The 504,787-nt window shown below is 35.6% G+C and overlaps 2 protein-coding genes across 4 annotated transcripts; one reads left to right on the forward strand and one right to left on the reverse strand.

Annotated features, from left to right (window-relative positions):
* Nucleotides 1-85,454: 85,454 nt before the first annotated feature.
* LOC150103481 (cleavage and polyadenylation specificity factor subunit 5-like) lies at nucleotides 85,455-271,873 on the reverse strand. 2 transcript variants are annotated; one of them, XM_090398225.1, is made up of 7 exons: nucleotides 271,723-271,873; nucleotides 237,829-238,029; nucleotides 217,437-217,500; nucleotides 196,487-196,576; nucleotides 162,338-162,413; nucleotides 102,453-102,567; nucleotides 85,455-85,589 (listed from the first exon to the last, which is right to left on the reverse strand). In XM_090398225.1, the coding sequence occupies exons 1-7, from the start codon at nucleotides 271,854-271,856 to the stop codon at nucleotides 85,568-85,570; spliced, it is 702 nt and encodes a 233-aa protein (XP_090254351.1). In that variant the 5' UTR covers nucleotides 271,857-271,873; the 3' UTR covers nucleotides 85,455-85,567. The 2 variants fall into 2 exon arrangements, with proteins under 2 accessions (XP_090254351.1, XP_090254352.1); XM_090398226.1 differs by lacking the exon at nucleotides 102,453-102,567.
* Nucleotides 271,874-272,113: 240 nt separating this feature from the next.
* LOC150103482 (regulation of nuclear pre-mRNA domain-containing protein 1B) lies at nucleotides 272,114-474,161 on the forward strand. 2 transcript variants are annotated; one of them, XM_090397488.1, is made up of 9 exons: nucleotides 272,114-272,586; nucleotides 283,683-283,812; nucleotides 302,710-302,837; nucleotides 331,357-331,404; nucleotides 353,388-353,494; nucleotides 364,839-364,965; nucleotides 387,414-387,589; nucleotides 448,891-448,975; nucleotides 473,846-474,161. In XM_090397488.1, the coding sequence occupies exons 1-9, from the start codon at nucleotides 272,436-272,438 to the stop codon at nucleotides 473,863-473,865; spliced, it is 972 nt and encodes a 323-aa protein (XP_090253614.1). In that variant the 5' UTR covers nucleotides 272,114-272,435; the 3' UTR covers nucleotides 473,866-474,161. The 2 variants fall into 2 exon arrangements, with proteins under 2 accessions (XP_090253614.1, XP_090253613.1); XM_090397487.1 differs by lacking the exon at nucleotides 448,891-448,975.
* The last annotated feature ends 30,626 nt before the right edge of the window (nucleotides 474,162-504,787 follow it).

Here is a 504,787-nt window from a genome sequence, read left to right on the forward strand (position 1 = left end):
TGGGAAAAGCCAACGAAAGATCGCAAGTCATCTCACCTGACAGCTCATTCACCCCTAGGTTCCCACCCTCCCCAAGACACGAAATCCCTACGAGCAATTTTGGAAGTTATGACGCATACTCTTTTTTTTTTTTTCTTTACAAGTCGTCCACGATGGAGACCTACGTATTGAACTCACTGCTAGAATATTAGTGAATCTTATAGCATTCAATGCTAGATAGATTTAAGATGATGCTCGGTGAGGTACAGCGCATGCGCAAAAGTTACGTGGTATCCCAACATAGCATCATATTCAAAGCATTGTTGTTCATATTTTAAAAGCGTTTAAATAATTTTTATTCAATATCTCCTAACTAGTATTAATATCCTATCATAGCATTATATTCAAAGCTTTCCTGCTCATATTTTTAAAGCGTTTAAATATTTTTTTCTTCAATAACTAGCATTAATAAACAACATTTTTCTCATTAGAGTAGAAGAGGTGAGAGCGCCCTTAAAGGCTCTCACTTTTCCCCTACACCGTAGGGAAGTTCTTTCTAACTCACAGACATTGGGTTTCTCGGATCGTGGTCTCGTTGAGTCGATATACCTAATATAATGATAATGAATGACACTGAAATAAATAAACGAAGAATCTAATATTATTGGAATCCCAGTTAGTAATAGGTGGGAATTTAGTTCCTAGACTAGATGTAAGCTAGATTGTAAAAGCCATTATAAAACTAAAAAAATCTCAAGTTCTTAAAAGAACTGGACTGAGTCCTTGACTTTTTATTTTATCCCGTCATCTGAATTAAGAAAATCTGTGTGGATGGGGTATTATTGTTATTGAGCTAAATGCTCTAGTCATAGCTGGGTAACGGCAATAACCAAGCCTCAGTTAAAACTTCATTGGCTATAGCCTTGCCATTTGTTACCCTGGAAATCGTCTTAAAAAAGACTCTTCTTTATCCCTTTCACTAAAAAATCCTTATAAGGACTGGCTTAAAGGGGCGAAGCAAGAATGCTTTTCATATTCCCCGTTATCTGTAGAGGACAGTGTAGGGATAAGGTGCCATTGAGCTATTAAAGCTCTGATCATGGCAGGAGGGTAACAGCAATAGCCGAGCCTCAGTTAGAACTTCACTGGCTACAGCATTTCCATCCATTACCCTCCAAGAGTATTCGGTTTCTTCCGCCCACTAAAAAATCAAACTTACTTTGCAATATTTGTAGTTTATTTATACAAATAATAAAAAGGTGCATAAATGAAAATTTATACGATATTTATATACAATATTTATACAAATAATAAAAAGGTGCATAAATAAAATACAAAATTATACTTTAATAGATTCCTAAAATATAAATAAAATACTAAATATTTAAAGAGAATATAAAGATTCATCATTTGTTAGAGCTAAATAAAATTAAACTTAAAAGTTTCAATTCATTTAGCAACGAATTACATCACAGAATACCTCATTACTTCCATTTGACAAATGGAAGTCTTCACGGTTTATCCTGCTAATATTTCTAGTATTTCTTTAGACAATCGTATTAAAACATGAATATGAAAGAAGTTATATATAATTTAATAAATACGTGTATGTTCGTATTATTTTATACTCTTATGTATATTGTCATAATTTTATAATTTTTTGGAAATTTTTGATTTTTATTGTCATATTATATTAATAAGTGCAATACAATACTAGTATTGTAAATTTAATTATTGAAAAAAATAACTGAAACATTATCTTCACAATTTAAATTTTGCCATCTAGATTTATTTTGACACTAAAATTTATTATTTTATTTTTAAAAAATAAAATAAAATATAATTTGGTATTAGAAATATTTTAAAATTATTTCTTTTAGATTGATTTTACTGAAAAATATCATAATATAATAATACACCATTTTATTTATTTTTATAATTTACCACTTAATATCGTTACATATGGGATAGAGAGTTGAGTAATCAATCGACCGTGAGATGCGGTGATTGATTCATTCAATCCAACACTCTTGGAGGGTAATAGATGGCAATGCTGTAGCCAATGAAGTTCTAACTGAGGCTTGGCTATTGCTGTTACCCTCCTGTCATGATCAGAGCTTTAATAGCTCAATAACACCTTATCCCTACACTGTCCTCTACAGATAACGGGGAATATGAAAAGCATTCTTGCTTCGCCCCTTAAAGCCAGTCCTGATAAGGATAGGGAGTTGACCGTGAGATGAGATATATCTCACGGTTTAAGATTTTTTGAACAGTGAGACTTCACAGGATCATTTCTGTAGTGTGATTAGCGTTCATTTTTGTGAACTTTTCTCAGAGGTGATTAGCAAAGTGTTTAGCTAAGCGCAAATTGTAGTATAGTATATGTTAGCTCAGTTATTATCGACAAAGCGTCTCATAGAGGCACTTGATAATAAACTACAGCAGCAGATACAGAATGAATAACACACTCGGTGGTGGGAATAGCTTATCCCCCCCCCCTCACCAGCCATTGCTTTGCCGCGTACGCGGACCCTTGGAATCGAAGTTGAAGCTGACCTCGATGTTTGGCCAAAGCCCTCATCGAAAGCGTCGGCTCTGAGAAGATTTTTGGTTTTACTCCCTTTGGTGGTGGCCGCTTCCAAGTAGTAGTAAGGAGTGAACAAACAAGAGACAAACTACTTGCAGGATTCGAGTGTAATGGAAAAACAATAGTTCTATTTTTGGTAGGGAGCATTACCAAACTACTTGAAATATATTGAAACCGATGTAAAGATCATCCACGGGAAATGGGGCGTTGTACACAAGGTGGAAGTCCTAAATGACGCAGAAAACCCCAAATGGAAGTCGGGTGAAGTCCACATCTCCCTCGAGATGAAAACGCCCGTTCCCAACTTCATTATTATTGGATCCGCCAGAGTAATGATAAACTACCCTGGTGTAAAAAAACAATGTTTTAGATGTGGTGCCTTCACTCACCTTGGGGCGGACTGTCCTAGAGTGAAATGTAAAAACTGCCTCAAAGCAGGCCACAACCAAGAAAACTGTGAGTCAGCTTGCCTGAAATGTGGGGTCATTGACCACAAAGTGGACACATGTCCATCCAGAACCCTTGCTGAGAGGATGGGTGGTGCAATCACGCCAGCAACTCCACCAAGCAATGGAAATGACACAGCACAGGAAGCTTCTCCTCCTTTCGAGGCTGCTCCTGATATAACAGAAATCCATACCTCCACGTCTAAGAAAAACCGTAAGAGGAAAAAAACTTCCACAAGCAGTAAAATCCAACAAGAAGAAACCGTCATTATTGAAACCATCAATACCAATATAGATACTAATACAGATATAGATAGGGAAGATGGAGGTGAACACCAAACGGCCATTAAGCCCACAGGAAGAAGAGTTGGTAACGCCCAAAACAGCAAAAGTATCTGAGACCGCCCACCCAGAAGTTCCTCACGCGAAAGCAGGGGAGACTCTCAGCCATCTCATCAGAGGTATCCCAGGGATGGCGGAAAAATTCAAAGAAGCGATGAAAAAATAGGAGAACCTGAACTCCTCCTCACAGGGGAACATGGATCTGACATCGTCAGCGCAAAATGGGGTGACATTTTCGTTGATGACATCAGCAAAGTCACCCCTGAGCAGGTAGAGGTAGCCCAGGATTTAGACGAGGAGGCAGCTTCGGCGTTCTTCATAGCTCTCTGCAAACTAGACATGGCCAAGGGAAGTGAGGCGGTGCAGATCCTTCCTCCACCTCTAAGTTTAACTTTCAATTTTTGCTTTTCTGTGTACTTTTTTGTTTGTTTGTTTTGTTACATGTTTCCTTTTTAGGATTTTTCCTTTTTTGTAAAGTGAAAAATCAACGACTGTTTTAGAAACGCCCCTGGGGGGCAAACAGCTAAAACAGGTCAAGTGAGGCCTCTTTAACCTACTCTACCACTATGCACTCTATCTTTATTTCCTCTCCTACTATCTGCTGACTCGCAGCCTATCTTACTCTACAGGCCAATGATGAAGATTTGTTGAACTCACAAATTATTATTATTAAGGTCTTTTGAACAGTGAGAAGTCAAACGACTGTTTTAGAAGCACCCGTGAATCATCAACTGAAACTGATTAGTTGAAACATCTTTTCCTCCACTTGCTATCTCACCTTTTGTTTTCTTTCCTTCTGACTCTGCTGAATTTTTATTCTATTAAATACTAAAATTAGATTATACTGTTTCATTTAACGCTTGACGTAGACGAATTGTGGTATCGTTTATACGATTAAGAATGTACTGTCCACCCCCCACACACTCCATTCTTCTTGTTTCAATAAGAACATGTTAATTCTTAAACAAAGTTTCACATGATAAACGTGTAAAATGCTGTTTTTTGTTCTCTGAGTGGAGATCCCATTGTTGTTTATTTAGATGTATCTACGACTCACTCTGTGTAGTTACGATTAACAGATTAGTCTTTAGTTTCATGTATTTTTAAGAAATGCTATTTTTTTTCTGTAGCAGCTAGGAGATCTAAGAGAAAATTCAGTGAAGTTAAAGTACTGCTGGAGAAGACTGCCAGAAGCTCTTAGGGCGTCCCTGGGGGAGACCAAAGTGCCAATTCGTGTCAAAGTCTCTGACATTAGGTGGAAGTCACTTCCCTTTTAACCTACCTATACAGAAAAAGAAATGTGTGGATACTTATTTAAAGTATTGCAATTCCGTACATTGCTTCCATAATCAAAATTATCCAGAAACCTAGTTTCATAGCTGTAGTTACTTTGCTTAAAAAACAATAACTGCTCTGAAGAAGTGAATAATGTAATTATATTTAGAAAATATTAAAATTAAACGCATTCAGAAATTCTACACTGATTTTGGAATCATATTATATTATTTACGAAATCGAAATATTCCATTTTTTTTTAAACCTTTATTCAAATTACGAGTTTAATATAGTTACGAAAAACTAATTGTTTGCAACGAATTCTTTCATTGAAAACAAATTGACAGAATGGAATAAATAATGAAATTACAACAACAAAAAAAAATTGTGGAGAGTGAAATGAACATCTTAACAATCTTTTCATGAAGAACGAATCTCATTGTTGAGCTGAATGAATTTTAAACGACGAAACTGACAATTTAACAATCAAACTTAACAGAGAATTAAATCAACTATAAATTCTCTTTTGTAATCAAAATCAATGCGTACAAAGGGAAAAAAAAAAACACTAGAGAAATTGACAACACAATTCGAATAAACTTTAAATGGCGCGTATAGATCTAAAAGATGGGGTGGGGAGAGAAAACGGTACATTGGAAAAAAGTACTTTGGTAGCACATTACCGATATAACAAAGCCCAACTGATCCCTTTCTTTGTTCACATGATGCTGTGTCTCGTTTCTGAATGGCTCTCATTGTGTGTTTTGCTTGGAGAATAGGGTGAAATGTTTGGTCCGGTTGCGGCTGGCGGAAGTGACTTCCGCTACGGAGCGCTCTTCAGGATTTCATCAGTGACATAAGAGGAACACTCTGAGGAAATGGTGTGGCTTAGTGCAGCTACCCCGCCCGTCGAGACGATGTGGATGTAGTACTTGTCATCTGGTGTAGACATGGACATAGCTCTCTAGTCATGATGTATGGTACATGGTCGTATGTATGTCCTACGGGAAAGTACAGTGACCAGTAGCAACACACATTGGGGTTAAAGGTTGCCATCTATCATCACTCCATCATCACGCCAGCTAGTTATGACAGTTCTCTCTCTTTCTCTCTCTTGTTAGCTACCAGCTTAAGACAAGCGTCGAACACAAAGTTAGAAAGGCAGTATTTCGAAATATTAAAAATTAGTTTTTCAGGTCATGTGATCAGGATGCATGTACACACCCACACACACACACACACACACACTTCTTTTAACATCCATCATACGTTCTGTAGACAAAGTAGAAGGCCCACACGGTCTCTATGGACACGGAAACTTCTATAAGGGGGGGAGGGGGAGGGAAGTTACACGCCACGTGGTACTGACATAACTAATGATGCACACACAAGTTACTGAACCGTGAACTCATTTTTAATACTTTTAACTTTGCTTGTCTCTGCTACATGCCACTCACAACGTTTATGTCAAGCGTGAACCGAATTCGATAGAGAAAATCACTGCGAGTTTTTTTTTTTTAAATAAACTAAATGCGAAATAATTCGAAAACCGAGTGTTTGTCATAGATAATATTGTTTTACTCTGTGGTTGTTTAGAAGTCACTAGGTGGCACCACTTTCGAATGCGTTGGCTGCATTCGTTAGCAGAAATTGTGATTAAAAAAAAATAGCTTGTCGTAAAAATAAATGGCTGTTTGTTTTCAGAACAATCACCAGGTGGTGCCATATATAATTGTTCTTATTATTTATTATAATTTAAATCTGTTGATTTGTATGAACCCGAAGTCCATTTTATTCATAACTAATGCCTCTACTGATAATTAACTTTCTTTTTTTTTTTTTTTTCTGAAGAATTATCTAGAGATAAATCCACTGGGTAAAATTTCTTTATATTGAACTTTTATCCATACATTTTCCATTCACATCCACATTCACTTAATAGTATTTTTTTTTTTGACAACATCGTTCCCCTCATGATCTTAATTTCCTTTTCACTGATATAATCACAAAAATAACCTGTTTCTCTCTCTCTCTCTCTCTCTCTCTCTCTCTCTCTCTCTGTTTCTCGATAAAATTTGCCTTCACAAATCAGTTGAAGGATACTAGATTAATTAATTATTCATGCTATTTTGGTCGTGTCGTCCAATGTTGTTAATCTTCAGCTGGCAGTCAATGGTTTTGACCTATACGAAGTACTTAATATGGTCTGTTACACATTTAATGATAGAATACCATAACAAAGTGGCGAAATTTTGAGTTTAGATTTAATACAAAAAAATCTTATTTGGAAAACAGATAAGTTGATAAAAATGGTGGTTATTTCCATCTATGATCGCATTCCTCAAGAATCCTTAAAAGCATCCGATCATAATTTTCATCGTCTTAGGAGGGTGATGGCCTTGGACGATAAAAATTTTAATAGTACTAGAAAAAAAAAAACTATTTCAAATAAAATAAACTGCTTATGCAGCTCTCAATCTATATCCTGTGTACATGGGGGGAATAAATGTTGTGTACTTCCCCTTAATTATACTGCTGCTAAAATTTCCAAGATGCTTCTAGTTGATTATTGCTGTTATCCGCTATTGATCCATGCATTACAAGGAATGCAGCACGTGTTTGAGGTAATAAATGGTAAGACTCTTCATTAATCTTAAGCCTCTGTTTTTCTTTGAGTGTAGGTCTAAACGATGTTTATCGAAGTTCAAACACGTTACCGAAGCTCCGAACACACGTTATATGGTTTATGATATGCCTTGTTAACAACGAGAAAGGGATAGTCACAACAGAATTAAAAATAACCGTAAAAATTAGCAAGCCTCATCACATTTTAATTATTATAAATCTGAATTAATTAAAAATAAATAAAATAAACACACTAAACAAATCATCTATGAAAAAAGCCTTTTTTTTTAACTCCTTTAGTCGGAGCTTTTTTTTTTTTTTTTTTGAAATTGATAGCATAACCAGTCGGTCTCCACCCTTAATCTCATTTGTAGTTCGTGTCTACTGTTGATTTTGAAGACTTTGGGGTATGGTGTATAACTGCCGCCATCTTGTGATCCTAAACCCAAATTGGTATTATAGTCTGAAACCATGAGTTCAACCGTAGAGATTGTTTTTTTTTTCTCGACTTTTGATTATATATAAGATTCCGGGAGAATAAAGTCTGCTTGCTGGAATTAACAATCGACTAATTCGAGAAGCGGCTTGGAAAAAAAAATTAATAAAATCTTATTAATATTTTAGGTAGCTTACATTTTAAATCTTACACATTTATAAAGTGAAAAATTATTTTGATTGATTTTATTTTAATTAATTTATATGGGCTTATATAGTTCTTTGAGTTCATAAGACTTACTTTTGTTTTTTACTATGACTAGATCTCGATTTCCCTAAAAGGTTTCAGGATAACAGAAATTAATTAATTTTTTAGGGTTTCCATTTATTTCGAAATATCTTCAGACTATTTAGTAATAAGTAGATATATTACATGCCCAACCAGACTATTTTAACTGGCAGATCGAGATCGCAACTGCCAAGGTCGGTCCCTATTTAATGTGGGAAAAGAGAGGCTTGGAGTTAGTTGGCAGCAGAACTGTTTCAAGAATTCTATTGGAAATGGATTGCAATTATAATAGGCGCAACCCAAAGTAGTAGGGTGGAAGAATGAATGATGAGCTTTGAAAAAGAATGCTCATATGGATGAAATACTGTATAGATTTTATACAGTATTTAATCTGTATAAAATTTCTTGCTGAAAGACAATATTTATAGTCTTTTAGCAAGAGAGAAACCCAAATTTTTTAAATGGCCATATAATTTAAGTATGATTAGATTATACGTATATAATACAGAATTATGTACCAACTGATATTTGTGTTAATAATGATACATTGATGTATTGATTAATATTGATATTTTCCAAATATAAACAAAACGTTTTCTATAAAGGAAAAGTTCTTGATTTAAATAATCAGCTGCTACTTTCAGAAAATGACCTGGTATTTCAGTTTGGGCAATTTTCCGATGACTGTTGTCGGAACATCCAAATAATTATACATTTTTCTTAATTTCAAATGGCCCAGTTAAAGATAGTTGCTCGTCTTCATCTCCTATGGAACCCTAATGTATACACGAGCCAACATTATGACCACCCGTCTATTTCAGGCCAACCAGACTGCACGTTTCACCGGAAGCAGGGTTCTGGCAAAACGAACAATCCACATACCAGGAGGTATTCTGGTATGGAGATTGTTCTTGTGGACATCGCTGGATCCTCTCATTCCCATTCAACATAATTCTTACTTATTTTTTGGACCACGTATTGTCATACGTGTTAACAATGTAGGCCGATGGATTTGGAGTCCAAATATTGGACTCCAAATCCATCTGGCTACATTGTCATCCGTGTTACAAGAATCGCATTGCAGATGCATGATTCAAAGAGCATATCCCAGAATTCCGTGGGCTCCCCTGATTGTCTAATTCTCCTGATTTGATTCCCATGGAACATTTATAAGATCATGTAGAAGGCATCGGCCAGTCGACGCTGCTCCTTCGCTGAGTTTCTGACCTCCAAGACGTCATTCTGTCTAGTTGGTGCAGAACAGCTTTAGACACCTTTCGTAGTCTACGGAAGTCAATGCCAAGACGGGTCAAGGGAGACAATTTTGCAGACTGGACATTTCCCGTTGAATGAACAGTGGCTCTTAATAGTGTGTAAGAGCGCGTACCCCAAAACACACACACACACACACACACACACACACACACACACACACACACACACACACACACACAAACAGTTCATTGAGCAACACGTCCTGTACCCATCAATAGAACTATCTATTGATTTCGGACTTCCCAGACCTCACATTATACCGAATGCTCGTGTAAACCACGATCTACTATTTACGACATTGTTTATCGGAAGGACATTTATGACTGGCTGTCAATATCATGCACTCATCCGGAGAGAATTTGGAAATCTCTGTCACTACTTTAGAACCTGAGTTCAATATGGTTATGCATAAATGTATATATTCGTGTCTGTTTCACGTGTACGTCATCTATTAAAAGCAATGTTGTCCTTGTGGGCTATTCTTTAGGCTATTCTTAATCAATTTGACAGAAAACTTAAATGCCATTGAATTAATTTCAGGTGTTGATTAAGATTTAATATTTGCATCTCTGTATTATGTTTGGTTAAAGTTAAGACAGCCGACAAGGAAAGCTAAATCGACATCCGGGCATTCAAAGACGTCAATCATCTTCTAATTTAGACTGTAATTAACATGATTAGGTTTTGACTATTTCCTTTATCGAATAATTGATTAGGGGATTTTTATTCTATTAAAAATAATCTGAGTTAGGAGCTAAATGTGCATTCAAATAATAATAATAATAATAATAATAATAATAATAATAATAATTTATTTGGATTATTTTCATACTTCATTTTTCTTTGAATCCGTATACATGCATTAACATCAACACATTACGTTTCCGCACATGCACTGATTGAGTGTGATAAAGACTTCCATTTTTTCCATAGTAATAACAGTACTTAGATCCGCTGTAACGGAAAAATGTTCCAGCTCCTGGAGACATCATCAATATTTTTTTATTAGTATCATTATTTAGATGCTTATTAAGTTAATTACATTCTTTATTCAATTTTTTTATACAGTCATGCGCTGTGTACGGCATTTAGGATACATCAATCGCCTTTTGTTAATCCGAAGTCGTCTATTAGCACGCTACGCGCATCGAAGCTCTAGTACGCATCTATTAAACGGAACGGTTACCACTTCCAGTCATAACATACCATCGGACAATACGCTTATGATTTCTTAAACCTACACGACCCTAAAGTGGACCAAAACATCCCGTGAGCAATACATACAGCGAGTGACCATAAATCACAGGCTACCTGCTTTCATCACTCTCCCCCCCCCTTCCTCCTCTAACCCCTCCACCTTCGCCAAAACGTTTCTCTTGTCTCCGTAGCAGACGAACACGAACCACTAATTAAATCGTCAATGTCAGAAGCACGCGCCGACCATTATTCGGACAAGACAGTTTCCGTGACACCATATTGTCAGGGAACACCGCCGCATAGCATCATTTCGTAGCACGTGTATATATGTGTGTGTGTGTGTGTGTGTTTGGACGTCAGGTGCGTGCTAGTAACTGATCGGTGTTCCCCCAGTAATAAGCGGATGACAAAAGTGCCAGCGACCTAAGAGAATATCGGTTATCTTCCCCCAATGAATAATGGATACGTGATAAGACAACTTGTTGTGGATGTCTTATCGCTAAGCCTTGCTCGGTGCTTTAAGCTGCCATCGATTTTCGGGAGCAAACATAACTGTGGCTGGCACAAAGTTGGGTTTCTCCTTTCCAACCCTAAGGAGCTCATTTAAATTTCCGACTAAATAACCAGCCCGTTTCTGTCAGCCATTTTCAGTGAACTACTCCAAAGTGTTCCGACACGTTGTCAGAAATAGACGCGCCACTTAACACAACATTAGCCTTTGGCATTTTCCGTCGCTTCAATGGTTAAGAAAGGGAAAAGCGATGAACGGTGTGTGTGTGCAGAAAAAAAAAAAAAAGAATTTATCTTTAACTTTGCCCATTTCGCCAATAATATGCGAGCATTAAAAAGAGTCATTTTACTCGGAATTTCACTGTAAAAAGTAATATTCAACATTCATAATGTACTGAACGTGGAGTTTTTAGCTTTCAAATACTATTTCCTCCACTTAGCTCGGGATAATAAAGTGGAATATAGTTTTGTTACCATAGAAACAAACGAGAGCATAATTTTTGGTTACCATAGGAACAGAACGTAATATATATATATATTTTATTATTGTAGAAAAGAAAATGGTATATATTTATTTTGTTAACACAGAAACAGAAATATACATTTTTAATGGATTTCTGTTACCATAGAAACAGAACGTAACATTTTATTATTATTATTATTGTAGAAATGAAAATGGTATATATTTAATTTGTTAACACAGAAACAGAAATATACATTTTTAATGGATTTTTGTTACCATGGAAACGGAAATTGATAGATACTTTTGTTACCAAAAAATACATTTTTGCGACCATAAAAATTAAAACTATTATATAAAATTGTATTACCGTGGAAACAAACAAAAAAAAATATGTATATAATTTTTTATTACCATGAAATTTCACTATTTTTGTGACCCTAAAAACAATGTTTCTGTTGCTATGGGCACCAAAATTTAATTTATATTTTGTTTCCTGAAGAAACATATGCAGCATATTTTATAATCATATAACTATAGAATAACACGTATGCCACAGTAAATAACTTTTTTATTATGTAAATATTTCGTCTTATGCATTATAAGACATCAACAATACAATTACCGAACAACAACTCGAATTGAATTCAAAATCACAGTAGCGCGCATGCTTAAATTGGAATCCCTCCACGTATACAGTCGCGTGTTCATGGATTAAACTTAATGACCTGAAATTAGAACTAATCAAATTAAATTAAAATATAACAGATATATATTTTAATACAACTGAGGATAACAATTAAACACATGCGCTACTGTTTTTTTTTAATTCAATTCCTATCATTGTTCGATAATTGTACTGATGATGTCTTATGAGACATAAGACGAAATATTTACATAATAAAAAAGTTATTTACTGTGGCATACATGTTATTCTATAGTTATGGATACTCCACAGGTTTCACTATATAAGAAAGTATATTTTATATTGCTATGGGAACAGAAATTATAGATAAATTTTTTCGTTACTATGGATACAGAAACTTGCATTCCCCCCCCCCTAGAATATGCTTAATATTTTATTGTGGTTTTCATAGAAACTGATGTATTATTTTTGTTACTATGGGTACACAACATATATTGAAATTTCATGTTGTTCTTTTTTTTTTTTTTAGCTGTTTTGAGAGGATATCTAATTCTTATAGAACTTAAAAACAAAAACTGATATATATATGTTTTGCTGCTATGGAAACGGAAATTGACATCTTTTTGCTTCTATGGAAACAGAAATGAACATGCAGCAACTTCCAGTCTAATATAGTCTAGAAATGGACATTCTTTTTAAAGCAGCTCTTTATTAAGGATAGAAAAAGAACCATAGCAGATCAGTATTTTAGTTTTATTTTTTTTTTACTTTCTCGTGTTTCAAAACATGGATTTCTCTGTTTTTGTGACGAAAGTTTTCAATCCGAAGTAACCGGGGGGGGGGGGGGAGAAAGAGATTCTACACTTAGCGAACAGGCCTCCAAAAACTCCGAGCTTTGTTTGTTTTTTAAAGTGATCTGAGACGCTTCTACTGCCTTGTAGTACATCGTATAGCGCTTTGATCAGATTGCCCAGTTGTCTTGAAAGGAACAATTAAATTATATAGGATTTTCTCTTCCTCTCTGTCTTTCTCTAGCGCTTCTTTTTACAAGGAGAGTGTTTTCCTACGGAGAATAGAAAAGTAAAAAAAAATAAATAGCAATTTATTTCTTTAGTGCGTTCACAAGAGAAGAAAAAACAAAACATAAGATTGAGACGGGAAGAAAAAAAAAAAAAAAAAAAAACGAAAGGTAAGCTAGCTAGACACTAACACCCACGCGTGTCAATGGATAACGAATACATGGATAATGCTATTGATATAGCAAGTAATTTTACTGCCCATTTTAATGCTTAGTTCAATTATTAACAGCTCTGCAAAAAATTAAATGAATAGTGGTTGATATAGTAATTCAAGTTCTAGTTTGAAAGATGGTCATGCCCATTTGTAGATGCGTAATTACCAATTTTGGTGATGGATAGTTTCATAAATGTTTCCGCATAATTTTAGGAAAATTTTATTTCCCTATAGCCTATAGAATAACTGTTTTTGAGAATAACTATTCTATAGCCTATAGAATAACTGCTACCGTATGCCTTTACTTTTTTATTTATAGAAGAATGTCACTAATATCTTGCCTCCAGCCGTTGATATGGTTCACAAACACATCAACAGGTTTGTTAGTACTATTATTATACATTTAGCGACATCTGGTGCGTGGAGATGATATTAAAAATATTAAGAGAAAAATATCGGAGAAAAAAAAAAACGGGAACGAAAGATGTGATAAAAAAGCCACAAAAAAAATTCAATTTCAAGGTGAAAATTGGTGAAAGAAGTCAATGCCCAATAAAAATCAATGCTGATGAAAGAAAAATATTCTCTGCTAAAGGGCAGAGAAAAAACAAACAAACAGCTGTACTTGTTGCAGAAAGATCTGAATGTTTCGTAAATCTGCTTAATAATAATAATAATAATAATAATAATAATAATAATAATAATAATAATAATAATAATAAACTACAAAGCGAAAGAACCAATACAAACGAATTTACTATTTGATGAAATATTTGTCAAAAAAATGTAATTTTAAATCAAAACTAATTTTTGCATCGACGTTATCGCTTATGACTTTGTTTCTATTAACGAAATATTTGACACTTCAGAAAGTTCCCAAATTGCTCTTTAAAAAGAAAAACATTTCAGTTGATTGGTATCTTCGTTAATTTCTAACTGTTGTAATGCGAATAGATCACTCGAAGTTCTGCTAGAACGATTTCGTTGTTTAATTTCCTAACCCTAATGGGAATTTACAGAGAAAGTATATTGTTGAAATCGACTTTTTGATAGCCTAACAGCTGCAGCTCGTGTTCCATTGTTAGCTGGCATCTGTTGTTACGTCATCATGTTACTGGTGTGAAGTAACGCATTGTTACCCACGCGATTTTCAGGTCACGCGCGGTCGATGTCGATTTCATTACAAAGAAACAAAACTAAATTCCCATTTCATTTCTCTCAGCGACCACTTATTCTTGTGCTGCAAGCTGTTGCTGGATTCGGCTGCAACTTTTGATGTTTTTAGCTTTATTTATCTTTTTTGGTGATGATTTCTTCTGTTTCTCCTTAATGTCGTTTTGTCGTGCTCTGCTAGGGAAGTATCCTATCATACAAATCTTTAGTAGGCGCCAGCAGTTGCTGACATCATAGTCAACAATTAAATGTGAATCTGCCCGAAATGGGGGGGAAGGAGGAGAGAAAATGCTGAACGCTGGCGACAGCGTTCTTTTTCTCCGTTTACTTTTATCCATTAAAGGGCAGATGTTTGAAAGAATTTAGCATCAGCTGTGGCAGTTGCATGTCCCTGGTGACTTCGGGTGGATTGAAAATGTAGGTCATTGCATTAAGGAGTGGGGGGGGGATACGAAGAGAAATCCCTTGAAATTACAAAGGTTTTCTGAGAATAGTGGAATCTAAGCTCATTCCCAGATCAATTAAAAGACTGGATGAAGCAGGTTCTCAGCAAATAGACGATTAAACCGTTATTCTGTATCAGGCCTCTAACAGACGTTGTATTAATGTGGCAGTCATGGAATTAGAAAGAAAATCCCGATTTAGATGGGGGGGGGGGGTCCCACACGTGTAGTTGTATTGAGTTCGTTGACATTTATCCGAGTATTATCATTTTGTTGGAGGATATGACAGAATTTTTGAATTAAAACAAATAAATTTAAAGAAATTGAATGTTTTATATAAAAAAAACACAATAGTATGCCCACAGATATGAGACCCTTCGACACTTCTGCGCATGTCAGAAGGAGAATCCATTCCGATAATAGGGTAATCAATTCGTATTGTGGGATGAGTTGTTTATTATTACACGTCGGAAAATTAACTTCTGCTTTGTCCCTGCTTCGCGTCTTTCCAAAAATAGTCGATTCATGCTGAAGGGGAGAAAGAAATGAAGGACGTCCGAATTGGTCGCCAACACTCGAAATCACGTGTTTTATAGGTAAAATTTTCCAACTGTTATACAAGCAACATAGTTAACTACAATAATCATAAAAGAGAAATTAATTTTCCGACCGGTAATGATAAACAACTCATCCCACAATACGGACTGATTACCCTATTATCGGAATGGATTCTCCTTTTTCTGAGATGCGCAGAAGTGTCGAAGGATCTCTAATCGGTGGGCGAACTATAGTAACTATTTTGCTTGTATAACAGTTGAAAAAGTTTACGTATAAAGCACATGATTTCGCGTGTTGGTGATCAATTCGTACATTGTCTTATTTCTTTCTCCCCCCCTCAACATGAATTGACTCTTCTTGGCAGCCTGCCAACGATAGCTCTCGCTTCTGTGGTCGGATTATAATATATATGTTTAGTTTATATATGTTTAAAAATTATAAATTTTAAATATATATAAACTAAACAGAAGCAGGCAAAATAGCCGTAAATATATTATAAACTAAACATTTCAATAGAATCGGATGAATAGATACATTTAATGATCCTAGGATCACTTTGTCTGTTTGTCCGTCTGTGATAAATTACAGCACTACCCAGAATGGACCTTTTTTTTGATGAAATTTAGTTACTTAATTTTACTCATGTATTTCAAATTTGGGTTTAATGTTTTCCCTCGATCTAATGGACTAAGAATTGGATATTGCAGAAACCTGCTTTGAAGACCAAACATTGAGTATTGCTTTTTAATCCAATTCAGGTACCTGTCCAGTAAGGAGCTGGTAAAATCATGCCTAGCGGTTAAAATCATCAATCACTCAAAACATTCCTACCTACAGGGATAGTCGAACCCACAATTAGTTAGAGAGTGAAGATATTATTCTCTCGACGGACTATTAACAATAGAACAATGTATAACAACATTTAAAAGTTTATAAAATAGATAAATAAAATAAATAATTGGACTAAGTTTTGAATCTCGACCCTCTTAGCCAATCACAGAACAGCAGGCCCAAGACTAACACAGTATATTACTGTCTGAAATAGTGTGTTCTACGGTCGATTTTCTTGAGTTTATGGGATGAAAAACCTGAGTTTTCAGGAGAAAAGCAACTTGCCCGTGCCAGATATCGACTTACTTGGGAACCAGTGGAAGAAAGGGGGGTTAGAAAAAGTTCCTCTAATCGGCGACTAGAATCGAGCTTAGAACGGTCTTTCTTAGATAGGCCTAGCGCTATGAATGAAACATCATTTCCACAAGGCTACACAAGCCTCAATACTATATTTAAAAAAAAAAAAATCCATGTTAAACACAGAAAAAGCACTTACATTTTTAGAAGGCATATCTCAATGGAGTTTGACATACTAGAGAAAATAACTGACTTTATTGTTTATTTATTTCGTTTGTTTGGGACAGTGCATTTATCCGCGGTTGTATCCTTGAAAATGTTTTGGAAAATTAGTGTGGAAAAATCATGTTCAGATAGGATTTTTTGTTAAGTACATAAATGGGATTTTAGCGATTTGGGATCAGATCCCACTATCCGTTAATTGTAGAAAACATATAACGTATAACTACTGTTAGGATGGGTGAAGCAAAAATGCTTTTCATATTCCCGTTTGTCTGTAAAGGAAGCTATTTGAGAAAGGAAGTTTTGTGAGCTTTAAGCTCGTCCTCTGGGGGGCAGTTGTATTAGTTATGATCCGCTGGGAGTAGAATAGCCTTCGGTCTTTTCTATTTGTAGTACTCTGTTTCATTGTAATTGACAGCTTGTACACCCTCTGTCCAAAACGAAACCGAACTTTTCGAAAATAGAAGAAACCAGTGGAACCACCTGTTGTCGAAAGCGGCAACCTTCATTAGTGTTGTGTCAACTGTTTATGACATTTGTTTCATTGGAAGCCGAGTTGTGCCAAGAGTGATTATGTGTTTTGACGAACTGTTGGAAAATGAATTTCAAACAGAAAGCTGAGATTGAATTTTGTGCTAAACTTGGTAAAAGTTTTACCAAAATGCATCAAATGCTTCCAAAAGCATACGATGATGAATGCTTATCCCGTAGTCAAGTTTACGAGTGATTTAAGCGATTTCAAAGTGGTCGTGAGACGCTTGAAGACGACGAAACGCCGGGCCGTCCAAAAAGTGAACTGAGCGAAGTGAACATCCAAAAAGTGCGTGATTTCATCAAAGAAAACCCGAAATCGTCCGTGAGATTGATTGAAGATGAATTGGGGATTCCAAAATCAACTGTGCACAACATTTTGACCGAGAGTTTGGGCCTTCGTAAATTGAATTCGCGATTTGTTCCCCACAAGTTGACCGACGACCAAACAATGTATCGAATTGAACACTGCAAGGACCTCATTAAAACCGCTCATAAGGACTCAAACTTCCTTGAAACGATCGTTACTGGTGACGAAACGTGGTGGTTTGAGTATGAGCCCGAAACAGAGGGCTGAGTGGAGACCACAAGAAGAGGGGCATCCGAAAAAAATCGCTTGGAGAAGTCAAAAGTAAAGACAATGCTGATTTGTTTCTACGATTCCAAGGGCATTATCCACAAAGAATTCGTTCCGCCTGGCCAAACGATCAATGATGTGTTTTATCTCGAAGTTTTGAAGCGATTGATAGCGAGAATTCGTCGGGTACGGCATGAATATCGTGACGACTGACCGTTCGTCAAAACGCACTGTCACTCTTGGCACTATAACTCGGCTTCTAATGAAACAAATGTCATAAGCAGTTGAAACAACACTAATGAAGGTTGCCGCTTTGGACAGCAAAAAGATGCAACAGATGGCGCCACTAGTTTCTTACATTTTTGGAAAGTTCGGTTTCTTTTTGGACAGAGCGTGTACGATCAGTGGGTTTGAATGCGAACTTGACTTGACGAAAAATTTTTCTGGGAGATTACGAAGGGAGGAGATGTATGGAATGCCGGTTTCTCGATGAATCTGTGAATTTCTGATAAACCATGGAGCGACTAGGATTCTTTGTAATTTTGAGATGTTTGATAGTGAAATCTGACTCCATGCTGGTGAGGCGTAGGTGATGACTGGGCGTATAACAATCCAGTAAAATAGCAATTTATTTTGTAAGTTCAGTTTACTCTTGCGATTGATCATTGGGTAGAGTTGAACTATTACTTTGGATGTCTTGGAGCCAATGAAATTGATGTTTGCTAAAAAGGAGTTTCTTATCCGGTAGTGCCCCCAAGATATTTGGTCTCTGATTGCCATGGGAACTTTTGACCAGAGAGCAAGATGTATTTAATGGAGACCTTTTCTTGTAGAGAATAACATGGCTGAGCTTTTGAGGGGGTTTACTTGAATCCTTAAGTTGGTGAACCATTTTTTCAGTGAGTTGATATTTCCTTGGAGCCTACTGATTGCCAGGCGAGGGCTGAGAGACCTTGCTAGAATAGTGGTGTCGTCGGCATAAAGAGCTGTAATGGTTGTTCTTGAATTTAGAGGGATGTGTGATACGTAAATTGTGAACAGTAGTGGGGCCAGAAGGGAACTTTGAGGTACACCAGCTAGAATTTTGCGCTCCTTGATGAAACATTTCCGTTAAGCTTTACTTGCATGTATCTTTACCTGCTAAGGTATGAGTTAATAAGGTTTACTAACTTAATTGGGATGTTGTTTTCAATAAGTATGACGCTAAGGCCTTGATGCCAGACCTAATCGAAGGCCTTGGCAACGTCCAAGAACACAGCAGCAGTGTGGAGGTGCCAGTTGAAACCATGGATGATGTGTTCTGTAAATCGGTGAATTTGTTGCACTGTGCTGTGAGCTATGCGGAAACCAAATTGCTCATTTGGGATATTATTTTATGCTTGTCTACTGCTAGTTGTAGTCGTGTTAGGATGACTTTTTCTGTTACTTTGCCGAGGCAGGAAAGAAGATTGATGGGCCTGTAGCTTTGGGGGAGTTGTGGGTTATTACCAGGCTTTTTCATAGGGATGATGTCAGCATTTTTCCAAACTGTGGGAAAGTCCTCGAGTCTTAGTATGGAATTGGTTATATTAAGTCGAAGAATTATGGCCTTCCTTTGGGAGTAATTGTATTATTCTATTGGTGATGCCGTCGGGACCAAGAGCCTATTTTGATTATTTCTGTTGGAGTAGTGGGGGGTGATGAGATCTGAATCATCCTTAGGCTGTCTTAAGACATTTCTGACTTGACAATGAACTTTATAAATGAGATTAATATTTAAGTTTTCGTAAGATGGGCTGCATTGATTTTCCAGATTGTCAATTAGGGCTTTTACTTTTTGTTTATCTGAGGGTACGAAGAGTGTTTAGAAATTTCCATATGGAGTTATCTTCTGGGTTGATTTCCGTAAGTTTAGATTCCCATGTGCAATTCTTGTGTTTCTAGAGAGCTTCTTGAACATGTCTGTTCAAGTTGTTTAAGGTTGTTTTGTCTTGCGGTGCTCTCGTGTTGTGGTATCGCTTTCTGGCTTTGTTTTAGCCCTAATCAGGTCCATTATCTCTTTCGGAATCCGACTGGACGAGTGGAAGACAGTGGTTTGTGTGACTAATGTTATTGCAGTGTTAATTTATCTTGTTAGGTTGCTTACAGCTAAGTCTATGTCTCCCTTTTTTGAGAATAACAGGAGGTGAGCCGATGTGATCTGGGAGAACCTTAGAGAGAACCTTATCCCATGCTATAAAGAGTGTTGAGGAGAGAACCGATCCTGGGTACTTAGCTTGAGTTGGATGGTATTATGAATTGAAGTAAGCTCTTCTAATGTCTCCAGCTGATATTGATATCTGATGTTCTTGAGGATAACTATGTCTAGTACATCCGAACTTCCTGATGAGCTGTTGTTGGTGGGCTCAGTAGGTCCAGCTACTGAGTTGAGTGACGTGTAGTTAAATAAAGTATGGCTTTTGGAGTTGATTGACAAACTGAACCAAGCTGTATGTTTGGAGTTGAGGTCTCCTGCTATAATTATGGAATCCGTGGAGAAAAGGATGGAGTCTAAATCCGATGTCAATAGTGGAATGCTGGGAGGATTGTACGCTGCATAGATTTTAAGTCTACCTGCATTATTGGTGTGCACCTCCACACCTGTCACTTCAAGGTTTAAAGTTTGAGGGTTGGTTAAAGCATTGTGGCTTAAATAATTTTTAATAAAAATGGCTGTACCACCGCCACTAGAGTTAAGTCTGTCTGTCCTATATAGTATATATCCTCTTAATCTTGGGTTGTTAGATGGTCTGAGGTGTGATTCGCTGATCAAGATTATGTCCGGATTGTATCTGTTTTGCGAATTCTTGCAGCACAAGAATTTTATTTGTCAAGCCATTAGCATTCCATGCTATATTCATGAGGGAGTTTGGTTTGAATTTTTTAAACATTATAGAGAGCTATCAAAATGGATTGGGTTTGTAGATAAAATCTCTTTCTGAAAGATTGCTGAATTCATGCAACATTGTGGCAAGTAAAGCAGTTAGAACTGATGCTAACTTGGAGCTTGTTTGCTCTTGAGATTAAGGAATGTGAGTTCGTGCCGCCTCTGCATTTGTTTTAGTCATGGATGAAGGTTGCGTGCCTTCCTATGCTGAATGTGAGGTATTTCGATCAGGAGGGCGACATGCTTGGTTGCTTATGGTGTCATTGGATGGAGGAGCAGGGTTCCTCTTGCTGACCCACGATTTTTTAGGTGGAAAAGGCACCTCTTGTAATTAGCGGGATGTGGTCCTCTATAGTTAGCACAACAGGCAGGTGTAGATCTTGGCCTAGTGTAGGTGTTGGTCTCGTCCCTCTCCACATTCCAGACGACATATGTAGGCAGCTCTGCACATCTTTTGGGCGTGCCCGAATTTTTGGCATCTATGGCATTGTCCTGCTGTTGTCTACTTCCTTAGAGGCTCGGTTGTGTTTTTAAGCCTGCAAATATCTGTCACTTCATATATTTTTTTCTGTGTGTTTCTGATTTCGCCCAACACCAGCGGCATTGGCCTTTTGTCAGATCTCAGCATCCTGCTGACTTTGATTGGGGTCAGTCCTTGGCTGATGAGATCGGCAGTGATCTCGTTAGTTGTGATGCCCCCCCCTCTAACCACCACTTTAAGATTTTTCTCGCTTGCTAGTGTGAAGGTATAGAAGGGCAATTTGGATTTGTCCAGCATTTTCGTCCGTCATCTTACGATAATCTGAAACAGTAGCAGGATGAATCTTTACACCCTCATCAGTATCTCTGGAAAAGTTGATGTTTTGTTCTCCTAGGGACCTTGAGACTGAGGTCCATTTCTCTTTGTCTGGGAGGATAACTGGAGGGACATTTTCTTTTCTGTCTTGGGTATCATGTGTTGTTATATCCTCTTCCATATGATCTTCAGATGTTTTTCGCCTTTTGTTTGATTGTTCCTTCTGGGAACAATCATGTTGTCGGGGAATCTTTGGTGGTAGAACAGGTGTCCACATCAATTTCTTCCGTGTCATTAACCTAAGTGTAGAGATTCAGACAGAATTAAATTTAAGAACGTCGAGAGTCAGATCTTTCTTTAAATTTTGAATGGCGTCCTTAATGTGTTTTACGTTTTCCATTATTGTTCATCGTATATTGTCAAAGAATATTTCGGTGTGTTAGATAATCCTGTAGACTTTGGAGGGTCCACTGGCAAATTCTGGAGACAAACACGGGTGTCTACCAGCAAAACAATATATGTTAAAGTTTATAATGCCCTAATAACAGGGAAAAGGAGCGTCAAGAATCCACTTGGCCACAAAGCTAAAACCTACCTCTGTAAACTACCATACATCCATCACTGGTCCTCGTCGCGGGTGGATGAAAAACCTCAGACCCGAAAAACCTTATATAAAATTCAACCAGGCACAGTAACATGTCCAATTTCGTCAAAAGACACCTTTTTTCCTTCTCACTCATCTAATGGTCAATTAAATGTAGCTAAGTCCTGAAAAGGAGTGGGAGATGGACTCTTTATCCCTTCATCTGAATGAAGAAAATCTGTGTAGATGGGGTGTTATTGAACTAAAAGCTCTAGTCATGGCTCGGTAACTACAATAGCCGAGCTTCAGTTAAAACTTCATTGGCTACAGCCTTGAAGTCCTAAAAAGGACTTATCTTCTCCATTTATTAAGTCAATCAAATGTAATTTCTTATTGACTGACAATTGACATTTATGTCTTTAGGGGTGAAGCAAGATGCTTTTCATATTCCCCGCTATCTGTTGTGGTTGTAGTGAAGGTAAAATTAATGAGCAGATTGCTCGCCCTGGATGGGCATGGAGATTATGCATCACTAAAGGAGGCCAATATAGCTTTTGGTCTTCTATATTTGAATATGTCCGTTGGATCGTATGCTGTAGCTTGTTGAACCAAATCGTTGGGATTTGTGGACGTCTTTAGGAAAAACTTGGTGGCTAAGGATCGTAGGAAAGAGAAAATATAGGGAATATTTGTGCTTTGTGGAGTTGAATGTTTCTAACATACCACGGGGCGTTCAAAATCATTCTCAGGCACTTGTTCTGCACTCGCTGTATTTTGATGATGTTAGCATTAGAGGTGTGGCTCCAGGCCGGAGAGGCATAGGTGATTATAGGACGAATTGTCATCTGGTATAGTTGTAATTTGATTCTGTTGCTGAGCTTGCTATTTCTATTAATTAGCGGATAGATCTGTGCTATGGCTTTAGATGCCTTTGTGCATGCAGACTTGGTGTGCTGATTGAGAGATAGCTTTTTTGTCGAGAATCACACCCAGGTAATTTGTTTCTGACTGCCAGGGAATTTTAGTATTGAATAGTAACAAATCTCCTACAGGAGACATTGGCCTTTTTGAGAAAAGAACGGCTGAGCTTTTCTGGGGGTTGACTTCCAATCTCCACTTAGAGAACCAACCCTCCAGCTTTAGAATGTTTTCTTGAAGCTTTCTGGTAATGAAAAGGGGTCTGAGAGATCTGGTTAGTATTGCCGTATCGTCCGCATATAGGGCCAAAATGGAAGTCATCGGATTGTGCGGGATGTCTGACATGTATATAGAGAACAGTAATGGAGCCAGTAGAGATCCCTGCGGCACTCCAGCAAAGATGTGGCGCTGGGAGGATGTAGAACCGTTGATTTTTACTTGCATTGATCTATTTTGAAGATATGAGTGGATTAAATGAACCATTCCAGGTGAGATGCCGGCTGAAATAAGCTTGTGCAGGAGTCCAAAATGCCAGATTTTGTCAAATGCTTTGGATAAGTCTAGGAAAACAGTGCCTGTGCACTGGCGCCAGTTGTAGCTGGTTGTGATGTATTCAACAATTCTGTGGATTTGATGGGTAGTACTATGGTGTTGCCTAAAACCAAACTGTTCTTTTGGAAGGATGTTTAGGTCATTTATTGAGGTCTGAAGTCGTGAGAGGATGACCTTCTCTGCAACCTTACCCAGATTTGAGATGAGACTGATTGGACGATAATTTTGCGGTAGGTGTGAGTCTTTGCCTGGCTTATGTATGGGAATTACGTCAGCCAGTTTCCAGGTGGAAGGAAAATAGTGAAATCTTAAAATTGCATTTATTATACTGGTCAGGTACACTACTGCCCTCCGGGGCAGAAGTTTAATCACACGATTAGTAATGCCGTCTGGTCCGGGAGCTTTTTTGTTCTTTAAATTTTTAATAATGTCATATATCTCAGCAGGTGATGTTGATGCAATATGGTCAGTGCTGGTGATAGGAAGTTTGAGTGAGTGTCTGACCTTGCTGTGAATCTTATGTATGTGGTCAAAGTCAAGGTTTCCATACGAAGGCCTGCATTGCTCTTCCAAGCTGTGCGCTATAACCTCTGCTTTGTCCACATCTGTGTGAGCAAGGCCCTGATCAGTTAATATTGGGGGAAGGGATCTGCCTTTGTTTTTGGTATTTTTCAGTAGTCCCCAGATGGAGTGATCACTAGGTGAAATGGAGGATAACTTTTCATCCCATACATAGTCTCTATGAGCTTTCAGTGCATCTCTTACTGTCCCATTTAGTCTGTTTAGATTTGTTTTGTCTTGTGGTGCACACGTGTTATGGAATCTTTTTCGAGCTCTGTTTTTATCTCTAATTAAGTTCATGATGTCTTCAGGCAAACGATCTGGCTTGCGGGCAGATTTGTAGGAGGAAGCTACCTTTATAGCAGAATTAATTTGTTGTGTGAGATTTGTAACTGCAGTTTCTACTTCTTCTTTTGTGCGTATGTGAGGAACAGGTCCAATATAATCCTTGAGTGCGGCTGACAGTCTTTCCCATACAATGTAGGAGTGAGAAGGAGGACACAGGAATTCATGATTTCCCAGCTGTAGTAGAATTGGATTGTGATCGGATGATAGTTCATCCATAGATATGATACTGTACTGAAGTTTAATATCCTGCAGGATAGCTATATCCAGGATGTCAGCAGTGCCGAACGTACTGAGATGAGTTGGTTCGGTGGGGCCTGCCACAACAGCGTTGCTTGATCCTAAGTAATTGAAAAGGATGCAACCATTCTTGTTTGTGGTTGAACAATTCCACGCAGGATGCTTGGAATTCAGATCCCCGGCAATAATGGTGGGCCCTCTGATGCCTAAGATGGCATTTAGATCAGAGTGAAGTAGATATTTTTGGGGAGGGTTGTAAGCTGAATAGATTTTCAGTTTGCCAGTGGAGCTGGTGACTACTTCCACTCCTGTGATCTCAAGGTTAGTGGTTGAAGGAATGCTCACAGAGTGGTGCTTAATCTAGTTTTTAATGAAGATGGCAGTGCCACCGCCCCTGTAGAGTAGTCTGTCATTTCTGTATAGGCGATAGCCCCTTATTGTAGGATTGTCTGAGGGTCTCAGATGAGTTTCGCTAATTAGAATAACATCTGGCTGATACCTAGATGTGAAGGCACGGAGTTCCAGGATTTTGTTTTTGAGGTCATTTGCATTCCAAGCAACTATTTGAAGAGATGCTGGAATGAGTTTGTTTCTATTCATTTATGAGAGCTGTGAGGATGACCTGTGTTTCACGAAGAAATCTTTTAGTGGAGGTTTCAGTAGGGTTTGATAAGCTAAAATTTTGTAGCATGTTTGCTAGTGAGGCCATGATAATAGCTGTTAGGTTTTTAAGTGCTCTTGGTTGATTTTGTTCTGGAGTTGGCCTAATTGTACGGGTCACATCGGCATAACTTCTTGTTTGCTTTTGGTTGGAGGTCTCCGACTGTGGCCGCAGAGGATAACTCTGCGGCCACAGTCTTTTTTGATGTCTGGGCCGCTGGTGTTCTTGTACTGTAGGAGGAGGGCTGACTGATTGCCTCCATCCGTCTGTTCTTTGGGTGTTGAGTACATCCTTTGTAGTTCGCCGGATGAGGGCCACTGCAGTTGGCACATTTAGCCGAGGTGGTCCTTGGCTTAGTGCAGGTATTGGTTGGGTGGCTGTCTCCACATTTTAAACATCTATATTCTGCTCTGCATAGATTCTGGGCATGGCCAAACTTTTGGCACCTGTGGCACTGCCCAGAAGATGATCTTTTACGGAGTGGTTCCGGTGTGACGATGAGACCACAGACTGTTTTTGAGTTGTAGATATCCTTATATATTTTGTGAATCTCAACAAGGACTAATGGCATGGGAGTTTTGTCTGTTTTGTAGGCAGATCCTGAGAATTTAGGTCAGCAGCGATTTCTGCTGTGTCAATGTCTTCACAGACACCACGAAGGACTACTTTTAAGTTTTTTTCGGAACTGAGCGCAAAGGTATGATACTGGATGCCTCTGTCGTCCAGTTCCTTGGTCAACCTTCTATAGTCTGTCACAGTTGCTGGCTGAATTTTTATGCCTTCATCCATGTTTTTGGCCTTAATGAAGCCAATATGCAGATTGGACATTGTGGATCGTAAAGCTGGCCACTTTTGTTTTTCTCTAAGGATGACCGGAGGCACCTTTTCTTTGGGAGAAGTAGCGGCATCCGAACCCTGAGAATCCTGTTCCATTACAGTATTGTCATTGTGCGGTTCTTCTGTTGTTCTTCGCTTTTTGCGAGCACGCACTTCTACAAAGTCTGAAGGAGTAGAAGGCATCGACTCTAAATGATCTTCAGCGACAACTTTGCGAGCACGCACTTCTACAAAGTCTGAAGGAGTAGAAGGCATCGACTCTAAATGATCTTCAGCGACAGCGTCTGAGACACATTCGGGGGGAAACGTGTCATACAGTTTAACTTTTCCCGGTCAATTATCACTCAGTAGCTTTCCCAGTCTGAGGAATTCCCTGTAAACTTCTTCGAATTTGGTCTCATTTAGAAGTTTTGCCATTTTTTAAAATGTGTTGAGACACAGATGGAGAAAGAGTAGAGATCCCTCAGGTTCCCCGAGCAGGCAAAGACAATCCTGTGGACTTTTGAGGGTCCACTAGCAGATCCCGTAGACTCTTAGGTGTCTACCAGCAATAAAATGTTACTCTATATATATATATCCCGTAGATCAAATCGATCTACCAGCATCGGTAGCAAATATTTCACCTTAAAAAAAAAAAAAAAAAAAACTCATAAAATGAAGAACACTTACCTCTGTATATATCATTTATCATTCAAAACTATCGCCACTAATTAACAACACAATGACTCATCTGATTCTTAATTCCATCATCAATAATACACGACACAAAACACTAACCAAGAGGAAGCAATGCAATTATTACCAGAATTGCGGAAAGGCAAATCGTAATTTCTTATAGTCCTTATAAGGACTGGCTTAAAGGGGCGAAGCAAGAATGCTTTTCATCTTCCCCGTTATCTGTAGAGGACAGTGTATGGATAAGGTGTTATTGAGCATTTAAAGCTCTGATCATGGCAGGAGAGTAACAGCAATAGCCGAGCCTCAGTTAGAACTTCATTGGCTACAGCATTGCCATCCATTACCCTCCAAGGATATTGGATTGAATGTCCCTCGTAATTTCTTATAAGTTAATTATATAATTATATTTTACTTATAAAATTTCTAAAATGGTGTTTAGAAATATTATAGTTAAACTTCGAAACACTTAAAAAAGAGAAAAATATTTTATTATTTTTAGTAGTATATTTTAGTTTACATAAATTTTATTTTTATTATGATCTACTTTAGGATAAATTTCAAGCACATGTCAAAAGACGTGTAGGTGATCAAAAGGGTTAAATGTAATAACATTATTCATAACGAACTATTTAGATTCTAGACAGTAGCTCTCAAAATAAACACAGAATCCTGTAATTAATCGATATTAAAATAAAGTTAAAAACATTATTTTGCCCTAATTTTGTAAAGAAATCAATAATGCATTTGAATGATATTTTTGTAGTCACGGAAAATAATACAGAGTAATTCGAATATCACCTGAAAACACGATTTTATGAAGTTGAGAACCATGCACATGTTATCACCATTCCTTTTATCGTAAAAAAAAAAAAAAATCCATCTAAGCCTAGCAAATACCACAAGCGAAAAATAAAAGGCAAGACCATCTATAATATACTTTAAAGGATATTTCTGACTCAAATCCCAGATTTCAGGTATACGCAAATAGTTCCGAGCCTTAAGCCTAATCACGGATTCTTTTTTGAGAAAGCTACACGTGTTTATCGGTATCACATGCATCAAAAGACCCCCATACTTACACCTAATGGAATATGTATTCTAGACCCTCCTTGACATTTCTACCTCGTCTAGTCAAAAATCGATGGTGCATATAGGGAAAGCTCTTGATTTGCTTCAAAGATCTCGTAGGATTTATTCGCCTCGTTTACTATCTTATATGGCTGTTTCCCATCCTCACCTTACACTGATCTATAGATGCCCCTGGTGAATACGTGGGAACACATCGACGCCCAAAAAAAAAAAAAAAAAAAAAAAAGAGAAAAAAGATGTAGCCGTCAATATTTCTCTGTAGTGTTTGTGACACCTCCGGAGCTCAAGAAAATTAATGTCGGTGCAAAGGAAACATATTATTAATCAACCCCCTTCATCTACTCCCATACAATATTCATGAGATCAGGGTGTTGGCCTGAGTTAAATAAATGCGTGAGCGACTAATCTGGCATTTCACTCTCTCACAGAGGGGGGGTGAGGGGATGGGGGGTAGGGGGGGATAGAGCGTAGAACGATGCCATAAATTCGACAATATTACACTCATTAGCAGTCTGTAATAGGCAACCAGTTGGGCTAATAGTGATCTATAGTGGAATGCTTCGAACTGTTTAGGTATAAGTGGCAGCCGTTCTGTCATACGCTATCTCAGTTAGGTAATAGCAAGACGTGAGGAGGTGGGGAGGGGGGGATAGAAGAAGGAGAATAAAGCTGATGGACGAATCTGATCCAAATTTCTGCACATTCTAAAAGAAATATGAGCTAGGGATGTGAAATGAATGAATAAACCAACGTATCATTATTTTTGCAATACGCTATTAGATATGAAGGATGATAATCATCTAGTTGGATGTTAATTTCGAAACCTACATGTTTTTTCTTTTAGGTGGTAGATAGTTTCCATGGTAACACGAAAGGAAAAGACCAAAAGAAAAATTTATTCGCTTTTAGATGCTTATTTAGATTACGAAACATCATTGTAGTAAAAAAAAAATATATAAAAAATTACTAAAAAATTTTCATCAATAGTTAATTAATTACTCGGTCTTTTTCTAATGATAACGAATGCGTCGAATTGTTCTAGTAAAGCGAACAAACCAGACTTAGTACTCAGTTGATGTTTGATGCTCTTCTGCTGCCGTACTTTTTTATTTTATTTATTTAATTTTAATTTTATTTATTTAAAAAAATATAGATTTTTACATAATCCTGCTGTAGAAATCAAATATGGAACTTTTTCAAACCACTTCAGGTCTCCAATAAGCGGAAAAGTGACACACAATGGGCGATGAAGTTCATCTCAACTGAATGGCTGAGTTTAGTTTTTCATCCATGACAATAAAAATTATCAAAAGCATTTAATATTGTCATGTTTACTTCATCAATACAGATTACTTACTAATCTTAATTTGATTTTAAAAAAATGTTTTTCTATTTTTTTGTCAATTGTCATTTCATGTAGAAACTGATAAACTAAAAATATTTTAAAAAAACTACGTAATAATTATCGAAATTATAAATTTAGAACATTTAAATCTTACGTAATCTTACGCAATCTTGTAGTGGGAGTTACCGTAAGATTAGAGATATGATAAGATTAACGGTACTCCGACTTTTTCAGATAATAATATCAGTTAGGGTTAGGATCCCGAGATGGAGGACTATTGTTGATTGGTAAAAGTGAACACCTAGCCTCCCTAGTTCAGTCGGTTTCGACGAAGTTCTTTGGTTGGAAAGATTTGGGTTCAAATCCAGTCTATAACACGAATAATTTTGGCCTGTTTTTGGCTAACTATGCAGTCTGCATGACCAGAAACAGGCTGAGTTCATCTTCATAAGTGATGCCAAGTTTCATCGCTCTGGTAGTTTTGTTGCATCACAATAAAATGAGACATTTTTAAACGCACTTTTGAAATTTTGTATGATTTAGGGACGTCTCATTGTTTCCACTGTGATATAGCAACAACTGGGAATCAATTTATTGTTGCAATATTTCGCAATATTCTTCAAACAGTTTTGGACTGTGAGTCTAACAAGCCTTCAATAAGCCCTGAACATCTCGGGTTTACAACTTTTACTTTCACCAACCCAAAGTACTTTTTTTGAATAATTTTTATTCAAAAATGAATCTAGAGGCTGAAGAAAATGTCAGGAGAGAATCCAAAAAGTTCGCAAAGATTTGGGAAAAAGATTGCCGCATGTTGATCGAACATCAGACCAATGCTTTGTTGGCATTGAGATTACAAGCTCTTTTGTTACCTCCAGACTGGAAAAAACTTCAAGACAAAGTGAAACTTACCAGGGCTGAGAGAGATCGGGTCCGGGCTCTCATGGCAGATACTGAAAACCGTCTTATTGAGAGAAGGCATTAATAGGAATGAAAGAAATTATTGTAAATGTACATGCGGATAACAAAATTATGAATGAGAATTTGAGAAGGTAATTCTTTACTTAAAATTAAATTTTGGATTTAAAAAGCTTTTTTTTTTCGTTATAGATTAAAGGAATACCTTTAGTGGACGTAGAATAAACTGATTTTTTGATTTATTTTTTTGCATTTCAATTCGACTGCATTTATTTAGAGACACATTCAAACCAAACGTGTACGTTGTATACTATAAATCCGTGAGCCTCGTAGCTCGGTCGGTATGGACGAAGCCCTTTGGTCGGAAAGACCTGGGTTCGATTCCCGTTCGTGACGTGAGGAACTTTTATCGGTCTCTTTGACGAAAGGTGAGTTAGCCAGTCTACGGAGGTAGGGGAGAACCTGGAAACTCGGGTTTTTCGTCCCTCAGAAGACAAACCGGCCCTTGAACACAGGATTTCAGTCAGAAATACATAAGACGGTCCCTCCAGCCATAGGTTTGATTCACCAGCTATGCCGGTCCCAAGCCCGGATAAAAAATAGCGGGGATTGAGATGGTGCCATGCCTCCCTGTAGCTAAACTCACATTCAGTCGAAAAAACATAATAAAGGTTCCCTGTGTCATAGAGGTGAACAGAATCCAGGTCTTTCCGACCCTAAGGGATTCGTCTATACCGACTGAGCTACAGACACTCGCTTACGTTGCTCATGCTGCCATTATTCATACCACTGACTGATCATTTCTTTTGCAATTGTTATTAAAGGCTGCAGCATTGATTTCTTTGCAATGTTTACAATATTATGAACGCTTTGTCGTTTCATTGGATAGAGGAAGAAATTACTAAAAAAAAAAGAAAAACTGCCAAGAGGATGGTTCATCAAGTGGGAGGACACTGTTCTTAATGTTTCTCGATTAGAATTCCAGAAACATTTACGATACTGGTGCTTTTCAATTTTATGCGAGTCTTGCAGAGGTGTAAAGATTTCCTGCAACCAAGTGCCACTTCTGGAAAAGCAAGCAAGCTTGCTGAAGAGCACTCTCATTCAGCGGCAAATAGGTTCTAGGTTCGATTCCAGTCTAGAATTCAAGAATTTTTATCAGATCCTTTCAGTAGAATGTAAGTTAGCAGATCCTATACAGAAGTGGTATGGTTTTCATCCGTACAACAAGCAAAATACCAGTGGAATACAAATGGTTAACAGACATAATACGGGTATCCAACCCCATAGCCTCAGATATTTCGGTCGTCATTCAATTTCACTAATCGAGCTGGAAAACTTTGAAGTATTCACTGTCAGCAATGACTTAATATAGATTGTGACTTACCAATCAGAATGCCGGATAATCTTTGGTAAATTTGCGCCATCTTAACAAGTTCTATACCGTAAATGTCAACTGGGACCAAAACTTTGTCCAGATTTCCTTTTCTATGGAACGTCCATCTTTCGACCATTCCAAAATAAGCTGACGTCTTTGCATCGGTCATGTCTTGTAACTCTTGTACAGACGAAGAGCAAATCGCGTCCAACTATAAGATGAAGGTTGGTCACCAAGTGTCTTTTGGTCATCTACCAATAAGACATCAGAAGAATAGTGCTTCATTTGTGCTTAAAAATATTACAGAGATTTCTTTAAAAAGAAATCTCTGTAATATTTCATATTTATTCTGCATCTACCCAGCATGAAAGTAAAGAAGGAAGATGAGTTTGAATAAACTCAGGTGATTGTGATATTTCCAGGACATGTGATCTTATCTTGTTTGACACATACAGGTACACTTAGCAAAATAGCATCCTATGGTCTACCTTACTCTTTGCAGATGAGTCGTGAGCATCTTCTATTCGTAGTGTCATGGTAGATTTTCTCTCTTCAGACGTCCTCCAGTAATTGCAGGTTATACGTGGACGGTCTGAAAAGTTCTCAGCCTCGACCATAGATGGCAGAACTATCTGCAAGATGGGGTTTTTTAGTTGGTACATCTGTTATAAGCATCCATGTGAAATTGCAAGTCATTCTATCCGTAGCTTGTTTTATACAGCTGTCTGAAGCAAAAGTGTTGTCTGTGTCCCTTGAAATGGATAAAATTGAGTATCGTGCGGTTATAAAATTTTTTGTAAAAGAAGGTTTAACGCCGAAAGAAATTCATTCGAAGTTCATAAAAGTTTATGGGCACTCTTCTCCTTCGTATTCGGCAATTAAGAAATGGGCTGCCGAGTTTAAACGTGGCCGTACTAGCCTTAAAAATGGTCTATGTGAAGGACGTCCAAAGAGTGTAACAACACCAGAAATCATTGATCAAGTGCACGATATGGTACTTGATGACCAGCTAATCAAAGTGAGTGAAGTTGCTGAGACTATAGGCATTTCAAAAGCACGTGTAGGATATATTTTGCATGAAGAATTGCAAATGAAAAAGCTTTGCGTAAGATGGGGTGCCGCACTTGCTCACAGCAGATCAAAATCGCACCCGCATGAAAAACTCTGAACAGTGCTTGGAGTAATTCTAACAAGAATAAAACTGATTTTGTGCGTCGATTTATTACTAAGGATGAGACTTGAATTCACCATTACACACCAGAATCCAAACAGCAGTCAAAACAGTGGATAGAAGTCGGTTGTTCAACGCCAAAGAAGACAAAGTCGGTTCCATCAGCAGGAGAGGTCGTGGCATCGGTGTATGGGGATGCTAAAGACATTTTGTTTATTAATTATCTTGAAAAGGGTTAAACAATAATCGGGGAATATTATTCCGATCTTTTAACCAGACTAGACGAAAACATTCGCGAGGAAAGACTCGGTTTGAGGAAGGAAAAAAATTATCTTTCATCAGGTCAATGCACCTGCCCACAAGGGTGTTTTGGCAATGGGAAAATTAAGGGATCTGCACCATGAATTATTGGAAAACATCCACCCTATTCCCCAGATTTGGCTCCCTCTAACTTCTGTCTGTTCCCAAAACTCTTCCTCGCTGGTCAGCGTTTTTCTTCGAATCAAGAGGTGATTGCAGCTGTAGAGGGGTATTTTGCAGATCATACTGAGAATCACTACAGGGACGAGATAATGGTGCTGGAGCATTGCTGGAATAAATGTATTAGTCTTAAGGGAGATTATGTTGAGAAATAAAAATGATTTTGAAATTATAAATCCGTTTTTTCATTGTTAGGCCGAGAACTTTTCAGACCACCCTCATACTAGGGGGGGGGGGGGCAGTACCATATGTTCGCTGACATTCTTCCTTCTATACATAAACGACCTACTCTTACTGACCTGAAATCCTAATCTATAGTTTTGCTAATGACAGTACATTCTAATCCCTCTTATTTATTTCACCAACCTCGCAGTGCTCTATGTCTTAAACATTGATTGGCTCCTTGTCACTCGCCAGTGAGCTGTGCACAACTGTTATTGTCGTAAGTTGAAGGCTATGAGAAGAAAATCAAAATTCAAAAATCGAAATACAAAATCCAGCAAAAAAAAGCTAAAACAAATCCTGGTATAGGCTAAAAAAACATTGCAAATTTTTCGTTTGCAGACTCTTTAGAATTATTAGCTCAGTCACAATCGACAATGTTTTTTTATTAGAAAAACTTGGGTTCGAAATCGCGTGTAAAACGTAAATTGCCTTTATCAGGGCTTTTCAGATGAAGATCAGTTAGCCTTTCATGCGACAGTGGAGGAATTTTTCCCTCCATGAAACTCGAAGTTTTTTTTTTTTTTTTTTTCCATACTGCAAAGCATGTACTCCCAGGCCATCCGGTGACGTCACCCCAAAAGTCCACAATGCCTCACTGCACTTCCCAAAATTCCTCACATTAAGAGAGAGAGAGAGAGAGAGAGAGAGATGATGATGATGATGATGATGAAGCGGCCTTTAATGCACTGTTATTTACACAACAACCTGTCTGCACTGTCTTAATATATATTATTAGGAAATTCCAGAAGGCAGTTTTAACCAATTCACTGTAATCGTCATTTTGTTACTGTTTCTGGAATGACGACACGAACTTAATATCGTTAATGAAACATTTAGTCTTTTTGTTTTCATAGCAGGTTCGTGCTGTTAAATAGACGCCTCCAGTTTCAAATAAATATTGTTCCAGAATAGTTTAAAGGGCACCCGTAATTGTTCAAGTTTTCTCCAGTTGACAAATTCGATAAAGCGACAAACTCGCATTTCAGTGAAAGTAGGTTATCAAGAAATTCATACTAGGTCTTATCCTTTTGCCTCGGAACAAGTTGGATAATAGCTCGTGGCTATTTATTGTTGCCATTTGGATGGAGGCGTGTACTTTCCATTGGTTTGTGTCTATTTATATTATACTTTGCGACAAATGATTAAAACCTTCGAGTAAGAGTGTTCAAATATAGCTGCAAGTTATTTATCACGAGAACTTTAATTCTAATATAGAAAATATATCGATATATCGAAGAACATTTTAAAAGTTCGTAGAAAGATTGTATAATTCTTTTTCATACTTTTATTCAATGGCTTAGTGTTATTAGTGTTATTTATATTTATATTTTTTTTTCTGATTAAACTAATATAAATAAAAATAATTAACTGTTCAAAATTTAGATTTATTTTATATTTTTCTGTATATGGTGTATTATCTATGTGCATATGCAGATATAATTAGGATTAACTAGAAATTTCATTAAATTAGGAATACCAAAAATTTATGTAATAAAAAATATATTTATTTATATTTATATATAAATTTTTCATATTTAAATTTCTGGGCATTTTTATATTATTAAAATGTTTTAAAAGTATTATATTCCAAGTCTCAATAGGCTGTTGAGCCTCAACAGAAAAAGCGATGCATGAATTTCAATCTGTATAAATTACTTAATAAAATAATATAAAATATATGTACATATTAAAGGTTATAAAATATATGTACGTATTAAAGGTTATAAAATATCTTATTAAAGTTTTAAATATTAAAATAAATACTTAATTATAATTAAAGATATCCCGAAACCTTTTTTGAAATCAATGTTTATATCTATAAATGAACAACTCCAGTGTTTATTTTGTATATGTATGTATATGTATATATATATTTTATTTTGTCTCGACAAAACCACGAAAGTTGGGTTGATCGACCGTGAGATGCGGTGATTAATGATTAATACCCTTGGAGGGTAATGGATGGCAATGCTGTAGCCAATGAAGTTCTAACTGAGGCTCGGCTATTGCTGTTACCCTCCTGCCATGATCAGAGCTTTAATAATAGCTCATAACACCTTATCCCTACACAGTCCTCTACAGATATTGCTGTTACCCTCCTGCCATGATCAGAGCTTTAATAGCTCAATAACACCTTATCCCTACACTGTCCTCTACAGATAACGGGGAATATGAAAAGCATTCTTGCTTCGCTCCTTCAAGCTAGTCCTTTTAAGAACTTTAAGGACTTTAAGGCTCGCCTATAATATATAATACTAGTGTAATATAATATATCTTTACAACCATTCTTCGGGGATGAAACCATTAAAATATATACGGTATGGAATATATACAAATTACACTACGTATATATATATATATATATATATATATATATATATATATATATATATATATATATATATATATATATATATATATATATATATATTTTATATATATATATATATAATTTATAATTATATAATATATATATATATATATATATATATATATATATATATATATATATATATATATATATATATATATATATATATATATATATAATTTATAATTATATAATATATATATATATATATATATATACAGGGTGTTCGGGATAAATTTGACATATTTATAATTAATTATATTTTTCCGTAAGTTACATGTATTAACACACACTTCTCTTCATTTAAAAGTTTGGACCCTTCTTCATTCATATACAAGATGTCAGAAAGGATGGATAGCTGGAACCCACCTGAATCATGGAAGAGAATAACTTGTATCATGATGATTTGTGCCCGCCATCAAAATAAGGATATTACGACTGCTGCCCAATGCTCCCTGAATACAGTAAAAACAATCAGGCATGAACTAGAGACTTGCAATGGTGACTACGAGGATGTAGCAAGAAGAAAGATCCCTAGCAGACGATCTGATTGCGTTCGTACAGCAGAATTCCTCGCAAATCTGCAGGAACAGGTGTTGAAGAACCCTGGCATTGGAATTCGGGCTTTGTTCGTGGAGTTGCTAACTGTAGTCAAGCCCTGGATAACAAGGGTAGCCAATGGTAGGCCGTATGTATGGCAGCAGGATTCGGCCCCTTGCCACACCTCTGGGAAAAGTCAAAAATGGTTGTCTGAAAATTTCTACGACTTCACCAGTCCAAATGTTTGGCCTCCAAACTCCCCAGACCTTAACCCCATGGATTATTTTGTATGGGGCGCAGTTGAAAAAGACACCAATCGCACTTCCAGTAATACAAAAGCCCAGTTAATGGATAAAATTAAAACAGTTTTTGCGGCCCTTCCCAGGGAGACTGTAGCATCAGCTTGTTCGAGGTTCCGAAGCAGAATTGAAGCTGTGATCGATGCTAATGGTGGTTATTTTGAGTAAATCTTGTTGATAGTATTGTAATTAACTCTGCCTGTAATGTTTTTTTGTCAATTCATTAAATTTAATAGATACAAAGAAGATTTTCTTTTTCCTTACGAAACTGTCAAATTTATCCCGAACACCCTGTATATATATATATATATATATATATATATATATATATACGTAGTGTAATTTGTATATATTCCATACCGTATATATTTTAATGGTTTCATCCCCGAAGAATGGTTGTAAAGATATATTATATTACACTAGTATTATATATTATAGGCGAGCCTTAAAGTCCTTAAAGTTCTTAAAAGGACTAGCTTGAAGGAGCGAAGCAAGAATGCTTTTCATATTCCCCGTTATCTGTAGAGGACTGTGTAGGGATAAGGTGTTATTGAGCTATTAAAGCTCTGATCATGGCAGGAGGGTAACAGCAATAGCCGAGCCTCAGTTAGAACTTCATTGTCTACAGCATTGCCATCCATTACCCTCCAAGGGTATTATCCAAGGGCAGGAGGATTAATCAGGTAGAAGTCAACGGATGAGTAGTATCATTAAGGAGAAGCTACAAAAAATGAAAATTTGTGGAAGATATATAACGAGAATGATGACTAGCAAACTTATGAACAGTTTAAAGGACAGGAAAGAATGGTGACCAGCATGGTAAGAAAGACAAAATCAGATTATGAGAAGAAATTAGCTTAGCATGCTAAAAGAAATCCCAAAGAGCACTTTCATTATGTGAGGAAGAATGACTCAGAATGAGGTGACAGAAGCAGAGGAAACAGTTATTGAATGACCACTTTGCAAGGGTATATCATCCAAGTGAGGATACTGCTCTGACAGATGTGACAGGATCTGATGTGAGAACAGAAATCGATGAATTGCAGGTACTTGAGAATATTGCATATCAATGCAAATACAGCCATATGATCTGATGCGATATCAGCTTGCATTTTACAAGAATGTGAAATTTAAGTTCAGCTCTTGCAAAGTTCCAAGGATTGGAAGGAAGGAAGCAAAATAATAAAACTTCCTTTGCATAAAGGAGACTCTAAGACTGCAGTAGAAAATTACAGACCAGTTAGTCTCAGAAGTAATGGTTAAAGTACTGGAAAAATTGTCAGAAAGAAAATTCTGGAATAGGTGGATAAGAAAATGATACTCTATGAGAAGCAGCATGGCTTTGTAAAGGGTAAGTCATCCCTTACTAACTTTTTATGATAGAGTGACAGCTAAGTTTGGATAAAGGGAATGGCTATATGATGATGATGCTGAATTTTGCAATGGTGTTTGACAGAATACTCCCATGGAACTCTGTTATGCAACCTGCAACAAATGGCATTGGATAGGAAATGAATGATATGGATAAAAGGGTGGCCACTGTACAGATATCAAAAAGTAGTATATGAAGGATCAGAATCTAGGAGAAAGCAAGTGACTAGTGGTGTGCCTCAGGAGTCTGTACTTGGATTGTTGCTGTTTAATGTGTATATAAATGATACAGGAAATAATTTGAAGGGAGATATCCAGTTGTTTGCTGATGGTGCAAAGTTGGGTAGGATAACAGTTAATCAAAGCAATATGGAGAACCTTGTAGGATGTTTTAACCACCTTACCGGCCATTATGGATCAAATGCACATCTTCATATGCTTCGTATCCATATATATTTCAATGCAATATCCTTGACGTCTATAGACGTCTTGGTCGGTAGCGTGTTAAATAGGCTGACAGTATGGGCAAAATATAATGAATGGATTTCTGTTTAATGTGAAGAAATGTCAAGTTTCATTTGGAAATAAATAGATTACAAGCTGTTTACTGCATTGATGGAACTGTACTCCAGTAAATTAATGAAACTAGGAATTTGGGTGTGGTAGTAGACAAGAGCTGAAGTTCAGATGATTATTTGGTTTCTGAAGAACACACTAACAAGCAGAGATAAAGGAGTTATCATTCCTCTGTATAAATCTATGATACAACCACATCTGGATGACTGTGCTCAGATCTGGTCACTTGGGCTTCTTTTGGGATAAGGAAGCAATGGAGATGCTCCAGAGATGGGTGACCTGTAGAATTTCTCCTATGAAGTTAGATTCGGGATAGCAAAAGTTGGTTGATTCGTGAAGAAGGAAGGATATGATGGAAACATTTAAGTTACTTAAGGATTTTACAGGATTGATGCGGAGGAAATATTTCTACACTGGGCTAGAGCGAGAAGAACAAAAGTTTCTCTGGAAGTCGAGTAAGACTGTGGTTGGCAAGGTTGTGTGAAGTCGCTTTTTTGAAGTTGTTTCACTGATGTGTTTATGCAACCAAAAACCGTTGGAATAAGTGAAATGTAGTTTGGATGAGGATGATATCCTAATAGGAATATGGAAGGATACAATTTTTTTTCTGAGAATAAAAAGAACAAGAAGGGAAGGAGGAGTGCTGCTGTTGATGTCAGGAGAATTATGTCAAAATAAAGTGGAGATGCAAGGGAGAAATAATGCCAAATGGTTTTGAGGTAATAGGTTGTTAGAAGTTGACAGAAGAAATCGGATGTTGCTGTAGGCCAGGGAATGTGGAAGATAATGATGAAGAAATGTATATGCAATTTGGGTTAGTGAACAAGGGAAGGGTGATCGTTGTGGATGAATTTTATAATGGTAATATAGAAGGAATGAAGCAATAGCATTTAGAAATAAGGAAAATGAATTTCTTGAATGATAACTATCTCAGGTAGTATGTAAAGGAAGGTACACAAGGATCGAGAGTCTTAGATCTGATCATTGCATCAGAGAATGAGATTATGAGTGAGGTGTTGCATTTATATCCAGTTGGTGAGATTGATTGTCAAGTGATCATTTTGGTGATGGGTAGCCATATGAAGATTTCTGTGAGGAAAGGATTTATGTGGAACTACAGGGATGATTATGAAAAGCTTAGGAGAAAGCACGGAATGAGGAGTTAAGCAGAAAGAGACAGATGCTGCCTATGCACTGGCCAAGATATATTATAGGCGAGCAAGATTTTTTCTCCTTTATTATAGGTGTCTTATATTTTATTTTAAGTGGTATTGAGATTATTTATCAAAATAAATAAATAAACTGAATGGAAATTAGATCGTTTATATTCAGATTTTTCTTTCTCATTTCTAATATTTTTATTTTTAAATCAACAGTTGAAGTACTGCTTCAAAATAGCTTCAAAATACGGAATATCAGCTACATAATTAATTACCTTGTGTACTATCTGAATACAAATTATTTCCATCAGTTTCGGGAAAAAGGATGAAAAATCACATCTACGAGGGGAAAAAAAAAAAAAAAAAAAAAAAAACCTCTATACTTAAACAACCCAAAAGTAGACTGATATTATCTATTTAAATTACCAGCACATAACGGAAGCTCGCAGTGATGAGAGTTCACGCCATCTACGAGTCGGTAATTTATAAAACGTAATAGAAGGAATGATATAATGCCAGCAATTTGTGGATAGCATCTGTTACATATCAACAACATCAAAAGCCGAATATATTTTGACGTAGAACTGACCCTTTTGGCGTTTCACCATGTAAATCGGAAACACCCTGAACACCAGACACATTCAAATAAAATCGTGGCAGATTCGTCACCTAAAGTACGCCATAAATATACAAAGACAAGCGCAAACTCATAGCATGTCTTGAAATCCCAACTCCCTGACCAAGCATGGAACGTTATCTCGACGTAACAAAGGTTACACGTAATTTCCCTTAAATCACTACGAAACAATAATGGCCCGTTTCCTGTCAGAGTGGTCCGTGTTTAAGAGCCAATGGAAAAGTGAAGAGAATAGCACTCACAGAGAACTACTCTTTGAATTAATGAATGCCGTCTTGGTACTGGGCGGCGTAAATCACTTGGTAAGGAAGCCTTTAATTATTCGTCGTACAACTAGAGGAGTTAACTGTGTGGAGTGGCTAGATGTTGGCGTTAAATTACACTATTTTACCTGCTCTGTGGGCGTTATTTAGTGGCCAATGTCGGGCTATTTTTAGCAAACTCGCAATTGAAATTCATTAAGATACTTTGAATGAAGATTTGAAGTTTGTAAATACCTCAACGTTTCTAAAATAAATAGGATTTCGACTACGATTATTACTAATCAACATTAATTTTATGGCTCTTTCGGTAATATTAGCCATCATCAGCGTGCCCATTTCCATACGAAGAAACGATCAATCGATAAATGCAAAAAAAAAAGGGAATCTAATAATTTTGTCCACTCAGTGTAGACAAGTTATTAACGTTCGTTAATACACGTGGATAAAGAATGAAGAGTTCAGTGAGATGAAACGTAGGTAGATATGAAAGTGTGAACATTAAATGGACCTGCTTGGTCATTAATTACCGAACAGTAATTTTAGATGCTAGCACCTGGCCATTTATCTCTTCAAGGATCCTCCGTCAACCACGCAAAGGATGCCGATGATGTAGTAGAAAACTTTTCTCACTTTTAACAGCACGTACTAAATTTAAAGGAACATATTGACTAACAGAAGATTGGGTTGGCATGTTGTTTACCGGCCTACTTTAGTAGCTGATGGCTAAGAATACCATTAGCATCTTTCTTCGCATCTAGTCAAATGAGAAAAGATATAAAACCCACGACATCGCATTTCAAATTATACACGCTTTAGGTTACCGAGCTATCTACTATGTTAAAGTGTTTCCTACTTGTTTTGAATATCCACAACTGATTACAATTTTTGCTATAAAAACCAAGCAATCGGGACTGTTTTTAATCATGTTTTATTTTTGGGATTAAGAAGACGAAATCGGGAATTAATCAACACATTGAACATAGCCAAGGAGCCACTTTCGAAAATTTTCTTTTTCACTTTTTTTTTTTTTTTTTGAGCTCATATAGAGAAGCTCCATAATTCTTGAATGCTTCTTTTAGACACTTAATCTACTAGAAACTAGTTTCATGGAGTGAATGGCATCCTCATACATCGTTATTATTTCCATATTCCCGACAAATTTTTGTCTTGTAGAATTGAACACTTATCAATGCAAAGATGTTATGGAGAACAATGCCACACTGAATACGCATGCCAAATGCATAACCGATGTCTTTTGATCACGTGATTTTACGTTACTTACTGACTAAAACATAACGGTTATTAACGCTCGCAAAAGAAGTCAAAATCCGTTCAAAAAACTGTTTTAAAAACATATAGCACATAAGATCTACAAACAGCACAACTGAAAGTCTGTATAGATTCGTGATGTGTATAAAGTTAATAGCTATTCAGAGGGAAGACAATCATAGGAATGAAAGATAGCACAGTTGGAAGAACAATAAGATATGCACTTTTCCACTGGAAGACATGAATTTGATCCTCGTAAAGAGAGAATTCTTTATATGTTGTTTTTTTTTCAACTGAAGGTGAGTTGGTCGATCTCATACGAAGTATAAAATCTGCAAATTTTATTATTTTCTGAAATTGATGTTCGTCGTCTGGCATGACAGGAAAATCGACCAGAAAACGCACACAGTTAACAGACAAAATTAATGTGTACTGGATCGTGTGAGGCCAAAATCTGATCTCTCATGAGGTCCTGGGCCTTCATACAGATGTCATGTATTCATAATAATGGTGACAATAATACAAATAATTTGTTGGAACCTAATTTCTTTATATATAGATATAATTACAAATTATATATATAAATAAATGATTATAATTATATAAAATTATATAAAAATTATATATAAATTTATATAATTATATAAAAAATAAATAATTATATAAAAAATAAAATAAAATAATTATATATATATATAATTACAAAATATCGCGATTTGCAAATCGAAGTTGCACGAATCTGGCAAAAGAAAACGAAAGTTGTTCCCATAATAATAGGTGCTTTAGGCGCCATCCCTAAAACATTGAAAAAACATCTAGAAGCACTCGAGTTAGATGGATTAAAAATTGGGCAGCTGCAAAAGCTTTCACAGCTTTTGCAGCTGCCCAATTTTCACTGCACAGCTTTCATTTTCAGAAAGTATTTCCACAACTCATAGGCCTTTTGGTAGGGCTCGAATTAGTGGAATATAACCAGCCTTTTCTTAAGACTGAAGAAGCAAATCAAGCTTGGATGAATATTATATATATATATATATAAAGAATGTAATATTCTGGCCTTTCAAATCATTCGGATTAGAATGATGTGTATATAGTATTCTAGTGTAACAAAAAAAGAAAAAAGGTAAAAAAAAATTCTTTCAGATAAAGGCTTCAGTGCCATCTATGGATAAAGCAACGAACCTTCACACAAATCCTAACAAAAAACAAAAGATATGAAGACTTAAGTGAAATATACTTCGGACGAAATATTACAACAAAATGAGTGATGTGAAGTTATCTTTCGCCGTCCTAGTTAGGAAGATAAATCAGGTAAAAAATAAATAAAATATACTCATATTATGCCAGGTAACTAGCGACTAGCAAGCGTTAGCAATCAGGACGCGAGACCTTCTAGTTTCTTAGAAATTTTCTAAGATTGTTTTCATTTTCCACCTGTTCCGCTAAGACCATCAACAGCTGGTTGCCATAACACTGATATCCTTGGTTGTAACCTATTTTCCTGATAAAAAATAATAAGTTGATGTCAACAGTCTACATTTATCTTTTCCTGTAATAAGATGAAAAAAAAAATACTGATAAGGGACTTTCGTCTTCTTTAGACTGTTTCAATTAATCCTACAATATTATCCGAAAGAATAAAAAAAATATTTCCAATTTAATTTTTTTTCTTTCAGAGAACAATAAAAAACAATATCCAAAGTGAACGCACAGACATACAAACGAGTTAATGTAATATGGTGAAAACAACTGCAATGGGGAATTGTCTCGTATATTATAGAAAGTAAATATATTAAACACGCAACTATAGCACGATCCAGGCTGGTTGATAAGAAATATTTGTGCAGATACTAAACCACTTGTGTACGTAGTTGGTAAAAGAATGAGAAGGGGGGGGGATTAGTTGGGAACCCAGCAAGACAATGTTTGTTTCCTGAACTTTATTAGGAACTTATCACACAGAGTAGATAAACTGAATGCGGCTATCTTATGTTATTATGCCGGCAAACTTTGTCTTGGTAAGTGGAATGTTTAGGTCATTTTAAAGGCAGTTTTCCTTCTGTTTTTGAGAACTTAATTTTTTTTTTTGAATTATTAGAAACAATTGCACGATCTTAATTTAAAGGAGACAGTCATTACAGTCTTGACCCATCGACATTTGAACTTTTACGGATTATCCTGGATTAACTTCCTCTGTAGCAGAGAAGTCTCGTCATGTAAGGATCATTATTATTATGTGACACCTCCAGGGAGTTCAAAGACTCATCGAGGGAGAGTGTGCCAACAACATCGAACGATTGATCTCCTTCCAACTACTAACCGCACTCAAACTTGCTTAACTTTTTTGCGAGCCATTAGTAGCAGAGGCTCTACCAATCGACCAACCTTTTTCGTCTTTTCCAAAACAATTTTTAAAGCTTCAAGAGACAAAAATAATCTCATAAACAAATATCGTAGCATAAATCTGCAATTCGATATAATAATTTGCACAAAATCTCGAAACCAAATCTTTTTAAAGACAAGCCTTATTAAACTCAAGGAGGTATGCGACTTATTCATATCAAACTTTTACAAACCTCCAATAACTTAAGCGAATGGACCTTAAGTTCGAATCCACAGCATCTGCAATAAATAAATCGAAAGATTGTAAATCTATAGCACATTAACATAGTTAGTGAGAAGAAGGATAATCTAGAAACTCTGTTCTTGATATCAAACGTGGAACCTTTTCAAGCACTTCAGGCGTCCACTAAGCAGGCTAACTAGTTAAATTCGCTACCATCCAAAGATTCACTGCCACAAAACATCCCTGTCACGATGGGATTCTATTGAACCATAATCTGTTAGACAGCGATAAACTAATCACGCTGCTAGCCAGGCTCAGGCCTACTTGGATCGCTTTGAGTTACTAAAAGATTAGTGTTGAATCTAAGAAGAGTGTTGCCGGCTCATCTCCCTTTTCTTACCATCTCAAGGAGTGATTTCCCATATAACTTTGATTCCTCTTCAATAAAGCTAACCTTAACTGAATACCAATCGAACCTTCAATGACGCCCACTTCCATTGATCCTATGAGCGCCTGGAAGACTATTGATTACCAGCCTAAATAAATAAATAAAAAAGGACGGGGGAAATCAAATCCCATCTCTAACTGGAGAGGTTTTTAAGTTTGTTTTCAGGCAATAGTAAATTAGATTGATTTATTCTCCGACTAACCAGCTTAAGTGTTTACAGCTGACATGATTAAAACGGGTTTAAAAACGTAATTGGAAAATAAGGCTTAAACTCATATTTCATCCACATTATCAGAGAGAATAAAGATAACAATCCTTTCTAGTGATAAGCACGATATATTACGTAAGTTAGGACATTGCATAAATCATATTTAACCAATTAAGTATATTGAAGTCGTTGTTAGTGAAGCATAATACATCTCATTAAAAATCAGGGTTAGCTTGAGGCAACCAATGTGACATGAACTTCGAGTATGTTGCTCAGTGCACGCCAGCTGATTTGTCAGCTACGAATATAATTTCTAATTTTAAGCAATAAAAATCTTGCCATTTCAGATTAGAATAGCTCACTCACCGTCAAATAAAAAAAAAATCCTAAAGATTTATGGCGTTTTAGAAGGGATTCGAACCTAGGACAACAAAGGCAATCCTGACCACACGTATTCCTAGACATAATCCACTGATACCGCATGTTCTTAGACAACTTTCAAAATTCATCTAAAATAACAAGCTATCCATTGATCTTTTAATAATAAACGAGTACAAACACTGTCATATGATAAAAGTAAATTTAAAGAGTACGATAACACATTAATTAACTGTCTATGAAGCGTATGATAGTTTTCAAATTCACACTTAATTTTTTTCTTTCTCAGAAGTCAGAGAACCTCCATTATCCTTTAATAAAGATAACAAAATTTTACCATAAAATAAAACAAAAATAGGTTATGAACCAGAAAAGAAAACAACTGCAAAACAGTTCATGTACATAATCTCCTGAGACAATTGTGGTACTCGCCAAGCGAGCTCAGGTTACAGACAAATAATTTCATCTCTAAGGAGGAAACCGAATATTTCTCTCTCCCCACCCACCCTCTCCTCCCCTCTTCTACGCTTGCTGCCATTCTAACATCTTAATTAGAATTGGTACCCTATAAATCTTCTCTTCAACCCACTGCTCGGCAATTCTATTAAGTTAAGCCTGGCAACGGAAATTAACAGCCCACTTTATCTGCCCTAAGGACATCTTTCCTATATTGTTTTCATCATCCCAGCATCAATGTTCCTTCCCCCCACCTTCCTTAATATTTATGTTATTACAGGTGATGCGGGAAAGATACCTCTACTATATTAACATCATCCCAGGTTGGTCTATAAACCTTTCATCATTCTAGATAGCCAACGCAGGCTGATTAAAATGAATAAAAAAAAAAGGGGGGAGTAAGGTAGGGGTTTTATGAGGACGCCAATGGTACTTATGTGTCTGGGATGGTTTTGGTAAGTCCCTACAGTCCCAAAGTCGCTAGTTTTCTACGAAGAAAGAGAGAAATAATAAAATAAACAAGTAGGAGCAATACTTGGGGATTGAGATGTATTTTATCCAGCTAACTGCTTTATTGAGAGGAAGCAAACTTTTAAACTAAAAACGTTGAATTTCTTCTCGGTTTTACAGTACACTACAAAATGTAGTTACACAATTCAATTTAAAAAAAATAAAATAAAATAAACTATATTTAATTTTTTATTTAACTTAGTGTTAAATGAATTTACCCAAATTGAATTCATTTCGTAAGTCTTTATTTATTAATCCTATTAATAAATTGTTACCATTTTATTAGTAGGATATGTTTTCTCTCCAACTCGGGTTTATCATCCCGCATACAGGAATATTCACCATGAGAACATAAGCAATTTACAGACAAAAATACGATTGGTTATGGTAGGCGGTAGATGGCGTTGTGTGTTGATAGTAGTGTCGTTGTTTTGTTGGAGGATTAAAGTAAGGGAGGCAATAAGTTGTGTGTAATGGAGTAGTGTGCCCTCCCAAGATGAGTCCTTGAAGCGCAAATAATAATAATTATTATTAGTTTATTGTTGTTTATTTTCACAATAATTTATACCGATACCAATAATTTCTATATCTATTCTATATATATAAAAAGATAAGCCGAAATTTGAAACGTTTTTATGTCACGTTTTTTCTCTTCATTGTTTTGAAACGTCCAACAATGTGTTGGACGTTTCAAACTTCATGAGAGAAATACATTGTTGTCTCATGTCTCGAGTCATCAGAACTGAAGGAGAACCGGCTTACCAGCCTGGAACTCGGGGGGTTGGGCACCGTAGGCGCCGGGGGGGTGGATCCCCCCTAGTTATATTATAAAATCTACTAACACTTTTTATTCCTGTAGGGAATAGGCGATGTTGTTTTAGTTCTAATTTTTGGAGATTGAGGGGGAAGTTAATTCTCCATTGATAGTCAATCAGAGATAGCTGGCAGAAACCTGTCACTATTACAAACGGCATCCGATGAAGAGAGGCAGACAAGCGCCGCCATCTCGTTACATTATATTAAACTATTCATTATTATTTATTATATGTGAAAAGTTCTTGGCTGTAATGTCTGGACTAAAAAAGAATTCGACTGCTAAAAATGGAATTTAAAGAACTGGAAAAATATATGCAATCAGCTTTAAATTTTCTCATCAGATAAGGATCTGAAACACTAGAGTAAATTAGAAAACTCATAATAAATTATTTTAATATAATGTGTTGTCATTTTGATAAAACGCTGTTCGTCTAGTAATGCACATTTTTTAAGATTAAAAAAGTCGTTCAGACTACATTGATTGTTCTCAGGTACTTTCATGTATTCATAAAATTCCCTCTTTTAGTTCAAACTAACTTTCTGGGGATCGATTGACAGCCATTTTCTATCCTTCAGCGTTCAATTGCTAAAAAAAGTAACTTTTTTTGAGCTGCTAAATTAAAAACTAGTTTCCGAGAAGGAAACTCCCATATTTGCACTGTCAAAGATCGCCTAACTTGGAAAGCAGTCCTAAAAATGTTCCTGTAGTCGGATTTGACTTGAAACGACGATCTTTCTTTCGGGTGGTCTCCGTGGCGGCTCGTGGCTTGAAATCGTGGGGGTGCTGCAACTTTCGAAATATACATACACACTGTAAGTACAGTGTATACGTGTTTGGATAAAATATCAAAATTATGGTAAAAATTTTAAAAAAAAATTAAACATGAAAAAATATTGTTTATTATCGACAAAATTATAGTTTAGTATAATTCAAAATTACTTAAAAATAAAATCCATTATCATAACCCCAATAATGTTCTAAAATAAAAACTATAACAAATGTTATGTCTTTAATTGTAATGTCCAAATATTTAAAGAGACGGAGTAAACACGATAAGCACTACGAACACTCTACTACTGGCGCAAACTGCATATAAACAACAGTGGAACTGCGCGACGAACAGTGCCGCATTACGCTAATAGCTCGTATCTCACTATGACGTGCATATGTTTGCGCGCTTAGCAATATGACACTGTGGTAAACACAGTCCTTCGCCCTCCTAAGTGCTACAAGATGGATTTTTATTATTTTTTTATACAAAATAAGAGAATTGTATAGGATTGTTGATGATAAAATTAAATATTACAAACAAATATAAATAAATTAATTAAATATATTTATATATATCGAGAAAAATTGGGGGTGCTGCAGTTCTGCAGTGCCTATGCAAGAGCCACTCCTTTGGGTGGTCTAGCGCTATGGAAGCAAACGTCATTTCCACAGGGCTACACAGACATCCGCTGAAAGAGATTTTAATTTGCAAAGTGAGAGGTAATACATACTGAGAATATTAAAGATTCATCGTCTGTTTATAGCAAATAAAACGAAACTTCAATTTTCGTTTTATTTGTCTATAAAATTTGTTCACCAGTATACATTACTTAATTTTTCAAACTGAAGCCTTAGTGGCTTTATATGAGCAGGGCTGGACAAATTATTCAAAGCCCTAATCGCTACGCAAAAAAAAAAAAATAAATAAATAAATAAAATAAAAAATAAATAATAATAAAATTTACTCGCCCAAGAACCCTAATAGCAGTTCGATACTCCAGCCTGCAGCTACTCGCCAGCTAGCAAAATCTACAAGCCACAGCAGAGGCGACGTACTCTGGTTATGAGAGAATTTTTCTGTCTATGTCTCTTCCGTAGTAAGAGGACCCTTTATATAAGATCATCAAACAAATGTGAATTAGACAGTGTCATAAGAAGATGGGAAATTTTTCTTACCTACAACATGGGGTTTCAGGTAAGAAATTTCGAGCATATATGACGTAAGGCTATCTTAGTGAGGTTAATGGGATCATTTATATTATGCCTATATATTGTGTACTTTATGTGCCAGTATGTCTGTCAACTACTGGCACATAAAGTACAACAAGTGCCCTCCAGCTGATTGTCAGTTTTAAAGGTGGAAAAAAAAACCGAGTTTCCGATGATGGAGATACTGATGAAAGATATTTCAAATCCATGGTGACGCCACTGATATCACGGATGTTTCTGGTGAGCTAAAATTCTTATTTGAATCTACAAATTGCCAAATGCATTATATATAGACAATTTATTGGCATGGAATGGTTGTTGCATTTTACGCTGCACAGGTGTTCAAGATCTATTTACTATAAAGACGTCAGCTATTATTGAAACAGGAGGCTACTCTCCCGATCACGTGAACATTCCATGACTTACGTTATTTATTTATTTTTATAACAAACTGCTAAAGCAACTGTAGAACGGTAGTTCTATATTCTGTTGAGTACAGACCTAGAAATGAGAAAAAAAAAAAAAAATGTTGTTCTCTGGAAATTGACATTAAATCCTCAGACAGTGTAGTATTTCGGATAAATATACTTAAGTAATGCTTTAAAACTTGTCTGATCTTTAAGCTGTGCAATACCAAGGCAACTCGTACAGAAAGTTGTATTCCCTAAGCTATCGATTACGTTCGAAACTTTTTTTTGTTTCAAAAATCAAACGTTATCTCCTTAGCTGTAAAACAACAAGAGTTACTTATTATCATTTATTTTCAAAAATTTTAATGTCGGGTTGAATCCTTTTTTTGATTGATTTTCTACTGTTTTTCTCTGCTTTAGAGTAATCCAAAAAAGAAATCTGAAAATCTGTTCGAATCTTGACAGTTTTTCTATTCTTCCATGACCTGTCAACCTATCAAAGACCCAACAAAATGTCATAAAAAAAAATAAAACAAAACGAAACTTGAGAAGCCAGAAAAAGGTTGTCTAGATTATTAGAACGAGGGCACACTAGAACGTTAACATTAACTGAGCCTTTCCCCTTTAGTCTATCCACCCTCCCCTCATACTCGATATGTCAGACAAGCTTAAATTGCCTCCGAGACTGTCTTGTTATGACAAACGCTTCGAGTCGGTCACTTGAGTGTGCCAAGCTGTCTACAAAGAAAATGACGTAGCCAGATTACAAGGTGACAGGCCGCAGAGTGAATGTGCAACCCGGGGCAAATAGAGGAACGAATCGACAAGTGTAATTACACATATATCCCTTATAACATTCGTAATGAAATGCATACACTCGGTGAGTTTGTCGGCGGGGGGGGGGGTCTAATTGAACCGCTGGCTATTAGACGAGACCAATCGTAAAGATCAATGTGTGAACGGTAGGGTTGACAGGGAGGGGGGGTAACCGCGCTGTACTTTCCCCCATCTTCTCTCCCCCCCTCCCCGCCATCCTCTCCTTTTCCTTCCGTCCTTTCATGACAGCCGTCTAGCGACGTCCATCAGCGAAACACTTTAGCCTCCGGAGGTGAAAGTATAAATGGGCTTTACAAGTGATCACAACTTTCTTGAAGGGATCCAAGTAAAGAGGAAACAGTCAAATGGGACGAGAAAGAAAGTGGAAATTGTGAGGCAGAAAGTTTCGAGAGAAACTAAACATTTTTGAGAAATATGAAAGCTGTTGGGAAATGAGACGTGTTGAAAATGATAATGCGGTGAATGAAGACTTATTCAAATGAATATTGGTATACTTGCTTGTGAGTCTTTCGACAAGCAGACAGAATTATACATTCAACAATGACATAATACATCTCAGAGTAATTAAGAAGTTATGAGAAAAGGAAATGAAGCTTCCATAGCTCAGTCAGAATCGAACCCAGGTCCTTCCGACCTTTGGTCGGAAAGACCTGGGTTCGATTCCCGTCAGTGAGGAATTTATCGGGTGTCTTTCGACTAAAGGTGAGTTAACCGGTCTCATACAGAGTTAGGAGGTTTTTTCTCCCTGTAACTCGGGGTTTTCATCCCTCAAAGGAGAACCGGTCGGGTGAACACACACACGACTACAGTCATAAAATATACTACGACAAAGAAAAACCATCTTGCTCATAATAATCTCCTAGTATGGTAGCAAATATAGCTACCCCCCCCACCAACCATATGGATGAGGGAATAAGATAGCATAGGATAGGATAGAGGAAATGAAGTAAAAGTTGGCTGTTCATCTGTAATTACGTGATACGAATGAGATAAGTTGGAATGTTTGGAATTAAGATTACGAAGCCGCTGTATTATGTCTGCTAACCGCGTGCGTGTTTCTCGAGGATGGTTTGCTTGTTTTGAGTGAAAAAAACAAAAACAAAAATATTCTGACACTGTGAAAGGGATTCGAATCCAGATTTTTTCAAATAAAAGGATATCGTTGTTAACCAGCTAAGATACGGACGCCGATGTCATTCTCTCTTGAAAAGAGAGAATACTTAAACACAACCATATTTGTTAAATCAGATTGGCTTTTAAGGGCAGCTGTAATCTAAAGAAATCTTTACATTTCAGCTTATTGTGGTGAAGCCGTGGATTTTTCCATTTGATTCTGGGTGATGTCAAAATCTGTAAGATAGCTTCGCATTCCTGATTACAGATGCATTTTTATGTTCTGCTAAGCAGATGTTGACTGATCATTCATTGTTAAATGGTTTTATTAATAATACAATTGCAGTGCACAAGTGAGACAAAAAGAAAGTTTACTGTTCAAGATTTAACCGATAGTCTTTTTCTTGGGTAACATAGTTTTTTTTTTTTTTTTCATGATCAGGATTATGCCAAAGAAGTAGCTAAGGCTATGAGGTCAGTGTGCGCGTGTTCACCTGGCAGCATGAGTTTTTTTTTTTTTCTTTTGCGGACTTGCTAACTCACCTTCAGTTGAAAATACCCTAATAGAAGTTCTTCAAGTTCTAGACGGGATTGTAACCCAGATGGTTGCAACGATGAGTGACGATCAAGATGAAGAATTTGACTTAATTTTCGACAAAATGTTGGGTACATTTTGTTGTTGTAGTTATAGCCTTTCGACTGTTTAAGGTCAGCTATATACGCCACACCTAGGGAAATGACTATGAGCAAGGTGGTTTCCTGTTGCCTTCCTTGCCGAACTATATCCTATGAGTGTATCCTGTGTGTTCACGGGGCCGGTTTGCCAGTTTGCGGGATGAAAACCCCCCAGATAAACTGGCTGAAAAAAACCCTGCTGTTCACGCCCAAGACCGGTTAACTCGGCTATGGCTGAGGAAGATCTTTAAGCTCCTCACGTCTCCGACAGGAATCGAACCCAGGACACTTCTTCCCCAGGCTTATGATTGCGACGCGCATAGCCACTAGGCTAACCGTGCTGACATGGGTACATTTTATTGTAGCCTAAATGTAGTGTCGACGAATGCCAATTTTCAAAAAAAAAAAAAAAAAAAATTGTCATTGTCAATATATACACTACTCTTCTCAACACAGTAAGGCTACCAAAAAATAAAAATAAAAATAAAGTACTTCACCACTTTCATTCCACGTTGTAAATATTAACCGCAGAGCCCAATACAAAACGTAACTGAAGGCAAGGCAATCAGAACATAAAAGAATGTGTCGGTGCTATTAACCAGGAATTCTGTTTCTTGGAAAAAATAATATTTGCAATATAATACTGTGATGACCTATAGGTGTTAATAATAATAATAATCCAAAGTATTTACAGATAAGGTAGAGTAAACCTTAGCAAGTATCCTTAGTATTTGTAACCATAATTTTAGGATAAGGTGGTGAGTCTTATGCCTAAATATATATATTTTTAAAAAATGCGCGTGTTCTCCTTCTAGAAACTAACCTATACGTACAGTGGTAATCGATATAACATAATCTACTCTTATTCTGATGAAAATTCCTACCAAGTATTGGAATACATGGAAAATACAGCGAACAAAGGTACAGGTCCAACTGTAGTCTTTATCACAGCATTCCGTCCACATCGCAAACGTCCTACGTATTCTGAAAAGTATCAAGAGAAATTACCTTTTATTTTTTTCGCAGCAGTTTTGAGTCTTGCTAGTAATATTAGTCTCTTTCGTGCGTTTTTCATCCCTCAGTCTCTGTTTGCAAGCTATTTGCATCGATGTACGTCTGTTGTGAGTGTTCCAGTATTTTTGGCAACGCAGTGTAGATATTTCTATACAATAAGAATGATGTAATATTTCCTGGACAGTAAGTTCTATTTATAGAAATACACCAAGATCCATGTATGTGCTATTTCTAAACATCCCATTGAAGAACTTCTATTCTTTTGATGAAAAAATAAATAATAAATAATGATATGTTAGCGTATCAAAAACTAGTCTTTGTGTAGTTTTACTTGTTTAATAGTTCGCTATGATAGATTTTCCTTTGTGCTCCCATGGCAACAGTAAGTTACGCTTGTATATACCATGTAGCAAGTACGAATTCACGTCTAGAACGAAATGGCGACCATTTGTAGATGTATTTCAAATCATTCTGCATTTGACATCATAAATATGCAGATCATCCTTTTCAGAAGGAAATTTTGCACTTTGCACACGTTTCAAACTACATACACAAATAATATAAGTTAAAAATAATAATAGTAAAAAAAAGGGAACATGGACTTTTCAATAGCAAGCTGTAATTAGAGTTGTAACAACTACAGTATTACGTCGTATACACTCTGTCCAAATAGAATCCAAACTTTTCGGACATAGAAGAAACTAGTGGCGCCACCTGTTGTATCTTTTTGTTGTCGAAAGCGGCAACCTTCATTAGTGTTGTGTCAACTGTTTATGACATTTTTTTCATTAGAAGCCGAGTTATAGTGCCAAGAGTGACAGTTGACAAAGAATTCGTTCCGCCTGGCCAAACGGTCAATGGTGTGTTTTGACGAACGGTCGGTCGTCACGATATTCATGCCATTCGTTGCGTACCACATGTACGCAACGAATTCTCGCTATCAATCGCTTCACTTCGAGATAAAACTCACCATTGACCGTTTGGCCAGGCGGAACGAATTCTTTGTGGATAATGCCCTTGGAATCGTAGAAGCAAATCAGCATTGTCTTTACTTTTGACTTCTCCAAGCGACTCTTTTTCGGATGCCCTCTTCTGGTGGTCTCCACTCAGCACTCTGTTTCGGGCTCATACTCAAACCACCACATTTCGTCATCATAAACAATAGTTTCAAGGAAGTTTGAGTCCTTACGAGCTGTTTTAATGAGGTCTTTGCAGTGTTCAATTCGATACATGTTTTGGCCGTCGATCAACTTGTGGGGAACAAATCGCGAATTTAATTTACGAAGGCCCAAACTCTCGGTCAAAATGTTGTGCACAGTTCATTTTGGAATCCCCAAATTCATCTTCAATCAATCCAACGGAAAATTTCTGGGTTTTTTTTGATAAAATCACGCACTTTTTGGATGCTAACTTTGCTCAGTTCAGTTTTTGGACTGTCCGGCTTTTCGTCGTCCTCAAGCGTCTCACCACCACTTTGAAATTGCTTAAGCCACTCGTAAACTTGAGTACGGGATAAGCATTTATCACCGTATGCTTTTTGAAGCATTTGATGCGTTTCGGTAAAACGTTTACCAAGTTTAACACGAAAGCCAATCGCAGCACTCTGTTTGAAACTCATTTTCCGACCGTTCGTCAAAACACACAGTCACTCTTGGCACTATAACTCAGTTTCTAATGAAACAAATGTCATAAACAGTTGATACAACACTAATGAAGGTTGCCACTTTTGCCAACAAAAAAATACAACAGGTGGCGCCACTGGTTTTTTATTTTCGAAAAGTTCGGTTTCTTTTTGGACAGAGGTGTATTATATAGTATATCTATAGCTGAATGCAATCTCTAGCTGGCTTGACTATTTCACGTAAAAAAACAACCCTTCTATTTTTATGATATTTTCTAACTCACTTCAACTGAAACGATTATAAAATTGTTTTTGGTTGTTTTGAATTTAAAGCCCAAGCAACTATTGCTATGAGGCGTATATTATGTCTGTATTATGCGTGTATTCTCACACTGCCAGTTTGCCTGTTATACAAAGTTCCTCGTTTCCTATCTTGTCTTGATACGTTTTCCAGGCTTTCCCAACTTATAATGAAAAAGCCTCTTAGCTCTATCGGTATCGACGATACCCTTTGGTTGAAACGTGGGTTCGAATCCTGTCTGGAACGTAAAGGATCGTTGTAAGAACTTTTCAAGTGAAGGTGAGCTAGCCAGTCTTTAATTCAACATTATATATATGCAGAAGATGTAATAAAAAAACACAAAATGGAGTTTGGTAAGCATATTTTCCCCCCTTGCCCTTTACTGTAGTACAAGTATGTTTAAGAAATATTTTTATAAGCAATTTCGATGCAGACGATCAAATAATTTGAATGTAACGTATGCTTATGAGAAACATGTTATGATAAAAATTTTCCTTGGGTGGTTTACTGCGTTGTAGTCAAAAGGGGAGAAAAATGTAATGATCAGAATAATAACTGCTATAATGCAGACAAGAACATTTTTCTGTTTCAAACTAGCCATAGGCAGCAAACCAAGGTGCATGAAGAGACTAATTTATTTTTCTTGTTAAGCAAGTTCCAACAGCCGTAATATAGGCCCCATAACAAGTTTGTGCGGTGTTTTTTTTTTTTTTTTTTTTTTTTTAGTTTTCATACATTTACATATGATCAGATTAAACGTGAAGGCGTAATTAAAATATCCTCGTATATTAGCAGTAACAACGGTAATGGACTTCTCACACCTTCGTCTTCTTACTTGCGTGTACATTTGTTACACTCTTTTCCACCTCGAGAGTGTCCATCTCCTAGAAATGCAGTTCACTCGGAAACTAATTAAAACTGGCTCGTGTAATCTTTGCCTCTGACGTCCCTTTGTGTCTCTTTATTACGGCGCACCGACGACAGTTTTCAAGTAGGTCGTTAATGTCTCTCCCAGTCCTTCTGGAAAACTTGGCAAAGAGAGAAAGAACATAGTTAAAAGTTGAGATAGAGAAATATGTAGAAAATAAAAGTGAACATTAAAGTTATACACAAAATAAACTAATATTCTTAAATGTTTTCCTATTATCCCACTAGGATTCATTTTCTTAATTCACTTATGATAATTTGTTTACAAATCGTCGCAATTCTTATTTTTGTTCTACCTAAGAGACTATTTACGATTTGGAAAAGTTTCTAATCAGCTTTTCTTGTTAAGCAATTACCTTGCAAAGGATGAGTATTTCAGTTTTTTTAAACAGCGTAAAGTGGGATTTGTTCCACTTCACGCTGTTTATTCTACTTGATCGCCATCACCTTTTATTTTCCTCTATAGGAAGTAGGCGAAGCCGTTTTAGCCCTATCATTCGTTTATATATTCATGATTGTTTATCACCTAACTTTAAAATAGAAGCAATAAGTCCAACGATCATATCAACTAAATCTATCAAGGTAAGTCTTTTTTTCTCTTATTCTTAGATATAAATCAATGAATCAACTGTTCCAACTTCAGAGTTTGGCTAGCATTCTACTATCTGTATGCCATTAGCTAGTCTATTTGAAAGCAGTCTTTAAGGAACATTGTAGGACGCATCATTATTCTTAGGCTTACTATTTAGTTATTAGACATATGAAGAGCCAAAGGCTTCAATTTAGTTATATTTAGTTATAAATAAAATTTAATTCGAATGAAAATTAAAGAAATTTCCAAATAGATTTTGTCGATGCGTATTTAATCCTTTTTGTTGTCCACTGCTGAAAAATACGGAGCTACAAGAACGGGATCCTTATCCGCTAAAATCTATCAATAGTAGGCTCATCCTCCAATCACGTGTAAGAAGCAATTAGACGAGCTCTGTTTGTTAAGCTACTGCCCTGATTACTAGTGCCGCTATTAATGCTTTTTCTAAATACCGAATGCTTCAGCCCAATATTTCAATATTAGGCTAAATTATACAAAATGTAACTAATTAAAATTGGAGTCTTTCACCTCTCTTAGCTGTGCCAAAATTGCTTTCGCCATCACTTTTTTAGCTTAAAATCAAGGCATATCATAATCTAAATTGTATTAACCGAACTTGTGTATAATGGCAATGCTGCCATCAGATTCTAAAGTAATCAATTGTTCAAAAGTATTTTATCGCTGAATATACTTAGGCTAGCGACACAAATATTTGTCTCTGATATACGAGGAGTAATTCGCACATACTGTATGCTTTTATGAAATTCATCAAGCAAGATCTAAGTTGAACACAAAAAATTGAAAACTGAATAACGAATCGCCTTCCGAGAGGTATTATCGTATATTATGACAGACCCTTGTGTTTCGATATTTAAAAAAAAAAAGTTTTTTTGTTGTGTTGTTGCTAATATTAACAAAATACTATTGCAAAATTTTCTTTCATTCCTATGGATCACAACCATAGTGAAATCATCAAATTTTGTTCTTTTTGTATACTTGGTACTCGTGCTACCATCTATCGGCATTTAGAATAACTGCAATTATTAGCTACGAGACGTTTGGCTTCACGCTAATAGTTCGTCTACCTTTTAATTATTTCACTAGGGAATATTTCAGTTCTCTTAATTTCTAGCCGTTCAATCTAACTCAACTTCTGATATTCGCGATTAGCAGTAGCAATTTTAAGAATCCTTTTACTGCATGGTATATTCTAATTATTTATACCACCAATCCGAAAATTCCGAGTTCTATTAATTCCACCCGCCTCTTCCTTGGAAGTCAATCCTATTCGTTACCGAGTTAATGAAGTCAAACGCTTTCTCAAGCAATTCCGTTGTAGCAATTATTTCAGATTAGTTCGTTTCACAACGTGTTGCTTGAAGGTATGTGGTCGACTCAACATTTTGTGTATAATTTCATTTGCTGCTAGGATCCATTATAATGCACAGATTATTATTATTTTTTCTTCCTGGTCTTGAAGATTTTCATGAAAGCATCTGTACGAATTTAAGCAGCAATTCCAAGCGTTATTAATTCAAAGAGTTATTATAGTACATGAAATCACCTATATGCATTAACAACTATAGTGACGTCACTCATTATATCGACTGAACATAAGTTATTTTTAGTTTATATAATTATTTATTATCATTAACAACAGAATACACTTTGTGTATCATTTTGAATCATTCTCTCAATTCTTATATATATAAAAAACGACCCGATTTAAACTACAACTCACTCTCTCAAGAGATCTTAAATCTTGAATAACACAAGAGCACTGCTATTATTACCATTATGTTTTGAGGAAATTCCTTCAAGAAATGTTATTAATTACAGCAATTATTAGCACTGTTAAGCGGGAACATTCACAATTTCCTAGTTCCGATTTTAGCATTTTATATAATTTACATTCGTTTTTTTTTCTCTGGTACTAAAAATAGCCTTATTTAAACTAAATTTTGAGATGCTTCAACACATTTTCAGTAAATAAAATCTGACAACTTTATTTAAATTTTACTTCAGCTCCTTCGTAACGCAACTGGAAGAAATCAGGCCACTGTGCTCTTCGATCGGAAAGGACCTGAGTTCAATTCTTGGCGTGAAGAGAGGAATTTGTGGATCACAACCGGTTTGCCATTCTTCTGCTGCATCCCTCTACGGATATTTAATATCTATAGAACTTGTGTGTTCACAAACTGGCTTTTAGGACTCTAAAATTGTTCTTATTTCGTTCTTAAAAGCATGATCCTCGTATACCTGTGGCGTAAATGTTTTTCAATCGAAAGTCAGTTAACTAATGTCATACGGAAGTGGCAGGGCTTTCTCATCCCGCATACAGGCAAACCGGTCATGAGAACACAACGCAATTTTGACAAAAATGCTACTGTTGTTGGTGTAGTTGGATTAAGGGAGATGTGAGGAGTAGAGTACCCTCTAACGATGAGTCCTTAGACTTGGAGGTGTCACGTAATAATAAATTTGTAATTCTGATACACGCACGTACGAATGGAAGAACAAAAGAAATTCATTTAAAACTAGGATATCAATTTTTTTTTTAGCAAATAAACTATAACCGTTTATTAAATATTTTCTCAAGTATTTGTGAATTGAGGAATTTATATTCCGTATGAGTCATACGGAAGTGGCAGGGCTTTCTCATCCCGCATACAGGCAAACCGGTCATGAGAACACAACGCAATTTTGACAAAAATGCTACTGTTGTTGGTGTAGTTGGATTAAGGGAGATGTGAGGAGTAGAGTACCCTCTAACGATGAGTCCTTAGACTTGGAGGTGTCACGTAATAATAAATTTGTAATTCTGATACACGCACGTACGAATGGAAGAACAAAAGAAATTCATTTAAAACTAGGATATCAATTTTTTTTTTAGCAAATAAACTATAACCGTTTATTAAATATTTTCTCAAGTATTTGTGAATTGAGGAATTTAATAGTCTCCAAAAATTTTCCTCTACGTTATTGTTTAAATTAAAACTGGATTTGCCATCCATTTCTCCTCCGTCCAAGACGGGTTGCGTTCCCTGGCTAAGGGTTTTGGCCCATTTAATGAGGATGTTTGCCATTCTTCTGCTGCATCCCTCTACGGATATTTAATATCTATAGAACTTGTGTGTTCACAAACTGGCTTTTAGGACGCTAAAATTGTTCTTATTTCGTTCTTAAAAGCATGATCCTCGTATACCTGTGGCGTAAACTGAACTCAAAACGTAGACGTTTTAAAGTATTGGCAAATATTTATCACAGAGTCGTCGTTACTTAATACTTGACGGGATAAATTGACATGCCACATTAACAACATAGCAGAACCTATTTTCATTTATATAAACATGACTAAAACGAATGAGATGCTCAGTAGCCAAGATGGGCGAAACCACAGGAGAGACTGTACAATTAAAATTGTTAATCATATATTTAACATTAATATAAAATATAGTTTACAGCAACTTAAATTGCCAGAGAAGGGAACGGGACCAATTTAGAAATTCTGATCAGGAAGCAATTGAGACACACGTATAAAACATATTGTTCATGGGCATCACAGGATTGTTGTTATTTTAAATTAGCAAATTTAAGGAGCCTCGATGGATTTCCAAATATACTGTGGACTACAAAACTCTTCTACATTTCAAGGAAGGCCCGCTATCAGAATACATGGAACAAAACGTAACAATGGCAATGCATCATAAGTCTGCTGCTACCTACTCTACCAGATGTACTAGAAATTCAAGTGGTGTGTGTGTGTTGGACATGCTGAGAAAGCCTGGGTGCTCTCTATGTGGGTAGCATACATATTCAAAAACACATTACCTCACAATGCACTTTTCAGCTTCTCAAATGGAGGATTTTAAATGTTACTTGTGTTGGAACAACACAAGTAACAAACATCACACTACATATAGCAAAAAACTGTCAGGAAAAAAAAAAGGGCAAAAAACGCCAACACATGGCCTGTCTATATCTAGCTGAATTTACAGATAACCATTACTTTCAACTAGCTGAACTATATTATGCATGATTCGTTCCAAAACAAGAGCAGTACTTGTGCATTCATAATAACATGAATCTGATATTCCATGCCAGAGAATCCTTTCATCTGAAGATTTGATTTTCTTCACTCCAGTTGTCCAAAGAATAAGAATAAAATCATCTTTCGCTTCGCAATGATTTTAGTGCTCTGTCCCACCTGGCTTCCCAATTCCATTGACTAAGCTGGAAGAAATGTTTAAACTTCCATCATCAATTTAAAACGAATCATGTTTATCCATCAGCACATCAGATAATCCATTCTCATAACTTGTAATGAGGAAGCACTGAACGTTCTTGCTTTGTTTACACTTTTTTTTAACTCATGTTAAACAATCGGAAAATGGGAGAATTGTCTCACATTGAAAGAAGACATTGTTGGTGCACATTTAGCTGAGCATCAGTGACAAAAACTCCCACATTACTAGGTGTATTGGGATCGACAGTTTCTAAGGTTATGCGGTATACACAGATCACTGCAAGACATCGCTGAAGAAAAACAGTGGGTGAAAATCAAAAATGACAGAAAGAGATCGTCGGACATCGAGGATGGTTTTGAAAAATCACAGTACTACTACAGAACAGGTACCAGCAGAACCTGTTTCCACAAACTCTGTCCGACGCGAGCTTCATAATTCCAATATTCACAGTAGAGTTGCAATTACTAACCCTCTGTTTGCTGAAAATAATGCTCAGATGCATAAACGATGGTGTCACGACCATAAAACCTGGACATTAGAAAACTGAAAACGTGATATGGTCAGATAAGATGACCTTCACACAGTTTCCTACATTAGGACAAGTTTGGTTTGGAGAACACCCAAGGAAGCCTACAAGCCAGAATGCATGGTTCCATCAGTAAAGCACATGGGGAAGTTCTGTGATGGTGGTATTCTGTTGGTGCCATTATCAGGTAGAATTACTGCAATTGATTATTTGGACATATTTAATCAAGTGCATCCCATGATACAAACTACAATACAGTACTACAAGATCCCCATTCACACAGCTTAGACTGTACAGTCATGGTTTGAAGATGAACTTAAACATCTCCCACTGGTGAGCACAGTTATAAGATTTGAACATTCCATTCTGGTCAGTTTTGGAGACTAGAATAAGAAACAGATTCTCACCTCCAATGTCTTCAAAACATCTTGAATATGTTCTTCAAGAAGAATGGTACAAAATTCCATTAGAAACTATTCAACAGTTATTTGAGTCCATTCCAAGAATTCAGGCTGTACTGAAGACAAAAGGTGGTCCAACACCATATTAATAAATAAATATGTATAACAAGTGTTTCTATTATTTTGTCCAACTCTATATATAAAAATTGCATGAAGATTGGTTAAGACATGTCTTAAACCAATCCTCATGCAGTTTTGCATAAATAGGGCGAGAGAAAATTAATAATAAAATTAAGCAGGAACTGTGGAAAAATAAGTAATTATGAAGGAGGTATAAGATGGAGGGCGATTCCCTGATCCATGAGGAGTATGATGCATATAATATAAATTAAAAAAAAAAGAAAAAATGCAGTATTAAAAGAAAATGGCAGCCAAATTCAAGAGAGTTTCTTTTGCTTTTTGCATTACTCCTTTACTCCCAAAGGTAAAACTATTTAATGGTGACAAACTGACTACGGCTGAGAATGCAAATTAATTACTGTACATTTTTTTTTAAATTTATATTATATGCATCAGATTTCTCTATTGTCATCATGAATTATGATGCAAAGCACACAAACATTGCTTTCCACGCATACTGAACTGTTTTGTTTGAAAAAGCCAATCAATCCAAATTGGATACTTAGGTTTTACAATAAAATCAGTTTTATTAGCTGAACAATAAAAAACAGTACAAAAGCAAAATAAAAGGATATAATGTGTAAAATAGAAAATGTTTACAAATAAAAACAAATAAATACACATCAGGTAAACAGAATTAAAACTCACATACAAAATACATACAATGTATATGATAAATACTATTTACTAAACACTATGAACTGGCCTGTCATTTCATTAGCATACCCACTGTCCAACTAGAAGGCTGAGTTCAAATTGAATCAATCTAGGCCAGCCCATGGTGGGATGTCTTATGGTGAGTGTTGACTTTCATTGCCCTGTGTAAGACTACGACCTGCTTACTGGAAGCTTGAAATGGCTTGAAAAAAAGTTTCCTGTTTGGTCTCTGGGGTTTCTAGATTATCTAATCTCTACGGCTATCCATACTAATAGAAATATACTGCAGCATAAGTCTTTGTGAGATGGATCAGAAAGCTCAAAACAAAGATAAAAAGAATAAAAGGATATTATTTCTAAAAAAAAATACCGACTGAATCAAATGCTTACTCAAATATTTAGAATAAGTTACTAACAGCAACCCATAAAAATGCCAGAAGAGTGACCTAAAAACCAACCATAAAACAAATTAGACCATCTACTTTAGTTTCTAGTTTTTTTTTTTTTTTTTTAAGAACCAGAAAGTACACTCTAGTGATGATCAATTACAATCATAACCTTAAGTCATCAATATCAAGGAACATCAAAGATGGAAAATTGCCCACAAAAATCAAAGGAAACTAAGCACTGATCATAAGGTCAGAAGACTGGACGATTATTTAATAGAAGTTTTCAAATCTTGTGTAGCTTACTATAATTATAAATACAATATTTTTAAAATATTAACATATTTTACCCTAAGATAAGAGCCAAAATCAATGTGCAGTTGATTCTCACTATAGTAAACACCATTATAACAAACTACCAAAAAGTCATGACGAAAGTAATATGAATTCAATTCTATACTAAAGGAAATTGCTATAGCCAGCCCTAATATAATAAACACTATTCTGTGGTCCTTACTAGTGTGCTTTGAGTTGACTGTACTATATGGTGAACTTTTCGTGATAATTTCTATTATAGTTTATAACAATGTTTGCTGTTATTAATAACTATTAACAAAAATGACTTTGAAAGAGCTAAATGCAGAAAACTCACCTATTGCATAAATGGCAGTTGTGCTTGTTGTCCTTCACAAAGGACACTGAAAGCAACATTTATACTTCTCTCACTAAGATGGTGGCATTGTATCAACTAGGGAAACACATCAAAAGAATTTCAAACAACCTAAATATCAAAAAGGTTTCTGGATCTGATGCTATTTCCCCCATCTCTGAGTTGCATTTAAGAGGCATGCTCCAGAACTAACACTTGTCCTTTACTATAACTTTCACTTTATACTATACTATACTTTCAGTATAGTACAGGTAATGACAAGTACACCACCAATATTTTCTGCAACAGGTGGTCTGGCACCTCCTTTAGTCCAGACAAAATTATGAGTGACTTGAAATTCCAGCAACCCTTCAACTGCTTCATGGGCCACGAAAGATGGGTGTTATAAGTGGAATGCACTCACTCGATTGTTTACATCTGCAGCTGGTGGTGAACCTTTGTTTTGAGTGATTCTTCATTTATTTTTCTTACATTAAGTTGGGGGTGTCAAAAGTAAGCACAAGTCTATATTGATAAGATAAGGTAGAAGTACTGAAACAACTCAAATGTGGTGTTTTGGTGAGGAAACTGTGATTCATATGGTACTGGTCAATCCACTGTTTATGATATAAACAAGCAAAGAGATAAATACTGGATTCTTTACAGACAGTGATTCCAAGAAGCAAAGACAAAAAAATATGAAAAATGGTAAGAGTACAGAGCATGACTAAGTGATAATGGAATAGTTTCAAAAATGTTGGAATGATGGGAGTATGCTGATCGGGTAGCATGTTAATGGAACAGGCTAAGTTAATCCATAAAGAACTTAAATTAGAACTTCAGTGTGACTATAAAAAGTGTCATGGAATTTCCATGCATAAAATGCATGGTAAAAAAAGTCCAAAAACCACAAAGTAGCTACCGATATGTGAATGAATTTGCTAAACTTACAACTGATAAGCACCTTAGTCCTGAGCAATGTATAATGCTGATGAAACTGCACTGTATTGACAATGTACATCATGAAGGACATTAAGACAAAGAAGAGCTGAACAGCATTTAGATAATTTAAGGATAGAGTCACTATCCTCTGGTGCTCAAACTCAGCAGGTATGGATGATGTAAGCCATTGACAATGGGAAAATTTAAATGTTCTAGGAACTTAAAAGGTGTTAACCTGTGCAAATAAAATGGCCAGATTACCACTGAAATTACATTAAAATGGTTTGAAAAGTGTCGTGTCTGTGGCTTCAGCACACACTGCATGTCTGTAGCCCACCAAGAAGCTTACCCCAGAGCCAAACTCCAATGCAAGGAAAGATTTATACAGTGTATTTAACACTAAACTGTAAATCTCATATCTAACTCCAACACCAAGGAATGTTCTGAAGGTTGAATATGTAACATTTTTTATGAAAAAATTTGTTATATGTTGTAAATGCTGCCATGTTTGTATAGACATTTATTAAGCAATTTAGCATAAGAGATGTGCTTTGGTTCATTGTGTGAGAAGGTACAAGCATGAACAGCAAACAGATGTTGGCATAAGTTGGGATCTGTCTTGATGTTTGATAATTCTTCTGATGAAAATGTTAGCAATACTTCACATGATTTAATCCATTCTTTATAAATACAGTAAATAATAAACCTGTTTTCATTTATACTGTACTGTATTAATGAACTTGTATCATTCACAGCTGTACTAATGTACGTATTTCAGATATACACTGATGAATTGTTATGAGGCCATCGCCAGTCCATAAAATTGGCCAATCTGCCAAGGCTCTGGAACCTAGGGTGCCAAAAATTGGTGGTGTAGATGCATAACAAATTCACTCACTATAACAAACTATTGAAAAGTTCTAATAAAAGGTCCAGCAGAACGCTATGCTCAAGAAAACTCACTGTAAATAAATTATTCATTATAAGAAACTATTCTTGCAGTCCTGATGAATTTACTACAGTTAGTGCTGACTGTATTTATTCAGCTGAAATCTACCACACAGCATTAATTAATGCAAGCTCATATACATCTAATTAAAAAAAAATTAAAAATAACATTGGAGTGGGAGATAAATGTCTGCCATTCAACTACTGAATTTTACTCTAATTTCAGTGCTCTCTAAAATTATAGAGGTCATCAACGGTCAACTTCATCTCCTGGAGAAAGTGATGAAGTTAACTATTAATGACTAACTGTCAGTACAGACTATACCACTCATATTCAACTTTTTTTTTTTTTGCAATCCCACTCATAAAAAAAACTTGTAAACCTACAGAATGTTAATACCATTGGTGGAGTAAGGTTTTTTTTTTAATCTTTATTTTAATTTTTTTTTTCATTTTTAATAGTTTTATTTATTTCTTAAATTATCTGGAAACCAAAGATGGAACTTTTTCAAGCCCCTCAAGGCTCTTCAATTCAGTAGAACAGTGGTTTCATACTGTTTGAAACCAAAAATTCTTTCCTACTTGAAGACATTCACATAAAGTTTCACTGGCCTGATGATAACCAACCAGTTTAAAACAGCTGTCAGGCCAGTGAAACTTTATCAAAATGGAGACTAATAGGAGGCGAATATATGGACGCTGTCATAGCATGCATGTCTCCTATAAGGTCCGGCTAGGGCAACTCATAAATATTGGCGAGTGTATTCCCCGTACTCTCTGGTCAAATTTCATACGAAACTTTTATAGTTTATATATTCAGCTTTGAAATAATGCTGGATTTAACATCCACTTAATTTTCATAAAAACAAATTATATTATTATTATTATCATCATCATCTGACCTCCATGGAGTCAGAGACTCATCATGGGAGGTATACTATTGCACACAATGCTCATCCAACTATGCCTTAAACTGATTCAATGTGTTGACATTCACAACACACTCAGGCAATACATTCCCACTCACCAACCACTCTCCATGCAAAGAACCTGCTCCTCACTCCTCTCATCACATCCTTCTTATACAGTTTCCTATAATTCGTTTGTTATGCAATATTACTAATATTACATTAGTGGTTTTGGCGCATTAAACTCACAAAATGTCACCGTTGATATTAAAGTGGAAAAGAACTGCAAATTCATAAAAATTTGAGTGGCTAGAAAAATGTGACATACTTTGTTATTAAACTGAGGTATATGCAGTATTTAAGTAGGAGTAAGCATTTAGGTTGCTCTTACAGAAATATTTAGCATGCAATGTACAAGATCTTTTAAGAAAGATGTTGTCACAAACTTTAGCATTTCAGATTAAGAGTTTGTGGCTTGTGAATTTTGCTATTGTGAGCATAGGCTACTGCTCACAATGTCGCACGTTAAGTCTAAAATAAGAAACTTGTGCACAAAATGTTTTTCATGCATACATGGGTAGGTAAAAATTAGAAGGAATGTTGGAGGACACAAATTGATTGAGTGATGAGATTTAGAATATCAACAAGACTATATTTCTGAAAATTTTTCATGTAGCTCCTCTAAAATACAAATCACTTATTTTCTTAAGGAGAATTCTTGTGTTTTGAACAATACTGGCTTTTTCGTGTGATTTTAATGAATAAACATATTATATGACATAGATAATGCATATACTGACACATACCTTGGGAAGATGTGTCAGAATATGCACAATATTTAATCTAGAAAAAAAAATAATAAAAAATAATCAAGATTATTAATTCTTTTAATGTTCTAAACAATTTTAATAATCTTCTCAAAATTCCAAATGATATAAAGATCTATTCCATGAGTATTATTATTATATAGTATCTCCATTGAGTCTGGAACCTATAATGGGTAACTCACAGTATTATTATTTATACACACAAACCTATCGAACCTCTCCTTGAACTAATTCTGACAATCCATTCCACTTGTTCACCATTCTCCATGCAAAAAATCTAGTCTGCACACCCTTACTAACAACACTCTAACATAACTTCCACAGATGACTCCTATTTCTCTATATGTCATATATTGAAAAATTTCCTTTGCTTCAATTTTATAAAACCCTCTTTAATATCTTATAAGTTTCTATCATGCCACCTCTTCTCTACCTATCAACTAAACTTTAAATCACACACCTTTCAACCTATTCTCACAGGGAGCATTTCACAGACCTGTCACCAGCTTGGTCACTCGTCTCTGAATTCTCTCTTATATTATAGATCAGGAGATTTATATTATAAATCAGGAGAATTTGTGCACAATAGTTCTCCTGATCAGGAGAACTATTGTGCACAAATTTGATCCAGGTGATCAAATTTGTGCACAATAGTTCATGATAGAGCCAAATCAAAGCCTCATAAAGAGGGATAATAACTTCCCTATGTTTACTTAGCATGTTTTTCAACATACAAGTAATCCTTTGAGCTATTTTACCAACTTTTGCAATATGCTCTCTGAACTTCAACTCTCTGCCCATCATTATCCTCACATCCCTAGTTTCATCAATTTCCTACAATCCAGTACCTCTCCTTGAAATCACTTGTTGTCAGGGCACTCACAACTAATTCTGGCAATCCATTCCACTTTTTCACCATTCTACAATTCAATGTGATACATAGTATGTAACCTTTTCAATCTGAAGTCATAACCTTACATTTTGCAACATTAAACCAATAATCATTACTCTTTGCCTACAATACCAATTTATTTAAATCATCCTGCAGGATATTTATTTACATTCCCTTTATGAACTATTGCCCTCCCCAGTTTTACATCATCAGCAAACAACTGATTCCCCCTTAAATCTTTCTATATCAAATTAAATAGTGATTGATCCTAGTACAGAACCCTGAGTTACTCCCCTAGTCGCCCTCATTCTCCTAGATTCTACTACACCATATACTACTCTCTGGTGTCTATCAGTCAGTCGCCCTGCTACTGTCAATGCTACTTTTTTTTTTTTTTTTTATACGAGAAGTTGGTAATCAACCTATAATATGTTAGTACAATGTATAGGTAATAGGTTAGAAAGGAGAAACCTATTCACATTTGAACCTGTTCACAATGATCATATTTAAAAGCCTGTATATTGTATTCCTTGGGAACACATAAGGGGTAAAACTATTCCACAATACAGCAGTAGCAGGGATGAAGGAAGAGGAAAAGAAACTTGGACTGTGGGTTTCAAGGTGTACTGTGAAGCGATGTTGGGTGGCAGCTGCATGTGTTCCAATGGACTTAGTACTGAGTTGGGGAATTATTGATGCTATTTTAGCTGAACATTTACCATGGAAATATTTATAGAATACACATATTGAAGAAACTAAACATCTGTGCAAAAGTGGGAGGTGTGAGTTTGTAAGTGATGGGTTATTAATCAATCTAATTGCCCTCCTCTGTATTGAGTCAAGCATTTTGAGAGGAGCTCTTAAGGGCCCCATTCAAAATGTGAGAGCGGTATTCAATAGCTGGGCAGATTTGTGATTTGTATAAGGTTAACAGTTGAAGTAACATCTCGAAGCTACTAGTTTCACATTCATTTCCATTTGTCCCACCTTATCTTTTGCAAAGTCCAGCAGTATCATGATGTAGCCATTTCCTTTATCCAATTCCACTGTCTCTTTAATATAAAGACAAGACCTACCTTTACAAAGTCATGCTGCCCAGTATAGAGTATTGTATCCTTATCAACTGACTGTTAGGTTTTACATTTAACCAACATTTCCAATACTTTACTCTGATACATTAATTAACATTTATAATTAATTGGTCTGTAGTTTTCTACTTCTGTTTTGGAGCCACCTTTATATAAAGGAACTATCTTTCCCTGTTTCCACTCCCTTGGAACCTTACCAGAGTGAGACTTAGATTGAACAGCTTCATCATAGTACATGGGCTGACATGCTATCCAGTTCCACTGCTGTATTCACATTGATATTTTTCAACATGCTGAATTTTCATCTACCTCAATTTCAACATGTATTATCTCTGTCACATCAGCAACTACAAAATCTCCACCTTGATGACACACCTTTGCAAAAAGATCACTCAGCAACTTAACTATTTCTTTTGCCTCTGTCACCTTCCTATGATCAGTATTGATTACAGTAATCCTACCATAGTCATTTTTCCTCTTAGTTGCTACATAATGAAAAAAAAACTCTTTTGGATTTCCTTTGGCCTACTTAGATAATTTTCTCCCATAATCTGATTTGGCCTTTCTTACCATACTAGTCAACCTTCTTGCTTGCGCTTTGGGCTGCTCGTGAGTATACTAATCACCTTTTTCTTTGTATTTCTTCCACAGTGATTACTTTTTTTTTTTTTTTTTTTGCAGCTCTTGCTTTATATCTCTACTCAACCACTTAATCCCCACTTAGTTTGTCTTCCTGACCTTGGGTATGCAGTCTGATACTACTTCTCTCAAACAATCTCTGACCAATTCCCATGCACTATCAACACTCTTTCTTTATTGCTTCTCAAGTCATGGTACTACTCCAAGATGCCATCTTAGTCTGTCACAATTACCAATACCAGCTTTATAGTTCAACATAAACTCTTCCTTGAGAGAGAGAGAGAGAGAGAGAGAATGTTCTACATGCTTAGCAACTTCTCAGAACATCTCTTCCCACTACCCAATTGGGGGCAGTGTCTACCTTAGTTATATATTTCTGATGCTATTACCAGATCTAGCACTCTCAAACCTTTGGTACCTCTATAACATGTTATTTCAAGTAATTATTCCTTAGCAAATGTATAAATTCCACTTCTAGGCATGTCCCCTTTCCTCCCTCCAATCTATGCCTGAAGTCTCCAATAATAACTGCTCAGCTTACACTCACTGTGCTAATCTGCAAATGCATGGTATCTCCCTATCAACCTCCTGGTCTATAGCAGTAGCCAACAATATATTTTTTCCTATTGGTCTCTGTCTCCAGATAGCTTCAAATAGACCATCTCTCCAAGGCCTAAATTAATTTCTAATTTTCTTGGTTGTAGTTCTTCAGCTATCATCAGCAATACTCCACATCCTGTCCTATTCCCTCTATCCTCTTTGAAAATACAATACCTTTACATTTCTATCCTTGTAACTATATCATTTTCTGTCAACCAGGTCTCACTGATGCCTACAATTTTTGGCCAAGTCGAGTTGACCAATGCCAAAAAAACTTCCTCTCCCTTATTTCTGAAACTTCTGGCTTTCGTGTACATGCATTTCAACATCCCTTGGAACTACAATTACCCTCGTGCAATGTCATTACCAATCCATTCGAATCTGAAACCTGTAAAATTGCATAATTGTTTTTGCATACATATTCATTTATCCCATGGGGGGATCAAACAAATTCTTGATTGCACTCCCCCTCCTCCAAATATCTGTAGTTTCCCTGGTTTTACACTTCCAAACTCTCACTAAACAATTTCTCTAAACTATAATAAATTTAGTTTAATCCTTTATCCAAGTGTGAACAAACAAAGCTTGCGCCTGAAAATATCTTCAGGACTGGGGTAACGTAGTACAACACCGGGCAACTCGTAGCAAAGGTGAGCCAAGCTAACATCACTCCTATCTCAGTATCTCCCATAATGCAAAACACATCTCCTTGCGGATATGTATAATGTTATGCATTAAGGGAAGGGCCACTACCCAGACTAGTTTCAACCTTTATTGAGGTCTCTTCAGTGGGAGCTAGGCCTAATAGTGGAGATACCAGACAGAAGCAATGGCGAGGTCATTTTTCCCTATAGGAGTTGCCAAAAGGTGTGCCACCTTTTTATTAAATTACTCTGGATTTAGAGAAAGATGTTGAAAGTTTATTTTACACTTGGTTAGACTATAATAAATTTAGTTTAATCTTTTATCCAAGTGTGAGCCTCAATCCCTTAATGCATAACATTATACATATCCACAAGGAGATGTGTTTTGCATTGTAGGATCTTGAATGAAAGGATTTCCTTGGAAAAATTAATTTTGTTTCAAGATCCAACAAATTAAGCTAAAACAATAACGAAAATGCTTGTAAATAAGTGAAAGTACCAATTTTGTTTAAAGAATTATACTAACAAACTTTGTAATATTAATTAAAGGTGAAAGATGTCATTTTTTTGTAAAAAGATTATAATGTAAGAAGTTTCTCTATAAGATATATGTTAGAGCATAATAACGAAGGATCAAAGTCCATTAACGACAACTTCGGATAAATTGTATAGCCGACGGCAAATTGCTTACGTGCGAGTGGCACGTACACAGTGTTTTTCTGGGAAGACGCGGCACGCGTACAAAGTATTCCAGGAAGACTGAAATGAAAATAGGAGCCGGGCACAAAAGGAGTGTCGGGAAGAAAGGTTTGGTAGTGAAGGGGCACTAGAGATACGAGGTATAAAACGGGTTTGTCCCCCCCCCCCCCTTTGCTTATAAAGTACCTAAATGTGTTCATTCATGGCATCTGCTTCATGGCATCACAAGCAGATGTTCCAAAGAGTGCATTCAGTTCAGCTGGATGATCCCACTCCAGTTTGAAAATGTCCATATCATATTCCACATACTCTCAGTGAAAGTACATTACAAGCAAGTGAAATGTTATCCACTGGTGTTATTTAGTCTTGGAGACATGACTCTTCTATGTAACATGCTGGTAGACACATTTTTTGTTCCTGATCAACAATGATAAAACATCTTAAGGCTTTATGTAGCCTATGGATAATATAATCATATGAAGATGGATCCTTCCTACATGAAATAACTTATCAGTTATTAGGATTTCATTTTTATGCTCCACTAATATGATTATCACCAACTTTAGAAGAATCCTAAAGCATGTGGGGGGAAAAAATTCTTCTGAACATGAAAGCTACAAGGTCACACAATGCAAAAGGTGTTGGTTATTAGCACTATTGAAATATAATTTATTTCTTTCATAATTTAGTTAATAATAATAGGTTAATTCATTGTAGCTTTCTGTTTTGTATGGGTGTCTGACAGACTGAGTTTAGTTTTAAGTAAAAATTTTGTATTTTTGTTTAAATTCAATATTGTTGGTACACCATTTTGTTCAATGCTGTGTGTGTGTGTGTGTGTGTGTGTGTGTGTGTGTGTGTGTGTGTGTGTGTGTGTGTGTGTGTGTGTGTGTGTGTGTGTGTGTGTGTGTGTGTGTGTGTGTGTGTGAGTGAGTGAGAGAGAGAGAGAGAGAGAAATGTATTCATCATAATTGAAGGATTTATGGAAGGAGAGCAAAACTGGTGAGTGAACAAGTAAGTGTTTGAAAGCAAGTACCAGTTAGGTGGAGAGAACAAAGCATGTTGATAGAGATGGTATACTGGAAAATGTTAATGTTGGAATTAAGCAAAATAGAATACATAGCAAGAAGGAAATTTAATTTATATACCTTCTCAGAGATAATTACATGAGGCAGAATTTGATGGAGGGGCCTCAGGGTGCAGGATACTGGATCAGTGGTAACTAAGGTGGCCACATTACCTCCAATTGGAGAGAGTTATAATGCAGTCTTGCATTGGGAAATTGTAAAACATTAGGAATATTATGGTATGTGTGAAACTACAAGGCAGGTGAGTATAACAAGCTTAGGAAGAAGCCTGAAGTTCCAGAATGGCATAAAAACCTACAAAAGAAGGATGTTAGAAGTGCATGGGAGATAGTTAAGCTGCATCTGGAGAAAGCAATATCAAATTGTATACCGAAGGTCAGGAGGGTTAATCAGGCAGGGTTAGATAGATAAGTAGCATCATTAAGCATGAGCTGCAAAAAAAAGAAAAATGTTGTGATATATAAGGAGAAAAGTGACAAGCAAGCTCATTAACAGTACAAGGGTCAGTAAAATAAGGTGATTGGTGACCAGCATGATAAAGAAGGCAAAAGCAGGTTGAGAAGAAACTAGCCAAGGAGGCCAAAGGAAATCCCAAAAAGTTCTCATTACATGGCAAGTACAAAGAAGAATGACTATGGAAGGATAACCTTAACAAGTGCTGATGGTGATGAGGTGACAGAAGCAGATGAAATAGTTGAGTTACTGAGCAACTATTTTGCAAGGGTATATCATCCAAGTGAGGTTACTGCTGTGACATATGAGACAGAGACTGATATGGAAACACAGGTTGATCAATTGGAGATTCTTAGGATATTATAGAATCTAAATGTAATTATGGCTTAAGGATTAGACAGAATATCAATTTGTGTTTTACAAGAATGTGCAAGGGAACTGGCAGTGCCTCTGACAGTTCCCTTGGATGGGATCAGATGCCTGTAAGTGTTGTACATAACATGAAACAAAGGACTGTTAATATATTTTTTAACTACTTGACTTTCACTATAAAAAATGCCATTATAACAAATGCTATTTTTTACAGTTCTAACCAAAGTTCTATATGCACAATGTTAAGAATAGCATTGTGAATATGAGGAAATTCTAAAGGGTACCTATTCCTGTAGTCCTTTGGAATAATGTAGTTTCAAAACTTAGGCAATAAGTATTAGTTTAACAGAATAAGATAGAAGTTAATATGAAAGTAAGTAACTTTTAATTATCATGCTGATATTTAACTAGTAATTTTAACTAGCATTATAGGTCTGATATACACTTAAAAACTACCTTAAGCCTATTCACACTTTTCATATTCAAAAGATATTTTGGCATTGCATTCCATTTATCTATCGCTCTTGTGAAATATCTGCTCATGTCCTCTATCATCATACTCTTATACAATATAATATCCAGGAATGGCCACTTGTTTCCACCCCCCCCTCCCTTTCCACTCTGTATTAATTTTGTAAAATTCCCTCACCAATATTATTAGATTATAATATAATATTATCTCTATTATATTAACTCCTTTCCACTTATCCACTGAGCTCTGCAATTTATCTCTTCAACCTCTCTCCCTAACTAATATTCCAGTCTTGATACTGCTTAGTTATGTCTCTAGATTTTCTCCAGTTTTCTCCTTGCTATGCAAATCAGGCGACCAAGTCTGTACACAGATCAAGTGTAGCATGGTCTGATCAAAGTTTTAAACAGTAGTGCAACCACTTTTTTATCTCCACTTTCTCCCGAGTGTCCTACTTATAGTAGAAACATACTGTGTGGTCTTCACAACTCTCATAATGTGTTCCTTTAACTTCAGGTATCTTGTTCACTTCATAGAGCACAGTTCTACAAAATGCATACAAAGCATTACATTTCTGTACTCTCAAATACAAAATCTTGCACTCTTAGCAAAAGCAAAATGGCAACATCACTCACTTGTTCAAGAAAAAAGTCTATCCTATTTAAATCTTCCTGAAGAGACTTTATATCAGCAATGCTCCTTGTAACCCACCCCGATTTTGTAACAGCAAGCAACTGAATATCCCTGTCATTCTATATGATAGATCAAGAACCTGCAGAATAACAGTGGCTAGCTTCCTTTTTTTTGGACCCTCCCCCACTCTTAATTAATACACAACATGCCAGTATCTTTCAGACAATTATCTCCTATCCATGCCACTAATCTATTATCTTCCTCAAGATGTAGTCCAAAAATATCAATTTTCAAAAGTCTCCAATATCCAGTAAGTTATCGCATTTCCTTATCAACAAAACTTAAGTCCTATCCTATCTTTCTTAAAAATATTACTTGTACCACAATATTGTGGAAAAATTAGACATATTTCATATGTTCCCTTTTTAATGCTGAAGAATGGCCAGCATGTGCATAATAATTCAAATTACATTAACAAAGAATCTGTCGAGTTCCATAAAACTGAATTCAGTTATGGAGGATAATAAAATTAATAATATCCATCATAACATTCAGTTCAATACTGCAAAACACTAGCAATTCATTACAGTGTTCTGATGCTTAGCAAATGTAGCTTTGTGATGACCTTTCAGCTTTTATTTTGTAAAAAGCCACTTTTTTTTTAACAGGAAGATCACATAAGGAACCTTTCCCAGTACTCTTAATTAGAAACTTGGTATCATCAAAATTCTATCTCATTAAGTGAATGTTCAAAATTCTAGCTCATTAAATGAATGAGTGTTCCCAAGTTGAGTTTTTTGTTGACTGTAGAAGCACTGTAGCTTGAAGGAAAGATTTGTTTTAATACAGCTATATTTCTTAAACTTCAGATTGTTTAATCAACAATTGTATAATCAACAAAAAACCTCAACAAATTTGGGAAACACTCATCCTCAGAATCTTCAGCCCAATAGCCAAGACCACCCAATTTAGCCTACTAGGGGACATAATTTAGGACTCTAGGCCTGATTTTTGTTGCCTTTCTTCAGCCTCGTTTGCTCAGTGTTAGTGTCTGCATGGTACATATCACTGTTTTTGTGATCCCTGATGATGGCAATGTAATGTTGCCAAAATATAGGAAATATTAATTAAAGTTAATATGATTAATATTTTAGTACACATTATTTTCTGAAAAATTAGTAGTTATGAGTAACCAACGTATAAGTCTGTCTACTAGAAAATAAATTTCACTTCCAAATAAGCTTAACCTGAAGCAGAGGCATTCTTTCTCCTATCACTGATGTAGGAGAAAGAATCTAAAGAATACCCATGTAATCTTCTTTAGAACTTTACATGGGTAATTTTAACTTTAAAATTACCCATGTAAAGTATAGATATTATAATTTTTTTTTTTCCTGAGCATCTCAATGGAGTTAATAACTTATCTTGGGAAACCCACTCTAACATTTTTTCACACAATACCTATCATACCTCTCATTCAATGATAAAGCACTTACAATTTGACAACCACCTCTGGCAACTCGTTCTCCCCATTCACCACCTGCCAAACAAAAAAATTTAACATCCTAACCACGCTCTTATACAATTTCCAGGGGTGAGTCTCCATTCCTAGTTCACTCCGTTCTTGGCATGTACTGAGAAAAGTCTTCAATGTCAATCCTATAAAATCTCTTTAATAACTTATATGCCTTCTATCACGACCCCTCTTTTACAACAATCAGCTGGTTTTTGAAGCCCAGATCTTCAATCTGTTCTCACTGGAAGCATTCCATAGAGCTTCCACAATCTTGGTCACTCGCCTCTGGATGCTCTCCACCACTTCATTCAAATGGAATCCAGGTGACTAGATCTGTGCAAAGTACAAGGGTGGCTCCATAAGTTGATGCTATTTTGGCCATTTTTGCAATATGTTTTCTGAACTTCAATTCCCTGTCCATAATCATCCCCAAATCCCTATAGTCATCAATATCGTATGCAACTTGTGATTTCCTGATCCCAAAATGTATGACCTCACGCTTGGTTACATTCAACAGCCTGAATAACTTTTATACATGATAGAAAGAAAACAACCATGTTACTTTTCAATATAATAAACAACAAAATTACATGATAAAGTAATTAGCTTGAATGAAAGTACAGATATTTCGTACTGAAAATAACAGTACATCATCAGTGGATAGAAATATGCAAATCAAAGAATCGGGAATACAAGCTGCATACAACAATTGGTTTACCAATTAAAAACTGTTGCTGCATGCTAGAAATTAATATATTAATAAATAATATTATTATTATTAAAATTATTTTTCATGGTTACATAATTGTGTAATTTTGTTGTTTATAGTCATGCCACAGGTACTTTTAAAGATTAGTTTCTAATAATCATAATCTCCCTTTACTTCAACACACTTTTCACATTTCTATGCCCTTGAAAAAATAGTCTGTACTTTTGTCTGCAAAATGGCCTAAGATTGCATCTTTCACCTCATTGTCATCTGCACATTTTCTTCCTCGAAAGTCTTTCGTCAGTTTCAAGAAGAGATAGTAGTCACTGGGTGCTAGATCTGGGCTGTAGGGTGAATGTTCAAGCTTCTGGAAGCCACAGTCCTTCACAACAATAGCTGTATGGACTGGAGAATTGTCACGAAGCAGGCAAACACCATGACTCAGCATTCTTCGTCTCTTCTCCTTTATGGCATTGTGCGGTCTCTACAGGAGTGAAGCATAATGTTCTGCATTCATGGTGGTATTATTTTCCTTGAAGTCAATCAAGAGAATTTCCTGGCAATCCCAAAAAATTGTGGCCGTGATCTTCTTGGTGGACTGAGCGACCTTGGCTTTTTTGGCAGTGTTTTGCACCATTCCATGGATTTCCATTTGGAAAGAAGATCACAATAAAGGACCATGGTTTCACTTCCAGTGACAATGGATTCCAGTACTTATCTCTGATTCCCTTGGCAAAGCTCTAAAAACATGTGGAAACAGGTCACACGATGCTTCTTCTGAATTGAACAGAGAAGTCGGAGCACTCACTTTGCGCTGGCCTTTGTCATGTGAAGCTTCTTGTGAATGATGTAAAAGATGGTTGTTATAGAAATCCTCAACCTTTGCTGAGATTTCTTTGAGTTTCAGTCATCTGTCATTGAGCAGTTCCTCCTCAACAAGAGAGACGTTTTCCTCAGTCATCACTTCCACAGGGCGAGGATCATCTCGCTCTTCCTAGGCGAAACTGTTTAGCCCATTCCTTCATGGCGAAATATGAAGGATAAGCTTTTCCATAAACACCATCCAATCGCTGTTTGATAGCACTTGGAGAAAACCCTTCTTTGGTGAAAAACTTTATCACAGTGTGGTACTCATTTTTTAACATTACAGCCACTTAGCGTGCCATGTGTTAGTCAAATGAGTGCCTCCAACTGAATGGTGCAGGTACACAACCTCCCCATAGGTGGTGATATCTATCACACATGGCATTTTAAAATTGGTGCGAATTTTGTATGTCAGGCTGGAAACTTCTGGAACCTACCTACCTCGTAGTTCGCATGTGGCCTTACTCAAGTTTCATAAAGGGGAATAATAACCTTCTTATCTCTGCTTGTCAGTATGTTTTTAAACAACCACATAATTTGATGCTATTTTGGCCATTTTTGCAATATGTTTTCTGAACTTCAATTCCCTGTCCATAATCATCCCCAAATCCCTACAGTCATCAATATAGTATGCAACTTGTGATTTCCTGATCCCAAAATGTATGACCTCACGCTTGGTTACATTCAACAGGCAGTCATTTACTTTTGCCCATAATGCCAGTCTATTTAAGACATCTGCAGGATCACTACATCATCTTCATTGATTATTGCTCTTCCTAGCTTTGAATCATCAACCAACAACTGCATATTTAGTCTTAAATAATTTCTTATATCATCACTGATATACAAATGAAACAGCACCGGATCAAATACTGAGCCTTGTGGCATACCACTGCTTACCAACCTTCTCCCAAGACTACCCCCCCCAGGGGCACACCAGTAGTATCCGGCACCTGCATGCAAAACTTTAGTTTGGGCCTCTATACCCAGTAGCATGCCAGTAGTGTCCGGCACCTCTGTGCAAAACTTTAGTTGGCACCCCTATACCCATAGCATGCCAGCAGTGTCTGGCACCGGTGTGCAAAACTTTAGTTGGCACCCCTATACCCATAGCACGCCAGCAGTGTCTGGCACCGGTGTGCAAAACTTTAGTTTTGTACCCCTATCCCCCACCCTCCAATAAAAAAATCACTTTAAAAAACTTTTTTTTTAACTATTTCCTCCTCTTTGGCACCTTTACTATCCTGACGCCTGTGTGCATCGCACACATTGCACATATGGCCAGCGTGCCCCTGACCCCCCCCCAAACAGCACTCTTTGATATCTATCAGTTACACGCTTATCCAACTCATCAGCTTCATACCTATCCACATTTTCTCAAATTTATGCATATTTCTATGTGGTGTCAAATGCCCATGTTAATTATTGTACTCTAATTCAAGTTTTGAGCTGGGGGGGGGGGATAATTCATGAAATCTGAATTATTATTCCAGACCTCTATGGGGTTGGATTCTGATTATATAGAGATTGGAGTAATTATTATTTGTTTCAGAATCCAACATGATCTTCCATCACATAGGCTAGACTTGTAAATATTATTTAATGTAATTCACTTGTTTATAATTTAATATTCATATAACTACCTTTAATTTTATCTAATATTTAATTATTTAATCAAGAATATATGTATTAATAGTAGAAAAACTCTGTGTTAAAATATTATCAAACTATTTAGCTTATTTCTATGTTAACATAGAATTTATATTTGATAATTTAACTGTGCATTAATTGAAATGTAAATATTCTTTATTTATTCCTATTTGTAGAAATTTAACATTATGTAATAGCTCAATTTTATTATGTTTTGTTTTCATGGAGACGCATGTAAGTAAGCGAGCACGTTTTTGGAACACCACGTGAGGAGAAAGCTTATTGAAAAGTTTTAGTTAAAGAAATCACGAGAACAATTTAGGCAGGAAGAATGGATATAAAAAACGATGAACGCTGAAATAATATTATTAAGAGAGAGAAAAAGGAGAGGATTGGCATTAGGTTGGAATCGGAGCATTCGGGAATCACAGTGCGATAATAGTGAGTTGGCAAGTCACTCAAGCAGCTAAATAAAGTCTACTAGTCGAGAGGCGGTTAGCTAATAAGTTGTAGAATGACAATTTTAGCTACGGAAGACAGCTGAGTGACTACTAAATAGACTAGCAATACTTGAGTTGATATTTAATTTCAGGGCCGACCTGTCAAGGACACACAGAATCTTGAAATAAAGCACGGAGTTACTAGAATAGTAGAGGCTGTAAAGTTGTAGTTTACCGTTAGCTGTGTTTGGAATTGTAGTGTCTAAAGAATTAATTGAATGCCGGAAGAGTGAACAACTGTGCATATAAAACCTCAAGTTAAGGAATTATCATGTGTTGCCTTATTTCATGAGTGATCAGTAGTACTTCATGCAAGAACGTTTGTTTATGTGTATAGTGACTGTGAATTAATTCAGTTAATGTTTTGAAGATTTATTTTAATGAGTGCCGATTATTGTTAATAGTGTTTACGGTTATAAAAAGTGTTTGTGTATAAGTTGATGAAGATAGAAGATTATCGGTAAGATTATTCCAACTATTAATATTCCTATACAGAGAAGTGTGTGAGTTTCATCCTAGAATTTCCTTATGTTAACAGTAACTATTGTGAAGATTAGCTGAAGTGTAAATTTAAAAGTGTTTGCTTGTAAAGTGGTGTTAACTGAGATTTTATTGTATTTGGAACTTAAGGAACTGTGAGAAGACTGTATTAGAGACAACGAATTTACCATTGTCTGAGTATGTATGATTGAATTTATCAGAGAGGTTAAAATGTTTGTGATATCTTAATTACTGATTTTAACTTAAGTGTAAAATTTATGATTCTAAATTAAATGTTTCTTTTTGTTTATCTAAAGTTGTATTTTGGATGAATCTCTTTTACTGCACCATTCATAAAATATTCGAACCAAAGCGGTAAATTAAGTAAGTTAAATATACTTGGCCAGTATATACAATAACAATACCTAAAAGGAGAGATAGTTGTTAGTTGGTTTTTCTTCAGTTCTTGAACTAATTCAGATATAGAGTGGCGCAGTCTTTAAATATAAATTTTCTCTATATTTGAATTAGAAATCAACTTACAACTTATTAATTGTTTAAGAACTATAGTGATTAACATGTCGGATCCAAAGTAAAGATTTAGAAGAAGTAGGATCCAACAGGGGGAATAATTCATGAAATCTGAATTATTATTCCAGACCTCTATGGGGTCAAAAGACTTGCTATGGAAGGTTCTTATTATTAAAAACACTGCTATCAAACCATGCCTTAAACTCATTTACTATTTCCACAATGGCCACACTCTCAGGTAATGTTCCATTCATTGTCCACCATTCTCTAAGCAAAAAACCCTCCTCTCAATCCCTTGCAGACAATCTCCTAATACAACTAACAGAGATGACCTCTTGTTCTCTTCCTGTCTCCCTCAGCTTTATGAAGATCATACAACTCATGCCTTAATTATGTTGCCCTTCCCTCCTATCCAACAAGCCCTGAAGAGGCCATTCCCTCAATCTGTCCTTATACTCCACAATCCAGAGACTTGATGCTTAGTCACTCTTCTACAAATCTTTTTGCCTCCTTGAAAACCTGCCAACCAAATGTATTGCAGCCTAGTTAAAGAATGATCAAGGGTCTATATAGTAAAACTATTACCTCTTTATTTCTACCTGTCCTCTATGCGGCCGGCGTTAGGATGGACGTAGCCACCTGCAAAGCTGAAATGGGAGCCACAAAACAAATGGCAATTTATTTATTTATTTTTATTTTTGTCATAATGATGTGGAAAGAATTTACAAGAAAGAAATTAAATTACACATTTGTTCTTGAAAACATTTTATTAATTAAAATTTAAATTTCCTAGTTTTGATATTTATTAACAAAATTATCTATAATATTCTTAATGTCTAAGTTTTCACATATATCATTTTCAATAGCTATTAATGCTAGACTTTCAAGCCTTGTTTGTAACGTACTTGTTCTTAAATAAGTCTTAATCAATTTAAGTTTCGAAAACGAACGCTCACCGCTTGCAGGACATCAAGCGCCCTCCAACGGCGAAATCAGCACGGTAGTAAATGATATCTACTACTTATCAACAGTAACCAGAACAAATGTAACTGAATTTTATTGTTTTCATTTCAAAATAGAAACCATCCCTGTGAAACGGGCCGTTATAGTTGTCAATGTTAAAATCCTATATCACATTACACCTGGTTAGAATTACTTACATTGGCGACATGACGATTTCACAGAGTTCCACACTGGTTGAACTGGGCAAAACGACTACTAGCGCTTCAGCGGAATGAGACTCTAAGGTCCCGTAGAAAATACATTACAGGATAGGGTCATTGCATAGGGCTGCTCTGAGCTGAGCGAAGCAGTGCGCTTGCTGCCTAAGAAGATGCGTTCATGACAATCTTAGTGGGAGAAAATCTGATCTATTTTTATGCAGAATATGTAAATTTGCAGCAATTATATTGACTTACTAATCATTATTACTTAATTCGTTTACAAAAATTTAAAGAAAGAATGAAACCCCATACTAACAATTCGAAACGGTGTCCACCATGTAGTGCCGCCCGCCTGCAATGCAGGCCCACTTCCGCCGGCCCTGCCTCTATGTCATTGCCATAATTTGTTGTGTTGTCCTCACAATGTGGGTCTTAACCATTTGACTGCTGAGATAACAGAAGTCAGCAAATCCTCTTTGCTGACTTATTATTTTCACAATTTTCATTTATAATTTAAATTAAAAAGTAACATAAAAAAAATCAGCTAATGTCTTTTTATTCCTGTAGGGAGTAGGTGAGGCCGTTTTAGTCCTATCTAACTTTTTGGAGACTGAGTGGGCAGTTCAATCTCCATTGGTACCCAATCAGAGATAGCTGGCCCAAGGCGATCACTAACTAAGCAGAACGCAGTGAAGAGAGATGGATCAACAAGTGCCGCCATCTCGTGATCCCTGACCCTAATACAATATATTTAATGTCTGAAATATGGGTTCTACGGTCAATTTTCTTAAGTTTCCGGGAGAAAAATCTGCTTACCCATGCCAGAAATCGACTAACTCAGGAACTGGTCGAAAAAAGGCTTATAAAAATTTCCTCTAGTCACCGACTAGATTCGAAAGCAAGTCTTCCTTCGTGTAGTCAAGCGATATGGTGTGCAAACGCCACATCCACTGAGCTGCTGTATGATATTTTTCAAAATAAAGGTATAAACATAAGAAAATACATCATGTCACACACATATATAATCTACTCTCTCTTTTTCTTCTCTTCAAGCAAGGTTTCTGAACATACACGGCCATACACAATGGGATTTTTCTTTTTTAGTGCAGGTGGAAACAGGAATGGGAAATATCTTTCTGTCACTCTGAGGAGTTGGTCGTTAGGTGATGGGCATACCATTTTAGTGGTTGCTCTTGGCATATGGAAGTTTTGAAAAATTTCTCAATCTACAAGTGTTATGTGTTTTCCATTTTTACTGTGTCTGAGAATTTAGAACTCTTATGTCGGAGATGTACAAAGTTCTTTTTTCATCTCCTAGACACATACACATAATCAACAGAACTTTCATATTCAACGTGATCTTTCAGCACTCCCATATTCTTATTGTATACTATCACACAATGAGGCTTCATTACTGGCTAAGCGGTCTGCATGTCAATCTTTCCTGATGGTTTCATACAATTTTCATGAAATTTAGATAGCATCTGCACTTGTTATCTGTTCATCCACCTGAGATTTCTTAATTACCTGGAATGTATTAGTTTTGTTTTGTGCTAATCATAAAAAAAGAACCTGAATACATACCATATCTTATTATTATTATTCTTTTATCCAATTCCCATCCACAAAAGGTTGGGAACCTATAGTACCTTCCACAAATAGTTCACTGTCAATGTTTGCATTACTGCCAGATCTCAAATTCACATTATGGAACTATGTCTGTATTTGTACTTGTGCATGCAATTAAGTCAACTATATATATCCTGTCTCACAATTACATAATATGAAAATTTTTATGTCAAATCTATTTTTTTTTGATGGGATGAACTGAATAAAGGAGAACTGACCCTTGAACAATACTAAACTCTCATCTATATACACATTTTCAAAGGCAAGTATCAGGTTATACAATCTTTCACCTTGAAGTTGATTTTCATTGCCAACGAAATGTAACAAATCTGAAAACAACAAATATCTGTCCCGAGACATATTTGGAAAATTGGAGGGATGCAATGTGAGGATCTTTTGATCAATACTCAGTGGGCTCAGCAAGAATGCCATTTTTACAGTGATAGAGAATTCAAGCTTAGCACTGAAAGGATTAAATTTCGGGTCCTTATCAACCATCATTTCTAGGTCTCATATATCCTCCCTCTTTCAATACATTCCTCTCAACTGAATATACAGTATCTCATTGTTATTGTAGACAGACTGGCTGTTCTACAGAAATAAGAAAGAAAGAACATATGAATCACTGGAATAAAGAAAAATTGCGAAATCAGACATATTCTGATTTCACTAACATGGAAAATAGGGTACTGCAGTCCATACATTGGTTCACAGACTAATGTTTTTTCTTAAACAGAAATCTCTGTAATCTTATGCCGATATAATGTGATATGCCTTAACAAATTTTGTATTGTTTTAAAATGGCTTTTATAACTAACAGTGCTCCGTTAGTGAAAAATATAATTCAGTTAAAAGTTACTTATTTTTTTTAGAATAATTTAACACAGTATCAATATACAGGTGCAGCCACAGTAACTTATAAATTCAGCATCCCGAAATATTTCAACACTCTCAAAAATGAATATTATTGAAGCATTAAAAATGCAAGTAGTATGGTAAGATATACTAAGATTATACTAAGGCATATCATTTAGAAAAATGCGATTTCTGAGCTGTAGACTATTTCATATAAACTATATAACATAGTTTATGATTAGTATTATATTAATAAAAACCTTATGAAAGAACTATGAAATATGTTTTCATATGATTTCATAAAGAAGGTCAAATAATAGGACATTTAAAAGAAAAAAAAAGGGAGCAGAATTGCGTTATAACCAAATTTCTTTTATTTATAGAGTTCCATTGATCTGACACAGGCAATTTGGTGAGGATGAACTGTGGATGACACTGCAATGCTACACTGGCAATTAAGCATATCACATGTAGATGAAACCAAACCTGTAGAAAAAATAAAGTATATATTAAAATATGTAATAACAATTCCAATTTTAAAGTGATAAATTAATCATTCAACAAACATCAAATGAATATACTTATAGATAAATGCAAAGACAGAACTACATTAGTTTAGAATGTAGTTCTGTCTACATTAGTTTCTAGTATTCAGAATAGAATAGTAATTATTCTAGTAATCAGAATAGTAAATGAATGCATTTATTCAGAGCAGGACAAGCAGTACAGATACAAAATTTGTGGAGATTTTATTTTGATAATAATTATTAAAATTATGCTGACAGTTTTAATAAAAAATATTTTATCATTAATTTATTATTTCTTTAAAATAAATAAGAAAAATAAAACAGCATTTTTAAAAACGAGAAAAAAATTAAAATGATTACATAAAATGCAGGGCTACCTAAATATCACGTAGCTCATACACTTATTTAATAACATACAATTTATTTATACATTGAGGGTATATTTTTCAGGAACTTCTAAATTAAATTTTATTTAAAATTCAATAATGATAGACATCTGCAAATTTTTGAACTGCTCAAAACTCTAAGGTTCTGATAACTCATATCCACCTCCCTTTCTACAAGTTAGCCTATTTCATCCAAATTAATGATTGTAGCAATGAAGAACTGCACAGCATAGTAGAAAATTATGAAATATGTTAACGTTGAAAATTTCTCTCTCTCTGAATATATATATGTATAAACTATAACATGAATATAGATAGTATCATGTTCTATTCTGAGAAAATAAAGTGATACTAGTCTCCTTATTTCTAGTGTTATTTTGGTTTTAAATGTCATAAGAAATTAAAGCTGATGTCACAAGAAAAAAATAATTTTTGAAAATGAAAAAGATTATCATTTAGTCATGTCAGATGATAAAAAATTTGTCATATTTCTTTTTAACTTCTGTGGTATCCAGAGAAATGAAGATTTCACTGTAAAGCATTTTCTAAATAAATAAATAGAAGACTGGTAAAATCTTTGCATAAAACTAGAATTGCCTACAAGTTCGACTCATCATAACATAATAAAGAATATGTTAAGTTGAAATTTCCAGAATATATAAAAGAATTCAACTAGTTGAATAATTCAAATAATACATTGTGATATTATAGATAGCGTTACAGTCTATTTTCACAATTTATCCGTAAGTTAAGGTACATCATGTATAATCTATTATTATTATAACAAACTTCATGGAATAAACACTCATTGTGTGAGGTCTTACTCTATAAGCAACTTAACTATCATACTGAACTCTAAACTCGTTCATACTCCTAACATTCAGAGCACAATGGCAATAAATTCCACTCTACCATCACTCTTTGTTTAAAAAATCTACTCCTCACTCATTCCTCTCATTATGATAGCTTTACACATCTTCCAGGTATGGCATCTCAATTTTCGTTCTCTCACCCTCTGCCCTATGTATAATCTGATAAAATCTCCTCACCAATTTAAAGATCTGTCATATCACCTCTTTTCTGCCTATTCACTAGTCTGAAGTTTACATTTTCTTGACCTCTTCCAATAAAAAGAATTCCAGTGGCCTGATATTGTCTTAGTCACTCATCTCTGGAACCTTTTCAGAGTTTTCACATCATAAATGTTCTTTTGTACCATGAGAGGTTTCTCTAATTTACACACACACAAAAGGAAAGAAGTAATATTTGTTTAAAGCCATATAATTTCAACCTGAATGTTACAGGTCATCATCAATGTCAACGACAGTTAATTGCAAGGTAGAATGTGAACAATGCAATGGTATAACTTGGAAATGTATTATTATTAATTTCTATAATCATAGTTAGAATCCATTCCAGAATTCTTAAGAAATACCATTTAGTGGCCACTTTTCTTCCTCTTCCTATAAACAAATGATTGTGGTTTCCATCTTTTAATGCTAAATGTTCTCCTCTGGCTCTTTCTAGTGTCTACCAAGTTCCTTGTGACTGTCATTGTTCTTACTTCGGACAAACTGGATGCTCAGTAGAAAACACAATACAACAGCCAAGTCTGGCTTTCACTGACGAGACGTGTATGGATTGGTTCTCAGGTCTACCTACTCACTGATGAGAGGTTGATTTTCTTGATGTATGAGAGCAATTGGAAGAACGACAGTAGTTGTGCGCTTCGATTAGAAAAGGCCTAAGTTCGATTCTCGTCATGACGGGAGGAATCTTTATATATGGACTTTTTCAATCGAAGGTGAGTTAGTCGATCTCATATGGAGGTAGCAGGGTTTTTTTTTTCCGGAAACTTGGGTTTTTCATCCCGCATACAGACAAATCAGCCTTTTGGAACACATGCAATTTACAGACAAAAAATACTAGCTGTGGTGGTAGTGGTTGTGGGCAGTAGATGGCGTTGATTGGTAGTAGAGGTTCTGTGTAGTGGTGGAGACGGAGAGTTGTACAGTAGGTGTCCTCCCGCGATGAGTCTTCGAATTCCTTGGAGGTGTCACGAATAATAATAATAAATCTGAGAAATCTGGCTTGGCACAGCACAGATTAGATACAGACCACAATATCCTATGGTCTGAAACATGCTTACTTCATTTGTGCCACTATAAATTAGAAGTTTTATTCAAAGAAAGTGCTGAGGCCTTATTTCATCATCTGAACTTAAATTGAAATGACTTCTTCTTGCTATCTAAGTTATGGGAAAGTCTCATTCTAATCAGACATACTAAAGCTTTTTTATATATAAAGATAAAGAGTAATTAATAATACAATTTCTCTTCAGTTATACCATTGCATTGTTTTATGTATAACATTAAGTGCTTTTACTGTTTCAAAACAATCCATTGTTTGCATTCTATCTTGTAATTAACTATCATTGCCAGTGATGGTGGCCTGTAATATTTAGGCTGAAATATATGGCTTTAAATAAATATTATTACTTATTTTCTTGTGTGTGTGTTTCATGTGAATTAAAGAAAACTTCACAGCATAAGGTCATCAGAAGATTATTGTCAAGAGATAAATATGTGTGAAATTACGAAGTGAATGATTATGCAAAACTCTATAGCAGCTGTCATGTGTTAAACTGTTATTCTTCTGTTAAAATGTTTATTCTTGTGTATTAGAATGCCTCACATGTAGATTTCTCTAAAAAGTTTAGAAACTCAAATATACTATCCAAGGCCTCCTCACATTGAGAATGTTTCTTAGTTTTTAGATTACAAAAAAATCACAAAACTGTCTGACATAAAGAGGATTTGGATGAAAAAAGATTTGGCATCAAATCTTATTTACTAATGTATCCCTTTATGATATATTAAATAGTAAAAATAAACTCTCATTAGACATAACTAAATTATTTGAACTTTTATTTTACTTAAATATTTTACAAGCACAATAGCAAACTAAACATAAAGACAGAAGGGTCCTGCTAGGATGATATGTTTATTATTTGGTCCATAACCAAAAAACTAAATATGTTTTTAATACATTTAAATAACCACATCACCCTAGAATTAACTACAGAAAATAATTAGCTTATCATTTCTTATATACAGTAAGAACTCTGAGTGAAACTCATTCTCAACAGAAAACTTGCACATAGAGATAATAAATAAACAGATACTAACAAATGCACATGTTTACATTTTCCACTAATCCTTTCATTGTATACCAAAGATTCTCAAAACTTTATGAACACAGCAAGAATCCATTTGTGAATGAGTAATTTGCTTAATAAACAACATTCCTAGAAGAAATGCATTTTTCTATGGCTATCCCCTCTTTCCCTACCAACAAACAAAGATTAATAGCAATTGTCTTCTCAATACCATACATACACAGCCTATTCAAAAATAAATAAATAAATAAAATAAAGAAATAAATAAAAATAATTTTACAAAAAAATTATTACTAAACCACAAACTTTGCATTAATTAGGAAACCGTCTTTTATCTATTTCTTCCAAAGACCAGCCAAACTAGATCTTTCCCACCCAGATGTCAAAATTTCATGTAGCTAGAAAGTGTCCTACCATGAAACAATCAGGATGTTTTGCTGGTATCCAAAAGATAACTTTTAATAGATACAATAAATTAGATTAAGTGCCTGAAAATCCTTTGTCAGGTAAAGTGAATCTATATCCATAATTTCACTGGACATCAGGAGATGCAGTACAGTCACTTCACATCTCAGTGATGTGCTGCACAAATTCTTGATGAGGGGCGCTATTGTAGACTTTTCTTGAGACTAATGCCACAAAATCAGTCACTCAAGACATGCCATCCATATAATTGAGGGTCTGATACTTTCCCATTTTCCAGAAACTTTACTCTCTATTACTGTTCTGAGAAGACCTTCTTTCTGTAGGTTCAAAGTATTCCTGCTTTCTTCTATCAGTACTCTTATAGTCTTAAAGTTTTACCATTCTTTCTAGGACCCATTTGGTTTAATTAAACAGAGTTTATTATAATCCTACCAGTGTTATCCATCAAATCAACATGCCTGAGATTTTCTGAATCCCAGTTTATATTTCTGTTTTTCAATATATTCCACCTCAGAGGCACTGATATTTCACATTCGTTTACTGTGCTGCAAAAAATAATCATGGTGGTATTATATTAATCACTTGTGTTTAGTTCTAATTAGCATCTGTATAATACAATATTTTTCAGACAGGTAGGACTGGCACTAAATTTTTGCACCTAGGAGGAACTAACCAACATGTCCATGCAATGTAGTGCTAGCCTTATAGATAGATCCAATACCATGAAACCAGAAATTTTGCTGTGCTCTGCTACAATGAATACAGTAACAAAGAATCATTTTAAGTGTTGGGGAAATTTAATACTTTATCTCTTGTTTCATTTTGTAGAGTTAGGACCCTAATGTATTTTAGACTGTACCCACCTCTATCATGCACATGTAGCTATAAATATACAAAATACATTATTTTTATCTTTCATAGTTGAGCCCTCCAGTTTCTCTTCCACTTGTTTAATTTGAAAATCATACTGAAGATGATTTGTGTCTATCAAACCAGAAAGAATATTCTGCACTAAATAAAAATATTACAAAGGTATCAAAATCCATAGTGAGTTGTTATTTTTAATTATGGCTTATGTTCTTATTTGTCATGTAATTTTAAGTGTTCATGATGAATTTGGCATGCCATGAATTGAGTAAAGGAAGTATTTCAAAAGAGCTCAAGGGTTTTCTTTTACTTAAATATTTATTAAGTTAATAATACATATCTGCCACATATTTGTGCTCCATCAAGGTTATTGATAACCAACAATATTAGAAAAATTATTAGAGACACCTCTTAAAATTCAATACCTTTTACAGTAGTTTTACAATAGCTATTAGACTCAAAAGTATTCTTTGACACATTTATATACTTGTTTTAATTAAATGCTTGAATCCTTTAGTTCTGATGTATTATACGATATCATTAAGGATTCTGAATCATTGTGTAATATCATGCTTTCCCTATTCTGGAATGAAGGTAGACATGCCATTAATGTTAGTTATAATCAAAAAATCTTCAAAGTTTAATAAGATCTCCAAAAGATAGCAATCCTTTTCAAAAGTATTACAAAAGTGTTTACAAAATTTACTGAAAGTACAACTAATACTATGCATTTTTTTAATTTTATGTGGATCCCACCTACAGAAGGCCATAAACCTATAGTACATTACCATTGTGAGTAGACTAAGGGTAAGATAATCCAGGAGCCTTACTTCGGAGACCAAACAGAGTAGTGATCTTACACCAGGCAATGAAAACTTCTACCCTCCAAAGATTTTTGACAAACATCCATGTTTGGGATTCAAAATCTTTTTGAATCCCAAACATGAATTGGGATTTGAATTCAAATTCAAACATGGATGTTTGGGATCCACTATGGGATTCAAACTCATAGTATGCTGGTTGAAAAGCAACTAGCATACTATGCATACCATCCACTTGGTCAACCAAGTTAACATAGGTGAAACAGACTAAAGTTTTAAAATCTAAGAGGTCAAAATTATAGTGCTGTTGTCTCTAAAGATACAACAAGAATTGGTCAATTACCTCCATGCTCTACCTGGAAGACAATTCCCAATTTTCAAGAAATGCAATAGTATCATATGTTCTCATGGCATCCTGAATAAGAATCAAGCCATATTTGGTAACTTTCAGTCAAATTATGTAAGGTAATGCATCAGAACTAAACTATTCAAAGCCACTACCAGCATGACTAAGAAATAATCAACAACAAACATACATTGGGTTTCCACATACCATGAATTTTCTCTAGGAAATTTTAAAAAATCTTGGTGAAATCTACTTAAAGTGATTTTCCAAAGCAAGTGAAAATTTTTTTTCTAGTTCAAACAAGTGAAATTGATACTGCTTAGTAATGACAAGTATGTATTTGAGACTTAACAGTGTGAAACAGCACTGAGAAAGGATTTAAAATAATATTTAATTCTTCTAATATTTCATCTCAGTCACAGAGATCTTCAGGAAGTACAATATGAGACTTGTAGCACATACAAAAGCAATGCAAAACTAAGTGAAACACATCGACGAAAGACTACAGTCCTAACTAGGTGGGGGCCCTCTGTGGACACCTATTGGCAGTCTACGATGTAAACTGGGATCTCGAAGTATTAATCTTTCCCATATTTTGGGAAGCTTCATGCAACCACATTTTATTCAAATTCAAATATTTATCTCAATTCAAATTGCCTAAAACTTTCCAAAATATGGAAACACTGATACTTTGAGATCCCAGTTTACATCCCTAGGCTGCCACCAGGTGCCCAACAAGTTAGGACTCTAGTCGTTCTTCCACATGCTTCACTTGGTTTTGTGTTGCTTTTGTATCTGTTGCAAGTCTTATTTTGTACTTCCTGAAGATGTCTCTGTGAATGACATGAAATATAAGAATTACATATTATCTTTAATCCTTTCACAGTGCTGTTTCACTCCATTAAGCCTCTAACATGAGTTTCTTCTAGCACTTAAACCGAACTTAACAGACATATTTGTCTGTTAAGTATTGAAACACAATATGTCAGGACATAAACTCAATATTAAATAGAATGTACAATTAATGTATTTTTTCAAGCCATATTTTGATCCACTTTTTGCATATTTATGTATCAGTTTGATTTGATTTTCTTTCTACCTACCCAGAGAGAAAGTGCAAACCTTTAGTTTTTATCTTATCATCTATCATTTAGCCATAACTGCCATACACCACATGGGGTAGTACTAAAGTGAAAAAGATGCAAGAAAACATTCCATGTTGGCGAGTGTGCCAACATGTTATTCTTGTGAGTAGATATTGATATTGATGTGTTTTTGGGATTTCTGAACATTTGAGCTATTTTTATTATTACAAGGAGCACCCACAAAAATTAAAAGTGATGCAAGCGTATCTGCTTCAAAGAAAGGCAAAAACAGTAGTCCATTTGTAAATTTATGGATTTGGATAAAAAACATCATAACACTGACCAAGCTGAAAGAGGTGAACATGTGGCTGTTCTGCATGCTGATTCTAAATTTTTCATTTTAAATTTATAGTTTTCAAGTTTGTTTGTTTGTTTTTATTAGAATGCAATAGATAGTTGTGTTTGAGTGTTTATTTTATAGCAACTTTTAAACAATATTTAAAGTTTTTAATTAAATTGTAATTAATAGTTGTGTTCACCATATGCATTTTAACACATATATTTTCTTGAAGCTGAAAAAGTCACAAATACATTATTTTTACAGATTATTCACCAGTTCTATATTCACTGCAACTTCTTTATAACAGCAACATAAAGCAACAATTTAGACACTTTTGTGTGTGTGTGGGGGGGGGACTAGTCCCTATTGCTCACCAATTGTGAAAATTTCTTTACCAGCACTTGTTTTTTTGGTTTCCAATTAATCACAGTAAGCAGATATCCAAAGTATGTGTGTATATAAATATAACCATGTTGTACAAACAACCATGATGAACACTCTGTTGAGTCTAAAGAATTAGAACTTTTCCCTAATGAATCAAACATTATCGATGTTATCTTTGTATTTAATTGACAAGTAAACCTTGTCATTAAGTAATTCATGCACAACAGGTACAAAAAATAAATAAATAACAGCTATTTTTCTCTCTTATACAGGTGGCAAAAAAGTAACTGTGTATTTTTGTGAAACATGCAATTTTCAAATAAATTTTATTATGACAAGTATACTTATTCTTTTTTACATCCTATCCTATTCTAATTTACGCTCAAGCGTAGATCTACACATTTTACTGTGTAGGTATCTGGAACTGGAATCCTACAGAATAGGTTGGTTACTCCTTATTCATGGAATGGAGGTGTTCTATGTCTGCAGAAGCACGTATTTATGGGGGAGACGAAAAACCCAAGTTTCTCGGTGAGAAAATCCCCTACCTCTGTATGAGACCTGCTAACTCATCTTTAGTTGAAAGAGACCAGATAAAGGTTCCTCACATCATTGACAGTAATTGAACCCAGGTCTTTCAGACTAAAGGACTTAGTCTATACCGAATGAGCTATGGAGCCTCTTTTTTTTTACATATAACATAAGTATAATGTGTGTCCACATGGTTAGCCGAGTGGTTACGCACTTTACAACCATATTCCTGGGGAAGGAGTGTCCTGTGTTTGATTCTCATCGCTGACGTGAGGAGCTAAGGATCTTACTGAGACATAGCCAAGTTAGCCAGTCTTGGGCATGGACTGCAGGGTTTTTCTGGAGTTTTTCCTCCCGCAAAACAGGCAAACCGGTCTTAAGAACACAATGCTTCACAGATAATTACACATGGTTGAGCATGGGAGTAATGACTGCCTCATAGTGAGTTATGAAACCCAAAAATGGGAGGCCAAGGCCACGGGGCTGTGGTGCCAAAGAAGAAAAAGAAGTGTAATGTGTTAGAGATGATTTATAACTTTTATTATTATTATTCAAATATTGGTGTTCAAAAATATAGGTGAGAAAACCCCTCTACCTCTGTATGAGACCTGCTAAACTCACCTTTAGTTGAAAGAGATCAGATAAAGGTTCCTCATGACAGGAATTGAACCCAGGTCTTTCAGACTAAAGGACTTAGTCTATACCCATAATTCATGATGAATGTTCAAGAGTGAATTTTTGCTATAACATTCCACATCAGAGAACTGATAAATAAGTTAAATGCTCTATCCTGCTAAAATGCTACATTTTCAAGTAGCATCTTGAACCCTAAACACCATCATTGATGATGGTGTTCAGGGTTCAAGAAAGGCTGAAGCATATCAAAGTACACAGTTCCTGTGACTGTTGCTTCTGGGGGGGGGGGGGGGGGGAAGTCCATAAATTTTTGCTTTTTTCATCCCAAGCAACACATTTACTTCAGGGGCATCCCTTTACCATTCTTCTTCTTCTTCATGTAGGTCATGCAACAATTGGATGTGGCAGGACTTTTTCAGTGTCGAATTCAGAATTCTGTAAACTGGTCTTGAGTATGTTTAGTCTGAGATCCTTCTCTAACTGATAATGTTGGGTCCTCTTCGAACATTTTTTGATCTGATTTAATGCTTCCACACATAATCCTTCAGTATCCACTTCTCTCCTTATCACACACAGACCCAGTTTCTTTAAACTTATTCATCAGTGCTCTAATCACATTGTCTGTTGGACTGTCTATGAAATCTCCTTGAAAAGCTTTGTCTAATTTTGCAACACTTTATTCCTTTGATGTGGAATGTTATAAAAATATTCCATCTTCTTGAACATTCAGCATAAATTATGAGCCTCAAAAATTTAATGAATATTATAAAAACATCCCTAACACATTACAAATACTTATGTTTTACATAAAAAAGAATAAATATATTTGCCTTAAGGAAATTTTATTTGAAAATCATACTGTTTCACCAAATTATACAGTGACTTTAAGGACAACCAACATAATTGAATAAAATAAATCATTAATATTTTATTTACTTTTTGTAGTGGCAAAGTCGAGAACCATTATGGAAGTCACTTTTGTTTCAGTCTTTGTTAACAATGAAAAAACAAAAACATACAAAAATTGTTTAACTTGATGAGTTTGTGTATAGACAGTTGGTCTTTGGCATAAATTCTGTAACACTTAGATTACCATTAATGTTTTTTTTTTTTTTTTTTTTTTTTTTTTTATCTTGGTTGGATTTTCATTTAGAAAATCCAAACAAGATATTTTTGTTAAAAAAAAGTAGTATTTGCTTGCAAATCATGAACACAAAGAACTAAAGAAGGCAAAAGAATATTTTTGGGGATGACTAAGGAAAGAAAGAAGAAAGGAGTATCACATGAATGGTTATGTTTTCAACTGCTTGCCTGTAACTGGTAGAGTTCCACAGGGATCAGAGTTTGATGTATCATCACTCTTAATTTTTGCCAGTGATATTTGATTATAGAATTAAAAGTTTAATTTAGGACATTAATAACTTGAGAAAGATTAAAAGGATAAGAATAAACTTAAAACTGTAGAGGATAAAAAGGAACTATGAATAGTGGTGCACTTCAATATGAAGTTTCATAGAATAAATTCATAAATTCACAAGGAATGTTGTGATATGTAAGGTTTAGAAATCTGTACTGGAATGCTCTGTATTCAATTAGTGGGGATATATTGAATGAAGTGGAGTCAATGTGGAATCCGGGAGAGTGTTGATAGATGAGGGCATGAAATTTAGGGGTCATATTTCTAGAACTGTAAGGAACTCTCAACAGATTATGGCAGTGATGAGGACATAATTATTACACAGGCATCACCATGGAGTCAAAAGGCTCATCACAGGAGGCCCACATTAACTGTAATTTACACAATGGCTGTCACACTTCTCCTTAAACTCATTCATTGTTACAGCATCTACCACTTCTGGCAATCTATTCCAGAGAGCATATTGCAAAAGTTGGTAAAAAAAAAAAAAAAAAAAAATCAAAGGGTTACTTGGACGTTGAAAAACATGCTAACAAGTAAAGATATGGAAGATATTATCCTTCTTTATAAGACAATGATTCAGCCACATCTTTACTATTGTGCACAGATTTTTGGTTATCTGGGTTTCTTGGGGATCAGAAGGTTGGTAGAGAGGATTCAGAGATGAGTAACTAAACTGGTTATAGGTCTGTGGAATGCTTCTTATGAGGATAGGATGAGATTTGTTACGAAGCTTAGCTGATAGGCAGAAAAGAGGGCACAAGATAGCAACTTATAAAATATTAAAGGGGTTTTATAAAACTGATGCAAGGAAATTTTTCAATATATGACAAATAGAGAACAAGGGGTCATCTGTGAAAGTTATGTAAGAGTATGGTTAGTAAAGATGTGTGGACTAGATTTTTTTGCATGGAGAGTGGTGTATGGGTGGAATGGATTGCCACAATTAGTTGTGAGAGCCCTCATAGTGAATGAGTTTAAGGAGAGGCATGATAGGTTTTGTTGGTATAACAATTTAAGTCTCCCATGATAAGTCTTCAGACTCCACGGATATATCGTATAATAATAAGTATCAAGAAATAGTAAGCAGTGGTTGTTCACAATTTCGGATATGAATTTGTTTCTGGAATTAAAATCATATAACACATCCTGACCATGTGGCCAAACAAACAACATATTTTAATGCAAAAGAGATTGTTGGTTTTAGTGAGATGGATGTTTTTAATTCATTTGACTCCATGAAAAAGTTATCCAAGAAGGATGAAGGCAGTAAGCCCAGAGCCATGCTTTCAAGGTAGGTCTATAAACTACCCTGAAATATATATTATATCCACCATCCATGTACTTTATATCCATATACATTTCTTGGAAAGAAGCCAATGGACTTACCCATTGGCAAGTTGCATTGTGCCATGAAATGAATCGTGTTTGTAACCAGTATAAGTTGGAGAAATATGATGATCCTAAGTGCAACTACGTCTGGGTGAAATGGCTACAAGAAGAGAATTGACAGAGTTTGAAAGAAGCATTGTGATAGGTTGTGAAGCCATGTTGCTGGCCTATCTGTTCAGCAAATTGTTGACAAATTGGGCCATCCCAGGTCAACAATCAGCGATACTATACTGAGATGGAAGTGCAGAGAGTTAACTGCAAGTGCTATCCACAGTGAATGACCCACCACACTCACCAAACACAACCATAGGGTGCTGCAAAGTATAATATGCAAAAACCACCATTTGTAAGTCTACACACATTGAATGCAGAATTCCAGACATTAAGTGGAACATGAATCTGAACAAAAACATTCAGAACCAAGGCTCACAATAGTAAGAGTTTCCATGGTAGGACCACAACATGCAAGCCCTACATTACCTGAACAAACATGCAGCATCATCTTCAGTGGTGCAAAGAAAGTGCATAGTGGGACATGAAAGCTTGGAAAGCTGTGTTATGGGGCAATGAATCATGCTACATCATCTACTGAGCAGATGGGTAGAATGCATGTGATGGATGCCTGGTGAATTTCTCTTACTAGAGTGCGTAATCCCAACTATGAAATTTGGAGGCACAGATGTGATGATATGGTCCTGTTTTTCCTGGTTTGGCCTCAGATCACTGTTATATAATGCACTCTGTATTGTGGTTCTGTGGTACCACAAACATTGAACTCAAAGAGGTATCTAAACATTCTGAACAATACAATGCTTTCTACTTTGTGGTATTTCTATGGAACTGACCCATCTCTTTCAGCAAGACAATGCACCATGCCATAAGGCTGCTGCTGTAACTGCATGGTTTGTGGACATGAATGTCACCACACTTGACCAGTCTCCACAGAGCACCGATCTCAACCCCATTGTGGGATGAACGCTGGAGCGTTCATCCCACAATGGATACGTTGTGAGAGGTCTCCCACGATAAGTCTTCAGACTCCGGAGCATTGGGTGAGGTCAAGGGATGTTCACCCCCGCAACAGACCAGGACCTCATTACATGCCTATAGGAAGAATGATCCAAAATTCCCACTGATCGCTATTGTATGTCCTGTAGGATTGCCATGATCACTGCAGTGAAAGAAAGTTATACATCTTATTTATGTTATGGGTTTTCCCCCCTTTCTCTCTGGTCCCTTTGGGGGGGGGACCCTCTTAATGAGGGATTAAGTATATATATTTTATGACTGTAAATCCATGTGTGTTCACAGGGCTGGTTGGCCTGTTCTGAGGGACAAAAATCTTGAGTTTCTGAGTGGAAAAAAAAAAAACCATCTATCTCCGTATGAGACCGGCTAACTCACTTTTAGTTAAAAGAAACCAGATAAATGTTCCTCACATCATAGATGGAAATCAAATCCATGTCTTTCTGCCCAAAGCGCTTTGTCTATACTGACTGAGCTACAGAGGCTCGTGTACATCTTATTAAGGTGGGCACCATGGCTGTGTCTGTTGACTTCTTTCCAAGCAGTGTATATAGAATACATGGGGATAGTGATCATAATTTCTGCATTTTAGATGGCCAAATTAGTTATTTTTTATTAATTTATGCTGTGATTTATTTAGATAACTTATGTTGTGACATTGTGATAAACAATTACAACTTTCAGGGTAACCAGATTTTAAAAGATGAACTGTTTATGGAGATTAATAAGTTCCTTGTACTTGATATTAGTAAGATTAAGAGAAAGTGCATGTCATGTTGTGAAAATGAAAGAATATAAGGATAACATTCAATTTCTTTGCTTGCACAGCTTGAGTTTAACAATATATACTAGTGATTACTCCATTATTTTTTGGGACAGAACTAGAACCTGATTACACCATTCTCGAAGGGAGCTTAACTATAAAGCAACAAAGGCTATGTGAAAATGAGTTGTGATTGTTATGAGTTTTCATAAATTCTGGATTCCATAAATTCAGTTTTTGTATAGTCACAATGATATATACTAGTTAACTACCATTATAATAATGTTATAAACTGCATAAAAACATTCAGAAACATTTACTTTTAAAAAAATTAACTGAAAATGATGCCCTAAAATACAAGAGTGAAAACCTATGTTTCACTGTGCTTTTGTATTTTGGTTTAGTCAAGATAAATTATCTTTTTAGTGAATCTTGTTATTACCCGATAGTTCTGGTTTTGATTATAAATGAATAATCATCATCATCATCAATTTCCTGATATGTACTACCCTCAAGAGATGTTCAGTCTACTACAACAGCATTACATGATTAAGTTTCTATTATTAATAATCTCCTATGAACAACTTTTCTCCATCCAAATTAGTCTATTACTTGTCAACGTTCCAATATTGTCGTATCTGACATTTCATTCTTCTAAAGGCACTCCTCTGGGTATTTTTTTTCCCATTTTTGGCATCAAACACCTGTTTTGTTAAAATTTCCTACCCATTCTATTTAAGTGGCCATACCATCTTAGATTAATTCTGCTCACACATTCCTGAATGCTAATAATGTAAAGTTCCTTTCTAATACCTTCATTTTTAATACGATTCTGGAATTGATACCATCAGTTCAGGCCCCTAATTTTTCTAAGAACTCTCGTATCTGTGATCGCCAATCTTTGATCAAGTGCTTTATTTCTAACCCAACTTTCAGATGCATAACTTAATACTGGTTTGAACACTGTCTTGTATACTGCTAGTCTGGTGTTTTGGCTAATCTCCCTATTATTCCATATAAATTTATTCAACTGGCTCCCCACCATATCAGCCTTTACTTATTCTATTGTCTATTTCCAGATTTAACTTGCTATCTTCACTAAATAGCTGAAATATTTTATTTGTTCTATAGGCTCTCCATTCAGAATGCAGCTGAAGTTTTCTATGGTTTTGGTCTTTTTATTGTTGATTTTCATACCAAATTTGTTGCATCTGTCATTCAATTTAGTTAGAGAATCCTGGAGACTTGCACTAGATGTGTTTAGGAGTACAACATCATATGCATAAAGCAAATAGCTAAGTTTGATATTTCCAATTCTAATATTAGGTTTGATGCCACTTTCTTTCCTAATGTGATCCATATAGATGAAGAATAACAGTGGAGATAATGTGAATACTTTTCTTACAACTGATTTTACTCCAAATCATCTTCACGTATTCCCTTCAATTCTAACTGCTGACTTAGAACTTAAATATAGACTACGTATTGCCCTATATATATACTTGAATATAAAATTATTTGCAAAGTATTAAGAAAGAAGATCTCAGAGGACTATCAAACCTACAGGGAAAAAAAATATCTAGAAATGCAGCTGAATCTAAAAAGAATATAAGAGTTCAAAGAGAATTAAATATGAAAAGGTCAATCCTAACAGCACTACTAGATCAAGATAGAAAAAACACACAAACAGAACAAAAATGGAAAAGATAGTACAAGACTTCTACAATGAACTTTTTTGCATCAAAATATCCTTTACCCAAACCAAAACTTGATAATATTGTACCAGAAGTGCTCCCAAATGCAATAGAATATGCATCCAAAAACATGAAACCAAATAAAGCTCCCAGCATCAATCAGATGAAAATTGAGGATATTCAATAAGGAGGACCACAACTTTATAAAGCTCTGGCTAAAAGATTTACTTAGTATCTAAAAGTAGGAAAAATATTATCGATACTATCAAGATATCAGAAACAATTATTCTCTTCAAGAAAGGCAACACAGAAGACATCAAGAATTACCATCCTATATATATCTACAATCACACATATATAAATTAATGACAAAAATTATATCAAACCAAATCAAATCCACCCTTCAAAAAAAATAATAGTAAAGAACAAGCATGATTCAAAAAAGGTTATTCTAGAATAGATCACATACAAGTAGTCACCCAACTTAGTGAATGATGCAAAGAATACCGATCCCTCTTTGCTTTCTATTTAGACTTTAAAAAAGCCTTCAACACCATAGAACACAACGCAATTCTACAAACACTACTGGAACAAGGCATCAATCCAGTCTACATCATTCTAATTAAAGAAATTAACACTGTACACAAATAACCTTATTCGACGATCCCATAACTATCACCAGAAATCAAGGTGTGCGATAAGAAGATGTCATATTACCAAACCTTTTTACATGTATTCTGGAAGGCACTTTAAGAAAAATCGACTTAAAAGGTGGCATAGACATTAATGGGGAACTACTCCAAATATTAATGTTTGCAGAAGATATTACTCATAGCTGAAGACCCTCCGCAACTTGAAACAATGCTTCATCAAGTGCATAATGCCTATAATAAAATAGGATTAAAATTCACCTTGACAAAACCAAATGGATGAGAAACAAATATTGCCAAACCCACACCATCCAACTAAATAATTTCACTATAAAAAGTGTAGAATTTTATGCACACATGGTCAAAAAATAAACAATAAACATAGACAATGATATTTCTGAAGAACAGAAAAGATAGAAAACATTTCCTATTGCCACTATAAGAAAGAGTTGATTGCAAAATATAAAAGCATGTGTGATTTTTCATTAATATAAACAGAATTATTTAAATCATTATAAAAATCATTATTCATCTATACTATTGCTGATAAGCATATACTAATAAATATCTGTGTGTATTGTTGACAAACAGTGCTGGTTCGAGAAGATATCAGACTGCACAATGAACTACGTATTTATCCTTTATTTCTTTGTATGTTTTTTTTACATATAAATTTATAATTTTACAATGTGTTTGGTAATTCAATAATAATAAACTATAGTAACAATGTGATCTACAAGTAAAAAATCACATACGAAGAAAATGCTTTATATAGTAACACAAAGAACCATAAAACTATTTTTAAATAAAAAATAGAAAATGTGCAATGATGAAGCATAGCGTTTGTTCATCTTGGTCCACAGATTTTATCATCACTCACCTGCTAAGTGTCTGTGGAAGACTTGATATGATGGGACCATAACCCTGCGCATTATCATATAACTCAAAAAGTGGAGCAGCTACCAGCTTGTAATTCTTCGGTACAGCAAACAAGGCTATAAGGATAGTCTAATATTTTAATATAATGTCCACTTTATTTCAGTGTTTTACAGAAATGTAGCCACATTGTACCATACACATAAATATATACACATCAATATATTGTATAATACATGAGAGAGGGAGAGATGGACAACAACAGCAAAATAAAATTGAAATTCCACAGAGAATTTATATCATATAAACAAGTAATTAAATAGCAAATAAATAGCAGCAGTGACAATTTTTAAAAATGGTTTTATTTATTTAGCTCATTTATTTTCAATAAATATTAATTTACTGTAATTAACAGAAATTATAACTCAATACACTGTGAAGTGTTTTTCTTAATCAAGCAAAATAAAGCATAATCATTCAACAAAACTACAAATTCATTTAAGAAATACTTTGTCAGTTTACATAATTACATTAAAGGCCACCCACACATTTAATAAACTTGTTTTAAAAATGTATTATTTTGAGTGACTAATATCTATGAAGAAGAAAGATAATCATACACAAAATCATTTTATATAATATAAAATAATTCTAGATCAGCTCTTTTAACATTTTGTAAAGAATTTGAAATTATTTGATATATATTTCTTGGGATGCATTTTTAAAAGTGAATTAAAAAATCTTACTGTCAAACTGATTACACTCTTCTTGCTAATCTGTGGTACAATAAATACTTAAAAAAAAAAAAATTCTGGAAGTGGAACAATCAAATTTTCTATACTGATAACATACAATAAATTCACAACAACCAGGCATAGTTTACTAAGTACAAAGAATATTTATGCCAATATCCACAAACATTTATTGAAAACTTACAATACATTAGCTGTGGGTGAACCAAAGGTTAAATAAGCCAGGAACCCAGTTCTAGTGTTTCCCCATCAGTAATACTTATGATCCATGAGAAGTTTGAAAGTGGTCCACTAAACATTTGCCCCTTTCATAAATCCAAATATGTGACTCAAAAAATATTTATAAATATTAAGAATATATGAACTGAGATATATTATTTTTTAAAAGAATCAGTTTGCATAAATTGCAAAAGGATATTTTAAAAGGCCTATTAAAATATATTAAAATTCCTCATCCCACCCATGCATAGCTTCAACTTTCTTCAAGGAACTCATATTGCACTTGATCCTGATTTTCATAATGACATTCATATTCCTGAATTATGACATATCCCTCTGGAGAGTTACTACTCAACGTAATACCTTTATTTAACATCTTGGGTATTATTCAATTTAATGAAACTAGTATGAATCAGCATATATATTTATTATATGCTTAATAAATATATACAGAAATGAAACTTAGTAGTGTGCTTCATTTATTTTTCATTTTATTTAATTTTATGAGTTCACAAGCATATTAAATCATTTTGAGACAGAAAAAAACAAATAAAATAAATACAAACTGAAATACATAATGCAAAAAAAATTTTTTTTTACCACAGCCATCTATAGTGATAATCAAAACATGGAATACAAAATTATTAATCTAATATTTCTAAATGTATATTCAGTTGATTTAATTATTATAACATAATACATTATCTGAATAATTATAGTAATTCTCTTCTTTATTTGGTTTAATTCTGTGTGTACCTCATTATTTAACATTCTAATAATTTAAATATTTAAAATTCACAGTGATGTAGTGGCTTGCATAGTCATATCTTACAGTGATACCTTCACACTTGTTCAGGACACAAGAGTACAGAATTATTATTATTATATGGGCATCTATCTCCATGGAGTCAGAAGACTCATCGCAGGAGACCTAAACTACCCATACAATATCCATCATACCTTTTCTTGAACTCATTGACAGACGAAGCACTCACAACTGAATCAGGCAACACATTCCATTCATTTACCACTCTCCAAGCGAAAAATCTAGTTCTCACACCCTTGTTAACCACACTCTTACTTAATTTTCAGGGATGACTTCTTGTTCTTCCACTACTATCCCACTGCTGAAATATTTTCCCTGCATCAATCTTATAAAAACCTTTTAGTAACTTAAATGTTTTTATCACATCCCCTCTTATCTGCTCAACCAATCTCTGTAATCCATGAACTTTCAATCTATTAATGTAGGGAGCATTCATTACACCACTTACCAACTTGGTCACTTGCTTCTGAATCTTTTCTACCACTTCCTCATCTCCAAGGAATCCAGGTGACCAGACCTGAGCACAGTAATCCAGATGTGGACATATCAATGCCTTATAAAGAGGAATAATAACTTCTTTAATCTCTGCATGTTAGTGTATTCTTCATAACCAAGTAATCATATGAGCTATATTGGAGACCTTAGCAATATGCCCTCTAAACTTCAACTCTCTATCCACTAACACCCCAAGTCTCTAGCCTTGTCAATCTCTTGGAGCAGTTCCATCAATGTGGTACACAGTTTGTAATCTTTTATTCCCAAAATGCATAACTTTACACTTTTCCTCACATTGAACTGACATTCATTATATTTTGCCCATATTGCCAGCTTATTTAAATCATCCTGCAAACTCTCTACATCAGCTTGATTAATTATTGTGCTACACAACATCACCTTTCCTATATCATTTATGTACAAATTGAACAATATGAAAAAGGAATGAAAAACTTTAATATCATATTTAAAAGTACAATGAAGTTTTAAAAATAATCAAAGTCGAGAAGCTTTCAGAGGAGAACTGTAGACTAAAATATACAAATATTATTATTATACAGATATTTCCATGGAGTCAGAAGACTCATCAGGAAAATCCATTATTCACACAATACTTATCATCCAGTCCTTAACCTCATTCACTGACAAAGCACTCAAAACCACCTCATGCAATACATTTACTGTCCTCCAAGCAAAAATCTAGTCCTAACACGCTTACTAACCACACTCTTCACAACAATTCTAAATCCCAATTTCCATGGGTGATCCCTCATTCTCACTTCCTGTTACATACTGAAAAAGTCTTCAGTGTCAATCCTATAAAACCCCTTTAATAACTTATATGTTTCTATCATATCTCCTCTTTTTCATATAGCTATTTTTTGAAGCACACAGACCAGTGATGCATTCTCATAGGGAGTATTTCATAGACCACAGTCCTTGTCACTTGTCTCTGAGTCAACTCCACCACTTCATCCGCATGGAATCTAGGCATCCAGATCTGTGCACAGTAGTCCAGATGTGGCCTTATAAAGGGGAACAATAACTTCTCTGCTTATTAGTATGTTCTTCAACAACCACATAATCTAATGCGCTGTTTGGGCTACCTTTGCAATATGCCCTCTAAGCTTTAACTCTGTTCACAATCATCCCCCAAGTCCGTGGTCTCATCAGTTTCCTGCAGTTCAGTCCCATCAATATAGTACACATCTTGCGATCTCTTGCCAAAGTACATCACCTTACACTTGGCTACATTAACTTAACAGCCATTTAACTTTGTCCACACTGCTAGTCTATTTAAGTCATTCTGCTGGATCTCAACGTCACCTTGATTTACTATCACCCTTTCCAGTTTTGCTTTATCAGCAAACAACTTAATATTCCTATAAAATCATTTCTTATATCACTGATATACAAATTAAACTACAGAAGACCAAGTACTGAGTTCTGTGGTATACACCACTGGTCACGTCCCTTCTCTTGGATTCCACTGCTCCATAAACCACTCTTTGGTATCTATCAGTCATCGTCTAATCCAAATCACCAGATTCATATTCGTCCTCATTTATTCCAATTTATTGGAATAAATTGCAGAATAGAGTGGATAAAAATTGGCATGGGACTACTGAAATTAGTGACGTGTATATCAGTTCTAAAGCTGGTACAAGAACTGAAGGGAATCTGCAATTTTTGTATACCAATGCTGGTGTGAAATAGTCAATGCAACCAAATATACAGTTGGTTGCTGCTATAGGCCAAGGGGTAATATTGAATTCATGCATCGGCAAATTAGAGCAATGAGTGCAGGGTTAGTGAATATTATGGGAGATTTTAATTATGGTGATATCAATTGGAAGGAGGAAATACCATGTGCAAAAAACAAAATGGAATTCATACATCTTCTACGAGATAATTACTTGAAACAGCATATAACTGAAGGGACACGTGGTGTGACAGTGTTGGACCTGGTCATTGGTTCAGAGGATATATGCATAAGTAAGGTGTCCTCGTTACCTCCAATTGGTGAGAGCGATCATGTGGTATTGACTTAGAAGGTTGCAAAATTTGTGGATTTCTCTCTTAAGAAGGGGTACATACAGAACTACAGGTTAGGCAATTATAACAGGCTTCAGAGTGAGCTTGAAGCTGTTCCATGGCAGAATATATTGCAGGGGAAAGCTGTTAGCAGTGCATGGGATAAAATCAGCAGGTATCTGAGGAAGGCAATATCAGATTGTGTCCCCATGGTCAGGAAGACAAACAAGGTAGGCGTTAGATGGATGAGTATAATAAATTTAGTTTAATCCTTTATCCAAGTATAAGCAAACAAAGTTTGTGCCTGAAAATATCTCCAGGACTGAGGTAAGGTGGTGCAACACCAGGCAACTCTGAGCAAAGGTGGATCAAGCTCTCATCACTCCTTGTCTCAGTATCTCCCATAATGCAAAGCACATCTCCTTGCACACATGTATACTGCTATGCATTAAGGGAAGGGCCACTACCCAGACTGGTTTCAACCTTTATTGAGGTCTCGTCAGTTGGAGGCAGACCCAAACGTGGAGATACTAAGGCAGAAGCACTAGGAGAGGTCATATTTACCTATACAAATTGCCAACAGGTGTACCACCTTATTATTGAATTACTCTGGATTTAGAGAAAGATGTTGGAAGTTTATTTTGCACTTGGTTAGACTATAATAAATTTAGTTTGATCCTTTATCCAAGTGTAAGCAAACAAAGTTTGCACCTGAAAATATCTTCAGGACTGAGGTAAGGTCTGGGTAGTGGCCCTTCCCTTAATGCATAGCAGTATACATGTCCACAAGGAAATGTGCTTTGCATTATGAGAGATACTGAGACAAGGAGTGATGAGAGCTTGGTCCACCTTTGCTCAGAGTTGCCTGGTGTTGCACCACCTTACCTCATTCCTGAAGATATTTTCAGGTGCAAACTTTGTTTGCTTATACTTGGATAAAGGATTAAACTAAATTTATTATAGTCTAACCAAGTGGAAAATAAACTTCCAAAATGGATAAGTAGTAGCATCATGCTTGATCTGCAAAAAAAGAAAATGTTACGGAGAATTTACAAGGAGAAAGGCGATCAGTACACCCATGAGCAGTACAAGGCTCAAGCTAGGAAGGTTACCAGCATAGTAAGAAAAGCTAAATCAGATTATGAGAAGACCTTAGCCAAGGAGATCAAGGGTAATCCCAAAGAGTTCTTCTGCTATGTGGCAAGTAAAAGGAAGAATGACTTCAGAAGGATAACTTTAGTGGGTGCTGATGGTATTGAGGTGACAAATTCAGATGGAATAGTAGAGTTACTGAGTGATCACTTTTCAAAAGTCTATCACCCAAGTGAGGATATCTCTGTACCTGTAGCAAAAACTAATATGAGAATTTAAGTTAAGAAATCAGAGGTACTTAGTATATTGCAAAATTTAAATGCAAACACTGTTGTAGGTTTAGATGGAATATCAGCTTGGGTGTTGCGTGAATGTGCAAAGGAATTGTCAATGCCTCTTGCTTGGTTATTTGACTTAAGTTTGAACTCTGGTATGGTCCCTAGGGAGTGGAAGGAAGGCAAAGTAGTTCCTTTGCATAAAGGTGGCTCTAAAACTGCAGTAGTTAATTACAGGCCAATCACCATCTCGGGAGTAGTGGTAAAAGTATTGGAAAAGTTGGTTAAAGACAAAATTCAAGAATGGTTGGATCAGGATATGATACTCTATAGGGCCAACATGGTTTTGTTAAAGGTTGATCCTGCCTTAGCAATTTATTAACTTTTTTAATAGAATGACATCTGAGTTGGACAAAAATGGCTACAAATGGTACTTCTGGATTTTGCTAAGGCTTTTGACAGGATACCCCATGGAATACTGTTGTGCAAATTGGAGTAGATGGGGATGGATAGAAGAATGGCTCAGGGAGAGATACCAGAAGGTAGTGTATGGAGGAGCAGAGTCCAAGAAGAGGCAGGTGACCTCTGTGCTTGGGCCATTGTTGTTTAATATGTACATAAATAATATAGAAAATGGCTTAAAGGGAGATATTCAGTTGTTTGCTGATGATGCAAAGTTGTGTAGCACAATAAAAAAATCAAGCTGATGTTGAGAGTTTGCAGGATGATTTAAATAAACTGGCAAAATGGGCAAAAGGTAATGGATGCAAGTTCAATGTGGAAAAGTGGAAAGTTATGCATTTTGGGATTAAAAGATTACCAGCTGTGTACTACATTGATGGAATGGTACTCCAAGAGATTGACGAGGCTAGGGACTTAGGGGTGTTGGTCGATAGGGAGATGAAGTTCAGGGGACACATTGCTAAGGTGTCCAAGCTTGCACATAGGATTACTTGGTTATTGAGGAACACACTAACATCCAGAGATAAAGAAGTTATTATTCTCCTTTGTAAAGCATTGATACTTCCACATTTGGATTACTGTGCTCAGGTCTGGTCACCTGGATTCCTTGTAGATGATGAGGTTGTGGAGAGGGTTCAGAGGAGAGTGACTAAGTTGGTGAGTGAGGTAAAAAAAAGGCTCACTACATTGATAGATTGAGAGCTTGTGGATTGCAGAGGTTGGTTGATAGGCAGAGAAGAGGGGATATGATAGAAACATTTAAATTACTAAAAGGTTTTTATAAGATTGATGTAGGGAAAATGTTTCAGCTGTATACTAGTGATGGAAGAACAAGAGGTCATCCCTGGAAATTAAGGAAAAGTGTGGTTAACAATGAGAATGAGGTTTTTCACCTGGAGGATGGTGAATGAGTGGAATGCATTGCCTGACTCAGTTGAGTTCTTCGTCTGTAAATGAATTCAAGAAGAGATATGATAGATATTGTTTTGATAGTTTGGGTCTCCTGCCTACTGACTACATGGAGATACCTGTAATAATAATAATAATTTATGCAACAGAGTTCTATGTGGAATCTTGTCTTTTGCAAAAGTGTGTGAATATTATTCAAGAAAAAATGAAAGCATTTATAAATAAGAACAGAACACTGGAGACTTGGTGGCAGACTAAAGAAAACATTTCTTGATTCAGCCAGAAGTATATGGTGAAGTTATTTGCAAGAATAGAAAATGGAGAACTCAGGAAGTTAGCATAAGTAGTCATAGAAATGAAGAAAGCATATCAAAAATTCCTAGCAAATAAGTCAGCATGTACTCTGAGAGAATACAGAAAAAGATGAAGGAGAGCAAAGCAGTATGTAAAGTAAAATTGAAAATCAGCTAAAGATAGTTATATTTACTTAGTTCTTATGTTCTTTACCAGTTACTGTTAAAAGTTAATAACAGTAACTGGTATAATTATATATAATTAAAATGAATAACAGCAAACACCTAAACTTGCCTACATTCTGCACAAATATATCACGATAATCACATATACTTTAAATTTTTAGTCAGGTGCATATGAATGAATAAACATATTTTTTATAAGGTCCTGAAGTGTAAATGGTTTTAAATTATAGACATCTATGTAACTTCTCCCCCCTCCCAATTCCAAAATATTTGGTTTCTGATTCACCACAACTATATTAAACTGTAACATTAGTTTTTCCTACTTTTCTAGCAGTCTTCACCCATGGCTTACTGCATAAATGGTATGTACAATAACTCTTTGTTGTACATTAATGGATTTTCATGAATTACATTCTTATAACAGATTATGCAGGATGATGGATTAGTATCTAATACTGTAACTATTTTTTTTTTTTTTTTATCAATACAGCAATTCATTTAGCATTGCTAATTTTGCATATTTTCCTAGACAAGTAATTCATAACCCCATCCTCACATACACATACACACAGTTACATAAATTATAAGTAATCATTTGGAGCAAAAGCAACAATTTAATTTCTACAAAAGATATTTTATTTCATCTGGTAGTTATACTAATATTAGCAGCAAACTTAAAGATCATAAGTTAGGATTATCAATTATTATTATGTGACACCTCCAAGGAGTCAAAGAACATCTGTGAGAGGGCACTCCACTCCACACAAAACATCAACACCACTTAATCATCTATTTATACAATATGTCACTATTTATTATCTACACCTGGTGCCATCTACTGCCCACTAATAGCATTTTTTTTTGTTGTAAATTGTGTACATCTTCCAGCCAATCTGCCTGTATGAGGGATAAAAAAAAAAACATTTTTCAGGGGAAAAACCTGCAAACTCATACCTGCTGATCTTAGAGATAATCCTGATGAGTTAGCTATATGAGATCAGCTAACTCACCTTCAACTGAAATACCTCACATAAAGACAGACTCCTTATCATGACAAGAATGAAACTTGGCTTTTCCAATCGAAATCCTGTAGTTCTTCCCAATGTGCCAAGGAGGTGCTTAAAAAAAAATTGTGTGTGTGTGGGGGGGGGGAAGTAATTATTCAGGCTACTTGTGACTTTACATCATTGTGTAGAGGCTGTTGTATTGTACTGTAATTGTGTATTGTTTCGAGACTGTTGACGTCACATCAGATTGTCTCAGTATCCCATAATGCACAGAACACAGCCTTCTCAGGCTGTATATTTTCATGGATTTTGGGAAGAGTCACTAACAAAATTGGTTTCAATATTCAATGAAGTCTTAGTATCTCCATGGATTTAGCTACTACTGATGAGCCCTCAATAAAAGTCAAAATCGGTCTGAGTGGTGACCTCTCCTACAATGCATGACAATATACACATCTGAAAGGAGGCATGCTGTGCAGTACGGAATACTGAGGCAATTTGAAGTGAAGTCAACAGATGCTATATATACAAGTATCCTAGTTGTGAAGATAATTCATGTATAAAAAGTATTTGCTTGCTTGCCTTCAGTAAAGGATTAAAACAAGAATATATTATCACATATAATTTACATTCTAACTAAGCAATTTATCATTACATTAATTATGGAGATAATTTGGTATTCTTAACATTTTCACCCTTAAGTTGATATTTCTGAAAACATGAAAATTGCAAACAAGGTGAATGAGCTAACTTGCCAGATGGAAATGAAATATAACAGGCTTCATACTTAATTGAGGATCCATGTTTTAAAATAAATGAAACAGATGATATAACATCTAAATACCAAACAATTCAACAGGCTCTGTAAGGGTATAGAGTGGCTATTTTAATTGTTTAATTAAAATCAAATTAATTCACTAATTAATTTAATGATCTCCTGCAATGAGGCCTGGGACTCAATGGAGATGTCATGTAATAAGGAATTAACTATGAATGAGAGGGATTTTTATATGACCATTAGAAAAAAGAAAGTATTCTAACACTAATTTAAAGCTTCTCATGGAAGAAACAAATAGCTAAAAGCAAAAATACATAATAATAATAACACACTGTCAATCAATATTACATGGCATCAGAAGTTTACTTAATGCACTTTTAGTCAAAAAATAATGGATTCTTCATTTTTGCCTCACCCCTCTTCTTCTTCATGCATGATCTGATAAGCAGTTTTTCAATACACAAATCTGAATAACAGAAACTTGCCCTAATGAAATTTTTAAGCAAGCCTAAAAAATGTCTTTCTTTCTACATTGATCAGCCATGTAGTTCAAATCTGTCATCAAATTTAGTAGATCTATGGTATTCAGTCATTACTATGCATTATGTTCACTTTGAATTCCTCACTTCACTTTATATCTTTTCTAGCATTAAAAGTGGTTTCAGATTTCTTCCATAAATGAGTGTCAATTCAGTACATTGGAAAAGTCAATTTCATTCAGTCTTCATTCACTAAATGAATGACTCACTAAGAAATGATATCTGAAAAGATACACTTGTATCTAAATGTTAATGAATGTCAAGATCTGGTTGTGGATCTGGAGGATTGGAAAAAAATATTTTTGGACAGTTCCCTTGAATACCCTTGACCAAATCTTGACATTCATTATAGAGAATTCATTTCAATCCTTTACATCAGTAATTTATCCATTAAAATTGCCAATGTTCTTAAAATTCATCATAGTGGCTTTTAGGCCTATTCATACCATACAGAGTCTTCTTCATTCTTCAAAGGACAGTAATCCTTCTGCAAACATCCAGCAGTATACAAAATTCCATGTTCTTGTGGTCTTCTCTACACAGAAGTTTTGGAATAAGACAGAAGAAACATCTTAGCAATCTGGCTTATAACATAGAGGAAAAATCAAGGCTGGCTTACCCCCCCCCCCACACACACACCATGACAATAACGAGAACATAACTTCTTCACCATATCCTGAAAGAAACTTGCTTATTTGCCAGATTAAAAAATCTAGCATTGTCATTCATTCACATGATTCTTTCAAAAAAATGTATGCCAAACAATGTTTGAAAATCCTTGATTAGATTGCATAAGCATATCGGACTTTTCAGCTAATCACCTTCAAACGATGCTAGAAAATAGATGATGCATGTCACACTTCATGGACTCCTTATGCTTAACTATTAATGCTATAATGATTTCTCTCAGTTTTTTACAATAATTTGTATATCTCTTTTCATCTTTATGTTTATTCATCCAGAAAAAGTCAATCTTGTGGAGAAACCATTTGGTGTTCTTTGCATGTTTATTTATTCCTAACCAAATAAAAAAAATATTTAGTAAGTACCAGCAGTCATAAAATTTACTTTATCAACATGGCATTATTTTAAGTTTGTACTACTTTTAGTTCAGCATCAACAAAGACACTGTTACTGATCACACTAATATTCATTAGTTTGATCAAGTTGGGACCTTAGATCTTGGCATTACTATATTACTAAATGAAACAAACAGTCATCACTAAATTTGGGATGACGTTCCTCTCACTTAAAATAATGAAGGGATTTTGCTGATCTGCAGAACAACAACAATATCAATAGATAACTTAGTATTTGCATCAACAGATTACTCGTTTTAGTGTAGTATGTACTGCCAACACATAAGCCTTTGTACTCAATTTGAGAATTCTTCACAGAGATGATACCATACACAAGCAATTCAGTAAATGGAAGTTAAAATTGGCATGGCAGCTAAACTGGTTAGCCTTCTTAAAGAGGTGCCAAGACACCAGTAGAATGCCAAACTGTGTCAAAATTAAAAGCAGGTTTCATTTGGCCAAAGCCCAGTATATTTACAAATGAGCTAGTTTCGCACTAATAAGTGAACAGATTAACGCTACTTGTATGGAGCTCTCAAAAATAAATGCAACTATCAATGTTCTACATGACAAACTATGTGATATTTTAAACCCAGAACTGTCCTTGTCAGCATCTCTGATGCAATGGCAGATAAAGAATTCATTAAAATCAAAAGAAAAAATTTGAAATCCTCCAACATCAGAGCATTACTGCAATTACAACAAGATTATGCTGTCAATTTTCATCAGTAGCCCTAATAGATGAAGCTGTCAGAGTGTTAAGTCAGGGACATAACTTTGTTGTTACATCCAGGCAAGTTCCAAAAGTAAAAATAATGGCTTCCTTGAACAGGAATATACATCATGCATCCAGTGATAGTCATTAACATTTGTTGGGACGAAGCAACATCTTAATCCAATCCAAACCTCCCAGTGAAATCAGTGCTTTAAAAGATCTATACAAACAATATTGTAATAACTAAATCAGACAAAGGTAATGCAACTGTGGGGATGAATTTCGCAGAATATGAAAGCAAAATGCACATATTTTTATAAGATCAGTCTACATACCAAATCATAGATCACGATCCTACTAACTGTCATCACAAGAATAAAGTTTGCAAATTATTTAAGAGTCACTTCCTGGCCAAAATAAATGGTTAACAAATTGAAGCCTTTTCATGGTAAAACACAAAGAATATATGGAGCATCAAAAATTCACAAACATGGTACACCCCTTAAGCCCAATTGTGGATAGTAAAACATTCCCACATACAAATTTGCTAAACATTCAGCTAGCCCCCCCCCCACCCCCACACAAAATTAATTTTTTCTTTGTTAAAAATTCTGTCCACCTAAAAAGTATATCATAAAAGCATATCTTTAAACATTCAGACATAACGAATAGTTTTGATATAACTTCACTATTTAGCAATGTACCATTAACTTGAAACCCTTGATTTGCTAGTCACATTTCTCCCAGATATAGAGGTTGATCAAAATTCAAGTATCCCTCTTTAAGACCTTGTGGAGTGCTATCCAGTAATCCAAATGCTGCAAAACGTTGCCAGAATAATTGTGCATCATGTGGAAGAAATATCTCAGGGATAAAAAGCAGTTCCAAAATTCACCACTAGGGGCATTGTAAACACCAAATGCATGGAATTTGCATATCACACAACTTGGCAGATGACAGGAGGGTTTAAAAAGATGCACATGGGATATTTTCCTTCATTCTGGTTGTTAACACCATACAGTGTGACGGCACTAAACTTACTTTAACATGCTTTGCTCGTGAAGCTGTACTACCTAAACAATTGCAATGCTGTTGCAGCACTCCATGAATTCTGTCATCTAAACAAATGTCAACAAGGCTATCTCCATGTGCTCTGCTGTGGATGATTAGTCATTCTGAAGAAACGGGATTGTTGGGAGTTAGACCTAGCAGAGGTCGCAAACCAATCAGTTCACCACAAGTGAATGAAGCCGCTACTGCCATTGTGGGAAAAGGCCATGAATAACAGCATTGGTTCCTGGTGAATATGTTGTATCAAGACACACATGGATGTGCCTCAGGCAACTGTCTGGAAAATTCTACAGGAGATTCTGCATTTCCATCCATTTAAGATAACCCTGATGCAGGAGTTGTGTCTTCAGGACTCTGAAAGCCGACTGATATTCACTTTAACAATTCTTGCTCAAGTGAAGTTGGACAATGCGTGGACAGGGATGATTTTGTGGGAAGATGAGGCTCACTTTCACTGAACAGAGCTGTGAATACCCACAACTGCCAGGTATGGGCCATGCAAAACCTGCATGCAATCCAACAAATTCCTTTTGCATTTACCCAAAGTTACTGTCTAGTATGGGTTTATAGCTTCGTTTGTCATTGGACCATTCTTCTTTGAGGAAATTTGTCAATCAGGTCCTGTGATCTGCTCAGTTACTGCTGAGAGGTATCACAATGATAAACAATTGTGTTTATCATTGCATCATCATATCATTGTGACACAACTATAATAGCAATTGTAGATGTGTCACATCTACAATTGTTAAGCCTTGTTCACCTGATACAATCCCCTGTGACTTCTGGCTCTGAGGAATTCTCAAAGACAGAGTTTATTGGGATCATCCTAATAACTTGAAAGACAAGCCCAAAGTTATGCAGAAAGACAGCATATGCACATCAGTTCCGACCAGCTGCATTCTGCCAGTGAATACACCCTGCAAAGGATGCAGTTTGTGGCATACCAAGAAGAGCAGCACACTGAAGAGTACAGCCTGTGAATGCATAATAGAAGTGAATAAAAATGTGTTGTTTATGCTTGTGTTGCTTTTCTCCTTACACACACGCACGCACAGAAAAATTACTACATCTGCATTCAGCATATACAGTGCAACTGGTGGTGAATTTTGGAACTACTTTTTGTCCCCTCAGATATTGCTTCCACATGATGTACAATGTATTCCTGCAAAGTTTTGCAGAATTTGGATCACTGGGTGGTGCTCCACAAGGCCTTAAACAGGGATACTTTAATTTTGATCACCCTGTATTTGAATTATTTAAATTTATAGGACATTCAAGTTATTTTTCATGGAAAGGGAAGATATACAAACAACTAGATGAGACAGCAATGGGCTTCTCCCTTTTTCACCCTTTGGCCAATATTTACATAGAACATTTAGAAAACTTAGCTATGAATACAGCCACTCTCAGACCAGTAGTTTGGCTGAGCTATGTTGATGATGTGTTTGCTATCCAGCCACATGGTCCAGACACATTAGTCATGTTTTAATGCATTTAAATAGCTAACACCCTAAAATGGACTTCACAATGGAACTAATGACTGTTTGCCCTTCTTAGCTACACTAATTACATGAATTTGTGATGGTTCATTATCTTTTTTTGTTTATAGAAAACCAACACATACAGGGAGATATTTGCACAAACATTCACATCATCATCCAGCTCAACAATATGGCATCCTAAAAACACTACTCAGAGAGCCAGAGCTATCTGTTTCAATGACAACGATCTTGCCACTGAACTCACTTACTTGTGTCACACTTTCTTAGCCAATTGCTATAATCTCCATAGGAAAGAAAAAATACTAAATGAATCCCGAAAATCCCCTCCATTCCTTATTACACAAGACCATCCCATACATTCAAGGCACATCCAAAAAGATATCTACAGTGCTTAATAAAATATAAGCTATACACCATATTTAAACCATGTCAAATTGGCAACTCTCAACCATTCACCTAAGGACAAACTTTTTTTCATTACATCCAGTAGTACATATAGTAACCTGTTCTTGTGACCTGGCTTACTATGAACAGACAGGAAGAACTGCTGACATCTGCCTTGGAGAACAAAAAATACATTCTACATTATGGCAAGTGGTGTCTAGCAGACCATGCCCTTCACACAGGATCAAACTAAAGAAAATAAAAGTGCTGCACAGAAGTCATTATAAGTCAGAGAGACTGTTTTTTGGAATCAGCAACAGGTTCAAAACATACTCCAAATATCAATAAGTATGGCTGTATCAATTTACCAAAAACCCAGGAGGCAGTCATCTTAAGATCAAATTGTGAGATTATGCAGCTTATGTCTGCCAGTGCATCTTCGGTGATTGTGTTCAAGAATAGATAATAATTAACAGCAATAAACCAGATTAGGTAGAGTTTTTAGATCACTGAAGAATTTCAACAAAGAGACCTAAATTCAAGATCATGCAAGCTTTCTCAATTAGCCAACAGCAAATATTTTTAGGCAGAAAGACAGATTCTAGGCTATGCATTAGTTTTATGAATAAGTTACACTAAACTTTACATGCACTTTCTTGAGAACATTACAACATCAGAGACTGACAGGGTTAATACTGCAGAGCTGTGAATACCCACAACTGCCAGGTATGGACCATGCAAAACCTGCATGCAATTCAACAAATTCCTTTTGCATTTACCCAAAGTTACTGGCCAATAAATCAGAAACTTATTTAATATCATGTTGGACCTCCTTTAGTCTGAATTACAGCACACATGTGGTTTGGCATAGATTCCACAAGGTGTTGGATTGTATCTATGTCTACAACATGCCAGGTGCTCACCAGACAGTCCTTTAACTGGCCAGATTTGATGGAAGAGGACTTTGCTCCTGGATCTGTTTTTCTAACATGTCCCATACATTCTCATTCATTCAGATTCTGGCTGTGTGGTGGCTAGGGAAGATAGTGGAAGTCGCTGAACCATGAGCTGAACAATTCTTGCACAATGGACAGAAGCATTCTTGTCCATGAAACAACAGTCACCTTCTAGATAAAAAGTCAACATTGCAGGATGGACTTGATCAGCAACAATGGTCAGATATTCCATGTAGGACATCCAACCTTCCAGAAATATCAGAGGACTCATTCTGTACCAACAGAACATGACACCACCTCACCTCCAGAACCTTGCCTTGTGTTTACAAGGCAAGCTGGGTTCATCTATTCATGGGGCTCCAGCCAAACTATCTGCCTATCATAGGTACAGAACAAGATTTATTGCAACTAATTGGACCACATAACTTTTTTCCCAATCTTCTAGTGTCCAGTCAAGGTGTTCCTGATATCACTGTAGACCAATTTTCCGGTTCTTTGCAAACTCAGTGATTTCTGTATAGGCATGTGACTGCCAACACTGATCCTTTTCAATTCCCTGCACATAGTTTGGTGAGATATAGGTCAGGAACAGCCTTCATTAAGTTTCAATCAATTGTGCAGCAAATGACTGAATTGTGTTTGTCCGTATAAGCCTTCTCAGATGATGGCAATCTTGTTCTTGACAGACACACTTCTTAGACAAGCAATGTGGGTTATTTTTCCAATGATTAAACACCCGGGATATCTCACCTTTTGAGGAACAGCCAAGCAGGCATCTGCAATAAGTCCTTTATCGAAGTCCGAAAGATCCTTTGTTTTTCCCATTGCGATCAACACTATTGACGATTGCTGACCAGCAGCATTCTTAAATAGTTGCCTAGAATACATGGTGATGCATGTAAAGTTTAAGTATATCTGCATAAAAGTTTTTAATTCAGTAGCCAGTATGTGTATATTATTTTCTAAATGTACAGGTTTATTAACAAGAAAATTTTTTAAATGAAAATTTCACCCATGAAAGGTGAGAAACCAATAAGTTATTAATACTATGGGCAGACTAGAGATTAAATATACTGGAAACATTTTGTTGGGAACATGATCTTTTGCAAGCTACTTAAGATTTCCAATAAGAAAGTGATGGCACCACAGTGAGTGGTGAAAAAATCATGTACTACCTCAACACTATCACATGAACGTAGGTATAATTTAGACCCATGATTTCTTTCAGCTTGTTAGAGCAAATCGGAAATGATATTCATCCAAGATTAACTTGATAATTTTATGGTTAATTTAATATTATTATTATTATTCGTGACACCTCCAAGGAGTCCGAAGACTCATCACAGGAGGACATCTACAATACAACTGTTTCCACCGTTACACCGAACCTCTACCAATCATCTCCATCAACGGCATCTACCGCCCACCACCACAACTAGTATTTTTTGTCTGTAAACTGCGTGTGTTCTGAAGGGTTGCAATGAGTTGAATGTATGTTTGTGTGTGTGTATGTATTTGAATCATTTCCCAGATCATGGTTTTTGCTTTCATGAAAATATAATTCTCTAACATCTGATCAGTTAGGTTACTTTTATGTCAAGCCAATTTTAGAGAGTAAGATTTTGTCCTCCCACACAATGAATTAAAAAGAAAAATTTCAAATAATTTGTAATAACATATTTAAATCCCAGTATATAGGACCTCTTCTCAGAATGCTTGACTGTATTCAGAAGAGAGAGAGATCTGCTTAACTGATTACCCCTCTTTCTCCAGTCACTTTCCCATAGACACACTACATTGTCTTTTCTTTATGTATTTCAGGCACTACAATTGCTCCACTTACTTCTAATCACATATGAACATCAGCAGATGTTGGTTCACACTCATATACATTCAGTGCCAAACTCAAACCAATTTCTCATCCTTCTCCTCCATTTCATACCTGCTCATGGGAACAGTCTTCCCTATTTTTCTCCAATGATTAAATCCTCAGATCTTCAAGAAAAATGTCAACAAATTCCTTTAATCACTTGCCCACAAATGGCACTATTTTGGCATAAGTCTTGAGAAGTCTTGTGTGTGGAGCTGATATATAATAATAAATGGCATTTTTAACACTTAATTTTAAGAGCTTTGTAAAGCTGTATTCCATATTCAGATCATTTAATCTGTTGCAGCCATAGGAATGATACACTCGAGGTTAATATGAGTACTATTGTCTACTGTCAGTAACAGGTGAATGGGGGGGGGGTGAAGATTAACAGTTTGGTGGCTTACTATTAAACCTTTCAGTGGCTGAACAGGATATGTGAAAACCCATTCACTATACAGAACTCAAGAGGAGAAAAAATATCGACTATAAACTTTAAGTTAGTCAAGCAAAAGAAGCATCCTAGTGATAGGCAAAGTGTATGACATCTGTATTAAAATTCATATATTCCAAAAGTTAAAAATATAAATATTAATTAAATTTAAGAAATTATTAATGTGATACTATTTTGTTGTTTGTTAATCATGTTTGTTTTTGTATGTTGCGAGGAAGACAATTTGAGATGGTATTTTAATCTTTGGCTACTGAAGTCTTGCTTATTTATAAAATAACTACATTTAGATTAAATATTGGAGGCATGTTATAATTTTGTATGAGTTGTCAAAAGTTGTAAGGTTGGCAGTGTTTATCGAGACAAACGTTTATGATTGTTAACAGTAAGTGAAACAAAAGTCACCACTATATTACTGGAAGTGATTACTTGAGCTTACTCAGCATGAGAAGATTGTGAAGTGAAGAACTGTTATAATTTCTAGCTGTTTCATTATATTGTAATTAAATAAACTTTTTTTGCACTGTGAAAAGGAACTTCATCATTTCAAGCCCAATGCTGGAAAGCAGTGAGGCATACAATGGTGGATTTGAGTGGAAGTTTCTCAGTTGCATTTTGAAACATGTGCAGAAGCGAAAAGAACGTTATTGAACATTGCTAAGCATTCATCTGTCCATGGAGTAGAAAAAGAGCACAATAGGCAAAAGCTGTGGAGTTTGTGTCTTCAATACATGAAGACTGGAGAGAAATAAGAAGTTAGAAATAGAACATAGAGAGATATCCTTGTTAAAAAGAGATAAGTGTGAAGTTTTTGTAGTCATTAATCCATATAAGATTTATTTCAGTTGAAGCTGAAAGGAACTTTATTGATTTCCAGTTCATATTTTAATGTCCATAACACCAACTGGCTTTCCTCTTCCAGTTGTACAGATCCTGCAGGCAGAGACGCTAAAATATTTGCCATCGCCAATGACCTTACACAAATAGTTCACAAGTCGACAAGAATATCAGATAACCCAAATCACTCCCCAAATACCCTAGATCTCTTCCTTAACAATGATCCTTCCAAATATACAATGAATGTAGTGAGCCCCCTGGGTAATTCTGACCACAACCTAGTGCTCATCTCCTGCCCCATGCAACAATGCTTACACAGTCACACCTGCCAAAAGTAGTCTGGCATTATAACAGTATTTTATAGTTCAATCAATAATTATTTTCTCGTGAACAGCAAGGGCTAATATGTATCTCTTCTTATTATAACCTAAACCGATGTACGAGTTTGCTGGGTCTTCTTGAATTGTAAAGTATCACAGATTGCATTTAATATCAACAGATAATTCATTTGGGTTCAAGAGCATCTACAATTTGTACAACTTGCTTTTTCAATAACAAATGTTATATGGCAAAAGCTTTTAGCAATAAAACCAAGCTAGCCTTCAGTAAAAGAATGGACTTAGAAGATGTTAAAACTAAATAAATGTATTTTCGTGAAAATATAAAAAGTTACATATACTTGAACACTGAAATCAATATTGGAAGAGCACCAGCTGAACTCGAAATACATGAAATGCTGTAGTTTAATGATTTTGGGGGAAAATTTTGTAAGTTAAGAAATAGAGCAAAATAATAGGAGTAGTTTTGAATTGGGACCTAATGCAAAGTTTCTATGGGGATATGCTGATCATGTGTTCAAAACAGAACAGAAGTAAGTTCTTGAATTAGGTGTGAAGACAGAGGAAATCTAAGACAGAAACAATGAATGACGCAAAATGAGAGAAAAGAAAAGGGAAAAAAACACATAAAGAGAAGGAAAAAAAAAAAAGGTTGGCAAAAGGGGAAAATAATAGACAAGGAGGTGGATTTTGCCTTTTCCTTATTCTGTGGCTTTAATTAAAAAGAGCAAAGTTTACCCAGTTATGATGTATATATTATTTGCATGGGCACCTCCATGGATCCCTAAGACTGATGGTGGGAGATCCAACCTATCAACACAATATCTATCATACCTCTCCTTGAAATCGTTAACAAGCAAAGCACATGTCTGTTATAATATTAGTTAGATAATGGTTAACTAACAAAGGAAAAGAAACAGAGGGAAAAGGAAGGGTTTCAATGGGCAGGGTGAGCAGAGCACACTGTTTTAGGTTCTAGATTTATGAAATGTTGGCTGAGGAGTTCTTAGTTGACAGGATTTCTGTAGTTTCACTCAACCAATAAGTTTGCTTCCTAGAAGTCTTACTTTTGTCAATGGACTTTCATTGCTTTATCTATGTTCAGGCAACATCGAATAGAAAAAAAATACAGAAAAAGTGTGGTTAGTGAATTTGGAACTGTTGATTTGAATTTTTGATTTTTAAAATGGATTTGTGGGTCGAACTGCCCATGTAATAAGTACACATCTGAAAGATTCTGCTTACTGGCTAATTAGCTGCCACTAATGATGTATAATCTGGTAGTATTTATAATGTATTTTATTTTTTATGGAAATGAAAAGATACCTCTCCCATCTGTTTGCTAAGTCAGACCCCACTTTTTTTTTGTTTCAATTTCATTTCTTTTGAGCCCATTCTCCTCCTTCCCTAAAATTTTCTTTCACCTAATTTTAAATCTTTAACTTGCTACTTAGCATATCATTCAGTAAGTCTAATTATAGGACTTATACGTTTCATTCCAGCATACCCTTCCCTGGAAACTTTGTTACTAGTTTGCAATAAGTTTCTTTTTATCACCTTACATAAGTGAATGTTATCTTATATTACTGAACTGCTTAACTTTCTTGCAAAATGTCCTTAAAAATCATTAAATTGCACTCCAGGATTCCAAACTAATTCTCTTGGTATATCTAGGTTAAACTTCAATTTAGTATGCTTCAATATTGTTTTAGATTTCCTAGGATTTATTTAGTTTTTTATTTGTCTCCCATCCACAAAAGATTGAAACCTATAGTACATCAGGGAACAAGTTAAGAAGTTTTGTACAATTTTTTATGTATTTTTATTTCTTCACACAGTCCAGAAACCCTGCTATACAGACTGAACATGGAACTTTCTCAAGCTATTTCAAGCCTCCAATATGTGGTGTGAAGGTCTCACACAAGGCAATTTAAATTACATTTTAACCAATGCTTACACAGAAGACTAGTTTAGTATTATAGCCAACTTCTCTTACAGAATAGAAATACAGAATCAATCTATCCATAGTCACTGGACATCATCAGATGCCATATGGTCACTCCACTCCTTGTTCATGTACCATACCAGTTCGCGCCAGATGATCCTGTTATATACTTTTTTGGAGACGTCAACTCTCTGAAGACAAGCACTCCAGATAGACCATCCATCCATCCATCTCACTGATAGTTTATCTGTTCCTCTTTTACTAGGAACTTTACTTACTTTCACTGTTTTGAGAAGTCCTCCTTCCATCATTTCAATGTGTCCAAAGTATTTCAACTTTCTTCTGTCAGTATTCTTAAGGAGCCTTAAAGTTTTGCTGATCCTTTCTAACACCCATCTGTTTGTCTGCCTTTCATTATATAATATCCTCAACAGCCTTCTGTAACACCACATCCCAAAAGCAGCTATCCTTTTCCTATCAGACACTTCTTTAGGTTCCAGTTTCGCATTTATAAGTCCAAAAAATTGACTAATTTTTTTGACTTATAAATTTGAAATTGAAAAATCTTCTTCTGGGGGGTCTTCTGAACAGCAATCCTTAACATTAATGATGGATTTCAGGTACTTGAATTTGCTGACCTGCTTGATTATTTCTCTCTCCTGAGAGGCACTTGTCTCCCAGGAACTTCCCTGTCTGCATTTCATTTGATAACCATAATTTTTGTCTTGCTAGGATTGAGTTTAAGTCCTCTGTTCTTGCTGATCTCGTTAACTCTGTCAAGTAATTGTTCTAGTTCTACTTTGTCATTACAAAGGAGTACTGTATTGTCAGCATATCTCAGATTACTGATCCATCTGCAACCTATCCTAATTCATATCTTAAGCTTATCCAATGCTACACATATGATGTCCTCAGCATAGATACTAAACAGGTAAGGAGAAAGTAGGCATCCTTGCCTAACTCTCCTGCCTACCTGACATTAATCATTTAATCCAAAACCTGTTCTTATCCTGGCTTCTTGCTCACCGTACAAGTTAGCTCAACATATTATCAATCTGATAATATGTTGAGGAAAACCCATTTTTTCATTATCTCCCACAATTTTACATACTGAACACAGTTAAAAGCTTTGGAATAGTTTAATATGATACATATTACCAAAGGGAGTTTAAACTCTTTATACTTCTCAATTATCTGTCTACGACAAAGGATCTGATCTCCGGTACCCTTATCTTTCCTGAAATTTGCTTGTTCCTCAGACATCTCTACCTCAACTTTGGACTCAATCCTATTTAGAATGATCTTTAATAAAATCTTGCTTGCATGAGAGATTAAACTAACAGTTCTAAAGTTCTTACAATCTTTCATATCTTCCTTCTTTTGCACTGGCATTAATACCAACTTCTACTCTAAGCAATGATCCTGTCTCCCATATTCTTGTAATCAATCTATGAAACATTCTAACCCCTCTCCATCCTCTGTGATTCCATCTGCACCTGGGCCTTATTGTTGTTAAGCTCCTTGCTCTTTTAACTTGATGACTAAGTGGAGGTGGTTCCAAATCGAAATGCTCCTGGTAAGAGGGCTCTTCCAATTTTCCTTGTCCACTGCTGTACAGTTCCTCACTGTACTCTTTCCATCTGTTTTTGATTTCCACTTCTTCTGTTAGCATTTCTCCATCCTATCTAACAACATTCAATATGGGTTTAAACTTGTGCTTAAGGTCATAAACTACACAAAACATTCTTTTATAATTTTGCCTTCTCATCTGGAACTCTACCTCTTCACATTTATTAGCATAATTGTCCTTGTCCTGTTTGATGGCTTTTCTCACTTCTCTATGTAATCTTTTATATTCTTCAGTCACTATTTCACTTTTTTTTTTCTTTTCAACAGCCTCCTTCTGATTAGATCCCTGAATCTGATATCCAGGGGTCTCTTGGTCTTCTAATTGGGCATAGATACTTTATGGCTATATCCTGTATTATAACCTTTCCTTCCCAGAGCATTTCAGGTGTGTTTGCCTTGCTAGTCTCCAAAAGAACATCCAACCAGGTTGATGTTTCTTCTGTGAACAATTAAGGATTACTCTAACATCTGGTTCTAGTGGGATCAGCATGATTTAAAAGGTTTCAGAGTCTCAGACTTATTTTGGCTTTTACTAGATGATGGTGTACAGTATATGCTTCAGGACAAGTATGCACATCAAAAATGCTTGTCTTCCACTGTTGGAATGCCAAGATGTAATCAATCTGGTGCCTTGACCTATCAATGTTAGATGTCCAAGTATAGGTGCATCATGAGTGTTTCTGGAAGCAGATACTAATAATCTGTTAGCATGGGCAATTCCAACAGTCTTTCACTGGCATTAAGTTCTACCAGACAAACCTGCCACTCAAGCCTAACGGTCATACTCTTTCCCACTTTTGCACTGATGTTCCCCTAAGATGAAAAGTACACCTAAACCTCTTTTTATGCAAATTTTTTACGTGAATTCAGAGTTACGTGAATTGGGATATCAAAAATTTTTTTTTACACGATTTTTATTCGCTTTTATGCGACCAACCTAAAGTCTAAGTTAGGAAAAAATCCGTAATTCAAGAAAATTCTGAGAATTTTGTAGAATCGCATTCTTGTTTCAATTAAGAAAATTCTAAATTATTACGAATTTAATTTATTGGGAATTCCCCGAATTACATAACTGACTGCGCATAAAACAGCAGTTCTTAGCAGTTTGAATTTGGTGTTTGAGTAGACAACACAGTTACTGCATTTTTTCCATTTGCATTTTTTAAGTGAAATCAAAATCAAAATCACATTTTAAAATTAATAATTTTGCCAAGAAATAATAAATGGTAAGCTATATGTAATTTTCAAACTTTCATTTCATTAACAGAAGATTTTAATCCAGCCCTCACATGATGTTGCCAATAACCAAAAAAAAAAAAAAAAATAAAGCCCTTTCCTTGGATATAAAAATTCAAATTTTAGATAGTCTTCAAACTGGGGAAGGTGCGACAGCTGTGGGTAAGCATTTTGGAGGGAATCAACTGTCAAATCTATAAAGAAAAATGAAGAGGCTATTAGAAAAGCGGTATGTTCTGGTACATAATCGAGTGTGAAATTATCATCATACACAAGAGATGTTGTTCTAGAAAAGGCCGGAAAAGCTTTAGTGATGCGGATAGAAGATAATGTACAAAAAAGAATGCCAGTTGACGGAAATTCCATCAAGCAATCAGCATTGAGATTTTATGAACAGATTAAAAAAACTGCAGCCAGATACTTCATCTCAATCGAGGAAAAAATATGAATTTCATGCAAGCAATGGTTGGCTGGCTAAGTTTATTAAAAGACATGCTCTTCATAATATAAAAATTAAAGGTGAAACAGCTTCTGCTGATGAAACAGCTGCTAAAGCATTTCCACAAAAACTTACTAAAATAGAAGATGGAGGTTATTACACTCGTGAACAAGTTTGGAATATTAATGAAATCGGCCTTTTCTGGAAAAAAATGCAAAAAAACTGTTGGTGGGTTGAAAGCAGCAAAGGATCGCATAACACTCCTATTTTGTTCGAATGCTTTAGGAGATCGGATGTTAAACCCACTGCTCATAAATCGATCACTAAGACCATGTCCAATGAAAGGTGTAGATTTTCAAAAATTGCCAGTTCACTGGATGGCCAACAAAAAAGCTTGGGTGACCATTGATATTTTCACTGAATGGTTCCACAAACATTTTGTGCCAGAAGTTAGATGCTATTTGAATGACAAGGGTCTCGAATTTAAAGTGCTTTCGATTCTTGATAATGCACCTGTTCATCCTGCCATAGGGCACCCAAATGTGCTTATTTTTTTTTCTGCCGCCAAATAATTGATACAACCTCTAAATCAGGGTATAATTGCGACTTTTAAAACATATTATGTCAGACGAATTTCAGTACGTTTTGAACAAGCTAAATGATGATGAAACACTGTCAGTTATGGATGTGTGGAAAAAATTTTCAATTATGGATTGTATTGATCAGGTTTGATTATTGTTATCTGAATTGAGACCAGAAACTATGAATGCATGCTGGAATGCTATTTGGCCCGCATGTGTTAAAGAGAATGCTCTTGTTCCCTTCAATCATACTGCAGAATTCCCCAATATAACAAGTTTGGCATGTGAAATTGGCAGAGAAGGATTCAATGATCTTATGTTGGCAGATATCGAAGAATTGTTAATTGATAAACCTCTTAGCAAAGACAAAATAGTGGAGATTGTTTCTGAGACTCCTGAAAGCGAAGAAGTTAATGATAATGATCAAGATAATCCTAGTTTTACTGCTGATATTATTAAATATCAGTCTTAAAATGGACAGTAATTTAGGCAATTATTTTGCCCGACATGATCCAAATGAAGAACGTGCTGGGAAGTTTTCATGTGAGCTTAAGTTGTTAATGTTTTCATACAGATAATTATATCGCGACTTATCTAAAGCATCAACACAGCGATTAATAACTGAGTTCATGCCTAAAACTACTGAAACAACCAGTGGCACTTTTGTTCAAGACATGACAAGAAGAATTCCACAAGTTGAGGCGGAAGTCGATGACGATAATCCCATATCTAGTAGTTCCAGTGATATTACAGTCTCACGAAAACGAAAGCGTTCGCGTTTATTGTCAGAAACTGATAGTGAATAACATTATTTTTTTATAGAATCCTTAGCAAACAACTGAAATGAATATGTTTTTTTTTAAGTTATTAAAATTCATTATATGTATGTGTGTTCTCCATGAAATGTAAATAAAAATCTTATGATCCTAACGAATTTAATGTTTGTTTTTTTCATTATTTTGCTTATATTTCAGGTTTGGAACCAATCTTCACTTTTTCTATGGAGTGAGTAGTTCTTTTTACGCGCATTCTATTTTTGCGTAATTTTTAGAAACGTATCTATTGCATAAAAAGAGGTTCAGGTGTATATCTCTTTTAGGCAGTCCAAAACAGTCTATAGGTTTTCATACAACTCCTCACTCACTTCATCAGGCTTATCAATCTATACATAAACAACCGTGATTGACACATTAGTAGGATAGCCTTAAATCTAATAAAAAATATCCCATTATTAATGATATTATAACCAAGAAAAGTTCTTGCATGATGTTTCCTCAGTACCACAGTTACCCCATGTGGCTTTGAATCACTTACTGAATAAGCAACTAGCTCACTATCCTGTCTTCTGAAATGACCTCCTCTATTTCATCTGGTCTCTGTAATTCCAAGAATGTTAATTCTAAAACTCTCCATTTCTTTATAGATAATATCAAGAATAACCATCTGTAGACCCCATATATTTCATGTGCCCACGTAAAATTCACCTCTAAGGTTAATCCCATGCCTTCTGTATTTCTCATTCACAGTAGCACTAACTTGTGTTGAAAACTGTAATATACTTCTTGAGCAGAACCCACTGCCTAAGCCCTGAATGCAGCTCTGATTATTCTACACGACAGCCAATGCAACATAAGATTTATATTATATTATGTGATTTATTATTACATTTATCAATAGAAATCAGAGGAAAAAAAACTACAAATCTTTATTCATTGCAATACTCCAATACAGGCAGTTCCCACTTTATGAGTACTTTTTTTTTCAAGTATCAACAAAATTGAAAATATGAACAATAACTGCAGTAAATAAATGTTAAATATTCAAAATTGCATTTCAAACCAAGCACATTGCTATACAATACAGTACTATGTATTGTATAGCAATGCGCTATACAATACGTAAAATAGTACAATACAGTACTAAAATAAAATACAACATGCTACTACTACTATACATGGTGTTGGATTTTGAGTGAAGAGAAATGAAAATTGTTAATACTTCTTTCAGAATCCAACATAATCCAACATGTCATAAGCAAGACTTGTGTATATTATTTGATGTTAGTCTCTTGCTTATAAATTAATATTCATATAATTGCCTTGAATTTTGTTTATCATTATTTAATAATACAATCTTAAGTAATGTAATAGTTATAAAAAGGACTCTGTATAAAAATGTCATTCATTTTATTTAATTTATTCCTATAATAATATTGTAAGACATTATATATATGTAAGTTTAATGTACCCTATGTGAACTATGATATTTTTTTATTTAACATTACTGAAAGAGAAAGTAATTTTATGTAATTCTTCTGATTGAATTTGATTGGCTGTTGTCAAGGAAACGGAGTTAATTTTAGATAGCGCGTGCGTGGAGCATGAGCTATGGTATTCGAAGGAAGCAGGAGTTGATATGAGCTGGACTGGCTAGAACCGGATTTTGGCAGGAAGAATGAACGATTTTAATTGGAAAACAAAAGTAAAGAGAGAGGAGAAGCGTTCAGGACAGCAAAGAATAAAGTAACGGGTGGCAGTAAGGAGTTTGGGAAATGCCGTAAGTAGATTAAGAAAGGACCGGCAAATTAATAGGCAATTCGGAATATTTCTATGGAATTCTAAAATTACGATGAATTCCAATTGTTTTGAGGAAGATAGTACAAAGCTGAATTTAATGCATAGAAGAAAATAAGGAATAAGTAGATTACCTAAATCAAGTGCGTCATGATTTGTGAAGCTCTATGTTTAATATTTCAGTTATTATAGTGAAGATTTCTTTTGAATAGTGTTACTTCAAAGTGATAGTTAACTACAGTTTTAAGTGTGCCTATAGTGAATCCAATGTGAAAAGGGTGTAACCTGATAAGAGCAGTCCTTTTTGTATTTCAGTGTGAAGAAATAGGAGTTAGCTCCGCCTGATATATCTTAACATTAACTGTGGTGTTCTACTAAAAATAGCCGAAGTTTGGAGCTTTAAAGTGTTTCCCCCCTTGAAATGATAACTGCCTCATAATTAAATTAAGTGTTTGTTGACTAAGAGAGAATTAGAGAATTCTACTTTAAGAATATTTACTATAAGATTCTGTAACATTGAACTGTGTGAACCATTTTTAATTATTCGGAAGAATGTAGAATTGACAGTTGGATGTCTGATGCCTAACGTTTTATGTTTGTTATCAATATTTGAACTAAGTTGATTTGCATTATCTTGTTTTCAAAGTTATACTTAATGTACATGTTATGTAACCCTGCATTAAATGTTTTGTTTTATTGATTCCAATTTAGTGTTTGCCTGATTCTCTTTCATTGCACCGCTCATAAAGTTTATCGGACCTCGCAGAAGCCTTAAATGATAATATTAACCTCGGCGTGTAGAAAAGTGAGATGGCAAAAGTTAGTTGATGATTGATTCCACTATATTATATAGACTAATCTGAATATAGGGTGGCACAAAATAATATAAATTTTTCCATATTTGGATCAGTAATCAACCAACAATTAATTAAAAAAAACATAATTTTAATAAGAACTACGTTCTAACAAGATGGCAGATTCAGAGCATCTCACTAACTCACATAAACATAAAGCAGTTATTACACTGACACTACAACGAATGGTTGTCTTGTTATTCATTTTTGCTGTCTTATTTCAAATTTATCTCCCTTATTAATACTGTACATTATGCGTTGTTCAATTTTGATGGTATATATCAGAACACAGAATTATAAGTAAATAATTATTTATTGATTCTTGTGTAGAGGCTTAAGTGCTGTGAGGACATTATGTTGGAGGTTTAATGGATTTTTTACAACACTCAAAAAGAATTAAAATAGAATTTAATACTTCCTATATTTCGTCCTAGTCACTAGGACATCTACGGGGATTACAAAGACAATTAATGTAACATGCACACAAAAACTTACAATACTAAGCCCAACCACGTGGGTGACAATAAAGTCCTATCTAGGTGGAGCGCCCTCTAAGGGCAGTAGTAGGTGGCCTGGAATGTAAGGTGGGACCTCTGGTGATGACTGTTTCCCAAATCTTCGGAAGCTTAATGCAACCGTATTTGTTAAGATTTGGTTGGTTTCTGAGAGCTGCTACTGCTGCTTCTAAGAAAAGTCTCTCTTTCTTGAATTTGCTGTGGTGGAGCATGGTGATTTTCTTCCATGATACTCTGTGGGTGGTGTCCAAAACATGGTCAGCCAAGCCTGAATGGCCATAGTTGTGTTTAACGATGTACGACTTGTGTTCCTCCAGGCGGATGGATGCTGATCTGCCTGTCTGTCCAAAGTATGCAAGCTTACAGGAACAGGGTACTTTGTAAACTCCAGGCAGAGAGAGAGAGGAGGGAGCTGATCTTTCGTAGAACGGATAAGGGTAGCCAGTTTGCGATAGGGCTTATATGCTGTGTGTAGGTTATACTTTTTTAGTATCTTGGCTATTTTTTCTGAAGTGCCACGGATGTAGGGTATGGTGATGGCATTTTTAAATTCTTGTTGACGAGAGGGACGGGGAATGGGGGAGGAATTGATTATTTTTTTGATGCTGTGTTCGCTGTAGCCATTGGAGAGGAAAGTTCTGTGTATGTGGTTAAGCTCAGTAGTGAGGGCGGTTCCACTGGAACAAAGATTGTGGGGTCTCTTGGTAAGGGTTTTAATGATGCCATATTGTTGTGAGGGGTGGTGGTGGGAGAGTTTGTGAATGTATCTGCCTGTGTGTGTGGGTTTTCTGTATACAGTGAAGGCAAGTGTATCATTAGTCACGTGCCTGCCTAATGATACACTTGCCTTCACTGTATACAGAAAACCCACACACACAGGCAGATACATTCACAAACTCTCCCACCACCACCCCTCACAACAATATGGCATCATTAAAACCCTTACCAAGAGAGCCCACAATCTTTGTTCCAGTGGAACCGCCCTCACTACTGAGCTTAACCACATACACATAACTTTCCTCTCCAATGGCTACAGCGAACACAGCATCAAAAAAAATAATCAATTCCTCCCCCATTCCCCATCCCTCTCGTCAACAAGAATTTAAAAATGCCATCACCATACCCTACATCCGTGGCACTTCGGAAAAAATAGCCAAGATACTAAAAAAGTATAACCTACACACAGCATATAAGCCCTATCGCAAACTGGCTACCCTTATCCGTTCTACGAAAGATCAGCTCCCTCCTCTCTCTCTCTGCCTGGAGTTTACAAAGTACCCTGTTCCTGTAAGCTTGCATACTTTGGACAGATAGGCAGATCAGCATCCATCCGCCTGGAGGAACACAAGTCGTACATCGTTAAACACAACTATGGCCATTCAGGCTTGGCTGACCATGTTTTGGACACCACCCACAGAGTATCATGGAAGAAAACCACCATGCTCCACCACAGCAAATTCAAGAAAGAGAGACTTTTCTTAGAAGCAGCAGCAGCAGCTCTCAGAAACCAACCAAATCTTAACAAATACGGTTGCATTAAGCTTCCGAAGATTTGGGAAACAGTCATCACCAGAGGTCCCACCTTACATTCCAGGCCACCTACTACTGCCCTTAGAGGGCGCTCCACCTAGATAGGACTTTATTGTCACCCACGTGGTTGGGCTTAGTATTGTAAGTTTTTGTGTGCATGTTACATTAATTGTCTTTGTAATCCCCGTAGATGTCCTAGTGACTAGGAAGAAATATAGGAAGTATTAAATTCTATTTTAATTCTTTTTGAGTGTTGTAAAAAATCCATTAAACCTCCAACATAATTATTTATTGACTTATTGCTGATATTTTTCTGGTGTTATAACCAGCATCTTCAGAGCACAAAAACAGTTTGTCACAGTACGCGAGACTACAACAACATGGTGTAACAAAGGAACTTGTTTTACAAAATTGTAGCAACAACACAAAGACTAAAGTCCTAAAAAAACAGAGAGAAAAAGCAGGTACTAGTTATGTCTTAAGATGACTGTCTCCCAAATCTTAGCCAAATTTATGTAGCCATATTTTTTGAGATTCTGAGTATGTTTTAAGGGTTCTGTTGCTTCTAAGAATAATCTCTCTGACTTGTAAAAGCTTCTGTTCTTTTGTTTTCTTCCAGTTCCTGTGTGCAGGGGTATTCAAAGCATGGTCTGCTAGGCCCAGCTTGCCATAGTAATAGTGTCGGATGTATCTTTTATGTTCACTGATGCGGATGTCCACAGTAACCTGCTCGTGTGATCAAGCTTACTACAGTCAAACAGGAAGAACTGCGGACATCCGCATCAGTGAACATAAAAGATACATCTGGCACTACCACAATGGCAAGTTGGGCCCTAGCAGACCATGCTTTGGATACCCCTGCACATAGGATCAACTGGAAGAAAACAAAAGTACTGCACAGAAGCTTATAGAAGTCAGAGGGATTGTTCTTAAAAGCACAGAAGCCTTAAAACATACTCAGAATCTCAAAAAATATGGCTGCATAAATTTGCCTAAGATTTGGGAGACAGTCATCTTAAGACATAACTAGTACCTGCTTTCTCTCTCTGTTTTTTAGGACTTAAGTCTTTGTGTTGTTGCTACAATTTTATTAAACTAGTCCCTTTGTTATACCATGTTGTTGTAGTCACGCGTACTGTGACAAACTGTTTTTGTGTTCTGAAGATGCTGGTTATTACACCAGCAAAATAATTCTGTGTTCTGATATATACCATCAAAATTAAACATGTATGACGAACACATAAGTCTTTCTACACGACTGTACAGTACGTGAAAACAAAATAATAAGATGTTAATAATAAAAATAAAAAAAACAGCAGAGAGAAATAACAACATTTCAACCCTGTGTACAGCTTCAAGGATTAAGAAAAATATTTGAAGCAAGTTAACAATGCACAATTCATGGATTCTACATGGATAAATGATCAAACACAACAAATGAATATACCTGTTATCTATGCTGCTAAAAGCTTTTGAGATGCTTAAAGACAAAAAAGCAACTTTGAAGAAACTTTTACTATAAGTACTGGACAGATATAAAAAATGAACTGAATGGCATAAGATTAAAGTGTAAGGAGAATCTGAGAGTGCTGAAAATGAAGCAACAAAATTACTTCCTAAAAAATTAGTGTCTTAAGAGGATTACATGCCATCATGCATTTTTAATGTAGAAAAAATTGGACCTCTTCCAGAAGCACATGCAATGCAGAAGTTATACTATAAAAGAAGAATCTTATATTCTGTTTGATTTTAAAATCTATGCTTTCATTTAATGGAATAAAGAAATCATTCTTCATCATACTACTGATTTGTTATTTTTAACATTACTATGGTCAAATTTCATTGTTGAGAATGTAATTCCTGTTTTTAACATTACGTCTATGGCATTCTACTTTATGAGCTCATGTTAGAAACAGATTAATTCAAAGTCAGGAAGCACCACTACTTGTAATAAAAAATCAGCTGACGCCTTTTATTTCCATATAGGGAGTAGGCGAGGCTGATTTAGCCCTATCTAACTTTTGGAAACTGAGTGAGCAGTTCAATCTCCACTGGTAGCTAATCAGAGATAACTGGCCCAAGGCTATCACTAATTAAGTGGCACACAGTGAAGAGACAGCTCAACAAGTGCCGCCATCCCGTGGTCCCTAACCCTAACACAATATATTTTTTAATGTCTAAAAATAGTGTGGTTTCTACGGTTGATTTTATTGAGTTTATGGGACGAAAAACCTGAGTTTCCAGAAGAAAAAACCCGTTTGCCTGTGCCAGGGATCGACTAACTCGGGAACCAGTCAAAAAATGGCTTAGAAAAAGTTCCTCTAGTCAGTGACTAGAATCGAACTTATGACACTCTTTCTTTGGGCGGTTTAGCAATGAGGAGCGTAAACACCACTTCCACTGAGCTACACAGGCTCTACATGGGATACTTGCAATAAGAATTTCAAAAGTACAAGAGTGGATTTGATAATGAACCTTTTTGAGCAAGGACAAACTACACTTGTTTTAGAAGAAAATCTGTTTTTTTTTTTTTAGCAAAAGACTAGTGCAAAATTTTTCAAAAATCCTACATTAAAGATCCAAGAAATACTAAACTGTTTTAGAAGAAAATCTGTTTTTTTTTTTTTAGCAAAAGACTAGTGCAAAATTTTTCAAAAATCCTACATTAAAGATCCAAGAAATACTAAGCTGTGAGGCTTTTTAAGTTAATCAAACAATTCCTAAAGGTCGCTTAAAGATCAAAGCCAGGAAATTCCATCTTCATCTTTTCATTGAGCAGCCCATTAGTAGGCATCTACTTGGAATGAATGAACAAGAATTGACTGGCAATTTTGGATTTAGCCAACCAAATGTATTTATTCTTATTGGTTTAAACCAAAATAAAATGATGGTATAACATGACAGAATTTAAGAATGTGTTAAGTTCCTTGAACTTACACATTCTAAAATTCTGGGCATATATCAGAATGGGGAAATGGACAATGACACTTATTTGTACTTACAGTCCCACTTCTGCTAAGGAAGAAGTGGAGAAATTTTTTCGAGGGATTAAAGAAGGGCAGATACAAATTCATCATAGCTGTAGGATCATTGGTTAAAGCCTTTGCTGTTTTCATCAGGGAACAGGGCAAACAGCTAAGAAGTCAGCTAAACCTAAACTCAACATAAGCAGAGCTCAAAATTGGCATCATCAATATAAGAAACATTAATGGAAAATAAATGTAACTAATAGAACTGGATAAGTACCAGATCAACATAATAGGTGTTACCGAAATGAGGAAGAACAAAAACAAGTCAGATTTATCTAAGCAACAAGTATTCAGGCAATGACGATCAGGGAAAAGTTGTGGATATAGTATTCAACACTAAATATGAGAACAATCTTGAATAGCAGGTAATATCAAGTAGTGATGTGGGCAAATATCAGAAGAGGAATTGGACAATTGAGACATTTGTACCTATGGTTCTACAGAGGATTCTACCAAGGAAGAAGTGGAGATATTGAAGAAAGCAGATGACACAAAGATAAAGGAAAAATCGGTTCTCACTACAGATATAAAAAACAGAGTAGGAAATTTTTAAAAGATATACAGAAATATTTTGGAAAAATGTGGAGAAAAGAGCAAAGCTAAGCTAAATAATAATGGTAAATACCTGCTGATTTCTTCAGGACATGGACTAGTCATTACTAAGCCATGTTCCAACATAAAGATGTGCACAAATTCATATGGAGAGGACACAAGAAATAAGAAAGTCTCAATCACTATGTTAATGCTAATAGTGATATCTTCATACTTGTTCAGGACACAAGAGTATAAAGGTTTTAAAACAAAGTGACTATTTTAGTTTTGGAAAGGATAAAACTGATTATCTTACTGAAAAAAAAAAAGTGCATAAGAAAATTTTTAAAAGGAAACAACTTAATAAAAAACAGTGAGCAGCTTTCAGGAGGGAGGGGGGGGGGAAACTGTAGAGTCAAGTATAGAAATATTATTAAATAAATGAAAGTTTGAAAACAAAAATCAACTCTTAGAGATTCAGTGTAAGATCTTGAAGAAAACATCGATTGACCAGCCAGAGAAGCTGAGTCAATGTCTGCAAGGATAGAAAAATCAGAACTCCATGGTAGACTCAAGAAATTAAAGAGGCAGACAAGAAAATGAAGATCTTCAAAAATTCCTGCAAGTAAGTTATCTTGTACTCCAAGAAAATATAGAAAAAAATGTAAGAAAGCGAAGCACTGTGTAAAACTAGCTAAATAAATCACAGGAAGACTTTGATAAGAACACAGAAAATAAATATCAGAAAAGTGGCAAAGTTTTCTGTAAGCTGTTTAAAAAGCTAAGAAATGAGGGAAACAGTACCGTAGGAGTCAGAAATAATAAAGGTGACATGAAAACTGAAAATATTCTAGATGTCTGGAGTAACTGTTTTGAAAGATTGCTAGATGAAACAAGGTGACAGTGTGGTGGTAGAAAAGACTCAACAGGAATGCAATCAGGAATACCTTTAATACTCAAAGTAGAAACAGCCATCAAATACTTGAAATGTGGAAGGGCAAGTGGAACAGATGATATTTGACCAAAAATGCTCAAATAATATTATTACATAGGTGTCTCCAATTAGAGGAAACTCATCATGGGAGACCCACACTAACCTTTATCATACCTCTCCTTAAACTCATTCACTGTCAGAGCACTCACAACTAATTCCCAATATCCATTCCATTCCACTCACTCACCACTCTCCAAGCAAAATACTAGCTTATAAACTTTTACTAATCACACTCTTACACAACTTTCAGGGGTGACCTCTAGTTCTCTCTCTATTCATTGCATACTGAAAAATTTCCTTGCATCAGTTTTATAAAACCTGTTTAACCCCTTAACATACCAATTAAAAATCAGAAAGCGGTCGTTTTTCTGCCAATTTTTTGGGCGAGGATGATTTGCTGGATCAAAGTCATCATTATTTGAAAAATAATAATGAATTTGTGCAAACGCAAACGAAATAGCTGATACACGCCGTTGGCAAGTTTTCTCGGCTGAAAGGAAATAGGCACAACATTGTCTAGCATCTATATTCGGTTGTATTTATATGTGAAACCAAAATTTAAAATTAATTTTGGTGCAACAAACAAAAGATGTGTCACAGATGTCTTTGTATGTTAAGGGGTTAATATCTTATCAGTTTTAATAATATCCCATATTTTTATTTTCTTATCAACTAAACTTTGCAATCCACACACCTTTAACCTATTCTAATAGGGAACGTTCCACAGATTCATCAGCTTAGCCATTAGTCTCTTAATCCTGTCCACCGTCTCCTGATCCCCAAGAAATTCAGGTGACCAAATCTGTGTGCAGTAGCCCAGATATAGCAGAATCGTATTCTTATAAAGAGGTGTAATAATAACTTTAATATTTTTACTTGCTTGTTAGTACTTTTTTCAACATCCCAGTAATCCTTTGAGCTATTTTACCAACTTTTGCAATATGCCCTCTGAACTATCACTCTCGAGTCCCAGCCTCATCGATTTCCTGCAATTTAGTACCATCAATGTGATATATAGTACATAATCTTTTCAACCCAAAGTCCATAAGCTTACATTTTGCAATATTGAATTGACAATCATCCTGCAGGATATCTATATCACCTTTATCAATTATTGACCTCCCGAGTTTTGGATCATCGGTAAACAATTAAATACTCTCCTTAAATCTTTCCCTATATCATTAATAAACAAATTAAAAAAATTAATTAATATAAATTAATTAATTAATAACAATAATACATGGATGAATAAATTAATATATAAAATAAATATGGAGGTATAAAAGCCTTAAGGTTGCTACACTGCACAAGAAGAAAGCCTGGTCAGAAGATCAAATTCCAGATGAGTGGAATAAAACTCTAAGTACCCAACTATAAAAAGGGAAATAAAATAATGTAACAATTACAGAGGAATTTCTTTAATGAGTGTTCCTGATAAGATTTATTCAAGCATACTTGAAAAAATGAATAAGAAAAATTGTGGAAGAGAGAGCTTTGGAAAGAATAAGCTTCATTCAAGTCCAATACAGGTTGTCAGAATTAGATTTTCACTTCAGGACAAATAGTTAAGAACTCATGGTGACATATGAACGGATATATATATATATATATATATATATATATATATATACACAACACACACATACACACACACGGGATCTAGAAAAGGCATATGACAAGGTGCCAAGAGGAAAGTTCCTCAAAATGCTACAATTATATGGTGTAAATGGAACATTATTTCAAAAGCAATGCATGTCTATATTTAAGTTGTAAGTCAGCAGTTAGAATTAAAAGAGGTAAGGGAAGATAATGTTAAATCAAGCATGGGACAAGAGTGCACATTATCTCCACTGTCATTCGTCAGCTATATGGATCACATTATGAAGTAAAGTAGCATTCAACTCGATATCGAAAAAGTTAATCTCAGCTCTTGAACTTTATGCAGATATAACACTCCTAAATAAATCCAGTACAAGTCTGCAGTATTTGTGGGATTCCCTAACTAAATAATTGCTGTAAAAAATCTGGTATGAAAATCAGCAATAAAAAGACAGACTAATGTAAAAATCTCACATAATTGCAATTTACTTAGGTTAATTTTTTAATTATATATGTTGAATGTAAATTTCATAAACAGGATTCAATTATGTTGCAGGATTAAAAAAAAAAAATATATATATATATATATATGAGGGTGATTTGAAAAGTTCTCAGCCACGACCATAGATAGCAACATTATTAGCAAGATTTTATTTTTCTAAGTTGGTACATCTGTCATAAGCATCCATGTTAAATTGCAAATCATTCTATCAAGTAAGTGGTTTGTTTTATACAGCTGCCTGAAGCAAAATTGTTGTCTGTATCCCTTGAAATAGATAAAATTGGGTATCATGCAGTTATAAAATTCTTTGTAAAAGAAGGTTTAACGCCAAAAACTTCTCTTCATTTTCCACAATTAAGAAATGGGCTGATAAGTTTAAACATGGCCATACCAGCCTTCAAGATGATTCACGTGAAGGATGTCCAAAAAGCGTAACAACACCAGAAATCATTGATCAAGTGCACGATATGGTATTGGATGAGGTGAGTCCAAATGCGTGAAATTGCTGAGACTATAGGCATTTCAAAAGAATGTGTAGGATATATTTTGCATGAAGAATTGCAAATGAAAAAAACTTTGCACAAGATGAGTGCTGCACTTGCTCACAGCAGATCAAAAACACACATGCATGAAAATCTCTGAACAGTGCTTGGAGTGTTTTAACAAGAATAAAACTGATTTTGTGCATCGATTTATTACTATGGGTGAGACTTGGATTCGCCATTATACACCAAAACAGTGAACAGAAGCCAGTTGTTCAGTGCCAAAGAAGAAAAAGTTGGTTCCATCAGCAGGAAAGGTCATGGCATTGGTGTTTGGGGATGCTAAAGGCATTTTGTTTATTAATTATCTTGAAAAGGGTAAAACAATAACTGGGGAATATTATTCTGATCTTTTAACCAGACTAGATGAAAAAATTCATGAGAAAAGATCCAGTTTGTAGAAGAAAAAAAAAATCATCTTTCATCAGGACAATGCACCTGCCCACAAAGGTGTTTTAGCAATAGGAAAATTAAGGAATTTGCACTATGAATTGTTGGAACATCCACAGTATTCCTCAGATTTGGCTTCCTCTGACTTCTATCTCTTCCCAAAACTAAAACTCTTTCTCACTGGTCAGTGTTTTTCTTCAAATCAAGAGGGTGATTGCAGCTGTAGAAGAGTATTTTGCAGATCTTACTAAGAATCACTACAGCGACGGGATAATGGGGCTGGAGCATCGCTGGAATAAATGTATTAGTCTTAAGGGAGATTATGCTGAAAAATAAAAATAATTTTGAAATTATAAATTCGTTTTTTCATTGTTAGGCTGAGAACTTTTCACACCACCCTCGTATACATAAGAGGTGGTATCAAAAAGTTTCGAGACTAGCTCTGTTTATGAGAAATTACTTTATTTCTCTATGTTTACACACTACCACTTTCGAAATAGTCCTCTTGCATATCAATACAGCACTCCCAGCATTCTTGCCACTTCTGGAATGTGTCCTGGAAGTCTTCTTTTCGAAGCATGTCAAGCACCTTCTGCAATTTGCGCTGGATCTCTGCAACGTTGTCAAAACGGTGACCTTTGAGCTGGATCTTCATCTTCGGGAAAAGGGCGAAGTCTGCAGGAGCCAAATCTGGTGAGTAGGGTGGGTGCGGAAGTGAGATCATGTTGTTTCTGGTGAGAAACTCACGTGTGAGGAGAGCTCAGTGACAGGGTGCATTGTTGTCGTGGAGCATCCAGTTTTTTGTGAGCCACATATCTGGTCGCTTTCGCCGGATGTCCTCCCTCAGATGCCTTAAAACCTGGTAGTAGAACTTGATATTGACGGTCTGGTCCCTGAGGACAAATTCTCGATGTACAATGCCACGAATGTTGAAAAAGACGATGAGCATGCACTTGGTCGAGCTGCGGACCTGCCTCGCCTTTTTCTGTCATGGAGATGATGGGCTCTTCCACTGTGTTGCTTCATCTCAGGGTCGTACCCGTACACCCAAGTTTCGTCACCGGTAATGATCCTCGAATTTCACGTTTGCTCTTTGTTCTAATTTGCTGTCCATGATGAAATTGCAGATGCGGTAACGCAGGTGGTCAGAATAGCATCAGTTGCACAGCACCCGAAGTACACAGGTCAATGTCTTTTATATATAAATTATTATTTTTTAAAACTTGTATTTAACAATACAAGGATGGAAACAAAAAGGAAAGAGGTGGTAATGTATCCTTTGTAGATGATAAGAAGTAAGACAGTTTCTGAGATGATTTGAAGGACGTGTATAAGTTAAATTTGCTAAGAATCCATGTGATATTCAGAGGTTCCTTTAAGGGACCTACTGAAATTCTTTACACATTAAATTGTAGTCTGATACTTATCAATAATATTATATATATATTTTATGGGGATTCCCCTCATGAGAGATTGATCAATATATAGTACACTAGTACTGTGGATGGACAAGAAGAAACTTGTTCCCATTTATCTTGAAGAGTTATGGACTGTCCTTGGGAAACGCACAAGATGGCAGAATACTCCAGAGGGTAGAAGTAAAAGGAATGAACAAACAGAAGGAAAAATGTGTTCCGTGAGCTTGGAGATACACTGCGGAGTTGATTATCTGCATCATGCATTTGAACTGATTTGACATAGAGAGAGAGAGTATTATTGATGCTAATTCTGATGAACAGTAGCTGTAGTAGTATTTATTCATAGAAGATGCAAGCAGCGGAAACTGAGCGCCTGTAGTGAGTGATATACATTAATGGGTGAGGGACTGCCCTTTTCTGTAGAGTCCAGTATTTTTAGGGAACTCTTAAGGCACCACCCCAGATATAGGAGCAACATTCAATGGTCATATGGATTTGTATAAAGTTGGAAGTTGTTTGGAGTTAAAGTAGCACCTTGAGTGAAAAAGAAAACCCAACTTTTTAGTAGCAGAGGAAGCAATATTTGTAATGCGTTCGTGCCAAGAAAGATTTGAGGTTAGTGTTATTCCAAGAAGATAAATGGGGATTTAAGTGTCGTCAAACGTAAGACTGAAGGATAAGGGGTCTTTTTTGTGTGAAATAAGACAGAGTTGCGTTTGCTTTGCATCGATATTGACAAGATTATCCAAACCCCCTGATGAATGTTTTGGAGATCTGTATTTAAGTTGGTAGTGGTTAAGGAGCCTCCGTTGCTCAGTCATTATAGATGAAGCCCTTCGGTTGATTTCCGTCCATGATGTGAGGAATCTTTATCAGGTGTTTTCGACTAAAGGTGAGTTAACCGGTCTCATACAGAGGTTGAGGATTTTCTCCCAGTAACTCAGGTTTTTCATCCCTCAAAACATGCAAATCAGTCCTATGAACACACACGGCTACATATGGTACAGCAAGGAAGCTGATGGGAAACCACATTGCTTCATAATCATCTCCCTAGTATAGTAGCATATTGCTACCCCACTAGCCATAAGGTTGAAGGGAAAATACACAGTGGTTAAGGCTCTAGAGATTGTGGTGATTTGTACACTGCTAGGTTTATTAAATGAAAAGGAGAAATGCAATGTGCTGTCATCCCCAAAAGTTTGGTTGTTGTATCCATACACATCAGATTGCTTTTAATTTTATTCAGTCCATCTAATAAAAGGGAGTCAGCAGAGCAGATTGGGTGAGCTCTACATACAAGACTCTTAATAATACCCATCTTTTGTGAAGAATGATGATTATAAGTACAAGTAAATGTATTAAAGTAAAGGTCGTAAAGCCAGTAAAGGTCGGCTTCCAGTGTAACATTAGATGAAATATACTGGTGTCTTTGAATAACATTCTATATATTTTTGTTGCATGTGTAAGCCATGAAAGCTTTCACATCTAGTCTAGTACACATGCCCCATTAAAATTATTTATATATGTATTTTATCAAGTAACAAAACTTATTCCTATTTACAAAATTTATGCTGCCTATTGTTTGGTTTCATAATAATGCAAAAACTGAATAGACAGAAACATTGAAAACATTAACTGCTTCATGAATGGGGAATCCATAGAAGTAATACATTTTAGTTATTTAAGCACAATTTTTAGTGAAAATGGTTAACCTTCCTATTATACCAACCCAAAGTTGGTATAATAGGAAGAAACCGATAAATTTATATGGAAATTTTCACTAAACTAGCTGGATACAAGACAGTGTTCAAACCAATTTTAACATATGAATCTGTTAAAATAAAACATTCGATGAAAGACCGAAGACCATAGATATGAGTTTTCTTAGAAAGATTACGGTTGTGAACAGATGGCATCAATGGCAGAATCGTATTCAAAGTGAGAATATTAGAAAGAAACTTGACACTGTTGTTAGGATTCTGAAACATGTGTGTACAGAGCTAATTGCAGGTGGTATGGTCATTTAAATAAAATGTAAAGATTAGTAAAACAAGTGTTTTTTGCCAGGATAGCTGGAAAATAGACCCAGAAGAGGAAGACCAAGAGCTGGATGGACTGATACAGTAACAAGTGCCTTAGAAGACTGATAATAGACTAATTTGGAAGACATTTGTCAACAGGAAGCTTGTTATGGTGTATCCTTTTCATGTAGTTATACAGGGTGTATATCTACATGTATATCTACTGCAGATATACAGGATATTATGTAATATCATAATATCCTATATATCTCATGAGGATATATATCAGGAATTTGATGAACAATTTCTAATAATCAGAATGAAATTAGTTTTTGATTTCTTTTCTTGATTTTTCTTATAGTTATTTCATTTAATCTCTCATAAACTGGTAAGTCAATGTGGTTAGCCTAGTGGCTGTGCGCTTCGCAAACATATGCCTGGAGAAGGAGTGGCCTAAGTTCGATTCCCATTGGTGACATGAGGAGCTGAAGGATCTTCCTCAGCCATAGCCAAGTTAGCTGGTCTTGGGCGTGGACAGTAGGGTTTTTTCCCAGTTTATCCTGGGGTTTTTCATCCCACAAAGCAGGTAAACGGGCCTTAAGAACTTAACACTACAGGATACACTGGGGCATAGGGCTGACTACCTTATCCTGTGAATGGTTGAGGTCCGATGATTAATAAACCCTCGACACCACAAGGTAAAAGAGGGTAAAAGGAAAATGAGATGAGATAAACTGGTAAAACAGTTCTGGTATTAATCATTTTTTTTTTATGTTACAAGGTGATTAGCATTCGTTTTGATAAATAACGGAGACTGCTACCATGTTAAGAATAATTTAAGAAAAGTCTCATTGACTATGTTATTGTTGATAGTGATGTTTTCTCCCTGGTGCAGGACACCAGAGTGTACAGAGGATTTGAAATTGGAAGTGATCACTATTTAGTCTTGAGCAGGATAAAATTGAATTTCATATTGAAAAGAATAACATGTAAGAAAGTTTTAAAGCGAATAAAAGTTGAGCAGCTCTCAGATGTGAACTGTAGACTAAAATACAGAAAGATTATTGAAAAGCAAATAAAAGAGTTTGAGAACAGGAATCAAACCTTGGAGATTCAGTGGCAAACTCTGAAGAAAACACTGATTGATTCTGCCAGAGAGGCATGTGGTGAGGTTGTCTGCAAGGATAAAAAAATCAGAACTCCCTGGTGGACACAGGAAGTTAAAGAGGCAGTGAAGGAAAAGAAAGCATATCAAAAGTTCATGGCAAATAAGTCAGCTTTTACTCTTACAGAATACAGAGACAAATGTAAGAAAGCTAAACAGTGTGTAAAACTAGCTAAACAAAAGTCAAGGGAGGACTTTGGCAAGAATATAGAAAATAAAAATCAAGAAGGTGGCAAAATATTCTGGAGGTTGTTGAAGAAACTTAGGAATGGAGGAAAGAGTGCTGTAAAAGGAGTTAGAGATGATAAAGGTGACATGAAAACAGGAGAAAAAGATATCCTTGAAGTATGGAGTAATTACTTTGAAAAATTGCTAAATGAAACAAGCAGTGATGACAGCACAGTGGTAAAAAACAGTGACCAGGCATGCAGTCAGGAATACATATCCATATTTGAAGTAGAAAAAGCCATCAAAGTCTTGAAATGTGGAAAGGCAGTAGGAGTAGATGATATTCGACCAGAAATGCTGAAGTATGGTGGTATAAAAGTCTTACAGTGGCTGCACTGCATAGTTCAGAAAGCCTGGACAGAGGGACGAATTCCCGATGATTGGAGTAAAGCTCTCATAGTACTCATATATAAAAAGGGAAATAAAACTGAATGTGAGAATTACAGAGGTATTTCCCTACTGAGTGTTCCTGGTAAGATCTATGCAAGTATACTTGAGAAACGGTTGAGAAGAATTGTGGAAGAAAAGCTTGATGAAGAACAAGCTGGATTCAGACCAAACAGAGGCTGTCAGGCTCAGATCTTCACTTTACGACAAATAGTCGAGAAAGCATGGGAATATAACAAAGATCTGTATTTAAGCTTTGTCGATTTGGAAAAGGCATATGATAAGGTGACAAGAGAGAAGCTATTCAATACGCTGCAGTTATATGGTGTTAATGGGGCATTATATCAAGCAATACTTAGTCTTTATTTGAGTTGTAAGTCAGCAGTTAGAATTGAAGGAAGTACAGGAAGATGGTTTAATGTTAAATCTGGTGTGAGACAAGGATGTACATTATCCCCTTTGTTATTCATTATCTATATGGATCACATTATGAAGGAAAGTGGTATTAAACCTGATATCAAAATTGGAGATGTTAATGTCAGCTCTTTGCTTTATGCGGATGATGTTATACTTCTAAATAAATCCGCTACAAGTCTGCAAGATTCTCTGACTAAATTGAATAGCTGTTGTAATAGATATGGTATGAAGGTCAGCAATAAAAAGACAAAGACAATGAAAATAGGCAGAATCATTGAAAATGTCACCTGTGTTGTGAATGGAGAACCTGTGGAACAAGTAAAACATTTCAGCTACTTAGGCACGATTTTTACTGAAGATGGTAAATTAAATATAGAAATAGACAACAATATCAGCAAAGCTGGTATGGTGGGAAGTCAATTGAATAAATTCATATGGAATAAGAGAGAAATTAGTCGGAACACTAAATTAGCTGTATACAAGACAGTGTTCAAACCAGTTTTAACTTATGGATCTGAGAGCTGGGTCAGAAGTAAAACACTTGACCAAAGACTAGAGACCGCAGATATGAGAGTCCTGAGAAAGATTAGAGGCGTGAACAGATGGCATCAATGGCAATATCATATTAAAAATGAGGTTATTAGGAAAGAACTTAACATTGTCAGCATCCAGGAATGCGTTAGCAGAGCTAATCTCAGGTGGTATGGTCACTTAAATAGAATGGGAGAGGAAAGATTAGCAAAACAAGTGTTCTCTGCCAAGTTGGCAGGAAAACGACCCAGAGGAAGACCAAAATATAGGTGGATTGATACGGTACAAAGTGTCTTAGACGATAGAAATATAAGATCTGATAATGTTGGAGTCTTGACAAGTAACAGACTGATTTGGAGGAAAATTGTAGATAGGAAGTCAGTAATGATGTAATTTTTTCATGTAGTACTGTCATATCCTGTACACCCCTTGAGGGTACATGGCAGGAATTTGATGATGATGATTTTCCAGTGTTTAAACTTTCATATCAAGATCATCATCTGAAGTATACACATTATCTAACATCACAATTGAAACAGTATGTTTGAATTGTAATGCAACTTGTCTCTGTATATATAGATGTGTATACTCCAGACAATTACCCTAATATGAAGGTCAAACATTGGGAAAAAAAAGTACTTATTCTTAATAATTTATCAAAATGAATTTTGTGTTAATACACAGAAAACTTTTTTGATAACATAAAACATGGTTTATTTTAGGAGGGAGGAATAAACAGGATGAGTGCTGTTTTGAATATGAGGAGTAACATGAGTAAAAGAGTTAGCTGCAGTTATAGCAAATGAATGATCAGGATGGACAGAAGGAGAATGTCAAGATGAATATCGGGTTATTGAGCAAAGCAAAAGATAACAATGTAGTAAGAAAGGTGGTAAGTGTAATGCCAGGCATGAAGGTGAGCTCAGATTCAAGAAAAGATGCACGGTATGTTGGCAGAGCAGTGTGGAAGGAAATGGACTGGGTAATTTAGAATTATGACTGAAGCAATTAAAAGTGTTCAGTGGTTGGTACACTTGATTTTCAGGATGAATAACTGAGTTTCCAGGAGGTGAGAGAAACCTCCCAAGTACATAATGAGACCATGTAAAAATGGAAGGTATTTCTTTTTTAATGTGAATTCCATCATCATCATGAAATTCCTGATATGTACCCTCAAGGGATGTACAGGATATGATAGTACTACATCATTACTAACTTCCTATCTACAATTTTCCTCCAAATCAGTCTCTTACTTGTCAAGACTCCAACATTATCAGATCATATATTTCCATCATCTAAGGCACTTTGTACTGTATCGATCCACCTATATCTTGGCCTTCCTCTAGGTCGTTTTTCTGCCAACCTGGCAGAGAACACTTTATTTGCTAATCTTTCTTCACCTATTCTGTTTAAGTGACCATACCACCTGAGATTAGCTCTGCTAACACATTCCTGGATGCTAACAATGTCAAGTTCTTTCCTAATATCCTCATTTTTAATATGATATTGCCATTGATGCCATCTGTTCACGCCTCTAATCTTTCTCAGGCCTCTCATATCTGCAGTCTCTAGTCTTTGGTCAAGTGTTTTACTTCAGACCCAGCTCTCAGATCCATAAGTTAAAATTGGTTTGAACACTGTCTTGTATACAGCTAATTTAGTGTTCTGACTAATTTCACTCTTATTCCACATAAATTTATTCAATTGACTTCATACCATACCAGCTTTATGGATTCTGTTGTCTATTTCCATATTTAATTTACCATCTTCAGTAAAAAGCGTGCCTAAGTAGCTGAAATGTTTTACTTGTTCCACAGGTTCCCCCTTCACAACACAGTTGACATTTTCAACAATTCTACATATTTTCATTGTCTTTGTCTTTTTAATGCTGACCTTCATACCATATCTATTACAACAGTTATTCAATTTAGTCAGGGAATCTTGCAAACTTGTAGCAGATTTATTTAGAAGTATAACATTGTTAGCATAAAGCAAAGAGCTGACATTAACATCTCCAATTCTGAAATCATGTTTAATACCACTTTCTTTCATAATGTGATCCACATAGATAATGAATAACAGAGGGGATAATGTACCTCCTCATCTCACACCACATTTAACATTAAACCATCTTCCTGTACTTCCTTCAATTCTAACTGCCGACTTACAACTCAAATAAACACTAAGTGTTGCTTGATATAATGCCCCATCGACATAATATAACTGTAGCGTATTGAATAGCTTCTCTCTTGGCACCTTGTCATATGCCTTTTCCAAATCGACAAAACTTAAATACAGATCTTTGTTATATTCCCATGCTTTCTCGACTATTTGTCGTAAAGTGAAGATCTGATCCTGACAGCCTCTATTTGGCCTGAATCCAGCTTGTTCTTCGCCAAGCTTTTCTTCCACAATTCTTCTCAACCTTTTCTCAAGTATGCTAGCATAAATCTTGCCAGGTACACTCAGTAGGGAAATACCTCTGTAATTTTCACATTCAGTTTTATTTCACTTTATATATGAGTACTATGAGAGCTTTACTCCAATTGGGAATTCGTCCCTCTGTCCAGGCTTTCTGAACTATGCAGTGCAGCCACTGTAAGATTTTTATAGCACCATACTTCAGCATTTCTGGTCGAATATCATCCACTCCTGCTGCCTTTCCACATTTCAAGACTTTGATGGCTTTTTCTACTTCAAGTATGGATATGTATTCCTGACTGTATGCCTATTGAGTGTTTTTTTACCACTGTGCTATCACTGCTTGTTTCATTTAGCAATTTTTCGAAGTAATTACTCCATACTTCAAGGATATCTTTTTCTCCCGTTTTCATGTCACCTTTATCATCTCTAACTCCATTTACAGCACTCTCTCCTCCATTTCTAAGCTTCTTCAACAATCTCCAGAATATTTTGCCACCTTCTTGATATTTATTTTCTATATTCTTGCCAGTCCTCCCATGACTTTTGTTTAGCTAGTTTTACCCAGTGTTTAGCATTCTTGCATTTGTCTCTGTATTCTCTAAGAGCACAAGCTGACTTATTTGACAGGAACTTTTGATATGCTTTCTTCTTTTCCTTCACTGCCTCTTTATCTTCCTGTGTCCACCAGGGAGTTCTGATTTTTTTTATCCTTGCAGACAACCTCACCACATGCCTCTTTGGCAGAATCAATCAATGTTTTCTTCAGAGTTTGCCACTGAATCTCCAAGATTTGATTCCTGTTCTCAAACTCTTTCATTTTTTCTTCGATAATCTTTGTGTATTTTAGTCTACGGTTCACATCTGGGAGCTGCTCAACTTTTATTCACTTTAAAACTTTCTTACTTTATTCTTTTCAATATGAAATTCAATTTTACCCTGCTCAAGACTAAATAGTTATCACCTCCAATTTTATATTCCCTGTAGACTCTGGTGTCCTGCACCAGGAAGAAAACATCACTATAAACAATAACATAGTCAATGAGACTATCTTATTCTTTGACTGTTCTCTCCATGTGAATTTGTGCACATTTTTATGTTGGAACATGGTGTTAGTAATATGCTTTAAATGCAAGACCAGTCCATGTCCTGAGCAGAAATCCAACAGGTATTTGCCATTATTATTAGCTTTGCTCTACTATTTAGATCCCCAACAAGGACCAACTTTTCCTTTTTCATTGTGTCAGATGCTTTCTCTAAAGCATCAAAAAATTCTTCCACTTCTACCTCAGTAGAACCTTCTGTGGGACCATAGGCACAAATAAGTCTCATTGTCCAATTCCCCATTCTGATATTTGTCCACATCACTCTACTCAAGACTGCCTGCCATTCAAGAAGATTAGCCTCATATTTTGTGTTGAATACTATGGCTAATCCTTCTTTTCTTTGATTGTCATTGCCTGAATAATAATAACATAATAACATTTTGTATTTATTGCTCAGAAAAATCTAACCAGTTTTTGTCTATTTTGTTTCAGTCACCCCTATTATGTCAATCTGGTACTTATCTAATTCCTCAACTAGCTCCATTTCTTCGCCATTCAGGCTTCTTATATTGATAGTACCGATCATTAACTCTGGTGATGTTGAGTTTGGGTATGTTTTCAGATTTGTTCCAGTAGCTGACTTTTTGCTGTTCGCCCTGGTTCCCTGGAAAAAACAACAGGGGCCTTGTTTAACTGAGTGATGCCCCAGCCGGCATGAAATTTTGTCATGTTGTACCATCATTTTCTATATTGGTTTAAGCCAATAAGAATACAATTTGGTCGGCTAAATCCCAAATTGTCAGTCCATCCTCATTCGTTCAGTATCCAGGTAGACACCCAACAGGGTGTACCATGAGAAGGTGAGGATTGGACGACAGGTCAGAAGCCCTGGTCGGTTCTCTGCATTCCTTTAAAGGCTATGTGGAGGTTTCTTCTCAGTTATACAGCTTTGATCCTTAAGAACCCCAGTGTGAATTCCTTCCCCAGAAAATGTTACAAATCTATTGCATATGTGAGGTAAGGTTAGATAATAAGGAAATCCTACTCTAGAAGACAAACATGGAACTTTTTTTTTTCAAACCACTCACTTCATGTTTCCAGTAAACAGGCAGACAACAAGAATGGTCTATGGAATTAATAAATGTCCATGCCACGGTGGAATTTGAATCCACAGCCTGCTAAGTTGGAAAAAGAATGCTAGTATGTATTTTTCTTAAAAACGATTCTTATTATATTTATACATTACATAATCCAGTAATCTTGCTCTAGACAAAAACATGTAACTTTCTCAAGCTACTTCAAGGCTTCCAATTAGGGAAGAAGTGATTTCACACACAGCCATGAATTTCACCTATTACCTAAAGACAGCTGAAAACATCTATATCTACAACAGGATTTGAATGCATAATAACATATCTTGGAAACTGGATATGCTATTCATCAAACCAGGCTGCAATTTAGGCTAATGTGATGATTGAAGTTCAATTTTTCATGGAATTTAAATTGCACTAGGATTGAATTAAGCATTAGTTTAAGGGCTTCAATTTATTATTATTTTTATTATTATTCAGGCCTCCATGCAGTCAAAAGACTCATCGCAGGAAGTCATTCCTAGGAAACACAAAGTCTATCATGAGACTCATTGTGGGAGGTCCCTCCTAGGAAACACAAAATCTATCACGAGACTCATCATGGGAGGTCCCTCCTAAGAAACACAAAGTCTATCACACCACTCCTTAAACTCATTGACCATTCTTGCTCTCACCAATCTATCAGGCAATGCATTCCATGGTTCAACCACCCTCCATGCAAAGAAACCACTCTTCACCCTCTTTCTCACAGTTTTCTTTCATAACTTCCAGGGATAGCCCCTTGTCATCACTACTTCCTGCTGTTCAACCAGGCAAAAAACCTCCCCAGTCAAACCTGTAACCACCTTTCAACTTTTAAACTCACAGTTTAAAAGTCTCAATCATATCACCTCTCTTTTTTATTCACCAAACTGAGCAGTCAACATTCCCTCATAACTAACATTGTACAGTCCTGAAACCATCTTTGTTATCCACCTTTGTACCCTTTCCACAGTTAATTTATCCCCTTCAAATCCTGGGGACCAAATCTGAGAACAATAGTCTAAGTGTGGTCTGATCAGGATCTTATACAATGGAGATACTCTTATCTCTGCAGGTCAGCGTCCTCATTATTGCAGCAATCCTCTGTGTTACCTTCACCACCTTTGCAATATGTCCCCTAAATTTCAGGTTGCTATCAATCATTAACCTCAGATCTCATCTCCCCTACTTCCTCCAGTATAGCTCCTCCAATAGTGTATGAAGCATCCCATCAATGTTTCCCAAACCTCAAGACCTTGCATTTTGCTGCATCAAACCGACACCCCATTCATTTGCCCATCTGTCTAGCTTATTCAAATCCTCTTACAGGGCTATCACATCTGCGCTATTACTAATAACCCTTCCCAGCTTCACATCTGCAAACAACTGAATATCCCCTTGCAATGTCATTGATATAGAGGATAAACAATATAGGTCCCAGTACTGAGCCCTGTGGGACTCCACTTGTAACCCTCTGCCTCCTTGAAACTGCCCCACCATACACAACTCCCTGATGATTATCAGGTAGCCAATCCTGAATCCAGTTAACCAACCTGACATCCAAACCCATGTGCTGCAATTTAAATATCAGCTTATCATGTGGCACCCTGTCAAATGCCTTCGTGAAATCCAAGAAAATGGCAGTATATGCCTTTCCCTCATCTACTGCTCTTGTCACTTTATAAAAGGCTAACATAATACTAAAACAAGAGCGACCCTTCACAAATCCATGTTGACTCTCACAGATAACATTACCCTCATCTGCTCAATGCTGTATACGGTCCCTCACTAATTACTCCAAGATCTTGACAACTACTGATGACACACAAACTAGCCTATATTTAGACACTTCCAGTCTGCTTCCGCTCTTATGCAATGGCATTAGCTTACCTTCCTTCCATTTCCTGGGCAACTTTCCCATAGCCAGACTTTCATTGAAAAGCCAGGTCAAAAGGAGCTGTCAGTTCTTTAGCACATTCTCTCAAAACTCATGGTGAAATACCATCCAGTCCCACAGCTTTACTGACATCCAGAGTACTCAGTATTTGGAACACACTCTCCTCATGCACCTCTAAACCTCGAACCTGCCCTCTAGTATTAAAATTTACTCCTGCAGGATGAAATACTCCGATAAAGTGTTCATTGAACAATTCCACTATGTCCTCTGCATCAGTCACTCTATTCCCATTTTTATCCCACAATGTCATTCTTCCACAATCATTTCTCCTCCTACTGGCCATGTAGCTAAAAAATTCCCTTGGATTTCTTTGGATCTTAGTGCCAATCTCTTCTCATATTCCAGTTTCACCTTCCTTACCATACTAGTCACTCTCCTGGCCTGTGTCTTATATTCTTCAAACATCTGCTCTTCACCTGTCTCCTTATATCTCTTCAATAGCCTCTTTTTCGCATGCAGTTCCTGTTTAATATTGTTTGACATCCACTTTACTCTAAATTGTGTCCTCTTCTTCACTTGTGGAATACAGCTTACTATTGCTGCTGCCAAATATTCCTTCACAATTTTCCAAGCACTGATGATATCCCAGCCTTCCAATTCCTCCTTCCATGAAACTTCCCCAAGTTGATGTCTAAGACTATTATAATCACCTACCTTATAATTCCACATACATTCTTGTCTCTTTGATATTCCTGCATGCCTATTCATCTTCCAAATCAAAACCACATGGTCACTCTCTCCAACTGGTAAGAGAGATGTCTTCTCAGTTATCAACTCTTCTGATGCGATGACCAAATCCAAGACTCTTGAACCTCTTGTTCCCTCTATTACATGTTGCCTAAGACATTTTCCCTCAAGAATTCTAGAAATTCCATTCCCTTGCTGTAGTTAAAATCTCCCTAAATTCTAGAAATTCCATTCCCTTGCTGTAGTTAAAATCTTCAGTAACAATCATTCTTCTTGCACTTGCCAAGCTCAACTGTCTAAACATCTCCTGGTCCCCACTCTCTGTGCTCCTTCGTTTGTAGCAACAACCCACTAAATATCCTGTCTTGTCTACCTCTATCTCACACCATATGCTTACAAAATCATTAGTGTCACTGCCTTCCAAAGCCTCCACTCTTAGAGGACATGTCGTCACTTATCATAAGCAGCACTCCACTACCACGCTTTCCCTTCCTATCCTGCCGAAAAATGCTGTACCCTGCTACTTCTATTCCTGTTATTATATCCTCTTCTGTGAACCACATCTCAGTGTTCCCAATAATCTTTGGCCAGGCTGATGCTATCCGCGCCACCAATTCCTCTCCTTTATTCCGGATACTCCTGGCATTAGTATAAAGCATAAAAATGCCACTGTTTCTATACCCAACATTATCCCCTCTAGACTCCACTGGGCTCAGAGTTACCTGATGTCGTCCCCCTTCTCCCAAGTACCCATTCCCACAAGAGGCCACCTCCTGCTACCATCCACCCTGGGCATTCTAGTTTCCTTGCATTGACACACTGAGTCGTTCAGAACAGCAATCTCTCCAGATGCCTACGTCCTTCCTCATTCAAATGCAAGCAGTTTCTCGCATACAATTCCTTTTTGTCCTCAAACGCCCTCCAAGCATCCACATATTCCAATCCTCTCTTCTGACACATTCTACCAATTATGTTATTCAATATTACTGCTCTTCTGCTCAGCTCGTTACTATCATACCTAGGCAACATGCACACTATCTTTCCTCTCTGTGTCTTCTTTCATACAACCTCAAGCAAGAATCTCATATCTCTCACTGCAAAATTTACATTACCTCTCAAGTTATTTGTTCCTACCATCACAATCATCTCATCCACCCTTTCACCTCTCTTAATTGCCATAGCCACACTTTCTATCATTCCTCCAGGCAAACGCTCTTCATGCATCCTATCTTGAACACCAAGGATCGTTGAGTCCCCATACATAACACTTTCTCTCTGTGTTCCCCTACTTACCTACCTTCCTGACATCACTCTATCCCTGGTTCCAGTGCTCCCTCACATTCCCTCTCTCCTACTGTTTCCATTCTCTCCTCTTCTATCATTCCCATAACTCTCTTTCATTGCCTCTCTTCCACTGTTCCTATTCTCTCCTCTTCTATCATTCCCATCTCTCTCTCTCTTCTACTGTTCCTATTCTCTTCTCTTCTATCATTCCCATAAGATAAAATGAAGTTGAAGTTATCAAGATAACTAAATCATCTGACTTTCCTAAAACGCTGCCAGGATAATCAGGTAATCCCAAATTGTGTAAAATTCAAGCACTGTTTTGTTTCACAAAAAGCTCTCCGTATCTATAACCACACCAGTTACGCTTTGCTTTGGGAACAAATCGCCACCACGTGCTTTCTCTTAACTGACATAAACAAAGCTATTTGTGCACTTTGAGATGAGCTTTCGTGTACTTTAAATCACGAGCTTTGGTCAATTTTACATGACATCTCATGTACTGCTGCAGACAAAGAATTTGAGAAAATACAGGGTCGACAGATCAAAAAATTCGAAAAATTAAAAAAGAACTCTACTGTCAACCCAAAACTTCCTACCAACACAATAATCAACCTTTCTTCAGTCACCCTGAAGCACTCAACGTGCTTTCACGTAGCCACAACTTCAGCATTGCTCCCAGAAAAATACATAGTGAGAATATTATGATCCAGATCGAACGTGGAATCCGCCATCTTCCGAATCAAATCGCCAACAGTGTAAGACTGGATGTAGCTTGTGTCCTCTCCAAAGCAAGACCACCAAAAACCAACATATCCAACAAGGAATATAAAGCTCTGCAGGAAATGAGGAATAATAAAGAAATAGTTATCACCAAAGCGGATAAGGGAAATGCAACTGTAGTACTTAACCAAAAGGACTACACAGGTAAGCATAAAGCTTTCCTATTAGATTGGGCTACTTACCTCCCCATTGAATACAATCCCACCAACTCACAAATTAGAAAACTCCATAGGCTCCTTAAGAAGGTCACTTCTTGGCCTGTAGAGATTACTAACAAACTAAAACCATATACCTCTAGACCCCCCCCCCCCCAGTACATATGGGCTCCCAAAAATACATAGAAAAAATGTGCCATTACGTCTCATAGTGGATGGCATTGATTCCCCCACATACAAATTAACTAAACATTTGGCCAAAGCGCTCACACACTATACTAGCAACACACCATCACACATAAAAAAACTCAGCCCACTTCAAAGTCAGCATAGAGAACTTTACACTCCAACATACTGACATAATGGTCAGCTTCGACGTCTCCTCCTTATTCACTCAAGGAAACTTTAGAGCTAATCGAAGCTAAATTTTCTCCCGATATCTCAGCCCTAATTTCAGTTCACAATGAACTCAGGCTATTTCGTTTGGCAGGGAAAATTCTACAAACAAATAGAGGGGCCAGCCATGGATTCACCACTTTCCCCACCCTTGGCCAATTTCTTTATAGAGACCGTTGAAGAAAAAGCCTTAGCCTCTGCCCCACAAAAATCAACCATATGGCTTCGATACGTTGATGATGTGTTTGCTATTTGGCCACATGGCTCTGATACACTCCTCTCCTTCTTAACACACTTAAACAACCAACACCCCAGAATCAAGTTCACTCTGGAAAAGAAAAAAACAACAGCCTCCCTTTCCTAGACACACAATTTCATCACCCGCCAGCCTGATGAAACCTTGGTTTTCTCAGTTTATAGAAAACCTGCCCATACAGGCAGGAACATTCACCAAGAATCCTACCATCCCCCTCACAACAATATGAAGTGGTGAAAACACTATACAACAGGGTTAAACTAATCTGTTCTAACGACAAGGCCCTAAACACTGAACTAAATCACATCCTCAACACTTTCTCAGCCAATGGCTACCCCCCCCAAAAAAAAAATATTGAAACCAACAAACCACAACCCTCCCCCTTCACAACAAGGATTACTCTAAATCCATCACCATTCCCTACATTTACCAAAATCTTAAAAAAACATGACTTAACCTCCTGTTACAGACCATACAGAAAATTGGCATCCCTTATCCGCTCTACTAAAGACCAACCACTTCCCCTAGACCTACCTGGTGTATACCAGGTCCCTTGCAGCTGTAAACTGTCTTACTTTGGCCAAAAAGACAGGACAGCGAATGTCAGAATTTCTGAACACAAGGACTACATCCGGTTTCACAAATACAGCCACTCTGGTCTTGCAGACCATGCTCTGGATACATGCCACAGAAGACAGTGGAAGAAAGCTACAGTAATACATCGTAGCAAGTAAATTAGAAAGACTATTCATGGAATCAGCCTCAGCCCTAAGAAACTCTCCAAACCTCAACAAATTTGGTTGCTTGAGACTGCCCCAAATTTGGGAGGCTTACATCAGCAGACCTTCAGCCCAATGGCCAAGAACACCTACATAGTCCGCTACGGGGTACCATCAGGACTTTTAGGAGAACAACAGCTTCATCACTTCATTCTCAGTTACTGTGTTGTAGTGCCTACGTGCACATGCCTTTTTTTTAAGTTCCTTTTGAAGATGGCATGTGCACGTAGGCACTACAACATATGATATCACACAATTCCGAAATATCGGAAATATTTATTAAAGTGTAATTTAATTTATATTCTTATCTACATTGTCAATTCCTTAAGTGATTTAGTAATGCATAACCAATGTATAAGCTTGTCTACGAGAATTACCCTCTCTTCTACTGTTCCTATTCTCTTCTCTATCATTCCCATAACTCTCTCTCTCACCACTACTCTGATTTGCCTTGCATTCGTCTCTTCCATTCACCTAATCTCATCTTTCACACTTCTCATCTCATTTCCTAAACATTCCACCTGCTCTTTCAGCTCATCTATCTCTCTCTCTCTCTGCAAGTCAGCCACTCTTATTTGCCATTCATCCTCCCAAATGAGATCATTTGACTCTGAAAACTTCACAATCCTTCAACCTTTCCATACTCCCCATTCTCATTATTTTATTCATATTTTTCTTGCCATTCTCACCAACTATTCATGCCACTCATCTCTCTCTCTCTACATGGAGAATCTCCTGCCTCAACGAGGTCAGTTATAGTCATCTCTAACTCACCAAGTTCCTCCCGTTGCCTGCATTTTGCACACACACGTATTTCCCCTTCTCTCACCTGCCACATATACAACTGCTGGGACGCATACATTCCACAAGTCCCACATGCTACAAAATCCCATATGATATCACACAAAATGGAGTCCTTAAATAGGGGAGGACTTGGCGATATGCCATTCGCAACTGTAACTGCTGTTGACGCCATTATTCAAAATAGTGTCAAGGAACTATTACAACTAAACACTAAATAAGTATAAGGGAGTATAATTATATAAATAAAAGTAAAAACATACAAACAAAACATTTAAGTATACTAAATATAAATAAAACAAAACTAAATAACGAAAACTTATGTTATCTTCATTTTCTCTTCCATCGTTATGCATCTGACTCCGATCCCGTCTTCTCGGTAACCAAAATACACAATATAGCGACAACAGCTAACTTCAAAAACAACCACTGAAGGACACTTGTATTCCAGAAAAACAACGTAGCACAAATCTCGACAGAAGTCAGACTATTCACCGATTCAATATTTCATAACTGTGACCGAGACTTACAGTAATCACTATCACCTTGATCTTGCATTACTTGTGTGCACACTGCAACAAAAGAGCATGCGATAGTGATTACAGTAAGCCTAAAGTCTTCTAAGGAGTACTCTCTGTGAGCTTGTTGAGAAGGAGGTCTAAGAATTGGGTCACTGTGATCTAGTGAGGAACAATATATGTACATCCTCTTCTGATCGAGTCAATCTTGCCTTCTCGAGGTGTGGCCTGCTTCTTCTACTACAAAAGGATACCTTTCTATTTGGAGGAATTGCCAAATAGACTTACTAGATGGCGGATAACCCTCGCTGCCCAGTGAAACACCAATAATTTGTTTACTGGGGAGCCTGAAGATAGCTATGGTCATGTTTGGTTCTCAGAGCAGGGAGTCCTCCCTCCCCCAATCTTTCAACATACAGTGCAAGTGATACCCCTCAAGGTCATGCCAAACATACTGTAGAGATCCAGAGCCTTCCCCATCTAGTATATGAGAGCAAACCAGATGGTAATGTGGTTAGGCAGCTTCTTGACCAGATAACACAAATCTCGTTGCCATTTACATTATTAGGTAATGCTGATAATGTCTGGAGGGAGGGGTTGTAAAGCTATGCAAGAAGCAGTGTTGATTCCACATTATGAAATGGTGACTGGATAATCTCTATACAGTTAATGTTCCCACTATAAGTTCCCCTGCTCTGTTTTAAATTCACCTTTGAAATATTAGCATGAGAGGAAACACAAATAATGCCACTACAGTTGAATTAAAAAAAAAAACTACCTCAAAAAAGTTTAGAAACTCAAAATACCTAACAAAAAATATTTATTCTGTATCTACATCTACTTCAACATTCATGATATAAACAACCTAAATGATGAGCATCATTACCTACAGACATCGAAACCTGATGTTCTGTTTTTGACTGAATCCAAAACCACAATCCATCTTGTCTGTTCAAACCACATCCTGTATGCTTCCTTCTGCAACAAGGGGATGCATGTGCTTTTGCGCAATCTAATATTGCTTGCTGGAGGAAGCCTAATGTTGAATCTTTCCTTTTTCATTCTATGTGACTTTAGATTTCATTGCCTCATTATGTCTTATTCATCTTCTATCACCACTGTTTCCTAATTTCTGAAAATCATTCTGACCTCTTCAACTACAGACATGAAGTTTGATTTCATACAATCCAAATTCCCTAACAGTGAAGTTGTCTTCCGTGGTGATTTTAATGTCCACAATTCTAACTGGCTTCCTTTTTTGAATTCCACTGACCAAGATGGAAGAGAAGCAAAAATATCTACAGTAAGTAATTGTTTAAAGCAAATAATTCGTCTTCCAACCAGAATCCCTGACAATCATCAACACACACCAAACACTGGATTTTTTTCTTAACCAGTTCTTCTGGACTCCAGGAACACTATAGAGGTGACTGCTTCTGTTGATAGTTAAAATCACAATATTATCCAAGTTTCATCTCTAGTGGAATGCCCTCCACTCAGACATTCATGACCACTTTGACACTACAGCAATGCCAGGTGGGAAGATCTAGAGTTTTACTCCTCCTTTTCATTGTCAGACTATGGTTTCCATTTTCCAGATCCCGATACCTCTTGTGATCTTGTTACCAAAATTATCTATGTTGGAATGGTTTTCATTGCTTTCTCTCTGTTCAAAATTCCAACCTAGTATCCATCATGCCCCCCCCCCACCCCTGCTTATTCCTACAGGGACATGTGCAACAGCTGTTCCACATATTTTATAGTTGAATTACTGACTCGCCCAACCTGTTACTCTGTGTTGTCTTTTATTCCATCTCAGTTCTGTGGAACACCCTTCACCATAAGTATTCTTCAATGACTACAACCTCCAGCTTTTCAAGAGGAATATCAACAGATTACTTTGCTTTTGATCCAAGTCCACACAGAGCATTTATTTGCTATAGCCTTTGCAGCCTTTTGTGTATGGTAATGATAAAAAAAAAAGCAATTTCATAGAAACACAATTCTTGAGGTAAGGATGGTTTTTAAGATTTGTTGCTAATTAAAAAATCTTTCCTGTTTGTACATACTGTAGTGAATCAATATTTTTCCATTTGATTCTGTTCAGTGTGTCCAAGGATGGTCTGTTAGACCCCCAACTGACCATAATTGTGGCAGAAAATGTAATTCTTATGTTCTTCAAGAGATGATGACAAATCTTATGGACGAAATGGAAGATCAGCTACCATCCACCTTGAAGAACATAAGGTTACATTTGTCATCACACTTATGGTTGGTTAGGCCTAGCAGGCAATACCTTGGACACACTGCACAAAATCAAATGGGAAAAACAGTCTACCATGCTCTTAACTGTAGTAAATACAAACAGGTGAGCCTTTTTTTTTTTTTTTTTAGAAATCAGCAGACCTTAAATCCAACCCAATCTCAATAAATATAGTTGTATGAAGTGCCCTACTCTTGATAGTTGAAACCACAATATTATCCAAGTTTCATCTCTAGTGGAATGCCCTCCACTCAGACATTCATGACCTACTTTGACACTACAGACTTGGCTGAGTGGTTAGCGTATCTGTTCTCCAGCCAAAAGGCTGCGGGTTCGAATCCTGCCATGGGCATGGATGTTTGTGATTGTCTGTGGAAATACTAGTGGCAGTGGTCGGCGGTAGATGGCGTTGGTGTAGTTGCAGATGAGTGGTGGAGACAGAGTTGTAGAGAGTTAATGAGTCGTGTAATAATAATATAATAATAAAATATGAGAACTAATTCTCAGATCCCCCTCCCCCCGCCCAACCAGTGGGCTGCCTACCAGTGTACATAGAAGGTGTCCATCACATGACATGTGATGGACACCTTCACATGATAGCACTGCCCAACCAGTGGGCACTATCGTTTGGACAAGAGATGAGTTTTCTGCTACTGGTCATAAGTTGGATTTAGATTTGCTAATAGCTGATTTACATTTATTGCATGCTTACCGGTGCATATACACACACACACACACACACACACACATATATATTTTATTTTATTTTGCTTGGAGAGTGATAGATGAGTAGCAGTCATGATTGTTTTGTTCATGAATGACTAAGAGGCATGATCAATGTTATATCGATAATGGTTAGTGTGGAATCTCCCATAGTGAGTATAGACTGTGTAGATGAACATGTAATAATAATTATAGAGGCATTCTAAAATGTCAAAACAAAGAGAATGAGAACTCCTCATTCATTAACAAAGGCAAAATCTTTCCACTTGGAACTCAGATGTAAATAGCTCATAGAAAACACTGGAAACTTTTAGTTTACAAGAAATTCAGCAAAAGAATAGTACTTATTATTCCCTCCCTCTAGAAATGACATAATAAGGCAATTGATGTTCTGCCTAACTTTCATTTGCTATTCTATGGAATATTTTCATATTCCATAGAATGTTTTAATTACAAACAGCAAGAAAAGATGATCAAAGGTATTTTTATGATCTTACATCCATGACTATTGCACTCATTAGAAATCAATTTCAATTATCATACTCTGAACCTTGGGCTAAATATCATTAGTTACTAGCTCACCTTTCTCAGGTAACTGGACTAGAAATAATTTCTTGTGCTCCTTTGGTTTTGTAATGTGGGGAGGTACATATGGATACTAAAAAAAGAGTAAAACAGACTATTAATTAATAAATGGCATTTTGAGACACGCACAGAAGGATTTAATTTTTAGGTTTATATATGTTACCACAACATTATATTCTAATGGACAATAAACATAAATTCAATTAAATATAAATTTGAAATAATCTAATATTTCTCTAGTGTACCACTAGGTCACCAATATGCTTGAGGCATATAATAACTGGTGGAAAGAATAAATCAAAACAGGCCATTCATATAAATTATGCAGGAAAGGGAAATTTCTTTAAAAAATGTATATTAGATTGTAAACAACAAATTTCACGATAACCACAGTAATTAACTTTAATGAAATGAAGGTACAGATATTTCGTACTGAAAATAACAGTACATCAGATGTTATTTTCAGTACGAAATATCTAATTAGTAAAGATTAAATATATTAGATTGGTCAGCCTGGTTGACTGAGTGGTTAGCATATCTGCTCTCCAACCAACAGGTTTGAATCCTGCTACAATAGGGATGAATGAACACCTATATTGTACTCAGGTGGGAGCTGAACTTAATCATCTGGTGTGAGATCATCCTGTGCACTGGAGGCCTAGAGTTGCTTGAAAAAATTATTTCTAGAGCAAGGTTTCCAGATTATGTAAAAATAAATAAAAATATAAACATACATATATAAAACTGATAAAATGGATAAAAAAATCTTAGCCTACCTGCAGTACTGATGTGCTATAGATTTACAAGAGCCTTCCACGAGTGAAAACCACATAAAAAAACATCGAATATTTCGATGATTATCTCCCAATTTCTTGCATTTGGAAGACTGCCATGCATGATAAACTTTAATCAATAAATAATATTTCATGTACTAATACATATATTTTTAATGAAAAAAAAGATCCATTTTACAAAACAGATAACTGCTCCCATGAAGAGGCATGTATGTTTAAAATGCACATTAGAAAAAACAAGTGCAAGAAATATTTTTTGAAAAACAATAGAACACTTTTTCTGTTATATAGCATCATTGGACTACTTTCCTCCCTTCACCAAACACTCCCTGCCATCCCAATAAGAGATACGATAATTTCTGGATGAACTATTATTAATAAAATGGCAAAAAAATGCAATTTGTTGTAAATTTCAAAATTATTAAATCAGTGAAAACAGACCACACTGCAATAGCATTACCATTATCATTTCTTGATAATACAGTATATCCACAAAGGATATACAGGACACTATGATGGTCCATCACAAGAAAGGTTTTATTAGCAGTAGCTTACTATTCTCCAATACTGCCAACTCTTATGATTTGGTCTTCTAAAGTAATAACTACATCAAATCACCTAGATCTTAAGTTTCTTCTTCTTCTTTTGGGTCTTTTTTCCCCATTCTTGCATCAAAGCTTCTTGTTTGCTAACCTTTCCTCTCATGGTCATATTTTTTTTTATTAGTACCGCTTAAACATTCTTGAATGCTCATAATGTTAAGTTCCTTCCTAAGATCTTTATTTTTCATATAGTTCTGCCACTGATATATTCTGTTCTCATTTTTCTCAAGAACTCTCATATCTGTGGTCTTCAATAAGTTAAAATTGATTTGTAAACTGTCTTGTACTGTTATTGCACTGATTTTTCTCTTAATTCTATATAAATTTGCTCAACTAGCTCTTCACCATGCCAGCTTTGGTAATTTGATAATTTTGTATTTAATTCACTATCTTCACTAAAAACTAACAGGTCAGAATCTGAATGAGATGATGGTGGGCAAATAACAGAGGAGATAAGAATCAGGTAGCAAAAGATTTGATAGCAATGTAGAGTAGAAGAATGTGGGGAGAGATCTTCTCTGGTCATTATACCAAGGGTAGTTTGGCATGATAATGAAGAAATAAGGAGATGAACAGCGATTAATAACATAATAGAAAAAATACGTAGAAAGTAAGCATAATATTTGAATATTTGGAGTGTTTTTGATGACAGAAAGGTGTTGTATGCAAGAGGTGGCTTGGATCTGAGCAGTGAAGAATACAGGAGGAAAAACTCTGATAATTCTGTATTAGACCAGCTAAATCACCAGTTGAAAGGCTCTGATAATGGTCCTTCACATCTCAGACAGAATTTGAACTTAGCTCTTTCCAATGAAAGGGCATCATTGATAGAGGAGCTATTCTGATGCATAATGCACCTTATCTTGAAAGGATTCTTAATGACAGGTAGTCATTAAGGAAGATTTCAGCTAGGGAAATACACACTGGACATAATACAATATACATGGCAATAAGAGAATTATTTCTGCAATTATCCAAAAAAGAATTATCTTAGTAGTATACAAAAATAATATAAATGGAAAAAGAAGTGAAAGGTTGCAGACTGGAACAAGCCACTTAGCTTAGATCCATAATAGGATGAAGGAGAACTAATCTTAGTTATTTTATTATTATTCTTTTTTTAATGTGGCACCCACAAAACACTGTAACCACATTAGTACTGCAGATGAGCAAAGATTTTTTTTCTTCCATTTTCATTACTTTTATTTGTATACTTTTTTTTGTATTTGTATTTTATTTTTACATAATCAAGAAACCCTACTCTAGAAACCAAACATGGAACTTTTTCCAAGCCATTTTACGCTTCTAATAAGCAAGCAGTCTCCCACTGGGCAATAAAATTCATCTTTCACCTAAAGACAATCACAAGTCCATGCGCATTGCAGGATTCAAACCAGCAGTTTTATCATTGGAAAATGGATATGCTAATCGCTTGTCCAACCATGATGGGTGAGAAAACAAAAGAATCATGAGTTTTAGATTTGGCTTTCACAGGATTGCAGCTGAGATATCATCCTTATCCTCAGCTGATAAGAATCATATTATCTTGAATTAGTCATTGCAAATAAGGCAGGCAGCAGTCTCAATGAGAATAGAGTGGTTTGCACTTAATGGATAAGGAAGTGTCTTATCTCCACTGCTGTTCAATTTGGAGATGAATAGTGTCCTACATACAGTTAATGACCAGAAAGGAAAAATAGCTGTGTATGCACATGTAGTGATTTGGAAGAAGAGCTACAGGAAAAAACTGAGCTAATGGAACAGTGTGATGCAGAACTATGAATTACATATTAACAGCAAGAAGAGTGAGAGCATGGCTTTAAATCACAGATTAAATGAACAAGTTAACAGTGTTAGACTCAATAAGTAAGTCTCAAAGAGTAGTGAAAATTTGAAATAATTGGTAAATGTACTTTTAGTTATGGTAGTTCAGATCAGGAGATAGAGGATTTCATTGGGCCAAAGCTTAAACAGTACAAGCAGTTCATTTTGGGGAAGTGAGGTCCCATTGTCCCAAGTATAAGCTTTTGATTAATATAATTTACTTTCTGTCCATATTGTATCATGTAGCAGAGATATCAAGATTAACAAAAAATGGCATAAGTAGAAAAAAGGCATTAAAACATTGAGGACAATGTTGAAAAAATGCCTAAGAACTCCCACTTCAAGTGGTTTGAGAATGAGTACTAAGAAGAACATATGAAATGGAAACTGAACATATGAAATGGAAAATGGGGAGAGACCAGATAATAGAAGATTTAGGAAAAAACATTAGCTGGAACAGTGTTCATGAAAAAAGGAATGCAGAGCTTTTCTTCGTCATCATCAAATTCCTGCCATGTACCCTCAAGGGGTGTACAGGATATGATAGTACTACATGAAAAATTTACATCATTACTAACTTCCTATCTACAATTTTCCTCCAAATCAGTCTGTCACTTGTCTCCAACATTATCAGATCTTATATTTCTGATAACAAGACTCCAACATTATCAGATCTTATATTTCTATCGTCTAAGGCACTTTGTACCGTATCAATCCACCTATATCTTGGTCTTCCTCTGGGTCGTTTTCCTGCCAACTTGGCAGAGAACACTTGTTTTGCTAATCTTTCCTTGCCCATTCTGTTTAAGTAACCATACCACCTGAGATTAGCTCTGCTAACGCATTCCTGGATGCTGACAATGTCAAGTTCTTTCCTAATATCCTCGTTTTTAATATGATATTGCCATTGATGCAATCTGTTCACACCAATAATCTTTCTCAGGATTATCATATCTGCGGTCTCTAGTCTTTGGTCAAGTGTTTTACTGATGACCCAGCTATCAGATCCATAAGTTAAAACTGGCTTGAACAATGTGTTATATACAGCTAATTTAGTGTTACGACTAATTTCGCTCATATTCCATATGAATTTATTCAATTGGCTGTCTACCATACCAGCTTTGTTGATTCTGTTGTCTACTCCCATATTTAATTTACCATCTTCACTAAAAATTATGCCTAAGTAGCTGAAATGTTTTACTTGTTCCACAGGTTCTCCATTCATAACACAGTTGATATTTTCAATGATTCTGCCTATTTTCATTGTCTTTTTATTGCTGACCTTCATACCATATCTATTACAACAGTTATTCAATTTAGTGAGAGAATCTTGCAGACATATAGCGGATATATTTAGAAGTATAACATTGTCCGTATAAAGCAAAGAGCTGACATTAACATCTCCAATTTTGATATCATGTTTAATACCACTTTCCTTCATAATGTGATCCATATAGATAATGAATAACAGAGGGTATAATGTACCTCCTTGTCTCACACCAGATTTAACATTAAACCATCTTCCTGTACTTCCTTCAATTCTAACTGCTGATCAAATAAAGACTAAGTATTGCTTGATATAATGTCCCATTGACACCATATAACTGTAGCGTATTGAATAAATTCTCTCTTGGCACCTTGTCATATGCCTTTTCCAAATCGACAAAACTTAAATACAGATCTTTGTTATATTCCCATGATTTCTCCACTATTTGTCGTAGAGTGAAGATCTGATCCTGACAGCTTCTATTTGGCCTGAATCCAGCTTGTTCTTCACCAAGCCTTTCTTCCACAATTCTTCTCAACCGTTTCTCAAGTATACTTGCATATATCTTACCAGGAACACTCAATAGGGATATACCTCTGTAATTCTCACATTCAGTTTTATTTCACTTTTTATATACAGGTACTATGAGAGCTCTACTCCAATCATTGGGAATTCGTCCCTCTGTCCAGGCATTCTGAACTAAGCAGTGCAGCCACTGTAAGACTTTTATACCACCATACTTCAGCATTACTGGTCGAATATCATCTACTCCTGCTGCCTTTCCACATTTCAAGCTTTTGATGGCTTTTTCTACTTCAAGCATGGATATGTATTCCTGACTGCATGCCTGGTCAGTGTTTTTTTATCACTGTGCTGTCATCACTGCTTGTTTCATTTAGCAAATTTTCAAAGTAATTACTCCATACTTCAAGGATATCTTTTTCTCCCGTTTTCATTTCACCTTTATCATCTCTAACTCCTTTTACAGCACTCTTTCCTCCATTCCTAAGCTTCTTCAACAACCTCCAGAATATTTGTCACCTTCTTGATATTTATTTTCTATGTTCTTGCCAAAGTCCTCCCATGACTTTTGTTTAGCTAGTTTTACACAGTGTTTTGCTTTCTTACATTTGTCTCTATATTCTCTAAGAGCACAAGCTGACTTATTTGCCAGGGACGTTTGATATGCTTTCTCCTTTTCCTTCACTGCCTCTTTAACTTCCTGTGTCCACCATGGAGTTCTAATTTTTCTATCCTTGCAGATAACTTCATCACATGCCTCTCTAACTGAATTAATCAGGGTTTTCTTCAAGGCTAGCCACTGAGTCTCCAAGGTTTGGTTCCTATTCTCAAACTCTTTCATATTTCCTTCAATAATCTTTGTGTATTTTAGTCTAAAGTTCACATCTGAGAGCTGCTCAACTTTTATTCGCTTTAAAACTTTCTTACATGTTATTCTTTTCAACATGAAATTCAATTTTATCCTGCTGTAGACTAAATAGTAATCACTTCCAAATTCAAATCCTCAGTACACTCTGGTGTCCTGCACCAGGGAGAAAACATCACTATCAACAATAACATAGTCAATGAGACTTTTCTTCTTCCTTGTCTCTTCTCCATGTGAATTTGTGCACATGTTTATGTTGGAACATGGTGTTAATAATAACTAGTCCATGTCCTGAGCAGAAATCTAACCAGGTATTTGCCATTATTATTAGCTTTGCTCTTTTCTCCAAATTTTCCCAAAACATTTTTGTATGTCTGACAATCACTTCCTACTCTGCTACTTAGATTCCCAACAAGGACCAACTTTTCCTTTTTCATTGTGTCAGTAGCTTTCTCTAGAGCCTCAAAAAATTCCACCACTTCTACCTTAGTAGAACTTTCTGTGGGACCATAGGCACAAATAAGTCTCATTGTCCAGTTCCCCATTCTGATATTTACCCAAATCAATCTACTTGACACTGCCTGCCATTCAAGAAGATTAGCCTCGTATTTTGTGTTGAATGCTATGGCTACTCCTTCTTTTCCTTGATTGTCATTTCCTGAATATAATATTTTGTATTTATTGTTCAGAAAGATCTCACCAGTTTTTGTCTTTTTTGTTTCTGTCACCCCTATTATGTCGATCTGGTACTTATCTAATTCCTCATCTAGCTCCATTTCTTTGCCATTCAGGCTTCTTATGTTGATAGTACGGATCTTTAACCCTGGTGATGTTGAGTTGGGGTGTGTTTTCAGATTTGTTCCAGTAGCTGACTTTTCGCTGTTTGCCATGGTTCCCTGACAAAAAGAAAGGGGCTGTTTAACTGGGCAACGCCCCAGCCAGCATGAAATTTTGTCATGTTGTACCATCATTTTCTATATTGGTTTAAGCCAATAAGAATACAATTTGGTCGGCTAAATCCCAAATTGCTAGCCCATCCTCGTTCGTTCAGTATCCAGGTAGTTACCCAACAGGGTGCACCATGAGAAGGTGAGGATTGGACATTAGGTCAGAAGCCCTGGTCGGTTCTCTGCATTCCTTTAAAGGCTATGTGGAGGTCTCCTCTCAGTTATACAGCTTTGACCTTTATTCATTATTTATTTATTCTTATGGCAAAAAGAATAAAGAGCAGCTATAGGTCAATGTCCAGTCCAGAAAGCCAATCCAGGGCTTCATCCATCACCTCGTGGATGTCCTGGAGGCCACCACCATGAAATTGGCACCTTGGATAGTCATTCACAATATGAATGATTGTTTGAGCCATGGGGGAAACTGTCCCAATAAGGGTGGTCTGACAAACTCCATTTATGTAGTAGGTAGCCATATCTGCGCTGGTTAGTTCTGATCCTGTTGAAAGATGAACAAATCTTTCTATGAAGAGCAAAACCAGGCTGCAGAGCATAGGGATCCTCAACGAGAAAACCATTTGTTGGTAGACTGTTGGACCATGTTCTCTCCACATGTCAGGTGCTAATGGTAAGGCAGCTGAATAGAGTTCATCCATGGACCAGAAAGGTTTCTTGATTTTAGGTGAATACTAGGTGGATTTATGAGAGTCTGGTGCAGGGGCAGAAGTGGATTGCTCATTACTTTATTAAATACATTAATCGAGGCTTGTCTTTGTATATTTGGTGGAGCAAATGTTAGATAGGACAGGCAGCCAGGGGAGAGGGGTGCTTCTCAGTGTCCCACTAATTGTGCACCTGGTAGAGTTTAACTAGGTGTCTATAATGTCAGTGTGCGCACTTCTTTCCCAGATGGGGGGGGCACAGTATTCTGCTGCAGTGCATGCAAGGGCTAGTGCAGATGATCTTAGGATTTCTGCACCACAACCCCAGTTTGTTCCAACAAGCCTTGAAGTGATATTATTTCGTTTTAATTTTGGTGGAAAGGTTGGTGATGTGCCTTTTATAGGATAGGCATTTTTTTTTATTTTATTATTAGAGGGATATACAAAGTGAATGAAATACAGTATTTAGAATATTAAGTGCTCCAGATGATAAAAAGACATGGATGAGATTTTTTCCATGCATAAGGAATGGACAAGATTATTAATATAGTTGCTCAATGAAAAGTGTTGCAAGGGTGTCTATGAAGTGGAATGAAGATAACACAGTTGATCTCTTAACATAAATTAAGAGATCAATATATAATGATCTCTTAATTTATGCATTTAAATTTTGTGAATTAAAATAATAAGTGGCAACCATATTTATGGAAAGCACCATTAGAGGTCAGTGCAAAAGCCTGCTATTTTCTCATTTTGTTTTGCTGAAGACTGCTGTTAGTTATCTACTGGAAGTGCATAATTTTTTTAATGATTTTTAGGATTATTAAGGTAACTGTTGGAAGAGTTGAACTAAAAGGACAGTTTAATTTCACTAATCAGTCACATTTTATAATACTGTAACAAGAATAGCCAATGGAGAGTGCATATACTGATTTATCTGGATTATGCAAAAACATTTCGCAAGCTGATATGCGACAAGCCAATATTTAAGTTGTTAAGAATCAGATTAGATATCATAGTAGTGTAACGGAATGGCAACCGGCTGCCATTCCATTGCACTATATCTGATATCTGACAGATATCAAGAATCTCCCTGTCTAGAGTGTTTTTATTATTTTTAATATCAAACCGATATAGGAGAGACTGCAAAAACCATTACAAGTTGCACGTGCAAGCAACTGATTAGGAAGAAAGAAGAAATATGAGTTTCTTAAACAGCTGGATGACATAGTCCTTGAGGAATATGGGATGCAAAGGCTGTATATATTTAGAGGAAAGTGACACACTCATGAAAAATACTGATAGAAAAGACAATGCAGAAACAGAACATATGAGAAAACAACTGGAGAGAATCTGTGAAAGACAGATTATTAACAAGAAAATTGCCCTCTTCTGCCATCAAGCATTCTAAAGAAGGTTTTAGGTACCTCACCAAATATGTAATAACAGTATTCTAATGTTGGACAAATTTGGGATTTATATAGTGTTAGAGTTGTACATGTAAGAGGTGTGCTTTGAATGGAAGAGGATGCCATGTTTTTGGGAGACTGTGGAAGCTATGGGTGCAAAGTGTTTCCGTACCAGGAAATGCTAAATGTGCAAGTCAGTCTAAGAAGAGAATCTTGTAAACATGTACAGGATTATAGTAATCCTGAAGTTTATACTATTCTGATCTCACAGAAGAACAGTGAGGAGATCAATGTTTGGCTAATGAAGATCTTGAGTTTGGATCATTTTAATACAGCCATATTTGTTGAGATTTGGAGTGTGTTTTAGGGTTTCTGTCGCCTCTAAGAACAATCTCTCTGATTTATACGGGTTTCTGTGTAGTACTTTTGTGTTTTTCCAGTTGATCCCGTGTGCAGGGGTATCCAGAGCATGGTCTGCTAGGCCCGACTTCCCATAATGATAATTCCGGACGTATCTTTTATGTTCGCTGATGCGGATGTTCACAGTTCTTCCTGTTTGACCGTAGTAGGCTTGATTGCATGAGCAGGGTACTTGGTAGACTCCTGGATGTGATAAAGGAGGAACTGTCAGCGGATGAGGGTGGCTAATTTGCTACATGGTCTGAATGTCGTGCATAGTTTATGTTTATTGAGAATTCTTGAGATCTTTTCGGATGTGCCTTTAATGTAAGGGATGGTGACTGTTTTGTTGTAGTTCTCTGTGGTGGATGGTGGGAGGGGTTTCTTAGGAGTGTTTAGTATTTTGTTTATTTTATGTGGATTGTACCGTTAAAATAATAAACAGCATTTAAGGTATTTAATGTACATTCAAAAAAAGCATTTGCTTTTTAAAATATGCATTACAGAAATACAGAAATTGGTGGGTTTCTGAACTTCACAATTACAGCAATCCCTCAATTAATGTGACTAATGCATTTCTTAAAACAGGCGCATTAATCGAATATAATAACCTATGGAAAAATGTATAATTTGTTCCTCAGATTTCTTTTTTGACCCTTAATTTTTTTATAAAAGAATTAGGGCAGGGCCTAGCAAAACCATGAAGCTGAAAGATAATAAAACATATTCAGAATATAAATTTATTATTCTGCTTCTTAACAAAGAATTGAGCTAGCGTAGCTTGGTGGGTTCCATTTCTTTTTTTTTTTCATACAACTGAATGTATGGCACTATTGCCTCTTCTGCAAATTTTACTGGTTCTCTATTCACCAGGGTCAGTCTCTAAGCATTGCTGCTTAAAAACTTTATTTGTACAAAAACTATTTTCAAAATGTTTCTGTGAAACCTCTTTGGGCTTGTCAGTGATTAAATTTTCTTCATATTCTTCAGGATCTTCCCGCTGTGCATCTAAATTTAGCAGGTCGGAATCACTCAACTTCTCAGAATGAGATTTAATTAACTTAGATTCATTTGAAAATCCTCTAAAATCATTTGCACAATGTGGAAGAATTTGCTTCCAAATGGCTTGCACATTGCTATCAGTAATTTCAATTGATTTTGCGACTTTATAACCAGGCTTAGATTTCTTTGATTTGGCTAGAAAAGTCTTCGAAGGCATTAGCTTCCAAAAAAAAAAAGGTTGGTTTCATCGACAATAAATATTTGTTGATCACAATAGTCCTCTTCCTACACAATTTTCTTCAAAATCTCTGGATATCTCCTTATCTGCACTTGCAGCTTCGCTTGTGATTAGAACATTATGTAGGCTATTTCTCTTTTTGAAAAACTCAAATCACACAGCACTAACTAGAATTCTTCTTCTTTTCCATCATTGATAGCCCTTTCTTTCCAGGTTACAAAGAGGCAATGCTTTTGATTTAATAAGGCCAGTGTTTACCAGGATCCATTTTCAGTTACAATCTTCGATCCATGTAAAAAGAAGTTTCTCTAATTCAATCATTATAATACTTTGATTTTCAGTGCATGCATGATGAACTTCAAGCAGCCTTACCTTTCTCTTTGTTTTCAGCAATTGATTCATTCATTTTTGTGTTCTTGTCTTATCTTTGCTCTGGACTCGACTTGTTCATTTTTCTTTATTATTTCAAGTTCTTCTTCCAATCAGATTACTTTTTGAATCATTTTCACACTTCTACTTTTTGATCACTAATTCTTTTACTCATGATTAAAGGTTAGAAAATAATTTAAAAAAAAAAGTAAGGAAAACAATTGCAAGACATATGATTAGCAAAATGCTATGTAAAGCAGACAACATAAATTTTGGAGGTAAATTTGAACATAGTGTACATGGAAATAGTATAGTATGCCATTAAAATATAACTTTGTAAAATGTTTGAAACCGGTAACTAAATTATTTCATCATGGTGAGTGATTTTTTAAAATAGTTAGCCATAAAAATGTATAGATCAAAAATTATTAAAATCTGTAACATTTATTTTTAAGATGTATGCATACATCTTAAAAATACAGGTGCACTAATTGAATTTTAGAGGCGCACTAATCGGGGGGTTGCTGTATACATATACCTAATGAAATTTCATTTTTATGATTACAGTAGACCATTTTTTTCTTTCCAAGAAGTAAATTTCTTGAAACAAAATTTCCACGTGTTTGAATTATCAATCAATTCACTGAATTTGCAATGATTTAATTACACACTGATGCTGAATGCAAATTAAACTAATAATTTGGGACTGCTTGATTTTATTTAAGAAAGAAATTTTCCTGTAATACTGTATTTCGGATTGCTCAAAGGTCAAAGCCAGATAAATGGGAGGAGACTTAATACTCTTTAAGGAATGCAGAAAACCAACTAGTGGCTTCTGTAGCATAGTTACAGAAGCCACTGGTTGGTTTTTAGAGGATTAGACACCTAATGTCTAATAGGATGCACAAATCAGCAAAAATTCTTAGAATACTTTTTCCTTATCTGTTACTTTGAAATAGGCTATTAGGAAATTGTATTATATATGGTGCTTCATTATGTTTGCGTTTCTGTCACAATTATTCATTAGGAGAGTGTTATTTGCTATAAACATCAGTTTCAATCCAGTCTTCTGAAGGTGTAGATGTCTAAATAAGTAAAAAATTCTGTTTATTTCAAATTGTATAAAAATTAATTTGTGTAATCAAGAAAAGGAGTGCTGCATTTAGAAATTATCTTAATTATTGGTTGCTTGTATATTGATAACAATATCTTATTTTTCCATTTACATAATTTTTGTCGCAATAATAAGCACATTGCAATTTGTTGCATGCAGAGCTGATACCAAACAGACATCATGAGGCAATTTCTAATGTAGTGTCCCCACAGACAAGTACAACAACATGAATAAGTTAACGTACGTGAGGAAAAGTGTTACAAAAGCAAATAGCCCTCATGTGTTCTGGAAGTAATCATGAAATCCAAAGTGAGGATATCATTCAACATTAGAGTCAGTGAATAAACAGAGAAGAAGCTAGCAAAAGGCAGAAATACACCATAAGATAACAGCCTGATAAAGTGGCGTCTATGTAAGTACAAACAATTAAAACCGTTCCCACTAATATGTGATTGGAACTGTTTGCCTACTGTGACAAACTGCTTTTACTCTGAAAATGCTGCATATAAAATCAGCAAAATATTAGCAGCTAATACAATATATACATGAAAACACAAGGTAAAAGTATTATTTAATAAATATACTGCCATATATTTCAATGTGAAATTAATAGACCATTGTCATTGGCTTAAGAAACAGTTGTTACAAGATACTAGTAGCAAGACTTATACATTGGTTAGACATAACTGGTAATTAGTTTACGGAATTATCAAGTCTATCACCATCCCCTACATCCAGGGCACCTCTGAGAAAATAACCAATATCCTCAAAAAATATGACCTTACTTCCTGTTACAGACCATATAAAAAGTTGGCATCCCTTATCCGCTCTACCAAAGACCAACCACTTCCCCTAGACCTACCTGGTGTATACCAGGTCCCTTGCAGCTGCAAATTGTCCTACTTTGGCCAAACAGGCAGAACAACAAATATCAGGATTTCAGAACACCAAGACTACATCCGGTTTCACCAGTACAGCCGCTCTGGGCTGGCAGACCATGCCTTAGATACCCACCATAAAATTCGTTGGAAGAAAACAAAAATAATTCATCGCAGCAAGTTTAAATACGAAAGATTATTCAAAGAATCTTCAGCAGCTCTAAAAAACGTTCCTAACCTCAAAAAATTTGGGTGCATGAAACTGCCCCAAATTTGGGAGACTTTCATTATGAGAACTTCAGCCCAACTGCCAAGACTACCAAATTAGCCCGCAAGAGGGCACCATTAGGACTTTAGGAACAATATTAGTTTCTTGCTTTCTTCCTCATTTGCTTTGTGTTAGTTCCTGAGTGCACATACCATATCTTTATGTTCCTGAAGATGGCAATGTGACACTGCCGAAATATAGAAGTTATTCATTAAAGTTACCTTTAATTAATATACTTTATATGCATTGTTAATTCCGTAAACTAATTACTTGTTACAAGATAGAATGCAAACAATTGATTTATTTGAAATAGAATGAGCTGTACGATGTTAAATCACCAATAGTGCTATACTTTCTGAAGAAAAGGTTAATCATAACAATGTAAAAATAAATTGCATATATATATATAACTTATAATATCATACTCAACAGATCATCAGATAGATGTAGTATCTAGTTGGATTCTTAAGACCTTATATCTTTATGTTTCAGACCAAAAAATGTTGTGGTCTGTTTCTATTCCATGTTGAGCTAATCCAGATTTATTGGAATTTTTTGTGGAAAATATATGACTGATGTTCTTGTATTCTTTTTTCTATTGAGCATCCAGTTTGTCTGAAGTAGAAAAGAGAGCAGACACATGGAACTTGGTATACACCTTGAAGAGACATAGGAGAGCGTTTATCTTTAGAAGAGGGGAAATGCGTTGAGAATTTATTAATAGGAATAAAAGCTGCTACCAAATCATATTTCTTCAGAATTCTTGAAATCAGTTCTGAAATGCCAGAAGTGTATGGGACTCGACGTATCGAGTCCTTGTTGTTTGGGGTAGGACATCTATTTGTAGGAGTCAAATAGATGTTGTGTAGTTCTTTCTGAGAAGCCATTTACTTTCATATATTGTTTGATATTTGAGAGTTCTTCCTGTAAATGATGGGGAATTGAACAATTATTTCCACAAGATATAGTAAAATTATTCGAATTCGTGATGCTTTCTGGATACTTCCTTTGTCAAAGCAAATTCTACAACCAAGTAGAAGGAACTTCCACTGGAAGTCCACTTTTACCTGCTTTAGCATACTTTTATTTAGAGCATTTAGATGACATCCATTTTTCATCTATATACCCTGAATCTTCACTTTGAGTTAGATATACAGAAGGCATTTTTACAGTGTGGCCTCACAATACCTTACCAACATTTTTAGCTACAATGAATACGTGACATCCTCGTATAAATTCACTATGGAAATCGAAAGAGACAACAGATTATCAATTTTAGACATTCTTCTCATCTGCTCATCATCAGGAAATTAACAACATCAGTTTATAGAAAACCCATTTTCAATGGACGTTACATTCTTAAACAATATGCATATCATCCTTCTTAAAAGACAGGAATCATAAAGTGTTTAATTGGACTAGCTACAAGGGTGGTCTGAAAAATTCTTGGCCTCGACCATAGACGGCAAGACCATCAGCAAGATTGTTTTTTTTTTCTAAGTTTTATCCCTTGAAATGGATAAAATTGAGTATCGTGCGGTTATAAAATTCTTTGTAAAAGAAGGTTTAATGGCAAAAGAAATTCATTCAAAGTTCATAAAAGTTTATGGGTACTCTTCTTCTTTGTTTTCAACAATTAAAAAATGGGCTGCCAAGTTTAAACATGGCCGTACCAGCCTTGAAGATATTCTACACGAAGGACGTCCAAAAAGTGAAACAACACCAGAAATCATTGATCAAGTGCACGATATGGTATTGGATGACCGGCGAGTCAAAGTGCGTGAAATTGCTGAGACTATAGGCATTTCAAAAGAACGTGTAGGATATATTTTGCATGAAGAATTGCAAATGAAAAAGCTTTGCACAAGATGGGTGCCTCACTTGCTCATAGCAGATCAAAAACACACTCGCATGAAAATCTCTGAACAGTGATTGGAGCATTTTAACAAGAATAAAACTGATTTTGTGTGTCTATTATTACTATGGATGAGACTTGGATACACCATTACACACCAGAATCCAAACAGCGGGCAGAAGCCGGTTGTTCAGTGCCAAAGATGACAAAGTCGGTTCCATCAGCAGAAAAGGTCATGGCATCGGTGTTTTGGGATGCTAAAGGCAGTTTGTTTAATAATTATCTTGAAAAGGGTAAAAACAATAACTGGGGAATATTATTCCGATCTTTTAACCAGACTAAATGAAAAAATTTGTGAGAAAAGACCCAGTTTGCAGAAGAAAAAAATCATCTTTCATCAGGACAATGCACCTGCACACAAATGTGTTTTGGTAATAGGAAAATTAAGGGATCTGCACTATGAATTGTTGGAACATCCACCTATTCCCCAGAATTGGCTCCCTCTGACTTCTATCTCTTCCCAAAACTAAAGCTCTTCCTCGCTGGTCAAAGTCTTTCTTCGAATCAAGAGGTGATTGCAGCTGTAGAGGGGTATTTTTTAGACCTGATTGAGAGCAAGTACACTGACGGGATAATGTGCTGGAGCATCGCTGGAATAAATATATTAATCTTAAGGGAGATTATTTGAAAAATAAAAATAATTTTGAAATTATAAATCTGTTTTTTCATTGTAAGGCCGAGAACTTTTCAGACCATCCTCGTATTTAACTGGCTACCACCCATACCAGCTTTGCTTATTCTGTTGTCTATTTTCAACTGCATGTCCTTCAGAATGCAGCTGAAGTTTTCTTATGTTCTACCTATTTTCATAGTTTTGGCCTTTTTATTGCTGATTTTCATGCCAAATTTGTTACAGCTGTTATTGAATTTAATTAGTGAATCCTGGAGACTTGGACTAGATGTGCTTAGAAGTACAACATCATCTACATAAAGGAAAGGGCTAAGTTTGACATCTCCAATTATAATATCAAGCCTGATGTCACTTTCTTTCATAATGTGATCTATATAGATGTTGAATAGGAGTGAAAATAATGTGCATCCTTGTTTTACTCCTGATTTTACATCAAACCATCTTCCTGTATTTCCTTCAATTCGAACTTCTGACTAACAACTTAAGTATAGACTAAGGGAGTGTCTAAGGGTCAAAGCTATATAACTGAGAGGAGACCTCCACATAGCCTTTAAAGGAATGTGGAGAACCAACCCGGTCTTCTAACCTAATGTCCAATCCTCACCATCTCGTGGTGCGCCCTGCTGGGTATCTACCTGGATACTGAATGAACGAGGATGGGCTGGCAATTTTGGATTTAACAGACCAAATTGTATTCTTATTGGCTTAAACCAATATAGAAAATGATGGCACAACATGACAAAATTTCATGCCGGCTGGGGCGTCACCCAGTTAAACAAGGCCCCCATTCTTTTCGTCAGGGAACCAGGGCAAACAGCGAAAAGTCAGCTACTGGAACAAATCTGAAAGCAAACCCCAACTCAACATCACCAGGGTTAAAGATCCGTACTATCAACATAAGAAGCCAGAATGGCAAAGAAATGGAGCTAGATGAGGAATTAGATAAGTACCAGATCGACATAATAGGGGTGACAGAAACAAAAAAAAGACAAAAACTGGTGAGATCTTTCTGAACAATAAATACAAAATATTATATTCAGGAAATTACAATCAAGGAAAGGAAGCAGTAGCCATAGTATTCAACACAAAATACGAGACTAATCTTCTTGAATGGCAGGCAGTCTCAAGTAGAGTGATGTGGGCAAATATCAGAATGGGGAATTGGACAATGAGACCTATTTGTGCCTATGGTCCCACAGAAGGTTCTACTAAGGTAGAAGTGGAGGAATTTTTTGATGCTTTAGAAAAAGCAACTGACACAATGAAAAAGGAAAAGTTGGTCCTTGTTGGGGATCTAAACAGCAGAGTAGAAAATAGTTGTCAGACATAAAAAAATCTTTTTGGGAAAATTTTGAGAAAAGAGCAAAGCCAATAATAATGGCAAATACCTGTTGGATTTCTGCTCAGGACATGGAATGGTTATTACTAACAAAATGTTCCAACATAAAAATGTGCACAAATTCACATGGAGAAAAGAGGCTAGGAATAAGAAAAGTCTCATTGACTATGTTATTGTTGATAGTGATGTTTTCTCCCTGGTGCAGGACACCAGAGTGTACAGAGGATTTGAAATTGGAAGAGATCACCACTTCCAATTTCAAATCCTCTACTTGAGCATGATAAAATTGAATTTCATACTGAAAAGGATAACATGCAAGAAAGTTTTAAAGCGAATAAAAATTGAGCAGCTCTCAGATGTGAACTGTAGATTACTAAAATACACAAAGATTATTGAAAAAAAAATGAAAGTGTTTGAGAACAGGAACCAAACCTTGGAGATTCAGTGGCAAGCCTTGAAGAAACCCCTGATTGATTCAGCCAGAGAGGCATGTGATGAGGTTGTCTGCAAGGATAGAAAAATCAGAACTCCATGGTGGACACAGGAAGTTAAAGAGGCAGTGAAGGAAAAGAAGAAAGCATATCAAAAGTTCCTGGCAAATAAGTCAGCTTGTGCTTTTAGAGAATACAGAGACAAATGTAAGAAAGTGAAACACTGTATAAAACTAGCTAAATAAAAGTCATGAGAGGACTTTTGTTTAGCTAGTTTCAATATTATTCAAAGTTATTCAATACGCTACAGTTATATGGTGTCAATGGGGCATTATATCAAGCAATACTTAGTCTTTATTTGAGTTAAGTCAGCAGTTAGAATTGAAGGAAGACAGGAAGATGGTTTAATGTTAAATCTGGCGTAAGACAAGGAGGTACATTATCCCCTCTGTTATTCATTATCTATATGGATCACATTATGAAGGAAATTGGTATTAAACATGATATCAAAATTGGAGATGTTAATGTCAGCTCTTTGCTTTATACGGACAATGTTATACTTCTAAATATATCCGCTACATGTCTGAAAGATTCTTTCACTAAATTGAATAACTGTTGTAATAGATATGGTATGAAGGTCAGCAATAAAAAGACAATGAAAATAGGCAGAATCATTGAAAATGTCAACTGTGTTATGAATGGAGAACCTGTGGAACAAGTAAAACATTTCAGCTACTTAGGCATGATTTTTAGTGAAGATGGTAAATTAAATATGGGAGTAGACAACAGAATCAACAAAGCTGGTATGGTAGGCAGCCAATTGAATAAATTCATATGGAATAAGAGAGAAATTAGTCAGAACACTAAATTAGCTATATACAAGACATTGTTCAAACCAGTTTTAACTTATAGATCTGAGAGCTGGGTCATCAGTAAAACACTTGACCAAAGACTAGAGACCGCAGATATGAGAATCCTGAGAAAGATTATTGGTGTGAACAGATTGCATCAATGGCAATATCATATCAAAAACGAGGATATTAGGAAAGAACTTGACATTGTCGACATCCAGGAATGCGTTAGCAGAGCTAATCTTAGGTGGTATGGTCACTTAAAATGAATGGGCGAGGAAAGATTAGCAAAACAAGAGTTCTCTGCCAGGTTGGCAGGAAAATGACCCAGAGGAAGACCAAGATATAGGTGGATTGATATGGTACAAGGTACCTTAGATGATAGAAATATAAGATCTGATAATTATAATATTGGAGTCTTGACAAGTAACAGACTGATTTGGAGGAAAATTGTAGATACGAAGTTAGTAATGATTTTAATTTTTCATGTAGTACTATCATATCCTGTACACCCCTTGAGGGTTCATATCAGGAATTTGATGATGTATAGACTATGTATGGCCCTATATAATATTCCATTCACCCAATATAATTGAAGTATTTTGAATAGCTTTTCTCTGGGCACCTTGTCATATGCCTTTTCCAGATCTACAAACCTTAAGTACAGATCCTTGTCATATTCCCACGATTTCTCAACTATTTGTCTGAACATGAAAATCTGATCTCGGCAACCTCTATTTGGCCTGAACTTAGCTTGTTCTTCTCCAAGTTTCTCTTCCACAATCTTTCTCAACTTCTTTTCAAGTATGCTTGCATAAATCTTATCTGGAACACTTAGTAAAGAAATTCCTCTGTAATTCTCACATTCATTTTATTCCTTTTTTATAGGATGTGTACTATTAGAGGTCTACTGCAATCATCGGCAATTCGTCCTTCTGCCAGGCCATCTGAATTATGTAGTGTAGCCACTGCAAAACTTTTATATCTCCATACTTAAGCATTTCTGGTTGAACATTATCTACTCCAGCTGCCATTCCACATTTCAGGTTTTTGAAGCATTTTCTACTCCAAGTATTGATATGTACTCCTCTTTGCATTCTTCCTGAAAATTTTCCACTACTGTTCTGTAACTGCTTGGTTCCTTTAACAGTCTTGCAAAGTAATTACTCCAGGCATCTAGAATATCCTTATCCTCAGTTTTCATGTCACCTTTATCATCTTTGATTCCTTTTACAATACTGTTTCTTCCATTTCTAAGCTTCAATAGCCTCTAGAACATTTTGCTATCATCCTGATATTTATTTCCCATATTCTTACCAGTCTTCCCATCACTTTTGTTTAGCTACTTTTACACATAGCTTAGCTTTCTTATATTTTTCTCAATATATAAGAAAATCAATATAGAATAAAATCAATATTCATAGAAAAATAATTGAGGTTAGTGTGCTTATCAGATTTAAGATGGCAATAAAGACAGCATATGAAAGCAACAGTGTAGTAAAGAAATTCAGAGTCAGTGTAGATAATAAATAAAGAATTCTAAATTTAGTAATATCCGGAATATGACACGTGCTAGAGATGCCATGAATATAATATGCATATACTACTCACCTTATGGAAAGAATTATAAAGAATTAGTCTGGGTAGTTGAGGTGACAGCAGGAAATAAAATTTAGAATCACTACTAGTACTCACTATTCAAGTTTACAGGTATAGCAAATACAACATAATTTCCAAATGTGCAATTAGCAAATCTGCAGATTTGCTAATTGCACATTTTGTAATTGATTAGTACATATTTTAAACAAAAAAAGTAATGATATGTTTTGGGGCATTTGAGAAGGTACCATGGAAGAGACTTTTTAAGTCAGAATCAGAGAAAAATTAAGAGATCTCATTAAAACCTCTACCAAAAACAAAGAGCAAGTGTCGCATTAGGTGCTGGATCTACAGTTTGAGTTTGTAAACATCAGGAATGGTGTCAGACAGGGTAGTATAGTATTTGTTATTACCAAAACTGTATAACAGTATTATGGAAGATATCGTGGAAACTATTTTAGGAGAGAAGAGAACAGATCTGAATGTCAATGAAGTCAAGATAAAAGTCTATAATATGTGAAGATGATAAAGTCATCTACTAAAGCAAAAATTACTTGCAGATAAATATAGATAAGATAACTTAAACAAAACAATAGAATATGGAATCATGATAACATGATAACATGCACAGTAATAACCAAAATACTGCACAGCTTGGATCTAATTATTGACAATAAATCTGAACAAGTTTAAAAACTGGGATGCCTCCTCATAGAAAATGTCAAGGCATCAGGAAAAAAAAAATTGCCATCAGCATTTATAACTAAGAAGAGCCTCTACTCACTAAAATAAACTAAAACAAGTATAAAAATATCCTGGATGAAAATACTAAATTCCTACATATTGACAGCATGAGGCTTCGGAAACTTGAATACTTTCCAAACATTGCATGGAAGCCTTTGAGAATGGTGCTGGAGGAGAATTGAAAAGATGAGCTAAATAAAAAAAAAAGAACAAATGCAGAAGAAAAAGCAAAACAGAACAGAAACCTTCTCAACAGTACTGAGATGAGAAAACTGAAATGGTTTGGACTTAAGACATGATTATTTAAGTAGTAGGAGAGTGAGTGAGATGTGTGTAGCAAAATAACCTCTCATGATGAGTCCTTGGAGAAAGAAGACACAAAATGAGTAATCTACTCAGAGAGTGATTAATAACATAAGACAAAACCACTTGGTGCAAGATAGTGAAAGATGCTCCAACCAATCTACAGACCTAAGGGACTCAAGATGATGAGGATGATAATAATGGTAATGCAACATTTTTTTTGAGACTGTTATTATAATTTTCTGTAAATATTATACATGTTTGTTATGCCTCCATGGATAACCAATTATTGTTTCTTTGCTTAAGCTATTTCCCTTACCAATACAACCACTTTTTTAAAAAAAAAAAATAGGATTACCATATAAAACCAAAAATGGAATTTGGCAGAATAAAAAAATAAATTAAAAAATGAAACTCCCCGTATCACTGATCACTTAAACATTAGGGAGATGACTTACTGGATTTATTTGATGATTTCAGTCGAAACTATTAGGCTATAAAGTGTTTATTCATCATATTATTGTTGTTGTTGTTTTTATTATTACAGAGACCTCCAGGGAGTCAGGGACTAATCAAGAGAGGCTCACATCACCAACACAAGATGTCACATCTATTCTTGAATTTATTCAACCATCTGTATTGTGTGAATGAATTCAAGAATTGGTATAATGGAACATTGGATGCCCTATCCCCCATCCTTCATAAAATTAAAAATGCCATCTACTGGTATACTCTATGACCATTTTAGAAGTTTTTAGATCTCTGTCATTTCACCTCTCTTCCTCCTCTTTGTGTGTGTGTATATGCTGTCCACAAGTTCTCAGTCTATCCTCAATCTACATTCCACAGTCCAGATAACATCTTTATTATTTTTCTTTCTCTGTTTCTCTCTTTCTACTGTAACCACATCACCACAGGAATTAGGAGAACAGATATGTACAAAACAGTTCATTTTCCTTTCTTTTAGTGTTACACGGTGATCAGCATTCATTTTACATTGCATAACATTGCATTTACTAAAATTGAACTGAAATCAATTTTAGATGCCTACAATTCCAGCCTATTCAAATCATTCTGCAACAGTTCAGGTGAGGTCTTAACAAAAAGTCATGTAAAGATAAAGACATGATTTTGTCCTGTAAAGAGGCAAAATGACTTCCTTATCATTACATGCCAAGTTTCATTTTATCATCAAAATTATTTCCTGAGTTAATAAATTTAGTTTAATCCTTTATCCAAGTGTGAGCAAACAAAGTTTGTGCCTGAAGGTATCTTCAGGACTGGGGTAAGGTAGTACAACAACCTATGCTATATGGCTCACAAACTTCAATTTTCTATCTACTGAAATTCCAAAATCCTTAGCTTGATCAGTTTCTTCTAGCATAATCTCACCAATATAATATGCCAATGGATATCTCATTACACTGCATAACATTGCATTTACTAAAATTGAACTGAAATCAATTTTTAGATGCCTACAATTCTAGCCTATTCAAATCATTCTGCAACTGCTGAAAGTCTGTCACATTTCTGATAATTCTGGTATTTTTTATGTCATCAGCAAACAGCAGTATTGTGTATGTCACCTGTCAAACCCTTTCCTGGCATATCATTCCGGATCCTGTATACAAAGACTGTGAATAACAATGGATTAAGGACTGATCCGTGTGGTCTACTAGTCACCTTAAATCATGTAGGCTTGCATCTTCCATACACCACTTCTTGGTTTCTGTCAGTCAGCCATCCTCTTATCCATTCTAATATTTTATAATCCAATCCCATTTTCTCAAATTTATGCAACAGTCTTCCATGTTGTATCCTATCAAAAACCTTAGAAGAGTCAAAAGGTATCATGTGTATCCATTCTCTTTGTGGCAGGATCAAAACTTATGGTTTTCATCCTGCCATTTCTGATTATTACCAGATTCCTTTCTGTTCATTCATTGCATGTAGCTTTAGATGGCTACTCTCAGAGTTTTCCCATCCATGCTGGAGTACTCCAAGGCTTTTTACCCTCACTCATGTTCTCTTTCTTCTATATATCAATATCTGTCTCACTAACATTCCTCCATTTCTGAGCTTTTTCAATAGCCTCCAGAACTATTAATTTAAAAGGACTGCAAATAGAGAACAAATAAAAAACTCGTTATTTATATATATATATATATATATACACACAAACACACATACAGGAGATAGTTTGCTTAATTCATTTTTTAACTTGATGTATAGAAACGTAAGACATGATAATTAATAAATAACATAAAACAGATTACTTACATATATATTGTTATTACCTTATTTACTTGAATATAACTCTCATTTTTTTCCTCAAAATTAAAGTTAAAAAAATCATGGTGCAAGATATATGTGAGGATTTTCAGAAACTAAAGTTTTTCAGGAAATAAACTAAATTGATGTTTATAATTAAATCCTCAGTATTCATTATAATTTATAATTGCTTCCATTATTTATGAAATAAATGCATTTAATGGAAGTTTATTTTGCACTTGGTTAGACTACAATAAATTTAGTTTAATCCTTTATCCAAGTGTGAGCAAACAAAGTTTGAGGTGCAAACTTTGTTTGCTCACACTTGGATAAAGGATTAAACTAGATTTATTATAGTCTAACCAAGTGCAAAATAAACTTCCAACATCTTTCTCTAAATCCAGAGTAATTTAATAATAAGGTGGTACACCAGTTGGCAACTCATATAGGTAAATATGACCTCTCTATTGCTTCTGCCTTAGTGTCACAACCTCTGGGTCTGCCTCCCACTGACGATACCTCAATAAAGGTCGAAACTGGTCTGGGCAGTGGCCCCTTCCCTCAATGCATAGCATTATACATGTCCACAAGGACATGTGCTTTGCATGGTGGGAGATACTGAGACAAGGAGTGATGAGAGCTTGGTCCACCTTTGCTCCGAGTTGCACCACCTTGCTATAGTCCTGAAGATATTTTCAGGTGCAAACTTTGTTTGCTCACACTTGGATAAAGGATTAAACTAAATTTATTAAATGTATTAAATCTTAATCATCAACATTATTTATGCGATTGGCCACTCACTTTCATCATGCAATATATTTGAATCTTTAGCGACAATGCTTCCGTAAATTAAAACAAACATTCATCTACTGAAATAACATCATCTTTGCTCTCATCCAGGGCATTAGAGATGGCATTCCTTAAATAAACTCTTGGCAATTATTTCTGGTAAAATCATCCCCTCCATACAGAACCTAAACTTCACTTCATTCACTGCTCTACCCCCACACAATCCAAGATCGAGTAGAAGTCAATGCTCTTACTCCCACATTTCCTCTACTGGTTGCTTTCATCACTATGCATATGATTGGTGCAGTATTAACAAAAGATCACGCAACTCAACAACAAAGGCAAGATGACGATTGTTAAGTTGAAATGCTGATTCTCTTCAACTGAATTTCAAAATATCTGAACCTCTGCCATAATGTCTTAAAATTTTTTTCGTGTGCAAGGTATATGCGAAACTTTAATTTCTTTCTACATAAAGTAAAATCAGGGGTGCAAGATATACGTGAGGGCGAGTTATATTTGAGTACATAAGGTAGCATAAAATTTTCGCCCTCAAGCATCTTGAGTATGACTTCTAAATTAGACAAAAAGAACAGAAACCAGAATACTCAACTATGTCTCATGCAAACTGCACATACATGCTGTAGAGCATCATGGTCTAATTATATTAAAGTTCTAGTAAAAATAACTTGGACATGATTTAATAACAAATAAAAAATATAATTAATATTAAAAATATAAAAAATAAATAATTATTATTTTTATGGTTATTTCCAAGAAATAATACATACATATAACAAATAATTAAATTTAAGTTATTTTGAGAATTTGCGAAGAACTATTTCCCATAAATGAGATAATTTAAGTCCATTTTTATTTAGATTCAGTTGATGAGGCAAGGTCTCACAACTCTCTTTGTATAGATATTCCAGAAGATTATTACTTTTATGGAGAATCTTAATTTTCTTCCAAACAATGCAATATCTGGTGGTGATGACATGCTCACAAGTAGTGATTGCTCACGGCACACGACTGCTGATCCTATTACTATTACTATTATTACGGGCAACTCCAGGGAGTCATTAGACTCATCGAGGGAGGCCCCAAATCATATTCATCACAACTATTTGACATTCATACAGTATCTATCATACCTCGCCTTAAACTCATTCACTGTCACAGCATCCACCACAGACTCAGGGAGCACATTCCACTCATTCACTACTCTAAAAGTAAAGAACTCAGCTCGAACACCTTTACTAACCACACTTTTGCCCAGTTTCCATGGATGTCCCCTAGTCCTCCCACAACCAGCCCTGTTCTCAAAAATATCTTCTGAATTAATTTTATAGAAACCCTTCAGTAATTTGAATGTCTCAATCATATCTCCCCTCCTCCGCCTATCAACCAATTTGTGCAACCCACAAATCCTCAACCTGTTCTCATACGGTTCATTCCACAGACCTGCTATCATCTTGGTCACTCGCCTCTGGATCCTCTCCACCTCCTCCCCATCAAGAAGAAACCTAGGTGACCAAATCTGAGCACAGTAGTCGAGATGGGGTCTTATCAAGGCTCGATACAGAGGAACAATAACATGCTTGTCTCTGCTTGTCAACGTATTCTTCAGCAACCAAGTGATTTGATGAGCTGATTTGGCCACTTTTGCAATGTGTCCCCTAAATTTCAATTCCTTATCCACCAACACTCCTAAATCTCGTGCCTCATCAATTTCCTGGAGCACGGTTCCATCAATGCAGTAAACTGCCGCCAATCTTTTCACCCCAAAATGCATAACCTTACATTTTGCCACATTAAATTGACATCCATTCTCCTTAGCCCAGACCTCCAATCTATCCAAATCATCCTGCAAAATTTTGACGTCATCTGCATTCACTATTGCCCTACCCAACTTCGCATCAACCGCAAACAAATGAACTGCTGTTCCTCTCAGATCCTTTCCTATATCATTTATGAACAAATTAAACAGCAGTGGTCCAAGAACAGATCCTTGTGGCACACCACTAGTCACAGGCTGTCTTGTGGACTCTACTCCTCTACGACTCTACTGAGTAAACCACTCTCTGATATCTCTCCGTCAACCACCCTCCTATCCATCTCACCAACCCTATGTCCATTCCCATATGCTGCAATTTACTGATTAGAATTCCATGTCGTATCCTGTCAAAGGCCTTAGCAAGGTCCAGTAGAATCACTGTAAACCCATTACCCTTATCCAGTTCAGCCGTCACTGTGTCATAATACGTGAGCAAGTTATTGAGGCATGACCTACCCTTCACAAAACCATGCTGTCCCCGATACAGTATCCCATTTTCTTCTATCCAATCTTGTATTTTCCTCTTGACTATTTTCTCTAAGACCTTGATAATGATTCCTGTTATGCTGATTGGCCAGTAATTTTCAACAGCAGCCTTGGAACTACCTTTGTGCAGTGGAACTATTTTCCCCTCTTTCCACCCCCTTGGGACTGACCCAGTCCTGAGGCTCAAATTAAACAAAATGGTCAAGGGCACTGACAATTCTTTGGCCGCTTCACTTACGACACGAGCTGGTATACTATCCAATCCCACAGATGTATTGACATTGAGGTTCTGTAATAGACTAGTTACCTACTTCATTCATCACAATTCCAGTATAAGCTGTTGGTTCTTCCATTCCTGCGAAGTCACCACCTGGATGATATACTCTTGCAAAGTGCTCGCTAAGTAATTCCACAATATCGACTGATTCGGTTACCTCCCAACCCTCAGCATTTTTTAAGATCATTCCACCATGAGCATTTTTCCTTTTACTTGCAACATATTGAAAAAACTGTTTGGGATTCTCTTTAGCCTGCGTGGCCAATTTCCTTTCGTAATCTGCATTTGCTTTTCTTACCACCCTTGTTATCATCCTGGCCTGAGCTTTATACTGTTCCTGCACCTGATGGTCACCCTTCTCCTTAAATTCCCTCCACAATTGTTTCTTTTTTTGCAGCTCAAGCTTAATAGTGTTATTCATCCATTTCACCTCTACTTGATTTATTATTCGGACTCTTGGTATACAGTCAACCATTGCCTCCTGCAAACAGTTCTTAACCACCTCCCATGCACTATCAACATCCAGCCCTTGCAGTTTTACATGCCATAGCACACACCTAAGCTTGTCATACCTACCACCCCGGTAATTCCACATGTACCCCGTCTTAATCGTAAATTCCACTCCTTTAGCCACCTCCCAAGTCATGACCTTATGGTCATTCTCACCAATTGGTGGCAACATGGTCATGTTCATTACAGCCACATTCTCGGTTGCAATTACTAGGTCCAGAACTCTCTGCCCCCTGGTATTTTCCAATACATGTTGCCGTAGATAGTTGTCCCTTAATAACTGCATAAAATCCAATTCCTTCCTCCCATGTGCCCTCTCCTCTTTCCAGTCAATGTTACCATAATTGAAATCACCCATAATAATTACCCTCCTTTCGCTCATTTCTTCTATTTGCTTATGCATACTATCCCCACCATCCACTCCATCACCCGGTCTATAGCAGCACCCAATTGTATATTTTGTTCTGCTAGATTCTATCTCACACCAAACAGCCTCAAATGTGCTTTTTTCCCCATCATGCAGTTCAACTTCTATACTCCTTGGCTGCAGCTCATCAGCTATCATCAATAACACTCCTCCACATAGCCTTTAAAGGAATGCGGAGAACCGACCAGGGCTTCTGACCTAATGTCCAATCCTCACCTTCTCGTGGTGCACCCTGTTGGGTATCTACTTTGATACTGAACGAACGAGGATGGGCTGGCAATTTGGGATTTAGCCGACCAAATTGTATTCTTATTGGTTAAACCAAAATAAAAAATGATGGTACAACATGACAAAATTTCATGCCGGCTGGGGCGTCGCCGAGTTAAACAAGGCCCCCGTTGTTTTCGCCAGGGAACCAGGGCGAACAGCGAAAAGTCAGCTACTGGAACAAATCTGAAAACAAACCCCAACTCAACATCACCAGAGTTAAAGATCGGTACTATCAATGTAAGAAGCCTGAATGGCAAAGAAATGGAGCTAGCTGAGGAATTAGATAAGTACCAGATCGACATAATAGGGGTGACTGAAACAAAAAAGACCAAAACTGGTGAGATCTTTCTGAGCAATAAATACAAAATGTTATATTCAGGCAATAACAATCAAGGAAAAGAAGGAGTAGCCATAGTATTCAACACAAAATACGAGGCTAATCTTCTTGAATGGCAGTCAGTCTCAAGTAGAGTAATGTGGGCAAATATGAGAATGGGGAACTGGACAATGAGACTTATTTGTGCCTATGGTCCCACAGAAGGTTCTACTAAGGTAGAAGTGGAGGAATTTTTTGAGGCTTTAGAAAAAGCAACTGACACAATGAAAAAGGAAAAGTTGGTCCTTGTTGGGGATCTAAATAGTAGAGTAGGAAATGATTGTGAGACATACAAAAATATTTTGGGAAAATTTGGAGAAAAGAGCAAAGCTAATAATAATGGCAAATATCTGTTGGATTTCTGCTCAGGACATGGACTGGTTATTACTAACACCACGTTCCAACATAAAAATGTGCACAAATTCACATGGAGAGAAGAGGCTAGGAATAAGAAAAGTCTCATTGACTATGTTATTGTTGATAGTGATGTTTTCTCCCTGGTGCAGGACACCAGAGTGTACAGAGGATTTGAAATTGGAAGTGATCACTATTTAGTCTTGAGCTGGATAAAATTGAATTTCATATTGAAAAGAATACCATGTAAGAAAGTTTTAAAGCGAATAAAAGTTGAGCAGCTCTCAGATGTAAACTGTAGACTAAAATACAGAAATATTATTGAAAAGAAAATGAAAGAGTTTGAGAACAGGAATCAAACCTTGGAGATTCAGTGGCAAACTCTGAAGGAAACATTGATTGATTCTGCCAGAGAGGCATGTGGTGAGGTTGTGTGCAAGGATAAAAAAATCAGAACTCCCTGGTGGACACAGGAAGTTAAAGAGGCAGTGAAGGAAAAGAAGAAAGCATATCAAAAGTTCCTGGCAAATAAGTCAGCTTTTACTCTTACAGAATACAGAGACAAATGTAAGAAAGCTAAACAGTGTGTAAAACTAGCTAAACAAAAGTCATGGGAGGACTTTGGCAAGAATATAGAAAATAAATATCAAGAAGGTGGCAAAATATTCTGGAGGTTGTTGAAGAAGCTTAGGAATGGAGGAAAGAGTGCTGTAAAAGGAATTAAAGATGATAAAGGTGAAATGAAAACAGGAGAAAAAGATATCCTTGAAGTATGGAGTAATTACTTTGAAAAACTGCTAAATGAAACAAGCAGTGATGACAGCACAGTGATAAAAAAACACTGACCAGGCATGCAGTCAGGAATACATATCCATACTTGAAGTAGAAAAAGCCATCAAAGGCTTGAAATGTGGAAAGGCAGCAGGAGTAGATGATATTCGACCAGAAATGCTGAAGTATGGTGGTATAAGAGTCTTACAGTGGCTGCACTGCATAGTTCAGAAAGCCTGGACAGAGGGACGAATTCCCGATGATTGGAGTAGAGCTCTCATAGTACCCATATATAAAAAGGGAAATAAAACTGAATGTGAGAATTACATAGGTATTTCCCTACTGAGTGTTCCTGGCAAGATCTATGCAAGTATACTTGAGAAACGGTTGAGAAGAATTGTGGAAGAAAAGCTTGGTGAAGAACAAGCTGGATTCAGGCCAAATAGAGGCTGTCAGGATCAGATCTTCACTTTACGACAAATAGTGGAGAAATCATGGGAATATAACAAAGATCTGTATTTAAGTTTTGTCGATTTGGAAAAGGCATATGACAAGGTGCCAACAGAGAAGCTATTCAATACGCTGCAGTTATATGGTGTCAATGGGGCATTATATCAAGCAATACTTAGATCACATTATGAAGGAATGTGGTATTAAACCTGATATCAAAATTGGAGATGTTAATGTCAGCTCTTTGCTTTATGCGAATGATGTTATACTTCTAAATAAATCCGCTACAAGTCTGCAAGATTCTCTGACTAAATTGAATAGCTGTTGTAATAGATATGGTATGAAGGTCAGCAATAAAAAGACAAAGACAATGAAAATAGGCAGAATCATTGAAAATGTCAACTGTGTTGTGAATGGAGAACCTGTGGAACAAGTAAAACATTTCAGCTACTTAGGCACAATTTTTACTGAAGATGGTAAACTAAATATAGAAATAGACAACAGAATCAGCAAAGCTGGTATTGTGGGAAGTCAATTGAATAAATTCATATGGAATAAGAAAGAAATTAGTCGGAACACTAAATTAGCTGTATACAAGACTGTGTTCAAACCAATTTTAACTTATGGATCTGAGAGCTGGGTCAGAAGTAAAACACTTGACCAAAGACTAGAGACTGCAGATATGAGAGTCCTGAGAAAGATTAGAGGCGTGAACAGATGGCATCAATGGCAATATCATATTAAAAATGAGGATATTAGGAAAGAACTTGACATTGTCAGCATCCAGGAATGCGTTAGCAGAGCTAATCTCAGATGGTATGGTAACTTAAACAGAGTTGGCAAGGAAAGATTAGCAAAACAAGTGTTCTCTGCCAGGTTGGCAGGAAAACGACCCAGAGGAAGACCAAGATATAGGTGGATTGATACGGTACAAAGTGCCTTAGACGATAGAAATATAAGATCTGATAATCTTGGAGTCTTGACAAGTAACAGACTGATTTGGAGGAAAATTGTAGATAGGAAGTTAGTAATGATGTAATTTTTTCATGTAGTACTGTCATATCCTGTACACCCCTTGAGGGTACATGTCAGGAATTTGATGATGATGATGATGATGATGTCACTCCTCAACACGCTATACCCGTCGCATTCAATCCCACTAGCTTTATCATCTTCTGTCAGCCATGTTTCACTAATACCGACAACCTGTGGCCTGGAAGTGCCAACCATGGTCAAAAACTCTTCCTTCTTGTTCCTAATACTCCTGGCATTAGTGTACATGAATCGCAGAAGCCCATTTGTCCCATCCCTACTTTGATGCCTTATACTAACTATCCCATTCTGATTTGTTGTCCGTCGTTCTCGCTCGGGCATAATATACTCATTCATACACTTAACTGCCCCCCCAAAAGTCTGCATATTTACTCCCCCCTCTTAATAAATCTAGTTTCCCTGAGTCTGTACATCCACTTCCACATCATTCATCAACACTCTTTCAAGTCTCCGTACACCAACTCCATTCAAATGCAACCCATCCATCTTATATAAGTCCTTTCGCCCATCGAACTCATTCCACACATCCACAAATTCCACACCACTCTCCATGCATAACCCACGCATAAAGTCATTGGCAATTATGGCAGTCCTTCTAAACACTTCGCTGTCATACCGCGGTAAGATACTCACCATCCTAACTCTCTCACTCTTCTCTTTTGCTACCTCAAACAACTCCCTCACATCCTCTATCATTTCCATTTTGTCCTCTTTCAAATCATTCGTTCCTGCCACGATTATCATCTCTTTCACCCTGTTTTTGCAGTCGAATAGATTCGCTGACGTCCTTTATGTTCTCACCCGGCTGGTACGACTTTGTTAAACTCTCAATTATTACGCCTCTTAATAGCAAATCTCCATACAGCACTCGCTCCTTCATTTTATTGACGTTTGCGAACATTCTATTATTTGCCGTCACAGACTTCCGCCGGTTATTTGTCGATACGTTCAACACACATTTTTCCATACGCTCCAGTTGTCTTTTAGCTCTGTGTATCGCACCATTCAAACGGGCAATTTCGCTACTCGCATTTATCTCACCATTTTCATTATCGATCAAATCATCCATTCTTTCTGTGTTTCTACCTTCATTTACATTTTCGGCGACGCTCTTACACCTATCTGGCACTACCACGCAATTCTCTAGCACACCGCCATTTTCTACATTCTGACTATCTGACTATCATATAAGTTAACGATATCACTCTCGACACACGAAACACGCTTGAAGTCCTCATTCTCTTTACACATATTAACTCCACTATCACTTTCTAACCAGATTCCCACCGCTCTTCGCAAGGCATACATCTCACAGACAGCACATTGCATAAATTCATTTACATCAAAACTCTTAAACAAACATGCCGACCTGGCCGCCATTTTTTTCTTTATCGGTGCCATGTGTACGCTATCTTTTCTTAAAAATAATAATTAAAATAACAGAAAACATGCAAAAATTGCACAGATACACCAAGAAACAAAAAGCAAACAATACTACTTAAAATTCTAGTAAAATATCTAATGTTAACACAAAATACTACTAATCTTTTCAGGAGCTCTCGACAAGCCGACAATCTAATCAGTGCGACACCAAGCGACTCCCAATTTGGCCAAAATACGATAATCCACACTGGCAAGGAATTTGATACACTCCAGAGTGGGCTAACGATAGAAGTTTATCTTTAGTTGAGCCCAGAAAAGTAGATATCTTGTTGATAGGATGTAAGGATGCTTGTAAGTCAATGGGTCTATACCTTCTGAGATGCCTTTAACATAGGGAATGGCAACATGATTGACCACCTTTGTATTGCTATTTCAATGAGAGGCGAATAACAAGGATCTGTGATTATTAATTATCTTGTTAACATACGATTCAATAAAGTCATTAGCAAGGAAAGAGGACTTGATGTCATTTATTTTTGGGAGATGGTATCCTTCACTTCTCAGTATTCCAAAAGAAAATATATACTGGACTTTACATTCATACTCTTTCATATCATCATAATTGTCAAAAATCTGACACCATTTAGACTTTAGTACATCAAGCACACTCTCTTTGCTCCACTGAATTATTGCTCTCTCAAGAAATAAATCATATCAAGTCCATCTTCCTTACTAATGGCTTTACTGAATCATATGTCAACAAGATAATAATAACAGTTTCCTTGTCATCTGCCTCTCATTGTAATAGTGATACAGAGGTGGTTGTTGTGTCATCATTCCCTATGTCAAAGGCATCTCAGAGGGTAAAGCCAAACTACTTAGACCCATTGATCTACAAGTGTCCTTCCATCCTATCATCTAGGTAGAGTTTATCTTTAGCTCAGCTAAAGATAAACTTCTGTCTTTAGCTCACGCTGGAGTGTATCAAATTCCTCACCATTGTAGATTATAGTATTTTGGCCAAACAGGTAGATTGGCAGCCGTGCATCATGATGAACATTTAAGACTACATTAAGTTCCATGAGCCAGAGCAATCAGAATTTGTGGAGCACACTATCACCACCAGACATCACATTCTTTAGAAAAAAATTAAAAAATTAAGTAATAATCTTCTTAATGAATGTAACATCTATACAGAGAGTTGTAAGACCTTGCTACATCAACTGAATGTAAATAGAAATGGACTTAAATTATCTCACTTATCATGAAATAGTTCTTCACAAATTCCAGACTAACTTAAATTTAATTATTTGTTATTTTTCATATTTAATTATATTTTTTATTTGTTATTAAATCTTGTCAAAGTTATTTTTATTAGAACATGATGCTCCACATCATGTATGTGCAGTTCACACGGGACATTGTTGAGTATTCCAGTTTCAATTCTTGTTGTTTAATTTAGAAGTCATACTGAAGATGCCCTTGATACTAGGACAAAAATTTATGCTAATTATAATATATACGTAAGTAATCCGTTTTATGTTATACGTTAATTCATTTCTCTGTTATTGGTTTTATTCACATTGTTCTTGGCCATCTGATAAATATTTCCATGCTCAATTATTGGTTCTTCATTTTCAACACTTCTAATTATATACTATCTCAGATCAGGTCCAGTCCCAAGATCTATGTTATCCTTACTTTCAAAAAATACATACATATGTCAAATTAATAATCCTTCTTTAATATAATAAATCTCATTTAATTTATATCTTTTTAGCCAAAGTTGGATAGAGGGGCTGCTCCATTACCAGAAGAGCTTTACTTTTCCAGGTTGATAGCAAATATTTACATAACAAATTTTTCAACTAATCCAAAGTTTAGATAATAATTCATATTCTACTTTCATTCCAACTTACTTGTGGTGGTTCAAAATTTGGTCTCCACCAATTTCCAACTGTATCCTCGATCAGCCAGTCTTGTTTAACACCATCTTGTCTACCTAAAGTCTAAATAACTTCCAATTTAGTTCCCAAATGCATTAGTGACATCTCTGATTATAAAACGTGACAATTTTTAAATAAATTAAACTGACTTACAATAAATCACCCTACCTCTTACTTTAGTAGTAAGATTAGCAGAAATGAAGCTACTCCACTGCATACCATCCAAAAAATATAATAAGTAAAAAAAAATATAAATAAAACTCGTTTTAGAAAGACACATTGACATTACCTCGATATTCTTACATGGAAAGAGACATTTTTCAGAAATTTCAAATTTATGTGCTTGAAAATAGTATAAGACTGAAAACAATGATAATAATAAGGGGGGAGGGGGAAATGGAAAGTTTTAGTAGGTAATGGAGCTACTCCATATCTCCAACCAGAAGCTAAGTTTAATAATATTCGAATTCAAGAATAGGAATAGTTAAATTATCTGTTCTACCTTTTTATCTAATGGTTTTAAGAATTCTTCCAACAAAAAAAAAAGAGCTTTTAACAGTTATGGGATCTTTACCTCTTCAAATACAGAAGAAATAGCTTACATTCTATCCCTTATGTGCATGGCATTAGTGAATGCATAGCAATAATAAATGTCATTAATATTTTTGTTCCCTTTTTACCCCATCAGAAAAATCTCCACCTTTCTCACTTCTTCTGAGGGCATGTTTCCATCTCTCAATTATCCAGGCATCTATCAGATTCCTTGCTTTTGTGGGTTTATTTTATTTTGGACAAACAGGAAGATCTGCTTTTATTTGGCTAAAAGAACATGTCTTATATTAAATACCATGCGCATGAACAGTCTGGACTTACAGATCATGTTATTGACACTAAACATAGGAACAAGAGAAGTTCTTCATAAAAGTTGTTTCCTCACAAAACAGCTTTATAAAGAAATGTGTGAAACTTTACTTCATTGTCCTAACTTAAACAGATCCAATTGTCTACATCTATTCCCTTTGTTAGAAATAGTACTTTTTAAAGCAGCTAATCTTTCCTAATTTTATTTTGTCTAAATACAATTTTTTTTTTTTTTCAAATAAGTTAGGAAATTGACCTTTTATAGTTATATTACATTAGCTACTTAGGGTGCTTTTTAGAATTGTCTGCTATTGTTTAATTGCCATTCTGTAATCTTGTAGTGATAATGCCTATGACTTAGGTGAAAATTCTACGTTAATAAAGTTTTTACATGAGTTTTCCTCTTGTTTTATAATTCTTTTCAACTAGATTATCACATTGCCTTCAAAAGTGGTGGATGGGAAAGTCAGAAATGATTTAAAAGAGTTAACAGTTATGGTATCTTTACCTCTTCAAATACAGAAGAAATAACTTACATTCTTATCCCTTATGTGCATGGCATTAGCGAATGCATATCAATAATAAATCTCTTTAATATTTTTGTTACCTTTTTACCCCACAGAAAAATCTCCACCTTTCTCACTAAAGTGATGTGTTTGTGTGTTTAGAATTACATTTCATGTGTGCACACATGAAATGTAAGTGTTGAAAGTGTTATGAGAAAAATTTAATTGTGTATGAAGCAATATTATAAAAAAAATTATTGATGGTAAAAAGATAAAGAAAGTAAAATCTTTGTTCAGCTTTACTTTCTCTATTAAGAAAAAAATATTTTCTGTTAGCATCTGTTGGCTATTTTATTTCAAAAATAATTGTTCAACACTGTTAACCTTTTAGCAGCAGAGAATATCAACGAAAGAATTTTTAATGTACTCAGATTTCATTTGAAGATTTTCAAAAAATAAAGAAAAGTGACTATAGAATGAATGTACATTTATCCTGTTGCAAATAGAATGCCTTATCTTAACTCCACATCTCTGAACAGGAGTGTTCATAAAAGAAGTTCTGTCAAAATAATTTATATATCTGATCTACACATGAAAAGCCAAAAGACATAGCTATAATATATTAGAGCCATGTGTGAACAAGAAGATAATAATAAAAAAAAAAAGGGAAATTTGTTTCACATTTTGAACAACTGAAGTTTGTATTCTTAGGGGAAGACAGATCCATAGAACATAAATAGATAGAATGAAAGAGAAGTTAGTTAGTAACACCTCTTATAGTTTTAGAGAAAACTATGGGGGAATAATAGTAGCTAATTCAGCAGACCACAGTCCATGAAATTATCTGTAGAACAGGCATAAAGTAGAAATGGAATGTCTATGGAAGAGGGAATAAAGTGCGTCTGTGAGAAAGGAATGATAAAATAACTGGATTACCCTCTTTTGCATAGAACTGAGCAATCTTATAGGATTTTGGTGCAATGCTCAAAATATGGGAGCAATATTCCATTGTTGGGCGGATTTAGCATTTGTATAGAGTTAGCAAATGTGAACGTGTGAAGTAGTGTCTTCTGAAAAAAAGTACACCAAGTTGTTTTGGCTGCTGCAGAAGCTATAACTTAAATGTGTTTGTGCAGGAGAGATCAAAAGTGTAGGTCAGTTCAAAAAAGGAAAATTTGATTGTGTTTGGACATCTTGGTATCATTGAAGGTAAGGGATAAGGATGCGAGCTTTTCCTTGTGAGAGATCAGACAGGACTAAGTTTTGGTGGCATTGAAGTCTATGATCTCCTTGCCCTATTGCGATATGGCTAGGAGATCAGAGTTCAGGACATTGGTTACAGTGGATCTTGAGGATTCTAATATTCGAGTAGTACAAGGAATGGAGTGTACTGTCGTCGGCAAAGCTACGGATAGGACTGGACGTCTGTGAAAGCAAGTCATTTATATACAAGAGGAAGAGAGCAGGCGAAAGGAAAAAACCATGGAATACTTGTGCATTGGTGGAGAAATCAGAGGAAAGGAAACCATCCATCATGACATACAGTGAGCAACCAGTGAGAAAGTTGATGATCCGGCTGTAGAGTGTTTAAGGCTGCTTGCTAAGTAGGTCTCTGTGTATAACCTCATCAAATGCTTATGAAAATGTCAAGAGCAACTATATGAGATTCTCCAAATTTTTCCATTACCTGAGTCCAGTTGTGGGTGGTGAAAGCTAGAAGATTGGTTGTGGCAGAATCTATAATGCTGGTCACTGATTAGTTGACAGGTCTCCAGATAGTGAAAGTAGTTGTTAATGACCTTCTCCATAGTTTTAGAAAGAACAGATTTGAGAGCAATTGGACAGTAGTTTATTGTCTGACTTTTATCACCTTTCTTAGGGATGGGCTGGATGTAGCTTGTTTCTCTGCTGTAGGGGCAGATGACAACTGAACAGGATAGACTGTAGAGATGATACAGAATAGATGTTACTTCTGAGGAACAAGTTTTTAACACGATAGTTGGGATACCAGGGTGCTTAAGGGTCAAAGCTGTATAACTGAGAGAAGACCACCACATAGCCTTTAAAGGAATGCGGAGAACCGACCAGGGTTTCTGACCTAATCTCCAATCCTCACCATCTCGTGGTGCACCCTGTTGGGTATCTACCTGAATACTGAACGAACGAGGATGGGCTGGCAATTTTGGATTTAACCGACCAAACTGTATTCTTATTGGCTTAAACCAATATAGAAAATGATAGCACAACATCACAAAATTTCATGCCGGCTGGGGCGTCGCTCATTTAAACAAGGCCCCCATTCTTTTCGTCAGGGAACCAGGGCGAACAGCAAAAAGTCAGCTACTGGAACAAATCTGAAAGCAAACCCCAACTCAACATCACCAGAGTTAAAGATCGGTACTATCAACATAAGAAGCCTGAATAGTAAAGAAATGGAGCTAGATGAAGAATTAGATAAGTACCAGATCGACATAATTGGGGTGACAGAAACAAAAAAGACAAAAACTGGTGAGATCTTTCTGAGCAATAAATACAAAATGTTATATTCAGGAAATGACAATAAAGGAAAAGAAGGAGTAGCCAGAGTATTAAGCACAAAATACGAGGCTAATCTTCTTGAATGGCAGGCAGTTTCAAGTAGAGTGATGTGGGCAAATGAGAATGGGGAACTGGACAATGAGATTTATTTGTGCCTATGGTCCCACAGAAGGTTCTACTAAGGTAGAAGTGGAGGAATTTTTTGAAGCTTTAGAAAAAGCAACTGAAACAATGAAAAAGGAAAAGTTGGTATTTGTTGGGGATCTAAATAGCAGAGTAGGAAATGATTGTCAGACATACAAAAATATTTTGGGAAAATTTTGAAAAATTTTGGGAAAAGAGAAAGCCAATAATAATGGCAAATACCTGTTGGATTTCTGCTCAGGACATGGACTGATTATTACTAACAAAATGTTCCAACATGAAAATGTGCACAAATTCACATGGAGAGAAGAGGCAAGTTATAAGAAAAGTCTCACTGATTATGTTATTGTTGATAGTGATGTTTTCTCCCTGGTGCAGGACACCAGAGTGTACAGAGGATTTGAAATTGGAAGTGATCACTATTTAGTCTTGAGCAGGATAAAATTGAATTTCATATTGAAAAGAATAACATGTAAGAAAGTTTTAAAGCAAATGAAAGTTGAGCAGTTCTCAGATGTGAACTGTAGACTAAAATACACAAAGATTATTGAAGAAAAAATGAAAGAGTTTGAGAACAGGAACCAAACCTTGGAGATTCAGTGGCTAGCCTTGAAGAAAATCCTGATTGATTCAGCCAGAGATCCATGTGATGAAGTTATCTGCAAGGATAGAAAAATTAGAACTCCATGGTGGACACAGGAAGTTAAAGAGGCAGTGAAGGAAAAGAAGAAAGCATATCAAAAGTTCCTGCAAATAAGTCAGCTTGTGCTCTTAGAGAATACAGAGACAAATGTAAGAAAGCTAAACACTTGGTAAAACTAGCTAAACAGAAGTCATGGGAGGACTTTGGTAAGAACATAGAAAATAAATATCAAGAAGGTGGCAAAATATTCTGGAGGTTGTTGAAGAAGCTTAGAAATGTAGGAAAGAGTGCTGTAAAAGGAGTTAGAGTGATAAAGTTGACATGAAAATGGGAGAAAAAGATATCCTTGAAGTATGGAGTAATTACTTTGAAAAATTGCTAAATGAAACAAGCAGTGATAGCACAGTGGTAAAAAACACTCAACAGTGTTACACCTGATATCTTAGGAATATAGTATTCTCAGCCATCATGGTGTAACATGAAGAATAAATATCATAAATTAAAACCCCTGCATAAAAAAAATGAATTATTTAATGGAAAATTTCTTGCATCCAGTAATATGTATAAAAGGGTTGTTGTTAAAGTAGCTGATAAAGGAAGGAATGTATTAATATTGTATTATGACTTAAAATAAGGAATTCTAATTAAATAAGTAGCTAACAAAGGAAAGTATAGAAAGTATAAAGTATAGAAGGAAAGGGGAGGACTCTTTTTGGATAGTCGCTTTGGGCCTTGGAGTTTGGTTTTGGTTCCGGTGGAGTTCACGGGGTTTTCCTGAGTGGCGACAGGGGTGATATCTCCCCGTCACAACACGGAAACGAAAGTGAGCGGGATTTCGATTCCCGTTTTCCCGAGTAGGAAGCAAAGGAAAAATTGCCATAGAGTCCTAGAAAAGGAGGGATCTTCTTCGTTTCAACACTAGTGATAACTATGCAAAGCCGAAAGCTGTAAAGAGATCGATGTCCTCATTGCTGATAGTAGAGCAAATGCGTGTGTTAAAGTATTCCAGAGTTACGAGAAGTTATACCAGAGGTTCGTTTGGAAAAGAATAAAGGGCCATACGAAGAGCTCAAGAAAGGTACTGTAAATCATAACCTATGTTAGCTAGAAATTTGTCTGTGAAAAGTATCGTGATTCCAATACAGAACTGTTGAAGTTATACTAGGACTTTAGTATATGACAGAATGTGTTATGTGTAGATTGACTAGTGTTAAAGATTTGTGAATGATTAAGAGTCCTAAGGTATTTTTGCATGCCTATTATATTGCACAAGATATTTAAATGACATAATTGTGTGTTAGTGCAAATAACGGTATAACGGAATAGTGTGAATTAAGTAATTACGTATCCTAAGAATTGAATGCCTAATGTAATGTATAAAATAATTGAAATGTCACAGGTATGTGTTAGCAGTGAATGATTTGTTAATCTACTTCAGTATGAATAATCAGATAGTGTGAATTGATCTAATTTGTTCACATCAGGTGAATTTGTGAATTAATGTGCATGGCGGCATAATCACAAGTAGCCATATTGCTTGTAATGATTTAATGTTAGTCTATAAGTATTTTAGTTTAGTATTTGAATTATACCATGTTTAGAAACTTAATAAACCTTTTGTTCAATGATAAAAGAGTTGTCTGATGTTGCTAATCCAATGCACCGCTTAAAATCATCATACCTAATCACGCGGGAAATTTAATGTTGAGGAAAGAGATTAAGACTGCAATAATATTTAAATACTAAGGGATATATTCGAGATTGACTTTCTCCCTATTTATGACAACATAAATGGTGCAGTTGATAACCACTTGAAAATATTGTACTTAGTCACGTGGAAAATTTAAGTTGAGAATCGAGTTAAGTGTCACGACTGCAATAGTTACACTTTCAGATATATTTGAGTTCTTTCTCCTTGTTTATGTATGTAATATCCTAAACTAAATATCCCAAAAGGCACAGTATAAATACAAATATTAGGGGTACTACGGGGAGCAATAACTTAGATATTGGTATAAGTTTTGGTAAAATCTCGGGCATAGAAGTTAGAAGAATATAGATAAAAAGAATTTGTAAGATTAGAGCAGAAATCGTAAATTGGGACACAACAACAACAGGAATACATATCGATACTTGAAGTAGAAAAAGCCATCAAAGGCTTAAAATGTGGAAAGGCAGCAGGAGTAGATGATATTCGACCAGAAATGCTGAAGTATGGTGGTATAAAAGTCTTACAGTGGTTGCACTGCATAGTTCAGAAGGCCTGGATAGAGGGGAAAATTCCTGATGATTGGAGCAGAGCTCAGCTCTCATAGTACCCATATATAAAAAGGGAAATAAAACTGAATGTGAGAATTACAGAGGTATTTCCCTACTGAGTGTACCTGGCAAGATATATGCAAGTATACTTGAGAAACGGTTGAGAAGAATTGTGGAAGAAAAGCTTGGTGAAGAACAAGCTGGATTCAGGCCAAATAGAGGCTGTCAGGATCAGATCTTCACTTTACGACAAATAGTTGAGAAAGCATGAGAATATAACAAAGATCCATATTTAAGTTTTGTAGATCTGGAAAAGGCATATGACAAGGTGCCAAGAGAGAAGCTATTCAATACGCTGCTGTTATATGGTGTCAATGGGGCATTATATCAAGCAATACTTAGTCTTTATTTGAGTTGTAAGTCAGCAGTTAGAATTGAAGGAAGTACAGGAAGATGGTTTAATGTTAAATCTGGTGTGAGACAAAGATGTACATTATCCCTCTGTTATTCATTATCCATATGGATCACATTATGAAGGAAAGTGGTATTAAACACGATATCAGAATTGGAGATGTTAATGTCAGCTCTTTGCTTTATGCTACCAATGTTATACTTCTAAATAAATCCGCTACAAGTTTGCAAGATTCCCTGAATAAATTGAATAACTGTTGTAATAGATACGGTATGAAGGTCAGCATTAAAAAGACAAAGACAATGAAAATAGGTAGAATTGTTGAAAATGTCAACTGTGTTGTGAAGGGGGAACCTGTGGAACAAGTAAAACATTTCAGCTTCTTAGGCACAATTTTTAATGAAGATGGTAAATTAAATATGGAAATAGACAACAGAATGAATAAAGCTGGTATGGTAGGAAATCAACTGAATAAATTTATATGGAATAAGAGAGATCTTAGTCAGAACACTAAATTAGCTGTATACAAGACATTGTTCAAACCAGTTTTAACTTATGGATCTGAGAGCTGTGTCAGAAGTAAAACACTTGACCAAAGACTAGAGACCGCAGATATGAGAGTCCTAAGAAAGATTAGAGGCATGAACAGTTGGCATCAATAGCAATATCATATTAAAAACAGGATATTAGGAAAGAACTTAACATTGTCAGCATCCAGGAATGCGTTAGCAGAGCTAATCTCAGGTGGTATGGTCACTTAAACAGAATGGGCAAAAACAAGTGTTCTCTGCCAGGTTGGCAGTAAAACGACCCAGAGGAAGACCAAGATATAGGTGGATTGATAACGGTACAAAGTGCCTTAGACGATAGAAATATAAGATCTGATAATGTTGGAGTCTTGACAAGTAACAGACTGATTTGGAGGAAAATGGTAGATAGGAAGTTAGTAATGATGTAAATTATTCATGTAGTACTATCACATCCTGTACATGTCAGGAATATGATGATGATAGTTGAGATACCATCAAGACTAGATGTTTGTGTTCAAGTTATTAAGAATACTTCGAATTTCTTTCTGTCAAAAGACTACAAGTGACATGAAGTGAGCAGTTCTTGGTAGAGTTAGAGAACTTTTCCCAAGTCATTAATACAGGAACTGGAAGAGAAAAGAGATGCCAGTAAGTTAACCTGTCAATAGGAAAGGTAATATTTCACTGGGTGATGGAAGACATCTACCACCTACAGGTCTAGTTTGCATTTCCTCCAACTAGGGGAAAATATGCATTTGTAGAGGAAATGCTTGCCAGAATGTCCTTTAAGATTCATTCATTTACTTCTGTATCGATTTAAAAGAATTCAGATTGGAATTCCACTGCTTAAATTTTTTTTTATAAAAATTGTAAAGATAATGCTGAATTTTTTCCCAAAAATTTGTAAAACTTGACAAGCGTTATTCCATACTCAGTTTATTTATTATATCCAGCTCGCAAGAAATAATTTTAATTAATGTAATTATCAATTAAATAGTTTATATTTATTTAATAACTAAATAAAGAGATCACTGAGTGCTATTGTATTGTTCGGTTTCACAGTGAGGTAACTGCTGGCTAAATTGATGGAGCATTTCCTCTCCAACCAAGTACCTGTAGATTTGAATTCCATGACATGGATGCCTAGGAATGTCTTTAGACAGAAGATGGATTTCATCACCTAGTGTGGACCACAACATTACTTACTGGAAATTTGAAGTGATTTGGAAAAAGAAAAAAAAAATACTATATTTACTAGTAGGTTTATAACATTTTGCAGGTGAGATGAAGTTAAAAAATAGGGCTATTTATTGAGGTGGTTTTGTTTCATTACTATGTTCTCCAGTTGATCTGTTTTAAAAATCAGTATTTACTTTTAGATGTAAAGTCTTCATAAATTTTCTGCATAACATCAAATTATAGATGTGATTATGCAGAAATTCCATTTATAATTTGAATGATGATGATCATATGGTCCATTCATTTGACAAACCCTGTAGTGTTCAAATATTCCAAGCTTGAGGATCTTCTACATATAGGTATAATCAATCTGTTAAATGTTGGTCTCCTTGCCATTCTTCATCAGAATGAGGTCAACCTTTTCAACTTCAATAATATCAAATTACAGTTCTGTATTATTTCTCACGAAAAAGATTTTACCTCACCTCCCATTACCTTTCAATAATATTTAGATCCTCAAGCAATATCAGATTTCTCTTCTGGGGTTCACTTTTAAACCTTTCCTGATACAAAATGTCACATCTATAACATTCTCAGCATCCAAAAATTTGATGACCTTCTCAAGATGCTACTTCTATACAAATATCAAATCTGCCAACTTCTGAATACTATTCTTGCACTTATGACACCCACACAGAGAGAGAGACTCGCTCACTGCAATTAGTTTCTAATAGACATTCTGTTGTTGCCTTGATTTTATTTCCCTTTTCATTTTATCTAAATTTATATTCTGAAGAGGCCTTCTTATAGTGTTTTCCTCAACGACCTAAGGAAAACATTGTGGTGAGGACTGTTTTCAAGAAATGCACAGGATTCCTTCTTTATTCTTAACCACTTACTCAGCACTAACATGTTACAGGTTTTGGAACTTCTCATATATGAATAGAGGATTAATATAAAAAACTAAATTTGAATCAAGTAGAGAATAGTTTAAATTCAAGTCTTTCCATAATGGCTAGTATCAGAAACAATTCAAGGAGTGAATCTCATTATTTATATATGTATTTATTTTGTAAATTATTCTTTCAGTTCTGCAATTAATGGCTATTCTATTCCAGCAACCTTCTGTATGAATCAATACACTCTGAAAATAATAATTGATATACAATATATATATATATATATATTGATGGAACAAATGTCTAGCAGGTCTTTATTCCAGTAGGGTTTCTCCATGAAGTGTATAAAGTTCCTTCTCACTGCAAATTTGCCTACTTTAGATTTATGTGATGGTCATTGTAAGGTTTAATGGAATTAAACATATAAATAATTAAACAACACATTTAATCAATCCTATATTTTGTCCCAGCTGAGACACTGTCAAGGAAACTATACTAAATCGCAAAAACATACACAAAATCCCACAAAATAACAAATAGAAAAATTAGACTGAAAGCCTAAAGTCATATGAGGGGCACTCTACATGGATGCTGTTGGCTAGTCCTAGCTATATTGGGTGGGAGGCTTAAGAATTTTAAAGTTTCCCAAATCTTGAGAAATTTAATACGGTCTAATACTTAATATTTATAAGGTCGGTTTTTAAAATCTGCTCCTGATTCTAAAAACTCTTTCAAATTTGCATTTGTTGTGGTTAAGCATATTAGTTTTCTTCCATTTGATTCATTTGATTCTGTACAAGATATCCAAGGCATGGTCAGCTAGATCTGACTAACAACAATTATGGTGGCAAATGTATTTTTTATGTTCTTCTAGGTGGGTGTTAGCAGTTCTCCTGGTTTGATCATAATAAGATAAGTTGCAGTAACAAGGAATCAACTGGTCATCCTTCTTGAAAAGGTGTAGGGACACTGAAATTACTCTTACATATGTGTTAAGTTGAAGATAAAACTTCACTCTTCTAGAGCTCTTGGTACAGGCATGCTAGCTTTGTTTCTGCAATAATAGATCAGTGCAACATGTGCTACTCTATTTGCTATCAACACAACCAGTAACTGTCTCTAAGCAGAACTGTCGTCAAATATTAATCCTGAACTTGGGTCTAGTCTATACTCTCTAATATCAAATAAATAGGCCTGTAAAGAATTTTTTAAAATAAAGGGGAAACACATTAAGAAATATTAAAATCTGCATAGATCTTTTTCTCAGTCACACAGTCAGTTGTTTTAAGTTGAAAACATTTCATTCAGAAGGCACAATGAAACAAATGCAAATTTGTTTCATTGTGCACTTGCAACAGAGTATTCACAACTTGTCTCCTACCACTGGCAACAATATTAGGCTTGACATAGAAAACATTGTTTCCTAAGTTTTTCAACCTAGAAGAAATCTCTCTAACAGCCAACTCTTCTCTCTCCTGAAATTAAAGACAGTAGCATAATAATCATGAGAGCCAATAAGGGCAATTCTACTGTAGTCATCAATGCTAGAGAATATAACTGAAACATGAATGTGCTACTCAGAAACTGCAGTACTTATAAACCACTGGATAATGATCCCACTAATTATAAAACAAAACATTAAAAAACATTAAAGGTCTGGTGAGCAAGCGTGTAGTAAGTGTTATGAGGGTGATTACAGAGAAAGAGAGAGAATAAATTACGTGATAGTAGAGTAGAGAGTACTGAGAGAAGACCAGAAAACGTTAATAGTGATAACATTGAAAGTTTGGTGGTGGAAAGGTAGGAGAACATAGAAAACCTGAATAAGGAAATAATGTGCTTACAAATCTTGCGTTTTGTCCTCCAAAGGACAAAGCGCAAGATTGAAAGACTGCAAAAATGAAAGGAGATTAGTCAAATTAGTTCACACCATGGTGTATATACTTGAGTGCCCATCACAGACAATTAAGACCACTGTTGATGACAGTATTATACTTAGGAGGAGTTGGAAGTTCCCATAAAGGCTCTCCCTGTGTCTCAATGCATATAATTGTAGAGATTTACTTTCTGACTCTCTAATGATGGTGGACTCGACAATTCAAGTCATCATACTAATAGACTCTCAGTGATACATTACAAATAAGATCCCAAACAGGGTTAGTCTAGAATCATAGTATTAGGAATAAAGTAGTTTAAAATAAATGTCAGGCAGAACAGTTTAAAGTAGAACTCAAGAACCCAGGCTTCATACTCAGCTCATGCAGAAGCATGCAATAAATGTAAATTAGTTATCAGCACATCCAAATCCAACTTCATAAAATTCACTAGAAAAAAACTTGTCTCTTGTCCAAATGGCAGCCACACCTTCTGGTCCCTCACAAAGCAATTGAATGCAACTTCTGCTTACCTATGCTCCCACCTCTCTCTCTCCCATCCAGATGGCATCGCTATTACAACACCTAAAGAAAAAGCTGACTGCCTGGCATCACTCTTTTCCTCTAACTCCTGCACAGATAGCAAAGGCAAATCAAAATTCCTTCTATATCAGCAACTGAGCACAATATACCTCCTGTGGCCTATCAGCAGAAAGGCATAAGTAGAATAATAAACAACCTGAACACTATAAAGTCGTCTGGTTCAAATGGCATCTCTCCTACTGTACTCAAACATTGTGCTCCAGAGCTATCACCTGTCCTCTATCATCTCTTCAATCTTCTTTACTCAGCTGGCACTTATCCCATCTCATGGAAGCTAACATATATATCCGACCCCATTCCAAAAAAGAGAGATAAAAGCCAACCATCCAACTACTGATCATTTGCCATCACCTCAATCTTTCTCTCCAAAATAATGGAGAAAGTTATCAATGGCCAACTTCTTCACTATCTAGACACTCACCAGTTAATCAGCAACAACCACTACGGATTCTGTCAATCCAAATCCACGGCTGATATCTTAGACTACATCAATCACCACTGTACACGTGCCATGGAAAGGTTTGGAGAAATGTGTGTGTTGCCTTGACATTTCCAAGGCTTTTGATTGTGTTGAGCATCAAAGCCTGCTTTGCAAACTGCCTTCCTTTGTTCTACCTGCCACTCTCTAACTGGATAGCAAGCTTTCTCTGCGGTCATTCCCTGCATGTCATGGTAGCTGCACCCGCTCTTCAAGCTTTGTCACCTGCATTGGTGACAAAGCTTGAAGGACTGATTGAAATTAGACATAAATGATCTAATTTCAATCACTGCAAATCCTATCCACAGCTTTGCTGACAATATTACTCTCCACTCATCCTACTCCTTTGACAAACCCTGTAGTTCTCAGACATCTCTTACATCAAGATCACCTGCAACTAGTGCCTTAAACATTGATCTCCATGCCATCCTTCAGTGCAGCAAGGATAACCTGCTGTCCAACCACATATTCAAAAATCTTGGCTGGCACAATGCCAAGAAGAGTCAATTCATGTTGAAGTGGAGAAAGGAATAAAGCAATGTATGAATTCGTCATCAACACACGAAATCACATACTTTATACATAAATTTTCTAACTGTTGTACAAGCAAAATAGTTACCACTTTAAAAACTAGAATTTTCATAAAAGAAAAGCTAATTTTCTGCCATTTAATAAATAATATACACTCATAATTGATTAACCTATTATTGGAATGGATTTGCCTTCTTCTGCCATGCGCAGAAGTCGCAAGATATCTGTGGTCGGATAGTAGTCACCTGCAATGCAGCCAAAACACAGTCCTGCCTTTTCTCTCGCAAAGGGGATCTCAGCTAACCTTCCCACCTTCCCTCATCCTCGGTAATACACACATCACCAGACACAATGAGCTCTCTCTCTCTCTGGATTGGCATTTCCCTTCAACTTCTCTTGACACAAACACTTCACATAAATAGCTTCCAAAAAACTAGGCATTCTTTTCTGCTTAAGAAGCTATTTTATATCCATTAAACTACTAATCTATATAAATCCCAAATCTGTCCATCCTTAGAATGGAATGCTGTTCACACATTTGGAGTATTGCACCTAAAACTTCCTCAAAAATTCTCGATGCTGTCCAGAAGAGAGTAATTCGGCTCATAGATAAACTTTCCCTTTACAGGTTCACTTCAACAGTTATCTCACAGATGCAATGTTTCAGCTCTGTGTCTCTTCTATATATAATTCCATGGTCAATGCTCATGAATTAGCAAATATCATTCTATTAAAACAAGAGCATGTGATGTAAAACATCTCTTTACAGTAAAACTACAAGCTGATTGAATGTGCTTCACCTCCTCCTCATTTATTCCATCTACTTCTGCCCTCAGAAACAGCTCCTCTACAATTTCAACCTACAGCTCTTTAAGAATGTAAACATGTTTCTTCTTTCTCAACTCTATAGGTTTTGAAATATAGGTTTTGAAAGTTTATTTTTCACTTGGTTAGACTATAATAAATTTAGTTTAATCCTTTATCCAAGTGTGAGCAAACAAAGTTTGCGCCTGAAAGTATCTTCAGGAGTGGGGTAAGGTGGTACAACACCAGGCAACTCGTTGCAAAGGTGGAACAAGCTAACATGACTCCTATCTCAGTATCTCCCATAATGCAAAACACATCTCCTTGTGGATATGTATAATGTTATGCATTAAGGGAACGGCCACTACCCAGACTAGTTTCGACCGTTATTGAGGTCTCTTCAGTGGGAGCCAGGCCCAGAGTTGGAGATACCAGGCAGAAGCATTAGCAAGGTCATCTCTACCTATAGGAGTTGCCAAACGGTGTGCCACCTTTTTATTAAATTACTCTGGATTTAGAGAAAGATGTTGAAAGTTTATTTTTCACTTGGTTAGACTATAATAAATTTAGTTTAATCCTTTATCCAAGTGTGAGCAAACATAGTTTGCGCCTGAAAATATCTTCATGACTGGGGTAAAGTAGTGGGTAGTGGCCCTTCCCTTAATGCATAACATTATACATATCCGCAAGGAGATGTGTTTTGCATTATGGGAGATACTGAGATAGGAGTCATGTTAGCTTGCTCCACCTTTGCAACGAGTTTCCCGGTGTTGTACCACCTTACCGCAGTCCTGAAGATACTTTCAGGCGCAAACTTTGTTTGCTCACACTTGGATAAACGATTAAACTAAATTTATTATAGTCTAACCAAGTGAAAAATAAACTTTCAACATCTTTCTCTAAATCCAGAGCAATTTAATAAAAAGGTGGCACACCGTTTGGCAACTCCCATAGGAGGAGATGACCTTGCTAATGCTTCCCTTGGTATCTCCACTTGGGCCTGGCTCCCACTGAAGAGACCTCAATAAAGGTTGAAACTAGTCTGGTAGTGGCCCTTCCCTTAATGCATAACATTATACATATCTGCAAGGAGATGTGTTTTGCATAATGGCAGATACTGAGATAGGAGTGATGTTAGCTTGCTCCACCTTTGCAACAAGTTGCCCGGTGTTGTACCACCTTACCCCAGTCCTGAAGATAATTTCAGGAACAAACTTTGTTTGTTCACACTTGGATAAAGGATTAAACGAAATTTATTATATGCTACAGGTTCTTGTGCCTCTCGTATGTGTGGGATAATAATTAAAAAAAAAAATGTAATATATGTAAGTTAGAATAAGCTAGGTCAAGAAGGGATCAATGACCATGTGCTTGATTACGTCAATTATCATATAAAAGCGAATGTTTGAGAGACCAAATCTATGTCAGCCCTGATCTGGCATTACAAAGTGTCAGACCCATTACTGCACACACACATATAGCTGACACTGAGACCATATTTTGGCTAGATGCATGGCCAAATCATGTTTTGCATGCATAAAGAACTAAATGCTTTTACGTTCTTAATGTGGGATGATGACTGAACAGCTCTAAGCCAGAATCAGATCTAGCCACTTGCAACGATATCATTCGTGCCTGGCATGTTGAATGGCAGCACTAGTTAGAGTTGCATTTGTACTACTACAGTGCTATTACTCTGGCAATGAGACCACTAGAATAGAAGCATCAAGGCAGCTGTTGAGACAATGCAGCTGCCGTTTCCTATGCCCACTATTCAGGTGTGATGTGCAGGATTCAAATTGTCAGCAGATGACTTAAGTACTGGTCTGGCTGTTATGCTTAGAAGAGCAACCACCATACTGCAATCTACTGAGACTCATCCTCTGAGTGATAAGTCTGAATAACATCAGCCATATGTGTGTGCGCGTGTACAGTGATAGAATCTGACACTTTGCTAATGCTAGATCATGGCTGCCACAACTGATATAGCCACAAGAAAGAACATATCTTAAAACTCTTTAATCCCCCATGTTTCAGCAAATTGTAATAATTTGTTCTTTTTCAGAAGACATATCAGAGGTTTTGAACAAATTGGAAGACACAAAGGTGTGGGCCGTTGTCAAGTTTTTCATGCTACAAGAAAAGTCCACAACTGAGTTCACCAAACTTTGTGAGAGACTTTAGGGGACTGTCCCTCAGCATATCCAACAGATGGGTGGCCAAGTTTAAAACTGGGCATCCTGAGACAAGGATGCCCAGATCAGGAAGACCTTCCACAATGATCACACCTGGAAACATTGATGCAGTACATGCCATGATCCTTGATGATAGACAAATACCAAACAAAAATATTGCAAAGACTCTGGGGATATATATATATATATATATATATATATATATATAGGGAATGAATTGGGGTCATTATCCACCAACACCTGGCCATGCAGAAACTCTCAGCAAAGTGAATCCCCAAATGTTTGAATGCTGACCAAAAGAGGGAACATGTGCTGTCATCTCAAAGGATTCTGGGTCATTTTGAGAAATCAGCTGCAAATGTTTTGGCTTGTATTGTGGCTGTTGATGAAACATGGCTTCATCACTATGACCCAGAGACCGAACAACAGTCAATGGAGTGGAGATACAAAGCTTCTCCACAGTCAAAGAAATTCTGAACCAACCAGTCAGCAGGGAAGGTTCTTGCCATTGTCTTTTAGGATATGGATGGTGTAATCCTTACCAAATACCTCAAAAAATGTGAAACTGTTACAGCAGCAGTTTATTCAACAGCTCTAGAAGAATTGAAGGGGATACGAAGGAAAAACGCTTTTTTTTAAACTGCTTTTTCACACTTTTTTGAGAACCAAGGCTGGGATGATGGTTGAGAATTTGGAGTGAAATATGGGATGAAAGCCTTTATTCCTGTGAGGATGATTTCTGTTATTATTCAGTCTGAGCAAGTATTTGAATTAGAAGAATGAAGCAGTAGTTGTACCATGAGAAGAAAGAACAAAAGTTATGGAAGTCGTTCCATTTGGTGCCCTTGCAGTGCCAAAGTACATGAGACCGAGAACTGGTGGGTGAAGGTTGTTTTGTGGCAAAACAGACACGTATGAGGTTGTGATCTGAGTTACCAAGAGGTGAACTGACATCCACAGTATACTTGGAAGGGGAAGCTTGTTAGGAAGAGGTCAAGTGTGTTGGTAAATTCGGGTGACCTTCGGGATTTCTATGCATCATTTCCATGGTATGACTAATGCTTCTGCTCTTCTGATTTAATACATGATATGATATAATAACAGAAATTATTCTTAATGGGGTGAGTATCTTATTCTCCACTCCACTTTTCATAACCCTCAATCCTTATCCAAACTCTGATTATCCAACAATTGTGCCAAAGCCAAAAATTCAGCATATACCCAATGATTCGTGTCAGAAACTGCAACCTCTCACTCAGCTTACACTATAGTTCATAACAACTGCAAAGAAATCAAGTAATCTGAAGCAGGACCAAATGCACTAAATTTGTCTTCTGTGCAAATGATAGTTGAGCTTTCTGCTCCCTCACTAAGGCTGTGGGACACAACTTCTGCCTTTCTATGTATCCACCTCTTTCATTCTGATGTGAGATGATACACTATTCCTCTTAAAGATAAGGTAGAACTCTTGGTATCAGTTTTTTCCTCTAACTCATATAGAGATGACCAAGAAAACTCTCTCCCACTTGTTCACAAGCCTTATCTGAAATTCTGCAAGAAGACATCAGAAAAATAGTAGCTTTGATACCAATGAGTTCCCTGGCCACGATGGAATTTTTACAGTTGTACTAAAAGCATGTGTTCAAAAAAGTTATCAATATTGTATTGTTTCTTCAAGCTATCATATTCATCTGATATCTATACCAGACTGGAAGCAAGCTTTTATACAGCCAAGTCCCAAAAAAGGGAAATAAAAGTAAACCATCTCACTATAACACTACTGCTCTGATTTCGATCTCAAAAATAATGGAAACTGTCATCAACAGCTAAATGCCTCACTAATTATTTAATGATCACCAATACTGATTCCATCATTCTTGTTCCGCAGCAGATTTCCAGGCCAATCTCAACCAATCTTTGTACATAAGCCATGGAAAAGTTTGGAGAAATTCAAGTGGCTGAATGTGCCTGATATTTTCAAGGCATCTGGTTGAGTCTGGCATCATGGTCTTCTTACCAAGCTACCATCTTATGATATTCCTCCTCCCCTTTGTGAATGGATTGCCAGCTTCATGGTGATGGTAGGTGGTTTCCTTTTATCAGACTTTTCACTCCGTGCTGGTGTGCATCAGGACTTTGTGCTTTCAGCTGCACTCTTCCTTCTATTCATCAATGATCTCTCCCTCCCTCTTTCTCTCTCTCTCTGTGACATCTTATACATAGCTTTGTTGATGCCAGTAATTCAGAATTCAAGATCCTTAACCAATGCTTATTAAACACTGAATCCTTGCCATTTTCAAGTGGGTCCAATAATAAATGGTGAACTTTAATGGCACCAAAATACAATCCTGTCTCATTTCCTGGAAGAAAGACCATGCTTCACTCTGTACCATTTTGGGCAATATTCTGCTCACCAACTAGTATTGGGTTTTCTCTTCTTGGGTTGACTTTAACATCTAACTAGCTTCTCCTGACACAAGCACATCAGGTCCATAGCTATTTCATCATCCAAGAAGCTTGGTTTATTTTTTCATTCTAAACAGCACTTCTCGCCTGCTCGACTCCTGACACGTTATAAAGCTCAAATCTGCATTACTGTAGAATACTGTTCTCGCATTTGGAGTGGTGCATCGCCTTCAGAATGCCAGATTATATTCAGAAGACAGCAATTTGCTGGATCAATGACTCCCCCTGTATTGACTCTGTTCAGTCACTTTCCCATAAATGCTTTTACTATATTATATTCTTTCTATACGTATTTCCATTCGCACTATGCCACTGAACTGGCCACTATTATTACTCTACTTCCTCTAATCATGTACAAACACAAGTAGGTGCTAGTCAACACCCATATGCAGTTCAGCTCCAGACTTAGCCAACTTCTCATCCACCTTCATCCCCTGAACCTCTGGTCTATGGATCAGTCTTCCAATACTGTTTTTTTCCAGATGATTATAACTCTCAAGTCTTCAAGAAACATATCAACAAATTTCTTTCTTCTTTCTTACCACTTGCCCATACATAGTACTGTCATGTCATAAGTCTTGAGACCACATGTGTAGGAGTGAAAAAAAAAAATTTAAAAAAAAATTAAAAATTAAATAAGTAGGGTGGTGGTGGTCTCACAGAAGGCAATGAAATTCATCTACCATCTAAAAATTTCAAATTCTAGAGTGGATCAATTGTGTTTTAATTCATGAATGTAACGGGGAAAAAGACACATACATTGCAAATCAGATAAATTCGGACTATGTATGTGGGGGGGGGGGGCAACGAGCAGTAAATACAATATTGTCATTATAGTGGTGTTGGCAATAGTGAACTTGACTACAGAAAAGTCCCGCGGATATAAAATTCTTTGTAAAAGAAGGTTTAACATCAAAAGAAATTCCGAAGTTCATAAAAGTTTATGGGCACACTTCTTTGTTTTCAACAATTAAAAAAAAATGGGGTACTGAGTTTAAACGTGGCTGTACCAGCCTTGAAAATGGTCCAAAAAGTGTAACACTACCAAAAATCATTGATCAAGTGCGCGATATGGTATTGGATGACAGGCAAGTCAAAGTGTGTGAAATTGCTGAGACTATAGGCACTTTAAAAGAATGTGTAGGATATATTTTGTATGAAGAATTTCAAATGAAAAAAAAAAAAAAAAAAAAAGAGCTTTGGAGCATTTTAACAAGAACAAAAGTGATTTTGTGTGTCGATTTATTACTATGGGTGAGACTTGGATTCACCATTACACATCAGAATCCAAACAGCAGTCAAAACAGTGGACAGAAGGCAGTTATTCGGTGTCAAAGAAGACAAAGTCGGTTCCATCAGCAGGAAAGGTCATGGCATCGGTGTTTTGGGATGCTAAAGGCATTTTGTTCATTAATTATCTTGAAAAGGATAAAACAATAACCGGAGAATATTATTCTGATCTCTATGAAAAAATTCATGAGAAAGGACCTAGTTTCCAGAAGGAAAATCATCTTTCATCAGGATAATGCACCTGCCCACAAAGATGTATTGGCAATGGGAAAATTAAGGGATCTGCACTATGAATTGTTGGAACATCCACCCTATTCCCCAGATTTGGCTTTCTCTGACTTCTATCGCTTTCCAAAACTAAAACTCTTTCTTTGAAACAAGAGGTGACTGCAGCTGTAGAGGGGTATTTTGCAGATCTTTCTGAGAACTGCTACAGGGATGAGATAATGGTGCTGGAGCATCGCTGGAATAAATGTATTAGTCTTAAGGGAGATTATGCTGAAAAATAAAAATAATTTTGAAATTATAAATTCATTTTTTCATTGTTAGGCTCAATTTCCCATGAAAATACAACTTGGCACACCAACAGAATATTAATAACTCAGTATTTAAGCAGTCAGTTTATTAAGGATACACAGAAAACACTGATCAATCCAAATATCATGTAAATTGTTAACAAAAATTCATTAAATGGTATTACTAAAATGTTACCTCTGTCATGTGCCTCTTTAATCCTTCAATTTCATCTTCACCAGGATCAAGTTCTCCTCCAGGACTACAAAAATACATGCATTTATTACATATATACATATATATATATATATAAAAAGAAACACATACAGGGTGTTCGGGATAAATTTGACAGTTTCGTAAGGAAAAAGAAAATCTTCTTTGTATCTATTAAATTTAATGAATTGACAAAAAAACATTACAGGCAGAGTTAATTACAATACTATCAACAAGATTTACTCAAAATAACCACCATTAGCATCGATCACAGCTTCAATTCTGCTTCGGAACCTCGAACAAGCTGATGCTACAGTCTCCCTGGGAAGGGCCGCAAAAACTGTTTTAATTTTATCCATTAACTGGGCTTTTGTATTACTGGAAGTGCGATTGGTGTCTTTTTCAACTGCGCCCCATACAAAATAATCCATGGGGTTAAGGTCTGGGGAGTTTGGAGGCCAAACATTTGGACTGGTGAAGTCGTAGAAATTTTCAGACAACCATTTTTGACTTTTCCCAGAGGTGTGGCAAGGGGCCGAATCCTGCTGCCATACATACGGCCTACCATTGGCTACCCTTGTTATCCAGGGCTTGACTACAGTTAGCAACTCCACGAACAAAGCCCGAATTCATGCCAGGGTTCTTCAACACCTGTTCCTGCAGATTTGCGAGGAATTCTGCTGTACGAACGCAATCAGATCGTCTGCTAGGGATCTTTCTTCTTGCTACATCCTCGTAGTCACCATTGCAAGTCTCTAGTTCATGCCTGATTGTTTTTACTGTATTCAGGGAGCATTGGGCAGCAGTCGTAATATCCTTATTTTGATGGCGGGCACGAATCATCATGATACAAGTTATTCTCTTCCATGATTCAGGTGGGTTCCAGCTATCCATCCTTTCTGACATCTTGTATATGAATGAAGAAGGGTCCAAACTTTTAAATGAAGAGAAGTGTGTGTTAATACATGTAACTTACGGAAAAATATAATTAATTATAAATATGTCAAATTTATCCCGAACACCCTGTATATATTTGTTGATATACTATTAAATATTATAAAGATTATTATTACTGTATAGGCACCTCCTTGGAATCCAAAGACTTGCAAGGAGACCAAACTATCCACACAATCTATTATATCTCTCCTTGAATCCATTAACAAAGCGCTCGCAACTAACTCTGGCAACCCATTCAATTCCATTCATTCACAACTCTCCAAGTGAAAAATCTAGACATCACATCCCTACAAACCACGTTTTTATTCAACTTCAGGGGATGACCTCTGTTCTGTTCCCTCTAGCCAAATGTGGACACATTTCCCTTGCATCAATCCTATAAAACTCTTTAAGTAACTAAATGTTTCCATTATAATCCCTTTATTTTAGATCTATTAAGCAACTTTTGCAAACTACAAAACCTCAATCTATCCTCATATGGCACACTCACCAACTGGGTCACTTGCTTCTGAATCCTCTCCACCACTTCCTCATCCCCCAAGAGACTCAGGAAACCTAACCATTTTCACTAAACTTGTGCCTAAATAGCTGATATTTTACTTGTCCTATTGGTTGCACATTGAAAATAAGTTTCATTTATATGTATTTTCATAGAGTCACTTTATTGCTGATTTGCATTTTCAATTTATTTCAAGTATTGTGAATGCCTTTTACCATCATCAAATTCCTAATATGTACCCTCAACAGGGTGTACAGTAGTTCTTCTGTCTTATCAATCTCATATATGCTGGTAATTTGTTGTAGATCAACAATGTCTTATAATACACAGAATATTCATTTTTTATTCAGGAATAGATATTTTGACTGTCTGTTGTTTCCGAAGACTAGAATAAAAATGTCTCTATACCGTTAAAAAACTTTGCAACCTCAACAGATGCCATACTGAATAGCAAGAGAAACATTTAAGTTTTTTCTCCTAACATCCACTTTCAAATTTTCAGTTCCAGAAAACATGTGTAACAGCTGTTTGTAATAAGCCATCGGATACAGAAAGCACTCAACTCATGACAAGTGACAACATTCGATTGGATTGGTTGACACAATAACCAATCACAGACGCTAGGTGAGCACAAAATGTTAGCTCACCTAGCCACGCCTTCTCAGAATTTAAAAGTTAAGAAACCAGAAAGCTAAGAATTTGACCCACTGCACCCTCTTTACATCTTGAAGGGGCTCAAAGGTGTATGCATTTCGAAAGCACACCCGGGCTATTAACGTGAATGTGATGCAATGTTTACACGTCGAAAAGTGCCCTCTTCAGGAAGCACTGATGCTTTATTACCCTTCTGAAGAGGACAATGAAGCATTAGTATATTGTGTTCAATTTTAAGTCTGCAAACAATTGTTTGCAGAACAATTGTTTGCAGACTTAAACAGGAATAAATGCAAAAATATAATATCAGCGATACTGATATTTCGTGGATGAGCACCGCACACCCGGAATATTCATCACATGATTAAGCTTACATGTTTATTAAATTCCCATGTAATTTTACTACAAATGAGGACATAATTTTGTAAAGGATCCAATATTGTTAAGATCTTATATTTGTTTCTTAAAACACTTAAAACTTTATCAAACTACCTAACTTTTGGTCATTATCCAGATATTTTTCATGGAATCTTAGCACGAAACATCTGTTCTGCTAACTTTTCCTTCTCTCATTCTGTTTAGGTAACCATACCATCCTGAATGATATAAAAAACTTCCTAATATCTTCATTTTTTAATGATTTGTCCATTGGCAACATCTCTTCTTGACTAATTTTTTTCAGAAATCTCATATCTATGATTTTTAGTATTTGATCAACTATCCCACACGTTACGAATTTAATGTTGCAGCTAATTTCTTCACTTATTCCACATAAACTTAAAGTCCATATTTAATCTGTCATCTTCAAAAATGTGATTAAATAGCTCAATAGTTTTACTTGTTATACAAGTGTCCAGTTTTCTGTGTTTCAGCCTATTTTCATAGGTTTTTGGTCTTTTTTTTACTATTGATTTTCATGCTAAATTTGTTACAGCAGTTGCATTGTAGTTCTTTAGGAGTATAACATTTGCATAAAGCAAAGAGCTGAATTAATATCTCCAATTTTAGAATCAGGATTAATGCCACTTTCCTTTATAATGTGATCCATATTAGTGAGAATAAAACAAGAAGGAGGGCTCATCTGATAACAAAGAGAGAGATTCTGTGAAAGAGCAGCGAATGAGTAGTAAGAAATTTATGAAAAAGCGAATGAGTGATCTGCTGAAAGAAACAATTGATGGTGGCATAAATAATGTAGTGAAAGTCAGAAGTATTGATTACTTTTATTTTTTAATTTATATTTTTTCAAACTATCATTTGAACTACTATTTCAAAACTTGAATTTTTTTTTTTTTTTTTTTTAAACCTAGATGGCGCCATATTAGGACTTTAGTCTTGTGTTGCACGCTGCAATCACTTATATTAGCTCCACTGTTACACTGGATTGTGGTTGTCTTGCATTTGTAACAAACTTTGTGTTGTGTGCTCTGAAGATGCTGGATATAATACCAGCGAAATATTAGCTTTTAAGTTAATAAATAGTTATTTTCTTAACCATCTGTGTTCTTATCATACCGTGAAACCTATTACAACATGTCAGAAGTATTGAATGTAGTACCAATGTGGCGAATGATATGGCAGAGTGAAGTAAGACAGAGGAAGATGCAAAAGATGGTGAAATGGTAGAAAAGCAAATGAAAAATAGTAAAGAAGCTAGCATGAAAGATATGAACACAAGTGAGAACATTAGAAAATAATTGGTAAGGTTGAGGAATGAATTGAGGTGTGTGCAGTGTGAGATAAAACATTTAAAGAGACTTTTAGTTGGAGGTGCCAATGACAGATGTCTCAGATATGAATGATTGCTGCAGAATAGAATAAAGCAGTATAGTGCTGTATGGGGAACTAATGGTGAAAGATGTGAAAACTGAAAATGGAGAAAGTGTCAAAAAGTATGTCTGAGAGGGGCAATAATAGGAAGAGTGTGTAGGTTGTGGAAAGACAAGGCTGTGGAGAGGTGAGGAAATGCAGATGGGATGATTGTAATGGTTGAACAAATGATATGCGAAAAAGTATGAATTAAGTAGTATATTGCTAAAATAAAGAGTCAAAAGGCTTCAGCTCAGCAATGCAAAATTATATAAGTAGATATTAGATCCAGCATTATTTCAAATGCTGAGTGTAGAAACTAGGAAAGTTTAGTTAAAATAAGTTGATCAGAGCTTACAGGAATACACTCACTGGCATTCACGAGTTGCCTTAGTGCGGACTACTTAGAAAACAAATACAAACAAAGAGAAGACTTTGAAAATATATGGAATAATTCAAAGATGTATACATATCTTTGAGCATGTACGTGGTTACAGGAAAATTCATCGAAAAGCGAATTCATCGAAAGACAATTCATCGAATGAACAATTCGTCGAAAATGCAATTCACCGAAAATTTTAAATTTTCGATAATGTTATGGTAAAAGTAATCCATTTAGAACAAAAACTGAACCATACAGACAGCTTCTTGTACCAACAACTTCTACTAAGTCATTTAAGTCAGGGAGTTTTTGTAATACAGTACATAATTTGGACACATTATTTCTTTGTCGCCCCGAATATAGCTGAACTGAAAAACTGGAAAGGTTCCACATTTTCTTGTAAAAGTTTCAAATGGCGAATCTGAGTAAAATTCATCCCATAATAATTGCTGGATTGAAGTCGCATATTACTACTAGCAACAACAATAATAATGAGGCCCGCATAGTTCAGTCGGTAAAAATGAAGCCATTTAGTTAGAAAGACCTGGGTAGTTGGTCCTTGGTCCCATTTATGCATAATTTTTATCAGTCCTGTTCTGCTAAAGGTAAGTTAGCAGGCATAATATAGATACGGCTGGGCTTTTCTTCTGGAAACAGGCAAATCAGTCCCATGAACAGACATGAAGCAGTTATCGGACAAGAAAGACTATAAGAACCATATTGCTCTATAATTTTTTCCTATGAAAGTAGCATTGTAATCTCCTTATTCATGGTTCAGGTTTTGTTCTAAATGGATCAATATTCTCATAACATTTTCGAAAATTTTAAATTTTCGGTGAACTGTTTTTTTCGATGAATTGCATTTGCGACGAATTTTCGTTCGATGAATTGTCTTTCGATGAACTCTCTGGATATCCGTGTACGCACCAGTCAAATAGGGAGAGCACATATCTAGTAACTGCGCATAAAATTTTTGCTATTAGAATTTCTAATTTGCAGTCAATAATTTTTGAACATACTATAAAAACAAATGATATAATAAATCATGCTTGTCACTTATTTTATTTAGTAATTTCTGCAGTGTTGTCACTACAGTATTATTCTAATCCATTCCAACATAAATACACTCTAATTAATTATTTTTAGCATGTGGGCAAACTGACACTAAAACCTGAAAGTTGTAGAGGCATATTTGTTTCAAGTAGTTCCTGTCTAGACAGTAGTCAACTGAACTTGTGCAATCCACATTGGATTTTTTGTAGCTATGCAAGATTTAAGCAAATTAATTTAGTGTTCCCAGTTTTACAGGTTATAGCAAAAAAAAAAAAAAGGGGGGGGGATTAATATTGTCCTTTTATTAGCAGTTTGATTGCATTAAGCCCTCAAAATGTAACTGCTGAAGTCAAAGTGGAAAATAACTGCACATTCATACATTCATTTAAATTTGAGGTGTACAAATGTGTTGAACCAGCAAACCAACATCAAAAAATAACATGCGAGTTGCATGGGTATGTGGCAAAGACTGAGGAGAGGCTACTGCACACAGTGAGTCTGAGACTGGAAACTACGTATAAGATGTTCTTCGTATGCACATGGGCTGGCAAAAATTACAGTGAATGTTGACTGAATATACCAGAAGTGGTGTGAAATAAGGGACATAGGAAGACAATATAGAAGAGATGAAGCGATTGTCTCAATGGGACTAATAGAACGAAATTACTTGAATAATTGGATAAGGAATTGTGGGAAGGAAAGGGGAACTACAGAAAAGCTACTGTGCTTATACACCAATGCAAGGTGTATTAAGAATAAGAGAGTGCAGAGTTTGTGACCTTGATATAGTTAGGGAGCTCATAAATCATTGGCATCAAGTGAAGACATAGTTAACAGAGGATGATGTACTCACAGGAATAGAATGTAATAGTTATAGCATTTTTCAAAAAGAAAGGTAAGATAAAAGAGGAGATCCTCTCAATGTGGAACTTGAAGAAAGCAATAACAATAATGGCTTTGAGGTCATTTAGTGCGAGGGTGATATTAGCACAAATTTTAGTGGGATGTTGCAACAGGTGTCAAGAAATGCAGAGGGAAATGATTCTGAAATGTTCAGACAGAAGAGATTGGTGAGTGACAGGAGGGTGCTAATAATGGGTGCCTATGGAAGTATTGACCAGAAGCAGGAAATATCAAGTCTGAGTAAGGAGATTAAATTCTTTAAGCTACTTAGGGACAATTATCTTATGCAGCATGTAGCTGAAGTAACACATGGGAAGATTCAAGTGTTAGATTTAATAATATCGTCTCATACAGTGATGATAAGATATCACCATGATGCTGTTGGATTCTGAATATATAGAGATTAGAGTAATTATTATTTGGTTCAGAATCCAACATAATCTTCCATCACAAAGGCTAGACTTGTAAATATTATTTAATGTAAATCACTTGTTTATAATTTAATATTCATATAACTACCTTAATTTTGTCTAATATTTAATTATTTAATCAAGATATATGTATTAATAATGAAAAGACTGTATTAAATATTATTAAGCTATTTTAATTATTACTATGTTAATATTATAAGAACTTGTATTTGATAATTTAACTGCGCATTATTTGAAATGTAAATATTCTCTATTTATTCCTGTTTGTAAAGTTTAATGTTATGTAATAGCTCAATTTTATTATATTTTGTTTTGTTGTCATGGAAATGTATGTAAGTGAGTGAGCACGTTTTGGAACACCACATGAGGTTTATTGAAAAGAGTTTTAGAAAGAAATCACGAGAAGAATTTAGGCGGGAAGGATGGATATAAAAAGCAATGAACACTGAAATTATTAATAAGGAAACAGAGAGAGAGGGGATTAGCATTAGGTTGGAATCAGGGCATTCGGGAATCACAGTGCGGTAATAGCGAGTCGGCAAGTCACTCAAGCAGCTAATAAAGTCTACTAGTCGAGAGACGGTTAGCTAATAAGTTGTAGAATAACAATTATAGCTACGGAAGACAGCTGAGTGACTACTAAATAGACTAGCAATACTTGAAGTGAGATATAATTTCAGGGCCGACCTGTCAAGGACACACAGAACCTTGAAGCAAAGCACGAAGTTACTAAAGAATAGTAGAGCAGTAAAGTTGAAGTATACCGATAGCTGTGCTTAGAATTATAGTGCCTAAAGAATTAATCGAATGCCGGAGGAATGAACAACTGTGCATATAAAACCTAAAGTTAAGGAATTATTGTGTATTGCCTTATTTCATAAGTGATCAGTAGTACTTTATGCAACAACGTTTGTTTATGTGTATTGTGACGGATGATTAATTCAGTTATTGCTTAGAAGAATTTATTTAATGAGTGCCGTTTACTGTTTAAAGTGCTTACAGTTGTAAAAAGTGTAAATGTATAAGTTGATGAAGGAAAAAGATTATTGGTAAGAACATTCCAACCATTAATATTCCTATGCTGAGATGTGAGTGTGTTTCATCCTAGAATTTTTATGTCAACAGTAACTATTGTGAAGATTAACTGAAGTATAAATTTAAAAGTGTTTGCTTGTAAGGAGGTGTTACTGTGACTTTATTGTATTTGGAACTTAAGGAACTGTGAGAAGACTGTATTAGAGATAACAAATTTACCATTGTCTGAGTTTGTATGACAGTATTATCAGAAAGGCTGAAGTGTTTATAATATCTTAATTAGTGATTTGATCTTAAGTGGAAAATTTGTGATTTTAAAATTAAATGTTTGTTTTTGTTAATCAAAAGTTGTATTTTGCCTGAATCTCTTTTACTGCACCATTCATAAAATATTCGAACCAAAGCGGGTAAATTAAGTAAGTCAAATATACTCGGCCAGTATATATTTTAAGGAGAAATAGTTGAAGATTGATTTTTCTTCAATTATTGAACTGATTCAGATATAGAGTGGCGCAGTCTTTAAATATAAATTTTCTCTATATTTGAATTAGAAGCCAACTAGCAACTGTCAATTAGTTAAGAACATCGTAATTGTAATCATGTCAGATCCAAAGTATAGATTAAGAAGAAGAAGGGTCCAACAATGCCACCAGTGGGTGTTGACGTGGGGAGTGGCTAGCCAGGTATACAAACTTAATGGAATAAGAGAGATGTGTAAAATTAAAGAGCAAAGGGACTAGAATAAAGTAATGAAACAAACTGGGGAGAGAAATCAGTAGTGTCCGGGACGGGATCCGGAAAAGTCGCCCCCTGTAGATAATGAGTAAGCTACAAAAATGTAAATAACACCTAATTTTTTAATAATTCTAATTTATTTTGTTTTAATAGAATAAATGCACATTATTATTGTTTAAAACTCGAAGTTGTATGCAATGCCTCTAAGGTAATCAATTACATTACGATTTTGAAAATCTTGGACTACTGTTTTGATTCTAGCAGAAATTGCAGCATACTTCTTGTTTCTTTGATTGCCTGAATTACCGGCAATTAGTTGTGTAATTTCGAAATTGTGTAGCCATTGTTGTTTCTTTAAAGAAACGATGAATCGGTAAATATTTGGGAATAAAGCAGCACAAGTTTCCTGAAATCCCCTGTGCCACCCCTCCACACCATTGTTGGTACGTTGCTGATCATTCAGTGTCCGTGTGTAAACATTCCACAGTTTGATGGCAAAAATGGGTAATTGCCGGCATCTCCATTGTCTTCTTCCAATATATGTATCCTCAAAGTAGTTTGCAATCACCATAGCTTCAATGGGGAAGTCATCAGCTTCAACTAAATCTTCAAATGCTTGAATAACGTCAGCAGGATGAATAAATGCCAATGCCGGAATCATTCGAATCCAAAGAGCAAATTCATGGTCTTGTTCGTATCGCGCTTTTAAACCTTCATTCTGTACCTTTTGCCAAATGCTTTGGGAAAAATGAAAAAAGCAACCGATATTTACAATACTAGGAAATTCTTGTTGGAAGGCTTGCATAGCACTTTGTTCAAAATCTGTCATAAGTCACTAAGGATTGGAGACCCGGTTGTAAATTTTCAACTTCTTGAAGCAACTTGATGTATGTGGCACGAGTTTTGTTTGGCAGAAGCGCATAGACCACTGGAATAACTGAATTGAATTGAACCACATGAATTGTATAAAGCTGCTGGAAATGCGTGGGTACTGTGCTAAAAGTTGCATCAGAAAACCGCTCCTGGCTATGCACTAATAACTGAAGATTGTTACTAGTGGAAAAAATAAGCATGTGACCCAGGAGCAGTTCGTCATGGGAATCATACATCACAAACTGTTGTACATTGCCATCGATAATAATTTCTTGATAATTTTGTGGAATTACTAGGTCATGGAGATTGCTGTAAAGCAGGAGTACCATTGTTGCATCGAACATGAAGCTTAGGAAGCAATGCCGCCACATTGGCATGAGCCTCTGCAATTACTGATGCAACAATTTGTGGTGGCCATTCGTTCGTGGTTGTTGCATGTTGCCGTATTTGACCAATTAAGTGCAATGCTTCTGACCTTGCAGCTTCAGCTGCATGGTTATGTTTAGTTACAACTTTCACAACTGGGCCTTCCAAACCCTTTGTTCAAACATGCCCTTTGCAGATGGAAAGTTTTTCACAAACCCAGATTCCATGTTGTTCATCTACAGTTCTTTTTGAAAATACATAAATGTGGTTGTCATCATCTACCAATTTTCTTTTGCCTCTTATTGATGGAACACTTTTGCAATTGTATACACACGATTAATTAATCAAGATGCAAAAATAATATGTAGATATTGCACTGCCTGCAACGCTCAGCTTGTTCACGTGATGCACCGCCAATAATGAGGTAGTGAAAACAGCAAATGCACGCTGTCCACTGTTCCCTCTCCCCCATGTCCGTCACTAACCACGTGACTATCGCCCTCATGGTCGAGTATGTATTCTTTCCATTGTGAAAGGATTATCAGTTCCAGTGATAACACTTTCACAGTGGAAAGAGAACCCTGAAGACATACAAAAGGGGAGAAATTAGTTTAAAAGGTACGTGACAATTTGTACAGGAATGTAATTTTAAAAATTTGTTCGGAAAAGTTAGAGTTATCGGAAGTTCGGTTCGAGTAATCTAGGGAGTTTAATGTTGAATCTCCACTAAAGGAGCTAGGACTTCATTAAAAATTCGAGTTATCGAGAGTTGATTGTACCGTATTTATATTTTTGTAACCTACTCATTATCTACAGGGGGCGAAATGCTGGGAGCAAACTTTTCCGTAAACCGTGTGGGACTTGATCCAGAATACATTACTTAGGCAATGTCGGATTGTATTCCTAAGGTTTGGAAGATAAATACAGTAAGAGTAAAACAGATGAATCATGGAATTATGCAGGAGCTTCTGAGAAAGAGGATGTTATGGAGAAGATATAAAGAACAGAGCACCCCTCAGTAGCACAAAGATATAAGGTGCAGGCACAAAGATATAAGGTGCAGGCACAAAGATATAAGAAGGCGACAGGTGTAATAAGGGAAGAGAAACAGTGGCGAATTCTCCATGCTTGCTGTGCAAGCTCATTAATTGAGAAAGAAGTAATATTTAGGTGCTTAAGGGTCAAAGCTGTATAACTGAGAGGAGACCTCCACATAGCCTTTAAAGGAATGCGGAGAACGGACCAGGGCTTCTGACCTAATGTCCAATCCTCACCTTCTCGTGGTGCACCCTATTGGGTATCTACTTTGATACTGAACGAACGAGGATGGGCTGGCAATTTGGGATTTAGCCGACCAAATTGTATTCTTATTGGTTAAACCAAAATAAAAAATGATGGTACAACATGACAAAATTTCATGCCGGATGGGGCGTCGCCCGGTTAAACAAGGCCCCCGTTGTTTTCGCCAGGGAACCAGGGCGAACAGCGAAAAGTCAGCTACTGGAACAAATCTGAAAACAAACCCCAACTCAACATCACCAGAGTTAAAGATCGGTACTATCAAATGTAAGAAGCCTGAATGGCAAAGAAATGGAGCTAGCTGAGGAATTAGATAATTAGAAGGAATATCCATAGTATTCAACACAAAATACGAGGCAAATCTTCTTGAATGGCAGTCAGTCTCAAGTAGAGTAATGTGGGCAAATATGAGAATGGGGAACTGGACAATGAGACTTATTTGTGCCTATGGTCCCACAGAAGGTTCTACTAAAGCAGAAGTGGACGAATATTTTGACACTTTAGAAAAAGCAACTGAAACAATGCAAAAGGAAAAGTTGGTCCTTGTTGGGGATCTAAATAGCAGAGTAGGAAATGATTGTGAGACATACAAAAATATTTTGGGAAAATTTGGAGAAAAGAGCAAAGCTAATAATAATGGCAAATATCTGTTGGATTTCTGCTCAGGACATGGACTGGTTATTACTAACACCATGTTCCAACATAAAAATGTGCACAAATTCACATGGAGAGAAGAGGCAAGTAATAAGAAAAGTCTCACTGATTATGTTATTGTTGATAGTGATGTTTTCTCCCTGGTGCAAGACACCAGAGTGTACAGAGGATTTGAAATTGGAAGTGATCACTACTTAGTCTTGAGCAGGATAAAATTGAATTTCATATTGAAAAGAATAACATGTAAGAAAGTTTTAAAGCGAATAAAAGTTGAGCAGCTCTCAGATGTGAACTGTAGACTAAAATACAGAAAGATTATTGAAAAGAAAATGAAAGAGTTTGAGAACAGGAATCAAACCTTGGAGATTCAGTGGCAAATTCTGAAGAAAACATTGATTGATTCTGCCAGAGAGGCATGTGGTGAGGTTGTGTGCAAGGATAAAAAAATCAGAACTCCCTGGTGGACACAGGAAGTTAAAGAGGCAGTGAAGGAAAAGAAGAAAGCATATCAAAAGTTCCTGGCTAATAAGTCAGCTTTTACTCTTAGAGAATACAGAGACAAATGTAAGAAAGCTAAACAGTGTGTAAAACTAGCTAAACAAAAGTCATGGGAGGACTTTGGCAAGAATATAGAAAATAAATATCAAGAAGGTGGCAAAATATTCTGGAGGTTGTTGAAGAAACTTAGGAATGGAGGAAAGAGTGCTGTAAAAAGAGTTAGCGATGATAAAGGTGACATGAAAACAGGAGAAAAAGATATCCTTGAAGTATAGAGTAATTACTTTGAAAAACTGCTAAATGAAACAAGCAGTCATGACAGCACAGTGATAAAAAACACTGACCAGGCATGCAGTCTGGAATACATATCCATACTTGAAGTAGAAAAAGCCATCAAAGGCTTGAAATGTGGAAAGGCAGGAGGAGTAGATGATATTCGACCAGAAATGCTGAAGTATGGTGGTATAAAAGTCTTACAGTGGCTGCACTGCATAGTTCAGAAAGCCTGGACAGAGGGACGAATTCCCGACGATTGGAGTAGAGCTCTCATAGTACCCATATATAAAAAGGGAAATAAAACTGAATGTGAGAATTACAGAGATATTTCCCTACTGAGTGTTCCTGGCAAGATCTATGCAAGTATACTTGAGAAACGGTTGAGAAGAATTGTGGAAGGAAAGCTTGGTGAAGAACAAGCTGGATTCAGGCCAAATAGAGGCTGTCAGGATCAGATCTTCACTTTACGACAAATAGTCGAGAAAGCATGGGAATATAACAACGATCTGCATTTAAGTTTTGTCGATTTGGAAAAGGCATATGACAAGGTGCCAACAGAGAAGCTATTCAATACGCTGCAGTTATATGGTGTCAATGGGGCATTATATCAAGTAATACTTAGTCTTTATTTGAGTTGTAAGTCAGCAGTTAGAATTGAAGGAAGTACAGGACGATGGTTTAATGTTAAATCTGGTGTGAGACAAGGATGTACATTATCCCCTCTGTTATTCATTATCTATATGGATCACATTATGAAGGAAAGTGGTATTAAACACGATATCAGAATTGGAGATGTTAATGTCAGCTCTTTGCTTTATGCTAACAATGTTATACTTCTAAATAAATCCGCTACAAGTCTGCAAGATTCTCTGACTAAATTCAATTGCTGTTGTAATAGATATGGTATGAAGGTCAGCAATAAAAAGACAAAGACAATGAAAATAGGCAGAATCATTGAAAATGTCAACTGTGTTGTGAATGAGAACCTGTGGAACAAGTAAAACATTTCAGCTACTTGGGCACGATTTTTACTGAAGATGGTAAATTAAATATAGAAATAGACAACAGAATCAGCAAAGCTGGTATGGTTGGAAGGCAATTGAATAAATTCATAGGAATAAGAGAGAAATTAGTCGGAACACTAAATTAGCTGTATACAAGACAGTGTTCAAACCAGTTTTAACTTATGGATCTGAGAGCTGGGTCAGAAGTAAAACACTTGACCAAAGACTAGAGACCGCAGATATGAGAGACCTGAGAAAGATTAGAGGCGTGAACAGATGGCATTAATGGCAATATCATATTAAAAATGAGGATATTAGGAAAGAACTTGACATTGTCAGCATCCAGGAATGCGTTAGCAGAGCTAATCTCAGGTGGTATGGTTACTCAAACAGAATGGGCAAGGAAAGATTAGCAAAACAAGTGTTCTCTGCCAAGTTGGCAGGAAAACGACCCAGAGGAAGACCAAGATATAGGTGGATTGATACGGTACAAAGTGCCTTAGACGATACAAATATAAGATCTGATAATGTTAGAGTCTTGACAAGTAATAGACTGATTTGGAGGAAAATTGTAGATAGGAAGTTAGTAATGATGTAATTTTTTCATGTAGTACTGTCATATCCTGTACACCCCTTGAGGGTACATGGCAGGAATTTGATGATGACGATGAGGATGTAATATTTATTTGTTAGTAAATGCATGCATTTATAAGCATTCCATTTAGGCTTTTATTTTTGTAGACAGAAGATGTCTTAAGCTTGCTCGGCAATAATTGAGCTTTGTATTGTGAATCGAAGGCCGATGCTTGCTCATCTAGTCAAAGCTACCTTGGCTTGCTCGGTTGTAGGAGCTTCCAGGTCCTCGCAGCAGCACTGTGATTTCATGTGTGTGCATAGCCATTTCACGTCGTCTCACTCTGTTGCTTAAACACAGGGCATATGCAGTCAAAGTAGCTATAGCCAGTGTGCATGTTTACAAGTGTGTATGTTGCTTGGGAAAATTAAGTTACAACCAACTGTTTATGACGATGTCATTGGCCAATTCATAAAGAAGAAATGTAGGATAGAATTTGTATTCAAGTAGCTAAATTGAAAAAGATAGAATATCATTTGTAAAATAAATGTTGTATTTGTATGATTAAATGTACATAAATTTCTAAATATATAGTTTTAAATGGTCAGTAATTCATTATTCAGCTAATCAGACTTCAATCACACTTCTCACTCCCTGAATGATAACAAGAGCAAGCATGAATTTCAAGACCAGCATTCGCCCCTGAAGAGAAACTGGCATATGAAAAAGAGATTAGCAGAAGCAGTAAAGCAAAACCATAGAGAATTCTATAGTTATGCTGCTGGTAGAAGAGTGACTTTAGTTACTGGAGATGGAACACATGTCACATCTGCTGAAGATAGATTAGAAATGTTCAGTGAGTGTTTCGTTGGTGCATTTTGTGTGTGTGTGTGTGTAGGAATGAATGGGGGGGGGAGCTAAGAGTAGCATTGAATAGCAATAAGAAGAAGGACAAAAGATTGACAATTCAAGAATGAGAAGTGTTTAGAATATTAAGAACATAGACTTCAACAAAAGTCTAGCAAAGCAACAGGAAAACAGTCCCAGAAGAGTGGAAAGAAGGGAAACTAGTGCCACAAAGGGGAAATCCAAGTCAGTAGTGTCAAACTATAGCACAGTGTGTAATATCAAGGTGTTAGAGATAGAATACAAAATCTGGATTGATGAGAATATAATTCTTTCAAGAGAGCAGCCTGAGTTTGGTTTGTTAAGGTCATGTCATACTTTAGTTACTTGGTTACATATCATAATAGGGTGACTAATGTATTGGATGGGGGAGATGCTAATACAGTAATTTATTTTGATTTTGCTAAAGCATTTGATCAAATATTGCTGTTGAAAATAAACTACGGTTGAAACTGAATATAATGGGGATGAACAGTTTTGGTAGCTTGGTTACAGGGATGGGCGATTCATAGGAGCTAGCAAGTTGTGTATGGAGGTGCAGTGTGGGATACTATAGGGTTATGTTCTGGAACCACTGTTTAAATTGTATATCAACGATATACAATTTAAAAGTTCTGAAAAAAATCTAGACAAAAATTATATTAAAGCAACTGATATAGCCACAAGAAAGAACATATGAGGATATAAGAATGTAAGAAAATAACTTACCTTCATAAACTCTGCTACTAGTATGTTCTTTCTTGTGGTTATATCAGATGCTTTAATATCATTTTTGTTTTAGGTGTTTATCAGAACTTTCCAGACCACCCTCATAGTTCACGGTGTGGAATGAGATATTCAGTTGCTTTTGATGATGCTTTCTGGCATTGCTCTTCTTAATTTAGCATTATCAAAAGCAACTGCATTGATGTTACAAGAGGATTTGAATAAGTTGGTGCTGTGGGTTGAAGAATGGGGATCAGTGTCAATAAGTGCAAAGTTATGCACATTGGCCAGAGTAGATGGAATGAAGTTAGTTTATCATAGTGAAGGAACTAAGATAACTGGAAATCTTGGTGCATAGGGAACTGAAGTTAAGGGAGCACATTGTGAAAGTTGTAAGGGTTACCCAGAAAACTGTTGCTATAATGTGAAGACTTATCTGTGTACAGATAAGGAGATGACAATTCCACTGTGAAAGGTACTAATTAGGCCTCATTAGGATTTCTTTGCACAGATCTGGTCACCTGCTTATATTGGTGATAAGGAAACATTGGAGTGAATGCAGAAGCAAATAACTAACATTGGAGAGAGTGCAAAGGAGAATAACTAAGACTGTCTCTGGACTCTGGAATATTGAGTATGAGGACAGACTGAGGGAATGTGGATTTCAGAGCTTGGTGAATAGGAGGGGTGATATGACTGAGATGCATAAGTTCATGAGAGGAGCCCATCAAATAGATACAGGGGAATTGTTGCATAGGATAATTGGGAGATGCAAGAAAGAGACATCATCCCTGGAAACTGTACAATGGCCATGTGAGTAAAGGAGTGAAAAGAGATTTTCTGCTTGGTGGGTGGTGAATGAGTTGAATGCACTGACAGATTGGTGGTGGGTGCTCCAACATTGAATGTGTTCAAGGCAAGGTATGATAGTTATTGTAGTCTGGAAGTATTCGATCTCCTGCAATGAGTTCACTGGACTCCACGAAGGCATGGAAGCAATACCAATATTATATAGATGATGAATAAGCACAGAGTACCTGTCTTATATCTCTTATACATCAAAGTAAATCTTTTAAGTAAATAAAATAATCTGGTATGACTGTGTATATGTATATTATTCTGTTTTCCTATGCATTATGGTGTAATTTTCAGAAACATGATGTTGTTAACAAGTTGAATACATATAAATGCAGGCTGAATCTTCAAACATTAGCCAACATTAATAGAATCACTGTTAAAAAATGATAGTCAATATTATTATTATATGGGCATCTCCATAGAGTCCAAACAGTCATTGTGAAAGGCACAGACTAAGTATTATTTACACAATGCCTATGACTGTCTCTGGCAACTTACTCTATTCATTGACCACTCTCTAAGCAAATAAATCTTGTCCTCACATATTTGCTAACATTCTTACACAACTTCCAGGGGAAGATCCCTTGTCTCTCCCATCCAGTCATACACAGCAATGCACTGACTTATGTTTCACTTTATGATGATGTCCTCGTACTATGGTTTTCAATTATGGCCTGAAAAATTTATGACAACATTTATTCATACAATGATTTTAGTAATATGATGCTGCTGTGAATCAACCAATGTGCAATTTTCATGGGCAGTTGATTTACAACATCATTGCTTATTGCATCTCTCCCTGTCTGTATTTCTATGTTATGGTGTGAATTATAAACTGTTTATAACTATTATTTTATTTTTGCCAATAATGGCAGATAAAAATCAGCCATTATCAGTTAAGATTAAAATTATTAACTTCAATGATGATGGTGTAGAACACAAAGATAAGGTGCAAGCTAAATTTACTTCATTATATTATTGTCAGTTGTCAAAAGCAAAGTTCTTATGAAGTGAAAAGTGCTACACCAGTTAACATTTATTCATAAATATGACAATCTTATTACTGAAATAAAAAAACTTTTCAATTTCTATGAAAATTTTTCATCTGCAAAAATTATTCTAAAATTGTGTAACTGACATAAACAAATGCTTTATTTAGGTTAGTAACACACATACACAACTACTTAAAATGTTATTAGACCATTATATGCATATACACATGTGTGTTATGGTGAGATGGGGGATATGTCCTGTACTCAAAAATTTCTTTAGCATCTACTCTATAAAACTCTTTTCCAATCATATCACTCCTAAAACAGTCTTAAAAAGTACAGTAAAAAACAGGCATGTCCAATAAAAAATGTTTACATACATACATACATAGAGCCTCCGTAGCTAAGTCAGTATAGGTCCCGTGAGGAACCGTTATCTGGTCTCTTTCGACAAAAGGTGAGTTAGCCAGTCTCATACAGAAGTAGGAGGTTTTTTCACCCGGAAACTCTGATTTTTCGTCCCACAGAACAAGCAAACTGGCCCCGTAAACACACATAGATTAGTCATGAATACGTCCCAGGCATATGTCTGTCCCGAGCCTGGATAAAATGGAGGGGGGAAAGCAATGGTGAACTACCCTGTAAAAATCTCACCAAGAACACTTTGTGGGCAATGCCTACAAAGTCACTTAGGGTTGCAAATGACTGAAAGGAAAAAACCACCACCACATATATACATACATACATAACAAATTCAAACAACCAACCAATAGCAATGGAGGTCTGACCAGATCAAATATCTTTCTATTCCAGATCGTCTGTCTTGAGTGTACTCTGCTAATTCACTGAATTCCAATTCTGTTTATATCTTGTTTAATACTGTCAATTCATCTCATTCAGAGCCTACCTCTTTTCCTAAAACTTACACCTTCTGGATCACTCAGTCATGTTGAGTGATCAACATAATCTTGTTGATCACTCAACAAGGTCAACATAATCTTGTTGACCAAACTATCATACCCTTTTGTTATATAAAATAATGCTAAGAAGTGGCTGACAATGCATTCAATGTATCTCATCATTATTCAAGAAGTCAAACCATCTTACTCCCAAAATACACCTTAAACACCATTGATCAAAGGAATCAAGTCTCCAATTATCACTCTTACATGTCCCAGCTTCATAACATCAGAGTATTGTAGATTTTAAGTTTTGTTTTTATTGATATTTTGCTGTTGTCCCAAATTTTCCATAATTTTTTAACACTCCTGTTCCTCATCTCACCAACATCAGTGATACAGGTACCAAGCTAACTGAAATGAGAGACTCGATCCATAGCACATCCTTCAAGAAAAACAGAGGCCTCATCTTTATCACCTGTTTTCATTACCTTTGTTTCTCAATGTTATCATCAACTGCAGCAATCAAGGAATTCATTTCTTCCATGTTACTTGTGAATAAGGACGAATCGTAAGGAAAGTCCAGATCAGATATTCTAAGATTCTTAGAATACCTGAATTTAATCTCTGATTCTTCCCTTGCAGAATCTTGTTCAGCAAGAAATCAATGAGGCTAAATAGAAAAATAGGACACACACACACACACACACGCACCCGTCTTACACTTCAGTTGTTATTTTAAACCATTCACCATATGCATTTATCAACTTCAATACTTCAATTGTTAGTCTCTCTTTAATCAGACCTTGACGGAGGATGAACTTAATATCATAGTGTGAGGCCACAAATGTTTTTCATATTTGGATTTTCTCCATAATATTGAGAGTGACATCTCTTATCTTTCCAATAAAGTAGAAATAAGTTACATTTCAAGGTCTCCAAAATAACACTTATGTTGTTATCAGCAAGGATCTCACTACTAGTCAACTAAACAAACTTAATTCCTCGTTGGATAATATAATCTCCCTTGACCTAAATACTTTTCAAAAACTTACAACTTATCATGTAAGACCACCTAAACTACTAAAAAACAGATATCACTACAACCATTATCCAGAGCTCATTGTGGAACACAGTGGTGTTGTATCTATAAAAATTGAACAAGACACCAATGGGACAATGTACTCTTTACAGATGAGTCTTTTAGCCTTTCCTCAGATTCTAAGCAAGATATGATCTGGTGTGAAAGTGGTACTGCTTACCATTGCAAGAATGTTCTTGAAAGGGATAGATATGGCAGTGCTGGGGTCATAGAGTAGGGAGGTATTATGCTTAATGGATGCACCAAGATGCAAGCGCTAGAAAAAGGGGCTATGACTGGTGAACGATATTGCAACAAATTCTTCAACGTCATGTTCAATTGTTCCGTGCTGCAAAGAATTCATTTCTATGGATGACAATGCCACCACACTGTATATGAGCAGTGGAAATACTTCTGTAGACCGAGAATATTAACCAAATCAAGTGGCCAGCACGCTCCCCAGATCTCAACCCCATAGAACATGTTTGTGATGCAATAGACAGATGCATTGCTGTTCAAAATTCTCTTTCAGAAAACAAACAAGTCCTTATACTTGCTCTAAAGAAGAAGTGCGCCAGTTTGCCTCAAGAACTCCTGAATCACTTAGTGCTATGCATGGTATGACTTATTCCATACTGAAATGTCTCTCCGCATAGTTTTCTATAAGGACTGTACGTTAATTCCTTAACTACGTCCTTAGGAAATTCAACTTTTACCAAAAACGTATTGCAATTTAATTTGTATGAAATTTATAACACGTTTTTATGTAATACAATTTATTGGTATAATGGTAATGAATTTATGTCCACATTTGGCTGTATTCATTAAAAAAATATACAAAAGCCTTCCTGAATATGTCTAGTCAAATACAAATATTATAATAATAGAAATATCATATAATACAATAAATAAAAAAAATGTAAATGTTCCTTACAGTTTGAAAAATGTAGTTCCCAGTTGAAGTAACAAAATATGAGGCAGGCCATGTTCATGGACAAGCAGGACACCTTCTACTGATCGCCTCATTCCCATTTTATCAAATTCTTCTCGCATTCGCTGAAACCTTGCAGGAACAGAGCTATCTTTCTCATATAGCGGATCTTTTGTCCCAAAAGTATAATTTGTAAGAGGATACCTGTTGGTTAAAAAAAAGTATATAAAAAATAAATAAATAAAATGCATGCACAGATGGAAGCAAATAAAAGAGAAACAGATAAAACAGAAGCAAATAAAATAAGATAAATAAAATAGTAGTAGTAGTTTACAAGTAGTAGATATTTTAATCACCTGGTTCAAAGCCCATGTTTGGAGCATAAAAGCAAAACTGCAGCTTTATTTTCCCCATGTCTCTGATTTTTTTTTCTCACTATATGGTGTGAGTGATGTTCTATGCACTTTGTGTAAAGAATTTCAATCTTAATTCCAGCAGAAACAGTGTGTAAAATTTGTGTAACTTTTGTAGACTTTTTTCTTTATTTATTATTATTTCTGCTGGAATTAATAAATCACTTAAAAAACAATTAAGTGTACCGTACTTGATTGTTTTTCTAATTTTAAATTTTAAGTGAAATTTTTAAAATGAAATTATGAAGTTTTTTTTTTTATTTTAGATTTTAAATGAAAGATTAGAAATGATCAAAAGGAATGACATGCATATAGTTTCTCTAGGCCATTCAATTATGACTGAATTGTCCTCTGAGACACAATTTTCATTCAAAATTTCACAAAGGTCATTTGAAATAAAAAGTTATCAGTGTAGGGAAGAAGTCAAATAAGTGGATAGCCAATCCATTTACCTACAATTCTGACTTACTGACATGTTGGTTACTAGATATCTTTAATAATTTGAAGATAATCACAGTTTAAATGGCCAATAAATTACATTTAATATATTTACCATATTTTTCCATGTATAAGACAATGCTTTTTTCTAAAATTTTTAGACCAAAAATTGGGGTAGTCTTATACATGGGGGGTAACTGGTTGAGATACCCGTGGTTGCCGTGGCCAAACTGCTAGTACTTTGTCTCCGTGAACAGGCTTCCGCCAATCACCAGCCTTTATTAACTCTGTCGACTGACATCATTAACGGCTGATTCTGAATAAACCAATCAGAACTCTGAAGGCATTCATACATCTGCAACTCATTGGCAGGGTGAGTTAATGCATTAACAATATTTTGAGCACTAGCCCATAAAAATGTACGAAAATAAAAAACGACTGTCATATTCTTCAAAATTCAAGTTAAAAGTCATCAATTATGCAAAAGAACATGGAAATAAAGCTTCAGAGAGACAGTTTGGACCTCCTCCTCCCACTGAGTGTATGATTAGACAGTGGAGAAAACAGGAAGAACAACTCAAGATGCCCAAAAAGAAGAGGGCCTTAAGAGGAAAACCAGCAAAATGGCCAAACATGGAGCAGAGGCTTAAGACTTGGATTATGGAGCAGTGCCAAAGTGGGATTTTGTTGACTTCACAGGAAAGGCAAAATGGTGCTTCAACTTCATCAGGAGAGAAGGGCTGGCCATGAGAACACGAACGAAGTTAGCCCAGAAAATGCATCTTAACCACATCCCTAAAAATGAAAATTAAATACATCCCTAAAAATGCATCTTAGTACATATCTTAAAAATATTACCTAATTACTAAATATACTTTGAATATTTTAAAAAATATCAAATGTGTTCTGTTTTATGTTTAAAATATTGATTTATTAAGTTTGGGTTTGAAAAAGTAGGGTTCGTCTTATACACGGAAAATTCAAAAAGCATAAACATTCTGATTTAATAATAAAAAATAAGTATGGCCAGTAGCCCTAATATGCTGAAAACCATGTTCTGCTTATTGCACTCTAGCAAACTGCATTAGGGTAACCTGTTAGCATTCTCAATAAGTTTTTTTCAAATGGACCAATAAATCTAAAAACCACACATACCAAAAACAAAAGTAAAGAATATCTAAATAAAATATTCCTTACTTCAGAGTTATGATCTATATTGTCTGAAACAGTACAGTAAACAGCATTATAGCAACAACAACAAAAAAAAAAGGTTTAGTTTTGAATTAACCAGCTTAGTCATTTGACCACCTTTGTAATGTGCCCTCTAAACTTCAATGCTCTATCCACAATCATTCACCTCCCAATCCCTGTCCTCATCAATGTAGCACACAACTTATGATCTTTTTATTTTACTTGACTAGATTAAACTAGCAGCCATTATTTTCTGGCCATACTGTCAATCTATTTAAGTCATCCTGCAGGATCTCTACCTTATCTTCATTGATTATCATCTAGCCTTGCATATCAGTAAACATTTAAATGATTCCCTTAAATAATTTCATGTATCACTGATACACAAATTAAATGGGAGGAAGCAAACTAAGTACTGAACTCTGCAGTGAGTTCAGTACTTAGTTTGCTTAGTAGATTAGTAGCATACGGGATTCAGTTCCTCCATATACCACTCACTGATACCTGTCCATCAGCCACCCTCTTATCCAAAATCACCAGCTTCATATCTGTTCCCACTTGCTCCAATTTATGCGCCAGAGTTCCATGTGGTATCTTGTTAAATGCCTTTGCAAAGTCTAGCAGTATCACTGAGAAGTTGTTTCCTTTATCCAACTCAACTGCTTTATAAAAAGCATATAAACTCAACTTATAAAAAGTAAGCAAATTGCTACTTACTCCATATAGAATATCATTCCTGTCCACTAAGTCTTGAATCCTGTCTTTTATCACCATCTCTAATATTTCAACCACCACTTGTGACATACTGATTTGTCTATAAGTTGCAACCTCTGTCATAGAACCTCATTTGTGAGGCTCCATGACAGAGGTTGAATGAGTGCAGAATAGTTCCACTATTCTGCACTCATTCAATTCTCTAGGCACCATCTAGCTAAAGTTCAAATTAAACAGCATGGTCAGAACAGTTACTAATTTCCTTGCACATTCTTGTAATATTATCATTAATTTCTTGACCTCTTATGGAGTCACAAGAAGAATTGCAGGAGATCAATGCAAGACAAAGGTCTATCATACCACTTCTTAAATTTGTCCACCATTTGCACTTTCACTACTATTTCAGGCAACTGATTTTAATGCAAGAAAACTGGATCTCAAACCGTGCATTTCATCTACATATTCCATATTTCAAAACCTCACATTTAGTTGCTTTAAACTGACATCCCCATTCATCTGCCCATTTTCCAGCTTATTTGAGGCCGAAACATCAACACTATTACTAATAACCCTACCAAGCCTCACACCATCTGCAATCAACCGAATATCTTCCTGTAGTGTCCTGTGACAATATCACTGACAAAGACTGAACAGTAATGGTCCCAGTATTGAACCCTGTGGAACTCCACTTGCAACCTTCCTACTCTCTGATATTGCTTCCCCATATACAACTCTGATATCTATCAGAAAGCCAGTTATCAATGTAATCCACTAACATGATATCCAAACCAATATACAGACATATCCCATTTGATCCTATGGCCATATTTGGAGTAAGGTTCTGCAATATCATAAGCACCTCCAAATCATCTACCTCTATTCTCACAGCAGTCAATGTCATCTGGTTCTGGAATATCTTCATCTGGATGGTATACCCTTGCAACGTAATCCCTCACTCAACTATTTCATTTGCTTCCTGTTACCTCTGCACCAGCAAGTACTTGTTAAAATCATCCTCCCACAGTCATTCTTCCTTTTACTTGCCACATAGTGAAAGAATTCTTTGGCCTCATCAATAAAAAGTTTTGGCCTTTCTTACCATACCCTCCATGGGCATCCTTCTTGACTGTACGTATCTTGTACTTCTCATGGGTTTGCTGATCACCTTCCTCTTTACTATATATACCCTCCACAACTTTCTTTTTTTTTTCTGAGACTCCTGTTTAATTATGCTACTCATCTAGCTTCTATCTGGTTTATTCTCTTGACTATGGGTATACAGTCTGATACTGCTTTGTTTAAACACCCCCTTGACCATGTCTCGTGAACTACTAACATCTTTCTTCTCCAACTTCTTATGCCACACCATTGCTTTTAGCTCATGTAATAACAGTTTGTCATATTAAGACCACATGATTATGTTCTCCATTTGAAGGTAGTGTGGTTGTTGTGATGTGAACAATAATATAGTTTTATTGCTTCTGCCTCCCCTTGCTGTTTTGTTAGATTTGAAGTGAACATGTGTTATCCATATCAACCAATGGCTTGTTGTTTATTGATTTTTATTATTGAAGGTTTTCATCCTACAACCAAGGCTCAGTATATCTTGAGAAGTGCTAAGTGATACTTGGACAAAGTGTGTCCTGAGTTAACCCCAGTATTATATATTTATATATTTTTCGGAAACGTTTTTTTAATAATGGAAAAGTGGCTTAGAACTAGGACTTTGAAAAGAAGGGCAAATGAAACAGGTGATGCTAATCCTAATTGTGATACACGTGTTGTAACGGCAAGTAAATCTGATACTATTAAAGAAGAAGAAACAAGCAATTCATAGAAAAAATACAGTAGGAAATATAACAGTTTGTATTTGGAATTCGGGTTTACTTGGTGTGGAGATGAAAGTGAACAGAAACTTCAATGTGTTTTGTGTTATGAAGTGTTGTCGAACGAGTGCATGAAACCTGCGAAACTCCGACGACATTTAGAAACTAAACATTGTGATGTGAAAAATAAGCTAATTGAATTTTTTCAGCGACACTTAGGGACATTAAATCATGGGAAAGATATAGTTTCGGCCATGGGTTCCATTAATAGCAAGGCACTGGAAGCATCCTATCCCTTAAGTTTACTCATAGCAAAAACAGAGAAACCTCATTCTATCGGGGAAAATTTGCTACTTCCAGCTATAAAAGATGTGGTAAAAACGATGTTTGGCAACAAGTTACTAAAAGATGCTGATTTGATTCCTCCTTCAAATGACACTGTCAGTTGCATAATTAATGATATGGCAGGTGATGTAGAATCTCAGTTAATCGAAAGAGTTAAGAAGAGCCCTTATTATGCGTTACAAATAGATGAGACCACTGATGTTATAAGTGATGTGCAGTTAATATGCTACGTAAGATATCCACATAACAACATTCATTATGATATTCTGTTTTGTAGAACTTTGCATTCCTGAACAACTGGAGAAGAAATATTTCGCACTCTCAATAATTATATAATACACAAAGGGATCCAGTGGGAAAAATGTATAGGCTTCTGTTCAGATGGAGCTCATACCCTTACAGGCAAGCATAGTGGTGTTGCTTCTATGGTCAAGGAAGTAGCTCTGGATATGAATTGGGGTACACTGTTTCATACATAGGGAAGCGTTAGCCTCCAAAGGAATGCCACCAGAATTTAAAACTATGCTATATAACGCTGTAAAGCTAGTTAATTTTATTAATGCTCGACTGTTAAATAACAGGTTATTTTCAGTACTCTGCGATGAAATGGGTGGTGAATATATACAACTTTTGCTTCATTCTGAAATTCGCTGGCTTTCCAGGGGCAAAGTACTAACAAGGTTATTTCAATTAAGGCATGCAGTTTTATTATTTGTAAATGAACGTAATTCTTATTTTGCATCACTCCTTGTTGATGAAGAATGGTTATCAACACTATCCTATCTTTCAGACATTTTTTCGAAATTAAATGAACTAAATCGAAATTAAATGAACTCTCCCTTCAGGGAAATTCTTTAACTGTTTTTGATGCCTACGATAAAATAAAGGCATTCGAGAAAAAACTGGTTTTATGGATTAATTATGTAAAAGACAATTTGCATCATTGGAATCCTTTTTAGTGGAAAATGATATTATGTTGATTCTGAGTTTCTGGAAAGGGTTTGTGAAATGGAATTTTGAAACATATTTTCCAAATAACTTTTATAAGAAATTTCTGTGGGTTCGTGATCCATTTCAGGCTTGCAGTCACGAGAACGCCATTTCGTTATCTAAAAAAGAACAGTTAATTGAGCTTTCAAGAAACAGTGGACTTAAAATGCAATTCCGTGATCTTGGTTTGGCTCGATTTTGGATCTTGCCTTCAGTGAGAAGTGAATTTCCCAAATTATCTGAAGCAGCATTGAAAATTGTTATGCAGTTCTTTACAACCTATCTTTGTGAGAAAGGATTTTCATCGCTCCTTCAAATAAAAACAAAATACAGAAATCGTCTTCGCGTGTGTGCTGATCTTCGACTGAATTTGTGCAAAGTTGCTGGATATCTGGCTCAACATAATTAGATCATATTATTTATTTGTTTAATAAAAATTAAAACTTTGTTTAATGATGATACACTTTTAATCGTTTACTTCCAATTTAATTAATTATGTTTCCATATGTATTCAAAACATGCTTTTAGATTTATTATGTTATAAATGGCGGTTTTTCTGAAATGTTGGAAATTTCTACTTAGGTTTTTAAAAAATTACGGAAAGTCAAAATGACATATATGGAAATAAATTAAAAACACTATGTTTATTTTTGAAGTAAAACTTTAATTCTAACAGTCTAAAATGTTATTTTTCTTGCTTTTCTGTTTGCAAAATCGTCGATGACATTGTTGAAGTCTATTTCATCACTCAGTTGCTGTTTTATAAACTGTAAGGCAAGATTTCTTAAATGGTAAAAAAGTGCTGCCCGGGGCAGATCGCCCCCCTTCCCCCACCTACACCTCTGTAACTTAGTAGTCTGTAGAATTGTTTTCAGCATTTTACTGGTCCTTGGCTTTAGAAAGGTTGAGAAACGCTGAATTAGGACATTCAGTTTTTGAAATGCAAGGCATATTACATAACATTATATAATGTTTTGTGTGTGTGTGTGTGTATATATATATATATATATATATATATATGTGGCGATCAGCTTTTACTCGGTTGTTATACATTTGAAAAAAATAGATTTAATGACTCCAAGACCGAGATAACATATAAAGATTTTAATGATAAATACTACTAGTTTCGGCATATAGCAGCCTTCTTCAGGTATTTATAAAGGAAAGGAATACTAATAAATATTGAATTATTTAAAAAAAATGGAAATTACAGGTACAAATTGCCTCACATAATCGATACATAAAAACGTTGTATTTTTCAAGTTGTTCCAACTGGCGTGCCATTGTTTGTTGCAATTGTGCGTGCAAGTTCACGTGAACGCCAATATTGAATAACTGCAGCATGGCTATCTGGGATGTTATAACTTAAATTATTATTTAAGTGGACCGGGTTCAGTAGGATTTCCCTTGATTCTACGATTTTCCTTTCAAACTCATCTTCACAGCGAAAAATATTTTTTGATCTATTCCAGCATACAGAGTGGCTTTGTTGGTCATCATTAGGATTATTTGAAAAAAGAACATGACTGGATAACGCAGTTGTATGAGATCTTTTGTATGAGATGTCTCTCTTATGCTCTTCTATGCGTTGTTCAATAGATTTGTTAATTTGACCAAAGTATGGGATATTGCAATCACACCACAATTTATATACTCCAGGGTACTTAAGGTTGTGATGAGTAGGTTTGGATGGCTGATTAGAGAGCGGATTTTTGGAAGTGTGGTGAAGAAGGTCCTGATATTATATTTTTTAAGGACTTTAGCTATTTTCTTAGAGACTGTGCTAATGTATGGAATGGAGATGCTACCTTTAAAATTAATAGTCTCTGCGTTATCCAGTCATGTTCTTTTTTCAAATAATCCTAATGATGACCAACAAAGCCACTCTGTATGCTGGAATAGATCAAAAAATATTTTTCGCTGTGAAGATGAGTTTGAAAGGAAAATCGTAGAATCAAGGGAAATCCTACTGAACCCGGTCCACTTAAATAATAATTTAAGTTATAACATCCCAGATAGCCATGCTGCAGTTATTCAATATTGGCGTTCACGTGAACTTGCATGCACAATTGCAACAAACAATGGCACGCCAGTTGGAACAACTTGAAAAATACAACGTTTTTATGTATCGATTATGTGAGGCAATTTGTACCTGTAATTTCTAGTTTGTTTAAATAATTCAATGTTTATTAGTATTCCTTTCCTTTATAAATACCTGAAGAAGGCTGCTATATGCCGAAACTAGTAGTATTTATCATTAAAATCTTTATATGTTATCTCGGTCTTGGAGTCATTAAATCTATTTTTTCAAATATATATATATATATATATATATATAATAATATAATACATTTTGGATAATATTCAGTTACCTTTTAGTATCTGCAACCAGAGGTCTCCAATATATATATACGCACAATACTGTTTTAGCAAATAAAAATTGCAATATGAATATTGAGAATGCAGATGATTAGAACACAAAAATTACTAGAAATATGTAGTAAAATAATGAAATATGGACTGTTTTATACATCAGTGCATGTGCCAGTATCTTTCCTTAGTGTGGAAATCTTCAAAACAAACTCCTAGATAAAGTGGGACGTAACACTGCTTGCAGTTTACAGTTGTGTACTTTCTTTCCTGTCCCCAAGATGTTCGTTTTACTTTTTCTGCCCACTCTTTGTATTTCCTCTGTCCTCTTCTTCCCTTACCTCCTGGAGTGATGGGAATCACATATGGAAAATGATTTCTTTTAATAAGACGCCACTTTCCTGAGGAGCTGCAGGTTGGTCAGCATCAGTGTCTAGTCCAGCTGATATCACAAGACCTTCGACTACTGCTTCAACATATTGTTGTAGTCGGATATTCCTGTGGGTTTTGTTATATAATATATATATATGAGTTCACTATTGTGAAATCCAGGATATGGATGAACAGTTTCTTCCACCATTTCAATTGACAGCGATGGAAGGAGTAATATGACAACACCTAATCACTACGATCCACTCCAACTTTGAATTTATTGTAGTCAGCAACAGCAGCTGGTTTTGTCGTCTGGTGTTGACTCCTCACATCAGTCTTCACCATCTCATCAGTATGTTTGGTGGACAGAATGTAGACATCTCGAACATCCCTCCATTTCACTGCTAGCAGGTGTTCTCATTGTCTTGATACTCTGTCTCCTTTCTTCAGTTTTTGAATTTCACGCCTATTTGGCATAAGTGTCCCAACAGCTTTGGTACCATTTTGCCATAAATGATCAAAGAGTTTTGGGCTTGAAAACAATCTGACCATGTAGATAGTGTAACCTCTGCTATAATATGGAGTTGTGAGTCTGTTCACAACATTGAAAGCAGAAATCTTCCTTATCAGTGCTCCCTGTATAGACTTCAGCCAACCAGATTTTGCCTCATACAGCTCAAAAAGTGTCAGGACATATTTCTCAGGTTTCCTTTTTATGAATACTCTGCAGTGTACTCTTCCTCTGAAGCCATAAATCTCTTCATCAACTGCGAGTTCTTCATCTGGAGTGTAGAAAGTTTGGAAATCATTGAGAAGTTTATTGAACACTAGACAAAGTTTGTACAGAGGGTCATGTCCAGGATTTCCCCTAGGAATGTATGTCTCATTGTTATTGAGATGAAGGAAGGTCAGAATAGAAATGAAGTAATCATGAGATATCTGGAGGAAAGAGGCAAATTATGAATCACAAACAGGTTTGGTAGACCAGTAATTCTTAATTCTTGGTTTCCTAACAATTCCTATGGGCAAAATAATTGCCAGATTCATTTCATTTCGGATATGGTAACAGGTTTCCATCTTGAGAAGGCTGAATGTTTAGGTAATGGCCCTTTCCTTTTTTCTGCTGCAAGTTGTTCTGCAGCATATCTGTTGGTTTCAATTTTCATATCAGATATAGCATTGTTATTTACAAATATTTCAAAAACTTGAAAAGGGGATAAATTTTCACTGATGTTGGATGCACGAGATACACCAGGTACTGATGAAAAAGGTATGTCTTGCATATACCCTCATTTTTCCAGTTCAACTGTGCGTCACCACTTCTCTGCGATATGAAAAAGGTATGTCTTGCATAGTACCCTCATTTTTCCAGTTCAACTGTGCATCACCACTTCTCTGCGATACTCATATGCCACGACCTTGTGTGCGATCGCGAACATGACTTGCTGGACAACCTCAAATTTAGTCACCCCTTGTTTGAAGTTCTGCATCACTGTCGCTTGACTCGAAGCTCACGTTTGTGGGGAGATCTGCTTCCTCTTGTTCTGGATCACCGTCTGCCCAACCATCTAATTCAGATCCTTCGTTATCAAGTATTTCCTCGAGCATTTGTTTTAATTTGCATTCACTCAAGAACCATTTTACACCCCTGCTTTGGGCACGACTGGGTCCTGGTTTATCCATGGTGACAAAGAAATTCAAACTGATCTCTCAGGTCACAAGAAAAGAGTCGTGAATCCCTTATATTGTTTAGATTGGAGCAGCCAGTTATGATGGTGCGATATAATAGAAACACGAACGTGTGATCATACATGATGCAGCCGATGGGCAGGCATTACAATATACTAATATAAATTCCCTTTTTTATTGATAAAAGTCAACCATGAATTAAAAACAGGAGGAGCTGACAAGGCATATTGAATAACTGCTGAAACACACACACACAGGAAGAGAGAGAGGGGGGGGTGGAAGGAATATCTTGAACACTTATGTAGCAGAGAAAATATGAGCAGTGAAATAATCAAGCTAGAATACAAAGTTGAAAAAAGAAATTAGTCTTGGACCAGAGATACTGGATAAAGAAATTAAAAGCAATTAATGCATTATCTAACTGGAAAACTAGAAATAGATCAAATACCTGAAGTAATTAAAAAAATTTTAGGAGATGTAACACAAGAAGCCTAATTTAAAATGATTAGGCTAACAATTTGCCAACACACTTGACCTCTTCCTAACAAGCTCCCCTTTCAGGTATACTGTGGCTGTTGGTTATCCTCCTCTTGGTAACTCAGACAACAATTTCATAAAAGTCTCTTTTGAACAGAATAACCTTCAACCACCATTTCACAGTCTCATGTCCTTTGGTACTACAAGGGTTCCAACTGGGAGGCCATCCATCCATTCTATTCCTCCTTCCCATCATCCAATTACTGCTCACAGCTCTTCTGATCCAAACACCTGCTCAGACTGAATAACAGAAATCGTCTCATCCTCATGGAAATGAAGGCTTTCATCCCCTATTCCAGTCCAAACTCTCAGCCACCATCCAAGCTTTGGTTCTCAAAAAAGTGTGCCAATGCCATAAAAGAAAAAACCTCTGCTTACCACAACTGGCTCAAGACCAAAACTCCAGCTGCTCTTTCTTGTACTGCAGCCTGCAACAGTTGTAAAAGAATCATCACCAAGTCCAAGTCTGACTATGAAAGAGCCAAATGCTGCAAACATGCCTCCTGCCTAAATGGACCTCACTTCACCCAAAAACAAAGCCAATTTACTGGCATCACTCTTCTCTGCAAATTCCTGCTTTGATTACCTGGGCAAAGTCCCTCCACACTACCAAGAATGGTTCCTTTCATCTCGGCCATAGTCTTCCAACAAAAAGAAATCCGAAGAATCCTTAATAACCTAAACTCAAACAAGGCATCTGGTCCTGATGGTATCCAACCTATTGTGCTAAAAAATTGTGTCCCAGAACTAATACCTTTCCCGTATTGCCTCTTCAATCTAATGTACCCTACGAAGTGGAAGTAGGTCTGTAACAAGCCCATCCCCAAGAGAGGTGATAAAAGTCAACCAATGAATTATTGTTCAATTGCTCTTATTTTTGTTCTCTCTAAAATTATGGAGAAGGTCATAAACAACCAACTCTTGAATCACCTAGAAACATATCAACTAATCAGTGACCAGCAGTATGGATTTTTCCACTCGCAATCTATAGCTGATCTTGCTTTCACCACCCACCTCTGGACTAAGCCATGGAGAAACTCATATGGTTGCCCTGAATATTAAAAAGGCATTTGATCGGGTTTGGCACAGGGGCCTACTTAACAAACTGCCATCTTATGGTCTGCCTACCACACTCTGCAACTAGATCACCAACTTTCTCACTGGTTGCTTACCATGTGTCATGGTGGATGGTTTCCTCTCCTCACATTTTTCCACCAATGCAGGAGTACCAACCAAGAGTTCTGTTCTATCACCCACTCTCTTCCCCATATTTATAAATGACCTGCTCTCATAGACTTCCAGTCCTATTCATAGCTTTGCCAATGAGAGTACACTCCAGTCCTCCTTTTTATTTGATAATCCTTGTGGTGCTCAAGCATTAGAATCCTCAAGATCTACCATGACCTGAACTCGCATCTCCTAGCTATATCCCAGTGGGACAAGGACAACCATGTAAACTTCAATGCCACCAAAACTCAGTCCTGTCTGATTCTTGCAAGAAATTGCTCACATTCCTTCGGTAATACCAAAATATCCAAACACAATCAGTTTCTGTGCTTGGACTGACCTGCACCTCCGATCTTTCCTGACACACAAACACATTCCAACTATAGCTTCTGCAGCTGCCAAAAAACTTGGTGTACATTTTTGCACAAGACTCTACTTCACAGTTAGCAGCTGTGAAGGCTAACTCTATAAAAAACTCAAATCTGCCAAGATTTGGAATACTGTGCTAATATTTGAGGCGAAACACCAAAATCCTGTCTAAGATTGCTCAATTCTATCCAGAAAAGGGCAATCTGGCTAATTAATGATCCCTCTCTCACAGATGTTCAGTTTATGCCACGTGCCTCTTCTACAGATACTTTCATGGACAATGCTCTGATGAATTGGCCACTATTCCTCCACTCTAATCCAAAATCATTAAACCAACAATCACTGCTAACCAACACTCCTTTACAGTGCATCTTGAAACTTACCAAACCAACTTTACTGCCCTCTCCTTCATCCTATCTACTTCTGTCCTTTGGAACAGTTTCTCCCAAAAATTACAACCCTCATCTGTTCAAGCAAAATGTGAGTAGATTCCTTCTTTCTTTCATTCCTCTTGTTAACATATGGCACTAATGTGCTATAGGTCTTGTGGCCTTTCATGTGTGGATCAGATGATGATTTCTATGAAAGTTTGACAGTAATAACAATATTCAAGAAAGGGAAATGCAACAGCAGACTGTAAAAATTATTGAATGTTAAGTTTATTCTAACATTGCTCAGAGATTATACCAAATATCGAGAAGCAGAGAATAACATCAAAAATTGAATCCTATTTAGATGGTCAGTTTGGATTTCCGAATGGCAAAGAAACTAGATAAGAAATAATAGACCAAAAAATTGCAAGTAAATAAAGCTATGCATACTGTCTGTATTGATTTGGAAAAGACATTTAATAATGTACAATGGAACAAGTTTTTTTTTCACATAATAAAGGAAAATTGGAATCGACTAGAAAGATACAAGAATGATTAGGAAATTATATACCAGCCAGAAAATGAAGCAAGTGCAAAACAAAAGTGAAGAAAGGTGTAAGACAAGATTGTGTATTGTTACCCTTACTTTTCAATATGCATATAGATAATGCAATGAAATTAATAAAGGAAGGAATGAAAGGAGTAACTGTAAGTGGACAACTGCAGATACACATAATATGCTTCGCTGATGATATAGCTGTATTAGCTGAGAATGAAAAGGATGTAAATCAGATATTATCTAGGATGGAGAATGTTTTTATCTGATTATGAACTTAAGTTAAACACAGCAGAAAATTAAAATAATGGTGGCAGGCTCAAAAGAACAAAATAAGATACATAAAATAGAGATTAGAAATAGAAATATTCAACAAGTAAAATTATTCAGATATCTTGGAGGAACTCTTCAAGGAGATGTAAGTTAGAAATACAAACAATTGTTATGGCAAAAGAAGTGTTAAAAAAAAAACAGTTATTGCAAATTACTTGCAATAACTGATTTTTTTTTTTTTTTTTTTTTACTTACAAATGTTTTTATAAATATTTCCCACGTCTTTACTTCTTTACTTACATCATGTAAGTATAAACATGTGGAAAATATTTACAAAAACATTTCTTTGGTGCATGTTCTTATATTACACATGCAAAGTGGATACTGTACGCCCACAAATGCAAGACCCTTCGACACGTCTGCACATGTCAGAAGAAGGAGAATTCATTCCGATAATAGGATAATCAATCTGTCTTGTGGGATAAGTTGTTTATTATTACATGTTGGAAAATTAACTTTTCTTTTATGGACATGGTAGTTTTTAAAGTGGTAACTATTTTGCTTGTATAACAGTTGAAAAATTTACACATTATTTTTGTAACCGAAACTTTTGTAAGCTTCGCATGTTGGTGATCAATTCGTACATCCTTCATGCCGATATACATTCGTACATCGGCATGAACTGACTATTCTTGGCAATCTACCAGACTCAGTTCTATGAACTGTGGGTGTACATAATACTAAATCAAACATTATTTCAAAGCTGAACATCTGTAGAAACTATGAAAGTTTCATAAGTTGACCTGAAAGGTTACAAGAATACAATCCTCAGCATCCCCAAGTTGCCTTAGCTTGCACTACTTAAAAGACATGAGTGTTGCCCAAGCATCCACGTATTCGCCCTTTATTAGTGCATTTGATAAAGGTTTCACTGGCCTGACAGCTGTTTTGAACTGGTTAGTTCTCTTCACATGAGCAAAAATTCTCTTTCAGTGCTGAGGAAATTGAAATGTAGAGAAATGCATTTTTTGTAAGTGAACGCTTGAAAAATTGTGAAAAAGTAATTACTAAAAGAAAGAGCCATAAGGCTTCATGTCTTATGGCTCTTTCTTTTAGTAATTACTTTTTCATATATTTGCCTTATATTAGTGCATTTGATAAAGGTTTCACTGGCCTGACAGCTGTTTCGAACTGGTTGGTTCTCTTCAGAGACCACTATATAAGTAAAGGATCTACTCCAAAAACTAGGTGATCTCCCACTCTAAACTCAACAAAGGATCATTTAATTCAGCAGTGGTTCTACTTGGTGACAAGCTCATTCTATCACTAAGCAGAACCACTCATATTTCAGGGAAAGGCATTCACTGACACGGCCCCAATAGGGGCTACCTCGGAAGCTCAAGAGCTCCCAAGGCACCTTTAAGAGAGCAAAAACTCTCAGTCATTACTAAGGAAACTGAAATGTCAGAAAAATGTATTTTTCATAAGTGAACTTATGAGAACTTGACAAAGTCATTATGAAGCCTTATGGCTCTTTCTTTTAGTAATTACTTTTATGAACTGACTGAGAGTTCACTTATGAAAACTACATTTCTCTGACATTTCAATTTCTTTGGTACTGAAAGAAAGTTTTTACTCTCTTAAGGTTTCTGCCTATCTCTGAAGAGAACCAACCAGTTCAAAACAGATGTCAGAACAGTGAAATCTTTATCAAATGCACTAATAAAAAGTGAATATATGGACGCTTAGACACGCTCATGTCTTTTAAGTAGTGCAAGCTAAGGCAACATGGGGATGTTGAGGATTGCATTCTTGAAAGCTCTCAGGTCAACTTTTTACAGACATTCAGCTTTGAAATAATGTTGGATTTAGTACCCACTTTGCCCATGTAATTTTATATTGCAGAAATGAAGCCTTATGGGCTCTTTCTTTTAGTAATTACATGTTCTTATATGGTTGTGAGGCTTGACTCTTATAACAGCAGAAGAGAGTTTGAGATGTATGGTTGGAGAATGATGTTAGAAGTTGGAGAGAAAGAAAAACCAGTTAACAAGCCCTCATATACAACTTTCTGGTATCTATCAGAGAGGGAATCAATCCAATCCACTAACCTGATATCCAAACCCATACGATGCAAATTAAAAATCAACTTGTCATGTAGCACTCTATCAAATGCCTTGAAAAATCCAAAAAAATGACAATGTATGCCTTACCTTCATCTACTGCTCTTGTTACTCTATTGTAAAAGGTAAGCAGATACTAAAACAGGAGTCCCAAATCCATGCTGACCTGTATAAATAATATACCCTCATCGGCCCAATTCTGTATATGAGTTCTTACCAATTTCTCCAAAATGTTAACAACTACAGAAGAAATACAAACAGGCCTATAGTTTTATACCTCCGTTCATTAAACAGCAAAGTTAATGGCACAGTCAGTTCCATAGCACATTCCCTTAAAACGTGGTGAAATTCCATCTAGTCCCTCTCTGCCTTATTAGCATATAGTATACTCAGTATTCAGAATACATTCACTTCTCACACTTCACCACTCATTATCGAATAAAGCCTGCAATACAAGGATGGAACACACTAATAAAACTGATCATTAAACAGCTCAACTTGTCATCTGCTTTGGTCACCTGATTCCCATCTTCATCTCACAAGATGATAAGTCCACTATCATTTTTCCTCCTACTTATCACACAGCGAAAAAACTCCTTGGAATTCTCCTGGGATTGCAGTGCCAGTCTCCTCTCATTCTAATTTTTCTCTCCTTACAATACTAGTCACTTTTTTAGCCTGAAACTTAGATTCCTCATGCAACTGTTCTCCACCTTTCTCTTTATATACCTTCCATAATATCTTTTTCTTCTGCGATTAACCTTTTATTCCTTTTGTGATCCATTTGACTCCAATTTTTTTTTTCTTCACTTGAGATATACAATCTGTCATTACTGTCAATAATTTTTTCTTAAGTATCTCCCATTCACTAAAGATCCTTCTTCCTTTAAATTATTTCATCCATTGTACTGTTGCAAAGTGGTTTCTGAGTCTATGATAGTCACCTGCCTTATAATTCCACATTACTGCCTTCTGTTTTGATACCCCCCCATGCCTATTCATTCTCCAAGTCAGGACTACATGGTCACTTTTACCTATGGAAGGAAGTATGTAATCTCAGTCACAATCAGATCCTCTGATGTATGAGCAAATCCAGAACTCTTGATCCTTGTATTCCTTCTACATACTTCCTAAGACAGTTGTCCCTAAAAAATTCAAAAATTCAGTTCTCTTAGTACTGCATACCGTCTCGTCTACCCAGTTTATATCACTATAGTTGAAGTCCTCCATATGATCGCCTGCTTTGCACTTGCCAAACTAATTTGCCTGAACATTTACTGTTCATCACCATCCATATTTCCTGGTCTGTAGCAATATCCTATTAAATATCTTGTCCGATAAACATTCACCTCACACCATATATACTCTCCAAGCCATTAATATTATTTCCACTGACATTCTCCACCTTGACAGCACACAATTCATGTCTTATCATGAGTAACACTACCACCAAGTTTACCTTTCCTATCATGTCGAAATATGCTATACGAACTATACCCTTTGATTTCTATCCCTGTTAGAATATCCTCCTCAGTTAACCAAGTTTCACTGATACCAACAACCTTTGGAGAGATACCTCTAAAGATTGTTGACATCTCCATGCCTTTGCTCAATCAATGCCACAAACACATTCCCTTTATTCCTAATGCTCCTAACATTTGTATAGATAAAAACCAGTGTATTGTCAGCCTTCTGATAGCCATTAAGAAGTTCAGATACTTCTCAGAGTTCAATGTTCATGGCATCACAAACAGAGGTCAGAGGTCAAACAAGGAAAAACAGGACCACCATCACACCACCACCTCCAAATTTCATAGTTGGGGTTACACTCTCTGATAAGACACATTCACCAGGCATCTGCCACACCAATCTATCTGCTCAGCAGAGAGTGCACCGTGATACTTTGCTCCATAACACAGCTTTCTAAGCTTCTGTGTCCCACTGTATACACTCTTTGCACCACTGAAGATGACATAGCATGTAAGTTCAGGTAACGTGGGGCTTGTATATTGTGGTTCTAACATGAACACGCATGTTGTGAGCTTCGGTTCTGAATGTTTTTGTGCAGATTCATGTTACAGTCAATGCCCAGAACTCTGCATTCAACGTGTCGGCCAATGAATAGTAATTTTTACATATCTTTTGTAGCACCTTATGGTCATATTCGGTGAGTGTGGTGGGTCATCCAATGTGGGTTGCAATTGCGGTTGACTCTGTAAACTTCCATCTCAGTATGGTATCACTGACTGTTGACCTGGAATGGCCCAATTTGTTAAACAGATAGGCCTGCAACATGGCATCCTATCACAATGCATCTTTCAAACTCCGTCAGTTCTCTTCTCAGAGCCATTTCACCCAGACCCAGTTGCATTGATTTGGGAGCAACATATTCCTCCAAATTATACTGGCTACAAACAGATGTTACATGGCACGATGCACCTTGCCCATGGGGATGTCCATTGACTTCTTTCCAAGCAGTGTATCAGACGGTCAATCCGCAATCCAATTCACTAACCTGATATTCAAAGGAATATGCTGTAACTTAATTATCAGCTTATCATGTAGCACCCTGCCAAATGTCTTTGTAAAATCCAAAAAATGGTAGTATAGGCTTTTTTCCCTCATCAACTGTTCTCATTATTTTATTACAAAAGGCAATTACATTACTAAAAGAAGAGTGCCCCTTAACAAATGCCGACTCTTGCAGATAATGTTACTCTCATCTGCCCAATGTTATATACAATCTCTCACTAATTTCTCCAAAATCTCAATAACTACAGAAGAAATGCAAACTGGCCTATATTTGACACTTCTATTCTACCACTGCCCTTATGCAATGGGAATATCTTATCCTTCTTCCACTTCTTAGGCATCTTTCCCATAACCAGAATTGTTAGTTCTTTAGCACATTCTCATAAAACACAGGGTGAAATCCCATCCAATCCTGTTGCTTTATTGACATCCAGAGAACTTAGTATTTGTAACACACTAATAAATATTTCTTCAGTAGTTCCCATGCATTGGTAATATCTCTCCCTTCCAATTCTTCTACCCATGGAACTGCTCCAAGCTGAGTTCTAAGATTATTACAATCACCTGCCCTATAATTCCACATAATTACTTCTACATGTCTACTCATCTCCCAAGTCAAAACCACATGGTTACTCTCTCCAACTAGGTGCAGAGATGACATGTCAGTTGTAATCAGATCGTCTGATGCCAGAAACAAATCCAAAACTCTTGAGCCTCTTGTTTCTTCTATTACATGTTGCTTGAGGCATTTGTTCCTCGAGAATTCCAGAAATTTCATTCCTTTACTACTACACTCTGTTTCCTCTTCTCAATTTATACTGCTCTAGTTAAAATCTCCCATAATGATAAACATGTTTTGCACTTGCCAAACTCAACTGTCTAAACATTTCCTGCCCTCAAAGTCTGTATTCCCTGACCTATAGCAACATCCCACTAAATATCCTGTCCTGCCCACTCACACCTTACACAATATACTGTCAAACCATTAGTGCCATTTCCCTCCAACTCCTCAGCTCTTAGAGGATATAACCCATCACTTATCATAAACAATACTCCACCACCACCTTTTTTCTTACTATCCTGCCAAAAATAAACATTCTTATTTCTATTCTTTCCAGTAAATCATCTTCTGTCAACCATGTTTCACTGATCCCAAATCTTTGGACCAGCTGAGGCTATCAATGCTACTACAAGTAATTCTTCTCCTTTATTCCTGATACTCCTGGCATTTTTTTAAAGACCTCAATGAATTGTCACTATTTATATACCTATTATTCCCTCCAGACTCCACTTGACTTTGCATAACACCAGTGGTCAGCTATAAGGGGCTCGTATGAGCCCTTTGTTAAATTTCTCTGAAATTTGCGAGCCCCTTGTTCTTGTTTACTTTATTTTTTCAAAAAAAAAAAAAAAACAATTTTTTGAAATATATTAAGTGACAAACTCATACGGTAACCTAACAAAAATTAGTCTATTCGGCAGTGTATAGATTATTTGGAATTATTGTTTCAACTCCTCTATAACGAATGCGCCCAGGTTTGAAAATAAAATAAGTGCATGTGCTATCTTTACCCTTCTCCCCTCTGCTAGCCAATCATATGGTAAAACCAGTAGCCAATCAAACGTTTGTAAAACTGTCATCAGCGGGTTGTTCCAGTCGACATTAGTTCTGTGTTCGTCAGTACACTGATGTATAACAATTGTTTTAAAATTTTAAAATAATAATAAATTTAAAAACTGTATATTCAGCAAATTTTATTTTTATAATTGTAAAAGTATTTTTATCCAGGAAACATGAAAAGACAGTCAAATTTATTAAATTTTTTTGGGAAAGAAAAAATAATGAAAAGTGATTCTGCTGATTCTACTGCAGTTGAAAATGAAGTCAAAGATGAAGTTGAATATAATAAGCAAATTGATTCAATGAATATGCAACAAGTTGGAGGAGAAAAAGAAAATCATTTACCTGATTGCTGAAATGAGAAGCAAGCATCGTATTTCAAAATGCAGTATAAGTAGTTAGAAATTAAAAATGTAAATTAGGATGCCATGTTTGCTCAAAATATAAAAACTTAAGTGTCGAAGGAGAAAAAAGTTGTCACCTATCAAAGGAATGGGTAGAAATGAAAATGGAACCGAATGGAAACACTACAGACTCGAGAACCGCATCTTTGCGTAAAAAGTTATCTAAACATAATGAATCATTTGCTCATAATAAAATCATAAATATAAATGAAGAAAAAAATTTATTCTTTCAAATTTAATTGACAAACTAAATGAAAAAGAATTTTGATAACTTCAAAAATATTTAATTCTGTATATAGTTTGGTTACCAGATTAATGCAAATTAAAAATGATATTGATCTAGGATTATCATTGAATTCTAGATTCTCAGGAATTAGAATAATTGAACATATTTCTAAACAAATAAAATTAGAAATATTCTCCAAATTAATAGAAAAAATTGGAAAATTTCTATAACAGCAGACAACATTATTGAAAATAAGTGTTTTAGTTATTCACGTACAAGTTGAGCTCACTCAACCATGCATGGTTTTTTGTAGATCTTGTAGAACTAGAAAATACCACTGTGGAACGTATACATTATTGCTACTTTAAATTCATATGGATTTTCTGATAACTATTTAAAAAATCATCTCATTGCATTTTGTTCTGATGGAGCTAGTGTAATGTTAGAAAACAAATCAGGTGTTGCAATCAAACTTCTACAAAAATCTCCCAATATTGTGATTTGGCATTGCGTAGCTCATCGTTTACAATTAGCATTAGATGATTTGATAAAAAACATTAAAGAAATAAATCATTTTAAAATATTTATGGATAAACTATATGCTTTTTATCATCAATTACCAAAAAATCGACGAGAATTAAATACGATTGCAAAAGATCTTGGTATCGAAATTTTAAAGATCGGCCATGTGTTTGGACCATGATGGGCAGCTTGAAATTTATGAACGGCTCTTGCTGTGTGGAGAAATTACCCAGCTTTATGCAAGCATTTTGCATCGAACGATAAATATAAGGGCTTTTTCAACCGACTTCTCAATTTGGAATTTTAAAAAGATCTAGCATTAATGATTGATATCCTACAGGAATTATCATATCTGTCAGAAGCTTTACAAAGTCGCAATATAAGTATTATAAGGGCTAACTCCTTAATCCTTAATCTATTATATTGTTTCTTTATTATAATAATAAAATGACATAAAACATTTGCCTAATTTAATTAAAAAATAATATATTTCTTAACATATAATTTGTTTTCTTGAAATTTCCTAATACCCCTTTTCTTTTTGGGCATTCAATTCTTATATTTAAAACGAACAATTAATGCAATTAATGATTTTAAAAATTCTATGAATCTAAAATTGATCCATATTAAAATCAAAAGAATTTGAAGGAATAGCAATTGAAAGCTAAATCAGATTTCGCAAATTACCGCGAGAAACATTACTAAACTCTCTTATAATGTCTTTAAAGGATAGATTAATGCAGCAAAGTAATTTTAAACTTAAAAATTACAATTATGAGGATTTGGAAGATGAAGAACTGAAAAACATTTTAAATGTATGTTATCCTGAAACATGGAATAAGTTACGTGTCCATGGTTAGAAGGAAAAAGAGAATAAAATCTTTAAATTTTATTTTGAAATATGAAATTAATGATTTTAGAGATTTAGTGGAAATGGCTTTGACTGGAAAGTTACAAAACGAAATTCCCAGCATGGTGAAAAAAGCCAAAGATTTTATGGCAATAATTGCAGTTTGAAGCGCTGAAGCCAAACGGAACGAGCTTTTACTGTGATGAATAATATCGTAACGACAAAGAGATCTTCTCTCACTATAAAACATATTTCGGATTTAATGACAATATGTATAAATGGAAAACCCTTGAATGAATTTAATCTGAATCCCAATGTCAAATCTTTTATAGAAAATCATCGCTCGGCTATAGATCCTCCTAGAAGAACAAAAGATGTGAAGGAGGAAGGAAATAAGGTGTGGCAGCTGTTGTAATAAGTATTTTCTTAAAGTAATTGTTTGTAAATGTTAACCTGTAATGGAGTGAGTTTTTTCTGGGTAAATGTGCACCAGACAGCGAGTTTTTTTTTTTTTTCCCATGTAAAATCGTCTCATCATCTCGAAAGTGATTTTATTAAATAAAATATTATAATTACTGATACTACCATTTTACAAATAAGAGTTCACTTTTGGTAATCACATATAAATAAATAGGACTATAAAATAATGCCCCTTGATTGGTACCATTGATTATCACTTGAAGTATAAAAACAAAAGAGAAATATAACGTATTTCAATATTATTATGTTTAGATAATATTTATTTATTATTTATAGATTGCTTGTCATAAAAACGTCTATCGCAAACAAAACAAATTAATTTTATTTATAAAAATGCAGACTATTGCATATGTGCGATTATAAAAGATTTTATTCTTATTATATTTTGATAGTTTAAAAATATTTTTCTTATGTAAGATAATTAACACAGATGAATGTGTGCAAATATTTCATGTTTAGATCATGAAATATTTGTTTAAAAATGATAGCCTATACAGGTTGATTGTCACATCATAGTTTTTGATTGGCATTTGCTTGACGATGCGAGCTCTTTGTTAAAATTTCCATAGCTCACTATTGCATAACACCATACGTTTCTCCATCTCTTGAGTGTCTATCCTCACAAGAGTCCATCCTTGCTTCCATCCACCTTGAAAACTCTAGTTTCCCTATACTAATACTTTTACTTGTGCCAACAACAATATTCTCTCCAGATACCTATATCCTTCCACATTCAAATGCAGTCCATCCCTCATATACAGTTCTCTTCTATCCTAAAATGCACTCCAAGCAACCACATAATACAATCCTCTGTTGCAGCACATTCTTGCAATCATGCCATTCATTATTGATGCTCTTCTCTTCATCTCTGTATTATCATATCTAGGTAATACACTATCTTCCCTCTCGCACTTCTGTCATACAACCTCAAGCATAAATCTCAAATCTCTCAGTATCAATTTACAATAACCCCCCGGTAATTTGTACCCACCATCATGTCATTCATTTTTTCTTTCATCTCGCTTAATTGCGATAGTAATGCTACCGTTCCTCCAGGGAAGCACTCCTCTAGAATTCTGTCTTACACTACACGAATCACTGAGACTTCATACATCATGCATCTCACCCCATCATTCATTTCTACTGAACTGCATCTCTCACTCTTTGCATTCCTATTTATTTGCATTCTTGCCATCTCTAGCTTTCCTTGCACTCCCACTTATCTGCCTTCATTCATCTCTCCTTCCCTAGCTTCCATATTATCTTACTTTCCTCTGAATCCCCCTCGTCCTTGTACTACTACTCTCTCTCTCTCTCCCTATATCATTTCCATAACCCTCTCTCACTCCCCCTCTTGTTCGTCTCACACCAGCCAGCCTTTGCAGCACCCTAATATCCTCTTTCATGCTTCTGAACTCATTCAGATCACGCTGCTCATCTCTCTCTCTCTCTGCCAACATTCACTCATTTCTGACATACCACTATCATAGCAACTTAAATCTAAGGTAATATCAAAGTCACCAAGCTCTTCTCATTTCTTACATTTATGCAGACAGGTATCCCTTATTCTTTCATCTACCACATTTTTGACTGCTGGGACACAAACACCACATAGCAAAATCTTGTAGTATGTAGCATAAAATATAGTCCTTGAATGGTGGTCGTGGGCTGAGAAACATCGGCAAACTTACGGCTGCCACTATTCTCATAACACAGTACAAAGACACTGACAAGATACAGTATTTATTCAAATATAACTCTCACTTTTTTCCCCAAAATTAAAGCTAAAAAATCATGGTGCAATTTATATGTGGGGATTTTCGGGAACTAAAGTTTTCAAGAAAAAACTGAAAATGGGTATGACTTACCAAGAATCTCCTATTCGCTATCGCTACTTCCGGCTTCGAGAGCAGTTTCCTTGCGTGCATCATTAAAGTCATCTACCCAAATAGAGTCATCTTCTTTCTCATTATTTGAAACTAATTATCTCAAGTCCTGTAAATTACCAGTAATTTACAAGACTTGAGATATGTAATGAACAATCCTTCACGAATGACTAATGAGAACTGAAAGCAGAGCGTGAAACAGACAGCAATGGTAGGCCAGTAACGATAGAGCAGCTATGAAGCCGTGCATATGATTGGCACAGTATTAACAAAAGATCACATTACTAAACGGCAAAGGCAAGCCAACATTTGTTGAGTTGAAATGCTAATACTCATCAACTGAATTCTATAATATCTGAAACTGCCATAACAATTTACTTAATGTCCTCTTCCACCAGAGACAGGTTGAGTATTCCATGTTTCCACAACAACCTCCAGGAGTCTTGTTTTCTGGCATGGCTGTTAAGCTGTTTATAGGTTTGTAATCGGGAGTTAACCTTAATTGATGTTATCCATTTAGTTCTTGGTCTTCCTTTTTTTCCTTTTTCTTCCAATCTTGCATACAGAGCGAAGTTGGGTAGCCTTTTTGTGGCAATCTCACAACATGTCCATATCACTGACGTTGTCTTCTTTTGATCTTTTCTATTAATGAATCTGTACAGTTTAGGTCTTGTCTTACAGTTTTATTTGTTTTCTTTTCTGTCCATTTTGTTTTATTTATTTTTCTGAGACATTTCATCTCGAAAGCCTCCAGTTTTCGTATGTCTCTTTTCTTGAGTGTCCAAGTTTCTGAAGCATATAGCACAGTGGATATTATAATTGCATTATATAATATTATTTTTAGAGGTTTCGAAATTTTCTTATTTTTCCAGATTTTACCTAGATTATTAAATGACCATTCAGTCAATATTTTATGTTTAATAGTTGTCATGGTAACTAATTGTTCTGTTATTACTGTTCCTAAATAATCGAATTTTTATATCTGTTCAATTGTTGTTCCAATCAAGAAGTTTACTTTTTCTTAATTTTTTCCAATTACCAAGATTTTTGTTTTGTCCATATTTATGGCAATGCTGTATTCTTTAGCCACATTGTTTAGTTTGATTATCAGGTTCACCATTTTATTCTTTTGCGTCTGCAATCATTACATTGTCATCTGCATATTTTATGTTATTAAGGTTATAACCATTTAGGTTGACCATTTTTTCTTCTTTCATGGCTTGGTTAAACATATCCTCTAGATCAGCGGTTTCTCAAACTTTTCCAGTGGTGTACCACTATATTTCATCATCATCATCAAATTTCTGATATGTACCCTCAAGGGGTGTACAGCTTATGATAGTACTACATGAAAAATTTACATCATTACTAACTTCCTATCTACAAATTTCCTCCAAATCAGTCTGTTACTCGTCAAGACTCCAACATCATCAGATCTTATATTTCTATCATCCAAAGGCACTTTGTACCGTATTAATCCACCTATATCTTGGTCTTCCTCTGGGTCGTTTTCCAGCCAACCTGGCAGAGAACACTTGTTTTGCTAATCCTTCCTCGCCCATTCTGTTTAAGTGACCATACCACCTGAGATTAGCTCTGCTAACACATTCCTGGATGCTGACAATGTCAAGTTCTTTTCTAATATCCTCGTTTTTAATGTGAAATTGCCATTAATGCCATCTGTTCACGCCTCTAATCTTTCTCAGGACTCTCATATCTGCGTTCTCTGGTCTTTGGTCAAGTGTTTTTACTTCTGACACAGCTCTGAGATCCATAGGTTAAAGCTGGCTTGAACACTGTCTTGTATACAGCTAATTTAGTGTTCCGACTAATTTCTCTCTTATTCCATATGAATTTATTCAATTGACTTCCTACCATATCAGCTTTGTTGATTCTGTTGTCTATATCAATATTTAATTTACCATCTTCACTAAAAATCGTGCCTAAGTAGTTGAAATGTTTTACTTGTTCCACAGGTTCGCCATTCACAGCCAACGATTCTGCCTATTTTTATTGTCTTTGGCTTATTATTGCTGACCTTCATACCATATCTATTACAACAGTTATTCAATTTAGTCAGAGAATCTTGCAGACTTGTAGTGGATTTATTTAGAAGTATAACATCGTCAGCATGAAGCAAAGAGCTGACATTAACATCTCCAAGTTTGATATCATGTTTAATACCACTTTCCTTCATAATGTGATCCATATAGATAATGAATAACAGAGGGGATAATGTACATCCTTGTCTCACACCAGATTTAACATTAAACCATCTTCCTGTACTTCCTTCAATTCTAACTGCCAAATTACAACTCAAATAACTAAGTATTGCTTGATATAATGCCCCACTGACACCATATACCTGTAGCGTATTGAATAGCATCTCTCATGGCACCTTGTCATATGCCTTTTCCAGATCGACAAACTTAAATACAGATCTTTGTTATATTCCCATGCTTTCTCAATTATTTGTTGTAAAGTGAAGATCTGATCCTGACAGCCTCTATTTGGCCTGAATCCAGCTTATTCTTCACCAAGCTTTTCTTCCACAATTCTTCTCAACTGTTTCTCAATTATACTGGCATAAATCTTGCCAGGAACACTCAGTAGGGAAATATCTCTGCAATTCTCACATTAAGTTTTATTTCCTTTTTTATATATGGGTACTATGAGAGCTCTACTCCATTCATCGGGAATTCGTCCCTCTTTCAAGGTACATGAACTATGCAGTGCAGCCACTGTAAGACTTTTATACCACCATAGTTCACATTTCTGGTCGAATATCATCTACTCCTGCTGCCTTTCCACATATCAAGCCTCTGATGGCTTTTTCTACTTCAAGTATCGATATGTATTCCTGACTGTATGCCTGTTGAGTGTTTTTTTACCACTGTGCTATCACTGCTTGTTTCATTTAGCAATTTTTCGAAGTAATTACTCCATACTTCAAGGATTTCTTCTTCTACCATTTTCATGTCACCTTTATCATTTCTAACTCCTTTTACAGCACTCTTTCCTCCATTCCTAAGCTTCTTCAACAACCTCCAGAATATTTTGCCACCTTCTTGATATTTATTTTCTATGTTCTTGCAAAAGTCCTCCCATGACTTTTGTTTAGCTAGTTTTACACACTGTTTAGCTTTCTTATATTTGTCTCTGTATTCTCTAAGAGCACAAGCTAACTTATTTGCTAGGAACGCTTGATATACTTTCTTCTTTTCCTTCACTGCCACTTTAACTTACTGTGTCCAGCATGGAGTTCTAATTTTTCTATCCTTGCAGACAACTTCATCACATGCCTCGCGCTGACTCAATCATTGGTTTCTTCAAAGCTTGCCATTGAATCTTCAAGGTTTGGTTCCTGTTCTCAAACTCTTTCATTTTTTCTTCAAAAATCTTTGTGTATTTCAGACTGCAGTTCACATCTGAGAGCTGCTCAACTTTTATTTGCTTTAAAACTTTCTTACATATTCTTCTTTTTAATATGAAATTCAATTTTATCCTGCTCAAGACTAAATAATGACCACTTCCAATTTCAAATCTTCTGTACACTGTGGTGTCCTGCACTAGAGAGGAAACATCACTATCAACAATAACATAGTCAATGAGACTTTTCTTATTCCTTGCCTCTTCTCTTTATGTGAATTTGTGCACCTTTTTATATTGGAACATGGTGTTAGTAATAACCAGCCCATGTCCTGAGCAGAAATTCAACAGATATTTGCCATTATTATTAGCTTTGCTCTTTTCTCCAAATTTTCCCAAAATATTTTTTTATGACTGACAATCATTTCCTACTCTGCTATTTAGATCCGCAACAATGACCAACTTTTCCTTTTTCATTGTGTCAGTTGCTTTTTCTAAAGCCTCAAAAAATTCCTCCACTTCTACCTTAGTAGAACCTTCTGTGGGACCGTACGCACAAATAAGTCTCATTGTCCAGTTCCCCATTCTGATATTTGCCCACATTACTTGAGACTGACTGCCATTCAAGAAGATTAGCCTCGTATTTTGCGTTGAATACTATGGCTACTCCTTCTTTTCCTTGATTGTCATAGCCTGAATACACATTTTGTATTTATTGCTCAGAAAGATCTCACCAGTTTTTGTCTTTTTTGTTTCAGTCACCCCTATTATGTCGATCTGGTACTTATCTAATTCCTCAGCTAGCTCCATTTCTTTGCCATTCAGGCTTCTTATGATGATAGTACCGATCTTTAACTCTGGCGGTGCTGAGTTGGGGTGTGTTTTCAGATTTGTTCCAGTAGCTGACTTTTCGCTGTTCGCCCCGGTTCCCTGGCAAAAACAACGGGAGCCTTGTTTAACTGGGCGACACCCCAGCCGGCATGAAATTTTGTCATGTTGTGCCATCATTTTATATATTGGTTTAAGCCAATAAGAATACAATTTGGTTGGTTAAATCCCAAATTGCCAGCCCATCCTTGTTCGTTCAGTATCCAGGTAGATACCCAACAGGGTGCACCACGAGAAGGTGAGGATTGGACATTAGGTCAGAAGCTCTGGTCGGTTCTCCACATTCCTTTAAAGGCTATGTGGAGGTCTCCTCTCAGTTATACAGCTTTGACCCTTAAGCACCCTTTGCCTTGACATGAATGTGTTTAAACTTTTTTCGTATGCGAGGTATATGGAAACCTTTTTAATATTTTTTTTCATAAAGTTAAACTCAGGGGTGTGAGTTATATTCGAGTAAATATGATATGCTAAAATATTCTAAACGACAAAAAAAAAAAAAAAAAAAAAAAAAAAAAAAAAATTCACAGCCAATTTCATCCTAATGAGCAAAACTCCTTGTAAATTTAGAACAAATATTGTAATAATTTACAATTGAAACTTATCTTTTTCTCTGACACCATGTTAGTGCATCCGATTCAACTGATGTATTCCAAATAAAGTGCTCCCATCACTTTTGTTTAAATACTTTTACACATAACTTAGCTCTCTTATATTTTTCTTTGCATCTTTTTAGGGCATCTGCTGACTTATTTGCTAAGAACTTTAAATATGCTTTCTTCTCTTCCAGACTGCTTCCTAAACTTTTTGTGTCTGCTGGTGTTCCCTTTTTTTGTATCCTTACAGACAACTTTACCACATGCTTCCTTAGCTGAATCAATCAGTGTTTTATTTAGTTTACCACGGAGACCCCACTCCATGGCTTGAATAACTAAGTGTAGAGTTTACCTGTACACGTTGGTCAACTTTAATTATTTTAAAAACTTTCTTACCCATTACGATAAAAAGCCAACAGGTTATTTTTTTCCTGCGGCATAAATTAAGTTAAGGGGATAATAAATCCCTCATTAGTAAGTTCGTTTCACTTAAACCTTGGTATTATGCAGGTCTACCTACTCAATGATGAGACCTCAATAAAGGTCGAAACCAGTTTGGGTAGTGACCTCTCCTCGTAATGTAAAACAGTAATACATCTCCTAGGAGCTGTGTTTTACATTATGAGAAAATATCAAGGTTGGTGATGGAGGTTGCTCCACCTTTGCTTCGAGTTGCCCTAGTGTTGTACTACCCAGGTGTTGACTTACACTTGGACTCGCCGATAGTTCTTCAGCATGAAACTCTTAGCTCTTAGATTTCGATCTCCGAGTTTCATATCTGGCTTTAAAATAATAAGGGATTTATTCTCCCCTTAACTTAATTTACGCCGCAGGAAAAAAATAGCCTCGTGGCTCTTTATCGTAGTAATAATATATATGGATATACCGTTCTGGCAATTCGTATAGTAGGGTATTTTTCCACTCTACCTGAATTTGCCTTCCAATCATCAATTAAGGTTACACGGTGGTGAGCATTTATAATGAAGAATTCATGGAGAGACACAACATATACTTTACATAACATTAGGAAAGTAACATTCAACGTTTTGACCTCTGTATTATTATTATTCGTGACACCTCCAAGGAGTCCGAAGACTCATCGCGGGAAGAAACCTACTATATAACTGTCTCCACCACTACACTGAACCTCTACTACCAATTATCTCCATCAACGGCATCTACTGCCCACCACCACAACTAGTATTTTTTGTCTGTAAATTGCGTGTGTTCTGAGGGGCCGATTTGTCTGTATGAGGGATGAAAAATCTGAGTTTCTGGGAGAAAAAACCCTGCTACCTCCATATGAGATCGGCTAACTCACCTTAGATTGAAAAAGTCCATATAAAGATTGCTCTCATCATGACGAGAATCGAACTTAGGCCTATTCCAATCGAAGGGTGCAATGTACCGTCGTTCTTCAAATTGCACTATGGAGGCGCTTAAAGTATTGAAGTATTAAATTATTAAAGTAAAGGCACTTAAGGTATTGAAGTCATCATCAGGATAAATACATATGTATAAGAAACAAGCTACATGGCACTGCACTACACAAAAGTAAGATGAATCAAAATGCTCGTTAATTTTATACTAGACTGACCACTGTTGGAAAAATAAAGAAATAAAAAAATTAAATAAAAAAAATTAAATAGAATAAAAAAAATAAAAGAAAATAAAAATGGAACTACATTAAACAATTTCTAGAGTCCTCTCGTATTGAGATTTTCTTCTGTTTGGGGTTGTTCTCGTTGCTATAAAGATTGAAGATGTGATCCACATTCTTGGAATGATGTTTCAGCATTTCACAAGCTTCTTTGGATTTTCTTTCAAACCAGGTTTTGGTGTAGCATAGGGACTTAGTGCTTTTTCAGTCAATTCTGTGGCAAGCTTAGAGTGAGTGGTCTGATAGGCCTGTTTTACCATAGTGGAAGTATTTAATGTGGTGTTTGTGTTCATCTTTTCTGATTGGGATGGTGTGTCCTGTTTTCCCTATGTTATCACCGTAATTGGTGATCACGTGGCCAGAGGACAAAGAGGGTCATCACAGCTCTCTTTGCCCACGTACTCTGCTCTGGGTATTTCGTATGGCAAAATAATTTTTATCTACAAAAAGAAGGTATGGCAATAGGCTCACCACTCCTCCCTTCCCCAATAGCTAACTTTTACATGGAAGACTGGGCTCAGATATGTTGATGATAATAATTTTGCCATTTGGAACCATGGCTGAGAAACATTAAATACATTCCTAAGCCACCTGAACAAACAACACAAAGTAATGTATCCAATTCACCATCTAAATTGAAAATAACAACTCTCTTCCTTTTCTAGACACACTCGTCACACATCTTCCCTCAGGCCGTATCCCCTTCACAGTCTACAGCAAACCCACCCACCCACACACATAAAAATTCATACCACCATCCAACACAAAAACTAGGAGTCATTAGCACCCTCAAACACAGTGCCCTAACAATCTGCTGCAATGAACAAGCTCTGAGCCAAGAATTTGAAATTATTAACCAAAAATTTATAAAAGATGGCTACAATAAAAAAAAAGTTCACAAGATCCTCCATAAAAATACCACTAAAAGCAAAAAAGATTACATGAATGCCATAGCCATATACCTTGCATTAGGAGCATTTTGGAAAAAATAGACAGAACATTACTTAAATACAACATTAAGACAGCCTTCAAACCACCAACAAAATTAAGAAATTAACTTGTCTCTTTCAAAGATCCTCTTCCATACCTGGCCCCACCCAGGGATTTACAAAATTCAATATACCTGTAACCTATCTTACATAGGGGAAACAGGACACACCGTCTCGATCAGAAAAGATGAACACAAATGCCACATTAAATACCTCCACTATGGTAAAACAGGTCTATCAGACCACGCACTCCAAGCATGCCACAGAATTGACTGGAAAGTCACCAAGTCCTCCCTACACTGCACCAAAACTTGGTTTGAAAGAAAATTCAGAGAAGCTTGTGAAATGCTGAAGCATCATTCTAAGAATGTGGAGGACCGATCTTCAACCTGTATATCAACCAGAACAGCTCCAAACAGAAGAAAACCTCAATATGAGAGGACTTTAGAAATTGTTTAATCTAGTTCAATTTTTATTTTATTTATTTAATTTAATTAAATTTTTTATTCTTTTTTTTTTCAATTATTTATTTATTTATTTTCCACTAGAGATCAGGCTAGGGTAAATGATTAACATGCATTTAGATTCATCTTATTTTTGTATAGTGCAGTGTCATGTAGGTTGTATCTTATAGATGTGTATTTTTCCTGATGATGACCTCAACACAGAGGACAAAACGTCGAATATTACTTTCCTAATGTTAAGTAATTTTTCTAACACGTGTTGTATCTCCATAAATTCTTCATTATGAATTCCAATCATCAAGTTCAGCTTCATGTTTTGGTGTTGAATAATAGCTACTCTTCTTAAATGTTATTACCCAAATATAACATTGAATACTCATTATTAGCACTGCACCTGCTTTTGTCTTCATTTTCTCAGTAACACCAACTAGTCACGTGATACTTTTCCAGTTCTTCTGCAAGTTTATTTCCTTTCCATTAAACTCCTAATGTTCCTATCTTGATTTCTTCTGATGTTGGGGGTTATTCTTCTTCTATATGCTAGGTTAAAGTTTTAGTGGCTGACTTTTCCCTGTTCACACTGGTTCCCTGATGAAAACAATTGGCCAGGGGCTGTTCTTCAAATGGACAATCCTCTAGCCAGCATGAAATCTCATCATGTTGCACTATGTGTTTTTCTGGTTTAAGCTAATAGAGTAGAATATGATTGGCCCAAATTGCCTACCCAACCTCGTTCTTTCATCACAGAATCAAATTTGGTATGAAACTTGAATCAAATGGTACTATATCTTTCCTAGATGGTCTAGAGAGGATTAGATGGTTTATTATCAACATCTGTCTATCACAAAACTTCATTCTCAGATAAATATATCCATCACATTCTGCTCATCATCCTTCACAGAATTATAGTAGTATTAAATACCTTCTTTCAAGAGCTCATATCATCTGAAATTTCTACAATCAAAGAAACAGATATTCTCAAAGATTACAACTTCCAAACAATAAAGAAAACGATAAAACTTTTAAACTTGGTAGAAGTGGAAAATATCAGTATATATGATGGATTTGAACAAATTGATGTGAGATCGAAATAAACACTATAGTATAAACAATGTTGTTATACGAACGGGATTGTAGGACACTTACTGTGAGATGTTAGCCTTTCTTGGATTAGATTTTCATTTTTTTTTTAAATAAGTAATACGCGTGTCCTTTATTATGCAATAGGTCTTCGATATGAAAACACTTTAATACTTCTTACACTGTATCCGAAGACGCCCGTGTATCCTAAGCACAATTTAGCTGCCATTTAATTTAACTGCATGTTTATCGAAACATTCTTTCGCAACACACTGCATACTGAACTATAAGGAAATCGATGTGCATATATAATGTTTTTTCGTTCATTATGGATTGGCCCAACGGTTTTCGAACCAAACTTAATAACGATTTCTTAACTTTTCTAATCTAATCACTTTGCCCACCTAATTATAAGGAGAAAGTGATAACTCGTGTTTTATTCTATAATTACACTGTCACATGATCAAGCCCAAACTGTCAACATGACAGATCAACACTTTTTAGATCATTATCTAATTATTGTACTTACAACTTTATAGTTCTGCTTAAAGTAACAGATGCCACAGAATTACTCGACGTCATATATTTCCCAGGATATTGCGACTGTGATCCTCCTTTTGGCCAGCCTGTAATTTGATTTTGCGATCGTCCATGTGCCGCCATATTTATAAACAGTATTTACGAACACTCGAGACAGATAATATCCGTAAAAAACCAGCTCTCACTTGAGTTATAAAATAACTATTTACATGCTAAATAATTTTTCAGTAGATTTATAAAAATAATATTGAATACTTGAAAATTAAAAGCATAATCATTATTGAGAAGATTTGGTGTTTTCGTAAAGGACATTCCGTGTCTCTTTAAATCACATTTTCACTTTCTCTTGAAAGAGACCAACACGCATGTGCGATCTTTTGGAAATAGTTTATTTGATTTTGTGATTAGGTTGTTGAAACATTTAGTAGAGTTAGTTAAAATAAAAGTGATATATCTTCTCGTCTTCGTTACCTTATATATTTATCGTTATAAGTTATCGTTATTATTTTTAAAAATATGTAATCCATTTTTAAAAAGTTATTGTGCAGAATGACCCTTAGAAATTTTAGCTGGGAATTATATGCTGGAAATACTGCCGGATGAGAAGCTTGGTTATTGAAAGGGCAAACATATGTTTATATTGTATCTATGTGTATATATCGAAAACTTGGAAGTTTAAAATGATTGTGCCATATTTTTAGAATGTCGGGATTCACAGAAGCAGCATTAGAGAAGAAACTTAGTGAATTAAATAACTCGCAGCAAAGCATTCAAACTCTATCGCTATGGCTTATTCATCACAGGAAACATCACAAAGTTATAGTTCAAGTGTGGTTTAAAGAGCTTAAGAAAAGTAAGTACCTGTTATTATTATCTTGTATACATATGTGTGTGTATAACTTCAAAGATAAGTTAATTAAAACATCGAAATGCCTTAATAGTTTGGTTGTTACTCTTACTAAACATTCATAAACCATCTAAATATTCATAAATATAAGAATCAAGATGTAACACCCATTTGGCCTTCGTAGTGCAGTTGGAAGAACGACGGTGCGTTGCGCCTTTCGATTGGAAAAGGCCTGAGTTCGATTCCCGTCGTGACGAGAGGAATCTTTATGTGGGTTTCTTCAGTTGAAGGTGAGTTATCGGATCTCATACGGAGGCAGCAGGGTAGTTTTTCTTCCGGAAACTCGGGTTTTTCATCCCGCATACAGACAAAAAAATATTAGTGGTAGTAGTGGGCAGTAGATGGCCTTGGTGTAGATAATGATGGTTAATGGTTGAAGTAGGTGCCCTCCCTCAATGAGTCTTTGGACTCCATATTAACTAAAGGTGATGTATTGATGAGCTCCTTATATCTTGACATTTTATTTCAAAACTTTCAGACATTATAAATGATACAAAAAGAAAAGAAGAAATAAGAGTATAAACATGACTTTTGGATGTGAGAATCAATTATTATCAGTGTTTTTAAATATACAAGCTGTGCATGTTTTTAAGTCATGCAGAAAGATGGTATGTATTAAATTGATTTATTGAGTGTTAGCTGTTATTCAGTAATATGCTCTTCTGTACTATGGTTGCAACCAGCACATTAGTGCTGGCTGCAACCAGAGACCTATTTAAGGTTGTCTTTTTTTGTTATCTCTGCACTAAACTAAACATGAGTATTTACTTTGCAGAAAGATTTCCTCTTCTTCCTCCTCCTTAATTCACCATCACATAGGAAATTGTAGACATAGAAGGGATTTTTATTTTATTTTAATATTTACGTATTAAATAGTCATTACTGTGGTTATTACGTGTGTTTTTAGTGATAGAAGGGATGTCACAAATATATGATAAGGAACATAAGATCACTGGTTTCTATTACAGTCATACTCCGACTGACGCGAATCCGGAGTTACGCGGTTTCTTATATGTATGTATTCGCTTCACGCCTCACCACTATCCTTCAGGCGCTGGCCGCATTCACCAGTGTCGCACATGCTGTGAACAAGCACTGATGTGTTTTGCACGGTCTCCATTCATACACAATTTTTATAGTCTACAAACCTTGCAATTGTTTAATGTTATGTTCTTGATAAAAATTTTATCACATAAAAAATAATAATGTCATCCAAAAGAAACACGTCCGATTCTTCTACAGCTAGCAAGAAAAGAAAAACATTGACTTTGGAAACAAAACTCAACATTATTAAGGATTTTGAAGGCGGAATGAAAATTTGTGAGCTATTAAAGAATTTCTATCTACAGGAATCCACAGTAAGAACAATCATAAAAGAAAGGTTTACAGATTTTGGAGGACATAGATTCTAACGAGGAACGAATTGTAGCCACAAGGCAAGGAATAAAAAAATCATTAGCTTGCTGTGAAGAAATTTTGCATGACAAGAAAAAGACATTATGCCATCAGACGAATCTATTAGATTGTATGAAACCATCGACATCGAAATAACTTTCTTTTTTTTTATGTACGAAAAACTACAATTATGATTATATTTCTTAAAAAATATAGGTGTTTTTGTAAACCTTTGGTCCCAATTGTATGTTTGTATATATAAATTACATGCAAAATTATACCCTGAGTTACACGAATTCGACTTGCGCTCTTTTTGTTGGTCCCACCTACCGCGTAACATCGGGGTTGTACTGTAACCTAAAATTAAATGTAATTTCTTTTGATTTGGCCAGTGTTTCCTTTTATAGTGGTTTTTAGACAGTGCAGTTAACTGAAAATGTGAAAAATAATTTATTTTTACAATATGATGAGTTCTTAGCCAATCTCAATTTCTGGTCAGTAATTTTAAGTTATTATTATTACATGACACCTCCAAGGACTCATTGTGGGAGAGCACTCTGCTCTACTTCACCACATATCTCACTGTGTCCTCTACTACTTAATCCTCCAATTATAAACAACTCGCTGTCTCCACTACTTAGTTCTCCAATTACAGACATCACTACTGTTATCAACACACACAATGCCATCATTGCTAACACCCACCACCAGCAATAGTATTTTTTGTCTGTAAGTTGCTTGTGTTCTCATGGCAGGATGAAAAACTCGGTAAGGTAGCAGGGTTTTCAAAGAGGGAAACCCTGCTACCTTTGTATTAGAACAGCTAACTCACCTTGAATTGAAAATTTCATATAAAGATTCCTCTCACCATGATGCTAATTGAACTTAGGTCTTTAACAATCGAAGGGTACAATGTCTCGTTGTTTTTTCAGTTGTGCCCCTTAGCACAATTGGAGGTGTCATGTAATAATGGTAACAGTAAGGTAAAATTTTTGAAAAATGAATTCAAAATAATTAGGTGATAATAGCAGGCTTCTCTGTAATGGTCAGCATGAGCATGGGTTTGTTAAAGAGAGGTAATATTTTATGTACTACAAACAACAAGGTAATGCATTGGATAAGGAAGTGTGTAGCATATACAGTGGTATGTTTAGATCTTTCAAGAGATTTCTACCACATTATACACAGTCTTGCCATAGTTTTTGTTACAACTTCTGCCCACCCACACACACATACCGTGTTGCCCACAGAATTCTGCAAGTCCGGTTCCATTAATGGTGCTATGTGCCACCAACATTCATGTTTTTATCATATAGACAGTTGTTTAGCTGCACAAGCTAACATGCACTGGGGAGATTATGAGAACTATGTAGCTGTAATAGCACTTCACAAGTTGGAATGCAGCCACCTGTTATTTTCAACATGCTAAGAGCACACTTGGAATCAGTAGAATGTTTGTGTATTGAACTATTAACCATTATAATGATACAGAAGACATATCTGACTACCAAAGAACAGGTTGACCACACTGCACTAGGACACAACAGCTTGTGAGGGCTGTGAAAGCACGCCTTCGCTGTAATCCTGTGAGAATGCAGAAAGTGATTCGCATACTAATTGATGACCTAGGGTGAGTGCCTGTTGTCGTTCTACTGGACACTTTTTAACACCACAACGTATGCAGCAGAGGGTGATAAAATCAAAGGCACTTCTCAGGCAGTATATGAAAACAATAGACACGGAGATAACCTCTTCAGAAATGAGATTTTCACCATTGAAGAGTCGTTTAACTACCAAAATGATTTGGTGCCCCAGATGGTTGCACAGCACATGCCATAGCACCCAGAATTCAGAGAGGTTATCATCTCGTTGTTAAAGTACGTTCAATCTCGTTGACTGCACCATTTTGTTAATAATTAAGACTGTGGCATTTGTAATGATGTAGTCATCTTTGCCTTTTGTAATAATACGATCTTTGTTTACATTATCTTGCTTTGCCTTTGCTTTCTTCATTTAATATCCATGAATGTTTGGCTGCTGCCATTTATCTATTTCTACTATATCTTATTTCTCACTCTATAGTATAACCAGGGGTGTAGTCGTAAATTCATTATAATAAATTATAAGAATTATAATAATAAGACATAATGCAGTTCCAGCTTTCGGTCAAAAAATAGCAACTTGCTGCTGTTATTATATTATCTAATATATAATATTAATTGAAATATATAATAATTAATATAATATAATTAAAATTAATATAATAATAATAAATGCACACTTTATGCTCTGGATTTTTGTTTCCCTGGCACTATTTCTTTTAGGACTACACCCCTGAGTATAACAAATTTATTTGTTTTAATGACTGCACCAGTTAGACTGTATATTGAATATGAGAATATAAGATCTTAAAACAAAGACTAAGTCTTTGATTTAAGATATTCCCCCGCTTATATTATTCTTACTTTAAACTAGTCATGGCTAAAATGTAATTCATATAAACTTCTATCTTATGCAGGTTTGAATTTTTTAGGATAGTGCATTGACAGAATCAGTCTAATGTGTTGTTTACAACACATTTAATTAAGTCAAACATAAATGTGTTCAGAATGAGTTATATTCGCATATACACAATATCATTACATTTCTATTGCTAGTCTCAATTCTCTCTAAGCTAACCTTAGTTCTAAGCTAACTCACAATTTAGCATCACATTAACTGAATATAAGACATAACTTGGTTAAGCCTAATTCACCATTAACATACATTATCTCATAAACATAGATGCTTGACATACATTCTTGTTCAGTATACAACTACTTACAAATTTTGTTCAGCAGACAGTCTTTCACATTAACCCTTTGTTCACATGTAATTCTTCTTCTTCTAGTCTCTCTTTCCAATTGCCGACACGTTCCTGTTTTTTCCCACTAAACTTTTTCTTTGTCGGAGTTGTACACTATGCCTTTGCCTTATAGGACCCTTAACATGGTAGCAGTGTACAGCTCCTTCTTTTCATGACGACTTGACACAGTAGTTCCCACGTGCCGCCGATCCAGGTAGAAGACTCAGAACTCACAACACTTCACTTTAGACTTCTAATAGCGAACTTGACATGATAGGGACTTAGGCAAGAGAAAGCTTAGAAAACCCTCAGACAAATTTCCTTTCCAGTGAGCTGCCTTATATAGGCCCAGATGTCCATTGTGCACATCTCTTGAAACTGGTCACGTATTTACCTTCGGACATGCTGATGTCATTCTTCATGTGTCTTTGGAATTCTTTATCCATGGCAACTATGGTCACATATTGACCTCTGGATATGATGACGTCATTCTTCACGGGGCTTTGCAATTTTCCATTTATGGCAGTTCTCAGAAATCTTCACTACCTTTAGCATTAGACTTGCTGATTTAGCCTTACTTGATGACGTCATGCACCACATTATTTTAACAAAGACTTAATACAGTAATATTACAGAAAAGATTATTTCAGTCAAAATTTAACAATTTTCTGAGTACATTCTCCTAAATAAAAAAACACACGTAAAACCGAACATGATGTTACAAAGTCACTTATCAGGAGAGATTTTACACCATATCAGTAATGTTTGGTAGGGAGGGTGATTTACAAGTTAACATCAGGAGGGGGGGGGGTATCCAAGTTGCATTTCTGTGAGAAAGAGGTCAAAACATTTGCCATAGTGTATCTAGACACTGTGCTGGAACCTGTGGTACGGCCCCTGAACAACACCATGTTTCACAGTTGGCAGTGGACCTTCCAACAGGACTCAACCCCTCCCTGCACACAACAATGATTAGAGGTGAATGTGCCCGACCACTTACCACCATCTGATTGGCCATCTGGAAGTTCTGATCCGAATCCATCGGATTTCAAATTGTGGGCAGAGCATGAGAGAGTAGCCTGTAAGAAACAGCACCTTAGCATTGCTAGCTTGAAGGTGGATTTGGTGCGAGCATTTGCACAATTTCACTTGGATGTTGTGCATGCCACCATTGATATGTGGCCTCACAGACTTGAGGTGTGTGTGAAGACAAAATGGAAACATTTCAAAAATTTAGTGCTGCTATATGTGGTGTATGTGCTGAAAGCTGTAAATGATTTACTGATAGATTAAAGATTTATGCATTGTTCAAGTTGTAATAGTATTTATGTCTAGACTGGATAAGTTGGAAATTAAATATGAGTTAGATAATATATTTGTGAGTTGGATAGGTAATTGGCTGTCAAGTATCAATAAGTTGTGTATATGGAGGAGCAATATCATGAAAGAAGAAAGTCACTGGTGATTTGCTGCAGGAGTCTGTTTTGTGACCTTTATTGTTTAACTTGTATGTTAGTGATATTGGGACAGGCTTAATTGGAGATATGTGGCTGTTTGCAAAATGATGCAAAGTTTGGTAACATTGAGGAGGAAAGTGTGTATTAAGCGTTTCAAAAGTGAGTATCTGTTAGGTGATGAGAATTCAGCAAAGAGTGGACAGTACCAATGGAAGGATGGAAAATGATGTTATTAATGTTGAACGTGCAGTTGTGGAAATAGAGGAGAACACAATGGACATTAATGAAGAAATTGCTCACTTTAATGTTATCCTTCATAGGACAAAGCATGAAATTGAAAAATTGCAGAAGTGGCAAGAGATTAGGAGGGCTGAAAAGAGAAAGAAGCAAGCAATCAAAAGGAATAATAAAGACCAACCAAACAAACAAGTTAAAGAGAAAATTATGTATGGAGCGTCAATGATCGTGGAGCGGTACTTAACAAAAATGTGACAAAATCGTGCTTTCTGAGATGCAAAAATTTACTATGTTAGCCATGCCATCTGGATGTAAAAAGGTAAGTCAAAGGAAATAATTGTCTTGGTACAAATGATTTGAGAGTCAAGAAGTATTCTATGAGGGAGGATGTAAAGGAGTTGTTAGAAGAGGCAAAACTGAAGAACGAGAAGGTGAAGACGAGATGATGTCAAGCAAAACCATATGTTGCCTGTGCAACTATGGTTTTGCTTGAGTCTATGCAGCAGTTTCTGTTAGGGAGAGATGTGATGCATTAGTTAGTGCCGTTTTTATCCAAGTTGACTCTAATTGCACTATTTGTTGAGAAATATATTACACAGACTGCAAATGTCTCTGTACCTTATTCAGTGATACAATAAAACTACTTGTTTTTCTTGCGTCTTCAGTATAGTGATGCTGTTGGGGAGGGCGTGATGTTTACCTTAGGGAGTGAGTTACTATCACAGGACTTGAACGTCGTGGCAATAGTAACTCGCAATTTGAGTAGGAAAATTCATACATAATATATAAGTTATTGAGAAATATATACTTTTAAAATAATTATTTTTTTCTTAATAATGATTCCATGCACTAATAATGCATAGCCGAAAATTACCACGTGCCCCCTGAAGACCTTTCGCGTACCACACTTTGAGAAACTGATCTAGAGGAAGCAATATTAAATTATATACCTATGGTAAGGGTGGTTAATCAGATAGGAGCTAGATGGATGAGTAATATCATTAAGCACAAGCTGAATGCTGTGGAGGGTATATAAAAAGAAAGGGAACTCATGAACAATACAAGGCTCAGGCAAGAAAGGCAAAATCAGATTATGAGAAGAATCTAGCCAAGCAGGCCAAAGGAAATCCTCAAAGAGCTCTTTCGTTATTTGGCAAATAAGAGAAAGAATGGCTATGGAAGATTGACTTTAATGAGTGATAATGGTTATAACGAGACAGAAGCAGATAAAATAGTTGAGCTACTGAATGACTACTTTGCAAGAGGATATCATCCTAGTGATGTTACTGCTTTAACATATGTGACAGACACTTGGACGAATTGGAGGTTCTTAGGATATTGCAGAATCTCAATGTAAATGGTATGGAGAGTGGTATGCCTGAGGAGTGCTTGACTGGTGGGACAATAGAAAGAGTGGCTTTAGCAATAAAGAGAGGGCATGATGCAGACAAGATGATAGTTATGGTGGGTACAAATGACCTGAGTGGTGATAAAAATCAGGTAGCAAAAGATTTAAGAACATTGTTAGATATTGTGAAGAGGAAAAGTGTCAATGGGTGGATAGTGTGTATGTGCTGCCTTGTTTTGACAATTACGAGTTAAGTAGACGAACGATGATAATAATGATATGATTGCAAGAATGTGCAAAAAAAGAGGTCTGGAATTTGCATTGTAATATAAATAGGGAGTTTATTACGGGTAATGGTACATAACAAAAGCCTATTAATAATTAATTACACACATATCAGATGTTTTTGATAACTTCACAACTGTTAAATATAATTGATAAACCAGAATACAAATGATGAATTTATTACTGTATACATGTTGGAATATTGCTAGTTGTTGCTATCATGTTCTGTGGTATCACGCATGCTATATTCTAGGTCTGCAGCAGTTAAATTTTTGATGAAAGCAGATCATGCATAATGTAAAATTAAGCCTTGATTTTTATTGCATTGCACAGGATTCCTAAGAATCTCCAAATGCTACGTATAATAGCATATGGTCTATGTTATTATATGGAGTAGAGACATGGACACTCTCCAATCTGAGTGTGAAAAAACTGGAGGCCTTTAAAATGTGGGTGCTGCAAAGAATTATGAGAATATCATGGAAAGAAAAAAATAACTGAAAATGAACATCCAAACTGCAATCTCCAGTGCTAAGTCAGATGATGTTATTATACTGATGGGCGACCTAAATGCAAAAGTGGGCTCAGAAAAAATCTCATTTTGCATGGGAAACCAAGGGCTTGGAATCAGAAATGAAAGAGGTGAAAGATTAATTCAATTCTGTGAAACCAATGACCTAATTGGTTTCACAGATTGGTTTCAATAATTGCCGACACACTGTTTAAACATCCTCCCAGAAAACTATATACCTGGACAAGCCCTGGGGAATCTATAGAAACTAAATTGACTATATAATAATAAGCAAAAGATTCCGAAATGCAATAACACAAACAAAAACATATCCTGGAGCAGACATAGGATCGGACCACAACCCAGTGATTGCAGAAATCAAAATTAAACTTAAGATACCAAGCCAACCATTCATAAGAGAAACTTGTAATTCAGACTCACTTAACAACCAAGAAGTTAAAGACTGCTTTATAAAAGAATTCACAGAATCCCTTAACAAGTCTGACACCACAACTCACACAGAAATTAGAACACCAATTGATGAAATTAACATGAACTGGCAAACATTCAAGAATGGCATCAATGAAGCAGCCAGAAATACACTCCCACAATTAAAAAGGAAAAGGAATAAACCTTGGATGAATGAAAAAATACTGACGTTGATGGAACAAAGAAAAAAGTTAAAGAACAAACCTGAATATTAAAGCATGAATAAAGAAATAAAAAAAGAATGCAGGAAAGCCAAAGAGGAATGGATTAAGTATAAATGTATAGATATAGAAAACACAGAAGCAGAGAAATGCATGGAAAGATCAGAGAAATGACAAGCAGGACAAATAATCCAGCAAACCATGCAAGTGTCATTAGAGACTCAAGAGACCATATTCTAATGGATAAAAAAGAAATCATGGAAAAATGGATTGAATACACAAGGAAATTATATGAACAACAAAGAAATGATATTCCTGAACAGACTGATTTAGAAGGAGATCCGTTTTACTCTGTGAAGTTGAAAATGCCTTCAGAAAACTAAAACCACATAAAGCTGCAGGAATAGATAACATCTTGGCAGAATGGTTAAGGGCTCTCGATGGAGGACTGAAATTTCTAACAAAATTATGCAATAAAATATACGAGACTGGACAAGATGTGAAGAGTTCAGAATTAGCCTCATCAGTCAAGTATCAAAAGTCCTCCTATACGTTATTCTTGAAAGAAATGAAAGAAAAATAAACATAGAAATAAATGATACACAAAGTGGCTTCAAGGAAAACATAGGTACAATAGAAGGTATTTTCAATCAGAACCATCATAAAAAACTATCTAGAAAAACAAAAAGATATGTACCTCTGCTTCATAGATTACAAAAAGGCATTCGACAATATCCAACATGAACAATTAATTGAAATCCTTTCAAAAATAGGCATGGATGGAAAAGACATTAGGCTATTGACTAATCTTTACTGGGAACAGACTGCATCTTTGAGAATAAATAGAGAGACCTCAGAAGAATTCCCAGTTCAGAAAGGTGTGAGACAAGGCTGTGTCTTTTCTCCGATTCTCTTTAACCTATACACAGAAGAAATATTTAATAAAATTAGTAACCTTAAAGGAATCACTGTAGGGGACAGAAATATTAATAACCTAAGATATGCAGATGACACGGTTCTTTTAGCTGAAAACAAATAAGACCTCAAAACTCTTCAAGATGAAAACCTCAAGTATAGTGAACAGTATGGCCTCAGTTTCAACTTTAAAAAACAAAAATCATGAGAGAAAATAAAATACCAAAAATATGCATCGATATAAAAGGAAATAAATTAGAACAGGTGCAAAAATACATATACCTCGGACACTTGATCACAGAGAATGGCAGGACAGAAGATGAAATTAGAAAAAGGATTGAAATCACAAGGTCAACTTTCAACAGTATGAAAAATCTACTAACATCTAGAGAATTAAATCTGAAAACAAGACTAAGAATCTCCAAATGCTACATATGGTCTACGTTATTATATGGAGTAGAGACATAGACACTCTCCAATCTGAGTGTGAAAAAACTGGAGGCCTTTGAAATATGGATGCTGCGAAGAATTATGAGAATATCATGGGAAGAAAAAAAGACAAATGAAGAGGTACTAGAGATGGCAGGCATCAACAGGAGCGTGACGAAAGAAATTAAAAAGAGAAAAGTCAGATATTTTGGACATATTCTGAGACATAATTGCCTACAAAAGACACTTCTTGAATGAACTGTTGAGGGAAAGAGGAAGACAAAGACTGAAGTAGATGAAAAATATAGAAGACTGGACCTATCTCTCATATGAGGAATGCAGCAGAGAGGCGCAGAATAGGACATGGTGGAGACACATGGTAGTCAGTCTCCTGGAGGGAGAAGACACCTGACAGGACAGAATTCCTGAGCATTTGTAAGGCTTTTTTAAATTTTCTTGTGAAACCGTTATTATCAGTATATGACATTTTTGTTTGTTGCCAGAGTACTTGTCGGCCAGTAGTGGTTGTGTGAAATGCCAGGCATGATTTATGCTCTTCTTTTTTCGACATCTTTTACGTGTTCAGACATGCTCATCTCTCCTGACCTCCCTGTATTCAATTTCAGCAAGCCTTTCAGTTTTAAAGTAGACTTTTCCAAATTGTTAGTATCACCAGACTAACCAAGTAATATCCATGGTTTCAGGTCTATCCTTTTTCTTCATTGTAATCTTTTATTTTCTAAATCGGCATTTTTACTGGGAATTTGCACATTGTAATACCCGTTAAAATCTGGAAGTATTCCTTGGTCCATTTATCTAGCAAATTCTTTCTAAACATAAAATAAATCATGGACAGTACATCTTTTGTGTTACTTTTTCGAAAAGACAGATATTTTTTATTCCCTCAAGTTTGTTTATTTATTTGTAAATCATTCAATAATATTTTTAATAAACATTTATTCTGCTTTAGCGAAATCCACCAGGAAGTTAACGTTCATGTATTTAGCTAATGATGTTATACAAAACAGTAAGAAAAAGGGACCAGAATTCTCCAAAGAGTTTACCACCATATTAAGCAAAGCTTTTCATCATGTCCATGTGTAAGTGTGATTCTTATTCTTGTTAAATATTTATTTTTGGAAAAATATTATATATACTGTTATCACATATAAGAAAAGATCATCACATTCCATGTGATAATCTTTTCTTAAAATAAATAAATAAATAAATAATAATAATGCTGAATTTTTTGCCTCTATCAATAATAAATACATGCTTTCCTTTAGTGTTACACAGTGATCAGCATTCATTTCAGACAAATTATGGAGAACTACAACTGTGTTAGAAATAATTACTTCAATTTTCTGACTTACCTTCATATTATGGTCATCATCTGGAGTATACACACATATGAGGCATGTTCAAAAAACCAGTTGGTATAGAGAGCACGCTGCGGCCACTATGCGCACCTAGTGGCAGGTTTTGACAACAAACTGCCATTTTTCCCGTTATGCCATGAGCATTAGTCGTCGAGTTACATCTGCTGAGGTGAGCACATGCGTAAGCTGTTTGTTTGGATTAGTGACAATGAAAGAGCTTGAAGAACTGTGTGTGTGTGTGTGAAATTCTGCTGCAAACTTGGTAAAAATTTTACAGAGACATTTCAATTGCTTAACCAAGCGTTTGGGGAGGACCGTATGAGCTGAATGCAGTGCTATGAGTGGCTTAAGTGTTGATAGATGAGTCGGTCAAAGATCAAGGTGATGTTGGTTGTGTTTTTTGATTAGAAAGGCATTACCCATTATGAATTTGTACCACATGGTCAGATGGTAAACAAAGAGTTGTATACCAGGAAGTTTTAGCACGTTTGAGGGATGCTGTGCGCAGGAAGAGGCATGAATTGTGGGAAAAAACCATACTTGGTTTTGTTACAGCAAAAGTGGTGTCCTAATTTAACATGAGAGTTGTTATATTAGGATTAAGATCTTGGATTACGTACAGTCCTATTTATAGTTAACTCTTAAATGGAAAGGTTATGTGGGTAGAACATGTGCCTTCCATATTCTTGGGATTTTTAGACCATCGTTATTGTTAAGTTAGGGTAGTTGATAAGAATTTCAGACAAATTATGGAGACTACAACTGCTTTAGAAATATGTTGAAAGTTTATTTTTCACTAGGTTAGACTATGATAAATTTAGTTTAATCCTTTATCCCAGTGAGAGCAAACAAAGTTTGCACCTGAAAATATCTTCAGGACTGAATATAGTGTTGTACTATCTTACCTGGGTAAGTAGTACAACACCAGGCAACTCGTAGCAAAGGTGGAGCAAGCTACCAACACTCCTATCCCAGTATCTCCCATAATGCAAAACACATCTCCTTGTGGATATGTATACTGTTATGCATTAATCCCTTAATGCATAACAGTATAAAAACACATCTCCAGTATCTCCCAGTATGCAAAATGCAAATAATGCAATTAATCCCTTAATGCATAACAGTATACATATCCACAAGGAGATGTGTTTTGCATTATGGGAGATACTGGGATAGGAGTGTTGGTAGCTTGCTCCACCTTTGCTACGAGTTGCCTGGTGTTGTACTACTTACCCAGGTAAGATAGTACAACACTATATTCAGTCCTGAAGATATTTTCAGGTGCAAACTTTGTTTGCTCTCACTGGGATAAAGGATTAAACTAAATTTATCATGCTTTAGAAATAATTACTTTAATTTCCCAACCTAAATTCCAACTAAATTTCCCTACTTAAATGCTTATCAACCACCATAATCTTAACATTAATGATGGTCTAAAAATCCCAAGAATCCCAATATGAGAGGCACATATTCTACCCACATAACTTTCCCAACTAAGAGTTAATTATAAATAAGTGTACATAATCCAGGATCTTAACTCTAATATAACAACTCTCATGTGAAATCAGGACACCACATTTGCTGTAATAAAACTATCTATATGAAGTTGTTCTCTGATGATGTTATAAAAATAATATAGCTTTGATGCAGTTATTTTATTTTTATTTATTTATTTTTATTTTATTTATTTATTTTTTTTCACTAGAGGTCAGGTCAGTAGAATAACTATTGATCTAATCATTGTCTCTGACATACTATTTGAAATGTAGTATAGCTTGTCTCTGTATGTATATGTGTATACTCCAGATGATGACCGTAATATGAAGGTCGAAATGTCAGGAAATGAAAGTAAATACATGCTATATATAAGTATTTTAGTCATTCCTGTTGGACTTCAAAGGAGATGCTAGGAAAAATAAAATTATATGCCATATACTAGCTGCAATATAGTAGCACTCTCTAACTGTTTGATGTACATTACAGTTTGCTTAAATAATTATCAATTCCTGATATATATTCTTATTGGGCATACAGGATGCTGTATTATTACCACCTAATTAAGTTTCCATAATTAGCTTCCTATCAGTAATTTTCTTCGAAATTAATTTATCTGACATGTTTCCAGTATTATGAGATCTTTTGTTTCACTCTTCCAACTCAGTACTAAGTGTATCACTTAAACAGAATAGGAGAGGAAAAATTAGCAAAGCAGGTGCTTGATGCCAGGATCACAAAAGAAAGTGAGAAACCAAGATCTGGGTGGTTAATGCAATTATTACCTCCTGGTCACTTAAGACAATTAGTACAGTCTGGTCGATGAATGTCTGAGGAGACTGAATGATCTGATAACACTGAAGACTTTATCATGTGACTATATCAACTTGGATTGGTTCTGCTCAAACTTTCATGAATGACAGGTTCCTTTCTAATATCTTCATTTTTAATCAGCCACTGATGCCAGCTTACTTATATCTATGGTCTCACGTCTTTAATCAACTGTTATTTCTAATACAACTCTCAGATTCATAGATTAAAATTGGTTTGAATGCTGTCTTGTACACAGCTAGTTTAGTGTTTTGACTGATTTCTCTCTTATTCCATATACAATTATTCAATGAATCCCTGATTTCTATATTCTGTTGTCTGTTTCTATAATTAATTTACCATTAAAGTTGTGCCTAAGTAGGTGGAACTGAAATATTTCTTGTTCTATAGGCTCTCCATTCAGGATACAGCTGATGTTTTTCATATTCCTTCCTGTTTTCATGCTCATTATTTTTTTATTGCTTATTTTCATATCAACCTTGTTATAGTAATGTTTCAATTTAGTTAAGGAATCTTGCAGACTTATTAGATTCATATAGGAGTACGACATTATCTGCATAAAGTAAAGAGCTGAGATTAACATATCCAATTTTGATATAAGGTTTGATGCCACTCTCCTTCATAATATATTCCATATGGATGATGAATACAAGTGAATATAATGTATATCTTTGTCTTCTTGATTTTACATCTAACCATCTTCTTGTAATGCCTTCAGTTCTAACTGCTGATTTAGCTTAACCGTACGCAGTAGTTCTAAGTCAGAGAAGCAAATGTGTTAGTCATGATGTCTTCTTCAGTGGCAGTTGAGATTGGCTTGGGAACAATGGGTCAGGATAGGGCAATTGTTTTTGAAAAAAAGTATTATATAAAAACTATATATTTTGGTTCAACTGAAAATATAATTGTATGTAACATATGAGCCTCTGTAGCTTAGTAGGTATAGACGAAGCCCTTTGGTTGGAAGGACCTGGGTTCGATTCCCGTCCATGACATAAGGAATCTTTATCTGGTCTCTTTCAACAAAAGGTGAGTTAGCCAGTCTCATATGGAGGTAAGGGTTTTTTTTTTCATCTGGAAACTCAGGTTTTTCGTCCCCGTGAACACACATGTCTACAGACATAGGACACTTTGGGAGGCATAGGGCTATGAGCTACTGTTGGTTCCTCTCAGTTTTTATTGTCTTTTGATGATGTACATTTGATGAGGCAGATTTTAATATTATTATTACGTGACACCTCCAAGGAATTCAAAGACTCATCGAGGGAATGAAGTGTACGCTGCATTTATAGCTTTCATCATTGAAACTGAAAGAACATCATTTGTCCATTTAAAACCATTTATTAAAGTTAATCTTTGCCTCATATATAATTAATGAATATGGTTTTGTCCAGTAGTGCAGCACTACATTATTGTGTTGGTCAAGATTCTACTCTGAAAAAATAGTTTCTTGAGACAACTGAGGTACCATAATATTTCCGAAATCGAATAAAGTTGCTGGATGAAATTATGAAGAATATGGCAGTAGTATTACAGATGCAAAATTCAGAGCTCTAGATTGCTATCCAAGGTCACTTCTCCAAAGAAACCAGTCACAGTGCATTAGTTTGTTTATTCATAGGAAAAAGGAATTTATATGCCAATTATCTGATTGCATCTCTGGCTGTTAGTGTATATGTGATACTTCTTAGCTCTCGATAATCAAAAAATTCTTGATAAATTTTAAGTTACAAGTATTTTCATTTAAATGAAGACATGTTCAGAACCTTAGAAATATGTTTTTAAACTGAATTCTTCTATTTCAAGAGTAGTCTAGTTGTTGCCCCACTGCTGCTATCCAGTCCTAACATGGTATTAAATTTTATATATTCACTTTGTTTTTAAGTGGTTTTGCTTTTGGATATGTTTCTACAAACCACATCATTCTATATACCAAATAGATGTGTTCATCATCATTAAATTTCTCGCATGTACCCTAAGTAGGTGTACAGTATACGATTGTACTACATCAAAAAGTTACATCATTACTAACTTTCTGTCAACAACTTTTCTCCATATGAATCTGTTATCTGTCATGACTCTAATATCATCAGATCTTATATTTCTGTCTTCTAAAGCAGTTTTTACTGTTTTAGTCCACCTCTTGATCTTCTTATGGGTCTCTTTCCTGACATCCCTTCAAAGACCATTTGTTTTACAAACCTTCCCTCTCCCATTCTGTTAAAGTGATCGTTATACCTGAGATAAGCTTTGCTAATATCCTCATTTTTAATATGATACTGCCATTGATGCCATCTGTTCACTCGCCTAATCTTTCTCAGAACTCTCAAATCTGTGGTCTCCAATCTTTGATAAAGTGTTTTATTTCTAATCCATTTCCTAGATGCATAAGTTAAAATTGCTTTGAACACTGTATATAGTTAATTTTTTTGACTAACTTCTCTGTTATTCCATATAAATTGATTCATTTGACTTTCTATCAAAGAAACTGTTAGGAAGAGCAATAGTAGGTAGAAAGGAGGGAACATGATAGAAGCTTTTAAGATATTAAAGAGGATTTATAAAACTGATGCAAAGGAAATTTTTCATATCAGCTTTGTTAATTCTTATAAAAATGAAGAAGCAATGTATTATAGGATCCACATCCACCAGACTGGAAAAAATATGTCATCATTCATTTAAGTTGTTTTTCCATCAATCAGTCAAGCCAAATACAGAGTTATGAAATAATACTACCGAGTATATGGAATTAGCAGGGTTTTTTCTTCTGGTAACTCAGGGTTTTCATCCTGCATACAAACAAATTGGCCCTTCAAAGGACATACGCAATTTACAGACAAAAATGATTAGTAGTGGTGGGCAGTAGATGGCATTGATGCAGATGATGGTGGTAGTAGAAGTTCGGTGTAGTTGGTGGAGACAGAGAGTTGTATGGATGGTAGGTATCCTCTCTCTGTCTCCGACTCTTTGGAGGTGTCACAAAATAATAAATAATAGTACAGAACACTGATGTCAATGCGATATCCCTTACTTAGTACAAACAAACTGAAGAATCCTTTTATAAAAAGAGAATGTATCATAACATGGTATGTACACAGTTGAATGCACTCTCATGCCATATTGTCATTTCTGGAATTTCATGTGATTTAGAAATAAGATATATAGTATAATCGTTTGCTGGACTTTGCAAAGGCATTTGATAGAATAGCACATGGAAAAACTATTACAAATGTTAGTGTGAATAGGTGGATTGCTGACAATCAGACACCAGAGAGTAGTATATGGTGAAGTGGAATCTAGAAGAATGAAGGTGACTACTGGAGCACCTCAGGTTCTGAACTATAGCCACTACTCTTTAATTTGTATATCAGTTATATGGGGAACGATTTAAGAGGGGGATTCAGTTTACTGATGGTGCAAAACTAGGGAGAGTAATAGTAGATAAAGGTGATGCAGATATTCTGCAGGATGATTTAAATAAATTGGCATTACAAGCAAAGAATAGTGATTGTCAATTTAATGTTGTAAAATGTAAGGTTATGATGCACTTTGGGTTGAAAAGGTTGCATATGGTATATCATATTGATGGTACTTGACTGCAGAAAATTGATGAGGCTGGGACTTGGGGTAATTGTTATTATTATGGGTATTTCCATGGAGTCAGTAGACTCGTCGCAGGAGACCCAAATTAGCAAAACAATATCTGTCATATCTCTTCTTGAATTCATTTACAGATGAAGAGCTCACAACTAAGTCAGGCAATGAATTCCACTCATTCACCATCCTCCGGGCAAAAAACCTTTTGCAAAAATCTGTGGATGTTAGCGTGTTCCTCAAAGACCAAGTAATCCTATGTGCAATCTTGGACGCCTTAGCAATGTGTCCCCTGAACTTCATCTCCATATCTACCAAGACCCCTAAGTCCCTAGCTTCATCAATCTCTTGGAGTACTGTTCCATCAATGTAGTGCACAGCTGGTAATGTTTTAATCCTAAAATGCATGACTTGACACTTTTCCACATTGAACTGACATCCATTACCTTTTGCCCATTCTACCAGCTTATTTAAATCATCCTGCAAACTTTCAACATCAGCTTGATTTTTTCTTGCACTACCAACTTTGCATCATCAGCAAACAACTGAATATCTCCCTTTAAGCTCCCTAGCTTCATCAATCTCTTGGAGTACTGTTCCATCAATGTAGTGCACAGCTGGTAATCTTTTAAGCCCAAAATGCATGACTTGACACTTTTCCACATTGAACTGACATCCATTACCTTTTGCCCATTCTACCAGATTATTTAAACCATCCTGCAAACTTTCAACATCAGCTTGATTTTTTTTTGCGCTACCAATTTTGCATCATCAGCAAACAACTGAATATCTCCCTTTAAGCCATTTCCTACATCATTTATATGCAAATTGAACAACAAGGCCCAAGCACAGAGCCCTGAGGCACACCACTGGTCACCTGCCTCATCCTGGACTCAGCTCCTCCATACACCACCTTCTGGTATCTCTCCCTGAGCCATTCTCCTATCCATATCACCAATTTAGTATCCATTCCCATCTGCTCCAATTTGCATAACAGTGTTCCATGGGGTATCCTGTCAAAAGCCTTAGCAAAATCCAGAAGTACCACTGTGTAGCCAGTTCCTTTGTCCAACTCAGATGTCATTCTATTATGAAAAGTTAATAGATTGCTAAGGCAGCATCTACCTTTAACAAAACCATGTTGGCCTCTATAGAGTATCATATCCTGATCCACCCATTCTTGAATTTTGTCTTTAACCAACTTTTCCAATACTTTTACCACTACTCCTGAGATGGTGATTGGTCTGTAATTGACTACTGCAGTTTTAGAGCCATTCTTATGCAAAGGAACCACTTTGCCTAACTTCCACTCCCTAGGGACCATACCAGGGTTCAAACTTAAATTAAATACCCAAGTAAGAGAGGTTGACAATTCATTTGCACATTCACGCAACACCTGAGCTGATATTCCATCTAAACCTACAGCAGTGCTTGCATTTAAATTTTGCAATATACTAAGTACTTCTGATTTCTTAGCTTCAATTGTCTTCAATAGACTTTTGAAAACTGATAACTCAGTAACTCGACTATTACATCTGATTTTGTCACCTCAGTACCATCAGCACCCACTAAAGTTATCCTTCCGAAGTCATTTCCTTTTACTTGCCACATAGTGGAAGAACTCTTCGGGATTACCCTTGATCTCTTTGGCTAAGGTCTTCTCATAATTTGATTTAGCTTTTCTTACTATGCTGGTAACCTTCCTAGCTTGAGCCTTGTACTGATCGCCTTTCTCCTTGTAAATTCTCCATAACATTTTCTATTTTTGCAGATCAAGCTTGATACTAGTGCTCATCCATCTAACACCTGCCTTGTTTGACTTCCTGACCATGGGGACACAATCTGATATTGCTTTCCTCAGATACCCACTGATTTTATCCCACGCACTGCTAACATCTTTCCCCTGCAATATGTTCTGCCATGAGATGGCTGCAAGCTCACTCTGAAGCTTGTTATAATTGCCTAACCTGTAGTTCCGTATATACCCCTTTAACAGAAAAATCCACAGATTTTGCAACCTCCCAAGTCAGTACCACATGATCGCTTTCACCAATTGGAGGTAACGAGGACACCTTACTTATTCATATATCCTCTGAACCAATAACTAGGTCGGACATTCTCACACCACTTGTCCCTTCAGTTATGTGCTGTTTCAAGTAATTATCTCGTAGAATGGTGCAGAGAGAGAGTTAAAGTTTGGAGGGCATATTGCAAAAGTTGCAAAAATAGCTCAAAGGATTACTTGGATGTTGAAAAATACGCTAACAAGTAAAGATAAGGAAGTTAGTATTCCTCTTTATAAGACTATGATTCGGCTGCATCTTAGCTACTGTGCACAGATTTCGTCATCTGGGTTTCTTGGGGACCAGGAGTGGGTAGAAAAGATTCAGAGATGAGTGATTAAGCTGGTGATAGGTCTGTAGAATGCTTCCTATAAGGATAGGTTGAAGGTTTGTGAAGGGGATTTATAAACTTGATGCAAAGGAAATTTTTCAATATATGGAAACTAGAGGCCATGGAAGTTGTGTAAGAATGGTAAATGAGTGGAATGGAGTATGGTGGGTTTCATGTGTATAATAGTTTGGTCTCCCACAATGAGTCTCTGAACTCCATGGATATACTATATAATAATAATAATAATTATAATTGGAAAGATTAGAAATACAACATTGTAGCTGCAAACAGAGAAAAATTCTTGAATTCACAGAAATCCTCCATTCCTCAAATGCATCTCAACGTATATCAAGGGGTGCTTTAGGGTCAAAGCTGTATAACTGAAAGAAGAGCTCCACATAGCCTTTAAAGGAATGCGGGGAACCGACCAGGGCTTCTGACCTAATGTCCAATCCTCACCTTCTTGTGGTGCACCCTGTTGGGTATCTACTTTGATACTGAACGAACGAGGATGGGCTGGCAATTTGGGATTTAGCCAACCAAATTGTATTCTTATTGGTTAAGCCAAAATAAAAAGTGATGGTACATCATGACAAAATTTCATGCCGGCTGGAGCGTCGCCCGGTTAAACAAGGCCCCCGTTGTTTTCGCCAGGGAACCAGGGCGAACAGCAAAAAGTCAGCTACTGGAACAAATCTGAAAACACACCCCAACTCAACATCACCAGAGTTAAAAATCGGTACTGTCAACATAAGAAACCTGAATGGCAAAGAAATGGAGCTAGCTGAGGAATTAGATAAGTATCAGATCGACATAATAGGGGTGACTGAAACAAAAAAGACAAAAACTGGTGAGATCTTTCTAAGCAATAAGTACAAAATGTTATATTCAGGCAATGACAATCAAGGAAAAGAAGGAGTAGCCATAGTATTCAACACAAAATACAAGGCTAATCTTCTTGAATGGCAGTCAGTCTCAAGTAGAGTAATGTGGGCAAATATGAGAATGGGGAACTGGACAATGAGACTTATTTGTGCCTATGGTCCCACAGAAGGTTCTAATAAGGTAGAAGTGGAGGAATTTTTTGAGGCTTTAGAAAAAACAACTGACACAATGAAAAAGGAAAATGCTGGTCCTTGTTGCGGATCTGAATAGCAGAGTAGGAAATGATTGTCAGACATACAAAAATATTTTGGGAAAATTTTGAGAAAAGAACAAAGCTAATAATAATGGCAAATATCTGTTGGATTTCTGCTCAGGACATGGTTATTACTAACACCAAGTTCCAACATAAAAATGTGCACAAATTCACATGGAGAGAAGAGGCAAGGAATAAGAAAAGTCTCATTGACTATGTTATTGTTGATAGTGATGTTTTCAACCTGGTGCAGGACACCAGAGTGTACAGAGGATTTGAAATTGGAAGTGATCACTATTTGGTCTTGAGCAGGATAAAATTGAATTTCATATTGAAAAGAATAACATGTAAGAAAGTGTTGAAGCGAATAAAAGTTGAGCAGCTCTCAGATGTGAATGGTAGACTAAAATACACAAAGATTATTGAAGAAAAAATGAAAGAGTTTGAGAACAGGAATCAGACCTTGGAGATTCAGTGGCAAGCCTTGAAGAAAGCCCTGATTGACTCAGCTAGAGATGCATGTGGTGAAGTTGTCTGCAAGGATAGAAAAATTAGAACTCCATGGTGGATACAGGAAGTTAAAGAGGCAGTGAAGGAAAAGAAGAAAGCATATCAAAAGTTCCTGGCAAATAAATCAGCTTGTGCTCTTAGAGAATACAGAGACAAATGCAAGCATGCTAAACACTGTGTAAAACTAGCTAAACAAAAGTCATGGGAGGATTTTGGCAAGAATATAGAAAATAAATATCAAGAAGGTGGCAAAATATTCTGGAGGTTGTTGAAGAAGCTTAGGAATGGAGGAAAGAGTGCTGTAAAAGGAGTTAGAGATGATAAAGGTGACATGAAAACGGAAGAAAAGGATATCCGTGAAGTATGGAGTAATTACTTTGAAAAACTGCTAAATGAAAGAAGCAGTGATGACAGCACAGTGGTAAAAAACACTGAACAGACATGCAGTCAGGAATACATATCCATACTTGAAGTAGAAAAAGCCATCAAAGGCTTAAAATGTGGAAAGGCAGCAGGAGTGGATGATATTCAACCAGAAATGCTGAAGTATGGTGGTATAAAAGTCTTACAGTGGTTGCACTGCATAGTTCAGAATGCCTGAACAGAGGGACGAATTCCCAATGATTGGAGTAGTGCTCTCACAGTACCCATATATAAAAAGGGAAATAAAACTGAATGTGAGAATTATAGAGGCGTTTCCCTACTAAGTGTTCTTGGCAAGATCTATGCAAGTATACTTGAGAAACGATTGAGAAGAATTGTGGAAGAAAACTTTGGTGAAGAACAAGCTGGATTCCGGCCAAATAGAGGCTGTCAGGATCAGATCTTCACTTTACGACAAATAGTCGAGAAAGCATGGGAATATAACAAAGATCAGTATTTAAGTTTCGTCGATTTGGAAAAGGCATATGACAAGGTGCCAAGAGAGAAGCTATTCAGTACGCTAAAGTTATATGGTGTCAATGGGGCATTATATCAAGCAATACTTGACCAAAGACTAGAGACCGCAGATATGAGTCCTGAGAAAGATTAGTGGCGTGAACAGATGGCATCAATGGCAATATCATATTAAAAACGAGGATATTAGGAAAGACCTTGACATTGTCAGCATCCAGGAATGCATTAGCAGAGCTAATCTCAGGTGGTATGGTCACTTAAATAGAATGGGAGAGAAAAGATTAGCAAAACAAGTGTTCTCTGCCAGGTTGGCAGGAAAACAACCCAGAGGAAGACCAAGATATAGGTGGATTGACACGGTACAAAGTGCCTTAGACGATAGAAATATAAGATCTGATAATGTTGGAGTGTTGACAAGTAAGAGACTGATTTGGAGGAAAATTGTAGATAGGAAGTTAGTAATGATGTAATTTTTTTCATTTAGTACTATCATAAGCTGTACACCCGTTGAGGGTACACGGCAGGATATTGATGATTATGACGTATATCAATACTGCATAGCAGCAAAAAGACATTTTCAGAACCTTAGAAATATGTTTTTAAATTTAATTCTTCTATTTCAAGATTAGTCTAGTTGTCACCCCACTGCTGCTATCCAGTCCTAATATGCATCTGAGAAAATATAAAATTTACTTACTTTTTATGGGCATACATTCACAATTAACAAGTAAAATGTTACCCTTGCTCTTTTTCTTTTTAAAAGAATCTTACTTTTTTTTTTAAAACTTCTTGAATTGTAGACAATATCAAGTGCAGTTATATGTCATCATCATCAAATTACTGATATATACCCTCAGGGGATGTACAGGATATGATAGCACTACATGAAAAATTTACATCATTACTAACTTACTATCTGCCATTTTTCTCCAAATCAGTCTGTTAAATGTCAAAATTCCAATATTATCAGGTCTTTTTTTTTTTTCTATCTTCTAAGGCAATTTTTACTGTGCCAATTCAGCTATATTTTGGTCTTCCTCTCGGTCTTTTTCCTGCCCACCTTGCAAAGAACGCTTGTTTTGCTAATCTTTCCTCTCCCGCTCTGCCTAAGTGACCATACCACCTGAGATTAGCTCTGCTAATGCATTCCTGGATGCTGACAATATCCAGTTCTTTCCTAATATCCTCAATTTTAATATGATATTGCCATTGATGCCATCTGTTCATGCCCCTAATCTTTCTCAGAACTCTCATATGTGCGGTCTGTAGTCAAGTGTTTTACTTCTAACCCAGCTCTCAGATCCATAAGTTAAAACTGGTTTGAACACTGTCTTGTATACAGCTAATTTAGTGTTCCAACTAATTTCTCTCTTATTCAATATGAATTTATTCAATTGACTTCCTACAATTCCGGCTTTGTTGATTCTGTTCTCTATTTCCATATTTAATTTACCGTCTTCACTAAAAGTTGTACCTAAGTAGTTGAAATGTTTTACTTGTTCTATGAGTTCTCCATTCACAATGCAGTTGATATTTTCAATGTTTCTGCCTATTTTCATTGTCTCTGTCTTTTTAATGCTGACCTTCATACCATATCTATTACAACAGTTATTCAATTTAGTCAGGGAATCTTGCAGACTTGTAGCAGATTTATTTAGAAGTATAACATCATCCGCATAAAGCAAAGAGCTGACATTAACATCTCCAATTTTGATATCATGTTTAATACCACTTTCCTTCATAATGTGATCCATATAGATAATGAATAACAGAGGGGATAATGTACATCCTTGTCTCACACCAGATTTAACATTAAACCATCTTCCTGTACTTCCTTCATTTCTAACTGCTGACTTACAACTCAAATAAAGACTAAGTATTGCTTGATATAATGCCCCATTGACACCATATAACTTTAGCGTACTGAATAGCTTCTCTCTTGGCACCTTGTCATATGCCTTTTCCAAATCGACAAAACTTAAATACAGATTTTTGTTATATTCCCATGCTTTCTCGACTATTTGTCGTAAAGTGAAGATTTGATCCTGACAGCCTCTATTTGGCCTGAATCCAGGTTATTCTTCTCTAAGCTTCTCTTCCACAAACCTTCTCAACCATTTCTCAAGTATACTTGCATATATCTTACCAGGAACACTCAGTAATGAAATGCCTATGTAATTTTCACATTCAGTTTTATTTTCCTTTTTATATATGGGTACTATTAGAGCTCTACTCCAATCATCTGGAATTCGTCCCTCTGTCCAGCCCTTCTGAACTATGTAGTGCAGCCACTGTAAGAATTTTATACATTTCTGGTTGAATATAATCTCTTCCTGCTGTCTTTCCACATTTCAAGCCTTTGATGGCTTTTTCTACTTCAAGTATGGATATGTATTCCTGACTGCATGCCTGGTCAATGTTTGTTACTACTGTGCTGTCATCACTGCAATTTTTCAAGGTAGTTACTCCATACTTCAAGGATATCTTTTTTCTCCCGTTTTCATGCCACCTTTATCATCTCTGATTCCTTTTACAGCACTCTTTTCTTTATTGCTGATCTTCTTCAACATCCTCCAGAATATTTTGCCACCTTCTTGATATTTATTTTCTATGTTCTTGTCAAAGTCCTCCCATGACTTTTGTTTAGCTAGTTTTACACAGCGTTCAGCTTTCTTACATTTATCTCTGTATTCTCTAAGAGCACAAGCTGACTTATTTGCCAGGAACTTTTGATATGTTTTCTTCTTTTCCTTCACTGCCTCTTTAACTTCCTGTGTCTGCCATGGAGTTCTGATTTTTCTATCATATTTTACAATCTCCCAAGTTATGACCCACATGATCATCATGTTGGAGGCTTAATGGATTTTTTACAACACTCAAAAAGAATGAAACTATATGGGATGTAATATCCCTTAACTTAAACATGAAAATAGAATTTAATACTTCCTATATTTCGTCCTAGTCACTAGGACATCTACGGGGATTACAAAAACAATTAATGTAACATATGCACAAATAACAAACAATACTGACAAAATAACTAACAAACAAATCAGTATTGTTTGTTATTTGTGCATATGTTACATTAATTGTTTTTGTAATTCCCGTAGATGTCCTAGTGACTAGGACGAAATATAGGAAGTATTAAATTCTATTTTAATTCTTTTTGAGTGTTGTAAAAAATCCATTAAGCCTCCAACATGATATCCTCACAGCACTTAAGCCGCTACACACGTACCCACATGATCAGTGTCCCCATTCAGAGGAAATGGGTCCTCCTTGGTTATCAAAAACTTCTGATCCTTTGAATACCCTTGCACTCCAAGTCCACTCCTTTGTATGCTTACTGTAGTAATTATCTCTCGGTAAGTGTATATAAATTCCATTTTCCTCCTGTTATGTAATCTTGCTTCCTTCCAATCTCCATAGTTAGTCTTCCAAAAAAATTACTGCACTCGTACTAATTTCCTTATGCATGCCTTCCAGATCATCTCTGCAACTCCCTGGCCTATAGCAGCAACCAACCATATATTTTGTCTTATTGGCCCTGATCTCATAGCAAACTGCTCTCAACTTAACAACCACCCTTCTTATCTCTTATTCTTTTTGGCTGCAATTCATCTGCTATCATCAGCAGTAATCCTTCCATGTTCTCTATCTTCCTTGAAAATACTAACCCTTCACATTCTATCCCTATAACTACATCATCTGCTAGCCAGTCTCACTAATGTCTATAACTTTTGGTGAGGTTGTACTAACTAGTGCCAAAAACTCTTTTAACATCATCATCGTCATCAGATTCCTAATATGTACTCTGACATGTGTAGGATATTATAGTACTGCATGAAAAGTTTAGATCATCACTAACTTCCTGTCAAAAATTTTCCTCTCATCATCATGCTGTTTGCCTTCTCTATGCAAAACATTTTAGTCATCTTAGCTAAAAATTTGGCATTATCGATAATACTCTAAAAACACTTACAAAAATTAGAGAGAAAACTTTCAGTAATAATACTGTATTTTAATTAAAGAAAGGCTAGGAAAATTTGTTGGCAAGCCTTTCTTTGGCAGCTTAGTACTGTGGAATCAAACACTATTTCTGCGTTACTACACAAGCACTCTTTTCCCATTATGTTTGAGTACAAAAAACAGTTGATCTGATTTTAATCAGAACCAAATGCTATACTTTCTGAATGAATAATTTTAAGGCTGTTAAATTTTGGTTTCTTTTCTAATGTAACTTTGTTGTAAGTTTGCTCAAATTTGAAAATTATCAAAGGGAATATTCTGAAGGGCTTTTATTAGTGAAGATATTCATACTGGCTTCTTTCTCCAAGCAAAATATTTTGATCACATTTGGCATTATTTGGCGTTATCCTCTGACAAAAAAGAGGAAAAAAAAAAAACTTTTAACATTAGATTCCTGATGTGCACTCTCAAGAGGTGTATAGGATATTTTTATTTATTATTATTTTTTTTTTTATGTTACACCTACCCATGAAAGGTTTGTAAATCTAGTACATTTTGTACTGTGGGTGGGATAAGGATTTTGTTTGTTTTTATCAAAAAAAAATTATTTTATTGTATTTTTGATTTGTTTTTTACATAGTCCAGAAACCTGGCACGAGAGACCAAACATGGAACTTTTTTGTAATCCACTTCAGGCCTCCAATCATTGGGGGTGATGGTCTCATACCAGGTGATGAAATTCATTTCCCACCTAAAGATAATCACAGACATCCATGCCCATGGCAGGATTCAAACCTGTAGCCTGTTGGTTGGATGGTGGGTATGCTAACCACTTAACATAACCAAAGTTTAGATTGTTACTAACTTCCTATCAACAATTTTCCTCCAAACTAAGATCTAGGGAATTAATAGAGTAAAAAGAATGTAAAGTTATTTTTAAAATAATATATGCCTTTTCCTGATCTACAAAACCTCAGATCCTTTGCTGTATTCCCATGATTTCTCAACTGTTTGTCTTTCAGTGAAATTATCATCTTGACAACTCCTATTTGGCCTAAACCATGTTCTTTTGCAATTTTTCATAGCTTCTCATGTATGCTTAGAAAATCTCTGGAACACTCAATGTATAAATTCCCCTGTAATTCTGACATTTACTGTTTTATAGATTAGTAATTATGATAGCACTTCTCTAGTCATCTGGAATTTAATCATATAATCAGATCTTTGGAATTATTCAATGTAGCCAAGTGTAAAACTTTTATATCTCTGTGTTTGAACACGTTTAGTTAGATGTCATCTACTCCAGCCAGAAGCTTTTTTCATATATAGCTTATTCTACCTCAAAGATTGTTGTGTACTTCTTTTTCATAAATATTTCTACCAATGTTCTCTCACAAAGCTTGTTTTATTTAACAGTCTTCTATCAAAGTAATTCCTGCAGACATCCAGATTATCCTTATGTTCTGTTTATAGGTGACCTTTATCATCTCTGATACCTTTTACACTACTCTTTCTCCTCTTCTTCTCAGTTTTTTTCAGTAGCTTCCAGAGCATTTTGTTGCCTTCGTGATATTTACCTATATTCATCTTCCTCTGGCTTTTGTTTCACACTAGTTGTACACATAGCTTAGCTTTCTTACATTTTTCTTTATATTTTATATCCAGAAATTTTAGACATGATTTCTTATTTTCCAGGATTGTCTCTTTAACTCTTTGAGTGCACCATGGCATTTGGTAAAACTTTCTTACATGTTTTTCTTTTCAATATGATTGTTCCTGTTTTAAATCCTCTGTTTCCCTCTTGTAACCTAAATAAGTATGATCCATTGATGGGAGGATGCATACTCGATTGGAGGAGCTATATTGGAAGAAGTAGTAGAGGAGACAAGAGATCTGAGAGTGATGATTGATAGAAAACTGAAATTCAGGGAGCATATTGCAAAGATGGTGAAGGTAACCCAGAGGATTGCTGCAATACTGAGAAGGACGCTGACCTGCTGAGATAAAAGATTTATCATTCCGTTGTATAAGACCCTGATCAGACCACACTTAGACTATTGTTCTCAAATTTGGTCCCCAAGATTTGAAGGGAATAAATTAACTGTGGAAAGGTACAGAGGTGGATAACAAAGATGGTTTTCAGGACTGTACAATTCAGTTATGATGATCGACTGAGGGAATGTGGACTGCAGAGTTTGGTGGATAGAAGAAGGAGAGGTGATATGATTGAGACTTTTAAACTGTTGAGAGATAGTTACAGGGTTGACACTGGGGAGCTCTTTTGCTTGATGGAACCGGGAAGGAACAATGACAAGGGGGCCATCCCTGGAAGTTATGAAACGAAGCTGTGAGCAAGATGGTGAGGACTGGTTTCTTTGCATGGAGGGTGGTTGAACCGTGGAATGCATTGCCTGATAGTGGTGAGAACAAGAATGGTCAATGAGTTCATGGAATGGTGTGATAGATTTTGTGTTTCCTAAGAACGACCTCCTACGATGAGTCTTTTGACTCCATGGAGGCTTGGATGATAATAATAACAACATCAATGTCAGAGTTGAGACTTATTTTTCTGTATTCTATGTGAACATACAGAGAGAGAGATGTTTGTGGAAATGTGGCATTATTCATGACTAACCTGATGTCCTGTACAGAAATTCTGCAAGTACTTATTATTATAAGCTTTATTTCTTTTCTCTAAATTTTCCCAAAATATTGCTATTTATTTTTGGTATTCATTTTGTTTCATTCATTCATCCTAGATGAGTCTTTGACTCCACGGGGTCTTGGGTAATAATAATAATTTCATATTCTGTCTTTAGGTTTCTAACAAGAACAAGCATTCCTTTTGCTATATGTCAGATACTCTCTGTAATGACAAAAAATTCCTCTGCTTCTTCCTGAGATGTAGGTATAAGTCTCATTGTCCAGGTTCTCACCTATATCTCACACCCTGATTTTACTTTATGAAAAAAGAAATTAAAAAGTTTAAAACTTTAAGAAATAGATAGTGAATGTTGTTATGGCAGTTTCAGATATTTTGGAATTCAGTTGAAGAGAATCAGCATTTCAACTCAACAATCGTCAGCTTGCCTTTGTCGTTAAGTCGCGCAATCTTTTGTTAATATCACACCAATCATTTGCATAAAGAGGGAAGCAAGTGTGGGAGTGAGAGCATTTAATTCTACTTGATTTTGGATTTGCGTGGGGGTGATTGAGATTAAGAGACCATCATTAAAATTGTTGTGCAACTAGATTTTGAGAGCTCTTGTTATGTGATTTCGTCAGAAATAATTTAATTACAGAATCATTTTCGCTAAAATATTCAAATATATTGCACGTAAATAACATTGATAATTAAAATTTAAATGCATTCATTTTATAAATAATGTGAGCAATTTTAAATTATAATGAATACTGAGGATTTAATTATAAATGTGAATTTAATAAATTTAGTAAAATAAATTCGAATACAATAAAACTAAAAAGCCTGCCTCCTTAATATGAGGCAGAGATGACTCCTTTACTTGAAAATTTCATATATAAATGTCCTCTCAGAAAGACAGGATTCGAACTATTGCTCTTTTATTTTTATTTGCACTTCAGTGATAATACCTCTATCCTGAATGAAAATGCCATAGTAGCTATCATGAAAGACTGGTAATAGATGTTGCATTTTGTGCCTGTTTTCTTAGTGCCATTAATTTAGATAAAGGGGAAAATACCCTTTTTATTTAAGATCTTAATATTTAATGAGGCTTATTGCATGAAATGTTATTTAATTACTTTGGTAGGGATGCTGATGATAAAACGAAGAATGGATTATCAAGAATTTTATCAGTATGGCAGGATAGAAATGTTTATGACAAGGCTCAGATTGAGGAGTTTCAGCAGGCTATGACAGGAAAAAGAACAAAACCTGGTAAATATTATTACTCAATTTGTACGGATTAAATTTTGACAAAATTTATTACTCTTTTATTATTTATGTATTGCAATATAGATTTGCATACTGAAAAAAAAAAAAGAAAGAAAGAAACTTATGCTTTACCAGAAGCAGTGTATTTGTGCTTTCACAAAAATGTAGAGTTTTTTAAGTGCATTTGGAAAATGCATAATCCTGTTATTCGTTTCATTTGTCCTGTCATCATCATTGTCAATCACTCACAAAGTAGTATAATTGTCTTCAGAAATCTGCTTTTGATTCTGGAGATGCAGATTAGACTAATGTATAATCCACTTCCATGGTTAAGGAACATTTTTTTATTCTTCTCTTGTTGGTGTCTCTGGGCAGCTCACATAGTTTACCAATTACTGAGATGTCTTTCTTCATTTCAGCCAATCCACAGTTCTCCAGATGTTTACATCAATTTAACAGTTCTTTATATTTGCTTTGAAGTGTTTCTGCAGCCTTCAGTTCTGAGGATTGTTATGGTAAGTAAGTGTTGTGATCAACCCAGCAAAGTTGGTTGCAGGCAAACATTGTCTGAATACTTGTACAGCTAGCTTCAGTGAGATACTCTTGTTGGTGTATCTGACTTTCCAGTGAATGGAATTCTTTACTTGTCACAGTGGTGGTTTTCCAGGTATTTCTGCCTTTGATCAGTGGTCTACACTTTGAAGCATACAGTAAATTTAAGATGATAACACTATAAAACAAGAGTTTGGGTTAAAACATGACTAGCCCAGCTGTCGAAATCACATTTTCTCAAAGTCCAAAAGATGCACTAGTGCATTTCAAATGATATTGAACTTTTAAAAACAAATCAATATCAGCATTTGCTGAGAGATCAGTCCAAGATAGTAGAGAGTGCAAGGATTATTGAGGGTTATTCCATCCACCCTGAATGAAATATATTTGCATTAAATCATCTAGAGACCAGGTTGGTGAAGATTTTTTTTTAAGGCCAATTCTTTTAATCTTCTTTGAAAATATGAACAAAAATTTCTGCCTCCACCCTGTGATTTACTTTGACTTTTGTAGGACATTTACATCAGTGAGATGAAGAATAGTTGCAACAAAGAATTGGTGCTAAGACAGCCTGCCTTCATACCCATTTTCATCATGAATGAATGTTGCTAATCATATCTGCTGACATGTCATGTAGTAATCTCAGAACAGAAATGAATTTTAGGGAACATTCAATCTGTGATAGAATATTCCTGAGAGCTTCCCTTTTAATGGAATCGGCTTTGGTTAGATCAGTAAAGATCATTAAAATTGAGCTCTTTGTTCATGACTTTTCTCTTGAAGCTGCCATGTAATATACAGTAGAACTCGGTTATAACGAATTCCACGGGACCGCATATATTTGTTTGTAATAACCGTTATTCGTTATATCCAAGAAGGTCATAATTTGAGCGAATTAAAAATGTTTTCAGATTTTTCTCAGCATAGGTATATTGGATAACATAAATACATATGCGCATACATACATATAAAGAACAAAAATTTATTTTTAAAACTTCACATTTTTACATAAAAAAATCATCGAGTGTGCTTTGCTTTGCACAAGACGCGTATTTCATACGTTTGAAATTGTTCCTTATACCACTAAGATGCTTGAATGTGTCATCTGAACTTACAGATTGCGATTCCATAAATCTTGTTAAAATATGTAAAGCACTTTCTGCTTCACACCAGTAACGATTTTCTCATCATTGCTATTTTCTTCCTTGGAGTCACTACTACTATTATCTTCTGGTGTATGAGAGATTTGTTTTAAGATGTCAGCATCTGTCGGTATACCCAAAGTTGCGATGCCATTATCAATGTCTATAAAATTATCAATCTCTGCGCACGCTTCAAAATTGTTCAAGTTTCGCGCTTTTAACCACGCTGATAACGGTAAGTTATCCTCTTCATCTTCTTCAGATTCGCACTCGTATTCCGCAAGACCGGCTTTCTTAAAACGGTTTTGTATCATAGATGACACCAAATTCCAAGCATCACTCATTAAACGTATTGCGTGAAGTACACTAATCTTCGAGTCGTAAGCATAAGCATTTTTCACAGATTTTTCTCTGCGTTCTATCAGTTCCAAGACTAACAGACAACGAAAATGGGATTTAAAACATCTAATTACACCTTGATCAAGTGGTTGCAAGCCAGATGTCACATTTGGTGGCAAAAAAACAAGTTTTATGTTTGTTAAATTAGCCACTACAGGATGAGCAGGACAGTTTTAACAAAATCAATAACAAAATTTTCCGGTTTTCACTGCGAAGATTTTTATCCCACTTGCGAATTTCATTTTCGAAAATTGAAGATGTCATCCAGGCCTTCTTATTCGCTGTATAATCAATGGGAAGTTTTTTTATGTTTTTAAAGCATCTAGGCTTTGCCGATTTTCCAATTACAAGCTTTCTTTTATCGCTACCGGTCATGTTCGCACAAACTAAAACTGTGAGTCTATTTTTGATAAGTTTTCCGCCAATGCACTTTTCGTTTTTAAATTGAAAAGTTTTATTGGGCGTTAAATTATAAAAAATCCCTGCTTCGTCTGCATTATAAATGTTGTTGTATCCATACCTTCGTTTGATGTCTGGCCATACATTCTAGATCCAGTCAGAAACAACGTTTTTGTCAATGGACAACGCCTCGCCACTTACTTTTGCATAGACAATATTGTTTCTGTTCTTAAAACGATCAATCCACCCATTGTTGCATTTAAAATCGCTATAACCAAGTTGAACAGCAAATTTTTCGGCTTGAACTTTCAAAATTGGTCCGCTAATAAGTAAGCCAGCGGTTCTTCGCACTTTAAACCACGAAAGAAGTGCCTCATCAACGTCAAATTTATTACACTTTTTAAGTTTTTTACACTTCGATAAATTGTTTTCAAAAGCTTTCAGAGTCAACTCGCGATTCTTCCAAATTGTTGATATTGTAGATGGGGACAAACTGTACTTCTTTGCTACTGTCAATTCGATTGACCACTTTCCACCCCCCCGTATAATTTCTACTTTTTTGGAAACCGATAAAATTTTCCGTTTGACTCCCGACATTTTTCCACAACCAGAAAATGCGTATGTATGAAATGTCAGTAAAGGAACGACTAATGTGTATTATTCGTTCGTTATTCCCGTGAAACAAATTCATAATAAACATGAAATACATGCATTAAATCAAATGCAATTCAAATATTCCTTCAAAATTATTTGTTATAAATGTGAATTCACTGTAACCATGATCGTTATAACCGAGTTCTACTGTATATTGCATGAATATCACGGAACGCTATGAAACTGCAGTGAGATTTAAGAAGATTCTTTGCAGTAAGAGGATGATAGCAAGAATACAAAATACAAGTGAAGACTTTTCCATTAGTATATAGTAGAAAGATGCCCTGACACTGCCACTTGCTGAGCCATCGTTCCTTTTTGCCACAATCAAGGTATCTTCAAAGTCAACAGATACCTCCTATACTTCTAATTCTAAACAACAAGAGAGGAATAAGAAAAGTCTCATTGACTATGTCATTGTTGATAGTGATGTTTTCTCCCTGGTGCAGGACACCAGAGTGTGCAGAGGATTTGAAATTGGAAGTGATCACTATTTAGTCTTGAGCAGAATAAAATTGAATTTAATATCGAAAAGAATAACATGTAAGAAAGTTTTAAAGCGAATAAAAGTTGAGCAGCTCTCAGATGTGAACTGTAGACTAAAATACACAAAGGTTATTGAAGAAAAAATGAAAGAGTTTGAGAACAGGAATCAAACCTTGGAGATTCAGTGGCAAACTCTGAAGAAAACATTGATTGATTCTGCCAGAGAGACATGTGGTGAGGTTGTGTGCAAGGATAAAAAAATCAGAACTCCCTGGTGGACACAGGAAGTTAAAGAGGCAGTGAAGGAAAAGAAGAAAGCATTTCAAAAGTTCCTGTCAAATAAGTCAGCTTGTGCTCTTAGAGAATACAGAGACAAATGCAAGAATGCTAAACACTGTGTAAAACTAGCTAAACAAAAGTCATGGGAGGACTTTGGCAAGAATATAGAAAATAAATATCAAGAAGGTGGCAAAATATTCTGGAGGTTGTTGAAGAAGCTTAAGAATGGAGGAAAGTGCTGTAAAAGGAATTAGAGATGATAAAGGTTACATGAAAACGGGAGAAAAAGATATCCTTGAAGTATGGAGTAATTACTTTGAAAAACTGCTAAATGAAACAAGCAGTGATGACAGCACAGTGGTAAAGAACACTGACCAGGCATGCAGTCAGGAATACATATCCATACTTGAAGTAGAAAAAGCCATCAAAGGCTTGAAATGTGGAAAGGCAGCAGGAATAGATGATATTCCACCAGAAATGCTGAATTATGGCGGTATAAGAGTCTTACAGTGGCTGCACTGCATAGTTCAGAAAGCCTGGACAGAGGGACAAATTCCTGATGATTGGAGTAGAGCTCTCATAGTACCCATATATAAAAAGGGAAGTAAAACTGAATGTGAGAATTACAGAGGTATTTCCCTACTGAGTGTTCCTGGCAAGATCTATGCAAGTATACTTGAGAAACAGTTGAGAAGAATTGTGGAAGAAAAGTTTGGTGAAAAACAAGCTGGATTCCGGCCAAATAGAGGCTGTCATGATCAGATCTTCACTTTACGACAAATAGTCGAGAAAGCATGGGAATACTACAAAGATCTGTATTTAAGTTTTGTCGATTTGGAAAAGGCATATGACAAGGTGCCAAGAGAGAAGCTATTCAATATGCTACAGTTATATGGTGTCAATGGGGCATTATATCAAGCAATACTTAGTCTTTATTTGAGTTGTAAGTCAGCAGTTAGAATTGAAGGAAGTACAGGAAGATGATTTAATGTTAAATCTGGTGTGAGACAAGGATGTACATTATCCCCTCTGTTATTCATTATCTATATGGATCACATTATGAAGGAAAGTGGTATTAAACATGATATCAAAATTGGAGATGTTAATGTCAGCTCTTTGCTTTATGCAGATGATGTTATACTTCTAAATAAATCGGCTACAAGTCTGCAAGATTCTCTGACTAAATTGAATAGCTTGTTGAGAGTTGCTGTTGTAATAGATATGGTATGAAGGTCAGCAATAAAAAGACAAAGACAATGAAAATAGGCAGAATCATTGAAAATGTCAACTGTGTTGTGAAGGGAGAACCTGTATAACAAGTAAAACATTTCTGCTATTTAGGCACGATTTTTACTGAAGATGGTAAATTAAATATAGAAATAGACAACAGAATCAGCAAAGCTGGTATGGTGTGAAGTCAATTGAATAAATTCATATGGAATAAGAGAGAAATTAGTCGGAACACTAAATTAGCTGTATACAAGACAGTGTTCAAACCAGTTTTAACTTATGGATCTGAGAGGTGGATCAGAAGTAAAACACTTGACCAAAGACTAGAGACCACAGATATGAGAGTCCTGAGAAAGATTATAGGTGTGAACAGATGGCATCAATGGGTATATCATATTAAAAACGAGGAAATTAGGAAAGAACTTGACATTGTCAGCATCCAGGAATGTGTTAGCAGAGCTAATCTCAGGTGGTATGGTCACTTAAACAGAATGGGCGAGGAAAGATTAGCAAAACAAGTCTTCTCTGCCAGGTTGGCAACAAAACGACCTAGAGGAAGACCAAGATATAGGTGGATTGATACGGTACAAAGTGCTTTAGACGATAGAAATATAAGATCTGATAATGTTGGAGTCTTGACAAGTAACAGACTGATTTGGAGGAAAACTGCAGATAGGAAATTAATAATGATGTAATTTTTTTCATGTAGTACTTTCATATCCTGTACACCCCTTGAGGGTACATGGCAGGAATATGATGATGATGATGAACAACGAGAGTGAAGCTGGTGCATTTTACACTTCCTTCCTTGAACATATCGGTTGGGACATTATCAAGCCAACAGTCCTGCTGGACCTCATCTGCTTGACAGCATGTATAACTCTGGCAAAAAAATGAAACAAGAGAAACTATGGTCATCCTCAGCTGACTTCCACAGAACATTGTTGAGAACACAGTGGTCCCTGATGAGAAATTCATCAGTGATATCTCTGTTCCAATTGAGATTTTTTAAATGCTTCCTGCAGTGAGCATTAATAGAGAATTCTGTCCTTAAAGAGAATGAGTCTGTCCTTGCTCTGATGGGGCTATTCTTTATCATCTTTCTTTAATGTCATCAAAAAAAGTCACAGGTGTCAGCAGCTTTTCCTTAGTTTATGCAACCACATGGATGCGCATTTTTCTTTTAAGATCATCTCACACCTCTCAGCCAGGCATGAAACGTCTGATATGAAGATTCAGAAGCTGGATCTCCATATCATACTCATCATACCAGTCCCAGTGTTTCCCATACAGGCAACCAACCTGGGCATCAGTAATAGCAGACTTGAGTAGAGGTCAGAAGTCTTCTCTATACTACTAGAACGCTCAGCAGTTTACAGTTATGAGAGTTGCTGGAACTGTTTGTGCTTTGAATTCAGCATCTTTTAAAGCATCAGCATTAAATCTCTGTCTGTGGGATATACATTTCAGTCCCCTTTCTAGGTGCAGTTCTAATATTCATTGTTAAACAGATTAACATGATCACTCTTCTCTTAGTATAAGTCATGGTCTGAATGAGAATTACATCATTATAATTATGAACAAAGACAATGATGTTATTAATTAAGTACCATTCACCTCTGTTAGGTGTTTCCATAATGTCTGGAATTTTATGACTGCAAAATCATTTTCGTCATGCCTCATCATCATCAGGAGAATAAGAATTCCATTTGAGTGATTTTTCAACAGCGTTTTGCCCCTAGTAGTTGCCTATCCAGTTTTGGATCACATCAATCTTCAGCACTGAAGTTGCTAAGTAGATTCACTTCATCTTTGTCTTGGAAAGTTACATAAGATGTTTAATTTGGCATGAAAATCTTCTTTTGAGTGCTCATTATCACATCCTGAACTAGAACATAGGTGCTGATGACTTCAGCCTAAAAATTCCTGGTTATCTTTGGGCAAAAGGTTATAAGACATTTGCTGATTCTGGCTGGTATTGCAGATAGAAAACATACACAGTCATTTTTAATTGCAAAACCAATCACACAAATCCATTTTTTCTTCCCTTCTCCCTCAAAAAGAGGATGCAGTCCACATAAGTTAATTTTCCATAGTTCAGTGGTATTAATGATGTCTGGTGGTTGGAAAGACCTAGGTTTGGGGTTTGAATCCTATCTAGCATGTGAAGAACTTTTATTAAATGTAGATGATGCACTGGCTCACAGCCTTGGTTACTTCAGCTTTCATTCCAAACAGCCCATCCCTCAGTGCGCTCTCAGCTAACTGTCTCAACAAGCATAGCAAGTTTCTGAGAGGATAGCTATATTGTTATTATTCTTGTACAGGAACCTCCATGCAGTTCAAAAACTCATTGTGGGACAACCACACTCTATATGGTATCCATCATGCCTCTCCTTGAAAGCACTGTTTAACAAAGCATTCACATTAGATTCAACCCATTCCACTCATTCACGACTCTTCCTGGGGACAATCTATTCCTCACACCTCACACCAGCCCTCTGTGCGCTCTCAACTAACTGTCTCAACAAGCATAGCAAGTTTCTGAGAGGATAGCTATATTGTTATTATTCTTGTACAGGAACCTCCATGCAGTTCAAAAACTCATTGTGGGACAACCACACTCTATATGGTATCCATCATGCCTCTCCTTGAAAGCACTGTTTAACAAAGCATTCACATTAGATTCAACCCATTCCACTCATTCACAACTCTTCATGGAAACAATCTATTCCTCACACCCTTGCTTATAATACTCTTATTCAATTTCTAGGGATTACTCCTTTAGCCAAGTACCAAAAAATTTTTTCTGCACCAATCCTCTAAAGCTCTTTTAGTAACTTAAATGTTTTTATCATATTTCCTCTTTTCTGCTTATCATCAAACTTCTGAAATCTACTAACTCTCAATTTATCCTCATAGAGAGCATTTCAAAGACCACCCACCATCTTTGTCACTCACCTCTGGATTCTCTCTACCACTCTTCATCACCAAGAAATCCAGCAGACTTGACCTGTGCACAGTAATTCAGCTGCGGCTGTGCCAAACTAACACAATAACACAAAAAAAAGAGTGAATAATATATTTAATATAATATTCACTAATTATATCGTCGGCTTGTCGAGAGCTCCTGAAAAGATTAGTAGTATTTTGTGTTAACATTAGAAATTTTACTAGAATTTTAAGTAGTATTGTTTGCTTTTTGTTTCTTGGTGTGTCTGTGCAATTTTTGCGTGTTTTCTGTTATTTTAATTATTAATTTTAAGATAAGATAGCGTACATATGGCACCGATAAAGAAAAAAATGGCGGCCAGGTCGCCATGTTTGTTTAAGAGTTTTGATGTAAACGAATTTATGCAATGTGCTGTCTGTGAGATGTATGCCTTGCGAAGAGCGGTGGGAGTCTGGTTAGAAAGTGATAGTGGAGTTAATATGTGCAGAAAGTGTAAAGAGAATGAGGATTTCAAGTGTGTTTTGTGTGGCGAGAGTGATATCGTTAATGATAGTCAGAATGTAGAAAATGGCAGTGTGCTAGAGAATTGCTGGTAGTGCCAGATAGGTATGAGAGCGTCGTTGAAAGTGTAAATGAGGGTAGAAATACAGAACGAATGGATGATTTGATTGATAATGAAAATGGTGAGATAAATGCGAGTAGTGAAATTGCCCATTTGAACGGTGCGATACACAGAGCTAAAAGGCAACTGGAGTGTATGAAAAAATGTGTGCTGAACGTACTGACAAATAACAAGCAAAAGTCTGTGACGGCAAATAATAGAATGTTTGTAAACGTCAATAAAATGAAGGAGCGAGTGCTGTATGGGGATTCGCTATTAAGAGGTGTAATAGTTGAGAGTTTAACGAAGTCGTACCAGCCGGGTGCGAACATAAAGGACGTCAGCGAATCTATTCGACTGCAAAAAGAGAGGGTGAAAGAGATGATAATCGTGACAGGAACAAATGATTTGAAAGAGGACAAAATGGAAATGATAGAGGATGTGAGGGAATTATTTGAGGTAGCAAAAGAGAAGAGTGAGAGAGTTAGAATGGTGAGTATCTTACCACGGTATGACAGCGAAGTGTTTAGAAGGAGGGCCATAATTGCCAATGACTTTATGCGTGGGTTATGCATGGAGAGTGGTGTGGAATTTGTGGAGGTGTGGAATGAGTTCGATGGGCGAAAGGACTTATATAAGATGGATGGGTTACATTTGAATGGAGTTGGTGTATGGAGACTTGAAAAAGTGTTGATGAATGATGTGGAAGTGGATGTACAGACTCAGGGAAACTAGATTTATTAAGGGGGGGGGAGTAGGTATGCAGACTTTAGGGAGGCAGTTGAGTGTATGAATGAGTATATTATGCCCGAGCGAGTACGAAGGACAACAAATCAGAATGGGATAGTTAGTATAAGGCATCAAAGTAGGGATAGGACAAATTGGCTTCTGCAATTCATGTACACTAATGCCAGGAGTATTAGGAACAAGAAGGAAGAGTTTTTGGCCATGGTTGGCACTTCCAGGCCACAGGTTGTCGGTATTAGTGAAACATGGCTGACAGAAGATGATAACGCTAGTGGGATTGAATGCGATGGGTATAGCGTGTTCAGGAGTGACAGGGTGAATAAAAAGGGGGGAGGAGTGTTATTGATGATAGCTGATGAGCTGCAGCCAAGGAGTATAGAAGTTGAACTGCAGGATAGAGAAAAGAGCACATTTGAGGCTGTTTGGTGTGAGATAGAATCTAGCAGAACAAAATATACAATTGGGTGCTGCTATAGACCAGGTGATGGAATAGATGGTGGGGATAGTATGCATAGGCAAATAGAAGAAATGAGTGGAAGGAGGGTAATTATTATGAGTGATTTCAGTTATGGTAACATTGACTGGAAAAAGGAGAGGGCACATGGGAGGAAGGAATTGGATTTTATGCGGGTATTAAGGGACAACTATCTACGGCAACTATGTAGTGGAAAATACCAGGGGGAAGAGAGTGCTGGACCTTGTAATTGCAACTGAGAATGTGGCTGTAACGAACATGACCATGTTGCCACCAATTTGTGAGAGTGACCATAAGGTCATGACTTGGGAGGTGGCTAAAGGAGTGGAATTTACAATTAAGACAGGGTACATGTGGAATTACCGGGGTGGTAAGTATGACAAGCTTAGGTGTGTGCTATGGCATGTAAAACTGCAACGGCTGGATGTTGATAGTGCATGGGAGGTGGTTAAGAACTGTTTGCAGGAGGCAATGGTTGACTGTATACCAAGAGTCCGAATAATAAATCAAGTATGGGTTAAATGGATGAATAACAATATTAAGCTTGAGCTGCAAAAAAAGAAACAGTTGTGGAGGGAATTTAAGGAGAAAGGTGACCATCAGGCGCAGGAACAGTATAAAGCTCAGGCCAGGATGGTAACAAGGGTGGTAAGAAAAGCAAAAGCAGATTACGAAAGAAAATTGGCCATGCAGGCTAAAGAGAATCCCAAACAGTTTTTTCAATATATTGCAAGTAAAAGGAAAAATGCTCATGGTAGAATGATCTTAAAAAATGCTGAGGGTTGGGAGGTAACCGAATCAGTCGATATTGTGGAATTACTGAGCGAGCACTTTGCAAGAGTATATCATCCAGGTGGTGACTTTGCAGGAATGGAAGAACCAACAGCTTATACTGGAATTGTGATGAATGAAGTAGAGGTAACTAGTCTATTACAGAACCTCAGTGTCAATACATCTGTGGAATTGGATGGTATACCAGCTCATGTCGTACGTGAAGCGGCTAAAGAATTGTCAGTGCCCTTGACCATTTTATTTAATTTGAGTCTCAGGTCTGGGTTAGTCCCAAGGGGGTGGGGAAAGAGGGGAAAATAGCTCCAATGCATAAAGGAGGTTCCAAGACTGCTGTTGTAAATTGCCGACCAATCAGCATATCAGGAGTCGTTGTCAAGGTCTTCGAGAAAATAGTCAAGAGGAAAATAGAGGATTGGATAGATGAAAATGGGATACTGTATGGGGGATAGCATGGTTTTGGGAAGGACAGATCATACCTCAGTAACTTGCTCATGTTTTATAACACAGTGATGGCTGAACTGGATAAGGGTAATGGGTTTACAGTGATTCTACTGGACCTTGCTAAGGCCTTTGACAGGATACGACATGGAATTCTAATCAGTAAACTGCAGCATATGGGGATGGATATAGGGTTGGTGAGATGGATAGGAGGGTGGTTGACGGAGAGATATCAGAGAGTGGTTTACTCAGGAGTAGAGTCCACAAGACAGCCTGTGACTAGTGGTGTGCCACAAGGATCTGTTCTTGGACCAATGCTGTTTAATTTGTTCATTAATGATATAGGAAAGGATCTGAGAGGAACAGTTCATTTGTTTGCGGATGATGCGAAGTTGGGTAGGGCAATAGTGAATGCAGATGACGTCACAATTTTGCAGGATGATTTGGATAGATTGGAGGTCTGGGCTAAGGAGAATGGATGTCAATTTAATGTGGCGAAATGTAAGGTTATGCATTTTGGGGTGAAAAGATTGGCGGCAGTTTACTGCATTGGTGGAACTGTGCTGCAGGAAATTGACGAGGCACGAGATTTAGGAGTGTTGGTGGATAAGGAATTGAAATTTAGGGGACACATTGCAAAAGTGGCCAAATCAGCTCATCAAATCACTTGGTTGCTGAAGAATACGTTGACAAGCGGGTTATTGTTCCTCTGTATCGAGCCTTGATAAGACCCCATCTCGACTACTGTGCTCAGATTTGGTCACCTAGGTTTCTTCTTGATGGGGAGGAGGTGGAGAGGATCCAGAAGCGAGTGACCAAGATGATAGCAGGTCTGTGGAATGAACCGTATGAGAACAGGTTGAGGATTTGTGGGTTGCACAAATTGGTTGATAGGTGGAGGAGGAGAGATATGATTGGAACATTCAAATTACTGAAGGGTTTCTATAAAATTAATTCAGAAGATATTTTTGAGAACAGGGCTGGTTGTGGGAGGACCAGGGGACATCCATGGAAACTGGGCAAAAGTGTGGTTAGTAAAGGTGTTAGAGCTGGGTTCTTTACTTTTAGAGTAGTGAATGAGTGGAATGCGCTCCCTGAGTCTGTGGTGGATGCCATGACAGTGAATGAGTTTAAGGCGAGGTATGATAGATACTGTATGAATGTTGAATAGTTATGATGAATATGATTTTGGGCCTCCCTCGATGAGTCTAATGACTCCCTGGAGTTGCCCGTAATAATAGTAATAGTATATTTCAACCTGTAAATTACAGGTCATCATCAGTGCCATCAGGCACTTTGAATACAGAGCAGAACATAAACAATGGATTATTTAAAATAGTAAGATGTGAATTTTAAATAATCTGTTGTTTGTGTTCTGCTTTGTATCAAACTGTGTAATACTGCTGATGATAACGTGTAATTTTTTAAGTTGAAGTATATGGCTATTAGGAGCCTCTGTAGACCAACAGCCTTCGTCAGTATAGACGAAGCCTGTTGGTCGGAAAGACCTGGGTTCAATTCTCTTCAGTGATGTTAGGAATCTAACCTTTATCTGGTCTCTCTCTTGATGAAAGGTGAGTTAGCTGGTCTCATACAGAGATGGGAGGTTTTTTTCACCCAGAAACTCAAGTTTTTCGTCTCCCAGAACAGGTAAACCGACCCCGTGAACACACATGGATTACACTCATGGGCAATGCCTATAAATCACCTAGGGTCGGAAATGACTGAAAGGGAAAAACCATGCCACCACCATTGTTGTTTCAGTGATACTTGTGCTATAATACTCACTTTTTTCCTTGCATTATGTTAATTTGTGAATCATTATAGCACAAGTATCACTGAAACAACAATGGCTGTGCCAAAGCCTTATAAAGGTGAATGATAAGTTCCTTATTTCTGCTCTCAGTGTATTCTTCAATAATCAAGTATTCCTATGGGTTACCTTAGCCAGTCACTTGTGTCCCTCTTCACCAGCATCCTCCAAATCCTTTTCTTCATGAATTTCCTAGACTACATTTCTGTCATTGTGATACACAGCTTGTAATCTTTTAATTCAATGCATAACTTTGCGGTTTTCTGCACAAAACTGGCACTCATTATCTATTGCCCATAGGGTGCTTAACAAACGCCACCTATGCACAGTATTCAAACCTTATGTAAAATTAGCAACTCTCATCCGTTCACCTAAGGACAAATGCATTCCTTTATCACATCCAGGAGTGTATGAAGTGTCCTGTTCTTTCCATCAAGCCTACTACGGACAGACAGGAAGAACTGTGGACATCCGCCTCAGTGAACACAAAAAATATATCCGACACTTTCACTATGGCAAGTCAGGTCTGGCGGACCATGCTTTGGATACCCTGCACACAGGATCAATTGGAAAGAAACAAAAGTAATGCACAGAAGCTTCTACAAGTCAGAGAGATTGTTCCTGGAATGAACAGAAGCCTTAAAACATACTCCAAACCTTAACAAGTATGGCTGTATAAATCTACCAAAGATTTGGGAGATAGTCATCCTAAGACCTAATTAATATTTATTACTTTTATTTTATTTTATTTTTAAAACTTTCTAAGACTATCATTTGGACTACTATTTCAAAACTTTGAACTTTTTTTTTTACCTAGATGGCGCCATATTAGGACTTTAGTCTTGTGTTGCACGCTGCAATTACTTATACTAGCCCCATTGTTACACCGGATTGTGGTTGTCTTTCTTTTGTAACAAACTTTGTGTTGTGTGCTCTGAAGATGCTGGATGTTGTACCATTATTTTTTATTTTGGTTTAACCAATAAGAATACAATTTGGTCGGCTAAATCCCAAATTGCCAGCCCATCCTCGTTCGTTCAGTATTCAAGTAGATACCCAACTGGGTGCACCACGAGAAGGTGAGGATTGGACATTAGGTCAGAAGCCCTGGTCGGTTCTCCGCATTCCTTTAAAGGCTATGTGTAGGCCTCCTCTCAGTTATACAGCTTTGACCCTTAAGCACCCCCAAACTTTAGTTTAATATAAACCAAAATAAACACTTTCTATTGGCCACTATCCATACCAGTTGGTTGTAATTTATATAGATACTTATATAAGTAATCTTTTATTTTTATATATTATTAATTTTTTCTTTTTGTAAACACATTGCTCTCCAGCTTAATTTAATTTTGTAACTTAATAGATAACAATAATAATAGGAATTGTTTCTTTGTATATATATGTATGTGTATACTCGAGATGATGACCTTAATGTGAAGGTTGAAACGTCGAATGTTTGTTTTTGTTTATATTAAACTAAAGTTTTACTCTAACACGGTAGTTGTTTCCATAAGTTTCATAATGTGTTCAATCTAACATTTCCTTCTAAGGTTCTGCACAAGGAAGCTGTTTCTTGCATTAGCTCTTTGTTCTGACCTTCTACCAATGCACTTTGATCAACAATATCACTGACACGGTTTCCCTGACTTTTGTCAATAACTTCACTATCATTACTGACTGAACTTTCAGATCAGATCAGTCAGATTTGATTATATATAAGGGTTTGAACATTCCAAGTTGCAAAGTAAATGACATCTAGTCAGGAGTTAATGAGACTGATCATTTCTACTTCATCTCGGTCAAGCAGGGTGTATCCTGAAAAGAGCTGCTTGGTCGTGTGTGCAGCTGCTTTTATGATTGACTGCCCACTTTTCAAGTTTGATTAGTGAATCAAATACCCACCATCTGCAGAGTTTTGAAAAACTGTTAGCCCTGTTGCTCAATCAGAATACTGAGAGAGTTCTTAGAAAAGAACTTCATGAGTGATTTGAAAATCTCTCTCATCTCTACCTAGATCACTCCAGGATAATTTTTGGTTCTACTACCAGACAGTACTGTATTCACCCTTGCTTTTTACTGATATAAGAAACTTCTCCTCAGTAAACATCCTATGAATGGCATTTATTGGCATATTTATTGCAGGTTTTATCACTGGGAGCTAGATATGAAAATACCGATCCAGGTCATGATGACAGAAGCCACATTTCTCTTGTATAATTACCAAATTAGTATATCACTATATTATTACAAATCTCTGGATTAGAAATAGTTGTAACAGTATATTCTTATGCTCAGTTTTACTTCACATCAGGTTATTCTATTCATCCCATAATGCCCTGTACATTCCTTTCTCTGGAAGATCCTTGCCCTCTGCAGAAGCAATTTTTGTCCTTCTCAACAGTATATCTTACCATTCTGGTGAAAATCACTAACTAGGTTGATTTTGATCTTTTTACTCAGTCATCAGAGTAAGCTGAATCCCTAGAACTACTGACATGTCTTGATGGTAGAAGTCAAGTTCTTATAATTCCCTGTCAAGTATAATATATGTACTTTCCAATCTGTTGAATAAACCTGCTACAGCTATCTCCAATCTAGAGGATTGTAATAATATGATGTATTATTCTGCTACTTATAAATAGGAAATTTTACTTCTGTCATGAAGATGGCATTCAGTATTTCCAGCTAGGTCTAACTCTCATTCATGAGATCATCAACAAAATTGAAACCAATCTCTTCAGCGATCCTCATCTAATGCATGGTATGATACATCCCAAGAAAGGTTGCTTGCCATTTAAAATTATGGCTGAAGCAACTGAGGCTGTGAGGCCGGTGTATTTCATCTGTGAATATGAATGCTCTTCTTGTTTGCTGTTTTATGAGATGAAAAACCCAAGTTTTTGAGGAAATGGGGATGGGCGCTGTCCCTGTACGAGACCATGCTTTGCATGTACTGTGTATGATGGGATGCACAGGGAAGCAATGTAAAATCAACTACTCTAAAGGTACAAATAACTGTCTTGAAGATATCAAGCACAAACTTCTTGCAGGAGGGGGGATAAAATATTAATGAGGCAAGAATATATTTTCGTGTCAAGGTGGTTCTTTTATTTGTAACACATGTTCGTGGTGCTCTAAGAGTGCTGGTTTTGAAATTGAGTGAAACATCAGCACTTAATAAATATTTATCATATTTATTTTTGTTCATGTGGTATTGTGAGTTAGTATCATTAAATATCTACATGAATGAAGCTTCAGAAATCTTAATAAAGTAGTTGAAGCAACTACAATCAACTCTCATTGTTTCAATTTCTATCATAATGAAATCACTCTCCATAACAAACTAAACTGGCTAAAAAATCCTAGCCAGAGGCCTTTAATATCATTGTTATGCCAAAGGAAATTCACTATAACAAATGCCCTTCTATCAGTGGCATCATGTGCTCATTTCAGTTGGGTGTGCTGTTATGTCTTATGCAACCTGCGCTACAAAATTCACATCAGTTTGACCATATAATTGCACTTTATCGATGTATGAAAATTTTAAGAGTATATAGCACATCAGTGCTCATCTTAATTGGTCTAATGCAAATAATGGTAGGATAACTTTAAATACTTTAATTTATTAATTGTAACCAAATCTTGGCCCTTGGTTACACACATAAAAAATTAGAAAAACTCACTAACTTATTTTAAACATTTTTATAAACTATGAAAACTATCTCATAATGTATTTTACTCTACTTGCATATATAAGGAAAATATTTTTAACAAAATAATCAGCCAAAAGTAAATGTAAAAACCAACAGAAAATATAACAGTAATACTTGAATTGTATATTTATAAATATTATATAAAAGTAATGAGAATAATAAACTTTGTATTGTATTGTATTGTAAATCTGTGCAGAGTTGGTGACAATGTGTTTGTTTTAAGATACTGTACGAGGTGTGACAATTTAATTCTCGGAATGCACCTGTAAAAAACCTACGCTCGGAATTATACATTAGTGACTACTGTTGCCTTCGAAGTAGTCCCCATTGTGCATATATACACTGGTTTAGACAGTATTCCCATTTTTGGAAACAGGCCTGGAACTCTTTTTCAGGAATAATCTTGAGTTCCTTTATCACATTATGCTGGATATCAGCGATGTTAGAAAATCTTTGCCCTTGAAGTGCAGTCTTTAATTTTGGAAATAGCCAGAAATCACAAGGAGCTAAGTCAGGTGAATAAACAGGATGACCTAATTCGGTAATCAATTTTTTGGCCAGAAACTCTCTCAATGAGTGCACTATGGCTTGGCCCATTGTCGTGGTGGATGAGTCACTTGTCAGGCCACAATGCAGGTCTTTTTCTCCAAACAGAATCTCGCAATCTTTTCAGCACTTCTAAATAGCATTGTTGGTTGACAATTTGTCCCTGTTCAATGAATTCATAGTGGATTATCCCATTGTGATCAAAGAAACACACCGGCATGGTCTTGAACTGCAAACATGATGTGTGCTTTTTTTGGATGTGGTGAACTCAGGGTTTTCCATTGCATGCTCTGGCATTTTGTTTCAGGATCATACTGGAAGCACCAAGTTTCATGATTCTTAATTACTCTCGGAAAACGTGCTTATTTGCAGAAAGATCACTCACTACATGATGTGAGTGATCTGCTGCCTCTGCTCGTCTGTTAAGATCTGATGCACAAACTTTGCAGAAATCTTTCGCATACCCAATTCTTCAGTTAAACTTACCCTGTTTCTCAATTCATATGCAATTTATCAACCATTAATCGCACACTTAATCGTCTATCAGATCATACCATATCTTGCACTTTGTTCACATTTGCGTCCATCATTTTTATTTTTGGCTGCCCACTTATGGGGTCGTCATTCTTGCCCGCCTTTGAATCTCTTATGCCACTCAAAGACACTTCACTTTTTCAGAGCATCCACACCGTATGCCACTTTCAACAGCTGTTTCAGTAGCAATTTTGCTGATTTTCACACAAAATTTGATGTTAACATGCTGCTCTAAATTTCTATCACAAATTTATATGCCAAAGTTGACATGCAGATCTCTGTTGTTTTTGCAATAGCCACCTAGCAAATGGCTCTATCTTCTTTAGGTATATGAATGCATTAGTTAAAACATGTACAAAGACGTGACTCCAACCAAATCACAACATGGGCGACACTACGTGGCTGTTCTTGGAATTAAATTGTCACACCTTGTATATTAGAAAACTAAGAAATGAGAATACTATATTTGAATTACTCAAAGGTGTAAAATTGGAAGAGGTGAATCAGGCTTACCTCCTTCGGCTACAATACTGCTTCCCATTATAAATATGGGCATTAAAGTTATAAATTTATCAAATATTATATATTGCTATAATGAGGCAACTGTATCTCATTCGTGTTGGAGAACACCACTCCAATACTATAAGGAAAGCCAACTCCAAAACACTCAAATTGTTTACTATATTTCACAGTTATAAGAATCACCTTATGCCAGACAGTGTTTTTCCACATAGTCAGGTGTTTCAAGATGATTGAAGGTGGTGTTTTCTCATACACAGATTTTAATGAAAATGATCCCAGTGTGCAGTATTCTCACACTTACGGTATAACCAGTAGTTTATTATAGAAGGCAGGAGCAAACATTCAGGGTGTGCTATGTGTGCAGTGCTCATCCACTGAATAGCAATATCACTGATATTATATCTTTGCATTTATTCCCGTTAAAGACTCCCCTAATTGTTTCCAGACTTCGCGTGATTCCTAAAAGTAAACAAAATATACTAATGCTATGTGAAGAGGACACTTTTCGGCTTGTAATATTGCATCACATTCGAGTTAATGGCCCAGGTGTGCATTCAAAATACATACACCTTTGAGCCCTTTGAAAAGATGTACAGATGGCACGGTGGATCAAATTCTTAGTGTTCTAGTAGTTTTAAACCACTCGCAAGGCGAGGCAGGATGAGCTCAGAGAAAATAGTACCTAGAGGCTGTGATTGGTTATTGTATCAACCAATCCAATTGAACATTGTCATTTGTCATGAGTTGTTGTTTTTGTTTTCTGAGTTTCATCTATTTTGTGTGTGTGAAGTGTGAACTGATAGTGGTAGGCAGAGTAATAGTTTGCTGTAGTGAATTTCTTTCAGTATATCATTGCATCCAAGGGAATCAGGACATTTCAGTAGTTTTTTATAACAGTGTGAACTCATTGTAAGGTTTCATGGAATGAATACAGCACATATAAATAACTAAACTAGCTTAATTGATCCTATATTTTGTCTCAACCACTGAGATATTACCAGGAAAACAATATTAAAATTGCACAAACAGTGAGAAATGCACAAAATAAGTGGGAAAAATTACACCGACATCCTAAAGTCCTATGAGGGATATGCTCGAGGTGCGGTTGGTGGGCAGACTAAGAATTAAAGTTTACCAAATCTCATCATCATCAAATTCCAGCCATGTACCCTCAAGGGGTGGACAGGATATGATAGTACTACATGAAAAATTTACATCATTACTGACTTCCTATTACAATTTTCCTCCAAATCAATCTGTTGCTTGTCAAAACTCCAACATTATCAGATCTAATATTTCTATCGTTTAAGGCACATTGTACCGTATCAATCCACCTATATCTTGGTCTTCCTCTGGGACTTTTTCCTGCCAACCTGGAAAAGAACACTTGTTTTGCTAATCTTTCCTCTCCCATTCTGTATAAGTGACAATACCAGCTGAGATTAGCTCTGCTAACACATTCCTGGATGCTGACAATGTCTAGTACTTTCCTAATATCCTCGTTTTTAATATGATGTTGCCATTGATGTCATCTGTTCACGACTCTAATCTTTCTCAGGACTCTCATATCTGCGGTTTCTAGTCTTTGATCAAGTGTTTTACTTCTGACCCAGCTCTCAGATCCATAAGTTAAAATTGGTTTGAACACTGTCTTGTATACAGCTAATTTGGTGTTCTGACTAATTTCTGTCTTATTCCATATGAATTGACTTCCTACCATACCAGCTTTTTTGATTTTGTTGTCTATTTCCATATTTAATTTACCATCTTCACTAAAATTCATGCCTAAGTAGCTGAAATGTTTTACTTGTTCCACAGGTAAAACATTTCAGTTTTACCTGTGGTTCTCCGTTCAAAACGCAGTTGACATTTTCAACGATTCTGCCTGTTTTCATTGTCTTTTTATTGCTGACCTTCACACCATATCTATTACAACAGTTATTCAATTTAGTCAGGGAATCATGCAGACTTTTCTATATTCTTGCCGAAGTCTTCCCATGACTTTTGTTTAGCTAGTTTTATATAGTGTTTAGCATTCTTGCATTTGTCTCTGTATTCTCTAAGAGCACAAGCTGACTTATTTGCCAGGAACTTTTGATATGCTTTCTTCTTTTCCTTCACTGCCTCTTTAACTTCCTGTGTCCACCATGGAGTTCTAATTTTTCTATCCTTGCAGATAACCTCACCACATGCCTCCCTGGCTGAATCAATCAGAGTTTTCTTCAAGGCTTGCCACTGAATCTCCAAGGTTTGGTTCCTGTTCTCAAACTGTTTCATTTTGTCTTCAATAATCTTTGTGTATTTAGTCTACAGTTTGCATCTGAGAGCTGCTCAACTTTTATTCTCTTTAAAACTTTCTTACATATTCTTCTTTTCAATATGAAATTCAATTTATCCTGTTTAAGACCAAATGGTATTCACTTCCAATTTCAAATCCTCTGTACATTCTAGTGTCCTGCACCAGAGAGAAAAATCACTGTCAACAATAACATAGTCAATGAGACTTCTCTTATTCCTTGCCTCTTCTCTCCATTTGAATTTGTGCACATTTTTATGTTCGAACATGGTGTTAGTAATAACCAGTCCATGTCCTGAGCAGAAATCCAACAGGTATTTGCCATTATTGTTAGCTTTGCTTTTTTCTCCAAATTTTCCCAAACTAGTTTTGTATGTCTGACAATCATTTCCTACTCTGTTATTTAGATCCCCAACAAGGACCAACTTTTCCTTTTTCATTGTGTCAGTTGCTTTCTCTAAAGACTCAAAAAATTCCTCCACTTCTACCTTAGTAGAATCTTTTGTGGGACCATATGCACAAATAAGTCTCATTGTCCAGTTCCCCATTCTGATATTTGCCCATATCACTCTACTTGAGACTGCCTGCCATGCAAGATTAGCCTCATATTTAGTGTTGAATACTCTGGCTACTCCTTCTTTTTCTTGATTGTCATTGCCTGAATATTACATTTTGTATTTATTGCTGAGAAAGATCTCACCAGTTTTTGTCTTTTTTGTTTCAATCATCCCTATTATGTTGATCTGGTACTTATCTAATTCCATTTCTTTGCCATTCAGGCTTCTTATGTTGATAGTACCGATCTTTAACTCGGGTGATGTTGAGTTGGGGTGTGTTTTCAGATTTGTTCCATTAGCTGACTTTTCGCTTTTTGACCTGGTTCCCTTGCAAAAACAGCGGGGGCATTGTTTAACCAGGCGATGCCCCAGCCGGCATGAAATTTTGTCATGTTGTACCCACATTTTGTATTTTGGTTTAAGCCAATAAGAATACAATTTAGTCAGCTAAATCCCAAATTGCCAGCCCATCCTCGTTCATTCAGTATCCAGGTAGATACCCATCGGGGTGCACCACGAGAAGGTGAGGATTGGACGTTAGGTCAGAAGCCCTGGTCGATATTCTGCATTCCTTTAAAGGCTATGTGGAGGTCTCCTTTCAGTTATCCAGCTTTGACCTTTAAGCACCCCGTTTACCAAATCTTGGGAAGTTTAGTATATTAATATTATTAAGAGAGACCTCCCGATGTCAGGGACTCATCAAGGAAGGCCAAATACTACATGCACCAGCTATCATACTTATTCTTGAATTCATTCACACTGCTTGCACTCATAACATAGAATGAGAATCCAATTCAATCTTGTACCACCCTATGAGAGAAAAATTTAGCCCTCACCCCCTTCTTAGCAGCATTCATTCATTCTCAGCTTCCATAGGTGCCCTTTCATCCTTTTCCTACTCTTCCATAAAATGAAAAATCCCATCAACTGAAATACTGTATAACCCTTTCAGAAGTTTATACATCTCAATCATATAATTTGTTTGCCCGTGCCTACAATCTATAAATTCTCAATCTGTCTTCATAATCAGTATTCCACAATCCTGATATCATTTTTTTTAACGCTCTCCTTTGTACTCTCTCCACTGTGTCAGAATCACAACAGAAACCAGGAGATCAGACCTGCACACAATAATTCAAGTTAGGCTCTTATCAAGGCCTTCTAAAGAGGCAAAATGATTTCCTTTTCTTTGCATGTTAATATTCATATTGCAATTATCTTTTGAGTTGTAATTGCAGTCTTTGCTTCATGGCCCCTGAACTTCAACTTGCTATCTACTAACATTCCAAGATCCATAGATTTGGCATGATTAGATTGGATATCTAATCATGCCAAAGTACATGACTTTGTAAAATAATGTATTAATTAAATAAATGTGTGTCTTCGCAATTGTTAAATAATGTTAATTATTTAAACTTAACTTTACTCTGTTCAAACTAACTATGTTAAGACTATCAACTGCAAAACTTCTCAAAGTTAATCTTACTGTGAACAATTTCTATCTCCCCCCCCCCCTTGCTATTAAATAAATTTTGTATTATAAGTAAATTTAATGTGTACAGTCCTCCCTCTCATACAAATTGAATTAGAAAATTTAGTTTTTTATCGACTGCACCATCTAATTTGATTAAATTTTGTTAGAAAGTGAGGTGAGGAAAAACAGGAATTAATCACTAAATATATCCAAATTTTCTATATGCAAGTCGTGACTATTAGTATCTTATTATGCCTGCAGGTTCGCATTTTTTGGAAATAGTGCATTAGCCAAAAGAACAGATCAGGTAGTTACAAAACAGAAACATTTATTTTACTATAGAAGAACTACATTTAAACTAGAGAGACTTTGCGAATGATGTGATATCAACGTATCCTTAAATTTAGAATATTCCTTGGTGTCTCTAAGAATGGGGGAAGAATTTAAAAAATTCTTGGCCTTTTCAACCAGTTTGTTTTTAAGAAGAATCAGTAATTGGAAGTCCGACATTCATGGATCCAAGATATACTTTCTAACTAATTACAAAAATATTGCCTACTTACATATTCACAATGAATAAAGAGCCCAAAATACAGCATACTTCTTCAGGACTTTAGCGTCTTGGACATCATAGGCAGTTGCTAGTAGGTCTTTCTTCCGTCGAACATTCAATATGTAATCAGCCGTGGTTACTGCTTGGCTTGTGTGTAACTGCTGAGGAAATCGGTCTGCTTCAATTTGGAGAAGAAGTCCTACAGCATTCTACATGGGAGAAGAGCCTTGGCGACGAGCGGAAGGAAGAGCTCTGATGACGAACAGTGAAAAGGCCCGACGACGACCGGAAGAAAAAGCCTTGAGCCAAGGACCACAATCTTCTTTTATGCAAAATTGTCACCCTTTGTTCTCTATTGCTTTCTTTTCAGGATTAGCTTCTAGCGATGACGTCAATTCTGCCCAATCGGTCAACAACGGCTGACTTTGCAACCTTTGGTTGGTGTTTCGCCCATCGCTAATCTGGCATAATCCCTACTTACAGCTTTATATATATTCAATGTACATGCACTTTTAGTGACACTTTATTTAGCACATTATACTTTAAATATTTCTAAATATTGAGAAAGAAAAATATGTAATATCGATTGCAAAAAATTTGCAAAGCAAAAATTATTCCACAAGAGATTTTACAACTTTATACATTTACTGACATTGAACTGTTATCCATTGTCTCATGCCCACAGTTCCAGCCTATTCAAATCATTCTGCAAGTACTGTATATCAGCATCATTCTTGATTATCCTGCCTATTCTTTGCATCATCAGCAAATAGCTGTATATTGCCTGTCAAATCCTTCCCAATATCATTACTTTACAGATTGAATAACAGTGGACTGATTCTTATAGTACATCACTAGTTACCTTAAATCTTGCAGACTCACATCTCCCGTATACTGCTTTTTGATATCTGTCATTCAGCCATCCTCTTAACCATGCTAATTATTTTATAAACCAAACCCATATTCTCCAATTTATGCAACAGTCTTCCATGCTGTTTTCTGTCAAAAACCTTAGCAAAATCCAAAAGTATCATGTTATATCCATTCCCCTTGTCTAATTCAGTGGTAACATTATTATAGCATGTGAGCAAGTTGCTAAAACATGGCCTTCCCTTAGTAAACCCATGCTGTTCATTGCAAAGGAGCCATAACTAATTTTTTCAAAATCTTCACTGCCACACCTGAGATACTGATTGATCGATAGTTGGATACATCGGTCTTTGCATCATCCTTGTGCAATGGGATTACCATACATTCTTTCCATTCCCTCAGAATCTTTCCTTTTCTGAGATTCAAATTATATTGCCTGGTCAAAAGAATAGCCAGTTCAGCTGAACACTCTTTTAGCACCTGTACTGATATCCAGTCAGTCCCTATTGTTGAATTGTTATTCAGTTTGTGCAACAGTTTTAACACTTTCGCTGCCAACTACGAGTATACTCGTAGTGGGTAAACCTGCTTCACAAGCCAGCTACGAGTATACTCGTATGACGCTTACCGCCGGGAACGAGATTATTGTAGTGACCTTGAAGAAGTGAAAATGCTTGGCTTGTGGGGCTAGCATCAAAACTGTGTATTCTCATAGACCGTATATGCTCTGTACAAGCCAACTACGAGTATACTCGTAGGACGCTTACCTCCGGTAACGAGATTATCGTACTGACCTTGAAGAAGTGAAACTGCTCGGCGTAGGGGAACAGACCATGCCAAAGTAGCGTGGCAGCGAACGTGTTAATACCTTCTCTTCATACACCAGGTTGATAACTTTTAGCAAAATGGGCACTCATTAGTTGAACAACCTCTTTTACATCTGTCATTCTCACACCATCTGCATTCAGAAGTTATATTCATTCTTTCTTTTACTTGCAGCATATCGATAGAATTCTTGTGTAAATATAACCATATTTTTTGAGATTAGGTTGGTTTTTAAATATACTGCTGATTCTTAAAAAAAGTATTTCATGTTTATATTTGTTGTGGGGAAGCATAGTAGTTTTCTTGCATTTGATTTTGTGCAAAGTATTCAATGCATGGTCAGCTAGATCTGATTGACCATACTTATGGCAGCAAATGTATTTCTTAAGTTCTTCTCAGTGGATTCTTCTTGTTAGCAGATTGTAGCCATTGTAGCAGATTGCACAAGATGATCTGGTGAATAAAGGAAAATTCAGCTGTAATTTCAGACTAGGTAGAACAGGGATTAGCGGGTCTGTTGACAAGGGTTTTGATACCACCATATTGTTGAGAGGGAGATATGGGGGGGGGGGGGAAAAAGAGGGTGCTGTGGAAGATATGTGATTAGAGTTTCCAGAAAAGGTAGGCTGTTTTCTTTTTCTATAGTTAACTGGATTCAAGGGTTGGTTTACTTCAAGAACAGATTGGCACACTACTTGCTATTCTATTTGCTGTTAATGCAGCTATCTCCAAGGCGAACTCTTGTCGATTCTTAATCCTAAAAAATGTTTTAAGTTGTCATAAATTTTTTGTCTAAAAGGCTTGACGAAACAGCCATTAGCCTAGGACACAACTTTGCAGTAGCACCATGTCATATTCCTTCTTTAGATTTCCAACTGCATATGGAATGTGGTATTTGCAATTTTCCTCCTACCATCGCCAACAGTATTAGGCTTGACATAGGCTAACATTGTTTTTCTGCTTAGAAGAAATTGCCCAACTCCTCTCTCTCTCTCTCCATAAATTACACAAAGACAATAGCATAATAATCACAAGAGCCGATAAGGATAATTCTACTGTGGTCATCAGAGTTAGTGGATATAATCGGAAAATGAATGTGTTTGCTCAGAAATCACACTACTTATAAATCACTGGATTATGACCCCACTAATTCTAAAAACAAAACATTAAAAAGGCTTCTTAAAAATGTCACATCTTGGCTTTCTGAAATAGTTAAAAAAAAAAAAAAAAAAAAAAAAAGCAAATCATTTAATTCCCATCCCTTCAGATATACAGATTGCAAAAATTCATAAATGCAATAATCTTCTCTGTCCTGTCAATTCTTAATCCTAAAAAAATGTTTTAAGTTGTCATAATTTTTTTGTCTAGAAGGCTTGATGAAACAGCCATTAGCTTCCTTAGCCTTGGACACAAGTAGATGCTACTGTTTAAGTTAGCTAAATCCTTAATCCCACTTATAGGTCATTTTTCCTCTTTTATTAAAAATTCCACTCATTTCAAATCTTTAATCCAAAATTTAATGTTAGATAATAACAATAACATGATAAGCTTTGATGTCAACTCTTTTTACCATTATCCCTCTTTCTGACGTTTTCAATTTATTTAAAAAAAATGCCCCCCCCCCCCACCCTTGATATTTTACCATTCATTCTGGCTACTTGAAAAGATACCATTTATAAAGAAATTGAGGGCACAGCTATAGGCTTCTCTCTGTCCCAGCCAATTAGTATATGGAACATTTTGAAAAACATGCTCTTGATACTGCTATTCTCCAACCGTCTATCTGGCTAAAGATACACTGATGATGTGTTCTCTATTTGGCCACATGGCACAGACACATTAGACTCCTTTGTCCTCCATCTCAAGGTTTCAGTTTGTTGGTAACTTCCACAGGCCAAGAAGTGACCTTCTTAAGGAGCCTTTGGAGTGTTCTAATTTGGGAGCTGGTAGGATTATACTCAATAGGGAGGTGGTAGCCCGATCTAACAATAAAGCATTAAGCTTACCCGTGTAGTCTGTTTGGTTGAGAACCACAGTGGCATTTCCCTTATCTGCTTTGGTGATTACTATTTCTTGTAGAGCTTTATACTGTCCTACTTTGGCCAAACAGGCAAGACAGCAAATGTCAGGATTTTGGAACACAGAGACTACATCTGGTTTCACCAGTACAGCCACTCTGGGCTTGCAGACCATGCTCTGGATACCTGCCACAGAATACGTTGGAAGAAAGCCACGTTAATACACCGCAGCAAATTTAAATATGAAACATTGTTCATGGAATCAGCCTCAGCTCTAAAACAACTTTCCAGATCTCAACAAATTTGGGTGCATAGACTGCCCCAAATTGGGAAGCTTGCATCTTGAGAACTTCAGCCCAACAGCCAAGACAACCCAATATAGCCCACTGGGGGGCACCTTTAGGACTCTAGGAACAACAGTACTTTTTTCTCTTCTGCTTCATTTGCTTTTTGTAGTGCCTGCATGCACATGTCATTGTTGTATGTTCCCATGAAGATGGCAATGTGACATTGCCAAAATATAGGAGTCATTTATTAAAGTTTCTTTTAATTAATATTCCAGTATACATTGTAAATTCCTTAAATAATTATTTAATTATTAAATAATTTAATAGTCATGTGTTACCAACGTATAAGCCTATCTACAAGAACTCTCCTTTATTCACCAGACCTTCTTGTTTAATGGTTACAGTGACAAAAAGATCAACAAATTAATTGTTCTTCCTGTCTTGGGACATCCCACTCAAGATGCAGACTATAGTAATTTTATCATTGTTTCTCAATTCTGAGGCACATCAGAAAAGATAGTCAGAACTCTAAAAAAGTATAATCTCTGCACTGCATTTAATCCTTACCTGAAGCTGCTGCCCTCATCTGCACTCCCAATGATTCTCTGCTTCCTCTCTCTGTTCCAGGTGTGTTTAAAAATTTTTTTGTTCTTGCAACTTATCATATTATGGTCAAATGGGAGATCTGCTAACATCTGCCTAGAAGAACATAAGAAATATAGTTATTCAGGTCTAACTTACCATGCCTTGGGTACTTTACAGAGTCAAGTGGAAAACTATTGTGCTTCACCACAACAAATACACACTTGAAATACTTATTTTTAGTATCAGTAGTAGTTGTAAAAAACTAACCTGATCTTAATTATGCTTGGTCATCAAGATTTGGGAAGTGTTAATTCTTAGTCTTCCTGCCTAATAGCACCCATAGAGAGTGCCTCTCTATTGACTTCAAGCTTTAGAGAAGCACTCTGTATATTTTTTTCACTTATTGTTTTGTTCATTTTTGTATATGTTTTGCAATTTGAATATTGTTTCCCTGACAATGTCTCAGTGACTGAGATGAAATATAGGATCATTTAAACTAGTTTTTAATTATTTATATGTACTGCATAATAGTCAAAGAGTATGTGCTGTATGTGACATTTGTATGATTTTATTCAATGTTATTAAGATTATTGTTTATGTAACTTAATTCAGAAGCATCAGCATAAATATCTCGCTAATATGTGTGTGTAGAAAACTAAGCTTCGACACATACTTTAGCCAACAATTCACTGAAATATAATTTTTCATTTGGTAATTATTCACATAAATGTATACTTTGTTTTCTTGACAAAAGCTGATAAAATCATAATTGTTTTGTTTAGTTTTTAAAGTTCCACAAAGAAAAGTTGTGCAGCAAAAGATTGAAGAAGGTATCCTTCTTTCATATAATTTAATAAGTAATGAATTGTTTCTCTGATAGTTGATATTATTATACTGAAAGTTCTTTAGATATAATCACATGAAACAAAACTTATGTATTAGAATATTCCATTTTTTTTACGATATTTTATTTTAAATATTTTGAAAGTAATGCCACTCCTTTACTTAAACAAGCTATCTATGCAAACTTTTCATTTCAAACAAAAAAATTTTTTTTTTAATTCAAGTGCATACACTTATGCTATATTCAGAACATAAAGGAGTTCATATGTGAAAGGAAAGTGTATGGCATCAGTCTCCCATCTGAAGTGTAACAGTATAATGTGTTCAAATTCTATGAACCACAAGTCACTTGCATTATGCTTGGTCAGCTGCTGCTCTGATGCTTGTGAATCATCTGACAACCTTCAGTATTTTTATCCTTACAGTACTCTTAAGAATGAAAAAAATATATATATTTAAAGAAGAAAATGGAAATATGAAGAAGGATAGTGCTTATTTTCTATTATTCATGAACTATGTCTCATTGCTTTATGAAAGCATCTAGCATCATCATTATGCATTCTTCTTCAAATTCTTGCACTGCTGATTCATATAATTGATGAATAACAGTGGAAAGAACATGCATACATCTAACTATCTTCTATACTTCCTTCAGTTCCAGCTGATGATTTACTATGTAAATATAGGCTATACATTGTGGGAAAATTTAGAGAAAACAGCAAAACTAATTCTTTCTTCTTTGACTACGCATTATTGCCACTTTCTATGCAGGGTCCGCGTGTTACTTAGATGCGACTTCTTGTTAGTACCACTCCCAACCGATCTGTTGCTGGGGAGGGGGATATATTTTTGATTGTAACAGCGTATGTTCACGGGGCCGGTTTGCCTGTTTATGGGATGAAAAATGCCAGATAAACTGGCAGAAAAACCCTACTGCCCACACCCAAGGCGGGCTAACTTGGCTATGCCTGAGGAAGATCCTCAAGTGAGGAACTTGAGGAAAACAGCAAAGCTAATAATAATGCTTAAGTGGTTGCTGGGATTTCGGTTCAGGGCATGGACTAGTTATTACTAATGCCATGTTCCAGCATAAAAATGTGCACAAATTCACATGGAAAAAACATGCAAGAAATAAGAAAAATCTCATTGACTATGTTATAGTTAATAGTGATGTTTTGTCACTAGTTCACACGAGTGCACCTAAACCTCTTTTTATGTGAATTTTTTTTTATGCGAATTGGGATATCAAAAATAATTTTTTTACGCGATTTTTATTCACTTTTATGCGACCAACCTAAAGTCTAAGTTAGGAAAAAATCTGTAATTCAAGAAAATTCTAAGAATTTTGTAGAATTGCATTCTCATTTCAATTAAGAAAATTCTAAATTCTTACGGATTTCATTTATTGGGAATTCCCCGAATTACATAACTGACTGTGCATAAAACAGCAGTTCCTAGCCGTTTAAATTTGGTGTTTGAGTAGACAACACAGTTACCGCATTTTTTGCATTTGAATTTTTTAAGTGAAATCAAAATAAAAATCACGTTATAAAATTAATAATTTTGCCAAGAAATAATAAATGGTAAGCTATATGTAATATTCAAACTTTCATTTCATTAACCAAAGATTTTAATCCAGCCCTCACATGATGTTGCCGATAACCAAAAAAAAAAAAGAGGAAAGCCGTTTCCTTGGGTATAAAAATTCAAATTTTAGATAGTCTTCAAACTGGGGAAGGTGCGACGGCTGTGGGTAAGCATTTTAGAGTCTGTGAATCAACTGTTAGATCTATAAAGAAAAATGAAGATGCGATTAGAAAAGTGGTATGTCTGGTACAAAATCGAGTGCGAAATTATCATCATACACAAGAGTTGTTGTTCTAGAAAAGGCCAAAAAAGCTTTAGTGATGTGGATAGAAAATAATGTACAAAAAAGAATGCCAGTTGATGGAAATTCCATCAAGCAATCAGCATTGAGATTTTATGAACAGATTAAAAAACTGCAGCCAGATACTTCATCTCAATTGAGGAAAAAATATGAATCTCATGCAAGCAATGGTTGACTGGCTAAGTTTATTAAAAGACATGCTCTTCATAATATAAAAATTAAAGGTGAAATGGCTTCTGCTGATGAAACAGCTGCGGAAATGTTTTTGTGGAAATGCTGCTAAAGCATTTCCACAAAAACTTGCTAAAATAATTGAAGATGGAGGTTACACTCGTGAACACGTTTGGAATATGAATGAAACCGGCCTTTTCTGGAAAAAAATGCCAAACAGAACTTATGTATCAAAAATTTCAAAAAACTGTTGGTGGGTTCAAAGCAGCAAAGGATCGCATAACACTCCTATTTTGTTCGAACGCTTTAGGAGATTGAATGTTAAAACCACTGCTCATAAATCGATCATTAAGACCATGGCCAGTGAAAGGCGTAGATTTTCAAAAATTGCCAGTTTGTTGTACGCTTGAAGTTAGACGCTATTTGAATGACAAGGGTCTCGAATTTAAAGTGCTTTTGATTCTTGATAATGCACCCGGTCATTCTGCTATAGAACACCCAAATGTGCAATTTTTTTTTCTGCCATCCAATACCACATCATTGCTACAACCTCTAGATCAGAGTATAATTGCGACTTTTAAAACATATTATGTCAGACGAACATTTCAGTACGTTTTGAACAAGCTAAATGATGATGAAACACTGTCAGTTATGGATGTGTGGAAAAAATTTTCAATTATGGATTGTATTGATCAGGTTCGATTATTGTTATCTGAATTGAGACCAGAAACTATGAATGCATGCTGGAAAGCTATTTGGCCCTCATGTGTTAAAGAGAATGCTCCTGTTCCCTTCAATCATACTGCAGAATTCCCCAATATAATAAGTTTGGCATGTGAAATTGGCAGAGAAGGATTCGATGATCTTACATTGGCAGATATCGAAGAATTGTTAATCGATAAACCTCTTATCGAAGATAAAATAATGGAGATTGTTTCTGAGGCTCCTGAAAGCGAAGAAGTTAATGATAATGATCAAGATAATCCTAGTTTTACTGCTGATATTATTAAATATCAGTCTTAAAATGGACAGTAATTTAGGCAATTATTTTGCCCAACATGATTCAAATGAAGAACTTGCTGGGAAGTTTTCACGTGAGCTTAAGTTGTTAATGTCTTCAATTCATCCAGAGAATTATATCGCGACTTATCTAAAGCATCAACACAGCGATTAATAACTGAGTTCATGTCTAAAACTACTGAAACAACTAGTGGTACTTTTGTACAAGACATGACAAGAAGAATTCCACAAGTTGAGGCAGAAGTCGATGAGGATAATACTATATCTAGTAATTCTAGTGATATTACAGTCTCACGAAAAAGAAAGCTTTTGCGTTTATTGTCAGAAACTGATAGCGAATAACGTAATTTTTTTATAGAATCCTTAGCAAACAACTGAAATGAATATGTTTTTTTTAAAGTTATTAAAATTTGTTATATGTATGTGTGTTCTCCATGAAATGTAAATAACAATCTTATGATCCTAACGAATTTAATGTTTTGTTTTGTTTTTTTCATTATTTTGCTTATATTTCAGATTTGGAACCAATCGTCACTTTTTCTATGGAGTCAGTAGTTCTTTTTACGCGAATTCTATTTGCACGTAATTTTTATCAACATATCTATCATGTAAAAAGAGGTTTAGGTGTATACAGGGGATTTGAAATAGGAAGTAGTCACTATTTAGTTTTACTTGGTTGTACCTCAATTCCTTCATGGTGATTATTACATCTTTTCAGCACACCCTCATATTATTATTATTATTAGCTGTTTTCTCCAAATTTTCCCAAAATACTCTATGTCTGGGATTCCTTTACTACTAATTTGCTATTTAATTATCCAACAAGGACCAGCTTTTTTTGTCACCTACCTTCTCTTAATGACTTGCTTTTTCCTGAGTAGAAACTTCTATGGGATGATAGGCACAAATAAGTTTCAATGTCCAATTTCCCATTTTAAAATTTGTCCACGTTACTTAAACTTTTTAAACTTTGCTTAACTGTCTACTAATAAAGAAGTTTATCTTCATTTTTAGTGTTGAATGCTATAGCTACTCATTTTTCCCAAAATATAAAATTCCAGTTGTTTTATTAATTGTTAATTTTTATGGCTATTTTTCTTTTGGAGTACCCCTTTTAATGTCATTGGCTTTTTACTCAATTTTTAGGGCATTACTGATGTTTTAAAGACATGGATACATGGAAAATATAAGGAAGGAATAATTTTGGACATACCTTTGTAGGATGTTCCTGGTTGTCTTCTTTTGGAGCAGCATCAGGCATATATCGGTAAACATTCATATACTATTGCTGAAATATGACTGAAAGGAAGGGGGGGTGGAAATGTGGAGATAGAAAGATGTGGGAGAATTGCAGGTATGCCAAAGGTATGTGAATTTAAAACCGAGGTTTCAAGGGTGGGCTGTGAATTCTTTGGGAAGAAGGTGGAAGATAAATTGGAAGGAAAGGGGAGGATGGAATATAATGGAACAAGATTAGGGGTGGGAGTAATGGGGTGTGAGCTGTTTCGACTGAGTGTTGTCTTTGGAGCTTGTGGGAGACGTGAAGGCTATGTCATGTTGGCTTAGTGGTTTTGTCAATTGTTTTAGTTATCCCCACACACTTGCCCGTCCACAGTCTGTTTAGGTCCTCCTGTAAAGCTATGTCTGCTCTACTTCTCATAACTTTGCATCAATGCAAACAACTGTATATCACCATTTAAGCTCTTTCCAATGTCATTTACATTCAAATTAATCAACAAAGGTGCCATAACAGATTCCCCCCCCCCCAGGACATATCACTAATGACTTTCCTCTTCTAGGATATCACTCCCCCATTCACAACTTGCTGATACCTATCAGACAGCCTATCTCCAATCCAACACACTAATCTACTATCCAACCCCATCTGTTCCAGTTTAATTACTAATTTGTCATATGGAATCTATTGAAAGCCTTTTACAAAATCTAACTATACTACTGTATATGCACTTCCCTTCCCCCCTTGTCCAACGTATTCATCACTTTGCTATAATAAATAAGGGATTGCTAAAACACAATCTTCCTTTAGCAAACTCATGCTGTCCATTAAAGAGAATTTTACTGCTGTCCACCCAGTTCTGAATCCTTGTCCTCACTAGCTTCTCTCGACCATAACTTCAGACAAGCAGATTGGCCTATAATTTACAGCCTTAGTCTTATTACCCCCTTTTATGAAGTGGAACAATTTTGCCATCTTTCCACTCCTTTGCAACCTGGGTTAATCTAAGACTCATGTTAAAAATGTATGTTAAATGTGTTGTTAACTCCCTGGAACATTCTCCCAAGACGATATATCATCAATTCCCATAGCCTTGTTGACATCAAGTTTACTCAATTCCTCATATATCTCCTGCTCACTCATCTTCAGTGATTCCACCCACCATTCTCACTGCTCCCAAGTTCTGCATCATGTTGCAATCACAAGGATGGAATACCTTAATGAGCTGCTCATTAAACACCTCTACTATATCCTCCTCAGTGTTTATCATTCCCCCATTGTCACTGACCAACATCATCCTCTCATAATTATTCTTTTATGTTGTTTTATGTTAAAAAATAGCAATTTGTGTATGAGTTTCTGTGAATATCCGTTACAAATAAGTTGTTGAAGTAGAGTTTGTAGTTCTTCATTAAGTTTTTCTTCATCTCTTATGATAGAGACTGTTCTTTTTTTTGAGCATATTTATAATACCCAGTTTTGTGATAGTGCAAAGAAGATGAGTGAATGTAATTACTTACCTGTATGAGTAAGTTTGTGGTATACACCAGGTGAAAAGTCTTTTTTAATCTTTTTTGGAATTAAAACATTTAGGAAGAGTACTTTTCTCTCACTTTGTAGTTCCCAAGTAAATTGTACTTTTTAGTAGAATGAGTTTGTTAGATGAAAGGAAATCATGTATATTGGCAACACTATATTTCCAGTTAATGAATGTCATCTACATATTGCCATCAGATTGAAATTTGACATAAGAAAATGTTTTTCAAAATTTTCCACAAATAAATTGGCACATGGAAGAGATGAGAGCTGCTCATTGCAAGGTCAGAAAGCTTCGTGAAAATTTTTCCATTTCATGTGAAGTAATTGGAGTGGACACAATGTTTGAATAGCTGAGATATATCAGGAGGGAACAGATCATCTATTAGCTCTAGGACTTCATGTACAAGGACATTGGTGAACAAAGAAATAATATCTAGACTAGTTAGAATGTCTGATTGCACAATGGAAGTTTCAGTTGAACTCTGAACACTTTGTTCAGAAACTTTTATGAAGGAATCTGTGTCTGATGTGGATTTTTAGTAGATTAGAAAGATGCTTGGATAAAAGATATGTAGGTGAACTGATACCATCCGCAGTCAGTCTAAGCGGAACACCTGCCTTGTAAGCCACGAGTTTTAGTAGCGAAACTGGTAGGTTTCAATATCTTTGTAGTTATTTATGACCAAATAAAACCCATTTTTATTTCTTATTATACTTATTTGCTGAAAGTCATCATGATCAGTTAACTTGCTATGTGAAAGTCTCAGTATTCTTAAACCTTATCAATCGTTTTAACATTTCAGAACAAATTTGCCTTCTATATGAAAGCATCTGAAGAACAAACTAAAACAATATGAACTGTTAGAAATCACTTATTAGACTGATAAATCTGATGAGTGATTTAAAATAAACAAAATTTACTGGGCACATTTCAATGTGCCCAATAAATTAAATAGAAACCAAGGACTTGGTTTCTATTTAATTTGGTATGAACTACTTCATATCTTAATTAGTATATTTAATATTCACAGAAATCACATACAGAGATTACACAGCACTGTGTAGACTGCACATAATGTGCCTAATGATACATTTTTTGGAAATGTTTGTTTGTGTTAAATATCTTTCTGAAGATTCTGTCAGCCATGTAGACAAAACATGTCAGAAAAACATTCAGTTTTAATGAATTACGAGAGAGAGGTCTGGACAGTTCTGATAACACCTAGAACAAAAACGATATTAAAAACAACTGATATAACCACAAGAAAGAACATAGTATCAGTGGCTGTATCAGTTGTTTTTAATATCGTTTTTGTTCTAGATGTTTATCAGAACTTTCCAGATCTCCCCCCCCCCCTCATAAAAAAAAATCTTCAAGTCAAGGTTAAATATTAAGTTGATATATGAAAACAAGTGTCTGGGTATTTAACATTCATCTGTGCGTGTTCACCCAAACATACATATATATATATATATATATATATGTATGTATGTATGTATGTATGATGATTCATTGCCTCGGTTGAAATACATATTGTAAAATAGAGTTGAATGACTTAAACCGAGAGTTAGGTAAAAAAAAAGGGGGGGTAATAGTAAAACATGACTAGTTTCTTATAACAGCTTTATAAAAGAAAAGAAAAAAACACTAAACACTGAAGGTTAAAAAAACTATAAAAAATTTGTGTACACACACACACACACAAATGCATATACAGCACAAATACTAACATACATACTTATATGAAATAATGATGATTATGCCCTGGAGACTTATTTTATTTATGATTCATTTTTGTATTTAATTCTGATATTATTATTAAGAGAGGCCTCCAAGGAGTCAAGGACTCATCAAGGTAAACCACATACTATACACGCCAGCTATCATACTTATTCTTGAATTCATTCACACTATTTGCACTCACAACATCCAATGGCAATCCATTTCAATCACTCACTGCCCTATGAGAGAAAAATCTATTTCCATATATGTAGTTATCTTAAGTTGATAGATGTGTTTGTTTTTCATTACACAGTCTCAAATGGGGAAATGAAGTATTATTTCTAGTTGTTTGACTTCTGTTAATGGAGAAAGAATTGAGGAAGTTAGCATGTTCAAGTACCTGGGATCTATTATTAATGTGAAGAATTACTGTTCAGAAGATGTCAGTAGAAGATTAGGAATGGCTAAAACAACAGTCAGAGACTTGTCTAAAATCTGGAAGGATGGATCTGTCTCCATGGGAACAAAGTTCAAGATTTTGGATGCAGTTGTTTTTACAACAGCAACTTATGAATGTTGAGACTTGAAACCTAAAGAAGTCAGTCTGTATAATCCCAGTGCTTCACAAAGCCCCCCCCCCCTCATGTTAGTCCATTCGGCTTGATTTTGGGCTGTTCTTGACCAAGATCTAGTATAGAATCTGTATATTAATGGCATTTATTTCACTGTGTTAAATATGTCATCTGCATTTAGCGATATCTACTAGGCACAGGATTAAGAAACAAATCTTTGACATGGATCAGGTAGAGCTCAATTAACTTGACATCTGCCAAGACTTGAGATTTCTTTATAGATTCCCCCTCCCTTCTGACGCCCACGCAAAACCTTTATTTTATGAACTTTTCCTCTTCTTTATGTCTTTTAAACACTTTCTGCTGGCATCTCTGTAACAAACCAAAAGAATTACATCAAGATGAATTTCCTTTAATTTATTTAGTTTCAAATCTATTTTGTCAGATTGTTTCAAAATAAAATAGTTTTGTTACCTTGTAAGCTTATTGGAGTGCACATTGACTCCAGGAGCTATTTCTTTGAACTGATATCTCTTATAGCTTCTCTGCAAGTACACTGTTGACTTCAAACAAATTTGAACATATGGATATCTGAGGGTAGATTTAGAAACAAAGCAAGAAATCAAAGACTAGAGACCATAAATTTGAGAATTCTAAGGAAAATCAGTAGAATGGTTACATGGCAGACCATATTTTAAAAAAATAAGGTTATTAAAAAGAAACTTTGAGTTATTTATCTTGAAGAATTTGAACAGATCTAAGGCAAGATCATGTGATTTTTTAATCTAATAGGATTAAAGATAAGCAAAACAGCAGGTATTTGTGGCAAACATTCTATGAATAAAATTGTTAACTTTATTACTGGATGGGCAGGCTTTGTTACGTCTTGTCTGCTTTGCATTCCTTACAGTTAAGTTACTAACTTCCTTTCTGGTCATTCCCTACGTATCATTGTAGATGGCTTCCTCTCCTCAGATTTCCTCATCACTGCTGGAGTTATCTAGGTCTTTGTTCCTTCAACCACTCTCTTCCTCCTTTATATAAATCACCTTCACTTACTGATTTTAAATAGCTTTTCATAGTTCTTCTGATGAGTGCAATTCATTCCCCTACTTCAGTTTGACAAACTTCGTGAATTTCAATGCTACCAAAAATAATTTTCTTATTTCTTGCAAAGAAGATTTCACTTCATTTGTATTTGATAATATCCAGATCTCCAAACATAATCAGATTTCTTACTAAAAGTAAAAGTCAGCCCAACACACAAACAGCCATAGCCTCTTCGCCTGCCAAAAAACTAGGTATGCTCATTTACTCTAGATACTACTTCTTACCTTTACAACTGTTGACATTATACAAATCCCAATCAACTTCACTTTGGAATATGCCTTACACATTTGGGGTAGTATGCTATTCAGAAGAGGATAATCCAATAACTGATGATCCCCCCTTCCTCAGCGATTAACTCCATTCTCTTTCTCTCTTCCACTACCTTATGCCTTTTATATAGGTATTTCTGTGTGGACATCTGTCAAACTGGCCCCCCATCATTCTTCCAATCCCTTGCATGATGAATAACAAGAACAACTGCTGGTCCAAATCCATTTACTGTCCAGCTTAAAACCAACAAAACCTCCATAATTCATTTTGTATTGACAATACCTTTTGGTTGGAAGGACTCTAAACCGAGTTTTAACTCGATTTAGAGCATGAACTGTCATCATGGCTTTTCAGTTGAATGCAAGTTAGCTGATTTCGTGCCAAGGTGGCAGAGTTTTTTCTTTCCAGAAACTTGGGTTTTCCATTCCATAAAACAGACAAACTGGCCCATAGAACACACACAATTTAAAGCATAATATACTGGCATTGTAGCCTTAGTTGCTTTGGTCATATTTTTAAACAGTCATCTTTGGAGAAACTTCCCTCATTCTGACTTCCCCACCATCAGCTGCCTGAGAAACACATCAGTAGATTCCTTTTCTTCTTCAACCTCTTTTCCATAACACTGCATTGATGTGGTATGATGTTTGCAACCCTTCACATCTGTGTTTGAAATTTAAATGACAAAAATAAAAGATATCTATCAAACCCACACGTGCAAGATTACAAAACCTATAGCACATGGTGCAGCATGTTGGAAAGTGTTTAAAGAAAAGAAGGAATCTACCAATATGTTTCTTAGGTAACTGAAGGTTACAGTTTATTAATATATATATATATATATATATATATATATGATAAAGAGCCAAGAGGCTATTTTTTTTCTAGCGGTGTAAATTAAATTAAGGGGATAATAAATCCCTCATTATTTTAAAGCCAGATATGAAACTCGGAGATCGAAATATAAGAGTTTCATGCTGAAGAACTATCGGCAAGTCCCAAGCGTAAGTCAACACCTGGTAGTACAACACTAGGGCAACTCGGAGCAAAGGTGGAGCAGGCTCCATCACTATCCTTAATATTTTCTCATAATGTAAAACGCAGCTCCTAGGAGATGTATTATGTTTTACATTATGAGGAGAGGCACTACCTAGACCGGTTTTCGACCTTTATTGAGGTCTCATCAGTGAGTAGGTAGACCTGATTAATACCAAGGTTTAAGTGAAATGAACTTATATATCCCTACTATACGAATTTCCAGAACGGTGTACCCATATATTATTACTATGATAAAGATCCAAGAGGTTATTAGATTATTAGATTCAAGAGGTTATTTTTTTCTGGTGGCATAATTTAAGTTAAGGTGATAATAAATCCCTCATTATTTTAAAGCCGGATACGAAACTCAGAGATTGAAATCTAAGAGTTTCATGCCAAAGAACTATTGGTGAGTCCCAAGCGTAAGTCAACACCTGGGTAGTACAACACTAGGGCAACTCGGAGCAAAAATACATCTCCTAGGAGCTGCATTTTACATTATGAGAAAATATTAATGATAGTGATGGAGCTTGCTCTGAGTTGCCCTACAGAGAAAGAAAGGTTACCATTAGGAAGGCGTGTTACTAAGGTGTCTAGGAAGGGTAAACTATTGTTATTTTCCTTTTCCATCGTAAACTGGATTCTTGGATGTAGACTATTGAGATGACTGAGGAAGGAATCTAATGTGTCTGGACCATGAAATTTTGAAAAACGAGCCGTTGACTCTTCCCCTCTAAAACCTTCTATCTGGCTAAGATATGTAGATGATGTATTCTCTATTGGCCTCATGGCCCAGACACCTTAGATTCCTTCCTCAGTTACCTCAATGATCTACATCCAAGAATCCAGTTTATGATGGAAAAGGAAAATAACAATAGTTTACCCTTCCTAGACACCTTAGTAACACGCCTTCCTAATGGTAACTTTTCTTTCTCTGTATATAGAAAACCTATTCATACAGGCAGATACATTAACAAACTCTCCCACCACCACCCCTCCCAGCACTATAGCATTGGTAAAACTGCCCTTTCAACTGAACTCAAACACATACACAACACCTTCCTTTCCAATGGCTATAATGACTACAGAATTAAAAAAATAATCAAGTCATTCCCCAACCATCTCTTCAGAAGGACTTCAGAAATGCCATCACCATTCCTTACATCCGTGGTACTTCAGAAAAAATAGCCAGATCATTAAAAAAGTACAACCCCTCCATACAGCTTTTAAGTCCCACTGTAAACTTGCTACCCTTATCTGCTCTACTAAAGACCAGCTCCCTCCTCTTTCAGTGCCTGGTGTATATAGAGTACCTTGTTCCTGTAAACATGCCTACTTCGGACTAACAGGCAGGTCAGCATCCATCCGGTTAGAAGAACACAGTTCTTACATCTGCAAACACGATTTTAGTCAATCTGGCCTTGCAGACCATGTTTTGGATACATTCCACAGGATCTCCTGGGGAAAAAACTACCATGCTCCACCATAGTAAATTCAAAAAAGAAAGACTATTCTTTGAATCTGCATCTGCACTCGGGAATCAACCTAATTTAAACAAATACGGTAGCATTAAACTTCCCAAAATTTGGGAAACTTTAATTATCAGAGATCCCTCTTTACATCCCAGGCCATCTGCAAATGCCCATAGAGGGTGCACCACCTAGATAGAACTTTAGTTTCACTTTGTATTGTATTTGTGTGTGTGTGTTGTTACAAAAAGTTTTTGTAATCCCCGAAGATGTCTCTGTGACGAAGATGAAATTTTGGAAGTATTAAAATTAGTTTTAATCCTTTCTCAGTGCTGTTAATATTCCATTAAACCTCTAACATGAAATGCAATCTTAATGTTACCTTTAAAGATCTTGCAAAACTAAAGAACCTATTCAACTCCTCCAAGGATCTACTTCCTTCCCTGGCTTACACAGGGAAGGAAGAGGGTTCATATTTCAGGTGAAATATTCAAGGTCAAAGCGTGTTAGATTTAATTATAGTGTCAGAGGGGGAAAGGGGGTTCAGTTAAAGACATAACTATCCTACCTGTGGTTAGTGACAGTGATCATGTGATACTACTCACTTGGGAAGTGGTTAAGTTAATGAATGCTCCATTCAGAAAGGTTACAAAGCAGGAAATTATGACCAACTGATGAGTATGCTGGGTTCAACACAATGATATCAGTTGCTGGATGGGAAGAATATTGACAGTGCATGGGAAGCATTTAAAAAATACTTAAATAATGCAATATCAAAATGTGTCCTGAAAGGTTCAAAGAATAAATAGGGTAGGAGTGAAATAGACGTTATCTTATCAAGCAAGAGATTCGTAAGAAAAGGATGATGTGGAAGGAATACCTTGTGCATATGGATGATATCCACTATGAAAATTACAATCTGCAGGCCAGAAGAGTCACAAGTGTTGTATGGAAAGCCAAGTCAGTATGACAAAACACTGGCTCTGCCACTAAAACTAAAGACAAACCCCTAAAGAATTCTGTTGTTATGTTGCAAGTAATGAAAGAATAACTCTGCTGAATGCAAATGGTGTGAGTGTGACAGATGCAGAAGTGATTGTTCAACTAATGAGTATCCATTTAGTTAAAAGCTATCAACGTGGTGTATGCAACATTGAGCTTGCTGCTACCTTTTCACTGGATGAAGAAATTGAAGGTGGGTGAGGAGGAGGAATTAAAGTTGTTGCACAAACTGAATAAGAATTTAGCAATAGGGATTAACGGGATTCCAGCATGGATGCCAAAAGAGTGTTTGGCTGACCAGGCTCTATAATCTGTGTCAGAACAGGGAAGATTCTGCAGGAATGGAAAGAATGTATGGTAATTCCATTGCACAAGGGTGGTGCAAAGAATTATGTATCCAACTATCAACCAATCAGTATCTCAGGAGTGATAGTGAAGATTTTGGAAAAATTGGTTAGGGCTACTTCGCAATGAACAGCATGAGTTTACTAAGGGAAGGTCATGTTTTAGCAACTTGCTCACATTCTATAATAATGTTACCATTGAACTAGACAAGGGGAATGGATACACCATGATACTTTTGGATTTTGCTGAGGGTTTTGACAGAATACAGCATGGAAGACTATTGCATAAATTGGAGAATATGCGTTTGGGTTATAAAATATTAGTGTGGTTAAGAGGATGGCTGACTGACAGATATCAAAAGGTAGTATATGGGTTATGTGAGTCTGAAAAATTTAAGGTATCTAGGGGTGTACCACAAGGATCAGTCCTTAGTCCACTGTTATTCAATTTGTACGTTAATGACATTGGAAAGGATTTGGCAGGCAACATACAGCTATTGCTAATGATGCATAGATAGGTAGAGGGATGAAATGTGTCTGATATACAATACTTGAAGAAGGATTTGAATAGGTTGGAATTGTGGGCATGGGAAAATGGATGTCACTTCAATTTCAGGAAATGTAAAGTCATGCATGCACTTTGGCATGATTATGTATCCAATGTCACATTATATTGGTGGGATTATGCTAGTAGAAACTGGTCATGCTAGGGATCTTGGAGTGTTAAGAATATAGGAAGTTGAAATTCAGGGACCATGTAGCAAAGATTGCAAATAAAACTCAAAAGATAATTGCAACGTCAAAATGAACTTTCACATGTAAAGATTAGGATGCCATTTTTCTCTTTACAAGGCCTTGATAAGACTTCATTTGAACTATTGTGCGCGGGTCTGGTTTCTGTTGTGATTCTGTTACAGTGGAGAGAATGCAAAGGAAAGTGTTAAAAAATGATATCTGGATTGTGGAATACTGATTATGAAGACAGTTTGAGAATTTGTAGATTGCAGGCACTAGCAAACAGGAGAAAAACGGGTGATATGATTAAGATGTACAAACTTCTGAAAGGGTTATACAGTATTTCAGTTGATGGAGTTTTCCATTTTGTGGAAGAGTGGGGGAAAGATGAAAGGTCATCTGTTGAAGCTAAGAATGCTGTCAAGAAAGGGGGCAAGATCTAGATTTTTCTTTCATGGAGTGGTGTGTGATTTGATTGGATTACCATTGGATGTTGTGTGTGTGTGTGTGTGCAATCAGTGTGAATGAATTCAAGAACAAGTATGACAGCTGATGTGTGTAGTATGTGGCCTATCTCGATGAGTCCCTGACTCCCTGGAGGCCTCTCTTAATAATATTTAATACACCTGTAGCTTGCTATATATAGGTGAAACTAGATGTATGAATGCTATCTGAAAAAAAAAAAAAAAGAACATAGACGACACATTGAAATTAATAACCTTGGCAAACTGCTGTGGTAAATAAGGCTTTTCTGATCATACCCTGGATATTCTATACAGAATTGGCTGGAAAGGCACCTTCTTTACATCACACTAAAACTTGGTATGGAACACAAATTTTACCAATACTGTTTTTATTTTGTACCTCCAAAGATTCACAAGACTTGTTGCAATAGACTCATCTTAGACAACACAAAGTCTATCATTCCACTCCCATTCACTGTCTGCATATTCAGATCTGAGCACATTAGTCCACATATGGCATGATCAGGGCTTTATACAATGGAATCACCACTCTTTTATCTCTGTTGGTCAAAGTTCTTCTTAGTATTGCAGCATTTCTCTAGGTTACCTTTGCAATATGTCCTCTAAACTTCAAATTATTATCAACTACCACCTGAAGAACCCTTGCTTCCTCCACTTCTGGGATAGATCCACCAGTAGAGTATGCAGCTTCCCATCAGTGGATCCCAAATTTCAAAAACCTTTCATATAGTTGCATTAAACTGACCCCTACCCCATTCATTTACTCTTCTGTTCAGCTCATTTAAATCCTCCTGAAGTGCTACCATATCAGCATAATTACTAATAACCCTTCCAAGCTTTACATTATCTGCAAATAACTGATTATTTCTCTTAATCCAGTGACTAATATCATTGACATAAAGGTAAACAGCAAAGGTTCCATTACTGATCCTTGTGGAACTTTGTTTGTGACCCTTTTCCTTGATACTGCTCCCTCCCCCATACACTACTCTGATATCTATCAAACAGTCAATTCCCAATCCAGTTCATTAACTTGATATGTAACCCCATATGTTGCAACTTAAATATCAACGTATCATGTAACACCCTATGAAATTTATTTGCAGAATCCAAAAATATGGCAGTATATGCCTTCCATCATCATCATCATCTAAGATGTTTAAAAAGCAAGCAAACTACTGAAACAAGACTACTCCTTAACAAACTGTGCAACTGCTCTCCACCTGCTCTGTCTTTATACTGTTTCCATAATCTTTTTTTTTTTTTTTTTTTCATTTCCAGTTCCTGTTTGATTTCATTAATCATCCACTTTACATCAAATCATATTATTTTTTTTTTCACCTGGGGAATGCAATTTGCCATTGCTGTTAATAAATATTTCTTCACTAGTCCCCCCCCCCACCCTGCACTGCTGATTTCTCTTCCTTGCAATTGTTCCATCCATATAACTTCCGCCAGCTGATTTCTAAGATTTTTTATAGTCGCCTGCTGTATAATTCCATATCAGTTCCTTTCTCCTTGGTATTTTTTATGTTTATTCTGCCTCCAAGTTACGACTGCATAGTTATTTTCACTAGTTGGTGAAAAGGCTGACATCTCAGTTAAAACTAGATCTGATGCAAAGACCACTAAAATTTTGATCCTTATATTCCCTCTACTACATGTTACCTGAGATATTTGTCCCATAAGAATTCCAGAAATTCCATTCCCTTACTGCTGTGTGCTGTTTCCTCTGCCCAGTTTATACTGTTATAGTTAAAATCACTCATACTGATCATTCACTTTGTACTCACCAAACTGATTTGTCTAAGCAGTTTCTGCTCATCACCATTGGCCTATAGCAGCATCACACTAAATATCCTGTCCACCTCCATCTCACACTATACACTTTCAAAACTATTAGTGCCATTCCCTTCCAAATTCTCCATCTGACAGGGTCAACTCATCACATATCATAAGTAACATTCCACCATCCTGTATGCCCTTTCTATCTTGCCAAAATATATTACATCCTCCTACTTCTATTCCTATCAAGTCATCATCTATTCATCATGTTTCACTGATTCCAGTAATCTTTAATAAATTTATTTTAATCCTTTATCCAAGTGTAACCAAACAAAATTTGTGCCTGAAGTATCTTCAGGACTGAGGCAGCTCGTGGTAAAGGTGGACTAAGCGCTCATCACTTGTCTTAGTATCTCCCATAATGCAGAGCACATCTCCTTGCAGACATATATAATGCTATGCATTAAGGGATGGGCCACCCAGATCGGTTTCGGCCTTTATTGAGGTCTCGTCAGTGGGAGCTAGACCCAGAAGTGGTGATACCAATATGGAAGCAATGGAGAAGTCATTTACCTATATGAGTTGCCAAAAGATGTCTCACCTTATTATGAAATTACTCTGGATTTAGAGAAAAATGTTTGAAGTTTTTATTCCAACATATTTTAATATTCCATTAAACCTCCAACATTATGTTCTCATAGCACTTAAGCCTCAACACATGATTTGTTTAATTTCATCGTTATTGATTATTCGGTGTATTCAATTTTATTCTGTAGGTTATTTGATTGTTTCATTTCTTCATAACCTGTTTTGATTCTTCAGAAATTTTGTCTTGTTTCTGTTCTGTGGTACCAGCTATTTCAAGAATGTAAAAGGTTTTGGGTAATAATGTTGTTACTTTCTGATTGATCAACATTGTCATTTATAAAAGGATTTTTAAATCTGTTTAGTTCATGTTGGAGTATATCTTTTTTAAATTAAAGATACCAAGAAATTATATACTCAGTTTAATCCTTTATCCAAGTGTAAGCAAACAAAGTTTGCGCCTGAAGTATTTTCAGGACTGGAGCAACTTGTATAAGGAAGCGAAGACTTCGCATCACTTTCCTTAGTATCCCATAATGCAAAGCACATCTCCTTGCAGACACGTATAATGCTATGCATTATGGGAAGGGTCACTACCCAGACCGGTTTCCCTGTAATAAGTGCGAGGTTACCTCTCCAAAATCTTGTGGGATCCCCCAATAATGAACTACCTGCGGGATCAAAATCTCAGCATTGTTCCCCTCAGTAACAGGCTAACCCTGTCACTGAAAAGAACTCTCAGCATTGGCTCTACCCCGTGGCAAGCTCACCCCACCACCGAGCAGAACCGCTCATATTTCATTTGAGGGGTAACAGCACAGCCATGCCTCAGTTAGCTTTATGGGCTACAGCATTGCCATTGTGGGAGGTACATACTATTGCACATAATGCTCATCCAACCATGCTTTAAACTGATTCATTGTGCCTACATTCACAACACACTCAGGCAATGCATTCCACTCACTAACCACACAAAGAACCTACTCCTCACACCCTCCTTATACAGTTTCTGATCATAGCCTCTTGTTTTACCCCACCCCATCTCCCATTTTATGAAGAATCTCCTCCATGTCAACTTGATAATAACCCCTGACTAGCTTATATGTCTCAATCATATCCCCCCTTTCCTCCTATTCATGAGGCTCTGCAACTTACATTCTCTCAATCTGTCTTCGTACTCCATATTCCAAAGACCATTGACCACCTTTGTGAATCTTCTCTGGACCCTTTCCAGCATATCCCCATGACTATGAAAACCCAGCGACCAAATCTGTGCACAATAATCCATATGAGACCTGATCAAGGCCTCATACAATGACATCATAACCTCTTTTTTTCTGCATGTCATAGTCCTCTACATCATTGCCATTATCTGATGTGACATCTTCACAACTTGTGCAATGTGGCCCTGAATTTCAGCTCCTTGCCCACCATCACTCCTAGATCTCATCTCCTCTACTTCCTTTAAAGTTTCTCCATCAAGTGTTTACTTTGCAACATAGAACTGATATTTCCACTTACCTGCCCATTCATGCAATCTATTCAAGTCTTCTTGTAAGGCATATCCACTTGATTCTGCATTGCTCTCCCCAGTTTTGCATCATCTGCAAACAGCTGCATATCACTAGTTAAACCCATCCCAATGTCATTAACATACAAATTGAACAACAATGGCCCCAAAACTGACCGCTGCTGCACACTACTAGTGACCTTTCTCTTTCGGAATACCACACCCCCATATACAACTTTCTGATACCTATCCAACAACCAGTCACTGATCCAACTCAGAAGTCTCTTATCCAATCCCATCTGTTTCAATTTATTTGAGAGTTTGTTGTGTGGCAGTCTATCAGAAGCCTTTGCAAAATCTAAGCACACCACTGTATATTATATTCTCCAATAGGGGTTAATCCTATCTGTATGATGTATGCTTAGTTGCATGTGTGTTTCTGACCTGTTTGCCAACATTGTAGGATGATGAAAAACCTGAGTTTCTGGGAGGAAAAATCCTGCCGCCTCTGTATGAGACTGGCTAACTCATCTTTAATTGAAAAGCCTCAATATAGGTTCCTTGCATCATAGACAGGGTTCAAACTCAGGTCATCGAAACTGACCGAGCTACAATTCTTTGTCTACAATACATAAGACAAAATTGTCATCTTTTCAAAAATTGCATTATGACCATTTTTGATTATTGCATTATGTTTGTTGATCTCTTTCAGAAATGCTACCATTTGATAGAGCTCTCAATATTGACTGTTGAAAATTCACTTCTATAGAGCATGTTGAAGGGAAGAAATTGAGAAGGGAAGCAGAAAGAAGTACAGAACATTAGGTTAAAAAACAATGTGAAGAAATGGAAAATTATGAGAGAGTGGGAAAGTATGATCTTTTATATGAAAAAGCAAGAAGTATGAATCACAAGAGAAATGGAATTCGAGCTAGAGACATAGAATATAAGAATGGAAAAATCATAACTGAAGAAGATAAAATTCTAATGAGATGGAAGGAATACATTGAAGATCTATATGACAAGGAAAATAGACCAAATGAGTTGCCATTAGAAGATAAATGAAGATGATCTAGGCCCAGAGATTTTGAAGACAGAAGTAGAAATGGCCATTAAAGAACTAAAATGTGGAAAGGCAGAAGAAATAGATGAAATACCTGCAGAATTCCTGAAACAACTTCAGAAGAAAGGAACTGAAGAAATAACCAAATAATAAATTTAATTTATAACAAAGGAGAACTACCAAAAGATTTTATGACCTTAATATTTATACCTATACCAAAGAAAAGTAATGCAGTGAACTGCAAGGATTTTAGAACAATAAGCCTCATTTCCCATACATCAAAAATACTTATGAGAATCCTCACACGAAGAATTGCATCTAAAGTGGAAGAATTTCTTGGAGAATGTCAGTTTGGTTTCAGGAAGGTAGGGGAACGAGAGATGCGATTGGACTGTTAAGAATACTAAGTGAAAGAAGTCTGGAAGTGAATAAAGAAGTTAATATCTGTTATATAGATTTTGAAAAAGCTTTTGACTTTGTAAAATAGGATAAGATGGTGGAAGTAATGGAAAAGATTGGAAAGACAGAAGGCTAATTATTTCACTATATATGAGACAAATTGCCATGGTGAGAGACATATATGGTACAACAGAACCAGGTATCATTGGATGAGGAGTAAGACAAGGCTGTTCTCTGTCACCAATTTTGTTTAACATGTATTCTGAAGCAATGTTAAAAGAAGCACTGGAGAATTCGGAAGAAGGAATAAATATTGGAGGTAGACAGATATTTGCAATAAGATACACAGATGACAAGGCATTACTATCAAATAGTGAAACAGGACTACAACATCTGTTGAACAGATTACTGGAATCCTGTATTTATTATGGAATGAAAATTAACATCAGAAAAACAAAGGTAATGAAAGTAGCAAGGAAAGAGGCAAATATGGATATCAGAATAAATGGGGAAAAATTGAATCAAGTAAACATTTAAATATCTAGGAAGTGTTATTAACAGTGATGGAAGATGTAAAAGTGACATAAAAGCAAGAATAGCGATGGGAAGAGATGCCTTTAATAGAAAATGGAATTTATGCAGAAGTAAAATGGATAGAAACCTAAAGAAAAGACTAATAAAATGTTTTGTGTCGAGTGTTGCCCTCTATACAGCTGAAACTTGGACATTGAAGAAAGATGAAATTAAGGTTTGAGATGTGGATTTGGAGAAGGATGGAAAAAATCAAATGGACATATAAAATAACTAATGAAGAGGTCTTAAAGAAGTTTTGTTAAGGAGGATAAAAAGAAGCAAGGGAAACCGAGTAGAAGAAGTCTGTTAAGGAGGATAAAAAGAAGCAAGGGAAACTGGATCAGACATATTCTGAGAGGGAATGGAATCATCAGAGATGCCATCGAAGGAAAAATAGACGGAAAAAGACCCAGAGGAAGAGTAAGGAAAACAATGCTAGATGACATGATGAATGGAGACAGGTACTCAACCTTGAAAGAGAAGGCTCAGAACAGAAGAGAGTGGAAGGAAAATTTCTGCTGCTAATAGAAGAACCTGCTCAATTGCAGAATACTCAAGAAGAAGAAGAAGAGCATGTTTGCCTAGTGTGTATTTCAAGTGCATGCATTGTAGTACCATAATTTTTAGTCTTAGGTTCTGAAGCAGTAATTGGGCATTTTTATTTGCAGAATAAATCTAAATAATAATAATTCCTATATGAATGACTAAATGGAATTTTTTTTTTTTTTTTTTTTTCAAAAAAAAATTGGTTTAGGATCTCTATCAAAATTAGACAAAGTCTGTGCAGTACATATATGCCAAAAATGATTCTAGATTCAGTTATGATAAAGAATGTACACGAATGCTATTATGAAATACACTAATGCACTATTTTATGTTTCTTCTACATTCATTTTCTTTTTGTTAGATTTTTTCTCTCTTAGGAAAGTAAGTTATAAATATTATATTAGAAGTTTATCCAGTATAAAATTTATATATTAAAATCTGAGATATAAGATTTGCACCTGATGACAATCTTTTATCTTCATACATTTTGTTATATTATCTAATTTTTGGCATAATATTTTATGCATATATGCAATTTTTCATAGTATGGCTCCATTCAAGAATGATAACATTTAATTTGAATGTAAACAACTTATTTATATAATGAGATTGAAGGACATGAACACTTGCTGATAATTGACTTGACAACCTAAATTTCTATATAATATAGAAAGTGATTCATAAAGTTGCTCACAGTTGTTAACCATCCTATCATAAGCGTTATCTGATTTCAAAATAGCCAAGTTATTTGGCATGACAGGCCATTGAGCCTAATACAAAAGGGAAAGAGATGAGATGTTTGCTATGTGCTTTCACTGCATAAATATATTGTGAATGGATTATATATTATTTTTTTATAATTATGTTATTTCATTTGTATGCTTGTCAATTTTCTTTTCTTTTTAGATGAGATCTCACCAGTTTTGAAGAAGAAAAAAGTTGAAATGCTTGTGACGTCTTTACGAGAAGAAGCAGAATTGAGTGCTAAATCCCCACCTGGAGATCCTCCAGATGTAAGTAGCTTGCAGGCAGGATTCCCAATCTTTTCCTCAGGGGGATCCTAATACTGTCTTGATGCTACTTTGTAGTTTGCAGAATACCTACTGTATTTGTTTATGCATATATGCAATTTTTCATAGTATGGCTCCATTCAAGAATGGCAATGTAAAATCTCAATGTAACTTAAAAATACCAAAGCGCCTTACATCGATTTTTTACATAGGTCAAGTCCCATGAGAACTATAAAAAACTTGTTTGTTTCTATGTATATTTTGCTAAATATTAATATAGTTAACCCTGTGGGAAGTGAATGTATTTACTGTTTTAACGTCAAAAACAAAGGCAATGCTTTGCCATTAGAACTTTGTATATAATTATGTGTAAGAGTGCAGGAAAGTTGTTTACTAGTTTTGTGTATGAGAGAAGTGCTTACATGCTCTGTGTTAACACCTTTAAAGTTAGTATCTAAAAGTGCCGCTAGATTTAGAGAAGTTTCCATGGCCCGAAAAGACAAGAGAAGTATCAAAGAGGTCTGCTAGTTTGAGACAAGTTCCGTGCCTGGCAAAATACGATCAAAAGAATACACGGAGGAGAACAAAGAGCGGGTCAAACTTAAAGGAAGATAAAAGAGAAATGTCGAATTCTTCAGAGTTTACTGCCCTTAGTGCAAGGTCCCGAGATCAGAGAATAAAAGGAGACTGAGCCGAGCATGAGGGGCTTCCAGACATCAAGAGAGAGTCATCAAAAGTCGCAACTAGAGGCAGTTGGAACCAGAGCAGAAGCAAGCTGAGACTATAAGTGGAGTCCGAACCAGAGCAATGGTGGCAGAGAACGAAGGGAGGCAAGGCCCCAGTTACAAAGAGGAGAGCCGAGATCCAAGTGCCAAGAGAGCAAAGATGAAGCGCTATTACTGAAAGGAGCCAGAGCCAGTTGGCGGCAGTTACAGTCATCGCCGATCAGTGGCAGAAGTGGCAGCAATTAAAAGCAGAAGTTCCCGAAGTAGGGATCCAGAGGAGAATTTGCCCGTATGCTGAAACCTCTTGTATATGTACTATTCAAGTACTGCAGATTGCAGTCAAAAAGTCCGCTAATATCCCAAAGTGATACTGCTGTAGCAAGATACTTCTGAAGGAAGCCTAAAACTCGAGATGAAAGAAAAGCCATAAGGACTTTAGTAAAAGATTCTTGACTGAATGTGCGAAACAGAGCCTCTGTAAGTTACTTCCCTTTGTTTATAATCTAGCAGATATGTTGTATATGGACTGTTAAGAATTAATTTAATAGTAATAAGAAGTGTCCATAAGAGAGTCAATTGGCATGTTAGAAGTTGATATCTAATTTGTAAAAATAACTTCTTTGTGAGTAAACTAGAAGTTTAATAAGTTGAATTTTTAAGCAAAGAGTAAATAAGTTTTAGAATTAAAGAGATTATTTAGTGTTGAAGTGAAAGGGTTCTAATTTTATGCTAAAGATTTTTTAGATGGGTAGAGAAAACAATCTCCGTGTCGTTTGATTCATGTATATTTCATATTAATGTAAATAAATGTTTTAATTATTTGTTAAAAGAGTGCTGCCTGATCCTTTATTTTACAACTGCACTGTTCCTAAATAAAACGGACTTGTGAGTGGGAAACAACTAAGGCATTAAAAGCTCAGTTTTATTACTTTAGAACCATGACTGTTTATGTAAAATTTGTTGAAGGAAGTTACGCTAGTAAGAGAGAGAGAGATCTATCAGAAGTTTTATTAAGTCTTATGCCGAATATTTGATATACTGATGGCGCAGTCTGACAAATAAATTTTTCAGTGTTCATAGGCATACGACTAATAAATACGGAAGGTGGATAAACATAGTACGCAGTAGAATAAGTGAGAAAGGTTACGAGAGAGAAAGCGCTATATAGGGCACTGCTAATTAGAATAAAGTAGATAGAATAACGGCATGATAATAATAGCAACAAACAGCATATTATTACAGTTCATTCAATTTTTGCTAACAAAATTTATTTAGGTACTTTCTGGGGGCAGACTACAAAGTTAAGACCCTTGCTGAGAATGACTTGTTCCACCATAGACAAGACATGCTTGAATATATTAACAACTGTTTTTTCATTGAAAATTGATTATGAGGTTTTATCTTCTGTATTTTGCCTGACATTAAGCTATCAAATTTTTTAATCGGTGTAGTTTTATTATATTCATAAATTCTTTCTTCTTGTCTTTTGAGAATGGAAGTTACATTTTTCCAGAGATTAATGTCAAATTTATTTTGAAGTATATTAACAAGGAGTAATTTTCTGTTCTCAAGAATGCCAAGAAGATGCTTGGTATTGGCAATGCATTCATTAAGTAGCACTATTTTTGTTTTATTATAAATTCTAGGTATGGAAACTTTCTTTAAAGTGAATAAATATGGGAATAATTCCAGGCATTTTACACCAGTGTAAAATACTAACCTGTTGACACCTTTGTAACAATCTGTCCAGTTCTCTAACGTATCTGTAAATAGCCTCGCCATGTAGGCACACTATAGAAGTATGTAAACTTTACTGATTCATGAATATTTGATTTAAGTTTATAAGGCAGAACACTGGAATAAGTTTATAACATTTATTTACTTAGTGACACGACATTTCATCCCAATTGCACAGGATTTCTTCACGTGCAAATAAACAAACTAGTAGGCAAAACAGTAAAGGACTAACAAAGGTGACAATTGTTATGCAGTTATACAAAAAAGACTGATGTTTTAGAAATTTAAAAAAAAAATCTAAATATTTAACTTATATCTAACAAAACTTACAATTTTAATTCTTATTTATGCATAGATCTTAAATAATGAGGTTCTTGCTGATCATTATTTACAATCTATGAATGGGTACTAGTTTCAGAATCATCTGATGCTAGAAATAATTGTGAATTTACCTCTCCAGATTCATTATATTTACAAATTTCATTTCTGTACTTTTCAAACACTAAACAGGTAAACTCTTTTCAGTATAATGAAACTTATTCTCCTAACACAGTGGCTTCAGATAAGGTGAGAGAAGGAAAGCTTTATTAAAAGGTGCTAAGAAAAAGAAACAGTCTAAGGAAATTTCTGTGAACTTAATTGAAGATGTTCCAGAATCTGAGTCCAAGGTACAGTCATGTTATTTTTGAAAAATAGAAGAACTAAAACCATTTCTTAGTGAAGGGGTAGAAAGACAGCAGGAGACCAGTTGTGAAAGGAAAGGAATTTCTGTTTAAGATGATATCTGATTTAACAATATCTGAGAATCTTACAAATAATCAATCTTTCTCTTGCAAATCTAATGGTCTTGACAGAAATAAAGCATCTCAAAAATGTTTTAGATGCAATAAACAACTTGGTCATTTTGCTAAACACTTGTTAGGGATAAACTTTGTTTTCAACATAAGAAATCTGAGAATTTTGGAAAAAAATTATTCCAATATATCATATTTGCAAGAACAGAAACGTCAAACTATTCATTAAACATGGTAAAGCTAAAGATAGCTCAAACCCTGAAAGAGAATTTGATGTATCATTAACTCTCTATTATGCTAATAGAGATAATCCTTTGACAGTTCTATAAGGATTTATGGAAAATGTGCCTTTGTGAAATCTTACTGGACACAAGTGCACATATTTCACTCATTATAGCTTAACAACATCCAAATTACAGTTTTAATGACATTTCATGTTTATTGAAAACATGACATTTCAGTTTTAAGTTATCCAATTAAGCTCAATAGCATATTTGAATCAGAATTTTCAGCTGATAAGCAAATAAATTATTTCATTTCAATTCCTTGTTTTCTTTTAAAAGTTTGTCATCCATTAATAGTTCTTCCATGTACAAGTAATATTTGGAATTGATTTTCTGAAACATCTGAAACATTATGCTTTTGCATGTAATTTTGTTGATGGTACAGTGTCCTTGTGTGGACTAGAATACTGTTTAGGCAGGACATCAGGTGACAAAGGAAAATTAGAGCAGTCTCCTGAAGTTTTTAAACACACTAATGATAATGATCAAGTGTTTATTATTGAGACTCTAAAGAAAGATGAGAGGAATACATTGAGGAAATAAAAGAGAACCTAGTGAAGAATTCAATGGAATCAACAAACACCACTGAAGAAAGACTGAATAGAATTCTGAAATTATTTAAATCTACCCTCGATCTAAGATTTCTCTTAAACTTGAAGGCCATCAATAAGGTTTTTGATTTCCTTCTGTTAAGATTGAGGAATTATTGATGTATTTGGAAGGAGCACAATATTTTACAAAATTTAGTTTAAATTCTGGCTACTTTCAGATCCCTTTGAAGAAAGAAGACAGAAAATACTTTGCATTTACTACTAGATGGCAGATATATCAGCTATGTAGATTACCACAAGGTGCAAGAAATTCTGCTACATCATTCCAGTCTTTAATGAATTCTGTCTTATTAGATATGTTGGGAAATGGAGTCATCAGTTTTCAGGATAATCTTCTGATTTATTTAAAGGATCTAGATAGCCATTGTAAAATACTGTGGAATGTTTTAAAGAGATTAGATGAAGCAAATCTATCTTTAAAGTTCTCTAAATGCCAATTTTTCTTAATAGAAGTTGAGTATTTGGGTCATAAAATCAGTAACAAAGGAATTATGGCAACTCAGTCAAATGTAGAAGGCATATTATCATCCAACCTCCAAAAACAGTTAGGCAAGTTCGTAGATTCATCGGCATATTAAATTTCTATAGAAAATTTATTCCTAATTTGTCACATACTAGTAATGTATGTGACAAGGAAAGGTGTTAGATTCAACTGGATGTAAAGCTCAGCAAGAAGCATCCGACAACCTAAAACTGGCATTAGCTAAAGTTCTAGTTCTCATTTATCCTAAATTTGGTGAAAATTTTTCTTTCTGCTGATGCTTCAAATGACTGCATTGCTGTTTCTTTGTTAGAATAGAAAGAAGATTTTAAGCCAGTAGCTTTTATTAGTAGGAAATTATTAGGTCCTGAATTGAACTATTCAACCTTAGAGAAGGAAGCACTAGCAATAAGTTTTCCTTTAAGAAAATTTAGATCCTTATTGTTAGGACAACCTATTAAAATAAGATCTGAACACCTTTGTCATTCCTAAGTACTATGAAAGATAAAAATCAACGTATAATTAGGTGGGCACTGGAACTGCAGGAATATAATATTGATGTTTCTTATATTCCAGTAAAAAGAAATATAGTAGCTGATTACTTATCTAGATCTCTAGGATATGATGATGATGAATCATCTAGAGATAACCATTTGAAACAAGATGAAGAGAAGTCCAAAATTCATGTTATTCATAATATGAAATAGGAACCTAGTTCACAAATCTGGGAAAAGGATAGTATTGTTCAAGCTCAGAAAGATGATCCTGTGGGGTGAAACTCAGATAAATTTTTAAACCTAAGATTAAGATGGATTACTCTTATCTGGACAAATGGAAAAAGGAAAGGTGAAAGTGAAAATATTGGTACCAACTGAAATTATTCTGCCAAGTCACAGGAATAATTTCAGTTGGTACCAATATTTTAATGAAAGACAAACTGCAAAGGCTGTTACAAGAAAGTTCTTGAATATGATTATTTGTAGATATGGAACTCTCAGATCAAGGAACAAATTTTACATCTGAACTGTTGTTACAATTCTGTAAATTACTTAATGTTAAAAAGATTTTTACATCTTACCCCCCCCCCCTCCAGTTGAATGGTATGTGTTTCTGAATAAAAATATAAAGCAAATACTTTCCAATCTGTCAAACACTAAAATGAATGATTGGGACACATACCTTTCTCAAGCATTATTTGCATGCAGATCTGCTTTTCATTCTGCTATCAAAGAAAAAAAAACATCTTTTTCTTTATATGGTTTTGGTCCAATCTTTCCTAATGAACGTGTTTCATTCATAATACAGGATACAATAACATAATTGAGCACCTAGAAACAGTAGTAGATAAATTTTTCACTACTCATAGGTTAGTAGATGAACTTAATTTACTTATTTCATAAAACCAGACAGTATATTAATCATTTCAGAAAGTATAAGTCATTTGCATTAGAAGATTTAGTATTGTTAGGTGATAAATCTAGTATAAAAAAGGTAGGGAAATTGGGAAGCAAAACTTCAGGTCTATATAGAATTTTAGACCAATTTTCTTCAGTGCATTTTAGGATTCATGACGTGAGAAATCCTAGTAAAGTTATAAATATATACTCTGATAAGTTAAAAAGGTACTTTTTGGGAAGTAAAAATGTAATTATCTCAGGAGACAATATCAATAAAATACTGAAAGATGAAGGTTGTTTTCCTGATACTAATTGTGCATCTCATTCACAAAGAGATAGTTAGGAAAGGGAATAGTTTCAAATATACAGGAAAGTAGAAAATTAAATTCTGGTAAAACAAAACATAATCATGTAAGAAATTTTAAAAACCCTAAAGTACATAATTCAGATAATGTACTTTAATGTGATAATTATAAAGACTCCAATATGGATGAAATAGTAGCAGAATATCATGGATTAGTTAACTTAAAATTAAATAAACCAGAAGAATGTGAAAATACCTCAAATTTAGTTAGTGAAAATAAAGAATCTCGGCCTGTATAATTTGTTTCTGTAAATTTAGAACATAATTTAAGTGAAATATTTGATAAGTACAGAAATGAAATTTGTAAATAGAATAAATTGAGAGAGGTAAATTCACAATTATCTCTAGCATCAGATGATTTGAAACTAGTTCAGATTCAGAGATTGTAAATAATGATCACCAAGAATCTCCTTTTCTAAGCAATAATACAAAATGCTATATTCAAGCAATAGATCACAGGGAAAAGAATGAGTAGCTACAGTATTCAACACTAAATACAAGGCTAATCTTCTTGAAAGGTAGGAATTATCAAGTAGAGTGATGTGGACAAATATCAGAATGGGGGAACTGGACAATGAGACTTATTTCTGTCTATGGTACCGCAGAAGGTTCTACTAAGGTAGAAGTCCAGGAATTTTTGGAGGGCTTAGAGAAAGCAACTGACACAGTGAAAAAGGAAACGTTAATCCTTGTTGGGGATCTAAATAGCAGAGTAGGAAATGATTTTAGACATACAAAAATATTTTGAAAAAATTGGAGAAAAGAGCCAAGCTAATAATAATGGCAAATACCTGTTGGATTTCTGCTCAGGACATGGACTGGTTATTATTAACACAATGTTCCAACATAAAAATGTGCACAAATTCACATGGAGAGAAGAGGCAAGAATAAGAAAAGTCTCATTGACTATGTTATTGTTAATAGTGATGTTTTCTAACTGGTGCAGGACACTAGAGTGTACAGAGGATTTGAAATTGGAAGGGATGACCATTTACTCTTGAGCAGGATAAAATTCAATTTCATACTGAAAAGAAGAACATGTAAGAAAGTTTTAAAGCGAATAAAAGTTGAGCAGCTCTCAGTTGTGAACTGTAAACTAAAATACACAAGCTTTATTCAAGAAAAAATGAAACAGTTTGAGAACAGGAACCAAACCTTGGACATTCAGTTACAAATCTTGAAGAAAACATTGATTCAGCCAGAGAGGCAATGTAGTGAGGTTGTCTGCAAGGATAGAAAAGTCAGGACTCCATGATGGACCCTGGAAGTTAAAGATGCAGTGAAGGAAAAGAAGAAAGCATATTGAAAGTTCCTGACAAATAAGTCAGCTTGTGCTCTTAGAGAATACAGAGACAAATGTAAGAGAGCAAAATACTGTGTAAAACTAGCAAAAGTCATGGGAAGATTTTGGCAAGAACATAAAATATAAATATCAGGAAGGTGGCAAAATATTCTAGAGGCTATTGACAAAACTCAGAAATGGAGGAAAGAGTAAAAAAAATTAGATGATAAAGGTTACAGGAAAACTGGAAAAAAGATATCCTTGATGTATGGAGTAATTACTTTGAAAAATTGCTAAATGAAACAAGCTGTGACAACACAATGGTCAAAAACACTTAACAGGAATGCAATCAGGCATATATATCCATACTTGAAGTGGGAAAAACCAATAAATGCCTAAAATGTGGAATGGCAGTGGGAGTAGGTGATATTCGACCAGAAATGCTGAAGTATGGAGGTATAAAAGTCTTGCAGTGGCTGCACTGCATAGTTCAGAGGCAGATGAATTCCAGACGATTGGAGTAAAGCTCTCATAGTACCCATATACAGAAAGGGAAATAAAAATGAATTTGAGAATTACAGAGGTATTTCCCTACTGAGTGTTCCTGGTAAGATTTATGCAAGTATACTTGAGAAATGGTTGGGAAGGATTGTGAAAGGGAAGCTTGATGAAGATCCAGCTGGATTTAGGCCAAATAGAGGCTGTCAGAATCAGATTTTCACTTTACGACAAATAGTTGAGAAATCATGGGAATATAACAAAGATCTGTATTTAAGTTTTGTAGATATGGAAAAGGCATATGACAAGGTGCCAAGAAGGAAACTATTCAAAATGCTACAGTTACAGTTTTATGTGTCAGTGGGACATTATATCAAGCAATATTATGAAGGAAATGGTATTAAACCTGATATCAAAATTGGAGATGTTAATCTCATCTCTTTACTTTATGTGGATGATTTTATACTTCTAAATAAATTTACTACAAGTCTGCAAGATTCTTTGATGTGACATTATATAGTATGGCCACACTTGTAAGAGCTTCGCTTTGCGAATTGCCAAGAATAATCGATTCATGCTGAAGGGACGAAAGAAATGAAGGATGTACGAATTAGTCGCTAACACGCGAAATCACGTACTTTCTTGTCTGTCGCAGTACTAGTAGTAGCTTGATTTTTGTTGTCACTTTTTTGTATTCATTTTTTTATTATTAATTTGTATGATGGATCGAGTACAATCAACAAATTCTGGTTGGTGTTAAACCTTTCAGTAGCTCTTGCAAAAGTATTGAATAATGTGCTGACATTCTGTGAAAAAGAATCGTTAGAAGGCAGTCTCCTTGTTCCCCTTTCTCAAGTCATAAAACGTGCAAGAGCAATTGTCTGCGTATCGGAGTCAGTGTCAACTGTTAAAAGAATTCATAGGGAATCAAAAGATGAATGTAAGCCAAAATTTAAATCTCCTAAAAAGTGCCAGAGAAAGAAACCATCAATAATGTAGCTTTGAATGATTTTGATGTAGATGTTATAAGAAGTACTATTCACGAATTTTATGTGGTTGAGAAAACAGTACCAGCTGTTCTGAAATTGATTCCTGTGCTGAAGAAAAAAATTTATTTTTCTGGGAAGAGAGAAACTTTAAGGAAAATACTTCATGAAATTGGATTTTGTTTCAAAAATTCCCAGAATAAAAGGAAACGTATCATGGATCGGAGTGACATTGTTATTATCTAGAACGCAGTATTTGAGAGCAATACAATGTTTCAGGGAGGAGAAAAGACTCGTGTGTATATAGATGAAACTTGGATTGACAGTAATTTAACTTCGAAAATGTTGGCAATCTGAAGAAGAACGTGGAGTGCTACAAACCGGTAATGCCTCGCAGCACTTAATAATTTTGTGTGCAGGTGGAGAAATTGGTTTTTTACTGAATTCAAACTTATCATACAAAATCAATTCAACTACTGGAGATTACCATGGGCAAATGAATTCTACGATCTTCGAAAAGCGGGCAGAAGAAAAACTGATTCCAAACCTTCCTAAAAATTCCGTTGTTATGATTGATAATGCTTCATATCACTCCATTCAATTAAATAAAGTTCCAAATTGGTCTAATAAGAAGCAAGTTCTTATGGATTGGCTCTCTGCAAATAACATTTCTCATTCCCCAGATATGCAAAAAATTGAATGGCTTAACTTGGTCAAAAGAAACTCGCCTACAACTAAACTATTTAAATTCAACATGATGCTTTAAGAGCATGGATTCCTGGCTTTGAGGCTACCACCATATCATTGTGATATTAATGCTATTAAGTATGTTTGGGCAGAAGTGAAAAATTTCATTTGTCATCGCATCGTAACTGGGGATATTGATATGTCAAAACATTTTAAGCTTTCAGAAGAACAGGTGTTAAAGTATTACAGTTCAAAACTGGGAAAAAATATTGCTCTCATGTCACCTCATTGGAAAATATGTATTGGGACAGAGACGGAATTAGCAAAGACTTATGCGAACCTTTGGTGATCAATTTAAGTGATGGTGATTTGGACACCGATTCTGATGACTATGAAGATTAAAAGGATCTGATAATGGTATTTTTTTTCAAACTTTTTTTTTTTTGCATGGTTTTGTTAAAGAGTCACAACAAGTCATGAATAATTAATCATTTAGGACATTAAAGTGTCTCAGTTCTCTCAACTGTAAGTTTAGAATATCTAAGTTCATTTGAAAAAATTTCTGTTTTTCTGTATAATTATTTTTATTTTATACAAAACTTTCTTAAAAATAAATTTCGTTAAATTTTTATTTTATGTTATACCTTTCTTAATTTTGTTAATACTATATGTACATTTCTTCCAACTGTTATACAAGCAAAATAGTTACTACTTTAAAAACTACAATGTTTGTAAAAGAAAAGCTAAATTTTACGACCTGTAATAATAAGCAAACTCATCCCAAAAGACTGATTGATTACCCTGTTATCGGAATGGATTTTCCTTCTTGTGACATGTGCAGAAGTGTCGAAGGGTCTCACATCTGTTGGCATACTATATCAAGCAATACTTAATTTTTATTCGAGCTGTAAATCATCAGTTAGAATTGAAGGAAGCACGTGAATATGGTTTGATGGGAAATCTGGTGTTAGACAAGGATGTGTGTGTGTGTATATATATATATATATATATATATATATATTTTTTTTTAAATAGATTTAATGACTTAAAAACCGAGATTACTTATAAAGATTTAATAAGATTAATACAACTAGTTTCGACTTATGATAGCCTTCATCAGGTATTCTTAAAGGAAGAGAATAGTAATAAACATTGAAGTATCTAAAAACTTGAAAATACAGGTAAAAAATCGCCACACATAATTGATACATAAAAAACGTATTTTTTCAAGTTGTTCTAACAGGTGTGCCATTGTTTATTGCAAGTATGCGTGCAGACTCACGTGAACGCCAATATTGAATAACTGCAGCATGGCTATCTGGGATGTTATAACTCAAATTGTTGTTTAAGTGGACAGGATTCAGAATTATAAATATATATATATTTATAATTATTCATTTAATTACTCATTGATATTGATATAAAGTTGCCAATATTTTCTGCTGCTGTTTATTCATGAAGACTTTATAAATGTTAAATTTATTTATATATATTTGTAAAGGCTGAAGAACTAATTAAAGCACTTCAGGATTTAGAAAATGCACCTTCTACTGATGCAGCAGTAAGAGAAAAAATTGCCAGTCTTCCTCCAGAAGTATCTGATATTTCATTGCTGGAAAAAATACAGGGTATGTATTTTTGCATAATATATAATTAGATTATATAACATTTTTTGCTGAAAGGCAGTGAAATCCTTTATACAATAGCAATGTCTTTATAGTAAAGTTGTGAGGATGTAGGATATTGTGATATATTATATGTATCCCCCCACCCCCAATACATACATAGGCAAAAAAAAAAAAAAAAAAAATGTATAGAAAATCAGTGCCATGTCTTGTTGGGCATCAAGGGCAAAAGTAATCTACTGATATTCTTGTCAAAGAATTGGAACTTGTCATTAGGGATTACTTCATGGAAAAGCCTTTTCTGAAGTACATGGAATGAATGATGAATGGGAGTAGCAGGTTTTGTGAATCAGCAATTCAACTGTTAAAAGATATTGAGCAGATGTTGCTCATGTTATTGTATGTTTATTGATAAATGCTAGTTCTGCTGAAACATCATCTATGAAAATATCTGTAGAAAAGACAAATGGAGAAACTGACTGTGAAATGTTGGCTGGAGAGATTGTGAGAGAAGTTGTAGTTAGCCAAATTGCCTTCTCAGCAGCATATAGAATATTTAGATACATTTTTTCTACCCTGAGATGAGATGGTTGTATTTCAAGGATGGGTGGATTTGGACAGAGGAAAAATAACATCATCATCAATTTCCAGATACGCATCCCAGAGGTGTTCAGGTTACTGTGACAGCACTACGTGATTAAGTTTACATTATTATTACATTATCCTGTCAACAATTTTTCTCCAAATTAGGCTATTACTTGTAAGCACTCTGATATTGTCATATCTAACATTTCGTTCTTCCAAATCAGTTCTGACTGAATAAATCCACCTAGACTTTGGTCTTTTTCCTGGCATCTTGGCATCAAACATCTGTTTTGCTAAAACGGGTGTATTGGCACCCAATAGTGTCAAGATTCTTTCTAATATCTTCATTTTTAATAAGATTCTGCAATTGATGCCATCGGTTCACTTACCTAATTTTTCTCAGAACTCTCATATTTGTGGCCTCTAGTCTTTGATCAAGTGCTTTATTTCTAACCCACCTCTCTGATGCATAACTTAAAACTGGTTTGAGCACTGTCTTGTATATTGCTACTTTGGTGTTTTGGCTAATTTCTCTCTTATTCCATATAAATTTATTCAGCTGGTTACCACTGTACCAGCTTTGATTATTCTGTTATCTATTTCCATATTTAACTTGCCATCTTCACTAAAAACTGTGCCTAAATAGCTGAAATATTTTACTTGTTCTATAAGATTTCCATTCAGAATGCACCTGAAGTTTTCTATGTTCCTGCCTATTTGCATAGTTTGATCTTTTTATTGCTGATTTTCATGCCAAATTTGTTACAACTGTTATTCAATTTAGTTAAAGAATTCTGGAGACTTGCGCTAAATATGTACAACATCATATGCATAAAACAAAGAACTAAGTTGGACATTTCTAATTCTAACATAAAGCCTAATGCCAGTTGTTTTCATAATGTGATCCATATAAATGATGAATAAGGGTGGAGATAATGTGCATCCTTGTCTTACCCCTGATTTTTCATCATCTTCTTGTATTTCCTTCAATTCTAACTGCTGACCGACATTAAATATAGACTATGTATTGCTCTATATAATGTCCATTCACATACGACTGCAGTGTTTTAAAAAGCTTTTCTCTGGGCATCTTGTCATATTCCCACAATTTCTCAACTATTTGGACTGAACCCAGCTTGTTATTTTCCAAGTTTCTCTTCCTCAATCTTTCTCGACCCCTTTTCATGTATGCTTGCATAAATCTCGCATTCAGCTTTATTTCTGTTTTTATAGTTGGGTACTATGAGAGCTCTACTCCAATCATTGGGAATTCGACCTTCTGTCCAAGCCTTGTGACTTATGCAGTGTAACCACTGCAAAACTTTTATACCCCCATATTTCAGCATTTCTGGTCAAATATCATCTACCGCCTTTCCACATTTAGGCTTTTGATGGATTTTCCTACTTCAAGTATGGATATGTATTCCTGATTGCTTGCCTGTTGAGTGTTTTTTTACCATTATGCTCTCACTGCTTGTTTCATTTAGCAGTTTTTCAAAGTAATTACTCCATACATTCTTTTTCTCCAGTTTTTATGCTACCTTTATCATCTCTAATTCCTTTTACAGTACTCTTTCCTCCATTTCTGAGCTTTTTCAACAACCTCCAGAATATTGAGAGTTTATTTTTCACTTGTTAGACTATAATAAGTTTAGTTTAATCCTTTATCCAAGTGTGAGCAAACAAAGTTTGCGCCTGAAAGTGTCTTCAGGACTGGGGTAAGGTAGTGCAACACTAGGCAACTCGTTGCAAAGGTGGAGAAAGATCTCATCACTCCTATCTCAGTATCTCCCATAATGCAAAGCACATCTCCTTGCGGATATGTGTAATGCTATGCATTAAGGCAAGGGCCACTACCCATACCGGTTTCGACCTTTATTGAGATCTCGTCAGTGGGAGCCAGGCCCAGTAGTGGAGATACAAAGGCAGACTTTGGCAACTCCTATAGGTTAGGATGACCTCTCATTGCTTCTGCCTTTGTATCTCCACTACTGGGCCTGGCTCCCACTGACGAGACCTCAATAAAGGTCGAAACCGGTATGGGTAGTGTCCCTTGCCTTAATGCATAGCATTACACATATCCGCAAGGAGATGTGCTTTGCATTATGGGAGATACTGAGATGGGAGTGATGAGAGCTTTCTTCACCTTTGCAACGAGTTGCCTAGTGTTGCACTACCTTACCCCAGTCCTGAAGATACTTTCAGGCGCAAACTTTGTTTGCTCACACTTGGATAAAGGATTAAACTAAACTTATTATAACCTCCAGAATATCTTGCCACCTTCTTGGTATTTATTTTCTATGTTCTTATACAGTGTTTAGCTTTCTTACATTTGTTTCTGTATTTTCTTTGAGCACAAGCTGACTTATTTGCCAGAAACTTTTCTTTTCTTACCAGAAACCTTTTCTTCACCTTCAACTGTCTTACCCTAAACTCGACTTTCTTCAGTTGAAATACTCCAATAGTGAGGTCACTCCTTCTGGCCCTTGTCAAGGCCATTGGGGGCAACTTCTGCCCACCCAGGTTTCTACCACTCTCACATTCAAATGGTACTGTAGTCACCTCACCAAAAGACATGGCGAACTTACTTGCATCACTCTTCTCTTCCAATTCCTACATTGATGACCTGGGAAAAATTTTCTCCGCTACTTAAGAATGGCTTGCTTCATGTCTCCCATAGTCTTTCGACAAAATGAAATCCGAAGAATCTTTAACAACCTGGACACAAACAAAGCATCTGGTCCTGATGTTGCCCCACCTATTGTGTTAAAAAAATTGTGTCCTAGAACTAACACTTATCCTGTATTACCTCTTCAATCTATCCTATTCAACTGGCATCTGACCTACAACATGGAAGCAGGTCTACATCCAGTTCATTCCAAAGAAAGGTGATAAAAGTCAACCAATGAATTACTTTCCAACTCTTGAACCATCTAGAGACACACCAACTAATCAATGACCAGCGGTATGGATTCCACCACTTGCAATCTACAGCTGATCTTAGATTGCAAGAGAAATTTGGAGAAACTCACGTGGCTGCTCTCGACATCTCAAAGGCATTTGATTGGGTTTGGCACAGGGACCTACTCGCCAAGCTGCCATCCTATGGTTTGCTTCCATGCTCTGCAAGATCACCAACTTTCTCACTGGTCGCTCACTACGTGTCATGGTTGACAGGTCACTCTCCTCAGATTTCCCCACCAATGCAGCAGTATCACTCGGATTTTGTTCTTTCACCTACTGTCTTACTCTTTGACAAACCTGTAAGTGCTCAAGTATTAAAATCCTTAAGATCTACCTTGACCAGGAACCTGAACTCAGATCTCCTAGCTATGACCAGTTTGGGCAGAGACAACCTTGTAATTTCAATGTCTGGTCTCTCACAAGAAAGAGCTCACATCCCTTTCCCTTACCTTCAGTAATACTGAGATATCCAAATATGATTAGATTTTTCTCCTTGGACTGACTTGCACTTCTGATCTTTCCTGTACAACTATATTTCAACTTTAGCTTCTATAGCTGCCAAAAAACTTGGTGTACTCTTTTGCACAAGACACTACTTCACAGCTGCTAACTCTATATAAAGCCCAAATTCATCCAACTATTCATCCAGTCTGCAATCCACAAGTTCTCAGTCGGTCTTCATAACCTGTATTTTACAATCTTGATATCATCTGTAACACTCTCTCCACTGTATCAGTATCACCAAAGAAACCAGGATACTGCACATGTACATATTAGTCCAATTATGATTATATCATAGCCTTGTAAAGAGGCAAAATGACTTCCTTTTTTCTTGTGTACTTCACAAGAAAAAAGGAAGTGTAAGGTGTACTTCAGCAATGCAATTATCCTTATTGCAATCTTGCTGTTTGGCCAACTTCAGCTTCTTATCTACTGAACTCCAATATCCCTAGCCTGATCACTTTCTTCTAGCATAATCCATCCACCAGTATAATATGACTTTGGATATCTCATCACACCAAAGTTCATGACTTTGTATTTACTAATTGAATTAACAGCCATTTTCACATGCCCACAATTCCAGCTTATGCAACTCTTTTGCAGGCACTGCTTATCAGCTGCATTCTTGATTACACTGCCTATCTTTGCATTATCAGCAAACAGCTATATGTCACCTGTCAAATCCTTCACAATGTCATTAATGAAAAGATTAAATCAAACGGACCTAGCGCTGATCCCTGTGATACACCACTAGTCACATTAAATCACATTCACCATATACCACTTTTGGATATCTGTTTCCAGCCTCTTATCCACAATGATATTTTATAATCCAATCCAATCCTATATTTTTCAATTTATGCACAGTTTTCTATGCTATATGCTGTCAAAAGACTTTGCAAATTCTAAGAGTATCATGGTATACCCATTTCCCTTGTCTAACTCAAGAGTAATATTATTATAAAATGTGAGCAAGTTGCTTAAACATGCTTTCCCTTGGTAAATCTATGTAAAGCATAGATACTCTGTCAACCCATTTCTGTATACGAGCCTTAACTAACTTTTCCTAAATCTTGAGATACTGAAAGGTCAAATCAGTTGGACACATCAGTCTTTGCCCCATCCTTGTGCAATGGAATTATCATCATTCTTTCTACTCCTTGGAAATCTTACCTGCTATAAGACTCAAATTACATACTCTGGTTGTTCAGCTGAATACTCTTTTAGTATCCATGCTATTATCCCATTGGCACCAATTGCTGAATTCTTATGCAGTTTGTGCAGCAGCAACTCATTTGTACGTTCTCTTTGTACAAATCAGCTTCTTCATCCAGTGAAAGTGTAGCAGTGAGCTCAATGTTGCATACACCAGGTTGGTAGCCTCCAGCAAAATGGACATGAATTAGTTGAACAACGCTGCATCTGTCACATGAATATCAACTACATTCAGCAGAGTTATTCTTTCATGCTCATTCTTTCATTTACTTGCAGAGCCAGTTTCTTTTTATACTCTGATATAGCTTTCCATACAACAGTTGTAACTCTTCAAACCTGCCCTTTATAATTTTCATAATCGATCCACATCATCTTGATCCAATGATCCAACCCTGTTGACCGCATCACTTTGTTAACATTTGATTTTATCACTCATGTGTTAACATTATGATAGTTTCCTTTAACATAGTAGTCATTCAACTAGTTGACACAGACAATATCTTCAGTGAAGACATTAGGAAATAACCGAAAAGCAAACTCAAAGAATGTGTTAACTAGCTTCTTCTCATTGACTGTAATTGCCAGTTTCATTGCATTTTCTACTAGGGTTTCGCCTTTTCGGGATGCTTAAGGGTCAAAGCTGTATAACTGAGAGGAGACTCCACATAGTCTTTAAAGGAATGCGGAGAACCGACCAGGGCTTCTGACCTAATGTCCAATCCTCACCTTCTCGTGGTGCACCCTGTTTGGTATCTACTTGGATACTGAACAAACGAGGATGGGCTGGCAATCTGGGATTTAGCCGACCAAATTGTATTCTTATTGGTTAAACCAAAATAAAAAATGATGGTACGACATGACAAAATTTCATGCTGGCTGGGGCGTCGCCTGGTTAAACAAGGCCCCCGTTGTTTTCGCCAGGGAGACCAGGGTGAACAGCGAAAAGTCAGATAATGGAACAAATCTGAAAACACACCCCAACTCAACATCACCAGAGTTAAAGATCGGTACTGTCAACATAAGAAACCTGAATGGCAAAGAAATGGAGCTAGCTGAGGAATTAGATAGGTATCAGATCGACATAATAGGGGTGACTGAAACAAAAAAGACAAAAACTGGTGAGAGCTTTCTGAGCAATAAATACAAAATGTTGTATTCAGGCAATGACAATCAAGGAAGAGAAGGAGTAGCCATAGTATTCAACACTAAATACGAAGCTAATCTTCTTGAATGGCAGTCAGTCTCAAGCAGAGTAATGTGGGCAAAGATGAGAATGGGGAACTGGACAATGAGACTTATTTGTGCCTATGGTCCAACAGAAGGTACTACTAAGGTAGAAGTGGAGGAATTTTTTGAGGCTTTAGAAAAAGCAACTGACACAATGAAAAAGGAAAAGTTGGTCATTGTTGCGGATCTAAATAGCAGAGTAGGAAATGATTGTCAGACATACAAAAATATTTTGGGAAAATTTGGAGAGAAAAGAGCAAAGCTAATAATAATGGCAAATCTGATGGATTTCTGCTCAGGACATGGACTGGTTATTACTAACACCATGTTCCAACATAAAAATGTGCACAAATTCACATGGAGAGAAGAGGCAAGGAATAAGAAAAGTTACATTGACTATGTTATTGTTGATAGTGATGTTTTCTCCCTGGTGCAGGACACCAGCGTGTACAGAGGATTTGAAATTGGAAGTGATCACTACTTAGTCTTAAGCAGGATAAAATTGAATTTCATATTGAAAAGAATGACATGTAAGAAAGTTTTAAAGCGAATAAAAGTTGAGCAGCTCTCAGATGTGAACTGTAGACTAAAATACACAAAGATTATTGAAGAAAAAATAAAAGAGTTTGAGAACAGGATTCAAACCTTGGAGATTCAGTGGCAAACTCTGAAGAAAACATTGATTGATTCTGGCAGAGAGGCATGTAGGTTGTCTGCAAGAATAAAAAAATCAGAACTCCCTGGTGGACACAGGAAGTTAAAGAGGCAGTGAAAGAAAAGAAGAAAGTATATCAAAAGTTCCTGTCAAATAAGTCAGCTTGTGCTCTTAGAGAATTCAGAGACAAATGCAAGAATGCTAAACACTGTGTAAAACTAGCTAAACAAAAGTCATGGGAGGACTTTGGCAAGAACATAGAAAATAAATATCAAGAAGGTGGCAAAATATTCTGGAGGTTGTTGAAGAAGCTTAGAAATGGAGGAAAGAGTGCTGTAAAAGGAGTTAGAGTGATAAAGTTGACATGAAAATGGGAGAAAAATATATCCTTGAAGTATGGAGTAATTACTTTGAAAAACTGCTAAATGAAACAAGCAGTGATGACAGCACAGTGGTGAAAAACACTGACCAGGCATGCAGTCAGGAATATATATCCATACTTGAAGTAGAAAAAGCCATCAAAGGCTTGAAATGTGGACAGGCAGCAGAAGTAGATGATATTCGACCAGAAAGGCTGAAGTATGCTGGTATAAGAGTCTTACAGTGGCTGCACTGCATAGTTCAGAAAGCCTGGACAGAGGGATGAATTCCCGATGATTGGAGTAGAGCTCTCATAGTACCCATATATAAAAAGGGAAATAAAATTGAATGTGAGAATTACAGAGGTATTTCCCTACTGAGTGTTCCTGGTAAGATCTATGCAAGTATATTTGAGAAACGGTTGAGAAGAATTGTGGAAGAAAAGCTTGGTGAAGAACAAGCTGGATTCAGGCGAAATAGAGGCTGTCATTATCAGATCTTCACTTTACGACAAATAGTCGAGAAAGCATGGGAATATAACAGAGATCTGTATTTAAGTTTTGTCGATTTGGAAAAGGCATATGACAAGGTGCCAATAGAGAAGCTATTCAATACACCACAGTTATCTGGTGTCAATGGGGCATTATATCGAGCAATACTTAGTCTTTATTTGAGTTGTAAGTCAGCAGTTAGAATTGAAGGAAGTACAGGAAGATGATTTAATGTTAAATCTGGTGTGAGACAAGGATGTACATTATCCCCCCTCTGTTATTCATTATCTATATGGATCACATTATGAAGGAAAGTAGTATTAAACATGATATCAAAATTGGAGATGTTAATGTCAGCTCTTTGCTTTATGCGGATGATGTTTTACTTCTAAATAAATCCACGACAAGTCTGCAAGATTCTCTGACTAAATTGAATAGCTGTTGTAATAGATATGGTATGAAGGTCAGCAATAAAAAGACAAAGACAATGAAAATAGGCAGAATCATTGAAAATGTCAACTGTATTGTGAATGGAGAACCTGTGGAACAAGTAAAACATTTCAGCTACTTAGACACGATTTTTAGTGAAGATGGTAAATTGAATATAGAAATAGACAACAGAATCAACAAAGCTGGTATGGTGGTAAGTTAATTGATTAAATTCATATGGAATAAGAGAGAAATTAGTCGGAACACTAAATTAGCTGTATACAAGACAGTGTTCAAACCAGTTTTAACTTATGGATCTGAGAGGTTGGTCAGAAGTAAAACACCTGACCAAAGACTAGAGACCGCAGATATGAGAGTCCTGAGAAAGATTATAGGCATGAACAGATGGCATTAATGGCAATATCATATTAAAAACAAGGATATTAGGAAAGAACTTGACATTGTCAACATCCAGGAATGCATTAGCAGAGCTAATCTCAGATGGTATGGTCACTTTAACAGAATGGGCAAAGAAAGATTAGCAAAACAAGTGTTCTCTGCCAGGTTGGCAGCAAAATGACCCAGAGGAAGACCAAGATATAGGTGGATTGTTTACGTGGATTAGATAAAGTTTTTCTTAAAATCTCTTTCTTTTTTATTTAAATTATGATTTTCACTTTCATTGAACTTCCATTTTATGGAACACTGTTACATAAATTAGAACAAATGGGGATGGATACACACTAGTTAAACAGATAAGAGGTGGCTGCTGGATAGATATCAAAAAGTGGTATATGGAGGGGCAGAATCGAGGTGAAAACAATGGACTAGTGGTGTGCCACAAGGTTCAGTGCTAGGACCATTGCTGTTTAATTTGTACATAAATAATATAGGAAATGACCTGAAAGGAAATTTTCAGTCGTTTGCTGATCATTTGAGTTATGCATTTTGGGATAAATAGATTACAAGCTGTATATTACATTGATGGCACTACACTCCAGGAAATAGATGAAGCTAGAGATTTAGGGATGGTGGTAGACAGAGAGTTAAAGTTTATTGGACATATTGCTAAGGTAGCCCATAGGATTACTTGGCTATTGAAGAACACATTAACAAGTAGAGATAAGGAAGTTGTTATTCCTCTTTATAAGGCCTTGATACGTCCACATCTGAATTACTGTGGTCAAGTCTGGTCCCTTGGGTTTCTTGGGAATGAGGAAGTGGTGGAGAGGATTCAGAGGCAAGTGACCAAAATGGTGAGTGGCCTGTAGAATGCTCCCTATGAGAATAGATTGAAGGTGTGTGGATTGCAGAAGTTGGTTGATAGGAGAAAAAGAGGGGATATGATAGAAACATTTGTTGCTTAAAGGATTTTATAGGATAGATGCAGGGGAATTATTTCAGACATTGGCTACAGGAACTAGAACAAGGGGGTCATCCCTGGAAGTTGAATGTTGTCGGTAGGGGTGTGAAGACTAGATTTTTTTCTTGGAGAGTAGTGAATGAGTGGAATGGGTTGCTAGAGTCAGTTGTGAGTGTATTTTCTGTTAATGGGTTCAGTGAGTGGTATTGGGTCTCCTATGATGAGTCTTTGGACTCCATGGAGGTGCATGTATAATAATAATACAGGTAAGTATTCAAGAAGGTTTTTGTCTTCCCTACTAGTTTATTCCTCAGTATAATTAGCAAATGAAATTCAGACCATTACCCTATCTCTTTATGTTTCTCTGCATATTTAAAATATGATTCAATATTTTCATTTCCTCTCCTGAAAATGAAGGAATAACAAGATTAGGATTAATTGTTTCAAAGAATTCGCTATCTTCAATTACATTCAAATTTAATCTACTAGTATTAACAAGAGCTGCATTTGTCACTTTCAGTATCCATTTTCTATTTAGTAAATGGACAAACTTTAATACAATATACAGATCCAAAGTCAAGACTAATCCAATAATATTGAAGCTATAAATGAGGATGAAAAGGAAGATTTGATAAAAAAAAAGATGAAACATCATCAAATTCCTGACATGTACTCTCAAGGGGTGTACAGAATATGATAGTACTACATGAAAAATTTACATAATTACTAACTTCCTATCTACAATTTTCCTCCAAATCAGTATATTACATGACATGACTCCAACATTATCAGATCTTATATTTCTATCGTCTAAGGCACTTTGTACCATATCAATCCACCTATATCTTGGTCTTCCTCTGGGTCGTTTTGCTACCAACTGGCAGAGAACACTGGTTTTGCTAATCTTTCTCTGCACATTCTGTTTAAGTGACCATACCACCTGAGATTAGCTCTGCTAATGCATTCCTGGATGCTGACAATGTCAAGTTCTTTCCTAATATCCTCATTTTTAATATGATATTTCCATTGATGCCATCTGTTCATGCCTATAATCTTTCTCAGGACTCTCATATCTGCAGTCTCTAGCCTTTGGTCAAGTGTTTTACTTCTCACCCACCTCTCAGACCCATAAGTTAAAACAGGTTCGAACACTGTCTTGTATACAGCTAATTAAATGTTCCGACTAATTTCTCTCTTATTCCATATGAATTTATTCAATTGACTTTCTACCATAGCTTTGTTGATTCTGTTGTCTCTTTCCATATTTACTTTACCATCTTCACTAAAAATCGTGCCTAAGTATCTGAAATGTTTTACTTGTTCCATAGGTTCCCCGTACAGTTGACATTTTCAACAATTCTACCTATTTTCATTGTCTTTGTCTTTTTAAAGCTGACCTTCATGCCATATCTATTACAACAGCTATTCAATTTAGTCAGAGAATCTTGCAGACTTGTCGTGGATTTATTTATAAGTATAACATCGTCCGCATAAAGCAAAGAGCTGACATTAACATCTACAATTCTGATATCATGTTTAATACCACTTTCCTTCATAACGTGATCCATATAGATAATGAATAACAGAGGGGATAATGTACATCCTTGTCTCACACCAGATTTAACATTAAACCATCTTCCTGTACTTCCTTCAATTCTAACTGCTGACTTACAACTCAAATAAAGACTAAGTATTGCTTGATATAATGCCCCATTGACACCATATAACTGTAGCGTATTGAATAACTTCTCTCTTGGCACCTTGTCATATGCCTTTTCCATATCTACAAAACTTAAATACAGATCTTTGTTATATTCCCATGATTTCTCAACTATTTGTCATAAAGTGAAAATCTGATCCTGACAGCCTCCATTTGCCTGAATCCAGCTTGTTCTTCACCAAGCTTCCCTTCCACAATCCTTCCCAACCGTTTCTCGAGTATACTTGCATAGATCTTACCAGGAACACTCAGTAGGGAAATACCTCTGTAATTCACATATTCATTTTTATTTCCCTTTTTGTATATGGGTACTATGAGAGCTCTTCTCCAATCATCTGGAATTCGTCCCTGTGTCCAGGCTTTCTGAACTATGCAGTGCAGTCACTGCAAGACTTTTATACCTCCATACTTCAGCATTTCTGGTCGAATATCATCTACTCCTGCTGCCTTTCCACATTTCAAGCCTTTGATGGCTTTTTCTACTTCAAGTATGGATATATATTCCTGACTGTATGCCTATTGAGTGTTTTTTTACCGCTGAGCTATCACTGCTTGTTTCGTTTAGCAATTTTTCGAAGTAATTGCTCCACACTTCAAGGATATCTTTTTTTCCTGTTTTCATATCACCTTTATCATCTCTAACTCCTTTTACGGCACTGTTTCCTGCATTTCTAAGCTTCTTCAACAACCTCTAGAATATCTTGCCACCTTCTTGATATTTATTTTCTATGCTCTTGCCAAAGTCCTCTCATGACTTTTGTTTAGCTAGTTTTACACAGTATTTTGCTTTCTTACATTTGCCTCTGTATTTTCTATGAGCACAAGCTGACTTATTTGACAGGAACTTTTGATATGCTTTCTTCTTTTCCTTCACTGCCGCATTAACTTTGTGTATCCACCATGGAGTTCTGATTTTTCTATCCTTGCAGATTACCTCACCACATGCCTCTCTTGCTGAATCAATCAGGGTTTTCTTCAAGGCTTGCCACTGAATCTCCAAGGTTTGGTTCCTGTTCTCAAACTCTTTCATTTATTCTTCAATAATCTTTATGTATTTTAGTCTACAGTTCATATCTGAGTGCATACTCAACATTTATTTGCTTTCAAACTTTCTTACATGTTATTCTTTTCAATATGAAATTCAATTTTATCCTGCTCAAGACTAAGTAGTGATCACTTCCAATTTCAAATCCTCTGTACACTCTGGTGTCCTGCACCAGGGAGAAAACATCACTATCAACAATAACATAGTCACTGAGACTTTTCTTATTCCTTGCTTCTTCTCTCCATGTGATTTTGTGTACATTTTTATGTTGGAACATGGTGTTAGTAATAACCAGTCCATGTCCTGAGCAGAAACCAACAGGTATTTGCCATTATTATTAGCTTTGCTCTTTTCTCCAAATTTTTCCAGAATATTTTTGTATGTCTGACAATCATTTCCTACTCTGCTATTTAGATCCCCAACAAAGATCAACTTTTCCTTTTTCTTGGTGTCAGTTGTTTTTTCTAAAGCATCAAAAAATTCCTCCACTTCTACCTTAGTAGAACCTTCTGTGGGACCATGGGCACAAATAAGTCGTATTGTCCACTTCCCCATTCTGATATTAGCCCACATCACTCTACTTGAGACTGCCTGCCATTCAAGAAGATCAGCCTCGTATTTTGTTTCGAATACTATCGCTATTCCTTCTTTTCCTTGATTGTCATTTCCTGAATATAACATTTTGTATTTATTGCTCAGAAAGATCTCACCAGTTTTTGTCTTTTTTGTTTTAGTCACCCTTATGTCGATCTGGTACTTATCTAATTCCTCAGCTAGCTTCGTTTCTTTGCTACTCAGACTTCTTATGTTGATAGTACCGATCTTCAATTCTGGTTATATTGAGTTGGGGTGTGTTTTAGGATTTGTTCCAGTAGCTGACTTTTTGCTGTTCGCCGTGGTTCCCTGGCAAAAACAACGGGGCCCTTGTTTAGCCGGGTGATGCCCAAGCTGCCACGAAATTTTGTCATGTTGTACCATCATTTTGTATATTGGTTTAAGCCAATAAGAATACAATTTGGTCGGCTAAATCCCAAATTGTAATCCAATTTCTATCCTATCATATTGATTTTTATCCTATCAGCTACGCCACATTCATAACAGATTTATCATAGTGTTTTATTTCTCTCGTGTTCACACCCCTTTAAGTTATATATTTTACCTATCGACTGTGCTATTTAGTTAATGAGTGTGAGTGTATGAGATTCTTATAGTATAATGAAATGTATGTTATTCCCCTTATTCTTATGTCAGTCATGGCTTAAATTAGCAATAATTTAATTCTTTGCCCTTTATTGGTTAGATATTTCTAGGTTCGTGTTTTTTGGGTGAATAGTACATCGATGTTCAGTGTGATTATGTTGTTACACAAATTAATGAAACTCATTAAATATTTAATTTAACTATAAACATATATACAAGTAGTAATTAATCAAAACTTTATATAACCAGTCTTAAATTTAACATTATAGAACGTAACAATTCCTTCTCATGTCCTATTCATTGTTTTTGAAAACACAAATTAATTTTATCAATGAAATCTAGCATCTAACTCAACATGCATAAGCTCATTTAATAGCTCCTATAACTTAAACTGTCTTTTGACTTTTGACATAGAAACTTAATTGATGGTGTCATAAACAATACAAAATGTTTATTACTAAATAAAAAACGGCAACATATTACTTGAATAGTCCAAGTGCAAATCTAATTTCCTTTAGTATTCACAGTGAACCATCATTTCGGTATACATTTGCTGCACAGTTCCTTTTCATTTGAATGAGAACATTTTTTACTTTTCTGCTGATTCTCTTCACTTTGTCTCCACCTCCGTCTATCGACGAACTTCTCTTTTTTGACAATGAGAATGTAATGGGCTGATGATGAATGCCTTTTCCACCAATGAATATCTTCCCTGTTGACGAGCACACCTTCCTTGTCGGCTCACTTTCTTGGACAACTTCTTGACTACTGCTGTGTGACAATCTGTATGAGATGCCCTTACATTGTACTGCTCTGGATGAGACAACCTCTGTCTTCAAAAGCAACAGCTTTTATACGTCATCTTATACCTTATGCACATGCTTGTTTCCTGAGATTCACAATGTGGAACTCATGTTATACATGTGTTATGCTGATATCAGCTCTTATGTCAGAGATTTGAATAACACATAATATGCATTATGAATACAATTTACATATCTGAAATGTATTACTCACAGATAATGAATGTAAAGCAAACATGTTACATAAAACATCCATGTGAGATTTTAGACTTCCACTTTAGCAAGTGATACCATGGGACAGAACCTACTATTACTCCTCAGCTGGTCATAATTTCCTGCTTTGTGGTTCAGCATGTAACCTTTTTTGAATGCAGCATCCATAAACTTGGCTACTTTCCCAAGTCAGCACAGCATGATCACTATCACCAGCCAGAGGCAGGAACAGTCATGTCTTTAATTAAAACCTTTTCTGAACTATAATCAGATCTAACACTCTTTGACCTAGAGTTTCATCTGTTGCATGCTGCTTGAGGAAGTTGTCTCACATCTCAATAAATTCAGTTTCATTCTTCTCATAAGATTTTGTGGTTAATCAATCGATGTTCAGATAATTAAAGTCACCCATGATGATTACTTGTTTTGTGCCAGTCATGTTTATTTGATAAGGCGTTTTGTCATCTCTAGCAACCTATACTTGTCTGTAACAACACCCTGCTCAAAGTGGAAGAAGATAGTGAAGGGAGCATCAGACACCAACAGGCTGTGAGCCCATGGTTCGTGATGATGATGAACCCTCTGCTATGTACTTGAAGATGATTTTTGAAGCTCACTGTTACATGAAAAATTGTTACTAATATTACAGTCATAGCTTTCTCGGAGCTTACTCCAAGAAAGTAAACGTCAAGAAAGTAACTTCCATAACTAGATAAAGTATTCAAATATCATTAGCACCTTCCTTCAAATACTGTATCCTTTAACCCTTGATACCAGTTAGTATATAAGACTCTGATAGTGAGGTCTCATATATGCCTATAATCTGAGACTGGTGTTTTCACCTAGGCAACAAACTCAGTCTCATTTATAGACATAATAAGTTACATGTATTCAAATTAAATGGATATTGAATCCAACATTATTTCATAACCGAATAAAAAACTCAAAGATAGAAAATATATCTAAGAGTTTCATGCTGAATATAGAAAACTATAAAAGTTCGGCAAGTCCAAGCGTAAGCCAACAGGTGATACATGCAGGGGAAACTCATAGTAAAGGTGGAGTAAGCTCCGATCACTGTCCTTAGCATGTACCATCTGTTGGCTTACACTTGGACTTGTCGAACTTTTATAGTTTTCTATATTCGGCATGAAACTCTTAGATATGTTTTCTATCTTTGAGTTTCTTATTTGGCTAAAAATAATGTTGGATTCAATATCCACTTAATTTGAATAAATTTGAAGTGAAGCCTATTGGCTCTTTATCTCAGTAGTTGCATGTATGTTTTTTGTATATGCACTTTTGTAGTCTGCACGATAATGCAGACTACAAGATTATCTGCAAGTTGTCCAAGTCATGGATCTTCTATACTTATCTAATGCCCTGCTTATGCTAACATCCTTCCACTTGCTTAATAAGTCCAAACTAGACAAACACATCCATTTTTTTTTTTCATAATCATTTCCATGATTATGAGGAAATAGAAATCAGCCTTATTGTAAAATTTTCCATCATCATCCACTCTAGTTGAAATTAACTTCCATTTAATAAATTTAACTTCATGTTTATTGTTGAATACTATAGCTACTTCTGTTTCCTGATCAGTATTACCATAATATATCATCTTATTATTATCTAGTATATCACCTGTTACTCTTACATATGAATTTCTTTCAGTTTTGTATGTTTATCATCTTGTTAACAGTAGTATGCCTGTGGCATTTCTGTAATTCAATTGGTAACTTAAAACACCTTTCATTGATTCCTCTTATGTTGACATTGCCTTTATTCAGTTCTGTTGAGTTGAATTAGTTTTAACTGCAATTCATTCTGCAGTTTGGCTAATGATGATACATTGCACTCTTTCCTCATTTGTGCTACACAAATCGCCAAGCTCTAAAATACAGTAAGCTTAAAGGTCAAAGCTGTATAACTGAGAGGAGACCTCCACATAGCCTTTAAAGGAATGTGGAGAACTGACCAGAGCTTTTGACCTAATGTCCAATCCTCATCTTCTCGTGGTGCACCCTGTTGGGTATCTACCTGGTGTTGGATTCTAAATGAAGAGAAATGAAAATTGTTAATACTTCTTTCAGAATCCAACATAATCCTCCATGTCAAAGGCAAGACTTGTAAATATTGTTTGTCTCTTGCTTATAGTGTGTTATTCATATAATTGCCTTGAATTTTGTTTATTATTATTTAATAATATAATCTTAAGTAATGTAATAGTAATAAAAAGGCTCTGTATAAAAATATTATTCTTTTAATTTACTTTATTATATAATAATATTATAAGAAGCTGTGCATGTATATTATAGAATTTGTGTTTATTATGATTGAATGTGATTTATATGAACTATGAGTTATTTCATTATTTGTATTTCTGAAAGAGAAGGTAAATTTATGTAATTCTTCTGATTGGATTTGATTGGCTGTTGTCAAGGAAACAGAGTTAATTTTAGATAGCGCGTGCATGGAGTGTGAGCTACAGTATTTGAAGGGAGAAGAAGTTGATATAAGCTGAACTAGCTAGAACCAGATTTTGGCGGGAAGAATGAACGTATTTAATTGGAGAATGAAGTTAAACAGGGGAGAAAGCTTAAGGATAGCAAGGAGTGAAGTAAGGGATGGCAGTAATGGGGATTTGGAAATGCCGTAAATAGATTATGAAAGGACCGGGAAATTAATAGGCAATTCAGAATATTTCTACAGAATTCTAAAATTACGACAAACTCCAGTTGTTTTGAAGAAGAATGGTGCAAGGCTGAATTTAATGCATAGTAATAAATAAGCAATAAGTAGATTACCTAATACGAGTGCGTCATGACTTATGAAATTCTATGTTTAACATTTCAGTTATTATAGTGAAGATTTCTTTTGAATAGTGTTGCTTCAGAGTGATAGTTAACTACAGTTTTAAGTGTGCCTATAGTGAATCCAATGTGTAAAAGATGTAACCCGGTAAGAGCAGTTCATTTTTCTTATATTTCAGCATGAAGATATAAGAGTTAGCTCCGCCTGATATATCTTAACATTAACTGTGCCGTTCTACTAAAAATAGCCGAAGTATGGAGCTTTAAAGTGTTTCCCCCTTGAAGTGATAACTGCCTCATAATTAAATTAAGTGTTAGTTGACTGAGAGAGAATTAGAGAATTCTACTTTAAGAATAATTACTGTGAGATTCTGTAACATTGAACTGTGTGGACCATCTTCAATTATTCGGATGAATATAGTATTGACAGCTGAATGTACGATGCCTAATGTTTTATGTTTGTTATGAATATTTGGACTAAGCTGATTTGCATTATCTTGTTTTTAAAGTTTTACTTAAATGTACATGTTCTATAACCCTGTATTAAATGTTTATTTTATTGGATTCAATTGGTTGTTTGTCTGATTTTTCTTCATTGCACCACTCATAAAGTTTATCGGACCTCGCGGAAGCCTTAAATATTCATTTTAAACTCGGCCTGTAGAAAAGTGAGATTGCTAAAGGTTAGTTGATGATTGATTCCACTATATTATATTATATAGACTAATCTCAATATAGGGTGGTGCAGGATAATATAAATTTCTCTATATTTGGATTAGTAATCAACCAACAATTAATTAAGATAATCAAAAACAGATAATTTAAATAAGAACTACGTTCTAACAAAATGGCGGATTCAGAGCCATGATTTAGCCGACCATATTGTTTTTTTATTGGCTTAAACCACAATATTAAATGATGGTACAACATGATAGAATTTCATGTCGGCTGGAGCATCACTTGGTTAAACAAGGCCCCTAACTGTTGTTTTCGGCAGGGAACCAGGGCAAACAGTGAAAAGTCAGCTACTGGAACAAATCCTAAAACACACCCCAACTCAATATGACCAGAATTGAAGATTGGTACTATCAACATAAGAAGCCTGAATGGCAAAGAAATGGAGCTAGCTGAGGAATTAGATAAGTACCAGATCGACATAATAGGGGTGACTGAAACAAAAAAGACCAAAACTGGTGAGCTCTTTCTGAGCATAAATACAAAATATTATATTCAGGAAATGAAAATCAAGGAAAAGAAGGAGTAGCCATAGTATTCAACACAAAATACGAGGCTATGCTTCTTGAATGGCAGGCAATTTCAAGTAGAGTGATGTGGGCAAATATCAGAATGGGGAACTGGACAATGAGACTTATTTGTAAAACTAGCTAAGCCAAAGTCATGGGAAGACTTTGGTAGAAACATAGAAAATAAATATCAAGATGGTGGAAAGATATTCTGGAGGTTATTGAAGAAGCTCAGAAATGGAGGAAAGAGTGCCGTAAAAGGAATTAGAGATGATAAAGGTGATATGAAAACTGGAGAAAAAGATATTCTTTAGGTATAGAGTAATTACTTCAAAAAATTGCTAAATGAAACTAGCAATGATGACAGCACAATGATAAAAAACACTGACCAGGCATGCAATCAGACATACATATCCATGCTTGAAGTAGAAAAAGCCATCAAAAGTCTGAAATGTGGAAAGGCAGCTGGAGTAGATGATATTAGACCAGAAATGCTCACGTATGGAGTTATAAAAGTTTTACAGTGGCTACACTGGATAGTTCAGAGGGCCTGGACAGAAGGACAAATTCCATCCAGATGATTGGAGTAGAGCTCTCATAGTACCCATATATAAAAAGGGAAATAAAACTGATTATGAGAATTACAGAGGCATTTCTCTACTGAGTGTTCCTGGTAAGATTTATGCCAGTTTACTTGAGAAACGGTTCAGATGGATTGTGGAAGAGAGCCTTAGTGGGGAACAAACTGGTTTCAGGCCAAATAGAGGCTGTCAGGATCAGATATTCACTTTATGACAAATAGTTGAAAAGTTATGGCAATATAACAAAGATCTGTATTTAAGTTTTGTCGATCTGGAAAAGGCATATAACAAGAGAGAAGCTATTCAAAATGTTATAGTTGTATGGTGTCAGTGGATCATTATATCAAGCAATACTTACTCTTTATTTGAGTTGTAAGTCAGCAGTTAGAATTGAAGGAAGTACAGGGAAATGGTTTAATGTTAAATCTGATGTCAGACAAGGATGTACATTATCACCTCTGTTATTCATTATCTATATGGATTACATTATGAAGGAAATTGGTATTAAACGTGATATCAAAATTGGAGATGTTAATGTCAGCTCTTTGCTTTATGTGGATGATGTTATACTTCTAAATAAATCTGCTACAAGTCTGCAAGATTCCCTGACTAAATTGAATAACTGTTGTGATAGATGTGGTATGATTGATGGTCAGCAAGAACAAGACCAAGATAATGAAAATAGGCAGAAGCATTGAAAATATCAGCTTCATTGTGAATGGAGAACCTATTCACTACAACATTTCAGCTGCTTAGGCACGATTTTTATTGAAGATGGTAAATTAAATATGGAAATACACAACAGAATCAACAAAGCTGGTATGGTAGGAAGTCAACTGAATAAATTTATATGGAATAAGAGAGAGATTAGTCAAAAGTCTAAATTAGCTGCATACGAGACAGTGTTTGAATCAGTTTTAACTTATGGATTTGAGAGCTGGGTTAGAAATAAAACACTTGACCAAAGACTAGAGATAACAGATATGAGAGTCTTGAGAAAGATTAGGGGCATGAACAGATGGCATTACTGGCAATATCATATTAAAAATGAGAATATTAGGAAGGAACTTGACATTATCAGCATCCAGGAATGCGTTAGCAGAGCTAATCTCAGGTGGTATGGTCACTTAAACAGAATGGTTGAGGAAAGATTAGCCAAACAAGTGTTCTCTGCAAGGTTGGCAGGAAAAAGACCCAGAGGAAGACCAAGATATAGGTGGATTGATACGGTAAATAGTGCCTTAGAAGATAGATATATAAATATAAGATCTGACAATGTTGTAGCTTTGACAGGTAACAGATTGATTTGGCAGAAAATTGTAGATAGGAAGTTAGTAATGATGTAAATTTTTCATGTACTGCTATCATATCCTGTACATCCCTTGATGGTAAATGTCAGGAATTTGACAATGATGATAACTGCTGTCATAACTGCTAACCTCTAAATCATCTTTCAGTGGTATTCTGACAGTCATGTTAACTTCAGTTTCTAATGTGAATCCCCACTCGTGAAAGGTTGTAAACCTATTGCACATTAACACTATGGATATGCTGAAGATCAACGAATCTTGAAACCGTGATCTAGAGACAAAACATGGAACTTTTTTTTTTCAGGCCATTACTGACCAGGAAGTTTGGTTCACATGTGACAATAAAATTCATATGGCACCTAATACAATACTTGCAAAATCAAATCCAGCTTTATATTTACTTTTTATTCCTGATTCCTTCATAGAGTCCGAAGACTCATCACGGGAGGACACCCACAACTGTCCCAACCACTACACCGAACCTCTACTACGAATCAATGCCATCTACCTCCACCACCACCACACCTAGTGTTTTTGTCTGTAAATTGCGTCTGTTCTGAAGGGTTGATTTGTCTGTATATGGGATGAAAAATCCGAGTTTCCGGGAGAAAAAACCTTGCTACCTCCATATGAGATCAGCTAACTCACCTTCGATTGAAATCTTCCAGATAAAGATTCCTCCTGTCGCGACGAGAATCGAATTTAGGCCTATTCCAATCGAAGGGCGCAATGTACCGTCATTGTTCCAATTGCTTTACGGGGGGGGGGGGGGTGCTTAACTTTTACTTTTTTACTTTTGACAACACCCAAATCTCTGGAATGGTGATGAGAATTCTCTTTTTGGATATTTCTAATCTCAGTCTTTCTTGGCACAAACATTACACCAACTAATTAGTTTTCACTTTTGCTCTAAACATTACTTCTGAAACAACTGTTTATATATAAATCTAAAATTAGCAACTCTATATAAATCACAAATCCATCCAGCAGTTGATCATTGTTGTAAGTTCTGTGTGATATGTCCATACAAGTTCGCTGAAAATCCTTGTTCAGTACAGAAAAGGGCATTTAGATTAATTTTCTAGAGATATTACCATTGTCACATTTCATCAGAATCAGTAGTTCTCCTCTAAATTTGCTCTGTACTTATTCCCTCTACTACTTTTCTTTAGAAAACCTCTTACATATTTAAAGAGTATAATCTGCAAGTCCTCAAATCCAGTCTTAACAAGTTTTCTCTTTCTACTCAACTTTCTGCCCATATATGCTATTATAGATTTGACAGTATCTTCTGTGCAGGATTACCATTAAAAAATGAAAGCTTGCTTTTGACAACCCCTTGGAATTACAGAATTGCATCTTTGTCATTTGTGGCATTACAGAGAAAGTATGGTTCTATTAAAAAGATAAGCAAAAAAAAAAAGCCACTAATATCCTTTAAATTGTATGAAAAAATTCATTTCTGTTCACATGAAGTGATATTTTAAATTAATAAAATAATTTTGTGTGTGTGTAGATATTTTAAATCAACACCTTATTGATTACTTCGGATCTTAAATAAATAGTATTACTTTGATTTAAAAATGTCTAGATTTTTTCAAAAATATATTATAAAAAATAGGCTTAGTTCTGAAAAACAGCTAGCATTGAGTGATTAAGTGATTGTATTTGATTATCAGTAGTCAGCAGAAAGCATGTATTTTTTTTTTTATTTTTTTTTTTTTTCCAGACAGAGAATCTGCTGACAAGTTATCAAAGCAAGTGAATGAGGCATGTAGTTTGTTGGCTGACTACAATAGCAGACTTGGAGAAGAATTGGATGACAGAAAACAGATTTCTCGAATGCTGAGTGACTATACACATGCTCAGAAAGAACAGTTGGCACAATCGGAACAAAAATTAGAGGTTTGTATAAAAATATAATGGTTGATAATCTACTGACCTATTTATTTTGTCACTGTCCAGGACTTGCCTGTTATAATGAGTAATCCTTCTGAACATTAATAGTGTTCTTTGATTATAGTTAAATTATTATTATTATTATTACGGGCAACTCCAAGGAGTTCTTAGACTCATCGAGGGAGGCCCAACATCATGTCAAGAACAACTATTCAACATTCACACAGTATCTATCATACTTCACCTTGAACTCATTTACAGTCATGGCACCCACAACAGACTCTGGCAGCTTATTCCACTCATTTACCACTCTCCAAGTTAAAAAAACCTAGCTCTAACAATCTTGCTAACCACACTCTTACCAAGCTTCCGTGGATGGCCAGTTCTATTCTCAAAAATATCTTCTGAATTAATCTTATAGAAACCCTTCAATAATTTGAATGTCTCAATCATATCACCCCTTTTCTGCCTATCAACCAATTTCTACAGCCCACAAATCTTCAACCTATTCTCATAAGGTTCATTCCATAGTCCTGCTATTATCTTGGTCACTCGTCTCTGGATCCTCTCCACCTCCTCCCCATCGAGAAGAAACCCTGGCACCCATATCTGGGCACAGTAGTCTAGATGGGGTCTTATCAAGGCTTGATACAGAGGAACAATAACCTGTTTGTCTCTGCTCGTTAAAGTGTTTTTCAGCAACCAAGTGATGAGCTGATTTTGCCACTTTTGCGATGTGTCCCCTAAACTTCAACTCCATATCCACCAACACTCCCAAATCCCTGGCCTCATCAATCTCCTGGAGTACAGTTCCACCAATGTGATATACTGCTGCTAATCTTTTCACCCCAAAATGCAAAACCTTACATTTTTCCATGTTAAATCGACATCCATTCCCCTTAGCTCAGTCCTCCAAACTATCCAAATCATCCTGCAAAATTTTGACATCTTGAGCATTCACTATTGCTCTACCTAACTTTGCATCATCTGCAAACAGATGCACAGTTCCTCTCAGATCCTTTCCTATATCATTAATGAACAAATTAAACAGTAGTGGTCCAAGAACAGAACCCTGTGGCACACCACTAGTCACAGGCAATCTTTTGGACTCTACTCCTGAATAAACCACTCTCTGATATCTCTCCATCAACCACCCTCCTATCCATCTCACCAACCCTATATCCATTCTCATATGCTGCAGTTTACTGATTAGAATTCCATGTGGTATCCTATCAAAGACTTTAGCAAGGTACAGTAGAATCACTGTAATCCTTGATTTTTATTGCACTGTGTAGGGATCCTAAGCATTTGTGCAGCTTCTTTAAATTTTCTTGTGAAACAGTTATTGATATAGCATTTTTGTTTGTTGCCAGAGTACTTGATGGCCAGTAGTGGTTGTGTGGAATCCTTATCCAGTTCAGCCATCACTGTGTTATAGAACATGAGCAAGTTACTGAGGCATGATCTACCCTTCACAAAACTATGCTGTCCCTCATACAGTATCCCATTTTCATCTTTCCAATCCTGTATTTTTTTCTTGACTATTTTCTTCAAGACCTTGACAACAATTCCTGATATGCTGATCGGCTGGTAATTTTCAACAGCAGTCGCAGTCTTGGAACCTCCTTTATGCAGTGGAACTATTTTCCCCTCTTTCCACCCCCTTGGGACTAACCCAGACCCAAGACTCAAATTAAACAAAATGGTCAAAGGCACTGACAATCCTTTAGCTGCTTCTTGTACGACACGAGCTGGTATACCATCCAATCCCGCAGATGAATTGACATTGAGGTTTTGTAATATACTATTCACCTCCACTTCATTCACCACAATTCCCGTATAAGCTGTTGGTTCTTCCATTTCTGCAATGTCACCACCTGGATGATATACTCTTGCAAAGTGCTCACTCGGTAATTCTACTATATCAGCTGATTCGGTTACCTCCTTACCATCGGCATTCTTTAAAATCAATCTGCCATATACATTTTTTCTTTTACTTGCAAAATATCAAAAAAACTGTCTGGGATTCCCTTTAGCTTGCATGGCTAATGTTCTTTCATAATTCTGCTTTTGCTTTTCTTATCACACTTGTTACCCTTCTGGCCTGGGTTTTATACCATTCATGTGCCTGCAGGTCACCTTTCTCCTTAAATTCCCTCCACAGTTGTTTTTTTGCAGCTCAAGCTTAATGGTGTTATTCATCCATTTAATCCCTACTTGATTTATTATTTGGACTCTAGGTATACAGTCAGCCATTGCCTCCTTGCAGTTTTACATGCCATGCATGTAAAACTGCAAGGAGGCAATGGCTGAGCATTCACTATTACTCAGCCATTGCCTTTGCAGTTTTACATGCCATGGCATGGCACTGAACCAATCAAACTCCTAAGCTTGTCATACTTACCAGCCCGATAATTCCACATGTACCCTGTCTTAATTGTAAATTCCAAATCTTTAGCCACCTCCCAAGTCAAGACCCTATGATCACTCCCACCAATTGGTGGCAATGTGGTCAAATTCGTTACAATCAAATCCTCAGATGCAATTACTAGATCATTTACTAGGTAAATGATCCACTCATTTGCATAACTAGTCATTTCTGACTCTTGGTGCTTTTGAAAATAGGCTCTACATCTCACTCTGTCTCATCTCTTCATTTAGCATTTGTAAATTCATATTGAAAGTTCTTTTATGTTGTCTTCTTCCTCTTGCCCTCAGTATTCCCTAACATAATTGCCTCTACCAATTATTCTGCTTGCGTAATATGTCCAAAGTATTGTACATTAACTTCTTTTTGCAATCATTAATTGCTAAACAGAGCATTCTGTCTTTCTATTCTCTAAATCCTTGTAGTCTGTGGGATTCTTAATAGTGTCATTACATGTTGTTGCAGCATACAATTTACCATCGAAATCGAAAACCAAAATTCGCCCCCATTCCTAGACACACTAGTTACACGTCTTCCTTCAGGCAGTCTATCCTTCACGGTCTACCGAAAACCGACACACATGGGCCAATACATACATGCGAATTCATACCACCACCCAGCACAAAAATATGGAGTCATAAACACCCTTAAAAACAGAGCCACAACTATTTGCTCTAACCAGCAAGCTCTGAAACAAGAACTAAAAATCATTAGTGACACATTCATAAACAATGGCTATAACAAAAATACTGTCAATAAAATACTCTATAAAACCACAACAAAAACGAATCTAGATTACAGTAAAACCATAGCTATCCCATACATTAAAGGGTTATCAGAAAAAATCAACAGAATCCTACAACATTATAACCTCAATGCCACCTTTAAACCACCCACTAAACTTAAAACCATATTCAGCTCCTCTAAGGATCCTCTCCTCCCATTAGCACATCCTGGAGTCTATTGCATCCACTGCACTTGTAACTTACCGTACATTGGTGAAACAGGACAGACAATCCCTATACGCAAGAAAGAACACATTAGACACATTAAATATAACCATTATGGTGAAGCAGGCCTCTCAGACCATGCACTTAACACCTTACACCAAATCAACTGGAAAAGCACCTGCTCCTTACACCGCACAAAAACATGGTATACGAAAGAAAATTTAAAGAATCCTGCGAAATCCTGTTAAACCACCCAAATATCAACAATAAAGATGGTATGAAAATTCCAAGGATCTGGATGGCACACATTCAGCCAACCTAATATGAAAGATTCAACATAAGTCAGGACTCTAGCATTGATGTATAATTTTTTTTTTTTTTTTTTTTTTTTTTTTTTTTTTTTTTTCACCAGAGGTCAGGCCAACAATTGTGGTAGCGGTTAGTCAGTGTCTTTAACGAACCAGTATGATTGTAGTATAGCTTGTTTCTTGTGTATATTTGTACGCTCCAGAAGATGACCTTGACATAAAGGTCGAAACGTCGAATTGTAAAATTTTAGTAATATTAAACTAAAGTTTTTATTCAAACACGGTAGTTGTCTCCATAATTTCCAAAAATGCATTCGGATCACCATGCAAGCCTAAAAGAAAGGATTCATTACATGTTGTCTTTCCATAATTCATATGAATCGATTCATTTTTTTTTTTCTTCTTAATGATCCATTTTTCATATCCATACATCACAATTCTAACATCTAACAAATAATTTTTGGCAAGTTTAACCTAACTTATTTCCTTATAGCTAGCTATTCTTTAATTTCATCTTGACTTTGATGTGAAGAAATTATATTCTTGGTTTCATCCTCTGTCCAAGTGTAAGCAAACAAATTTTGCACATGAAGTAACTTCACGATTGGGTCACTTGTATATAGAGGCTAATGATTTCAAATCAATTGCCTTAGTATCCCATAAAGCAGGCTTTGTTTGCTTACTTTGTTTGCTTGCTTGGATAAAGAATGAAACCAAGAATATAATTTCTTGGCATCTTTAATTTATAGTATAGCCAAGTGAAAAAAATGTCAACATATATCTCTAATCCAGAGTATTTTAGTAATAAGGGGTCCCACCCTTTTGACTACTTGTATGTGGAAATATGACTTCTACTATGCAAACCTTAATATTAACCTTATGCACAAATTTCACTGCCATGTTAGATCAACTTTATGGCAGCACACTGTTAATTCTGAACACTTCACTCCGACTACTCCGGTTGAAGTAATAAATATTGTCACACACCTATGTAATAAAAAGGTTCCAGGACTTGATGGCATAACTAACTGAATAGTAAAACTGCTCCCAAGAAAGGCCATAGTTCATCTCATCAATATTACCAATGCAATTTTCAGATTCCAGCATTTTCCCACTGCGTGGAAAACAGCCACCATCGTGCCACAGAAGAAGCCAGGAAAAAACCCTCATCTTCCTGAGAGATAGACCAATCAGCCTGTTGTCCAGCCTCAGAAAGGTAACACAGAAAGTGATCCTCACAAGACTACAAGCAGAAACGGATAGGTTAGGAGTTTTATCTGAGCAGTTTGGCTTCCACAAGGCCCATAGTACAGCTCAACAAATCCAGACGGCTAGTCGAAATCATTACGAAAGGTTTCAATTGGAAAATCAGTACTGCTGCCTTCTTCATCAATACAGAGAAGGCATTTGACAAAGTGTGGCATCAAGGCCTTCTCTACAAACTCATAAAGTTCGGCTTTCCAATCAAGTTGATAAGAATACTCCACTCATACCTGAAAGACAGATATATGCAGGTCAGGGTCTGAGAATCGATTTTGTCCAGATGCAGGGTCTTCGCATGAGTACCCCAGGGCTCTCTTCTGGTCCCTCTCTTGTTCTCAATCTATGTAGCAGATATCCCTCTGAACCCGAGAACAACATTCACTGCATTATATGCAGATGATACTGTATTAATGGCAACATCTCTGAGCCCAAAACTGGCAACTAGAAGATTGCAAACCAGTATACATATATTAGTGAGATGGCTGGTAGACTGGAGGATCCTAACCCACAGAAGAGTTCAGCCATACTGTTTACAAGCAAGGAAATTCACAATATGGAGGACATTCATCTTTTGGGAGTTGAGATTCCATGGCAGAGAGAAGTCAGATATCTCAGAGTGATCCTGGATAGAAAACTTCTATTCATCTTTCATCTTTTGGGAGTTAAGATTCCATGGCAGAGAGAAGTCAGATATCTCAGAGTGATCCTGGATAGACAACTTCTATTCAGCAATCATATAAGACACGTTACCTCAAAGACATCCAAGGTCATGCCCAACTCTACCCTGTAATCTACAGACAAAGCAAATTGGATACACAAACAAAATTAACAATTTACAAGGTGGTGATTCGGCCGGTTATCACTTATGCGTCCCCCACATGGAGCCGCACCGCAAATATAAATATTCTAAAACTACAGAGATTGCAGAATAAGTGCCTGAGAATGATTCTGATGCCCCATGGTTTATCAGAAACACCCAGATCCATAGAGAAGTCAACATTCCTTACATCTCTTCCCTTCTTCTAGATCTAGCAGTGAAGTTCTTTACCAAAACTAGCAACCACCCAAACCCGTTGATCAAGGAAGCTTTGGAATATAATGAAGCAGAAAGCTATAAATATAAAAGGCCAAAATATATCTTAAGTATGCTGAACACAGCTAATTTCACTGCCCTCACTGGGCGAGCATGTGGCTCATAAACACTCCATTCAAAGTTTTTCATTTCAGACAAAGGGGAATACAAAAAGCAATTTTGCTTCACCCATCTAGCCAGAAATGTTATTCGTTATTCTTGTATCACTTCTAGGTCTGGTTCCCACTGTTGAGATCTCAGTAAAGGTAGAAAGTGGGAAAGTTCGGCACAAACTTTCATAGTTGGTTACTGACAACAACACTTAGTTTCATATCTTATTGAAGTTCCAAGGATACCTTAACAGGAGGGATCTTGCTTGGAGAATTGCATATGGTTGTCTTCCAGTCAGTACCATCAAATCGGGAGACTTTAATGTCAGAGATCCAATCTGTGACATCTGTTACCAATTGGAAACAGTACAACATGCTTTCTGCAGGTGCCCTGCATATTTGGGTCAGATTATGTAATGTTGTGGGCATTCCATTACTTTCGACAGAGCAGGTTATTTTTTTTTTTTTTTTATTTTTTTTGCAATACCCATCACCTGCCAGCAATGGGAAGAAAATTTTGATTTTTATAATTAATGTATTAAAATACCACTTATGGAAGGTCAGAAAGAAACATGGATTTGAAAATCAGCAATATGACATACAAATGCTTTATAATATTGTATTGTGGAAATTTTATTGTTCAGTCAGATGATTTTTGTATTTAAAAAGAGGCATTCTAAGATATACCAAATTTTTGACTAGGTGGTGTAGCCCACCCACATTATGCAATATTCACTGGGGAAAGGGGGTAAAATTCTGTCTATTTTTGCCATGAGAGGTTTTTTAAATGTTCCATTCTCTTAATTCAATGTGGTCTTATAGTCAATTGCAAAGATGACTTGAGAGCAATTCCAGACAGAGAAGGGATTAAGGAATAAGGCTAACCACCTGGGTATCAGTCATCTCTGTACTTTAGTATCAATTGGTCTTTTGGTCATTCATCTATATGAGATTGGAGAAAAATGAAAACTGATAAAAGAGATGAGCCCTTTTCTCTATCTCTCATACTATCTATCTTTTCTTTCTCCTAATACTATCCGGCTCTCTTGCACCCATATACTAACTACTCTAGGACTATGATGAGCACCTCCTTTACTTTTTCACCTCAATAACGGTTGAAACCCTTCTGGGTAGTGGCCCTTCCCATAATGCAAAGCATTATATTAGTCTGTAAGGATATGTGCTTTGCATTATGGGATACTGATGTGAAATCATTAGCCTCTATATAGAAATAGCTCGGTCATGAAGTTACGTCACATGCAAACTTGGTTTACTTATACTTGGATAAACTTCTTGGTATCTTTAATTTAATTCATCTTGACATTGACCATCATTTCTTATTGAGGACTTCAGAAAATCATAACTTTCACCCACCTCTATTTTATCTCCCTCCATCATAAATTCATTCAAACTGGAGAAAAAGATATGCTTGGTGTATGGAGTAATTACATCAAAAAATTGCTAAATGAAACAATCAGTGACAGCACAGTAGTAAAAAACACTGACCAGGCATGCAATCAGGAATACATATTCATACTTGAAGTAGAAAAAGCCATCAAAACCTGAAATGTCGACAGGCAGCTGGAGTAGATGATATTCGACCAGAAATGCTCAATTATGGAGGAAGAGTCTTACAGTGGCTGCGCTGCATAGTTCAGAAGTCCTGGACAGAGGGATGAATTCCAGACGATCGGAGTAGAGAAAAGAAGGAGCAGCTATAGTATTCAACACTAAATATGAGGCTAATCTTCTTGAATGGGGAACTGGACAATGAACTTATTTGTGCCTATGGTCCCACAGAAGGTTCTACTAAGGTAGAAGGAGGCATTTTTTTGAGACTTTAGAAAAAGCAACTGACACAATGAAGCATGAAAAGTTGGTCCTTGTTGGGGATCTAAATAGCAGAGTAGGAAACGATTGTCAGATATACAAAAATATTTTGGGAAAATTTGGAGAAAAGAGCAAAGCTAATAATAATGGCAAATACCTGTTGGATTTCTGTTCAGGACATGGACTGGTTATTACTAACACAATGTTCCAACATAAAAATGTGCACAAATTCACATGGAGGGAAGAGGCAAGGAAAACGCAATGTCTCATTGACTATGTTATTGTTGATAGTGATGTTTTCTTCCTGCTTTATATATAGTTTATATAAAGAAAGTGCTGAAGCCCTACTTCACAGACCAAATCTAAACCGTAATGACTTTCCTGCTATTCCAAAAGTATAGGAAATTGTCATACAAAATTCTGTAAAATAATTTTTTTATATATGTTATCTTATTTTAATGTAATCTTTTTTTTCCCCCATTCCGAATATATTTTAATTTAATTCTTTAACATGCTACTGCACGCATATTGGGATTCCATTGTAATCATGCACCCTAACTGTATGTTATTCCTAGTATTGTTTGAATTAACTATACTGACGATATCCTATCATACTTAGGATGAAATATTTACTTATTACTGTGTAGTTACTACATGTATTTTTTTAGTCATGGATAAAGAACAAGCTAGATGCTGGCCAAATAGAGGTTATCAGGATCAGATTTTCACTTTACGACAAATAGTTGAAAAATCATGGAAATATAACAAAGATCTATATTTAAGTTTTGTAGATCTGGTAAAGGCATATGATAAGTGCCAAGAGAGAAGCTATTCAAAATGCTACAGTTGTATGTGTCAATGGGACATTATATCAAGCAGTACGTTATGAAAGAAATGGTATTAAACCTGATATCAAAATTGGAGGTGTGTTAATCTCATCTCTTTACTTTATGCGGATGATGTTATGCTTCTGAATAAATCTGCTACAAGTTGCGAGATTCCTTGATTAAATTGAATAACTGTTGTAATAGATATGGTATGAAGGTCAGCAATAACGAGACAAATAAAATGAAAATAGACAGAAACATTGAAATATCAACTACATTGTGAATGGAGAACCTATAGAACAAGTAAAATATTTCAGCTACTTAGGCATGATTTTTAATGAAGATGGTAATTTAATTATGTTAATAGACAATAGAATCAACAAAGCTGGTATGGTAGGAAGTCAACTGAATAAATTTATGTGGAATAAGAGAGAAATTAGTCGAAACAAGACAGTGTTCAAATCGATTTTAACTTAGGGATTTGAGAGCTGGGTTAGAAATAAAACACTTAACCAAAGAGTAGAGACCGCAGGTATGAGATTCCTGAGAAATATTAGGGACATGAACATATGGCATCAATGGCAATATCATAATAAAATAGGAAAGAACTTCACATTGTTAGCATCTGGGAATGTGTTAGCAGAGCTGATCTCAGGTTGTATGGTCACTTAACAGAATAGGAAATGAAAGATTAGCAAAACAAGTGTTCTCTGCTGGGTCGGCAGAAAAAAGATTCAGAGGAAGACCAAGATATAGATGGATTGACACAGTAAAAAGTGTCTTAGAAGACAGAAATATAAGATCTGATAATGTTTGAGTCTTGACAGGCAACAGATTGATTTGGAGGAAAATTGGCAATAGAAAGTTAGTGGTTATGTAAGTTTTTAATGTAGTACTATCATATCCTGTACACCCCTGAGGGTACATGTCAGGAATTTAATGATGATGATTTAAATTAAGCTCACTTTTTTTTTCATTGCCTCTTAACTAACATAAGTAACTGCACTAAATCTCCTTTAGTTTCTGCTATGAGGGTTTTATCATGTGCATATCCTCAGTTTTGTATTTTTCTGCCACCAATCTTAATTCCTACTGGGGTCTTTGTCTAAATTGCCATTCTCATAATATATTTACTATAAATATTAAAAAGCCAGGTGAAAATATACAAACCTGATGCACCCCTTTTCCACTTGAACACTGTCCATTTCTCTGAAGACTTTTTATGAATCTTCTTGGTTGTCATGTAGTTCTCTGATTAAGAGAATTCGAAGCTCTGGTATTCCTATTGCTCTCATCACATTCTGCAGTCTCTCATGATCAACATAGTGAAATGGTTTGTTATAATCAATGAAACAGATGAATACTTTCTTTTTAAATTTTCTTGCTCTTTCCATAATTCATCTCATGTTTGCTATTCATCTATTCATATGGTTCCAGCCTCTTTTAGACTTTTCAATATTACTTGCATGTGAATTTAAAGTGATGGTTCTATAATTCTCACAATCTCTGAGATTTGACTTTGTTTGGGGAAATAGATGAATACCAGTGTTTTCCAATCTCTAGGTGGCCAATATATTCATTTCTTCATTGCTAGCTGCACTATTTCTACTGCTCCATCAACTCCAGGAGAGTTTCCTTTTGGTAGCTATTCCCTTGCCCACAACACTTCACTTTTTTATTATCATAGGTTCCTCAACAAATTCTCTCCTTTCAAATTCCTTCAATATTAATATTTCTGTACAAATCCTCTATACTATTTCTATATCTTTTTTCTTCTTTTTCCATCAAATTTACTTGAATAAGACAGATTTTCTGTTGAGTTGCCTTTTGCTACTTCCTAATTTTAGAGGATCAAAGAAATGTATAAGAGAAGTAAAAGTAGTGTTATTGCATAGCAAACGATATCCGAATGGTTTCAGATAAGATCTGGTGTATGACGGAGTTGTGTTGTCTGGGCTATTGTTTAATATAGTAATTGTTTGAATTATGAGAAAAGTTACAGGTACAAGAAGAGGAATTAAATGGAATCATGTATCACAGAAGATCTAGATTATGCTGATGACATAATTTTGATATAATCAAACTACAATGATATATAAAAATAAAAAAAAATCAGAAGACTCATAAACATTGATGGTTGGTCTTGAAATAAATATGACTAAAACAAAAATGCTTAAACTAAACAGCAAATGCCACAAAGACATCAAAATCAATCAGCATGCTATAGAAGTTAAGAATTTTACTTAACTTCTTCTGGGACCATATGTAGATGCTGAAGGTTGAACTGACAAAGAGATAATGCAAAGACTGACAAAAACTAATACTGCTTTCAGAAAATTAAATAATATATGGAAATCTTCAAATTACTATAATAAAACCAAAATAAAACTCTTTAACATTAAGGCTGTATTATTATATGGATCAGAGACATGACCAAAAAACAGGAAGCTAAATTAGTTTTCAAACCAAATGTCTGCATAAAATATTAAAAATACTTTGATCCAAACATATAATAAATGATGACTTATATAAGCTGATTGTGCAAAAAAAAGCATCGCTGATGAAATAAAAAAACGTAGATGGAAATGGAAATGGGGTGCTTAAGGACAAAGCTGTATAACTGAGAGGAGACCTCCACATAGCCTTTAAAGGAATGCGGAGAACTGACCAGGGCTTCTGACCTAATGTCCAATCCTTACCTTCTCGTGGTGCACCTGCTTGGTATATGCCTGGATACTGAACGAACGAGAATGGGCTGGCTATTTGGGATTTAGCTGACTGACCAAATTGTATTCTTATTGGCTTAAACCAAAATACAAAATGATAGTACAACATGACAAAATTTCATGCCGGCTGGGGTGTCGTCCGGTTAAACAAGCCCTGCTGTTTTCACCAGGGAACTAGGGCGAACAGCGAAAAGTCAGCTACTTTTGAATCTTTTACAGGAAATGTAGTTTAATATTATTAATTATGCATTAATACTTAGAAAAAAAGATTGTGTGCTGTCCCACATAGATAATCCATAATGCTGCAATCATGGTAGCTGCGAACGATGGTAAGAATCAGTGCATTTGAATCAGCGTACTTCTTTCGTGGAGTTTGTGATGGATGTCTGGCCAACATTTGAGTGCAGTAAACTTGTAATGCTTGTTCTCTTTGGAGAAATTCAGTAAATTTCCAAATGGTGGGAATGGAAACTTTCAACTTTGGACTGGAAACTTCTGTGCCGTCCTTCTACTGAATTATTTGTTTTTGGTGATTCATCTTCGGATTGTTGATACATATTCTGCATATTGATGGTATAAGTTGGCTTCTGTCATCCATGGCATTGTGGTCTTCCAATGTAAGAATCTTCGAAATAATCTGCGACTGGTAAGTTTTCTGGAGTTAGAAATTTATACAATTTCTCAAAAGCACCAACAACTTCATATATTGGAACAAATGCAAGAGCTGAGCCAGCATCATTCTTAATTTCAATGCAAAGTCAGAATCTTCTTGGTAACATTGTTGCAAAACATTCTCTGGAATTTTCTGGTAGATGTTCTGACTTAGATGAAAGAAACATCCTTTAATTTCACTGTCTGAGAAACTTCTTTCTTAACTGCTTATAACTGCCAATTCAAAATCAATCATGATGCTGATTAGCTTCATATTGACATCGAGCATAGTTAATGTCTCAAACAGTTTAATATATGTATCTTGAGTTTTGTTTTGCAGTGATGCATAAACACACGGAATGGTTCATCTATGAACTAGTGCATGAATTGTATACAGTCGAAAAAAATTAATTTCACTGTCTGAGAAACTTCTTTCTTAACTGCTTATAACTGCCAATTCAAAATCAATCATGATGCTGATTGGCTTCATATTGACATTGAGCATAGTTAATGTCTCAAACAGTTTAATATATGTATCTTGAGTTTTGTTTTGCAGTAATGCATAAACACATGGAATGGTTCATCTATGAACTAGTGCATGAATTGTATACAGTCGAAAAAAAAGCACACGAGCAGTTTTGAAAGTCCCATCCAAAAACCAGTGAGATGTTGTTTCCAAGAGTTTGAGATCGTCACGTGTTCCAAAGATTAACATTCTGTTTTATTGTCTGAAATGAAATCAAACAGAAGAAAATCTTGATTTTTTAACAATACTTGTGACATAATGATTACACAAGAATAATGTTTAATTTGCCAAATATTTCGGTCTGAATATTACAGACCATCTTCAATGGCTACATAGGAATAGTTTTAAAAAACAAAGTGGAATATGAACAATTGATCATTCACACACAGAACAAGCCGCGTGATGTCATATCGCTAAGTATTAGAAGAGTAAACATTTTTAAAGTCATAATTAAAGATATTAATTCAGAAATTCATATAATAATCTTAAATAACATTAGACTAATATAGGAAATTTACAAAAAAGTGTTATCCTGATTAAACTTTCCCAAATTTTTGATATAGATATACAGTCATTACGATTCAAGTTAGGATGTTGAAGTAAGGCCTCCACACTTTCTTTAAATAAACGTTCAAATTTGTAGCGACATCTGTGTAGGAGGAGAGTCTTGGATCAAAGGATGTTGTGGCTTGTTTCTAATCCATGCTGAGCTAATCCAGATTTCTCAGGTTTGTTATGTTGAATTGATGACTGATGCTCTTGAATTCTTTTTTCTATAGAACGTCCAGTTTGTCCAAAGTAGGAAAGATTACAATTACAAGGAACTTGATATACACACCAGGTAGAGACAAGGTTGAGTGTTTATCTTTAGATGAAGGAAAATGGGTGGATAATTTGTTAATAGATGTATAAGTGGCTGTTAAATTATATTTCTTCAGAATTCTTGAAATTGGTTCTGAAATCCCCGAAATGTAAGGAATTGGAACTCGACGTATTGAATCTTTGCTGTTCTGTGTTGGATTGTAAGAATCGAAAAGATGTTGTGTACTCTTTTCAAAGAAGCTATTTAGTTTCATGTGATGTTTGATAGTCAAAAGTTCTTTCTGTAATAAATGAGAAGTCAAACAGTTAGTTTGGGCTCATCGGATTAAACATTTTATGATTCTTCCTGTTTTTTGACAAGGATGATGATTAGCAGATTCTTTGGGAATATAACGACCTATGAAAGTTTTCTGTACTGTTTGGTTTTATGTAAACTGTTGTTGTAAGAACACCAGAAGGTAAACGGATGAGAAGGACGTCTAAAAAAGATAACTTGTTGTCTTTTTCAATCTCCATGGTGAACTTTATACGAGGATGTAAGGAATTGATACTGCTTAAAAAGGAAGGTAAGGAGTCTCTGTTGTGAGGCCATGTACAGCAAAGATGTCATCTATATATCTAACCCAGAAGGATGGGTGAGGGAATATAGATGAGAACAGGACTTTTTCTAGATGTTCTAAATTGAAGTTGGCAAGAGCAGGAGAGAGTGGACTTCCCATGGCTGTTCCTTTCACTTGGTTGTAAAATTTGTTTTGACATAAGAAATATCCAGAGTGTATTATGAACTCAAATAACTTTATAATATCTTGTGGGAAGATGTCAGCACGTAATTCTAAATTCTCTTTGAGAGGTACATTCATATATAAAGATTCTATATCAAAGATAACCATAAGATCTGTAGGTTGTAAAGTGATGTGTTTCAATTTATTTAAGAAATCAGAAGAGTTTTTCAAAAAAGAGTGCGAGTTGCCAATGTGTGATTTCAATAATTTAGATAGTCTCTATAGTCCCTAAAAAGATTCCATATCTAGATGATCTAGTTAATATCGAACGGAACCTCATTCATCTGTCAAGTGAAAAAGCTAATGCTCTCCGTCTAGCAGTTGCTTCTTCCTCCTTCGAACATATCTCCTTCTGAAAAGAAAGCTATACATTCCTTAAGAAACAACAGTCGCCTCATCATTACTAAAGCTGACAAGGGGAAAGTGACAGTAATTATGGACACTTCAAACTATAGAAGAAAACTTTCCCTTTTACTTCGAGATCGCTCAACATACCAAGAACTCAATTACGATCCAACCAACAGACAACTGAAGAAATTAAATTCCCTGCTAAATGAGGTCATAAGTTTGGATGTAGACACTATTGAAAGACAAAAAACTCATTTTGCAAGGCCTCCCAGGTTTTATGGTCTACCAAAAATACACAAGACAGATTCCTCTTCACCCTATAGTGGATTATATTGATTCTCCTACTTATCGCATAACCAAATATCTATCTAAATTATTGAAATCACACATTGGCAACTCGCGCTCTTTTTTGAAAAACTCTACTGATTTCTTAAATAAATTGAAAAACATCACTTTACAACCTACAGATCTTATGGTTATCTTTGATATAGAATCTTTATATACGAATGTACCTCTCAAAGAGACTTTAGAATTACTTGCTGACATCTTCCCACAAGATATTATAAAGTTATTTGATTTCGTAATGCACTCTGGATATTTCTTATATCAAAACAAATTTTACAACCAAGTGGAAGGAACAGCCATGGGAAGTCCACTCTCTTCTGCTCTTGCCAACTTCTATTTAGAACATCTAGTAGAAGTCCTGTTCTCATCTATATTCCCTCACCCATCCTTTTGGGTTAGATATATAGACATCTTTGCTGTATGGCCTCACAACAGAGATTTCTTACCTTCCTTTTTAAGCAGTATCAATTCCTTACATCCTCATATAAAGTTTACCATGGAGATTGAAAAAGACAAGTTATCTTTTTTAGACATCCTTCTCTTCCGTTCACCTTCTGGTATTCTTACAACAACAGTTTACAGAAAACCAACTTTCACAGGTCGTTATATTCTCAAAGAATCTGCTCATCATCCTTGTCAAAAAACAGGAATCATAAAATGTTTAATCCGACAAGCCAAAACTGACTGTTCAACTTCTCATTTATTACAGAAAGAACTTTCGACTATCATACATCATATGAAATTAAATGGCTTCTTCGAAAAGAGTACACAACATCTTTTCAGTTCTTACAATCCAACACAGAACAGCAAAGATTCAATACGTCGAGTTCCAATTCCTTACATTTCCAGGATTTCAGAACCAATTTCAAGAATTCTGAAGAAATATGATTGAACAGCCACTTATACATCTATTAACAAATTATCCACCCATTTTCCTTCATCTAAAGATAAACGCTCAACCTTGTCTCTACCTGGTGTGTATATCAAGTTCCTTGTAATTGTAATCTTTCCTACTTTGGACAAACTGGACGTTCTATAGAAAAAAGAATTCAAGAGCATCAGTCATCAATTCAACATAACAAACCTGAGAAATCTGGATTAGCTCAGCATGGATTAGAAACAAGTCACAACATCCTTTGATCCAAGACTCTCCTCCTACACAGATGTCGCTACAAATTTGAACGTTTATTTAAAGAAAGTGTAGAGGCCTTACTTCAACATCCTAACTTGAATCGTAATGACTGTATATCTATATCAAAAATTTGGGAAAGTTTAATCAGGATAACACTTTTTTGTAAATTTCCTATATTAGTCTAATGTTATTTAAGATTATTATATTTATATGAATTTCTGAATTAATATCTTTAATTATGCATTTAAAAATGTTTACTTAGCGATGTGACATCACGCAGCTCGTTCTATGTGTGAATGATCAATTGTTCGTATTCCACTTTGTTTTTTAAAACTATTCCTATGCAGCCATTAAAGATGGTCTGTAATATTCAGACCGAAATATTTGGCATATTAAACATTATTCTTGTGCAAATGTGTATATATTTCTAGAAGAAAATCTTGGCCATCATGTGTAACTTTGTAACCATTTGGAATATTGATTTCACCAACATTCGACGGAACAGGTAATGGCAGCTTGACTATGATGTCTGACATTTCAATGTAAATGATGAACTATCGGCAACTTGGCTTTTGCATCTTCACTTATCGTTGAAAGAGATTGGGTGATAATTTGCTGTGGTGTTCTTCAGTTTCTCCTGCCATTTTTTAAATGACTTAAATTTAGTTAAATTTAATAAAATTAAATGTAATTTAATTTTATCTTTACATTTACTCTTGTTATACCTTCTTTCACATTCAAATGATACACCATTTGTCAAATATTTTCGTTTTACAAACACATAACCTTCAAAAATCACTTTTACCTTTCCTTTATTTGATTTTACAAATTCCATCATGGATAGTCAAAAATATTTTATATTTTATTTCAATCTCTATTGAAATAAAATATTTTGTTTTCAATTTCACTTTGGACAACAGTTTTGACACGTTCGGTGTTATTATCAAGACTACAATAATTCACAAATGTAAGTTATTATTTATATACAAATATTTAGCCATAATGTTTACAAGTTTATAGTAATAAGACGAAACAGATTGAAAATTATTTCTTGGTGGAAATTCCTAATCCTATAATCTTAACATTAAATCGCTTCGTGATGATCATAACAGTTAAAATTCCAGGAAAAATTAGTCTTGTTTTGACATGTAATTCGGATTAAAGAAACTACAGGTAAATATTATTAAAAAAATTACCTGATCCTAGAAATGTCATCAGTCTCTTTGATTGTGCATTCAAAGATACACCCAAAGAAGATTAAATTGTTATTCTGCATTCTATTTATTTTTTGTTATTGCAACTTTAAAACTTTTTTTATTTCTTTTTTTATCACATTTAGTTTCATCTACTGATATTTCAAATGGGAGTGTTCATTGTCTGGGTTTTTCATGTGGGGTTAATGTCCAGAGTTTTTTTTAAACAGGGGGTTATTGTCCTAGAAGCCTGATTAGGATTACTCTATCAGACCCCCTGAGTTGTACTCAAAATGAATTTTCTATAATTTCTCCTAACTATGAATGCCACTGCATTTCTTCTTAAACGTTCATGTCATAGTAATAAATCCTGAGGTCATCAGTATCAAAGTGACCATCTAAGTTCACGAATTCCTAAAACCCTTAACTTGAGTTCTCATTTTTTTCTTTATTAGTTCCAGTTTTCTTTGATACATGCTTCTTATATTCTCTATGTTGCTATTTTATGTAATTCTTGTATGTGCAGTTTCCCTAATTATACAATCCCATGTGTACCATAGTGGAAAATTATAGTTATTGTACAAATAGTTCATCTTATATGTTGTAAGACATCATCATCATCAGTGCAAACAAAGAACAACAATAAGGAATTTGAACCATAGAACAGTAAAGCACATGTGCCAAATTTGAATCCCTCTCTATCTCTACATGTAGTTGCACCCTGATCAAACACCCCTTAATTTCGACATGCCGCACCAAACAATAAATGGTGAAAAAAGTGTGATAATGCACACAACTGGAAGTGATAAACAGTGACCTGAAATAATAAAACAACTTTTGGACGTGAAGACCAATGTGGCTATCATTATGTTAAGTTAAAAACTGTTTGGCTGAAAATGATAATTAAGTTAAATTATTTATAACACAGTTGAGTATAACAGTTTCCCAAACTTTTAGGATGGGACAGTCATTATGATTAAGATTTGGTTGATGAAGTAGGGCTTCAGCTTTCTTTGAATAGCTGTTTGTATCTATAAATAGATCTGTGCAATAGTTTCATTTCCCCATTGGATTCTATGGTTTGGTTTTTCAATTCCATGCTGTGTCAAATCAGATTTGTGCAATTTGATGAGCCAGATATGGTTTTGAAGTTCAGAAAGACATTTATTAACTGATCTTCCTATTTGCCTGTAGTATAAAAGATTGCATAGACACAGTACTTGGTATACTTCAGATAACATCATTGTTGAGAGTTTGCCTTTTGGAGAGAATAACGGATTATGAATTTGGTTAATGGGTTTGAAGGTGATGATAAATTGATATTTTGTTTATACTCTTTGCTACTCGTTCAGAGATGCATTTGATGTAAGGTATGAGTGGCCTGTGGATTTCTACTTTTTCCCTTGGTTGTTGTATTGGAGTGGTGATAACTTTTTTTTTTTTTGTTGTTGTTGTTCTTGGGTTGCATTCATTTAGTACAGCTGTTTGTTTGATGGTTCCAGCTGCTGTTTAAGCAGTCCCTCAGAGGAACAAATTTTGTATGCTCTAGTCACTAAGGATTTTATGATGCCATATTTCTGAGATGGGAGTGTGCTGATATATTATTATTATCATCATCATCATGGGCTACTCCATTGATTCCTTAGACTCATTGAGGGAGGTCCTAAACATCATGTCAAGCCCTATCCAACATAGTATCTATCATACTTTGCTTCGAACTCATTCACAGGCATGGCATCCACAACAGACTTTGGCAACCTATTCCACTCATTCACTACTCTTCAAGCAGAATACCTAATTCTAAAATCCTTGCTAACTACACTCTTATTCAGTTTCCAAGGATGGTTCCCTAGTTCTCCCACTACTAGACCTGTTCTGAAAAATTTCCTCTGAATTAATCTTGTAAAAACCCTTCAGTAATTTGTATGTCTCATTCATATCTGTATCCAGTTTCTGTAACCCACAAATCTTCAACCTATTCTCATAAGGTTCATTCCATAGACCTGCTACCATCTTGGTTACTTGCCTCTGGATCCTTTCCACCTCTTCATTATCACCAAGAAACCAAGGTGATCAGATCTGCATGCAGTAGTGAAGATGGAGTCTCATCAAGACCTGATAAAGAGGAATAATAACCTGCTTGTCTCTGCTCATCAAAGTATTCTTCAGTAACAAAAAATTCTGATGAGCTGCTTTAGCCACTTTTGCTATGTGCTCTCTAAACTTTAACTTCCTATCCACTAATACTCCCAAATCTCTGACCTCATTGATTTTCTGTAGTACAGTTCCATCAGTGTGGTATACAGCTGGTAATCTTTTCATCGCAAAATGCATAACCTTACACTTTGTCACATTAAACTGATATCTATTCTCCTTTTTCAAGACTGCAAGTCTATCCAAATCATCCTGCAGAATATTAACGTCATGTGTATTAACTATTGCTCTACCCAACTTTGCATCATCAGAGGATTAGAGGAGTGAATCAATGTCATCAGGCAGTATCATATTAAAAACAAGGGTATTAGGAAAGAACTTGATGTTGTTAGCAGTCAGGAATGGGTAAGCAGGACTAATTTTATGTGGTATGGTCACTTAAATAGAATGAGAGAGGAAAGGTTAGCAAAACAAGTTTTTTTTATTATTATTTTTGCAAGGATAGGGAAAACGACCCAGAGGAAGACCAAGATATAAGTGGATTGATATAGTAAGAAGTGTCCTAGAAGATAGAAATATAAGATCTGATAATATTGGAGTCTTGATGGATAACTGATTGATTTCGAGGAAAATTGTCCATAAGAAGATAGTTTTTCATGTTATGCCGTATTTACTTGAATATAATTCGCCCTCGCGTATATCTCACGACCCTGATTTTACTTTACGAAAAAATAAGTTAAAAAGTTTTGCATATACCTTGCACATGAAAAAAAAAAGTTTAAAACTTTAAAAAGTAGATAGTGAATGTTGTAATGACAATTTCAGATATTTTGGAATTCAGTTTAAGAGAATCAGCATTTCAACCCAACAATTGTGTGAATTAGCTACAAAAAAAGCATCATTCACACAGATCTGAAAGTGAGCTAAGGTTGCATCACAAGATTCATGAAGAGGGAAAGTCTTTCCCTTCGTCAAAGGACATCTCTTTGCCAAAGAATGCCAAAAGATTTCAAGGATGAGGTGATGGATTTTCATTGGTGTATAATTCAACTTAGGAAGGGTAATATCTGTTTGTTATCACAAATAGCCAAAGCTGATCAAACACCTCTTAATTTTGACATGCTGCACCAAACAACAATGACAGTAAATGGTGAAAAAAGTGTGATAATTCGCACAACTGGAAGTGAAAAACAATGATGCACAGTCATGCTTACAGTTATTGCAGATGAAAGAAAGCTGCCTCCTTACATTATATCCAAAAGGAAAACAATGCCAAAGGGGAAATTTCCCCCTGGAATTCATGAAGAGTTCAAGTAAAAGGGTGGATGGACACTATAATAGTTCAAGATTGAATTAGAACAGTTTGGGCAAATGGCCAGGGGTCTTATTTCGACGCCCACCCTCTTTATGTGGAATAGTTTCCAAGGGCACTTAGGGCCTTAAATAGTAAAACAACTTTTGGATGTGAAGACTGATGTGGCTGTTATTCCTGGTGGTCTTACACCTTGTCTACAGCATGTGGATGTATCAGTCAAAGGACTACATACAAAAATTCTACATGCAGTGGATGGCAGCTAGTGGCTATGACCTGATTCCTTCTGCAAAAGAAGATTAAGAGACCATCATTAGAACTGTTGTGCAACTGGATTTTGAGAGCTTGGGACATGATTTCACCAGAAATAACTGCCAAGAGGTTTTAAAAAACCAGCATCTCTAATGCCTTGGATGGGAGTAAAGGTGATACTATTTGGGTAGATGACCTTGACAATGCACACAAGGAAATCGCTCTTGAGACCAGAAGTAGTGATAGCAAATAGGAGATTCTTGGTAAGTCATACCCATTTTCAGTTATTTTAAATCATGGTGATCTTATTATTCCAAAACGATAAAAAGATAAGCAGTCATGAAACTGTTTGTTTTAATTCAATTACAGAAGCATTGTCGCTAAAGATTGAAATATATCGCATGATGAAGGTGAGCGGTCAGTCGTGTAAATAAGGCTAATAATTAAAATTTAAATACATTCATTTTATAGATAATGCGTGCAATTATAAATTATAATGAATACTGAGGATTTAATTATAAATGTCAATTGAGGTTTTTTCCTGAAAAACTTTAGTTTCTGAAAATCCCTGCATATAACTCACACCATGAATTTTTAACTTTAATTTTGGGTTAAAAAAGTGCGAGATATATTTGAGTAAATGCAGTGCTATCATTATATCCTCCCCTGAGGATACATATCAGTAATTTGATGGTGATAATTTTTTAATAGTATCACATGGTCTGTATAACATAAATATTATTACACTGATAGTGGTTACCCTGCCTTTTAATAATGAACTATCTTTCCATATAACCTTCAATTCTGACTACTGATTTTCAACTAAAACATAAGCTACATATCAATACATATAAGATTCCATTTACATCATACATTTTAATCTTCTTCCAAGTCTTTTTCCTAACATACTGGCATGAAACATCTGTTTTGCTTATCCCTCCTCCCCCCCATTATGTTTAAAATATCTTCATTTTTAATATGATTTTGCCATTCATGCCATCTGTTTACTCTCCTTATTTTTTCTCACTTTCATATCTGTGCTCTAGTATTTGATCAACTGTTTTATTTTTAAACCAGCTCTCAGATCCATAAGTTGAAATTGGACACCATGCTAGCTTTGGTTATTTAGTTTTCTGTTTTCCATAAGTGTTGCTTAAAGGTCAAAGCTAAATAACTGGGAAGAGACTCCTTCGAAACCTTTAAGGAATTTAGTGAACTGACAGCACTCTCCAAGCAAAAAAATCTAGTCCTCACACCCCTATTGACCACACCTTTATTCAATGATCCTCTTGTTCTGGTCCCTTTAGCAAAGTGCTGAAACATTTCCCCTGCATCTATCCTATAAAATCCTTTAAGCAGCTTAAATGTTTCTATCATATCCCCTCTTTTTCTCCTATCAACCATCTTCTGCAATCCACATGCCTTCAATTTACTTCGACTTTTTAGTGAAGATAGTCATTTAAATTTGAAAATAGATAATAGAATAAGCAAAGCTGGTATGGTGGAGAGCCATTTGAATACACTTATATGGAATAAGAAAGAATTAACAACCAAAACACTAAATTAGCAGTATACGAGACAGTGTTAAGTTATGGATCTGAGAGTTAGGTTAGAAGTAAAGCACTTGATCAAGGATTAAAGATCACAAATATGAGAGTTGTGAAAAAATTAGGAGCCTGAACAGATGGCATCAGTGGTAGAATCATAATAAAAATGAAGACGCTAGGAAGGAAATTGACATTGTTAGCATTCAAGAATATGTGAGCAGGGTTAATCTAAGGTGGTTACAGTTATTTAAAACAGAATGGGAGATTAAAGGTTACCAAAGCAGGTTGGAAAACCAAGGTATAGGTGGATTGATTCAGGCAGAAGTGCCTTAATAGACCCAAATGTTATATATGACAATATTGGAGTGCTGAAAATTAATAGATTGATTTGGAGAAAAATTGTTGGTAGAAGATTAATAATGATGTAAATGTAATCATGTAGTTTAATGCCAGGCTATAATAGTAGCCTTGCATTAAACATTTGTACCCTTGAGGATACAGATCTGGAAATTGTTGATTATGTTATTTTCAGTAACTAACTTGTCATCTGCACTAAAAACTGATGCTAAAATAACTGAGATATTTTATATGTTCTGTGTGTTCTCTATTCAATATGCAGTTGATATTTTCCTAGTTCTTACTTATTTTCAATCTTTGTCTTTTTATTGCTGATTTACATGCCAAATTTCTTACAATAATTATTCGCTTTAGTTAAGGAATTCTGCAAAACTTGTACTGGATTTGTTTAAGTCAGTATAATATCTTCCTTAAGCAAAGAGCTGAGATGAACATATCCAATTTTGATATCAGCATTAATGTCTCATAATATCATTTATATAGATGACGATTAAGAGTGGAAATAGTGTACACCCTTGTCTTACTTCACATCATCTTCTTGTACTGCCTTCAGTTCTAAAGGCAGTTTAAATATAGAACTACAAAGTGAGAACATATTTCTCAATTTACGCCACATAACTAGCTTCTTTGAATAGTCTCTCTCAGTACATTATATTATCCTCTTCTTTCTTTCTCTTTGCTGGAATAGTCTCAGTACCACAACTTTCAGTTGTTCAAAAAAATAATGTTACGTGGTAGGTTTTGCAAGCTCTTTTGTGGATCGATATACAAACAATTATAAGAGCCTGTTAAGCCTAATGTGTTTCTATCCATATCCTATATGGCTATAATGTATACCATGGGGAAGAATTTCATTGTTAAATCAGCTTAGGTTCCAGGCTGCTTGATGAAGGATTTTTCTCCAATATTATTCTACTTTTATTGGCAAAATATTTTAATTTAAAATTATTATTATTATTATTATGTGGCACCTCTGTGATCTACTTTGTACAGCCAAGCTATATTAATTGCAATTGTATTTTTGTCTATTAATTACAGTGTTTGTCTAGTTTGTCTGCTTCTGCAGTAGGAATAACCTGAGTTTCCAGGAGAAAGTAATTTTGCTACCTCTTGTATTAAATTGACTAACTCACCTTTATTTCAAAGGCTGTTATGAGAATTCTTCATGTCCAACATAGGATTCAAACTCATGTCTTTCTGACCAGTGGGTGTTTTCATTTTTGACTGAGCTAATAGAGGCTTGAATGATGATAATTTTGTTATATTGGAACCATTTGATGGTCCCAGTATAGCAAGAAATGAAAAATTACTCAGTATTATGCAAAACAAAATTCTTTTAGTACATGTGCCAAAAGTCTCTAGTTGCTGTTGGAATTTTTTTTTATGATTTTCTGCATTATTTCCCTTACTCATTTTCAAACAACTTCAAACTCCAAATAAGTTCCACGATGATGTAGTTCATAAAGTCACTATGCACCTCAGTAAATGGCATGTGCTCTTACTGTATAACTTTCATTTAAAATGAAATATCTGAATTGTTGGGGGGACGGGGGGGGGGGGGAGATTGAGATATATGCTATGCATCTTTTACGAAAGGTAGATATTATAAATGATGCACACAAATGGGCATCTTTGCACCTTTGCATGGTTGTCGTGATGAGAATTGAGTCAGCCTCAACAATATTAAAATCAATAATGTATTTCTAAAGCTTTTAAAGGCTATCAGATTATATCTGCATGTTTCCACACTATGGATTTTTTGCTGATCTATGTAGATGTGTTGACTATTAAATATAACATAGCTAGATAAAAAAATTAGCAGAAAATCCACCCTAAAAAAAGTATAGATATCTGAATGGTATCCTGGAGAAGGAAAGAGAGCTACAGGAAGATCAACGAGATGGTGAGAGGATGAGATAAAAGAGATGGTTGGAATTCAGTGGCATGGAAAAGCTCAGGATAGAGAAGAATGGAGAACTTTGAGGGAGGCCTTCATCCAGCAGTGGACAAGACATAAAATGACTGGTGATGATGATATATAGGATAAGATAAATATTAATGTTAAGTCTGGCTAATATTTTTCTGGGACTCAGAACCAAACTTGAATCCTTTGGGGGTGGGGGGGGGGTGGAATACTTGTAAGAAATACAAGGCACTTCAACAAAATATATAGCAGAAACAATTTAGAATCATAATTAAAGAACAGAAGTCCATTTAAGTAATGTTAGAATTACATTCTCCTAATATTTTTGAGATTAAGCTAATGCTTTTATGTAGCACCGTTTTTCCATCTGCCACTGGTTGAAGCTTTCCAAACTATTGGCTGCTATCCCTGACTTGCTATAATAGTAGCATATGTAGTTTTCATATTCTTCAATTTAGATAATAAAAGTTCTTTGTTTGATCAAAATAGGTAGAATACAGTTGGCAATGCATCAAGTCAGTTCTTTGATTTTCACCAGTGGATATATATATATATATAATGCCATTTATAGAGTGGTACAGTGACTTGAATGCCTCTCATGTATTACACTAGGCCATGAAATTGCCAATGAGTTAGTTTCCCAACCCAAGCCTTTCACAAACATAGTAGGATCTTCAGGACTGAGGCAACTCATGGTAAAGGTGGACCAAGCTCTCATCACTCCTTGTCTTGGTATCCGCAATGCTATTATGCATGTCTGCAAGGAGATGTGCTTTACATTATGGGAGATGTTAAGACAAGGAGTGATGAGAGCTTGGTCCACCTTTACCATGAGTTGTCTCAGTCCTGAAGATACTTCAGGTGCAAACTTTGTGTGCTTACACTTGAATAAAGGATTAAACTAAATTTATTATAGTCTAACCAAGTGGGAAAAAACTTCCAACATCTTTCTCTAAATCCAGGGTAATTTAATAATAAGGTGCTACACCTTTTGGCAACTCGTATAGGTAAATATGACTTCTCCATTGCTTCTGCCTTAGTATCACCACTTCTGGGTCTGGCTCTCACTGACGAGACCTCAATAAAGGTCAAAACCGATTTGGGTAGTGGCCCTTCCCTTAATGCATAGCATTATACATGTCTGCAAGGAGATGTGTTTTGCATAATGGAAGATATTAAGACAAGGAGTGATTAAGAGCTTGGTCCACCTTTACCATGAGTTGCCTCAGTCCTGAAGATGCTTCAGGTGCAAACTTTGTTTGCTTACACTTGGATAAAGGATTAAACTAAATTTATTATAGTCTAACCAAGTCGAAAAAAACTTCCAAGATATACACTGATAAAGTACTCGTTTAATAATTCCACTATATCCTTTGCAGCTGTTAGTCTACTGCCATGACTATCCACCATTGTTAAACTGCCATAATTATTCTTTCTCTTGCTTGGCATGTAGCAGAAGAATACTCTTCATGGATCTGATCACCACTAACTGTCTTGTACCTCCTCCATAACATTTTTTTTCAACACAGCCTGTTTGATTTCACTGTTCATCCATTTCACTCCTTCTGTACTTACTTGCTTAACCCTTGGTATGCAGTCATACATTGCTTTTATGAGATACTGTCTTGTGACTTTCCATGCATTGTCAACATCTTTTCTGCTCAGCTCATCTACCCAACATACTGGTGCTAACTGACTACAGAGCCCTTATCTTCCTATAATCATCTGCTTTATACTTCCACATGTATCAATTTTTAGCAGTGACCTTTTCTTGTTTCATCACTTCCCAAACAAGTACCTCATGATTACCTTCACCAACTGGCAGCAGTGTCAACACTTCATTAACAACTACATCTTGTGAAGTTATCACCAAATTCAAAACATTAAAGCCGCTAGTTGCTTCAATTCCAATTCTCCTAATACTTGCCTCCCTTCTATTATATTTTGCACCAGATCATTTATACAAGTATGATATACACTGATAAAGTACTTGTTCAATAATTCCACTATATCTTTTGCAGTTGTTAGTCTACTTTATAGATCTGATCTTAAGATACTTATCTCTCAGAAATTCTACAAACTTGCTCTCCTTGTTCCCATGCACTATCTCCTCCTTCCAGTCTATATTCCTGTAATCAAAGTCTCCCATCAGGATCACCTTCTTTTTACATGGCCAACTAATTTGCCCAAACATTTCACAATCAGTATTTTCTGCATCCCCTGGTCTATAACAACATCCTATCATATATACTAACCTGTTTATTTCAACTTCACACCACACAGATTCAAAATCTGTACATTCAACTTCCACACTTTGCAGACACAATTCCTCTGCAATCATTAACAGCATTCCCCCCACCTCTTTTCACATCTCTATCCTTCCGGAAAATTATATATCCTAATTCTATTCCCAACATCACATCCTCCTCAGACAACCAAGTTTCACTTATTCCAATTACCATATTTTTCAATAGATAACGCGCGTGTTATCTATACAAAAAAAGTCTAAATTCGTTAAAAAATGAACATGCATGGTATACATTTGAAAGGTATGAGAAGTAAAGCAAATGTAATAACAAAACTAAGGTAGAAATATTACTTAATATTTATTGAACATTACAATATTCAAATCCAAAAAATTCTTCATCAGACATCAGACAATTTTTAACGCAATTGAAAAAATCAATTGCGTTAAAAATTTCTTTGGTATTTCTTCAGCTTCATAATCATTGTCACTGGACACCACTGCATTCCCTTGTGCTTTAATGAAACCATTTCTAACACAGTTTTCACTTACAGCAGCCCAACTTTCTACAATCCACGTAATTATATCTTTATATGACGTTCTTTTCATCTGTCCTGTTTTGTTATATTCATGAATGCCATTCATCATCCGATTCATCAACAAATGAAATTTAGCTACTTTCGCTTCCCAGTCGCACAGCAAATTTTGTCCAACACTAGTGGAAGAGCGCACACTTAAATTTTTTCTCTTCATAAATCCAAAAACCCAATATGGGTAGGCCTTGAAATCCTTTATATTATCGTTTTGCGAAATTCTTTTCAATTCCTGCACCACACGAACAGTAGATATTCTCATACCTTTAGCTCTTTCACTAACAACCCAATCAAACAGTTTTTTTCCCTATGGTTGGCCACAAGCACCTTTTAAACATCATAGCACGTTTCCTTATATGTAAACATTTCAGGATTGTTTCAGCCTTTTGCCATTCACGAATACTATTTTCTCCAACACTGAACAATCTACCAGCTTCACGATTCCCTTTTTCCTTTGCTACTTCTACCGCTTCAAGCTTGAACTGCGCTGTGTAGGATTTTCTCCGAGAAGTACTTCTGTCTTCCATGGGTTATTCAGATCTAATAACAAAATATAAACAAATAATGATTTATTTTATGAAATATTTTAAAACAGGATGTATGGAATAATGTAAAAAATCGACCACTGCTACTAGCAACGCATGTGATTTTAAAGAATTCCTCCATCCTGTCTGTACTTCCTAACTCTACCATTAGTTGACGCATGCACGTTATCTATATATCAAAAGGAGTGATGAAATGTTGGGGGTTGCACATTATCTATCGAAAAATGCAGTACTTTTGGGCATACCATTTCAATCAATGCAACAAACTCATCTCGCTTGTTTCAAATACTCCTTACATTTGTGTATCAACATAACAATCGCTGTGTGTGTTTGAGGCCATTCTACCAGCATCAACATTCTATATTCTAGCTGCTGTACTACACCTCTCTCTTCAGTTTGACCACCTCTTTCACTGATCCTGACTGTGATTTCCATTCCTACTTGTCTCATCCTCGCCTTTATGTATTCCATCACCTTGTGCTGCTGCACCCACATCTTCAACCTCATATCCATCTTCCTCCTGCCGTTGATTTGTGCTATCCTGTTTCAAAGGTAGAATCTGATCATTTGCTACATTAACTTCTTGACTCTGTGCCTTCTCAGAAAACAACAGCCTTTCTAAATGCCCAACACCAAACCCATTCAAATGCAATCCATTAACTTTACCATTCCATCTTCTCTTCAAATTCACTCCATAGATTTACAAATTGAATTGTAAATCTATGGAGTGAACTTTGCCTCACACAACTCGGCCATCTTACTATTCATTATCTCCACTCTCCTTCTCAATTCACTGTTATCATATCTGGGCAACACGCCTATGACTTTCCCAACAACACTATTTTTCTTTACCTGTTGCAACAACTTCCTCAAGTGTGCTTAGCAAATAAAAGCTGTTTCATAAAACACATCAGTTTAAGAAAGAAATTCAAATCAATCCCTTTGGAAGAATGGCTGTTGTTTATTAATTCCTTAGCACTAGGTGAACAAATGCAATGAGTAAAACTAAAAACAAACATATTGTAATTTTAAAAGACATATTTCGGTGATTACACCACATTTTTTATTATTCAGTTATACAATATACTGAAATAATAGTTCCCAACAAGTTTCGTAAATCGTAGGATTTACATCTTCAGGGGTAAATGGTATAACTTAAAGTTTAAACAAGAGAAATTAATAAATACAAATCATAACAGTCTGGCTATTCATAAACTCAAATAACAGAATGCAGATATAAAATGTTATTGACGTTGAACAATACTGGACGATGTCACATGTTCTCGTTCATATAGTCCAAGCTCAGGTTGAGGTAGATTTTTTATTAGAGCTGACCACAATTGATGGAGAATTAAACCTTGATTTTTATTGCATTGGGTTGGGTTTTTCAGCATATTAGCAGCTTCTTTAAATTTTCTTATATAGCTGTTGTTTTCTATGTATGACATCATCGTTTTTTGCCAGAGTACATCGTGTCCAGTGGAAGTGGTATGGAAAGCAAGACCGGTTTTTGTTCTCTTTTGTATTTTACATCTTTTTGGTGTTGAGGTACATAGGTCTGACCTACATAGCAAATCCCGCAAGAGCAATGGATTTTGTAGACTCCTGGTTTTTTAAGAGGATGATGAGGTGGTTTTGGTGGATGTAGGAATCTTGAGATTTTTTCCATAGGATGGAAAGCTACTTTTATGTTGTGTTAGTTCATTAATTTGACTAGCTTATCTGTAACATTTTTGATATAAGGAAGCGAGATTGCGTTTTTGTAATCCTGTTTTATTGTGCTGTTAGTTGGAGGCATTTTAAGGATTCTGTTGATGGTTTTTGTTTCATACCCATTCTGTTGGAGGATTTGTGTTAAGTATTTCAGTTCTTCATTACATCTTTCTTGTGTGCTGGAGATATTGTATGCTCTGTCTCGAAGAGTTTTAATTAAGCTTATTTTTTGTGAAGGATGGTGGTGTGAGGCTGCATTTAGAAATCTTCCTGTGTTTGTCGGCTTCCTATATACTGAGAAGGAGAGTTTACTTTCTTCATTAACTTCTAATAGAATATCTAGAAAAGGAAGTTTTCTATTTTCTTTTTGTTCTAAAGTGAATTTTATGGTGTTGTGCAAATTGTTGAGATAATCTTTGAAACTGATAAGTTCATCTGTTCATCCAATGTCTATGAAGATCCGTCCTTCCTCCATTAACATCTGGTTCCCAGACGAAGCACATTTCTATCTAAGCAGTCATTTAAACAGATGAACCTACAAGCTTCTTGGTTTCTTGAGACTTGAATTTGTCTAAGAGAAACCTCTTCTCAGAAAGAAGATCACTGCATGTTGTTCGGTTTCCAGCTATGGCATAATTGGACCTTACTTTATTGAAGAGGGTGGTGTAACAAGGACTTTGAATAGCGAATGCTACAACGAGAATGCATTGGTTCTGTTCACCCAGGATTTGCATAGGATGTGTCATGCTAAAAACATTCCATTTTGTGCACAAGTATTCTAACAGGATGAAGCAACTTGTCACAAATCGCGTGGTTCCAGAGCCTGTTTATCAGAACACCTCCTGGGGAGGTGTTCTGTTTCTGATCAAACAGCTACAGAATTTTCAAGGTTCACAGAATTCCCTGTACCCTTCACATTCTCCTGATCTCACATCACTTGATTCCTTTGTTTGAGGGTATGTTGAAGGAATGGGTATTCCACCTGCCTTCAAATCTTGATGAACTAAGAAATAAAATTATATGATATGTCCAGCAGATATCTCAACCCTTGTTCTTCAAGATGACAGAGAACCTTCGCATGCTCTACGAAATCTGTCTGGAAAGACAAGGTGCCCATTTTGAGCACTTAATCTACCATTGTTAATGCTTTATTTGATCAAGATTCCACATAGTTGGGATGTACATATCATCATGCGTAAACATATATTTCTTTATTAATAAACCCGTTTACTCCATAACATTTTGTTGTAGTTATTCAGTATTGTTTTTTCTGGTGCCATACTAATTCTGCTTTTAAGATGCTTTTTACTATATCAATCTATCTACATCAATTTAATCTTCCTTTAGGTTTTTTCCCTGCCCACCTGGCAAAGAACACTTGTTTTGCTCATCTTTCTTCTCCCATTCTGTTTAAGTGACCATACCACCAGAGATTAGCTCTACTAATACATTCCTGAATGCAAACAATGGCAAGTTGTTTCCTGATATCCTCATTTTTAATGTGATACCGCCATTGATGCCATCTGTTCACTCCACTAATCTTTCTCAGAACTTTCATATCAGAGGCCTCTATTTTTTTGATCAAATGTTTTATTTCTAACCCAGCTCTCACAAATCTATAAGTTAAATTTGGTTTGAACACCATCTTGTATACAGCTAATTTAGTATAATAAATTGAGTTTAATCCTTTATCCAAGTGTAAGCAAACAAAGTTTGCACCTGAAGTATCTTCAGGACTGAGGAAGCTCATGGTAAAGGTGGGCTAAGCTCTCATCACTTGTCTTAGTATCTCCCATAATGCAAAGCACATCTCCTTGCAGACATATATAATTATTATTATTATTATTATTCGTGACACCTCCAAGGAGTCCGAAGACTCATCGCGGGAGGATACCTACAACTGTCTCGACCACTACACCGAACCTCTACTACGAATCATCTCCATCAATGCCATCTACCACCCACCTCCACCACTACCACAACTAGTATTTTTTGTCTGTAAATTGCGTGTGTTCTGAACAGCCGATTTGTCTGTGTGCGGGATGAAAAACCCGAGTTTCCGGGAGAAAAAACCCTGCTACCTCTATATGAGATTGGCTAACTCACCTTCGATTGAAATCATCCAGATAAAGATTCCTCCCGTCGCAACGAGAATCGAACTTAGGCCTATTCCAATCAAAGGGCACAATGTACTGTTGTTCTTCCAATTGCGCTATGGAGGCACTGTGCATTAAGGCAAGGGCCACTGCCCAGACCGGTTTCGACCTTTATTGAGGTCTTGTCAGTGGGAGACAGACCGAGAGGTGGTGATACTAAGGTGGAAGCAATGGAGAAGTCATATTTAGCTATACGAGTTGCCAAAAGGTGTCTCACCTTATTATTAAATTACTCTGGATTTAGAGAAAGATGTTGGAAGTTTTTTTCCCACTTGGTTAGACTATAATAAATTTAGTTTAATCCTTTATCCAAGTGTAAGCAAACAAAGTTTGCACCTGAAGTATCTTCAGGACTGAGGCAACTCATGGTAAAGGTGGACCAAGCTCTCATCACTCCTTGTCTTAGTATCTCCCAAAGCACATCTCCTTGCGGACATGTATAATGCTATGCATTAAGGGAAGGGCCACTCTCCCCAGACCAGTTTCGACCTTTATTGAATGTTCAAGTACAGGTCAAATTCCAAAAACTTAGTGTTGTTCCCCTCTGTAACAGGCTCGCTTTCAGCGTTGGCTCTACCCCATGGCAGGCTCACCCCACCACTGAGCAGAGCCACTCATTTGCTCATATGTCATCTGAGGGGTAACAGCAACAGCCATGCCCCAGTTAACTTCATGGGCTACAGCATTGCCATTCATTACCCCTCCCCCTATGACCTGGGTGACAGCAACAGCTGAGCCTCAGTTAAAATTTCATGGGCTACAGCATTGTGCTTTTCATTATGGGAGATACTAAGACAAGGACTGATAAGAGGTTGGTCCACCTTTACCACGGGTTGCCTCAGTCCTGAAGATACTTCAGACACAAACTTTGTGTGCTTACACTTGAATAAAGGATTAAACTAAATTTATTATAGTCTAACCAAGTGGGAAAAAACTTCCAACATCTTTCTCTAAATCCAGGGTAATTTAATAATAAGGTGGTACACCTTTTGGCAACTCGATAATGAATGGCAATGCTGTAGCCCATGAAGTTAAATTAGGCATGGCTGTTGCTGTTAGCCCTTAGATGACATATGAGCAAATGAGTGGCTCTGCTCAGTGGTGGGATGAGCCTGCCATGGGATAGAGCCAATGCTGAGAGTTCTTCTCAGTGGCAGGGTGAGCCTGTTACTGAGGGGAACAACACTGAGTTTTTGGAGTTTGACCTGTACTTGAACATTCAATAAAGGGCGAAACTGGTCTGGGGATAGTGGCCCTTCCCTTAATGCATAGCATTATACGTCTACAAGGAGATCTGCTTTGCATTATGGGAGATATTAAGACAAGGAGTGATGAGAGCTTGGTCTACTTTACCACGAGTTGCCTCAGTCCTAAGACACTTCAGGTGCAAACTTTGTTTGCTTACACTTGGATAAAAGATTAAACTAAATTTATTATAGTCTAACCAAGCGGGAAAAAACTTCCAACAGCTAATTGAGTGTTTTGACTAATTTCTTTCTTATTCCATATAAATTTATTCAGCTGACTTCCTACCATACCAGCTTTACTAATTTCTGTTGTCTATTTCCATATTTAATTTACCGTCTTCACTAAAAATTGTGCCTAAAAAGTTGAAATGTGTTACTTGTTATATAGGTTCACCATTCAGGATACAGTTGATGTTTTCAATGTTTCTGCCTATTTTCATTTCTTTGTCTTTTTGTTGCTGATTTTCATACCAAATTTATTACAACAGTTATTCTTCAATTTAGTCATTGAATCTTGCAGACTTGTAATTTAACTCCTATCAACAATTTTCTTTCAAATTAATCTACTACTTGTAATCACTCCAATATTGTCATATCTAACATTTTGTGCTTCTCATTCACTTCTGACTGAATAAATTCACCAAGACCTTTGTCTTCCTCTTGGTCTCTTTTCTGTTATCTTGGTATCAAAATGCTGTTTTGTTAACCTTTCCTCATTCATTCTATTTAAGTGGCCATGCAATCTTTTTGTTGCTGATTTTCATACCAAATTTATTACAACAGTTATTCTTCAATTTAGTCATTGAATCTTGCAGACTTGTAATTTAACTCCTATCAACAATTTTCCTTCAAATTAATCTACTACTTGTAATCACTCCAATATTGTCATATCTAACATTTTGTGCTTCTCAGTCACTTCCGACTGAATAAATTCACCTAGACTTTTGTCTTCCTCTTGGTCTCTTTCCTGTCATCTTGGCATCAAAATGCTGTTTTGCTAACCTTTCCTCATTCGTTCTATTTAAGTGGCCATACCACCTTAGATTTAACTCTGCTTACTCATTCTTGAATACTAATAGTGTCAAGTTACTTTCTAATATCTTCATTTTTAATATGATTCTGCCATTGGTTCACTTCCCTAATTTTTCTCACAGCCCTTGAATCTGTGGTATCTAGTCTTTGATCAAGACCCAACTAATCCAACTCTCACATGAAAAATACATAACTTAAAATTGTTTTTAACACTGTCTTGTATACTGCTAGTTTGGTGTTTTTGCTCATTTCTCTTTTATTCTATTACTAGATTTATTCAGAAGTATAACATCATCTGTATAAAATAAAGAGTTAAGTTAACATTACTAATTTTGATATTAGATTTAATACCACTTTCCTTCATAATGTTATCTGCATAGATAATGAATAAAAGTGGAGATAATGTGCACTCTTGTTACAGATCAGATTTAACATCAAACAATGTTTCTGTACCTCTTTCAATTCAAACTGCTGATTTACAGCTTAAGTAGAGAGAGAGTGTATTGCGATATAATATCCCATTTACACCATATAACTGTAGCATTTAGAAGAGTTTTGCTGTTGACACTTTGTTATATACCTGTTAAAGATCTATAAAAACTTAAATACAGATCCTTCTTATATTCCCATGATTTCTCATATATTTGTCTTAAAGTAAAAATCTGATCTTGACAACCTTTGTTTGGCCTGAATACATCCAGCTTGTTCTTCATCAAGTTTCTTCTCCCACAATCTTTCTTAACTGTTTCTCAAGTATACTTGCATAAATCTTACCTGGAACACTAAGTAGGAAAATACATCTGTAATTATTGTATTCAGTTTTATTTCCCATTTTATTTATAGATTGATACTATAAGAGCTCTGCTCCAATCATCTGGAATTCAACTCACCGACTAGCCTTTCTGAATTATGCAGTGCAACTACTGTTAAACTATACCTCCATATTTGAGCATTTCTGGCCAAATTTCATCTACTATAGCTGCCTTTTCAGATTTTTGATGAATTTTTCTACTTCAAGTATGGATATGTGTTCCTGACTGCATTCCTGTTGGGAGTTTAGTATCTACTATCATGCTGACACCTCTTATTTAGAAAATTTAACAGTATTTCAAAAGTAATTACTCCAGACATCTAGGATATCTTTCTTTTCAGTTTTTATGTCATCTTTATCATCTCTGATTCCTTTTAAAGTACTCTTTTCTCCACTTCTATGTTTTCACTGAAATCTTCCCATGCCTTTTGATTAGCTAATTCAATACAGAATATTCAATGTATTCTCTAAGAGCACAAGCTTATTTACTTGCTAGGAACTTTCTACATGCTTTCTTCTTTAACTTCCTGAGTCCACCATGGAGTTCTGATTTTTCTATCCTTACAGAAAACCTCACCATATGCCTCTCTGATTGAATCAGTGTTTTCTTCAGGGTTTGTCAGTGAAACTACAAAGCTTGGTTCTTGATTTCAAATTCTTTCATTTTTTTTCTTCAATGAATTTTGTATATTTGAGTATAGAATTAACCTCTGAAAGCTGCTCGACCTTGCTGTGTTTTAAAACTTTCTTCCACCACACTTCTTTTCAATATGAAATTCAATTTTATCTTGCTTTTCACAAATTTCTCCAAATTTTCACAAAACATTTCTATATGTCTGGTAATCATTTCCTACTCTGCTTAGATCTCCAACAAGAATCAACTTTTCCTTTTTCATTGAGCTAGCTTCTTTAATGCCTCAAAAAAATTCCTCCATTTCTTCTTTGGTGGAAATTTCTGTTGGATCATAAGCACAAATAAGTCTCATTGTCCAGTTCCCTATTCTGATATTTGTCCACATCACTCTACTTGATATTGCCAAATATTCAAGAAGATTATCTTCATATTTAGTGTTGAATACTATTATTACTCCCTTTTTTCCCTGATTGTTATTGCCAGAATATAGCAGTTTGTATGTGTCGCTTAGAATGATCTCACCTGTTTTTATCTTCGTTTTTTTCACTCATGCTGTCTTCCAATTCTTCTTCTTGTTCCATTTCTTTTTCATTGATGTTTCTTATTTTGATAGTACCGATCTTGAACTCTGTTGATGTTGAGTTGGGACATGTTCTGGGATTTGTTCCAGTAGCTGACTTTTCGCTGTTCGCCCTGGTTTTCTGGTGCAAACAATGGGACCTTGTTTAACCAGGCAACACCCCTGCCAACATGAAATCTGTCATGTTGTACCATAATTTAAAATTGTAGTTTAAGCCAATATGAATACAATTTGGTCAGCTAAATCCCAAATTGCCAGTCCATCCTCATTCTTTCAGTATCCAGGTAGATACCTAATGGAATGTATCATGAGAAGGTGAGATTAGGTCAGAAGCTCCAGTAAGTTTCCTGCATTATGTACATATACACACACGCACACATATATAATATATACACACACGCACACATATGTTATACACACACATATGTATGTATGTAGACTTTGCTATTTCATGAGTATGCAACTAAGAGTTCAATTGAACTCTATTGTTTTTCCATATGTTGTTCAATTGAACAATGTATTGATGAACATGTTTGAGATATTGAATACCAAAGCAAAGTTTCAGCTTTGCCTTCACATATGCTCTCTTCAGTTGACCCGCAAGACACTTCGCAAATGAGACATCAAATGTTATGGAATAAATCGGAACTACTACGCTGTTGCTATGAGACCAAAGAGAGAAAAATCTGGGAGTCTTTGGAAATACCATTAGATCCTAAACATCTAAATATTAACTCAAGTATCAACTTGTCTGAATACATCCTTGCCTTCATTAACCAAACGTGCACATGTATACATAAACACACAATGGTCTTAACAATGCACATATAATTCAAAATATTTTGAAATAACCTCAGTCTCTTCTATAACTACATAATAGTTGTCATCTTTTTAGTCTTTACTGTTTTTTCTACTAATTTGTATGTTTACACCTGAAGAAATCCTGTGCATTTAGGATGAAACATCATGTTGCCAATTAAAATAAATGCTATCATCTCATTCCACTCCTTATAAACTCTTAGTCACACATATATATATGACTAAGAGTTTATATATAAAATATATATATATAAATATCACACACACACACACACACACACACACACACTTGTTTATTCAGAATACATGTTGTTCTGTTATATTACTATACATAAGTGCAAAGTCTATAATTGGAGTTTTTTTGTAAGTTAATTTTCTCTGCTAATTACCCATTATAGTATTAATTTGTGAATGAAATATTGGTATAAGAGTGGAGAAATAAGATGGGTAGGAGTATTGTTCATAATCATCTTGTAAAAGTAGAGAAACATAGCTTAAAGAATCAGTAGTAGGCAGAATGTACTATAGTGTTGGTTAGGAGAACAGTGAAGATTAAATAGATCAAAAATTTTTATTAGAACTGATAATGAGAAGAATGTTGGAATAGATGCTTTACATTTTTTGTGCCAGGTAGGGATGAATCATTACATACTTTTGATTTGCATATCAAGTAAGCATGAAATGAATTTTGGCATGTACTTTCCCTTTGAAACTAAGCTGTGCAGAAGGAAAAAAGCTGTTAGTTTTAGGATATATTATTAACCAGTTATTAAGAGAATTTCTATATTTGTCTGGTATAAATTACTATTTCATGTGGAATGAGTTACACATGAAATAGTAATCTAGAGATGAGAATCATGTGTACAAATGGTGAATGTAAGGGGGGAAAAGAAATGAGTTATAAAAATAAAAGTTGTAAAGAGAGAGAGAGAAAGATTCAATACAGAAAACTAAATATCTGATGATTTAGAGGATGTCCTTATGTGAGCAGTCCAATAAACTAATCAAATTACATGGAAACATCTATAGCCATGAATCACATATAGATTATATGATCTATAGATCATATAATCTATATGTGATGTTATATGAAATATTATGTGATATATAATCTATAGATCTATAGATGAAATATATTATATGAAATACAATCTATAGATCATATAGATTATATGAATAAAAATGCATGAAATAGATTCATTGCAAAAAATAGTAACCAATAATAGTGTTTATATCTATTTGTATGAGACATGTCCAGAAAGTATGATCTGTTCAGAATTTACCACCAAATAAAGTATGGAAGGGGGGGGCGGATCACACATGCATGGTATCATAGCATGACTCATTAGCTAACTGTTGACTATTTTACTTTCATTCCACTATTGTTTATTGTATATTGGCTTCATATAATGATTGGTGTGATACAGATTTTGTTGGCAGAAAACAATTGTGCTACAAAAATTCACTGATGACTGTGGAAAGTTTATGGGCCTAATGTAATAAATTACAGTAAAGTGAGGCAGTGCTGTCGTTTGTTTAAAGAAGGGTGCAGCAGTGTTCACAGTGAAGATTGCACTGGCCAGCCAAGTGTGGTGGCAGATGATTTGGTGGAAAGAGTCAACACAGAAATTCATGAGATTGTCATTTCACAATTATGGAACTTTCTTTTGAATTCCCAGAAGTTTGATGCTCAGTCATCATGAAATTATGACAGAAAAGCTGAGATATAAGAAATTGTGTACAAGATATGTCCCAAATATACTGACCAATATGAATAAACAGCAATAGTGGAATCAGCTCAAAAATGTCTAGAGTGTTATGAAAATGAAGGAGATAAACTTTTTTTCTCATATCGTGAATGGTGACAAAATGTGGATTTCATACACAAACGTCAAGTCAAAACAACAATCAATCTATGGTGCCATTCATCACTCCTGAAAGCAAAAAAAAATACAGTCACTGTCAATCAAAAAATTATGATCACTGTCTTCCGTGACAGAAAAGGGATCTTTCTCATTGAATTTGGGACTGTTTGTGTATATCGCAATATATTGTGATGTGTGAATAATTTCATACACTTTTGTCCAAAAGCTAAGGAAGAACTACATTGTTACCTGTATATGAAAAAAGTTTCATGATACAGCGAAATGTGCACATGAATTTATTGTCAGCATATTAATAAATATACAGTGGAACCTCGGTTGTCGAACACAATTCGTTCCTAAAGGCTGTTCGGAAATTGATTTTTTTGAAAACTGAAACCATTTTCCCATAAGAATTAATGTAAAATGGAATAATTCGTTCCCGAACCCCAGATGATTGCTTATTTAAACCTTTACAACAGTACTTCATGCATAAAATCTTACATAAAAAGAATAAACACAATAAATAGTTAAAATATAGATGAAAAAGGGTGATCACCCATTATATTGTGATGTGTAATAATTTCATACACTTTTGTCCAAAAGCTAAGGAAGAACTACATTGTTACCTGTATATGAAAAAATTTTCATGATACAGCGAAATGTGCACATAAATTTATTGTCATCATACTAATAAATATACAGTGGAACCTTGGTTCCACTGTATATTTATTAGTATGATGACAATAAATTTATGTACATTTCACAGATATTTCTTTGATCAAAGAACTAGGAATCCTCCCTTCCTTCCTCTGTCTCTGAAGACATTTCTGCAATCACCGTCTTTTGCTGCTCCTTCTGAAAATGTTCCAGTTCTTCTGTGGCGAGCTCATTCCTGTGGTCCTCCACATCAGCTTTGCCAACTTCCAATCCTATGCTTTCACCCAGAGACACAACATCAACGGCAACATACTCAGCTTCAAAGCCCTGAATGTCTCTGTCTACTACACAGTCTGGCCACAATTTCCTCCAGGCCGAGTTTATGGTCCTGTAAGTCACTTGCACCCAGGCTTTATCAAGAATATTAAGCAATGGAGGATATTGAAGTGTTTTTCCAGAATTCTCTGAGTGTTAATTCTTGTCAGAGGTCACTTCAAAACACCTTTGAAACAGTGCGTTGCTGTGGAGTTTCTTAAAGTTCGAAATGACGTGATGGTCCATGGGCTGGATTAGAGGAGTCGTGTTAGGTGATAGGAACTTCACTGCGATAAAATCAAACTCCTCCACCAACTCATCCTCCAAGCCTGGAGGGTGAGCAGGATCATTGTCCATCGCAAGAAGGCATTTTAATGGAAAATTTTTATCTTGAAAGTATCTTTTCACATTTGGGACAAAGACTTCATGGATTCACTGAATAAAAAAATTGCTTGATTACCCAAGCAATTTTTCTGTTTCTCATTTATCCAAATCAGCAACAATTTTTCCACTTCTTCAATCGTCTGAGATCTTTGTTTAGTAAGAACTTTAACTCCTTTTGCAACATCAGCTCCCTTGATCGCCTCTTTATTTTTGAGTATTGTACAGATCATTGATATCGCCATACCGAACTGCATAGCATGATCCAAGACACGTATTTCATGTTTGGATAAGGTTTCTCGTTTCACCTCTATCTTGGTTCTAACAACTTTTCTTTTTGCTTTGCTGCTATCACTGTCCTTCTTCGGTCCTATGGTGGCTTGTTTAATAATAATTTATAAAATAAAAATAAAAAACAGCAAAACACAAAGAAAATCAAGAAAGGGCATTGCAAATTCGAGCAGGTGTCTGGATTGAGAGGAGGCTGCGGCGTAAGTGATGCTCTCCCTCCGTACATCTCATCCTGGGGATCACGTGGTTGCTGGTTTGCAGTTCGGGAATCAAGATTTTGTTCAGAAACCGGTGCGTTTTTGGTTTGGAAAATATGTTTGGGAACATATTTTCCAAACCAAAGATGAGATTGTTTGAGATGAGAGGCATTCAACAACTGAGGTTCCACTATATTACGCAAAAAATGTGTTATAAAGTTCATACAAATTAAATTGCAATATATGTTTGGCAAAAGTTACAAATTTCCTAAGGACGTAGTTAAGGAATTAATGTACAATGCTAATAGAAAACTATGGGGAGAGACATTTCAGTATGGAATGTGTCCACCCCAGACTGCGATGCAGCTCTCACAATGTCGTACCATGCTTAGCATCAAGTGATTCAAAACTTCTTTTGGCAAACCACCCCAATCCTCCTTCAGAGCAAGGATAAGGCCTTGTTTGTTTTCTGGAGGGGAATTTTATTTCAGCACTGCATCTCGCTATTGTTTTCCAAACATATTCTGTGGGGTTGAGATCTGGCCACTCAATTTTCTTGGTCCTCAGAAGTATCTCCACTGCTCATGTACGATGCAGTATCACCCATAAAAGGGAATTCTTCATCTACAGCATAACAGAACATGAGATTGAGGATCCTTGTTGCAATATTGTTCTCCAGTCATATTCCTTTTTTCAGTACTTGTACCCCGGTGCATCCATTAAGCACAATACCTCCCCAAACCATGACCCCTGCACCACTGTCCCTTTCAAGAGCATTCTTGTGATGGTAAGCAGTACCACTTTTAATCCAGATCACATGTCATCTGGAATTAGAGGAAAGACTATAAGACTCTCATCTGTAAAGAGTGCATTAGCACATTGTCCAATTTTTATGGATACCACATTGCTGAAAATGTGTTTTACAATGAGCTGTGGATAAAGGGATGTAGACTACAGGACTTCAGGCATATAGTCTTACTTGTCACAGATCTCTTGCACAGTTTGTCAAGATAGCCATGTACCTGCATGCTTCATTGGAGTTGACATGCAAGCTGACCAGCTGTGGTGCATCAATTACGTTTTGCTATCATAACCAAAAATTTGTCTTCGTGCTCTGTGGTAGAGTGAGAGCGACCTCTCAGCTAAAGTTTGAGTTAGCTAAATTGGTTTGAAATGCTGCCCAGAGCCTGGATACAACACTATGTGAAATTCTGAACTCTGTCAATATCAGTAATTTTGTGACCTTCTTCAAGCTTTCCAACAATTCTTCCCCATGTGAAATCATAGATGAGACATTACTAGACATCCAAGTTTACAACTTTATTCCTTCACTAAAAGTTTCCTTCAAATGCAGTTCACTTAGCACACCTTTTGCCTTTTACCCTGTTCAGTACTACCATGTGACCCCTTTGTGCATGATTCAAAAAGTTAAATGTGTACCCACTTTCTGCTTGAAATCGTCAGTTATACAAATTGCCACAAGCTGCTTTCGTCTGAATTTGTGAGTGTAATCTTCAAAAATAGTGTTCGTCCTTAGGTTTTGGACACCAGTGTATATTGTGATGAAACTGAAGGCAGCAGCATTGAAAAATATATTGTCATAGACTGTCAACAATATCATTTCCCATCTGAATATATTTTGATTAGGTTTGTTAACTGTTCAGTAATTTTTGCACTGAATCTTCGGATGCTCAAGGTGACATAAATGTGTATGTTAGACTACAAAATATGTAGTTCATAAGCTAATTAACAGATTTACTCGGACTATGTTAAAAAGCTTGCTATATATCTTCAGATTAACTGATGGATGTTTCTTACCTGGATTGTGCTTGAATTTCCTTTGTGTAGTAAATGAAGACTTCATTTCATAAAGCTCTCTCAAGGATACACCTTGCCATAGTACATTGGATCACTTTCTATGCAGCCACTAAAATTTGTTTCTGCAAAAACTCCATGAATCTGTTGTTAGTTTATAAAATATATTGTTTTGTTATTCATAGTAATTTCTGCTGGGCACACTGCAAGCTGAAGGTGATCACATGATTCTGTTTATTTTCCAGTTTGTGAGAAATTATTATTATTATTCAGGCCTCCATGGAGTCAAAAGACTCATCGTGGGAGGTCCTTTCTAAGAAACACAAGTCTATCAAGACTCATCGAGGGAGGTCCCTCCTAGGAAACACAAAGTCTACCATACCACTCCTTAAATGCATTGACCGTTCTCGCTCTCACCACTCCATCAGGCAATGCATTCCATGGTTCAACCACCCTCCATACAAAGAAACCACTCCTCACCCTCTTGCTCACAGTTTCCTTTCGTAACTTCCAGGGATGGCCTCTTGTCATTACTCCTTCCCGCTGTTCAACCAAGCGAAAGAACTCCCCAATGTCAATCCTATAACCACCTCTCAACAGTTTAAAAGTCTCAATCATATTACCTCTCCTTCTTCTATCCACCAAACTCTGCAGTCCACGTTCCCTCAGCCGATCCTCATAACTATCATTGTACAGTCCTGAAACCATCTTTGTTATCTGCCTTTGTACCCTTTCCACAGTTAATTTATCCCCTTCAAATCCTGGGGACCAAATCTGAGAACAATAGTCCAAGTGTGGTTTGATCTGGGTCTTATACAATGGAATGATAACTGTTTTATCTCTGCAGTTCAGTGTCCTTCTCATTATTGCAGCAATCCTCTGTGTTACCTTCACTACCTTTGCAATATGTCCCCTAAATTTCAGGTTTCTATCAATCATCAATCCCAGATCTCTTGTCTCCCCTACTTCCTCCAGTATAACTCCTCCCATAGAGTATGCAGTGTCCCATTGATGTTTCCCAAACCTCAAGACCTTACATTTTGCTGCATTGAACCGATACCCCCATTCGTTTGCCCATCTATTTAGCTTATTCAAATCCGCTTGCAGGGCTGCCGCATCTGTACTATTACTAATAATCCTTCCCAGCTTTGCATCATCTGCAAACAACTGAACATCCCCCTGCAATCCACTGACAATATCATTGATATAAAGGTTAAACAATATAGGTCCCAGCACTGAGCCCTGTGGGACCCCACTTGTAACCCTCTGCTTCCTTGAAACTGCCCCACCATACACATCTCTCTGATACCTATCGGACAGCCAATCCTGAATCCAGTTGACCAATCTGACATCCAGTCCCATGTGCTGCAACTTAAATATCAGCTTATCATGTGGCACCCTGTCAAATGCCTTTGCTAAGTCTAAGAAGTAAGACTTATACGTTGGTTAGACATAACTGGTAATTAATTTACGGAATTCACAACGCATATGAAGTATATTAATTAAAGATACTTTAATGAATCACTTCTATATTTCGGCAATGTCACATTGCCATCTTCGGGAACATAAAGATATGGTATGTGCACTAAGGAACTAACAAAGCAAATGAGGAAGAAAGTAATAAACTAATTCTGTTCCTAAAGTCCTAATGGTGCCCTCTTGCGGGCTAATTTGGTAGTCTTGGCCGTTGGGCTGAAGTTCTCATAATGAAAGTCTCCCAAATTTGGGGCAGTTTCATGCACCCAAATTTGTTGAGGTTAGGAACGTTTTTTAGAGCTGCTGAAGATTCTTTGAACAATCTTTCGTATTTAAACTTGCTGCAATGGATTATTTTTGTTTTCTTCCAACGAATTTTATGGTGGGTATCTAAGGCATGGTCTGCCAACCCAGAGCGGCTGTACTGGTGAAACCGGATGTAGTCTTGGTGTTCTGAAATCCTGATATTTGTTGTTCTGCCTGTTTGGCCAAAGTAGGACAATTTGCAGCTGCAAGGGACCTGGTATACACCAGGTAGGTCTAGGGGAAGTGGTTGGTCTTTGGTAGAGCAGATAAGGGATGCCAACTTTTTATATGGTCTGTAACAGGAAGTAAGGTCATATTTTTTGAGGATATTAGTTATTTTTGCAGAGGTGCCCTGGATGTAGGGGATAGTGATAGACTTGGTGTAGTCTTTATTGTGGAGAGGGGGAGAGGGGTTGTGGTTATTAGGTTTTAGTATTTTTTGGATTTTCTTGGGGTTATAGCCATTGGCTAAGAAAGTGTTGAGGATGTGGTTTAGTTCAATAGTCAGGGCCTTGTCATCTGAGCAGATTAATTTTGCCCTGTTATATAGTGTTTTTATCACCCCATATTGTTGTGAGGGGGGGGGGATTGCTGGTGAATGTATCTGCCAGTGTGGGTGGGTTTTCTGTAAACAGAGAAAACCAAAGATCCATCAAGCTGGCGGGTGATTGAAGTGTCTAGGAAGGGGAGGGTGTTGTTTTCCTCTTTTTCTAAGGTGAACTGGATTCTGGGATGTTGGTTGTTTAAGTGTGTTAGGAAGGAGTGGAGTGTGTCTGAGCCATGTGGCCAAATAGCAAACACATCATCCACATAACGAAGCCAAATAGTGGGTTTTTGTGGGGCGGAATTTAAGGCTTTCTCTTCAAATGTCTCCATAAAGAAATTGGCCAAGGGTGGGAAAGTGGTGAACCCATGGCTGTCCCCTCTATCTGTTTGTAGAACTTTCCTTGCCAAACGAAATAGCCTGAGTTCATTGTGAACTGAAATAGGGCTGAGATATCGGGAGGAAACTTAGCTTGGATGAGCTCAAGGGTTTCTTTGAGTGGGACATTAGTGAATAAGGAGGAGACGTCAAAACTGACCATTATGTCAGTGTGTTGGAGTGTGAGGTTTTCTATACTGGCTTTGAAGTGGGCTGAGTTTTTTATGTGTGATGGTGTGTTGCCAGTGTAGTGTGTGAGCGTTTTGGCTAAATGTTTGGCTAATTTATATGGGGGGGAATCAATGCCATCCACTATGGGACGCAATGGCACATTTTGTTTATGTATTTTTGGGAGTCCATATAATCGGGGGGGGTCTAGAGTTATAAGGTTTAAGTTTTTGGTGACTTCCACAGGCCAAGAAGTGACCTTCTTAAGGAGTCTGTGGATAGTTCTAATCTGAGAGTTGGTCGGGTTATATTCAATGGGGAGGTAAGTAGTACGGTCTCGTATTAAAGAATTTAGCTTACCTTTGTAGTCTTTTTGATTGAGTACCACAGTGGTGCTTCCCTTATCAGCTTTGGTGATTACTATTTTTTTTGTTGTTTTTTAATTCTTGTAGGGCTGTATATTCGTTTTTGGATAAGTTGGATTTTGGAGGTTTGGCTTTAGTGAGAACACCGACTACATCCAGTCTCACGTTGTTGGCGATATGGTTAGGCAGGTTGCGAATTCCACGCTCTATTTGGATCATGATTTCTTCAGCAGGTATCCTTTTTGGAGCTCGGGCGAAATTGTGACCACGTGAAAGTGCGGTGAGTGCTTCAGGCTTTAAAACTGCCGACGAGAGGTTGACTACTGTGTTAAGTGGTTTCACCAGTACAGCCGCTCTGGGTTGGCAGACCATGCCTTAGATACCCACCATAAAATTCGTTGGAAGAAAACAAAAATAATCCATTGCAGCAAGTTTAAATACGAAAGATTGTTCAAAGAATCTTCAGCAGCTCTAAAAAATGTTCCTAACCTCAACAAATTTGGGTGCATGAAACTGCCCCAAATTTGGGAGACTTTCATTATGAGAACTTCAGCCCAACGGCCAAGACTACCAAATTAGCCCGCAAGAGGGCACCATTAGGACTTTAGGAACAGAATTAGTTTATTACTTTCTTCCTCATTTGCTTTGTTAGTTCCTTAGTGCACATACCATATCTTTATGTTCCCGAAGATGGCAATGTGACATTGCCGAAATATAGAAGTGATTCATCAAAGTATCTTTAATTAATATACTTCATATGCGTTGTGAATTCCGTAAATTAATTACCAGTTAAGTCTAAGAAAATGGCAGTATATGCCTTTCCCTCATCTAATGCTCTTGTAACTTTATCATAAAAGGCTAGCATATTGCTAAAACAAGAGCGCCCGTTCACAAATCCATGTTGACTCTCACAGATAACATTACCCTCATCTGCCCAATGCTGTATACAGTCCTTCACTACTTACTCCAAGATCTTACTGACTACTGATGACACACAAACTGGTCTATAATTAGACACTTCCAGTCTGCTACCGCCCTTATGCAATGGCACTATCTTACCTTCCTTCCATTCCATGGGCACCTTTCCAGTAGCCAGACTTTCATTGTAAAGCCAGGTCAAAGGCACTGTCAGTTTCCTAGCACATTCTCTCAAAACTCTTGGTGAAATACCATTCAGTCCCACAGCTTTACTGACATCCAGAGTACTCAGTATTTGAAACACACTGTCCTCCTGTACCTCTAAACCTTGAACCTGCCCTATCCCTCTAGCATTAAAACTAACTCCTCCAGGATGAAATACTCCAATAAAGTGGTCATTGAACAATTCTACTATGTCCTCTGCATCAGTCACTCTTTTCCCATTTTTATCCCACAATATCATTCTTCCACAATCATTTCTCCTCCTACTGGTCACATATCTAAAAAATTCCCTAGAATTTTCTTTGGATCTTAGTACTAATCTCCTCTCATATTCCAGTTTTGTCTTCCTTACCATACTAGTCACTCTTCTGGCCTGTGTCTTATACTCTTCATGCATCTTCTCTTCCACAGCCTCTTTTTCGCATGCAATTCCTGTTTAATATTGTTTGTCATCCACTTTACTCCAAATTGTGTCCTCTTGTTCACTCGTGGTATACAAGTTACCATTGCTGCTAACAAATATTCTTTCATAATTTTCCACGCACTAATGATATCCCGGCCTTCCAATTCCTCCCTCCAATGAAACTTCCCCAAGTTGACGTCTTAGACTATTATAATCACCTGCCTTATAATTCCACATATGTTCCCATCTCTTTGAGACTCCTGCATGTCTATTCATCTTCCAAGTCAAAACCACATGGTCACTCTCTCTAACTGGTGGGAGAGATGTCATCTCAGTTATTATCAACTCTTCTGATGCTATAACCAAATCCAAAACTCTTGAACCTCTTGTTCCATCTATTACATGTTGTCTAATACATTTGTCCCTCAAGAATTCTAGAAATTCCATTCCCTTATTGCTACATGCATCTTCCTCTCCCCAGTTTATACCACTGTAGTTAAAATCTCCCATAACAATCATTCTTCTTGCACTTGCCAAACTCAACTGTCTGAACATTTCCTGGTCCCCACCCTCTGTACTCCTAGGTCTATAGCAACACCCCACTAAATGTCCTGTCTTGCCCACCTCTACCTCACACCATATGCTTTCAAAATCATTAGTGTCACTGCCTTCCAAAGTCTCCACTCTTAGAGGACATAGGTCGTCACTTATCATAAGCAGTACTCCACCACCACGCTTTCCCTTCCTATCCTGCCGAAAAATGCTGTACCCAGCAACTTCTATTCCTGTTATTATATCCTCTTCTGTCAACCACGTCTCAGTGATCCCAATAATTTTTGGCCAGGCTGATGCTATCTGCACCACCAATTCCTCTCCCTTATTCTGGATACTCCTGGCATTAGTGTATAGCATATAAATGCTGTTGTTTCTATACCCAGTATTATCTCCTCTAGTAATCAAGGAGATTACTAGAGGAGATAATGCTGGTCTAGTCATGGTCAACATCAGGTAACATTGAGCTCAGTGTTACCTGATGTCATCCCCCTTCTCCCAAGTACCCATTCCCACAAGAGGCCACCCCTGGTACCATCCTCCCTGAGACACACTGACTTTTTCAGAACAGCAATCTCTCCAGATGCCTACGTCCTTCCTCATTCAAATGTAAGTGGTCTCTTGCATACAATTCCTCTCTGTCCTCAAATGCACTCCAAGCATCCACATATTCCAATCCTCTCTTATCACACATTCTAGCTATTATGTCATTCAATATTACCGCTCTTCTGCTCAGTTTGTCATTATTATACCTAGGCAACACACACACTATCTTTTCTCTCTGTGTCTTCTTTCGTACCACCTCAAGCAAGAATCTCATATCTCTCGCTGCCCTATTTACACCACCACTCAAGTCATTTGTTCCCACCATCACAATCATCTCATCATCCACCCTTTCACCTCTCTTAACTGCCAAAACCACCCTTTCTATTGTTCCTCTGGCAAACTCTCCTCATGCATCCTATCTTAAACACCACGGATCATCGAGTCCCCATACATTTTACCTCTTACCATTCCCTCTCTCCTGTTGTTTCCATTTTCTCCTCTTCTTTCATTCCCATACCTCTCTCTTCCACTGTTTTCATTTTCTCCTCTTCTAGCACTCCCATACCTCTCTCTCATTCCATTCTTGTTTCCATTCTCTCCTCTTCTAGCATTCCCATACTCCTCTCTCATTCCCTCTCTCTCCTACTGTTTCCATTTTCTCCTCTTCTAGCACTGCCATACCTCTCTCTCATTCCGTCTCTCCCACTGTTTCCATTCTCTCCTCCTCTAGCATTCCCATACCTCTCTCTCATTCCATCTCTCCTACAGTTTCCATTCTCTCCTCTTTTATCATTCACAAATTTCTCTCCTCTCCTATCATTCCCAAAACACTCTCGCTCTCTCTCTCTCTCCCCTACTCTGATTTGCCTTGCATTTATCTCTTCCATTCTTCTAATCTCATCTTTCATACTTATCATACTTCTCCCAAGACATTCCACCTCCTCTTTCAGCTCCTCTATTTCCCTCTGCAGGTCAGTCACTCTAAATCGAAATTCACTCTCCCAAACAAAACCATCTAAACTTTCACAGTCACTTACACCTTCTATACTATCAACTATTATTTTCTCATTCACATTTTTTTCTTCATTCTCTCCTATCACACTACTCGTTTTCCTGTATTCATTTCCCATTCCTGGAGCAACAAGGTCAGTTATTGAGATATCTGCTGCATTTATTTCCTCCCACTGCCTGCACTTTAAACACACATGCACCCCATCCTCTCTCACAAGCCAGACATCCAATTCCCGAGACGCATACATGCCGCAAATACTGCATGCCACAAACTCCCTTATTATATTGCTTATAATACAGTGCCCAAATGCCTGAGGACTTGGCGTCACGCCATTTACGATTGCAGCTGAATCCGCCATCATTCGTTACTGCCAAGGGACTACTAGCGTAATCGTTAATTATTCAAAATCAAAAATAAATAAACCTAAATAAGTAAACAATTACAAGCAAAACAAAACATTAAGTACACTAAATAAAATGAAGTAAAACTAAATACAGTAATGAAAACTTAGCTTCGTCTTGTCTTCCACCATTATGCATCCGCCCCGTCTTTCTTCTCAGTAAACAAAATACACAATATCGTGACAGCACTAACTTCAAAAAACAACCACTATAGTATTGTATTCCAGAGAAACAATTTAGCACTCAAAAAAAAAAAAAAAAACAAACTGACTATTCACCGATTAAAAACTCACTTTCTTCATCACAGCTCAAATTCACCACCATGTGCTACGGCGACACTAATTAAGTTAATTCAGAAAGTCATTATTTTAAAAAATATATTATGCCTAATGTAAATGTCTATTAACATCATCAAGTTTCTAATATGCACTGCAAGGGATGTTTAGGCTACTATGACTGTACTACATGATTAAATTTACATAATTATTAATGTCCTGTCCACAATTTTCCTCCAAATTAGTCCATTGTCAGCACTCCAATATTGCTATATCTAACATTTTGTGCTTCTAAAGCACTTCTGACTGAATAAATTCACCTAGATCTTGGTCTCTTTCCTGTCATATTGGCATCAAACACCTGTTTTGCTAACCTTTCCTCACCCATTCTATTTAAGTGGCTAATACCACCTTAGATTAGCTCGAATTACACATTCTTGAATACTAATAGTGTTAAGTTCCTTTCTAATTCATTTTTAATATGATTCTGCCAATTCATGCCATCAGTTCACTCCCCTAATTTTTCTTAGAACCCTCATATCTGTGGTCTCTGGTCCTTGATCAAGTTCTTTAGTTCTAACCAATTCTCAGGTGCATAACTTAAAACTGGTTTGAACGCTGTCTTATATACTGCTAGTTTGGTGTTTTGGCAAATTTTTCTTTCATTCCATTTAAATTTATTCAGTGGCTACCCACTGTACCAGTTTTGCTTATTCTGTTTCTGTTTACAGATTTAACTTTCTGTCTTCACTAAAAACTGCCTAAATAACTGAAACCTTTTACTTGTTCTATAGGCTCACCATTCAGAATGCAGTTGGTTTTTATGTTTCTGCTTATTTTCATAATTTTTGTCTTTTTATTGCTGATTTTCATGCCAAATTTGTAGAGCTCTTATCCAATTTAGAGAATCCTGGAGACTTGCACTGGATGTGTTTAGAAATATCATCATCCACATAAAACTTGATGCCTCTGATTCTAATATCAGGTTTAATGTCACTTTTTATTGTAATGTGATAAATATAAATAATGAATAAGAGTGGAATTAATGTGCACCCTGGTCTTATTCCTGATTTTACATCAAACCATCTTCCCTTTATTTCCTTCAATTCTAATTGCTGACTTACAACTTAAAATAGACTATGTATTGCTCTGTATAATGTTCCATTTTCCACATATAACTGTAGTGTTTTGAAAAGCTTTTCTCTCGGTACCTTGTCATATTCCCATGATATCCATAACTATATCTTGTAAAGTGAAAATCTGATTTTGACAACCTCTATTTGGCATGAACCCAGCTTATTATTCTCCAAGTTTCTTTTCCACAATCTTTCTCAACCTCTTTTCAAGTATGTTTGCATAAATCTTACCTAGAACAATTAGTAGAGAAATTCTTCTATAATTCTCACATTCAGTCTTATTCCCTTTTTTATAGATGAGAACTATTAGAGCTGTATCCAATCGTCTAGAATTTGATGTTCTGACCAAGCTCTCTGAATTATGCAGTGTTGCCATTGCAAAACTTTTATACCTCCATACTTGAGCATTTCTGGTCGAGTCAATAATCTATTAAACATCTAGTAACTTATTCTTATGGCGGAGATTACTGGAAGTCTGTCAGAAATTTTGGTAAGTTACATTTAAAGAAGTGACACATTTTGTTTCTAAAAAATGTTGTCATAATGCTGGTTTAATTCCCAATTTTATCAAAATGAAGGAGGCTATTAAATCTTATTCTGCTCATAATATTTACCAGAGAACTATCTAGGCCCTATTGTTAGGAAGGATATGTTATGTTAAGAAGCTCTTCTTTTCTGATAGCAATAAATTTCTGAACTTCAAACTATACTATGCCTTGAACATTTGAACTTAATCTGTAGAATTTCTCTTTACTCAGCCATATATGCTCACTTATATAAACAGAAGTTGATTTGTAAATTTTAATTAGTAGAACAGGGAAGCCATCAGTTCATTCAGCAACCATCCTGCTCTTCCCATGAAAAATAGGTCATAAATTTAACTAACCATCCTTTTACCAATGATGATTTAAGTGTATTGTCAAAAGATCCATATTTTGCTGTATTTTGTTTGCCTCATTTAGACTTTATGGTAGGTGTAGAAAAAGGCATTAGGGTTTACGTATAAATGACACTAACAAGCTAACATTTGAGTTTGCCAGATTTTGTATAAAGCTTAACCCTCCTCTGAATATTCTTTACCTGAATTACAAACTCTCTGATCTTTATGCTGAAATAATATTGTAATAACAAAGTCTGACGAAGAAAATACAACAATACATATGGATACTACTGACTATAGTCACAAACTTAATGTTCTACTGTGGGAAAGATCTACTTATAATATAATTGACAGAGATCCAATGCAAAGCCAGATAAATAAATTATTATATCAAACATATTCCTTAGATGCTAATACTATTGAAAAGTTGCAAATTCATCATGCTCATCCCCCACATATTTTATTGTCTTCCTAAAGGACATGAATTTGGTTATCCATTACATCTGATAGTTGATTGCATAGGTTACTTCTACTTGCTATTTGGTAAAATATCTCTCGAGACTTCTACGAAACTTGACTGGAAAAAACCATCTCTTATATCAAAAATAGTTTTGACTTCAAAGAAAAGATATTCATCTCAAGAGTCTGAAATTATTGTTTTCTTTGATGTACTTTCACTGTTTACAAATATATGCTACAGCTTTTATTTCCCTCATGGTATCATCAAATTATTCAAGTTTACTATTAATGCTAATAGTCTTACCTTTTTATTTGCATTAATAAATTATTTCAGCAGATTGAGGGTACTGCAATGGATAATTCTATATCACCACCTGCTTTTTGTAATTATTTTTATGGAGCATTTAGAGAATCACGTTTCTAACACCATTTCTTCTCAACATTGCATTTGACTACATTTTGTGGATGACATCTTTGCAATCAAGTCTCACCCTGAAACAGAACTGCTTCAATTTCTAGATAAAATTAACTCCTTATATACTCACATCAAGTTCACTATTGAACATGAATATAACAATGGTCTCCCCTTTTTGAATACTTTAATACATTATAACTCTGCTGGTAATATCATCATCATCAAATTCCTGATATACACCCTCAAGGGGTGTACAGGATATGATAGTACTACATGAAAAATTTACATCATTACTAACTTTCTATCTGCAATTTTACTCCAAATCGATCTGTTGCCTGTCGAGACTCGAACATTATCAGATCTTATATTTCTGTCTTCTAAGACACTTTTTACTGTGTCAATCCATCTATATCTTGGTCTTCCTCTGGATCTTTTTCCTGCCAACCTGGCAGAGAACAATTGTTTTTTTGCTAATTTTTCCTCTCCTATTCTGTTTAAGTGACCATACCACCTGAGATCGGCTCTGCTAACACATTCCTAACAATGTCAAGTTCTTTCCTAATATCCTCATTTTTAATATAATATTGCCAGTGATGCCATCTGTTCATGTCCCTAAACTTTCTCAGGACTCTCATATCTGTAGTTTCTAGTCTTTGGTCAAGTGTTTTATTTCTAACCCAGCTCTCAAATCCATAAGTTAAAATCGGTTCTTGTATGTCTTGTATGCAGCTAATTTAGTGTTTTGACTAATTTCTCTCTTATTCCATATAAATTTATTCAATTGACTTCCTACCATACCAGCTTTGTAGATTCTGTTATCTATTTCTATATTTAATTTACCATAAATGTTTACCATTAATTTACCTAAAAATCGTGCCTAAGTAGCTGAAATGTTTTACTTGTTCTATAAGTTCTCCATTCACAATCCAGTTGATATTTTCAATGTCTGCCTATTTTCGTTGTTTTCGTCTTTTTAATGCTGACCTTCATACCATATCTATTACAACAGTTATTCAATTTAGTCAGGGAATCTTGCATACTTGTAGTGGATTTATTTAGAAGTGTAAGATCATCCACATAAAGCAAAGAGCTGAGATTAACACCTCCAAGTTTGATATCAGGTTTAATACCACTTTCCTTCATAACGTGATCCATATAGATAATGAATAACAGAGAGGATAATGTACATCCTTCTCGGACACCAGATATAACATTAAACCATCTTTCTTACTTCCTTCAATTCTAACTGCTGACTTACAACTCAAATAAAGATTAAGTATTGCTTGATATAATGCCACATTAACACTATATAACTATAACATTTTGAATAGATTCTCTCTTGGCCCTTTGTCATATGCCTTTTGCAGGTCTACAAAACTTAAATACGGATCTTTGTTATATTCCCATGATTTCTCATCTATCTGTTGTAAAGTGAAAACCTGATTCTGGCACCCTTGCCTGAATCCACTTTCTTCTTCTCTAAGCTTCTCTTCCACAATCCTTCTCAACCGTTTCTCGAGTATACATGCATATATCTTACCAGGAATACTGAGTAATGAAATACCTCTGTAATTCTCACATTCAGTTTATTTTTCTTTTTATATATTTGTACTATGAGAGCTCTACTCCAATCATCTGGAATTTGTCCCTTCTGTCCAAGCCTTCTGAACTATGCAGTGCAGCCATTGTAAGACTTTTATACCTCAATACTTGAGCATTTCTGGTTGAATATCTCTACTCCTGATACATTTCCCCATTTCAGGCTTTTGATTTCTTTTTCTACTTCAAGTAATGATATGTATTCCTGACAACATGCCTGGTCAGTGTTTTTTACCACTGTTCTGTCATCACTGCTTGTTTCATTTAGCAATTTTTTGAAGTAATTACTCCATACATCAGGATATCTTTTTTCTCCTGTTTTCATGTCACCTTTATCATCTCTAATTCCTTTTACAGCAGTCTTTCTTCCATTTCTAAGTTTCTTCAACAACTTCCAGAATATCTTGCCATCTTCTTGATATTTATTTTCTATGTTCTTGCCAAAGTCCTCCCATGACTTTTGTTTAGCCAGTTTTACACAGTGTTTAGCTTTCTTACATTTCTCTCTGTATTCTCTAAGAGCACAAGCTGACTTATTTGCCAGGAACTTTTGATATGCTTTCTTCTTTTCTGTCATTGCCTCTTTAACTTTCTCTGTCCACCATTCTGATTTTTCTATCCTTGCAGACAACCTCACCACATGCCTCTGGCTGAATCAGTCAGTGTTTTCTTCAGGGCTTGCCACTGAATCTCCAAGGTTTGGTTCTTGCTCTGAAACTTTCATTTTTTCTTGAATAATCTTTGTGTATTTTAGTCTACAGTTCACATCTGAGAGTTGCTCAACTTTTATTCTCTTTAAAAGATATGAAATTCAATTTTATCCTGCTCAAGACTAAATGGTGATCACTTCCAATTTCAAATCCTCTGTAACTCTGGTGTCCTGCACCAGTGGGATAACATCACTATCAACAATAACATGGTCAATGAGACTTTTCTTATTCCTTGCCTTTTCTCTCTATGTGAATTTGTGCACATTTTTATGCTGGAACATTGCATTAGTAATAACCCAGTCCATGTCCTGAGCAGAAATCCAACAGGTATTTGCCATTATTATTAGCTTTGCTCTTTTCTCCATATTTTCCCACAATATTTTTGTATGTTTCACAATCATTTCATACTCTGCTATTTAGATCTCCAACAAGGCCAACTTTTCCTTTTTCATTGTGTCAGGTGTTTTCTCTAAAGCCTCAAAAAATTCCTCCGCTTCTACCTTAGTCATATTACTCATATATACCTTGCTCATATCACTCTACTTGAGAATGCCTGCCATTCAAGAAGATTATCCTCATATTTAGTGTTGAATACTCTTGCTACTCCTTCTTTTCCTTGATTGTCATTGCCTGAATATAACATTTTGTATTTATTGCTCAGAAAGATCTTACCGGTTTTTGTCTTTTTTGTTTCGGTCACCCCTATTATGTCGATCTGGTACTTATCCAATTCCTCAGCTAGCTCCATTTCTTCTTCAGGCTTCTTATGTTGATTGTACCGATCTTGAACTCTGGTGATGTGGATTTGGTGTAAGTTTTAGGATTTATTCCAGTAGCTGACTTTACGTGGTTTACCCTGGTTCTCTGTCGAAAACAACAGGGGGCCTTGTTTAACTGGGCGACACCCGAGCCAGCATGAAATTCTGTCATATTGTACCATCATTTGAAATTTTGGTTTAAGCCAATAAGAATACAATTTGGTCAGCTAAATCCCAAATTGCCAGCCCATCCTCATCTGTTCAGTATCCAGGTAGATACCTAACAGAGTGCACCACGAGAAGGTGAGGATTGGACATTAGGTCAGAAGCCCTGGCTGGTTCTCCGCATTTCTTTGAAGGGTATATGGAGATCTCCTCTCAGTTATATAGTTTTGACCCTTAAGCACCCTTGCTGGTAATATTAAATTTTACAAAATTACAGGAAGCCATCCTTCACAAAAAATAGGTATTATGAAAAGCCTTGTACACCAAGCACACATAATTTGTTTGTTTGAGTCCTTTCTATTAAGAATTAAATAAAATAAAACTTTTACTCTGTTACTTAATGGATACAGCAAGACAGAAAATATTTTATAATTATCATCCCTCTTCAAGATTGCAATCTGATGTTAAAAGCATACCCTATCTTAAAGGAACATCTGAACAAATAGCAAGGATCCTTCACAAATATAAATTGCATACCACCTTCAAACCAGTCTGAAAGTTGTCATTTTTCTTACTGCCTATCAACAATACATTAACACCTCTACCCTTGCCAACTGTTTATCAACTTGTCATCTTTGCTACAGGATGGTTGTTCTGCTACTATTAGAATCCAAGAAAATTAAGATTATATATGATTTTTGAAATCTGAAGGTTAGACCTTGCCTTTCATGCCATCAACACTAGACATAGAGTTCACTGGAACCAAACCAAGATGCTACACTACAGTAGGTTTAAATCACGTAGAGCCCTATGTCACCATTCCAATCTTAATCGGACAGACTGTATGCCTATCTCTAAGATTAGGAAAGACAGTATTCCCATCTCTAAGTTTTGGAAAGTGATTGTTGTTAATTGTTTATAATTTTTTAAAAATTACTTAATTATACATCTATACCCATATCTCTGAACCCTAATAGTGTTTCCTCCTACTGTAGAGCTGTTGACCAAGACATATTATATGCATGCTTGTATGACTTGTTCTTGTATTTAAAATTTAAATGTTGTTACCAGTTCTTCTACCTTCTTTCCGAATGAAACTCATGGCATGTTGAGGAGATATATAAGAGTAATAAAATTCTATTTAATTTTTTCATATATATGTGAAGCTGTTATTTAAGAAAATTATACTTAATTGAGGAAACTTTTTCAAAACTTGTATGAAGTTTTTAATTAATCAAATACAACTTTCTTGATTGTTGGTTTCAAGCATTCATGTTTGTCCACGATAAAAGAAGTAATAGAGATGATATGTATGCCAACATGCAGTAAGAGCAGTGGTGAGCTATAAGGAGCTCGCGTGAGCCCTTGGTTAAATTTTTCTCAAATTTGCGAGCCCCTTGTTTTTCTTGTTTACTTTTTTATTTTTTCAAAAAAAAAAAAAAAACGTAATTTTTTTAAATATATTAAGCAACAAACTCATACGGTAACCTAACAAAAATTAGTCTATTCGGCAGCGTATAGATTATTTAGATTTATTATTGTTTCATCTCCTCTATAACGAATGCGCCCAAGTTTGAAAATAAAATAAGTGCATGTGCTATCTTTACTCTTCTCCCTTCTGGTAGAAGATCGTATGGTAAAACCAGTAGCCAATCAAATGTTCGTAAAACTGTCATCAATGGGTTGTTCCACTGGACATTAGTTCTGTGTTCGTGTTCATCAGTACACTGATGTATAGCAATTGTTTGCATTTAAAATTTAATAATAAATTTAAAAACTGTATATTCAGCAAATTTTATTTTTATAATTGTAGAAGTATTTTTATCCGTAAAACATGAAAAAACAGTCAGATTTATTAAATTTTTTTGGGAAAGAAAAAATAATGAAAAGTGATTCTGCTGATTCTACTGCAGTTGAAAATGAAGTTGAAGATAATATGCACATTGATTCAATGAATATACAACAAGTTGGAGGAGAAAAAGAAAACCATTTACCTGATTGCTGAAACGAGAAGCAAGCATCGTATTTCAAAATGACAGTATAAGTGGTTAGAAGTTGAAAATGGTAAATTAGGATGTCGTGTTTGCTCAAAATATAAAAACTGAGGTGTTGAAGGAGAAAAAAGTTGTCATCTATCAATGGAATGTGTAGAAATGAAAATAAAACCGTATCTTTGCATAAAAAGTTATCCAAACATAACAAATCATAAAAATAAATGAAGAATATAGCAAATCTATATTACCAAATTTAATTGACAAACTAAATGGAAAAGAAATTTTGATAACTTCAAAAATGTTTAATTCTGTTTATAGTTTGATGAAGAGAAACTGACCAATGTCTGATTTACCAGATTTAATCAAGCTGCAAATTAAAAATGGTCTTGATCTAGGATTACCATTGCATTCTAGATTCTCAGGAATTAAAATAGTTGAACATATTTGTAAACAAATAAAATAAGAAATATTCTCCAAAATAATAGAAAAAAATTGCAAAATTTCTATAATAGCAGAAGAATCGACAACATTATCGAAAATAAGTGTTTTAGTTATTCACATACAAGTTGAGCTCACTTAACCATGTATGATTTTTGTAGATCTTGTAGAACTAGAAAATACCACCGTGGAATGTATTCATGCTACTATAATTGCTACTTTAAATTCATATGGATTTTCTGATAACTATTTAAATAATCATCATGTCTATGGTTAGAAGGAATAAAGAGAATAAGATCTTTAAATTTTATTTTGAAATATAAAATTAAAATTAATGATTTTAGAGATTTAGTGGAAATGGCTTTGACTGGGAAGTTACAAAATGAAATTCCCAGCATGGTGAAAAAAGCCAAAGTTTTCATGGCAACAATTGCAGTTTGCAGTGCTGAAGCCGAACGAGCTTTTAGTGTGATGAATAATATCGTAACGACAAAGAGATCTTCTCTCACTATCTATAAAACATATTTTGGATTTAATGACAATATGTATCAATGGAAAACCCATGAATGAATTTGATCCAAAACCCAATGTCAAATCTTTTATCGAAAATCATCGCTCAGCTATAGATCCTCCTAGAAGAATATAAGACATGAGGAGAACGGAAATAAGGTGTGGCAGCTGTTGTCATAAGTATTTCCTTAAAGTAATTGTTTGTAAATATTAACCTGTAAAGGAGTGAGTTTTTTCTGGGTAAATGTGCACCAGACCATGAGTTTTTTTTTTTTTTTTTCATGTAAAATCATCTCAAAAGTGATTTTATTAAATAAAATACTGTATTATAGTTACTGTTGCTACTTTTTTGCAAATAAGAATTCACTTTTGGTAATCACATAAATAAATAGGACTATAGAATAATGCCCCTTGATTGGTACAGTTGATTATCACTTGAAGTATAAAAACAAAAATGAAATATAACGTATTTCAATATTATTGTGTTTAGATCATATTTATTATTATTTATAGATTGTTTGTCATAAAAACTTCTATCGCAAACAAAACAAATTTATTTTGTTTATAAAAAATGCAGACTATTGCATATGTGCAATTATAAAAGATTTTATTCGTATTATATTTTGATAGTTAAAAAACGTATTTCTTGTGTAAGATAAATTAACACATGTGATTGTTTGCAAAAATTTCATGTTTAGATCATGAAATATTTGTTTAAAAATAATAGCCTTTACAGGTTGATTGTCCCCTCATACTTTTTGATTGGCATTTGTACACAAGCTGTAGTAATAAAAATTTTTGTGTGAAATACAGATTATTTTGCTCAACGATGTGAGCCCATTGTTAAAATTTCCATAGCTCACCACTGAGTAAGAACCAACAATCTTTATATGTGCCAGCATGTTAATATTGATGAAATGGATAATGAGAAATGAGCACTATGTTTTAATACTAGCAATAATCCTTGTGTTTGATAAGCAAATTCAAATTTGGTGTTCCCACATGTGAACCGAAACAAATCATTCTAGTTCTCAAGTGGATTTATAGATTTTATGCTTGTTTAGTTTCACGTATCTAATTTCTTATATTCATGGTCTTTTAATATTCTTGTAACTGAGATCAAGCTTTTCATAGAAATGGTGAAATGTACAAATGTTCTTTTATTTTATTTGATTGCCCTTTTATTATAGAGCTGTTATAATGTAAATTTTGACTGCTTATTCAGAAATAATAGGTTATAATAATTTTTCTTGTCTTATCATTTCCCATTTAGAAAGTGTTTTTTTTGCTAAAAACATAAGCCTTTACAAAAGTATCTAATATCTTTTGTCAGATATTAATAACATATATAAAACCATCATAATGTCAATTATATATTTGGTTTAATACTTTATCCAAGTGTAAGCAAACAAAGTTTGCACCTGAAGTATTTTCAGGACTGGGAAAACTTGTGGCAAAGGTGGTATAACTTCTCATCACTTGCCTTGGTATCCCATAATGCAAAGCACATCTCCTTGCGCAAACTTTGTTTGCTTACACTTGGATAGAGGATTAAACCAAATATATAATTGGTAGCATAGCTAAGTGAAAAACTTCCATCATCATGATATCATAATTGCAGACCTAAATATTTAGTATTTCATGTATATTTTTCAGATATCTTTATGGTTACAAAGAATCTTGTCAGCGTATTATGTTATGAAATATCAGTATCTTACATATTTTATTATGAATTAGTGTAATTATTATTGCTGTTTTGTCAGATTTTAAAGATGGTTGTTTTTGTTGGTTTTTTTTTCATACTTATGTTAAAACACAACTGTTCAGAATTACCCACATACCATAATGTTCTACTGTTTTATTTTTAATTCTATGGAAATTCCAATTTCCTTCTCCTTGCGGTTACCAAATCCCATCTTTAGCCTTCCAACCCTCCTCCTAGTTGTAGCCAACGAAGTGTGTGCACCTTGGACTCTCCTTTAGCTTCTCTACGATTGCTTGTTGACAGTAAGTTTCAGTTGTCTGTATGTCTCTTAGTGTTGTTAACATCCAAAAGTGATGTGAATCTTATCATTGCTTTGTTTCAGTTTAATAAGACTAGGAAAATTCGTGTAATTTTGTATTTTCAATTGGTGTTCATGGACTTCAAAATATCCTTTTAGCATTGGAAAAACACATAGCCTGAACTAGGTTTCACATATTTACTGCCAGCCAATTAACTGGTAAGAATTTCAATATTTTAACCTTTCTTTCTTTTTTTATTTATTTATTTATTTTATTTATTTTTTATTTTTTTAGTCTAACCCATGAAAAGTTGGTGAAAACCTATTCATTTAGTACTTTGGATGAGATAAGGATTAGATAAACTGGTAACCCTTCTCTAGAGATCAGGCATGGTACTTTTTCAAACTATTAGTAAGCATGATGGTGGTCTCACACTGGTGAAGAAAATTATCTGCTGGCTAAGGAATTTTTAAACTTTAATGTCACAATAAGATTTGAAATCCACAGTTTGTTGATAGATGAGCAGCGATACTATTTGCTCAGCCAATCAGTAAGTAACTTGCTTACTGTCTGGTTCTTATTCTTATAAAACAGAAATTTTTCATAACCTGCATTTAGTTCATATATCTGTTGTCTGGTTTGTGATATTGAATAAACAATGATTGCTTTATCAAGCTAGAAAATTAGAGTTTTTAAACATGTTCTTGTCAGTTATGCAATGTACAGTCTGCAATATTATAGTTGGAGGCCTGAACAAAATCCAAGATTTTTTTTTTTCGAACTTTGTAGTACAAAATATGGTCTTCATTATTATCAAGCTATGTTATTAATATTATTTATTTATTTATTTTATTTTATTTTTTTAAAGAACTATCTTTTGCAGTTTTCTCATTGTTTTTTTAATGTTCTGCTTTTAAGTTGTGACATTATGTGCTGCTGCAGTATACTAACCTGTTTTTAGGTGTATTTTTGTAAAATGCATATAACCTCACTGGCTCGATGGATTATAGCAAAAAACTCGGATGTTTATTACTATTTGAATGATATCGAGTTTTTTTTTTAAATTAGTTCATTTTTATTGGAAAAGATCAGGCATAAATGATTATGACATTACTTTGGATAGATGAAATTTAATAAAAATTTGTCAAGTTATCCCAGTTTTGATTAAAATCGGATTATGATGGATGAAAAAATTAGTCAAACCAATTCAAAATTATTAAAAAGCTAGTAATAGATTGTCTAAAGTATGGAATTCCAGGACTTCTTTTGTGATAAATGGTGTCACTGTACATGATTGTTATTGAAATGCATCTTTTTTTTTTATTGACTATCAAAGATCACTTCTATCCTTGTTTTCTAGAACAAGGTTGAAACACTTTAAGCCCATCTAATATCAATGTTCTAGCATTCCATAAAAAGAATAAATCATAGAAATTATACAGAAAATTGTAAGAGAAAAATGTAGAGAAACTAAGAGAAGCTATGGGAAAGTTGTGGTATGAATAGATAAACATGAAAACAAAATATTTTAGAGGTTAAAAAAGAAAGAGTGAATGGAAGAAAGAATATATACTACAAAAATGGAATCAGGGATCATAAAGATGATAACCAAGTTGAAAATAAGAATATGAATGTCTGGAATAATTATTTAGAAAAATTGAGGTAAAAAGTATTACAATTCAGTTAAATATAACTGTTCAGGATAACAATTCTGTAACATAATACGTCTTCAGGACTAGCACAATGATTGCCGAAACTGTTAAACAGTCAGATCACGTAATGGGTGTCTGGTTGTTGTAATATTTGCATGAATGTAATATTTATTTTTTAAAAAATTATATCATCATCATCATCATAAAATTCCTGCCATGTACCCTCAAGGGGTGTACAGGATATGATAGTACTACATGAAAAAATTACATCATTACTAACTTCCTATCTACAATTTTCCTCCATCAGTCTGTTACTTGTCAAGACTCCAACATTATCAGATCTTATATTTCTATCGTCTAAGGCACTTTGTACTGTATCAATCCACCTATATCTTGGTCTTCCTCTGGGTCGTTTTCCTGCCAACCTGGCAGAGAACATTTGTTTTGCTAATCTTTTCTCTCCCATTCTATTTAAGTGACCATCATCACTATGGAACACACACAAAAAAAAAAAAAAAAAAAAAAAAAAAAAAAAAAATTAGTCACACTTATTTGACACCGCCCCCTTCCACAGACACTCTCACATGGTTGAAGTGAGTAAAATAATGTCAAAGTAAAGTCCACAAAATTTTTAACCCACTTTTTTTTGCATATTTTTTTTTTGCATATTAGACTTGGCGAAGGCATTTGACAGAGTGCCACATGATAAGCTGATATTTAAGTTGCAGCACATGGGTCTGGATGTCAGATTGGTCAACTGGATTCAGGATTGGCTGTCTGATAGGTATCAGAGAGTTGTGTATGGTGGAGCAGTTTCCAGGAGGCAGAGGGTTACAAGTGGGGTCCCACAGGGCTCAGTACTAGGACCTATATTGTTTAACCTTTATATCAATGACATAGCCAGTGGATTGCAGGGGGATATTCAGTTGTTTGCGGATGATGCGAAGCTGGGAAGGATTATTAGTAATAGCGCAGATGTGGTATCCCTGCAAGAGGATTTAAATAAGCTAGATAGATGGGCAAATGAATGGGGGTGTCAGTTTAATGCAGCAAAATGTAAGGTCTTGAGGTTTGGGAAACATCGATGGGATGCTGCATACTCTATGGGAGGAGTTATACTGGAGGAAGTAGGGGAGACAAGAGATCTGGGGTTGATGATTGATAGAAACCTGAAGTTTAGGGGACATATTGCAAAGGTAGTGAAGGTAACACAGAGGATTGCTGCTATTATGAGAAGGACACTGACCTGCAGAGATAAGAGGGTTATCATTCCGTTGTATAAGTCTCTGATCAGACCACACTTGGACTATCTCAGATTTGGTCCCCAGGATTTGAAGGGGATAAATTAACTGTGGAAAGGGTACAAAGGCAGATAACAAAGATGGTTTCAGGACTGTACAATGATAGTTATGAGGATCGGCTGAGGGAACGTGGACTGCAGAGTTTGGTGGATAGAAGAAGGAGAGGTAATATGATTGAGACTTTTAAACTGTTGAGAGGTGGTTATAGGATTGACATTGGGGAGTTCTTTCGCTTGGTTGAACAGCGGGAAGGAGTAATGACAAGAGGCCATCCCTGGAAGTTACGAAAGGAAACTGTGAGCAAGAGGGTAAGGAGTGGTTTCTTTGTGTGGAGGGTGGTTGAGCCGTGGAATGCATTGCCTGATGGAGTGGTGGGAGCGAGAACTGTCAGTGACTTTAAAGAGTGGTATGATAAACTTTGTGTTTCTCAGGGGGGGATCTCCCCTCGATGAGTCTTGACAGACTTTATGTCTTAGGAAGGACCTCCCTCGATGAGTCTTTTGACTCCTTGGAGGCCTGAATAATAATAATAATAATAATAATAATAATATTTTATGTATTAGCTAGATTTGGTTTGTTTCCAGTTAAATAGAGAGAAAGAACAATGAAACAAATGAACAAAGAACAGAGAAAGAAAAATCTTATGCATGATGGCAAAATACATCATGTGGGTAGCACCAAAATGAAAAGACATTCAAGTAAACATTTTGTGATCACATGTGACATGACAAGCTTAGTTGAGAGGTTCAAATTCAGAGTACAAATAGATGTGCATGCTTAGCAACTTTGGGGTTTCACAATATTTATTATTATTATTGGTATTAACAGCTGACCTCCATGGAGTCAGAGACTCATCTCTCAAGCTTTCTCTCTTGAGGAATGGAACTGTGTGCATGCATGTATATATTGATCTTTCAATTATTTGACCTTTAAATGAACAAACAATCAATTAAACAATCCTTGAATGGATGAGTATATCAACTGACTTGGTTCAGCACTATGTAACTGTGCCTTCAATTATCGAACCAGCAAATTGCTCTCCTGCTTTGTCAGATAATTGAGGGAATACTCTATTATTATTATTCAGGCCTCCATGGAGTCAAAAGACTCATCGTGGGAGGTCCTTTCTAAGAAACACAAGTCTATCAAGACTCATCGAGGGAGGTCCCTCCTAGGAAACACAAAGTCTACCATACCACTCCTTAAATGCATTGACCGTTCTCGCTCTCACCACTCCATCAGGCAATGCATTCCATGGTTCAACCACCCTCCATGCAAAGAAACCACTCCTCACCCTCTTTCTCATAGTTTCCTTTCATAACTTCCAGGGATGGCCCCTTGTCATTACTCCTTCCCGCTGTTCAACCAAGCGAAAGAACTCCCCAGTGTCAACCCTGTAACCACCTCTCAACAGTTTAAGTCTCAATCATATCACCCCCCCCCTCCTTCTTCTATTCACCAAACTCTGCAGTCCACACTCCCAACAGACGATCCTCATAACTAACATTGTACAGTCCCGACACCATCTTTGTTATCTGCCTTTGTACCCCTTCCACAGTTAATTTATCCCCTTCAAATCCTGTGGACCAGATCTGAGAACAGTTTTAAACTGTTCTCAGATCTGGTCCCCATATTAAATCCCCATATTAATATCTGGTCCTGATATTAAAAATATTTAATCCATATACAGGGTGATTCAGAACCTTGGGCCAAACTTTAAGGGGTGATAGAACATATCTAAACAAGCACTTTTCGTCATATAATGCATGGTCCGAACTCAAGCGGTGAAGCACTAGGGGATAGCAACTACTGTGTCAGGAAATGAAGAAAAACAAGAATGACAGAGGAGATTTGAAACAATTGCAGAAATTACAGAACATAAATTAAAGAATTTTATTGAACAAATTACAGAAACTGCTCAAAAGAGCGACCGCCAACATTAATACAGGCTTCACACCTTCAACGTAATGACTTGTGTACACTGGCAAAAACACCAGGCATTTCTCGTACAGCGGCAGCAGTAGAAGTCCTGGCAATCGATGGGGCTATCGTAGATCAGGCTTTTCATATTGCCCCATAGGAAAAAGTCCAGACATGAGAGATTGGCGATCATGGCTGCCAAGCGATGGGACACCCCGACCATCCATCATCCTGGAAATGTTGCATCCAAGGTATTCCGCACATCCACGCTGAAATGAGATGGCGCTCCGTCATGTTGGAACCACATACGTGTTTGAATGTTTGCTGGAACAGGGTTCAGTAATTCTGGTAAGACCTCTTTTAAAAATACGAGATATGTTCTCCCATTCAGTCATGCTGGCAGAAAGTATGGGCCAATCAAATGGTTATGGTGGATTCCAGGCCAAACATTTATGAAGAAATGGCACTGGTACGAATGTGGACGTGTGGGTATTAAAATTGCCCTCATGTGTAAAGGTGCATTCGTCAGTGAATAAGACATGTGCATCAAATTCCGTCTGCACTGCAGTCCTGCAGGAACCACTATGCAAAATCCACTCGAGGTTAGTAATCTGCAGGTGTCAAGGCGTGTGCCTTCTGTGTATGGTAAGTGGTGTAATCATTTGTCTCATAGAACTCACCACGCCGTCGATTGGGGCACACTTACGGCATGGGAAATTGCTCATATACTACATTCGGTACAATCTGCAACCCTACGTAGAATTTCCTCTGTAACATGTGGCATCCTCATACTCCTTGCATGCCGCTGACAAAGGAGCCCATTTCGCACAGATACCAGTGCAATCGCTGAAAGGTTTTACGATCAGGCACACGTCTGGTTGGAAAGCGCTCTCGGTACAGTCTTTGGGCTTCCCTCGCATTCCCGTCCGCAACTCTGTAAATGAAATGCATGTCAGCCTTCTGATTTGTGAAAGAATCCATCCTTTTTGCACTCCACGGTAGAAATAACGACGACTGCAAAAACCAGCGCTTATAAGTGTTCACTGGAAAGCGCCTCTAGCGCTTCACTGCTTGAGTTCGAACCATGCATTGTATGACGAAAAGTGCTTGTTTAGGTGTGTTCTATCACCTCTTAAAGTTTGGCCAAAGAGTTCTGAATCACCCTGTATGTATTATGAGAAATTTTTCAACTTATAAGTTTCTACTAACTGATATACACTAGTGTCCAAAAGCTAAGGACAAACTACATTTTTACCTGTATATAGAAAAATTTTCATGATACTGTGAAATGTGGACTTAAATTTGTCAGCATACTAATATTTATATTACACAAAAAAGTGACATTAAGTTCATACAAATGAAACTGCAATGTTTTTGGCAAAAGTTATGCCAAATTAATTCCTTAACTATGTCCTTGTTTCCTAAGGACATAGTTAAGGAATTGATGTAGAATGCTTACAGAAAACTATGCAGAGAGACATTTCACTATGGAATGTGTCCACCCTGGACTGCAATGCAGCTCTCATAACTTCGTATTATGCTCAGTAGTTCTTGTGGCAAACCAACCCAATTCTAATTCAGAACAAGGATAAGGCCTTGTTTATTTTCTGGAGGGGAATTTTGAGCAGCAATGCATCTCACTATTGTGTCCCGAGCATATTCTATGGAGTTGAGATCTGGGGATATGCTGGCCACTCAATTTTCTCAATCCTCAGAAGTATTTCCACTGCTCATGTACAATGTGGTGTGGCAATGTCACCCATAAAAAGGAATTCTTCATCTACAGCACCACAGAACATGACATTGAAGAACCTCTTTGCAATATCATTCACCAGTCATAGTTTTCCATTTTCCAGCACTTGTAGCTTGGTGCATCCATTAAGCATAATACCTCCCCAAACCATGACTCCAGCACCACTGTGTCTATCCCTTTCAAGAACATTCTCCCGATGGTAAGCAGTACTACTTTCAATCCAGATCATGTGTCGTCTAGAATTTGAGGATAGACTAAAAACTCATCTGTAAAGAGTGCATTAGCACATTGATGCCTTGTCCAATTTTTATTCATACCAAAACTGAAAACATGTTCTACGATGAGCTGTGGATAAAGGGATGCAGACTACAGGACTTTGGGCATATAGTCTTACTTTTTGCAGATGTCTTACCACAGTTTGTCGAGATATCCATGTACCTGTGTGCTTCATTGCAGCCAACATACAAGCTGACCACCCATGTTGCATCAATTACATTTTGCTGTTATGACAAAAAATCTGTTTTTGTGCTCTGTGGCAGAGCGAGAGCGACCTCTTAGCTAATGTCTGGCTTAGCTAACATTGGTTTGAAGTGCTGCCAAGAGCCTGGATACAGTGCTATGTGAGTTTCCAAACTCTCTGGCAATATCACTAATTTTGTAGCTTTCTTGAAGCTTTCCAATAATTCTTTCCCATGTGAAATCATCTAGATGAGATATTACAAGATATCAAAGTTTTCAACTTTATTCTTTCACTAAAAGTTAAGGAGTAAAGTTGCAAACACAATTCGCTTAGCACAGCCTTTTGTCTTGTATCCTGTTGAGTGCTACCATGTGACCCCTTTGTGTGCAATTCGAAAATTTTAATGTGTAAAAAAGATCACTTCGCATTTCTAGCATATAACTTATAGAGTTGGATTGATTTTATTCTTCCTTAATAGAATAAAAAAAAAAATTGAAACTACAACAGCAGTCAGTGCTAGCTTTGATACTTATCACTAAGAAAAAGTATCAGCTAGTTTCAAAATATTTGACTAATGTTTGCTAATACTGAGCTATGGAGACCTTCCATAGTTCAGCATTAGCAAATATAATTAGAATTAAAAAATGTGGAATGACATTCCTAATAGATGATAAACAACCCAAAATATTTTTATTGTTGTATGTTCACATAGCCAGGGAATCAGGACTCGTCAAGTGAGGGGGAATGGGGAGCATATTCTTCAATATCTATCACTTCTCTCCTTAAAACTCTCCTCCTCCTTAATTATTACATTCACTTACTACATACTGCAAATAGAACCTGAACCTCTCATTTTTCCTGACCACATCCTTACTCAGCTTCCAAGGATGACCCTGAGTTCTCCCACCTGCATGAACTGAAAATGTTCCTCTGTATCTACACTGTAAAAGCCTCTTACTAACTTGTATGTTTCCTTTCCTCCTTCTATTTCTGAACTTTGAAGACCAGACTCCTTCAGTCTATCTCCATATGCAGAGCTCCACAAGCCAAATATGTTTTTGGTTAGCCAGTACTGGACCCTTTTTCCACTGTTTTATCATTTCCATGGGACTAGGTGATCATTCCTGAGCACAATAGTCCAGATGTGGTCTTATCAAGATTGGATAACTGCAGTGCTGTGCTGAAAAGAACAAAATGCCGATTTGTGACATAAGGAAGTTATTCTTCCATATTGCAGTTATTCAGTCTCTTAACCACCTTTGTAATGTGGCCCTAAACTTGAACTCACTGTCCACTGTTATCTCTAAGTTTCTAGCTTCATCAGCCACTTCCAGCAAATTCCCATCAATGTAATCTCAGCCTGCAATTTTCAGGCCAAAATGTACTTAGCAACATTAAACTGACAGTGCATGGTGGTCAGCATTCATAGTTGGAGTAATTACTTTACTTATAATTAAAAAATGGTGCTCATCATTTTGACCTCTGTATTGAGGTCATCATCAGGAAAACATGCATATATACAGGACACAAGTTGCATGACACTACATTACACAAAAGTAAGATAAATCTAAATAATTTGTTAATCACTTACCCTAGCCTGACCTTTTATACACCTTTTGTATATATTTTATATAGTCATAGTTTTATTTTATTTTTATTTAATTTTTTTTTCCACCAGAGGTCAGGCTAGGGTAAATGATTAACAAATTATTTAGATTTATCTTACTTTTGTGTAGTTTAGTGTCATGCAGCTTGTGTCCTGTACATATGTATGTTTTCCTGATGATGACCTCAATGCTGAAGTTGAAACATCAAATGCTTTTTTCTTAATTATAAATAAAGTAAAGTAATTACTCCAACATGTGTTTTTTTTCCTCCATAAATTCTTCACTATGGTACTCATTAACATTTACCCATAGAAACAGTCTATTCAAGTCAGCCTGCAAGGATTCTTTATCAGAAATATCCCTCATCACCCAACCAAACTCAGCATCATTTAGTTATAATTAAATGTTTTCATCTGGTCCATTTCCACTGTCATTAACCTATCAGAAACCACGCTCCAATCCATGCCACAAACTTATTTAATATACTCATCCTTCTGAATTTGTATATAATAACCTCTTGTGTGTAATTCTGTCAAATGCCTCAACAAAATTTAAAAGAATCATTATGTATCCATTTCCCTTATCAAAAAACTCCGTAACTCTATTATAAAATGTGATTAGTCAGTAAAACATCACCTACCTTTCACAAATCTATGCTATCCTCTATAAATGATGAAAGTATTATCTACCTACCTCTGGATGCGATCCCTTCTCCTAATACCTTAATAACCACTCCAAGGATATGGATTAGTCTGTAATTAGCTGCATCAGTTTTAGCTTCTCCCTTGTATACTGAAATTATCTTACCCTTAATCAACTAATCAGGAATCATGTTTCTGTTAAGACTTAAACAACCAGGTTAGGGGCATAGCTAATTCTCTCACACATTCCTTTAATATTCATGCTGATGTCTTATCCAAGCCCACAGCATTGTTAGTATCAAAGACTTGCAATATTTTTAATACCTCTACTTCTTCCATCTCTGTCATTTCATCCATATCCATCTTAGCTTCTAGAGAACTAATCAGTCTGTCAGGATTGTATACCTTACCAAATTATTGCTTAATAACTTGACTATTTCCAGTGCATTTGATGCTTTCCTGCCATCTCGATTTACTAAGATTATTCTACCATGATTTTCCTTCATTTTACTCACTGCATAGCAAAATAATTCTCTCAGATTATTTCTTTTAATCCATTCAGCTAGCTTCTTTTCACAGATTATTTCACCATCATTGTTACTTGCCTGGCCTTCTCTTCATATCTGATTATGTGCTGATCATCACATTTCATACGATATAGGTTACAAAACATTTTCTTTTTTATCATACTCATGCTTTAAAGCTTTAGTCCATTTCACATTCCTTCCAATTAACTATCTAGACTCATTGAATGCAATCAGTTATAGCCTCCTTCAAAACACCCCTTGACCACTTCCCATGCATTGTTAATTCCTCTACCATGTAATTTCTCATACCATAACACAGCTGCAAGCTGCTATCATAATCATGGCAGTTTATCCTAATCATGTTTTATAGTTCCATATATATCCTTTCTTAGCGAAAGCTTTTGCACTGCCACTTTCCAAAACCAAATATGGCAATATGAACATTTTACAGTGGCTATGCTGCATAATTCAGAAAGCTTGGGCAGAAGGTAGGATTCTAGATTATCATAGTAGAGCTCTTATTTTGAAAAAGTGAAATCACGATAATGCGATTCATGTTAAAAGCTTAATGGAGTGAAACAGCACTGAGATAGGATTAAAATATTTAATTCTTCCAATATTTTGCCTCAGTCACTGAGACATCATCTGGAAGTATAATATGAGACTTGTAACACACAAAAAGGCAACATATCAGAAACCACATGTGGATAACACTACGGGACATGTGTGGATGAAAGACTCGAGTCCTAACTAGGTGGGGTGCCCTTTGTGAGTCTGTTAGTGGCCTAGGATGTACACCGGGATCTTGAAATATTAGTGTCCCATATTTTGGGGAAGTTTTATGCAACCATATTTATTTAAATTAGGCCGATTTCTGAGAGCAGCTGCAGATTCCAAAAATAGTCTTTTTCCTCTAAATTTACTGTGATGGAGCATAGTATTTTTCCAACAGATTCTATGAACCTTATCAAAAGCATGGCCTGAAAGGCCTGATTGACCCATATGGATATGAGATGTGGACATATACAAAATTCATAATCAGGAAATTGCAGGCCTTTGAGATGTGGTGCTATAGGCAAACTGAAGATTTCTTGGAAGGAGAAAAAAAAAACTAATGAAGAGTTAATGGAACCAACAGAGCACTCATAGAATACCTTATAAAAAGAAAGTGCAAGATAACAGAACACATGTTAAGAGGATCAATGTGGGAAACATCTCTGGAAATTCTGGACGATTGCTAATAAATAATCCTCCAAATTGAAGAAGCTGCTTAAGAAGAAAATTATGCAACAATTTCTTTGCTAGTTTGCCAGGAAAGATTTATGCAAGAATACATGTGAAAAGGAAAAATTGTTTAAGAACAAGCTTGGTTTAAGACAAATATGGGTTGCCAAGATAAGATTTTTTACCTTATGACAAATATAAGAAATCAGTGGGAATTTAACAAGGATCTATACGTTGTTTGCAGTACAGCATGTGATACCAAGATGAAAACAACTAAAAATGTTTAATATGTGTGAATGGAATCTTATATGAAGTGATATGTAGCTTATGCTTAATTTGAAAATCAGTAGAATTGAAAGTTATATGGAAAGATGGTTCATTGTTAAATCACTTGTAAAGGCTAGATTATCTCCATCAGTGTTAAATTTTTAAAATTTATATGTATATAGAATACTATTAAAAATCATTATCTAATTCCAGATATGTATCCTGGGGGGGGGGGTGAGTTCAGGATATTATGATAGTATGAAATGAAAAAGTTACATAATAACTTTGTATGGACAATTTTCCTCAAAATTAATCAGTTATCCATCAAAACTGCAATATTATCAGATCTTGGCAAAAAACATTTGTTTTGCTAACCTTTCCTCCCCCATTCTGTTGAAGTGACCATATCACATGAGATTAGCCTGCTTACATATTCCTGGGTGCTAACAATCATGTGTAGAGGCTTAATGGATTTTTTACAACACTCAGAAAGGATAAAAACAGAATTTAATACTTCCTATATTTCGTCTCAGTCACTGAGACATCTTCAGGGATTACAAAAAAACTAATGTAATATACACACAAATAACAAACAATACTAAACCCAACCATGTAGGTGACACTAGAGTCCTAACTAGGTGGAGAGCCCTCTAAGGGTGGTTGTAGGTGGCCTGGAATATAGGGAGGGACCTCTGGTGATAAGTGTTTCCCAAATCTTAGGAAGCTTAATGCAACTATTTGTTAAGGTTTGGTTGGTTTCTGAGAGCTGCTGCTGATTCTAAGAATAGTCTCTCTTTTTTGAATTTGCTATGGGAGCATGGTGGTTTTTTTCCATGAGATCCTATGGGTTGTATCCAAGATATGGTCAGCAAGGCCTGACTGACGATGGTCGTAGTTGCAGATGTATGACGTGTTCCTCCAGGCGGATGGTTGCTGATCTGCCTGTCTGTCCAAAGTATGCCAGCTTACAGGAACAGGGTACTTTATAAACTCCAGGCACTGAGAGAGGATGGAGCTGATCTTTTGTAGAATGGATAAGGGTAGTAAGTTTGCGGTGGGACTTAAATACTATGTGTAGGTTGTACTTGTTTAAAATCTTGTCTATTTTTCAGATGCCATCACCATAGTCTACATCCGTGCACATCCCAAAAAAAAAAATAGCCAAGATTTTAAACAAGTACAACCTGCACACAGCATTTAAGCCGCACTGCAAACTTACTACCCTTATCCATTCTACAAAAGATCAGCTCCCTCCTCTCTCGGTGCCTGGAGTTTATAAAATACCCTGTTCCTGTAAGCTGGCGTACTTCGGACAGACAGGCAGATCAGCAACCACGACTATGGTCAGTCAGGCCTTGCTGACCATGTCTTGGATATAACCCATAGGATCTCATGGAAAAAAACCATCATGCTCCACCACAGCAAATTCAAAAAAGAGAGACTATTCTTAGAATCAGCAGCAGCTCAAAAACCAACCAAATCTTAACAAATACAGTTGCATTAAGCTTCCTAAGATTTGGGAAACACTTATCACCAGAGGTCCCACCCTACATTCCAGGCCACCTACAACCTCCCTTAGAGGGTGCTCCGCCTAGTTAGGACTTTAGTGTCATCCACGTGATTGGGCTTGGTATTGTTTGTTATTTGTGTTTATGTTACATTAGTTTTTTTGTAATCCCTGAAGATGTCTCAGTGACTGAGACGAAATATAGGAAGTATTAAATTCTGTTTTAATCCTTTCTGAGTGTTGTAAAAAAATCCATTAAGCCTCCAACATGAGGTGCTAACAACATCAAGTTCTTTCCTAGTATCCTTTTTTTTAATATGGTACTGCTGGATGTCATCTGTTCACTCCTCTAATCCTTTTCAGAACTCTTAGATGTCTGGTCTTCAGTCTTTGATCGAGTGTTTTATTTTTAACCATTTATATATGTATTAGAGATTAGGCTTTCAAAATTATTATTTCTCATTTTGTCTCTCTTAGGTCAAATCTTTAAAATGTCATCCAGTTCTTTTTAAGACTTGTGAAGACCTTTTATCAATTTTATAAATAATTGGAACAAGTTAGACTTCTAGATTTTTAAACTAAATAATTCTTTTACATATTTTGCTTGTCTCTTGGTTGCCAGCATCTTCAGCAAGATTTACAAAGAATATACAGAAGTGCTAAACACTTCAAATAGTCATTATTTTATAAATTGAAAGATAGTGAACAGTAGGAATCCTAGATGTCCTGTAAAATATGGGATCATCCCGTATTTTATGGACGTTTTATGAAATTCATTCTTCAGAAAAGTATTGCAAGAGTGAGCAAGACTGATTGCTTCAACAAGACTTCTCACCTGACAATAAGAATATTGTCAGGTGAGAAGAGCATTACTGTATTAACAATCTATTTTGTATCTATAATAGTAAGTAAAAAACCATTTGAAGGCAACTTAAAGTGGCTTAACTTTTTGACATATAAATTATTTTTAAAGTTGGCCCTAAATTTGTTTGAAATTGACGCGAACTTCGTAACGTATGCGATACATCAAAATCAGTTTTAGTGCAATAAACAAAAGACGTCTTTGTATGAAATTCCTTTGAAATTGACGCGAACTTCATAACATCTGCGATACGTCAAAATCAATGTTGGTGCAATAAACAAAAGACTTATCACAGACGTTTCTATATGTTAATGGGTTAATGAAAATATGCAGCCAACAATTGGATTTACTATTTGTTTACTTATACTTAGTAAAGTGTGTGCATAGTAAACCTTACCATGCACACACTTGGATAGTTAGACTCATTTTGTAAAACGGGCATATGTGATGGATGCGCATGCTAAACTTTCACCCTCAGTCATAAGTGTCCCGTATTTTTTTCCAATGTATCTAGGATCCCTAGTGAACAGTCAGTCAATCATTATGTGCATTATGCACAGTATGTATATTGTTGTTTAGGACTTGTAGGTTATTGCTGACATGACAGAATTTTTGAATGCTACATACACAAGTTTATAATAACCTAAAAATAATGAATTCCTTCTATAAACATAAAGACATACATAAATATACTTGGGCAGCAAGAGGATGGAAATCAATATTAGATTATTTTATATTAAATGAAAAGACATCAAAATTTTCACTAGATGTTAGAGTTCACAGAGGATATGAAATAAGCAGTGACCACGTCCTTGTTAAAATAAAATCAAGATTACCACCTAAATGGCTACAAGTAGCAAGAACAGAAAGAAAATTCGAAAGATTTGTTTATAAAACTAGATTACTGATATAGCCTATAAGTTCATATAGCCATTGTACACAAATGTACAATGGCTATATGAACAAAGAATTAACCGATATCTAGATAAAATAAAACAAAATGAAGAAATAGAAATAGAATGGCTTAATATAAAAACGATACTAAATGCAGCAGGAAATGAAAGCTTAGGAAAGACCAAAAAATTCAATAAAAGGAAAAAACTGAAGATCTGGGATGATACACTCAAAGAAATAATCAAAAAGAAAAAAGAAGCCTATCACAAATGGTTAAGCAGTAAAAGATTAGAAGATGAAATAGAATATAAAAAATAAGAGCCATAGCTACAAGAGAAGTCAGAAAAAGACATAGAGAATCATTGAACAAATTTGTTTCTAATTTAGAACATGATTTATATAAAATAGGACCCAATGTATATAAGATTTTGAAACACTTAAATGCAGATACCAAAGAAAACATAAAATTAAATGCCGAATTGAAATTAGAAGAATTTCTAAATTACTACACAGAATTGTGGACAGACAAATATTTTAAAAGAGACAACTAGCAAACAATTAACAAAAATGAAAAGGAAATAACTAAAGAAGAATTATAAATCAGCCTGAAAGAAACAAGAAACGGAAAATCACCTGGAGAAGATAAGCTAGGTTCAGAACTATATAAATACGCAGGAACAAGATTCAAAGAAAGACTTATTATTTTTAGATAAAATTTATTCAACTGGTATCCCCCCCAATAGAATAGAAAAAAGCAATTGTGATTCCTATCTTTAAAAAAGGTAATAGAGATGACCCTAAAAACTATAGAGGTATCAGTATACTAAATTCCTGTTACAAAATATATAGCAGAATCTTAAATAGCAAACTAATGAAATATTCCGAAAACTTTATTTTAGAAGTACAGAATGGATTTAGAAAAGGACGATCATGTGTAGACTCGGCCTTTTGCCTAAAATTAATAATAGAGAAAAGAAGAGAATACAATTTAGAAACACATATTGCATTTATTGACTTTGAAAAAGCATTTGACATAGTTAAAAGAAACATATTATTTAACATATTAAAAGAAAGACAAATACCAAATAATATCCTAAAAGCTATCATAAGTATATATTGAAAATAATCAAATACAAATAAGATTAAATCACGAGCTATCATATACGAGAGAGATAAACCAAGGGGTCCAACAGGGATGTCCCCTCTCAGCAACTCTTTTTAATATCTACTTAAATGAAATAATAATAAAATGGAATAAAAATTTACATCAAGGAATTAAACTTTCTCCTACAGTGAACTTAAACGCTCTCCTTTTTGTCGACAACCAAATAATAATTACAAATTCTGAAGATAACTTACAGAAAGCTATTTTAGATCTAAGTGAGATAGCCAAAGATTATGGTATGATAATATCAACAGAAAAATCAAAAACTATGGCCTTTAAAGGACAAGATCTTAGAACAGGTGAATTCGTTTAACTACCTAGGATGTATGATCACATATGAAAATGAAAAAGATATAAATGTAAAAATTGCAAAATATTTAAAAATAATAGGTGTAATTAACTGTATATTTAAACCAAACCTAGTTCAAAAACAAACCAGACTAAAAGTATACAATACGTTAGCCCTACCAGTCTTAATGTATGGAAGTGAAATCTGGACAATAAAACAAAAAGACAAACCAAGATTAATAACAGCAGAAATGAAGTTTATGAGAAAAGCTGCAAAGTATACCCTATTTGATCACAAAAGAAATGAAGAAATTATGAAAGAATTAAACCAAGAACCAGTAATAGAAAAAATATAAACATAAATGGATGGAACACGTTCAAAGAATGAAAACAGAAAGATTACCAAAACAAGCCTTAAAGTACAAGCCATTAGGAAAAAGAAAACCAGGGTGTCCTCTTAAACGATTCAAAGATGACTTCTAAGGCCAGAACAGGCCTAAATCCTTGATACGCATGCTGATGATGATGATGACATACACAAGTTAAGGACTTCTAGATGTCTTTCTCAGGACTCTCATATCTGGTCTCCGGGCTTTGATCAAGTGTTTTATTTTCAACCCAGTTCTCAGATCCAAAAATTAAAATTGGTTTGAACACTGTCTTGTATGCAGTGTTTACTGTTTGACTAATTTTTCTCTCATTCCACATAAATTTATTCAGTTGACTTCCAATCAGCTTTGCTAATTCTGTTGTATATTACCATATTTAATTCATCACTAAAAATTGTGCCTAAATGGCTGAAACGTGTTACTTGATCTATAGGTTTTCTCCATTGAGTTTGAAGTTGATATTTTCAATGTGAATATGTTATAATCGATAATGTCGAAATCAATTACCATTTAAGTTACATAAACGAAACTCTAAATCCATTTGTTAAAATTGGCCACCACACTTTTTCTGTTATCTGTTTCCACATTTAGTTTGCCAGCTTCACTAAAAATAGCCTAAACAGCTAAACTATGCTACTTGCTATACCGTCTCACTAGGGTCTTAGTGATCATAGGGTCTTTTGCTGATTTTCATACCAAATTTCTTTAATTTGGGTAAAAATTCTTGATGACTTGTAGCAAATTCTTTGTTTCAAGAGGATGACATCATCTGAATTAAAGAACCAAGCTTCATATTTTTATTTGAATATGAGGTTTAATAATTTGTTATAATTAATCCAAATATAATAGAATATCTTTGTCTTCAGTTTTTATCTTATGTATTCCTAAAGTCTTTTCATGACTTGTGATTAACTACTTTTACAACTTATTTTTCTGTATTCTCAATGTGCACATGCTGTTGATTCAATCATTTTGAATAAAACATTTATTCAGAACCTTTGAATATAATTTCTTCTTTCCCAGGACTGTCTCTTTCACCATGAGGTCTTGATTTTTCTATCCTTGCATAAAACTTCATCAAATGCTTCCCTGGCAAAATTAGTTAATATATATATATACACATACACTCGGGTCTCTTTTTATGTGGATTTTAAATTATGCAGTGCATAACTTCAAAACTTATGTATAGTAAGCCCAAAGTATGAGACCTTTCGACACTTCTGCACATGTCAACAGAAGGAGAATCCATTCCAATAATAGGGTAATCCAGCTTTTCCTAAACTTTTCTACGACGGAACACTTCACATATCCTGAAATTTTCATGGAAAACACCTTGGTTATTTAATTGGTAATGTATTAATTAATTGTTAAATTAGCTGATTTTTTATTATTAATTAATAATTAATTAAATTTGGCCCAATGGAGAAAAAAAGCACCAAAGAAAAGCAATTTCTTTGGAAATGAAAATTGCAATTTTAGATCGCTTAGCAAAAGGAGAGAGATCTACGGTGATTGGTAAACATTTAATTTAGGCGAATCTACTATAAGAGCAATTAAAAAGAATGAAGTCACAAAAAGAAAATGTCATTTCTGGCACAAAACTAAGTACCAAATTATCATCGTACTCAAGAGATGCTTTAGTAGAAAACACGGAATGAGCGCTCGTAATTTGGATTGAAGAATTAACTCAAAGAAGAATTCCTATAAGTAGTTATTTAAATAAACAAAAAAACTCTTTGTTTTTATGAACAGATGAAGCAATTGGAGCCGTCTACTTCCGCTTTCCAGGCTGATAAAGAATTTTCGGCTAGCAAAGGATGGTTAACTAGGATTTTAAAAAGGAATGCACTTCATAATGTAAAAATTACAGGCGAGGTTGCAGCAGCAGATGACGAAGTAACCAAAATTATTGAAGATGGTGGATATTGTCCCAGTCAAGTGTTTAATGCTGATGAAACAGGATTGTTTTGGAGGAAAATGCCTAGTCAAACTTACATCGGGAGATCTAATGTTAAAACCCCTCCTAGTAAATTGATTTTTAAGACCACATGCTCTAAAAGGCAAAGATCTAAAACAGCTGCCGGTATAGATAGCTAATACAAAGGCCTGGGTAACAACTGCTGTATTTGCTGAATGGTTCAATAATTGCTTTGTACCAGAAGTGGAAACATATATGAAGCAAAAAGCTCTCAATTTTAAAGTTTTATTAATTGTTGACAATGCACCAAGTCATCCGCATTTAGTTAGAACATCCAAATGTGCAGGTAGTGTTTGTTCCACCCAATACAACAAGCATTATTCAGCCATTAGATCAAGGCATAATTACTACTTTTAAAAAATATTACATTAAGGCACACTTTTCAATTTATATTGGATAAACTAGAAAATAAATCATTAACAGTAACTGATGTTTGGAAAAAATTTTCTATTTTGGACTGCTTAAATCATGTTGCATCTGTTATCACTGAAATAAGATCACAAACTTTAAATGCCTGCTGGAAAGCAGCTTGGCCTGGATGTGTTGCAAACAGTGCAATCATGCAAATATCTACATTATCAACTGAAATCATTACTTTGGCACATGAAATTGGTGGAGAAGGTTTTGATACATTTAGCCAGAACAATGTAGACGAATTGCTTGTGGATAATGCCTTAAGTGACGATGATATTATTGGATATCGATTAACTTTAGATATCGTCGAAGATCCAGAAAACGATAGTGAAGCGGAAGAAAAATCTGTCACCCTCACTGCAAGTATAATTCGAGAAGGTCTTGAACTGTGTCATAAATTGGAAAATCATTTTATTGTTAATTACAAATTCTGAACGAGCCTTTAAATTCCAACATGAGCTGAAGAATTGCATGTCCTGATATTGTGAGCTGTATAAAAAATTAGTGAAATCATCATCACAAAATTTAATCACCGATTACATTGTCAGAAGAAAAAAATCAGCACAGAATGAGGGTGAAGCTAATTCTGTTTGTGAAGAACCATTGCCTTTAGCATACAGATCTGATGCACTGACCATCTCTTCTAGTGATGAAAGTGATTTTACACCAGTTCGCAAATGTTGTCGAATATTGTCTAATAGCAATGATAATTCTGATGACAAAATGTAAAAAAAAAAAAAAAATTAAATTAATAAAGCTTGAAAACAAACTTGGGCATTCTTATTTTCCTGAATTTTCATAAACTTTTTTTTAGGTTTATCTTAAATCACTGCTTCGGTTTTATGCGGTTTTAGAAAATTATTGAACATATCCCTAATATTTCAACGTAAGTTAGGCCTTTTTTGTGTGATTTTTTTATATGCGGTTTTTCTGTGGAACGTATCTACTGCATAAAAAGAGGCCCGACTGTTTTTTTTTTTTCCCTCCTCAGATTTTGGCATTGTGCCTCTTAAAGTTTTGTTAAGGCACAAAATTTTCTTTAATTTTTTGTTTTGTTCCAATAATATTTGTATATTGTATGCTCTGGGAACTCTTTCCAGCAATGATTCTTATACTTATTTGTTCAGACCAGTTGTTTGGATTTGCAAAGGAGAACCAGTAATCTGATTACAGAAAGGAGGAGTAGAAATCTTTGAGGTCGTTCTATTTGGTACCATTCAAGTTCTATTGAACAAAAAAAAAAACAAAATGGCTGGATGAAGGAAGTTGGTAGAAGTAATAAGGTACAGGGATTATGATTACAAAAGTGTGGTGATTTCAAAGTAATTGTATTAGTGCTGGATATGTAAAGATAAGTTTCAAAACATTGTTAGTTTTTGTGGTTTTAGAAGAGCAGGGCAACAAAGAAACATTGTTTTTAGAAAATATGATCTTTTCAAAAAGTTACACTAGGAAGAGAGAGAGAACATGAAACTCCAACTCCTCGTTTGACTCTAAGAAAATATTTCTGCCACCATTGCATACTAAACTAGGGTAATGAAAAGCTTTGTTAAAATATTAGACAAAAATATTGGCTTCTGCAATGTGGTATAGTTACAGAAGCCAAATTTAAGGAGGAAATTTACCTTAAATTATGGAAACATTAAAAGAAAAAGAATGCAAAAAGCATCTCACTAAAATAGAAGCCCAGAAATTATTCAGAGATATTGTTGGTTTTGGGGCAATCGTATAAAATTATTTTGAAGTAGTACACCAAAAACCCAATCAAAAATTTTTGATACTGATTAGAAGAGGACTGGTCCTTTAATCCATAGTTAATCTTTCGGTTCACTTGCTCAATGAGATACATATCAACTGTCATCTCATGTATGGTCTTTTTCTGCCAATGTTTCTATGGTTGGTATTCTACTGAAGTGGCATTCATCATTCCCCCACTTTCTGCTATTAGTTGAGCAATTACTGTTCATGTAATAATATAAGCAATAATTGCCCAACTATTTTCGTCCAGCTGCATCCCAGTGAACCTACTGCTGCTCCTCTTCCTTGTTCATTTCATTTGCCTCTATTCTATAAAACATTCTTCCTCACTAAGAATTCCCCAAAGACTGCAGTCTTGGCTTTTCAAAAACAACGATAGGCTTCTTCTCTCCAAACTCCTGTTTGTGTATACTGCTAATGTGCTATATAAGTTATTCAACTTCTATGTTGGACACACACATTTTTAAAAAATTTTAAATCTCCCAGTTTACCACCTAAAATATTTTAGGTGATAACTATTTATGTTTTGCATACTGTTGTAATATTGTAATATGTATCATATTTTATTTATTATCAATCTTGCCGCTTAAATTTTTTTTTCGTATTATATATATATATATATGTATATATATATATATGTGTATATATATATGTATTCTTTTCTCTCTCTCGAACATGCATACACATACCAGCCACTGAATTAGAAACTTTTATGCAGATGTTCATAAATGTCACTTTTGCAGCATATATGCAAAATAATTGCCATGTGCATCACCACATGTTCTAAGCAACTATTTAAGAATGCTTCTGGTCAGTAATCGTCAGTAGTGTTGATCACATTTGGAAAAACAAAGGATCTTTTGGAATTCAATAAAGGGATTATGAGGATGCCTGTCAGGCTAGCATAGCTGACTAGTTTCTCACAAGGTGAGATATCCCAGGTGTTTAATCAGTGGAAAAATAACCCATGTTGCTTGTCTAAGAGGCATAATTGTGGTCCTAAGACAGTCTCATCATCATTAGTGTTCTGCCTCTTAACAGGTCCAATGGTATGACTCAGCAGATTCTCTTCCCCCAATTTCCTCTGTCTCTTGCTTCCTCCTTCATTTCCTGATATCTTCTTGTTCCCATTATATCATCAAGCATCGTTAGTCGTCTTCTTCCTCTTGGTCGCGTTCCTTCAATTTTCCCTTCTATCATTCTTTTCAGTAGGCTGTCTCCTCTTAATACATGTCCTATCCAGTTATGCTTTCTTCTTCTTATGGTCTTTAGTAAATTCCTTTCTTCTTCTACTCTTTGTAATACTTCTTCATTGGTGATTTTTTCAGTCCACTTTATTTTCTCCATTCTTCTCCATAATCACATTTCAAATGCCTCCAACATTTTAGCTTCTTTCTTCCTAATTGTCCATGTTTCTGACCCATATAAGGTCATACTCCAAATATAGCACTTAATAAGCCTTTTCTTTAGATTTTTATTCATTTTATTAATAAACAAATTTTTCTTGCTATAAAAGGCATATTTTCCTTTGTTAATTCTTTCTTTTATTTCAATGTTACATTTTCCATTTTCTTGTATTATTTGTCTCACTTGCTCTACACTTTCTCCATTCATCACCACCTTGATACTTCCTGGTTTCCTGGAGACTCTCATCACTTTTATTTTCTTTGCATTAATTTTCATACCATATTTCTTGCATATATTTTAAAATTTTTGCATTAGGTGCTGTAGTTCATCTTCGGTATTAGCTAATATTGCTTGATCATCTGCAAATCTAATATTTTGTATTGTTCTTTCTCCAATAGTGATTCCTCTTTCCTCTTCATAAAATGCTTCTTTTATCATTTCTTCTGCAAATATATTGAAGAGCATCGGTGACAGGCAGCATCCCTGTCTTACACCTCTGCCAATCACACATTTTTTTAGTTTTTCCTACTTTTGTCTTTATTATGGCCGTCTGGTTCATATATAATTCAGCTATTAACCTTCGGTCTCCCCAATCTAAACCTATTTTGTGTAATATTTCCATCAGATTTTCCCATTTCACATGTCAATTACTTTTTCAAGGTCGATGAAACAAATATAAACTTCTTTATTTACTTCTATATTCCTTTTGCATATGGTCCTCATTACTCCAATTGCATCTCTGGTTCCTCTGTCTTTTCTAAATCCAAATTGATCATCCCCCATAAAATACTCCACTCTATTATACAATCTTTGATTTAATATTCTTAGCAGTACTTTGGAGGCATGTGAGAGTATGCTTATAGTTCTGTAGTCACTGCACTTAGCAGGATTGCTTTTCTTTTCAATTGGTATAAGAATACTCTCTGTGAAATCTTTAGGCCATACTCCTGTTTTGTAAATGAGGTTGCAGAGTTTCCATGTTTCTGTTATACCTTTTGTTCTCCAGTTGTTTTAGGATTTCACTAGGTATTCCATCCACTCCTTCCATCTTTCCACTTTTTAATTCCTTAATTGCTGTTTCTACTTCTCTCTTTAGTATTTCAGGACCTCTTTCTTCTGTTGAGATTTCATTTTGCTCTTCCAATTCAATTTTTGTTGGTCTGGTCTTTCATTTTTTGCGTAAAGTTCTTCGATGTATTCCTTCCATCTTTGCTTTTTTTAATATTTGTAATTTCTTTTGCTTTTTCAAACATTTTATCATATTGCCCCCTTTTTTCCATTTCTTCAATTTCTTTACATGCTGTTTTTAACCATTCCTCTCTTGCTTTATCAGTTTCTCTTCTCAGTTCATTATTTAATACTTTGTATTTTCTTCTTTCTCTCTTCAGTGTTTACATTTTTCCATCTTCTTCTTTCTTCCATTTTTTTTATCATTTCACTTGTAATCCATGGCTTTTTAAGACAGTCTGTCAGGAACAAAATCACCATCACCTGAAAAGGCTTGTACAGACAAATAGTGTGCAGCAATTAACTAAAGCATTTAATGAAGACTGTTCCTGGCGTGTATCTCACCGAGCTATGCGCAGGGAATTGAAGAGACTTTGTATTGGCAGTCCCATGCCTGTACTAAACCCACTGATCATAAAGTTCCTAATTCAGTGGCCAGTATGTGTGCTTTCTTTCAAGTAATTCATCGTTCGACTATTTCATCTGTATTGATAAACACTTCTAGTACCACAAATTATCACATGCACAGCATACCGCTCAGTGGATAGTGTCTGCTTTCTACCTTGCATGATGTATATTCAAACACTTATGGTATGAATATTTGTGTGAATATGTTTGGTGGTTACTGAAATCAAGAAGGAGTTTGAAAAAGTACCACTTTTTTTCTTTTAAATTTCTGGATGATCTACCACTTAGTGACATAGTACTATGCTCTATAGGTTTTCAAACTTTCGTGGGTAGGACTGTCATAGGAACAGTCTGAATAATGAATATCAGTTAGTATTTTGTTTTTTAATGGTTTTTCAGTAAAATAAAAATTCTCTAGTTAAGAAAAAACACCTTTGTTATTTTAATATTAGAAACTTCAAAATATTCCTTTATTGCATTAAAGATGTAGCAAATAGCATTATTTTTCTAATATAGTTGTCTAATAATAGTAATAATAGTTGTCTTTCTCTCCTGAACTATTGAATGCCTCTTTATGATACATAAAAATGCAATAAAAAAGTCCCATTTTATTTGTGTATATTTATAATCATCTTGTATGTTTTACTGATATGTCTCTTCCATTGTAGGTTTTCTTAGCAAGAAGTCACTATACCTATTTATTCAAATATGACAGACCTTTAAATTTTTACTTCTTAAGTTGTATATGTTACTCAGATCAGAATTCTGGATGATTTGCCCTAAATCACTGAATCGTTTCAGTTTCATTGTAGATACTATGATAATCAAACTCATGATTTCATTAATATTTTTAATAGCTGGATAGCATTTGCAGTTATTTGTTGATTAAGTAGATTACTTTTAATCTTGGTTAAATAGTTTCTGTATTATGTATTCTTAGTTTCTTTGAGTGAGTGAGTGAGGCAGCATCATCTATTATCATCACTGATTTTCTCAGAGCAGTATCTAAACTATAGGTTTTTGAAATATGTGAATAGCACATTTAATGACATAATTAACACTTCTAGTAATTTTTAACTTCATTATTTGTCTTCATTATTATTACTTAATGATCTACAAAAAAAAATTAATATGAATTTTAATTGGTTACTTTTTTTGTGTGTGTTTTCAAATTTTCTATATATAATTGTGTTATTAATAAGAAAATTCAAAAATTATTTGTAGGAATTCAAAGACAAACTTAAAAAGGTTACTCAAGTTAGAAATGAGCTGAAGTCCCATCTTCAAAATCTCCCAGACTTAACTCTACTTCCAAGTGTTACAGGTGGATTAGCTCCACTCCCATCTGCTGGAGATCTCTTTAGTCAGCCATAAAAAAAAATAAATCATTTGTCATCTGGTTTTACAGAGAGACAGGCAGTCAATATCTTTAGTATGCTTTTATTAGGTATTTTTAGAAAATTGAGTAGTATGTGTTTCCTGCACATACTTAATTTGTTATATAAATTTGTATATAATAAACTATTAGCAGTGCTGCTTATATTTTTTGTATTTCTTATTGATGTTTTGAAATAGATGCATTAAGCTATTTATAAACATGATATAAAAATTTTTAAAGCTGAAATAAACTTCAGTATACTATTGATCACATTATACAGACATAAAATTTGTCTTAAATCACCAGGTAAAGCTGGCGATTTTACCATAATTACATGTGTTAAGTACAAAAATGACATAATGACATTGATATTAATCACCCACCAACAGTTTATTACATTGAGTCAGTTCAAGATGGCCTGGACCTGCTTCCCATTGTGTGTCAAGGATAAAATTCCATTTTGATGTGTGTGTGTGTGTGTCTGCCTGCATTGTCCAACAAGATAACTCGATCACTGATCATGCTGCTACTTGAAGTGTAGTATCGAATTTTGCATCCACATGAAATAATTGCATTTTTACAGCAATGTTGTTGAGTATATATTTTGGTGGAGTTGCTGAAATTACATAGCCATTTATGAAATAAATGTCTGCATGAATAGTACAGACTCATTTTACTCTCTCTCTCTCTGTGTGTGTGTGTGTGTGTGTGTGTGTGTGTGTGTGTGTGTGTGTGTGTGTGTGTGTGTGTGTGTGTGTGTGTGTGTGTGTGAATAATACAGATTCATTTTACTCTGTGTGTGTGTGTGTCTGCATGAATAATACAGACTCATTTACTCTGGCGGGGGAGGGAAGTGATATGACACTCTGCAAAACATTCACTCTTCTGATACCAGCTGCCCTGAAAGTGCAGCATTATGTTCTTGTAAACTAGATTGTTGGTCATTTTATTTTATTTTTACTATGCATGATGACTAATGGATGAATGGAAATTTTGGGAAGAAAACATCACCCTGAAGGACCTGGTTTGAAAGCAATGCTTATTTACACAATAGAAATAAAAAATACTTCCAATAGTATACATTCTCCTTATGAAGGAATCCAGTCAAAATATGGCTTTTCCTTCTTAAATGCATTAAGTATGATAAATGCAGGTGGAACATTTGTGATAACTCAAAGTGCTTACACTTTTAAATGGCATGCAGCTAACATTTTGCTCTTTTTTTTATGTGAATGTGATGATAATAGGCACTAAACTGTCCATTTACAAAAAACCTCCAGACACTGGACAATATCTACATTACTCTTCAAACCATCATAGGTCACATAAACAGAGCATCAGCCACATGTTGAGAAATCGAGCTAGAAACTTTATCTCCGATGATGAAGAAGTTCAAACAGAACTGTCTCAAATCGCTATAACACTATCGCAAAATGGTTATCCTTGAAACATCATCAACAAATTTCTATACAAAGATAACCAACAAGAAAGAACAGTCTCCCAGCAAATTTGAACAGCAGTCATCCCCTTTATGGGTTCAATTTCCACCAAAATTATGAGATTGTTGAAGGCCCATAACATTAGGGTTGTATTTAAACTAACTACTAGCATCAGACAGGTTCTAAGATCTTCTCAAGACAGTGTTCCATTTTATAAATATCCAGGTGTGTATAATATTCCATGCACGTGCGGTCTTTCCTACATTGGACAAACTTCGAGAAGACTGGAAATAAGACAGAAAGAACGTGTTGGCGATGTAAATCACAACAGAATGATCACTTCTGGGTTAGCACATCACTTTTCAACTTCGAACCACACTATAGACTGGAATAACAGCTCTATGCCCTACGTAGACGAAGATTACAGACATCGATTATTTAAAGAAGCAGCAGTAGTGCTTCGTGCAGGCAGCAACCTAAACAGAAATCAAAGGGCCATACTGAACAATACTTGGAAAAATCTAATTAATTCCCTCAGTTCAACAGAACTACAGTACGCAAATAATCATATTACGCGTTTGCATGTAACGCATGTTCATGATACTGAGTAGAAATGTCACGCGAAAGTGTTACCTTAGCTACCTAACAGGTACTAACGTTTTTTTGTATTCTTAAACCTTTTTTACATTTAGCATTTTTTTGTACTGTGCAAGCCTTGAAAAAGCTAATCAGTTACTAGCGAAACTGGTAGGCAATATTGTACGAATTAAAAATCTATGGTCAGTTTAACAATAAGTCTTATATTTTGTAACACTCACTTTATGACCAAAAACATGTATTATTTAGATAATAGGCACTGTTAGGAGGATTTAAACAAAAAATAAAATAAAATTATCAATCCAAGTTGAATTTATTGTCCCACAAATTTATTTATTCATCCCACAAATGCTTTATAACAGTTCTTTCAGTGACATCTTAAATAATATTGAGGAGGGTGCATAGCATTTCAAAGATGTTACTCCCAATTTTTTGAAGGCCTCTTAAAAGAGACTATAACAAATATTGTATAAAAGAAGACGTCTGCTTTCTGCATTTATTTCCTTGTAATTTGTGTTGTGCTCATGACATGTTTTGAACATTATAACGATTATCATAACGAAATTCCTGATATGCACCTTCAAGAAAGTGTTACGGGATATTATGACAGTGCTATATGAAAAGTTAAAAATTATTACTAAACTACCTGTTTCCATTGTTCCTTCAAATTAGTCTGCTATATGTCAGAATTCTAGTATTGTCAGATATATTTTGGCTTTCTAATGCACTTCTGTCTACATCAGTCCACCTAGATCTGGGTCTTTCTCTTTTGCTATTCTTTGTTCTTCCAATCTGCATATGACCATACCATATCAGAGTAGAGCTAATCTCTCTGCAGAGAGATTGGTGTGTGAGCAGAGCTAATCTCTCTGCAGAGAGATTAGCTCTGCTCACGCATGCCCAAATACTAATAATATTTCCTAATAACTTCCTCCTATCCAGGTTCTAGGCCAAGTGGCATGTTCTGGACTCAGTCCATCTTCTTCTTGGTCGTTCCCTATTTCTTGTTCCTCTAGGCTTATATGTTAAGATCTATTTTGGTAATCTTTCTCTCTGCATTCTTGCTATATGGTCTAGCCAGTTTTTCCTATATTTAATCACTAAGTCTGTTATGGAATTAATTTTAAGATTTTTTTTTAATTATTTCACTATTTCTTTTTTTATCTAATAGGGTTAGTTTTTCTCAAGAATTTCATTTCTGCTGTCTGAATTCTCTGTGTATTTCTTTCTCCAAAGGTCCATATCTTACTTCCATATAATAGTGTAGGTTTGGCTGTTGTTTTGTAGACTCTAAATCTTGTGCATTTCTGTATGTAATTAGGTTTAAAGGTTCTGTTAATTACTCCAGTGATTTTTATAAAGTTTGTCATCTTAAAATCAGTATCTATTTCATTTATGTAAGATAGTTTACAGCCTATTTGAAATTATTAACTTGCTCAATTATTTTATTATTTATTACTATTTTACTTCTCACAGGTTATTTCCATGAAAACCCATGACTTTAGTTTTTACTGTTGATATTTCCAGGCCATATTGTTGTATAATATTATTTAAATTATAGATTGATCTCTGCAGTTCATCTTCAGTCTTTCCAAAGATGATCTGATCATCAGCAAAGACTAGCTTGTCTATTTTTGTATGTCGATTAATTTGGAAGCCACATTTATTTACTTCTCTCCATTTTTTGATAATATTGTCCATATATATGTTAAATAATATGGGTGATAAAGGCAGCCTTGGCGGACTCCTCTATTTATTGGCTTCGAAGTAGATATGGTATCATTTTGCTTTATTGCTATTTTATTATTGTGGTGAGATATTCCTTTAGTTTATTTCTCAAAATTTTGTCAAATGCTTTTATATAATCAATGAAAGCTATGTGTGTTTCAATATTGTATTCTCTATGTTTTTCTATAATTATTTTTAAAATAAAAACCGAGTCTATACATGATCTTCCCTTACGGAATCCGTTCTGTTCTTCTCCCAGCTGTGATTCTGTATAGTATTGTATATTTTTTGCTGGTATTGATATTAATTTGTTTGTTAACATCTTTGCATAGATTTTATAATGATCATAAAAATATATATATAATAATAAATATAAAAATCAATAACTACTGATGCCATAGTAGTTATTGCAATCTGTTTTTGTCCTTTTTTGTAAATTGGGATCACTTAGAGCTCTAGCCCAGCTTTTTGGGGATTTTCCATCTTTGTATATTTGGTTTATAAGTTTTAGAAATCTGGTATTAAATTCTTTACCTGCAAAATTAATAAGTTCTGTGTTTATATTATATTCTCCTGGTGACTTGCCTGTTCTGCTTTGTTTGAGGGTGTTTTATAGTTCTTCATATGTAAATTCATCTATATTACTGATGTTGTATTTCAAGGGGAATTCTTATATCAAGGAGTTATCATGCCATAACTTCTGGAAATATTCCTGCCAGGTTTCTGGTTCGATTATATCAATTTTTGTTCTTTCTTTTAAATCGTTATTCATTTGTTTGAGGATTCTATATGTTTTAAGTCTTTTTAATGTACAGTCCCATTCTAATTTTGCTATAAAATTTTCACTTTCTTTGCTATTGCTCTTTTCCTTTTATATTCAATGAATGATTCATCTGTCTTTAAATTTAGCCATTGTTTATATGCTATATTTTTTCTTCAATTATCTGTTTGATCTCTTCATCCCATTGTTTTAGACCTCTGTGTCTTATCCATTTTCTTTTTGCTCCCAAACTCCCTCTTGCAGCATTTTCTAATATATATTTGATGTTTGACCATTCTTCCTCCACTGTTCTACTTTCCTCAATTTTACTCAACCAATCCCTAATTCTATTCCGATACAAGCCTCTGATATTCTCATCATCTAAGAGTTTAATCTTATATAGTTCTGTGTTTCTATTTTCTTTTGGTTTTTTCCTTCCCACCCATCTTGGTTTCCATTTAATTTTCCCTACCAGTAAGTAGTGGTCTGACTCTATCTCTGCTCCTCTGTATATTTTGGTGTCTATCATCATATTGGTAATTTCATATTAACTATTATATAGTCTATCATGCTTTTTGTTGTAATAATATCTATCTCTCTTTTTTCTCTTTTAATTACTTATTGTTTGATATTATTATTTATTTTATTATTAATTATTATGAAAACTTCGAACTGCACCTTTATATTCTTTTCCTTATCAGTCATATTACCGAGTTTGTAGTCGTTGCTTGAGCTAGTTCAATCACGCTTAATTCTCTTTGGCTATAACTTAATCCCCCCCCCCTCAAGGTCGTAAGTATGCTATTTTCACATGTACGAAGTCTAGATTCAGGAAGTGTTTTGGGCTGGAACCAATTCCTTTGTCTATTTTGCTGACTTTCTCTGGCACTGATCTTTAAAATTTTATTCGTTTTTTTAGACTGTGCCATTAAAGATCGCTTAGAGGAATTGTTTGTCATTCCCATACATGCAAGAGAAACATCCAGCTATACATGGAAATATCTCTAAAATTTAATTCTAATTCAAGCAACGTTCGAAACTTAATATCAGTCAGTCGTGGCTATTCTATCTTCAGGACACACAGGTTCTATATTTTTATGAGACAGTGCATTGGTAAGGCAAAATCAGCAAAGCTATTAACAAACGAAACTGTTTATTCATTCTAAGTTAGGTAATTACGTAGATAAAAACTACACAATTCAAAATATCTGGCTCTGATTAACTTAACTAAGTAACAATGGAGACAATGTAAAGCAAGTGTCTAGTTCTCCACTCGATTAAATTAGCAATTCTCACTTAAGTTTTATGACAAAGACAAAATATATGCTCATAACAATCGGACACGTGGATAGACATATACACACTCTAACATAGCTTAACTCAGGCTAAAACAGAATTAGGCATAACTAAACTTAACATTCAATTTCCTTTTTATCACATAACATTAGCAATTCCTCAAAACTCTATAAGCCGCAAGTTCACAATTACTTAGAAGTGCAGTTTTCCGACTTCACAAAATGCTCTTTACGCTAACTATAGGATCAGCATTCTTAACTTTAAATTTCACAATTTAGGAAAGTTCTACATAAAATCTTACTTGCAACCTTGCCAGCTAGTTCAGTACATAAGATCCTAGAGATCACGAACACATTCCTCTTCTTTCCGATGAAAACCACAATCGGGCACTAGTTCACGGCAATGATGATACAACATACTTGGAGATCATCAAGAAACTTTGTGGTTGGACTTCTGGAATAGACCATCACTGCTGTTATGAACCCCCTATCATCATCGGACTTCTGTTGGCGGGACGTGACTCCCCTGTCCTTGAAATGGCTGGACACAGGAACCTCTTCGAAGCAAGACTGGAAGTGAGAGCCAGGAACAGAGCGATTTTTTTTCCCCTTGATTTCTCCCTTTTATCCTACTCTCCCGACCTTGGAATTTCCTCAGATTAAACCGCCCGGATTTTCTTGGAGGGGTTTTCTCTGCCAACCTGCTGTCGCTGAGTTTTGGCTGGAAAACCCACAACCCATTGACCTTCGCAATTTGCGCTAGCCTCAGGTCTATGTGTCTAATCCTGTCTGAGCCATTTCTTTGTTTGTACAATTTCAGTGGTTCTTAAATATTTTAACAATTTACTCTAATATTTTACTAGATATTTTACTAGATATAAAACAGCAAATTTAAGTTAAAGGTTAATTCAATTACAAGTATTTTGTATAATTTTTAATTCCCAATTAAAATCGGTATAAAAAAATTTTGTTCTAATTTTTCTTCATACAAGATTTTACAGTATTTCTTGCCTGCCAGGTAAATCTGTGAATATCTTTATGTTTAAAGTAGGTATTCGTTATTCTATAATTGTTGTATAGGGTGAATGCTCTTAATCTCTTCCCATTATTATTATATATTGGGGTTATGTGAGGTATTACCAATTCTTGCATTTAAATCACCCATTATTATAATATAATCAGAAGGGTTTATTTGATCTATAATTTTTTGATTCTTCTTCTGATTTTTCTTCTTTTCCCTCTTCTGGGGCATAAGTGCCTATTATTGTTAAATATCCTCTATGTATCTTTAGTCTTGTCTCTATGATTCTATCATTCCAGTAGTTGTAATGTATCATATTTCTTCTTAAAGTTTTATGTATTAATATCATTACGCCTGACTTTGCACTTTCTTCCATCTTTAACTATAAAGATAGATATATTATTATTATTGTTATCATTATTATATATGACCTCCAGGGAATCCAGAGACTCATCGAGGGAGTGCACCTACTTTACAAATTTCCATCTCCACCACTCAAATCCACCAACTACAAAGAACCACAACTACTTCCATCATCTATACCAACCCCATCTACCTCCGACCACCACCACTAGGATTTTTACAGGCAGTCACAAACATCCATGCCCACAGCGGGATTCGAACCTGCAGCCTTTTGGCTGGAGAGTGGATACGCTAACCACTCGGCCAACCAGGCCAGGAATATAATTCTCAGTTTCATCTGTTCCTTTTCCATTTTTTCTTTAATTCTGTAATGGTAGGAATCTTTATTTTTTGTTTTTTCAAGGTTTGGTCTAATTCTTGTATTTTATGGTGTATACTTCTAACATTCCATGTTGCTAGTTTCCAAATATTAGGTATCTTCTTTTTCCATTTTTCTGTCCATCTCAATTGTATCCATTCTCCGAGCTGGGTCATTTTCAGTAGGGTCCATCCTTTTTGAATTGTCATGAGTCTTTTTAGTGAGTTTCAATTCAACTGAGGAGGTTACTGGCTGCCTACAGTTTAGCTTGATGGTAGGGCTGCCACCTTAAGGTCCTCAAGCTTGCCTTGGTTAATAGTTATTAAAGGAAAATTAAATTCCCCTTAGCCCTCGATTACTCTAATAGCTTCAGAGGAGAGTGGGGGAACCCCTCCAGAGTTAGAAGTTAGGATAGTATCGTGTCCTCTTCTATAGATGTTAATAGAGGAGATGTAAGAGGGATCAAGATGAAGAACAATATAGGAAAGAAATATGGCTAAGAGTGAAGGAGGCCATACTTATCTCAGGTACCCTAGGTATGCCAAGCCCGTACTTGCAATTGCAAGTCCATGGGGGGACCTGATATCTTTGTTTATAATATGAGATTCTGGCATTAATGTCATCTATTCACTCCCCTAATTTTTCTCAGAATGCTCACATCCAACTCTCAGATTCATAAATTAATATTGGTTTGAATGCTGTCTTGTATACTAGTTTAGTGTTTTGGCTAATATCTCTCTTATTCCATATAAATTTATTAATTTGACTCCCCACTATACCAGATATTTTTGTTCTATGGTTGATTTCCATATTTCATTTGTCATCTTCACTAAAAATTATGCCTAAATAGCTGAATGTTTTACTGTTATGTAGTTCCACATCCAGTATGCATCTGAATGTTCCTAATTCAGATGAATTGAGGAACATTCAGATGCATACTGGATGTTCTGTTTTCATAATCTTTGTCTTTTTTGCTGATTTCCAAACCGAGTTTGTTTCAGTAGTTATTCAGACTTGTACTAGTTTATTTAAGCATGAAACATCATCAGCATAAAGTAAAAAGCTGAGATTGACAACTCTCCAATTTTAGTATTAGGTTTAATGCCACTTCATAGTGCATTACATATAGATGATGAATAACAGTGGAGATAATGTGCACCTTTATCTCACACCAGATTTTACATTAGACCATCTTCTTGTACTGTATTGCTTGATATAATGTTCCATTTACACAGTATAACTGTAGCATTTTGAACAGTTGTTCTCTTGGACTCTTATCATATGCCTTTTCCAGATTCACAAAACTCAAATTCAGATCCTTATATATTGCTGTTTCTCAACTGTCTTAAAGTTAACATATGATCCTGGCAACCTCTATTTGGCCTGATTTCAGCATGTGTTTTTCCTAGTTTCTCTTCTACGATTTTTTTAGCCTCAAGTATGAGAAGCTTACATAAATCTTACCTGGAATTCTCAGTAGGGAAACTCCTTTACAATTCTCAGATTCAGTTTTATTTCCCTTTTTATAGATTGACTCTGTGAGAGCTCTACTCCAATCATTTGGAATTTGGCCTTCTGACCATGATTTTTGGATTATGCAATGCAGCATCATAAGCAGAACTAATCTATGGTCACTTAAACAAATGAGATAGTGAAAAGGTTAGATAAATACAGCAGGAAAAAGACTTAGAGAATGACCAAGATTGGATTGATTCTGTCAGAAGTGTTCTAGAACACAGAAATATTAAATTTTGATTATTAATACTAACATAGTCATAGTCATTGCAAACTTACTATAGATGTAAATTACATCAAAAAATAAACAATTAATGTGAAATACTCTTATTTCATGATAAATATCTCATTACATTATTAGAATGAATACACAAAAAAGAATGGACTGTTATGGAGTATTTTCTCTCTGGCTTGTCACCTGATACTGTCATGAGAAACCATAAACATAGCTGTTAACACAGCTATAAATAAACTTAAGCAGAAATACATAAATACATACATACATACACAGGCAGTGATCATGAGAGGGCTTTAAAAGGTGTCAGAAGAAAACTTTACTAAATTAGAAATAAAATAAGAATTAAATATAATTTTGGATAGTAGACTACATATGAGAGCCTATGTAGCTCAGTGGAAGAGGTGTTTGCACTTCTCAGTACTAGACTGCCTGAAGAAAGAGTGTCGTCAGTTCAATTTTAGTTGCCAAATAGAGGAACTTTTTTCTAACCCTTTTTTTTTTTTTTGACCTGGTCCCAAGTCAATCTCCGGCACAAGCAAGCAAGTTTTTTCTCCCAGAAACGTGGATTTTTCATCCTGGAAACTCAAGAAAATCGACCTAGAACCTACACTATTTCAGGCATTAAAAATATCGTGTTGGAGTTAGGGACCACAAGATGGCGTCACTTATTAGCCATCTCTTCACTGTGTGCCACTTAAATTAGTGATAACCTTGGGCCAGCTATCTCTGATTGGCTACTAGTGGAGATAGAACTGTCCACTCAGTGTCCAAAAGTTAGATAGGGCTAAAACAGACTCGCCTACTCCGATAAGGGAAAAAAAAGTGTTAGCTGATAGCTGGATAGACTACATATACAATTAATAGATTATTCATGCAAAGTGAATGTAAAAAAATTTATTCATTTAAGTACAGACCATTCCTGTTATACGAGTCTTTTCTACCATTAGACCTTGTCATTTCACACATTCAAAAACCCATTTCTTTTGTTTAGTCATTGGATCAAATCATCTGCTATTATCTCTCGTTTTTAAACTCAGTGTTGTCATATCTCAGTGACAGACTAACAGTGTTCACTCTCTCTCTTATTTCTTCCAGCAATCCTTTCATGTCCTCTCATACTGTATTTATCACTACTTAAATCAGCATTTCTCAAACTTTTCCTACAATGAAATACTTCACAAATCCTGAAATTTTAACCTAACACCTTGGCTAGAATCGAGTATCATCGGTCTCATATTCAACGTAAAGCTGAGTACACACTATCGCCGCAGCAGGCTGTATTGCATTGACGTTGATTGTGACCACACGTTTCCTAGATACCTCTGTACTTCACTTGCACTCAGAGATGTTGACAACCGTGGCTGGGTCAAGGCCAGTATGCGCTGCCCTTAATAGTACAATCCACACGCAAAGTAAGGAGAGCCTTGTTTTCAAACATGTTTGAACTTGTCGCAGCATTTAAAACCATTCCAGGCTCATATTAATTTTGATAATTTTTCACTTATTCACTTTCTGTGGAACATAGTTTGGGAAACACTGACTTAAATCATTAGTTCCTAAGAGCACTACTATATTTTTTGTTTTCTGTTTCTCGGTTGCATTTGTCACATCCGTAGTTTTTGTTCCCATAAAGCTTAAATGAGTGATGACTTACGAATAAGTAAGTCATCACTCTTCATTAAATTTGCACTTTAATGAAGTGCAAATTTAATGAAGAAATCACCATATAATTTCTTTTGTTTCACATTATCATCATCATCATCATTGTCAATTTCCTGATATGTTATCTTCAAGGGACGTTCAGGTACTATATGACAGTACTATATGATTAAGATTGCATTATTATTAATCTCCTCTCAACAGTTTTCTCAAAATTAGTCTATTACTTGTCAGCACTCCAATATTGTCGCATTCATATGTGACATTTCCTTCTTCTAAGGCACTTCTGACTCAATCAATCCACTAGAACTTTGTCTTCTTCTAGGTCTATTTCCTGCCATCTTAGCATCGAACACCTATTTTGCAACCTTTCCTCGCCCATTTTATTTAAGTGTCCATACCACCTTAAATTAACACATTCTTGAATGCTAACAATGCCATGTTCCTTTCTAATATCTTCATTTTTAATATGATTCTGCCATTGATGCCATCTGTTCAGTCTCTTAATTTTTCTAAGAACTCTCATATCTGTGGTCTCTAGTCTTATCAAGTGCTTTATTTCTAATCCAACACTGAGATCCATAACTTAAAACTGGTTTGAATACAGCCTTGTATACTGTTAGTTTGGAATTTTGGCAAATTCTTATTTCATGGCTCCCCCCACCATACCAGCATTGCCTGTTTCCAAATTTAATTTTCTATCTTTATTAAAAACTGTACCTAAGCAGCTGAAATATTTTACTTGTTCTATAGGTTCTCCATTAAGAATGCAGCTGAAGTTTTCTATGTTCCTGCTCATTTTCATAATTTTTGTCTTTTTATTGCTGATTTTCATGCCAAATTTGTTACAGCTGTTTTATGCAATTTAGTTAAAGAGCCCTGGAGACTTATAAGTAAACAGAGATGTGTTTAGGAGTACATCATCTGCAAAGAGCTAAGTTTGATATCTCCAATTTTAATATATTTTAATATCAGGTTTAATGCAACTTAGACACCTCAAAATTTGATGGATCAAATTTTCTATAACATCTTTGCTATTATGAATATACATTGGCCTTTAGCTTTTGACACACTAGTGGATTTTTTGCACCATTTTTATACTCTATCTTAAATTATCAATATATCTATAAATATATTAGCAAATACAGCAGACACAAGATGTAAAAATCACAATAATATACTTAACATACACTAATTAATGTAAGAAAACATTCAATAAATAAATTCAAAAAATCACTTATCTTATAATGGCATTAAACGAACTGTTCCAAAACTTAATGATGATCTTGGACTCAATTCTAATGTGTCCATCTCAATTATCATTTCAAATTGCTTAGGCAAATTCTGCCAATAAAAACAGACAAATTCACATCATCACCCATCTCCTTAACATGATAAGCTTTTTTTGCCTGTCATGGAGTAACTTAGTTTCATATAAACTTCATTAATGCTCTCATATGATGTTTAGTTGATTGTCTGAACTTCCTAGCAACAATTTTCCACCAAATTAAGCTGTTATGCGTCATAACTCCAATATTATTAGATGTTATATTTCTATCTTCTAAGACGCTTTTTACTGTAACACTCCACCTAGGTCCTTTTCTTCTTCTGATACCATCATGACAAAGAACACTTCTTTTGCGAACCTTCCCTGTTCAATTTCTAATCATTTCATACCACCTGAAAGTAGCTCTGTTAATGTACTGAATGCTAACAATGTCAAGTTGTTTCCTAACATCCTCATTTTTAATATAATACTACCATTGATGCGATCTATTCACTTTGTAATCTTTCTCAGAACTCTAATATATTTGGTCTGTGATTAAGTGGTATATTTCTAGGTTCTCTCATCCATAAGATAAAATTGGTTTGAATGCTATCTAGTTTTTGTTTTGACTAAAAGTCAGTAAAAATTGTGCTGAAATAGCTGAAATGTTTTACTTGTTCTATAAGTTTTCCATTCAGGATGCAATTGATATTTTCATACCAAATTTATTACAAAAGTTCTTTGGTTTAGTCACAGAATCTTTCAGACTTGCACTGGATTTATTTAGAAGTATAAATCATCTGCATAAAGCAAAGAGTTGAGTTTAATATTTCCAATTTTGATATCCATTAAGCATTTCTAGTCAGATGTTATCTACCAAGCCTTACTATATTTCAGGTTTTTCATAGCTTTTTCTACATCCAGTGTGGATATGTATTCCTGATTGCATTCTTATTGAATATTTCTACCACTGTGTTGTCACTGTTTGTTTCATTTAGCATCCTTGCAAAGTAATTACTCCTTTCACTAGAATATCTTCAGTTCATATCTCATCTCCTTTATCATCTCTGATTCCTTTTACAGTACTGTTTTCTTTTTTTTCTAAACTTTTCCAATAGATACCAGAATATTTTGTCACCCTCCTGATATTTATTTTCAATCTTCCCATGATTTTTATTTAGCTAGTTTTACGCAGTGCTTTGCTTTCTTATATTCTCCAAGAGCACAAGTTGACTTACTTGCCAGTTACTTTCGATACACTTCTTTTCCTTCACTGCCTCTTTAACTTCAAGTTCTAAATGTTATCTCATTTTATGTAAATTTTATTTTATCTTAATTTTTTAAATCCAGATATATTTTAATTTAATACAACACACTACTGCACGCATAGAGGGATTCCATTGTAAGCATGTGCCCTAATTGTTGTAATTCCTAGTATTGTTTTAATTAACTGTACTGAAGATGTCCTACTTAGGACGAAATATTTACTTATTAAAAATCCTACTACCTTGGTTACGTGGGTATATTTAGTCATGAATGCTCCACAGGTTTCATTATACAACAAAGTCATTGTTTTCTTCATAGTTTGCCACTGAATCTCCAAGGTTTGGTTCTTGTTTTCAGACTCTTTAAAAAGTAAATAAATAAATAAAAGAATCGATTGATGTTTGTGTTGAATTGTGTTTGTTGAATAATGTTTGTGTTTTAATCTGCAGTTCATATCTTAAAGCTTCTCAATTTTGATTTGTTTTAAAACTTTCTTACACAGTATTCTTTTCAATATGAAATTCAATCTTATTCTGCTCAAAACTAAATGGTGATAACTTTCAATTTCATAATGCTATGCATGTTGTTGTGTCCTGTGCCAGTGGGTAGACATCGGTATCAATCATAACATAGTCAGTGGGACTTTACTTATTTCTTGCATCTTCTGTCCATGTGAATTTGTGCACATTTTTATGTAGGAACATGGTGTTTGTAATAACTAGTCCATCTCCTGAACAGAAATCCTGCAGGTACTTTCTATTATTATTAGCTTTGCTCTTTTCTCCAAATTTTCCCAAAACATTGCTATATTTTTGGTAATTGTTTCCTACTCTGATGTTTAGATCTCCAACAAGGAGTAACTTTTCCTTTTTTTCATTGTGTCATCTGCCTTCTCTAATACCTCAACAAATTCCTCTACTTCTTCTTTAAATCTGCTATTGTTGAGTTGGGATTTCTTCCAGTAGCTGACTGTTCATCCTTGCACCCTGAGTAAAACCACAGGGACCTCGTTTAACTGGTGACGCCTCAGTCAGCATGAAATTCTATCTTGTTGTACCAACATTTTGCATTATAGTTTGTCAATAAGAATACAGTTTGATTGGCTAAATCCCAAATTGCCAACCCATTGTCATTCAGTCAGTATCCAAGTAAATATCTAACAGAGTGCACCATAAGAAGGTTAAAATTGGACATTAAGTCAAAAGCCCTGGTCGATTTGCTACACTTTAAAAGGCTACGTGGGAGCCTCCTCCCAGTTATACAGCTTTGACCCTTAAGCACCCCTCCATAATTTTTTAGTAATACAAATTGACAGGATACCAGATTTTATTAAATTCATTTCCACTAGTATAAAATTAGTGTTTCAGTTCAAATCATTTTGACAAAAAAAAAAAAAGTTCAAATGAATAATACAAAATTGAGCAATGTGGACATATTCTAGACTTTTCCAAGTAGTCTATTTCAAACACCACTATAGCAAACTCATTCACTGTAACAAATTATGGAAAAGTTTCCCCCGAAAAATTCCATAAGTACAATGCTATGCTAAACAAAAATTCACTGTAGTAAACTGTTCACTGTAACTGTTCATGTGGTCTCTATGAATTTGCTTTAGTAACAAAAGGAGGAAACTTGTAGCATATCCAAATTGCAGCCAAGCCTTTTGGTCTCTTGCCAAAGCAATTGGTTATAATTTTTGTCCAACACTATTCCCATCCCTGTCATACCCAAATGGCTCTACTGTATCATTACTTACAGAAAAGCTAATCTCCATGCTTCATACTTTGCCTCCAATGCATACACACACACACACATAACTGACCATGGTAAATGTCCCCCCAACCATTCCAGATGCCCAATACTCAATGTCCCCTATGTCCTTTTGCCAGAAAGAGATCAGAAAGATATTGTCCAAATTAGACCTGAAAAAAATCTCTTATCCCTGATGGCATTCCTCCATTTGTACTGAAGATTTAGGCACCAGATTGACTCCTATCCTAATGGTATCTACCTCACAGCCTTGAAATTGGCCTATGTTCAACCCATTCCCAAGAAGGATGATAAATCACTGCAATCAACTACTACCCTATCTCACTCATCTCAGTCCTGTCTAAAGTAATGGAGAAAACCATCAATTCCCAACTCCTACACTACCACGAGGCACCCAGCTACTAAACGACCACAGTGTAGATTCTTTTGCTGCCGATTAACAGGAGATCTACTCATATGTATCACCCATCTCTGGACAGATGCCTTGCAGAAGTTTAGTGAATATCAAGTGGTTATACTTAACCAAAGCTTTTGACTGAGTCTGGCACAAAGACATACTACGCAACCTTCCATCATTTGGTCTGCCCCAGGATTTCTGTAGTTGGATTGCCAGTTTTTCTGTCTGGAAGCATGATGTGTGATGGTGGGTGGGTTCTTTATCCTCTCACCATTCAACTAATGCTGGGGTTCCACAAGGTTCTGTTCTCTCGCCAATCCTCTTCCTTCCATATATCAATGACCTGCTTCAGTTGACCTCCAACCCAATACACAGTTTTGCAAATGACAGCACACTGCACTCCTCCCTTTCATTTGATAAGCCTTACTCTACACAAATCACCTCAACCTACAGAACATCAACCACCAATGGGATTCAGATAACCTTGTCAATTTCAATGCCAGCAAAACCCAGTTTTGTCTTATTTCTCACCAAAAAGAACCATTTTCTCCTAGTATTACCTTTGACAACACCCAAATGTCCAGACATGATGAGATTTCTATTCTTGGAAGCACCTTCACATCAAGCCTCTCTTGGCATAAACAAATCACAATCATTGCCTCCTCAGCTTCCAAAAAACTAGAAATTTCCCTTTTGCTCAACATTACTTCACCTCTGAACAGCTGTTACCTTATACAAATCACAAATCTACTCAGCTATCGAATATTGCTCTCACATTTGGGATGGCCCCCCCTAAGAGCTCCCTCAAAATGCTTGATTCAATACAGAACAGGGCAGTTACATTGATTAATAACACATCTCTTACCAACTCACTCCACTCACTTTCACACTGGCATTTGGTTTCTGCAATGTGTGTATTCTATGCCATATGAAATAGAATCAATAATTCTCCCCACTAAGTCCATGGAACACGTTCAGCTGCCACCCAAGATCCCTTCTCCTTCATCCCTGCTACCGCTGTATTGTGGAATAGACTTCTCTCATATGTATTTCCCAAGAAATACAATATACCAGCTTTTAATTCAAATGTAAACAGGTTTCTCTTTCCCAACCCAGTACCCATACACGGCACTGACGTACTATAGGTTATAATTAGAAGAAACACACGTATAAACCACAGTGAAAATTATTTAATTGTAAATATTTCATCCTAAGTATTAACTTAGGACATCATCAGTACAGTATTTAAACAAATTATTTAATTGTAAATATTTCATCCTAAGTATCTTAGGACATCATCAGTACAGTATTTAAACAATTGTTTAAATACTGTACTGATGATGTCCTAAGATACTTAGGATGAAATATTTACAATTAAATAATTTTCACTGTGGTTTATACGTGTGTTTCTTCTAATTATGAATGCACCACAGGTTTCGTTATTTAAAAAAGTACTATAGGTTGATTAACTACCCTCTTGTGTATGGGCTGAACATTAAAAAAAATTTACAAACTAAATTTTATTAAACTCTGTTAGGTCAGAACAGAGTTATGGGCAAATATATCTGACTGTTATTGCATCATCATAAGTTTCCTCATTTGTAAAATCATGTCAGTATCATGTAACCCACTTGGGGGGGGGGGGTTACATGATACTTACAGTGCTATGTAATTAACTTTGCATTAATAGTAATCTATCAACAAATTTCTTCCAAATTAGTCTATTGCTTATCAGCACTCCAGTATTGTCAGATCTCATATTTTGTGATGCGTTTCTCATCAGAGTGAACACAAAAAGAACAGATAGTTACATAAAGTGAGAATTGAATGACAGCAGAGTGCAGTGGCAAACATTACATTTTACCATTTTATAGCCAGTCATAATAGTGTTAGGAACCAGTGGGAAACTATAAGGAACCAGTTGGCCGAGTGATTAGCGTATCCGCTCTCCAGCCAAAAGGCTGCGGGTTCAAATCCCACTGTGGGCATGGATGCTTGTGATTGTCTGTGAAAATACTAGTGGTAGTGGTCGGCAGTATATGGCATTGGTATAGATGAAGATAGTTGCGGTTGGTGGAGATGGAGAGTTGTAGAGTAGTTACTCTCCCTCGATGAGTCTTTAGACTCCCTAGAGGTGTTATGTAATAATAATAATAATAATAACAAACATAGTCCTAAACGCAGCCATAAACAAACTTAGCCAATGGGCAGTGGAGTGCAGGGCTTGAAAGTACATATAAAATTAAAGAGATTCTTTGCATAAAGTGAATATAAAGCATATGTCTAAAAAATAATGAATAACTATATCACCCCCACATAACATAATCTAACAAAGTTTTGCACATGAAGCATCTTCCCAACTAGTCTATTCATATATAGTGGTGCTGTTGACTTCATGTCAGTTGCCTCAGTATCCCATAATACAAAAACATTATGGAAGGGTCTCAAGTACAAACTTAGTTTGCTTACTCTTGGGTAAAGGATTAAAACAGAAATATAATTTCTTGTCATGTATAATATACTTTGTTACCTGGAAAAACTGTTTCTGTGGGATTTAATAATATAGTGATATACCATTTTACTACATGTGTATAGAAAACACATTGATTTTACCTTGGTATCTTCCTCAGCCTAGCTCTCACTAATGAAACCTCAATAAAAGTCAAAATCAGTCTAGGCAATGACCTTTCCTGTAATGTCTTAGCATTATGGAATACTGATCTCTTCATAAAAATTTCAGAATTGTCAAGACTCCTTTCTACGGGACATATGTCAGCTGCTCTTCTAAGCTTGTCTTCAGACTAGAATTACACTATATTAAAAACAACTTTATTCTTAATGGCTACTGTCTAAACAAATTATAACACATGTTGGATAATTACCCTCCTAACAATTCACTTCCAGACATCAAGAAAATTTCCATTCCTTATATAAAAGGTCTTTCCAAATACTTCACAAAAGTTTTAAAAAATTTGATTACCATAAAAAAATGACATACTTCTTCTTTTGGCTCAACTAGGAATGTGCCAGATTCCTTGTTGCTACAATCTATACTGTAGGCATCTTATGATCAGAACATATGGATTACTTCCATTTTCTCCAAGCTGATAAATCTGTCTTCCAGAATATGGAGTTTCCTACTAGCCACAGTATCCTATGGGACACAAAACTTCTTCACATAGGTCCTTTCAAATTTTAGAGAATCTGCATAGAATGCTGTGAAGGTCTTCAAAATAAACTTAATCTAAATTGCAAAGTCAGAGATACCAGGTGATCTTTGGAAGAACGGTGAGGTTGCATATGAAAAAATGGCCCTGTATGCATTAACTTTTAACTTTGTGTGTAAGAGAGAAAGTTGTAACTGGGCCAAGAAGATTGCAAGTTAAGTATATGAAAACGCCAGGAGGGTGACTTGTTGTGTCTGTACACAAATACTAGAAGTATTAGGAACAAAGAGGATTTAGTTTGTTGCCTTAGGGAATACATTAAGACCTAATGGGATGTCATTAATAAAACCTGGTTCTCGGTCAGGTGTAGTAACTGGATTTGACTGTAAAAGATATAGTATTTTTAGGAAGAATAAGAGAAATTGGAAAGGAGGCTAGGGAGGCTTCTAACAATATCAGATGATTTGAGTCCAGTTAGGGTAGAAACTTGTGAAGATAATGATATAATAATGTTCCATGCAGCAGTTATTTTGAGGCTATCTGGTGTGAAGTTGAGACTGCTACAGGCCTGGTGGTTCAGTTGTCAGGGATGAAATGCATTGCCAAATTATTTTGATAGGTACTAAATAAGTATCGTTAAGGGTAACTTAAATCATCTCAACGTTGATTGGGTATCAACAAAAACTCGTGATAAGAATGAAGAATTTATTAAGCTGTTTCAAGACAAATTTCTCTAGCAGTATGTGAAAGAGGGAACTTGAGGTCGGAGTGTTAGATTTGATAATAACATAAAAAGTGAAAGCGAATATTATGAGGAAGTTCACTCGCAGTCTTTAACAAGTTGTTTGTACGGTTTTGTAATTCTCTTGTAGGATCTTCCTGAAGAATTGAATATATTGAACTATCTTCAAGTAATTGAAGCATTTTGTTGTGGTAATCTTCAGAGTTGAGGATGACCGTAGAGTTGCCTTTATCTGCAGGTAAAATAATAATGTTACTGTTCTGTTTTAGATTTTTTAGGGCTTTTCTTTCAGCCACTGAAATATTATCTGTTGGAGGTTTGGCATTATTTATAATGAAAATCGATTCAATACGAAGAAGTTTCGCCAAATGATTAGGAATGAGTGAACTTGCTTTTTCTATTTTTGTAAGAAGAGATTCTTTAGGGATAAATTTTGGTGAGGGAATAAAATTGAGACCTTTGCTAAGAATATCCGTTAACATATGAGAATATGTAAATATACTCTTATCAAGAAATTTAATAATCTAATAAGGACAGAAAACAGATCTGGTCATAGTGATGCCCGTATTAATCCTGAAAAGGTTGTAGTGAACAAATCTCATATGTTAACGGATGCAGAAACGGACATTCTTAGCAAAGGTCTCAATTTTATTCCCTCACCAAAATTTATCCCTAAAGAATCTCTTCTTACAAAAATAGAAAAAGCAAGTTCACTCATTCCTAATCATTTGGCGAAACTTCTTCGTATTGAATCGATTTTCATTATAAATAATGCCAAACCTCCAACAGATAATATTTCAGTGGCTGAAAGAAAAGCCCTAAAAAATCTAAAACAGAACAGTAACATTATTATTTTACCTGCAGATAAAGGCAACTCTACGGTCATCCTCAACTCTGAAGATTACCACAACAAAATGCTTCAATTACTTGAAGATAGTTCAATATATTCAATTCTTCAGGAAGATCCTACAAGAGAATTACAAAACCATACAAACAACTTGTTAAAGACTGCGAGTGAACTTCCTCATAATATTCGCCTCTCATTACGCTCTCTACATCCTCTTATCCCACGCATCTATGGAGTTCCAAAAATTCATAAAGAAAACATCCCTCTTCGCCCAATTGTGGAAGGAATTGATTCACCTACATATAAACTTTCAAAATATTTAGCAAAGTACCTCAAGTGTTTCTCCAATAAATCTTCATCTTTCATCAAAAACACCACAGATTTTGTTTCTCATATTAAAGATATTCCCATCGATGAAAATGACATTCTAGCTAGTTTTGACATTATATCTTTATTTACTAACGTTCCTATGGACGAGGTACTTACATTACTACAGGACAAATTATCCAAAAAAATGTTCACTTTATTAAAGCATTGCGTTCATTCTGGTTACTTCAGATATCAGGACTCCGTTTACCAACAAAAACAAGGCCTGGCAATGGGCAACCCTTTGTCCCCAGTGCTAGCTAACATCTTCCTTGAAGATTTTGAAAAGAAAGCCATATCTTCCTTCTCATTTAAACCAAAAGTTTGGAAAAGATATGTTGATGATATATTCATTATTTGGAATCACGGGCACACATCTCTCACAGATTTTCTTCGTCATCTAAACATCCAACATCCTAATATAAAATTTACTGCTGATCTAGAAAATAATAACTCCTTACCTTTCTTGGATGTTATACTTACACGATGCTCTGAAAGATTAAAAATCTCTATGTACAGAAAACCTACATACCAATAGATATCTGCATAATCTTTCTCATCATTTTCCACCACAAAACTTGGAATTATATCTACCTTAGGACACAGAGCATGTTCTCTCTTAAATGAACAAGATGAACTACAAAAAGAAATGAATCACCTCACTCTTATTTTTAAACAAAATGGATACTTGAAAAAACAATTAAGAAATTTCTTCTGATCCTCCTAGGCAGTGCACAACAGAGACTATTAATTTAAAAGGTAGCATCTCCATTCCATACATTAGCACAGTCTCTAAGAAAATAGCTAAAGTCCTTTAAAAATATAATATCAGGACCTTCTTCACCACACATCCAAAAATCCGTTCTCTAATCAGCCATCCAAAACCTACTCATCACAACCTTAAGTACCCTGGAGTATATAAATTGTGGTGCGATGCAATATCCCATACTTTGGTCAAACTAACAAATCTATTGAACAACGAATAGAAGAGCATAAGAGAGACATCTCTTACAAAAGATCTCATGCAACTGAGTTATCCAGTCATGTTCTTTTTTCAAATAATCCTAATGATGACCAACGAAGCCACTCTGTCTGCTGGAATAGATCAGAAAATATCTTTCGCTGTGATGATGAGTTTGAAAGGAAAATCGTAGAATCAAGGGAAATCCTACTGAACCCGGTCCACTTAAACAACAATTTAAGTTATAACATCCCAGATAGCCATGCTGCAGTTATTCAATATTGGTGTTCACATGAACCTGCACGCACAATTGCAACAAACAATGGCACGCCAGTTGGAACAACTTGAAAAAATACGTTTTTATGTATCAATTATGTGAGGCAATTTGTACCTGTAATTTCCAGTTTGTTTAAATAATTCAATGTTTATTAGTATTCTTTTCCTTTATAAATACCTGAAGAAGGCTGCTATATGCCGAAACTAGTAGTATTTATCATTAAAATCTTTATATGTTATCTCGGTCTTATAGTCATTAAATCTATATTTTTTTCAAATGTGTATATATATATATATATATAAAAAAAGGTTTAATGACTATAAGACCGAGATAACATATAAAGATTTTAATGATAAATAACCTTTTTTTATAATATTCCAACCGAGTAAAAATGAATTTTGAAAGTATATATATATATATATATATATATATATATATATATATATATATATATATATGTATGTATGTATATATATGTATGTATGTATATATATGTATGTATGTATATATATGTATGTATATGTATATATATATGTATGTATATATATGTATGTATATATATGTATATATATACATGTATATATGTATCCAAGCCATTGTCAGTTTAAAAATGGCTGGAACAGTGGATTTCCGAGAATGAGAATCGTACTATGCCAATTACTCTAAAAAACTATATGTAACACTTGGAGAGAATGTGTACCTTAAACATAATAATGCAAACACCTTAATGACAATAACAACACATTCAACAAGAAAGAACATGTAGCTGTTGCTTACTGGAAAAAATCCATACTGGTGGTTGCTGATTCATTTGTAGATCTCTAGCTAGTGGAGAAGTTGGCTGTTGCGACTTTTTTCCATTATTTTGGATAGGATTGAGATGATGATGATTGATCAGTTGGTTGATGAAACTTTTACCTCCCTTTTTTGGGATATGTTGGATGATGCTTGCATTATGATAAGCGCCAACTGAGTAAAGAAGATTGAAGAGATAATTGAGAGCAGGTGTCAGTTTTGGAGCACAACGTTTGAGTACAATTGAAGAAATGCCATCAGGGCCAGAAGATTTTTTAGTGTCCGGGTTCAGTATTCTTCTGTCTTTTTGCTAAAAAAAACACCATGAGAAGTATATGGTGCTTAGTGTCTAGTAAGAGGCAATTTGCCTTGGTCATCTATGCAGGAGCTGGAGAAAGGAGTGATGCCAGAAGATCAGATTTATGGTTAGGTTCAGTGAAAGTGCCATCTGAATGAGAGGTAGATGGGCGGAAGTTGTATCTGACAGAGAACCAAACTTCAATATTTCATTTTGGTCCTCCATCAAATAAATGTAAATTCATAACCAAATTTTGCAAGGGACAAATTAAGTTTGGTTTGTTACAGGCCATCTCTCTCTCTCTCACACACACACACACACACACAAAAAAGTTGTTTTGCTATTTCCTGTCCCCAATATTGATTTTTTTGCCCTGAAAATGATTTGTTGAAAGCAATCTGTATACATATTTAACTTGATTTTACAGATACAAAAACATTTTGCCATGCATTCTTCAAGTAAAATAAGATCAAAGCAACTTATGTGGTGAGAACTCATTTGCATCATCTCTGCATTTTTCTATCCTTTAAAATATGAAACTAGAGTGATTTAATGCACATTATATTATGCAACTATGACCCAGTGTCCTAGCTCTGCCTTGCATACATATATATCCTAAACACAAGTTCGAAAAATGTAATAGGAACACCAAAAATAGTTGCAATTTTTTCCTAAATGCCAACATTGACTTTGAATCAAATAATTCAAACTGTCTCTTTGTCACATAAAATGAAATTTCTTTCCAAACTTAATTTTTTGTGACAATGATATTGAAGCGACCTTACTAGAATCTCTAAAGTAAAAATGCACTGATAAATTAAATTGTCACTTTGAGATAGAGAGAAAGGGGGACTAAAAATAAGTCCTTATGTGACCACTACACTTTTCCCTGTCACATTGGTGACCAAACTTCTGTACTCATATAGTACCACCAATTCCATTTCTCCGACCAACGGGCTATGGGCATGGATGTTTCTGAATGACAGGTGTCAGGTGTACTTCATCTCTTGGTGTGAGGCCACTATACATGGTGGTGTAAGATGGATTGAAATAAAATTCCATGTTTGGTCGGAAGAGAGGAGTTCCTAGATTGCAGTACTAATGTAGTGGTTTACAACCTTTCTTTATTGGGAATCGCATAAAAATAGATATGGAGAGAGAGAACCATTTTTTATGCTTTTAGAAGTGATAGCTCACAATATTGTATTCTAACATTAAACATTGTATGAGTAATAAATTAAAGATACCAAGAAATTATATACTTGGCTTAATCCTTTATTCAAATGTAAGCGAACAAAGTTATGCCTGAAGTATTTTCAGGACTGGGGCAACTCGTATATATATAGAGCTAATGACTTCACATCACTTGTCTTAATATCTCATAATGAAATGTATAATGCTATGCATTATGGAAAGGGTCAATACCCAGACCAGTTTCGACCTTTACTAGGGTCTCATCAGTGGGAGCCAGACCCAGAGGTGATACTAAGGTTGAAGTAATGCAGAAGTCGTATTTTCATATACGAGTAGACAGAATGTGTCACAACTTATTATTAAAATACTCTGGATTCGAGATATTTGTTGGAAGTTTTTCCAAGTGTATAACCAAGTGGGAAAACTTCCAACAACTATCTCGAATCCAGAGTTCTTTTTTTTTTAATAATTTATTAAAAATAATTTGTTGGTATCTTTAATTCATAACATAATCAAGTGGGAAAACTTCCAACATTATATGACTGAATTTATTTGATTTTATGAAAACTGATGGACTGTTTAAAATTTTGTTTGTCTCTCTCTAGGTCCACTCCTGATTATTTCCTGTTAAAAGTATGCTTTATAACAAATATTTAAAAAAGGGGCTAAATAGACTTGCCTAATTGCCCAATTTAGTCTACAATTTGTTTATAACCTGTTCAAGGTATATGCTAATTTTCTATATACAGTACATACACTGCAGAGCATAATTGCCATTGTTAAACTGATCTAATGTTAAAAGTGTACTTGAAGAAAGTTATTTTACTTTTATTATTTCATTAGTTTACGGTTTATTTTTTCTCAGCACAATTATTTGGAATGGGAAATAATTTTTGATAAAATCTTATAAGCTGGTGTTACTTATGAAAGCTGGAAACTTATGCCACACATAGTGCTGATAGCCCAAGGGCTACTAATATGGGAACCATCCTCCAGAAATGAATACGGTATTTTTTTTTTCAAGCCACCTCAGGTCTCCTATGAGATGGAGATCTAACACTAAGATAATGTTCACATAATGAAAGGATGTGAACCCATACCACAGAATTGTTTCTATCAGGGGCGAATTCCACCCCTTATCCAGATCGACAGTTCCAAAGCATCTCCTCTTGGCCGAAGAAAGCCCGACTAAGCCGGTAGCGCTTGGCTTTCTCGACCAGTTCCAACTCCTTCCCTGTCAGAGAGAAGATGTTCCAGTTGCCTAAAACCATAGTCTGTTGTCGTTGCTATTTCCGTCCTTTTGCAGAACCATTTCTTTGCGCTGTCCCTAAACACCTCCCCAAACGGGTAGCGGGCCCATTGATGGAGTTTCCTCTAGCAGAGTGCTGAGGAGTGGCGTCTAAGGGAGACTAACATATTTTTCGAACGGGTCCCTCTGCCTAAAACCCGAACGCATCCTTTGGTAACCCGTGCGACGAACTATGTGGTATGAACATTTTTTGATGGCCTACTCATATTACAGCGTTTGATAATGTCCTGTTAGCACAAAGCGAAATGATACAGCAAAATAGGAAAGATTCCCCTCGAATATCTGAGCAAGAAGAGAAGAAAGAAAGAAGCAAGGGAGGAAGAGGAGGGACCAGTCTGCAGATAATATAACAGATGTATATTACATGAAGTAAGGCATGGTCTAGCATCAGGTACCTCGGGTTTGCCACGCCCGTACTCACTAAAGTGAGCCCCTGAGGACTCATTGATGAGATATTGTTTAAATAATTATTTAAATCTGTTCCTAACTTTTTAAAATTTTTAAAACTTAGAAATTCGAAAAATTCCCGATGATATAGTCTATTATTCAAAGCGGTGCGCAGATCAGAATCGAAGCGCTCACCGCTCTCGCTTGTTAGTAAGCGAATAAATGCGTAAGAACCTGCAACGGTACGTACTGGCGCTTTGAATGCGACAGAGGCCGATAACTGACCTAATACATTTAGGTGATGAAAAGTAGGCGATGACAACTGCCTAAAACAAATGAATGCTATATGCGTCATAGCGGACAAAGAACGATCAAAATCAGTCACTTTCATATCGTGAAAGTCAATACTTTCACGATCGATTTCACTTAATCTATCGTGAAAGTATGATGAGCGCTTATAACGTTTCAATAAAGTCTCTGGTTTTTTTGTTTGTTAATTGCATGTTAGTCGGCAGTGAAGAAAATACATCATGTCTACTATTCGAAATTGTGTCAATAGTGTAGATTCCTTCTGCTACATTTGTGGCAGCTTTACTGTTCCCAGTCAAAGGACAAATATCACTGATTTCGTTAAGAAAGTGTACTTTGCGTAAAAATTGCAGACAGTCATGGGCTCCAAATAAAGTGTGCAAGTCATGTGTAGAAAATTTACGACAGTGGAGCAAGGGAAAACGCCAAAAATTAGCTTTTGGCATTCCAGTAATTTGGCGTGAACCGAAAAATCACATAAATGATTGCTATTTTTGTTTAGTTCAGACTTCTGGTTATAATAAGAAGAATAAGAAAAAATTGTGTATCCAAATCTCGACTCAGCAATTCGGCCAGTTGCTCATTCCAATGAAATAGCCGTGTCAGTTTATATAAAGGAGAACGAGACTTTACTTGAGAACGAGCATGATCCGGATATGCCAGATGTTCTTGAGGAGCAAGACCCGGATGTTGATTTAGACAATGAAAATTTAATTTCTATTTCTGGACCGCAACGTTTTACTCAAGCGGAATTGAATGACTTAGTAAGAGATTTGGGCCTATCAAAGGAATCATCGGAATTGCTAGCTTCAAGATTAAATGAAAAAAACTTACTGGAGCAAGATACGAAGATAACTTTTTATCGTAACAGGTAAAGTAATCTTTTACAATATTTTAAACACGAGTGTAGGTTTATTTACTGTAACAATGTGTCAGGTTTACTAACTGAAATGAGTGTTGTACAATATCATCCAAATGAGTGGCGTTTATTTATCGACAGTTCAAGCAGAAGTCTCAAGTATGTCTTACTACACAATGGGAATGTATATGGCTCAATTCCTATTGGCTATTCAGTCCACTTAAAGGAAACATATGAGGACATTAAAAAACTTCTGAAGTTATTAAAATATACAGACCATAACTGGATCATCTGTGTGGATCTTAAAATGGTGAACTTTTTACTTAGCTTTCAAAGAGGATATACAAAGTTTCCGTGTTTTTTATGCTTCTGGGATAGTCGAGCTAGAAACCAACACTGGAGTCAGAAACATTGGCCTCTTAGAATATCCTTAAATGTTGAAGAACAGAATGTTATAAATAAACCTTTAATCGACAGAGAAAAAAATCATTTTTCCACCTCTACACATCAAACTAGGGCTTATGAAGCAGTATGTTAAAGCTTTAGATTTACAAGGTGACTGTTTCCAATACATATGTGAAAAATTTCCACGACTTAGTTATGAAAAAATTAAAGCCGGTGTATTTGATGGACCGCAAATTAGAACTTTAATGTGAGACCAAAATTTCATCAACTCTATGAACGAAATTGAGAAAGAGGCCTGGACTTCATTTACGGTGGTCGCGAATAATTTTCTTGGAAACAAAAAAGCGAGCAATTACAAAGATCTAGCGGAAACAATGCTTGAAAATTTCCAGCGCCTAGGTTGCAACATGAGCATAAAGCTTCATTTCCTATACAGTCATCTTGATATATTTCCCGAGAATTTAGGTGCTGTAAGCGATGAACAAGGCAAAAGATTTCATCAAAACTTATGGAAGATCGGTACCAAGGAAGATGGGATTCTCACATGATGGCCGACTACTGTTGGAGTATTCAAAGGGATTGCCAGAACAGAACACACAGCAGAAATTGCTACAAACAAAAATTTATTCCCTGAACCTCATGTGTAAGTAAAATTGTTATTTTTTTATAAATATTCTTGTAATTTTTAATGAATATTGTTAAGTAGTTATGTATCTAATTATCGGCCTCTCTCGCATTCAAAGCGCCAGTACGTGCAGTTGCAGGTTCTTACGCATTTATTCGTTTACTACCAAGCGAGAGCGGTGAGCGCTCCAATTCTGATCTGCGCACTGCTTTAAATAATAGGCTATATCTTCGGGAATTTTTCGAATTTCTTGATAAAAAGTTCGGAACAGATTTTTAAAAGTACATACTTTCAGAAAATAATATTAAAAAATCGATTTTTTTGATCCTCTAAATATACTGCCTCCTTAAAACTATCAAAAACTTACAAATTAGCAAAAAGAAAATGCCATAGAGGAAAAACCGGACGTGATAGAGAAAAATGGGTTTGATATTTGAAATCAGCGGACCCGAATCAGTGAAAATGAAGTCTCATATAAAAGTCAGCAAAAATTGTGTTGGACTGTGTAATCGATCTGCTTCTTCTTCCTCTGCGTGTTTTTCCCTCTTCCATTGCAGAGTCTGCATGTTATATAGATATGCGTTTGTTAGTACAGCCCCCAGCCGGCCTGCCGCTGAGGTTGAGAGGGAGATGTATTTTTGACTGTAGCAGCGTGTGTTCACGGGGAAGGTTTGCCTGCTTTCTGGATGAAAAACCCCAGATAAACTTTCTGGGGGAAAACCCTGCTATCCACACCCAAGACCCGCCAACTTGGCTATGAGAAAGATCCTAAGCTCCTCACATCGGCGACGGGAATCGAACCTAGGATACTCCTTCCCCAGGCGTGTGGGTGTGAAACGCCCATATTTATTATGAATTTAACAAATTATACACTGCTCAAAACAATTAGAGGATATTTTGGTTTTCTTGTAAATTATAAAGTTAAAAAAATTTACAAATGTAACACGTTTATTTTAAAATATCCTTAATATCCAACAGTGTAGAACACGCAACTGCGTACAAAATCATGTTAAGACTTGTCGAAACAATCGCTTCAAGAGCTAAACATTGCTCTCACAGAAGAGTGGGGAAATATCCCACAAGAACTATTTGATCACCGTATCCAATCCATGTAATTAAGATGTACCGCTGTTTTGGCTGTTAATGGAGACCATACGCCCTATTAAAAATTAACAAAATTGTTTTTGGCTATTCTTGTTGTTATTCTTGTTAAAATTATTTCATGCTAAAATGTACATTGTCTGAATAGTGTTAGTTCAATGGTCTTTTTTTTTTTTTTTTTTTTTTTTTGATGGTGGGGGGATATGGGCAGGGATGTCGCCAGATTAGATCGCGCCCTGAGGCAAACAATTAAATATCGCCCCTGATGGATTATAAGACAAAAATGTAAGAAAATATCCAATTGCAATTTTTTTTTATTACAACAGAAACACTAATGCAAAACGATTACATAATAATATTAATTAAATGTTTGCTCTACGGGGATATCGCACAATAAAACCTTTTATAAGCTCTTCTAAATTTAAATTATAAGCTATGTCCACCTCTATCGATATAGTTGCTAGACCAACCAATCTTTCTTGGGTCATTGCTGTTAGCAAATAATTTTTAATCTGTTTAAGCTTGGGAAAACTTCTTTTTGCACTTGATATGCTAACAGGAATTGTTAGCATAGTGACGGCGCCTACTGCAATATGGCTGAACGAGCGTCCTTATTAAGCCGCGCCGTGAGGCAGGCTGCCTCTGTGCTACACCCTGTCGACGATATGCCACACCCGGTTTTTATAATTCAGATGGAGGATTAATTAGAGTTGACGTGATATGTTGTGTAATAGAATAGTGTACCCTCCCACGATGAGTCCAAAGACTCCATGGAGGTGTCACGTAATAATCATCATCATCATCAAGGATTTAGGCCTAGTATGGCCTGTTCGGGCCTTAGAAGTCATCGTTGAATCGTTTAAGAGGACGTCCTTGTTTTCTTTTTCCTAATGGCTTGTACTTTAAGGCTTGTTTTGATAATCTTTCTGCTTTCATTCTTTGAACGTGTTCCATCCATCTATGTTTATATTTTTTAATTTTTTCAATTACTGGTTCTTGGTTTAATTCTTTCATAATACAGGGAGAGATCATTCTACCATCGAGATAGCTTTCGTATCCCTAGGAGTTTAACTCTCATCGAACAAATAAAGCTCGAAACCTGTCTGAATCGTTATTCCAAGAAATAATGCCTAGCAGTTTACATTATGTGATTTAGAGCAAATTGTTGTCACGTAATAATAATAATAATAATAATAATAATAATAATAATTTTTCACATGAAATATCTTCACGACTAAACTTGTGTATACCGCAGTCGGTTAATAACAATTTGCTCTAAATCACATAATGTAAACTGCTAGGCATTATTTCTTGGAATAACGATTCAGACAGGATTCGAGCTTTATTTGTTCGATGAGAGTTAAACTCCTAGGGATACGAAAGCTATCTCTATGGTAGAATGATCTCTCCCTGTATTATTTCAGTATTATGAATTAAGGACGATCGTAATAAGTTCAGTATTAAAGCAATATA

This window comes from Typopeltis vanoorti, chromosome 9 (assembly GCF_054136105.1).
Source record: "Typopeltis vanoorti isolate ZY-2024b chromosome 9, IOZ_Tvanoo_1.0, whole genome shotgun sequence".
In the NCBI taxonomy this organism is placed as follows: Eukaryota; Metazoa; Arthropoda; class Arachnida; order Uropygi; family Thelyphonidae; genus Typopeltis; species Typopeltis vanoorti.

What these genes read in the sequence shown, in the direction of transcription:
- LOC150103481 (XM_090398225.1), bottom strand. Translation starts at nt 271,856, where the DNA reads ATGGCGGCACATGGACGATCGCAAAATCAAATTACAGGCTGGCCAAAA. An exon ending in AGTCCAGTTACCTGAGAAAG is followed by an intron (nt 102,568 to 162,337) that starts GTGAGCTAGTAA and finishes CTATCCTTATAG; the next exon opens with CCTTGTTTGCTGTACCGAAG. An exon ending in CTTCCACAGACACTTAGCAG is followed by an intron (nt 85,590 to 102,452) that starts GTGAGTGATGAT and finishes TTTTTTCTACAG; the next exon opens with GTTTGGTTTCATCTACATGT.
- LOC150103482 (XM_090397487.1), top strand. Translation starts at nt 272,436, where the DNA reads ATGTCGGGATTCACAGAAGCAGCATTAGAGAAGAAACTTAGTGAATTA. An exon ending in GTTTAAAGAGCTTAAGAAAA is followed by an intron (nt 272,587 to 283,682) that starts GTAAGTACCTGT and finishes ATTCTGCTTTAG; the next exon opens with CGAAATCCACCAGGAAGTTA. An exon ending in ATTGCTGGAAAAAATACAGG is followed by an intron (nt 364,966 to 387,413) that starts GTATGTATTTTT and finishes TTTTTTTTCCAG; the next exon opens with ACAGAGAATCTGCTGACAAG.